This window comes from Monodelphis domestica, chromosome 4 (assembly GCF_027887165.1).
Source record: "Monodelphis domestica isolate mMonDom1 chromosome 4, mMonDom1.pri, whole genome shotgun sequence".
Taxonomy (NCBI): domain Eukaryota; kingdom Metazoa; phylum Chordata; class Mammalia; order Didelphimorphia; family Didelphidae; genus Monodelphis; species Monodelphis domestica.
In genome coordinates, this window is record NC_077230.1 from 319,580,111 (window position 1) to 320,062,354 (window position 482,244).

Consider the following 482,244-nt stretch of genomic DNA (forward strand, 5'->3'; position numbering starts at 1 on the left):
AAGAAAGAGACAGAAACAAATTATTGCCATCCACCCCTTTTGCTGGGAAAGTCTTGAACATTCCCGGGCAGACACTCCTCTAAAACATCAAGAGGTATAAAGCCTGCTGGTTACTCTCAATCTGGTGTAGCCTGACAGGAAATTATCAGATCCACACTATAAAACACTCTCCCCTTGGGGCAGTTAGGTAGCACATTGGATATAGAGCCACGCCCGGAGTCAGGAGAACCACAGTTCAAATCTGACCTCTTAGTTGTGTGACCCTGGGCAGGTCACTTAACCTCTATTGACCAGACTTTGTCGCTGATATGTCTTAGAATTGATACTAAGTTAGAAGGTAAGGATGATTTTTAAATTCTCTACCTTTGAGATGGAAGGCTTGAGGTATTTCTCTGACTCAGAAAATTTAGAAAAAAAAAACAGAACTTTAAAAAAATCTATGTGAAAGTGAACTGACCTTGTTTGTCTTGGTCATTAGCTCTATGAGTTGCCCAGTTGGTGTTGTCATCTGCCTTATGATAGAAATTGAGATGATATTTTGGAGGAAGTATACTACAGACTGTCTGGACAGATGGAGAGAAATGGTGAAGCATTACTAAGTGATCACAGAACTATCATGAATTTAAGAACTCTCATAGACACACTGACTCTAAAACTGTTTTCATGGAAATATACTTCCTTCTATCCTCCTTTCAATTGTCCCTCCCTTTTTAGCCCATACAATAAGGTGGGTTTTTTTTTAACCCTTACCTTTTGTCTTAGTATCAATTAGAAGACAAAAGTGTGGCAAATGGGGTCAAGTGACTTGCCCAGAGTCACACATTTAGAAAGTGTCTGAGGCCAGATCTGAACACCAGGTCTTCCCAACTCCAAGCTTGGCGTTCTATCCACCATGCTACCCAGGTTCCCCTCATAGAATAAGTTTTTATTTTTTCCCATCAGGACTCTCATCTATCCAGAACAGAGGGACCATTAAAAAATAATATGTAGGTACTGTCCATTTCTCTGGAGTCCACTTCTTCACTCTTCATGTCCTATCTCTACCCTCAGACAAGTCCAAGATTTCCAGGGTTAACTTGTTTGAATCTGACCTAGAATGGATCCAAGTGTCTTATTAGTATACAGAACCTTCAGACCAACTAGAGGGTGGATTTGTAACTACATTTTGGTAGTAGAATTCAGCAAGACTCCCCAAATATTCACTTAGCTGAGGAAGGCTGTGCACCAGGGCAAGAGGAGTAGCCAAAGCCTTATCAGGGCATCATGACTTCCTACAAGTCACAGATCCAGGACAGACTAAGGAGGGGATCTGCATTCAGGGATGGCATACCAAAGTCAAGACTGGTTACAGATCCTACCCTGTGCCCTGAACAAGAGACACCTTCAGAAGCAAGTAGCAGTAGTGCAGCTTCAACCTTCGGGAGCAGAGCAGGGTCTCAGTTCCAGCTTCTAGCCCAATATGAAGCCTTCAGAGGAATAATCTAGAAAGGCTGATAGTGACTGAGTTCAGCAGCAGTCTACTACTAGTCAGACCCAAATTCAGGCTCAGGAACTTGCAGAGCCTAGATCAGAAAAAGACAGACAACAGACTTTGCTCTGGATGAGCACCCTTTCAGAACACTAAAAGTTTGCTGGTCATCAGCCTGAACTGTGCCTAAGTTTCTAGAGTAGCACAACTCTCATTATGCCCAGGAAAGCATCAAAAGGACCAGCACAGCATTTCCCCCCAAAAGTGTGCAGAGCCTAGACCTAATATCAAGTTCAAATTCAGAAAGTAGACTAGAGAAATGAACACCAAAAAAAATTTACACCATAAAAAGCTATTATCATGACAAATCTCTATTGTAAGACATCTTAAGAGAGAAGCGCAGAAGAAGAGAATGACACCAAGACATCTACAAATAAACCTTCATGAAAAATAAAGCTTGGATACAAATTCAACTAGAATTCCTAGAAGAGATCAATCAAAAGTGGTTTTTTTTAGTTTAAATTATTTTTATAAATTAAATGGGAATGTGAAAGAAAAAAATAGAAAAGAAATGAAAGCTATGGAAGAAAGAATTGGCATAAAAGGTACAAAACCCTATCCAAACATCAAACTTCCCCAAAATTAAAATGGAACAAATAAAGCCAATGAGCCTATGAGACAATAAGAAATATTAAAAAGAAATATTAAAACAAAATCAAAAGACTGAAAAAAATAGAAAAAATGTATAGTATTGCAGAGCATGGAATAACTGACCTGAAAAGCAGAGTGAGGGGGAAGATTTTAAGAATTACTAGACTACCTGAAAGTGATGAACAAAAAAAAGAGTCTAGATATCATATTTCAATAAATTTTAGAATTAAATAGCTCTAGGAACCTGAGGGCAAAGTAGAAATAAAAGGAATCCATTAGTCATCTTCTGAAAGAGACCCCAAATGAAAACTCAGGAATATTAACAGCTAAATCCAGAGATTCCAAGTCAAAGAAGAAAACACACACACATACAATGCAGTTAACCAGAGAGAAAGGATTCAGGTAACAATAAGCCCCTATCAAGATCACAGATAATTTAGTAGGCACTACTATATGGAGAACATGTATACATTACAGAACGTGAATGATATAAGATTTCAACTAAGAATAACTAATCTGTAAAAGTTAAGTATAATCCTACTAGGGGGGAAAATGGATCTATAATTCAATAAAAGACCAGAGCTAAGAAGAAACTTTGAAGTTTAAACACAAGAGTTAAGAGAAACATAAAAAAGTAAACACAAATGAAAAATAATTCAAAACTAAACAAGGATAAATGACATATTCTAATATGTATAATTAGAATTTGCTCCCCAGAAACTCTCTTTCCCAGCTTCCCATATTTCTTCTCACATTATGTGCTAATGTTGGGAGGATATAAGTTTTGTGTAGCCCTGACTCTCTCTCTTTTCCCCTGATTGCAGCTGGGAAAGCAGGCTTTATGCCAATAAGGAGAATCTACACACATGGATTTATTTTTTGTTAGATAATTAAGTTTGAAATTCTATTTCTTTTAGTTTATTTTCTTTCTATTTCAAGTGATTATTAATGAACTTTATAAAATATAATACTTGGAGTTATGTATATTAATTTAAATATTACAATGAGGAAATGATACATATGTCCCCCCTGAACTATATTATCATCAAGGGTCTTAGAGGGAATTTAATTAGACAGAAAGCCTGAGAGTAATTATTTTATATCTTTTTTTTAACCTTTACTTCTATCTTGAAATCAATACTAAGTACTTGAGATCACATTTGAACCCATATCTTCCTAACTCTAAGACTGGCACTCTATCCACTGCACTACCCTGTTGCCTCAATTCTGCAATATTTTGATGATCTCTTAAAAGAAGAATGGAAAGAGAGGGGAAGAGGAATACATTGGACAGGGAGTAGGAGGATGTGAAGGAATGGAAGGTTAGGGAAAATTATCTCACATAATCAGGGTGTACATGTAGCAGTCTATGAAAAGGAGAAAGGGATACAGTGAAGTTGCTAACACTTGAACCTCACTCTCATCTGAACTAGTCAAAGAATAGGCAAATACACTTGTATTCACACACACACACACATTTTGTCACAGAAATACATTTTGTTGAACAAGGTAAAAAAGAAAGGAGAGAATCATGGAGAGAGAATTAGAGCTTTAACTCGTGTTTAATCTGAGGTGTCATATTTTAGGAAGGACATTGGCAAGCTATAGCAGGTGGTACAGATAATGACCAGGATGATAAGTATTCATTTTCTCTGGATGATCTTTGGTCATGTTTTTCAGGTAGTCCAATAATTCCTAAATTGTCTTTCCTGGATATATTTTCCAGGTCTGTTGTTTTATCAATGAGGTGTTTCATATTTTCCTCAAATTTTTCATTCTTTTGATTTTGTTTTATAGATTCTTACTGCCTTGTGACAGCATTCACTTCTAATTATTCAAGTCTAATTTTTAAAGACTGAATTTCATCCTTGACTTTTTGATCCTCCTTTTCCTTTTGATCTATTTTTCTTTGTAGGTCATTGTTTTTATCTTTTACTTTCTTTGCCTTGTTTTCGAGCTAGTCAATTCTGGCTTTTAAAACACCATTTTCTTGTTTAAGTTCATGCGCCTATGTTTCCAGATGACCTATTTTGCTTTTTTAAGTTCTTTTCACAATTTTTTTCAACCTCTCTTAATTGTTTTTTTTAATTGTTTTTTAGTTCTTCTAGAGCCTGAGTCCAATTCACTGGAGTTTCTGAGTTTTTGCTTGCTCCTCTGTTCCATTTGTTCTTTGTTTGTTCATTGCCTGAATAAAAGCTTTGATTATAATTTCTTTTTTTTCTTTTTCTGTTGTTTACTCATATTTTTCCCCCTCCTTATTGGCTGTATTCTTGTTCCTCTCTTTATTTGCCAGATCTGTGAGTTTGGGCTTTTTTGCCCTAAAGGGGCTTCTTCTCTGCTCCAATAATTAACTAGATTAGGCTGATCAAACTGATCTAATGTATTAATGTGCCGTAAGGCCAAATCTTCCCCAGCTGCTGGCAGAGGCTAAAGATAAAGGTGAAAGTGAAAGTGTGAAGGCTAAAGTAAGATACCTTGGGGTCCTCCTCTCTCCTCCTCTCTGCCAGCCACCTCCCTGCCAACTTCTGTCAGAATCCTGAGCTTGCCGTGGTGGTACCAAGGTACTCTGTTGGAGTTGCAGCCTTCACCCTGGGATCCTAGTCAGTCCCTGTGGGTCTCAGTGAAGTAGATAGAGGAGGAATGTTGGATCTTTCCCTTGTACACAATTATTCAACTTTATCTGTGTACCTTTCAGGTTGAATCAAGTAGGAGAGACCCATGGCTTGTCTTGTGGTTGAGTTTGACTTTCTGTTTATTTTGTACACATGTTCTTATGATTGTTTGCTAGCTCTGTGAGTTTGACCTTCTTCTGTCTTCTAGAGGCTTCTTCTCTGTACTATTTATAAACTGGATTAAGCAGTTGAGATGATCTACAGAACTGAATCTGCCCTAAATCCAAAACTTCCAGAGACAAAGACCTAAGATGGAGGTGTGGTAGCTGAAGACTGTGACCAGCCTATCCTTTTCTTTGCTTCTCTCCTCCAACTGCCTCCTTTCCAGCTATGGTAAGAGTCCTGTGTTTCATGTAGTTGTAGTAACAAGGCACTGTGTCTGGGTTGGAGCCCTCACCCTGAAATCCCACCAACCACCCCTGTCTCAGCACAGTAGGTGAGGGAGGGGCATTGGGACTTTCCTTCTTTCTTTTCCTTAAACCAGAGAATTCAACCTTCTCTGCATACCTTTTAAGTTGAATTGAGCAGGCAGGTCCCACAGCTCAGTCTTGTTATTGGATTTGGTTTTCTGTCCTCCTTGAAACACTTTGTTTTTGACTGGTGTGACCTCTCATCTGAACAATTTTAATTGCCTCCTAATTAGTTTCTTTATACCCAACCACTTCATAATCAGGAAATGTTGTGTTATTTATAAGAAAAAGCAATGGCCAGTGTAGCTAAATCATAGATTTCATGGAAATTAATATATTTTGTGGAAATGAATAAGAAAAATAAGACTGAAAAGGTAGAAAGGAGACTTGTTATGGAGGAATTTAAATTCCAATATGATTTTATATTTTATTCTAGGGGTAACAGTGAACTAATGGAGTTTATTGAGTAGGGAGCGACATGGTCAGATCTATACTTTAGGAAGATTACCTTGACAATTGAGTGGAGGATGTGTTGGAGGTGAAAGACCCCATGCAGGGAGATGAAACAGAAGACTATTGCAATAGCTCAGTCATAAGGTGCTAAGGACATGTACTGGGGTGTTAGTCATGTGAGTAGAGAGAAGGGGATATATACAAGAAACATTGTGAGGGTAGAAATGACTTGGCAACAGATCAGATCTGTGAGATTAATATGAGTGAGAAATTAAGTATGACACTGAAGTTGTAAGTGTAGATATCTGGAAGGTTGATGGTAATTTCTATATTAATAGGAAAGTTGGGAAGAAGACAGAGTTTTCAGGAAAAAATAATGTGTTCTGTTTTAGGCATGTTAAACTTGAGATGCCTATCTGGGACTGGCATTCAAGAGCAATACTAGGACTAAATATATAGATCTAAGAATTCTATGTAGAGATAATTGAATCCATATGAGTGATAAGATCATCAAAAGAGAAAGAGGAAGATGAAAAGAGAGCTCAGGACAGAGACTTTGGGAATGCTCATGGTCACTGGAAATTCCTAGAGGAAAATCCAGCAAAGGCAACTGAGAAAGAGTGATTATACACTGTCACAATAACCTAGAGATGAAAGGATATTCAGGAAGAAAGAGTGATCAATAACAAATAAAGGATTCAGACAGGTCAAGAAGGATGAGGATTGAGAAAATGCCATTAGATTTGTCAATTAAGAAATCATTGGTAACTTTGGAGTTTCAGGTGAACAATGAAATTAAAAGTCATATTCCCCAGGGTCTAAAAGCAAATTATAGGGAAGGAAATGGAGACACAGATTTCTCAAGGAGTTTAGCTGAGAAAGGGAGGAGAGACATTGAATAGAAGTTAGCAGAGATTGCCAGATCAAGTTAAGGTTTTTTAAGGTTGTGGAGATATAGGCATGTTTTGCCTAGTAATTTCCCTGACTTCCTTAAAATCTCAATTAAAATACCATCTTTTGCAAAAAGTGTTTCCCAGTTCCTCTTAATTTTGGTGTCTTTCTTCTGTTAATTATTTCCTATTTATCCTATATATAGCTTGCTTTGTAGGTATTTGTTTACATGTCATTTCTTCCCCCATTCAATTGCAAGCTTCTTGTTGAGAGAATTGATTGTACAGTGCCCGGCACATATTATCCATTTAATAAATGTTTATTTATTGATCAATTAATATTTTTAGATATCAGATAGTCAGTAGATAGGGAAATATTGAAAATCAGAAAAAATAGGGATGAGAGTTGAGACAATCTGCTGGAGAAAACAGGAGGATATTGAATCAAACATGCATGCAGAGTGGTTTGCTTTGGTAAAGAGAAGGGCCGCCTCTTCAGGTGAGACAGAAGTGAATTTGGTTTCTTAAGAGAAGATGTCTGAGTGATATGAGTAAGAGGAGAAAGAAGAGGAAATTGGAAGCTTTCAGCAAATTACCTAAATTTTTATTAGTGAAGTTTTAGGTTTAGGTCTTTAGATGAGAGAGGATTGGAGTAGAGTGAGGTGCCATGGTAGACTTAAGGAGAGGTGAAATCATTTGGAACAGCCTTTCTGGTGAGTAGCTTAACAAATTGACTAGGGAAATGAGAATAATTGTTTTGCTATATTGAGGATCCAATAGAGATTATGAAGCATAAATTTGTAGTAATTCTTATCAGCACAGTTTTCTTTAAATTTTCTCTAGCTCCATTCATGAGCACATTAAAAAGAACAAAGGAAGCAGATGGTGAAAGTAATTCATAGTTGACATTTGGGAAGATGTGATCATCTGTAAGATAAGGGATCAGGGGATTTGAATGTGTAGTGAAATAGATAATATAGAGGCGAACTGATCACTAAAGGGTCAAACTAGAAAAGGAAGGAGAGTGTTGCTAATATTGTCCTTAGTTAATATATGTTCTTAGTCTGTGAAAAACCTGGAGTGGAGGTCATAGTAAGGGCAAAGAATAGGACTAAGGGTTGTGAGGTATAGAGAAAGATAGAATGACTTTTAAAATTATAAGATAAAGGAATTTCAGAGTTTATGAATGTGGAAGTAGAACATTTGGGAGATAATGGCAAGATTAAGGGTATGGCCAGAATCTGTATGTATAGCTGACGTAGGGTGTAGGAGTAGATCATAGGAAATGAGTAAATTGAGGAACTGAGAAGTTAAGAGTATTTGAGGAAGCAGCAGTATTTATGTCAAAGTCCCCTAATATGAGGATTGGAGTTGAGATGGAAAAAAGCCATTGAGCCAGTCACTCAATTGACAGAGGAAGGAAGGAAAATGCCCTGGAGATCAATAGACAGTGGCCAATGGTTTCTCTATTAGGTGGCAAATTTAAATAGTTCAAGACTCAAAAGAGCATTTCTGAGTAATGGTAGTTTTGGGAAAGTCTAGAAGTAGAACAAAGAGTTTCCACTTTCCCCACCATGACCGATGAAATAAAGACTATGAGTGAAAACTGAAGAGGAAAAAGGTAGCCAGGAATATAACATCAGAGGGAAGGAGCCAAGTCTCAGTGAAGCCCTAGAATAAAAAAGGAATGAGAAAATAAAAAAGTTTAAAATGAAAGCAAATTTATTCATTTAGAACAGATATTCCAGAAAGCACAGTAGAAGTGCATTGGCTTAGGTTATAAAAGATAGGTAGAGAAAGCAGGACATGGGATGATAGAGATGAGGAGAAGGAGAGTAAGGGAGCAAGCAGTTGGGGAAAGAGAATGGAGTTTATACTTCAGCAGTAGGAGAGTTCATAATTATGGCAATGAGGAGAACTCAAGGGGCAGGACTAAGTTAGAATGGAGGAAGTCCAGGTAGAGTATTCATACTGTAGGGAAGTCCGTTGAAGGAGGCAGTTAACTAGATTATCCCAGATCCTTCCTCAAGATCCAGGCTTGAGTTATATGGTGATGCTATGTCCTTTGAGGCCCAGGGAGTCTACCTCACAGCAAGCAGAAGCAGGCAAATGTACAATCTATGCCATCAGGAGACACGAGGTACTACTAGCAGCAATGCAATGATGCAGGGCAATTCTAGGGACTTAAGAGAAAGAATGCTATCCACATCCAAAGAAAGAACCGTGGGAACAGAATGCAGAGGAAAAACATAGGATCCATCATGTGGTTCGATGGGCATATGATTGGGGATGTTGACTTTAATTGATCACTCTATTGCAAATATTAATAATATGGAAATGTTTTGAACAATGATACATGTAAAACTCGGTGGAATTGCTCATAGGCTCTGTGAAGGGGGAAGAAAGAGGGGAGGAGTAAAACATGAATCATGGAACCATGTAAAAATATTCTAATTTAATTAATTAAATAAAAAAAATTTAAAGGAGACATCAGGTAGCTACAGAAAGTGGGTCTGCTTTCGGGATGACCTTTGAAAAACTAGAGGAGTCCCTGGAAAAAAGACAAGCCAAGAGGTGGGTTAGCCCCCAAAGCTGTCTGGGAAGACCCTAAAGGGGAAAATGTAGGCCAAGAGGCAGGTGATAACATGATGAGTTTATGAAGAGTTCACATAATTTCTGCATGGTCACTTGGTAGAGAGATTATAAAAAGAATTCTTGATTAGTTATAGATTGGACCAGATGAATCTGTGAGGGTCTTTTCACCTCTGTGGACTTTTAAAATACCTACTATAGCATAGTACTGCACAGGGCATTGAGGAAGATAAAAATGAAATATAAAATACAGTCCATACTTTCTAGGAACTTGTGATTAGGGAGTCAAGACATATAAACATGAAATAATTAAGTAACGATGCAAGGTGGTTATGATTGAGAGCTCACAAGTATGATACTGATTGGCCCATAATCAAGAGTCCAGATTTAGAAGAATCAACAAAGTAAGGAAAGGAAGACTAGTCAGAGACATAAGTAGAGAATCAGCAGATTGTAGAATGTTATGAAAGCTAGGCGAGGAAAGTCGGAATATTAGGTGGTTGAGGACCAGTCTAACATCTAAGGAGGGGAGACAAGATCATCTTGGCACTTATCCCACATTATTTTCTTCCTTCTGTAGCTTGGTGAAACTATTTCACTTAATACAATTTACAATTCCAATTGAACATTGAACTCTTTAGTTAAATTAGTTACATTTTGGAAATTAAATTAAAGAACATTTCTCCTTAGGGGATCTGTAGCTAAAAAATATCCAGGTGACAATAAGTGATCAGAAAATATAGTCTCCTTCATATCTACATCTAGATGCTTAGATCATCAGTTTATTCCCCCCCCCCCCCCATTTGAGTGGAGAAAAAGAAAAAATCATCATGCAAACTGCCTGTCAGGAATATTGTATGAGAAGGGAAATCAGACTATATGATTTCTAATTTCTCTTCCAATTAGGATTTTGTATCATTTCTTTGGCTACTGCTATTTCAAGGAGAAAAGGTATTTCTATTATCCAATTGATCTTCAAAATTTCTCAGAGGCAGCTAAGAGACTCAGTGGAGTGAGACCCAAGCCAATCCACAGGAGGTCCTGGGTTCAAATCAAGCCTCAGATGCTTCCTAACTGTTGAACCCAGTGGGCATGTTACTTAACCCCCATTGCCTAAACCTTACCTCTCTTCTGCCTTGGAACCAACATACAGCATTGGTTCTAAGACAGAAGGTAAGGGTTTGGGGGAAAAAAGGAACTTCTCACAATTAATCCACTCTCTGTTCTCTCTGAAGAGTTTCACTTTGCTGGAAGGAAAGGAGAACTGAACACTTTTGTGACATTTTTGAGTTTCTATGAAGAAAAGGAGAATTCAAGAAGCAGTAAAAAAATGATGAGAGGTCCTCAAGCTCAAAGCTGGGGGTAATTGTGGAGAGTATACATTTGTAAACCTAGTTCAAAGTGTGACCCTTAACATCACCATAATTGGAGGCGATCTCTCAACTTTTTTTTTCTTTACTGGACCCATGATTTCATTAGTATAGAGAACTACTCATAAAGAAATTCCCTCTCCCAATACAGATATGCACCTATTCCATCACTTGTGGTCCTTAAGAGTGCCTTTGGCACTGAGATTATGAGTGACTTAACCAGAATCATACAACCCATATGTGTCAGAGATAGAACTTGAAGAGGACTCCTGGGAAATGTAGCCTTGCCAGCTAGAAGGAGAGACTAAATGTTACTGAAATGCAGGAGCTACATAGGACATGGGAGCTTGGAAACACTGGTACTCTGTGGAGAAGACTTCAAGGTACAGGCATGCAGCAGGAGTTGGAGCCTGTTGCAAGAAAAGGGTGCTGTTACCTTGGATTGACTATGCTAGTCAGCCACTGGAGCTTTGGTTCACTGATCCTCTTAAAGAGTTATCTGCTTAGGGGCAGGTAGGTAGCACAGTGGATAGAACACCTGGAGTCAGAAGGACTTGGGTTCAAATCTGACATCAGATACTTCCTAGCTGTGTGATCTTGAGCAAATCCCTTCACCTCAATTGACTAGACCATAATGCTCTTCTATTTTAGAATCAATACTATGACAGGTTAGGGTTCTTTCTTTTTTCTTTTTTTTAAAAAGAAATTATCTGCTTGAAAAGAACTTGCCATTTGGAACTGGGAGAACATTGTACACAGTAACAGCAATATTGTACAATGATCAACTGTGAAAACTTGGCTACTCTCAGTAAAGCAATGATCTGGGACAATCCTGAAAGGCTTATACTGGGGAAGGTATTCACCTGGAGAGAAAGATTTGTTGGAGTTGGTTGGATGGGGATCAAAACATACTATATTTCATATCAATGTATTTTGGGTTTTATTTTGGGGTGCTGGTTTTGTATGAGCGTGCTCTTACAACAATGACCAATATGGAAGTGTGTTTTGTATGATAATGCATGCATGGCCCAGATCAAATTGCTTACCATTGCTGATTGGGTGAGAGAAGAGAGGAAAGGAGACGGTTTGAATCTTATAATTTTGAAAAACATATGTTGAAAATCATTATTACAATGTAACTGGGGAAATAAAATATCTTTGAACTTAAAAATAATTTTAAATAAATAAATAAAAACAGATAAAAAGAAAAGAACTCACCATTTGCTTGAATATGCCTATCTTATAGCACTGTTGGGATCTGGTTAATTTACCTACTCTAGTTTCTCTACCTTCCTCCTATTTGGAGAACCAGCCTCGTTAACCTTTTGGAACTACATAATCTTTTTAAACATTGTGTATTTATTGTTTGTCCTTTTATAATAGATTTCATTTTCAAAATAAAATATATTAACTTTTGCTCCAGTGTTTACTATGAAGAAATGGTTAAAGGAAAAGGCAGTGGCTAGTTAGATTTTTTTTCAGAGGGTACTAAGGGTCTATAGGTCTCTGCTTAGTGACTAGTCTAAGGTTCTGATCTTAGGAATTCTATTAATATTTGGCATAACTAACTCCCCAAAAGAACAAGGAGAGAGGGCAAATGTGAGACCGATATCTTGGACCTGAAAGGAAAAAAAAAAGGCTTTTTAATTAAGCCACACAAAGTTGGGCTTCCATAGAATCTTGAATTTAGAACTAGAAAGGAAGAGGAGTTATATGGTACTCTGGCCATCTTCCTATAATGATGTTGGGCTCAACTCTTCCTCATATCCAATACTCCTGCTCCTCCCCTAGTGCCCTGAGCTCCTAATTGGTAAGAGTTTGTCCATATTAAGATATACCATGATGTACTCTCGACAGCTATCTCCAATGGTAGCTCCTTTAGAAAGTCGAAGTTTGTGATAGTCAATTCGAAGTCCAAAAGGTCATTGAGGCTAGACTAAAGATGGCCTTACATTGGCCTGATGGGTTTGAAAATGTTTGTAGGGAGCACAAAGTCATTGTTTTAGGGAAATTTTGATGTTCCTGATCCATAACTCTATGAAGTGCCACAACATCAAAAAATTTATGAAAAGAAAAGCAAGACTGAAAACACTTTAATTTGTAAACTGTGAAATTAAAGAACCAATTGGGTGGCTGGTTGTGTGAGGGTAGGGGATGTTGGAGGATTGTTTTTGTTGTTTGTTAAATTACTACTTCAGAAATGCAAAAGAGAGTAAATTATTATGGGAAAAATGTGGGGAATTTCTTGATTGAGAAGCTGTTATATACACACTTACTAATGATTAGTTGTTTCCATCAGCTTTTATTTTTTTTTTAATTAAAGGGTTCTTCCCCCCCCCAGTTACAAGAGTTTTCTCTTCACCATTTCCCCCTTGCTACTAGAAAAAGAAAAAAGAGAAAAAACCAAAACCTTGGTTATAAATATGCATAGTCAAGCAAAACAATTTCTCATATTGGCCATTTCCAAAAATGTATTCATTCTGTATATTTAACGCATTGCTTCTCTGTCAGAAAGGACGTAGGGCTCTTCGTCATTGGCCCACTGGAATAGTGGTTGATCATCATGTTGTTCAGGTTCTTAAGTCTTTCAAGGTCACTCACTCAGTTTCCTCAGTTCTTAGTCAACAATGTTTCTAGTTAGTCAAGATTTCTTCCTCTCTCCATTCACTTGCATAGTGTAGAGGCAGAGCTGCTTTCGGGACTGAAGAAGTCTCTCTAGGGCCAACTGGGCTTCTTTTAGCCCCTCACCTGTAAGGGCACTGCAGCCCCGAAGCTCCCAGCATCGGTCATTGAATCGTTCTAACTGCATTCTATCCCGAATCTCCAGCAGAGACAGGGCCCCGGGCACCTCCTGCTTATTGGCTAAGACCAAGAAAGGGACACCAACCATATGAGCATTATTCAGGACATTTTCCAGCTCAACCGTAGCCTCAGGCAGCCGGTCTTCATCTGTACTGTCCAGCACATAGAGGAGGGAGTCAGTATCCTCTAAATAGTCCTTCCAGCTGGACCGGAGTTGGTCCTGACCCCCTATATCCCACAAAGTCAGGGACCCATGCTTTGATGCCTCCAACGACTCGACATTAAAGCCCACAGTAGGGTAGGTTTCCACTTGTTGGTTACTCTTCAGTCTGTAGAGGAGAGTGGTCTTTCCGGCAGAATCTAGTCCCATTATCACCACCCTGGGTTCCTCCTTATGCTGAGCTCTGAAATTTAGGTTACCCATCTTGGCAACTGGCTAAATCCTAAAGGGGAAAAAATACCAATGGTAATTGACTATTCCTTTTGAGATATTGGGCACTGAAGGTCTTTCACAGCCTGGCTCCAACCTGTCCTTCCAGGCTAATCACCCATATACTCATCTTCTAGCCAAACTGGACTAGTTGCTCTTCCCCTCTTCATGACATCCTATGTCCTGCTTCTGTGTCTTTCCTTAGACTGTACCCTCTTACATGGAATATTTTTCCCCCTGTAAAATTGAGATTTGAACTCTGGACTTCAACCCCCACAAGCCCTTGCTCCACTTCCCCAGAATGCTTTGTAATCTCACGCAATTCTGAGGTGGGCAGAGATCGAGGAAGGATTTAAGCTGATGGCAAAGGCTTTTGGCCTTCTCTTTTGGACTTCCATTTTGGAGCAGAGGCGTCTCTTCCATGATGTGAGGTTATTTTGTCTAGGCCTCTGGCCTAGGCACTTGTTTCTTACTTGTATATTCTTTAATCCTTAATCTTTAATAAACCTCTAAAAAATATAATACTCCTTGCAGAGAGAAACTAATTTCTACCTGCCTCAGTCTCTCCAGTTTTCCTAAATTTTAATCTTTACACCCCTCACCTCCCTTAATTCATTTCAAGGCTCAGTTAAACAATAAAGCTCCCCACTTTCTTGATAGATGATTCTATATTTATTTTACATATATTTTGCATTTATTTAATCTGTATACACTCCAACTTTTGTTTCTCCTTTTGTATATCCAGTGCTAACACAGTACCTGGAACACAGTAAGCACTTAATATATGCTTGATGAATTGAATTGACCTCAGCAAGTGCATAGAATGATTTGTACCCCCAACATAAGATCTTCCATAATTTCACAATTAGAAAAAATGATCTAGACTGGAATTTAGGTTTGTTGAAATGACTTCCCAGAAAAAAACATATGATTGATCATGTGGTGCGATGGGGATATAATTTGAGGTACTGGCATTAAAAGTTGACTCTATTGCAAATATGAATAATATGGAAATAGGTTTGAACAATGATACATGTATAACCCAGTGGAATTGCTTGTCAGCTCTAAGGGGGGGGGGGGGAGAAATCATGAATCATGTAACCAAGTAGAAATTGTCTCAATAAATAAATAAATTTTTTAAAAGAAATGACTCCCTGCGATCAGGAAGTTGAGAATGTATCACCTGAATTTCAAATCTCCCACTGAGCCAATCTGATCTGCCAATGAATGTCACAAAGGGAAAGAAAGACCCAGAACCAGTGGGTCAACACTCACTAACATTTCTTCAGAAGATTGCTTCATTGAAGAGTAAATGCCTAAACCTCTTCCCTCCCCCAACAAAAAGAAATACAACCTGTCCTGCTATTCTTTAGCAATAAAAGCAAAAAGGCAGACATAATTACTTATTATATGGATGTCACAGCCTTGGTTAGTGAAAAAACTCAGTAGAAACTCCTGTTCTTAGTGCCCTGTGATGCTAACTTCTGCTTTGCTCCTTACTCTGGGAAACTCCTGGATTCATTAATCAGAATGAAAGAGAAAGCCCAAACACCACCTTCTGCCCCTTTTGTAACTTTCCCTATGTGGGCTGATGCAGACAAGGTTTCCAACAAACACTATTCACTTATTGACAGAGGGAGAAGGAATGGATACCCCCAAATGATGCAAATTTTCCTTGGTTCTGCTACTTACTTCTTACTCACTACTACTACCTACTACTACTACTACTACTATTCCCATCACTACTCTCTAGTCCTTTTTACTCCTCCCTACTCTTCACCACCACCACCACTACTACTACCACTAATACCACTACCACTACTACTACTACTACTACTACTACTACTACTACTACTACTACTACTACATACTCCACTACTTTCTGTCAATAACTTTGGACAAATCATAAACTTTCTGGGCTCTAAAATGAGAAAGTGGGCAAGATGACCCCTTGATTCCTTCAAGGGTCTCTAATAACCATTTTCAGATAACTATCTTTCAAAATATAGTAGAAAAAACAACTTATTTGAAACTTACTGAACTTTATTGAAATTGACACTTATTCCCTCTCTGACCTTGGAAAAATTCTTTAACTTTCCTGGGCTTCAATTTCCTCCCCTGAAAAAAATGATGGAGGTGGGAAGTTTGGACTAGATGGCCTCTGAGATCCCTTCCAATCCTAGGTCTATGAATCCTAGGGATGTTTTTAAAAATAATTTTTAATTGATGCTTTGTTTCTTATATCACCATAGATAACCTAAGGATTTCTCTCTCTTCCCTTCCCAAAGAGTCATCCTATATGACAAATAGAATTTTAAGAGGGGGTGGGAATCACCATAACTGATTAATACATTGGAAAATTCTGAAAATATGTCCAATACGTAACATAGCAAGTTTCTGTTGGAAGGTGAGGCTTATCCCCAATAGACTGAGGTAGTAGAACTGCTGAAAAGCCTTTGACACCAAGCAGCTCCGCTTACTAGCCTAGTGATCCTGGGCAAGACACACCACCTGTCTTATCCTCAGTTTTCTCTTTTGTAAAATTAAGGTAATGATAGCATCTATCTCACTGGTGTGTTGTGAGGATCCAAGGAGATAACATGTGCCGAGGAACGATTCCATTGCCTTTGAGAAGAAACCAAAGGCAAATACTGAGTAGCTATGTCTTTCTCTTCAGTCCCTGACCACCAGAATAGACAAATAAAAATTACCTCCATCTAGTTAGGCAGTAATAGGCAATTTGTCCTCCAGGCTTCAGTTTCCTTTCTCCCATGGAGTCAATCTGATCTCAGCCAGTGAATGTCACAAACAGAGGGAGGGAGAGACCTAGAGCAAGGTTTAAGGAAGTGTGTGTGGTCACTCTTGCTACTGCTCTATTTCCTTTTCTTAGGAGTGGGGGTGGATCAGTGTGGCAATTTTGCAGCCTCTCAGTGAGATAAGAATTGTTTTTTTCCTTCTCTGCTGGCCCTGCCTCAGAACTGACACAAGGGACTCCTGTATTCATGGGCTCTGGAGGGGGTGCCTCATGCAAGCTACTCCCAGATCTTATCATCAGATGCTCCTGTATCCTAGCAACTCAGAATCCGAAGGCTGGAGAGAGAGAGCCCTGCTGGTGTTCATTTTTCTATCTTCTGCTTGTCTTCATATAATCTGTGCAGTCTTGGCGTGTTTATCTATTATGAAGGTCCTGAGTGAGAACTGTCTTCCCTTTTCCCGTGTTATCAAAGACTCACAGTCTTTTTCTCATCTCTAGGGATTCTTTCACTAGCTTAGATGTATGTGCTTAGGTGGTACAGTGGTTAGGACTCTCCCAGGACTTTATGCCTGAGTTTAAATCAAATATTTACTAGTCATGTGACCCTGAGTGAGTCAGAATACTGTTTGCCTCAGTTTCCTTGGCTATAAAATTGGGTTCATAATACTACCTACCTCCCAGAGGATCAAATGAGATAATATTTATAAAGCACTTAGCACAGTATCTGACATATAGTAAGTACATTTATTAAAAATGCTTGTTCTCTTCTTTCCTACCCCTTCTTCCATTTCTCCATTTCCTTATCTGTAAAATATGGATAATGATAAAAGCACCTTCCTCCCAGAGTTATTGTGCAGATCAAATGAAATAAAATATGTAAAACTTTGGAAACCTTAAAGGGCTATATAATGCTAGCTACCACTACCATTATTATATGGGCAGGTAGGTGGTTCAGTGGATAGGGCACCAGGCCTGGAGTCAGGAAGATTCATTTTCCTGAGTTTAAATCTGTCCTCAGATACTTCCTAGCTATGTGACCCTGGGCAAGTCACTTACCCCTGTTTGCCTCAGTTTCCTGATCTATCAACCACACAGGAGAAGGAAATGGCAAACTATTCCAGCATCTCTGCCAAGAAAACCCCAAATGGAATCTTTATCCACCAATGGGTTCTTTATCCACCAAGTCACCTAGTTACCCTCCACCCCACTCTACCCTCCGCACATGTAGTAGACTCTTAATAAGTGTTCATTGATTGATTGATTGCTCCAGATCCAGTGCAGCCCTAGGAGCATGAGCTGTACAGGGCGCATCACCTCTCACATGGCCTCCAGAGTCTCTCAGAAGTTTATTCCTTTGTATAGGGACCACAGAGTGATCCTACTATGGGATTTTCCCTTAGAATTAATCTTATCATTCTATCTCATTGAAATGTTTTGCTATTTTCATTCCTGCCTTGTCTATTGCTGGAGAAAGCACAGCCTGTGGGTGGTAAAAAGTTCCAGAGTTGAAGAGGACCTTGTTACCTAGTAGCAAAGAATTAGACATCTAGAATCAAAAGGGATCTTATATGCCACCTAATTCAAATTTCCATTTTACAGATGAGGAAACTGAGGCCCCAAAGTTGTTAAGTGATTTGCTCAAATTATACAGGTAATAACAATCAGAAACAAGATACTGCAGTTCATCATTCTTTCCAATACCAATACAATGCCTACCTCAAGTAAGATTAAGTTTTCAGCTAATCCTAAATCACAGTATGGAATAGATTCTTTTGGGAACTGTTTCCTATAGAAAGCTAAACTCATTTTGAAGATTAATGCTACATATTGGATTTTGATCTTGTAGCACAAACCCTAAGGAGAGTAATCAATGCCTCCTAAAAACTGTGCCTGGGGGCGGGTAGGTGGCTGAGTGGATTGAGAGCCAGGCCTAGTGACTGGGAGGTCTTGGGTTCGAATTTGACCTCAGATACTTCCTAGCTATGTGACCCTGGTCAAGTCACTTAACCCCAATTTCATAGCCCTTGCCACCCTTCTGCCTTGGAACCAATACAATATTGATCTAAGATGGAAAGTAACAAAACAAAAAAAAACTATGTCTAAAATTTGGACAGTTGCCACCAGCTGAATGGCAAATGCCTGTTCATTCTTGGAATCATCCATAAAATTTAGCTTCCCTCAGACATGGGTGGTACAACTAGATGATGAAGGAATAGTGTTGAGCCTGGAGTCAGGAAAACTCATCTTCTTGGGTTCAAATCTCACACTTACTAGCTGGGTGAGCCTGGACAAGCCATTTGGCCCTGCTTGTCTTTATTTCCTCATCTGTAAAATGCCTGGAGAAGAAAATGGCAAACCACTCCAATATCTTTGCCAAGAAAACCCAAACGGGGTCCCAAAAGGCCAGGCGTGACTGAAAAGATGACTAAATAGCAATAGGCATAGATAACTGAAAGAGGCAGATTCACTAATGAACAAAATGTGATTCTTTATGCAATTTCATATACCTTAGTATATGTATTTAGTATACCTTTTGACTAATTTCTACCATCTACTTAATAACAATTTGATATTCATATTCCAATGAAATTCAAAGTAATATGAGATAGGTACAAATTAAGTATCACCGTTACTAATTTACTATTTTCAGTCATTGCTTAATTAAATCTTTTTCTCACTTATAAAATTATCCCAGATTTATTCTCAACTCTGGTTGCTCAGCAGGCTATATAGGTGTTAATTGCCTCCTAGGTATCTTCATCTAGACCAAAAACTCTCTGTTCTAATTCTCTGACAAAGAAAAATGGATTTTTATTTCTTCCAGTAAAGGACATCCCTAGCCTGATATCAGATGCTTTCAATCCCTTCATTCTGTCATGGATCATAGATAAGCTGCTCACAATAGAGTCATTTCAAAGCTTGGCTTCTGCCATGTGATTTCCCTAGGATGATCTTTCTCAAGTTAGATCTTGGTCTCCTGATTCACTGATTCATATTGAAAAGGGGCATCCATTGATCAGTGTAACTAACCCAGCATTTCTTATACTTTTAAGGCAAGCAATGAGTCCATAACGTTCACAGAGACTTCCAGGTCTACCATGAATGAGACCTGCAAAATCTGAGTACCTGAATATGTTATTTCAAGGATCAGAAATAGGCAGACTCTAAGGAAGGGCATGAAAGTAAACATCACCTCCCATCTATTCCCTGAACTTGCACTTACACTCAGATGGAATTCCCAAACAGAGCCTGTTGCTCTCTGATTCTGGGGGTAACACTGTAGGTGGCAACTCCTACTACTGTAGCCTACTATCGGTATGCTTCTCATCAACAATTAGTCAGTCCCAATTAATAAATAGTCAAAGGATATGAAGAATTTAAAATGATCTGCAATCATATGAAAAAATGCTCCAAATCACTATTGATTAGAGATGTACAAATTAAAACAGCTCTAAGATATCACCTCACACCTATCAGATTGGCTAATAGGATCAAAAAGAGAAATGAGAAATGTCAAAGGGGAAATGGAAAAATTAGGACATTAATACACTGTTGGAGGATCTGTGAATTGACATCACCATTCTGGAGAACAATCTGGAATCACACCCAAAAGACCTTAAAACTACTCATACATTTTGACTCAGAAATACCACTACTGAGTCTATATCCCAAAGATAGGGAGATAGGACCCACTTGTGCAAAAATACTTATAGCTGCTCTTTTGGTGGTAGAATTGGAAACTGAGGGGATGCCCATCAATTGGGGAATGGCTGAACAAGTTGTAGAACATGGTTGTAATGTTCTGTGCCATAAGAAATGATGAACAGGATGAATTCAGAAACATCTGGAGAGACTTCTGTGAACTGATGTAAAATGAAGTGAACAAAACCAGGAGAACAGCATATACAGTAAAAGAAATATTGTACAATGATCAATTATGAAATCAGGAATGCAAATTTCCAACATAAGTTGGAACTTATGATGAAAAATGCCATCCATAGTCAAAGATGGAACCTTTGAGTACAGATCAAAGCATTCCATTTTTCACTTTATTTCTTTCATGAGTTATTTCTTGTACTTTGATATGTGTCTTCTTTCACAGCATGAGGAATATGGAAATATGAATTGTATGACAGCACTGGTGTAATCTATATCTTACTAATTACTGCCTCAGGGAGGAGGAGGGGAGTGAGGGAGAAGAATCTAAATCACAAAATGTCAGATAACAATTATTAAATGTAATTGAAAAAAATTTAAGTAAAAAAATTAGTAGACTTAACTATTATCAAAGACATTTACTAAGGTGGTTTAGAAGGAACAGTTAGTACAAAATCTTCTAAAAAAAAAAAAAAACCTAGGGCATATTCTCCCACACATAGACACAGAGTTCATGGGAAGAACTACAACTTAAGAGTATAAAGGGAAGTGAGTCACATGTGTATCATACATATGTGGCATCAAGTAACTAGTTCTGGTTCTGCATAGCCTAGAAGTTCTTTATCTCTTTGTAGAGGCCTCTTGCAGTTCCCCTTGGGTACAGGGTTTATACTGGGAGGGACACTGAAATGAGCATCTAGTTTTGGAATCTTACTTGAGACCACAATTTGCCATTTTCCCCTGGTGAAAAGTGTTATGTGCCAAGGTTCCAACAAGAAGGATATATAAATGATGGCTTGAGTTTAAGTGGCATGATATGGAGCAGAAATGAGGATTTGGGAATGTTCTTATTAATCAACATAGTTTAGAACAATGTAGGATACAAATATATGACCAAAAAAAGGGGAAAAGAAACAGAGGTAAGAAATATATGGTTTTAATTGTTTCTATGTGGAAATTCTTTTTTAATGTAATGAACTTTAAATATTTGTTTGATTTGATTTGATTGATGTTTAAAGTTGTTTGTAATACATTATTTAGAAAAAATAATAGGTTCTTGAAAAACTTTAAAGTATGCATCAACACCCTTTATGCAGAACTTTTCCAGAGATGTTCTATAAGCATAATATAGTACACTGAAGCAAGACACTTTATTCACATAAATAATCCATAGACAACAACTGCAGATACTTCAGAAAATCAGCTATGGATTGGGTTGAGTCATAAAAATGAATGTCTGAACTAATTATTAGTATAAAAAAAAAGAAAAGAAAACATTCAAATGAAGCTCAGTATAAATAATTTAGAAATTCCATTATCTCAAAGTAATCATATCCACATGCTCACATTTTTTAAAAATGGGCTTTTTCCATATTGGTATTTTAAAAGACACAGGTGAATGAGTACCAAAATTTGTGTTGATTATACTCCAGAGTGGGTGTTGTAGGATCTGTTAAGCTGTAACTACTGAGATTCATTTTATAGTCTGATTTCTGTTTTTGTACATATAAAGTTATGTTTGCTTCTTGGAGTTTTGTTACTGCAAGCACTGTCCTCTCTGGGGAATGTAAATGAATCAATTTCGCTTGCTGAAGAATGTGTACATTTATACACCATTTATACATAGTTCTAAATCAAAGCCTTTCTCCCCTTATTAGTATCTTTGTGTAATGTAAGCTTATTCACCTTCTACAGTGTTTGATTTAGCCTTCTTTTGTAGAATAGAAAGGGAGAAAGTCATAAGCAATTCCAGTTTTTTTTTAACCTTACCTTCTGTCTTAGAATCAATGTTGATTCTAAGGCAGAAGAGTGGTAAGGGTTACACAATTGGAGTTAGGTGACTTGACCAGAGTCACGTAGGTAGGAAGTGTCTGAGACTAGATTTGAACCCAAGACCTTCCATCTCCATTCCTGGCTCTCTATCCACTGAGCCATATACTTATCCCCACAAAGTCTTTTGATCCTCACTTTGAGAGAACATCTCAAGAAAATCCTCAGGTATTCCTCTGGAAGGCCTTGAAATTCATGCCTATATAAATTGGTTATTATCTTGTGTTAATTATCTCTTGCTTTCTTCTACCTTCATCACTAAAACTAGCCTAGACGATCTACCTATTTTTTTCTGAATACTAAATTCATAGGTAAGCACCCACTGGGCCCCATAAGGGGGGAAAAGGGGGTTTATTATAAAAGGTTGGGCTGGATTATTTAAGATAGGGTCACCAGGAATTCAATTAATTCCAAAGACCTTTTATTTACAATTTATTTACAAAATATAGAAAGAGTGAAGTTAGAAAATCAGAGAGAGGATAGGGTAAGATATCTAACCTAAGGACTAAGTATTTTGCCCTGACCCTTGGCTCAAAAACAGATAGGGGAGGTTAGTACTTAACCAGAGAGGCCTTGGCCCTTATAGCTGAGGACCTGGGGATTCAGGGAGCCTCTCTCAAAAAGATAGGTCTCTCCTGAGGCTAGTCTCTTCAGAAAATCCAGGAAAGGAGTCAACCTCTTTTACTGACCACGTGTCAGTCCAAAGGGGAGAGATTCAAGGACAGTTTCATTACGTACAGGGTCTCAGGTCCAGTCAGCAGATTCTTCACCAGCCTCCAACTCAAATTCAGAACTCCAAAAGAAGTTGAACTCTCTCAGACTCTCTCAGATCTCAGAAGATCTCAGACGAATCTCTCATGAAGCTCAGATGATTTTCTCTGAAGATCTCTCACGAATCTCAGACAAATCTCCTCTACAGGAAGTTGTAACTCTCTTTTAAAGACACTTTCTTTTGCGTCACTTCCTGTGTCTTCTTCCATTTTTTACGTGGACAAATCATAGTCTAAAGCCTTGCTTAGGACTGCCCAAGGGGCAATCAGTTGATTCTGATTCGTCACCCACTATTGTACACATGGGTCACAGACCTCCCCACTCAACTGTAAGTAGGGTGTTTACACTTTTGGTGATTAGATCTAAAAATGGGCAGGGAAGTTAATTTAATTTTTATAATCAGGGGAAAGACTTAATTTAATCTTCACAGCCCCAAATGGCTCCATAGCACCTGACAACATATTCACCTTGTTAACCAAATTTTAGTAAACTAAGAAACATTTGCCAGCATTTTCTAGATAAAGGAATTGAAATCTTCTCTTCATTTTTAAACTCCTCATTCCAACTATTGAGATTGACCCTAATTTAGTGGGGGACAAAAATATGGTTTATACACACACATATGCATGCATATGTATTGCTTATATCCCCAAAGGGTTTGGAATTTTAACCTTTTGAAAAAGATTTGAAAAGAAAATCGAATTGAATTTCATACTACCCCAGGCAACTTTGTTGACTGGCTTTAAGGAAACATCTCTTGGAAAGTTGGGCATGAAATTCTGTCAATATGTTTTATGTAGCCATGTTCTAGAATGGAAGTTAATGGCTAATTATATCTCTGGTCCTTTGGGGGGGAAAATCCTTTTAGCTTAACAGGTTTTTAACACCATCTTAAATCACACACACACACAAAAAAAGCTTACACTTGATTTACTAACAAAAGAAATTTCAAACTGCTCAATAGCACCAAGACATTATTATGCACAGTAAGCTAGGAAAAGACCATATATCATCCAGCACCTAGGAAATCCTTCATCAAAGCTGAAAACGTCATCTGCTACACAGAACTGAGTTCATCTATCTATATAAATCCTAATTAGCAAAGGAATAGGAGCCAAATTGAAGGACTAATCAGCATGGTAGAGTAGATGGAGTGTTAGACTTAGAGTCAGGAAGACTTGATTTTGAATCTCCCCTAAGACACTTAAAAGTTGTGTGACCCTAGGCAAGGCATTTTCTGATGATCCTTTCTAGATAGTGGCATGGTTCTTAGGTCTGGGTCAATCTGAACATCTGTAAAACAATGGCATTACCTCACCTTACCTTGGTTTTGAATGTAAACTTGTCATGGTCAACATATAAGGCTATACTTGGATGGATCCCTGATCCTCTTAAACTATTCTTCTTCATCTCTTTCTCCCTTAGGAAAAGCTGCCTGTATCCATTGTTTCTACTTCTTCCCCTCCAACTTTTCAATCCTTTTGGGGTCTGCCTTAGGACCTCATTGTGCAGTTGAAATTTCCCCCCCCCCCCAAGGTTACCAGTGATCTTTCAGCTGCTATAGCTTATGGTCTTTTATCAGTCTTCATCTTTTTCTAAGCTCCGCCCCAATCTACAGAGGATCCAGGACTTTTCTCCCTAATTCTACACCTAAGAGCTTCTCCATATCATCCCCTGTTCTCTCCTTTCTGAGGAATAGGTAGCTCTTTCCTTCCCAAGTCTTTCCTTGTAAGGCTACATGCATTTTGATCTTATCCTCATCTTTCTCCTCCAGAAGCTTGCCCTTTTAATCATTTTCACCCTAATGCCTCTAATCTTTAGTCTTTCGTTGTCCATTGGTTCTTTCCCTAAAACCTACAAACCTGCCCAGATTTCCCTCACTCAGAAAAAAAAATCATGTGAACCTGAATCATCCTTCAAATCATCCACCTAGATTTCTTTTCCCCTTTACATCCAAAGTCCTAGGAAACAAATACAAAACGTTCACCCTCTTGTTTCTGCTTCCTCATCTTGCACCCTTTTCTCAACTCTTCCAATCTTGTCATTTGACCAAATTAACTCTTCTCAAGATTCTCAGTGATCCCTTAATAGCTAAATTCAATGGCATTTAAAAAATTCTTATCCTTCTTGATCTCTCCAACATTTAACATTGTTCTTTCTCCTTTCCCCCACCACCTTTTTAACACTACTGTCACCTGGTTTTCCTTCAACCTGTCTGACTATTCCTTCTGAGTTTCCTTCAGTGGATCACCATCCAGATTCTACCCCATGCAAGAAGAGTTTCTGTCCTCAGCCTTCTCCCTCTTTGCTCTGTGATCTCATAACACCAGTGGATTCAACTATCATCTCTATGCAGATGTTTCTCAAACTTTTAGCTAGCTCTCATCTCTCTTCAGGGCTCTAATTCAACATTACCCACTACCTGGTGGACAAACTGGCTGCCTGACCATAGGCATCCCTAACTCAATATGTTTAAATTAAAACTCACTATCAAAAAAAAGAATAAAATTAAATGTTAAAAAAACTCACCATCATAAAATAAAACTCATTAAACATGACTATGTTTAAATTAAAACATCATTGTCATCTGTCCCTAGAGCAATGAGGTAGCACAGTATCTTCCTGAGTTCAAATATGGCCTCATACCCTTGTCTTTAGGATAAATGCAAGCTCCTCTGATTAGCATTTAAAATTCTTTATAATGAACTCCAACCTATCTTTGCAGACTAATTAGAACCCTCGTTCACTCTACATTCCAGTCAAACTGGTCTACTTACTCTTTAGGCACCCTCTCTGATAACATACAGCTCCAGAGGACTTGCCTTGACTGCCCCATTCCATCATGTTCCAGATACCCTCTCTAGCCATCATCCTCCAATTCATCCATGCTCAAAGCTCATTTTGCCCTCAACACCTTTCTCTCAGTTCCTATATCCAAGAAGTTATCAAGCTCTGTTCCTTTTTACTTTCATAACAGTTCCCTTCTCCCCTCCAACTCTCAACTACTCTGATGCAGGTGCTCATTACCTTATAACTGGACTATTGCAGGAAGCTGATGGCTCGTCTCCCCATCTCAAGTCCATGCCCAATCAAGTTAGTCTGTCCTCTGTTCAGAAGTTAAATTGATCTTCTTAAAGCATGGAACAAACTATATTATTTCCCCATATGTAAACTCCAGTGGCTCCCTGTTAGCTCCAGGACTAAATTTAAAAATCTTGTGTTTGATTTATAAAGTTCTTCATAACCTGTCACCTTCCTGTCTTGCTCCCCTAGACATGCTCTGAAATCCAGTTACCCTGGCCTCCTGACTACTCCTCATCCAAGATACTCCATCACTTGATTCCAGGCATTTTATCTATCTGTCCTAAATGTTTAGAATGCTCTCCCTTCTAGCTTCTTGGTCTCTCTTCAACATTTAACACTCAACTTTTATCTGTTGTCCTATGGATGGTACCATTAGTAGTAAAAGTGGTTAGGACAACAGAATTTATGGATGTATATGGATACATATGTATATGTATATGGATGTATATGTATGGATAAGTCTCACTTTACCCAATAAACTTTCCTAGTTTCTCCTTAATCTTACTATGGCTTTCCTTCTGAGATTATCCCCTCCCCCCGCCCAATTTTTTTTTTTATCACGTATATACCTTGTTTACACATAGTTATTTTCATATTTGTTTCCTTCCTTTGGATTTTGAACTCCTTGAGCATACAGATTGTTCATAGCCTTTTTTTTGGGGGGGGGAGGGGTATTTCCAGAGCTCTGCACAATGTCCAGCACATAGTAAGATGTATATGTCTATTCTTCATTCCTCATGGAGCATGGACATTTCACAACTTAAAGGAAATTAGTAGGAATGTTGCCCCTTTTTATGGATTAACGGTTAGTTGTAAAGATGGTTGGACAAGAGAATTTATGACTCAGATATAATCTTGGAGTCAGGAAAATCTCAGTTCAAATCCTACCTCAGACATTTACTAGCTGCTGTGACTCTGTGGCACACCACTTGAGCTCCTTGATGGCTCCTGTTCCTTCTATGTAAAATGGGGCAGTCGGATTTCATAGTCTCTAAAGTTTCTTCCAGTTCTATATCTCTGCCTCCCAGCTTCTCTAAATTGTCAGCTAAAGTCTCACTTTACCCAATAAACTTTCCTAGTTTCTCCCTAATCTTATTATGGCTTTCCTTCTGAGATTACTGCCCCCCATTTTTTTTTATCACGTATATACCTTGTTTACACATAGTTATTTTCATGTTTGTTTCCTTCCTTTGGATTGTGAACTCCTTGAGCATACAGATTGTTCATAGCCTTTTTTGGGGGGGGTGGGAGGGGTATTTCCAGAGCTCAGCACAATGTCCAGCACATAGTGGGCACAGAATAAATGCTGGTTTTCTTGACCTATCAATACATGTATGTATATATGTGTATATTCTTCATTCCTCATGGAGCATGGACACTTCACAACTTAAAGGAAATTAGTAGGAATGTTGCCCCTTTTTATGGATTGACGGTTAGTTGTAAAGATGGTTGGGCAAGAGAATTTATGGATCAGATACAATCTTGGAGTCAGGAAAACTTCAGTTCAAATCCTACCTCAGACAGTTACAAGCCACTTGAGCTCCTGTTCTTCCTACGTAAAATGAAGGGGTTGGATTTGATGGTCTCTAAGGTTTCTTCCAGCTCTAAATCTATTTATGATCCATGATCCTATGGCTAGTGTGAAGCAACACATCATTTTCCTGCACACTGCAAGCACAGCCCTGGGTGAATCTAACACCACACTGGCAAAACAAGTCAAAGTCCCTCCTGCAGCAGTGATAATCCTGCATTGTTTTGGTAGACAAAGGAAAACACATCAAGAACTGGATTCAGGCTCAAAATGCACCAGAAGTGGGTTGCAATGATCTTTGTCAATGCCTTCATTTTGAATATAATTGCATTTAGTATGATTATTTTAAAGCTACTTGCCAGTATTTGATTTTTATTTCTTTATCTTTCAGTTACATGTAGAAACAATTTTTGACAACTGCCTGCTGACATTTTAGGATTCAGATTTTTCCTCTCCCTCCCTCCCTCCCCCGCTCCCTAAGGCAGTAAGTAAATAGTCTGATATAGATTCTACCAGTGCTTTCATGCAATATGTAGTTCCATATTGCTCATGCCATGGCAAGAGAAACATATCACACCAACAAGGAAAAAGCCATGAAGGAAATAAAGTGGAAGGTTTCCCAGTATTTTATATTGCCCTCTAGCTCACCAATCAGTTTTCCCTGCTATTTTACTTCCTGTTTTTATAGAAAACCTATTTCATAATTAAGAAAGGAGGTAAAAGCTAGTGGCTTCTGCATGCATGCCTCTGTGTGTGTGTGTGTGTGTGTGTGCGTGCACATGTGTGTGTGTGTATAAGAATACTTGATCTAGAGGATCTACTCTCCCAACAGCACAAATGAACATTAAGGAATCTTTTTTTCTCTCTGCCAGTAGAAGTCCAGCTCCTACTCTTCCAGTTGCTTGCTCCTGCAATTTTAATCCCAATAAACCCAAGAAAAGATAACAAATGGCAATAAGCCAGATGCTGGAGATATGGAGACAGGACTCAGTCTATGTGATAATACCCAGCTGTTCCTCCCCAAAGGGAACTAATGCCAACAAATGGTGTTATTCCCTACTCCTCCTCCACAAGTCATTTTGAGTGTGCAAAGAAGTTCATCAATGCTGCTACTGTTCAGTCACATTTCCAGAACCAAATGGAGTATTTTTAGTTGGTCATGAAAACCCTGACCAGCAAGGAGGATAGAGAAGCCCACTGGTTAGAGACGGTGCAGCTCAGGGTCACAAGACCTTTATGTCATTTCCAGATTAGTTAGTGACCCATTCAGTAAACAGCAAGAAACAAATTGCTTAAACTTTTCTGTGTCTCATGTCTCTCAGCTTCCAACTATGTACAATGAAACTATAGGGTCAACTACTCATCGCCTAGTCATTTAAGGTATTTGTGGGAAAATGTTTTATAAAGATAAAATCTCCTTGTCAAATTTGTAGATAGCCAAGATTCTCTGGCGGAAGGATGATTACTTATAAATTCCGAGCAATCTTCAAATTCCTTTTATGCCAAACCTGTTTGGAATCTTTTACAGAGTGAAAAAGCTGTTCTTCAGGAAGGAAAATCTAAATGTTCAAATTGTCCTTTGGCTGCTGACATTTGACACAATCTACAAGTCATAAAGAAATCTGAGAAGGAAAAATATGTATGTGCTATTAAAATATTTAAATTATGAGATACTTTATGATGATTTTTTTTTTCTCAAGCAAAGGGATCAATCCACTTCTAAGAATCATGTCGCTGCCTGCAGCCACAAATTAATATGTGGTTTTTTTAATTAGTTAATTAGGAGATTAATTAGGAAATTAATAAGGAGAATGGAAACTGAGGGAAAATGGATAAAGGAGAGAGAGAGAGAGAGAGAGAGAGAGAGAGAGAGAGAGAGAGAGAGAGAGGGGAACTCAGAGACAAGGAGTTAAAAAACATGGACTCCATTGTGCATGCTCCTCTGATGGTATTGAGAGAGAGGGATCTGCATGTGTCCCCAAACTTTTATTGGAGAAGAGTGGGAGGTAGCTAATGAACATGTGACATGGCATAGGATTTAACATTGGTTCAATTGACAATCACATAGTCATAGAGGAGGAAGTTAATCAAGCATGTGACTTGGTAAGGAGTGTGGTCTGACAAGGAGGTGGTTAGGACCCTGTGGCAGCTAACACCCTGCTTGGGAATTCTTTTGACCTTTGGACTGAAGATTTGGAAATACAGTGATCAATAAGTAACGGGATCAGGTGTCTGTTATATGAGCACTTAGGTTACAATACCAACACATCAATAATACTTTCAACATGAGAATATACCTGGGATGCTACAAAGGGGAAAATTGGTGCTTGTTCATTGTTTGCAAAACAAAGGACTAACATATAGTACTTTTTTACCCACAAATTCACCCCCAAAGCATTTTACCAAGCCATACATTGCATCCAATTCTGATAGTCCTGGTGGAGGCTAATGCAGTAAGCATTATGCACTCTATTAGGGAATAACTCAACCAAAGCCTTTTATTTTCTTTGGAATAAACTAACAGAGACAGAGAAGGAATCCTGGCAGAGTATTTCTTATAAAAGATAACAGCTCTTAAAAACCTGGCTCATCTCCAGATGTCTTTACTGGGTCTGAGCTTTTCCCAGGGGATAAATCTGGAGATATTCTAGTTTAATGCATAGCATGTAGGGACAGGATGATCGCATTCCCTAAGTATGGGTTCCCCCCAAGGATCTGTCTTAGATCCTCTTCTTATCTCTTTTTGCATTTTCTATGATGTCTTCTGTATCTATGGGCTCATAGATTGTTTCTACAATATGACTCCCAGATATAGAGAACTAATCTCTCTCCTAAATTCCAGTTTCATATAGATGTCACTACCCACACATTCCATCACCATCACAAACAAATATATAGATTTCATCATTCGTTGTTGTTCTTCAGTTGTTTCAATTGTATCCAACTCTTTGTAACATCATTTGGGGTTTTCTTGGCAGAGATACTGGAATGGTTTGTCATTTCCTTCTCCAATTCATTTTCCAAATGAATAAACTGAGACAGGGTTAAGTGACTTAGCCAATGTCATACAGCTAATAAGTGTCCGGGTCTAGATTTGAACTCAGATCTTCCTGACTCTAGGTGTGGCACTCTGTCCACTGTGTTGTTTCTTCCTCCCACCCACCCATGCACTCACCCAGCTACAACTATCCTAGTTCAATTTCTGATCTCCTGAGCTATTACAATGGCTTTCTAATAGATTGCAGGATCCATCCTTCATGAAGATGCCAAAATAATGTTCTTAAAACATATGTGATTCTGGAATCCTCCCTGCTCAAAAACTCTACAATGGATCTCTATTGCATCTAGGATACAATGTCAACTCCTTAGCCAATAGTCTCTGCAACCTGGTTCCAACTTACCTTTCCAGGCTTTTCACATTACTCCTCTCATACACTCTGTTTCAGTAAACAAAACTACAGTAGGACCTGTCAGAACACACAAATTCAGGTACATACAACTGTCATTCAAAAAAGTAAAGGCAGAGAAATGGGTAGAATAAAAAAATTTTAATTACTTGGTTCCTCTGTGCCATTTTCCCAAATGGCTTAAAGTCTCACAGCAGTTTGTCCAATTCTCACTCTGAGAAGCCTTAGTGTGAGGCATTACATTAACCTGTGCCAAACATTAGCCGCCAGCATCCTTCTTTGTCCAGAATTCTCACGTGTAACAAGTTGTGTCCACATCAGAACAGTGCTTCTCGTTCTTTCATTAACATGATTTAATGATGATTATTGGCTCAAGAGCATAAGAGTAGTGATGCTGGTAGCTCTGATAGGTCTAAGAAGTTGTAAAGTGCCTAGATATGGTCATATAAGAAATATTAAATAATGGGATTTGTTATTATGAGTGATTTTCAACTTACACAGAGGCTCTTAGAATGTATTGGCCACATAAAACAAGATCCTATTGTACTACCTTTTTCTTTTCGATATTCAACTTCCCTTCTTCACACACTTGCACTAACTGTTCCTCCTTGCCCAAAATGTACTTCCTCCTCCTTCCATCTCTCAGAAACTTTTGCTTCCCTCAAGGATCAGCTCAGGGATTACCTCCTCTTTGAAGCCTTCCCTGAATTCCCTTAGGTACCTTCTTCCTCCTCACAATACCCTGAAACCCATTTAATTATAAATATATTGTATTGTCTCTCCCACCCCACACCCCCAAGGAAAATGAAACTTTCTTTAGGGCTAGGTCTGTGTTGTTCTTGACTAGTCTCCACTGCTTTTCATATAAGAAACATTTGATGAATTGGATTGAATTGAATTTAGTTCTGGTCCTACATTCTCTATCCAGATCCTTGATGTCTCAGATTTTCCACTTATAAATGCCAAGGGGTGAGTGCCTCAAAGTCTTTTGAGTTTGGGACCTCTTGTAACTGATTCTGAAAAGGGTAAAAACAAAACTAAGCAAGAAGTGGAGACTGTGTCCTCTGGCCTTAATCTCTATGTTTTTCTCATCTCAGTCAGGGATCAGGGAGATTAGAAGAAATTTAGAGCTAGAAAAAGTTTATGTTTAGGCTTTATACTACGGGAGCATGGCAAAACAGCATCTGGACAAGAAGAGGGAGCAGAGATTGTGGGAACACAATAATGATGTCACTAAAAGACATCTTCAGAGCTGGAAGTGTGACTTGCCCTCTCCATGTGTGTGCCGTATGATCCGTTTGAGTGCTCCTCACCACAAATGTAACCTGGCCCCATGTATGTGCATCTTCAAATGTGTTCCCTAGAGGCATTCACACTTCCTAAAGATGCTTTGAGCAATTGTGAATGGGTGATTCCCAGATTGATGGGGGGGATATTTTTCCTGCTACTCTTTTGCTAAGCTTTTCTTTGAATTAATTATATCCCCTGGCTGACTTTCAAAGATAAACACATTGATAGGGGCTCACAAACTATGGTTTTTAAGTGGATGAAGAAGCATAAAATCACTTGAACCTATGTTCTGTTCCCTATGGCACTGGCACTCACTCTATCAGTTAAGGATTGCCCTCAATAAATTACATAAAATAAGGAGATTATCTTTCTTACAGGAATGTGTGGAGAAGAGATCACAGGTTTAAAAGTGCTTTAGAAGGAAGGACATTATATAAATCCAAAGTAGTCTTTGGCTGGCTTTTTTCCAGACATGGTATTTGGGGATTAATGCCTTTTATTTAAATCAGTGATAAGAGAGGTAAGGAATCCATTAGAAGGTAAGCTCTTTCAGGGCCAGGACTGTTTTTTTGACCTGTCTTTGTTTCCCCAATACTTCATACAATGCTAAGAATTAAGCACTTCATTCTAGTTGGCTTGACTTTTATCACCACATTTTTAGTCCAAAAGCTGGCAGAAGGAAACAAGCTCCTAGACTAAATAAATTTTGATACACTGCTCCCCTGGTTTCTTCTAGCCTGAATTGGATAAAGAAATGAGTGTGTTTTCCTCTAGTTTACTTTAAAATGAAATCATTCCAAAAATAACTCTAATCAACAAAATTATGGGCAATCACTCATCTTACTTCGCAATAGTGCTTTCATTCAATAACAGATTTACCTTAGTTATATATGGATTGACTTTGGCCTCCTTTCCATTACAACTTCTAAGGTATTTTGATTGAGATTAAAAAGGGTTTTATTTGTTTTATAAAGGCTTCCTCTTTTATGCATTTGAGGAGACTGTAGGGCTGATATACTGCAGGGATACAAGCCCTTTCTATCTCTTCCCTCTGCTCATTTCACAGGACAGGAAACATCCTCCTAATACTTTGGTCAAGAAGTAAATGACCAGGAAAATCTGCCTGTTATTGATTTGCCTTTTGAACTAATGGCTTAATGCTAACAATTCACATATTTATTTTGCATGGAGTCATTTTGATGAAAGGGGGCAAGTCATGATTGTGTTGGCAAACACTTTTATAAAGACTTTGAAAATCAAGAGAACAATTTAGGGAAAAAGTATAAGGAAGAAAAGGGAGGGATGATAATAGCCTTAATTTCTATGGCAACTACTCTGCCCTGGAAGAGCTATAATTTCTTGTACTATAGTCTTGGAGAGTTGTATAAGTGCCAAGAGTTTATTTTTTTAAGTTTTAAAATTTTTATTTAATTAATTAATTTAGAACATTTTTGCATGGTTACAAGATTCTTGTTCTTTCCCTCCCCTAACCCCACCTTTCTCCCATAGCCAATGTACAATTCCACTGGGTTTTACATATGTCATTGATCAAGACCTATGTCTATATTATTGATATTTAATGCCAAGAGTTTAAATGATTTACTCATAATGTCCCAGTGATCGTTAGGGACCAGAATTAAATCTAGTCCTTCTTCACTCCTAGTACAGCACTAACTGCCTCTAGAATTCATGTCTAGTAAATGAAATTAATAGCTTGTATTACACTTTGTTGAGCTGTCATAAAGATTAATTAATTAATCAATTGAGCAAATAAATGCAGAAAATTTGCCAGTTTGAATTTTTTTAAACTTACTCTTCTTCCTTTTATTTGGTAGCAAGACAGTAATTTAAACCAAGTTAGGTTTTCATACTACTTGCCTACAAAACCTGATATTGGTCTAAAAGTGTATATAAGTTGTTATTGACAAGAAAATATATATAAACAACACATAAATCTGACAGGTCATAAAATGATAGAATCTAAAGAGTTGGACGATACAAAGTGGAAAAAACCACAGAGCTATAATTGAGGACCTGAGATGGAATCCTGGTTCTCCTGTCTATGTGAACTTGGGCAACTTGCTTTACATCTTTTAACAAATTTCTGCATTTATAAAATAAGGAGACATCTGAGGCCCCTCCTGGCTTTAAATTTTTCCACCTCTAACAGGTCGTTATCTCACATCTCTTTTAAATTGTCTTTTAAAATGTTGAATTCCTTCAGAAACTACCAGGAGTCCTAGGTTTATTCATTATTTATTAGATCTTCCTTTAGAACAACATCTACACTCCTTTTAACAATAGTTAGAGAGGTCAGCTCAAAGCCTGGGAAGCTTGTTGACATCCACATATGTGCAATAAGTTGAACAAAGGATTTTAGAATGTTATACCTAGCTTTTTTGTTCTTGCTTTACAATACCCTTTCATTTGCATGGTAGACACTGGGGAGCTTGGGAGACATAAAAAAAAGGAAGAAAAAAGTATTCATTATTATTTTGTGCTAGTCACTGTGCTAAGCACTTAACAAAGATTATCTGATTTTATCCTCATAACAAACTTAGGAGGTAGGTGTTAATACTATCCCCATTTTACAGTTAAAGAAACTGAAACCAAGTTAGGTTAAGGGATTTGCCCAGTATGACATTAGTGCTAGGAAGGGTCTGAGGTTACATATGACCTCAAGTCTTGCTGACTTAAAGCCCTTTATTTACTGAGCCATACACCTGCCATCTTGGAGGCTCAGGAAAATCCAGGGGGCCACAGAGCTCTTTGTGTTTCTTTGGCAGGACATTCCCTACTCTTCTAATAGGTTTTGGAACTATATGATCCCCACAAGAGAGAAATTAGTTATAAGAAATTTCTAACCCTAAGTCAGATAGTTATCTGTAACAATCATCCGAGAGAATTCAGAATTTAAATATTCAGTGGCTATAATTAGCTAACCACTATTTTGTTCCAGAAGAACTTTGCCTTTGGAAGTTAAGCTTCTGGGAACCAATAGATTTTCTTCCTCTAAGGGAAAGACCATTTTTCTCTCATTAGATACCTGGGCATGTGAAGGACCCTCCATCCTTTTTAAAATAGTCTAAGGATTATCCTCTAAGTGAAAAGAGATGACTGAAGCTAATCCTTCTTACATAGTATAGAGGTAGTACCTTAACTCAGGACTACAGATGAAGCCCTGTAGGTTGTAGCAGAGAGGACAGCCCAGAGGAGAGAGAGCATCAGAGATTAATATTACTCACAGAAGATAGAAACAGATGCTCAGATATAGGTCTAATGTCATCCAGAAGACACCGGTAGTCCTGTTGAAAATGTATTATCCCTCCAAGTTTGTACCATTCCCACATGTGTGTATAATTTCAAACATGTTCCTTTTTCATATTCACCATGCATTTTCCACAATAAGTTTGGGAGGTGATTATCGATTATTTTTCCAACAAATTTATCTAGTCCTACTAGAACACGAACGACTAATGGATCACAAATATGATGATCATGTGGATTCATTCTTCCAAAGCAAGGCCAGCTACATCTTCCTCCTGGGTTTTAGGGTACTCTTGAGAGGTTGAGGGATTTCTTTTTTCTAATGGCATTGGTTCAAGTGCCCATTCTGTTGTGTTTCTCCTCCAGCACTGTTTGCCACCAGTAACAAGCAGTTCTATTTAACCAGTTAATCCTGATTGGCTTTTACAAAGACATTCATTTCAAAGATTCAACTTAAAGAGATGCACTTGTGCCTAGAAGGGAAGAAGACCAGTCAGGTGACAAGAATGAAAGGCAGGCCCCAAAGTCAGCAAATCTGAATATCCTGTGCCACCATGGTACCACTGCTCGGCTTGTGCTCTTGTGTATTTTTTCTTCAGAGTTTGCTGCCATTGTTATTGTCAGGAGGACAGGGATTTTTATTATAGCTTCAGGAATTATGAGGGAAAGGATTATCAGCTCTACCCCACCTTTTCCAGAATACTACTGGTCTTCTTTTTTTTCCCCATGATTCTTTGATTCTTGTTATATCCCTCTCATCTCCTCTCCCCTGTCCCAGAGTTGACAAGCAATTTCACTGGGTTGTACATACATTATTGTAAGATTAAAAATTAATATCCAAAATATTCCAAGTATTATATTTAATAAGATTTATTAATAACAACTTGAAGTAAAAGGAAAATAAAAGGCTAGAGAAAGAGAGAGAGCTCACCCAGCCACGCACGTGGGAAAAAGAGAGAGTAGAGCAGGCAAAACATCCAATTATATACAAATACACAAGCATGCAAGGTGGGAATAAGGAGGAAAGGGATGCTGGGAGATGTAGTTTAAAGGTACAAACTTTCCTATTTATACATTATCTAAGTGTCTTCTTGAGGCTGTTGGATATCTATGGTCATTGTAGATGTAGATACTGGTGGGGAAGAGGAGGAAGAGATGGGAGGCAGCCAAATAGAAGTTAAAATGAATTCACTTGCCTTAACCCATCTAGCAGGGAAGGCTGGAAATTTTAGCATTGAGCTCCTGTTGGGCAAATCAAGCTAACAAAGGTCTTAAAAACTTCCTGAGGAGCAATTTTCTGTGCCAGTTGATTAGACCCAGGCATCCTAGGTTGGGAGAGCCCCATTAAAGGGGGTAGTATTTTTTTTAAGGAATAAGACACTTCAGGTACAGACCAATGTTAACAATAGATGGCAACAGCTACTCAACAGAAAAGCTGCAAAGGACAGTGAAAGAGGTATTGCAGCTTTAAGTTACAGCTAGTTACTGGGATGTATAGCCATGAAAGATAACCTGGTCACAATATATACCTGGTAGAGGTATTAAATTTATAGCATAAAATAGGTCAGCCAGTCTGGAGTTTCCTATTTATTTTACTTGACTTTATATCACATTTTTATAGTAAAATGTTAAAAGCATCCATTAGTAGTTTTCTAGATATTTCTTCATGTGAGGTTATAAATTTTTACTTTAGATATTTAAATGTGATATTTATATGCACACATAATATATGCTCTATGCTTTCTGAATGTGAATATATTTTTTCAATTATAACAACAAAATAAAAGCTTGTCCAGATTTTCTTAAGTTGGCCATATCACAATAAATTTTATTGTATCCTTCCATTTAAAAACTATACTGTTTTCATTAGAGATATTTCTTCTAGACAACATATTGATGGGTTTTCTTTTTTAACATGTTCTGTAACTTTTTTGATGGGATAATTTAATCTATTTAAATCTACATTATTAAACTTTGCTTATCTTTACTTACCCCAAAGTTGTGCTTATCACAATATAGTCATTTCTGTTTTGGATAGAAGAATCTTGTGATACTTAATTAATGTTTTTTGCTGAGCATTCTCTCCTTTCTGATTCCTTGAAATTTTGGTTTGGGAGTTTTCTTTTGTTTTGTCTTGTTTGCCATTGTAGTTTTAAGGTCTGATAATGAGTTAAATTTTACATTCTTCTTGAAGTTCTCTAGTAAAGCTTCCTCAGAGGGGAGAGAGAAGCTTTAAGGTAGGAAGATAGAGAAAGGATAGAAGTTTTAGCTACCACGAGGGGGATGATGGAGTCGAAGTAGAGATATGAGGTGGCAGGAATGAGTCTTTATTAATTACCAATGAGCCACAGTCAAGCTCTGATCAAAGGACCCTTCCAAAGGCTTTTACCAGTCCAGAGATCCAGATTCAATACCACACAGGTCGGAGAGATGATAGAGAAAGATTAGAGATGGAGCCTGGTCAAAGGCCAGGCTCCAGCAAAGACAGCCATCAGTGGGAGCTGGAAGGGAGGAAGAGTAGAAGAGAGAAAGGCGGAGCTGGCTGAGGCATATTTAATCTCTTTGATATGCAAATATACACAGTACATAGGGATGATTATCATTGGTTAATGACAAGGTATAGGTGTGGTTTCTCTCAACCAAGTGAGCAGAAAGAAACCTGTGTTCCCGCCTAACCTGGGTGAAGCTGGGGTCAAGGGTCAGAGGCTTTCCCAGCCATGTGCAATACTGAGCATGCTCAAGACTGAGCATGCTCTCTTCTAAGGCAATCTGTATATACCAACTGTTTCCCTTGCCCATAGCTAGGGGTGGACTGCTACATCTAGATTTTTTTGGAAGTATAGATGTGCTTATTTTTATATGTCTGGGCATTTTCTTTTCCTTTAATTATTTTCTTGAAATAGAGTAATTAAATTCTTTTATCTTTTGACATTTTCTTGAACTCTAACAATTTTGGGTTATTCTGTCCATTTTTCTGTTTTTCAAATGAATCTTTTTTTTTTTTACCTCTGTGTATTGGTTCCGAGGCAGAAGAGTAGTAAGAATCGGACAATGTGGGTGAACTGACTTGCCCATGGTAACATAGCTAGGAAATGTCTGAGGCTAGATTTGAACTCAGGACCTCCCAACTCTAGGTCTGACTTTTAATCCTTGGAGCCATCTAGCTGCCTCCTTCAAAAAAATCACTTTTGTGTGCATTGCTTCCAAATCTTTTTTAGCTGTTATTTTAATTTCCTTTTAATCATGTTTACTTTACCCTTTCCAGTTTGAAGACCATTCTTTTTAATGGAAAGTCTACCAATACAAGGACCTATGTTTTCACTACTGTGGAAACTCCCAGAAAACACAAAAGCAAAAGAAGAGTTGAATATTTCAGTTATCTTTGTTACTTTATTATACAATGTTCCCCAGTCAATGGACTTAGCCATTCTTTTTCATTCTTCTTGTTCTATGACTTAACATGCCATGTTATCTTTAGTATTTTCTAAAATGCCTATAGGTTTTAGGTTTCCTATAGGATTATTATATATTGTATATTTCTATATAGAGGATTATTCTTCCAGAGATAGACAAAGTCAGGAATACCTGGGTTCAGAAACACCTGTGACCTTTACTACCTGTATAACTATGAGCAAGTTACTAAAAACTTTAAGATTCAGTTTTTACTTGAATTTTTTAAAGTCTTACCTTCTACTATAGAATCAATACTATATATTGGTTCCAAAGCAGAAGAGTGAAAAGGGCCAGGCAATGGGGATCACATATCTAGGAAGTGTCTAAGGCAGATTTGAACCCAGGACCTCCCATCTCTAAGTCTGGCTCTCAGTCCAGTGAACCACCCAGCTGCCCCCCTTTTACTTGAATATTGAGGATAATAAAACTTTTAATACCTACCTCGTGATTGTAATAAATTAAGATTAATTTTGGAGACCTCATGCAAAATGTATAAGTATTTATTAGTAAAGAGAAAGGAAGAGAGAAATAAGGTTTCCAGCCTCACTCTCCAAAGTCTCTGGCCATGTTGCTGCTGCTTTATCAGGTCCTAGATTCCCAACCAGCCCTGGTCCCTGCTGGCCCAATTCTGTGCCACTTGCCAGAGATGGCTTATATGGAAAAGGGCTGGGACTGCTCCCCAGTGAGAAAGCTTCTTCCACAAGCAAAAAAATAGCAGAGAGAGACTTCCACTTCATAGCCTGACATTTTAAGATTAGTCTAAACCCTTCCCCTCAGATTTTCTAATTGGCCAGGATTTCACTCTACTCCTCACACATCATATCCTTTTACTTCCTTGGATCAGGATTCTGGTTTGCCACTCTAGCAAATTAAAACACATGACTATGGCAACTACTTAATGTGGCGAGTCTGCCCGCTCTTTGGGTCCTCTATTTAATTCATACACAACTTTGTTCTGAGGATCAAATGAAATGTTTCTATAGCAAATACATAGATACATTATCAATATAAAGTGGAGTCTCTAAATCAGGTTATCCCAAGTTCCAGGTTTTCTGTGGATCTCCATCTTCTCAAGCACTAATCAATGTCTTTACCTTTATTCATCTACCAGAGGACACAATTAGTTCAAAGCAAAGGTTTTTGATAGGATAGCAAAGCAAGAAAAATAATCAACTTTCCCCTTGTAAACCTGGGTCAAACTCTCCCACAAATACAAATACATAATCCTTAGGAAGAGTGTATACATATTTGTAAAGAAATATATATATAGTAGATGTATGACCAGGACATGTGTGTAGAGGGGCAAAAGTATGATAAACACATGTGGCCAGAACACCCACATGGAAGGACAATATGATGCCGTAAGGACAATGATATCTTCTGGAGATATCTTGGAACTGCCCCTGCCAGATCTGTTCTCTGTTGGCCTCTACTGGACATACTGTCTCTGTCAATGTATTGTTTCTGCTGAATGGATGCATAGTTTCTGCTGGACACGGGCCAAGCACAGCTGCCCTGGGTACATGGTTGAAGAGCTTTCTGTTTCCAACTTTTGCCTACAGCTAAACATCCTAGCGGCAATTCTAACTCTTCCCCATGAGAACAGTGAGTTATTTAAGTTCCAAGACTTTCTATTGCTTTTTCAAAGAAGAAGCCCTTAGCATTTCAGCCATAAGATTTGAAACCCATTTTTTTTTTTGCTTGATGAGAAGCCAATATGTTTCTTTCAGATCCTAGACCAGAAGAATCTTTTCATCCTGAGCACTGGGTTCTAGGCCCCAGGCACAAAGTTCCTGGAGACAATATAGTACAATACAAATTGTGCTGGCTCTGAATACCACTCCAAAGACCAAAGATCATTACTTCCCTGGGTGGTTGCTTTGAGCTAATTGTGTTCTTTGGTAAATACAGTTATTCCTTCCACATGGGGGGGTGCTGCTCCCTGACAATCTAGAAAATCCTCATTAGATTTTTTGGCCTTCCTTTCAAACAAGTCTGAGTTTTGTCTTTTTCTTTTCTAGAGTATTTCCAGTACCATATTGTAAATTTTGGATTAAGTACATATTTCTGAGTTTCTAAACTTTGTCATCTACTGTTCTTCACCTGCCATCTGCAGCTTCTGCAAAACTCCCCCCCAAATTCCCATTTAATTTCTTATGGTGACTAGAGATATATCAAAACTCCAATGGGTAAAGTAAAAATATAGATGGGATACCACCATATTGATTAGTGCTTGAGAGGATGTAGATTCACCCAGAACCTGGAACTTGGGGTATTTCAATTTGAGGACTCCACTCTAAGTTGTTTCCTCAACTATAATGAGGACTTCTAGGTCTATGTTTTGTTTTGATTTTAAAGAACACAGAGCAGTAGCTCCCCTAGTTAAATAGTTAGTGTCCTCAAACTCAGCTACCTAGTTATTGGAGCATGGCCTCTTCCCAGAAGACTTTACCTTAGCTTAGAGTGGGTGCTCTCTATGCCTCTTTAGTAGTCTCCAATGATTAGATTAAATCTATCTAATCATCCACTGCACTAGAAATTATCCTCCCTACAAATGATCAAGACATCTAGATCTGGTTCCTGATTTTTCTCAATTTCACATATGGTGTGAGGGTTGCAGTTTGGGCACTCAACCTCTAAAAGGTTCACCATCTCTGTACTAGAAAGATAATAAAGCAGTATAAAGAGCAGGGTAGAGTGTGGTGGGAAAAGAGGGGAAGGTTCAGTTTCACCAGTTTTGAAGCCTCAGGCAGATAATCAAAGGAGGCTACCCCTTCCAGCCTGGTGGAAGACTGACCACTCTGTTAAGCCAACTGGACATGCTCAAAAGGACCCTCAAAGGCATTGCCAGGTTAAAACTGGCTATGATCAGAGAAACATAGGTTGTATATTAGTCATCAAAATCTAAAATCTTGTGAGGTTTTAGAGTCTTTATATATGTAAGCATTCCAAATGTTGAAAGTGTTTTATAAATGTCATTTATGGATCATCAAGTCTATACTACTCCTTTGTTTTCCTTTGTGGTTATATATCTTACACATTCCATTTTTTTTACATGCCCTTTTAAAATCCAACTTTTGTCTGAAAGGTCAGTCTAGTTTCTTTAGATGCTTCCCTTTTTTTTTCTTTCTCTTTGGGATAAATGACAATAGCATAGTTAGAATTTTATATTTTAGAAGTTTGTATCCCTCTGGAGCTGTGTTCCTGTCTAGAACCTTGCCATGACATACTAATTATCTTTTCTCTGACTTTTTTGGGATTTGTTTTTCAAAATGAGATGCAAGTCCAAGTGGCCAATCGGACTTGTGAAATTTGGATTTGAAATCTGACTCTCTTACTTACTATTTATGGAACTTTGGGGAAAAAATTCACAGACTGAATTAGATGATCTTTTCCAGGCCTAACATCTTGAGAAATGTTTGGATGTCCAAAATTTAAGAACTAGTATTTATTCAATTACACCACAGGGTGGCATGCTTACTCCATGAACTTCCCTCCTAACTACTTCCAAACTTAAGTTTGTATCTTCTTAGTAGTAAAAGCATAAAAAGGTCCATCCACGTGGGGGTTGTAGCCCCTCAGACTTGGCAGAGGTCCCAAATAACATGAGCCATTATTCCCCACCCTGATGATCAGAAGCATTCCTGTATGGAGACAAAGGAACACTACCCAAACTAAGTACTGGAGGAGCCTTATTGAATATCCTTTCAATGCTATTGTGAAGTAAATCTTTCATTTGCTACTAAATAAATGTTAAATAAATGCCTCATCATTTTATATAATACATGTATAACCAAGATTGAATTACTTGTCAACTCCAGGAGGGTGTAGGGAAGAAGGGAGGGAGACAACATGAATCATATAAATTTGGAAAACGTATGTGGAAATTTGTTATTAAAATAAAGATTTTAAAATTTTTTAATAAAATTAACAAAAAAGAAAATGAAAGGGTTGGACTAGATGGCCTCTGTGATAGGACCAATATGTTGTAGGTTTCCCCTCCATCTCCCAATAGGAATTAGTCTAGTTTTTCTCTAAAAGGTCTGGAAAGTTATTGAACTGGGAATGGATCAAGGTTCAAGCTGTACTTCCTTTGATGCAGATTCCTGGTCTTCTAAGGGCATAAAAGGGTCCATGCACATGGAAATAAGACCCTTCAGATTGGCAGAAGGCCTAGAATCGCATGAGAAACTGCACCCTGCCCTGCTGACCCGAAGCATTCCCATATGGAGACAAAAGGGGCTGTCTACCCAGTCTAAGTGCTGGAGTATCCTTCTGAACATCCTTTCAATGCTATGACAATGGCAATTTCCTTTTGTCAAATGTCCAATGCATATTGAATGGGTGCCTCATCAAACCTGCCACAGTATAAAAAACCCGAGGCAGACCTGCCCCTACCAGCCTCCAGGTTCTTTTTTTTTTTTTTGCTCTAGATCTAGAATCTAATTGGGTGGAATGGGGAACTCTTCCCCAAAAAGCTTGGGTGAGAAAATCCCCAACTGGGATATTCTGAAATGAGAGGAGAAATAACAGGACATTTGAGTAGTACTGCTCTGACCTATTAACAGGAGATTCACTTGTGTAAGCTGTGGAGATAGCCATCATCTGATTTCCCCCTAGAAACTAACCCTTCAAACTAAGCCCCCATATCTGCCTCCTTAAATGCCATGATTTGCTCCTTCATTTCATCTGGGCCACATACTAACCCTCACCATTACCCACAAGTGGTCTATTTCCCTAAATAGAAACTCTGACATTCCCCTTCCTGACCAAAACCTGCAATCATGCTCCCTCTCTCCCCGTGCCTCCCCCCTCCTAAATCTATTTGCTTTCATTGAGACTTCTAATCCCTGTGCCCCTCAATACTTTTTCAGGCTATTAGCCCACCTTACTGCCCTTTCCTTACTCTCCAACCTCAGCCCAATAGCTGGCCCTTTCAATTCCACACATTTCCCTGTTCTTGTTGCCCTTGCCCCTGCAGCCGATGCCAGTTCATCTTTTGCCAAACCTCAACCCTAGACCACTCCCACCATCCACTAACTGCTGCTGCTGACTGAGTACATTACAGCTTCGTGTTATTCAACCTTAACTGCACCTTCACTGTAACAAAGCAGTCTTTTTATTCCTCTCGAACTGATTCCTTCTTTCACTCCTCAAAGAAGCTATTTCATTCCTTCTCTCCCCTCCTCAAACTTCCTGCACCTCTCCCAACTGAGGACCTTGTGTTTTTCTTTACTGAGAAAACTGAGTACATTCAACATCAATTCCCTCTTTTTCAGTTCTCTTCATTGCAAAACCCTTTGATATCCCCTACTCTCTCCTCTCTCCCCCTCAATCTAACAGACTGCCCTTCTCTTCGCCAAGGCCAGCTCCTCCTCTACCATCTTCTCCTGAAGATTGCAATCTCAAACATCCCTTCTCTAATTTTTAGCTTCTCTCTGTCTACTTTTCTTTATTACAACTTTCAGGCATGTCCAAGACAGTCTTCCTCTTCTTTAAAATGCCTTCAGTCCATTCCACAATTCCTTCAAAATATCATCTTATATTTTCTCTCCTCTTTCTAGCCAAACTCCTTGAAAAAGCTATCTATCTCTATTTCTCGCCCCTACTTCCTTCTCAATAACTTCTCAGTCCATTGAAATCTGGCTTTCACCCTAATTATTCACTTACAATTTCTCTCTTCATATTTACCAATGATTTCCAAATCCTCTCTTTTTGCAGTTCTAATCCTTTTTTTACCTAAATTCTCCTTTTTTACACTATATTCAACACTCTCCTTCTGGGAACACTCTTCTTGGGGTTTTCCTGATGTTACTTTCCTGGTTCTTCTACTTGTTGGGCCACTCCTTAGTCTCCCTTGTTGGTTTACCATTCACATAAATGTCTTCTAATCATGAGTATTCCCCAGGCTTCTGTCCTGGGCCCTCTTACCTTCTTCCTGTACATTTTCTCTCTAATAACCTCACAAACTCTGATGCAATTAACTCTAATATCTATGCAGAGAAGTCCCAGATCAATAAACCCAGCCTTGGCATTTATGCTGACCTTCCATCCTATAGCACCAGTTGTCCCTTGGATATTTCCTTGGAGACATTTTTAAAAATCCTTACCTTCTGTCTTAGAATCCATACTAAGTATTTGTTCCAAGGTAGAAGAATGGCAAGGACTAGTCAAGTGGGGTCAAGTGACTTGCCCAGGGTCACACACACACCAGGGAACTGTGTAAGGCCAGATTTTAACCCAGGTCCTCCCATCTCTGTGGCACTTTTACCACTGAGCCACCTAGGTGCCCATCCTGGAGATATATTAAACTGAATATGTTCAACACTGAATTCATTATCTTTCTCTTCAAACCATCCCTTCTTCCAAACTTCTCTATTTCTATGGAAGGTACTACCATCCTTCCAATCTCCAAATATATAACCTGAGCACTGTCCTCAACTCCTCACTTACCTCAAATATGAACTTGCCTTTTCTACCTTTATAAAACCTCTTATATTCAAACCTTTCCCTCCACTCACCTAGATACTGTTAGTTCAAGCCTTTATCACCTCTCAACTAGGTTATTACAACAGTCTCTTAATTGCTTTCACTGACTCAGGTCTCTCATGACTTCAGTCCATCCTACATACAGTTGTCAAAAGTATTTCCCTTAATAGAAACACAGAAGAAAAACAACTACTTGATCACATGGGTCGATGGGGATATGATTGGGGATGTAGACTAAAACCATTACCCTAGTGCAAACATCAATAATATGGAAATAGGTCTTGATCAATGTAAATACATGTAAAACCCAGTGGAATTGTGCATCAGCTACCAGGAGGGGGATGTGGAAAGGGAGGGAAAGAACATGATTCTTGTAACCGTGGAAAAATATTCTAAAGTAATTAAATAAAAAATTTCAATTCAAAATAATAATAATACTGCTGATAATAATAATTTTTAAAGTATTTACCTTAACTGCAGCCCTGACCATGTCATTCCTCTACTCCTAAATTCCTATTGACTCTCAGATAAAATAGAAACACCTCCATTTAACATTAAAAACTCTATATAACTTGGCCCTAACCAATCTTTCCAGCCTCAATAAACATTACTCCCCCTCCCACACTCTGTGATCCAGTTAAACTGGTCTCATTTCTGTTCCTCACACATGGTCCTCCAACTCGCTTCTCTCTGCCTTTTCACTGCCTATTCCCTCTTTATCTCAATCTACTCAAGCAATATCTTTTTATCTTCCCAATTGCTATGACCCTCCCTTCCAAATTACCATATCCACACATACACAATATGTGCATTTTTTAACATGACATTTTTGTATATAGCATATATACATATAGCATAAATTTAATGTCTTAGATATACAGTTTCCTCCATTAGACAAGTGCTCCTTAGGGACAGGGATTATTTCATTTATCGTATTTATATCTTGAGCTCTGAGGTACATTCCACATCAGAGAATGGATTTTTCAATGAAGGTCTCATAAGTCAGTGTTCTTAATTTGGTCCAACTCTTTTCATAGTCATACATCAAATAAAATCAATCAAGCAATTAAACAACAAGTATTTTCTTTTAACCCCTACCTTCTGTCTTAGAATTGATATTAAGAGTCAGTCCCAGGGCAGAAGACAGCTTGTAAAGGCTAGGCAAGTGGGGCTAAGTGACTTCCCTAGATTCACACAGATAGGAAGTGTCTGGGGTCACATTTGAACCCAGTACCTCCTCTCTCCAAGCTTGGCTCTCTATCCACTGAACCACCCAGTTACTCCTTAACAAATATTTATTAAGTGCCTAATATGTGCCATTGGTTATGTAGTGGTACACTGGATAGAGTGCTAGGCCTAAAATCTGCAAGACTCATCTTCCTGAGTTCAAATCTGGACTCATACATTAGCTGTGAGATCCTGGGCAAGTCATTTAACCCTGTTTGTCTCAGTTTCCTCATCTGTAAAATGAGTTAGAGACAGAAACAGCAAGCCCAGTGTCTCTACCAAGAAAACCCCAAATGGAGTCACAAAGAGTTGGGCATGACCAAAATCTGACTGAATAACAAAGGAGATTTTTTTTCAAAGATCACATTTCTTAAAAAATTAATTAATTTAGAATATTTTTCCATGGTTACATGATTCATGTTCTCTCCTTCCCCTCTTCCTTCCCCCTACTGGATCTGACAAGCAATTCCATTGGGTTATACACATATTATTGCTCAAAATCTATTTCCACATTACTCATATTTGCAATAGAGTGACCTTTAAAAGCCAAAACCCCAACCATATTTCCATCGAACCATGTGATCAATCATATGTTTTTCTTCTTCATTTTTACTCCCACAGTTCTTTCTCTAGATGTGGATAGCATTCTTTCTCATAAGTCCCTTGGATTTTTCTGGATCATTGCATTGCTACTAGTAGCAAAGTCCATTACATTTGATCATTCCACAATGTTTCAGACACTGTACAATGTTCTCCTGGTTTTGCTCATTTCACTCTGCAAAAGATCACATATGTTAAAAACACAGTTATAGCTGTACTGTAACTTGATAGCAAAGAACTGAGAACAAAGTGGATACCCATTGATTGGAAACTGGTTGAAAAAACTATGGTATATTAACTTAAAGGAATATTTTTTCAGTAGTAAGAAATTATGAATGTGAGGAATAATGAGAAATATAGTCAGATCTATATGACCCGATGCCAAGTGAAGTAAGCAAGTGCAAAAGGAAAATAAATACAATAATTACAACACTATGAAAGGGATTTCACAAAGGAAAATATAGTCTGAGTAAATGAAAACCCATTGACAGTCATGGAGAAAAGTCAATGAGTCATGCCTCTCAAATTAGAGTGAAGAAGCAGAGGATTACCAGAGCAAAATATTAAATATGTTGTTCCATGTGATTGCTGTCTGGGGTGTTTTTTTAATTGTGTTTGTTACAAAGGAGAGTTTAATACTGAGGGAGAGAGGATTTTGACCCTGGAGAAATAATTATGATATAAAAACAAAGACATCAATAAAATGTGGTAGAGGGTTGGAGACAGGTAAGTAGCTATTAAATCTGCCATTTAATCAGTATTCAGACCTTCCAATGTGGAACTTTCTGTGCCAATGCAGATCAGCAATAAAGAATATTTTAAAACTAAAATAAAATGTAGACAATAACATTATTTGTAACTGCAAGTAGGAGCCAAGGTAGATGCCCAACAGTTTGTGAATGGTAGAATAAAGCATGGAATTTCAAGATGGCAGAATATTATCATACAATGTCATAAAAAAAGACAAATATAAATAATATAAAAAAATAAATTTGAGAAGGCATTTGAAATAATGTGAAACAAAAAAGAGTAGAATTAGAAGAATGACATTTACATGAACTAAACTATGTAGTTACATATATATATACCCAGATACAGAGATGACTGAACAAATGGAATAGAATGGGACACAATGGAAATATAAAACAATAATTATTAGTTGTAAAGCTGTTGATAAATAAAATTTTTTATCCTTCAAAAGGTAGGAAACCAAGAAAGGGAAATTCTATTCTGGATCAGAATCTCATGAACATGGAAGAAATTATGAGTGGGGTGTGGAAATGATAGGGCATGGAGGGAGGGAGTGATAGACAAAATGACCACTTCATATTAAAATTTATAATAACAAAGGAAGTTGGAAAGTTGGAAATAGTATGACAAATTACTGAGGGAAGGATGGAGTAGAGATTTCAAAGGGCTGAGAAAAATAGAAGGGATTTGCAGATATGAAGGCTACCTAAATGAAGGTGGTTCATGCACCTCTTATATTTTTCTACTCCAGTAGAAATAACCCAAAACATATTCATTGTAAAGCAGGAAAAACTCAAAGGCAGTTATTAAAATTGTCTATATACATTAAATGCCTCCTCCCAAAAAATCCTCAAATTTCTTTCTACTCTAGGATGTAAACTAATTGTATTTCACTAAGTTAGCACTTAAACAGGAGCTGAGATAAAACACAAATTGCAGCTTGAAAACAAACTAAATTCTCCCTCTTGGCTTCTCTAAGTTCTTTCCTTATCCTAAACTGGAAACAGTTGTTAGTTATACCCTGGAGGTGGCTGGAATGATTCTGATGCTTGCATGGTTTTGAAAGAACCTGACGATCCTCTGTGGGTTGTAAGATGTAAGCAGATCTGCTTTTAAAGTGAGTTCATCTGTGGAGATAAGCAGCTTGAGAATTTCTTTTGGTGCCAAAGCTTTCCCCTTCTGTTTTAGGCCTTGAGCCAATAACTCATTCTCTAAGTTCCATGAAAGTCTAATCTAAGGGCACAGGGTAATAACAGATTATATCCCATTGAGGTCAACTGCTTATAAATATTATTTAAGAGTCCAAAATGGGAAGAAGCGAACAGTGGAAAATATTTGAGCACTGGAAGGTTCATGGGATTTGTGGTGCTACTCAGTCATTGGCTGTAACCCTATTCTTTCCCATGTCAGGAAACTCTAGGACTTGGTTTGCTGGCACCCTCTTTTGGTTTTACATTGTTACTACTTTTCCACTGTGGCTTGGGTTTCTGCCCTCAACTTTCCTTAACTTACTGAAGAAAAGATTTTCTTTTCTGCCCTTGCTCTTCTCCTTAGCAAAAAGAAGACAATGCATTGTCTTTTTCTGTGTACTCACTAATATGTGCTAGAGATAAGCATAAAGAGGGTTTTTATATTCTTTAGACATCTTAATAACATCCATGTACATTATGAGTTAAGTGGATTTATTGGGCTACTCTGGAGAACTATTTATTCATCAATCACATGTTCACTTCTATAGGAAAAACAACTTGTTAGATCAAAATCAAGAACAAGTTAGAAGAAAGAATAAAAATTGAGATTACATGTATTTGAGGCAACCCCAACAGGACCTAAGCAAGTTGTTGAATTGGGGAAAAAAAATAAAACAAAACACGATATCAAACTATGATTATCTGTTAAAGAAGTTTTAAAAATATGAATCAATCACTTCAAAGATGAGACCAGGAAAGCCTAGAAACCACCCTAGTCAGCAAATATTTGATTTCTTGACAAATGGAGAGGCATAGCAGCTGTCCTAGGAGGGCTTTTCATTATCCAGTGCCTTATTTTGACTGCTGTGATACACATTATTTGAAATGCTGATATTTTAATTTCTCCCTATAAAAGAGAAGTTAAATTGTCAATCAAGTTATTATCATTGTTATCATCACATGATGGATACTTAAACTACAAGTATAATCACCATTTTATGAGTCCTCTCAGAAGATAAGAAAAGGTTGAAGATTAGAGATAAAAGGGAGAGGACTGAGATTACAATCTACTGGAGCAGTTGAAACAGGCTGGGATCAAGGGCACATATGGAAGGGGTAGTCTTGACAGAGAAGAGTCAACTCATTGTCAGAGACTGAGAGAAAGGAAGAGATTGGGAGGTGGTATTGATGGATTTTATAAAGAGAATGAAAGGGAATGTCAAATGGTCTCAATTTTCTCAGGAAAGGAAGATGCAAAGTCCTTAAACTGAGAGGGGAGGGGATAGAGAGGGAAATTTTGTATGGAAGACTTAAAGAAAACAAATACATTTAGTTTTGGAAAAGCCTTTATGGAATGTAAGATAGGGAATCAATCCGGAAAGAATAAAAGGATTGCCTTGCAGCAGTGAAGGACCAGTTGAATTTGAATTGGATAACATGAATCAATAATGAACCAAATCAGCATGCTTATTTGACTTCACCTAGCACTATTCTGTGACGCCTGCATAGATACTAGTGTTTATATTAATATGCTAAAGGATTTATTGTGAGCAGAATTTTTAAAAGAGCAGACTATGGTAATTCTCCAAGAGAGAAATCCTTTATTAGCTGGGGCATGCAGTCTGATGACAAAGGGGTCTTATGGCTAACTTCCATTTGTGCTAAAGACCAGGAGTCTTTAAATCTGTTTATGTCATCCTTCTGATTGGCCCAACAGTGTATCATTTTAACCTTCCCTAGCAAAAGTAAGGCAATACTAATTGGTGGACTTTTGAATGAGAAGGCAGGTTAATTGTTTTTTAGCTTCTCCCTATTACTACAATGTTAAAGGGTAGAACTAATCCTCAAAGTCAATGTGCAGCTAGGAAAAGGTTTTCAGATGTGACTGATCACACTCCTAACACTAAAAGAATGCTAGCTGTCCCATGGACTCAGCTTCCTTAGCAAAATTGGCTAGAAACATAAGCCATCTCAACCAGGTTTTTGGATTAGCATCCCCATTGGAGACCAGATTGACATGGGCACTGTACCCCAGAAACCCAGGCCAATTATTATCAGGGAAACTCCCTTGCCCTTGCATCCTTGTGACTCTTAACCTAGAAACACCCAATGACCCCACCCAGGGTCCTGAGATAGTTACCCTCTTTTGTCCTCTAGATTTAAGATGGACAAAGAGATGAATCTTTATGCCTCCAGGCAGGCCCCAGTCAGATGATCACCCCACTCCACCAAATGCCTGAGGGACTAACACTATGGTCCCTCCCACACCAGGACATAGCATCTAAAGAATATAAAATCCCCAGAACTGATGCCTTCTGGGGGACAGCCTCTCCATCCATGCTGTCCCCATTGGGGAACAGCCTTCCTTTCATGCTGTCCTCCCAAAGAACTGCTCCCCATCTTGCTGTTCTACCTTGCTATCCTCCTGGCCACTCTCAACATTACTTTCTAAATTAATAAATCTCTTTTTTGTTTTTAAGCTAAGTTTTGGAGTCTTGCATTTTTGCAAAAGGTATCCTTCCCAAACCCCAAGGGTATCCTTCCATGCCCATAACATTTTGACGCCCAAGGTGCTTGGCTCTCCTGAAAGCTACTCCTGTACCCCGTATTGTCCACAAGGACACAGCTTTTCAGGTAGGAAGGAGTCTTTTCTTTGACTCCTGAAACCCCCATCTTTTGGGTGATATCTTTGAGGAAACTCTTTCGTGCTCTCACTCCCATCGGCCCCAGATCAGTGTGGCCGCTGGGGTCTATCTGTTGGCTCCCCATTATACTGGAAGATGGTTCTAAGTTGTGTGGGAAGTCTTGCTGCCTCAGTTTTCAACTGAGTGCTCTTGGTCAGGCAACGTCTGTGGATGCACAGTTGTTGATCCTCAGTGTGAAATTGGCCAATTCTGCATCTAAATGGGACAGAGAGAACCCGAAGATTCCCCTTTGGGGTATATACTTAAAAATTGGAAAAAATTGGCACTAAAGAAAAAGCAACCAATTTCTTTTTGTAATGTTGATTGGTCATGTTACATTTTTGATAAGCAAGAGGCATGGCCTATCCATGGCAAATCCTTTTTATTTTTCCAGCCTGAGGTTAAGCCAGATAGGGACTAGCCAACCCAATTAAGACAAAGGGAGAAGCATGCTTGCAGGCCTCTCCTGTTGGGAAGAAATCAAGTCTAAGAAGCCTGAGAGAAAATTCAGTTGGATTTTTTGTTTGTTTGTTTGTTTTCTCTCATGTTAAATAGCTGAGCAACAACAACAACAACAACAACAAAATGATGAGGAAATTGACTTTGTTACCCTAAATTCTAACACCAGGTGGCAATTGGACATATGTTATGGACAGAAGCTCCTTACCTTTTAGCTTTATTCTCTCACTAGGATCCCAGTTCTCCAAACTCTACTCTTCACTTGGATTTTAAGGCAAGGGCCCGCCAAGAAATCCAGGCTGAGATGAGGAAGGGAAACAGGAAGCTTTTCAGTTAACTGATCAGATCTGCCTTCCTCCTCTACTGCAGAGAGGAAGAAGGATTAATTCTGAACAGAAAAACTGGTGAGACACCCCTATTTTGGGGATTTTTAAATGTCTTACATTTTTAAAACTAAGGTTTTTTTCAACTTGTAGAACAACCTATTATCTTCTGTTTTGAGGTAAACAGGGAGAGATAAGAAGACCTGATAAATCTCCTTTCCCTGTCTGCTAGCCAGAAGGAAGTAATGCTTAAAATCTGTCTATTAGAGGTATTTATTGGTATTTTATTTCAAAATTGTGATCATGTATTTATATGGGTTTAAAAAATAACATCCTAATTTTAATTTTGTCAGACAGTGAAATTTGTTTGTATAGAAAAGCCACAGATTGGTTTTGTAAAATAGTATAGCCTTGAAAAGGCTGCATTCCATCCTTATCTACCTTTCCATCATAAGAGGTTTAAGGAAAAAAATGGGTTTTAGTGTTTAAATTGACCAAAAATGGGTTTTTGTTTAAAATTATCAAATGGTTTTCATCTCAATGGTTTTCATCCCAGTGTATTAAAGTTGGACTTACTTTATTATTACATTTAACTTCTTGATCTTGAAAATAGATAATCAGCCTGCTTGTCAAAAGGCTTGCTTTAAGGTTTACAGTCCTTAAAAGGTTTCAAATCTCTAAATTTAAAATAGATCTTGTAATACTAAATGCTTTATGAAATTTTTTTTAATGTTATGTGAGTTGCTGCTGAAATATGTATTTTAAATATTGTTTGGATGTAAACAAGCTCATTGTAAACCTGACTCTACCATAGATTTTGTTCAATACTCAGTGGTTACCTCAGTTTACCAATTTGTTCTATGAACTGAAATTTATAACTGATGAGTACTATGCTAAAGATACAATATTTCAATGATCCTTTAAATCAGAATTCTTTCAGTTACCGATTAGCAATTGAAGTGATATCAATAGAATGTTTGACTTACGATGGTAAAAACAAGTCAGAGAAAGTGAGGAAGGTATATTGGGTTTAAATTCAGAAGAAAGAGGGACTTTGATTTAAAGTCCATAAAGCTTGAATATGCAGATTTGTAAAGGAAGAATGGAAGTTGTGTTCTGCTTTTTAAGCAAAGGGTTTTGAAGGAAGAAAGAGAGAGAGAGAGAGAGAGAGAGAGAGAGAGAGAGAGAGAGAGAAGGTGAAAGAAAACAGATAAATGTTTTGCTTTCATAATTGGATCTTTAACTTAGGGATAATTTGTAGAATTGATGTATGTAGTTTTGGAAAATCAAAATTCCTTAGAGAGATTCCTGACTGGTCTTGTCTTAGTTCCTTCAGATGGCCTAAGGTCGGGATATGATCTAGCCTTGATTTGTATTTACTGTAGAGCTAATGAATTCAATGTTCCTGTTCAGGTTTGACTAAATTGTGATAAATTAATTATTGCCAAAATATGTAAGAATAATTGCTATAATGTAGACTCATAGGCTTTAATGAATCCTTAGAGAGGGCAAATGATCAGAAAAGCTTATTTGAGAGTATGGAAATTTGTTTTTGGACTGCTGATAAGCAGAATTTCTCTGAGCTGTTAAATGGGTGAGACTTGTCCTTTAAGGAAAAAAAGGCCTCTGGCATCCAGTGGCAAGTGCTCTAAGGAGAGAAAGTCCTAGGATGGTCATAGAGAAGGCAGCCCAAGGCTCACTTTGGAGTGAATTTTCCTGACCATCTAGGCTGGGAATTCTTGAGTGAAACAATGATGGCAGTGTCAGCCTTGCTTGGTACGTGAAGCCACTCACTATGTCCGTTGACATGAGGAGATATTTTCCCTTCTGGGCCTTCTTCCTTTGTGACATTCCCATAATCAGCACATAATACAAATCGGAAAATTAAAGTTTCTATTTCCCCAAACAACCTATTAGGTTAAAAATTGAACATTCTCAAATTGTTAGGGAACATATTTGAGAAGTAGGTGAAGTTTATTAATTGATGGCTTGTATTTGCAGCCTTAATTGAAGTTTGGATCTTGAGCTTAGAATAGCTCAAAGCTCTCCTGAATTTTCCTCAGAATCTGGAGTAAAGAAATTCATCTGTTAAATATTGTTACTCAAGTGTTTATAGATGTTATAGTTAATGTGTACTTTGCAAAAGGATATTCTTTAGCAGAAACATCACATACCAACTCTGCAAACAACTCAGGAATCCTATTTCCTAAAGGGATCTATTCCTGTCAGAAGATGATTTCTGAAGAAGTCTGTTGGCTAAGATACTGTAAACCTTAAAATTTCTTAGACTTATGAATGTTGGAAATTTCCCCATTGAGAAATCTCATACTGGAAAAAATTTCCTACTGATAGTAAGAACTCTATTGGAATGTGAACCCCCTTGGCATGGGAGGATCCTTCTCCTCCCTACCTAAGACTACTTTAGGACAGAAACCTTTTGCTAAACAATGGAAAGGGCTTTGACCTATGCTTAAGCATAGAACAGGAAGTTCTTTGAGTCATGATTGATTTTAGAATTGATACAATAGAGATACTTGGAATGACAGAACCAGGTCTTGAAACTACAATCTCCACCCTACTCAGAGTAAAAGGATTTAGGAAGGGCTGCAGCAAGGATCAAGATTTAATTATTTGAGAATATGACCTTCAACAGACATCTGCAAAGGGGCAGACCTCTGGGCGGTCCTGGGTTAAGCTAGAGCCACCATTGGCACAGGGAAGACATGGACAGTGATTGGTAGATGTGAGAACTGAGGGGAGGGACTTAGATGGTTTCCTTAAAGATAGCGGGGTCTGAAAACCAGAGGGGGTTCGAGAGGTTTTGCTCTGAGAGGTTGTGCTCTGAGAAGCTTGCTCTGAAGGAGGCTGGAGGTGGAGGCCCCTGAGACTGTTTCTCCATTTTGGTCACGTGAGTGATAGGGACTGATCTCTTTTCTTTGCCTCAGCTATCTAAGGGCTTGGGCCTTTTGGCCCAGCCTAAACAGAGGGGGTATTTAAGCCCTATTCCTTTCTCTCTCTCTCTCTCTCTCTCTCTCTCTCTCTCTCTCTCTCTCTCTCTCTCTCTCATACCTTTCTTCCTCCTGTTTGTAATTAAAAACTCCATAAAAGGTTGACTGCTGACTTGAGTTTTCATTTAGGAATTACATAGCTGAATTCCTTGGCGACCTTAAATTAATATATATCAGTCTTTTAAAGTTATTTCCTTGTCACAATACCCAAATGCAATTGTGTAATGCCAATTGTTATTGTACTAATTTTCTTTGTTTCTATCCCCCAGTCTTGGTTTATACACTTCTATCTTAGGGACTGAAACTCTCCTTGTGACCTGTCTTCCCATCAGGGGAAGTATATAGTCAGTTTTAATGGATAGCTGATTCTTGGTTGAAGACCCAGCTCTCTTGCTTTTCTGAATATCATGTTCCATGCCTTATGGTCATTCAGAGTGGAAATTGCTAGGTCCTGTGTGACCCTGATTGGTGTTCCTTTATATTTAAATTGTCTTTTTCTGGCTTCTTGTAAGATTTTTCTTTTGCTTGGAAGCTTTGGAATTTGGCAATTACATTCCTGGGAGTTGTCTTTTGAGGATTTAGTGTAGAGGGTGTTCTGTGAACTCTTTCAATGTATATTTTGTCCCCTTTTTCTAGAATCTCTGGGCAGTTTTCTTTGATGATATCATGTATTATGATATCAAGATTACTGTTTATCTTTGGTTTTTCAGGCAGACCAATGATTCTCAAGTTGTCTCTCCTTCCTTTGTTTTCCAGGTCTGTCACCTTGTCAGTGAGATATTTTATGTTGTCTTCTAATTCTTTAGTCTTTTGACTTTGCTTTATTAATTCTTGCTCATTTGCAAGATTATTGTCTTCCAGTTGCCTGATTCTGACCTTTAAAGACTGGTTTTCCTTTTCAGTTTGGTCTGACATGTTTTTTTGAGGTTTCAAGCTGTTTCTGCATTTGCATATTTTGGTCTCTCATATTGCTGAGTTCATTTTGCATTGTTTCCCGTTTTTCCTGCCAGAAGGCTTCCATCTTTTTGATAATTTCCGATTTAAATTCTTCAAGAGTTTGTGGAGAATTTCCATTTCCTTTGGAAGGTTTTGGAGCATTTGCTTTTGTTTCCTCTTCTATCTCCTTTGTATTTTGTATTTTTGCTCCATAAAATGTGTCCAAAGTCACCCCCTTCTTCTTGCTTTTCTTGATGTTTGGAGGCTTTTTCACTTCTGTACTGTTTGCCATCTCTGTCTGAGTGAGGAGGACTGGCTCTTAGTGTATCTGTCTGATGGTCCAAGGCTTTAGCCCCAGGGAAATTGTCTGTTCTCCGCAGCTGTGCTGTCTTCCTGGGGAAGCCCAGGGTCTGCCCTCCCCTGCCTGCCGACATTTCAGGTGTTACTGCTCTCAGTTCCCTCCAGTTGCTTCTCCACTGCCTTACTTCCACACTCTGAGCCTGGCAAAGCACTGCCCACAAGGTACCTCTAAGGGGAGAAAGGTCCTGACCTCTATGAGCTAGGGCTCCTGATAGGATTATGTTCAGCTGGGTTGGTCTGGATGTGCCCTGAAGCAAAAACCTCTGCTGTCTTCTGTGTTGGATGCCTGGAGACTGGCCCAGGTTACTTTCAAGGTAAGCCCTTTGGAGCAACCCCTTTGCAGGCCCTGAGGTTTCTGTCCTTTCAGAAGACCCTGCACTCTAAGGGGGGAGGGGTCCTGACCTCCCTGAGCTCTGAGGGCTCCTGGTGGGATTAGGTTCAGCTGGGTTGGACTGGATGTGCCCTGAAGCATAAACCTCTGGTGAGACTCAGATGGAGCCCCCCGTTTCTCTGTTTCCTTGCCATCTGTGTTGGATGCCCCCGAGACTGGCTCAGGTTGCTTTCAAGGTGAGCCCTTCAGAACAGCCAGCCCTGAGGCCCTTTTGCTGGCCCTGATGTTCCCGCTGCTGCCTCAGGCTCAGAGCTCTGGGTTGTGGGGAGGGGTCCTGGGACCTTCCTTCTGCCTTCCCCTTAGACCTGAGTGATCTAGGATTCAAGCTTTTGGGGGGTGTACCTTTTGATCTGAGCCCAGGAAGAGGGTTCCCCGGCTCTGTCCTGTTTTTAGGTTTGAATTTTAGTCCCCTAGGAGCATTCAGTTTGTGATCGGTAAGGAAGGGTTTTCAGAGGTCTGAACTTTTGCTGCCTCTAAGCCACCATCTTGACCAGAAGTCTCTGACCTTCCTTTTTTAAAAGTGTAGATGGCTTCAAATGTCTCACCTTGTTTTTTTCTTGAACCTGAACCACTAGAATGGTCTGGTGTAGACCTGGACCAGAAGAGAGATGAAGGGTAGAGCAGTAGCAATAGGAGCAGGATGGGTAGCATGGATAGCACGATTGCCTTTGGGAAATTACACAGTATTTTTAATAAATTCAAGCTTCTCATTGAAACTAAAATCCCTCTTAGAATCATAAAGATCATAAAATAACAAGTTTAAAACTGGAAGAGACCCTTTTGGTCATCCAGTCCAACTGCCTCCTTTTACATGTGAGGAAACTGAGCCTTAAAGAAGTCAAGTCATTTGCCCAGAGTTACATAGGCAAAAACTGAGATTTAAACTCAGATCTTGTTATTCTGAGTTCAGCACTCTTTCTCCTTTATCCTATTGTCCTCTCTTTTCATGATTCTCTATGGCTATCAGTCATGGAATTCCTCAGTCTCTGAAAAATAAATTTGTGGGGTACTTAAAAGGCAACCCAGAGGCACATGGCAAGCAGGAGTTAGCTACCACACATTACCAGTGAATAATTATGCAAGAAAAGCAATGAAAAAGATATATTCAGAGAAAGAAGTCATCTTAGGAATGTATGACTGAAAATTAGGGAGACTAGAAAAGAAGGTGGGGGTGGGTGGGTTATGTGGTGAGAGTAAGAGGCAATCTTGCGTATTGTCCATTGGTTATCTGCACCATGTCAAAAGAATTAGAGATAGATCTTGATGATGTTGGGTGGAGCCCATGTATTATATTTGTAGAAGGACATGAATAAGTCACACTAGGATAAGGAATCATGGATATGTTATATTCTTTATGAGAGGGAGCAGTCACATTGATGGAGAAAAGGCAAATGGCAGCATTATTTGTGAAACAGAAAGCTGGGAACAAAAGCAGGAAACAATAATTAGGGAATGACAACAAATTGTGGTATATTAATATAATAGAATATGACTGCACTATAAAGAATGGAGATATATTAAGATTTAAGAGAAATGATACAAGTGATGCATAGTTAAGAAAGTAAAGCTAAAGGAACAGTAAACAAAAGTATTTGCTACAATGTAAATAAAATCAACAGTGAGAGAAAGTAAAATATAGTCAAATACAAATGTATCATATTGCTTATAGGTTATATTATTATACTAATATAAGATGCATTATTGAGATATACATTACTTCTTTCTATTGATAATGTATAATCAACTTATTTATCAGGGCATCCCCTTTTTAAAAATCATTTGCCCACAGTTGTAGAAGATATCTCCTGTTAAAATATAATGTATTAATAATTTGTGGAAAGTTAAATTGGAATGGACTGTCTATTGGTGAGATAGTTTCTTGTGATTCCCTTTAATGTTAGCCTTCCTCCATCTCCTCCTTTAGATTGTGAGCTCCTTGAGAAATTTTTTTGGTTTGTTTTTTGTATTTCTTTGAATCTCCAGCCCTTAGTATAGCGCTTAGCATATAGCAAATGTTTGATAAATACTTGTTGACTTGATTTTCTCACTTCTTCTAGCCAAAAGATGGGGGACCTAAAGGATACTGATAGGAGAATAGTGTTCATTTTCAGAAGATTGAGTCTAAATATTCCACCAAGAGCCTCTCAATGCTGTGATTCTGACTTTTAAAATTCTATTCCTAGTTTTAAAAACTTCTATGTATTTTGATTTTTTTATCCTCATTGTATTCCTCAGTATCTTTCTCTTTCCCTAAGCCTTTCAGATAATAAAAAGTATTTTTGAAACAAAAAAATGAGGAAAAAAATAAGCATCAAAAAAGAGTTTGGGGGTAGCTGGGTGGTTCAGTGGATTGAGAGCCAGACCTAGAGATGGGAGGTCCTAGGTCTGAATCTGACCTAAGACACTTTCCAGCTGTGTGATCCTGGGCAAGTCACTTGATCCCCATTGCCTAGCCCTTACCATTCTTCTGCCTTGGAACCAATATACAATACTGATTCCAAGATGGAAGATAAGGGTTTAAAAAAAAAAGTCTGAAAATTTGTGCAGTGTGCCTCCCACCTCTTCCAAGGAGTGGGGTAGGAGTGTCTCCTCATATTTCTTCTTTCCAGCCATGACGATTTTTGATAATTTAGCAACATTCACTTTTGGTCTTTGTGTATGTGGTTGTTTTTCCTGTTAACATTGCTGTATTCACTGTCTATATTGTTTCCTGGTCTCTGCTTATTTCACCATGCATCAGTTCATGTAGATCTTTCTTTGCTCTTCTCCATTTATCATTCGTCAATTCTTACAGCACAACAATATCCTACTACATTCACATCCCACAATGTATTCCGCTATTCCCTCAATAAACATCTACTTTATTTCCAATTCTTTATCATATTAAAAAATTCTGTTCTATTTTGGTGTCTAATAGGAAACTTTCTTATTATCAATGATCTCCCAGAAGTATAAGTCTAGTAATGGAATCTCCGGTCAAAGAGTGCAGACTTTTTGGTCACTTGATTTGCGTAATTCCTAACGGTTTCACTGATTCTATTTAATAACAATCAGTTCAAGGAACTGCCCCTTGCACCCATGTCCTCATCGCCTGATAAATGCAGTCTAATCTAGATTATCTGAAATGCAAGGAATTGTGGAAAGTGTTTCCCAAAGACGCCAGTTTGGGCCAACATTTCTTATTGAGGATTTCTAGGAAAGCACTGCAAACCAAAGGTTTCTTTCCCGCCTCCCGCTCTCCTGGGAGGACACGTTGCTGGGTAGAGGCCTTCTATTGGCTGGAGGGGTGGGGCCGGCCGCTTTTCCCCTCCACGAAGCAGGGGAGGAGGGAGCTCCAAGGACACGCGCTCCACCCGCTCCAGCTCTAGCGGCCCTTTGCCAGGACTTCTGGGGAGTCCACCGACCCGCCCAGAAAAACTAAACCAATCAGCGTGTCCTATGTACCCCGCCTCTCTGAGGATGAGCCAATCATATCTGCGTAAAGAGCTAGAATCCCGCCCCTTGGCAGCGAGAAGCTCTGGTTCTCCAGGCGCGCCCCCAGGCTCCCTAGTGAATTTAGCCCGGAACCTGGTCCTAATTTTTTTTCTTTCTTTCTCTTTTTTTTCCCTTTCCTTTCCTCTAGGTCACGTGAAGCGGCAGCAGGAGGCTGGTACTTCCTTGGAACACGTGACCCGGCAGTGCAGTGGCTCTCGGTCCCCTCCTCCTGAGGCTGCTGGCGCTGCTCCTCCCGCCGCCGCCAAGCTCTCTTTCTTTCTCTATCCCCCACCCCCAGAGGAGCGCGCCTGGTCTCGCCGCGGGGAGTCGGGGCTAGAGCGGCGCGCGCGCGGGTGACTGTTCTCCAGGTAGCGTGTGGGCGCGGATTCAAGGCAGAAAGAGGGCAATGAACGGGTGGGGAGTGGGGGGCGTGTTGGTGGGAGGCTGGCTGGCTGTGCGCGCGAGGCTGTCCTGGCCTGGAGTCCCAGAATCAGGCGTTTGCAGCTGTCCAGGATCCGTTAGGTGGGGTGGGGGCTCTTCGGCATCCTTGTGCCTGGGGCCGAGACGTGAGAACCCGGGCAGCGCTGTTTGGAGGGAGGTTCCTGGCCCCATCCGGGCTGTTTTTCGGCGTCCAGCGAGCAAGGAGGAGGAATGGGGGGCGGGAGGAAGTTCTGTCTTTTATTACGTCTTTTTTTTTTTTTTGAAGGGGGTATATAAATGTATGTATACATGCGTCTCCGGAATAAGGGCTGGTACCCCTGCTTGTGCTGGTTAAACTGCGACCGGCTGTCTTCTTTCTCTCAATGCCTCCACACCTGTCTGGTGTGACTTGAACACCCGCAGCTGTTGTTCCTTTTCTATCTGGGTTAAGACATCAGACTTACCCGAGGGCGCTCTCCACTCAAGTTTCCCCCCACCCCAAGTCAATGAGTAATGCCCTCCCCAGACCTTTGATCCTGTAACACCACGAAATAGCATCTTATTTGATCTTTACTTGATATGATGCTGGCCTCGGACCATCGAAGCATTTCCTGCTCTAGGTGCTCTTTCTTTTCTTGTGGCATAGAGTTTATATTTGGCTACCTGAAGCCTCCTGCTAAGGGGCAGAAAGCTTTAGTAAGCTGTACTTTGAAACTTTTTTTTTAATGAAGTTAGTTTGCTGGGTGGCCCTTTTATGTAGCTGTAGGTTTGCATTTGGGTATCATTTCCTCTTGGATAAATGGCCCCTCCAGGGCAAAAACTTTTGAGTCTTTTGAAGTGGTCTCAATTGTGGGTGAAGTAACCTTGTGGGAGAAATTAATGACAGCTATATTGTATTGTTAGCTGTTATTGTAGTATTTAAGCTATTAAAGCTTAAAACTAAAATTAAGAACTTTTGGCACACCCCACTTAACATAATAGTAAGTTAGAAAAGCTTAATTTAATAAGCTATTTGTGCTTATTAAATTAATAAGTTAAGATTTTTGGATAACCCTGTATGTTAGCTTGTTAAAACAAAAGTATAGACTATATTTTAATCCATTGAAGAGAAGGGAAGAGAAACATACTTTGGCTACCCACATATTCTTGTTGAGAAGAATAGAAGACAACATCCTGAATAGTGTGAGACTTCTTTCATTATGTAGTTTTGGGCAGCTATTTTGGTTCAAATGACCACAATCTGGGAATTTCAGTGAGGAAAAATCACAAAGCTGAAGTCCTCTGCTGCAGTTTATTAATAAAGGGTGCTTCTGCTTTTCTGCTTTTCCAGTAAAGAGCAGCAAGTTTTGGGAAGTCTAATAGTGAGAGTCTTTAAGTGAGAGTCAGGAAAGAGGAGGTAAAGAAGTTAGGTTATGTGCACAGCTAGTCCTAGAATGGCATTTGTTTTTCAGGGTTCATAGCACATTTACTGTGTGAACAACACGGGAGTAGGTGCTTGGGAGATACAAAAGAAATAGAAGATAGGGACCTTGGTCAAGGAGCTTACAATCCAAACAGGGAGATAAGATTGAACAACAACAATAAAATCCTGGCTTGTGTCTACAGTTGATATCACTTTCTAGCTTGTGAGGTCTGAATTTAGCCAGGGCATGTTTCTTGGAAAAAATGAAGGCAGAAGATCCCAGCATTCTACTTATTAAGGGTCTCATTCTGGGGTCCTGAACCTGACCTTTTTTTTTTAAGTATTTGGTTACTATATTTCAATATTATTAGTTTCCTTTGGAATATTATGAATTTTATTTTGAGATAGGGTCTATTATACTATGTAGGAAACTGACTAAATTTATTCAGTGTCTAAATCATATTCATTCTTAAAAGTGAGTGGTACCTTAGAGTTCTAAAGTATGGAAGGATCCCAAGAATTTTGTTTAGTCTATCTTTTCAAGTAAAACTCAAAAGAAAAATCCTTGAAAATAATTTTCTACCTTCTTGCTAAGTATCCAGAGGAAAAAGATTCCATACCAGTCCTTTTTCTTATATTAAGGGGTTTCTTCCCTGCCTAGTCAAAACTTGTTGTCTGTTTCATCCTTCCTTAAACCTTTCCTCTTCTTCCCCCTCCCCCACCAAGCTGGAATATGGTGAAGTTACTTTTCATCTTTGTTCTACTGATTAAGTGAACTCTTTTCCTTGTGAGGCCTATTTGTTACTTTTGTGGGCTTCTGAATCCATTCTAAGTTCTCTGTTAAGCCCTTTTTCAGGCCTAAAACTCAGACATTGCATATTGTGGTGAAAAAAAAATCAACAACACAAAAATGAGTTGGGAGACCTGTGGTCTAATTAGCATCTCTACCTATAGTGGCACAATTGATAGAACCTTGAGCTTGAGTCAGAAAGACTAAACTTCCTGAGTTCAAATTTGGCTTCTGATCCTTGCTAGTTCTGTTACTATAGACAAGTCATTTAACTCTGTTTGCCTTAGTTACTTGAAATCTGTAAAAATGAGCTGGAGAAGGAAATGACAAGAAAATCACAGATAGGGTCACGAAGAGTTGGACATAACTGAAAAGTATAATTAATTTGAAATGATTGAACAACAAAACTGAGGTAAACACAGGTGACTTGTCCAGGGCCACGCAGCTAGTATCTGAGGCCAAATTTGAACTCGGGAAGATGATTCTTCCCAACTCCAGTTCTGGCATTCTTTCCACTGGTCTGCTTAGCTGAACATTGGTTAGGGACTGCCTATGCATTGAAACACTAGTATTAGTCTTAAAGAGCGTAACTGGCTAAAAGATGAGTTCACATTGAACCTCATCTGAGGGGAATTAAGTTCATTGAATACTAAAATATCTCCAGAAGATAGGCTCAGGTTAATAGAATACATTTTAGGGTGTTGTAAATATTAAGGTCTAAGGAATGTTGAGGTCTCCTTTGCAAAATGAATATGTTCATTTCATAAGTTAACCGTATCAAGCTTTGGTGACTTAGTAGTAACTAGCATTTATATAGCTCTATAAGGTTTGCTAAGGAGTTTACCCACATTATCTCATGTGAGTCTTCTGAGAATCCTTTGTTGTAGATCTTGCAGGTATATTGAACCCTGTTTTACATAGGAAGGATCTGAGGTACAGGGAAGTTATATGAGTAACCCACAGTCACACAAATGGTGACAAAGACAGGACTCAAAACTTGATTTTTCCAAGTCTCCTTCCACATGCTAAAATGTTGCATGCAGACACAGTATTCAGTGTAATTTAACTCAATAAGTACCTACTATGTGGATAGTACTTGGGATACAAAGACAAAATGAGAAACAGTTTCTTTTCAGAAAGAGTATAATCGAGGATAAAGAGAACTAATACCTAAGACAGTCAAGGAAGGTTCTCAGTAAGAAGTGGTATCTGGCATAAGTCTTTCAGGAAATACATGTTGGAAGATTCCCAGAAGAATTTTGAGAGCTTTGATAGTCTTTGCTTTCTATTCTTTATCTTTTCCTCAAGTGTCTAGCTCATTGGTTTCTCATGAAGATGTTTCTAGGCTGATTACTGTGGAATATGAAATTCTTAATCCAAAGCGGGAATGCTTGAAAGATTTTACTATACATCAAATAGGGCCACCCATTAAGGCATCTTATACATTGTTATGTTCATTTGGATATCAAATCATTGCCACTTGACAAAGTTAAGAATGAATAGAAATATCACTTTGGACATATGTTCTTTGTGCTTTTTGTTGTTGACAAAATGTTTGCTTCCTATTTTTAAAGTCTCAAAATCAAATTATTTAATTAAAAAAATTTCACTGGCTATCTAAAATATTTCTTTGCTGGGCAAATTGAATTGATGGTGATGAGCAAGTGTTTTGATCTAAATTTCATTGTTTTTATTGATATCTTTTGTTTTTACACCACCTAAATTTCCCTTTGCCCCCAAATGGCCATCTCTTTTAGCAGAGAATTATTTTAAAGAAGGAAAAAAAATAAGCAAAACCGGTCAAAGTTTTTAAAATCTGAAATTATATACAATGTTCCAGACCTGTGGAATCTCTTGGCTCTGCAAAAGTGGGGAAGGATGTCTTTTCAACTTTGGGATAAATCTTGTTCCTTATGATTTTGCAGCATTCCAAATGTTTCTTTCCTAGCAGGGAGCATTGTTTGAAGAAACTGAATCATTTAGGGCACATTATAGGTTGATTTTTAATGTAGAGTCAGAAAAGTACTACTGGAATTCAAGACTGCTATTTGTATTTCCTCACTTTTCAATTGCTGGTAAATTTTGCTCAGAGCTGTTCTTGGATTGCATACGTATGAAGCCAGCTGCATATTTCCAGAATTATGGTTTGGATTCAAGCCATAACTGGCTAGAGCTGACATTTTTTCAGAAAGCCACAGATTTAGAATCACATCCAAATCCTGAACATACCTTAACTGATTCATTTAAAATATTTGGTATCGCTAGTAAATTTGAACTTTGCCAAACTATCTCTCATTGCCAAAAAGGAGGGATACTTTCAACTTTTTAGCTCCTTAGAAAATTTATGAAATAGGAGTTGGTCCATTCTCTTTAGTCTTTCATACTGCCTAGAATAGGGCTTGTCACAAAGAACTATATTTTAGTAGTGTAACATGGTTCCTTCCTGTTTACCTTTCCAAAACAAAAGCATAGAGTGATGATTTTTTTCAAATGATCCTATTTAGCTTTCTATGCAGATATATTTGCTCTTAACAAATCGGCCAACTAGGACATGGAAACCCTACTTTATCCACTAGTGAGTCTTCAAGGAAATAGACCAGCATGTATCCCAGATTGTACTTTCAATAGGATTTTCCTTAGGTATTGATCATTGGTGATGTGTACTGGAAAGTTCCTAGAATTATCTAAAGTTTTTGTTTTGGTCTAGATCTGTAATTTCACCAGGGCTAGGAAAAAATTCCCATCTGGAAATTCCTAGACAATTCCTTAAAGCAGCTTGGGTCACTGAGAAATTAAGTAACTCAATCCTGATCACACAGCTGGTAGATACTGGAGAAGGGGCAAGAACCAGGATCTTTAAGGCCTTCTCTTTATTCTCTATGACTACAGGAAGGCTTCCAGGATACTCTGCTGCTATTTGTTTTTCAAGATAACACAGTTACAGGGAAGAGATTTTTATAAGTCATTTTATTTATTATCTTTCAGACTTAGTAGCCATTATAAGAGAGAATAGGAGAAAGGGCTAGGCAATCAGGGTTAAGTGACTTGCCTGGAGTCCAAGTGTCTAAGGCCAGATTTGAACCCAGATACCTAGCTGCTCAGGTCATTCATTCATATCTATTCTGTATTTGCTAAAAACTAATGAGGGCATAGTTACAGAGAACAGTGAACTCCAGAGCAGCATCCATGCTTTTTAGTGGACAAAGGGACCTCAGGTGCACTTTTATCTTCAGTTGTTTGTATAAACAATGTCAGCAGCATCCTGTTTTTAAAGTGGAAATTTAGGCCTAAAGGTGGCCACATTCCTGCAGCACCTTAGGTCAGGGTTTCTTTCTGGAATCTAGCAGTTGTTAAAAACACCTTAGATTTTCTGTCCATAGCCACCTCTTGTTAGATGGAAGATAATAGTACTCTGCCTCTATTTTTCATATTAGTACAAGATTGCTATAAATGGGAGTGGAGGCTGCTAAGATGTGGAAAGAGGCAGAGCATTGTTCAGCTATTCCAAATAAGTTCTTCCGTACAACAAATGGAGAAGTTCAATGGTGTTCTACCTTTTACCTATCTTTGACCAAGAAGAATGTCAGGGTTGATAATGGTTTTAAAAAAAACAAACTACACAACAGCATTTATATGTCACTTTAAGGTTTGCAAAATATTTCACAACTATCTCAATTTATCCTCACAACTGCTCTAGCAAGGGTGTGCTATTTATCCATTTTATAGAGGAGAAAACTGAGAGGACCTAGAGGTTAAGTGACTTTCCCAGAGTCACAAAACTATTATCTGAAGCTGGATTTGAGTTCAGGTCTTAGGGAATAGCCCCACAATCTTAGAAAACAAAAAGCCAGAAATGCCAAGTGGTAGGAATACTGAAGTTCCAGGAATCTGGTTTCCTAGCAAGAAGAGACAGAGGTCCTAGATGAAGTAGATGCATTCTAGGCCTACGCAGTAAATGGAACAGGAGCTTTAATCACTTATGTTACTGGCTTAATGAGATGATGATATAGATATTTAGAAACAAAACATTTTGATAAGTGAATAATCATTTTAGCATTTTATTGTAGTAGGAAGAACTGCTTGGAGAGGATCCCAGGAAATGAGCTGAGGTCTCCAGGATCATAAAAGCCCCAGGCTGGGAGGCCCTAAGAACATGCTGCATTGTGTGGAAAGGATATTCTGTCCTTAGGTAGCAATACTGACCCATCATCAGTCCCAGGAACCGTGGCTACATATATTCCAGCCCACATCTAAAATGATGTCAATACATCATCAGTGGTAACTTGTACATCTGCCATAACAGCCTTGCCAACAGCTGAACTTCCTCCTAAAAGATCACCTTGGTAGCCAATGAGAGTCTGACAATACTGGCCTTTTTGTTATTTTTTGACATTTTGTTTTCACCACTCTGCCCTGAACCTTTTCACTCTGCCTGAAATGGTTTCCCTCCTCACTTCCACCTTTTGGCTTCCTTCAAGGCTTAGCATTAATTTGCAATAGACCTTTCCTAGTCCTTCTTGTCTGTCCAGTTTTCCATCCCCTCTACCACTACCCCTTCCCTTTGAAATTTCTTCCCATTTAAACTGTGTGTATTTTTTATGTATGTAATTGGTCATTAGAATATGAATTCTCTAAAGGCATGAACCTCTTTTTTTTTTTGCCTTTCTATTTTCTAAGTAAGGGTTTTTATAAAATGTTTGCTAACTGATGCTATCAGCTTTGAATTTACTTTGGAAAACAAAAATATTTCTATGTTTGGTTTTTTTGAGGGTGGGGAAAGAGGCTGAAATTAAACATTTATTATTTAAGACTTTGGGGACCAAGACACAGATGAAAAATAAGTCTCAGTTCTCAAGGAATTATGGCTTACCTGGAAGAAACTTGAATGAATTTTTAAAACTATGTTTTCCTTGTAGCAAGCACTATGCTGAATACTGAGGATGTAAAAGTGTTAAGGAAAAACAGTTTCTGCCTTCAAGGGACTTACATTCTAATGGGGGAGAAAATCATAAATTTACTGCAAAGAAAAACTGTAGACAAAGTTCTAGATAAATTTGAGAAAGGGGGAAATATTTGCACCTATAGTATCTGGAAAGGATCATGAAGGGAACAATTTATGAAACAATCTTAGCTGGAAGAGCAATTTATTTTTTAAACAAAAGGAAATGAAGAGTACATTCCAAAAAAGTTACATGATATGAGAATTGTGGTAACTAGATAGGATTTGGCACCCAATTTGGTTACGAAGGGTGAATAGGAAAAATGGAAGAGTCGAGAATAAGTAGTGTTACAAATCTCATGCCAAGTAGAAAGGTGGTTTTTCCTCACCAAAAATTGTTTTGAGGATAATTCTGTTTTGGACATGTTGAGGGTGCCATTGGGACATTCATTTGGAGATTTCCAATGGAAGAGTTTGGGGAAGAGATTAGGACTGAGTGTATAGATTTAAGAATGAGCACATAGGAGCAGAGAGAATCCAAGGAAGAGAGAGCCATCAATGTAAGCATTGCAAAGACAAGAGCAAGTGGATGAAGGAAAAGGGAAATAAATGAAGAGTAGAGTTTTCCCTTTGTGAGGGGTCATCAACAAACAAGTGAACAATTCCTGCTGTGAAGTATCTTTCAGCCTGCATAGAAAGTAACAGAGAAACAGTAGCCATTGGATCCCAGCTCCATGTTGTCTTGACCAATGTTATTTTATTTGTTATTAAGTTGTTTCAGTTGTGTCTGGCATTTCATGTTCCCATTGGGGATTTTCATGGCAAAGATACTGGATTGGTTTTGCCATTTCTTTCTCCAGCTGATATTATAAATGTAGAAACTAAGTCAAAGAGTTAAGCGACTTGCCCAGGGTCACATAGTTAATAAATGACTGAGGCCAGATTTCAATTTAGGAAGATAAGTCTTCCTGTTTTCAGGCCCAGCACTCTATCCACTGTGCCACCTATCTGTTTTATAGCCGATACAATCCAAGGTGGGGCTGTAGTGAATTTTGAATTATGGCAGCCTGAAGAAATACTTAAAGGCAGGCAGCAGCCTTTCTGGGACAAGGTAGAAAAATAGTCCAAATGTGTGCTCTTTGCTTCATTTTCTTTATTTTTTTTCCATTTGAATTAGTTTATTTTAGTCAATTTAGAACATTATTCCTTGGTTACAATAATCACATTATTTCCCTCCCTCCCCTCCACCCACCCTTCCCATAGCGTTGGGTATTATTTGTGTCCTTGATCAGAACCTATTTCCATGTTGTTGTTATCTGCACTAGGATGTTCATTTAGTCTACATTTTCAACCATATCCCTTCGATCCTTGTATTCAAGCAGTTGTTTTTCTTCGGTGTTTTTACTCCCACAGTGTTTCCTCTGAATGTGGATAGTGGGTTTTTCTCATAAATCCCTCTGAGTTGTTCTGGATCACTGCATTGCCACTAATGGAGAAGTCCATTACATTCTATTGTACCACAGTGTATCAGTCTCTGTGTACAATGTTTTCCTGGTTCTGCTCCTCTCACTCTGCATCAATTCCTGGAGGTTGTTCCAGTCCCCATGGAATTCCTCCAGTTTATTATTCCTTTGAGTGCAATAGTATTCCATCACCAACATAGACCACAATTTGTTCATCCCCAATTGAAGGGCATCCCCTCATTTTCCAGTTTTTGGCCACCACAAAGAGCACAGCTATGAATATTTTTGTACATGTCTTTTTCCTTATTATCTCTCTGGGGTACAAACCAAGCAGTGCTATGGCTGGATCAAAAGGCAGATAGTCTTTTAAAGCCCTTTGGGCATAGTTCCAAATTGCCCTACAGACTGGTTGGATCAATTCACAACTCCACCAGCAATGCATTAAAATGTCCCAGTTTTGCCACATCCCCTCCAGCATTTATTACTTTTCTTTGCTGTCATGTTAGCCAATCTGCTAGGTGTGAGGTGATACCTCAGAGTTGTTTTGATTTGTATTTTTCTGATTATAAGAGATTTAGAACACTTTTTCATGTGCTTTTTTTTTTTAAACCCTTACCTTCCATCTTGGAGTCAATACTGTGTATTGGCTCCAAGGCAGAAGAGTGGTAAGGGCTAGGCAATGGGGGTCAAGTGACTTGCCCAGGGTCACACAGCTAGGAAATGGCTGAGGCCAGATTTGAACCTAAGACCTCCCGTCTCTAGGCCTGGTTCTCAATCCACTGAGCTACCCAGCTGCCCCCTTTTATGTGCTTTTTAATAGTTTTGATTTCTTTAACTGAAAATTGCCTATTCATGTCCCTTGCCCATTTATCAATTGGAGAATGGCTTGATTTTTTGGACAATTGGTTTAGTAAATTTGAGTCATTAGACCTTTGTCAGAGGTTTTTCTAATGAAGATTGTTTCCCAATTTGTTGCTTCCTTTCCAATTTTGGATGCATTAGTTTTATTTGTACAAAAGCTTTTTAATTTGAGGTAATCAAAATTATTGATTTTACATTTTGTGATTTTTTTTCTAGCTCACTCTTGGTTTTAAAGTCTTTCCTTTCCCATAGATCCGACAAGTATACTATTCTGTGTTCACCTAATTTGCTTATAGTTTCCTTCTTTATATTCAGGTCATTCACCCATTCTGAGTTTATCTTGGTGTAGGGTGTGAGATATTGATCCAAACCTAATCTGTCCCATACTGTCTTCCAATTTTCCCAGCAGTTTTTATCATATAGTGGGTTTTGGTCCCCAAAACTGGTCTCTTTGGGCTTATCATAGACTGTCTTGCTGAGGTCATTTACTCCAAGTCTATTCCACAGATCCTCTGTTCTGTCTCTTAGCCAGTACCAAATTGTTTTGATGACCACTGCATTATAGTATAGTTTGAGATCTGGGACTGCAAGTCCTCCTTCCTTTGCATTTTCTTTTCATGATTTACTTGGATATCCTTGATCCTTTGTTCTTCCAAATGAACTTTGTTATGTTTTTTTCTAATTCTGTAAAAAAGTTTTTTGGTAGTTTAATGGGTATGGCACTAAATAAGTAAATTAATTTGGGTAGGATTGTCATTTTTATTATGTTAGCTCGTCCCACCCATGAGCAATCAATGTTTTTCCAATTGTTTAGATCTAGTTTTAATTGTGTGGAGAGTGTTTTGTATTTGTGTTCATATAGGTTCTGTGTTTGTCTCAGCAGATAGATTCCTAAGTATTTTATATTGTCTAGGGTGGTTTTAAATGGAATTTCTCTTTCTAATTCTTGCTGCTGTAATGGGTTGGAGATATATAGAAATGCTGATGACTTATGTGGGTTTATTTTGTAACCTGCAACTTTGATACAGTTGTTGATTATTTTGACTAGCTTTCTGGTTGATTCTCTAGGATTCGTTAAGTAGACCATCATATCATCTGCAAAGAGTGATAGCTTGGTCTCCTCATTGCCAATTTTAATACCTTCAATTTCTTTTCCTTCTCTAATTGCTACTGCTAGTATTTCTAGTACAATGCTAAATAATAGAGGTGATAATGGGCATCCTTGTTTCACTCCTGATCTTATTGGGAAGGCTTCTAGTTTATCCCCATTGCAAAGGATGTTTGCTGATGGTTTTAGATATATACTGTTTATTATTTTTAGGAGAGGCCCCTCTATTCCTATACATTATAGTGTTTTCAGTAGGAATAGGTGTTGTATTTTATCAAAGGCTTTTTCTGCATCTATTGAGATAATCATGTGATTTTTGTCAGTTTGCTTGTTAATATGGTCAATTATGTGTGGATGGTTTTCCTAATATTGAACCATCCTTGCATTCCTGGTATGAATCCTACCTGGTCATAGTGAATAACCCTTGTGATGACTTGCTGGATGGAGTCTTTTTGCTAGTATCCTACTTAAGGTTTTTGCATCTATATTCATTAAGGAGATTGGTCTATAGTTTTCTTTCTCTGTTTTTGACCTGCCTGGCTTTGGGATCAGTACCATATTTATGTTGTAAAATGAATTTGTTAGAACTCCTTCTTGGCTTATTCTGTCAAATAGTTTGTATAATATTGGGATTAGTTGTTCTTTGAGTGCTTGATAGAATTCATTTGTGAATCCATCAGTACCTGGGGATTTTTTCTTAGGGAGTTCTTTGATGAGCTTGTTCAATTTCTTTTTCTGATATGGGGTTGTTTAGGTAATCTATCTCTTCCTCTTTTAGTCTAGGCAATTTATATTTTTGTAAGTATTCATCCATATCACCTAGATTGCCATATTTGTTGCCATACAATTGGGCATAATAGTTTTTAATGATTGCCTTAATTTCCTCCTCATTAGAGGTGAGGTCTCCCTTTTCATCTTGGATACTGTCAATTTGGTTTTCTTTCCTTTTTTAAATTAGACTTACCAGTACTTTGTCTATTTTATTTGTTTTTTTCAAAGTACCAGCTTCTAGTCTTATTTATTAAATCAATAGTTCTTTGACTTTCAATTTTATTAATTTCTCCTTTGATTTTTAGGATCTCTAATTTAGTCTTCATCTGAGGATTTTTAATTTGTTCACTTTCTAGTTTTTTAATTTGCATGTCCAATTCATTGACCTCTGCCCTCCCTAATTTGTTAATATATGAATGCAAGGATATAAATTTCCCCCTGAGAATGGCTTTGGCTGCATCCCATAGGTTTTGAAAGGATATCTCATCATTGTCATTTTCTTCAATGAAGTTCTTAATTGTTTCTATGATTTTTTTTTTTAAGTAAATGTTGACTACTGTCTTTCTCACAAGACTCCAGAAATATTTTATGAGCAACTCCTTAGCTGTTAAAACTCTTTGAATGGCTTCCCAGTGTAAACTGTTAATTAAAATGAAGCCTCATCTAACTTGTACAAATTTAGGAAATTCTTTAGTAGAAGACATTAATATGTAGCTTGAATTTTTATTATAATTAAAATTTTAACCAGATGGCATGAAGTGCTAGACTTGAACTCAGGAAGATAAGTTTGAATCTTGTCTCAAATACACTTTTCAGCTGTGTAATCCTTATCATGGCACTTAGCTTTTCTTGATCTCAGTTTCCTCATTTGTAAATGGGGATAATATGGCCTACCTCACAGGAGTGTTGAGTTAATATGCATATTTAACTTTAAAAACCTATATAAATATTAGTTAAAATGTTACAAAGTAGGGATTGTCCCTGGCCCCATCTTCTGTCTGCTAAAGATGAATCATGGACCAAATTTGTTACCATGGCCATGTGCCTCTGGCTACCATATGTGCCAGTCCTCAGAGTAATCAGAATCTCTCTTTCCAACCTGCAGGTTATAAGTAAAGCCAGAACCTTAGTGCGCTGCACTTTTTAATTTAAAAAGTTATAGAACTCTCTCCCTAAGATGGCTCTTCATATCTGAGCAGTTTTCTATTGTTCTAATAATTATTTGCATAGCTTAAAGTTACTAACATTTTAAAGTTTCCTAAACATCATATGCATATATCATCTATCTCATTTGATCCTCACAAGAACCCTTTGAAATCATTATTATTACTATTCTTATTTTAAATGTGGAACCTGAACCTTAGAAAACTTAAATGACCAGTTCTAGGTCATGCATCTGTTAAATGTTGAAGTCTAGATTAGAACTGAAGCCTTCCTGATCCTAAGCAATAGGATCATAGGGTTAGAGCTGGTACCAATCAGAGGGATCATCAGGTCTATTTTCACAGGTGGAAAACTGAGACTCAGAGTAATTAGGTGACTTATTTTTGGTTATCCAGGCAGTTAAGTGGCAGAAACAGTATCAAAACCAAGGATTCTAACCCCAAATTAGTGTTTCAACTGCGAGTGCTGAAGGATAGCTTTTGAGAACTATGCTTTTGTACTTAGTATGTCTGGAAACAAAGTGGAATTATGTATTTTAGAGACTGCCATTTCCTTTATGTATTTTTTAAAAAATTAACCTGAACTGACATTCTTTTACTTTCTATAAGGTTATTTTGATATTTTCTCAATTTTGAAATAATTTCAAATACATCATTCATGCTTTCTTTTGGTAGTCTATACCTTTTCTTATGACTTTTATGCAGTTTGTCAATAATTGAGTATTCAATGGAACTAAAAGATGAATGGAGCAGCTCATCTTCCTCTCCTTAAGACCTAATAGCAAAATCCTAAAATGGAACAAGAAAAAAAACTTCATGACTGAAATACGCATTTATTTTTATGTCAAGTAAATGAAATTTATCTGCTTTTTTAGATTATAAGTCCAAGGCAAGAATACTTAAACTTAAAACATTTAGTTTTCTAAGTATACTTACATGTAAATATATACTTATGTATATAACCTAAATGTTGAGCTTTAAAGCTCAACATTTTTTTAAATTTTGCTTTTTCTTTAAGCTATCATTTAGCTTTGTGGGCAACCTTTTATAAACCCCTTGAAAGGGGTTTGTTGCTTGTAGAATTCACCTTAATTTTTTTTAACATTTTAAAACAAAATATATTTTCATGCCTTTGAAGGTTTATAATATATTCATTTCATCTTTGGGTCACTTTAGAAGACACTATCATTGTCAGCTGCTTCATCCAAAACTTATCCCCATTATGACACATTAGATTCTGTTTGTGAGCAGGTGTGAACCACATCTTTGAGTTGATGCTGAGCTTCTTTTTCAAAGCAAAATAAATATTTGATTTATGTTGGTCAGTCAGTTGTAAATGTCTGCATCTGGATTCACAGTAGAATGCTGTGGGCTGAAAAGTAAGGAGCTTAGAAGCTGAAAGTGGGTTATCAAAGTAAGTATCACTGTAGTCTCAGGGAATGTATCTTAGGATATTAAACTCCTAAACTGCTTCTAATAGAGAGGTTCACTTAGTATATATTGATCACCCAGGGGGGTTCTAAAGACTGTAGAAAATATGGGCAACTCAGACTCTGCCCTCTTAGAGCTTTCTTTATAAGTTAGCACATCTCAAATAAAGGTGCACATATTGAGATGTATATAAAACAAACACATGTATTAAACATTTCTTAGGACACAACCAAGTCATAGCTAAATATAAATGTCTGACCTAGTGAGAGCATTTACATATTCTGGTAGAAAGAACTGTATATCTGGATTAAATCTTATCTCCATTTTCTGTGCAGTATTGGGTAAATCACTCAGCAGCCTCAGTTTCTTTATCTTTAAAATAAAAAGGTTTCAGGAGCAGCTGAGTAGCTTAGTGGATTGAGAATGAGGCCCAGAGATGGGAAGTCCTGAGTTCAAATTTGACCTCAGACACTTCCTAGCTGGGTGACCCTGGGGAAGTCACTTGACCCCCACTGCCAAGCCCTTACCACTCTTCTGCCTTAGAACCAATACACGTATTGATTCTAAGATGGAAGGTAAGGGTTTAAAAAATATTAAAAGGTCGAACTAGATGGTAGTTTCTTCTGGCCATAAATCCTTTAATCCTAGATATTGAAGATATTTTCATTTCCTGGGGGGGAAAATGTTTAAGACATGTGTTTGTTTTATATACATCTCAATATGTGCACCTTTATTTGAGATGTGCTATCTTATAAAGAAAGCTCTAAGAGGGCAGAGTCTGGAGTTTTCTTTAATGTTGAGGGCCTTTTGGTGTAACCTTGGGCAAGCCCTTTAAACCTCAATGGCATCAATCTGCTCATTTGTAAAATGAGAATCTTGGTGATTCTAAGAACAGTCTTGCTCATAAGTAAAACTTCCTTAAAATGAAGTGGGGCAGACTTTAGTTTTTAAAGATCAGAACATACTTTTTGGGTGCTTTAGAAAGATTCAAATAGTTTAGGAGGTAAAAATTAGATTGTTTATCCCATTGCAATTTATTGGAAGCTACTACAGTAGCAGAGAGAATTCCTTTTATTATATAATTCAGATAAGGAGCAAAAACACTTTTGTTTAAATTTTTTTTTGAAAAATTTAATTAATTTAGAATATTTTTAATTTTAAATTGCGAAGACTCAAATTTAACTGCCTTTAGTAAATATATGGTTTACATTTTTCTCATGTACCTGTTCAGGAAAAACTGATGTAACATTTAAGTGCCTACTATAGCTAGGCATTCTAATGTTGGGGAACAACATACAAACTACTGTGTACAAGCAAGCTATATACAGGATAAATTTGAAATAATCAACTGAGGGGGATGAGGAAAGACTTCTTATAGAAGGTAAGATCTTAGCTGGAACTTGAAGGAAAACCAAGGAAGCCAAGAGACAAAGATAGGAAGAGAAGACAGTTCTAAGCGTGATGTACATCTAGTGAAAGTGCCCAGAGTTGGGGTAGCTAGGTACCCCTATGGGTAGAGCACCAGGCCTAGAATTGGAAGGATCTGGCCTTAGAGACTTCCTAATTGTGTGACCTTTGGGCAAGTCACTTAACCCTGTAGTGTAGCCCTTATCACTCTTCTGCCTTAGTATCACTAGTAGGACAGGAGGTAAGGATTTTTTCAAAAAAAGAAAAAAATGCCCAGAGTTCAAGGATTAAGGAATGACAGGCCAGTGTCACTGGTTCATAGAGTACATAGTCAGTTATAAGGTATACAGCAGGAAAGGGAATCAATTTATGAAAGACTGAATACTAAACCAGATTTTGCATTTTTAGTTGTTATAAATTTTAGCAATATATTTTAAGATAAGGAGCCACTGGAGTTTAATGAATGGGGTGGAGGGGTGAGATGTCATGGTCAGACCTGTACTTTCAGAAAACTACTTTGAGGGGTAGCTAAGTAACACAGTGAACAAAGCACCAGGCCTAGAGTCAGGAAGATCTGGGTTCAAATTTGGCTTCAGGTACTTACCAGCTGTGTGACCCTAAGCAAGTCACTTAACCCTAGTTGCTTAGTCCTTGTTGCTCTTCTGCCTTAGAATTGATACCAAAGGTTTAAAAAAAGAAAATCATTGGCATTGAGGTTGTGACCCTGAGTGACTGGGAGGATGCTAGAACTCTCAGTATTTTTAGAGAAGTTAGGAGTGGAGGGTTTGGGAAGGGAAGATAATGAGTTTGAAATTGGACACATTTGTTTAAGATGTCTACTGGATATCCTCTGATATGTCAAGCTGTTGGTGATATAAGACTGGAAGTCAGTAGAGAAGGTAAGGCAGCCTAGGTAGATTGGGAATCATTAGCATAGAGATGGTCATGGAATCCATGAAAGCTGATGAGGTCACCAAGTGAAGCAGTGTAAAGGAAGAAGGGAAGAAGGCCTGGGACAGAAGTCCAAGGGATACCTATACTTATATGATGTGATTGGGTAGAGGATCCATCAGAGGAAACTGACACGTATATCACTTTAGCATTCATAGAAAACATTACATATATTAGCTTCCCTGATCCTGACAACTCTGTGATGTGAATTATAGATATTATCCCTATTTTGGATGTATGGAGAAGATAAGACCCAGAGATTGTTACTCAGCCATGACCACACAGACACTAAGTGCCAGATATAGAATTCAGACCCAGGTCTTTTCTAACTATTGTTCCTTGTTCTTTCTATTATACCACCCTGTATACTGTGGTGATGCTGACTGCCTCTTTTTTATGTTATTGTTGGCATGAGGCAGGCCATTTTTAGAGTTTCTTAATTTGGTGTCTTATAAAAAGCAAAATACTTGGTTCACAATACCACATAGTTGTCATATCTGCTTTTTCACTAGTTCTTCAGCTAAGGAGAGATCAGAACTATAACTAGCAATATGGGAACTCGGACAAGTATTATAAAGTATATCCATAAATTACTTCACTTGAGGATGGGAAAAAGAACCTAGGACACAAGGTCCTATAAGGGAGAAATCCCAATACAGTGGCCTTCATGGGCTGGGACACCTCAAGGCTAGATCATTTGACTACTAACTGAACTTGACGTTCTGTCACCATTTTCCACACTTCTAGGCCCTTGTACCAACCATCTTCTATGCTTGGAATGCACTCTATCCTCTCCTTAACCTCTTTAGAAACTGTGGCTTTTTTTCAAGGCACAACTCATGTGTCACTTTCTGTGGGATGCTTTTCCTGACCCCCTCCTCCAACCTCAAGTTGTTAACACATCATCAAATAATCATTTATATGCTTATATGTGTCCATGGTTTTTGTTCCCAAAAGAATATATCCTCTGAAGGTGGAGACTTTTTCCTTCTGCCTTTGTATCCCCAGCACATAAGAAGTGCTTAATAAATGTGTGTTGGATTAGATTACTGCTTGGGAAATTGACTGGGGCCTGGGCCAGTTTTCTGGGGGGAGGAGGTGGCCAGGCAGTAAAGGAGGAGGGGGGGCACCACCTAGTAATTTCTTATTTTAAGTAATTCTTGTTGACTAGATGCTAAACCCAGTTGTTTCTATGATCCTTTAATAGCAGTGCTTTCTGAAGAGCATTAGTGACCTTGTCCCCATTGCTACTATGGTTCAAGTAACAGTTGTATTCAGTTCATTAGCTAATATTTGAATGCTTCCTAGCATCTGTTTTTATTGGAAGCAGATGTCCCTAAATGTGACTTCAGATACCTGAGTCTGATTCCTGGCTCTGTCTCTTACTGCCTTTATGATTTTGAGCAGATCATTGCCTCCATTCTATAAAATGATGGGGTGATTTCTATGGTCCTTTCAACTTCTAAATGTAATGGTCTCTATGGCTATATAGTAGGAAACCAGGGACCAGTAGGTTCCCCCTAATTACAGTGGAAAGGGGTTAGGAGGAATGGAGCAGAGAGATTCCAGGTCTGTGATTTCAATGGTAAAATCAGTTCCCATTGAGGAAACTACCAATGTAGTTTGGCACCTGTCTTGTTATGAGCCTTAGAGAGCTGGTTTGTGGCATAAAGAAATTAAGTGTGATTTGTCCAGAGTCATCTCTCCAGCATCTGTCAGAGGCAGGCCTTGAATCCAGGTCTCCTTGAATACCGGGTCAGCTGATTTAATTATGAAATAGAGATTATGCTATATGCCTCAGAAGAGATGATTCTTTGCAGGGTTGTTGATAGGACAGTGACGATACCCTTTATGGTAAAGAGGCTTCTGAGCTGTGTAGACTCAGGCTCTTTCAGACTGCCCTTGCTGCAAGGTTTTCCATCTAGTTGATGTGACCAGGCCTCTTTTATCCTTTGAGCTAACCTTTATCTATTTGTTTCTCTTTCAGAACCTCTTGACTGCTTTTCAGGCCTAGGAGAAAGAGTTAGAAACATCAACTGCGACCAGAACTTGTTAGGAAACCGTGGCCTTAATCTGTGAGTAAAAATGATCTGAATTCAAGCCAGCCTGAGACAAATTTAGTAGCTGTATAACCCTGGAGAAGTCATTTGACCTCTAAACCAGCTTCCTTTTCTATAAAATTGGGAAGATAATAGGGTGGTGTGAAAATGGAATGAAGTAATATATGTTAAAGCACTAAATAAATGTGAATTGTTATTTAGCACAGATTCATTCCCTAAAGGCAAAAGGTAGATTAGGAGTTCAACCTACTGTGGATCTCATGATACATGGTAATAAAAAGATCATGCTTTCCTGTTTTGATTCCAGGGAACCCCTAAACAAATTTATGTTTTCATAATATATTTATGCCATTTCCTGCCTAGAAAATGTTCTGTAAAATTTTTTTCTATAGTCATTTCTATAGTCATTTACTATAGTCATTAAAATTCACAAAATAATCTGTATAGAATAAAATTTTTGTGCTCAATACCTGACTGTGACATGCATGTCTGTATTTAGAAAAAGTCATGAGTAAGGAAAAAAAAACACCCCAGCCATGTCAAATATTTCTTGATCAAGAGATAAAAGATTGTCTTGAAGACAAAGAAAAAATTGCATTAGTAGCTACCTGAATGTGTTGGGTAGCTGTTTTTATGGAGAGATTTATAGAATGTAATTCTCCTTAGTTTTATAAATGCACTTACCCAATCCCATTCCAGTTACAGAGCCAGGATGTAGCTTTCATTGTTAATAGCTCATTTCAACTACCTTAATGTTTGTTTTCAATCCTTGTTTACTGTAGCAGAGATGCTGGCTTATCTATAGGAGTTGCTTGGAACGGGAGTCATGGTGGATGTAGGAAAGTGGCCAATATTTACCCTGCTTTCACCTCAGGAGATTGCTTCTATTCGGAAAGCATGTGTTTTTGGCACATCAGCTAATGAAGCTATCTATGTTACCCATAATGATGAGGTAAGAACCTAAGTAAATACTGACTTATTTTGGGGAGACAATACTGCCTATTCCCTGAAACATAAATGGAATCCAAAGACTAAAATTAAAATGGTAAGGTCAGCTTATGTGACAGTAAATTCAATTTCAATTTTATTCAACCTTTACTAACATCTGTGTGATGATAAAGGAATCATTTAAAATTCTACACACACACCCCAACCATTGCCTATTTAAATAATGTACAAAATATTTTATAACTAGATGCTTTCAGATTTTTTTAGCCAATAATGGCTTTTTTTTTTTAAATAAAACTCTTACCTTCCATCTTGGAATCAGTACTGTGTATTGGTTCCAAGACATAAGAGTGGTAAGGGCTAGGCAATGGGGTCAAGTGACTTGCCTAGGGTCACACAGCTGGGAAGTGTCTGAGGCCAGATCTGAACCTAGGACCTCCCATCTCTAGGCCTAGCTCTCAATTCACTGAGCTACCCAGCTGCACCCAATAATGACTTTTTCAATAAATATTATTACTTTACTTTTCACCATTTATGAATGCCATAAATTAGTTATCATGCTGAGCTTGAATGATACTTTATTTCCAGAAAATGGAAAGGGAACTTTTTTAATAGCCTTAAGCTTAAATGGCATAGAGAATAAAAATGTTCTTTGTTTCCTAGGTGTTTGTATTTGGACTGAACTGTAGTAACTGTCTGGGGACAGGGGATAATCAGAGCACTATTGTACCCAAAAAGTTGGAGGCATTGTGTGGAAAGAAGATTAAGAGCCTTAGTTATGGAAGTGGGCCACATGTTCTTCTCAGCACTGAAGGTAAAAAGGGAGGGGACCCCAAACTTTGATACATGGAAACCATCGATTCTGAGTTAGGGGAAGCAGGGACTTTATTCAGTATATGGGTTATATATATGGGTTATACTTACTTGCATTTCCAGTGGAGAGAAGAAGGGAGGTACAGTTACATTAGAAAATCTGATATCTGAGAACTTAGCAAACTTCCAAAGGCATTGCCTTGTATTTCTGGATTACTTCTGTACTACTGAAACCAAGTAGCTACCTTGTACTTTCCAACCTAATTTTTCCATTCATGTATTTTTATTAACACCTTTTGTTTTTGTATTACCTTCATTTTCCAAATATGTATTTCCCCACCCTTAATGAAGAAGTTATTTCTTATAACGAAGCATGAAAGAGGAAGTAAGAAAGTGGTTTGGTGAAACCATATGTCTGACAACATATGGAATATTTCACACCCAAAGTGCCCACCTCTATGAAGAAGGTCCTTTTTTCCCCCTCTTTTATTCTTCTCCTAGAACAAGCTTGCTCATATATAATTACATGGCATTGTTTAGGTTCTTTTTACATATTTATACATATTTACATATTTATATGTAACCACTGGATCTGATTTCTCTCTTTTGCAAATGCCTATCTTATATAGCTTATCTGAATCTGATTAAGTTTTAACCCCCACATTAACTCATGGCCTCTTAAAGGTAGACCAGAGAGGGATATATTATGATTTGCTAGATAATGCCAGTTAGAATGAATGTTGTCGTTGTTGTGAATATGTGGACTGGATTCTTAGGTGTTGTAAATGATAAATATATAAGCATGATCCATTGTCTGAAGGGAACACAACTCTAACCAGTGTTTGAGGACCCTGACCCTCAAAGCACTAGGATGGCTTCTGACCAGGAACAGCCTTTTTAAAGAGATCATAGAAGGGAAAATGAGTATTTTATTCCTTCTTTAAGAGGATTGCCTCTGGCAACTTAAAAGATAATGGTTACTTCCCAAAGCTATCTTTTTTTCATGTTTTTCACAGCGTCCAACGTGGACAGGATAAAAATATTTCATAAAAATTGTAGTTGAGACTCATATTAGTATTTTTCTGATTTACTCTTCCCCCTTTTTTTGATGTTATTAGTTATAAGACTTTTGGGGCATAATTCTTCTTACTGAAAATCTTGGCTCTTAGAAAACATTTGTACATTATGAACTGGATGAAATGATTATAAATATTCATGTTTCACAGATTTAGAGCTATAAAGGGACTTTAGAGATCTTATAGCCTCTAGTCCTCTCCTTATTTTGCAAATCAGAAAACTGTATCCAGAGAGAAATTAATTGACTTACTTTTATTTTTTATTTATTTATTTTAAAACCCTTACCTTTCATCTTAGAATCAATATTGTGTATTGGTTCCAAGGCAGAAGAGTGATAAGGGCTAGGCAATGGGGATTAAGTGATTTTCCCAGGGTCACACAGCCAGAAAGTGTCTGAGATTTGAACCTAGGACATTCCATCTCTGAGCCTGGCTTTCAATCCACTGAGTTACCCAGCTGTCCCCAATTAACATTTAAATTCACATAAGCAGTAGAGTAAAATTGGGACTTGAAATCTGGTCCTTTAGCTCCAATCCCAGAGTGCATTTTCCCATGTCTATTTGTTTTTAAGAAAAGTTTAAAATTTTAATATTAAATTTGTTGTACCCTTAACATTTCTTATCATTATACTCTTCAGAAACAAGAAAACATCTTTTGAGAATAGTCTTTGAATTAAGGCTTTTCTCTCCCTCAAAATGTGACTTAGTGGAGAATGGGGTAGGCTGGGGTGGATAAATAAGAGAGATATGAAGGATGAAAGAGTAGAAATGTTAAAAGGTGGGTATCAGTTGGGAGAAGAGATTTTCCCTCTCTCTTTTTTTTCCCCAATTCATTTTGAAACGTGATGTATGTAAACATTTTATATAGATGGAATGGTTTATGCCTGGGGTCACAATGGATATAGCCAGCTTGGCAATGGAACAACCAACCAAGGCATTGCTCCAATTCAAGTTTGTACCAATCTCTTGATTAAGCAAGTGATAGAAGTTGCTTGTGGTTCACATCATTCTATGGCCCTGGCAGCTGACGGAGAGGTAAGTGCTGCCATTATTATTACTACTACTACTAATATTTAAATATTAATGAAAACAATCTATACTAGCAACCACAAATATTTAGTTCCTTCTCACGTAAACACTGTGTAATCATTTTTTCCCTTTAGTACAATCTACATTATGATATAAGTAACACTGTTGTATTGGTAGCCTTTACAGTTAGGCTTATTCAATGCCTTGCTTTTGGCTATGACCAGAAATTGTGCTGCTGTTACAGTAGGACATGAAATAATTTGCCATCTGTTTTTCATCCCTTTTTGAAAAATCTCATTTTACCACTAAATAAAGCTTTGCTTCTCTTTTTTGGTGGCCTTGATATTTGTAACAACTGTTGTGTCTAGCCTAAGATCACACAAGAATACCAATAATGCATGATAATAATAACAATTATAATAGCTCATTTTCACATAGAAAGCTTTATTCTTACAAAGTACTTTTATATACTTTTTTAAAAAATCCTAATTATGGCCTTGTGAGGGGAGAATCAATCATTTATTAAGCACTTAACTGTATGCCAGACACTGTGGTAAGCCCTGAAGAGATAAAAGGAAACACAGTCTCTGTCCTTAAGGAATTTACATTCTTATCTATCTATCTATTTAATTTGGAACATTTTTCCATGGTTACATGATTCATAGTCTTTCCCCTCCCATCCCCCACTCCATAGCCAATGAGCAATTCAGTCACATCCCCTATCATATCCCCATTGAACCATATGATTAAGGAAATGTTTATCTTCTGTGTTTCTACTCCCACAGTTCTTTTTCTGGATGTGGATAGTGTTCTTTCTCATAAGTCCCTCAGAATTGTCCTGGATTGTTGCATTGCTGCTAGTAGAGAATTCTATTATGTTCGATTGTGCCACAGTGTATCAGTCTCTGTGTACAATGTTCTCCTGATTCTGCTCCTTTCACTCTGCATCAATTCCTGGAGGTCTTTCTAGTTCACATGGAATTCCTCCAGTTCATTATTCCTTTGAGCACAATAATATTCCATCACCACCAGATACCACAATTTATTCAGCCATTCCACAATTAATGGACACCCCCTTATTTTCCAGTTTTTTGCTACCACAAAGAGCATGACTGTAAATATTTTTGTACATGTATTTTTTCCTATTATCTCTTTGGAATACAAACCCAGTATGACTGGCTCAAAGGGCAGGCAGTCATTTAAAGCCCTTTGGGCATAAGGAATTTACATTCTAATGGGAGAGGCAATGTATACAAAAATTAGAGATCAGTTCTGCTATGATGGCTATTTTGAAAATTTTAATTGTTCCAAAGTAATTTATATATTAGGGAATCATTTGAGTATAATGCAAATTTTACTTTTATTTATGCACATCTGTGAGAGAGTACAGGAAACTATAAAAATCATAACAATAAATTTTAATATCTGATGCCCACTTCAAAGCAAACGAGTTTTTTCAAGATAAAGTGTTATATTTATTATATATCTTTTAGTGCAGTAGGAACTATGGGTGGTGAAAGCTTAATCTGAATCCATACTCCATCCCTTCCCCACACCTTGATCTAGACTTCAGGCCAAGCCCTCATAGCCATTAACTGCCAATTTGAGCGCTTTGGGAACCAGGGTATGGGATAAGCAGCAGCACAAGGCTGTGGACTTTCATTTGACATGTATCGAACTGTTGTATTAGGTTCCTATATTTTTTATTTTACTGATAACATTTTAGTGTTGTGTTCCTAGCCCTATTATCCCCATGAGTTTTTTAGTTTTTATTGCACAATTTTGGATAGGGCAGTGATTTGTAGGACAGCAAAATTATAGCAGAATGGACTGTGTATACAAGATATACCCAGAGTAGATAGGAGGTAAAATTATTGGGGAAGGCTCTTTAGTAGTATTGTTATATTTCAGATGAAGTAATGAAGTTTAGTAAGATTAATTGGTTTGTCTGAGGTCACAAAGCTGTGAATAATAAAGTCACAAATTTTGGCTTTTTGAAGCAGTTTCCCAATCTCAGTTGTTTTGTGAGTCTCTTTTCCAGTACTTAGGCAATTGAAACAGCCACACTACAATTAATTTATATATGTAATTAATAGGATTAATATATGTGAGTTGTATTGGAAATGGTCTTCAAAGAAGTGTCTAGTGCTTTTCATGGATGACAGGAAAGTAGATGCACACAGGGTAATCATGCCAAGAGAGATTCAGGTTTATTTCTCCACAAAGATGAGACTTTACATATTTCAGTAATTGATTGGCTCTTGGATGTTATCAATGGTGTTGTCTCTAGTGACACAGATTGAAATCCATCCATTCCTGCTCTGCTCACACAGCTCTTGTCTGTGACCTCAGGAGATCTCCCTAGCATGCTATTGGATCTGTTGACAGCTCAGGGTGTCAGGGGAGCACATAGCTCAGCTAAGTAGTTTTATTATTAAAGACAGTAGATTATAGAGTTATAGATCTAGTGCTGGTGGGGACTATAGAAACCCATCTGGTTTAACTTCTCATTTTATAGTTGAGGAAATTAAGCCCTACAAAGGTTAAGTGACTTGCTCAAAGTTGAACTGCATGGGTTTATTTTATTCATGCATATAAAATTAATGGGCTAGTAGTATAAGCTCTTAACTGTGACAAGGCACATTCTATTTGTCCTGGGCCAGGTTCTACCTCACTTCAGGAAACATGGACAAAACACTAAAATCCTTGAGAGACAGAACTAGTTATTTCATTGTGCTAATTTCTTTTGGCAGAGTATATAGGGAAGTGCCTTTTAACTTCATGTTTTTCCCTGGGATAATGATCCTTTCTCTTTTTGGTTCCTTTGCCAATATTCCTTATACTGTGTGTTTGTGTTTTTGTTTTTCTCCAGCACTGGCTACATTCTTCCTTGTCAGTGTTACAGGTTTTATGTGTCAGAGAGAGCACATGTATGTGTAATCTTTCAACATGAAAAAAAGTATCATATAGGTAGTTTCCCCCTCCCCTGCCCCCCCCCCCCCCACTAACCAGGTATATAAATTGCTTGTTTTTTTAAAGGTCTTCTCTATATTTTGCTTGGATAACGATGAACTTTATTTTATTCAGCAGTATTATGTACAACTTGAATTGCAATGCCAGAAGTTATTGCAGCAATGATCTAATGAGATAGAGGCACAACACTGGATAGTGGTCAGATCTCAGCAACCTCAGCCATCTGAGAAACAGCTAGCACCCAGAAGTAAGCCTTTGTAAAGAAGAAAGATAGTTGTCCTAAAGCCTGGACACATCCACATTTGACAAGTATAGTTATCTTCAGGTGAAAGTTACTAAAGGTTGGACACCTGGGTTCTCCCCTGCAAACATTGTTATTTGGAGGTCATGGGAGACAGCAGATGATATTATTTGCTATGGTCACACCAACAGCATGAGAGGTGACAGCTATCTGGCAGCAAGGGATGACACTGAGTGAATGAACCTAGAGAAGCACAGGCACAATTTTGAGGACAAACAACTAATTTCACTGGAAGTCATGATGTGAGTTTTTGTAGTATATAAGTGTAGATTCAGAGGTAATAACAAATAAAACATTAAAGAAACTTCTTAGAAAAGACAATATGGAAAGACATGTTGAGTGTGTTTGGTTTCTGAAAATCTCCACACTGATACAATAGGGGAGTCAATCAATGAGGCATATACGCTTGCTCTGGGCTAGGAACTGGGAATGTAGAAAGAATTAGCCCCTGCTCTCAAGGGGTTTACCATCTAATAGGGGAAGACAACTTGTAAAATAAAAGTATACACATATTTTTTTCCTCACATAAGATGTTATTGTGCTTTAATTTGCTGAGTTACTATTACTAATATATCAGATCTCTTTTTTTAAAGTTTTTATTGATATTTTGTTTCTTACATAGCCATAGTTATCTCAAGTGTCCATCTCTCTCCCAGAGAGCCATCTCATGGGCAAGTAACATTTTTTTAACCAGATCTTTTTAATCCTCTTTCAAAGGAGTACACTAGAAAAGGTAAGGCCAGTGCTTCAATAGTTAGTAGTATAGTTATAGGAAAAAATTTTGAGCAAATTTGATTGTGGTATGTCTTAGTGCCAAATTCTGTAATTCCCCAAACAGTATCTACCCTCTCTCTTCTCAAGTCTCCACTTCCAGAGAATGTATTGGCCTTGACTCAGCCCAGAGAATGTGGGGCTGAATCAAGGAGCCTTGAACATTAGGATGAAATAAAATAGGAGTGCTGTCTGCATCTGGGATTTGAATCCCTACAACAGAGACAAGGACATAGTCTAATCTAACTTTTTGAGAGTTATAATACAGAACACAGAATTTTAGAATCTTAGCAATCTGGCAACTAAGATGGATCTAGTCCTTGAAGTTTCTAGGTAAAAGTAGCCTAGAATAGGATGGTCATGTAGTAAAATTTTACCTGCAGGTCAAACACTCTCATTTCAGGAGGTAGAGGTTCCCAAGGGCAGGTTTGACCTAGAGACTGAACTGACTACTAATTTGGAGTCCTAGCCTCTAGGGAAATCTCAGTGAGGAGATGAGTTCATTAGGACTTTAGTTTCACTAAAAACTCCTTCCATCAAGCATATTTGAAATTGCCATTCTAGCTAGTCTTTTTAAAAAAACTATTATTTTTTTATTCATATCTTTGTAAAGTTAAAACAAGATTTCCTTGTATTTTAATGTTATAATGAGAATGTTTTATCAGAGCTTAAACTCTTACCACAACTCCTTTTTCAACCCCTTGTTTCCTCTTGGTACAGGTTTATGCTTGGGGTTATAATAACTGTGGTCAAGTGGGATCTGGATCTACAGCAAATCAACCAACTCCTAGGAAAGTTACAAACTGTTTACACATTAAGAGGGTCGTCAGCATAGCATGTGGCCAGACTTCTTCTATGGCTGTATTGGACAATGGCGAGGTGAGATCTCTTGCCTTTTTTTTTTAATTCCCCCTCAGGAATATAAGTTGAGAAGCTCTCTTCCTTTCTTCATGTAATTAAGCCTATTGGACGAATGACTGAGCACTTATTTAATTCTATAATGTAACTACCCAGAGGGAGGCACTGCTGGACAGTGGCTTGGGATTTGAGAGGCTGTTTTTTGCCCAATGTAAAATTTCTAAATTCCAAGTTTGTCTAAGTTCCAAATTAGGGAGAAATTAACTTAATTTGATGTACATATCCATTCCAGTGGATTTAAGTTTTTTTCTTTGAGTTAAGACCCAAATGGATTGTTAAGGATATATTGAATGAATATCTCTTATTCTGGGCATAAAGCTTTTCAATAGAAACTTGCCTTCTTCACCACATGCTACGTACAACCTTTTCTTACTGTATTCAGATACATTGGTTAGTTAGGCTCTTAATCAATAGAATACCTTTTTAGAGTTCTACTTGTACTCTGAAAATATGTAGTTGAGTTGCAGAAACACTTTTATGTACCTGTTATTGCTGATTTATTTTTATTACTCAGTTATCAGTATATAAAAATGTTTTCATGTATTCATGACTTTAGTATAGAAAAGGCAAACTGGCATAGTAGATAAAGGGTTGGCCTCAGTCAGGCATATTCAAGTTGATAGCCTGCCTTCAACATGTTGGCTTATGATCATTATGAGCAGGTCACTCTCGGTGCTCTCAGGGAACTCACTAGGACTTAATTTCTGGGGAGCTATCAGTTTGCATTGGTGCATATATTGGAGGAAGTTTCCTCACTGAGAGCTCATACCAGTGAGCTCATAAGATTATATTATTAAAAAGTGCCTTTGTACAGTACTTTTGTGAAAAATAAATTCAGATTAGATAGCTTCACAATTTGGCATAAGGGAAGTGACTAAAGAATATCGATTATAAGGGACACTTAGATGGCTCAGTGGATTGAGAGCCAGGCCCAGAGACAAGTGCCTGGGTTCAAAATTGGCCTCACATACTTCCTAGCTGTGTGACCCTGGACAAGTCTCTCATTGCCAAAGAATATAGATTATAGATCTTTGAATTCGTTTGCAGTTTTAACTTCTAAAAAAAAATCCTTTCAGTCTGAAAATAATTTTATCTAGAAAAAGCTGAAATGAATATACCAAAATGAAAACTCAATGTTTCTTCTTTACCCAACAAAAATACTGGGACCTATAACTTAAATTTTATTTTGTGTACTCTTTGAATAAGTTTCACATTTCTTATGCTACAACTAAACAAAATATTTGTTTAAATAATAGAAGCAGATGGATAAAATGAGGTTTGAAAATGGGTGGAGACAATAGGTCAGTACAAGGTAACTGACTTATTTGTCACAATAAGGGCTGCAAAAGACTTTCTTTAGTAGAAGGATTTGACTATAAAGTCTGGAGAAAAACCGGTCTAGAGAAGGGAAGGCAGAGGGAATAAGCATTTATTGGCACCTATACATCAGCCACTATACTTGCTTCTTTTGATCCTTATAACCTGGAAGGTGCCACTATTATCTCCATTTTACAGTTGAGGAAACTGGGGCAGACAGGTTAAGTGACTTGCCTAGGGTCATGTAGCTAGTAAGTGAGTAAGGCTGGATTTAAATTCAGGTCTTCCTGACTCTAGGACCAGCCATTTTATCCACTGCTTCTAGGAAGGCCCAAGTTATTTTGTCTAGAAATTAATCAACTTGAGGGAGTTATCAGTGTAGGATGGAGGGAAATAGTATTTTAAATATTTGAAAGGAGAAAAATCAACTCTGACTTGGATGCAGACAAATTATTTTTTATATGTTATATTTGTTCAGCAACTTAAATCTGTTTTCCATTTTCCTCAAGGTGTATGGCTGGGGTTATAATGGCAATGGTCAGCTAGGCTTGGGAAATAATGGCAATCAACTGACCCCTTGTCGAGTAGCAGCTTTACACAGTGTGTGTGTTCTTCAGGTAAGCATGTCTGAAATCTCTGCTGGGTAACTGACATGGGATGTGTTTTAAATAAAACTATTTTTAGAAGAGTCATGCAATTACAGTTTTTCAAAGTTTCTCTGATTCCTTGCCTTCTAAATTAGTACATTATTTTCCCAAGGTTCACACATCTGAAGGAGCACAGTGATGCCAATGTAGCAGTTGTGGCTGATAGAAAACCCATTAAAAAGATTAGTAGTACTAAAGCTGCTTTCCCCCTTCTCCCCCAGTGCTTATTGGCTCATGTTGTACATTAGCTTTAAGCACCAGGGAATGGTTTTTCAGATCTGATGATGAATGTATGTTTTACAATAAACTAGCTCAAATTTTAATGTAGATAATTCCCTCCCCTCGCCCCCCACCCCCTTTCCATTTTCCTGTGTATGGTAACCCTTTAAATTTACTTGCAGATTGTCTGCGGCTATGCACACACACTAGCACTAACAGATGAGGGCTTGCTGTATGCCTGGGGAGCTAACACTTATGGGCAGCTAGGAACTGGCAATAAAAGTAACCTGCTAAGCCCAGCACAGATCATGGTGGAAAAAGAAAGGTAATGTTGCAATAACTAATATGTTTTTGGACTGTGTGTGCATTGTGAGCTTGTATACTAGAGGTATGTGTATTATTTTTTTGATCTGTTTGTATCATATTTGGGATTTTTCACTAATATTTTTGTTGGGATGCTTCTCAGCTTTAAGCAAAAGAGGTTCTCTCTGAATTGGATGGAATGTTCTTGGATGTAAGTGCCTATAAAACTTTTTTGAAAGTATATACCACTGGATTTTATAAAGTTCTTATGATTTAGAAGCATAAATTAAAACATGTATCCTTACAATAAACATCTGGAGTTTTAAAAAATAGATTAAGGTAAAAAGTTTTGCCATCAGTGATTCTGATTGAAAATTTGACAGTTGAAGGAATTGAAACAAACTTGAAGAAGACTAAAATCCATTCCATAGTAGTTAAACTAAGGAAATGTTTTGAAAGAAGAGAGGCAAGAGTTTCAGCCACCTAGAAATTCTCTAGTCAGAGAAATAAAATATATACAATTCTATATTTAAGTATAATTAGATAAATTTAACATAAATTTGCAATACTATCTTATACCTATTAAATTGAGGGAAAGGGTTTAAAAATGGCAAAGATCAGGGCCAGAGTATGCAATGTAGTTAGCATATTATTAACACTACTTTTAGAACTGTTAGCACACTGCTCTTTGAAAAGAAATAGGGCATTATAAAGTAAAAACTCTTAAACTCTTTATATCCTGTGACCATAGTGATCCTACTACTCAAACTATATGCTAAAGTCACACTTCATAGAGGGTAAAGGGGGCAATTCATCCATACAAAACTACTGATGATAGCATTCTTCATGATAGCAAGAAACTAGAAACAATCCATGCTGTCAACAATTGGGAATGGCTGAAGAAATTGCAATATAAGAGTATAATAAAATTTTGATATATCTTAAGTAATGATAACTATGAAGGATAGAAATGAACATGGAAAAATTATGCGAATTCATATAAGAATAAATAAAGCAAGCAAACATAGTGTTTTTGTTACTATCTTATTAAAGTGAAGACTTTTTTTGAAGTGTGTTTTTACCCCTTTCAAAAGAGAAGGAAAGTGGAGCTGTTTCCATCTGGTAATTAAAAATTAAGTGCAGACTTTTCTTTCAGTCAAATAGTAATGATGTCTTAACGTGCCTTCAGCAATGGATTTTCATACCTCTACATGAATATGTAGTTTTTGCTTAATATGGATTTTTGTCTTCTTGCTATATAGCATTGCATATTTGAGATATTGTGAGGTTTGGTGTTATGGCTGTGCTTAGATTGAACATTTTAAAATTAATGATTTCAGCTTTTATCCTTGCTAGATATTGATGATGGGTTTTTAGAGCACGTGGACATGTTTCTTTTTTAATAACGAAGTTCACTAAGCAGACAACCATCCTGATCAATACTTATCAAATACTTACTAAATGAACTGTTGGCCTCTCTAATGGAGAATTTGTTTTATGATGAATACATACCTCTACTGATATTCTGTAGGCCCCAAGATAATGACTAAATCATTCATATCTCAGATTGGGGGAACCTCTACCTCTTCTAGCCAATATTTCCAAAAATAACATTGAATACACTATTATTCACTTAAACTGCCCCAACTTAGAGTTTGGAGGAAAAGGAAAGAAATATCTCTTTCCTCAGCCTATGTATTGATTCATTTGATTCTTGAAATTGTAATCTGCATGTGGCCTATTTTTTGACCCAGGTTTTCCAAGCATGAACTTGAGATCCTCGCATGGTATTTCAGGCTTCTGTGGAAAGTGTTATACATTTTTGTCTTGGTAATTCTTTAGGGTTGTAGAGATCGCAGCCTGTCATTCTGCACATACCTCTGCTGCCAAGACCCAGGGTGGCCATGTGTATATGTGGGGCCAGTGTCGAGGCCAGTCAGTGATTCTTCCTCACCTCACTCACTTTTCCTGCACAGACGATGTGTTTGCCTGCTTTGCCACTCCTGCTGTAACATGGCGCCTTCTGTCTGTAGGTGAGATAAACCTCAAGAATGTTCAGGGGTAGCATTATTATGAGAAAATAGTATTATTACCTGCTTTTAAAAGGTTTCTCTTATAGAGCTCTTGTGTCCTCACATGTCTTTTTTTGCTTTTTTTTTTTAGAAAAATGTGTTTAATTATTTTTGTCATATACCTTGCAAAACAAATTTGTAAAACAAGTTCTAATTTGCATAGCAGACTTATTTAAGAAAAAACTCTTTAAGTTTCTAATTTTTAAAGTCCTTTATATTTTACATTTTGGTCAAGAAGAAATGAAAATCTGAACCAGGTTTTCAGGGGATGTAAAGAGAGTAAGGCTTGGAAACTAACTGGATATGGGGAATAAGAGAGAAAGTACTTTATCAAAGGTGACTGAGATTTCAAGTCTCAGTGCCTTTATACCACTCATAAGAATTCACAATTGTGGGGGGCAGCTGGGTGGCTCAGTGGATTGAGTCAGGCCTGGAGACGGGAGGTCCTGGGTTCAAATCTGGCCTCAGACACTTCCCGGCTGTGTGACCCTGGGCAAGTCATTTAACCCCCATTGCCTAGCCCTTACCACTCTTCTGCCTTGTAGCCAATACACAGTATTGACTCCAAGACGGAAGATAAGGGTTTAAAAAAATATAATTCACAGTTGTGTTTTGGCAGGGAGGACAGATCTTGAATTGAAAGTCCTAACTACATCTAGCTACCTAAGAATCAGATCAGTGAGGAAAGAAGAATTGTGCTTGTTAACATTTGAGCCTTGCTTTTTGTATCTATGGCCTGAGCTCTATTTACAAGGGATTATTGCAGAACCTCATTTTGTTCTAAAATTATTGTCCATGGCTTTCAAGTACAGGACCAGAATTTGGACTTGAAAGAAGTTCATATTAGTAAGCACCATATAAATTATAGGTACTTATCTAAAATATTTGAAAGAACTTAGCAGCTGTCTTGCGCTATCCTAGAGAACCAAGCAGAGTTCGGTTCTATTGTCATTACAAAATATTTTTGAAATTCCTCCATTATGTTGTTGACTTATTCTCTGCAGAGCATGAAGACTTTCTAACAGTTGCAGAGTCATTGAAGAAAGAGTTTGATAGTCCAGACACTGCAGATTTGAAGTTTCGAGTGGATGGAAAATACATTCATGTCCATAAAGCTGTTTTAAAAATCCGGTATGGTCACGTAAGCTCTAGCAATTGAATAACTATTGCAAAATTATGTTGTACTTTTTTTTTTTGCTATCTTAGATTTTGGGACTTCTTTTGAGAGTTTAGTGTTGATATCCAACCTTCAAACGGTATATATCATGGTACAATTTAGCCTACTTGAGAAAGTTTTATTGATGCCTTTTATTTTGATGTCATGATTTCTGGAAGCATTTTTTCCTTTCCAAACTCTGGATTGAATCCTTCCCTTGTAATGAAGAAAAATAGTCTTAGCAAAAAACATATATAGTCAATATATTGCCCACATTTGACATTGTATATAGCACTCTTCCCTAATGACACTCCCCATTTCTCTTTCAAGAAGGAGATGGTATGACTTTTATCCATTTCAACCAATTGCAAAAATTTTGCTTTATACTAACTTAAAGTTAGAGTGATATTGTGCAAACATTCAGGGTGATTTTCTCCCTGCTTTTACAGTCATGAGAATTGTTTTTATATTTGGGGAAGAAATAGGGCTATTCTTCAGGATGTAAGGGACTAAGAGAGAAAAGCCATCATTCCATTGAATTAATTTAAGCCTTAAAAGAGGGAGCCAAAAACCCAATGCATGTGGTAGTTGGAGAGAATGAACTGAGACAAACTACTGAGGAAACCTCAGTAATTACTTTCTTAGGAAACTATTGCTATTGGATTTTTCAGATGAAATACTTTTGTGTTTAATCATTCTTTTTAATTTTTTAAAAGTTCAAAATTACATTTCACTTCCAACCCCCATAGGAAACCTTAAAATCCTGAAATAATTTAGCCTGTGTGGATGAGTCCCCGAGTATTCCCTCTACTGACAAAGGTGCCAGCCCTTCTGCTTTGTAATAGAAAGCTCTTCATCAAGCGATCAACCTTTTGATGTTGAGTCTCTCCCTTTGCTCAAATAAGAGCTGTAGTTTGTTGCTAGATTGTACTTGTAAACCTTTCTGTTTAGTATAGAACCTACTGGAACTGGGGCTCTATGAGCATCCTCCTTAAATTCAGTGTTGTCTCTACCTTATCTAAACACCTAGGGACAGCTAAGTGGGTTAGTGAATAGATCCAGGCCTGGCATCAGGAGGACCTGGGATCACATTTAGCCTCAGGTCACTTCCTAGCTCTGCAACCTTGGGAGAGTCACTTAACCCAAATTCCCTAGCCCTTATGATGGCTCTTCTGCCTTGGAATTAATACTTAGTATTGATTTTAAGACAGAAGAAAAGGATTTAAGGTAGAAAAGAGAGATAGTCTAGTGGAACCATTTGATATACATCATAGTTGCTGAGATGCTAAATATTCCTATTTTGCAGCAGTGGGTGATTATGGGTGTTAAACATTGCATATTCTGTCAGATTCACTTGATGTGTTGGTTAGTTTTGTTGGCCTGCCTTGGAACTTTCTTTTTTAAATTTATCTGTCACAAATGCTGACTCATTGGGTAAGGAAGGGAGGGGATACATTCAGAAATGCAATAAGTTATTAATAAAATTAGAAATAGGACTTTAGATTTCAAAAGAGGTCTTTTACTAAAAGGATCACCTTTTGCTTTTCTTTAAATGGAGATGTTTGTGCAATTAAATATTTTATTTTTTAAAAAGTAGGTCAGGGGCTGATAGAGCAACAAAATCCAGAGTATTCAGTTGGTAGTGATTTTTAATTTAAAATTGACCGGAAATGAATCTAGGCCATCTGGGAAAAACTGCCATTGGGAAAAAGACTAAAATTCAGCCTTTAAAATTACAGCTATTACATAACTTGAAGTGTATCTACAATGTAAATAATTACACTGCTTCACCAATTCAACAAACTTTAATTATGTAATTTGAAATTCCCGATTTTAATTTCAGTAGTTATGATATATTTAATGACCTTAACTCAAGCCAATAAGTGCTATTAAGTAAGCGTTAACAATGGTCTTTCCTCATTACAACCCCATGGGGTAAATAATGCTGTAAATATTATCACTGCTTGACAGTGTGGCACAATGAATAGAGAGTAGACCTTATTGTCAGGATGACCTGGGTTCAAGTTCCACCTCATATACCTGATGACTATGTGACCTTTAGCAATCCACTTAACTTCTCTGTCTTCTGGCCAGCTCTCTAAGACAAAAGTGCACAACAGGTGCAATTATATTAGTTGAAAGTTTTCTCATTGGGAGTTCTCTATACCAATGAAATCACAGATAATTTTAAAATCCATTATAGATGATTAAACTGAGACTCTTAAAAGTTATCACTTGTGCTCAAACTCCCAGCTACGGAAGGATCTAAAGGCAAGATTCCAACTCGGGTTTCTTGAGTCCGTGTTGAGTACTCTTATGCTATACCATGCTTCTTCCCTTTTAAAAGAAACAGTTGGGATCTGTCATATGAGGACGGTCCCACCAGCAGTTAAGTGTTAGAGCCTCCTATGCCTCAAGCCTAATTCCCTATAAAGTTTAGTGGAAGTCACATTTCCCAAAAATAAATTATGGAAAGACTTACATGAACTGATGCAAAGTTAAGTGAGCAGAATCAGAAGAACATTATACACAGGGAAAGCAATATTTCTTGAACAACTGTGGACCACCTAGTTATTCTCTGTGACACAGTGATCTAAGACAGTCCCAGAGATTCATTTTGAAAAATGCCATCTGCTCTCTGAGAAAGAACTGATGAAGTCTGACTGCAGACTGAAGTATTCTGTATTTCATTTTCTATTTTTTCTATTTGAGATCTCTTCCAGAAAATAATATAGAAAAATGTTTTGCATGATTACACATGTAAAATCTATATCAGATTACTATCTTGAGGAGAGCGGGGAGGAGGATGAGTCAGAAGAAGGGAGAGAATTTGAAACTCAGAACTTAAAAAAATGAATGTTTAAAAATTATTTTTATATGCAATATGAGGGAAATAAAATATAAAAAAAATAAATTACATATGCTTGCCTCTTATGTTATAAGAGTTTTCTAACCCTTATAGATTGTGGGTATTGATATGACATTACCAATACCTATGTCCTGAGAGGACAGGCTGTTCATTTGACTGTTGAGAAAGATGGCTTCTCAGAACAGTCCAAAGAATTCTGGCTCAGGCCAGTATATAAAAATATACTTTTATTATGGGTAAAAAACAACTAAAGGAAGGGATAGTAAAAGGAAACTGGTAGAAAGGAAATTCTTATAATATATAGGTCCCTAAACTAATAAATCTTACTAAAACTGCCCAAACTTGATCCACAAGGATCATCTTCTCCCTCAGAGTTGAGGCTATTTTCTCTCCCTAAATTATCTACAAGCACAAAATACTTATCTAACTATCCTATCCTAAAATATAAACTTATAAATGAGAGAAATAACTTAGGTTTCTCTTCCTTGCTGTCTAGATGAAAATACAGCTTAGAATCTCCACAGCCTTTCTCCACTTACTTGCACAGTTGCCTTAATGGGCTTGCACTAGTGTTGTACCCAACAATCTCCTTCAGTTGTTCAGCTTGATAGATGAATTTTAGATGTGAAAAAATGAGATTTTCCAACCCTGCCAAGCAACTCTTAGAACTTCCTTTCAGAACAGGATTAGCCCCCAGAGTGAGATCAGTTGTGATTAACTGCCTCTCAAAGCACCTTGGGAAATTTTTCTTTTACCCATAGACAATCTCTGAAATTCTATTCAGATTTTTAAAAAACCCAACTTATAACACACTCTCTTATATATCTTATCAATACATTATCGTACTTAACTCTTTTGCCTAATGAATTCTTAATAAATAATACTCTATAGTTAGCATGTATAATGAATTAGTTATAATATATCTAAAAGTACTTACAAATGTTATTTGTTTACAAGTGAGTCAGTGAAAAATATTTATATGCTCTGTGCTATACATTATGGTAGAAGTACTAGGGATACAAATATTTTATAAAAAAAAATAATCTCTGCTCTCATGGAGCTTAGACTTTATTAGGGATGTGCTGGCCAGGGAAAGAGTTTTGGTCTAGAGGGGAAGGGGTAACAGATAATCTGTGTAATAGTTTTCCAAGAGACACGTAGGTTAATGGGCAAACCACACAACTCTCAAGCTATAATGGGACTGTGATGTTATTAAATTCCTTGCTGGCATATGCGTGATAGGCAAGTGATGTTCCAAATGTATCACAATGTGATTATGCCCTCTCAAGTGGTGAGTTGATATCTGCTCATTCATTGAGTTCACACTAATTTGCTCACATTTTCAAGATTAGACTCTCAGAGATAGACTACCACCAATAATGTTGTACTCACGTTTTCTCAGGGCCATGGGGTTAGCCCTTGTTGATGAGGAATATACTATGTCCCTCTCTCTTGAGACCCCCTCCATCTGATGCACTTTACACAATTCAGAATGTAATACACTCACATGGTATGTATGTGATAATTATGCAACCAGTTACTTTCAGTACTTTTAGACCTTAACAAAAAGACAAATGTAAATAAGTTGAAGTATTCTAATGTCTTATAGCTCTCAAGTTTTCAACATGGTCCAATATGTCTTTTGTTCACCTGGAAACTATTTCTTTACATTATATTTCTCCTTTCTTCTGCATCTTTAAAACACATTGTTTAAAATGTACCATTCACCTAGATCGTTTTGCATCATTCATAAGTCAAATTATCTAGATTTGAATCTGAAAAATGTTTTTTCTCATACAAAGGTATTGATAGTTTTACTTAAAAGAAAGTTCTTATTCTATTGTCTTACATATTAAATGTTCATTTATAAAACAGCAGTGATATTTTTCATCTGTGGAGAGTTAACATAAACCTTTTCCATACCCCAAAATACTTTTTCTGCTTTTTGTCATTAATTGCACCACATAAAATGTGCTTTAAAGGGACAAAACATAGGGATGGTGAATTGATCCATAAGAAAGTCAGTTGACATGCCCTTTCCATAAAGAGTGGTAGCAAGGCCAATGGCAAGATTGCTATGATAGATGTCTGGATGGGATATGAATCTAAGTAAAGTCTCATGACTAAAAGGAACTGGCTTTAAGAATACTTTTCATATCTCACATGTTTGATTATTTCCCCCCTGCCTTTTGGTCCATTAACTTTGCATTTCTTACTTTAGGTGCGAACATTTCCGAACTATGTTCCAGTCTTATTGGAATGAAGACATGAAAGAGGTGATAGAAATAGACCAGTTTTCTTACCCAGTGTATTGTGCCTTTCTCCAGTACCTTTACACAGACACAGTTGATTTGCCACCTGAAGATGCTATAGGTAACCATCTGTTTATATCCAAGTTACATAATAAATATTTTCTTGTGGGTATTATATGATACTTAGCCTTGAGATAGACAAAACTTGTATTGATTTTTATTGATTCTCAAATGAACCTGCATTTCAAAGTAAACTTTAAAAATTTTTTTTTAATTTTGGAAATGTTGATGCTATTGGTACCATTAAATGCTGAGCTATATATATATAAATATAGATGTAGGCTTATAAATTCTGTAGTCCAATAGCCAATTCAGATTTAGGACAGTTATGGTGGAGGTGGATGGAGCAATACCTGAATCTTGTAAACAAAGGAAAAGGGAAATGTTTCTTAGTTTTGGAGAAACTACAGTTTTTGAGACAGAGAAGTGGGAAGGGATTGGAGGAAATGTTATATTTTTTTTTTGAAATGTTATATTTTTAATAAAATAAGGAAAAAAACTGCCTTTTGAAATTTCTTTTGACTTGGTTCCATTCAGTTAAAAAATAAACTAGAAGCATAGATTGTACTGACTTGATTAATCCTTTCCACTCTCCCCTATGTTTCATTTTAGGTCTTTTGGATTTGGCTACATCTTACTGTGAAAATAGATTGAAAAAACTTTGTCAGCACATCATCAAGCGAGGGATTACGGTGGAGAATGCCTTTTCATTGCTCTCTGCTGCAGTCAGATACGATGCAGAGGTAACCTCACAGGGAACCCTGAGTTCCTAGTCTAGCAGCTGATGTGTTTTCTCCTTCTGCTGTGTATGGGGCTGAAAATCATCATTGTGTTAAGAACAGCCTTGTTGTAGCCCACAAGATCAGAAAAACTAAATTTGTCAACTGCTGACTAGATAATAAATTTAGTCTGGCTTCATTATTAGATGAGTAATTTTCATTTGCTCTTAAGGATTTATTTAGAATGTTTTCTATCTACTTTTAACTAAAAAGAGAATAACAATCACCTTATAAAGATCACTGTAGCAATACAGTAGATAGAGGTACAAAATATCAAGCCTGATAAAATTAAAGAACAATGTTTTTGAGATCCTAGTTTTGCTTATGGTGTAATATGCATATATTACTAAATCAGTCCTGCCTTCTGAGTATGGAGTTCTCCATGGGAATCTGTTTTCTCTCTAGAAATACTGTCACTGTCTAATTATGACTAACTTTTTTTTTTTTGGCTACAAGTTCCCTTTTTAGGCTTTGTAGCAGACAGGTTTCTGTATTACATTGGTTGTATAATGAGAAAAAACTGAAAAGAGTTAATTGCCAGGTGAAATAGATTCTTTTTCATTTGTAAAACTAAAAATGTTTTTAAAAATCATTCTTGTTCAGCTGCTTTTCCTTATGTTTTCAGTAAAAGGATAGTAAAACTAGAAAGGACCAAGCAACTCACAGGAATCAGTGCCCTCATTTTATAGATGAGACAGCCCGAAGCCCAGAGAAAAATGGCTTGGCCAAAGTCATACAACTAGTTAAACCTTAAGGAAGGCACACTGAATTAAACTATTAATCCTTTCTTCATTATATTTAGATAAGCAGTTGAGTTCTGACATGAGTAAAATGCTGACTTCCATGAAAAACCTTTCTCGGGTAACTAAAGATACCGAACACTGTAACAATGGCCAGAAACATGTAGCAGAAGAGAAATTTTCCATTTGACATCTTTGTCAACATAGTCCCCTTTGCTTTCAAAACACTATCATAGTTAGGTTTGATTCTTTTTGAATTGTTTTATAAGCATTTGGATGATTCAGTGTGGCTAACTTTCAAGTCTTTAAATGGATGGAGCCACTACCAGATCCAGTAATTTTCCATTAATGAAAATAATAATTAAAAAATTTATTAGAATGACTTAAGTAGGATTTCTTTTATGTAAGTCTCCATACCACCATTCAGAATTTGAACCATTGTACTAAAAATGTAACCTGATTATTTTTGTTTATTAGATGATAGGAAGCCCTTTGCTGACTTAATATTAAAAGTCTTCACAGAAACTTAGCTGTGGTGCAGCAGATCTCCCCCACTCCACTTTTCTTTGAGATGGGGAGGGGATATCAAAAGTTGACAAAGCAGGAAGAAAATCTGATAATTAGTGTATTTTTGTTTTCATTTCCATATAATTTTTGCTGCTTGTCCCTCTTTTAAACAGTTATTGAAATAATTTTCAAGTAAATGTGTGCAAATAAAATCAGTGTGGTATATTAAAGTTCTTCTGCTTTAGGTTCTCAACCACCATCAAATCCAGCAAAAATTGTAAGCAAAACATACCCCTTAGACAGTCTTTACTCATCATTATAAAATTTACAAGCATTCTTAAATTTTTTTTTTTGCTTTTTTTATGATCAAGGATTTTGATATTAACCAGGTATCAAAAACCTATAAGAATCAGCTGGATAGTAGGTATAAGAATATAGAATATCTGTTCATTTTTCTAGTTTCTTTGCACCATTGGGATGTTGGGCATCAGAATAATTATATTATTTTCTGCATAAAAAGGTATTCCTTAAGGAATATAGTTTCCTAGATATAGAACTGGCGATGACCTCAGAGACCAGGTAGTCCAACCCCCTTATTTTACAGATGAAGAAACTGAGACCAAAGAAGGCGATATGACTTGTCCAAGGTCTTATGGGTAGTAAGAATTGAATAGGACTTGAATCCAGGTTCTCTGATTCCAGAGCCAGTGTTCTATTTGCTGTTCCATGGTATCTTCACAAGTTTTGCTTTTAGTGGAAAGGAAAATATAAGAGTTTGCTCAAAGATTTTGTTCTTCTTCCCCAGATCTGTTGAGATCTATGTTTTTAGAAATTTTGCCCTTGACCTGTATGGTCCAGCTTCCCCCCACACTCCCTTCAAAGAGTCAGATGACTAGTTTTCACATAACCATCTTGATTACTATGTCTACATATGTGAGATAAAAAAGGACTCTCTTAATTTAACCTCACAAAAAGAGTTGAGGTCATACTGACCCAAAATATTTTTTAATTTTTATTATGACATCTTTTGTTTTGGAAGGAATTAAGAGTTGCAATTTTTCACCTTTTATTTTATGTTTTTGTTTTTTTTTTTAAAGCATAGCACTCAGTGATTCTTGGCTCAGTTACCAATCAATTGTTAGTAGACCAAGGATATACTTCTAGTGTTCATATCTACAGATGGAATATTATGGAGTTGTAACATGAATGTGGTTTTTCCAGGCCCTTTCCAAGTTTTATGTTAGTAATTTCAAAAATTAAATATAAGGGGGAAAGGATTTAGGTTTAAGGTAAGAACTTTACTGAAGTCAAGCTGCTGGCTATTTAATAGGAGTCAACCATTACTGGTTTAGTGGATTAAGTGGATTAAGACCAGGCCTATAGATAGGAGGTCCTAGTTTTAAATTTGGCCTCAGACACTTCCTAGCTGTGTGACCCTAGGCAAGTCACTTAACTCCCATTGCCTAGCCCTTACCACTCTTCTGCCTTGGAACCAGTACACAGTATTGATTCGAAGGTGTAAGGTAAGAGATTTTTGTTTTGTTTTGTTTTAAGAGCTCAGGAGGTCTTATGTGTTGTGGTGGTTTATCAAAAGCAGGCTTTCTTGTTTAAGTGAGCACCACCCATTGTCTTTTTAAGGCAGAAGGGAAATCTGATGGTCACTTGTAGATTTAGATGAAGAGATGAAGCTTATAAATAAGGAGTCATCTTCTTCTCTGCCATCACCCCAACACTATCTCTCCATCCTTCCAAGAAAGAAAATTATACCATCAAAAAAAAGGATGTTTACCTCATTCATATGTCAGTGGCAAATGAGATTCCAAGTAGATGGTTCCTAGATGTTTATCCTTTGTTCTACCTATGCCACAAGGATGTGTTGCTCTTAAATGTACCAACATTGTCTACTTTCTTACTTAAAGGTGTTGGTGATTCTTTCTCTTTAACAATAGTGTAAGTTGCTTCCTAATAATGAATCTCAAAATCTGTGGGGAATTAAAATTCAGATTTTTATGATTCCACAGTACATACCCTAGAAACGTTTTTTCTTAAATTCCAAAATACAGAAAACTCCACCAGTTCAGATGAATGATTAGAGGGTGTGGAGGAGAAAGTAGCAGAAAAGACAAAAATAGTATGATGAATTTAATACTTTAAAATGCAGACAGGAATGAGGCTTTAAAAATAGGTTGCCAAAGGTTCTTATGAATATATAGTTCCATTCTATGCTGAAGAACTATTTCCCTTAGAGAGTTTGCTCTGTTCATTTTGTGTGGCAGTCTTTTTTTTTTCCTCTTTCATTTAAATGGGAATCTTTTATCCACCCTGTCATGAATTCTCAATCAGTGCAATCTGAGTTGATGAAGCTTTTACTGAACTAGAAATTCAGTTTGCTCTCTTTTTAACCACTGAGAACTCCACAATTCAGACTTGGAATTTAAAAAAAGAAATTAATCTTTTAAAAATGACAAAGCTTGGAAAATAGCCTTAGTATTTATGACTGGTTAAGGAGAATTACCTCATTTGGAACTTAATCTGTGGGTTATATGTCTGTCTGGAGAAGCTTGCTTTCTATTTATGTCAGTCTGTTTCTATTCATGTGGGGGAGGGCAGCAGTCTCTCCTTGGAATGGGATTCTAAACAACATGTCTTACATCTTTGGGAATCTCTGTTGAGTGCCTCTCACTGGCTCCCTGGATTCAACTGTCATCTCTGTGCAGATGTCTCCAAAATCTCTACCAGGCAACCACATATATTCATCCAATCTGCATTTCTCTCATGAGCTCCTGTGATTTCAGTGATATAGGGAACTGCCTTTGAGGAAACGCATCAATGTAGATCAGCAGGTAACTTATAGCTGAGAATTTTAGATTGTTGCCTTCATAAGAAGTCAAATGACTTACTCAGGGTCACACAGTCAGTATGTGGCAGATACTAGATTCAAATTCTGATCTTTCTCACCCAAGGATGTTTTCCTGATTCTCTACTCTGCTTCTATGCCTCTCTATTGTTAATAGGAATTTCTTAATCTCCCACTGTTTCTTTAGGAGACAGTATCTACCAGGTTGAGAGTGTTGTAAAATTTCATTTGGTCTCTTTAAGATAGCTCTCAAGCTCCATCACTTTAAGAGACCAACCATAAAAGAGGAAAAAATTCAGTTAAGGAACTTCAATTTCTCTGACTTCCTTGGGAGCAGGGTTGCTGGGTTATTCTTTCAGTCAAAGAAGATCTATAAGTGACTTTTGAGACAGTTACTTTTGAGAGTTTGAGATACACATACGAAGTTGAGAGTCTGATTTACTGAGAGCTTTTCTCCTCAGTTTCTGGAGGGAGAAGGAGCTGTCAGAGGGGCTTGTCTCCTCTAACTTCGGAGAGAGGAGAGCTGCATCAGTTTCTATGTGAAAAGAATATGACAGTTATATCTGACAGTTTGATTTCATATATTACTTTAAGGAGTTCATTATCAATTTAATGTTCATCAATTAGTTAAAGATAGAGAGTGAAATTTAATATAAGTTAGAGTAGGCCAGATTTAGGTCTGCCTTGTGGGCAAGAAGAAACTGCCAAGAAAGGCATTTAGAAGTAGGGTTCTTTATAGATTTTTAGTATAGGATTTAGGGGTTTTAAGATTTAGTATAAAGATAAATAGATATAATTTCCTATTTCTTATCCCTACCTCTCCTCCAAATAAGGACACTGGTTTACCAAAGAGCTCCTTGCAGTTTCATTGACCACCAATAATATTTATCACCCATAATAGTTTGGCTATAAATATTTATTAACTACAACAGGTTAGCAAGCCACAAAGATTTGAATTAATCTATAGATATTGTAAATTAGCAGTCAGTAATAGGCAAAAAGCAAACAGTGAGAGATTAAGAAATTCCTATTAACACAATGTTTACTTTATCTAGAACTATTATTTGTATTCTTGTATTAGTCAATGCAGAATTGTTTATATATATATGGAGAATGGACTTTATTTCCATAGTTAGGGCTTAATCCAGTTTATAATGCCAGCTCTTTAGCTTTGTCTGTATTTAACTACACATTAATAATTGCAGTATAAATTTATACTTCAGATTTTTGGATCCAGAGGTCCTACTATTAATACTTGAGCAGTTCTAATCCAAAGTGCTTTTGGTTTAAAAAAACCTGGCTTCAGGCATCAGTGAGCTAATACAAATAAGATTGTGGGGAGCAAAAATAGCTGACAGTGTTTAAATTTTGGAAGCTATATTTACTGGGTAGGTTTCTGTGGTAAATATATTGTTTTACCTAACAGCTAGGTCAGAGTGACCCTTTGAGGTAATTTGCTTGCAGGCTCTCAGTCAGGGAGAAGGAGGGATTTTCACTAATCATTTCTTCAGCTCAGGACCCATTTCTCTGTATTCTCTCCTTTCACCAGTGTAGAATTAGGAAAAGTCAGAGAAGGGCTATAGAGGTCTATAAATATTCCAAATATTATCCTCTTAAAGGAAACTTAGTGGCCTCTAGGTCACAACTTTTGAATAGTAGCTGGGCAAAATATGGTAGTGCTATGCTATGGTTTGTGATATGGGCTTGTGTGTGTTATGTGCTTTTAGTTTTTGTTTGCATGTCCAATTTCTGTCATTTACATAAACAAGGGTTTGGTTTGGTTTTTAAGTTGAAAGATTTCATCATTCTAGGTCATAGGATCATAAATATAGAGCTGGAAGGGAGTTCAGATACCATCTAGTACAACCTTCTAAATTTTACAGATGTGGAAACTGAAAAAGTTTAGTGCATTGATGTGAATTTCAAAACTTTACATTGCCCAAGGTCATACAAGCAGTGGGTGTCAGAAGCAGGATTCTAGGTCCACTGCCTCTTATAAAGTGTAATCTCCTTTAAGATAATTCCTCTGAAATGGCCTATGATAAAGATTGACTTATTTGACAGCCGCTACAATCATCTTTTGAGTGTGCTTTAAAGTGTACTGTTTTTACTGATTGAATAAAATCACTGTGGGGTTTACTTTTTTGAAAATTGACAGTCCTGGATACTTAACTTTTTGAAGCTTAAGAATACTAAAGCTTTTTCATTTATGGATGCCTAAAAGCGAGATTTAGGTAGGTGCATTATAGATTTTTAACCAATTCCAAATACATGTGTCTCTTTGGCATTTTTGCATTTTTTGCATTCCTTTCTTAGTAAAAACCAAAATCTCCCTTCTTCATTTCTCTCCTCTGTTGTCTTTATTGAGGGAAAACTTGAGTGCCTTTTTCTAATTCAATTGGCCTTTTGATAACTGAGAAGAAAGTGTTTGTCCAGTGGGTCTCTTGACATGTTTTCCTCAACAAATTGGATTAAACAAACCACCTCTTTGAATAAAATAGGGTGTTGTATCTGCTCTCCCTTCTTCTGCCATCTGCACTTGGACCCGTGTATGCCTAATAATTTTAATGTTAGTTTCTGGCCTTCTTTTGGGTAAGTAAGGGAAGAGAAATAGTTGAACTAAAGCTAATAAAAAGGCCTTTTGTTTTTATTTTTGTGTGTGTCTAGGATTTAGAAGAATTCTGCTTTAAGTTTTGCGTCAATCATTTGACAGAAGTTACACAGACTGCAGCATTTTGGCAAATGGATGGCCGTCTACTAAAGGAATTCATTGCTAAGGCCAGTAAATGTGGAGCCTTTAAGAACTGAAGCATATGGCTGTGAGTTTGGGAGTGTGTGTGTGTGTGTGTGGTGTGTGGTGTGTTTGTGTGTATGTGTGTATTCTCTAGGGCATTATTGCTGATATGCCCAGTGTGCCCTACAGGCTGGTGTAATTCTACAGGTAAAAAATACAAACAAAACACAAACTGTATTTTACTCCAGAGAGAATTCTCTGCATAGAAACCCATGAAGAGTGTACTGTTTTCTCCTTACCCTTCTGACCAACTGCTGTTGCCAGACTTGCACGTTTTTAAAGGGTGACTTTTTCTCATATTTTGATTGGAACATTGGGAAGGGATGAAAGTTAGCTGTTGCTTCAGTTCCAAAAGAGAACCATTGCCTGAAGAGTTGGAAGTCTAGAACTAGGAAGCTACTTGTTTGGTTTACAGATCATTTACTCTTTGGTGCCAGCATTGTTAGACTTTTTAATTAATATGGGACCTCTGGATTTACTTATCTCCTGTGGGCTAACAGGTAACATATCTTTGATTGAGGTGAGTTGTGAGTCCGGTGGGATTACTATGAAGGAACAATTTGAATTGCTCAAGCTTTTGTGTCCATTCTGTCATACATTTGTTTTCCCTGTTTAGTATATTAAAAAGTTTTGTTTTTACAAGTGCTTAAAGGAAACTATGCAGTCAGTACTCTACAAGACATATAAAATGTAAGTTTATAAAGGTATATGACAAGGATTTTACAAGCTCTTAAGACTTAAACATATACAGAGCATGGTAACTTTTAAAATGATGATGGATAAGACTTTTTTGAAGGCAGGAGGTGTTAATTAGCCACTTTATTAAATCCTATATAAATGAGGGCTACTGCCTTCTCCTTCCTTCCATTTTTGGATGACATTTTTGTCTTATTGAAGTGGTGCATATTTACACTTAATTGTTTTTCATTTCTAATATAAATGTGTAGACTTGTAAAGGAAAATTATGATGTCCTACCTACTTTCAGAAATCCTCTTGCTTTCCCAGCTATCAGGTATAATGATTAATTTTCCTCATCAATTCAAAAAACATTGTAGTTAGGTGTGTGGCCTCTGGCAAGGGGTCCGAGTTAAAGGAACATTAGTATTCCTAGGAACATGAGCATTCTGAATTTTATCAGATGAGAAAAAGCGGTTCTTGAGAACCAGTTGTCTTGGAAGGCTTAATGTAATTTTTCCTAGATCTATTTTATCTGGTCCAAATACTCTTGCCATTTGCCAGATTCTGAACTTAAACACATTCTGTGGATTCCCCCCTCATTATTGCCCTATGTGAAGGATTAATTTTTTTTATGTAGCATTTTATTAAGTAGGTGCTTTGTGATTTCTGTTCTAATTATAAAAATTTTGACATTTAGATAGTGTTAGGACAGATAAGGAAGCTGCTAAATGGATATATACATATATAACCATTGTTCATTGCCTTTAAAAAGGGAACTTTTTTTTTAACTTTTATTCTTCTACAGGAATTTGTTTCAAAAGTTGTACTGAGCTTCTTTGCTCTGTTGTTAAGTTGGAGGACTTTAGAAGAGGGGGAGGAGGAGAAAGGGTTGAAGCAAACTCCTTAGTAAAGCCCCAGAATTTTTGAGGTAGACAGAAATTATTCATCATTTAAACAGTAGATTCACCATGAGGCTGTAGCTGCTATTTCTAGCAATTGTTGGTTAATTTTAAAAGTGAGGCCAAAAAATTAGTATTCACTGGCATGTTAAAGAAACGTATGCATAGAAACTCAGACCTCCCTTTCTTGACCATACATTTGGGCTTTTGTTGAAGTGATGAGCCCATTGATTTCTAGATAAAAATCAATTGGCTGTAATGGGTTCTTACTAGATTGGGAAGTACACACTAGTTTCGTGATTGCCAATACTATGGTAGGCAGAATATGTAATAGATGCCACTACTCAGTGGATTTATAATCTGGGGGAAAAAATTTGAGTATCTACTTGGTACAGACAGTAGTTCTTGAAATAAAATTGTTTATCATCTTCAAATAAGAACAAATGTTTTTGTACTGAATCAGAATAATGAAAATTGTCATTGTACTAAATCAAAATAATGAGAATTTCTATTTTTGTTATTCTGATTTCATACATATAAATAGATGAAAATGAAATAAAAAGTCAGATTCTTTGAGTACCTCATTAAATCAACTGATGGAGGGGTGGGGGAGAGTGGAAAAGTTAGAGCTGGTGAATCCTTGGAGAGTCCTCCAGATATCTTTTTCCTCTCTTAAATCTTACACAGTCATGGTGTTCCTCCTACTGAACTTTGTTATTGATCCCAGTAGGAAATAACCCTTTAAATAAAGGAATTGATTTTTTTTTAACTGACATGAAAATAGAAACCTAAGTGTTCACATTTCTTAAAGCAGCCCTAAGTGTACTCTTGAACTTCTTAGTGAAGTGATATTTGATACAGTAAGTAGCATGTAGGTGGTATTGTATTTATGTAATGTTTAGAATGCCACATTAATAAAGCAATCTGTTAAAACCGGCGTGCAGAGTTTTTAATGTTGTGATCCACAGGTGAGAGTACAAACTGGCTCCACTGGAACTCCTAGACTCACTCAGGCTGCTTCAGCTCCTGAAACACACGGTTATTGAGTATTGTCTATGCACAGAGCAGCTTCAGACCCAGTGTTCTGGGAGGTACTGAAAGAACCAAAGCTAGGAGAGGTTAAACTTAAGATAAGACAGTTTCCTAAAGGGTTATAAGGTTGTGCATTTGCGCATTGCTAGGAAAAATCATAGGTGCTTTCCTACCAAACCAAGTGTATAAGGGGATGGCATGAGCAAAGGCTCAGAGAAATGAAAGAATTCCCCGTTCAGAGCTAACTGATTAAATTGTATTGGTTGGAAAAAAGAGCACGAGACCTTCCCTTTCACCTGTCTCTTCTCCATCTCTTACCCTGTTTTGTGCATCTTTCATATCTAGGCTTTCAAAAAAAGCTATCCACGTCTGTTGTTTACATTCTTATATCCCTCACTTTACTTAACAGTTTCTTCCATCCCTGTTTATCTAGTGAAATTGCTCTCTCCACAGTTTGAAATCCAGAAGCTTTTCTCAAGGGCATATTCTTGACCTTTCCACAGCACTTAACTCTGTTGACCCATCCCCTGTGGTTTCTTTGTTGCCCTGAATCTCTTGATACCTTGTCTGACTACTCCTTGGTCTCTTCTGTGCTGTCATCATGCTTGTCTTTCTGTGGGTGTGCTTAAGTATTCTGCTGAGGCTGTCCTCTTTTAGCAGGGGTTCTTAACCTAGAGTCTGTGAACTTGATTTCTTTTTAAAACTATTTTTTTCTTATTGTATCTTAATAGTTGGTTTTCTTTGTAATCTTTGTGTATTATATATTTTTAAATATTCTGAGAATGGGTCCATAGACTTCTCCAGATTCACAAAAGGATCCGAGACCAAGATACAAAAAAAGTTAAGAGCCCTTGCTTTAAAGCATCTCTTTATGATCTTATCAACTCCCTTGGATTCAACTATCATCTCTAGACAAGTGACTCCCAGATCCATATATCTAGTTTTCTCTCCTGAGCATTTGCACCACCAGTTACACCTGCATCACTAGCTACCTCCTGGGTATCTCTACTTGTATACCTCATAGACACCTCAAACTCAATATTCCTGAAGTAGAATTCCATCTTTCCTCCTAAACCCAGCCTTCCTAACTTACTTATTTCTGTCATTCTTGTGTCCTTGGGTTCACAATCTAGGAATCCTCGTGGATGCTTCACTCTCTCTTTCCACAGCCAGTCGTGAGGTCTTGATTCTACATCCACAGCATCTCTTATCTCTACCTTCATACCACAACTCCCCTTCCACTTCTCTGGCTTTTTGCAGTCGTCTCCTAATTGTCCTGCCTAACTCTGGGCTTTTCCTTGTTTAGGCCATCTTGCATACAAGCTGCCAGTTGGTCGTCCTGAAGCATTCCCTCCTCTGCTTGGAAAGTTTCAGTAGCTCCCTCTTGCCTCTAGGACCTCCCGTCTCTAGGCCTTCAGACTTCTCTTTGGGGCATTTAAAAACTGTAATCTGTTACCAGTTTTATTACATAATTTCCCCCCTCACACTTTATTCTAGCTCCTCTCCATACATGGCATTCCATCTTCTCCCACAACATGATCCTTGTGCTTAGAATGCACTCCTTCCAGACTTCCACCTCTTGGGAACCCCCAACTCTCTTCAAAGCTCCTCAGGCACAACCTCCTACAAGAAATCTTTCTTGATTTTCCCATTATTTGGCGTGATTTTATATATTCTTGCATATATTTCATATTTGCTTACTTTGTGTGTCTATCGTACTCTTCCATGAGACTGATGCTCTTCCATTTTTATCTTTGTCTCCCCAGTACACAGGGCCTGGTCTTAGTGTAGATACTTTTAATAAATGAAAACTAAGGGGGCAACTAGGTGGCTCAGTAGCTAGAGTGCCAGGCCTGGAGATGGGAGGTCCTGGTTTCAGATCCAACTTCAGATACTTCCTAGCTGTATGACCTTGGGCAAGTCACTTAGCCCCCATTTGCCTAGCCCTTGCCCTTCTGACTTAGAGTTGTTACTAAGATAGAAAGTAAGGGCTTAAAAGGAAAAAAAAAAAGAGAGAAGGCTAAATTGAGTGGAAGCCTAGTGGGAAGGAAAGTGTTTCAAAAAGGTTCTGCTACATCAGAGAGACCTGGTTTCACATCTACTCTTAAGACTTAATAGTGGGGGCATCTGGGTAGCTCAGTGGATTGAGAGCCAGGCCTAGAGACAGGAGGTCCTAGGTTCAAATCTGGCCTCGGACACTTACCAGCTGTGTGACCCTGGGCAAGTCACTTGACCCCCTTTGCCCAGCCCTTACCACTCTTCTGTCTTGGAGCCAATACATAGTATTGACTCCAAGATGGAAGGTAAGGGTTTAAAAAAAAAAAGACTTAATAGTGTGTGACCCTAGACAAGTTACTTAACTTTTGCTTGCCTCAGTTTCCCTTTCTGTAAGATAGGGCCAACAAAAAATGCTATTTTTATAGTGCTTTCTATTTTTACAGTGCTTTTCAAACCTTGAAGAGCTATATATGCAATAGCAATTATTAGGAGTAACAGAAAGACTATTGGGCTAGGAGTTGGAAAATCTGGATTCTTGTCCTGGTTCTGCTAATTGAAGTACCTTATACAAGTCACTATTCTTTCTGGGCCTCCCATTTCCTCATTCATAAAATAATGGGTTGGACCATATGGGATTTGATGAGGCTTATGTACTTGGAGAATGAAAAAAGTTACATCTTTATTTCAGTATACTTTAATACTGTATGTTTTACTTGATGCATTTAAAAACTTTTAGCTGTTCTACTGTAGAAGCAACTTCCAGAATCTAAAACAATGCATTAATGACCTTTACACACTCCTCTCCCATCCTGACCTGATATATGCAGGCTGAATCATTCAGCCCAGTCTGTCTTTAAAAAAGCTTCTTGTTAATTTGACAGTCATAAACAAATAAACATTTCTCTATAGAAAAGGCCAAAAATGGGATTATAGGTGAAACTAAATTTCTGCTAACATTGTTTATATGTTCATGATAATAATAATAAAACCACAACACCTTCTAAACTTAACCTTTTCTTGTTTTTTTAAATGTTTTATTGATGTTTTCCTTTTCTTCATCTTTATCACTACCCTGTAAACTAAATAAGCAAGATAAAGAACACATTGGGGGGTGGAGGGGTGGGACTGCTGGGTGACTCAATGGATAGATAGCCAAGTCTGGAGGCAGGAGGTCTTGGACTCAAATATGACTTCAGATACTTCCTAGCTGTGTCACCCTGGCCAAGTCACTTAACCTCCATTGCCCAGTCCTTACTACTCTTATGCCTTGGAACCCATACTTAAACTCTTCTAAAACAGAAGGTAAGGGTTTTGTTGTGTTTGGTTGTTTTTAAATAAAAACACATCAGTCGTGTCTGAAAATAAATATCTTAAACCTCAAATACCATGATGAAGCCTGGACATTATTTTTCAAGAAATAAAATAATCAGATAAACCTGCTTTACCTGTAGTGGACAAACAAACACAATCAGTTTGTTGTAGAAGTAAATCAAGCTCAACAAGGAAATAAGTAAGGATAAAGAAGGGAAAGAGCAGGCAGGGACTGGGGGAAGAATAGTCGGAAACAAACCAAATTTCTTGATCCTGAAGTGGGAGGTGTTGGAGGAGGGTAAGAAGGAATAATAAATAAAAGCAAAAAAACTAGAATCGAATGGGCTCTCCATCCATTGGGGAATGGCTGAACAAATTATAATATGTAAATATAATGGAATAGTGTCATACCATAATTATGAAAGGCATTTTCAGAGAATCTTAGGTAGTAAGAATTGATGCAAAGTGAATGACCCAATCAGAATAATTTATACAAGTACACTTTGTAAAGAAAAACAGCTTGGGAAAACTTAACTGATCAATGCGACAACCAACCATATCTAAGAGGCTTATTATAGATGAAGCTTGCTGTCCATATCCTGAGAGAGAGAAGAGATAAGGTACAGAAAAGAACTACATTTTGGGGTATGATCACTGTGAATTAATTTTGCTTGACTGCTTGTTACAACTTCATTTTCATTAATGGGGTGCGGGGCAGATGAACAATAATACTACAGAAGAGGAGGGGAGCTATTGAAACTTTTTTTCGTGCCCAGAGGAGAACCAAAGGATGCACAGCAGCAGGCAAAACAATTTTGAGAGTAACTTGTGAAATTTAATATACTTGTTTTTAAAAAAGCATGTTGTATGAAAGTTTGCTATTTCATATACTCTTTGTGTATTCTGTGTGTATATGGAAATGTGGTGGGTTTTTTGTTCAATTTCCAAATTTAAAAATGAATTTGTGGCTCTTACTGCATCTCCTTTGTCAAGTGGTAGGTAACATGCTCCAGCATTAGTCTTCTGAAGAGTCACAATTGGTCACAATGTTAAATGAGTTCCATAATTTTTTTAGTTCCTCTATGGCCATCAGGTAAGTTGTTTTCATGATTGTATTCTGTTAATCTCACTTTGTTACTTCAAACAGATCTTGGGTTTCTCCGACTCAATCATAAATCCTTAAAGCATGCAAATATTCCTTTACTTTAATATACCATAATTTGTTCAACAGTTGTCCAATCAATGAACACCCATTTTGTTTCCAGGATTTTGCCACTACAAAGAATGCTATAAACAATTTTGTATTGAGTCTCTTATTTGTTGAGGTTCAAAGGAGTTAAGATATAAAGTACTTTGTGAACCTTATAGTGCTATATAAATGCACGCCATAATACCCCATGATACCACTACTAGTCAAATATCCCAAAGAAGGCAATCCCATCTTTCAACCTCAAGCAGCTGTCTAGTCCAACTTACAACATGGGATGGGGAATAAAGAGATCTTGTGTTCATTCCTTTACCTTCTTGAGCCTTCTTTAGCTATAGACTATAATCAAGACTTTTTTTTTTCACGGTTTCCTTTTAGTCCCTAGAAACTCAGAACCCTGTTATCTCTTGATGGCATAGAATTTTAAAGATTCAAAATATCCTGGAAAACAAAGTGTTATCTGCCCAACTACTTTCTTCTTTCAACCCCCTCCAAACAAAAAATTTAACAAAATCTACCACATGTAGATTAAAAGTCAGAATGATATATGTGCGACCCAACTGAAAGGGAAAGCCCAAACAAATCTATACACATTTGATTGTTATGGAACAACTTCAGGTAAAATGTTTTACTAAAATGTGTGCAGACATTCATTCAACAAAACATTTGATATTTCTAGCACCTATCATGTGCTAAGAACTGAGCCTGGGGATCAGGCATGTACAGGTGTAAGACATCACTCATAGAGAGTCCAAGGAATGATGGGGGGGGGGGGGAATGGAATTAAATTATAAGCAGAAAGTCTTAAATATCAAGTTGTGTTTTGAAATTGCTAGCAATCTGCCAACAAAAATGGTTAGGAAACCAGAGAGTTTCCTAAGCAAAGAAATGTGATCTTTGTAAATTAAAAATTAAGGTAGATGGAAGCAAGCACAATCACTTTACTAGTGATGCGCAAAAATATACCAATAAATAGGACATCAGCTTCCCCAGCAAAGCTAAGACCTCAAATGAGTAGGATAGCTTTCTTTTACAGTTTTGGGTGAGTCTATAAAATAAAGCTAGCATTATAGATGGAAGAAATGATTGGATGGAAGAGAACTTAATTTCTAAATGTTACTACAGTCCAGCTGAACTAAATTCAGAGACAACTAGGACAAAATTAAGGATTAATTAAAGGTAGCTAGGTGGTATAGTATATGGAGTGCCGAGTCTGAAGTCAGGAAGATTCATCTTTGTGAGTTCAAATCTGCCCTCAGATACTTAATAGCTGTGTGACCATAGGCAAGTCACTTACCTCTGTTTACCTCAGTTTCTCATTTGTAAAATGAGCTGGAGAAGAAAATGGCAAACTAGTATCTGCCAAGAAAACCCCACATTGGCTTGACTTTTTATTGATTTATTATCAATAAACATTAAGCACCTACAATGTGCTAGGCATTGTACTAAATGTAGAGAAAATAAAAGGCAGAAGACAATCCTTGTCTTTGACAAGTTCATGATCTAATGGGTAAGAATTACAAGGGAGGATTGTACTTGGGCTAGAGCAGTGGTTCTCAACCTTTCTAATGCCGTGACCCCGCAATACAGTTCCTCATGTTGCGGTGACCCCAAACCAAAAAATTATTTTGGTGGCTACTTCAAAACTAATTTTGCTGCAGTTATGATTCAAAATGTGAATACCTGAAATGCATTATGTATTCTCATTGCTACAAATTGAGAGGTTGAGAACCGCTGGGCTAGAGGGAAAAATCATTTGGAAGTCACTGCATTAAAAAAAAATGACAAAACATTTTTAAAAATAATATGTCCTCAATTTAAGAAACAGTAATACTGTAGTTTAAAAAGAAAGATCAAGGGCCAGCTGAATGTTTGATGCTATCTTCCTGAGGAAGAGGCATGCGTTCTCTGATGCCTTGGAGCACTTCTATCTTCCTCTGTAACTGTACCTGTTCCCTCTGAAGTTTCTTTATCACAGTCTCTGCAGCAAGAACAAATAAAGTGATTTCAGGTTATTTTTCCAGTCTGAAGTGTTGTATCCTTGCTCACAAGGCACTTCCAGATGATCTTAAATCATTTTAAGGATGTTATACTTAATTCAAAATATCCAAATTCTACTTTGTTAATTCCAAGATTTCTCTGTGAAACAAGGTATTCTGCTTGAGGAATAGAATAATTATTCATACCTTAAGTGAGGTATGGTATTTTAGGTTATATAAAAAATGAATTCATCTGTTATCCCTCTCTGAAAACATGCTTTTTATCCAGGGCATCATTCTAGATTTGGTTTTAACCTGACCTTAAAACTAGGAAGTGAATCTTGTAAAGAGTCCATTTATGATAACCATGATTAATGATAACTTTATGACAGAACAACATCAGATTCCAATATAAGGAGGTACAGATCACTACCACCTGTGATGTAATTTAACAAGAATATTTGCACTGTGATCATGAAAATGCTTCAGACATCTTTGGTGGTCAACTGGATGCATCGGTTTTATCTTCCTTGAGAGTCATTCCCATCAACAGCCCGTGAAAATTATCCCAAATAAGGAAACAGCTTTAGTACAGGAAAATGAGGTTGCCTTTTGCAAAGTATTATTATTTAGCCATTCATTCAGAGGTTTAGAGACTTGTAAAAAGAAAGGCTTTTTCTGCATTAAAAATCGAAGGATCAGGACCTGTGATTTCATTGATAGAGAAACCCCATAAAGAACAACTTAACGGTGTCCTGGACATAGAGAAGTTAAGGGTGAAATGGGCAGGATATTGTCAGAAGAAGAATCTGAGACCAGGTTTCCTTGGCTAGGGACTAGTTCTCTGTCCACTCACTCAATACTGTAAATGTTTCATCTAAACTAAAATGGTTATTTTATGATTCAAAGTTACATACCTGTAGACAATTTCTTGAGTGTTTTTTTAAATATGGCACAGTCAAAGAGTGAGGTTGCAATTTCTTGTAATTCTAAGGAGGGGAGAAAGAAGAAAGATGCATTTCTATCTGCTTTTTTACATAGTCCATCAATGGGTACTTTCATTAAGCAAAATGCCCTTCCTCAATTAACTCAAATTCAGGCAGGGAAGACGACATTACATACCAAAATGTATGCAAAGAATACAAAATTATACACCTTTGGGAAATGGTCTGTTACAGGAAACGTGAAATAATAGTGTGTTCCTTAGTGATTCAGACAACTGAAAAAATGAGCAGAATTTTCATTCTTAGGAATGAGAGGATATATTAATTTTGCTTTTCCATTTTTCTCTATGGAAAGCAAACCCTCTGAAATGTTAGTGGCTGCTGCTACCTAGAATATGAAATATCAGGAATTGTTCCTTGTAAAATTTCATCATTTCAAAATATGAGTTTTAGGGCCTTGAAATGGGTGTTAATAAAGTGTAGTGTACATAACCTCTCCATCTGTGGCTAGGAAGAGTACACAGCGTAAAATGGGATGCTCCCCCAAACAGATCTTTAGCAAACAGTTATCAAATTAAACTTCAATCCAAATATCCGAAACTATAAAGCAATTCTTTCCAACAATCTTTTTTGGATTTTTTTTGGGGAGAAATCTGTTGTTACAATCTGAATTTTGAAATAAATTAAAGAAATCAGTCCACTGATTTTTAAGGAGACAGAAGTCTGCACAAATCATCTTGGAACATTTACTTAAGCTTTACTTGAGTTTCAGCAGGGATTTGGGTAATATTGTGGTTGAATGCCACTATGAATTTACATAATTATGTATTTGCTAAATAAAGTTGTATTGATATCTTTTTCTATAGCTTATATTTCCAGATCTGATCCTTCACTTACCCTGCCAGAGAACCATCCCTTTTAAACAAAGCATAAAAAGATGATAAAAAAAGTAGTTCAGTGACATTAACTAACATATCAAAAAGGTCTGACATGGAACATTTCAAAATTTTTCCCCATAAATACACACACAAATCTCTCTTGGGCAGGCCAGGCTTATTCATTATTTCATAAGGCTCATTACTTAAAATAAGGTTTTAATGATACTGTCAGACCCCAGTAAACTGGGCCCCTATCTGCTCTGACCAGCAGTTTTTTACCACCCAAGAACCTCTCCATATCCAGCAGTTTCTAACTGTCCCTGTTCCAAGGACATTTCTGTGGCCTTGTTTTTGTAATAATCTCTCAACATCTTCAATGTTCTCTTCCTGCAGTTTGGCTGTTCTGTGTTTTCCATGACTAACCCATAGGAGAATCCCCTTTCCTCCCCAGGCATTCCTGTCTGAATAAGGCAGAGTTCTGAATTGTGGATCCTCAACTCTGAATAAATGCCTCACTTTATTTATTGGTCATCTACTTGGTCTAGGTTATTTCCAAGTTGACAATATCTTTTTGTTTTCCTATCCCTGATTGTTCTCAACACAGATATTATATCTCATGAAGAAGATTCTCCTGGAGTGTCTAGAAAATGTGGGAGGACTTTGAGGGATACCCTCTTTGTTTCTGTATATTCATGTATTCATGTAATATTCTGTAAGTTCAAGAATGTTGGACTTTGAGTCGAGAGATCTGGACTGCTGTGCCCATTCAGTGCATTCAAACAAACATTTAATAGGGGCTTACTAGAAACAAGACAACACATTTATTAGGGATTTGTTCACTAGACACAAAGATAAACAAAGCCTCTGCCCTCAAGGAGCTCCCGCTCTACAAAAGGAAAGATGTCAAACTCCCACACAAAACTCCCAGATGTGGCCCAAATCACTGTAAATATAACTGGAAAAATTTTGCCAAAATAAAGACAACACAGCATGGATCATATTAATTTATAGTTTTCTAAGTTAATATGGCCGGCAAAGATCAGTTTCTACTTGAATTGAACACCACTCTACTGAATTGTAAAGCCGAAAAGAATGTGAGAAATAGAATGCAATAGAAATAGAGGAAAAATAGAGAAAGTCTCATTCGCTGGCCTTTAGGAAGGGTCACATTTTCACACATATAGTACCTTTTTCGGAAGTGGTGGTGTCATTAATCTTGGAATGAATCCCATCAAGATCTTCTAAAAGTGCTTCAAATAGATTTTCAATAAGTCCAGCTTTTTTCATCTTCTTCAGCAAATCAACTTTGGTTGGGAAGAACACCGTTTTGGCATAGAAATTGTTTTAGTGTATTTGATTATGTTGTGTCGAGCACTTTATTGTGACTCAATGCTTCAACTCAGTGAAGGCTACATGAACAATGGCTATTGTTATTCTTTCTCTAGACATCTTTTACTTGCAATTTCTTGAAACTAGGAACCAGTGATCACATGAAAGACCATTTCTGGGTGTAATTTTCCTCTCATTAAGATGACGGGGCCAGAGAATAAGAATTCAAAGCCTACTATTCATGTATAGATTTCAGGGATTCTGTGAACTTGGCTGGGGGGAAAATGACATCTTTATTTTCCTGATCTCTAACTGAAATTTCTCATTTCTTTCAGTGATGAATGTTGGGGTTAAAAAAAAAATTACTCTGGGCCTGTCTCTTAGTAGGTATTTAATAAATGCTTGTTGACTTGAGAAGAGGTCCAGAGTCTTCACCAGCTTGCCAAAGAAATCCATGACCCAAAAAGATTAAGAGCCCATGCCCTATTGTATAATTTTCCTTTGACACAGCATCTCTGTAATTTAAAATGAGTAAACAAGAGAATGTCACTTAATGAATATGATGTCCTTTTTTCTGAGCCCAAACTAGCCCTTTCTAGCCAGCCCTTGGGCTTGATAAAGGATTTAGATTAGTCCATGTTTGCTAAAATAACAACAAAGTCACAAAAAGGGAAGGAGATTGAGTTTCAAAAATTGCACCATTTTGAAAAAGAAGAAACAGGGCCAGCTAGGTGGCTTAGTGGATAAAGAGCCAGGTCTAGAGATGAGAAGTCCTGGTTTCAAATGTGACCTCAGACACTTCTTAGCTGTGTGACCCTGGACAAGTCACTTAACCCTCATTGCCTAGCCCTTAACATTCTTCTGCCTTCTAACTGAAATTTAGTATTGATTCTAAGACAGAAAGTAAAGGTTTAAAAAAGAGAGTCATATAAGTCAAGTGACTGCTACAGATGAAGGAGCAATAAGGGTGTGTTCAGTGTATCTGGAGGATGCCATGTACGGAGATTTAACAGGCAATTTGGTCAGTCTGAGAAGAACATTAATCATTATATGGTCTTATATGGACATTAGATACCAATTAGCCTGGCAGGCAAATTTATTATATTGGTAAAATTAAATCCTAACAAATCTAAAATGGGCATTTTAACATGGTTTCATAAGAAAACAAAAAAGGGAGTGCTGCATGCATTGAGTTGGCTCCAAAGCCAAGAAAATCTCTGTTCCATCCTGGCTATGTCTCTTAACCTCTCTCTTCTTTCCTCACCCAGGAGCTCCCTGCACCAGTGAAATCACAGGTTCAAGATTTATCCTTCCATGTTAAACATGTGCTCTTATAAAGCCTACATAATAGTTCTCTACTCGGTATCTCATCTAAAGACCTGAATTAAGAAATAAGCAAAGACAAACTTACGGTTACTTGATCCAGTAGCATGTTTTTGGCAGAACACTCTAAAATATAATAGAATATATAATTTAAAAGAGGCATTCAGCATTTATTTTATATTTCCTTTGACTTAAATCCTCAAAAAACAAAATTTTTTAATTATTCTCAAAGTGACCAACAAAAAATTGTTTTCAGCATTAAAAAAAAATACTGTTCTGTAGCAAATGAGGACTCTCATACCTCTGTGATTCTTTGTATAGTTTTTCTGTTCATCACTCCATAAGACATAGCTTATACGTTTCTATCTAAATTCATTCTTTTTCTCCCCCTTCCAAATCCTTAAGGCTCAACTCTACTCCCAACTGCTCCAAAAAAGTTAGGAGAACTTGTTACATGTTACTGCTTCTTACTCTTACCTGTTTGAACTTGGGCAAATCACTTAAGCTCATTTAGCTTTAGTTTCCTCATACGTAAGGTGAGGTTGGATCAGCTGGTGCATCTATGTCCCTATTATATAATAAGAGGCTTTTTCTGTATTGGCTTTATGACCATGATTTCCTTAAGACAACCAGTCACCTAACTCTGGACATTAAAGAATTTAGGCAACATCAAATTTAAGCTTTGGTAATTAGCTGGTTAGTATAAGAGAATGTCTGGCTTGGTTTTATTGCCTCTACTTACAAGCTAGCTACATGGAGGATATATCTGAGAGAAGAAAGCCTAGAGACAAGGAGACAAATGAAAAGTATTTCACTAGCCTAGTTGAGGGGATGGGACCTGGAATAGAGTTGTGGCTGAACATGGAGAGAAGATAGATTCTGCGAGGTATTTGGGGATACAGCATCAACAAAATTGGGTTGAATTTGGTGGGGGATGAGAAAGAGCAAAGAGTTGGGGCTGATTTTGAAGCCTTGAAACCACTGGCTGGAAAGATGGTGGTGCCCTTGAAAGAAAGAAGGTAGTAAGGAAAAGGGATAAACATTTTTCAAACTTGTCTTTGAGATGTTAAGGGACCATAACGATGGAGATGGCCAGCAGGCAAAAGGTGATGCAGGACTACATCTTGGGAGAAAAAGAATGGTCAAGTTGAAAAGTATTAAGCCCTTCCTTTAGCACTTTGCTAAAGTCTGGGGATACAGAGAAAGGCAAAAACCCTGTCCCTTTCCTTAAGGAGCTCACATTCAAATGGAAGAAGATAATATTTAAGTCACTACATCCATCCATCCAGACTGGAGGAAAGCTAATCTCAGGGAGAAGTCACTGGGATGAGAGACCAGGAAAGGCCTCCTATACACCAGGGGATTTGTTTTGAACCCTTACCCTCTGTCACTGCGCTACCCTTTGAGTTGAGTCATGAAGGGGTGGCAAAGAGAGGAAGGCAACATCTCATAGATGAAAGACAGCCAGCACAAAAGCATAGTCTGGAGATGGAATGTCCTGTGCAAGGAACAGCAAACAGGCCAAGGGAGCTTGGGAGTATCTGGAGTATCTGGAGATCTCCAAAGCTAACAAAGCATGATTTCTGGAAGAAGTAGCAACTGCACAGCTTCTGGCTAAATGGAAGTCCTTTTCTCCATCTGTAGTCATCATGAAATTCCCACAGAGGCTGAGCTCTCTGAAGCTACCATTCTTCAGTGGGTTGGGTTTATTCTCTCTCGGTGCCTGGCTGAATGGGTTGCTATCGGTCCATCCTGCACTCTGGTCTAGGCACAAGGAGTCTGCCTTCTCAAAGCTGGTTCCTAACATTTGGCTCCTGAAGCAGTTGCTAGAATGGTAGCCTGGCTGGGTACATCTGGGAGTCTGTGTTGGGATAACAACTCTTGGGAACTGATGAGATAACCAAGAGAGACTTTGTAGAGAAAGAGGGTGGTAACGTTCAGGGAGTGGGAGATGGGATTCGCCGGACGACACTGAAAAAGAGTGGTCAGAGAGGGAGAAGGAGCAATGGGAGAGAGCATCTTTACTGAAATGAGCCGAAGGCTAGCCTTCTGCAAAAGTGCTATGGGTCTCCACCTGTGGAACCTGGAGAATCTAGTGTATGAGGTGAGGGCAACGCTTCCTGGTTCCTGAATCGTCTCCTAGAATGAGAACTTTAGACTAACTGAAAGTTCAAGAGTCAGCCAGCTGAAATAGCTCCAGCATTTGCTGAGATGGCATAGGAAGGACAAATATTCCCCCTTCCCTCTCCATTCTCCCTGTGAGCTCTGCTATAAACACATATCATCAATGAAAAAGTGAAAAAAGACAACTCTAGTAGCCAGGCACACACGGAGCAAACACGTCAAGGCATCTCAGGTGTCAATGCTCAAGGTTAATTTCTATGGGAGCACGGTATCTTACTGTTCTCTTAAGAAAAGAATGAAGAAAATGTTAATGCAGATTAAATTTTAAAGCACTTACGTACATTTTGGGAGAAGAGGGCAGGTTGTTAAATATTTACCAGCACACCCCTGTATTGATCATTAACTAGTATCTCATGACTATTGCCTTTTCGCTATATATACCATCACTATATTTTCATGAGTTTCCATCCATTTTTAAAAAAAAATTTACTTTCTATCTTAGAATCAATACTTTCTATTGGTTGTAGGGCAGAAGAGTGGTAAGGGCTAGACAATGTCCAGGAATTAAGTGACTTTCCTGGGATCACAGAGCTAAGAAGTATTTGAGACCAAATTTGAACTCAGGACCTTCTGTCTCTAGGCTTGGCTGTTCATCCCCTGAGCCACCAAGCTGCTCCCAATCTCCATCATCTCTTGCATAGACTACTGCAATAAAAGCTGAATTGGTTCTAGTCCTTCTCTAATCAAATCTACCCCCTCTCTAATCAATCTATCACCCAGCCTCCAAATTAATATTCTTATCGCATAAATCTTTTTTTAAATTAATTAATTTTTCTTATCACAAAGATCTAATCATATTACTCTGTTTCAGAATTCTCAGGAGCTCCCAACTTCCCCTGGGATAAGTAGTTACAGCTAATCCTTAAGTGGCACCTTGCAAAATGCCCTACGTATATTACACATCATATTATTTCTTTGTGTTTTCCCTTACAACTCCATGAGATACGTGCTGTTGTCATCTTCATTTACAGATGAGGAAACTGAGGCTAACAGAGGTTACATGATTTGCTTAGGCTCACAGCTACTAAGTGAAACAGAATTCAAGCCCGGATCTCCATGACTCTTCACCCTCATTCTATCCACTAAGCCACCTAGCTGCTTGTCCTGGCATTGGCTTTCACAATCTGGTTTCCTTCAGACTTGCTTTTTCACTATTTCCCATCACAAACTCTGTGTTTCAGCCAGACTGGCCTATTTTCTGTTCCCTGAATCTAGCATTTGATTTACTCTCTCTGAGAAAGCACAAATGGTATCTGTCAGGTTCAGAATAACAAAACAAAAAAGATTCTTTAAAAAATTTTTGCTTTTTCATTGAGCCAAACACTCTTTTCTAAATTAAAAACATGCGTAGCAAAGTTTTGATTAAATACCTGTAAATTCCAATAGAGTCATCAGCTTTCAGTATGGCGTGGTCCTGTCTGGCACAAAAGAAATGGTAATTCTTGGGACATTTTTTAATGTCACATCCCACAGTAGCTCCTTTCCGAAGGCAAAATGAACATTTCTGGAAAAAAAAAAAGAATAAAATGTGCTGAGCCAATTGTTTATTATGGCAGCTTTCATTCTCTTTAGAATTACTGTCAAATTCCTACTAAATCACCTGCCCCTTCGTAGTTCACCAGTTATACTTTATCGGTTCTCCATCTTTTGTCATACCCATCATCTTATTTCTTTGCTGCTCCTACAGGTATTTCCATCTTTGAAAATTTGTTGGATATGAGATGAAATATCAGGGTTGGGATTTTTTTTTGCATTTTTCTTATTATCAGGAAAATGGAGAAGTCTTTAATATAGTCATTATAGGTTTGCAATGCTTCTTTTGAGAATTGTTCGTATCTTCTGACTTCTTATCTACTAGAGAATGGCTCTTAGAAATAGCCTCTTGGTTGTTGCTGGAGTGAAAAGTTTCTTCGTATCTACAGTCATATGAAAAATCCTCTAAATCACTACTGATTGGATAAATGCAAATTAAAACAATTCTGAGGCATCACCTCAGTCCATCAGATTGGCTAATAGACAGAAAAGGAAAATGACAAATGTTGGGAGGACAAGGAAAAATTGAGACACTAATGCATTGTCGATGGACTTGTGAATTGATCCAGCCATTGTGGAGAACAATTTTTAAACTATGCCCAAAGAGCTAAAAAACTCTGCATACCCTTTGCCCTAATAACATCACTACTAATTTGTATCCCAAGGAAATCAATGAAAAAGGAAAAGGATCTATATGTGCAAAAAATATTGATAGCAACTCTTCTTGTGGTGGGAAAGAAGGAGAAATTAAGAGTATGCTCATTAAATGGGGAATGGCTGAACAAGCTGTGTGTGAGTGTGATGGAATACTACTGTGTTATAAGAAACGACAAGCAGAATGCTTTCCCCAAAACCTAGAAACGTTTAAATGAGCTGATACAAAGTGAAGTGAGCAAAACCAGGAGAACACGATACATAGTAATAGCAATATTATATGATGATCAACTGTGAATGACCTACCTCTTCTAAGCAATACAAGGATCGAAGACAATTACAAAGGATTTATGAAGGGAAAATGCTATTTCCAGAGAAAGAATTGAATGCAGGTTGAAGCATTTTTTTCACTTTATTTTTCCTGCCTTTTTTTTTGCAACATGGTTAAAATGGGAATAGGTTTTCCATGATTTCACACTTATACCTGATATTACATTTCTTGCCTTCTCCAGAAATGGGGAGAGGAGAGAGGCAGGAAGTGAAAATTTAGGACTCAAAATGTTTTTTAAAAGAATATGTTAAAAATAAATAATAAATTTGAAAAAATTAAGTTTATTCACTGTTACTCTTTATGTACTATACCAGATTACATGATTCGATTAGATAATCATGTGATTGCAAGAAGTATCATGGCATAATGGGTAAAAAGCTGGTCTTGGGTCCAAGAACATCTGAATTCAAGTCCTTGACTCTAACTTGCAGTGACAGAAATAGGAGAGAAATTAAACAAATTGGGTTAAAGGAATTCACATTCAAAATTTTTTCTTTTGATGTTTTTTTGTTTATATATTTAAATTTTTTTCATATGTGTGTATGTGTACATGTAAAAATATGTGTAAACACATATATAGTATTTCTTCAAATAAGTCACCTAATCTCCTACTGCTCTCTGCAATTCTCTAAAACTATAAATTATAGAGAATATGCCAATCTGCCTTGGTAGAGAGAGGGAGATTCCTCATCTAGGAGTTCCTAATAATTATTATTATTAGAATATCACACGTCCAATCTCTGTTCCTATCCCTAGCCAATCAGACACAGTTAACAAAAAGATTTTTCCTAACTAAACCAGAATTTCCTCCTTAGATTACTTCCTCTGATTTTATTTATGCAAAAGCTTTCCAATTTCTTGTAATGAAAATTATTTAATTTATTTTTGTGATCACTTCTTTCCTTTGTTTGATTAAAAATTATCTCCATAACCATAATTATGAAAGGTATCCAAACTTGTTGTCTTTTAATTTTTTGTATGGTATGACCTTAATATTCAAGGCTCCAACTCCATTTTGAACTTGCTGTGATTATATGGTAGAAGATATTGGCTTAAACAAAATTTCTGCCAAACTGCTTTCCAATTTTTCTGACATCTCTTATCAAATTGGGAGTTCTTTCCTCAAATAAGTTATATTATTTATCTTCTCAACTATTGCTTCTTTCCTATTTTTTTTAACTAGTTCAAAACAGTTTTGAAGATAACTACTTTGGACCTAATTTAAAGCCTGGAAATGCTATTCTCCCTTCATGCCAAAGTTTTTCATTATTTCTCTTAAGATTCTAGACTAGAATCTAGAAGATTCAGTGGATTAAGAGTCAGGCCTAGAGACAGGAGGTCCTGGGTTCAAATCAGACCTCAGATGCTTCCTAGCTGTATGACCCTGGGCAAGTCATTTAACCCTCATTGCCTAGCCCTTACCACTCTTCTGCCTTGGAATCAATACACAGTATTGATTCCAAGACAGAAGGTATGGGTTTAAAAAAATAAAAAAGATTCTAGACTTCTCATTACTTTAAATGCATTCTTTAATTATTTTGTTTTGCTCTAAATAGTACCTCTTTGGTACTCTGATGGATATATTGCTAAATCTGTAGATTAATACAGGCAATATCATCATTTTTATTATATTATTGCAATGTAGCCATGAGCACTGATTATTCCTCTAGAAATTTAGTTCTTTCTTTAATGTGTTTTGTATGCATACATGTACATATACACATGTCTGTATACTATATATGGATTATGAATATATAAACACAATATCTGTATGATATATGATATAATGTTTTGATATGTAATATATATGATATGTTCATCTTTTTTTTTCCAAAGAGGGCCAATGTAACTTGTGCGTGAATTTGAATTTAAGTATTGGCAGAGTAGTGTGAAGCTACTGACTTCACTCTCTCTTCTGGAGTCATCAAAGTCCAGTGGCAGGACGAAATCAGAATGGCTGGCAGTGGTCCAGGATGCAGTGGATGACCTGCATGAATTCAATTGTCCTCTAAGGAATGAAAAATATGAAGAATTCTAATAAAGGTTGTTTTTTTTAATTTGGTCCATTCAGTCCCCCAGATGCTTCACCTTTTCACCGGCTTCTATTATATATAATGAAATCATTTACACTTACCAGTCTCTTTCCTCGACTGATTTCCTCATTTACTAGCTTCACATCAAAATTTCTGTCTTCCTCATTTAAACAAGGATGATTCCCCTCAGATTCTACAAGTCCAGAAGAATATAACTATAGAGGGGGAAAAAATGGTGTGTATATAAAAGGGTATTGGAAACAAAGAATTAGAGACAGAGCCAAGATAGTGGGGTAAAGGTAGGGACTCACCTGATATTTTCCAAATTCTCCTCCACACAACTTTAAAATAAGTCCTCAAAATAAATTCTGAAACAGCAAAACTCACCAGAGGACAAGACAACACAATTTTCCAGCCCAAGGCAACTTGGAAATTTGTCAGAGAAGGTCTGTCTCATTGGAGCGTGAGCAGAGCACAGTCCAGGGCAGGTTTACCCAGGCAAGACAACAGCAGGCCTTAGGAGCAATTGAACTGGCAGCAATGAGTTCTTAGCCCACAGATGGTGATGGGGTCAGACTACTGGTGAGGGGATTATAGGAGCCCCTTTGCTGGATTTTGGTTCAGGGCTTTGTCTCCTCACCAGGGCTATATAGAAAAATCTGACTTTCAAATATAAGACTCAAGAGAAGCATAAAAAGATAAACTAGAAAGAGATATTATAAGGGATTAAAATAGTTTACATTCCTTGAAGGGAAGATGCTATTTGTAACCCTTAAGAACTTTATCATTATCAGGGCAGCTAGAAGGAGTATATGTAGACACAGGGGGCAAGGGTGTGAGTTGAATATGATGAGGAGATATCTTAAAAAATAAAATTAAGGGGTGATAAAGAGGAATGCACTGGGATAAGGGGGGAGAGGTAGAAAGGGATAAATTATCTCACATAAAAGAGTTGCAAAAGAGCTTTTACAATGGAGGGGAAGAGGGGAGAAAACAAGGGGGGAGCCCTTGAACCTTGCTCTTATTGGGATTGGCTCAAAGGGGGAATAATATACACACTCAGTTGGGTACATAAATCTATCTTATCCTATAGGAAAGCGAGAGGGGAAGAGGATAAGAGAAGGTAAAGGGGTTCTGATAGAAGTGTATTGGGGGAGGCAGTAGTGAGAAGCAAAACATTATTGAGGATGGGCAGGGTAAAAGGAGAAAAAGAGTAGGATAAACAGAGGGGAAATAGGATGGAGGGAAATACACAGTAATCATAAACTTAAAATTTCGGAGCAAGTTTCTTTGATAAAAGCCTCATTTCTCAAATTTATAGAGAACTATATCAAATTTATAAGACTAAAAGTCATTCACCAACTGATAAATAAATGGCCAAAGGACATGAAAAGGCAGTTTTCAGATGAAGTAATCAAATCTACTGATAGTCATATGAAAAAATGATCTAAATAACTGATTTAGAAAAAGGCCAATTACAACAACTCTGAAGAATCACTGCACATCTATTAGATTGACTAACATGACAGAAAATGATGAATATTAGAGACAATGTCTGAATATTGGGACAAAAATGCATTTTTTTTAAAAAGGCCTTTACCTTCTGTCTTAGAATTAATACTAGTATTGGTTCCAAAGTTGAAAAGCAGTAGAGGCTAGGCAATGGAAGTTAAGTGAGCTGCCCAGGGCCTGGCTTTCAATTCACTGAGCCACCTTGCTAACCCCATACTGATACATTGTTGGTGGCATTGTGAACTGATTTAAGCATTCTGCAATACCACTATTAGATCCATATCCTAAAGAATTTCCTTTTTTGTTGTTTTTTTTATGGGAATGGACCTATAGGTACAATAATATTTATAGCAGCTTTTTTTTTTTAAACCCTTACCTTCCATCTTGGAGTCAGTACTGTGTATTGACTCCAAAGCAGAAGAGTGGTAAGGGCTAGGCAATGGGGGTCAAGTGACTTGCCCAGGGTCACACAGCTGGGAAGTGTCTGAGGCCCAGATTTGAACCTAGGACCTCCCATCTCTAGGGCTAGCTCTTAATCCACTGAGCTACCCAGATGCCCCCTATAGCAGCTCTTTTTGTGGTGGCAAAGAATTGGAAATTGAAGGGATGCCCATGGATGGTGAAACAAGTAGTGTATAATTGCGATGGAATACTATTTAACTATAAGAAATGATGAACAGGATGCTTTCAGAAAAACCTGGGAAGACTTATGTGAACTGATACAAAGTGAAGTGAGTGGAATCAGGAGAACATTGTACATAGTAACAGCAACATTGTACGATGATCAGTTGTGAATGATAGATATTTTCAATAACACAATGATTCAAGACAATTCCAAAGGCCTCATGATAAAAAATGCTATCTGCCCCCTGAGAAAGAACTGTTGGAATCTGAATGCAGTATATAATGGATTCAGGAATTAGTTTTGTTTGACTACAGTTTTATTTATTTGTTTGTTTTCAACAAAAATCTTTTATTTCTTTTCCCTTTTCTATGCTGGAGTTGGATGGAAGAAAAAACATTTTATAAATTAATTTTAAAAACACATTTAAAAAATAAGGCTTAGAAAATGGGGTAGGGTAAGTTACATGAACATCAGTAGTCCACACAATAACAAATTTCTTTCTCTTTGGCAAATTTTCTCTGGCCCACAGGACAAGTATCAAGAAAGGATTCCACGGATGCTCAAGAAATTTAGAACTTTTTTAAAAGTGGCAATATCCTGAACAGTGAAAAGCTGGATATGCCATTTATGGAAGTAGGCCTTCCTTGTCAAAAATGAGGTATATTTCTCACTTCCTAAAACAGAGACAGTTAAAAGAGAATTTCATGTATATATTAGTGCTTCCAAATGTTAGGAACAAATTAAGATACCTTTTATAGATGAATTCTGGCAGTATTTGCTTTTCCCACTGAAAAAACACATTTAATAAGTCCCTTAGGTCTTTTATTCTCCAATTTTTTCATATATCTCTACCTGCCACCTCACTTTTCTTTGTGTCTGTGTATTTCCATCTCTTTCTTTTTTTTATTTAACATGTCTATTCTTCTCTATTTCCTATTTGATTCCTTTTAAGTCTTTCTCATTCTCTGGCCTTCCCAGATTTTTTTTCCTTTCTTAGCTGACTATAGTTGAACACTGAAGTATATTTTTATTTATTTTAAGCATAGATGAATGCATTATTTTACATTTTCCTCTCTTTGAAAAAAAAAGATGCTAAAAAACAATTAATTTCCATTTATTTATGCATCACCATAAAAAAAAACTCCTACCTGTTTCACAGACTCCTTATTCATAGCTACTTTGTGTTTGAAAGTTTTTTTCATCATAGCTTACATGCAAAGTAAAGTGAGCAGAAGCAGGAAAACATCATACACAGTAACAGCAGTATTGTAGGATGACCAATTGTGAATGACTTAGTTATTGTTGGCAAGACAATGATTTAACAAAATTTTCAAAGACTCATGATGAAAAATACTATCCTCTAGAGAGGGAGTCTATATAGATTGAAGCTTTTTTTAAACTTTGTTTTTCTTGCTGTTGAGGTTTGGGAGGCTTGAGGGTTTGTGTTTTTTTTTGGTCTTTGTTTTCTTTTACATAACTAATATCGAAAAATTTTTTTTGCATGACCACACATATGTAATCTATATCAAATTGCTTGTCTTCTAAAATAAGGGGATGAGGGGAGAGAGTATTTGGAACACCAAATTTCTTTTAAATGAATGTTAATTTTTTTTTACATATATTGAAAAAAAAGAAATTTTTGAAAAAAGTTTCTTCATCATAACTCATAACTTCATCATAACATCCCTGTGTATTAATAGTTTATAAAAGTAAAAATTAAGTAGGCAGGTGATCCCAAGGGACCTATGTTGAAAACATAAAAATGTTAAGAAAATAGAGGCAGTAAACCTCCTCCAAGACATACAGTAAAAGATATCAAAGGAACTCTGCTCCTCATCATTCTCCTGAAAATAATAATGATGAAGGTATTAAAAATAAACAAAACTGCTTGAAATCATCATAATAAAGTTAAAGTCACCAAAAGGGCAATAATCAAACTATAGAAGAGCTACAATTTGGTTTTTTAAAATAACTTTTGGAGTAAGACAGAAATATGTAACAAAATATATAACAAATATATGAGGTTAAAAAAATATGGGCTCCCAGTAGCAGAATTAGTTAAGCAAATCTAAGAAACAACTCATAGCATCCTGGGGATTAGGCTCAAGCAGATCACATGAGATTATCAAGGAATTATAAGAAAAACTGATTTTTGCAGCGATAGTAAAAAAAAAAATTGAATACACACCTTGAAAGAATTCAATCCTAATTTGAATGTTATGAACAAGCCTTGGGAGAAAATAACGGCTAAACTTACCAAAATGGAAAATAGCACAGGCAGTTTGAAGATATTATCGAATGCTACTAAAAACAGGAGGAAGAAATGCAGTGCGGAATGATCGATACTGCAGTTGAAAAGAAAATCAAAGTGTGATGCAAACTCCTCGCTCTCCCATCATCCCTAGCGCGAGCTCCGTAATATAGGGTGGCCCGAGCTACAGCAGTCAGTTGAAGGGCCCGGGTTGGGGGACGGGATGGACCCAAGCCAGATGGAAAAAAAGGTTTCGGAGCTTAGTCAATCTCAGCGAACCAACGTCCATTCGGTACTCAAGGCCCCTGTATTTCCCAAGAGTCACATTAGAGTTGACGACGATGAGGATGAAGCAACAGGCTTGGACAACCCGTCTCAGACGTCCACCTTTCCGCAATTGTCGACATCGGCGGGGACCCAGTCAACTAGGGAAGGGAACAAGGAGGGGACTGGCCGAAAGCTGCTGAACATGCTGAGAAAAATTCTTAAAGGTAGTGAGAATAATGAAGTGAATGAAGTACAAGACATGCCACCTTTGGTTCCATTTGGAGACGTGGTTGGCTGCCTGGGTGTTCATATAAAAAAGTGCAGACATTTTTCACCTAGGATCAACTTAAAGTATCACTCAAATTTGTTTATTCGAATCACTGTAAACAAGATCATGAAAAGTACTAAAGCTCATTCCTTGAATTTAAAGAACATTGAGAGGAAACCGGGAATTAGGTTTGAAGAAGTAAAATATTTTTCTATACAGGTTCCAAGACGTCAAGATGATGAGAGGAATATGATTTATTTGGAGCTAATGGAATTTGATGATTTGGAAGCATACCCTGTACTGTTGGGAAGTTTTAGCTTACATCTTTATGAAGTAATTCAGAAAGGATGCTTCACCGAAGAAGTTTATATGAAGATTAGAAATCTGGTTGTCTGCAAACTTGAAGTGGAGTTTATGTTTTCCTATGGAAACTTTGGCTTTGGCTTCTCACATCAGTTAAAACCACTTCAGAAGTTGATTCAGCCATCTATGTTTATGCATGTTCCCCCACCCTTAGAAAGAACAGACCCTCTAACAAATGTTATCACACCCCAACGAATAGAATACCCAGCATTCCTGTCTCCAGATTTGAACGTTACTGTTGGGACTCAGCAAAATCAAATTCCATCTTTTCCAGTGCGACTTGAAAAACTTCAGAAACAACCTCGGGACAGACTTGACAGAATGAAAAAAGAATATCGAAATCTGAAAACATGGGAAGAAAAATCTGAATATTTAGACCAAATCCTTCGCATGAAAAACTCGCCAAAAGACTTTCCTGGCTTAAGAGATAGCAACAGCAATAACGACGTACTTCTAAAGCAGCGGGAGTCTCAGTTCCTAGCAAATCTTTTCCAGCCACCAGAATACTCACTTCAAAAGCAAGAGGATATACCTTTCCCGTCCGAACTGCCTGTCAAGACACCGGAAGTTAAGAAGAGTCTGCGAATGGGAGAAATGAGAATCGAATCCCCAGATTCGAGTCTGATTGTTCAAGTCAATGCTGAAACAAAAAATGGAAGCCGCGCTCCTGGGGAAAGTCTCCCTTTACCTCTAGCTTCATTAAAAGGGAAAGATGTTTGTGTAGAACCTGTAGAAAGAAGCGATGAACTCGTAGGTGAAAACAATGAACCTGAAGGAGAAACATCAGGAAGACAGATCACAGACTCGGCTTCATCAGAAGTAAAGCCAAAACAGAGCCATCAATCAGAAACAAAGTTGAAAAGTAGCAGCTTGATCCGAGACAGAAGAAAGAGGAGCACAGATGAATTTGGATTAGAAACAAAAAGACAAAGTGTAAAGCAAGAAAGCAAAAAAGGCTCAGAATTTCTGCAGGTTCTAAAAGAAGACACTGAAACGGTCTCAAAGGCGCCTCTTCCTCGACATGTTTCCTTTAATATTTTGAACGAAACTACGGTATTATGTTCAAGTCCAGTCTTAAACAAAGATGAGATGGAAGAAAACACTAGCTTGAATGAAGTTAAGAGCAGGAATGGGGGAAAGGAAAAGTACAAAAAAGGGGTAGGTGAGAAGAATGAAGATGAAGAAGAGAGTGAGCAAGCCCCAGAGGGCACCAGGTGTCCCAGAGCCCAGGGAATTCGGACTTGGAGGAGCAACCAGTAGACACCAGTCAGGACTCTTCAGATAATAAAAAAGAAGACTTACATTTGAACATATTTAAGCATCTCCAAAAAGCAAAAGCAAGAGCAAGGTTTGATTTGGGAAGAAGCCCAGGAGACAACCAATACCCATTTAAAGAACCTTGCAAGACTAAATACTGTTCGGGAGGTAACAATATTGAAAGAAAACTTTGGGATATTTACAGGCCCTGGGTGGTTTCAACAGATTTATTTCATGTAAAGTTTACAAACCCAGGTCTAGAGGAATATAATCAGAAAAAAGACCTAAAAGATCTATGAAAAAAGCTTAAATCATTTGTGATATTCTACAGTTGTTAAATAGTTCATATGTGAAAGGCAAGTATGAGGATGATTATTAAATACATCATGAATCTCCTATTAATAAATGTGTATAGATTAGTCCTTTTTTCTTTAGCTGCTTACTACAAAATTTCACCTTGTTGGAGTCATTATTTCACTGAAATATGAAATAAACATTTATAATGCATTAAAAAGAGGAAAAACAAGCTCAGAAAATAATTGGGAAACAATGCAATGTAAATGAAAGTGAGTGATTTAGAGGACTCAGCAAAAAGAAAAAAGGAAGCATTAGAATTATTGGGATCCTAGGGAAAAAATGGAGTTAAAAAATCTGATAACTACAATTAAATCAACTATTTTAAAAAGTCCAAATTAATTTTAAAAAATGAAAAGTATTCAATAGAAATAATCTAGAGATTCCAACAATGAGAAATAAGGCACATCATCATTAAACTTTAAAACAAGGAAGCCAAAGGAAGAATCCTTAGCAATAAAACCAGAAATAACTGAAAAAATTGGGAGTAAGATATATATCATATATACCTATATATGCATATTTTCAAAGAAAATGGATATTGAATACTAGAATCAGTTTAACAAATACAAGAATTCTGTTTGAAAGCTAAAGAATATTAAATAGCAAATTAACTTCAATTTTTATAAAAAGACTAGGATCTCTAAAGAAACTTTGGAAATGACTAGAAAATATCCAGAGAGTTAAATATTTATTTAGAATAATACTTAGAAGATATGACTAAGTAATTACTATTTTATACTAAGCATGTCCATGAATGAGTAAAAATAAAATACACTGTTGGCTAAATTACTGAAAGATAGAATCATGTTTGGAAAGTTGGTAATTCTTAAAGAAAAGGAAAAGCAAGAGAAACAACTGATCCCAAAAAAAGTAATCTTTGGCAAGGAGGACTAGAATGTCTAATTTTAGAGAAAGATATTAGCCTTAAACATAATGACTCTGTTTAGTGTTCAAGTTAAATAATTTAAATAGTAAAATTATAAAGTTCTTTACTTCCTTATAACAATTTAACAAATAGTTACATTGAGGAAATTTTTTAAGTTTCAATGTTTAATTATTGAACATCAATGTGGGAAGAAATGGTTACGTAATGGATTTTTTTAAAATTCCAACATTTAATGAAAACACATCTAATACAAAATTATAGACAGATTTTTTTAAACCCTTACTTTCTGTCATGAAATTGATAAGTATCAGTTCCAAGGCAGAAGAGTGGTAAGGGCTAGGCAATTGGGGTTAAATGACTTGTTCAGAGTCATATGGTAAGTGTCTCTGTTCAGATTTGAACCCAGATCTTCTCAACTCCAAGCCTGGTGTAATATCCACTGTCCTACCTAGCTGTTTCTATGTGTAAACATTTAATTTGAAATATTGGGCTAAAAATTGTCAATTGGTTTTCTTATTCAGTCTTCACCTCCTTTTATTGTGTAGTTTTATCTATTCACATTTAAAGTTGGATTTGGATTCCTGTCTTTTTGAAGCTCTTTTTAAAGACTGGTATGAAAGGATAGTCAGAGCCATTTTGGCTTTTGCTGCTACTAAGCCACCATCTTGGCTCCACCCTCTAATTTCACATTCAAAGTTGAGAGATTTATATTTTCCTCTATTTATTTCCAATTTTTTTTTCTGAATTAAGATTTTATTGTTGTTCCTTTGCCTCTATAAAGAAAGTACTTTGTCTCCTCAGTAATTTTTGCTTTCTCTACTTTAAGGTAACTTTTCTCACACGCTCTTTTATGCTTATTGACTAATTGACTGAGAAAAGGAATTTCATTTTAATTATTAAAAAAATGCTCTTTTATGCTTATTGATTAATTGAGAAAAGGAATTTCATTTTAATTATAAAAAATGTATTTGTTGATTAAGTGAAAGAAAAAAAAGACAAAATTAATGGACTTAAACACAACAGATTTCACATAATAGAAAAGTATTGAAAATTTAAAAATAGGTGGAAAAATCTTTGTGGTAGGAGTATCATGGGGAAAAATAAAGCATCCAGACTCTATAAAGAGCTCATCTACATTTGTAAGCCCATACCTTAATGGACAAGTGGCCAATGAATACAGTTTTGAAAGAGGAAAGTGGTCCCTTTGAAAAACTTCAAATTCAATAACAGAAGTACAAATGCCAGTAGCAAGGGAGTATAATGGAAAGACTACAGACTTGAAATCAGGAAATTCCTGGGTTCAGATTCTGTTTGTGACACTAGCTATCAAAAGCAAGTTAATTATGTTCTGTCTCAGTTTTTTCATCTGTAAAATAGGGAAATGAATAACTCCTACCTCATGAAGTCATGGGGGCCCCAGCAGTTGTGTGGCTCAGTATTGGAGAGCCAGGCCTAGAGATGGGAGGTCCTAGGTTCAAATCTAGCCTCAGACACTTCCTAGCTGTGTGACCCTGGGCAAGTCACTTAACCCCCATTGCCTAACCCTTACCACTCTTCTGCCTTGGAACCAATATACAGAAGGTAAGGGTTTTAAAAAAAGTTTTTGTGGGGGAAAAACGGAATAATGCCTTTTAAATAATAATTGACATTTACATAGTAGTTTAACGTGTGTAAATGCTTTATGTACATTATCTCATTTGACATAAGATTTGTGGATTGTTATAGGCATTTTTCCCATTTGACAGATAATGAAGCTGAAGCACTTTGAAAACCTTAAAGCACATTGTAAATATTAGTTGTTATTATTATTACAACTTTGAAATATTATTTCACATTATTGGTAGAATTAAAAATGGGGAAAGTCTTTTTGGAAAACATAAGATGAAAAGATAGTTTAATTCAGATAATAAAAAAGAAGACTTACATTTGACCTTATTTAAGCATCTCCAAAAGCAAAAGCAAGAACAAGGTTTAATTTGGGAAGAAGCCCAGGAGATAACCAATACCCATTTAGAATTAAAAATGGGAAAAGTCTTTTTGGAAAATGTATGAGGAAAAGAGTTGAAAGGGATTTTTCAGAAAATCTCATCAAACCCTTCATTTTACAGAAGATCAATGAGACCCTAAGAGGGCAAATGACTCGGACAAGGTCAGATAATTCACAAATTGGAGAACTGGGATACAAGCCTAGCCAGTTGCTCTTTCCACAATACCACAAAGCAGTCTGATCAATGAAAGTCCTCCATGAATCATATCCTGCGGATGTTGGTAAAAGAACAAAAAAATCTATTTGTACCCCCAAAATCCATTCTATATATTGGAAATAACCATGATGTCCAATGATGGAGGAGTTAAGTAATCTGTGTCATGGAATATTACTGTACTGCACAATGATGCAAAAGTATTGAAAGCCCTAGATGAAATTACTCAAAGCAAAGAGAACAGAATTGGAATGATGTTCAGGCTACACTAAAGAACAGTATATATTAAAAAAAAAAAAAAGCAAAATTATGTAAGCATACAAAAAATTGATGGAAAAGGGGGAGGAATAGAAGGGGATGAGCATTTCTATAGTGCCAATTGTGTGCTGGCTAAGCATTTTTTTTTTTACAAATATCTGATACAATAACCATCTGCTGCTATCATCTCCACTGCACAGTTGAAGAAATTGAGTCAAACAGATGTTAAATGACTTGTCAATGGTTACACAGTAAGTGTCTGAGGCCAAATTTGAACTGGATTTTCCCTAATTCCCGGTCCAGCACTCTGTTATCAGATAAACCAGTTTTTGTTAGTAAGTTTATTAAAGTTTATATTTTTTTCTCATATCAAAATGTATCCTCTGAAGAAACAAGGCAATGAAAAGATGTGCTTTCCATGGCAGGTAGGTAAGTGCCAGTATATTTATTGCCAACGAAGACCTCAAGAAGTTCCATAAAAGGTTTCATGTTGGAAATGTAGGATTGGGGAAAGGGACATGAGAAGGCTTGATATGTGAGATGAATGTATTAAAGGGCTATTAAAAAAAGATATATAGGGAAGTCCCAGTTTCAAATCTAGATTCAAACACTTCCTACCTGTGTGACCCTGGGCAAGTCACTTCACCTCAATTGCTTACCCCTAAGACAGAAGGTAAGTTTTCAAAAATGGCAGGCTATTAGGATAAAGCATCTAGTGTTTTCTTAGTAACTAAAGTGGCATTCAACCACTTTGGTGTTGTCTCTCCCCCTAAAATTATTAGTACTTGTTCAGAAAACTTACCAAACAATTTTGATGTGCTACACATTCAAGATCCTGTGAGACGTACAGTATGCCACGTTCATCATCTTGTGGACAGAGATCACAAGTTATTTTTACCATCCTTTCCTGGAAGATCCCTGGAATTAACATAACTGGTTAGGAAAGTTAAGCTGGTCAATCAGCATTTGTTAACTGCTTACTCTGGAAAAGCAGAAATCCATTCAAGCAAGAAGTAGTGTGTAAAGGAAACCCCTTCCTCCCAGGGTCAGAAACATTAGTGTGGCTGGGACACTCCAGAGACTTTGATTAGCTCCTGAGAGAGAGAAAGGAAGTGATGTGGAGAAAGAGGACAACAAAAAATGAGACTGTTGAGGAGATGGGCTCTTCTCTGGGGTTCTTCGGAGATTTTGGGCTGGGGGGCTTTCTGCGATTTGGCATTGGTGGTTCAGGTGAATGTGGGCTGGTAAGATTAGGGTGGTAGGTTAGGAAGAAATATTTTTCCATTACCTTCCCTCCTTATTGCTTTCTTAGACTATATACTAAAATTAAATTGTTAAAATCTATCACCCTTGTGACTTAAGGGTTAATTATTCTCTAAACGGTGAGCACATCAACTTTTTTAAATTAATATATTTTCAAACCAATTTCTAAATATTACAGGAGATTATTTTCTTTTTAAAATTTTCTAGTAATTATATCATTCCTTTTTCTTTCCCAAGGTAAATTGTCCCTTTTACCAACATACCCCTGCATTTCAATCAAGAATCCTACAAAGGAGAAAATGAACTGGATAAATAATGCCTTTTTAAAAAATATGTGAAAACCTGAAAATGTTCAATGCACTCCCCACTTTAAAAGATTAAAAAATTTTTCATTTAATATTTTAATGCTAAATGATGATGCTAACTTAGAGAAGTAGAAGGAGTGAAGAATAAGAGGAGGGAAAAAACCCAAGGGAATGGAAAAGAAAGGAAGGGAGAGAGAGATCAGATAAAAAGGAAAGAAGGAAGGATTAAAAAAAGAGGGGACAGAAATTCTAACTATTCTGAGATTAGTGTGTCAGGGCAAGGTAAACTTCTCAAGTCACAAAGACTTGAGGGAATGCCCTGGGCCTGTGGACATCTGTGTTAAGTAAAAGTTTGTCCTCTCTGGCTTGTAAAATATTTCCTCCATCTCCATTAAGCCAGAGGAATGTGGTTCATACTAGGAAATAGCCAAGATTTTTAATTTTCAAGGTTGTTTTTGAAACAAGTATTTTTTATACTACATAATTATGAAGGCTTTATGCTTAAGAAATGGTTTAGGTCAGTCATTTTGTTAACCGTTGCCTAAAAACCCTTTTTGATACTAAAAACTTGACATTTTCTTCTAAATTATTGGCGATCTTGCCAAATAACTCTCAAAAGTTACATTTAGAACTAGCAATTATTTCATTGTCCTGAGCTTTGCTATTTTTTAAAATCAATTCTACTTTATTAGACTATTTAAACCCTACTGGGAATAATTAGTAGGAAGCAAAAAAATCTTAGTGAAAAAGCTTTCAGGAATAAATAAGCCACAATTCAATCCAACACAGAGACAAAAGTCTTCACAGAGAGCTAATATCCTACTGGAGTTTACATTCTATTTCTCATTAAGTTCAGTCAACTAATATCTAATAAATCAATGAACAAATCTTTAATGTGCTGAAAAATTAAGCAAGTATACCAAGCTCTCTGAGCCTCAGTTTTCATGGTAGGATCTGGGGATGCATGTACAATGAATGAATGAATGAATGAATGAATGAATGAATGAATGAATGAATGAATGATTTCTGCATAGAAGCACCTATGCTCTCGGAGAGCATAGTTATTGTCCTGAAGGAAATTAAATGAATGGAAAATTTAAGGGTATATCAGAGTTTGGTGATGAAAAAAAACATGCTATAGGGCAATAAGTACCAGATTACTTTCCAAATCATTATCACATATACAGAAAGGGTTCTATATTTGGAAGGAAAGATCACTATATCCTGGGGGGATCAGAGGAAGATCTTAGCTCTACAAAAGCCTAGTGGATAGATGGAGAGGAGACTGTGCATGAGGAACAATGGAAACAGGAATTTGTAGTTAGCTCAGGAGTACAGTGTAGGTGGTAGATTGAGCTCGGTGGATTTGGTGTAAAAGACAAGTAGAATGGTCCCAGATTTTTTTTTTTGTAAGAAAAAATGTTTTTGTACATAGGGTATGACATTATAAACTTAAGATAACTCATAGACAAAGAGGTTAACTCCCATATCTATCACTCATCTCTGCAAAAAGTTTACATGCAAGGCCCATCCATCCAAAACCAACATGCTTTCTCCTTGAAACCTTATCTGGTTTCTTCCTCCTCCTGACAGCGTGTTTGTCTTGGAAGATCGTCAGAAGGTTCTGCTGATGATTAGATGATAAGATAAAATTCCCAGAGTCCACTTCAAGGGCAAGGGAAAAGAGAATGGGGAGAAGCTATTCAGATTCTGTCTTTCTTCATGGCTTGCTGTCTCCTTCTCAGAAACCACCCCAACCTTCCAAGTTTCCTCCTTGGCTTCTACCTAACAAAGCCCCTTCACCCTCCTCTGCCACCTCCTCAGCCCTCAAAGCCTCCACAGCATGGCCCAGCTCAGAGTGACTTTGTTCTTGTCAATCTCCCCTTCCTCCATGGCCTTTTTCATAGTTTTAGCATCTTCTACATTGAAGTCCACAAAACTGGACCCTTTTGCTAACCCCATCTCCCTGTCTGTGACAATGCTGGCTCCCACTGAGCCATGAAATGTATCTTCCTACATTTCTTCTGTCTTGTCCTTTGACAAATAAGGTTTTGTAGGACTGGTTCCTTGGGCTACATTCACTGTCTTCTGACCCTTCGGCTCCTCCTAGATGGTTCTGCCTTCAATTTTCATTTTGTTATAAGATTTCAAAGGTTTTTTTTTGCATCTTCCACAGAGGCAAACTCAATGAACTCAACTTGAGGTTGGCCTTGGTGTTCTGGGGCAGGCTGATGGACACCGCCTTCTTTGATGGGTCCAGATTTTGATGAGGCTTGGGTGTCAGTCCTAATGAGCTTGATCCTATAGGCTAAAGTTTCCTAAACTAGGAGATGTGCCCCCTGAAAGATAATGGCTACAAAGATGGGAGTCTATTTGAGTATAACTTTTGTTCAATACATCTACTTTTTTTTCCCAATGAAAACAAGGTCCACAAAAACAAGTCTAACAGCGCTTTCCAACTGATCATCAATGCACCAACAATGGTTATTTACTATACCGTGTGTAAATGAGAATTTTTTCGGACTCTGCTTGAAGGAATTTAGCCAATGACAAGACAGAAATGAAGATCTAGGAACATTAGTTTAAAATGTGATCCCTTCCTTCAGGAGACAAGTCCTCTCTGCCCTTTACTAGCTATATAGCACTAGAAGTAACTTCATGGCTTCTTCCTTATGATCCCCAGGAACCTTAGCACCCTGAAAAGCACACCACAGCCCTGGTGCTTACAGTTCATCAGTACCCTTCATCCCTCAGGCTCCTCTAACTGGATGGGAAAGTGGAGAGAACCTCCACTTAAGTAGGGGGCCCAGGCTGTTCCTTCTTCAATCAGCTACTCTCATTAGGACTTCTCCTATGACAAGTATTTCCCCTCCAATCCTTTTCTGTATAACATTTTTTGGCTTTCACATTCTTTTTGCAAATTTTAACTTTTTATTTAATTTAACTTTAAAAAAGAAATTGTGTGCAGTGATCCTGAACAACTCAGAGGGATTTACGAGAAAGAACACTATCCACATTCAGGGGAAGAACTGTGGGAACAGAAAAGCAGAAGAAGTGTCTATATCCCTGATCACATGGGTTGATGGGGATATGATTGGGGATATAGGCACTAAATGAACATCCTAGTGCAAACATCAACAGCATGGAAATAGGTTGTGATCAAGGACACTTGTAAAACCCAGTGGAATTGCAAACAGGTGGGGGAGGGGAGGGAAAGGATATGATTCTTATAACCAAGGAATAATGTTCTAAATTGACTAATTAAATAAAATTTTCAAAAAAAAATAAATTGTATATATTTATGGTGCTATTAAAAGATAAAATATATTTATATTATACAATATTATTACTTATATTTTAGACATTTCTGAGTTTCTAAGCTTTTCCTGGGTCATCTACTGACCTCCACATATCTTCTATAGCTTCCACAAACTACCCCCAAATTCCCATTTAATTTTTTAGGCTGACCTGAGATATACTAAAAATTCAATGGGGAAAGTCACAAAATGGAAGGAATGCCAGTGTGTGTGTGTGCGTGTGTGTATACGTATTTTTTTAAATTTTTTATTTTTGTGTGTATGTACATAGTACAATGTTCCTGCCTCATAGGATTGTGAAATCACCTACACAGAATGCTTTGTAAGCCATCCATGTTACATCCCTTACATATGAGTTGTTGCTACAATTCTAGTCTAGAATAGTTCTGTCTAGCCTAGTCTAGTCTTTTTTCTACTAAGTCTTTTTAGGATTGGGATTTGGTTTAATGAAGGAAAATCCACTCAGAATAAATCCAGATTCCTGAAATATATATGTACATATATTTTATATACTATATCATAATGTATTATATTATGCTATATTTGATTTTATTATATATCAAATGTTATAAAAATTGGTATGATGATGTCATCCACAAACAATGAATGGCATCCAGAAAATTACGAGGGAATCCTCTTTCTTTTTGGACTTGGTTATGGACATCCTTATAACAGTGGTAAATGCCTTCTCTGAGCTTTCACATCTTCATTTTAAACCATGGTTGATGACCATCAGATGATCATCCAAAATCATTTCCCTTCATAGTGGAAGGACTCCTCTTTGACTTTGATACTTACATAGAAAACAACTTGTTGGAAGAGAGGGAACCCTTTCGGGGGCCATTTTGTCTCACTGAGTCAAATAATTTTCTTCATAGTCAGCTAACAGTAAGTACAATGAGATCTTATATTCTTTATACGTTTCAATCAACTGAGAGACCATAAAATGGTGAACTGCTATGAAAAAGTTTATAAAAGTCTGCTTGTGCTTTTAAAAAAATGTGGTCCTTGTACAATTTGGACACATGGCCTGCCTTCCAGAGAATGACAGTTTGAAAAATGAGTCTAAAACTACAATCAGCTTTTTCTTTTTTACTTGTTCTAAGAACAATCAACTTTAGGGGGAAAAAAACCAACCCAATTGGAGGGAAGGTTCTTTCCAATACTGTGTGATGAAATGGGACCTGAGAGGGAAGGCATTTCTATGAGACTGAGAAACAGTCACTTAAAGAGCTGGAAAAACATTTGAGCTAAAAGTAGAGGCTGACATTTTTTATAATGATAATAAAAATGAAGTAATTATACTTGATAATAAAAAATTAAGTGGACATTTTTGAAAATTAAAAAAACTGTATGCCACATAAATTAATCAAATTGATATATAATCCATTAAAAGAATGTAATTAGATTTATTTAAAAGTTAGAACTATGATAGTGAATTTGCAAAATAATATTTTAAAATATTTTTCAGTTTAAAAACTATTTGCCCTCCCCAAAGAGATAAGAAAAAAAGACATACAAGAATATTCATAGCTGCACTCTTTGTGGTGGCAAAAAATTGGAAAATGAGGGGATGCCCTTCAGTTGGGGAATTGCTGAACAAATTGTGGTATATGTTGGTGATGGAATACTATTGTGCTAAAAGAAATAATAAAGTGGAGGAATTCCATGTGAACTGGAACGACCTCCAGGAAGTGATGCAGAGTGAGAGGAGCAGAACCAGGAGAACATTGTATGCAAAGACTGATACACTGTGGTACAATCAAATGTAATGGTCTTCTTCATTAGTGGCAATGCAGTGATCCTGAACAACCCGGAGGGATCTATGAGAAAGAATACTATCCACATTCAGAGGAAGAACTGTGGGAGTAGAAACACAGAAGAAAAACAGCTGCTTGATTACATGGGTCGATGGGATATGGTTGGGGATGCAGACTCTAAATGAACATCCTAATGCAAACACCAACAACATGGAAATGGGTTCTGATCAAGGACACATGTAATACCCAATGAAATTGCGCTTCAGCTATGGGAAGGGGAGGGGAGGGAAATAATGTGATTCTTGTAACCAAAGAATAATGTTCTAAATTGACTAAATAAATTAATTTTTAAAAAAACCTATTTGCCTAAAAATAAAATAGAAGAAAATAAATGCCTGTTTATTAGGAAGGAAGGATTTATTCTGTGTCTACTATGTGTCAGGCACTGGGTTAAGTGTTTTACAAGTATCACATTTGATCTTCACAGTGCTGGAAGATAAGTGCTTTACTTATCCCCATCTTACAGTTGAGGAAACTGAAGTTTCAATCAATTAAGCAACTGCCCAGGGTCACACAGGTCGTAAATGTTTAAGGTAGCCTTTGAACTGAGGTCTTCCCGACTCCAGGTCCAACATTCTATCCACTGTACCATCTAGCTGTTTCTGGAGCTGCTCTACAATCATTTGGCTAAACTACAGAAGCAATTCTCAGTTTATATTTTGTCTTACTGCCTCTGAAAAGAATGGTCTGGTGACAGCATACTGAAATGAGAATATAAACCTGTAAATTTCATTTTGCTTTGACTACAGGTGAATAACGGACTCTGAGATGTACCCAACAAAGTAAAACAAAGATTCCAGTCATTTGTAGCAACTTGTTTATGTGGAATAGGGCTTTCTGCTGTGGTAGTTAGGCAGAGCAAATAGCAAGTTTGATTAGTGATTGAAAAAGCAAAACCTTTAGTGATACTCCATTTTCAGGAACTTTGCACCCTCAAACAAATCAATCCATTACATTATTCTTATTGTGTGTATCATTATCAATATGAAAAACTGAAAGGATTATATCAATAAATATCTATGCAGCTAGGTGGTGCAGTGGATAACTTGCCAGCCCTAGAATCAGAAAGACTGCTTCCAGAGTTCAAATCTGGCCTCAAACACTTATTCGTTGTGTGACTATCAGAAAATCTCTTCACCCTGGTTGCCTCAGTTTCCTCATCTGTAAAATGAGTTGGAGAAGGAAATGGCAAACCAGTTCTGTATCTTTGTCAAGAAAACCCCAAGAGTTGGACCCAACTGAAAAAATGACTGAACTGGACATTTAATACATGCTTGTTCCCTTTTCTTCCCTCCATCTTCCAAGAAGTGTTAAACTCTTTTAATAAAACAATAATATTACGTTCTTTCAATGAAACAGCAGCTGGAAGCCTGGAGTCTGCAGCTTCCAGATGTGGGTCTTTGGCTAGGAGGTTGAACCAGTGTTTAGTTATGTCCATGACAAGCAGTTCCCTCAAGCTTGAGAACTGCAGAGAACCCCAGCGTGTGTCTCTGGGGTTCTGAGGAGTTTCTCCTGATCAAGTCTGAGAGAGTTGTAGAAAGCAATGCACCCCCATTGTCTAGCCCCTCCTTCTCTTCTGCCTTGGAACCAATATACAAAGTATCGACTCTAAGACACATGGTAAGAGTTTATTTTTTTTTAAAAAGCAATGCAGTCAATGAATGCCCTGAGGGCTACTCCCAAGGACTTGGGCTACAGACTGCAGGCACTACAAACCAGTAACCCCAGCCAGCTTCTGCTTTCCTCCAACCAACTCCCAGAGCATCTGTGAGAGTTTTTTGTCTTCCTTCCATCAGCCCTCAAATCCTGAAGAATGCTAAATTATGGTGGCTAGCACGTAGTAGGTGTTAAATAAATGACCAAAGGCTCCAGTTGACTTGATGTCAAACAGTAAGAGGGTGTAGCATCTTCCAAAAACTGTCCAGGTTTCATTCAGTGAACTCTCTCAGGCAATCCCCCGCCAAGCAGCTGCCTTCTTCGGCTTATGATTCTGGCCCACTCAGATTCTTTGAGGCACCAAGGGGGAATCTGTGCTGCGAGATTTCCTCTTCAGACAAAAGCTGTGTTTTCTCATCTTTCTGATCTCTGGTTTCTCATCTTAGTAGTGACCCATCTCTAACACAAGTTGAAAAATCCAAAGCCCACAGTTCTATGAGACATCATAAAAAGAATACGGAATGCTCCTCTGCCCCCAAACAGTTCTTTGATTTAGTTTCTCAGTGATCTTCTTCAGAACCCTGATGGACCACAATGCCTTTCTGCCAGTTTTGCCTTTACTCAGGGCTTTCTTTCACTTCTGAGATACTGTCCTTTCTCCAGGCTTCTCAGAACACTGTCTCCCCCTCAAATCTCTTTCATCTGATGAGTTGTTTTTCTTCTCAAGCTTATTTTATCTATGTTCCAGAGACATTTTTTTCTTCTTTTTGACCTAGATTAAGCATTTAATGACTGTTTTGTTGCCTTTCCTTGCCCTTTCAGAAGCCAAAATGTTCACATAATCAAGGCACAGTACCTTCTACTTTAACTGAGAAAACAGAGACCATTCTCCATGAGCTCCTTCCTTTTTCATTATCTTCATCTCAAAACCCTCTGACATCATCTTTCTTTATCTACCTGTTTCTGATACAGAGGTAGCTCTTCTCCTTGCCAAAGATGATACCTCTTACACCTTTTCTTGATCCTCTGTCTGGCCATTTCCTCCAGCAGAATGCATCATCAATCATCTTCTTTCTCAAATCTTTGACATTTTCCTGTCGATTGGCTCCTTCTTTCCTGTTTTTATATATTCCCAAATCTTTCCCAATCTTAAAAAAAAATCTTCACTGTGTCTTCATGCCCCCTCAAGATGTCATTCTATTATTCTCCTCTCTTTCTTAGCCGAGTTCTTTGAAATAATTAGTTTCATAGACCCTGCCCATTCTCTCTCCATTCACTCATCAACCCTTCACAATTTGGCTTCCGGTATCATCAATCACTGAATTGAAGCTGCTTCCTCCAGAGTTACCAGTGATGCCTTAATTCCCAAATCTATGAACTTTTCTCAGTCCACATCTTTCTTGACTTATCTGTTACGTCATTTGACACCTGGTCACCCTCTATTGCTCTCTGAGTTTTAATGCCACGTCATTCTGTTCTGGTCCGACTCTGACTAATCTATCTCAGTCTCCTTTTCTGGCTCATCTTTTGTGTCATGCTCTCAGGCTCCATCCTCTTCTTTTTCTCCTTCTATGTTCTTTCTCTCTCTTGGTCATCTTATCCATGCACATGGGTTTAATTATTATCTCTAGGTGACTCCATCATCAGGTGACTCCCTGATCTATATATGCAGCCCTAGTCCTTCCCCTGTGCTTCTGTTCTGCATCTCCAATTGTCTACTGGACACTTCAAGAGGACACTTCAAGAGAGGAAGTCCTGGAGACGTGTCTAAAACAGAATTTATCATCTTCCCCCAGGTCTTCCTCTCTTCCAGACTTCCCTATTTTGGTCAAAGGCACCACTAGTGTCTCAGGTGTATGATCTAGGCATTATCCTGGATCTTTCACTTTCTCTCATCCCACAAAGCCCATCAGTTTCCAAATCTTGCTGATTCTACCTTCACGATATTGTTGCTGCGTGATCTGTTTTCTCTACTCCTATAGCTACCATTTTAAATCAGGTCCACATCACCATTCACTTAGACTATTGCAGTAGTAGTAGTCTCTCAGTAACTGAGGATGACGATTGTCTTTGTGCATTTTGCACAAAGACACTTGTGCGTGAAGGAGATTTAAGTGGAAAAGTCAATGCACAGAGACATTCCCACTCTCTCGGCGTTGGAAGCCTGGGTCCAGTGGCACGAAGAGTCGTTACACCTGGAGACTTCCTCAGCTGCATTGGATGGCCGTGTTATCTTTTGTGCTCCAACACGCCCTAAGCACTCCACAGTGCTTTGCTGCGTCGCCCTCTCAGCCGTTGAACCTTCTTATTGGTTTCTTCCATCTGTTCAGCCAAAGCAGTCTTCACATGCTGGGTGAGCAAGGCCCTGGTTCACCAGGGGTCTACAACCTGATGGCTACTCTCACAAGGTAGACTATTGCAGCAACCTTCTAACTAGCCTCCCTGACTCAAATCTCTCAGCACTATGAATTTATCTATACTTGCTGCCAATACAATTTTCCTTAAATGCAAATCTCACCTTGTGGTTTCTCTTTTCAACCAAATTCAGCATCTTCCTATTGCCTCTATGGTATAATATAAGCTTTTACTTTTTTAATTTTTTTAAACCCTTACCTCCCGCCTTAGAATCAATATTATGTATTGATTTGAAGGCAAAAGAGCAGCAAGGGCTAGGCAATAGGGGTTAAGTGACTTGTGCAGGGTCACACAGCTAGGAAGTGTCTGAGGCCACATTTGAACCCAACACCTCCCATCTCTAGGCCTGATCTCAATCCACTGAGCCATCTAGCTTCCTCCTAAGGTTTTAATTTTTAAAGCCTTGCACAATCCAGCCTCAATCTACATTTCCATCTTCATTGGACATCATTCCCTCTCCTGAACTTGAAACCCAGCCAAATAGATCTCTTTGTTCCATATATCAGATATCCATCTCCCATTTTCATTCCTTTGCAGTGGCCCTCACGTTTGGAACGTACTTCCTCCTTGTCTCCTGAGTAATCTTTTAAAGATGCAGCTCGGGCACCATTTTGGACACAATGTCTTTCCTGGTTCCTCCAACGATTCCTGCCCTCCTAAAACTATCCTGTGTTTAATCACCTCGTAGATTATTGTATTTATTAACTTTATATTTATTCTGCATATGTTTTTATTATAAACTTCTCTTGACCGGCTAGAGCATCCCCATCTACATAGAGCTTTTCCTGATCCCTGCAGTTGCTGACACCTTCTTTTCTCTCCATAACCTACTTGTATTTATTCTGGACATACTGACAATATGTGCATAAAGCAGCAATAGAGGGACAAAGTCACCAGGGCTGTTCAGCTGCTTTTGTTTCTCACTCTTGTTCTATTTCCTCCCAACCCCACCTCAAAGATTCATTACTTTGGTAAACTTCCTGGGATAAATAGGTTCTGTTCTGGGAAGTTGTAAAACAAGAATCTATAGTTCTTTAAATGTCCCATCCCCCCATCCCCATGGTTAGCTGTGTTTGTAAAGACAAAGTAAACTTTAAAAAAAGAAAAGAAAAACCCTTACTTTCCGTCTTAGAATCAATATTATATATTGGTTCCATGGCAGAAAAGTCATAAGGGCTAAGCAATATAACTTGCCCAGGATCACACAGTTAGGACATGTCTGTGGCCACATTTGAACCCAGAACCTCCAATTTCTGGGCCTGGCTCTCACTACACTGAGCCACCCAGCTGCCCTTCAAAGAATGCCTTTTAAAGAAAGAAAAGTTAACAGATTTTCCTAATGAACAGAAAGAAAAGATGTCATGATTTTAAGGTAGCCTGAAGAGAAAACCAAGGGGAGAAAAGAAATAAAAAATTACTACTTTGGGGTCTATAATAAAGGGAAAGTGTTAAGGAGGGAATGGACAGGAAAAGGAGAGAGAGAAAGGAGGGAGAGAAGGGGAAACAGACAGAGACAGAAAGACAGAGAAAGGGAGGGAAAAGAGGGAGACAGAGAGTCAGAGAGACAGAGATAAACAGAGACAGGAGAGAGACAGAAATGGAGAGAGACAGAGAGAGAGGAGAAAAACAGAGAGAGACAGCGAGATGGGGAGGGGGGGAGAGAGAGACAGAGAGAGAGAGAGAGAGAGAGAGAGAGAGAGAGAGAGGCAGAGAGACAGAGACAGAGACAGGGAAAGAGAGAGAGAAGAGGGTGGGGGAGAGGGAGGGAAGGAGAGAAACCACAGAAGATAGGAGAAAAGAAAAAGAAAGAAACTGGTGACTAGAAAGAAGGGAGACAAGAAGGTGATTATGGGAGCACAAGAAAGAGGTGACAAGGGCCCCCATCTGGCTGTGACAGTGTCAGTAGAGATGCCACTTTCAGACTCTCTCTGACACCACAATACACAGCATCTATCCCAAAGGACCACACAGCCTCCTTCCCAGTCCTGGCCCTGATCTTTGAGGTGGAGGTGGCTGCTTGACTCGTGCATTCTCCTGGGAGTAGCTTCCACCACCTCCAGCTTTAGACTGAGCTATGATCCTTCCTTCGGTCATTGCTGAGTTCTTTCAGACACAGTATAGCCCCTTCCCCTAGAAATGGCAGAAGCCGCCCCAATTCTGCTCCTTTGGGACTTGGGTTCTGAGACCTCTCAGGCAGGGTCATCCCAGCAAGCGAATGCCTTTGAGGCTTGGCCTTTTGATGACTTTTCGTAGAATAGTCCTGGGTCCCTTTGGTGGGAGATCTCACCAAACTGAGGGAAATTATCATTCTCCAAATATTCACCTCTACAAGTAAAACCATTTGCCTGTTAATCACCGAATGGCTCACAGGGTCTGGGTTGCTTCTCCTATTTTTCTTTAAGGCTCAGTTCATATGTCATATCCTCCATGAAATTTTCTCTGATTCCTTCACCTCTGAACTTTTTACCACTAGGTCACATATAAAGTCTGTTTTTAAAAGATTTTTATCCTCAACTTCTTCCAATTCTAAAAACATATGTATATGTATGTATGTATATATTTAAACCTCTACCTTCCATCCTAGAATCAATACTGTGTTGATTCTAAGGCAGAAGACTGGCAGTGGCTAAGCAATAGGGGTTTAGTGATTTGTCTAAGCTACACAGCTATAGAAGTGTCTGAGGTCAAATTTGAACACAGAACCTTCCATCCACTGGGTTACCTTGCTATCCCCTCTATTTTTAAGTTTCTTCTTTTTTCAATTAATAAACATTTACTGAGAGTCTCCTATGTGCCTGGCACTGTGCTAAGAACTGGGGATACACAGAAACGCACAACGGTCCCTGTTCTCAGTGAGTTCACAGTCTTAATGGAGGAGACCAAAGGCAAACAACTAGATACAGGATATTGTTGTTTAGTTGTTTTTTTAGTCATGCCCAATTCTTTATGACCTCATTTGGGATTTTCATGGCAAAGATACTAGAGTGCTTACCATTTTCTTCTCTAACTCATTTTATAGATGAGAAAGCTGAGGCAAACAGGCTTAAGTGACTTGTCCAGGGTCAATACAGCTAGCAGGTATCTCTAAGGGCAGATCTGAATTCACAAAGATGAGTTTTCCTGACTTTGTGCTCTCTTCACTATACCACCTAGCTGCCCACTAGGATAAAGACACAGGATAAAATGGAAATAATCAACAATGGGAAGACACTAGAATTAAAGGGGATTGGGAAAGGCTTCCTGTAGAAGGTAAAATTTTAGGTGACACAAAGGAAAACAGGAAATCCAGGAGGTGATGAGGAGAGAATCTCAAGCATGGGAGTACCAACTGGATTTTTTTGCAAATTTCAAGTTTGCCCCCCCCTCAACTGACCCCAAGGGAAGTCCCAGACTCACCTGTTTCAGACTGAACAACAGACCTTTAAGTGTTTGGTGACCCCAGTTTGGGGTGGGACTAGTGGATATAGTGAATGTTAAGTACCCCTTTTTTTCTTATATTAGTAGCTTCTCCCGTTGTATTAAAGCTGGCTACAGCCTCTTTCCCAAGCCTGCTTGCTTTCCTGATTTCTTTCCTGATTAAAGACTTGGGTTTTGCTGACTACTTTAGCAATTCTGTGCTATTTCCAAGTCAATAGGAGAGAGCCACTGAAAATGCCCAGTCAAGAAACGGAGCATATTTTTGAGGAACTGCAAGGAGGCCACGATCACTAGATCAGAGTACACGGGGAGTGTGTATGTGTCTTGGGGGCTGGGGGTTGTGGGTATAAGAAGACTGGAAAGCTGGAGAGTAGGTTATGAAAGACTTTGAATGCCAAAGAGATTTTATATTGGATCCTAGCCAGGAAAGGGAGCCACTAGAGTTTACTGATTACATGGGTGATATGATCAGCCTTGTATTTTAGGAAGATGATTATGCCAGCTGAGTGGAGAATGGCCTGGAGTAGAGGCTATTGCAAAAGCCCAGGAATGAGGTGTTATGGACTTGTGCCAAGGTGGTGGCCCAAACTAAGGGTGTATTCTCGTTACTCATCCTTTGTTTTTTTCAAAGAGGATCAATGACATCATAGAAGAATGTCTTGGCTTGTTAATAAATTGAATTTTTTTTTCCATTTTTTTAAACCCTTACCTTCTGTCTTAGAATCAATATTATGTATTGATTCCAAAGCAAAAGAGGTGTAAGGGCTAGATGATGGGGGTAAGTGACTTGCCCTGGGTCACACAGCCAGGAAGAGTCTGAGGTCAAATTTGAACCCAAGATCTCCCATCTCTAGGCTTGGCTCTCAAACCACAAAGCCACCCAGCTGCCCCCTCCTCCCCACCCCCATTGCATTTCAGTGAGGTGGCATTGCATAAAGTCATTCTCTCTTCCAGAGTCATCAAAGTCCAGGAGCAAGACAAAAGTCCAGCCAGCTGGTGATGGCCTGGGGTGCAGGATGACTTCGGCATTTTCAAAGTCTACCCAAGCATTAAACACTCCATAGTACCTGCTTCAACTGTCTTCATGGGTATTGGAGCAAATCGTTCTCATTCACCATTCCCACCAAAGGAGAGTTTTCACAGGCTTGGGGTAGACATTCCTCTAACTCACACACAGGTTTGAGGTCTGTCCGCTCCCATCAACCTGTTTTAGCTTGTCTGCCAAGCTGGTTTCACCATGGCATGGCTTCTTGGAGCCACAGGAGAGAGTTGGGTAATAGGCTGACACCAAAGATGAATGGGCAGCCCTTTAAAGGGCTGGCCAGACTCGCAACAAAGGGGCCAGTCCTCTCTGAACACTCCACACACCTTGGAAGCAGCCTCAGAAGAAGGAAGGCAGCATATCCAGGAAATGCTGTGAAGGCCAAATCGTCCATCCTTGGAAACAGATTGGATATGGAAGGTGAGAGAGGAACACCAAGATGGTGAGCCTGGGAAGTTAGGAAGAGGAGAGCCTTTAGAAGGAAAAGTTTTGAACATTTTGAATTTATGGTATCTGGGGGAAATCCAGTTTGAGATGCCCAAAAGGCAAATGGAGTTGGAGTCTTCTGGTCAGAGAGATGATTATTGCATCCATAGAAGCCGATGGGAATATCAGGGGGAATAAAATATAGGGTGACAAGAAGAGGGGCCACATTGTCGCTTGGGTCAACTACAATCAGCCAACGTGACCAGTATGAAGAGAATCAGATGAGAGTAGTGTCAGAAAAACAACAATGATCTAGAAAGAAGAGAGAATCGGAGAAAAGAGGGTGATCCACAATGCCAAAAGCTGCAGAGAGGTCAAGAAGAATGAGGACTGAGAAAAGCTCATTGGATTTGGTAAGAGATCACTGGTAACTCTGAGACAGAGGCTTCAGTAGAAGGTTGAGGTTGGAAGCCAGATTTTTGAGAGTCAAGAAGAGAATGAGAACAAAGAAAATGGAGGCACTTATTGTAGAGTCTTCCCAAAGAGTTTCTTCTCTCCATTCTACACTTAGTTGATCAAATGCCATTCTCCTGCTTCATGAAGTTTCATCACTCCCAACCCATACTCCACTGTAAGCAAGGATTTGTGATAAGAGCCAGTGGGAATGGAGAAAACGCATTAATATGATAAAAGGGGAGAGCTTCAACAGATCAAATTTGAGTCAGCCAAACAGTTCCTTGCAAAAGGTATACATTTTTTCCAGCAGGCATTTTAAACTATTGAATCTCCTTTTCTCCACTCTCTCCCCTATCTGGCTTCAACCTACATTTTCAGATTTATTTCATATTATTTTGTTTTCTGACGCTGTCCAACTGTCCAAGTGTTCCACTCCAACATTTTCCCCAAATTAATGTCATTTCCTTTTTACTTTGCCTTTGCATATATGGGCTCTCTGTTCCTTCCCCTTTCTTTTGGAATTCTTAATTGCCTTCTAATGTGCTGGTCAGGTGCCAGCTTGTAAGGGAAGCTTTTGCCAATCCTCTCAGCATTCCTGATGTTTTCTGCCTTACATTATTTTGTATTTACTTTAAGGGTCACTGACCTTAGTGGGAACTTATAGGGACCTCAGAATCATCTATTCCAGAGGTGTCAAACTTCTGGCTTGCTTGGGACAAACAGCCAGCGAGAGCCCAAGTGCCACAAGAACCAAATGTAATTGGAAAATGTTTAACAAAAATAAATAAAAATAAAACCTAAATAACATTATTTTGTATTTTTCTAAGTCAATATATGGCTGCAGGCATCTATTTTTATTGGCCTTTGACTCCACAAATTTATTCCAACCCCTTCATTTCACTGATGAGAAGAAGACAGAGTCTCAGAGAGATGATGTGACTTATTAATAGTCACATATCAGAGGAATTATTTGAATTCAGGTCCTCTGATTCCAGAACCAGTGACTCATCTATTGTACCAAGTACTCCTTTCTGACTTATTGTTTGTTGTACTGTGTGTAAATCCTATCCCTCCCCCCACCCCCTTTTCCAGCTTCCTCAGGCAGTATGACTGTCACAGACACGATGGCTACTTTGGATTCTGTGGAAGAGACTGCTGAAAGAGGAAGACATGACCAAATGGAATTCAAGACCACTGAAGAAGTGGACGTGGCACCCATTTTCAACATGATGGGTTTGCGGGAGGACTTGCTGCAAGGCATCTACGCCTGTGGTTTTAAGAAACCATTGGTTAACTGACAGCGTGCTATCAAACAAATTATTGAAAGGAAGAGATGTCATTGCACACTCTCACTCTGGTACAGGCAAAACAGCGACATTTAGCATTTCAGGTCCTCCAGTGTCTGGATATTCAGGTACGAGAAACCCAGGCTTTGTTCTTAGCCCCAACCAGGGAATTAGCTGTACAAATTCAAGATGTGATTCCTCGCAGAAGTTTAAGAACTCAAGCTCTCAAGATGTTGGTTTTGGATGAAGCGGATGAACTGCTTAATAAAGAATTCAAGGAACAGATACCTGCCTCAGGTAGTCTTGATCAGCGCCACGTTGCCTCATGAGATCTTAGAAATGCCCAATAAATTCATGACTGATCCAATTCGTATCCTGGTTAAATGTGATGAATCGGCTTTCCAAGGAATCAAACAGTTTTTTGTGGCAGTAGAAAGAGAATGGACATTTTACTCTTTGTGTGACCTTTAGGATACTTTGACTATCACTCAAGCAGTCATCTTTTTAATACCAAGAGGAAAGTAGACTGGCTAATGTGAAAAATGGAGACTTGAATCCAGGACTTCAATCCCCAGGAGTCCTTGCTCACTTCCCAGAATGCCTTGTAACCTCGCCTGGGCTGAGAGCGAGATGGGGTATTTAACCTGGCTGTAAAGCTATTAGCTCTCTTCGCTTCCTGTCTTCCGCTGGCAAACAAGTGTCTCATGATGTGAGTGAAATTTGTGTGGGCCTCACCTAGCACGTGCTTCTCTTGCTTGTATTTTCTTTAACCCTTGACCTTTAATAAACCTCATAAAAATAATACTCCTTGCAGAGAGAAACTAATTTCTACCTGCCTCAGTTACCCCTAAATTTTACCTCTTTACACTGACTGAGGAAATCAGAGAAGCCAACTTCACTGTTTCATTAGTGCATGGAGACGTGCCCCAAAAAGAGTCTATCAGGAAAGAGTTTAGATCTGGTGCAAGCCAAGTACTTATTTCTACAGACATCTGGACTAGTGGATTAGATGTTCCTCAAGTCTCTCTTAATGTTAACTATGACTTGCCCAATAACAGAATTATACATACATGGAATTGGGAGATCAGGTCGATATGGCCCAAAGGGTGTTATGATTAATTGTGTAAAGAATAATGATATTCATATTCAAAGAGATATTGAACAGTACTACTCAACTCAAATTGATGAAATACCCATGAATGTTGCTGATCTTATCTGATGAAACTACTTTGAAGACCACTTGGAGACTCTTTCGCTAATTTTATACTACATTTGGAAGTTGGAAAGCTTACTGTATGCCGTTTAAGTTCAACTTTTATTTAATAGGAGGGTTTATTTGTGTTAAACTCTCTTTACCTAGCTCCTGCTCCACAAGCTGCTCTTTGTGGAATTTCTGCCATCTCCTATTACCTGTGTGTAAATTATGCATTGCTACAAATCCTGTTTTTCCAATAAAAATTAAGACATTTTCACATAAACTTAAACCCTCTCACTTAATCCTCTCACTCCATTCCCTCAGTAGAAGTTCGGATCCTTGTGGACAAGAGGTTTTATTTTTTAACTAGTATCCCTAGTCTCTCAAGAATAAATGCTTGTCAAATTATTTAGGAAAAACACCACAAGAAACTCAAGAAAGCTAAATATTGTTCACTAAACTAGATTTCTCTCCTATAGTTTAAGAGAACCTTGGGTCAATAAGCTTATTTTATCTACTTGCAAGATTGATCTTATTAGAAATAAATGTTCCTAGAAGGAATACAAAATGTAGATGCTGTAAAAGCAAAAGAATCATTGAAATTTACTTTTTTAAAAGAAAAACAAAAATGGAAAATGAATAGTTCTGCATACTATTTCATATTACCATGGAGTAGCCCAACAAAGAAAGGATCAAAGAACTTAAAGGAAGAAGACTTAAAAATATCTAGTCTAGGAAAAGCCAAGATGGTGGTCCACTGGGAAGAAATAGTGAATTTCCCATTCCCTCCCCACCACCAAAAACAAAACAAACAAACACACACACACACACACATACAGACACACACACACACACACACACATACACACACACACACACAAAACAAATCTCCTTCAAACAGATCTAGAAAATGCACTGGACTGAATTCTCATGGGGAAATTCAAGGAAAAAAAAAAACCAGTGAGTAATTTTTCCAGTCCAGCAAGGGAGATAGAGGTACAAGGTCACTGGGTCTGGCCAAAAGCTCATGGTTAAGCAGAGAGACCCCGAACCTAGACACGAAGAATGATCCATATTGAAGGAATCACATTAACTTCATTTTGTAATTGTATTCCATTTTGGGAAGTCAGCCTTGTTATTCTGTAAACTATAAGATCATGAGAAAATTTAAGATGTTGATATGATTCTGAGATATTGGGCTAATAGGCACTGATCATAATATGTTTGGAACATCTTATAGTGGTTTTCTCCACAATTTTTACAATTATATATTTAGTAACCACCACCAAAAAACATTTAAATAAACAAATGCAAAAAAAAAAGTATGTACAAAACAACATTCTGCATTGTTTACAATTTGGTTAAAATATGCAAATTATATATGTGTGCTAATATAAACATCCTCTGCTTTTGAGTTTCCTTTGGATTTGTTTTACTTGGATACTGTTTTCTCTTATTTTGTGGCTATTATTTTTAAATGCAATCATAGTATGTATTATTCTTATCTTTTTTTCTTCTCTTTTCATCTCTTCACACATTTCCCTTATTTTCTTTATATTTCTAATATTTGTCATTTCTTTTTTTTTTTAAATCCTTACCTTCTGTCTTGGAATCAATACTGGGTATTAGCTCCAAGACAGAAGAGCAGTAAGGGCTAGGCAGTGGGGGTTAAGTGACTTGCCCAGGGTCACACAGCTAGGAAGTGTCTGAGGCTAGATTTGAACCTAGGACCTCCCTTCTCTAGGCCTGGCTTTCAATCCACTGAGCCACCCAGCTGTCCCCCAATATTTGTCATTTCTTATAACATAATACAACCCATTACATTCAAATATCACAATTTATTCAGCCACTTCTCCAAATCTTTATATTTATGTTATTTCCAATTATTTTGTCACTACAAACAAAGCTTCAATGAATTGACATACATTGCACTGCTTTTTATCCTCTCATTAATGCTCTTAGGGCCTAATACTAGTAATGGGATCCTTCCTTTAATGCACACAAACAGCTTTATAGCTTTCAATGTATATTTCCATCTTGTTTTCTAAAAAAAAAAAATCACAACTGCTTTGGCTATGTAATATTAGGCCGGTTTCTATTTGTTTCGAGAAGCATTTGATTTGATCAATTTAACCATTCTGGGTCTCAGTTAACATACATTACCAGGACCATATTTAGCAAGAATGTTCCTTGGCAGCAGACACAATCTATTGCCAGGACCATACTCTTTCCCAAACTAAGTCTTTGTAGCTTGGTCAGATCCAGTAGAACTTTCCAATGTCTCAGCCCCTTAGGATTCAGGATTATCTCCACAGTATGAGTGTTATAGTAAGACTTTTACAGAATACTTAAGCTCTCTAAACCATTGTTGTCCCACCAAGAATTATGTTTGGAACTCTGAGGTACCACTTCACATCTAGCAGATTGGCCAATATGACAGTAAAGAAAAATAATAAATGTTTGAGGGGAACTGGCAAAATTGGGACATTAATGCATTGCTGGTGGAGTTGTGAATTGATCTAACCATGTTGGAAGGCAATTTGGAATTATGCCCAAAGGGCTTTAAAAGATTGCATGCCCTTTGATCCAGCTATAACACTGCTGAATTTGTACCCCAAAAAGGTTTTTTTAAAGTGTTTGTACAAAAATATTTATAGCTGCGCTTTTTTGTGGTGGCAAAAAATTGGAAAATGAGGGGGTATCCATCAATTGGGGAATGGCTGAACAAATTGTGGTATCTGACGGTGATGAAATACTGTTGTGCTGAAAAGAATAATGAACTGCTTAATTTCTATATGAACTGGAAAGACCTCCATGAACTGAGGTGGAGTGAAATGAACAGAATCAAGAGAACATTATACACAGAAAATGAAACATTGTAGAATGACCAAATGTATCAGTTTGCTACTAAAAGCAATGCAATGATCAAGAACAATCCTGTGAAAGTTAATGAAAAACAATGCTATTCACATCTAGAGAAAGAATTATGGGAGTAGAAACACAGAAGAAAAATATATGATTTATTACTCAGTTACATTGTTTTTACAGTCCAGGGTCTGATGTACTCCTGTGTCCTCTACTCAAGTCCTAGTCTGTGTCTGACTTCAGGTGTTCCAACGGCAAGCAATTTTGCCACTGCAACTTCAAATCTGCCTTTCTCTGTGGTAGCAACCAGGGACTCCACTCCCCTGGAAGTGATCACAGCCGATGGAGCCCTAGTCCCTCAGCAACCATACTCACTGGTGCTCACTCCTTCCTTACTCTTTTCCTCAAGTTAAGTGGAAGTCCTGGGATCCAAAGCTGAAGGAAGACACAGCTGTTCTGGGGCCCTTCCTCTGTAGATTCTGCTGTATCCTAGGGGATGAAAGCTCTGGGACTTAGCAAATAAGGCAAGGTTATCAATCTTGCCCCAAGGGGCTGCCTTGTTGATTCCATTCTATTTGCTTTGTTCCTGTCCCTAGGGCCTGTGGCAGTAGAAACTAGGCCAGGGAAGTCAAAAACCTTTTCCCCTTCTTATCACTGGCTGTTCGTTTTACACCTGACTTCTATTTTTGCTGCTTTTATCATTGATTCTATAGGGTTTTTTTGGTTATATGAGGGGATTGGTATTAGGAGGATGAGGAAGCTTCACATCGCAGGCCACCACCTTCCCACAATGCATCTCCAACCCTTTCTTTGTAGTATTTTGTTTGGTCATTTTCAGATGTGTTTGACTCTTTCTGACCTCATTTGGGGTCTTCTTGGTAAAGATACTGGAATGGTGTGCCATTTTGTGTTTGGTTCATTTTACAGATGAGGGACTGAGAAAAATAAGATTAAGTGACTTGTCCAGAGTCACACAGCTAGTAAGCATCTGAAGGCAATTCTGAATTCAGGAAGATGAGTAATTTTCTGACTCCAAGCCTGGCAATCCACTATGTCACCTAGTTGCCCTGGGATGTTCTTGAAATAGCTACAAGATTTGTAAAACTCTGGCTAATGGAAAAGAGAGAACAACCATATGACTCAAAAATAAGCTGATCTGTTCTCCAATATCAGTTATAAGAAAGCCTTATTAATCTTTGAATGATATCCTTGTATCCAACAATTAGAGATCATTAGCTTTGCTAATAAACAGATTTGCTTGGAAATTCAAACCTTTGTTTCCTCAGTTTCTAACACACAATACCAGGGAACTACAAGTACAGAAAAACAGCTTTGAAAGTCTTTCCTAGATTTTTTTTAAAAGGCTTTTTTAAATTCTTAAAGCCATAAAAAGAAAATAACAGTTCTGGAGCAAGCTAAAATGGATGCTAGGTGCAGAATGCTATATATATTTTCAGACATAGTCCCTATGTGGATTTTTTTTTGTTTGAATATGCTTCTCTGATATATGGTAAGGTTCATTTTTTTAATGAGCTGATGAAGGAACGTTTGGAATAATGGTATTTGCCAAGTACAAAATAAGAAACAATTTAAAATATTTTCTTAAAATGCCAAATCTCCCTCTATCCCCACTCCACAAATGAGGAACCTAAAATCCATGGACGTTTAATAACTTGCTATAAGTCATAGGCGGATATGAATTTGAACCCAAATCCTTCACGTTGTAGTGAACTCCACAGGCTTAGCTTTCTCTTCAGCTACTGCTCTCAGTGAACGCTAGGGGGCAGCAGATACGTCTACTGGTAACAGGAAGTCATCTCTGTACTCCGGCATCACTGCCTGCCTTCCTGGTGAACTCCTGCCTTCTTTATGCTGGAACATGCCCTGGACTTGATTGGTAATCAGATGACCTGGGTTTGAATCCGATCCACCACTTTCTATGTGACCTTGGTGGAGTTCTTTCATCTCTCATCTATTTCCTCATCTTTAAAAAGATGGAGTCGATTACATCATAATGGCTTTTTTTTTTTGTAGTGGCAAAGAACTGGGACGGAAGAGGGTACATGGGAGTTATGTCCTATATTGAGGTTATAGAATATTACCGTGCAGTAAGAAATGAGAAACTAGTTTGAGACAGCACCATACACCGGAATGAACTAAGGCAGAGTAAAGTGAGCTGGGACCACTTTATGGCAACATTGTAATGGTGAATAAATAGACAAACAACTTTGAAAGGTTCAAGAAAACTTTAAAACTCCTCAAAAAATTTCCAGGGAGAGTCATCACCGTGTCTGGTACACAACAGGCGCTTAATAAATGCTGATTGGCTGCTACTCCCCACTGGACTCCAGCATGAGACAGTTTTTTGGACACAACCAACTTAGGAATTTGTTTTGCCTGCCTCTTGCCTATTTGTTAAAAGGTTTCTCCGCCCCTTCTAAAAAAGATGGGTGGGTGAGCCTACGTAAGGGTCATAGGGACTAAGCTCTAACGGCTACTCTAGTCCCAAGGTTTAGCTCCTGAAGGGAGGACGGGCTCCCCGCCCCTCTGTGGATATCCGGGCTTCTGAAGGCTGGCGAGGGGGGTGGGGAGAGAGAGCAGGGGAAAACTCTTCTCTTCCGGTCCGTCTGGGGGAAGCAGTGGTCCTTACCTGCGGGGTCTCTTAGGGCCTCGTCCGTCGCCATGATTGACAGGGCCAGACCTGGCTCCTCCAGGGAGAGCTCAGTTGGGGTTGGGGAAGACATGCGGGAGAAGGGGAGGTGCCCGGCTCCGCGTCCCGGAGTTCACCAAGTCCCGCCCCGCCAGAGCCCGCCAGAGCCCGCCAGACTTAGGCCTCTCCCGGATACTGAGGGGCTGGCCCAAATCAGTTTCGTTTCCTCATTCCTCAAGGCTGGGTGGTTAGTTTCTTTTTTGAAAGCGGGCGGTCGTGGGGAATATTCATTTCCTGCCGGCTGGAACCCCACCTCTGCCTCTTTTTCTTCCCTACAGTGCTAGCTGGCCCTGCGGAAGTGCGATCCTCCCTACCCCAGCAGGGCCGTAGTTTTATTTTTGTCATCGTTTTCGCATTTCTTGCACCCTTCCCTTCTCCTTCCCCTCCTAGAGCCATCCCCTACCTAGAACAAAAAAGATTTTTTAAAAATTTCTGTTAACATATCATCGGCAACCATATCATTTTTCATTGTTGCTATTGAGGCAATGTAGCCAAGTGGAAAGCACACGGGATTGTGAGCGGGGGTCTGGGTCAAAGGCCATTTTCTTTTTTTTTTTTGAATACCAAACATAAATTTATTTGAATTTGACACAAAAAATAATAGGGAATCACTTAAGTTTATTATTATTAAAGTGATTAGTCTAAAATTACCAAGACAGTTATCAAATGAGTTACAACTCAAAGATAAGACCCTTTATAAGCTAGGCTTATAAATAATTAGTGCAATTCTGTATAAAGTTATCTTATCTTAAATCCAAACATCTTACTATTTATTACACCTATTTTGAAAGCTATTTGTTACACTGAAGATATTACATAAAGCTTGTTATTGAAGAAAAAGATTCTGACACTTTGTTTTCATGAACGGTATTAATAGCCTTGACAAGAAATGTGATGTGTATATGCATACATTTATGAATACATATGGATAGACATGTGCATGTATAAATATGTTCCAGGGGATATATTCATGTGTATGTGTACACCTATGCGTTTTTGAAATATTAGTGTTAAAGATACTGAGAAGGTAGAAGCCAGCAGTGTTTTTAACTGAACTCCAGTCTGTTCTGTTCAATTCTTCCTTTGAAACTGCAGTGTTATCTGTCCAAAGTTCATTTACCTAATGGGATGACCATCTAATTGTATATCATACTTTGGACAATAGGCATTGTTCATCCACTTGGTTTTTCCTGAAGGGACAACTTGTTTTATCTCTTCTGTGATATCACAGGTCTCATTTAGTAGGCTTTTAATGCTCCAGGCTTTCATCCAATCAGCAAAATGTGAGCTATAAACAGAAGCATTTGGAAAATCCCATCATCTATAAGATACTCCTTTTCCAACTGGAATTGGCATTAAACATCTTCCATGTCACTTGCAAATAATATTGGCAAGGGTATTATTGCTTATGTATTTCATGCCATTCTTACTAGGGAAGTTGCTGGAGTGATTTGTCTTTTTTTTTTTCCCCCAGTTCATTTTCCAAATGAGGAAACTGAAGCAAATTGTCCAGGCTCACAGAGCTAATAAATGTCTGATGCCACATCTGAACTCAGATCTTCTTGATTTCAGGTCCAGCACTCTTATCTACTATGTCACCTAGCTGCTTGTAGATTGAGATATATAAGGTGTTCCAGTTGGGCCCTTTTCAGGGCTGCGTTCTTCTTCTGGTGTCCATCTGTCACCCAGCTCTCACCTGTGACTCAAGAAACTGGAGCATGTATAGAGGCACTCCTCAGTAAACCATCTGAGCAGGTGGGCTAAACCAGGTTGAGGGTAACTGATAGGCCTCAAAGCTGAGTAAGGGAGATATCTATCCCAGACATTTGATGAAATCTCCTGCAATGGATGGAGAGGATGAGAACAATCTGTTCCAATGGCCATGTAGGTGGGCAAGCTGAAGCAGACCATTAGGACACGCTTAGAATTTGGCCAGACATGGAAGAAGCCAAGGTCTCCACTGCATCCCAAGCCATTGTGAATTGTTTTGACTTTTGTCTTGCCACTGGTCTTCGATGGCTCTTTAACAGATTAGACGTCGCCATGTTCCCTCAACTTATCCTCTCCCAAAGGCCATTTTCTGCCACTGGTAACCATCATCTAAGTGGCCTTAACTTCCTAGTTGAATGGATATGGACTTCTAAGAACCACCTCCCACTCAAACCCATGGTACTTTGTTTCCTTTTGGGGTTAACAGCTGGGGAATGATGGTTTATATTCCAACATGTGCCTCGCCAAAGCATTTTAGTGGCTTTGGGTGACGCCCAAGCCTAGAGCTAATGGGGGTGCCTGCAGGAATACTCTCCACAGGCCAAACTCCATAGCACTGGGGGCACTTGGGTGGGAAACGGCCCCAGTCATCCTAAGCAGAAATGATTACGGAGTCCAACGATTGGTAACTAGTTTTTTATTGAGCACCCATAGGGTGCACACACAGCACCATACAATTTAGGTGTGGGGAAACAGTAAGGATTAGACACCATCCTTGCCCTCAAAGAGGCAGAGTTTAAGAGAACAGATGAGACAAAACATAATCAACAAAATCTGTACAAATTACATCAATAATTTAAAAACTGTATCCAGAAGTAAGGGATTATGGGTGGTCTATACAAAGGCTGGATTCTCAAATATTGCCTCACTTACTAGTTGTGCAACCCTGGGCAAGTCACTTGACTTTTAGAACAATCTCAGTATCCTCATCTGTAAAATGAGGCTAATAATAGCTACAACACTTAGCTTAACAGGGTTGTGAAAATAAAATTAAATAATGCATGTAAAGTGCTTTGCAAACCTTAAAGCATTTCATAAACATCAGGTGTTATGATTTTCGATCACTCAGAGGAAAGCAGGGCAGATGTACCTTAAGCTTGAGTTTTAAAGGAAGGAGTACATACATAAAGGTAAATGAGGCAAGATCTTAAAGATAGGGAGATTAGCATATTTGAAGCAAATGCTACAGGCTTTCTATATACTAGAAGATGAATAGTGAGCTATGTAGGGTTTGTTTGTTTTATACCACTTTTATTTTTTTTAATGAAAAAGGCTGGGAATAGTAATTTGATTGATGCTGATTCTTGAGCTCCTCTGCTCAAGAATCTTCAATGGCTCCTTCTAACTCCTGAGTCAAGTTCAAATTCCACTGCCTTTTCAAGGCCCTTCACAAACCTCTTTAGGATTTCTATCACCCTTTCCTACACTCTAGTCAAACTAGGCAATTGTTTTCCCCCCACAAACATATACTGCTCAGCTTGTGCCCTGGAATTACTTCCTTTCTTTCACTATGGAATCCTTACTATACCTTTAAGCCTGACAAACTCCACCTCTGCCATGAATCTCTTTCTAATATGGCTCCCTTACTCCCTCCCTCCACTCAACAGGCATCTGTATGAGGACAGTGGGTAAATCTTACCTATGGTATATCTCCCTTGTATCCTGCACAACTGCAAACAACAGGCTTCTAATCCAATAGCTGTTATATTGTAATGTACTAAGGAAAAAGTGAAACTTTTAGAGAATCTATCAGTTCAGATAGAAAAGTTAAAAAAAAAAAGCGGTTCAAGGCCCTCATCCAGGCAAGAGGTTATTAGTTCTCAGCTGATGAATATACAGAGCAGTAATAGAACTATTTCTTTAAACCTACTGTACAATTCAGACAATTTCTACACAGCCAGAATTAGTGAGGTCTTATTTTACTTTTGCTCTATCATATGGTTTCTTTTCTCCTACAACTAAAGCTTTTATGTCATGTCCAGACAGATCTGTCATAATTTAAGTTATAAAGGCCAGGAAAAACATGAGGTTTGGCACCTCTAGGATATGAACCAAAAACAAATATTCCTAAAAAATAGGAATAAGAGACAAAAGAATCCTTCTGTGACATATACCTCCTTAAACATATTCATGTTAAAACAAATAACAAATTTCATATTAATATTTCTCCCATACAAAACAATTACTTCCACCCTACTTACTGAAAAGCTGAACGGAAGTAAAGAGCCTACATCTACATCTATTTGTCCAGTTCCTGTTGTTTTCTATGTCATTCTTACTTCAGGATTCCTAAATTACACTTAAGAAATCAGAAAAAATCTTAATACCCCAAACCCCACCTCAGAGGATTTCTTATGAGAAATTTCTTGATGGTGCATGCATTATTAATTAGGGGTATTTTGTATAGTTCTTAGCTTGTACTAAATGACATAAGCATACACATATTGCTTATTTATAATATTCTTTTTCTACAAGTGTGAAAGCCACATTGACAAGGAATCTCTTTCTCAGGTATACTCCCAGCTTCATAACCATAATCCCACGTGAGTTCCGTTCCTGCCTTCACATGCCTAAAAAGCAGATAAATATATAAATCACAATGAACAGCATTCATACAAATGGAATTTTATTCTTTATTATTCAATTTTTAAAAATGTAATTTTTTGTTTAAGGCTTGTTAGTAATACAAACAAAAAAATGACAGACCCTGCCCTCAAGGAATTACTAAAAGCTTTGTATAATAGATGTAGGGATATATATATCCCATGAACTCTTTTCACATTTTCCGCATGCTTTCTGGTGTTTAAAATAAAACTGGCCTAATAGGAAGGCCAGTTATTTTTTGATTCAAATTTTTAAAAAATCAATTATGATATAATTCTGCTTAAAAAAGAAAAAGGGAGAAATAGGTTTTGAGGAATGAAGACCTAGCTATGTAGCCACAGCAAGCAGGTCAGGCAAGAGCTTTTAGACCTTTTGATTTCTGTAATATTTAACTTTGTAGGTTAGATTTTATCTGAACCAGGAGTTCACACTTTTGACCTGGGACTCTTGGGTGTAGCAAAACAGCTGAAATGTGAGAAATTCAAAATTAAATTTAATAGGAATAATTTTAGTTACTAAATAATAGACAAGGGTGTCAAATAGTTGTTCTAAGGACATCCAAAAAGAGAGATGAGAGTGTGTGTGTGTGTGTGTGTGTGTGTGTGTGTGTGTGTGTTTTTCAAGGTCATGCCTTTTATGTTTTCCCTCTACACAAGCAAAATTAAATCCAAACCTTTTTGTGAAGAATGCCACCCATGGAAAGTTTCTGTCATGAGTCTCCACAAAAACATTCTGTACGAAGAGATTTGGGTTACAACTATGCTGTAAAATAAGAAAAGAAATGATCTGAAATATAATACAGGTTAAACAGAATTAGAAGGCTCAATGCTTTTTTTTTCTTTAAAGAATTATAACATAATTTGATTTTCATTTTTCCCCCTTTCTTTTTACTATGGACCAAGTATTCTAATTTCAGATGGTTTAGAGCAATGGTAGATGGAAAAGTAATTTTCTTTGAATCATACATTCCTCTTCTATCCTTCCCAAGAAGCTAAGAAGTCCAGAGTAACCTTGTAGCACATACTGGTCCTGTGTGTTCTTATAATGCTAATGCATACTACTGGGGAATGTGGGCAGAATGGAAACCCTATTCTTGCTCCTTTCCAAGCATCCAGACCCTTGGCTGTCTCAATCCTCAAGTACTCTTCTACAATGAGGCTACCTGGCTGCTGGGAGAAGCTTTGCTCAGGTCACTTGAGTTTCAATTATTTCATCAATATTTAACCAACCTGAAACACAACAGCTGGTAGGAAGACCATGGAATTATGCAGCTGGGTTGCCTAGTCTGGCCATGTCTTGACGAGTAGCATGGTATAATAGAGTTTTAAATGAAGGAGTACATGCATAAAGGTCAATGAGGCAAGATGGAGGATCTTGAAGGAGCCTTGGGTTCAAATCCCACCTGTGACATTTACTCTGGGGCACCACAATGCACAAATCATTTACCTCCCTATAGCCTCAATTTCCTCTCCTATGAAATGAGGATAATAAGGCATCTTCCTCACAGGGTTGTTGTGAAGGTCAAATGAGAAACTAGATATAAAGTGGTTTGCAAAACTTAGTGTTATGTAAAATCCAGATATTTTTATTACTACTACTACTACTACTACTACTACTACTACTACTACTACTACTACTACTACTACTACTACTACTACTACTACTACTACTACTACTACTACTACTACTACTACTACTACTACTACTACTACTACTACTACTACTACTACTACGACTACTACTATTGCTAAGTACCCTTTTGATCAAGACTGGTAAAACCGAACCTGGTAAATACACATTCGTTCCTTTCACAATGAAGGGAAAAGTCAGTTTATGTTATTCTATAAAATTATTCTGCACATACAATTCAAGATGATGAAAGTTCACATTTAAAGTGGAGGTGACAAACATCCTTTATGACTTCCAAAGGAGGAATTCTACTAAGACAGGGATTCTGTAGTTGAGGGATCAGCAAAACTAACACCTGAAGGCTGAGTCTGGCCCACTGGCCTCAAGCTAAGAATGATTTTTATATTCAAAAACATAAACAAATTTATTTTAAAATGTAAATGCCTATTCTTAGCTCACTGGTCATAAAAACATAGGCAAAAGGGTTCATGTCCTTCATTCTACAATGCTAAGTAATATAGTTTCAAGACAATTTATCTCTATATTACAGGGTGGCTATAAAGAAACCATCTATAAACTATAAAGTACTCTATGACTCTTAGAGTAGTATACAAATATGAGCTATTTTTGTTATGACAGTGAAGAATTCTATACCCACAACCCAGCTACAGACATAATTCAAACTCGCTATGGTTTATATATAGGGATGCTATATGTCAGTTGGCAAACCTTTTCCAGTTCAAGTGCCCAGAGGGAAAATTCAAGCTGTCTGTGAACCCCACACCACAGAGAGAGGTGAGGGAGAAAGTGCTTGCTTTGGGCAGCTAGACAAAGGAGTGAGGCATGCAAAAAACACCCTATGGTGCTGGGAAGAGGAGGAATGGAGGTACTCCCCGAGTGCCCACTCTGCATGTGAGCCACATCTTTGCCAACACTTATATGCAAACATCACCCTTATATCAATTTGCTGCTTCTAGTAAGTCAATCATTTAAAAGAGTAGGAAATCATATAGAATTCAGTCCTTCTACCCCCATGTAAGACATATTCCTGAACAAATTCAGAATGTTATTCATTATGTTATAATGAATAGCACTTTATAGGAAATCACCCTGTGTTGGAGCCTAGATGGTTTTAATATTGAAAGTCTTTTTTTGTAATTTCATCTTGTGAAGTCTTTCAATATGCTCTAAGTGAATCTTCCTAGACCCTTTCTTTAAATTATTTCCCCTCTATGATCTTATTAAAAAAATCATTCCCAAAAGCACAAGTCAGTTTTCTATTGAAGTTGTTTGTTGGGAATCATAGTTCAAAGCACTGAAAGAACTTCAAGGGCCACCTAGTACAGACCACAGTTGAACAAGAGTCCCTATTACAGCATACCTGACAAGAGGTCAGCCAAGCCTTTACTTGGAGACGTCCAGTGAAGACAAGCCTAGTACCCCACCTCAGTGTGTATACTTACATTCAGGAAGCGACCCACATTTCCTTCTTTAGTAGCATCCAATAAGTAAATGCCATCTTCACAAAACTTCTTTATAGATTCTGAAACACCTATTTGTACTTCAGATAGTGACTCTTCATCACAAAAGATTTCTTGATTTTGCCTTTCCCGTGTTCTTTCCTCGTGGGAGACTTGGTCCCGATCCTTACATTCTTTTATTCCACTCATATCAAACATTGAGGCCAGTGGATCACCTATGTTCTCTACTAGCCTTTCTGCTTTACAATGATGGTTATCCAGCCCGGTAGATGTGGTCAACAGCTTTTCTTTGGAATTTTCACCAGAGCAGCTAGACTCCACTAAAAAAAAGTCAGAAGCCTTTTTAAGATTTGGCTAAAGAAAAGCACTGAAACAAGCATAGTAATCATAAAACTGCACACATCCTAGGTTATGGTCTCAAAATCATTTCCTCAGAAAATTGTCCTTTTTTCTTCAAAAATGGAATCAGCTTCTGGCACATATGGGCAGTCTTCTTTAATAGCTATAGCAATTCATTTTAATCTTATTAAGTGCCTACTACTACATGCTAGCCATTGGTGATACAGAGACAAAAATGAAATATTCCCTGCCCTTCAGGAGTTTATATTCTATTGAGTCAGAATATAACACAGTTTTTAGAAGTAGCTGTTTGTATGAAATATTGCAGGCTTCTAAACAGTCCCTAAGGACACTGTTTAGAATGAGAAGACTAACTAATAGGGTTGTTGACAGTGGCAGTAATATCTGCCTTTTTATGGATTATGTGATTATTCCTTCATTCATGCCCTTTTCTAATGCCTCATGAGGATGTGCCAGGGACTCTGGGATCCTTAAGACTATGCCAATGAAATGTAAGCTCTGGCAGGTTCTCCCAAGCCAGCAAAACCTCCAAGTACAGGCCAGGTGATGGATGGATTGTGCGTCAGACTGTATGTCTGTCCTCCAAACAAGTTCATTAAGGTCTGAGAGACCACATCTGTCACCCTGTTGACCTATTCTGGTATAAGATCCTGTAAAAACCATCTACTAAGGCAAAGAGAGGCTGAAAACAGTTTCAATGTCCATATTACTAAGTCTGTTGAAACCACTTATCTTTATAGTGTGTGATTATTATTGTTTGGGGTCTCAGTTGGCAAATTAATCATTGCTTATACCTTTTAAAGGAAAATAAAAGTAGCAATGAGATGCTGCCTCAATAACCAACCAAAACAAACCTTCTAGGGTGGTGATGACAAACCTATGGCATGGGTGTCAAAGATGGCACACAGAGCACTCTCTGTAGGCACAAGGCCACATGCCAACCCCCCACTCTCTTATGAGAAAGGCAGGGATACTTGGGCACAGCTGCTCCAAGGGGAGCACCACCATGCCTGATGACATTTTTTTCATATCACCTGCCCCTCTCCCTCTGTCCAGCAGCCAATGGGAGCACAGAGCAGGTAAGGTGGGCAGCTCACAGACAGCAGAGCTGGAGGGAAGCAGAGCGCTCGGGTCCCTTCCCTTCCCTTCTCTGCACGCAATGAGGACATTCCTCATTTCACTCACCCCTCCACCCAGCAGCCCAATGGGCAAGCTTTCTGACTCCCCTGTGTGGAGTAAGGGGTGGGCAGGGCATGCCCAGCACTCAGGGGTGGGGGGTGAGCATAGTACTCCATCTCTAAAAAGTTCACCATCACCGTTCTAGAGAATGTCAAAAGACTCAGGGTAAGGCCTCCAGTGCATGTGGCTGACTCCATGTGCAGGAATAGATAAGAATCACACAGGATGACAAGAAGTAGATGGGAGAGAGTTCCCATATTGAGATCATCATGGGTCCATTGAGGGGAAAATTCTTGCATAGTAGGAGAGCAGAAAAATCAAACAATACTTTTCAGGGAAAGGAAAAAATCTCTGTTGCAACTTAAATGACAAAAAGTAATTTTTCTCTTTTATAAAAAAAAAATCTCATTTTAGCTCTTTAAGTTGACTTTTTCTCTTCAGTTATGGTTATACTTCAATCGTTGTTGCTGCCTATTGCTGAATGTATTAATATTTAAATCATGGACTGTCCATGAAGTTCAATAGTAGTCCAAAGGAAAAAAAATCTTGGAAATGTAGGGTATGAATGAACTTTACAGTGAAATAAATGGTTAAAGATAAAGAATAGGCTTAGAAATAATATTTGCTTTTCCAGTACTTTGTCTTTCAACAAACTGTAGCCTCAAGAGCTATTCTGCCTCCCAAACCAAAGTCCTTAGAGGAAAGGGAGGGAGGAGGGAGGGAGCAGCAATGATTATTCACTTCAGTAGTGGGTTCCTGGGGAATCCTATGGGATAGTGATAGCCAGCTTGTTTGTATAATAAAAATCAGTTTTTCATGGGGCTCCAACTGTATCAACAGTAAATTGATAAGTAAATGAGCCAAGTATTTTCACAATAAATGGTGCCCATCAGCTATTGGCTCTAATATATATATACCTTCTCAAATATAATATTCTATTTCTTCATCTGTAAAATTAAAGTGTTGCACTGGTTGGCCCCCAAGGTCCTTCCAAAATCTAGATCTGTGATCCTATTACCTAGGGCCAAAGACACAATAAGCACAGCGTGGCAATTTTTAGGCATGACTAAAAATAGGAGATAGAGCACAGTCCTTGTAGCAGTACTGCTAGCCCTCAAAAACCATGCTGATTCTACTATTGCACCAAGAGGGACCCTCTTATTCCATGATTTCTAGGTCCAGGCAAAAAACTGGAAAAAGAAGGTTTTACTGTCAAATCTCCTCTAGCAATTCTGATGGAGGAGTAGGCCTCATCAAGCATCTACAGCTTCTAGATTAGTTTTAACTCCAAGAACTTGATAGCATGTTTGTTTCAGTGTTCAAGACCAATGAAAAAAAGGGAAGCATGATTCAAAGTTAGAAAAAACCAGGCAAGAGACCAGGCGCAAAAGAAAACCCTACTTTTCTCTTCCCTGATATTGGGAGTTGTTTGGACTTCAGGTGATTGAACTTCATCCTCCTCGTCTGAGCTTATACCAGACTCCAGGGTAACAATTCCCTTTAAAAAAAAACAGAAAGAAAGAAAGAAAAAGATCAATATATTTACTTTCTTGTTTAAGGAGGAGTTAGCATTTAAAACTTTTCCAAATTTTGAGACTTATCTTGACTAGATTAGTTTTTCATTTCACTCCCAAGGTGGTATAATGGAGTAGAATAATTTCTTAATCAAAGTTAGAAGACATCTACAAAAATAGCACTCAAACTCCAGCCTGTCTACAAAAATAGCACCCAGACTCCAGCTTTCCTACTCCACCCTAAGCTGGATTCTATTTTCCTGCTATGTCTGAGACAAGAGTTCTTGGATGACTGTGCAGATCCAAGAAGCTAGTATCATAATGCTTTTAAATAAAGATTTCTATCCACATTCACAATATTCCAATTATCCTTAGATGAAAAGTTCTTAACCTTAAATCACTATACTTTGGCTCCCAATCTGAGGAGTTAGGTTAAAGGATGTGCTTCCTCCAATTTAAGACACTGTACAGACAACTACCCACCTTACATTGTAACACCTAGGACAGATACTATTCAAAAAGGTACATTTTAATATACTTGGGTACTGTAAAAGTGAAGGAGGTCAAAATGACCTCCTTGTGGGGGATCAGTGGTAAACTCTTGTCCCAAGTCAGCATAACCATTCCAGCAGCTAAGCAGACACTCCCTGTATTGTGAACCCTTCAGCTAGCTGTAACTGCCAAACCGAAATATCCTGTTATTCACATTTCATTGGAGCCTCCTATGCTATATAAGGTGTGCCCCTAGTCGAGCTGGGCGTGACTCCTTCTTTGGAACAGCCCTAGCGCGATAGAAATAAAGGTGTTCCTTTGCCTACTTGCATTGTCTCCGTGTCTCCATTCTTGGGGAAAATTCTCAGACCCTACATTTGGGGGCTCGCCTGGGACTCCTCCATGAGTGGACCACCAGAACACAGACACCAGGTTAGTGTGACTGTTGGCAGTAGTGTTGTACATGTATAGAGTCAATAAACATTTATTAAATGACAAATGTAACCCTACGGTCTATAAAAATGTAAATCATGGTATTCATATTGAGAATGAAGAATCAAAGTGCAAAGTAAGGTTTAATTCAATTCAACTAGCAAGTAATAAGTACCTATTACTTGCCAAGCCCTGTGCTAGATACTAAAGATACAAACACCAAAACAAAACATTTCTTAACATTTATCTTCCAGAAGTTTTGATTCTACTGGGGGTTGGGGAGAACATTAACAACTACGACAAGGAGGTAATGGTGGTACCCAAGTTAGGCATTAGAGATACCTTGGGCTCCAAGTCAGAGGTGAGGAGGGAGAGCATTCTCAGCATGGGATACAACAATCTCCCATGTGGGCAAGAGTTAATAATACATGTGCATGGATAGAACAGAGACTAAGATTAAGGGGTAGTCACATGAAATTATTCTAGAAAGATGGTTCCAGCCAGATTGTGAAGGATGTTAAATGCTAAAGAGAGGATTATGGTTTTTATCTGAAGAGGCCATAGGGAGCCCATTAATGGTTCTTGAGCAGGGTAGTATCATGGTCAGATTTATGTTTTAGGTCTATCAATTTGGCAACTATGTGGAGAAGAGAATGAAAGTGGCTGAATGCTAGGAAACTAATTAGGAAATAGTCCATCCAGTCAATAGATAATGAAAACCTGAACTAGAATGGAAGCTGTGTGAATGAAGAAAAAGAAAATGACACAAGAGATGTTGTAGGGGGGTAGAATTGCCAAGACTTGAGAAATGACCGTGGGGTGGAGGAAGGGGAAGTCAAGCATGATTCAAAAGTTGAAAACCTGGGTGGCTGAAAGGATGATGATACCTTTGACTGAAACAGGAGTGGAACTGAGGTTAAAATATTGAGTTCTGTCACTGAGTCTGAGATGTTTATGGGACATCTAGGTGGAGATTTCTAAGAGCAGAAAACAACCTAGTCACTGGGCTAAGCACTGGTGATATAAAGAAAGGCAAAAGTCCCTGCTCTTGAGTAGCTCACACAGTCTAATAGAGGAGACAATACACAAATAATGATACATGAATAGGATAAAGAAATAATCAACAGAGGGAAGGCAGTAGAATTAAGAGTGATTGGAAAAGGCTTTCTATTAAAAAAAATGAGATTTTAGCTGGGACTTGAAGAAAGCATGGAAGTTGGGAAAAGAAGAGGAAGAGCATTCTAGCCATGGAGGATAAATAGTGAAAATGCCCAGTACCAGGAAATGGGAGTGTCTTGTTTGAGGAGCAGCAAACAGGCCAATATAATTGGATCAAAGATTACATGGGTTATGGAGAGGTATTGTAAGGTGTTAGAAGACTGGAAAGGTTGGAGGAAGGGTGAAAAATGGATTGTGAAGGGGGTGTGAATGCTAAACAAAGTAAGTGATAGGGAGCCACTGGAGTTTATTCACTATGAGGGTGCAGAGGATTGATATAGTTGGACTTGCATTTTGGGAAAATCACTTTGGTGGCTAAATGGAGGATGGACTAGAGTATAAATAATACCTGTGACAGGCTGTGCAACAGTCCAGGCATGAGGTGATGAAGGATTGCTCTAGGGTAGTGGCAGTGTCAGAGGAGAGGAGGGGGCACATTCAAGAAATGTTTCAAAGGTGAAATTGACACCAGCTTAGATATGGAGGTGAGAGAGTGAAGAATCGAGGGTGATTCCTGAGTCATTTTGAGCCTGAGGTACTACTGGGAAGATGCTATTGTCCTTGACAGAAAAAGGTAAATTTGAACGGGGGAGGATTTGGGGAAAAGATAATGAGTTTAAATGAATTCAATTTGGACATGTTGAGCTTAAGAGACACCCAGTTTAAGATTTCGAAAAGGCAAAAGGAGATTAGAGGTCTAATTAGAGATCAGAAGAAAGGTTAGGGCTGGACAGGTAGGTTGGAGTAGTATTAGCACAGAGATAACTAAATCCAGGGAAGCTGGCAGAGATCTCCAAATGAAATCATATGGATGGAGAAGGGAATCCTAAGACAAATCCCCATGGAACACCAATAGTTAGTTGGTGGTGTGACCTAAATGAAGATCTAGCAAGACATGGAGAATCAGGAGAGCATAGTATGACAAAAACCAAGTGAGAGAAGAGCATCAAGGAGAAGAGGATATTTGATAGGTTTTGACCTATCAAAGGCTGCAGAGAGGTGAAGAAGGATGAAGACTGAGAAAGGGTATTAGATTTCATGAGGTAGAGATGGAAGGGATATATCTATATGGGAAAACATATCCCAAAGCCATAAAACACCCCGAACAGCTGCTTCTTCTAAAGTCCTGAGGTCATTTATAATGGCCCAATTTCAAGGAACCTTTCTTATCCCTTCCACTACAACCCTACTGTGTGCCTTGTCCACATTAGGCACTAATAAACATGGATTACACATATATGGTTCTGCTTCTATCTCACGACAGAAACCCTACACCCAAATAAAAAACATTTAATGAAATAGTGAGGATGGGTAAGGAGAGTTGATAATATTTCACAGAGAGACAACTATGTTTTTATAACCTGCTACTTTTTATAGTTCTTACCCTTTTTTTCCGATAATTTTGAAGAAGGGCTGTTTTAGTTTTAGGTCTTCTAGTGGCTGGTTGGTTTTCAGTTCTTAGATCATATTCATACTTCTCACCCCTGGGGCAAAGGACACATTGTTGTGACTACATACACATGTAGATCTATACTGTGGCTCTCTCTCCTGGGCTTTGAAGTTTCTACAGAACAGAAGGTGTTAATTTCCAAAAAATTTAACCAGTAAAGCAAATAATTACTCCTCCTCAGAAATGCATCATTATTACATGGTATATATGTATTCCCAATATGGGAAAAACAAAATAGCCATACTTTAAAACATACCAAAAATAAAAAAGGAAGAAAACAAAAAAATTAAATTTGGGTTAAATGAAACAATAAAAATGGAAAATATTAAGCATCTAAGTAAAACCAATCAAGACTGTAACTTCACAAATGGTCTCTCTGAGAGAAATAGAATGCCACTGGAAAGGTCTTTAGGATTTAATGTCCTATCAAAGCATTCTTCTTTCAAGTTTTCAAGGTAGATGAAATAAAAATACAGCCTTTAGAGATTGGAGGAAGATATGGAACCCTCCTTGATCAGTAATCAGATCCTTCGAGTGGAGGGATGAGGTCAGAGCTTACTGAATAGATGGATTTGCATCACTGCTGAGCTGAATCAGGTACTCCTGAGTCTCCGAGTCTCCAGGAATCGCTCCCACTTCAACCTGGACAAACTCAATTTCAGGATCAGAATAAGCAGCTTCTGTTCTCCTCTTCTTTGAAAGTGCTGGGGGCCCATTGTCATTGGTAGCAGCATCCTCCTCCTCCTCTTCCTCTTTTCCATCAACAGAGCCAATTTCTTCTAGGCCAACTCTGCTTAGTAATCTCCCTGAAAGAGAAACAGAACCTTCATGCTGTCAGAAAACACGATGATTGAGCTAATTAAGAAAAGGACATAGAAAATGAGTGTTTGGTAACTGAGGACAAGTCACTTGGTCTCGTGCTAAAATTAGAATAAAAGTATTCTGATTCACAAAACTCTGATTCACAAAACCAAAATTTGGGCAATGAAATATGTTCTAAAATGTACTAGACTTCAACTCTTGGAGTTTGGGGTACAAATCCCATCTCTAACTCTTATTAGCTGTGTGATAATAAGAAAGACACAACTTTTAGGCCTAAAAATACTCCTTTATAATACAAAAATGACCTCTAATTACTCTTGATCTCAAGTAATCCAAGTGGATGAAGTCTTACAATAATTGCTATATTTAAATTTGCAAATACTAATAGGAGATGAACATGTTTCCATAGTTTAAGTCTTATCAATTCTCCAAAAAGAAAGTGCATTAATTCCCTGTGGCACCTACCTTACAGGGTTGTGAAGTTTAAATGATATAATATGCATAAAATATTTTGTAAACTTTAGAAAGTCATATACATTTATTAAAAAATTATGTTGTTATATTTTTACCTACAACATAAAAAGAAAATGTACAACTATAGTAATATTAAAGGTTGGTACAGAAAGCAATACCAAGAAGCAAGTCTAGTTTTTAAAACGCAGTTTTTTATCTTAATAATAACACAGAAAATGCCAGCAAAACTCTGAGTCACCATTTATTTAGCCCTTAGCCACCAGTTGAGGTTCTGCCAATCTGAGAACCCTTGAGAGGTAAAAAAGCACAAATGTCCATGTGCTGGGAGCAAGGAAGGAGAGGGTAGAGGAATAAAAGGATAAGAAAGGGCAATAGGTGGAAAGGGGTTGACTGATGTTTTTACTTTGACCCAGGTTCCAACTCCTCTGTTCCTTGAATGGAAAGTTTATAGAATTTAGGGATTGTTAGAGATCTAGGTCATTTTACACAATTGTATGTAGCAAGTGGCAGAGTCAGAACTCAAACTCATGTCCTACGACAAAAATGTTACAACAGACAATTATATTATGTTACCCTTTCCTCACAAAGTGAGTAAAAAGCCCAGGCAGTGCCACACCTCCATTCAGAATAAAATAAATGCCAAACAACAGAAGCAGGGTCAAGTGAATTCACTGCTATACCTATAGAGTTGCCTTCTTTTACTCCCAAATGCTTCTGGAGATGACAGTAACAAAGGCAGTAATATATGGAAGCATACTATATATAGACTCAAGAAATATTTGCCAATTCAGAAGATTGGATCTTTTTTCTTTCATTTTCTCTGTATACTTTTCTTTAAGGCCAAGAACTAGTTTTAACAGTTGCTCTGTTCCCATGTAGCACACTTCAGACCTCCTAAAGTCACTGCTCCTCTCACCTTTAGTCACCAGGTTATAAACCACTCAAACTGTTCTCATCTTTCTCCTCTTCAATGTTGCTTCCTCTGTTATCAGCACAGACTCGGTAAATGAAGCAGTATCTTTGCAATTATCATCAATCATCAATGCCTTATTCTACTACATATTTCTTTCAACACAAGGTTTCATTTTACCTGAGTAAGTGCAAACAAATGTCCCTTTGTCAATGTCATCTATGCAGCGGACTCCCCATCCCTTCTTCTCAGTTTTGAACACCTGAAGGCGCACTTGGAGACCCTGCTGGACAACTCTATTCTGACATGTTCTTGGATCACATTTGCATAAGAGGCTGCATTCAAAAATTCTGCCATTGAAAAACATAACAGAAAAAAAAGTAATCAGATATATCTAAGTAAAACAATAATATATAACTAAGAGAAAACATCCAGGCAGGCAGGAGGAAAAGCAAATATTGCTCAGAAAATCAGAAGCAACTGTATTATGTCAAACAAGGATATGTACTATAATTTCAATGTAGAACTTTTTGTGGTGGCAAGGAATTGGAAACAAAGTGGAAGAATAAATCCATGGCATACTATTATGCTGTAAAGAAATGACAAATATGACCAATTCAAGAGAAACTTGGAAAGGCTTGTATGAATTGAAGAATGAAGGGAGCAGCATCGAGAACAATTTATATGAGGATCACAGTAATGTCAAAGATAACTTTGAAAAACACTTGAATCCCTACAATGTTCCATCATGATGACAGAAATCTAATGATGAAACATCTCCCACTCTATCTCTGACACCGTGGCATGATAGGCTGGATGTAGGTGCAGAATGAGACAAGTTTTCAGGTACAGTCAATGGCTAGATTTGCTTTGAATGGCTATACTTATTTGTTATGAGTGAAAGTTTCTACTGGAAGTTAGTAGGGAAGAAAATAATTTTTAAAAGAGCATCAATAAAACATTAAAAATATATAGAAAATTACTATAAAATTCAGAATGGCACACAAATAAAACACCTTTGTTACTATATTTAATTAAATACATGCTTTAAAAAACTGAATTTAACAAGGTAATGGTTTTATATACAATCCTGGTTTTTATGCTTTAAATAACAAGCCCATGTTTGTTAAATTGTCTCTAATAATTCAGGTCAGCACCTTTTCTGAAACTTAGGGTCTTTAGGAGTTCCCTAGAGCACTGCAGGTTTAAATGACTTGCTGAGGGTCACACAGATCGGATGAATCAAAGTCAGGAGTTTTATCTAGGTCTTCTTGGATTTGAGGCCAGCCCTTTATTATCCACATGAAACCTTAAGTTATTAACGAAAAAGAAATTTTAAAGGCAAATAAAATAAAAGAGTGAGGGAAGAAAGCAGGGTGGGAACCAGAAGGAGGCTGCTATGAGAATTCCAGACTTCTGATTACTCTTGATCTCAAGTGATCCAAGTGGATGAAATCTTATAATTGCTGCATTTAAATTTGCAAATGTTAGTAGGAGATACATATTCCCATAGTTTAGATCTTATCAATTCTCCACATAAATTAACTAAGGAGTAAAGAATTTCCAAGTATAGGCAACTCTTGTAGCAGGGGAAATTCACCTACTTTATCAAAAAATTAAGTGCCCACTATACAAAAGGTACCATTAGGTGCGCTGGAAGAGTGCCAAACATGAAGGAGCTTAAGCCATATAATAGAGGAATATAAGCCATGTACAAAGATAAGTAAAATGCAAATCAGCACAGGCTAAGTACAGAAAAGAATCATAAAGTATAAGATCAGATAAAGGAGAAATCATTTTAGTTGTAGGGCCAGGAAAAGTAGCATCTGGAAAGAACCCTGAAGGATGGGAACAATGGCAACAGGCATGATGAGTGTTACTGAGTATAAGTCTCTAACTTCCATTTCAAGAACCAATTTACTACTTATCTTTTTGGTTTTTTAAAGCAGCTATTTTTTGTACTACTGTCATAGATATCTGAGATTTAGTTGTATCTCTATGAATTAATGAAAAATAAGCACTTAAGTGCTTTCTACATGGTAGGCACTCATGATAGAGAAATGAAACAAGCTTTGCTCTCAAGGAGATTCTCTTGGGGGAAACAATATGGCCACATAAGTATATATGAAAATACAAAATATATACACCTAAGAAGACAATTAATGTTAGGGGATAATGTGAAAGAGGAAACCGCTCACCAGCTACAATCCCCCTTAAACAAAACACAAATACTTCTTACCCGTTGGGTACTGGCTGCTGCAGTCTTTTATAGCTATAGCCATGAGTGGGTTTAACATTCTGATCATATGCAGAACTCTCATCATAGCCCTTTGCTGTCAGCTGGAGGCATGCACATTTTGTTCTAAAAGTCGGGCGATAGAAGAAGTAAAAACATATAAGCACAAGGTTTAGCAAGTGGAAAAGAAGAGCAGTGAAGTGGGGAAGGGAAAGTAGAGACATACTGCAGATGATATTAGTATAGTTTGCATGTTCATTTGGGGCCATTACAGCATAATCCATTCCCTAAAAGCCCAAGATCCTGGTAAAAAGGGAAAGACATGACTCCCATTAATGTGTGTGATTCCAAGACTTTATTCTACTTCAATACTTTCTCATTCTGGTAGTTTAAGTTTCCTACAATTTCCAAATATATTAGAGCCACCTTCTTTTGAAAAAGGAAGGTCTGGGATCTTTCTTGTGCTTTTGATATCATGACTTCTGTTTGCTAGGATAGAAGTGTTACTTACTCTAGGGATTAGGTACTTCTCAAATCTAAGCAACATACATAACTACTAGAAAAAGAAACTGGTACTATTACATCTATGCACTTCTGTCAACCCTTCCTGTTCTTCTATAAAATTTTCTGATGGAAGTTCCATAGTTTTCAAAATTGTTACCTACCATAAATCTGAACCGATATATCCTATAGATTAGGCCACTATCTTCTCTAAGTACCTAAATGAAAAACGTGACTCAGATCACTTGGCCCTGATGAACCCACAAGTTATCTATCAATCTTGAAAAAATAAAACTTTTGATTATGCCTATAAGGTAGCACATGAAAAGACTGGACTTGCATCTAGCCACCCAAATCCCTTTTCCTTTACTTAAATGACTAGGCAAAGTCTGATAATTAGGCAATCAAGATTTCAATCTGTACATAAATGTTTATGTATATTGAAGGTGGGTGGATAGTATCAAGTATTTGATAAAAAATAATTGGACCTAGATTCTGGCTCCCAATAAGTTCCCTGGGCCTGGTCTCCTCATCTGTAAAATGAAGATTCATAGCACTACAATCAAGGAGTCCACCTCCTATTCAAAAAACAAATCCCATTTATCTCATGCCTGAGAAGTGGTGATCGAATCTCCATTTATAAACCTACAGCAACAAAAGAATTAACTTTTCCTCCAGGTATCTTATTCTACTTTTTGACAGCTATAATTGTTAATACAATTTTCTTTGGAGGCAGCTGGGTGGCTCAGTGGATTGAGAGCCAGGCCCAGAAATGGGAGGTCCCGGGTTCAAATTAGACCTCATACTTCCTAGCTGTGTGACCCTGGGCAAGTCACTTAACCTCCATTGCCTAGTCCTTGATGCTCTTCTGCCTTAGAACCAATACACAGTATTGATTCTAAGATGGAAGGCATGGGTTTTGTGTAATTAGGATCTGCTCCCCAGAATTTTAAATCCCAGCATCCCACTTTCATTCTCAAGTTAAGTCCTTACATTTTGGAGATATAGTTTGGGTGGCACCCCGCCCCTCTCTCTCTTTTCCCCTGATCTCAGATGCGGACACAAGCTTTTGGGCAGGTAGGAGAATATACTCATGTGGTCTTATTTTTGTTATGTAATTAGGTTTGAACTTCTATTTCTTTTAGTTTATTTTCTTTCTACTTCAAGTGATTATTAATAAACTTTATAAATATAATACTTAGAGTTATTGGAAACTAATTTAAATCTTACAGTTTAAAAAAATAAAAAATATTTTTTTCTTTATGTTTACTTGAAATCTCCTTTACTATATTTTTGATCCATTGGTCTTAATTTTGCCCTTAAGGGTAAAATAGAACTTCGTCTTAACCCTTTTGCACATGATGACTCTTAAAATACTAGAAGGCAGTCATCATTCTTCCTCCTTACTCTCTTATCCATATTAAACATCTCCAAATCTTTCAGCTTATCCTTATATCCTATGTTTCCAAGTCACCTCATTATTCTCTTTCCCTGGATATATTCTAGCTTATTAATGTCGTTTCTAAAATATGGTGACACAGGACTGGATGCCACATTGAAGATGTGATCTAACCTAAGCCAAATACTTCTTTGCCCTGGAGAGAATACTTCTGTTAACCTAAAAAATGCATTAACTTTTTTGGCTACCATAAGATATTGCTGTCCAATATTGAATTCGTAGCCCACAAACTCCTAGACCTTTTCCTTATGAATTAGGCAGTTAAGTGATAGAGTGAAGAGTCCTTTCACATAGTAGGCATGAGCCCAGACAAGTCACTTAACCTCTCTGACACTTAAGATTATTTATCTATTAAAAATGGGCCAATAATAATTGTATTACATATCTTAAGAGGTTGTTGTAAGGAAAAGCACATTAAATTTATGAAGTGATATATAAATATTATCTAATAAAAGTTACTATTACCATATTTCTATAACCCATGCTATAAGCCATCCCTCCCAGCTTCAAAGTATCCATAAATTCAATAAGCCAACTATCTATGCCTTCATTGAAGACACTGACAAAAATGTCCAACAGAATGTGTTCAGACCTCTACCACACAACTCAATATTTACCTCTCCACAATGATATCCATCATCAGCACTCACTGGGTCTGATCAGTCACAATCAGGTCCCTAATTGTAGTCCACATCTCTTCATCATGTCCACAGGGAAATCATGAGAAATTTGGCTAAATGTGTTGCTGAAATCCAAGCATACTATGTCCGTAGCATTCCCTTAATCTATTTCAGTTTAGTATTTTAGTTCTAGAAGAACTTCTAGAAGGATCAGACTAGAGAATCTCTAGCTAAAAGGTCACTCTAACTCAAGGCTATATTGCTGATACCCCTCTGCACAGATAAGACTTTAATATATTTTTTCTGTTTTACATCAGTTTGTGCCATTATTAAAACTAAAGCACCACTAAATGACAATGTATTTTCACATATCTTATATTTCAAAGTGAGGATGGGGGTTCTTCAACACTTTGGTGTACTGAGCCCTACATAAGACAAAGACACTTACAACTAGTAATTATCCTTTCCAACAGAAGTAGAAAAAACACTTCAATTCATGAACTTCTAGTTATTTTTTCCTGTTGTGAACATCTTTAGACAGTGTAGGTTACAGATAATGTTCAAAAATATACTAAAATCAGACACTACTCTGAATGACTATATAATTGTTGACCAAGAACATTAGCTGTAACCTTCGAGTATAATTATAATTAGATCAAATTCATAAGCCGTACATAACAATGTTATGTATAGTTGTAGATTCATACATAGATAAATATCTTTAGGTCAAAATTTATTCTTCATAGTACTTTTTTGTTTCTCAATTTTATATTTTAATCTGTTCTTGTGATCATGAGCTTTAGAGTTTCATGGCATTGGTATATATTTCTAAAGTAAAAACAAATGGACAAATGCATCATTTAAAAATACTTTGGAAATAGAAAATAATCCATGATGCTAAATTAAGGGAAATCTCACTAAAATTAGTAAAATATCAAGTGCATCCTTGGAAGTTGGAGACTATATGGTTTAACAAGATTGTTCTCCTTTATCAACTCTCAGAGGGCACCCTCAAACCTCAGGTCATCCAGGGCATCAGGCCATGTGGCTACCCAGCAAAAACTCCCTTGGGAAAAGGTCTTTGGGATGCTAGAGACTGATTAAAATGCCTATTTTTCTACTCACATATCCATGCATCCTTTTGAGCAGTCACATGAATTACTAAACATGCCAGAGAAATTGTTGAGGTAGTAGGCACGTGGCCACGTCCGCCTCCGGTACTTGAAGTGTGGCAGCCTCCTGTTGTCAATTTCATTACAGAAGGTAATAGGCACAGATTCAGTTCCGTGGCTGATATCAGAGTCAGAAACAAAGACTTCTTTCTTCGGTGTATTCCTATTCAACTGCACATAGGTATTGAAAGAAAAATTATGCAAAAATAAAAAGCTACTTTCTGTCTCAAGCAGGTAACGGTGAACTTCCTTAAAGTTTCTCAAACTCCTTCCACAAGGGGTTTTATAATTCACATGGAATGTGGCATAATTAGAATTTGTCTTTGCATGTCGCCTTTGGAAACGACATAAGATGGGGATCATGAGTGGGTTTTCTACTTTGGAGGTGAGAGGTATTTTCGGCAGACATGTATCACAGCAGTCATGACTCTGATAGGGCAGACTCAAAGCTAGTATTTTCTCTTCATAATTTGAAACTTCATTTTCCAAAGTTAGAACTGCTATGTCCTCCACGGTTCTGTTAAAAATAACAAGAATGATTAGGGACACAAATTTGCAGAAATCTACCTTAAAAAAGAAAACAGACATCATAATGGTAGTCCTATCATACTGGTGTTCTATCATACTCTACTACAAACCCAAGTCAGAACCTGAAATAACTACATTTTGTTGCATTTAAGTCTGATACAGTTGTTCCTAACTTCAGATTATAAACCTCTGGCAATTCAGAACCATACCTGGTACTATGTAGTTCATGACTATGCATTAAGTTTATTCTAGTCAATAGACAATTTTCAGATAGAGAAAAAAAATTTTTTTTGAAAAATTTATTTAGTCAATTTAGAACATTTTCCTTGGTTACAAGAATCATATTCTTTCCCTACCCTCCAACCACCCCTTTCCATAGCCGATGCACAATTCCACTGGGTTTTACATATGACCTTGATCAAAACCTATTTCCATGTTGATGTTTGTACTAGGGTGATCATTTAGAGTCTACATCCCCAATTATCCCCTTCGACCCATGTAACCGAGCATTTTTCTTCTGTGTTTCTACTCCCGCAGTTCTCCCTCTGAATGTGGATATTGTTCTTTCTCATAAATCCCTCTGAGTTGTTCTGGATAACTGCATTGCCACTAATAGAGAGTCCATTACATTTGATTGTACCACAGTGTATCAGTCTATGTATAATGTTCTCTTGGTTCTGTTCCTCTCACTCTGCATCACTTCCTGGAGGTTGTTCCAATTCACCTGAAATTCCTCTAGTTCATTATTCCTTTGGGCACAATACTATTCCATCACCAACATACACCACAATTTGTTCAGTCATTCCCCAATTGAAGGGCATCCCCTCATTTTCCAATTTTTTGCCACCACAAAGAGCACAGATATGAATATTCTTGTACAAATCTTTTTCCTTATTATCTCTTTGGGGTACAAACCTAGCCGTGCTATGGTTGGATCAAAGGGCAGATAGTCTTTTAGCCCTTTGGGCATAGTTCCAAATTGCCCTCCAGAATGGTTGGATCAATTTACAACACCACTAGCAATGCATTAATGTCCCTACTTTGCCACATCCCCTCCAAAATCCATTACTTTCCTTTGCTGTCATGTTAGCCAATCTGCTAGGTGAGGTGGTACCTCAGAGTTGTTTTGATTTGCATCTCTCTGATTATAAGAGATTTAGAACACTTTTTCATGTGCTTATTAATAGTTTTGATTTCTTTATCTGAAAATTGCCTATTTGTGTCCCTTGCCCATTTATCAACTGGGGAATGGCTTGATTTTTTGTACAATTGATTTAGCTCCTTATAAATTTGAGTAATTAGATCTTTGTCAGAGGTTTATGTTATGAAGATTCCCCCCCCCCAATTTGTTGCTTCCCTTTTCATTTTGGTTGCATTGGTTTTGTTTGTACAAAACCTTTTAAATTTAATGTAATAAAAATTATTTATTTTACATTTTGCAATTTTTTCTAACTCTTGCTTGGTCTTAAAATCTTTCCTTTCCCAAAGATCTTACAAGTATACTATTCTGTGTTCACCTAATTTACTTATAGTTTCCTTCTTTATATTCAAGTCATTCACCCATTCTGAGTTTATCTTTGTGTAGGGTGTGAGATGTTGATCCAAACCCAATCTCTCCCATACTGTCAATTTCCCCAGCAGTTTTTGTCAAATAGTGGATTTTCTTCTCAAAAGCTGGGATCTTTGCATTTATCAGACTGTCTTGCTGAGGTCACTTACCACAAGTCTATTCCACTGATCTTCCTTTCTGTCTCTTATTGATGACCACTGCTTTATAGTATAGTTTGAGATCTCATACTGCTAGGCCCCCTTCCTTCACATTTTTTTTTCATTATTTCCCCGGATATCCTTGATCTTTTGTTCTTCCAAATGAACTTTGTTATGGTTTTTTCTAATTCAGTAAAAAAAGTTTTTTGGTAGTTCGACGAGTATAGCACTAAGTAAGCAAATTAGTTTGGGCAGGAGTATCGTTTTTATTATGTTACCTTGTCCTACCCATGGGCAATTAATGTTTTTCCAATTATTTAGATCTAGTTTTAATTGTGAGGAAAGTGTTTTACAGTTGTGCTTGTATAGTTCCTATGTTTGTCTTAGCAGATAGATTCCCAAGTATTTTATATTGTCTAGGGTGATTTTAAATGGAATTTCTCTTTCTAACTTTTGCTGCTGAATTCTGTTGGAAATATATAGAAATGCTTATGACTTATTTGGATTTATTTTGTATCCTGCAACTTTGCTAAAGTTGATTATTTCGACGAGCTTTTTAGTTGATTCTCTAGGATTCTTTAAGTAGACCATATCATCTGCAGAGTGATAGCTTGGTCTCTCCTCATTGCCTATTTTAATACCTTCAATTTCTTTTTTCTTCTCTAATTGCTACTGCTAGTGTTTCTAGTACAATGTTAAATAATAGAGCTGATAATGTAGAGAAATTAAAACTATCATTAGTCACATTAAAAATGTTTTATATCATTATTAATCAATTAGTGCACAATTCTCAGGTACCACCTCACACCTATCAGGTTGGCAAATATGACCAAAAAGGAAAATACATGTTGGGAGGGGATATGGAAAAAGTGGAACACTAATACACTGTTGGTGGAACTGTGAACTAATACAACCATCCTGGAGAGCAATGTGGAACCATGCCCAAAGGGCCATCAAATCATGTATACCCTTTGACCCAGTAATACCACTACTAGAGATCAAAGATAGGGACAAAGGACCTACTTGCACAAAAATATTAATAACTACTCTTTTTATGGTGGCAAAGAACTGGAAACTGAAGGGATGTCTATCAATTGGGGAATGGCTGAACAAGTTGTGGCATATGACTAAAATGGAATACTGTTGTGCCATAAGAAATGGCAAATAATATGATCACAGAAAAACTTAGAAAGACTTACATGAAGTGATGAAAAATGAAGTGAGCAGAACCAGGAGTTGTACATGGTTAAACAGTAATAATATGTGATGATCAACTATGAATGAATTAACTACTGTCAGCAATGCAGGGATCGAAGACAACTCCAAGTGATTCACGATGGAAAAGGTTATCTATCACCATAGAAGGAACTGATGGAATCTGAATGCAGATTGAAGCATAGCATTCTTTCATTTTATTTCCTCCATGAATTTTTCTCTAATGTAAGTGATATATTTCTTCTTTACAACATGATGAAGAAATGTGCACTGTATGATAATTGTAAAAAAATATAATTATTTAAATTGCAAAGTTTAAATTCCTTTTGAGAAGAATTTTAGGTAAAGAAGATGCTACCTCTCTGAATCCAGAACTGAACTGTTGGAGAAGCCACCATGAAGAAGCCTCCAGACCACAAGTTGCACAAAATTGAACTTTGGGTGTGGTTGATTGAACATTTATTTGTATGTATACTTTTATGCCAAAGGGGACTGCCCCCTAACGGCTTTTTGTCAATGTGTTCAGCAATTATTGGTTTTATTCTTTTTTCTCTTATCCTCACACTATTGTAATCTTTTAAGTTTATTATGTTTTTATGATCCTTTTGGGGGAAAATTAATTTTTCCAAAAATGATCACACGGGGAAATGTAAAGAAATAGACTCGAATACAGGACTACAATCCCCACGAGCCTTTGCTCCACTTCCCCAGAATGCCTTGTAATCTCACCTGGGCCGAGATCGAGAAGGTATTTAAGCTGATTCAAAGGCTTTTGAGAGGCTCTCTCTCTTGGCTCTTTTTGGACTTCCGTTTTGGAGCAGGCTCTTGCATGATGTGAGGTTATTTTGTCTAGGCCTCTGGCCTAGGCACATGTTTCTTACTTGTATATTCTTTAATCTTTAACCTTTAATAAGCCTCTAAAAAATATAATACTTCTTGCAGAGAGAAACTAATTTCTACCTGTCTCAGTCTCCCCATCTCCCCTAAATTTTAATCTTTACATAATACATGTACAACTTATATCATCTGCCAGCTTGGGGAAGGGAGACGGATAAGAGAGGGAGAGAGAAGGAGAGAACATGGATGGCAAAATTTAAGAAAATGATTATTAAAAATTATAATGACATGTAAATTTTTTTTAAGTTTATTACATCACTTATTAAATTCCCAGTTGAGGCAATACCTAGTTCACCCACTTACAAACTCAGGGAAAAAGCAGTTAACTAGCTGCTTTTCATTAGAATGTGAGTTGACTGGATCTGTCCATTTCCCCTTCAGTTATTATTATCAATACTAATAGCTACACTGAATAGCATCTTAAAGATTTTCAGAGTTTCATATAAAATATTTCTTCTACTAGCCCTATGAGGTAGTTGCTATAATTATCATCCCCATTTTAAAGATGAGGAAGCTGAGCCTTAGAGAGTTTAAGTGGCTCACAGAGCAAGTCTAAAGCAAAATTCAAATTTAAGCCTTCCTGATTCTAAGTCCAACATTATCTGCTATCCTACCTTGACTATCTATCACTGGAGAGCTCTAGACCCAGATGAAAATGGTGAAAGGGCAATGAAAAAGGTGAACACAATAGTTCCAAATAAGAAATGGGATCAGAATTTAAAGCCTTGTACTATCATGAAATCCTGTAGTTTTGCATATTTTGTGCTTTTAGTTGTCTCTATTCATTATAAGAGGCATAATATTTTAATTCCACAAATCTTAGACTTGGGACTTCTGGGGAAAGACTAGACTCAGACAAGGGAACCAGCTCATTTGTCCCTGTCCCCAACCTCTAGGAACTAAGAGACACAGAAAGAAGCATGCTGATAGGTAAATGACAAGCAGACACAGACAAAGATGCGTGCCCAAGCACAAGAGTGAAGATAACACAAAATAAAACCAAAACTAATGATGAGTACTCAAAAGACCCAGTAGTAGCTGTTCCTGATGCTCCTATGACTACTCTCAGCAGTACTTCTCCAGGAAAGGAGGCAGGATACTAGAAGAGTATAAAGAACTCAAGAGTTTCTGTTGAAGGAGAGCCATGGCAAGACAAAGATATCTAACCTGCCTCTGTAGCAGCTGCTCCCATGGCAGGCCTTTTTCTGGCAGCAAAATCTCTAAGGTCTAGGAGCAGAGAAAGATCTCTATAGCATCTGACACTGTCAATTGCCTTCTGCTCCTGGATACCTCTTTTCTGGCTTATTCTGGCACTCTTCTCTCCTAGCTCTTCTCTTATCTCTATAACCACTTTTTAGTTTCTGTTGTTGGTTCTTCATCCTATCACCCATATTAACTGGAGATGTCCTGTAAGGTTTAACCTTGAATCCTCTTCTGTTTTTGCGCTATCATGTTTCACTTGCAGATATCAGCCCCCATGAGTTTAGCTATAATCTTTATGCAGATGATTCCAAGATTTATACATTTAGCCCTAGTCTCTCTGCAGAGCTAAGTAACATATTTCCAAATGCCTCCTGTACATCTTGTACTAGATGTCCCCATACACATATCAAACTCAACTTGTCCAAAACAGAATTCATTTTTATCTTGTCCCCCAAACCTCTTTAATCATAACCCTTACTCTTAGTATGGCATGCACCACCATTTTTTCAGTCAGTATTATCTTTACATTTTCTCTCCTTCCTGTCTCCTCTCTCCCTCTCAGATACCTCTCTTTCTCCCTACTCATATAGCTACAACTTTGGTTCTGGCTCTCATTATCTTTCACCATAACTACTACACCCTGCTACCTGGGATTCCTGCCTTAATTGTGTCAAGGTCATTTTTTAAAAAATTTTATGGAGCCAATTTTAAATATTTTTTATTCTCCAGAACAAGAATTGCATTTCCACTTGTTTTTATACAATATTGATAAAGTGCAATGTTGTTCACTTCTCCCTCTGCACACATTCAAGTATTCAGAATGCCCAGATTTACACAGTAGCATAAATGTTACTTTTTAAAACTGCTACTGCCTTGGCTACAAATTTGAGTTCTTCAATTTTTGGAAAGTTGTGTGGAATGCTTTTTCTTCTGGCATGTTTAGTCAACTTCTTCAATGGTAGGTCCAGAAGAAGCACCTCCAGATGGGGCTGCTTCATCTCCTGGGAACCCACCAGGCATGCCCCCTGGCATGCCTCCTGCACTGATACAGCCTGGTGATAATGGGGCTGCAAACTTTTTCCAATTCTTTCTGCTGATGCTCAAATTCTTCCTTTTCAGGAGTCTGGTTCTTATCCAGCCAGTGGATTATTTCATTGCATTTGTCAAGGATCTTCTATTTGTCTTCACCAATTTTGCCTTGCAGTTTCTCATCCTCGACAGTTGCTTTCATGTTGAAAGCAAAGAGAATTCTTGGAAGACACCTTGACTCTCTGCTTCTCATCTTCAGCCTTGTACTTCTCAGCCTCCTGGACCATGCGCTCAATGTCTTCTTTGCTCAGATGACCTTTGTCATTAGTGATGGTCATCTTGTTCTCCTTGCCTGTGCTCTTATTCACAGCAGAGACATTGAGGATGCCATTAGCATCAATAACTTCAATCTAAAGGACATCCCTCAGGGCAGGGGGGGATTCCTGTGAGTTCAAACTTGCCTTTGTCATTGCTCTCTCACCTTCATAAATCTGAATAAGCACAGCAAGCAGATTATCAGAGTAGGTGGTAAAGATCTGAGTCTGCTTGGTGGGAATGATGGTATTGCATTTGATCAGAATTGTTATGACTCCACCAGCAGTTTCAATTCTAAAGGAAAGAGGAGTGACATCTAGCAGCAGCAAGTCCTGCACATTCTCAGATTTATCTCCAGACAAGATGGCAGCCTGGACAGCTGCACCATAGGCAACAGCCTCATCAGGACTGATACTCTTGTTGAGTTCCTTGCTGTTGAAGAAGTCCTGCAGAAGCTTCTGGATTCTTTGTGAAATGGTTTGAAATAGACGGGGAAATGGGGGATAATTGGAAATGGGCGCAAGTTGTAGCATATGATTATAATGGAATATTACTGTGCTATAAGAAATGATGAAATTTAAAAACATGAAAAGACCTACATGAAGTTATTGAGAGTGAAATGAGCATAACCAAGAGAACATTATATAGAGCAAAAGAAATACTGTTTGAAGAATGTCCATCTCCAGAGAAAGAACTGATAAAAAGTAAGTAATAGTTTCATATATAAATATATCTTTTGTCAAATGATGCCCTCTCTAATGGCGGTAGAGTAGGGAGGGAGTTCCCTGGATATTTTAATGTAACAAACAATTATATAAAGAAAAAGAATAGAAAAAAATGAGGGGGGAGGTGAGGAATAGGAGGGTAACCTACTTGTATAACCTACTTGAGTGATGCCAAGACCTTACATTACAAAAGAATAAGTTTTTTAGTCTTGCTCTGTTTTTGAGTCTGGACAACCTTTAAATTCCTCTGTCTCCTAAAGCCACTTGAGCCTTGCTTTCTGCACAACATATCTGGAGCTTCCTTTCTCTTCCAAACAGCTATGTTCTTTCCCACAATTTTCCTCTATTACGAAATCTTTCAGCATGCACTGAAGCCTCAGAATTCCCCTCTATCTAGGATCATCCCCCTTCTTAGTTTCATTCTGTAAACATATCCCTCCACACTCAGCTTATGAAAGTTTTGTATGATTTCATTCCTTGTTTTGGCTCAGGCTATTCACTGTCAAGTGACTTTTTACACTTAGGGTGCTATGTAAATAATGAATGCATCAGTTTTCATTGCCATTTTCATTTTGCCCAGACACAATAACTTTAGCTATTCAAAACTAGTTTCTCCGGCATCTCTTCCAGTGTCATTATTTGTCTCCCTTCTCTTCAACTGGTATTTTTTTAGGTTTTGATCTATTTTCTGAGAGGGTGAGGGAATGGAGTATTAATACTGCTGAAACACAGCTTTTCATCTCTAGAGACAAAGGATAATTTTCAAGGACATGCTACAGAAAGAAGGAATTCTGATTGCCTTAGGTCTCAAACAAGTATTACCTGAAAGCTACCCTTAGCCTGAACAATTCTGAGTTCAAAATCAAAAAAACAAATAAAAAAAAGTTTAAGTATCTTAACATTTAAATAGAAGTGAAATTCACTTAGTAGGAAATTAGAATGCCAAAGATTTATACTTACTATTGTCCACTTAGCTTAACTTTTATAATTACAAATAGAGTACTGTGAAATCTGGTCAGGTAGTAGTTACTAATCATAGAGTGAAAAATGTAGTCTTGTATGTTACCTAATGTTAAGTGGACTCCGAGACAGAGAAATCTGAGTCCATCCATTATGATCTTCTTACCAAGTCTACAACTCCACAACATCACTTCTATTATCTCCTTTGCTCTAGTCTCTGATGAGGAGATAGCTTCTTCTTCTTTTTTTTGCCATAGTCAATGCCTCTACTTGTGCCTTTGAAACAATGCCCTGTCTTTCCTGATAGCCTAACCCTATGTTAATCTCTTCTCTCTATAATATTAGCTACTGGCTCCTTTCTTGCTCTTTAAAAGAGATGTCTGTATCTTCCATATCCTTGAAAAAAATCCAGTGTGATTGTGTCATTTCATCAAGAAACATGCTGTAATTCTCTTCCCCTTCGTTATTAAATTCCTAGTAAAAACTGAGGACTATTATAATTTCAAAGAAATCATGGCACACTTCCACTATCATTATCTAGTTCTTACAATTTCTATATTTCTTTGACTTACTGATTTATTCAGATGTCACTACTGTCTCCATTTATCTCTTTCTTGTTAAAGGAAGTGTTTAGCATTTCTACTTTTTTACATTTATAGTTTCCCTACGCCCTAGTAATTTTAGCTCCTTCTAACCCCTCATCCCTCAAGAAGGCAATTTGCTATAGATTATACATGTGCATTCATGCAAACTATATTCCATATTAACCATCTTGTGAAAGAAAACTGACCAAAACCATGTCCTCAAGAAAAATAAAGAAAGTAAAGTATGCTTCAATCTACATTCAGAGTCCGTCAGTTCTCACTCTGGAGGGGGATAGTATTTTTCATCATAAATCCTTCAGAACTGTCTTGGATCACTGCATTGATCAGAGATAGTTAACTCATTCCCAGCTGATCATCATATAATACTGTGATTATCTCATACAATGTTCTCCTACTTCTGCTCACTTCAATTCTCTTTATCAGTTGATATAAATCTTCCAAGGTTTTTCTGGAACCATCCTGCTAGTCATTTCTTATAGCACAATAGTATTCTATTACAGTCATATATCACAACTTGTTCAGCCATTCTCCAACTGATAGGCATCCCCTCAATTCTTTGCTACCACAAAAAAAAAAAAGTTGTTTTAAATATTTTTGCACAAACAGGTCCTTTTCCTTTTATCTCAAGATACAGATCTCATAGTGGTATTCCTGGGTGAAAGGGCATGCATAATTTTCTCTAGCCCTTTGGGCATAGTTCCAAATTGTTCTCGAGAATGGCTGGATCAGTTCACAACTCCAATTATAGTGCATTACTGTCCCAAATAATCCACAGCCCTCTCAACATTTGCTATTTTTCTTTTCTGTCATATTCTATCAATCTAATAGGTGTGAGGTGGTATCTCAGAGTTCGTTTAATTTGCATCTCTACTCAGCAATGATTTAGGGGGCAGCTAGGTAGCACAGTGGATAGAGCAATAGCCTAGAGTCAGGAGGACCTGGGTTAAAACCTGACCTCACATACTTCCTAATTGTGTGATGCTGGGTTAGTCACTTAACTAACTAGCTTTTGTCCCTCTTTTATCTTAGAACTGATACCGAACAGAAAAATAAGGGTTTAAAAAAAGTGATTCAGGGCATTTTTTTCATATGACTATAGATAGCTTTTCTTCTTCTGAAAACTACCTGTTTATATCCTTTGATATGGTCTATTTTTTCCAAAGGCACTATCTGATGCTGAATTTTACATATGTTGTTTAATAGTCCTATTCAGAAGATGTCATAAATCTTCCAGTTAAGTTTGTTTCTATTTTTCTTTTTCCTTATATTGTTAGATTTATCCAACTCTGAAACAGGAATGCTAAAGTCTCAGAATTATTGTGTTACTCCCCAGGGCCCTTTTACAATTGAGTTAATTTTTCTTTTACGAATTTAGGTGCTATGCCATTTGGCAAATTGATATTTAGTATTATCATTGGTTCACAACTTCTAGTTTCTTTAAGAATCAAGAAATTAAATTAAGAATCAATAAGAATTTTCTGAATGCCTACAGAAATAACCTGGAATTCTAGTCAGGAAGTTTTTTCAGCTTGACTTCCTTCTTTTATCATCAGTATAAATAGGGGAATATCAAATTCTTACCCTGATAAGGAGAATAAAAATGAGAAATAATTTAGTCTGTCCCTCCTTTGAGAGCTGGGGCCTAGAAATGGGATAGATTACGGATGTAAAGCTGGAAAGGACCTTAGTGGCCATCAAAAACAACCCTCTCATTTTAGAGATGAAGGAAATAAGGCACAGATAAGCCAATTCACTGTTCTAAGGTTAAACTGCTACTAAGTGTCTGAGGCAGGATATGAACCCAGGTTTTCCTGATTCTAAGCCCAATCCTCCATGCATGAACTCTCCTACCTCTCAACCATCATTTTGCTTTTTAGACAGAGACCTGACCAAAGTGACACGGATAGTATGGAGCAGAGACAAGTCTTGAATCTAAGTCTTCTGCATCCAATCCTTGTGTTTTCTCCACTACACTCTACTGCTTCTTGTCAGCAGAAGTGAATGCACATGGAAATAAGTTGAAAACTTATTTTTAAAACTGCTAAAGGGTCACTCAGAGGCAAGAATAGCTATGGGTGAAGTCACAAATTAATAAACAAAGGAGACATTTTGCCCCCTTTCTTTATTGGAGAAAAATCAACAATATAGTTTTAGTTATGACCCTAATGTTGACATTCAAACAATGAATGCAACTACTACAGACAATCTGGTTACTTTGCCGAAGATTCTATATGACAGCATAAAACTACCAAAATTCTATTTTCTACCAAAATGTTTTTTCTACCCATAGGTTTCTGTCAGAATGATAGCCATAACAACTGGGGAAAATTAATAAGATCTCATCAAATTTTGAAGATTAACATTCCTTTCTCCCTTTAATCTTGCAGTATCCAACCAATTTCATGTGTCAAAAAATGTTTAATTTATAAAAATGCCACTTCATGAAAAACATTAAATCAGGGAAGTTTTTCTATTAAAAAATAAAGTCAGTTTTTTAAACAACACTTACCTTTAAGCTAATATCAAAGCTCATCTGAATCTATACTTTTTAGAAATCTCATATTGCTATACTATCAGAACATCTAAAAACACCTGATTTGTCTCATCTCTCAGAAGGCAGAGAGTGGATTGATTGCAATTTTACATGCAATTCTCACCAATAAGGAATGTGGAAATGGGACAGGGTAGCTGGATGGCTCAGTAAATAGAGAGCCAAGCCTGGAGATGGGAGATCCTAGGTTCAAAACTGGCCTCAGACACTTCCTAGCTATGTGACCCTGGATAAGTCACTTAAACTAAATTCCTCAGCTCTTAATGCTCTTCTTTCTAAGACAGAAGTTAAGGATTAAAAAAAAAAGGTGATGGGAACCTTAGAGGAAAAAGTGACTGTCATCTTGGAATGCATGCTAAATAAAAGAACATCTTGGCCTAGTCAGACATCGTATCCTTGATTTTAGAAAAATTAATTAAAAGAGTTGAGGGAAGACAGGTATGATCCCAGAAACACAGACTCTAAATAGGAACACAGCTCAAAAAGAATAGGAAACTCTAAAAAATAAAAATCTGATTATATGAAAATCCTAAAGAAGAAATAAAGGGAAACTAACAAAAGAAATTAGACTTGATTGTATAAGAATCTAACAAACTTGAAAAGTAGGAAAGGGGTTAAGAATCATAAATGAATACCAAGAAAAAAGTGTGTTATGTTGCTGAGCGAGGAGAAATGTCAAAAGTAAATTAGTAATTTCAAGCGAAATATATAGCCACAAAAATCTAAAACTAAAGAATGCTAGCATACAGTCATTTCGAAGCTAAATGTATAAGCTCATATGTTTCTGTTTTTGCATCACTTGCCATTTTAAATATTACTATCTATGTGATAATAGTGAACACTTAAAATTAGGCCAGGGAGAAGTCCAGCCTTGGAAAACTTTAGTCCTCTATAAGAATAACACCACTTATATATATGCCACATGGTCTCAGGGGATCTCTAAGGCTACAACTATCAAATCTAAAAGCAGAGATAGTTCTGGCCTCAGTAACATCTATCACACCTGTTTATGCATTGAGGGGACTCTTAGGGGTCATATATCTTGTTGTTCACTCAAATACAATATCTTTTATTTTGTATAGTCACAGTAACAGGCTGGGACAATGAGCTAAAATGAACCAAATGATATTTAATGGAGGCAGCACGACATATGCATAGATAGAGCATTGGACTTTTAAGAGTCAGAAAGACTGAGTTTGAATCTTGCCTCAGAGTTACTAGTTGTGTGACCCTGGTACTTAGTCACCAAATCTCTCATATTCCTCATTTGTAAGGTATAAGGTTCCTTTGAGGTCTAGATCTATAATACTATAATTCTAATGGGAATAAGCAAAGTCTTATACTTAAGGTTCAAAAAATCAGTTGTAAAAGTTCAGGGCTTGATGGAAGTTTATTTGATAAAAGCCTAGACCTTTTTATTGACCATCATTTCAAAATGAACTAACATTATGATGAGGTGGCTAAATAAAGATAATTTTACTTAGGCAACATTAACAGATGTATAGGATCTTGAAAAACAGGAGGAAATATTTTCACTCCATTCTGAGCAGGTATATCTGTATTTAGCAAATTGTATTATATGTTGTGTGCTATAGGGTAAAAAGGAAAATGACTATTGAAGAAGATACAAAGGAGGTTGTCCAGAATAGGGAGGGGTGTGGAAATTATCTTGTGTGAGGACCCAACCAAAGAACCAAGTATGTCTAATCTGAGGAAGAAAAGATTAAGGCCGGACAAGAAAGCCATCTTAAGATACTTTAAGATTACATGCAAAAGAGGGAGTTAACTTTTATTTCAGAAAGCAGATAAAGGATCAAGAACAAGCAGAATATGGTGACTTAAAAGGAAGAACTTTCTAACAACTAAAACTGTTTAATAATGAAATATCCTTCAACATCATACACTCATCACTGAAAATGATTCAGGAAGAGTCTGCATGACCACCTGTCAAGAAAGGTTATGGAAAGGAATCCTAATTCTGCCTTTGGAGGAGATTGGGTTAGAAGATGATCTCTCCTTTTTCTTCCTTATGAAGATTCCTATGATTCTGATTTCACACAGGCACTTAAAGCTTCTCACTCTGTGGCTGCTCTCCACTCAGAGGAAAGAAAGCACTGGGTAAAACTTTTCACAATCTAGGTTAATTAGAAAACCTTCAAACACTTGGTTTTTCTTAGAAATTATTTTTATAGGCTTTATATTTCTTTTAAAATAAAGTTGAGATATTTGAATGTTTGCTTTATATTTCTAAATTACTCAAAACTGACCCTCACAAATGTATTAAGAAGAATTTTCATCTTTCAATATTCAAATGGAAAAAAGGGCAACTTTATAACTTTCTTTCTTTTCCTGAAAGAATGCAGTAACATGTGTCCAGCTACCAAAATGTTATGTTATTTAGAAATGTCCTTTGACGTGATTTTAAGCTCACATGCTGCCTGACTCTGTAGGCCAATGACCTGGAGCCAAATTCTTCCCTTCCACTTTCTCCTCTTCTTATTTGAGGAACTCTCACTAATACTAGGGACACAGTAGGAAGAAGCAGTCAGCACAGCTCAGTTCCCTAAAGTAACTTTTTGGCCCTATCCTGAGGCCAATAACTTTTCCTTTCTGGTCTCTCTTCTACACTCTCATTTTATAAAAAACACACAGGGAAAAATGTTATCTCAACCAAAACCCAAAGGTAGCCATTTTAACACTTTTCACTGTGCCATCAAAATAAATTTGAGAATAAATGGAGAGATATTATCCTTAAGGATACAGAAATTAGAATAACCTTTTACCAGAATAATGTGACCAGCACTTTTCACATTTAATGATTCAAGTGTTATCTTTTAAAGTCACTGTTGGCAAAGAATCTGCTATGTCAACAAGATCCCAATTTCAATTTATGACAAAATTACCTTTATGAGACATAAAATATTAATTACTATACAAATAAATTTAATTTGCATACATACAAAATCAATGAGTCTTCTGAATTGGAGTCTTCCTGTGATGTTGGAGGTAAAATACTTGATTTGCTTTCTTGTTCACTGTCCCTGTCAGTTATATCATCATCTGTGTAAAGAATTTAAATGTGAATAATAATCATGTCAACATAAAAATCACTTCACCATAGTGACTGCTGAAGCTTGCTTTCTAAGTAGTCAGTTAGGCCTTAAGGTTTCCTGAGATGTACAAGCCAAGAAGACCTTAAGATTAGATCCAAAAACTTAACCACTACACAGAAAGGCCCACAGTGGGAAAAATTTAGTATAGGCTTAAATCTGTCCTCATGCTGAGTTTTTCAATCCACCTACATTTTGGAACAAAACTGGGGGTAAATAAATACCCCATTTGAGCTTACAATTATAAAATCACAACATAAATTTCAATTGCTTTAGCTATAACATCATAAAAGAGGCCACATCATGGACTGATATTTCAGAAGTGACTATATTGTTCTTTGTGTATCTTTTTCTCTTCTAAAATGTGTTTATCTTTCATGTATCCATATCTGTATCTCCTTATACTCATTCTTTTCTCTTCCTGTATCTTCCACTTTTGCATTTGTGTCTTCATTTTTTACTCCCCTTTCTCTCCCTCAGTGTTTCTAATACATAAGTGAAATATATTCATGTTCATTATCTGTTGCATTTATTCTTTATATATTGTTTTAATTTTGAAAAGAAATGTATTATGTTTTATGTGGTATATTCTCATACCATTTAAGTAATGGAAGTAATCTTATTCAGTTCCTTTGTATGCATGTGAATTAGTTTGGATTTTTCTTTTATGGCCCTTTAAAATAAGATTATCTTCAACTCAACATATATATATATAATTATGTTACATTGATGCTCTGGCACAGATTAATCATACAGAAAGGTCTAGCAGATAAAAGATCAGTTAGAAATACATATCTATCCCCATTATACCATGATGCCTCATGTAGGAGGCAATATAGTATAGTGGACAGAGTGGTGACCTTGGAATCAAGATGTACTCTGTTCTTCCCATGACATCTTGGATGTGCGATCTTACATGTCGCTTAATCTGCCAGTGAGTCAGGCAACTTTCTTATACTCTTAAATTGCAGAGCGGGTGCCAAATATATTGGTAGAGGCAGTTTTTTTATACCAATAAAGTCACTGATCTTGTCAAATGCCCATCCAATTGGATGTGTATATGTGCACATGCTAGGAAATTTAAGTAATAATTTGAGATTTACAAAGCACTTAAACACAGATTATCCCATTTGATCCTCACAGTAACTCTATGAGATAGGCACTACAGGTACTGTCCTTACTTTACAGATGAGAAAACTGGGGCTCACAGAAGTTAACAGCATTTGCCCATGGCCCCAGGACCATTAAAGTTCTTCTTGATTCCAACACCAGCATTCCTTCCTCTATACCAGATTGCCTTTTCAGTAACCTTGTGAGCAAAGAAAATGCTTTGTAAACCTAAAAAGCCCTATACCAAATTCTAATTATCATCATCAAGTTTATTAATATATTTAGAATGAAGGAATCCCTTAGAATGAAGGAATCCCATGAGACAAGAAATCTGATATAATTAAGCATAGGAAGTTAAATATGAACCATGAGAACTGCAGAGGTACTAGAAAATAATTAAAGCAGCCAGACTTACATATCTGTAAATAAGAATCTCTTTTTTCCACTTTCATTTTTCTGTAGGATACATGTAAATGTATTTTTAATACATTTGAATAAAATAAAGATTTCCAGGTTGGTTGTCAGAAATGGAAATACCTTTTGACTTTTCAGTTCAGAATTAAATTGGATGGTGGAGGGTATAATGCTTTCTTTAAAAAATGTCTTCTATTTTACTTTCACAGTTTAGGGCACAAATTACATTTACATAATTATAGGCTAGAGAACTGTATCTTAAGGAGTAATCAGTGCTTTAGGCCAAGCTTGGGAAGCCTTGAGTTCTATTCCTGGCTCTCAGATGGCTTATTATAATCTCAAGGTCATAAAAAGTCATTATACCCTCTGAGCCTCAGAAGAGCAATATTTACTAATCGAGAAATAAATCAGGAGGGATTTGAATTTATTTGTTACACTTTTTAAAACTAAAAAATATACATCTCTTAGATGACAATAAGCTTTTAGTGACATATTTGCACTCAATTTAAAAAAGTAAATGTCACCATTTCCACCTTTCAACAAAAGTTGTACAATTTATTTTTTTAAAGAAACAAATCTTCCCTTTCTATCAATGAGATCACACCTACCACTCCTTGTCTCTTCTTACATTTCAGAGTCAGCATCAGTCTAGTGGTATCAAAAAACCAGTCATTCTCCTTTAGGGTTATGGATGATACTTGATTGCAGTGGCTTGCTACAAAATGTTATTATGAAAGGCAACTGGCACCTAACCTTGGAGTAGTACTAAGGTTGGAAATGTTTTTTAAAATTTCTCTGGCTAACCTAGTTTGTAGTCATCTGCATTTTTATAAAGGTAGTTATAATTATAAGAACTTAGTAGATATCAAAATTTTAGTGAAGTTTGATCATATAGTCACAATAATTTGAAATAGGGATAACTAAGGAAAACAATTCGTGTTGGTGTTGTAGCCCCTCAGTGTATTTCTAAGGTAGAAAAAATTTCATTCTGTCTCTATAACCCACTGTCTTGCACAATCCCTTGCAGACGGTTGGTGCTAAATAAGCTTTTGCTAAATTGAATTTAAAATGCTTGGAATTTTGATGGTAACTTGCAATACTAATTAAAATCTGTTCGATATTTTATATTTTCCTTTACATCTAATTAATGCTTGAACAAAGTTGCTATAGCAGAAAAACTTATTTTGTCATATAGAACTTTCATATTATCCTCTTCTAAACTCACTTTAACATGGCCAAGCCTCTTAGAAGTCAAGTTAATTAGGAATAATGAAACTTTACTATAACCTTGATCTCTCTCTCTTGTTATATTATTGGGTAGGGGAGGAAGAAAGAGACAGTTCCTGGTGGGAACTGAATTTGTGGGAATCTTCATTTTATAAAACAAATCATGATCTGGAATAAAATTTTTAAAAAGAACCCTTACCTTCCTTTTAGAATCAACACTCTGTATTGGTTCTAAGGCAGAAGAGTGGTAAGGGATAGGCAATGGGGGTTAAGTGACTTGCCCAGGGTCACAAAGCTAGTAAGGGTCCAAGGTCACATTTGAAACCAGGACCCCCTAATCTCCAGGCCTAGCTCCCTATCCATCGTGTCACTTACCTGCCCCTGCAATCATGACTTATGTGTATCTCTTGTTGTCTTGAGTTAATAAATACCATATTAAGGTTGAATAGCCTGCCACATGCAGAGAAAATACCTAGATCACACAAGAAAGGGTACATGTACATACCTTTTATCATTTATAAAATGTACATACCTTTTATCAAGAGTAAAGTGTTACTTGTAACTGCTTCATTCACCAGGGTCATGGCTTGGATGTACTCTGTGTGGAAAAAAAAAGAAGAGGATGGAGGCATGGGGAAGGAATGTGAAGGGTTGTTCAGTTTCTGATAAATATAACAAAAGATAAAAACTACAAGAGGATCTCTAATATATAAAACAAAACATTTTAGGAAGAAACTAAGTTTCAGAACTGACTGAAAGAATGCTGATGGGGCCAAACCCAGATAGTTTTAAAGATAATCTGTACACTGGAAAAATGAATGGACTGAACAAATATAATGTAAGTTTTTCTTCCAAAAGATCATCAGCAAGGTTGTTTTAAATGGCAGTGTAGTGATAAAAGCCCAGTAGTTTCAAAAGTAAGCACCTTGTCCTCATGTCCCAAAATTCTTATAACATGTTAAAAGTAAATGGATCAAGGTGCAGCTGAGTGGCTCAGTGGATTGAGAGCCAGGCCTATAGATGGGAGGTCCTGGGTTCAAATCTTAGCTCAAACACTTCACAGCTATGTGACCCTGGACAAGTTACTTACCCCATTGTCTAACCTTCTGTCTTAGAACCAATGGAAGGTAAGGGTTAAAAAAAAAAAGTAAATGGATCACCAATGCAATAAAGATAAATGCAAGAAATTATTTTGTTTTTTTCTAATGGTACTCAGGATAGTTTCATTATAACTGTAATACCAACAGGCCACACTGGGCAGACAGCAAGTTCAGGTATGTCAAACTCCTCCCTTCATACCTTGATTTGTGGCTGACCCATCTTTGATCTTTTGTTTCAATGACAACAGTACATTCTGTACATGTTCAAATATCAAGTCCAATTTTCCATCCTCTTCCAGTTCCCTCCAAAAAGCTTTTGCATCACCTGAAACACAAATATTATGTTAAAAAAAGAAGCAAAAGGATGTCTTGGAGGTAGGGGGGACACATCATAGACCATCCCACAAAGTTCACATGAAGCTTCATTTAAAAAATACATGAAGTAGCACCAGTGAAGTTGGTATCTTTCCATTGCTACATGAAAAGAAAAAAGAATTAAACTAATGGCACAAACAAATCAGTTTCCTTTTTGAAAAGTTAAGTTTATCATGTAATAAAATGTTATCTTCTATAAGGAAGCAGAAACAAAAGATACCAAAATAGGACTGTCTTCAGCTCATGTGCTTCCAAATTCTAGAGTTAAATATAATTAATCTTTGACTCCTATATGAAAGGGGCATCAGAAGAATACGTTATGTTAGTTTTTATCTTTCACCCATCTTTCTCAATGCTCATACAAAATAAAACAGGTGACATTTTTTATATAAAGCAATTCTGCTACATAATAGTACCTCAACTACACCACAAAGAGCTAACTAGTGTTGGAAACATCCCTAGAGACAATCTTTGAAAAGCTGAAATCAGAAATTTGAATGGCAATTAAAATTAATTGGCAGAAGTCATACATCATAATACTAAATTTAGAAGCAATATAAGTACTTCTCAAATATTAAGTACACTTTATTTATAAAATGTTAGTATGGCACAATTAAGTACAATTAAGATGATACATAATAAATGGACTAAATGATAATGGATGGCATCTGTCACAAGAAATTTTTTTAATGGGCCAATTCTTCCTCCATATAAATTAAAATTCACAAGGTATTCCTCATGTACCTATAAATCAACAAGATTTTGCCGAGTACTCATACTATGCAAGGGATCTGTGGGTGATCCTAAATATTATAAGCTATGTAATCCATACTTCCAATGAGTGTATGAACTAGTTGGGAAGATAAGAAATTATGTAGAAGGAGGAAAGAAAATCCAACCATTTTTGTCAAGGTATCCTATGGTCCCAGAAGTATAAAAGTGCATTCCTCTAAGGGTACAACTACATTTACAAAGGGGAGAACTGAGGTAATTATCAAATTTATTCAAGCAAAAGATATATTTGCTTAATTAGCTGACCTTGTAGGTGAAGTATCTCGTGTAAATGAACCGTGACTACCTTAATTCTCCTTTCTGCACATATGTATTCAACTAAGCATCCACTATGCCACAAATATTGTTATAAGTGCCTACATTAGGTACAGAGTACCAGAAGAGAAGAATGAGCTGGGATGAATTTTATTGGAAGAAGTATTTGCATTGTTGAGACCACAAATCCACTATACAATACATTATAACAAAATTAAGATGGTTACCAAGCACCAAGTCTTACAAGAATTTCCAAGAAAGGGATGATCATTTCTATGAGTACCAAAGAAGGAAGAAGCAGTATTACCCTTCCTTTAGCACGCACTTACTCTTCAACCTGTGTGAATTAAATATCTATAAGACCATCAGATCTCCAAAGTCTTATGTTAAAGGAGTCACAGAATCATCATGTATCCTCATTTGCCAGCATAGCAGGCAGAATTCCAGACAGCAGAAGTCAAAGGATGTGAAGTGTGGGGACTAAGGTAAAAAAAAAAAACCCTGGCCAATTGGAAGATCTTGGGGAAGGGTTAAAACTGAGCTTGAAAAAGTCAGTATGTGAAGTGGGTTCGCGTACAGTCAGTCAGTCTCTCTCTCTCTCTCTCTCTCTCTCTCTCTCTCTCTCTCTCTCTCTCTCTCTCTCTCTCTCTCCTCCCCCCCCCCCCCCATTTTTGGAGCTTGTGAAAGATCTTTCTCTCAGTCATCCAGGCACTTATTTAAGCCAACTCCAACAAGCAGAGAAGTGGGAACCCAGGACCTCAGGCTCATGGGCTCTGGTTCCTTCCTGAACTCAAGCCTGCTCCTTAGCTGGCCTTCAATTTGTCTGGCCTTATTATGAGGGTAGATGGGCCTCTAGGCCCCCATTGTGAAATGGACCAGTCCCCATAGAGAATCTAGGACTGGATGGAATAGAAGTAACTTGGCTGGGGACTTTTAAAGTTAGATAGGCTAAAAACCTTGTTTCTCTTTCTTTCTTTTTACTAATAAATACTTATAAATTTAGTATAAAATTTCCAAGATAAATTTTTATTCCCAACAACTACCTCCACCACAACTTCCACCTTCATCTTTCTGCTGACTTTGCTTTCTTCAAAGTCTCCAGGTGTCCCTTACTTACTAAATCCAATGCACTTTTCTTAGTCTTCATCTCTCTTGAGCTTTAGACATCATGAGACACCAATGATCAATCTCTACTTCTTGGTTTTCTCTTCTACGTTGACACTACTCTCTTCTAGTTGGTCTCCTGTCTCATCGCTTCTTAATCTCCTTGGTCACTTCACCTTACTCTTTTTTTTAAAAAACGTGGGCATTGCTTAAGGCTCTACCTTGTCTCTCTATACTCACTGTATCTTAGAGATCTAATTCAGTACTATGGCTTTATGATCTCTATAGATTTGGTTATGATCTCTATAGAGATTCAATTAAGTTTGACAAATATTTATTAGGTGTCTGCTATGTACTAGCCACTAGGGATCGGAGAAAAATACTCACCAATTAAGAGGTATATATGAGGACTTAAAAATGTATATATATTTGCCCTTTATATTTTCCTTGAGATACAGTCCCACATTTCTAGCTACCTGCTGACATCTCAATGGAACCAGTCCAAAACTGACATTATCAACTACTTCTTAAAACAAAGCTATCACCTCACCACAAGTTCCCTATTTCTGTTGATCCTTTTCTTCCTAGTCATCCAAGTCCAAGGAGGAAAGTTACTTGGGACTCTTCATTTCTCTAACCACTCAGTTACTAAGTTTTGTAAATTCTACTTCCAGAAGCTCTCTTGTACCCATCTTTTCCTCTACCATCCCAATGTAAGTCCAGGTTGTTATTTCCTTAGGTGGACAATCATCATCATCATGACAGTTATAGAGTTCTTTCAGGCTTCACAAAGCATTTTATAGGCATTCTCTCATTGGATTCTAAAAATAAACTTGTGAAGCAGGTACTATTATTAAAGAATGGGAAACAAAGACTGAAATACGTCAAGTAATTTGCCTAATAAGATCACACAGGTAATTCTGAGGCAGTATTCAATCTTGGTTGTATCTGACTCCACCACTTTACATTTCTGTCCTTCATTTGAATTTTCACAAACTTGCTAAAATAATCTTTCTATTCTCCTTCACTAATTCAACACTCCTGTCAAACTGTACTATTAACTGTTCTCTTATCTCATCTTCTCCTCTTGAACCTCCATACCTGAAATGCATAATCTCTTTACCCCTTTCATTAGAATTCTTTCTTTTTCTTCAAGGCTCAGCTCAAGTGCATCCTACTTCCCTATGTGAATATCCCTCCCCAAACTGTATCCTATCTTCAATGAAATTACTACCTTGGTTTACTTTTTAAAAAATACAAATGCATCTGACATTCCTTCTAGTTATAATGTAAACTCCTTATGGATAAGGAATTTTTCCTTTTGTGTCTTTTTATCACCTGAGACAGTGAGGGGCTTAACAAATTGAAGCTGAATTAATTTTAACAACACTGCAAAGATGCAATTGCTACCATAATGCACACCCAGGAAAGGATAATAAAGAAATCTTTTTTGAAGTTTTCTGACAGGAAGAACTATTCAGTCCTTCATGTCTTCTGTACCATGAATTAGGGAAACTTAAGCAACAAAGACGATATTGCTGCCACTGTTTCTTTTCTATGCCCAGAAGGCCAAGGGAAGAGCTCAGAGTGAAGGGGAAAAAGAATTCTCATAAGTCAGAGGTGGACTGCTTCTGTTCTTAATTTAAGAAAAGCTTGTCTCAGTGATTTTCCAACACATCTCTTTTTAACCTTCAAAAAGTATTCCATTCCACTATATTAGTTAGGCGTGTTTACAGCACTACAGAACTATATTCTTCAAGTACATAAACAACAGAATGTAACAAGTATTGAGAAAGCTAGCATTCCATCCATTTTGTAGAAGGTAAGTTCTTTGGTCTTGTCTTCCTAACTCCAGCATCTACAGTAGAGCCTAATAAATGTTTGTTGAACTGAATTTACTGACCAAATATTTCCAAAAGTCTTATTATTCAATCTTTTACTATGCAAGGCCCTGTTCTCCCTTCTAGCAGATCTTCTATACAGAAAGAAAAAAGTTCATATTAAAGGATATCACTGAGACCTTATAGAACTAGGAAAGGATCACTATATAAAAGGCCTAGTAGCTTCTTAACAATTTTGTTCTAGACAAAATTGTGAACAATTGTAATTAGACATCTCCTGTTTTCTGAACCTTTCCTCTTGAGGATTCTCTCCCTTATATGTGACTCATATACACTAATACTTGGTACATTTTTTATGGCTAATCCTAGAATTTAACAAATTAATTCACATTTTGCATGGCTTACTGTTATAATTCTTGTAACTGGGATGGTCCAACTTTAGGGAAAGAGAAAGTTAGAGAAAACACACAGATAAAACTGAGCAAAAATTATCTTCATTTGAAATTTGATGGTTCCTTCCATAAAGTTTTACTCAGATGCCTCAGAGGCATGGTGACCCTAGTTTCTCAAAGGCAATGCTAGCACTGTATAATTTAGTTCCAGCAGATTCTACCATGTTGACAAAGCCTCAATTATTGACAAAGCCTCAATTACATCCCAATAACAGACCAACTTTATTTTTATAGTGAAGCACATCATCAGTAGACTGACCAGTTGATGATTTTTTTTTTGGCCACAGCATTCCATGCAACAAAGAAAATAAAATCCCTTCCTCAGAGCAGCACAACAGTGGTAGAAAAGGGGAAGAGGGACAGAGGGCACTAAAAAACACCATTGTTATTTTTTAAAAGACTGTCCACAAACTTCAATTTGACTACTGATGAAATTGAGATCCTTGTATAAAGATACACTCCTGGAGTAGCAGAATGATATCAATCTTGACATTTATTCTATAAGTGAAATCAGGAGAAAGAAGCAGAACTAAATGGAAGACTGGCTCTCAGGTTCTCCTTGGACAGTCAAAGGAAAGAGCTGGAGAAAAAAGTTTAACACACAACCACAAGAAAGCATGGAAGTTTGGTCATCACATACTTCAGAATCAATAAAATGTAACTGCAAAAAACACTATGGTGAAAATAAATGCAATTTATACATCATCATCAGTTTCTGAGGATGAAGTTGAGAGAAATTCAACAAAAAATCTGCTAAGATCCTCAAAATCAAATCTGTGTATACACTTAACATTCAGCAACAAATTCAAAGGTAAAAAAAGGTGAAGAAGACAGGGAGAAAAATGGCATAGGGAAAAGCAAAGAGAGAGGCTATGGAGATGCCTCATAAACACACTTTTTGGGGGGGAAACTGGTAGTTGCTTTATACAGAAACCACTAAATAAAACCATAAAGAACAAGATAGATTATAATGTATTTTAGCATACAAGAAAATACTTGTATTTCACTTAGTTATTCCTGAGTCAGCTGTCAGTATATAGTCAGACCATCAACTCATCAGAAATAAGATCAGAATTAGTTAAAAAAAAAATTCAAAAACAAAAGCCAACAAAAATCAAGAGAAAAGATACAGCATGCAAAAGAAATTATTTAATTATGAATTAGATAAGTAATTGAAGGTGAAAAATGAGAACTAGCTAACATAAATTATATCTATCTCATCAATAATAATTTCATCCAGATCAACAATAGAAATTAGGGTAATTAATAGCAACAACAGAGACCAAGAGAGCAAACATCTGACTCACATGACAAACTAAAAGAGATGGATGGCTGCAAAGAATGACAATGGGTTAGAATACATACTAGTTTATGGGCCATTATGAACAGTACTGTCTCATAATGCAGAGAGAAAACAATGGAGGGTAAAAGTAGTTTAATGAAAGTGGTAAGGTATATGGCTTCCCTATCAAGGATGGTCCTTGAACCCCAAAATCAGTCCTCGATGTGTGTACAGAGGAGGTAAGAAAGACACTAAAATGAAGATAGGCAAATAGTTGAATTAGACCAAAAATATATATTTCAAGGGGATCTTTAACTGGAGGCAATAAAATTGCTAATGTCAAAGTCCAAATAAGGAGGATTGTAAAGCTTAAATACTTGAACTGCTTTACAACACCTATGGGTTCTTCATATGATGGAGTATTTTTCTTAAAACTGTCTATATCAGCTTGTGTAAACCTTTTGTGGCACATGAGATTCACTATACCACACTCTGGGGAAGCTATGGGTACTTCCCTTAGAGGGAACAAAAGAGCGGATTTGCTTTCTAATACTTCAGTTTCCATTTCTAATTTAGTTGGATTATCTGATTTAGTTGCACCCTCTAATTTAGTTGTGTCTTGTTCTTTAGTTTCTGCCATTGTCCCTTTAGCCTTGAATAATTCCTCATATTGAGTTTGCATTCTATCTAGTTTAGTCTCTAGAAAGCTCACTTTTAATTAGATCACTCATTGCAGTTGCTTGCTTGATGCTTGCTTTTAAATGTTTAAACACAACTGCCAAAAATTTGATCATTATGTAAAGGCACATGATAAACAATAGTAGCACAGGGACATAAGAGATTAGTTGTAGGAGTGTCAGAGTAAAGGCACTAAAAAGTCATAGGCAAGTACATTCTGTATAAATTCTGCTACAGTAGTGAAAATAAGAGAAGTCATATCTAACAGAAAAAATCCCATGGTGATTTTATGTAGCTAATTCACCAGGTTTTCTGAAAGTACAGATTCTTTGTATCAAGTTGACTAAAAGATGGATTTTGTATCCACCTAGAGTTCAGCTCACTGTTACTACAGCTCACAGTGAAACTCAGCTCTAATTGCTTCCACAGATCCCCTGCCAAGATAAGGGCTCCAACTGCCCAAATTTGACAGTTGGACCCTTAAAATCAGACAGGTTCTCTGTCCTAATATTTAGCTCACCAAACTGTAAAATAAAATAATAATAGCAAGCTACACAAAATATAGATAGAAAAGTTGTTCCAATATAGGTTCAAAACTCTTCAGACACTTTTGATAGGTGTAGTCAAAAGTATCCTCAGTGATGAAGTGAAGCTCAAATGTGAATTTCCCTTCAGGGCCAGGTGCAAGGAAGCTAAAGAGACTTATAAAAATAAAGTATTTATTGAAATGTAGAAGGACAAATAAAGTATTTCTAATTCTAAGGGATTCTAAATCCACAGAAATAAACTCCCAGGTTCCGCAAGGGACGGTGATTAATGTTTGTGTCTGATTCCAGAAAAAGGGATAAAAACAAGGAGCACAGATTTAACCTGAATAGTGCCAAAAAGAGCACACAGGGAAAACTAGTGTGAGACTCAAGGTTGCGACACTTAACATATGTTAAGTCATAGGACTTCCTTGTATCTACACTTTGTGAAGTACTCACACAAATACAAAAATTTGACTATCATGCTGACTCCCTATATCCCTGAGAATAAAAAAAAAAAATCAGACCAGGGAATGACGCTTCCCTATCAAAATAGAATTCTAGTTCCTTTCCTTCTTATAGTATGGCAACTTCCTGGAGTCTTGGCTACAAATGGATAAGTGAAATATTACTGCATTCTGTCCTACAGACCTGTGGTATAAAAATTACTTTAAATTGGACCTGTACAAGGGCCTATTATGAATTTATTCTTGCTTATTCAACATTTTATATATATAGATTTTGGCATTTTGATTCTGATTTTGAATTGTTTTTTCTTTCTCCCAAAAGTTTAACTTTCTTCCATTTTTTTCCCTTTATATATTTTTTGTTTTGTTTGTGTTGTTTTTCAATTCTTTTAATAATTAACTTATACACCCCCATAACTCAACAATGCATCCTGAGCTGAATTGGATGTGTTTTTTTAATACCCACTTGGGGGGGGGGGAAGGTTGTATTTTAATAAAAATCCAAGATTTTGAAATTTTTTGTTTGAGAATGATCTTCAAGCTTGCTAAGAAGCAGCTTGCTAACTCCTAAATCCAGAGAATGAACTGTTGCAGAAAGATGCCAGAAAACCTACACTACATTCAAGAAGATCCAGAATGAACTTTGGGTGTGGTTGATCGAAGTGAAGTTTGATTGAACATTTATTGTAAATGTACATTTTTATGCCATAGGGGACTGCCCCTAATTTGGCTTTTTGTCAATGTGCTCAGAAAAGCATTGGTTTTGCTTTCTCTCTTTTCTATTTTAAGAGTGGTTGCTTAAATTGTGACTGCAAAGATATGTTTTTTATATTAAAAATAAATGGTCGCCAGGGAAAAATTCCCAAATATGAAAATATACCCAAGTCAGCTGGGTTTTATAGAGATTTTAATTAATACAAAATTAAGGAATAAATGAAAGAGAGAAAGAGAAAATAATAGGAAAAGGACTAGACCAGCTTTGGCCAGCCTTAAGAGAGAGATCAGTCAGTTTTTTATCCACTCACCACAAGATTTGTCCCAAGCAAACTTCTAGTGTTCAGAGAGACACCAGGCCAGCTCCATCTCAGCTGACTCCACCAGCTGAATCCCCTCAGCTGTTTCCCAGCTGAATCATCCCCAGCTCTATCTGAGCTCCTATTTACCTTTAATTTTTCTCCTATGTCACCTCCCCTAAGTTCTCACATCTACCAATCACAGTAGACGCTTTCCAAAGGACAGACCATTCTTAATTCACACCTGAGTAGACTTTAAACCTTTGATTAAGTTCACACCTGAAAAAATCTGAGTAAGTTCTCACCTCTTTGCTCCTTGTAAATTCACAAGTTGTCTGACCTTTTTAGGTACTCAGGACCCATTTGTATTAGATCTAAAAATAGGCACAGCTTAAGAACTTTTGCCTTACTATAAGTATGGGTTTAAGCATTTTTTATTGTTCAGCAAGGAGTTTCTTCCCCTAAAGCAGGCTTAAGTAGGGGTGGAGTAGAGGTCTTCACATTCCTGATCTAAGTTCCTTCATTGTTTAAAGTGGGGAATGATCTTAACCCAACCTTATGAAGTAGGGTCTGGGAATTTTTAAGGTTCACAGCTCTTTGTGGTGGCAAAAAATTGGATAATGAGGGGATGCCCTTCAATTGGGGAATGGCTAAACAAATTGTGGCATATGTTGGTGATGGAATACTATTGTGCTCAAAGGAATAATAAAGTGGAGGAATTCCATGGGGACTGGAACAACCTCCCGGAAGTGATGCAGTGAGAGGAGCATAACCAGAACATTATACACAGAGACTGATACACTGTGGTACAATCGAAGGTAATGGACTCCTCCATTGGTGATAATGCATCAATCCTGAACAACCCAGAGGGTTACAGAAGAACACTATCAACATCCAGAGGAAAAACTGTGGGAGTTAAAACACTAAAGGAAAACTACTGCTAATGACATGGGTCAAAGGGGATATGAATGGGGAAATAGACTCCAAACAAACATCCTATTACAAATACCAACAACATGGAAAGAGGTTCTGATCAAGAACACATGCGATACCCAGTCAAACTGCGTGTCGGCTATGGGAGGTGTAAGGGAAGGGGAGGGAGGAAAAGAAAATGATTTTTGTAACCAAGGAACAAAATAAACAAATAATGGTTCCAATAATTGAGTTTCTGAGCATCTGGACTCATTTTATGAAGTGACCCACTTCAGATTTATTCCTTCTCAGTTTCCCTAATGGATAAAAAAAAAAATCACTACAGTCAGGTAGAGTTAGATCTTTATACATTAAACAAATCTGAGTCTCATTACAGCAGGGATTCTTAACTTAGAGTCTGTGAATTTGTTTATTAATTTTTTTTGATAACTTAATTCTAAGTATTTGAATTTATGCATTTAGAAATATTATTCTGAGAAAGGTTCAATAGGCTCCACACCAAATTCAAACGAGTCTGCAACAGGAAAAAGGCTAAGAATTCTAGCATTATCAAGAATAATAAATGAAAGCCTAAGAAGACTGGTGGGACATGGCTATGTCTACCAATCCATTCTCCTGTTCAAAAAGTTTCCCTGGATCACCATTGTTTCAAAAATAATACACAAATTCCTCTGTGTGGCACTTTAAAAACCTCAAATTGGCTCCATTCTATTTTTCCAGGCTTCTTATACATTGTCCCCCTTTATTTATTTTGTTTTCTTGCCAAACAGGCCTTCTTACAGTTCCTTATCATTAATATTCCATCTCCTATCTCCACATTTTTGTACATAGTTGTCCTCCATGCCTCCAATGCTTTTTCTTCACCTCCATCTCAAGAACCTGAAACTTCCTTCAAAGCTCAGTTCAAACACTAACTCCTTTGACATCTTTCAGATTCTTCAGTTTCAAGACCTTCTCCTTCCCTCCATTTCCTTGAATATATTTTATCCATCTTTACATTTACATCTTGTTTCCCAATACAAAGTAAGTTCCTTGCAGTCAAGAACTGTTTCATTTTTTTCTTTATATTCCTGGCACTAGCAAATGATTAGCACTTAATAGTGCTGGTGAGAGAGAAGAAATGTCTAATATGAGTTAAGACTTCTACTAAGTACTTTACAATATTATGTAATTTGATTCTCACAAAAAATCCTAAGAGATATATGAGATATATAAATAATAATCATGATAGTTAGCATTTATTAAATACTTAAATGCTAGCACTGTGCTAAGCACTTTACAAGTATATCAGCTGATCTTCACAACAACTCTGAGAAGTATATGCTATTTTTAATCCCCACTCTACAGCTGAGGAAACCAAGGCAGACAGAAGTTAAGTGATTTTCCTGGTGTCACATATGTGAGGCTGAATTCAAATTCAGGTCCTGAGTCTGGTAACTATATGAGTGCTTAAAGGTCATTTAATTTAGAAAAGTCATTTTCAGCCAAGAAAGACCAGATGTTTGGCACACTGTAGACACATAATAAACTTAATAGTATTATATTGTAACTAAAGGTACCAAGACATTAAGAGGGTTAGTGGGTGGATTCCCCAAGCTGAAATCACATTGCTTTCAAAAACATTCTATAATTTTCTTTTTAATGAATAATAATTTTGTTCAACTTACCATTTCTTTCTTCCATCTTTTGTAGTAGCTGTTGCAGTCAAACGCTTCAGTATGAGATTTACAAGTATATCAAAGGAAGCATTGACTATAGTTAGAAAACATTACTTGCATCCAACTTTGACTTCCATATTCCCTCCTCCAAAGCACTGGCAGTCATCATATAACATTTATTTCTTATTTGATAAACTCTGTCTGATGAATTTTCAGACTGGAAATCATTATATAAGAAACCATAAGAGGTGATTAATGTTCAAACCTCATGTGGAGTTTAATCTTCAAGTTTTACTTCAAAGGCTTGATCAGAATTGTAGGCAAATTAAATAGGAATTTTCTTCACAATGAAAACATTTTCATTCTTTGCATCCATGAATCAGTAAAACACTATATGGAAAACAATGAAAAAGAGTACACATTTGAAAATATTAATTTTTTGCCATCTTAATTTTTCAAACTAGCCATTCAACTTGAAGAACACTAAAAGGTGTTTCCCCACCAAAAATATGACATACTTAAATCTAGACATCTAAGAAATGGCAAGCAGATTACTATAGTGGATAGTGCAACCAACTTGGAATAAGGAGACCTGAATTAAAATTCTATCTGGAGACTAACTAGCTATGTGACTGCAGGTAAGCCATTAGACTTCTCAAAACAACAGTTTTTATCTGCAAGATGAGTATAAGCATACTCCATTACAGGTATGGTCCTAAGGTCAATATCATAAGGCATTATGAGCATTATTATTTAACCTGTAGTTCCAGGTTAACTAGAAAAATGCAATTAAATTTATAAAATACAATTAAAGAACAAAACAATTTTATTTTAATTTCTGATGAGCTTCCAACTTATAGCCAATAACTTTAAAAGTACAATTTTTTTCTCTTAAAAACACCAAAGCAGTTAAATATATGAGAACAACTCTTTCCCTTCAAGAAATAAAACTTGACAATTAGGACCCCACTGCTATACTTAATGGCAGAAATATACCTTTGAGAAAAAGTAACCTCTAGGTTTTACTAGGGGGTCATCCTTTCCATAGGTAAGATTTCTTTATTATGTCAAGCCAGAAGCACTGAATTGAAGACCAAAAAAGACCAAGCAAATTCTTCTATCAATGGAAGTGCCTCGTTGAGACACCAACACCAGACTTGAACTGGCCATGCCTTTTTCATCATTGTCTGTCCTTTGCTCAGTAATAGGGCACAAAGATTGAGTTATCCCTTTTCCAGAGACTCCTTATTCCTTAGAAAGCTGCTGCTTCCTCTTTGTCAACAATCAAAAAGGAAAATGTATTCGTTTTACTCTACACCTTTCTGAGAGGGAGTGAAGCTGAACTATAGGTTTCAGTTGCTGAATCAAGGCCTACAAATAATCCCTTCACAAGTTTGACTTTTTTTAGAGTAAAGCCTGGGTTGGTGGAAGGAGGCCTTGGCGGAGAAGGCAGGAGTTCAGATGTGGGATCATAGCTATAAGATCCCAAAGCTCCCATTTTGCTTCAGCACTCCTAGACTTCGTTCCTACGCCCCAGGGACTTTTGGGTGCCGGCGGCCCTGGCTCTGGGAGCAGGACTTCAGTCGGCCGAGGCACAGCCTCCCGGCACACGTGGGCTCAATCAAGACTGTAGAGAGGGAAGGCAGGGAGAGGAAGGGTGTCAGTGGGGCCCACGCGCCTCGGAACGGGGCGGCGCAGGCGCGGGGCACTCCCGCTGCAGACTCACACTGGAGCTCCACACCCCACCCCCATCTGGCCCACGCCCCCAAGGGCCAGCTGCTCCAGCTTTTTCCCCAGCTGGCTCAGGCCGACCTCCTCCCGCTTCCCCAGTAACGGCCGCAAGCAGCGTGATCCCAGAGACAGGCGGCACTGGAGGAAGGACGACTCCGCAATTCGGTAGCGGGGGAGTCTTTCCGCCGCCGGGTCGATCAAGGTGCCTAATCTGGCCACCTCCGTCCGACCTGCGGCCTGGCTTCCTGCCCATCTGCGGGGCGCCTGGCGCAGGCCTCTCCCCCACCCCTCCGGCACACCAGATTTCCTCAACCTTTTCTTTTTTTTCTCAAATACCCGCCGGATACCTACAATCGCTAGATTCCCGCCTCACCGGGAACGGAACACGCGCTTCCGAGCGTCCCCGGGTATCCCTAAGGCTAAACCCGAAGTGGGCGGAGTCTAGGTCTTCTAGCCCGCGCAGCCGAGCGAAGCAACCATTGGCCACTCTTCCCTTTGCCACACCCCTCTGCCGGTTACGTAGAGTCTTCAGAAGGTAGCGGAAGGCTACTGTCAACTGTCGATCTGGATCCCCGATGAGTGCGCTCTCTCTGGCGCTTCATTGGCTGTGCCCAGTCTCATATTGTCTCGCGTTCCAGGGTTAAGCCAATGGCATCGGCCGCAGTCGGATAGCCGGCATCCTTGCAGCGGTGGCGCCGTCGCTCCCTCCGGTAGGTGTGCGGCTGCCATCTTGTGTGTGGCATTGCCCCGGGGGTAAGGGGGTGGGGTACTTGAGAGTCTGGGCTGACTGAGGAAAGGTCTCCTTGGCTACCGTGCCCTCCTTCCTGTTGGAAGGAGAATGACCCCGTTACCCCGGGTTTCTCATCGTGGGAGGGAGAAAAGAGAAGGCGAGGGAGTTGTGGCAGTGATGGGGATCCACCCTAGCCTTTAGTTTCCCGTTTTTGTTTTGTTTTGTTTTGGGTGGGGGGCGGAATCTCCATATTGGGCCCTGGCCTTGACCCAGATCATGGGCGTCCATATCAGAGAGATGCTTGCATACCTAGTCTACTGGCCCTCCTGCTTTCCGTGGCCTTCCAGAGTTCTATCGTCATGGTAATAAAGAGCGAGAACGAGAACGAGAACGAGAGAGAGTTTTTTCCCCCCAATGAGACACCTCTGCTTGCATTGTCATTTTTTTTAGGGCAATAATGTTGGCTTTTGATCATTGTCTTGTTTGATATCGTCTTAAGTGGATACTGGATTCTAACCTCGTTATATTTTAATCAGTCGCCTTTCTTAACGCCACAAGTATACATCCAGCAAATGGTCCTCTAGTCTTTTTATCCAACTGCCTTTGCTCTTTACAGGGGGATGAATGTCCAGGAGGATGAGATGTATTGAATCACCCACTTCTGTGGGATTGCTGTGGTTTCTGCCCTGATAGTAAATCTCCAGACTAGGGGAAGAATGCAACATGGGCTTTGACTTTGACTTTGAGATTTGTATACAGTGACAAGAGGTGTGTTATGGGTTAGATTTTATGTCTGTCATTTGACTTAACTTTTAAGATCTAAGGTATTTTTTTCTCCTTAGAAACCTCTCATACTTCTGAGCTCTTTTCTCAAAAGCACCATTAGAAAAATTTTAGATCGATTTATTTTAAGAATACATATGCACAAACACAACTGTGAAGTCATCAGATCTCACAGCTAGACTGATGAAAGACTTCATTGTGCCATTCTTAGTTTTGGCATGCAGGTGGAGGTGAAGATAACTATCTTATTACATTGAGTTTAGGTTTCAATTATTCAAGGCTAGCCAATGATCCAGCTGTATGATGGTTTTTGGTGACAAGGACATCAAAGAAAGCAAACAGCTGTAATAATAATGAAGAAAAATATAAATTCTATCTCGGGCTAAAAGGCTTCACTTTCAAGAATTCTTTGTTCAGATTTGAATAATTTGCAAGAATGCAATGGAGAATTTGGGGAGGATTGAGAGAAACTAGTTTATATTCAGTGTTGTATCAGTAGTGGGTATTGCTGAGTAACAGGATTCCGAAGTCTAATGCTCTAAGTTATGGAGAAAATTCTTAACTGAAAATATAATGCTTTTAATTGATGTCTCACTTGTTATTGTGACCACTTGAATGTATTTCCTTATGATGCATTCATGTAACTCAAGTAGTTTTCACAATCAGTTGCTATACCTTGGGATGGTTATTTTATAAGTAAAATTGGTACCACTAAGGTGCTAACTAGGATTTTATAATTTACCTACCTCACTCCTTTCCCAGAACACTCCCCAAGCAAACTTTGAATCTTGGTACTACTTGAAAAATCTGTAAACTAGCACTTATATAAGTTATTATACTTATTAAAACTTTTGAAACAACATTGAATTAGGAGTCTGGAGACAGAGACATAGCTCACTATGTCATGTCACCTTTTGGGACTTGTTTCCTAATATGTAAAATTATTTGAATTATTATGATCAATAAAAGATCTTTTAGAGTTTTATAACACATGCTATGGAGCTACTTTCCTAACCATCTGCTGGAATTGGCAGAGAGAGAGAGGTCTTAAGGGTTGTCTTTCTAATACTATATATAGTTTATCAACCCCCAACAGTATACCTCCTTTCTTCTATAAGGAGCCATTGATATGATTAGTCAGTCAGATAATTAGCCATTTGAAACATATTTGCTAAAGTAGTATATTTGGTACAGCTGTTGCAAAATATCCCTCTACCAAATCTGTGACATACTTTCAAAACACCAGTCCATAGAGTCTGGGGGAAGGTGGTCTCAACCTTAGAGTACTCATGAGACAGAGGGGTAACACTGATCCTGGAAGTCCTTTTTGTTAGAGTCCTCAAGATATGCCCCCTAAGTTTAGTATAGCTTTGCTGTTGGGCCCTTTTAGAGCTTGGAATTTGCCTTCCCTTTTATATTTGGCTCCCAAAGGACATAACTACTGTCAACTGCTAGGATACAGTTGAAAAGTCCAAAGCCTCTGCTCTTCCAAAGCCTTTAACATCCTTCTCAGGCTACAATCAGAAAGGAGGAGCCCAAGGCAGTTTCTTCTAAGGGGCATAACCAAATCCCTCAACTGGTTAGAATTGCTTCTTGCCATACCTTAAGAAACATACAGGCCTTCTTCACACCTAGTTAATAATCAAGATATTTCTTAACTAGTTATAGACTCTAGGCACAGTATCCTGTCATTTACTTTAAGTGGGATGAAGAATTGCCTAGGCCAAGGATAGTAAACCTTTTAGAGACAGAATGCTGAGCCCCTCATCCCCACCACATGCTGGGTATGCCCTACCCTTACCCCACACAGAGAAGGGAGGAAGTGCTTCCATTGGGCTGTTGGGTGGCTGAAGTGAGGAATGTCCTCAGTGAACATAGAGAGAGAGAGGGAAGTGGCCCAAGTGTTCCACTCCCCTCCAGCTCTGCTGCCTGTGAGCAGCCCACCTTATCCCTTATGCACTCCAGTTGGGTTACTGGGAAGAGGGGTAGGGGATGTGAAAAAAAGTCAATGAGCACAGTGGAGAGGGGCAAGGGAGGAGCTCCACCAGAGTCCTCCTGCCTTTCTAGTAATGAACTCTGGGGATGGAAGGTGGTAAGGGAAGGTGACCAAGTGCCCACAGAGAGTGCTCTGTGTGCCATCTTTGGCACCCATGCCATAGGTTTGTCATCATTGGCCTAGGTCAGCCCCTATCCTTACCCAGTTCTAACATCCCATGATTCTGTGCCTTGAGTTTATTTGTAACATTTTTTGTTAATACCACCTAAAGGCAAAGAAGGGAAACTAGGTTTTGCAGTAGATTGAGCACCAGGCCTAGAGTTAAGAAGACTCATCTTCTTGAGCTCAAATCTGGCTTCAGAAACTTACTAGGTATGTGACCTAAACCATTTAGCACTGCCAATTTGTCCATTTAAATTTTGTTACTCCAGAGTAGCATTACCCTTAAATTAGATGGAATAAAATTTTTTTTGTACTAAATATGTGATTTTATTGAGGCAAAGAACTAATTTTCCAGTAAAGAGACTTACTTTACCAATGCAGATCTATAATTGTTCTGCAATTTATGTTAATTAAGCATCTTTAAATATTTACAAATATAAGTGTTTACAAAATCCAAGGACTAGCAGCACTCCTTTTCTCTCTTACCCTACCCCAAGTCATCATCCAAGGGAAGAACCCATGAAAAGTACACTACCTAGGAACACTAAATAGCCCCCAAAAGTCAAGTAAGCCCATGAGCTCCAGGAATAAATAGCAGCCCTCTGTAGTCGACTAGTCCTGCTTCCAAGCCAGGTCTTCCCTAGCTTTTGGGAAGAAGCCAATGGAAGGCAGGAAAAGTTTCCTTAAAAGTGCTTAAATTTCCACCTCCTCAAGTTACAGCTACTGAAAATCTAGAAAAGAAAATCGTTACAACAGTTTTGGGTATGATCATATGGTTCAGCACCAAAAAGAGGGGTTTTACTCATGGAAATGACAGTATAAAAGATCCATTACCTTTGACTTTTCTTTCATAAATTAAGGCTGGGAGATCTTTCACCTACACTTGATACTGAAACTCTTATTGTTTCCTTCTAATAGAATGTAAACTCCTTGAGAATAGATACTGTCTGACTTTTCTATTTGTATGTGTAGCACTTAGCAAAGTGTTTTAGATATAGTAAGCACTTAATAAATGGTTTTATTTTTGTTTTTACCAGATATTATTCTGGAAAGAAAAAAAAAGTCTGTTCTCAAGGAGCTTATGTTCTATCATCTGAGAATTGCCTGGAGTCATTGAAAGGTTAAGTGACTTGCTTAGAGTACACAGCCAATCTCTGCCATTGAGGGACTTGAACTCAAAAATTCCTGACTCTTGAGAGTCTTTATCCACTAGTTGATTGGGTTATTCTGCTTATTTTATATGACTTTCAAAGTCTTAGTGAAACTTCAGACGCAAAGATGAATCTGAAAGTAAATAGGGCAACAAGTTTATAATCATCAAATCCTATCATAATATGACTTGTGTCGAAGTATTTGTAAATATCTTGCATATGCTTGAAACTTTCGTCTTCATCAGTATTATGTTGCATTTGAACCTCCAGAGAAGGCACATAATAATAAGTAAGGGATCTGCTAAAAGCAAACTACTTTTTTCATTGCTAGTTTAAGCTAAACAGTCAGGTTTGGCAGGAAGACATCATCAAGGTATTACTAATAGTAACCTAGTACAAGTCAGTCTTATTTAGATAACAAATATTAGAGATAAACAGATTATCCTGTGAGTAGGCTTATTTTAAAAGTAACTCAGTAATATCCTTGAAATAATACATTCACCATACCATGTTTCTTGCTTAAGCAACTTTTTTTTCCCTGGATTTATCTTCTCTTTTCTTTTCCTAAAGTTTTTCTTTGATCTTCTAAAAAATTATCTCTTTCTTTAATATTATCTCTGTTCTTGTGGCCCTGTTGAATGGAAAAAGCAAACCATTAGCCTATTTATATAGTCTTATATTCAGTTAGAAGATAAAAACACACACAAATCCAAAACAAACTCATAACTGTCAAATCTTTTGGAAACAGTTAATAATTAGTGCTGACATTTATATAAAAGAAAGGGAAATTGGGAAGGGAATAAGCATTTATTAAATGCCTACTATGTGCCAGGCACTGTGGTTATTCACTTTATAAATATTTGAGTGGATATCTATGAATAATATTTATGCATAGCTATAAAATGCTATGTCTATAAATTTTATGGTTTCAAAGCACTTTATATCTCATTTGGATTTCACTGTGACCCAGTGAGGTTTATAAATATTGTCTTGATTTTACTGATGAGGAAACAGGTTCAGAGAAAGTGATTTGGCCACATATCTAGTAAGTGACAAAGGCAAAAATTGAACCAGGTACTTCCTGACTTCACATCCTTTATATTTTCTATGCCCTGCTGTTAAATCTTAGGAAAGATGTTATTATAAGAAGATTGCCTTATAATTGTTGTAGAAATAAGAACATTTCTAACAAATTATATTTTTAAAATTTTTCTAATAATATTAGCTAACATTTATATAATACTACATAAGTGCTGCTTTCAGTGCTTAAAATTATTTTTAAAATATTAATGTCTTGAATCACTGTATTGCTGAAAATAACTAAGTCATTCACAATATTTATCAAAAAATATTGCTGTTCCTGTGTACAATGTTCTTCTGATTCTGCTGGTTTCACTTTGTTCCAGTTTATGTAAGTCTTTCCATGTTTTTCTAAAAGCATCCATTGCAATCATATACCACAACTTGTTCAGCCATTCCCCAGTTGATGGAGAATACACCTCAATTTCCACTTCTTTGCTACCACAAAAGGAGCTGTCAGTGCTTACAAATTATTATATGATCCTTATAACAACCCTGGTAGGTAAGGGCTATTATTATCCCCATTTCACAGATGAGAAAACTGGGGAAAACAGAGGTTAAGTAACTTGCTCAGGGGCACAGAACTAATGTCTGATACAAGATTTTGACTCAAAATATCCTGACCCCATCATCTTTATCCCTTACCTGGAGTTGCATATTTTAAGTTTGATTCTGTTATAATTCTTTAAGCCAGATTTTTTTTCCCTCTTGGAACAAATTTTAAAATTATTTAAGTAAGCATTTAACAAATTTGCTTTGGCTTCAGTAGCTGGACTCAAAATTTAGTAGTAAAATTAATTTTTCATCTTACAAGTATAAAAGGAGGAGTGGGAGGAGAAGAAATAAAGACTCCTTGTTGTCATAGACTATTCTGTAACCAAGGTTGAGATTCAAATGAAAAGTTACTCAGGTTCCACAGAAAGGTCTCAATGGATCCTCTGTAAAGATTCCAAGAAGAAGCTGAGCACATCTGCTGGGGTGTTTTCTTGTACTTTCTGGATCATAGATGACCATTTCCCTTATCTAATTTGAATCTTTCCTTCCCCCAGAGTATTATAGGCAGGAAAATCCAAGATAAAAGAGATGCAATAACATTCTTTGGGGCAGAAGAGGTCTTCTGCAGTCTTCATTGCACCTGATAGTGAATGATGTTCTCTTGTGAATTTTACCTTTTCAGATTTTCTTAATAATAAAAATTGTGTATGTACGAATGAGAATTACCATGTATACTTTTTACCTAGAACTGTGGCACCAAAAGTACTAAACCATAAAATGAAATTTCTTCAAGTATAGAATTTACTGAGTTCTGACAAGTCAGTGGGAAATCAGATTTTATTTTTACACAATCTTTTGGTCATACTTGTATTGCATAAAGTGAAGTATACCTTTATTAGATTAAATTTCAAACAAATTATTTCTGAACAAAAATAAGTAAATCTTTTTAAAAGTATGCTTCTAGAAAATGTCTATTATGTAGTAAAACTTGGTTTGCTAAATTGCTCTGATACTGAGTCTTATGCTTTTGTTTGTAAAAAAAATGGTATAAGCACTATTCATCAACCAACAAAAATTTATTAAATGCTTGTTAAAGACAACTAGGTGATACAATGCATAGAGCACCAGGTCTGGAGTCAGGAAGACCTGAGTTCATATGGGACCTCAGACACTAGCTTTGTGACCCTGGACGAGTCATTTACCCCCATTTGTTTTCATTCCTCTTTTGTAAAATGGAGACACACTGAAAAAAGAAACAGCAAACCAAGCACTCCAGTATCTGCCAAGAAAACTTCATAGACTCGTCCATGAAGTCATGAAGTGTTGAATCCAACTAAACAAGTGCCTTGCAGATCAAAGGTGGAGGCCCAGTATAACAGCTTTCAAACGTTGGGGGAAGGATCATTGTCTCTCCTATTCAGTCAAATTTCATTTTATAATCAGATTGCAGAGGTTGAAGTCTGAAATGAAATGAAACATACATAGATACACACATTAATAGAAATTTTGGTGGGAAAGTTGCACTAGGAGTTTGGTGTGGATCAAGAGAGGTCTCATGCAGGAGATGATACTTGAAATGAACTTCGAAGCTTGAATTCTAAAAGGTAGAAGTGAGAAATGAAAGCTATTTGAGGCCTGGGGGAAAAAAAAGGTAAAATTTCCTATGAGGAACAACAATTAACATGAGAATTTGTTTTATTCGACTATATGTATTTGTAATGGTTGGGTTTTTGTTGTTGTTTTGCTTTCTCTGTGCAGAGAGGGGGTGGTGGGAGGGAGAGAATTTGGAACTGAAAATTAAAAAGAAATTAGCCAATAAATTAGTTTGGTTATTTAAGGAGGTGGTGGGAATGTGAGATACTTTTTATTAGGAGTTTCTTTTGGGTATGGGTTGTACTAAGTGGCCAATGAGATCCCTTCCAAATTAAAATTCTTTCTCTGATTGGTCTGGGGTTTAGAAGAGAAACTAGGACTGGATATATAGATAAATATGGAAATCATCTGCATAGATAAGAGTATTTGAATCCATGGGAGTTGGAGAAATTGAGAAGAAAGAATGTATTTGAGTGAGGAGAGCAAGGTGCAATGGGTTAGAATCTTAGCAGATAGGATGATCCAGCTGAGAAGATTGTGATGAAGCAGTCAGATTAGTAGAGAACCTAAAAGAATATAACGTAAGAAAATTTCCTTCATGGCAGAGGCAGATCAGATTACAATATGAAATACAAAACCAAACATATATCTTTTCCAGAGCACTAAGCTAGATTTTTCCCCCCTTTAGTTCAAAGTGGATAAAAGATAGTATAAAAACCCAAAATAGAGTGTCTATTTTGTTGGCAATAGAAAATCTCTTTTTCATTTCTATTTCCCTTCCCTCTCACCCTCCCAGCCCCAAGACAAGACAAGGAAATGAAATCTATAGAATAATTGTCATTGAAAAACATCTAAAATATTAATTCTTGCACTGGATTCATAATCCTGGTAGGCACATAGGTCATACCCATAAAGAAAATACAAGGTAACATAGGCTACATAACAAATATCCTATGAATTAACTGGTACATTATTTAGTGGTTTCCTCAATTCCTTTGAGACAAGTTTGCAGTAAGGGGCAAAAGGAAGATGTGGTATAATTAATTTCTCAGTTTGGAGTTTTATTGGATATTAGATAAAAAATGTTTTTATACCAGATGGTTCTCTAAAGTGACATTATATTAAGGACTATAATTGAACATGTCAAGTCTTTCAAGATAGCTTCAGAAGTTTTTCTTTTTGTCCTAAATAATTTTTATTAGTGACTTAGGTGACAACAAAGGTATGATTCTCAAATTTTCAGATGACATAAAGTCAAGGAAAGATAGCTAAGTACTAGAACTGAATGAAACTAAGAAGATAAAGCTTAATACTTCCATGGCTTTATGCTAGATCATCATTGTGGGTACTCCCTCTAATGATACACATTACAAGCTATCCATTGCAAGTACTGTACACATTTTTCTCAACCTATATTGGTCTTGTCCATGTTCTTCTATAAATATTTTCTAGTAGATTTACCCAACAATCTTAGTATGTCCCTCTAGATTTCTTAATATTATATAGGGCACTCACCTGACCTTCACAGGGACCATGCTTGTTACATGACCATCCTGCCTCCTTTTTCAGTCATACAGTTCTTAGATTTTTAATGGAACTTTGGGGGCTGTAGTCTATTTATAGACATATCTCTCCATTTGCTTTTTGGGACCTGCAATTCTGATTGTATGATGACTGGTATTCTATAATTTTTCAACCATATCACATCATTAGGAAAATGTTATTGATAGACAGAATTTTATCTCAGGGAGAAAGAAACTTGGAATCATTGAAAGAACTGCAGAGTTTTCCAAATTCAACCCAGAAAAGCTTTCTTCTACTCTTTATTTTAGGGTTTAACTAATTTTTCATCTGTAGTGTCTGTTCAAGATAGATTATGTTGTTCAATTATACTATATCATAGTATACAAAATGAGTATCCTTCATCCACTTGTTTTTCCTAAATGTAATGTTAGGCAAAACTATTTCATGTGGTTGTAGAGTTCATTTAAGATATTTTGTAATCTACCAGGACTTGAGAAAGCTGGTCAAACCATGATTTAGAGAAACAGTGATTGAAGCATGCTTACCACAAATACAGATGTCTGGAAATCTTTACCACCTATTTTTTTAAACCCTCTTTTATTTGTACTCTTTGCTGGACTTCCTTTATGACTATGACAAACAACTTTGGCACTTATCGATTTCTTTGTTTTTTATTCATTGCTTGAGGTTAGCTATCAGTATTGTCAAAGTTCTTTGTTGTTACACATATCAAAGAATTTCAATATATACATAGGCTATTCCTCATTGGAGAAGAACATTTAAAGCTTCATTTTACTCCAGAGAGTCATGCGTGTAGATGTGTGTGTGTTTTTAATAAGGAACAAATACACATATTGGGATCTTGTGTTTTCTGCAACTTTCTAAATTGTGTGATTATACATATGTGGTATGCTCTAGAATATTTATAAGTTGTCTGATACTTTCTCAAATTTCCATCATAGAAGTCCTCAATATATGTGTAGTAAATTTTCATAATTTTTTATAGAGATGAGAAAGCATGCATATAGGTTAAAGGTTATTGATTTTCATTCAATTACCTTGTTTAGATAATAACACTAACCGTGCCTTTTAAAAAAATCATTTTGTATAAAACTCTTCTTTCAGGTATCTTGAATCCCTCAATATCTTAAAATTATGTTGCTTATAGCACAGGTCTCTTTCATGTATTCCTTGTCTGGACTGGCCAATCTTAAACTTATAGACTTAGATTTAGAGCTGGCAGGGACATTCATCTACTTCAACCCTCCTCCCCTCCATTTTACTGGAAAACAGAAACTGAGATCCAAAGAAGTTTTTAAAAAATTCTTTCCTAAAGTGAGTCTTTTTGTTTTAAAAGCCCTTACCTTCCATCTTAGAATCAATACTAGGTATTGGTTCCAAGGCAGAAGAGTGGTAAGGGCTAGGCAATGGGGGTCAAGTGACTTGCCCAGGGTCACACACACACCAGGGAAATGTGTAAGGCCAGATTTGAACCCAAGACCTCCCATCTCTGGGCCTGGCTCTCAATCCTCTGAGCCACCCAGCTGCCCCCAATTACACAATACAGGTCATCTGACATCAAATTCAATATGAAATGTGTGTAGCTCAGTACCAGGGCAGTCAGTCAATCATTTAGCACACTCTATGATGTTCATCATCCAACATCAAAGGTACTCTGGGATGACTGCCAATGCCCCTGTGCTTCTCTTTGACCCAGAAATCTGAATGCCACTTTTCCCCTTGAGTCCTCTTTGAGGGTTTTATTACTTTATTCCCTCATCTAAAGTTGGTGTGGATGTCCACCAACTGAATAAATAGCCTGTAACCCTCTCTCTCTCCTCTTCCATCCTATTTAGAGAAGCTCCTCTCCTACCTTCTTTTCCCACTGTGTTTCTGTTAATATTTTTACAAAGGCATGCTTGCTCACACATTCTTTTTTTTAAATCAAATTAGTAGTAAGTAGTGAACCAGGTCGAATTAATATCAATATACTCAGTACATGGGATCATTTGAGGTTTGATGTTTCATTGTGTTATTCAGGTGAGTTTTTAAAAACAGTCTCCCTGGAGCTCGGGACTGGCAGATTATAGAGTATGGAAAACTTTTAGAGACATTGTCCCAGAACCTTCCTGGCTAACTTTAGAGAGTAACATCACTAATTTTTCATAATTATAGTATTAATTTTTTTGGTCAAAACTATCTTACATTTCATTTTTTTATTCTGAATTTAATATCAAACAAAATGTGCATTTCCACATACAAAAATACATCAGAAAAGGGAGTATATCAGAAATTGTTTCTCTTATATATAGCTTGTTTTTCTTTTAAGTATATAACAATCTTGAAAAATTTCTACTGTGTTTTGAGTTAGTGAAAGAAGTACCCACAATGAAATCACAGACACTCGAAGTATTTTAAGAAGTGTACTAATATATTAGAGTTCATTTAAAGAAAAATGTCAGGGATTATATTTTTTTGGTCATGTGATGATTAAAGGAACTGTACTAGTTTAGTTTAGCATCAAGGAATGAAGAATTAGGTGTGTGGGAAAAAATTGTCTTCTACTATATGAAAGATTGCAACATGGAAGCAGTAAAGCAACGTTCATTTGGACTCAGGAAGATCTAATACTATAAATTATTATTAAATGTCAGTTGTTATAAAAGAGACTAGACTTAACTTTGCTTGGCACTGAGGGGCCCTACTAGAAGTAGTTTGTAACTCTGTATATGTGCTTATATATGTGGTTTTGATGTTACAGAATTGGGTGGAAGGTTTACATGACACATTTAATAAGCTCATTAGCAATAACAATTGCTTTACCATTGTTCAGTTGTTTTTCAATCTTGTCTGACTCTTTGTCCACTGGTCACCACCTGTGGGGGTTTTGGACAGAGATGCTGGACTGGTTTTCCATTTCCTTCTCCATCTCATTTTACAAATGAGGAAACTGAAGCAAACAATAGTAAGTGACTTTTCCAGAGTCACTCAGCTTGTGTCTGAGGCCAGATTTGAACTCAAAAAGATGAGTCTTTGTGACTTCATGCTGAGCACTCTATCCACTCTGACACCTAGCTGCTCTACTTTACTATTAGAATGATGAAATTAATTACCTTGGGAATGAATCTGAGCCTTATTACTGAAAATATTTAAGGAGATGCTATCAACTGCACTTTGTTGTGTTTCTTTTTATTAAAAAATTTTAAATTTCATTATAATTTTGCATTTATTTCTTATTAAACCTCTCCTTAGTAATCTATTGAGCCATTCCTTGTAACCAAGATTTTAAAAATGAAGAGAAAAAAATATTTCAGCAAAATCATACAGTATGTCAACCATTTTTGATACTGTATGAAATACTACAGTCCCTCCTTACCTGTCTCATACAGACCTTCCTTTAAAATGTAGCTCAAGCACCAACTTCTTCATGAAGCCTTTCATGAACTCTCCACCAGCTAGTGCTCTCCCTTCCAAACTACCTTATATTAACTACTGTGTATATATTTGTATTTATTAACTTTCTATCTATGCATATGCCTTTTATATGTATTTCTTGACTCCCTGTTAACATGTTTGTTGCAAGTAGAAATTGTTTCATTTTTAGTATAATTGTATTCTCATATTAACACATAGTAAGTGCTAAATAAATACTTGTTGACTGATTGTTTTATAAAGCCTTTTACAACCATAATCTCTTACCCTCTGCAAAGATAGAAGGGAGGTGCATCTCAGCTTTTGGTCATTATAATCACATAGCATCACACTTCATTTTATTCTTACATTGTTTTCATCAGTGTGTTTATTATTTTCCCAGTATGGTTCTTTTTACCCTATGTTAGTTCACCTAATTTTCCCCATTATTTTTGAAATTATTCTCATTTGTTACATCTTACAAAAGAGTCATCTTCCATACTTATGTACCACATCACGTTTAGTCATTCCACATTGGCAACAAGGCATTTTCATAGTTTTACTAAAAGGACAATGTGGAGAAATTAATATTTTTCTTTTATATAAATTAATGATATGACTTAAAGAAAGATTTTATCAACATGTAAGATAATAGAAACTCAATGTAATTCACTTTTTTTAACTTTGAGAATTTCTCATTTTTGCCCAAAAATGTCAATATAGTCATATATTTTAACATATTTAAGCCAATGTACTTTTAAGAGTGATGTTGTTCCTTAATAGTCTCATTTTGATTAGGTTTTCTGGGTTGTTGAAACCTCTGAGTACTCTGTGTATATGTGCTTATGTATGTAATTGATGTTGCAAAATTGAGAAGATACAGCATGTACTAAGTAGACTAACCAATTTAAAATCGCAAAAGAAATATTTGATTTTGGCATAATGTTCTCATTTACTAAATAAATGCATTGGTCTAGAGAACTGAGTGTTTACATAAGCTGGAGGACATTACAGAATTTCATGGCAGAATGTAATATTTATTGTCTTAAATGTATGCTAAGCATTATACAGAATATTGGAACTCAACATATTTTCTTAAAGAACTTTAAATTCTTTAAAGTTATGTAAAATAATCTTAATTCTTTAAAAATTATGTAAAATTTTGTTTTATTTGTATTATTTTCACTTAATCCAAATATTTTACATAATACAAATACAAATGCATTTGTATTATGTAAAAATTATGTAATATAATTTAAATTCTTTAAAAATATGTAAAATAATGAACACAGATTCTTGGACATTGGAAAAGAATGTCACTTGTGAATAAGGGATTTTTCGTGAAATTTTAAATGGTGATTGTTGATAACTAAATAGCATTAATATTATAGGTTACTACCAGAAAATGCCAGAACAATGCAATGTCATGTAGCAAAATGGATTGTAAACATTTGCTTATATCCCTGGTAGTGTAAATCAAAAGTCCTTGAATGAGAGCTATAGCTTTCATTTGTTCCATTGTCTTATTATTTAATTTTTACCTATTTTAAAGCTATTTCTATAATCTTAATTTGAATTTTGATCTCTGAAAAAGAGATGACTACATACTAAGTAGTATGAGTATATGGAAATGTGAAGTGTACCCATGAGCACATGCACACACACACACACACACACACACACATATACACAATCTCTTTATCTATAGTTAAGTAATATAGTTACTTTATAAGTTTTTAGGGAATAAAGTTTAAAATAAACAAGCAATATAGAGAAGTATGTTAATGTTGTATTTGTGTGAAGTAGATGCAAGATGATAGGTTTCTTGAAAATGTATAAGAAGTGCTACTGGGCCCAAGGAATCTGGGGTATTTGCCTTCTACTTTTCCAATTAGGACTCCTTTTAGTTTGAGGCCTAAATTGGGTTACTTCCTAGGGAACCTTGGGCTCAAAAGAGAAGGCTTAATTTCTTTTTCTTATATTCTTTAGCTCTTTCTACCTCTACCCCATAGAGAATTATTCAAAGATTAGGTTTGGTGGTACCTCAGAGTTGTTTTCATTTGAATCTATCTAATTATAAGAGATTTAGAACACTTTTTCATATGCTTATTGATAGTTTTGATTTCTTTATCTGAAAATTGCCTATTCATGTCCCTTGCCCATTTATCAATTGGGGAATGGCTTGATTTTTTTGTACAATTGATTTAGCTCCTTATAAATTTGAGTAATTAGACCTTTGTCAAAGGTTTTTGTTATGAAGATTTTTTTCCCAATCTGTTGCTTCCTTTCTAATTTTGTTTGTACAAAACCTTTTTAATTTAATGTAATTGAAATTATTTATTTTACATTTTGTAATTTTTTCTAGCTATTGCTTGGACTTAAAATCTTTCCTTTCCCAAAGATCTGACAAGTATACTATTCTGTGTTCACCTAATTTACTTATAGTTTCCTTCTTTATATTCAAGTCATTCATCCATTCTGAGTTTATCTTGGTGTAGGGTGTGAGATGCTGATCTAAACTCAATCTCTCCCATACTCACACCTAGCAGATTGACTAACATGACAGCAAAGGAAAGTAATGAATGCTGGAGGGGATGTGGCAAAGTCAGTTCCTTAATCCACTGCTGTTGGAGTTGTGAATTGATCCAACCATTCTGGAGGGCAATTTGGAACTATGCCCAAAGGACTTTAAAAGACTTTTTGCCCTTTGATCCAGCCACAGCACTGCTGGGTTTGTACCCCAAAGAGATAATAAGGAAAAAGACTTGTACAAGAATATTCATACCTGCACTTTTTGTGGTAGCAAAAAATTGGAAAATGAGGGGATGCCCTTCGATTGGGGAATGGCTGAACAAATTGTGGTATCTGTTGGTGATGGAATATTATTGTGCTCAAAGGAATAATGAACTGGAGGAATTCCATGTGAACTGGAACAACCACTAGGAATTGATGCAGAGTGAGAGGAGCAGAACCAGGAGAACATTATATACCGAGACTGATACACTATGAATTGAATGTAATGGACTTCTCCGTTAGTGGCAATGCAGTGATCCAGAACAACTCAGAGGGATTTATGAGAAAGAACACTATCCACATTCAAAGGGAAAACTGTGGGAACAGAAACACAGAAGAAAAACAATTGTTTGATTACATGGGTCAATGGGGATATGATTGGGGATATAGACTCATCTATATCCCCATAGACGCAAACATCAACAACATGGAAATAGGTTTTGATCAAGGACACATGTAAAACCCAGTAGAATTGTGTGTTGGCTATGGGAAGGGATGGGGGAGGAGAGGGAAAGAATATTGATTCTTGTAACCAAGGAAAAATGTTCTAAATTGACTAATTAAATAAAATTTAAATAAATATATTAGGTTTGGCTGGGATCAGGGATCTCTTCAAAAATGAGGAGTGGAAAAGTACTCAATGTATACTGAAAATCATGTATATTGTCGTTCAGTCATTTCAGTCATGTTTGACTCTTTTTTAACCCCATTTGGGATTCTTTGGCAAAGATACTAGAGTGGTTTACCATTTCCTTTTCCAGCTTATTTTTGCAGATGAAGAAACTAAGGTAAATAAGGTTAAGTGACTTGCCAAAGGTCAAACATCTAGTAAGTGTTTAATGTCAGATTTGAACACAGGTCAGGGCCTTGCACTCTATACATTGCACCACCCAGGTCCCCTTAATTTAGAGACTTGGACCTGTGTTTATAGTGATTGGTACAAGGAACTAACTTCCGGCCACGTAGGTCTGCACATTTTTTGCAACCTAGCCTTAGAGCAGGGATTCTTAACATTTTTTAATATCATAGACTACTTTGGCAACCTGGTGAAAACTATGAATCCCTTATTAGAATAATGTTTTTTAAAATGTATAAAATATATAGGATTATAATGGAAATAAATTATATTAAACTATAATTATGGAAGTAAATTATATTAAACTATAATTACAAAAATAATAAAAAACAAATTTTTAGAACCTTTAGAACCTAGGTTAATCCTTGTCTTATAGAATTAGAAGACTGAGAGATTAAATGACTTTTCTAAAGACACCCAGCTAATATATGTGACAGGGAGGACTTAGACCAAGTTCTCCCTGACTTCAGGATCAGCTATCCATTATGCCACAAGGTGGTAGCTATAGGAAAACAATTTATTTCATTCACATACAAAAGACAAGTGTATTCAGACAGAAAAACTTAAATAAGCAGTAATAACTTGTAACCACCATTATACTTCCTGGGAAGTTGACAACAATAGAACATGAAGTAATTTGTGCAACTATTGAATTGACATTTTATACTGTCCAAACAATCTCTTCTAGGTTCATGTCTTTCCAAAAAACTAAGCCAAGGATTGGATTTATTTTCTCATTGGTGGTTATCTTCTCCAATCCAGAATTTTTTCTTGGTGCCAATCTGTGCTGACATAGGGACCACCCAAGGTCCCCGACTTTTCAAATTTATGAGTCTACCTACAGGCTAGGAAAGGGCTCTCAGGATCACCATTCAGTCACTTATGCTTGGGAAAGAAACAAAGCAGAAAAGTCAGTCAGGGTCCCAAGGCTCCCTAACCCCTGCTCTAGCTATCATGTTCCTGTAGGTGCCATGAAACTGAAGAGGGGAGTGTGTGCCACTCTTTCCCTAAGTGATCACAGGAAGTCTGTTGAGGCAAAGCCACTTGCCACAAGAAAGCATTAGTGGAAGAGTGAACTATAAGTTCTCTTTCTTTTTTAACTGAGAAACTCTCAGTCTTCCTTTAACTCTGTCCTCCTGCTTCTTTCAGAGGGTAATGGAAAGTATCAAGGGGCCTATAAGAGGTAAGTTATACAAAAGCACTAAGTCCTTTTGGTTCTGAACCACATATTTCCCCAGATGTGGCCATGAAACAAGCTCAGCACCCAATAAAGTATGCTCTAGATTAGATCAAGAGGGCTTGTATTTATCCCCCTTTATGAAAATGTGATATAAGATAGTGTTTGGAGGTCAGAGGGTAAAAATGGCCTTGTACTTTGCATCTTCTATTGTGATTTAGTGATGATATATGTATATACATATTTTTAAATTTTAAATTTTATTTATTAGTTTTATGGTGAAGTTAGGCTATAATATATGAGGAACATTTTTGCAAAATAATTTCGGGACAAGAATTTGTGGAATATGCCTGAATAGAATCCTTCCTGTAGAGGAAACAATATACAGAATAAGATATGACCTCATAATGATTAATATGAGTAATTTTCAAGCATAAAGAATTTATTTTAATTTGTAGTAGGCTAAGAATTTCTTTTGACAGAAATAATTACAAAGTTTACTTTTTGAAATAATATTCATGCCCAACATTCTTGATATTTCCTTGATAGTGGGAGCTGACAAAAAGTGAATCAAAACCATTCATAAATCCATCTATTCAGAAATTCTTTTGTGGTATACATCTTCTCAAAAGCATGATATTTTCCAAAGAATGGCTTTTTCTGAGGGGAAAAATAAATGAGTTAAAGAAGCATAAAGACATTTTTCAAATATAACACAATATAAAACCAGTACTATACCAGATTACATTATTAAGATATGCCAGAGATATGTAAATAAAAAATATGTTGAAAATTTTAGGCAGAAAGTATAGAAATGAATGGGAGCAAAAATCCAGTTGACTAATGGAGTAAAGAGGTTACAAAAGTTGAATGTTTTGCCCTTAATCAGGATAATTTGGTTAGAGAAAAACATAATGCTTCTAGTAATAGTCATAGATTATAGGATGAATCATAGACTATTGGATTTAGAGGGAGAAGGAACTCATTCTCTTATTATTTTTTGGTTACGTAGTGTTACTTATTTCATGTGATTTTTTTTTTTCAATTAAGAAGTGTTTATTTTTGTTCCTCTCATTTTCTCCCTCTCATTGAAAAAAAAGGAAAAAAGAAAAAAAATCCTTATAACAAATATGCATAGTCAAGCAAAAAAAAATTCCCATATAGGCTTTGTCCAAAAACACATCTCATTCTGCATCTTGAATGCATCACCTTTCTGTCAGGCAGGTAGGTAGTATCTTAAGACATCATTGGTCTTCTAGAATTATGGTAGATAGATACTTGTGTTGATCAGAGTTCTTAAGTCTTTAGTTTTTTTTTTCAATGAACATATTTCTTTTTTCTCCCTCCCACTATCATATCTCACTATCTCTCCTCTCCCCTCAATAAAAGAAAAACAGATAAGGTCCAGATTGGGAAATCCAAGGAAAAAAAATCCAGTGATTCATATTTCCAGTCCAGGTCAGCATGGAAAGACAAGGAGAGGTAACTATATAGATTAGCAGACCAATCTCATTTAAAGAATTATGTATCTCATTAAGGATGCCTGTCATGCCCTGGGCCTTAATACAGTCAATACAATATAAGTTGTAAATATATATGTCTAGAAAATACATTTTATTTATCGACACACATTATATGTATATTTATACATATTTTAAGACTTCATTATCTAAAGGAAATCCCTTTTTCATATTTTTTGCCCAAATATTTCCCTTTCCCTTTCCTTTGATCTAAACAATTAGAAAAATGTTAATTGCTTATGGCTTCGCTGAAAATGACAATCTTACCTAAATTAATCTACTAATTCTCAGCCATACCAATCAAATTACTCAAAGATTATTTTATGGAACTAGGAAAAGTTATAGCAAAATTCTTATGGAAGAACAAAAGATCTCAAGATGTCAAGGGAATCAATGAAACAAAATATAAACAAATGTGGTCCAGGAGTACCACCTCTCAAACTGGAATATAAAGCTATAATCATCAATCAATTAACAATCTGGTACTGACTAAGAAACAGAGCAGTAGATCAGTGGAATAGATTAGGTTCACAATACATAATAGCAAGTGACCATAGTTATTTAGTGTTTAATAAACCCAAAGAACAAAGCTTTAGGGACAAAAAAAGTCACTATTTCACAAAAACTCCTGGCATGGCAGATACTGAGTATAGATCAATATCTCATTTCCTATACCAAGATCAAATCAAATGGGTATGCGATTTAGACATAAATAGTGAATTAGAGGAACATAGAATCACTTCTCTGGATAAGGGAAGAATTTATAACCAAGCAAGAGTGAGGAAAGCATGATAGGATATAAAATGGATAACTTTGATTATGTTAAACCAAAAGGGTTTTGCACAAAGAAAACCAATGCAACAAAGATGAGAAGAAAAGGAGAAAGCTGGGGAAATAGTTTTATAGCAAATATCTCTGATAAAGACTTTTTTCTCAAATATATTAGGAACTCAGTCAAATATATAAGAATATAAAGCATTTCCTAATTGATAAATGGTCAAAAGATATGAATAGGTAATTTTCAGATGAAGAAATCAAGGCTACATATAATCACATAAAATGCTTTAAATCACTATATTAGAGAAATGCAAATTAAAACAATTCTGGGGTACCACCTTATACCTATCATATTGGCTAAAATGATAGAAAAGGAAAATAATAAATGCTGCAGGGGATGTGGTAAAATTGGGACACTAATACACTCTTGGAGAAGTTGTGAACTGATCTACATATTTGGGGAAACAATTGGGAAATGTGCCCAGAAGGCTTTAAAACTATGCATACCCTTTGATCTGGCAAAGAGATTTTTTCAAAGGGGAAAGGACCTGTTTGAACAAAAATATTTATAGCAGCTCTTTTTTTGCAGTGGCAAAAATTGGAAACTGAGATGTCCATCATCTGGGGGATGGCTAAACAAGTTGTGGTATATGATTATAATGGAATACTACTGTGTTCTAATAAATAATGAGGCATATGATTTAAGAAAAGCTTGGAAAAGAACCACATGAACTGATACAAAGTAAAATGAGATGTGCCAGGAGAACATTATACATAGTAAAAACAAAATTATATAATAAACTTTTATGAATGACTTAGCTATTTCTAGCAATACAGTGATCCAAGAAAATCCTCAAGGATTCATGATGAAAAATTCTATCCACTTCCAGAAAAATAGCGGATAGAGTTTGAATGCAGAATAAAACATACTTTATTCACTATTATTTGTTCAAGTTCTCTCATTAAAGGACTAATATGGAAAGTTGTTTTACAATATTATACATGTAAAATATGTATACTTACTGTCTTAGAGAGGGGGAGGGGAGGGAATATTTGACTGACTTAAAAAATGAAGGTTAAAAAAATTTTTTTCATGCAATTGAGAGGCAAAATATTATTTAAAAATAACTATCATGTTTAGGCTTTTTCTTTGATCCTGGTTTTCAGATAATCTAGTAATTTTAAAATGATCTCTCCTCAATCTATTTTCTAGGTCAGTTTTTTTCCAATAAGATTTTTTCACAATTTCTTCAGTCTTTTGACTTAGTTTTATTGCTTGTTAATGTCTCCTGGAGACATTAGCTTCCATTTTCCCAATTATAATTTTTAAGGAATTATTTGTACTTCTTTTTCCATTTGTCCAATTCTGGTTTTTATGGTGTTATTTTCTTCAACATTTTTTGTGCCTCCTTTGCCAAACTTTCAATTGTCTTTTCATAATTTTCTTTCTTTGCTTTCATTCATTTACCTAATTTTTCTTCTAATCTGATTCTATTCTTATTTGATTTTGAAAAAAAATTTTTTAAGTTTTCCAGAATTCTTGTTGGGTTTGTGCTCAATTCAATTTTTTTTCCTTTGAGACTTTTGACCTTCTTAAAACAAACCTTGAAGAAGAAAATGACCCCAAAACATCAAAAATGAAAATCTTAGAGAAAAGCAAAACTTGAGCACAAATACAACTAAAGTCCTGAAAAAAATGAAACAAGAATTTTAAAAAATCAAATAAGAGGGGCCAATGAATTGAGAGCCAGACCTATAGATGTGAGGTCCTAGGTTCAGATCTTACCTCAGACACCTTCTAGCTGTGTGACCCTGAGCAAATCATTTAAACTCCGTTGCCTAGCTGTTACTGCTCTTCTGCCTTAGAACCAATACACAGTGTTGATTCTAAGATGGAAGGTAAGGATTTAAAAAAAAATCAAATTGGAGAACTAGAGGAAAACATGTGAAAAGACATTAAAATTATGGAAGAAATATTGGGAAAGAGAATTAACAGCTTAGAAGGAGAGATACAAAATTTGACTAAGGAAAAACCTCCCTGAAAATTAGAACTTACTAAATATAGGAGAATGACTCTATGAGGCATTAAGAAATATTAAAGTGAAGTAAAAATACTGAAAATAATAGAAAAAAGGTAATCTTATAGCAAAACAACTGACTTGGAGAACAGATTAAGGAGAGATACTTCATGAATCTTTTAATTACCTCTAAGTAAAAAAAGAGGCTTGACATTTCAAGAAACCATAAAATACTGTCCAGACTTTATAGAAACAGAAGGAATAATAGAAAGAATCCACTAGTCAGGAAACTCCCAAAATGAAGACTCAATGGAACAGTATAGCTAAAATCCAGAACTGAGTTTAAAGAACAATACAGCATCTAGAAACAAAGAATTCAAGTATCAAGGAATCAGTCAGGATCACATGATTTATTAACCACTACTAAAATGGAATAAAGAGTTTCATATCTGATATTCCAAAAGGCAAATTATAGAAGCTTATAATCAAGGATAACTTACCTGAGAAAAGGGTCATAGTAGAAATCTAATTAAAGGAATGGAGAATGGTTCTGTTATGTTTTGATCTTAAAAGAAGAATAAAAAAGGGAAGAAAATAGCAATACACTGGAAAGGGGGAGGAGGAAAGTGAAAATCAGGAAAATTTTGTCATAATTTGGATGCACATAGAGAAGTCTATACAACAAACAAGAAAAATACATAATTGAAGGTGATACTTGAACTTCATTCTCAATTTCATCAGAATTGATAAAGGATGGGAAAATACACTCACACAGTTAGGTACAGAAATATATTACATTCAATAGGGAAAGAGGAAAGAAAGTGTAGAAACAAGGATGGTAGATTAAGAAGGGGATTAATCCTAAGCAAATAAACTCTTAGAGGTAAGAAATAAAGGGAAGGAAAAATATAAGAGAATGCAAGGGAGGGAAATACATTATAATCATCTGTGAATGTAATGAACTTAAAATGGAAAAGAATAGACAAATGGATTAGAAAGCATAGTTTTACAATAATGTCATTTATAAGAAAAACACTTGAGACAGATGCACAAAGGATCAAAATAAGAGGATACAAAATCTATCATGCTAAAGCTAAGACAGAGAGCAGAGGTAGAAATCATGATTTCAGACAAAACAATAGCAAAAATAGACCTAATTAAAATAAACAGAGAAAATACATTTTAAACAATGAAGGAATGTCAATACTAAACATATTTGTACCAAATGGATTTAAATGCACAAAAAAAATAAAAAAGTTACTCAGAGAAATAGACATTAAAACTACAATAGTAGCAGACTTCAATTTACTCTTAGATCTAGAGAAATCTAATTTAAAAACTTATCTAAAAAGACATAAAAGATCTGAATGGAATTTTAAAAATACATATGTTATACTCCTGGATATTATTGATTAGGTGCAGAAAGATCTCAGCTTCATATCATATTCACAAGAATTTCATCATGTATTAGGGCAAGAATCACCAATCTGACCCATGGGCCAAATCCAGACTCCCACCTTTTTTTTATGGCCTATGAGCCAAGAATAGATTTTAAAATGTTTTATTGTTCTAAAAAAATGTAAAACTTCTTCTTAGCTCATGCACTATATAAAAATATGTGATAGGCTATGTTTGATCATAGATCATAGTGTGCTCATCCCTGTATTAGGGGATAAAAACCTCACAAATAATAAATACAGAAAAGCAGAAATATTAAATTAGTCTTTTGTGGAACACAATGTAATAACAATTTTATTAATAAAAGATCTCTGATTAATCAATTAGAGACTAAATTAGTTAATCCTAAGGAATGGGTGTGTCAAATGACAAATGAGAAATAGTTAATAAGCCTTTCATAATTTTTGGTATGTGGTCAAAGGAATCCTTAAAGAAAAACCAATATCTCTAAACACTTTCATAAATAAAAAGTAATAATATATTGGACATATTACTCTATATACTTGAAAACCAATGAATTAACTCCCAATTAAACATGAAAATAAAGCCCATTTGGACAATTTAAAATGTTTCTTACAGGATCAGTTGGCAGACATCCACCCCACCAAAAACAGGTCTGAATCTGACAGACCTATTTCTGAACCTCTAAATGAGGAAATTTCCTTCCCCAAAATAGAGATGGACAACACCTTCCCCTATAGCTCAGCTAACAGACTGGTTCTCTCATGGTCTGCAAATCTTGGCTGAACTTAATCCCCAAGACCCTTCTGAAATCCACTTTCTCATGTTCCTTCTCCTACACAAAACCCAATTCCAGCCCAAAGGAAATCTCATCCTTTTAAAGAAACTCGTCTTAGTCAAACTTACCCACAGGTATCAAATTCAATTAGAGACCTGTTTCCTCTAAGAGAAGTACCTGAAATAGGATGGAACAGGGATGTTGTGACTTTAAGGCACAATATAGAGTTTACTCCCCAAGAAATAAATGAATTTACACAAAATATTCCCACATATGAACAAGATCCCTTTCTAATAATAAAAAAAAAATGACAGACATTTTTTTTTCAGTATAATCCATCTTACAAGGATGTTGAAAACTTGCTACAGGCTTTTTTAACTGAACGTGAGAAAAATAAAATAATTGCTCATGTTAATAAAACCCGGGGGCACAATGCAGCATACTGGCCATCCCAGGATCCTGAATGGGACAATAACAACTCTGAGGATTATTTACAACTATACTGTTGTAGAGGGGCCATCTTAACAGCAATGAGAGAGTGTGCAGACAGTATAGATAAGTGGACAGAATTTGAAAGAATTAAGCAAAATGAGGAAGAGACACTCTCCAGATTCAAGGACAGAATAATTGAGTTTGGGGGTAGATACCTGGATTTTGACCTATCTAAAGAAAATCGCATAAGACAAGTTAGAAGTCACTTTGTCAATAATTCTTGCAAAGTGATTAGGGATTATTTTAGAACACCATGCCCAAGATGGCTGGAGATGGACCTTGAAGAATTGCAGAAAACAGCTCTATATGTTTCAAAGGGAAACAAAGAAAAGGAGGAAGAAAATAATGATCTCATGGAGGAAGTAAGGAAAAATTGAGATGTTTAAAAGATAAGATGGCTAAAATGGAAAGTGGATATGATATTCAACCAATGGCACCTGCCCCTCTCCAGGAATCTAATTATAGATCCATTACCTTCCAATTCTGTGAGAAGGGCCACAGAATGGTAGAGTGTAGAACTTTACTCAAGGCACTCAGAAGGAATCTTCAGTTTAATAACAACTACAGAAGTGATAATTATAGAAATAACTATAATAATGATAATGGAAACCACAACTTTAGGAATGATAACTCTAGGAATAGATATTGGGGAAATGATAAACCAAATAACTCCACAACAATATAAATTAAGTGGTGCTCATCCAAAAAATACTCGGGGTGCTAATGCCCTTCAGGCGGGTACCCAAGGAACTCCCCAAATACTATGAAGGTGTTGGGGGGGGCTGGGGCACAGGAATCAGAGGATACAACCTTTGATTTTCTGGACCCTGATGTCCTACTACCCATTCCCCCCCCCATACTAATGAACCCCATGCTACCTTAAAGGTAGGTAACACCTATTATGATTGTGTTTTAGACACTGGAGCCTCCAGGTGTGTATTAAAGAATACACCTGATTTGCATTGTTATTCTATTGGCTCAGAGAATGTAATTGGAGTGTCAGGAATACCCCAAAGGGTTAAAAAACTTCCCCCCTAGAATGGTGTCTGTAGGACCCCTAGAGGTACAACATTCCTTTCTTTTGATGTCTGACTCCCCTTTAAATTTGCTGGGGAGGGACCTTCTTTGCAAACTCAGAGCCATAATAACTTGCTCCTCAGATGGTTCCTTATCATTGGAAGTATCGGAGGAATCTTTAAATTTACTCCCTGTAATTCTCTCATAGAGTCAGGAGGGGAAAGAGCATTCCACCTTTGTAATACCTATGGATATACTGGAGTCTCTTTGGGCCACATCTTCTGATGTAGGAATACTTAAATCAGCTATTCCTGTGCAGATTAAAACTAAATCTAGCCCACCTCCTTACATTCCTCAGTATCCCCTCTCAAAAGAGGCAATAGAGGATATTACCCCAGTAATAAACTCATAAATGGCACAGGGAATAATAATCCCTTGTAAATCTAAATACAACACACCCATCCTGCCTGATGGCAAGCACCTCTATAGATTCATACAGGATCTGAGGGCTGTAAAAAATCATGTTATAAAAAGACACTCCATAGTTTCCAACATAAATACTATTATTTCCTCTTCCTAGCACAGCTACATACTTTACAGTAGTGGACTTGTGCTCAGCCTTCTTTTCCATTCCCATACATGAGAACTCCAGGCATATCTTTGCTTTCATCTGGAAGGGCTCCAAGTATATATGGAGTCGTCTGTACCAGGGTTATGTGGAAAGCCCAAGTTTATTTGCAGAAATTTTGAGCCAAGGCACAGATAATATAACATTTAAAAATAGCAAATTAATCAAATACATAGGTGATCTACTCTTGGCTTCAACAGATGCAGAAGCATGTCAGGAAAATAGTAAACACCTTCTTTTGGAATTGCACAAAAGAGGGCATAAAATCTTGAAGGATAAGGTTCAGTGATATCTCCCTAAAGTAGAATAAATTAGATATCTCCCTAAAGTAGGTGCCCATTCTATTTCTCCAAAATGAATTGAAAATATTCAAAATTTAAGTGCTCCTGCCACTAAGAAACAGTTGAGAGCAATTTTAGGAGCAACAGGGTTTTGTAGACAATGGATTCCTTGCTATGGGGAAATTACTAAACCTCTTATAGCACTAACGAGGGATTCGGTCCCTGAACCCCTCAAATTAGAGCCAAAACACTTGTCAGCTCTATCAGATCTAAAACAGCGTATCCTGTCTGCCCCTGCTTTAGGCATTCCAGATTACAACAAGCCATTTACTTTGTACATGAGCAAAGAAGGGTAGCTATAGGTGTTTTAACTCAGACTTTGGGGCTTTCTCAGCGCCCAATTGCTTATTATTCTGCCCATACAGGTGGCACTGACCTTGTCTCTAGGGGAAATGTTTGAGCAGATGCCACTGCAAAGCTAGCAGCCATAGAAGGGCCTGAATTAATTTTAACATTAACAACCACTGATGACTTAAATTTATCATTTTCCTATAATGAAAAGGAAGTGGGAAAATGGAAGCAAAAATTCAAAGCAAAACAAATTAATGGAGTATGGGTGTCAACTGAAGGAAAACCCCTGCTCCCTAGAAGTTTCTATCACCAAATTTGCCAATGTATTCATAAAAATGGTCACTTTGGCACCCAGAGCATCGTGGACTCTGTTAAGAGAGTATGGATAGCCCCTAGTATAACTACTATAGCCTCTAAAGTGGCTTACAGCCTGCTCTACCTGCCAAGCATATAAACAACATGCCTTTCATGGCAAAGCCTTTGGTGGGCGTTCTCTAGCTTACACACCTTTTGAGTACCTACAGATAGATTTCATAACAATGCCAAAGGCCAGACATTATACATTTTGTCTATTCATAGTAGATCAACTGACCAGATGGCCGGAAGCATTTCCCATGACCAGAGCCACAGCAGCTTTTGTTTCTAAGGTGCTTTTAAAAGAAATTATTCCTTCCTTTGGCCTGGTAGCACGTATTGATTCAGATAGAGGAAGCCATTTTACTGATTCTGTTCTAAATCAGATATATTCTTGCTTGGGGATAACTCCCAAATTCCATGTTCCATATCATCCCCACAGCTCAGGCCAAGTTAAAAGGATGAACAGAGAACTTAAAAGTATGATTGGCAAATTATGCACTGAGACACATTTAAAATGGCCTGAAATTCTTCCTCTGGCCCTATTTTATCTTAGAAGCAGGCCTAGAGGAAACCTATACAGCTCACCATTTGAGATGCTTTTTGGACATCCGCCTATACAGGCTAAGCCTTTCTCCCTTGCATATAAATCACTATTAGGGGGAGATACTACTATTGCTTCCTATATACAGGAATTACAGCAAAAACTGTGTGAACTTCATGAATCCAGAGCTGAAGTACAAGCTGGACCACTAGACTTTTCTCTTCATGACCTGAACCCAGGAGACAAGGTGTATATTAAGAATTTCCAAGTATACTGGAGCAACTCAGCCTTCCTGGGAAGGGCCATTCCAAATATTGTTAACTTCTCCAACATCTATAAAAGATTGGAGAGAAGGACTCTTGGATTCATTGCTCACATATAAAGAGAGCAGCTTCTATTGAAATTAATTGACTATATCCTATACATGCATTGGATATGATAATCCATTTGCAAGTGGAAGCTTTTTTTTTGACACATTGAATTCCTGATTTTTTTTCCTCTTTTCTCTTTTTCCTTATTTTTATTATTGCTTTTCTTTTGATTAGAATATGTGATTTTTTCCCTTTTCTCATTTCTTGTACTTAAGGTACATACAATCGATATTAATTTTATTATACAGTAATATAAGTTTAAATATATAAGTATATACTTGCTATAATATTAATAGATACCCAAACATCTTTAGACTGTGGGAACCTGCCATTTATTGATAATTGTTATGGGACTGTGATTAATGTTTTTGTCTGATTCTAGGAAATGGGATCAAAAAAAAGCACAGACTTAACCTGAATAGTGCCAAAAGAGCACACAGGTCAAAAAAAAAGAAAGAAAGATTTGGTACTGGCTAAGAAACAGAAAGGAAGATCAGTGGAATAGACTGGGGGAAAGCGACCTCAGCAAGACAGTATACGATAAACCCAAAGATCCCAGCTTTTGGGGCACAAATCCACTATTCGATAAAAACTGCTGGGAAAATTGGAAGACAGTGTGGGAGAGACTAGGAATAGATCAACACCTCACACCCTACACCAAGATAAATTCAAAATGGGTGAGTGACTTAAACATAAAGAAGGAAACCATAAGTAAATTGGGTAAACACAGAATAGTATACATGTCAGACCTTTGGGAGGGGAAAGGCTTTAAAACCAAGCAAGACATAGAAAGAATCACAAAATGTAAAATAAATAATTTTGACTACATCAAACTAAAAAGCTTTTGTACAAACAAAACCAATGTAACTAAAATCAGAAGGGAAACAACAAATTGGGAAAAAATCTTCATAGAAACCTCTGACAAAGGTTTAATTACTCATATTTATAAAGAGCTAAATCAATTGTACAAAAAATCAAGCCATTCTCCAATTGATAAATGGGCAAGGGACATGGATAGGCAGTTCTCAGATAAAGAAATCAAAACTATTAACAAGCACATGAAGAAGTGTTCTAAATCTCTTATAATCAGAGAGATGCAAATAAAAAGAACTCTGAGGTATCACCTCACACCTAGCAGATTGGCTAACATAACAGCAAAGGAAAGTAATGAATGCTGGAGGGGATGTGGCAAAGTAGGGACATTAATTCATTGCTGGTGGAGTTGTGAACTGATCCAACCATTCTGGAGGGCAATTTGGAACTATGCCCAAAGGGCGACAAAAGAATATCTACCCTTTGATCCAGCCATAGCACTGCTGGGTCTGTACCCCAAAGAGATAATGGACAAAAAGACTTGTACAAAAATATTCATAGCTGCACTCTTTGTGGTGGCCAAAAACTGGAAAACGAGGGGATGCCCATCAATTGGGGAATGGCTGAGCAAATTGTGGTATATGTTGGTGATGGAATACTATTGTGCTAAAAGGAATAATAAAGTGGAGGAGTTCCATGGAGACTGGAACAACCTCCAGGAAGTGATGCAGAGCGAGAGGAGCAGAACCAGGAGAACATTGTACACAGAGACTAATACACTGTGGTATAATCGAACGTAATGGACTTCAACATTAGTGGCGGTGTAATGTCCCTGAACAATTTGCAGGGATCCAGGAGAAAAAAACACCATTCATAAGCAAAGGACAAACTATGGGAGTGGAAACACCGAGGAAAAGCAACTGCCTGAAGACAGCAGTTGAGGGAACATGACAGAGGATAGACTCTAAATGAACACTCTAATGCAAATATTTTCAACAAAGCAATGGGTTCAAATCAAGAAAACATGTAATGCCCAGTGGATTTATGTGTCGGCTATGGGGGGTGGGGGGAGGAAAAAAATGATCTATGTCTTTAACGACTAATGCTTGGAAATGATCAAATAAAATATATTTAAAAAAAACAAAAAAAAGAAAGAAAGAAAGAAAGAAAGAAACCAATCCAGACAGGATTGATGCACTTCTAAGCCAATACAAAGGACTTGAATCTAGTGTGAGACTCGAGGTTGCAACCCTTGACATATGTTAAGATGTAGGCCTTCCTTGTATCCACACTCTTTGTGAAAATACTTACAGACAAGTACCAAAGTTTGGCTATCATCCTGGCTCCCTCTATCCATGAGAATGAAGGAAAAATCAGACAAGGGAATGACACTTCCCTATCAAAATAAAATTCTAGTTCCTTTTCTTCTTATAGTATGGCAATTTCCTGTAATCTTGGCTGCAAATGGCTAAGTGAAATATTACTGCATTCTGTCCTACAGACTTGTGGGATAGAAATTACTTTAAATTGGACCTGTGCAAGGGCCTATTATGAATTTATTCTTCCTTACTCCACATTTTATATACATAGATTTTGGTATTTTGATTCTGATTTTGAATTTTTTTTCTTTCTACCAAAAGTTTAACTTTCTTCCATTTTTCTTTATATTTTTTTCCTTTGTTTTTCTCTTCTTTTGATAATTGAATCATACACTCCCATAACTCAACATTGCATCCTGAGCTGAACTGGATATTTTTTAATACCCACTTCAGGGGATGATTGTATTTTAATAAAAATCAAATATTTTGAATTTTTGTTCAAGAAAGATCTTCAAGGAAAGAAGCTTGCTAACTCCTAAATCCAGAGAATGAACTGTTGCAGAAAGATGCCAGAAAACCTACACTACATCAAGAAGATCCAGAATGAACTTTGGGTGTGGTAGATTGAACTGAAGTTTGATTGAACATTTATTTGAATGTATACTCTTATGCCAAAAGGGGACTTCCCCCTAATTGGTTTTTGTCAAAGCATTCAGCAAACATTGGTTTTGCTGTCTGTCTTTCTTCTATTTCCCTCTTCTAACTATTGTAAGTTCCTCTTAGAAACTGAATATTGTATACATCTGTAGTTAGAAATGCTTTAGGACTGCAAGATGATTATATTAAGTGATCAGTGGGGAGACTAGTCTCCCAATGATCACCAGGGGAAATTGTGAAGATTGGATTTAGTTATCTCTTGATTGTAACAATGAAGACACTCTCTTTAACAAAATCAGGAATGTCTACACCCATACTTAAGGATTAAGTATTCAAGATGATGGTTTTTAACAGACATGTGCAGAAACAGCTGACAGACCCCTGGGCTGTCCTAAGTCCAGCTAAGTTACCATTGGTATAAATGAGACGTAGGAAAGTGATGTAAAACCGCCCATATATTTTGCATCACTTCCTCTCTTCGGCATCTTTCCCTGGAGATGTGGCTCTGGCTAGCAAAGTGCTAAGCGTCCTGACATCTTGGCGTGGTGGCAGCTATTTGTCTGGGTTTTGGCAGTGAGTTTGCCCTTGATATAGTTCAGGTTCAGGCATCTTAGCTGAGCTCTCTTGGAGTTTAGGTTGATTCCTTCCTCCTTTACTCTCCAAACTTTATCTTCCTAGAAGCCTCTAATCTTCCTCCTGGCACAGGCCAGGCGGGAGAAATCCTATACCTTTTCCCTCTCTCTTCTCCATAATTTCTTTCTTCCATATTAATTAAAATCACCAAAATTTCCAGCTGTCTTGGGTATTTTATTTGAGATATCCCATGGCAACCAATAATTAATATAGTTTAGGTCACAACACTAAAATTATCCTTTACAACATTTAAAGTACAATTAATTCTAAAACTATATAAAATATTGGAAAAATTGAGTTTTAAAAATTTCTTCTGTGATGCAAAATGATCTCGATAGTATAGACCAGTATCTCTAAGGAACATTGATCCAGAAATGTTAAAATATCAGCAAAGAAACAACAGCAACTTATTACAAAGCTTATACATTATGACCAGACTGCATTTATACCAGGAATGCAGGGCTGTCAATATTAGGAAAACCAAAAATATAATTGGCCACATTAATAGCAAAAACAACAAAAATCCTATTGTTATGTCAATAGCTGTGGAAAGACCTTTTGACAAATTCCAACACCCATTCATATTAAAACCAAAACAAAATAAACTAGAAACTATGACAATAGTATCTACCTGAAACCAAGATCTAGATCAAATACAGGTCTTTACTAGGTCAATAGTAAAGCAAGGAAGTCCACTGTCACCATTATGGTTTCATATAGTGCTAAAAATGCTACCTATGGAATGACAAGAAAAATAAATAGAAAGAATGAATAATAGACAAAGAAGACGTAAAATGATCACTTTTTGCAGGTCTGATTAACTTAAAGAACCTTAGAGAGTTAACTAAAAAACTGTAACAATTAACAACTCCAGCAAAGTTGCAGGATATAAAATAAACCTGCATAAATCACCAACATTTCTACTTATTATCAACAAATACCAGCTGGAAGCTTTAGAAAGAAATTCCATTTAACATAACTTCAGAAAATATAAAACACTAAAGAGTCTACCTGCTAAGGCACACACGGGAACTATATGAACATAGGTACAAAACACTCTGATATCTAAATAATTGGAGAAATATTAATCACTCCGAAAAAAGTCAAGCCAGTATAATAAAAATGACAATACTACCTAAATTTATGTATTCAGTGCCATACCAATCAGACTTCCAAAGGATTACTTTATAGAACTAGGAAAAAATAACATTGTGTAAGGTACAAAATATCAAGAATCTCAAGAAAATTATTGGAAAAAAAAGATGGGAAAGATGCTTAGCAATATCAGATGTCAACTATACTACAATGCAGAAATCATCTAAACAGTTTGGTACTGAGGTTAAGAAATACATTGATCAATGGAACAAATTATATAAAGAAGTAAATTTTCATACTAGTCTCATATTTAGAAAACCCAATGACCCCTAGTATTGAGTGAGAACTCATTATTCAACATATACTGAAAATGTTAGAAAAAGTGGAAAGTAAGTAGTTATAGACCAACATCCCACCCTGTATACCAAGATAACACCAAGTGAGTACATGACTTAGACATAAAGGGTGACCCCATAAGCAAATTAGAGGAGCATGAAGAAATGACTTGTCAAATCTATGTATAGGGAAAGATATCATGACTAAATAAGGTAGAATAATGGAAGGTAAAATGGATAATTCTGATTACATGCAATTTAAAAAAAAATAAAACAAAAAACAAAAGCAATGCAGCTAAAATTACAAGAGAAACAAGTAATTTTGGGGAAATATTTTTTCCAGGATAGAGGCATGGAGGTGGCAGGGGGAAAAGGTGGGTCTTCATGAAAACAAAATAAAATTTTAGATTTGAAAAAGCATAGAGTAAAGGGGTAGGTTGTCTTACGTGAGAAGCAGCAAGAAGGCTAATGTCAGAGGAAAATAAGGTATAAGAAGATTAAAAAATAAGCTCTGAGGCCAAGTTAAGAAGGGCTTTAAAAAGCCAAACTATTTTATATTTTATGACAAAAATAATACAACTAAAGATTATTCTGTAAGGAGGTGACATGCACTTTAGGAAAGACATTAGTGAAAGATATCTTGTAGTGGGGAGAAACCCCAGAGAGGCAACCCTCTCAGTATTGCCCAAGTGTAGGCATAAGTGGTGAGGAGAACCAGGGTGGTATCTATCATGAGAATAAAGGGGTTATAATCAAGAGTTTTTATAACTGAGTATCAGAGAATATAATTTTTAGGATCCTGTGGAGTTACAACAGTTGTTTGGGACAGTCGTAGCTGCCAGATTCATGGTGATCTTTTTTGCTTGTAATGAGCACATCAATGTGAGATAACGAAATGACTTATGAAATTATATTTCTTATTGCCTTTGGTTTCACATTTCATTTGCTTGTCCCATTAGGCACAATCTCTGAGCCATATTCCAATTTAGTTGTAATTTTCTTTTTTGGCTTTGTGGCTGGTTCTTCAAATATTCTTTAAGTTCTTTCACTGCTGTATTCAGCAATCTTTCAGCAGAGATTTTATGTTTTATAATACTTATGGTTATATTAATATTTGTGAATGGTCTAAAAATGGTTATTCCTAGAAACCTCCCTTTTCTTCTTCTATCTACTGTTTTGCCATTGTTGTTACGAATTCAGCCTGTACAGAACTGAGTCATTTTATATTTTTCTTTGTTTCATGGGTTGCCATGGTCAAAGAATTCATCCCTACTTGGCAAGCCTTTCTGTACTTAGCTACACAGATTCTCAGAAAGCAAACAGTTTCTTGCCAGGACTATTATAAAAACATTTCCAACAAGGTAGAAAGTGTTTGAGAATAGCCTTCCAGAACCTAAGCTAACCTTCATGCTACAGTGAAGCATCAAAGTAGGACTTTGTGGAAGCTACAGTTTAAAACCTGTCATTTGAAATTATAAAAGAATTGGTGTGAATCTTGTAATAATTCTTAAGATACTACCTTATCCCTAATTTGACAATTGACAAAAAAAAAAAGACAAAACTCAGTGCTAGTAAATGAGCAAAAGTGAAAAAAATTCATTACTGATAGGGTTGTGAATTAGTGGATTTGGTGGGGAAACAAATGTAGTAGTCTACGTAAATGTAAAAAATAATTCTTTAACTTGACCTAATAATCTGATTATTGAGAATTTATCCTAAGAACATTATAAAAAATAGTCATTTATTTAAAGTTGCTCAGATCACATTACTTTCATTTTCAAAAGCAATTCATTTAAATATTGTATAGTGAATATCAGTTGTGAATGATTGAATAAAAATAATAAAATATTTTGTTGTAAATAAGAATAACATAATAAATACTATATGTAGTAAAAAACAATAAGCATGGTAATATAAATATATTTTTCTTGTTTAATTGTTTCATTTGTATCTGACTCTTCACAATTTCATTTGGAACTTTTTCATTAAAGATATTGGAGTGGTTCACTTCTCCAGCTCATTTTGCAGATGAGGAAACCGAGTGGAAAACAGGATTAAGTGACTTGGCCAGGATCATGCAGTAAGTGTCTGATACTGGATTTGAATTCAGGTCTTCCTGACTCCACAAATTGCATTGTATCCACCAAGCCACCTAACTGTCATAAATAAATATGTTACAACTATATAAAAATAACATATGTAAATATTGGTATATATGCAATCCAAAGTCAGTAAAGGGGATAAAAACAGAGAGAAGGTAACTATATTGAAGTTTTTGTTTCAAAATTTATTTATACTTTTTTTAAGTTAAAATAGGAGGCTTACTTTGCCCTTTAAAAAAAGATCTTATTTCCAAAGTGTAAGTAAAAACAATTAGCATTCTTTAAAATTTTTAATTTCAAATTTTCTACCTTCCTCCATCTTTTCTTCCCTCACTGAAATGGCAAGTAATTTGATACAGGTTGTACAAGTGCAATCATGCAAAACATTTCCATATTAATCATGTGGAAGAAAACAAATATAAAATTAAAAAGCATGAAAAGTAAAAAATAGCATGCTTCAATCTGCATTCAGATTTCATCAGTTCTTTCTCTAGAAGTGGATAGCATTTTTCATCATGAGTCCTTTGGATTTGTCTTAGATTCATTGTATTGCTGAGAATAGCTAAGTTATTCATAGTTGATTATTGTTACTAAGTTCAATGTTCTAGTTCAGCTCACATCACTTTTCATCAGTTCATATAAGTCTTTCCATGTTTTTCTGAAAGTGTCCTGCTCATCATTTCTTAAAACACAATAGTATTCTAACACAATCATATACCACAAATTGTTCAGTAATTCTCTAGTTGATGGGCAACCCTTAAATTTCCAATTTTTTGCCACCACAAAAATCTCTATAAATATCTTTGTACAAATAGGTCTTTTCCTCTTTCTTTTTAAAAATCTCTTTTGGATATAAACCTAGTAGTGGTTGTTGTTCTTCCTTCATTTGGAAAAGGACTAATGACTTCACAGTGTAATGTCTTAACTCATGTGTGAACTGGATTTAAGTGAGGTAGAATTGCAGAGAATCTTAGCCTCATTCTTTCTTTCACAGTCATCAGAGTCCAGTGACAAGACAAAAGTCAGGCAATTAGTGATGGTCCAGGATCCAGTAGGTGAATTTGGTATTTTTGATATCTGACCAAACTCTGAATATACCACAGTGTCTGCTACAGCCTTCCTGACATTTTAAAACCTATAAATTGATGGATATTTGTCACAAGTTTTTACAAACGTAGCAATCTTTCAACCTTGGTGTATAAACATATTTTTAAACAAAATAAAACTCATCTTGGGTTAAGAACATAATCAAGAAATCTATATATCATTCTGGTAGAAGTAAAATAGTGAGCTGAAGAGTATAAATAAAGGGGTGCTCCTTTTTCTTGGAGGCTTATAGGGATACAAATGCCCTAAGATTAACTGCCCAACTTCCATTCACATGTGGGAAGGTTGGGGGTTATAAAATATATTTCACTTCAGCTAATGGGCCTTACCTTGTGGTAGGGGCAGGCAAAAATAACCAGATTGTTAAAAAAAATTTCAAAAATCATATTTAAAAAACCCTTAAAATCATTTGAGGTATTTAGCACATTAAATTTTCCAAGGTTGTTAATACAATTATAACCAGTTCTGAAGTCCATCTATGTGATAATTTACAAAGTCAAAATAGAAAGGCTGTTTTTTCATATATGGGCTTATTCACAGCAATATTTTCAGCACAGTTATAGGGGAAAAACAACAGAATTTCAAAACTCAGTACATTCAAAATAAATTCAATCAACCTTCAGTTCAAGCAGAATAATATTGAATCCAGTAATATATGAACTTAAAATCACAAAGTTAAACCATAACAAAAAATGCAATAGAATACAGAGATTTTTATAAACCATTGGAATCTGAAATGCCTCAAAATATAGCCTTTAGTCTCTTCAAAGTTTCTTGGGGGGTTTTTGTTTGTTTGTTTGTTTTTAATTATCCATTTAAATGTCTATTGTCCGAAGGCAGAGTGGTAATGGCTATTGATCTGCTTGGAGCCCCACAGCTGGGGAGAATCTGAGGCCAGATTTTAACCCAGGACCGAATGTCTTTATGTCTGGCTATCAGGTTGCTGAGCCACCCATTTGCCTCCCCAAAGTTAAAGTTGAATCTTTGTGCTGAGTCTGCTCCCTGACAGGCAGGTAAAATCAATGAAATTACCAGAACAGTCAAAAATCCTTTTAAACAGCCCATTGCTTTTTAAGTTTCTGTTTTAAAAAATCTGTTTCCTCTCTAGTCTCTCTTTCCCCTCTCCCCTGATATGATCCCTCCTCCTGCCCCAGTCCACGTGGAGCCCACGTGGAGTCAATACCCCATTTGCTCAGAGGCTTAGCCTAAGGGAAAATTACCTGGTCTTCTTTCCCTCTCCTCTCTCCCCTCCACCCACGTGGCCAATACTGTTACCAGCTGGTCGCAATGAGTCCTGAGCGATGACTGAATCTGCTCCAAGGATCTGGGTGATGAGCAGGTGGTTGTCATGCTCCTGGGTCTGGGGTGCAGAAACAGGCAGGCAGGGCCAGAGGGCCGGGAGATCGGGAACCAGGTGATTTCAATCTTGCTTGAATCAGGTCTGGATCGGGGGCTGAACGCCTGCAGGCAAAAGCGGCTGAGCCGAGTGGGGTGGGGTGGGCGGCAAACGCAACAAGTCTGGATCGAGCAACAGCTTTGCGAGGGTAAAAAAATCACCTTGACCAGAGAGATGTGGCTCAAAAAAAAAAATTCTAGGTACTAGCTATTAAAACTGAATTTAAGATCAAAAAAGAAGTCAGAAGATTGAAAGTTTTTTTCCCCATTAGGTCGCCAACTGTAAATATGAAAATTTAAGAATATGGGGAGACTGAGGCAGGTAGAAATTAGTTACTCTCTTCAAGGAGTATTATATTTTTTAGAGCTTTATTGAAGATTAAGGATTAAAGAAAATACAGGATAAGAAACACGTGTCCAGGCCATAGAGTGGCCTAGACACAACCTCACCTACATTATGAAAAAAAGCCATGCCTGCCCCAAAATGGAAGTCCAAGAGCCAAGAGAAAGCCTCTCAAAAGCCTTTGAATCAGCTTAAATACCTTCTCGATCTCGGCCCAGGTGAGATTACAAGGCATTCTGGGGAAGTGGAGCAAAGGCTCGTGGGGATTGTAGTCCTGTATTCGAGTCTATTTTTTACAGTGGTCCTCGGGGCTCCTCCAACCCCAAGCACCAGCCTCAAACTGAATTCTAGCCCTCCTCACAGGAAGTCCCGAGAACTCCAGAGGTTGTTCTCTACCTCACTTCCTGCGTCTCACATGTGCCAAGGGTGGCTCTAGCTTGACTTAGAACTGCCCAGAGGTCTGTCCTTTTTTTGCACATGTCTGTTGAAGGACATATTCTCAAATAATTAAATCTCAAGTTTGCTGCAGCCCTTCCTAATCTTCTTACACTGAGTAGGGTGGAGAATGTAGTTTCCAAGACTTGATTCTGTTATTCCAAGTATCTCTTTTGTTATTGATCAGGAAATAGCTAAATCCTATCTTCTAAAGAATGGTCTGAATAAGGTGGAGTAGTTTTGAAATTCACACATGTGAGTACTGCAGCCATTATCTATCAATGCCTCCTTATTCTGTGTAACTCTTACATATATTTTCCCAATAATCTTCCAGAAGATCTATTTAATGTGCTGAAAGCTCTTATTCTTTCTTTTTTATATAATTGTTTAAAGGTTTTTTTAAACATAATAGTTGTTTAAAATTGTAATACTTAAAGTTCATATTCACAGTACTCTAGAATGATATAGGAATGGAATCCTAAATCCTACATGAATTTAGCCCACTCTCTTAGACAATAAAATATTTAGGAGCACAACTGCTAGTTTAAATTAAAATTTTCAGTATTTAAGAAATCCTATAGAGTTAAAAATTTTTTTTTCAAATTACATGTTAATACAATTTTCAACAATTGTTTTCTGACATTTTGTAATCCATGATCTTTGTTCTCTCCTTCCCAAACCTATCCTTTTCCCTAAGATAGCAGGCATATCATATACATGTGTTATTTATTTTCATGTCATGTCATGAAAGAAGACAGATATCACTTTCACTAGAGAAAAATTCATGAAGGAAATAAAGTAGAGAATGGTATGGAGTCTGCATTCAGACGCCATCAGTTCCTTTTGTGGCAGTGTGGAAAGCCTTTTTTGTTATGAGTCTGTTGGAGTTGTCCTACCTCCTTGCATTGTTAATAACAGTTAAGCCATTCTCAGTTGATCATTGTACACTGTTGTTACTGTTCTTCTCACTTCACTTTGCATCATTTCATATAAGTATTTTGAAGTTTTTTTGTGATCATCTGGTTCATCATAAATTTCTAAAGGAAAGATAGTATTCCATTACAAGAATATGCCACAATTTGTTCAGCCATTCCCCAATTGATGCACCTCCCTTCAGTGTCCATTTCTTTGGCACCACAAAAAGAGCTGAGTCTTTTCCCCCCATCTTTTATCTCTTTGGGATAGACCTAGTAGTGGTAATACTAAATCAAAGGGTATGTACAGTTTTATGACCTTTTGGGAATGATTCAAGATTCCTCTTCAGAATGGTTATAATCTTTCATAGCTCCACCAACGGTATATTAACTCCCCAATTTTGATACTGGCTTGTGATAATTATGAGGTGGTACCTTAGAGTTGTTTTAATTTTTTTCTCTAATTAATAGTGGTTTGGGGCATCTTTTCATATAACTAAAGATAGTTGTAATTTCTTTATCTGAGAATTTCCTGTTCATATCTTTTGACCACTTGACAATTGGGGGAATGTTTTGTATTCTTATAAATTTGATTCAGTTCTTTATACATTTGAGAAATGAAGTTTTTGTCAGAGACACACTATGAAGATTTTTCCCAATTTGTTGTTTGTTTTTTACTCTTGGTTGCATTGGTTTTGGTTTTGTGAAAACTTATTAATTTTATGTAGTCAGACTTATCTATTTATCTCTCTTAATATTCTCTGTATCTTTTTTGGACACAAATTCTTGCCTTGAAGAATATGAAAACTTTACTGAAAGGAGAAAAAAATCAATAAAATAGATATTAATTTTTTTCAATATCCCCAAATTTTCTTTGGTCAATATTCTAAGGCAATATATCTCTTTAATCCATAGAAATTCTGTTGGTAATACTCACTATCTTCACCACACATGTAAATTTTTAAAGAAGTGTATAGTACAAATGTTATTCATGTATCATAAATGGAGAAATGAAAAAAGTTCATTTTTTTAATTGAAAAATATTTTTACCTACTGATGAATATTTTTTTAAATTTCATTTTCTGTTAGATAAATGTGAAATGATTGTAAAATGAAATAAAAATAACAAATAGGGTATTTCAGATAAGTTAGTTTACAGTCAACAGAAAGTTGTATTGAAATCTATAGATTTTGCTTCAGATTCTGGCTCTAATATTTTATAATAGCAAGTCATTTCATCTTGCTGAGTTTTTCCTCTACAAAAAAACAGTAACAGTTATAGTGGAATAGTATTGTGCCTTAAGAAATTACAAGAGTTCACAGAAACCAGGAAAGATTTATATGAACTGATGCAAAGTGAAGTGAAGAGAACCAGGAAAACAATGTATACAGTAACAAAAATATTACACAATGATCAACTATGAAAGACAAAACCATTATCAGCAAAGTAAGTTAACCAAGCTATCCACAAGGAACACATGATGAAAAATGGTATCCACAGCCAAAGAAGAAACTGTTAAAGTCTGATTACAGATCAGAGTATTCCATCTTCCACTTTATTTCCTTCATGAGTTTTTTATTATGTGTGTGATATGTCTTCTGTCAGAACATAAGCAATATGAGAATATATATTGCTTGAAAGCACTGGTATAACCTATGTCAGACTATTTTATATTCAGGAAGCAGAGGAGGGAAGGAGGGAGAATATCAGAATCCTAAAATGTCAGAAAACAATTGTCAAAAATTGTTTCTACATGTAACATGAGTTTTAAAAAAATGCAATAACAATTCTTTTGCCTCTACTTCACAGAGCAAGAAAGTGCCTTATTAACTTTAAAGTATTGTATAAATGTGAATCATTATTATTTTCTTATCTTTATGTTTAATGGATAGAGCTTATATAAGAAATGGTCTTGGGACAAGTAGTGCAGTATTCTATTATTTTGCTTTTAGTATTCAGCTAACTATTGCACAAGTAGATAATATGATTGATTTTTATAATTAGATGAAAGCATTGGTATGCAAGCTTATCTTTAGATTCATTGAAAGAATGTATTGGACTATGCTGGAAATGATACATACTTCTTCCTCTTCCCACATGGTTTTTCTTTCTTCTGGCAGTTATATGTACTAGGTTTGGCAACATATTAAAATATTGTTCTTAAATTTGGGGCAGGGGAATGGTCAGTGATTGCTGACAATGGTTATTTTCATCATAATGCACTATTTCCATTCTAGCAACTTTTTGCCCTGTCCTTCATGATCTGCCTAACTTTATCCATGCCTGATAAATGCAAATTTGAGATAACATTCTTTTCAAATAGAGTTTTTGACTTTGCCTTTGCAAAGTATAATGCCAAGAAGGATAGTTTCCTTCTTCACTTGTGTTTGGAAGGAATGATTTGATTTGCAAATACTTAGGCTTCTTTATAGACTGTACTTCTTTGTAATATTGTGTGAATTAGTCAACTAGCCAGCGCCAATAAGCCAGCATGAATCAGAGACTGATTTTACTGCAATTTATTCTCTCAGTGTGATGCACTACACCATCAGTTGTTGGAAACCTGTCATTCACGCTTCAACTAGTAGTATTTATATATTCCATGAGAAAGAAAAAAACAATGGCTGGTCATTATAGTACAGTTGGTTATACAAAGAAAAAGAATTTGTGCCCCATAAGGAAAATGGACATTACCTGCTACAGAAGATAGAGAAAAGAGGTGTCCTTGTTAGTCTTAACCAGTTATATTTAATCAAAAGTAACCATATAATCACCTGTTAAGTTACATAAAGGAAGAGGACTTTCTTTAGGCTATTGAAGTCCTATCTTTATAGCAATTAAACCTTTTTGTACTAGTTGGAGGAGGAAAAGAGACAGAAGGGAGCCAGCTTTTGCAGGTGGTCCTGAAGCAAAATGGCTAATTCAGAACAAAATGGAGTCACTTATATTTTACCAAAAAATCCCCTTTCAATAGTAGGTTATTACAATAGGAAATTCTTCATGTTATCTAGTCAGTATTTCCCATGTTGTCATTTCTATGATCTTTTTCCCACCTAAACTATTATTGCACTTTGTCCAAATGCCTATTAGACATTTCAAACTGGATATTCTGGTAGCATCTTATATTCAATATGTCCAAAACTGAATTCATTATCTTTCCCCCTAAAATCTCTTCAAATTTTTATATTTCTTTGTGAAGGTACAATCTTCCATTGCCTTAGAATCATAATCTGCATTATCCTAGCTAGACTCCTCATGTTCCCTCACCCTACATAGCTAATGTGAAAAAACTGATTACTGCTACAGAAAGACTTGCAAGCAAGTGCAAGCCATGGAACTTTGAAGATCTGTCAATCAGAAAAATTCCAGAGAAGAATGTGGCCAGGGAGAAGGCAGTTTGAATAAACTGGCACACAAACTACTTTTACTCACCTTCTTCCTTGAGACTCTGAGGAAGAAAGATAACAGAGAGATTTACTCTGTAGTTTCTGGCTACTGGTTTCAACTTGAAGACTTGGGCTTAGCTCTGAAGATCTTTTCAAATTATTAACAATATTCCCATAAAGACAATTCAACTCTACTTTCTTGATATTGAATTTATAATAGACTAGGGAAACCCAAAATGCCCTCTACCCTTATTTCCCACTCCTTACCCTTTCTTCCTTAAAATAAATCCTTTTCCAGTATTTTAAACTGAAATTAGTCTATTGAAAGCTGCTATCATTTACCATCTCTGAATAGCTGTTAGGATCAAATAGAAGGAAGCAGGAATTGGGTGAGGGGAGGAGAATTGAGAATTCAATCTCTCCTTGACCTCATTTCTTAGAGTCATTGTTCCAGCTTTTCTCTTTACCATAAATACCCTAGTAATTGAATCTCCAATACACTAATCAGCTGCAAAATCTTGTTATTTCCACCCCATCTATAATATTCCCCTTCCCTCACCTCTGTATCATTTCAACCCTTCATCACTAGTGGTAGTCTCTCGGTGATCGAGTATGACTATTGTCTTTGTGCAGTTTCATCTACGGTGTACCCTCATGTGGCTTTGGAGTCCAAAGGCTGAGGCGCACAGTTTGTGGCACATGGGGCATGGAACTCCAGTTGTTACGGGAGGAGTGGTTGTGGCCTGGTGTCGGCATTCACTCGCAGCGGCAAGATGTTGACGTAGTTCATCTTCAAAGGTGGTGGCGGCGTGGTGAATGTGGGTTCAGCTCACCAGCTGCTTCTGTCAGAGGCAGTGAGTTCTAGTTGCTTTGGTGTGATGCCAGCCTACTTCAAGTTGGACTTTAGCTGATCCTTGAATCTTTTCTTTGGTCAGCCTTGTTTCCTGAGTCCAGCTGACAGTTCACCATAGAATACCTGTCTTGGAATTCGCTGTGGGTCTATGCGGATGACGTGTCCAGACCATCATAGCTGGGTTTTGAGGATCATGACTTCCATGCTGGTGGAGTTGGCTCTGTCGAGGACGTCCTGATTGGTGATTCGGTCCTGCCATCGGATCCTCATGATTGACTGGAGGGAGTGTTGGTGGAATTGCTCCAGCTGCTTCATGTGCTTCCGGTACAGTGTCCATGTCTCACAACCGCAACCGTACAGGAGCGAGCTGAGGACCACTGTGTTGTACACTTTGAGCTTCGTTGCAGTGCTTACACCGCTGTGTTGGAGGACTTTGGAGCGCAGCCACCGGAGTGCCTGGCTGGCCTTTTGGATCCTGGCGTTGCTCTCATGGTCTAGGGACCCATCGTTGGTGATGGTGCTGCCCAGGTGCTTCATCACTATTTGCATAGAATATTGCAACAACTTCTTAATTTCATATCACTACCTCCAGTCTCCCTCCAGCTCCAGCCCATCATATGAATTACTGCTAAAGTAGTCAAAACTGACCATTTTACTTACTATTCAACCAACTGCAAGGGACCTTTTTTGCCTCTAGGAAAAAATATAAATCCTATGTTTGGCATTTAAAACTCCACCCAACTTGTCAGTAAACTATCTTTCTAATCTTAATAGATATTATTTCCTCTCATAATACTCCATCTCCTCTTTTTATACCTTTATATCTTTGCACTCATCATTACCTATGCCTTTAATATACTTATCTTTACTTCCCCCTCATAAAATTCCTCTCCTCTTTTAATATGCAGCCTAGGTACTATTTTCCTGATTCCCCAGATTGCTAGTGTCCTCTCTCCCAAACTATCTTATAGTCAATAGCTCTGTGTGTATCCTGGTCTCTCTTTTCTTCTCCCTTTGTACTATTATACTTGGTGATATTGGCTATTGTTTGTGAGCATTTCTAAGCTGATTATTTCCATATCTACTTATCTAGCCTTAATCTCTCTCCTAACATCCCTATTTGCATCTCCATCTGTCTACTAAACATCTCCAAATGGTTATCTTCTAGGCATTTTAAAATTAACATGTCCAAAATAGATTACCTTTACTCCTCTCCCTTTAAGCCCTCTCTCCTTCCAAACTTCTCTGTTATTGAAGGCATCACAATCCTCCCAATTACATTACTCACAACCTAGGTATCACTCTTGTTTCCTCATTCTCACTCCATATATCCAAATCCATTGCCAACTCGTATAGATTTACCATTGTAATATTTCTTATACATGTTCTCTATTCTCCTGTGATAATATCAAGAGCACTCTAGCGTAGCTTGTCATCACTTTCTGTACCTTTGCAGTAGCTTTTTGATTGGTCTATGTCAAGTCTCTCCCTACTTTCGTCCATTCTCCACTAATCTGTCAAAGTGGTCTTCCTAAAGTGCAGGTCTGAATATGTCACCTCTTGACTCAACATGTAGTGATTCCTCATCTCCAAGATCAAATACAAAATCCTTTGTTTGGCATTCAGAGCCTTCCATAACTTGACCCCCTTCTTATCTTTCTATTCTTTTTATACCTTACTTTCATCTCATTATTGACTGTCCCCAAAGCCTGTAATCATCTCCCTCTTCATCAATTGCCCCCTGACTTCTCTCAAATTCCACCTAAAATCCCACCTTTTACAAAAAGCTTTTTCAGTCCCCTTTTTTTACTGGTGTTTCTCTTTTATTGATTATCTCTGTTGATTTATACTCTTTATAGCGTGTTTGCACATATATACAAACTTGTTGTCTCCCTCATTAGACTGGGAACACCTTGAGAATAGGGGACTATCTTAGGCCTTTCTTTGTATCCATAGTACTTAGCACAATACCAGGCACATAGTAGAGGCCCAATAAACATTTATTGACCACAGGCATCCCTGACACATTGGTAGGGCTTGGGGTCTGGCACCTCTACAATCTGGAAATTCCACATAAAATTTTTTGGCCTTCCCTTTGTACCAGAGAAGAAGAAAAAAATTTTTTTCTTTATGGGATGTTTACAGTAAAAAAAAATTGTGTATGTTTATTAAAAGATAACATATAGTTTATACATTTCTGAGTTTCTAAAATTTCTGTGTCATCAGCTGGCCTTTGTATATCATTTGCTCCTCCTGCAAAATTCCCAAAAAATTCCCATTTAATTTCTTATTCTGACTCACAATATATCAAAACCATAATGGGAAAAGTTATAACGTGGAAGGGATCCTCTATTTATTTTTACCCTACATATATTCTTGTCTTCTTCATTAGATAGTAAACTCTTTATGATTAAAGATTGTTTTATTCTTTTACTTCTATTCCTGGCACCTCAAACATCATAGGTGCTTAATCAACAGTTGTTGCATGTTAGAAATACATCAAACTCAAAAGAGAAACAAGTGAGGATGGGGGCATAGGAAAGAGAGTGGAAAATATAGGGGAGGGAATCATTGCAAGTGAAACAAACTTCTGATTCTGAAAGAAAGATTAAAAAAGAAAAAGAACAGATATAAGAAAAGAACTATAAACTAAAGGGTACCTATCATTTGAGAATGGCTATATAAATTGTGGCATAATATTATTGCACTATTAGAAATGATAAAATAATGTTTCAGAGAGTAGTGGGAAATATGAACAAAATGAAGTGAGAACAATTTATACAAGTACAAACACCAGAAAAAAAAAAGCAACCATGAAGACTTAAGAATGTTGATCAATGCAGTGACCAACCTTGTCTACAAAGGGCCTATGCACATTAAGAACTTTGAGAAAGATAATAGATCCAGAGTCAAGAAAGAGACATACATTTTGACCATTGCCAATGTGTAATTTTTTTTTTGAAAATTTTTATTTAATTAGATGATTTAGAATATTTTTCCATGGTTATAAGACTCATGGTCTTTCCCTCCCCTCACCCATCCCATATCTGACACATAATTTCACTGGGTTTAACCTGTGCCATTGGTCAAGATCTATTTCCATATTATTAATATTTGCACTAGGGTGATCTTTTAGAGTCTACTTCCCCAGTCATATCCCCATTGACCCATGTGATCAAGCAATTGTTTTTCTTCTGTGTTTCTTTTCCCACAGTTCTTCCTCAGGCTTTGGATAGCGTTCTTTCTCATATATTCTCTCTGAATAGTTCTGGATCATTGCATTGCTACTTGTAGAGAAGTTCATTATATTCAATTTTACCACAATGTATCAGTCTCTGTGTACATTGTTCTCTTGGTTCTGCTCCTTTCACTCTGTATCATTCCTGGAGGCCGTTCCAGTTCACATGGAATTCCTCCAGTTCATTGTTTCTTTGAGCACAATAGTATTCCATCACCAACATATACCACAATTTGTTCAGCCATTCACCAATTGGAGGGCGTCCCCTCATTTTCCAATTTTTGGCCACCACAAAAAGTGCAGGTATGAATATTCTTGTACAAGTTTTTTCCCTTATTATCTCTTTGGGGTACAAACCCAGCAGTGGTATGGCTGGATCGAAGGGCAGACAGTCTTTTAGGGCCCTTTCAGCATAATTCCAAATTGCCTTCCAGAATGGTTGGATCAATTCACAACTCCACCAGCAATGCATTAATGCCCCAATTTTGCCACATCCCCTCCAACATTTATTACTTTCCTTTGCTGTCATATTAGCCAATCTGCTAGGCATGATGTGATACCTCAGAGTTGGTTTTGATTTGCATTTCTCTGATTATAAGAGATTTAGAACATTTTCTCATGCGCTTATTAATAGTTTGATTTCTTTAACTGAAAATTGCCTATTCATGTCCCTTGCCCATATATCGATTGGGGAATGGCTTAATTTTTTTGTACAATTGATTTAGCTCCTGATTTGACCTTTATCAGAGGTCTTTGTTATAAATATTGTTTCCCAATTTGTTGCTTCCCTTTTAATTTTGTTTGCATTGGTTTTGTTTATACAAAAACTTTTGAATTTAATGTAATCAAAATTATTTATTTTGCATTTTGTAATTTTTTCTAACTCTTGCTTGGTCTTAAAGTCTTTCCTTTCCAAAGATCTGACAAGCATACTATTCTGTGTTCTAATTTACTCCTAATTTACTGTATTCTGTGTTCTAATTTACTCCTAATTTACTCATAGTTTCCTTCTATATGTTCAAGTCATTCATCCATTCTGAGTTTATCTTGGTGTAGGGTGTGAGATGTTGATCTAGACCTATTCTCTCTCATACTGTTTTCCAATTTTCTCAGTAGTTCTTGTCAAATAGTGGATTTTTTCCCCAAAAGCTGGGGTCTTTGGTGTGAATTTTAGTTTTACTCCGCCCTGATTAGTCTTCAGAATTTTAGCAACCAGGAATGTATACACCCCCACTTAAGGATTAACTGTAAGGAGGGTGGCCTATGACCAGCATGTGCTAGCAAGTGACAAATCAGAAACAAATGACTGACCCCCAGGGTTGTCCCAAGTCAAGCTTAAGCCACCATTGGTACATGAGAGACACAGGAAGTGATGTAAAGAACTGCTTAATTATTTTGTGTCACTTTCTCTCTCTGGCTATATCTCTTTCAGAGACGTTGGGCTCGCTCGGTGATGTCGGGCTCTCTCAGTGATGTTGGGCTCTCTCGGGTCAGCTTTGGAAGCCCGTGGCAGTGTTCTTGGTGTGCTTGCAGAGTTTTGCACTGTAGCGTGGTTTAGGTGAGGCGTCTTCCCTGAGCGGGTCTGGTGAGTGGTTAGGCTGATTCCTCCTTTCCTTTACCTCCTAAAAGCACTATCCTCCAAAGAGACCACTCATCTTGGAGGAGGCCTTGTGGCTGGAAGCTGAGCTAGATTAAATCTTGAAGGAGGCCTCATGGCTGAGGTCTCTGAGCTTAGGCTAGGCCAGAGAAATCTTATACCCTTTCCTCCCTCTCTTCTTCTTAATTTCTTCCCACTATTGTAATTAAACCATCATAAAAATCCCAAACTGACTTGAGTATTTTATTGGGATTGAATTTAAATCCCTAGCAACCACTAAAATAATATATTCAGGGGGCAGCTGGGTAGCTCAGTGTATTGAGAGCCAGGCCTAGAGACGGGAGGTCCTAGGTTCAAATCTGGCCTCAGACACTTCCCTGCTGTGTGACCCTGGGAAAGTCACTTGACCCCCATTGCCTAGCCCTTACCACTCTTCTGCCTTGGAGCCAATACAAAATATTGACTCCAAGATGGAAGGTAAGGGTTTAAAAAATAATAATAATATATTCAGTAAATAACCTTATTTTTACCCTTAACAGTCAGTTTATCATAGAGTGCCTTGCTGAGGTCACTTAGAGGAATAGACTTGGGAGTCTATTCCACTGATCCTCCCTTCTGTCTCTTAACCAATACCATATTGTTTTGATGACCACTGCTTTATAGTACATTTTAAGATATGGTACTGCTAGGCCACCTTCCTTTGCATTTTTTTCATTATTTCCCTTGATATTCTTGATCTTTTGTTTTTCCAAATATATTTTGTTATTGTTTTTTCTAATTCAGTAAAAACCTTTTTTTGGTAGTTTGATGGGTATGGCACTAAATAAGTAAATTAGTTTGGATAGGATTGTCATTTTTATTATGTTAGCTTGTCCTACCCATGAGCAATTAATGTTTTTCCAATTATTTAGATCTAGTTTTAATTGTGTGGAGGGTGTTTTTTAGTTGTGCTCATATAGTTCCTGTGTTTGGCTTGGCAGATAGATTCCCAAGTATTTTATATTGTCTAGGGTTATTTTAAATGGAATTTCTCTTTCTAATTCTTGCTGCTGATATGTGTTGGAAATATATAGAAATACTGATGACTTATTTGGATTTATTTTGTATCCTGCGACTTCGCTAAAGTTGTTGATTATTTCTACTAGCTTTTTAGTTGATTCTCTAGGATTCTTTAAGTAGACCATATCATCTGCAAAGAGTGATAGCTTGATCTCCTCATTTTACCTATTTTAATACCTTCAAATTCTTTTTTCTTCTCTAATTGCTACTGCTAATCAAACAGAAAAGAATCCCATGCAAATAAGTATACAATACACCTATCTTGCTGATTAAAAAACTGAGATTAGACTAAAATGGAAGACCTGTTTACTGATTTGTTCAAGATTTAAGGGCTATTAAAAATCATGTCATCAAAAGACACCCTGTTGTTCCAAGTCCATCAACTATTATTTCCTCTATTCCTAGCACCACTAAATATTTCACAGTAGTAGATTTGCTTTCCACCTTTTCTTCAATACCCATTCATGAAGATTCCCAAAACATATTTGTATTCACCTGGAAAGGGTCTCAATATACATGGTGTTGTCTTTATCAAGGTTACATAGAAAGTCCAAGTTTATTATCCCAAATTTTGACACAAGTTTTGGCAAATATCAAATTTAAGGATAACCTTTTAATACATTTTTGTGGAGTATTTGCTCTTGGTCTCTCCAAATGCGGCAGCATGCAAAGAAGATAGCAAACATCTCCTGTTGGAATTATGTAAGAGAGGACACAAGATCTCAAAATCAAAGGTTCAGTAGTGTCTCCCAAGTGTGGAGTACTTAGAATTTGTTTAACTGAAGGTTCCCATTACATTTCTCCTAAGTATAATGAAGGTATCCAAAAATTGAGTGCCCCATCCACTAAAAGACAATTGAGATCAATTTTGTGAACACAGGATTTTGCAGGCAGTGGATTCCTTGCTATGGGGAAATCATGAAACCCCTTATAGCACTAGCAAAAGATGCAGTCACTGAACCACTTAAGTTGGATGCAGAACTCCTAGCAGCACTTACTAAATTAAAACAGGCTATCCTGTCTGTCCTTGCTCTAGGTATCCCAGATTACAAAAAAATCATTCACTCTGAATGTACATGAATATAAAGGAGTAGCTTCTGATGTCTTAACACAATCTTTAGAACGTGTTCAATGTCCAGTTGCAAATTCTTTGGCTCAACTAGACCCAATAGCTTCTGGAGTACTAACATGTCTTAGAGGCATAGCAGAAGCAGCTTTGCTAATAACAAAATCCACAGATTTTGTATTGGAATACTCACTAACAATAATGTGTCCTCATGAAGTAGAAGAATTGTTACTAAGGCATAGAACATAGGCATTCTCTGACCAAAGACTTAAAAGATATGAAATAACTTTATTAGGCAATGAAAACATCACTTTAAAATGCAGCATAACACTCAACCTTGCTACCTTGCTTCCAGATTTACCAATCACAAGAGAACCATTGTATAGTTGTGAATCATTAGTTTCTATGGTAGAAAAACCTCATGAAAATCTCTTGAACATTCCTTTAGAAAATGCAGATCTAGTTTTGTTTACAGATGTATACTATTTCTCATAAAGGAAGAACCATTACACTGGAACAGCTGTAGTCACAGAATTTGCAACTCTGTGGTCAGCTTCACTTCCATAAAATATAAGTTTATAAGGTACAGAATTAATAGCATTGAAACAAACCTGTGAAATCACAAGAGACAAGAAAGCAACAATATTCATTGATTCAAAATATGCCTTTAGAATATGTCATGCTGTTGATACCCTTTGGCTTTAAAGGGGATTCTTAACATCAGCTAGCAAAATGATTGCAAATGCTAAAATTATAAATGAGGTTCTTTTCAGCTCTCCAACTACCTGAAACCCTGGCTATGTACATTGCTCTGCCCATACAGGTAGAACTGACCCTGTTTTGAGAGGAAATCTCCAAGCAGATGTTGCTGCAAAACTCACTGCTATAGAAGGCCCTGAATTGATTTTAAATTTGGCAATTATCAATGAATCAGATTTATCCTTTGCACATAATAAAAAAGAGGTTAAAAATGGATACAAAACTTTAAGGCAAAACAGGTTAATGGTATATGGGTTAACATCCGAAAGTAAACTAATACCTCCAAGAACTTTTTATCAACAAATCTGCCAATCCATCCATAAAAATGGTCATTTTGGAACCCAAGGCATTGTAGATTCTGTAAAAAAAAGTATGGATAGCCCCTGGCATAACCAACATTGCCTCTAAAGTATGTATAACCTGTCAGACTTGCCAAGCATATACACAGAATATCTTTCGAGGAAAAGCTTTTGGGGAACATCCTTTAGCCTATACACCTTTTGAACATCTCCAAATTGATTTAATTAAGATGCCAAAAGCTGGACATTACAAATTTTGCTTAGTTATAGTAGACCAGCTAATCAGAAGGCCAGAGGCATTTCCAACAAGTAGAACTACAACAGCATTTATTACCTAAGTAATTCTAAAAGAAATCATACTTTGTTTTGATTTACCAGCAAGGATTGATTCAGACAGGGGAGTGCATGTTATGAATTTGGATTTATCACAAATATACTCATGTTTAGGAATAACACCAAAATTTCATGTACCATACCACTTCCAGAGCTCAGGGCAAGTAGAAAGAATGAACAGAGAATTAAAGACCATGATTGGCAAACTATGCACTGAGACTCATTTGAAATGGTCTGACACTCTACCCTTAGCATTATTCTACCTTTGAAGTAGGCCAAGGGGAGATTTACACATCTTACCATTTGAGATGCTGTTTGGTCATCCACCAATTCATGCAAAACCATTTAACCCTAGATAGATAGATAGATAGATAGATAGATAGATAGATAGATAGATAGATAGATAGATATAGATATAGATATATCACTGCTGGGAGGAGATACTAATATTACCACATATATACAAGATCTGCAAATCAAGATAAAAGAACTTCAAGAATCAGGAGCTGTGGTACAAGCTAGACCTATAGACTTTTCTCTACATGATTTAAATCCAGGAGATATAGTGTATGTAAAGAACTTCCAGAACACTGGAGCAACTCACCTGGCCTGTAAGGTCCATTCCAAATATTTTTAACAACACTTACAGCAATCAAAATAGGAGAAAAGTCATTGTGGATTCATTGTGAAAAGAGTGCTTTCCATCAAAAATGATTGACTGCATGCATCAAGGATAAGACTACAAAGACAACTGGACATCATTTTCAATGACATTAAACTCCTGGACTTTTATTTTGCTTTTCAATAAAAGGTTTGATTTTCTTATACTTAAAGATTTGATTTTGAAATAGAATGAGTAATACTAAATAGGTAAGTGTATAATTTATGTTATAGTGATTTCTGTTTTAAAATTGATTATTATTAATATACTTTTATAGGATTATAGGAAAAGCTAAAATAACTAAATGATAAAGTATTACAAAGTGTTATAAGTGTTGGCCAACACCCATCTCAGGGGGATATTATATTTATATAATGTTCTTGTATTTTTTACATAGTAAAATTTGTTAATTTGGATTAATATCTTTAGGTTCTTTTTTGTGTATAGTCGGAATTATGTTGTCCTGTAACTGTAAATATTTGTAGTTGTATATAATTTGAGACTTTCACGTTGCAAGATTTGTTTTGCTTTCTTTCTTTCTCTCTTTACTTCTCCCTGTTTTTAATATAGAGTATAAGATAGTTTTGTTTGAAAGATCCATTGGGGAGACTGGTCTTCCAAAGGATCTCAGGGGGATATGTTAAAGAGATTTTCTTAATCTCCCTCAGTCTCTTTAAGAACAGAAGGATTTCTAAGTAAGAGTTGCATAGTTGAGAAAAGCCCTGACAGGCTTCTGAGATGAGAAAGAGCTGAAGATTCTGTTACCTAGGAGATAAGATCTATAAGAAAGAGACAGTTGAGAATTTAGGGACTTTTGCTTCTGGATTCCCTAGAGAGCAGGTTTATCTCAGTATCTCTCAGTCAAGAGACTGACTAGAAGTTTTACTACTGACAGTTGGGATAAATAACACGGATTAAAGGAGATTGTAGTGATTAAAGCTTATTGATTAGCCTAGGTAGGTAGGTAGTGAATATGTTTCTAGGTAGGAGTAGGATAGACAAGTTAGGCTTGGCATTGCCCAGGCAGAAGAACCTGTCCTCAAAGACAGAGTAGGGTTTTTTAGAAAATTTAGATAGGATTAGGATTTTAGGTATAGTCATAATGTATTAGAGTAATAATCTCACTTTCCTTCTTTCTATTTTCTATCTGAACTTCTAAATTAAACTCAGTGGGTTTTTTTTATCAATCTGCTCTCCTCACTTTGTCAAACTCCTACCAAAATTAATACTTAACAATACAATAAATTGCATATGTGTTCTACCTTCTTTTGATTAGGTTATATGAAAGTGAAGTCCCAGTAAACCAGCCTGCCACACACCCCTTCTTTGTTTCTGTAGATTTCTATTTGTGCTCTTGATTTCATGAGATATTTTTCTCATTCTTTCCCTTTTCTTCATTAATGTATCCTTCTTCCTTCTCTTAAAAAAGTCATCAAAACATAACAAAATAATGCCCTGCTCTCTTTCTTCTTTGACTCTATGACCCTAGATATAATTATGGTTCTTGAAGAAAACTTTTATCATTCACTCCACCCCCATTAAAATGTTACTCCTTTGATATTGCTCTCAGGTGTTTTTAATTTTTGGATCTCCCAACTGCTCTTATTTTGTATTTCAGAGTTTCTATTCAGCTCTTTAATATTTTCACCAAGAATGCTTCTTTTGGTCTATTAGTTCTGTATTTGGGCTAGAATTTTCCTGGGAGTTTTTTCTTTTAAGATTTCTTTCAGAAGATGATCAATATATTTTTCCCCTATATTTTCTTTGCTTTCTTGTATGCAATACATATGGGGAATTATCTTTTGTGCTTTCTTGAAATACAATATCTAGGTGCCCTTTTTTTCAATCAAGGATTTTAGGTAACCAATTATTATCAAATTATTTCTCTATCTATTTTCCAGGTCAGCTATCTTTGTTGTGACATGATATGTATAACACATCTATTTTTTTTAATCTTTTAACTTTGCTTTAATATTTTTTGTTAATATAGTAGATTCATTAACTTCTCTTTGATTCATTCAAATTTTCAAGGAGTCTTATGGGGTATGATTTTATAGTAGCCTTATAAGTGCCTAATCTTTTTTACTTGCTTTTATCTATGTTCTGTAGGTATTGAGTGCTATTTTCTTCTATGATCATAGGGATGGTTCAAGCCAAAGAAATATATACTTTCAAAGTGCTTCTTATATGATCAGATCAAGAATATGGTTCCCTCCAGGGCTTTTAAGGCTCCAGATCCTAAAATGTATCAGGACATCAGGTAGACTTAGCCCTGGTTAGAGTATAGTAGAAATGATTGAGCCCAGTCCTTGTCAACAACCTCAAGTTCTAGTAGATTCAGAACTAGGTTATCCTAGCCCTGTCTTGGGCATGAAACTAAGTCAACAATATGCTTTGGGGATACTATTGGTTCAAACCCCACTGAAGGCCCAAGGCTGAGTTTCTGATGCCTTCTTGGTGAACTCACACTGCTGATATAAGTCTATTCTTAATTTTGTCTTGAGCCTATGATCCATGCTGCTGTCTTTTTGGAGCTCTGGAGGCTGAATCAAAAATCTCAGCTTTTCTTGGGATTCTGGGTAGCTGACCTGGATCCAAGGATGAGTCCTCAATCCTGGCTTACCCCTTTACCATAGTTTCTACCCTGGTCACTTATTTGTGGATTGAATTTATGATAGTATTACTGGCAAGATGCCTCAATATAATTTCTCCTTAGATTTTCTGATCAGTCTTTGGTTAGGGAAAAGTGGAAAGCTCTTCTTAGATCCTTGTTCAAGTAGTTATAAAAGGATTAGGCTATATCATTTCTTCCTTAGCTATCATCTTGACTTGTTTCCAAATGTGGTTGTTTTGTTTTCATGGATAATGAGTTTAGATCGCTATATTTTAAAAGATTTGTTCTTGAAAGTCTGACAAATAGGGACATCATTGTAAATACTTTTATTTAATTAAATTATATTTTACTTTGTGTGTATGTATATATGTGTGTATATGTATGTGTGTATGTATAGATATATACGTAGATATATCTTCACAAATGCAGATAAGCAGTAACTCATAAAAACCTATTTGGGATACTAAGAGTTTAGGTGACAGTTTATATGTTTCAGACTTAAATGTGGGTCTTTCTAAAGCCAAGGCTGGCTCTAAATTCTATAGTCATGCTGTCAGGATATATGATGCTTAAGAAGTACTAGAAATAGTTTTACTTTAACAGTCCATGACAAGACCAACACCAGGTCTGTGCTAGCATTCTTTTCACTGCTGCAGATCACAATCTCTCTCTCTGACTAAATTGATAATGTTTGAGAATTGCTATGAGAAAAATAAAGATTCATCACTCTTTATCTAATTTGTTAAACAAGTGACTCTGGGCTTAGAGTGGTCCTCAGATGGCAAACAGTCTGTAACTGGACCATATCCAAAGCCTTACTAGCTTAGTTGGACAAGCCAGAGTTCCACTGGCAAAGCCTTCAAAAACTTACCTGGCCTCCATGTCAGCATTAGTAACACTGAATAGGTCAGAGTAAAGCTTTACTAGATGAGAAGCAATCTTATTTGACCAAACAAAAGTAACAACAAAAAGCTAAGCAAAACAAAAGCTTTAAATATCTAGTCTGAAATAATTAAGAGTAAATTGTCACACTCTCTGCTTTTCCAGTTAGCAATGATAAATGTTCCCTAGGTCCCAGCTTAGATGTTGATTTCATTTTCTCAAGGGATGAAGATAGGGGAGGAAACACAGTGAGACCAAGATTCTGAATATCTATTGGTGCCTGGTTGACCAGATGTCTGGATCATCACCTGCTTGAAACCTAGATGCCATCTTTGATTCCTTCCTTTCTTTTCCTTCTTGCTCTGTATCCTGTTTCCAAGTTATGCTGATATGTCCTATTAAGTATCTGTCAGATTAATTTCTTCTGAATCCCACTGCTGCTACCAGTCTATGCCTTTTAAAAAACAAACCAAAAAATCCTCTTACCTTCTGTCTTAGAATCACTGCTGTGTATTGGTTCTAAGGCAGAAGAGGGGAAAAGGTTAGGCGAAGGATGTTAAGTGACTTGCCCAGAGTTACCATAGCTAGGAAGAGTTTGAGGTCATATTTGAATCCAGAACCTACCATCTCTGGGCCTGGCTCTCAATCCACTGATCTACCTAGCTGCCTCCTAGGTCTTTTTAATATATCTAGATTATTATAACAAGCTTCTCATTGGTTTCTTTGTCTCTTGTTTTCCTTTCTAAATTAACCTTGTTGATAGAGAGCATAAAAAAAAAAGACCTAGACCTGGTCCAGCTCCTTCCTTTTATAAAGCCACAAGTGATTAAGTAATTTGCCTCAGAACACATAGAAAGTAATGGCATAGCTAGGATTTGTATTCAAGTCCTATTCCTTAAATTCAACACCTTTCCCTAGATAGATTAAATTAGTTCTAGTCTTTACCCCCTTTCCATATGCAGTTTCATTGGTCTAACTATTCCCTATAATCTCAATTACACTCTTACTGGAAAATTCATCATCCTTCAGCCAGCCCTTGGGTATTCATTCTTTCTGCATTTTAACCAGGCTTGTCTTTGAAAGAAATATCCAATCTTTGACTGGTATCCTCCCAAATTCACAAAATCTTCTAGAGTTTATATCCTGATGCCATGTCCTTTGTGTACACCAGGTAACTTCCATACCATGTTGTGGATCTATCCATGCAATTGTGTGGATATAATTTAAGAATCAACTCATTCATTCAACCAACATTTGAATATATACTTTCTTCAAGACACCATAAGAGATAGATAAATATATATCACTGCCTTCACTAAATTACTATCTAGCAAGGGGGAGGAAATAATAATAATAGATGGATTTTATGTATCAGTTTAAGGCTTATCAAACACACATATATATTATATATATTATCTTATTTGAAGAATGAAGCAAAAAGTATTTATTAAACATTAGCATTAATCTAAGCATCATGCCAACTGCTAGGAATACAAATACAAAAAGAGAGATAATCCTTGACTTTAAACTATATATACATCCTAATAGAAGGAGACAGCATTTATAAGGATGTAAGGACCCTCATGGTCTAAGGAATTCTTTCTTGAAATATTCTATAGAAAACCAATTTGGAAAATGGAGCAGTCTTGAAGGGAAAATATGATCCTCACAAAAATCCTCTGAAGCTTATGTAAGTTAGACTTGCTCAGAGTCACTGAAGTAGCAAACAGTTCATGTAGGATTCAAATCTGTCTAGATATATGATATGTGTATAGAATAAGTATGTATTACTATAAATGCAGAAGAAAGATTATTTTTGTTTATTGAGGATAAGAGAGGCTTGGTGAAATAAATAACATTTCAGACAAACTTTGAAGAATAGATGGGATTTTATTAGGTGAAATCTTTTCATGGCAAAGGAATGGGAAAATGTTATAAAAGTTGCCAGATATGTGTATTTGGAATTATCCCTCTTAAAAATAATAAACTAATAAAAAATCCCTCTTAATAAAAGGAAGCATAAAAGTAATATAAAATACCATTTTGCTTGAAAGAAATTTATCTGCAGAAAATGTTGAATTCCTGTTGCTTCTGCATAATTACTATAGGACAAGGTTTAGGCTTTGAAGTAATCCAAGGTTCAAAATGTCATTAAAATGAATCCTGGAATTTTGTTAGAATGTGTAGAAAGCAATTGAGAGCTTTGCAGGCATGTTTAGTATGTCACAAACTAAAAATCTTCCTATATAAATTCTTCTAAGCATAAAACAAGGAAATAGAAGGGAAAAATCAATCAATAAATAAACATTAAGCAGCACATATGTAGGAGCAAAGTCAATGAATGGTAGGAGTGATCCAAGGCAAAGGCTAAGCAAGGTGTAATCAGCAAAATGAAAAGGGGTCAATGATTTAAAAGAGTAAGATAGAATGGAGTGAATTGGTTTGCCAAGGGGTTAAGATGGGTAAAAGAGGAGAGTGGCTAGTGCAGCAGAGATGGCCTGGGAAAGAGTCAGGGATCAAGGGTTTGGAGCTCAGTGTGTGGGCAAGAGAAGAGTTTTGTAAGGGAAGGCTGAAGAAGAGGTGAAAAGCCAACAAATTGTAGTCAAATGAGGAAATTTCTGAGTTCCTGAATGTGGAGGTGGTACATTTGGGAGTATTACAAGGCCGTGTGATTGAAGTGGGGTGGAGGAGTAGGTCATGGGAAGTGAGTAGGTTGAGGAACTAAATGTTTAGGGTCTTTGAGGGAGAGTCAGTGTGTATATTGAAGCCCCCTACTATGCAGGAGAAGAGAAAAATTGTGAACCTTGTATTGAAGTCATTGAGGAAGGAAGAAAGAGTGACCTGGAGGGTCTGTACACAATAGCTCCCAAGATTTTGATTGTGTGGTATGTATGAATAGTATGAATCTTAAAGAAGGGAAAGTGATTGAGTGTGTAAGTAGGGAGAGAACTGGGAAGTATCAGTGGGGAGCAAGAAGAAGCATTCCAGCTTTCCCCCTTCAACCAGTAAGCCAAGGGGAATGAATAAAAGTGCAGCTCTACTAAAAAGGGTGGTTGTGTCAAGGGAGCCAGGTTTCAATAATAATAGGTGGAAAGAGTAGAAGATGAAAAGAATTAAGTTGAAGAGATATGTGTTATCTATGAAATAGGTGTTCCACAGGGCACAGTAGAAGGACTAAGTGGTTTGAAACTTTGAGGTAGGAGGGTTGAGGATTACAGGAATAAGGAATTTGGGGTGTGGGGGTAGGAATGGGGTTTGGATGATCTGCAGAGTTTCATAATCACTGAAATATAAAGGGTGTGAGAATGTTCATCATTGAGGGGGTGCCAGTCCTCTTCCTAAAGGAGGCCAGAGTTCAGGCTAGAAGTTTAGTGCCTTATGACCTTTGGGGCAGAGAGAAATCACTAGGCCTAACCCTTGCCACCTTCCTTCAGATAACATATTAGGCCTAGTAAGAGAGTGAAGGCACAACAGCTGTCATAAGAAGGTTTGGCTCCTCTTCTCAACTGAAGAGGCTGGTCATGAGGCAGCAGCAGGAAGGGGTAAACTCCCTGTACAAGGGGAATCATTCACACTGTTTAATGAATATGTAAAAAAATTAATTGAGAGTGAAATGAAATAACTCAAGTACATTGATTAGTTGGAAGTGAGTTTCTAAAATAAGATTACATCATATGAAGTTTTATAAAGTTTTATGTATAAACAAATAGCTTTCTGTGAATAAAAATATGGCTAATTTTTTCCTTCTTTCCTTTTAAAGGCAGAATTTCCTAGTAATAATGAATAAAAAGGAAACTTTTTCTCTTAGTTACTATAATTCTAATTTAATACTAAAGAGAATTAGTTAGAAACCAATTTTAGTTGGTACTTTTTAAATTTAAATTTTATTTTATATCTTTTCTTTTATATTGCTTACATTTATTCCAGTTTTCACCTTCATCTCCCATTTATTCATGCCATTTAACAATTTTTTAAACTCTGACCTTTCATAATTAATACTGTGTATTGGTTCCAAGGCAGAGGAATAAGCAGTGCTAGGCAATGCAGAGGGTTAAGTGACTCACTCAGGATTACACAATTAGGAAATGTCTCTAGGTCTGGCAACAAATAATTTTTTAAAGGAAAAGAGAAAAATTAGCAAAACCAAAATATATGGAAAAAGACTGAAAAAATATGCAATGTTCCATACTTGTACACCTCCTATCTGTCTCTTCTTTGAGGTCATGCATGTGGCATTTGGACTTTTTTTTAGGGGGAGCCATTTGTATTGTTTAGGTTTGGGTTTTTTGGGGGGGATGATGTTAAAAAAATTTTTTTTAATCCTTTTACTAACCTCTTTTGCAAGAACCTAAACCTCTGACACAGTCACAAGTGAGAGTAGAGGAGACCTAAGAAGCTATTGTCAAAAATGCAACTATTGCTGAATATATAGTCAAGAGCATCATGGTTTGGAGATTTAGAACTAAGAAGTCCTTAAAGATTTTCTTTTAGATCCCATCATTTTGCGTGGAGGATAAATGACTCTCCAAGGTCATAGAGGCTACTAAACAGCAAAAAGTGGAATTTCACAGGTTTGGAACTGGAGGAAGACTGAGAGGCCTTCTAGTCCAACCTCCTTTACAGATAAGAAAACTAAGAACAGAGGGGTTCAGTGGCTTATTTAAAATTAGTCAGTAGCAAAGCTTCAGCAGCAGGTTGAGCCCAGGACTTTAGATTCCAGAACTAATATGCTTCCTCCTGTTATGTCAGCTACCATCTTCTAAATCCATTGCAGTTCTCTGTATCTAAGACTTCAGAGACCTTGCAGCATGGCCTGATACATATAACTACTCTAGGGACCCACAAAGCACAAGGGAACACAGACACAGAGCAGTATCCAGGAGCACCATACTCGTAGGGCAGTTTTCTCTGATGCGGAAAAGATTGACCTGGGCTCTCTTTTTCTCTTCTAACTCACACAGCTCTACCATTGTTGTATACGGTTCAGTTTAAAAGCTAGTCCATTGGCCTGGACTCTCTTTGTTTTTCCTCTCTCTTTGTAGGTATCTTGAGAGTGGGACAGAGGCTATTAAAGGTTATTGCAATAACCATAGCCAAATCAGCTGCCCTTGCCTCTTCCTTCAATCATGACAATTGTTCTTTTGTGGTGGTCATTCAGATTTTATTTTTCTTTTTGGCCTGAAAGCATTCACCTAATATAATTTTATGATAAGAATTGAAGAATTTTTCTGATATCAATTTTTTTCACCTTGTTGATCCCTTCACCTTTTTTTTTTTATTACCTGCCATCTTAGAACCAATATTACATATTGGTTCCAAAGCAGAAGATGATTTGCCCAGGGTCACACAGGTAGGAAGCATCAATGGCTAGATTTGAACTGAGGACCTCCCATTGCTAGGCCTGGCTCTTAATATACTGAACTACCTAACTACCCTCCTTCGATGTTTTGAAAAAATTTTTATTGATATCTTCTTCCTACCTCAACCACATTTTATATTGTATCATCTATCCCTCCTCCCAGGGTTTTGTCCTTTATAACAATCAAAAAGGGAAGAAAAAACCTATTTCAACAAAACTAACCATACTGAAAAAGACTGAAATCATAATCAGGGTCCTCTCAGAGTTCAAATGTTTCCAGGGGTATAGAGGAAAATAAATATAAATAGGAAGAGGATCTGGATGTGGTTTTGTTCAATTTTGATGGTCTTAGGAAAAGAGAGGACGTGGTTCAGAAAGGAATGATCCTAAGGAGAATATAAAAAAAGAAAGAGAACTTTTTATCTTGCATAATAGAGATACCTGAGATGAAAATTATACAAATATGGAAGAAGTAGTAGGAGAAATAGGCTTTTCATGAGGAATTACCCCCCGGAGAGGTGTGATAGGTGACTCTGTTCTGGATCCTTAACTCAAAATGGAGATTCTAAGAAGAATTAACCAGTGGCAGACAGCTCCCATAGCAGAGGCATCAGGATGCAGTTAAGGCACAAAGGCTAAATCCTGAGAATTAGGAATAGCTGGTCTGGGCCCTTCCCCAAAATACCAATTCGGGGGCAACTCACCAGTGGGAGAAGGGACTTACAGGAGGGGAGGCAGGAGGCTCCCAGAAGCAGGATTATAATAAAAAGAGATAGTAAGGGAAAAGGCATTATGCCTAAAGGTACCACAGATAATGAGCCAGGCTCAATATCCAATATGCAGGGGGTCCCAAAAGTCTTAATGTAGTTTTAAATTTTAATTTAACTTCCAAAGTACAAATGCTGCAGCCTTGTAAAAACATCATTTTAAATTGTGTTTAAATTTCTCTTATGCTTGTTTAGTTCTGTTAATTTTGAGTAATAAAGCTCCAATTTCAATTCTTAATTCTCTAAGATCACCTATTTTTCTGCTCCATTTCTGCATATGTTCTTAGACAAGTGTGTAGGTAAAGAAGGTCTTCTTGCTTGGTCATCTCAGTCACTTCACCTAACACCATTAGACTTTTTCTTGAGGGGTTTTGTCAAAATTGTTGAGTTTGCATTAAAATCTTATTCTTTGGCCAATCTTAAGGCTAGAATTATAAGTGCAAGCCTTTGTCACTGACTGGTTGCTGCTAAAAGTTTTTACAGTTTAAAAATTGATTAGAGAAATACATAGTACAAACTGGTAATTATGTTGAATTTTAATAAGAAATCAATATTAAAAAATTTTAAATACTTGACCTTTGGGTTTTCTTTTGTGTGTAGCATTTATACTTTTGAAGTTATTATAGTTTAAAACTATACTGGGGTGGGGGGCAGCTGGGTGGCTCAGTGGATTGAAAGTCAGACCCAGATATAGGAAGTCCTGGGTTCAAACCTGACCTCAGACACTTCCTAGCTATGTGACCCTGGGCAAGTCACTTAATCCCCATTGCCTAACCCTTACCACTCTTCTACCTTAGAACCAATACCCAGTATTGATTCTAAGATGGAAGGTAGGGGTTAAAAATAAAACAAACTATACTAGGGATTTTGGGATACATTGAATATCTATTGCAGGGCATAGCATATACAGTAAATACATAAAAGAAAAGTCATTCAAGTTATAGGAAGAACTAAGTAGTAAAATTTTATTAGTAGAATACCCCTATCACACCTAAGCATATATAACATTGACAAACTAGAAGGAAGGTAAGGCCAGCAGAGATTTTTAGAAAGTTAGTTGTCATAGTTACTAATTTTTTTTTTAGTTACTAATGAGAAATTGAAAGGAGTTTATAGTCTTATCTATGAATAGCACTTAAAAATTTGATAAAATTTTGAATATAAAAATATCACAAACAAATACAGAAAAGCAGTATTAACACATCTTTTAATAACCATATTGCAATAAAATTATACTTAATAAAGGGGCCTCTGAAGAAATTATTAAAATTAGAGACTAATTTAATCCTGAAGAATTGGTGGATCAAAGGACAAATCATTAAAAACAATAGAAAATTTCATCTAAGACAATGACATCTATGAGATAATATACCAGAACTTTAGCAAGAATATTTCTAAATTCATTCATCATCAAAAGCAAAAAAAAAAAAACCCAGATTAATGAATTGATCATGCAACTAAAAAAAAGAAAAGAAAAACAGAGAAAATCAAGAATTAAATACAAAATAGAAATCTTGAAAAAATAAAAGATTAACAAAATTGAAAGCAAAAAAGAAATTCTAGATAGTGACGGAAGTAGGGACTCTTTATGAAAACTAATAAAAATAGATAAGCAATTAGTCTGATAAAAAAGAGGAAAAACAAATTGTATTAAGAAATAAAAAAAGGAAAATGCATAATAATTGAAGATTAAATAGAAGAAGCTATCAGAAACTATTTAGTCCAATTACATGCAAGCAAAACTTATACATGAAATGTAAAAAAAAATTATAAAAATATAAAATACCCAGTGATTGGGGATGTTGACTTTAAATGATCACTCTATTGCACACATTAATAATATGGAAATAGTTGAACAATGATACATGTAAAAACCCAGTGGAATTTCTCATTGGCTCTGAGAGGAGGGAAGGAAAAAAGGAGGAAAAGAATGTGAATCATGTAACCATGGGAAAATATTCTAAATTAATTAATTAGTTAAATTTTAAAATATATAAAATACCCAGAGTAACAAAATTTATAAAGAATTTAAATGACAAAATACCAGAAAAAGATATTTAAACAAGCCATAAATGAATTGCAAAAGAAAAAATCTAATTAGAATTACAAGTAAATTCTATCAAATATGGACAGAACAATTAATTACAGTATTATAAATGGTTAGCATAAATACGAAAAGAAATAATTCTAAAGTATTTCTATTTTATGAATCTATTTTTGATATCTACAGTAGAAAGAAAGCTATAAACTAATATCCCTAGTGAACATTAATGTAAAAATATTAAATAAAATATAGCAAAGAGGCTATGTTAACAAAATATCTAAAAGCTTACATGTTGTGACCAAGATAGATTTATACCAAGAATGCAGAGTTGGTTCAACATTTAAAAAAAGATATAAACATTATAGGCCATGTTAGTAACAAAATATTAAAATCCACATTATTATATCATTATGTACTGAAAAAAGATTTTGACAAAATCTAACACCTGTTTCTATTTTTTTAATAGCATTGAAAAGTATAGGAATAAATGGACTATCTCTTTTATGGAAAATATGGTAAAGAGTATCTATTTAAAAACCAAAAATCAGCATTATGTCTCATACCAAAAGGCTAGAAACCTTTATAATAAGATCAGAGATGTCTTTTATCATCACTATTATTTTATATAATAATACTGACCTTGATACTACTACTACTACTACTGATAGTATTTCTATAGCACTTAACTGTGTACCAGACATTATGCTAAAGGCTTTACAAATATTATCTCATTTCCTCCTCATAACAACCCTGGAAGGCAGTTGCTATTATCCTCATTTTTACAGTTGAGGAAACTGAGACACTCAGAGGTTAAGTGATTTGCCCAAGGTCACAGAGCTTCCAAAAAATGTTACCAATAGCAATATAAAAAGAAAATAAAACCAATAAAATAAGGTTAAGAAAAGGGGTGGGGACTTTTTAAAAAATTATATTATCTATCTTGAGAATTGGAGATTAGTCAACTAAAATGAATTAAAATAATAACTTTAGCAAAATTGCAGAATTTAAAATAAACTCACATAAATCATCAGCATTTTTGTATTTACCAACAAAACCCAGTAGGAGGAGATAGAGAAATTGTGTTCAAAGTAACTATAGACTATATAAAATATATGGGAGTCTACTTTCCAAAACAAACACCAAAAATGAATACAACTATAAACACTTAAAGACAAACCTAATTTCTTAGAGAAGTACATATTACTATCTGCAATAATAATGCTTACATTTCCTGGGCTATTATAAAGATAAAATGAGATAATATCTTCAAAGGACTTTACAAACCTTAAAACACTATATGAAATGCTAGCTAGCATAGTTGTTATTTTATTAATTGTTCCTGGATAGTCTAATCCATTATAATAAAAATGAAAATTCTGTCTCAGGTACCTTTATTCCTTTATTTATTCAACATTATGCTAATTAAACTGGCAACAGATTACTTTTTAGGGCTAGAAAAATAATAAAGACATTCATTCATCTGGAGGAACAAAAAAAGTAGGAAGTAGAAAGTAGCAGTACCATATTTCAAACTATGTATTTCTTCAAAACTGTTTGCTTCTGTTTAAAAAAAAATCAATTAAAGGCAGTATAATGTCTGATGAACCCCAAATTCTAACTATTGAGATAAAGATTCACTATTTAACCAATGGGCTGCTAGGTGGCACATTAGATGAAATGCTGGGCCTGGAGTCAGGAAGACTCATCTTTTTTTTAGTTCAAATCTACTCTCAGACATTTACTAGCTGTGTGATCCTGGGCAAGTCACTCAAGCCTGTTTGCTTCCTTTTCTTCATATATAAAATGGCAAAAGAGGAGAAAATGCCAAACCACTCCAGTATCTTTGCCAGAAAACCAAAGCAGGACACAGACATCTAAAATGACCTGAACAACAAATTTAACCAAAACTGCTAGAAAAAGTGGAAAGTAATGTGGCAAAAGTTAACTCTTGCAACACATATACTAAATGAATACAAGACAGATATAAAAGGTCACATCATAAATAAATTAGGACAAGGAGGAAATTTCCTTTCATATCTATGGATATAATAATAGTTCATGACCAAACTCTGGATAGAAAGGATCCCAGAAGAGAAAATGGGCAATTTTGATTATATAAATTTTTAAAAATTTTATATAAACAAAACCAATGCAGCTCGTTTCCCATAATCTACTCCTTCACTCCACCACAACTACAGATTGAGATGGTTATACCTTTATCTTACTATCATACACAAATATTTCCTACCCATGTTCACACACTCTGAAATTTCTGTATTTGATCATAATTTGTTGTCATTCTGCTTTTCCCTCACCCTTAGCCTTACACCATGCCTTGTTTTTCTTCCTTGCAGTGACCTCCTATCCCTCCTCTTGAAATATAACAAATGACAAAATTAAATGAGTAGTTAGAGAAGGATTTATTATGCCTCAGACAAATCCATAAAATAGGTGTTGCTTTCATGTTTTTCAGACAAGGAAAAAGTAAAAATAGACACGTTTGAAAACAATGAATACAGAAACTAATTATGTTCAAAGTCACCATAGATAATGAAATGTCAATAATATACATGTATCAAGGAGTAGAGCATGAAAGTATTTAAAGGAAAAACTAATCAAACTCCAGGGATAAATGGACAGTGAAGCCAAAATAGTTGAGGACCCCAGTGTGGACTTTTGGGAGCTAGATAAATTCAATAAAAGATAAACACAAAATAAATTTAAGGACCTGAATAAAATTTTAGAAAAGACACGTTTGTTAGATAGAAGCCTTCCCAATAAGATCAGGAGTAAAACAAGGATGCCCACTATCACCTCTATTATTTAACATTGTACTAGAAACACTAGCAGTAGCAATTAGAGAAGAAAAAGAAATTGAAGCTATTAAAATTAAATTAAAATTAAAATTGGCAATGAGGAGACCAAGCTATCATTCTATGCGGATGATATGATGGTTTACTTAAGGAATCCTAGAGAATCAACCAAAAAGTTACTTGAAATAATCAACAACTTTAGCAAAGTTGCAGGATACAAAATAAACCCGCATAAGTCATCAGCATTTCTATATATCTCTAACCCATTTCAGCAGCAAGAATTAGAAAGCGAAATACCATTTAAAATCATCCTAGACAATATAAAATACTTAGGAATCTATCTGCCAAGACAAACACAGGAACTATATGAATACAACTACAAAACACTTTCCACACAGTTAAAACTAGATCTAAACAATTGGAAAAACATTGATTGCTCATGGGTGGGACGAGCTAACATAATAAAAATGACAACCCTATCCAAATTAATTTACTTATTTAGTGCCATCCCCGTTGAACTACCAAAAAACTAATTTACTGAATTAGAAAAAACCATAACAAAGTTCATTTGGAAGAACAAAAGATCAAGGATATCCAGGGAAATCATGAAAAAAAATGCAAAGGAAGGAGGACTTGCTGTCCCAGATCTCAAACTATACTATAAAGCAGTGGTTATCAAAACAATTTGGTACTGGCTAATAGACAGAAAGGAGGATCAGTGGAATAGACAAGGCGTCAATGATCTCAGCAAGACAGTTTATGACAAACCAAAGATCACAGATTTTGGGACAAAAATCCATTATTTGATAAAAACTGCTGGGAAAATTGGAAGACGGTGTGGGAGAGATTAGGTTTGGATCAACACCTCATACCCTACACCAAGATAAATTCAGAATGGGTGAATGACTTGAACATAAAGAAGGAAACTATAAGTAAATTAGGTGAACACAGAATAGTATACATGTCAGACCTTTGGGAAGGGAAAGATTTTAAACCAAGCAAGACTTAGAAAGAGTAACAAAATATAAAATAAATAATTTTGACTACATCAAATTAAAAAGGTTTTGTACAAACAAAAGTAATGTAACTAAAATCAGAAGGGAAGCAACAAATTGGGAAACAATATTCATAAAAACCTCTGACAAAGGTTTAATTACTCAAATTTACAAAGAGCTAAATCAATTGTACAAAATATCAAGCCATTCTCCAATTGATAAATGGGCAAGGGACATGAACAGGCAGTTTTCAGCCAAAGAAATCAAAACTATTAATAAGCACATGAAAAAGTGTTCTAAATCTCTTATAATCAGAGAGATGCAAATCAAAACAACTCTGAGGTATCACCTCACACCTAGCAGATTGGCTAATATGACAGTAAAGGAAAGTAATGAATGCTGGAGGGGATGTGGCAAAGTAGGGTCACTAATTCATTGCTGGTGGAGTTGTGAATTGATCCAACTATTCTGGAGGGCAATTTGGAACTATGCCCAAAGGGCACTAAAAGACTGTTTGCCCTTTGATCTAGCCATACCACTTGCTGGGTTTGTACCCTAAAGAGATAATAAGGAAAAAGACTTGTACAAGAATATTCATAGCTGCACTCTTTGTGGTGGCCAAAAATTGGAAAATGAGGGGATGCCCTTCAATTGGGGAATGGCTGAACAAATTGTGGTATATGTTGGTGATGGAATACTATTTTGCTAAAAGGAATAATAAAGTGGAGGAATTCCATGGAGACTGGAACAACCTCCAGGAACTGATGCAGAGCAAAAGGAGCAGAACCAGAAAAACATTGTACACAGAGACTGATATACTGTGGTACAATCGAAGGTAATGGACTTCTCCACTAGTGTCAATGCAATGTCCCTGAACAATCTGCAGGGATCTAAAAAACACTATCCACAAACAGAGGATAAACTGTGGGAGTGGAAACACCGATGAAAAGCAACTGCTTGACTACAGGGGTTGAGGGGATATGACTGAGGAGAGACTCTAAATGAACGCTCTAATGCAAATACCCACAACATGGAAATGGGTTCAAATCAAGGACACATGTGATACCCAGTGGAATTGTGAGTCGGCTATGGGAGAGTTGAGGGGGCGGGGGAGGAAAAGAAAATGATCTTTGTTTCCAATGAATAATGTTTGGAAATGACCAAATAAAATAATGTTTTTTTTTTTTAAAGAATATTAAACATATCCTTTACTGACTATAATGAAGTAAAGATTATAACCAATAAAACATCTTAAAGGAAGAATTTAACATGCATCAACTAATTTAATCCTAAAACTTGAGTCAAAGAGCAAATCATAAAAATGATAAGTATTATCAAAGAAATAACAGTGTACAACTAACTAAAATTTTTCTGATGCATACAAAGCAGTTCCAAGGGGGAAATTTATATCTCAATATACTTTCATTTTTTAAGAAAGGAGAAGTAATAGATCAGCAGATATACAACTAAAAAATAGAAAAGCAGCAAATCAAAAAATCCCAACAAAAAGGAAAAATAAAAATTCTGATGATTGTAGTAGGAATAACATTGAAAACAAAAAACATTGAACTGAAAAAATTAGGGGATTGAAAAAACTAAGTAACTTATTTCTTGTTAAATTTAAAAAAGAGAACAAATTACCAAAAATTAAAAGTGAAAAGTAGCATTCACAACACATGAGAGGAAATATGTAAAAATATTTTTAAAATTAAATTTTAAAATTAAAATAAACAATTTAAAATAATTTTGCCAGTTATTAAAAAATGATTATTTAAAATTTAATGGATGAGCATTTAGAAAAATACAAAATAGCAGTATTAACTGACCAATAATGGGAATTTTTAATTACCCCAATCTCAGAAAAAGAAAACGAATGAGTCATAAAAGAATTTCCAGATGGGGAAAAGGGAGAGATTAAGCAAATCCTATCAGACATCCAAAAAACAGTTCACTCCAATATTATGTAAATTGCAAAAAAAAAAATCATTGTAAGTTACATCTTGCCAAATTCCTCCTATGAAAAGAAATGTTATCCTAATACCCAAACCCAAGGAGAGATAAAGCAGAAACATACAGTATTTTATGGTTTATAAAGTGCTTTCCTCACAACATTATAAGGTAGATAGTATAATGTTGTTACTTTCAGTTGTTTCAGTTGTGTCCAACTCTTCATGACCCCTTTTTGCAGTTTTCTTGCCAAAGATACTGAAGTAGTTTGCCATTTCCTTCTTCAGCTCATTTTACTGAAGAAGGAACTGAGACAAAGAGTTAACTGATTTGCCTAGGGTCATATAATCACATACATAAGTATCTGAGATTGAATTTGAACTAAGGTCTTCCTGACTCCAGTACTAGCACTCTATCCACTGTGTCATTTAGCTGCCCTCAGCAGAATATTATTATCCCCAGTTACAAATGGGGGGAAAAAAACCCTGGGATTATATTAGTACGTTATTTGCCCATAGTCCTATACCTAGTAAGAAGTGGAGCTAGGATTTCAATTAAAGTCTCCTGATTTCAAAGATAATGTTCTTGAAATCTTAATATCAGATATTATAATTTGAATAAATTTGACATCAAAAATATAACATATTACTTAAAACTTAAAATATGTTTTTAGGTTTTTTTTAATTTAAAGTATTTTTACCAAAATTTTTAATTGCATGTTCTACTTTGTTCTTACTTAGACTTGTGTTTATGATAACTGATTTTCTGTTAAGTATATCATATTTATTAGTTTTAAGGTTTAGCCATGTACTACTATCAGTGCCTTTACTTTCTTTTCCCATTCCTCTTAAATCTGCAATCTGGCTTCTGATCTCAAAATTCCATTGAAATCACTCTCCAGAGTTAACTTGACCTCTTAATTGACAAATCTTATGGATTTTTCTTAATAATTCCTCCTTCTTTACTTTACTTCAGTCTTTGACACCATTGATCACCTTCTTGATAGTCTCTTCTCTCTGGATTTTTATGACTTTGATCTTGACTAGTTTTCCTGGCTCTTTGATCAGTACTTCTCTGTCTCGTTGTTATATTTATTAAGATTGAACCCACTCAGCATAATTGTTCCCCAGGATTCTATCCTGGCTCCTCTTTTCTTATCCCTCTATACTATTTCACTTAATAATCTCATCAGCTTCCATAAATTCATTTATCATATATATGCTGATGATTCTCACATCAACCCTCTCTCCTGACCTCTCGTCTTCTCTTCAACTGGCTATATTGAACTCTAGATCAGGATGTCTTGTAGATATCTTAAAGTCAGCAAGTATAAAACTAAACTCATTTTCTTTGCCTCTAGACTTTCCTTTCTTCCCAATTTTCTTATTACTGTCAAGGGTACCCCATCCTTTGTCACGCAAATTAACAACCTACATGTCACCCTTGACTCTACTCTCTCACCTTCTATATCCAATCTGTTTCCAACCCCTATAAATGTTCATATTTATATTTCAAGTAACCTCCTTTCTCCTCTGACACTCCCACTACCAACTACCTGAAGGCAGGCTCTCTTCACCTCTTGCCTGAACTGACATAATCAGCTGGTTTGTCTCCCTGCTTTAACTTCTCATCACTGCAGTCTACCTTCCTCTCAGCTGTCAAATTGATTTTTCCTAAAGGGCAGATTTGACTATGTTACCCCCATACCCAACTCCACTGGTTTCATATCACTTCCAAGATCAAGCACAAAATCTTTCATTTGCTTTTAAAATCCTACCTACCTTGTCAGTTTTCATATCTTACTCCCCTCCATGCATTCTGTGATATGGTGACTACACTGACCTCTCCTTATTGTTCCTCAAACAACACTCCCAACTTTGTGTTTTCACTGGCCCATTCCTGGAGTCCACAAGTTTCAGCCAGATCCCTCCTTCTGCAAGAAGTCTGTCCCAGGACACCTTAATCTTCATGCCTTCTCCCGAGACTATCTCCAATTTATTCTGTATATATCTTGTTTGTATATAGCTATTTGTATTTGTGACTGTCAGGTCCTTGAGAGCACAGGCAATTTTTTTGGCATTCAAAGCTCTTTATAATTTAGCCCCACCCTTTCTAGACTTCTTATATCACAACCTCCTCAACCTTAAGAACTCCTCTGTTCAGTGACATTGGCTTCTCTGCTTTTTCTAGAACAAGACAGATACCTCACCTGTTAGCTCCAGACATTTTTGTGGCTCCCCTCCCCCATACATGGAATGCCAAGTCCTGGCTAAAATTCCACCTTTTACTGGAAGCCTTTCCCATTTCTTTTTAATTGAAGTGCCTACCCTCTCTTATTTCCCATTTATCCTTATATATTGTCTGCCCCATTAGATTGTAAGCACCTAGAGAACAGGAACAGTCTTTTGCCTTTCTTTGTATCATTAGCATGTGGCATAGTGCCAAGTACATAGAGGGTGCTTAATAAATTCTTATTGACTAACTGAACCTGACCTATGCATTCCAAGCTCCATTTGTTGACACCCTCCCTCTATCTCAGGCCTGTGGTTTATTGACAAAAATTCTGCTGATTATTTCTTTTATCCATCCTCCCCTAAGCCTTCCAGAGAATCCAAAACAACACTCTACCCTTAAAGTATGGTATTCAGTAAGAATTTTGATGTTGGTCCTATCAGTGATCCTGGTCTGACCATTGCTTTTTGAAGTATTTTGTTCAGAGTATAGAGATCAAAAGTTAAGAGTACATTAGATGATCTACACTGATGAGAGAACTGGATCATTTTCCTTCTAGCTCTGACCTAGATTTTTCCTGCTTCAGTTCTTCAAATCCTGCTTATGGTTTTTGAAGGGATGTCGTGTGGAAGAGAGATTAAATTTGTTTTGATTGGTCCCAGATGGCAGAACTAGGAGCTAACCATTGGGCAAGAAGCTTCAAAGACAAAAATTTAGCTGTGACTGAAATTCTGTTCAGGTACAAATTAAACAAGAGAGTTTCTCAGTCTCTTTTGAGCTATGATCTGTGAATCTTAAGTTCTTTAAGAACTTATTAATCATTTAATAATACTTGTTACTTAAAAGCTGTTCTCACACCTCACTGTCAGGCAATAGCCACAGCATTATTGACAATGTAGCAGAAAAAAGCAATGCTTTTCCTTCTTGTGGGCCCACTCCTGACAAGGTCAAGCCATGGAAATAAAAAGTCAAAGCTTCTTGCCTCAGACCTTAGGACCCACTTTCTATGTATGCTCTATTACCAAGTCCCTCCATCTTCTAAAATTCAGCAGGGTGAAGTCAGAAAGAATTTACTCAGTTTTATAATTACATGGCTTAGAAGATATTTCCAGAGTTTTGAAAGGCTATATTCTTTGTCAGAAATTAGGAAAAGGGTATTAACTTATCAGATATAGCAACAAGAAAACAGGAGTCTCATAATTACTTCAAACCCAAGCAACCAGAAAACTCATAACTTTCATATTTCTCCTTCATTTCTGTGTGTGTGTGTGTGTGTGTGTGTGTGTGTTGAAAGGGTAAAACAATCTTTATTAAAGATAGATGCAGAAGGACAGATAGTGATTCAGTGGATAGAGAGCCAGGCCTGGAATCAGGAGGACTAGCCTCTGACATTTCCTAGCTATGTGATCTTGGGCAAGCCACTTAACCCTAGTTGCCAACCCCTTAGCACACTGAGATTCTAAGACAGAAGGTAAAGTTTTTAAAAAATGTATTAAGGAAATAGCTTTCAGGTAATACGGCAAATACAAATTGAATTGTAAAGCACTCAGTATGTGCCAGGTGCTAGGTATACAAAGATAAAAACAGCACAGTCCCTATCCTGAGCTAGTCATACAAATAAATCTTGACACAGGTTAGGAAATGATTAAGTGCCTGAGACTCAGATTCAAGAAACAAGGAAATAACTTTTATCTGGGAGGATTGAGGTGAGGGGAATGTAATGCCAGAAGTAATACCTAAAGTAGATTGTGAAGAACTCCCTCCATATCTTTGCTGACTGATATTCTTCCCTTTTTTCAAGCCCCAGTTAAGGTCTCACTCACTATTAAAGCCTTCTTAGGACCATAAATACAAATTATCCTTACTTTCCTAAAACACACATTTTTCCATCTGACTGTACCTCTGAACTCATTATGTTTTAATGGTTATTGACATATTGATGTATTTTTGTTATATATCATGATTATATATTTATTAATACATATTACATATATTGTGGCTATTTGTGTATTAATCTCATCTCCCCACTAAGCTGTAAAGTCCTTGAAAGCAGAGACTTTTATTTTTATTTTTTTAATATCTCACACAATGCTTTGGACTTAGTAAATGCTTAATAAATATTAAATTGTGAAGATCAAATGAGTTAACATGTAAAGCACTTTGTAAACCTTAACGTACTCCATAACTACTATAGCTATATAAACACTGTGTAATTTAGATATTAATTGAAATTAGGAAGCAGAATTCAGGATAATTTTTTTTTTACTTATTGGTTATAGGAATTATAGCCCATTCTGTAAATGATGGCTACGTCTTATTCTGAAGCCTGCATTCTTGGAATTTTTAGAGAATAAGATAAAAATGATACTTAACACAATTGTAGAATCTTAGCTGACCCTGAAGAATGCCCTGTAATTTAAACACAGAAGAACTTAGATAGGGCCTAAAGGATCAGTGGTAGCAGTTAGAAAACCTAAAATGTTAGTTTGTGAGAACCTGCTGGGTAACAAAAGGAATGACACCCCAAAGACAGCTCATACTGCTGTGTTTATTTACACAGCAGTTGTGTATATTTAACCAGTAGCTTCAGTTCTCACTTCCAGATTTCAACCCTACCGTAGCTCACTATCTCTTTAATCTGATGGGCATATATTTATACTTCTTCCTTCCATGTAACTCTCTTTTCCAAGTTTTACAGTGATACACAACTTCAAATTGTAGCACTGAACGCATTTTGAGTGCGAACTAATAAAGAATTATTTAGATGCATACTTTAATGTAAAAACAGTAGCTAGCATTTATATTGAAATTTTGCAAAGCACTTTATAAATATATTTGTGTTTTGTCCTCCCAAATGGGATGGAGAGAGAGGCAAATAAAGGCTAAATGATTTGCTTGAGTCACAGAGCTATTATCTGAGGTAACATTTGAACTCAAGTCTTCTCTATTTCTGGTTCAGTACTCCATCAACTATGCCATCTAGCTGCCTAAGTATGCTAAATATCCAGACATACTTTAAGATCCCTACTGAAAAGATATATATCTTAATAAGTCAGTGCTAGAAGAAGATATTTTTTCCAACAGCAATATCTTATTTAAAGTTTAAATTGGATGCTATTTAATTTGCAGCATCTTTTCTATGAATTTTTCTTATTGTCTTCAACTGAAAATTTATTCTTAATAATAATAACTCCCAAAATTCTACAATTTGCAAAACTGTTTTTATTTCATTCAATTTTGTCAAAAATCACATTCTAGATACTGTAATTCTGCTACCGTGTTTTTTCCTAATTTGCTTATCTCAAGAAAAAATTGTAATTGTTTTAGTATTTACTTTTCCCATTTAATTAAATTATGACCTCATTAGAAATATTTGTATAAATTTTCTTCAGGATCATAATAATTTAACTATCATAGCAGCCTGCAGAAATATGAGGGGAAACTTGGACAAATAATCATTAAACACTTATTAAATGCCTACTGTGTGTCAGACACTGTGCTAGGCAGTAGGGGTGTCCTTGCAATGAATGTGAATTTGTTGCATTTCTGGTTCTGTAGGGTTTTGTTTTTAGGGTTGTTTTTTTTTTTAACTGAGTAATCATTCTGCTTCCTTGCTTTATATGCATTTCTCTGACGTTGTACTTAGTTGGGAGAGAGGGAGGGAGGGAGGGAGGGAGAGAGAGAGAAGAGAGAGAGAGAGAGAGAGAGAGAGAGAGAGAGAGAGAGAGAGAGAGAGAGAGAGAGAGAGAGAGAGAGAGAGAGAGAGAGAGAGAGAGAGAGAGAGAGAGAGCGCTAAACTGGCTGTGTGGTATGTGTATATATGAGGGTTAGAGAGAGAGTGAGCGAGAGTACACAAGAGAGCTGGTTTGACCAGAAACAGAACTGCCCGTGACAGATTAAGAGACAAGGGAGGCTTGGAATCCGAGTCCAGCAAAGGAGAGTGGAAATTTACAGCTGCTCCGTGAGTGTTCAAGTGATCACTTTCTGCTAACATTTTCCATTGGTAACAGTTGATCGTCAAAAAGGCAAAGTCAAGACTGAATTGTGGAACTGCTTTCCTGTGCCACGTGTCTGCAATAAAAGACAACATCTATTAAATGGAAGATAAAGACTGCTTCATCTAAGGGACTTTGGGACTGGGAGAGAGCTGTCTTCAGCACCTCACCATGTGGCTATTAGTTTCTGCTTAAGCCCGGATGTTCCTCTGAGGCTGGGTGAGTATCTCTCGAGTTAGCTCTTCTTATTTAGATCATTAAAGCAATGGGGGCTAATATTAATATTCACTTTAAAGATACAATTTATAGTTACTGTGCTGCTGTTACCTTATTGCATTTGTGTCTTGTAAAATTGCTGTTACCAGGAGAGGTTAAAAAAAAAAAACAACTACCAAACAATACTTCTCTGTTGCCTAAGGCACTTGAATCATGACCAACTATTCTGAGGCCATGGAATATCTTACTTTGGAAATGGGTTTTTATTTACAGAGGGTTTCCAAAAATAAAACAGTTGCAGTGTATCATTTCTCATCTTTCTCACTAGACTGCCTAAAAATGTAGAAATTGATCATTTTCTTTATATAAAAGTCAACTGTTTATAGTTAATTCAAAACTATTATTAAAATCATGTGATAGAATTCAGTGTGAGTACAAAAGTTACACTAAACATTGCTCCAGAATTAAAATGTTATATGGTAATGACAGTTCAGGAGGAAGAGAGCAATATTTAAATGTTAAATGATTGAGAAATGAAATATATAAATGAGATATTATAAATATAATAGTCACTAAAATTAGATGTCACTTTTCAGTACACGACAAAGCAAAGATAAATAATGATTCCAATGGCTATTATTTTTCAGCCACATCTCTTCAAGGTCTCACATTCATTTTAGCTTCATATTTATAACTTTTTTAAGTATTAGTATTAAAATATGAGAACAATTATGCTTTTATAAGAAAATGCCCCCAAAAGAGCTAGGAAATCTTAAAATATTTACCTAGATTCCAATAAAACCTTGTGTATTTATACATGTTTAAAATAGGAAGTTATATGTTAACATTATGTATCTTTTAAAAGGCATGGATGAATAAATTTAGCATGCACTCACTCTGTTGGGGAAGAAAGGAAGTGTATGTTCTTAGCTGTTAAAACTGAGTCATTAAATAAAGATGTTCTGTGTTAGGCAAAAGGCTAATCAGTTCTCTGCAAGTTCTGCCATGGAATCACAGATTTAGTAAGAAATATCATTTAGGTATGGATGAGAGAGAGGGGAGAGAGAGAGAGAGAGAGAGAGAGAGAGAGAGAGAGAGAGAGAGAGAGAGAGAGAGAGAGAGAGAGAGAGCTATAAACTGAAGTTGGATGGTATTTTCATGAGCATATTAAAAGTAGTTTGACTAATGTAAAATAAAATGATTTGTTTATACTTACTTTTAATGTCTTATTTATGTGTACAAGAAGAAGTCTGTAGAACATGTTATTGTTGTTAGATTTGGATTTTGTTTGTTTTGCACTTTATATAATAATATTAAAAAATCCATCTGAGTTGTGGATTTTTTTGGTGGAGGGGGAGGGATGGTTATGTTATATTTCCCTGAAAGTTAAAAGTAAATAAATTAGTGATATGATCACAGACACTTTCACTTCCTTGAAGCATTTCCCACACACACCCCTTCTTTAGATTGGCCACAAACTTGCCATTTACCTTCATAGTCTTCACAATGTTTCCTTTATATTTTGAACTACTAGTTTACTGGTGTTGATTAGTATATTTCCAGTACTATAAGCTGATTTAGACTTTTGAGAATTCCAAGTATTTCTCCAACTTATCATTGGATTACATTCTAAAATTTCATTTTTAAATTGAATTTTGGAAACTCAGAATGTGACTTCCCTTAGAAACATTATAAATAGTGGTTAAGTATCTAGGTTGTCCTGCAAAAGCCAAAAAAGAACATTATGTAAAGCTTCAGAATTAATATTTGAAGAATAACTTGTAAATGGCCACCTCCAGAGAATAAACTACTAGAAACATGAAAGATATAATTTCTATATGACAGAAATACTGCACATTTGCAAATAGAAATCATAGAAAACAATATTCTTGCAGCAGTACAATAAATAAAGCAGAAAATAGTTTAAGGAGAAAACATTTTTACTTATTATATATACTCATGTTTGAAGGAAAGGAGTTTTCAAGGAAGAAAAAAAATGAAATGGCATTTTTACCTAAAATTAATGGCAAATCACAAACATTACTCCTAGACTTATAAACCATAATTGTGGTCTTTTGAGTCTCATAAATGAATCAAAGAAAAAGCAAAGGGAAACTTTTCTGAGACAAAAGAGTAGGAGTTAGAGAAGGTATTAAAAAAAGATTTATGTGAGAGAGTCACCTGAGGTAGAAATAATCAAGGTTGGAGATTTCAAAAGAGGAAAGGGAACAAGATCACTGAAGAGGTGGGCCAAGGGGGAGAGTAGGGCTTAAAATGTGAGATAAGGCAGTTCTCTATTCTGGCCTTGAAGTGGCAGGCCAGGACAGCTTGTTGGTTGAAGCCTTGAAGTAGGTAGAAAGAACTGGCTGTATGGAATGTCTGTCTATCAGGCATTGGCCTATTTGAGTTGTACTTTTTTGGTGTTCTCAATCTCTCTTTTTCTCATATATAATATTTGCATGCACGTATGTATAAATAAAATATACATATACACATGTACATATCTTTAGATGTAGACATAGACATACAAATGGTTATTATCAGCATTAGGAAATGTAGCTATTTATCTAGACATGTCCATATTTAGCAGGCCCAAATATAGAGAACCATTAACTTAACTGGTGTTTGTATATTAAAAGGTGAGACTGACAACGCAAATGTCAAATTAGCTCAGCTTTGTAACTTTATTGTAAGTAGAATAAATAAACTCCATCTTCCTCTCTATCTCAATCCCTGCCCTTATCTGGGAGGCTTCAACATTCACGTTGATGTCCACTTCAATAACCTTTCTATCTGCTCTGTTACTATACCACAGCTATACTTAGGAACAGTTACAACCTTGATCTTACTATCGCTCATAATTGTTCTACTTCCATGATCAAGAATTCCTAAATTCCTGGACTTAATTATAACCATCTAACATTCCATCTCTTCCCCTAAACCAGTTCTTTATGATGTGCTTTTTGTCCCTCAGTACTTCCTAACCACTTTATTCTTTTCCCAGTCTTGATTCTATAGTTAAATGAGTCAATATTATACAATCTTAAATTATCACACACACCTCTATCCTTTTGTTACTGAGATTTTGCCAAAACTCAACTTTGGATTGCTCCCAAAATCTAACTCTTCTTCCTCTTCTTCATGTGCAGATGAGTAGAGCTAGACAATGTCATACATCTGTGCTGACCAAGGTCACTACAAGTTTAAGTTATTCAATCTCAATTGCAGCAAGGCAATTGCTTTTCACCTCCCCAGTTGACTTCCCTCAATGGCTATTTCAAGTCTTCTTTCTTCAAGCATCTCATACTACCTATTTCTTTTTCCTCTTCTCTGAGCAGAGGACCACAATTCATATTTTATTGAAAAAAACAGATATCACTTACCATGAGTTTTCCCTTCTTCCCTTTCCTACCACTCAAAGTTCTGTGACATCATTCCCCCTTCTATCCTTTAATCTAGTCTCTGACAAAGAGATGGTGGCCCTTCTCATGAAGGCCACCTCCTCTAGAAATAAATTTGATTTCTTCCCCTCCAATGCCCTCTGGTAGATTGTTCAACAATCATCCCCTCTTTCTATTCTTTAATTTTTTCCTTTTTTTTTTTACTGCCTCCTTTCCTGTAGTTTAGAAATAAGACTATTTCTCCCACTTCATCTTACCATTTCCTCAAGCTATCCTTCTATAGATCTCTCTTTCCTGTTCACAGCCAGACTTTGAAAAAACTATTTGTTTAAAGCAGATAGTTGAAACATACATAGAACCTTAATTAAGTTGCTAATTCTTCTTTTATAGGATTTAAATCCAAATTGAGATGTTACCCTTAATATATACATATTTGAATAAATGTAGTATTAATTATTTCTTTTTGACAACTATTTTCCCATTTTAACAAAATAAGTAATTGTAGGCTAGTGTTCTCCTTAAGAGTTATTGACACATCAGATAGGGTATATTTCTTTCATCTAAATATGCAAACACCTTAAAAATGTGGGAAAATGCTTTGCCAAATTTATTTCTTGGTAACCTTAACATTGTTTTATATCCGACTTTAACTATATATAATTATGACATGAAAGATCATTATGGTGTCAGGGTCATATAGAGAGAGCAAGCCTAAGAAGTCAGGAAGACCTGGGTTCAAGTGTCACACTTACAAGGCTCTAGGATCCTAGGCAAATCACTTAACATCTCAGTCCCCAGACTATTCTTTAAGATTGCAAAGATGTGTCTTTGCTTTCAGAAGTTCTTTACTGAGAGTTCATCTTTACATGAAATCACAGGTCTGGGGGAAAAAAAGTTAAGTTTTTAGAGATATGATATAGTTCCAGGCTCTGGAGTAGGAAGGACCTGGGTTCAAATTGTGGGTTTTAAAATTAATAATCGATAACTAAATATTATATTTTATAAAGTTTTATTAATAATAACTAAAACAAAAGAACTTCCTGACTTCAGCCCAGTCACAGGTCCAAAAGAGAGAGCAGGAGGAGTTACAGCCACTTAAATAGAATCACGCAAAATGTGGGGATGCAGGAAAATGGAATTTGGGGAAATACTAAGGGACTTCTGGGGAATTAAGTCCAAAGGCTCAAAATCTCCATTCATACAAAATTTAACCTCAGACACTTTCTAGCTATATGATCCTGGGCAAGTCATTTAACCATGTTAGCCTAGCCCTTGCTCTTCTGTCTTAGAATTGTTACTAAGACAGAAAGTAAGAAGTTTTTTCTTAAAAGAGGGATATAGGGGACAGCTGGCTAGCTCACTAGATTGAGAGTCAGGCCCAGAGATGGGAAGTCCTGGGTTCAAATCTAGTCTCAGATACTTCCTAGCTGTGTGACCCTGGACAAGTCACTTAACCCCTATTGCCTAGCCCTTACCATTCTTCTGCCTTAGAACCAATACCCAGTATTGATTTTAAGATGGAAGGTAAGGGTTTAAAAAAAAAAGAGGGATATGATATGATCTATATTTGATTTCTCCTCAAAAATATATTTAAATCCTTGAAAATTTTTAACAAGTCTAAATTATGGTAATACTTTATTTTCATTATATAGTCATACATTCAAAATAGAAACATCCAAGTCTATTTCCTTCGACTCATTCATTTTATAGTCTTTGATTTAGTCTACTTACAAGATATGTATCACTTCTCTAGAATACTCATGTTAATCTTTTGACATAAATAGTTGTATAAGGTGGCTGCCTAAGCTTAGGAAGAAAGTACAAGCCATATGTCCACTTTCATTGCTCAGAGTTAGAACCATGTTTTTTGAAAATGTGTTTTACCAGTGAGAAGACTATGCAGAATATCACAAAGGTAGTCTGCTAACATGATATAGGTATTAGGCATCCCAGAGTCTGGAGTCAAGAAGATCTGAGTTCAAATGTGACCCCACATAATAACTGTATGACCTTGGGCAAGTCATCCTACCTTCTGTTTTTCTTAGTTATCTCAAATGTAAAAATGGGTATCAGATTAACACTTACCTCTCAGAATTAATGTGAGGATCAAATGAGATATTTGTAAAGCGCTTACAGTGCCTGGGACATAGTAGATATAGTTTAAATGCTAGCTATTTTTATGATTATTATTCTCTTGTTACATTAATGTTTGTAAAATTAGAATGTCTAGTCTTTTGTTCTTGACAAGAATTATAGTTAAAATCTTAGGCATAGCTGATCTTACCTAACAAATGAGTTTTTGACAAGTTGTGCATCAGCTGACTTTTTAATAAATCAAAACATTTTAAATGTACTCAAGGAGTTTGTTATTTAAAAGAGTTCTAGTTTGAATCATACATAAGAAAATAATGGCCAAATCTGACTCCTCATAAATCTGGATTTCACATGTTATGTTTAGTGGAAATGAAATTAACACTTGTGAAACATTATTTGAGATAGCCTCATTATTTTGTTACAGAGGAATTTTTCTCTGAGTACTTTGCTAGAAATCACATTCCTAGCCAGAATTTCATCAGATCATAGAATTTAGAGCTCAAAGAGACTCTAAAGTATCATCTTAGTCAACCCCTTCATTTTTTCAGTTGAGGAAAATGAGTTTCATGGAGATGAAGTCATTTTTTCAAGCTTGCCCAAGTATTAAGTGGCAGAACTAGAATTTCGACTCAAATCTTCTGTCTTGGAGTCCTGTATTCTTTGTACCATATGACACAAAGCAGGAACTGAATCAGGATTAAAAGACATATTTGGAGAATTAATCAGATCTCATTCCCCTTTTTTTTAAACTCTTATCTTCTGTCTTGCAATCAACACTGGGTATTGGTTGCAAGGCAGAAGAGTGGTAAGGGCTAGACTATGGGGGTTAAGTGACTTGCCCAGGGTCACACAACTGGGAAGTGTCTGAGGCCAGATTTGAAACTAGGACTTCCCATATTTAGGCCTGGCTCGCAATCCACTGAGCTACCCAACTCTCCTCCTCATTCACTTTTATCAAAGGATTGTCATTATTTTAATCCTCATGAAATGTTTTTGGAAGGCAGCATGAGGGTCACTGACATCAAGTGCAATAGGTATTTATGATGCCTTTTGCCAACTGAAATGGATGAGGAAATGAAAGAAAGCATTAAGAACTACTCTTTTAGGACACATGCACACCTGAGGACAGGTATGATCTCATTGGAGAATATGATTCAGTACTATTGTTAAACTTTGCCTGCCAGCTTATCAAATACATTCTTCATGGGTCAGATCCAGTTCTGCTTAACATATTCTATCCACAACCTGGATGACAATCACATTTAGCAACAAGGATTTATTCATTATCTATTATGTGTAAGGCAGTGCAGATACTCCTGAATTTAAGAAATAGATAAAGTAATTGGAGCTAAAGGTTATAATTATAAAAAGATAAATAGCAATTGTCATTGTTTTGTCATTTTTCAGTTATGTCTGATTCTTTGGGGCCCTTTTTTGAGAGTTTTCATGGTAAAGATACTAGAGTGGTTTGGCATTTCCTTTTCCAGCTCAATTTACAGATGAGGAAACTGAGGCCAACAGGGTTAAGTGACTTGCCCAGGGTCATAAAGCTAGACAGGGTATGAGGTCATATTTGAACTCAAAATGAGTCTTCCTGACTCCAGCCCTAGTGCTCTATCCACTGTTACCTAACTGTAAATAGTACAAAGTAAAATATTAAGTACTAAATAAGTGGTACAGTAAATACTACAGAAGTTCAAGGGTAGGGGAGATCAGTTTGAGTCAGTATAGTCCAGGAAATATTCTGGAATAGACAACATGTTCATCTAATTTGTAGATGGCACTAAGCTAAAGGAGATGTCATACATTTTTAAAAATGAAATTATTGATGCTTTATTTTTTAATTTAACAGTCATTAACCAAAAATGCTTCTCCCCAATATAGCTGTGACCTGTAAGGAAAAAATACTAATGCAGCCCATCTGATAATACATGAAATACCTTGTAATAATAGTTTCTACTTTTCTATGGAGAGGAGGGAACTGGGTTCCATTATCTATTCTCCCAGACAAATATTCATCATACCATCTAATCTGAGGTTAGATGTCTTTTAGTGTGGTCTTAATTCACATTATTTCAGTGATTGTGTATGTTCTCCTGGTTTTCCTTATTTGATGCTTCATTCATTCATACAAGTTTTCCTGTGTTTTTTTTTTCTCTGAATATCTTCTATTCACAAATTCTTATGGCAGGATAATATTCCATTAAGGTCATATACCATAATTTATTTAGCCAATCTCAATTCCAGTTTCATATAAACTCCAACCCTGCTGGAGGGCCAGATTTGACTGTACTCTGTTTTTACACAGTCTCAACTAAGAATGATTTTTACATTTTAAGATAAAATGTAGTTGTACTTCAAATTGTAAACTCTCTAAATCATATCTAAACTTTCTAAAAACCTTATCTAAGATAGTGAAGTGTTAACAGGTAAAAAACTTTGCATTTGCCCATTACATAAATGTTAAGATTTTATTGGGGATTATCCAAATGGTTTTCTTTTACTTTTTTTTATACCTGGTAGTAATTATATTTTTCTGAGTTTTTTCTGTGCCTTAAAAAAAAATCTATTCCTAGCTCAAGGGCCATATAAAAATGAGCAGTGACTGGAATTGACCAAGGGATGTGGTTTGAAAACCCTTGCTTTAATCAATATGGATCCAGTTTTTTTACTATCTCAAAAAGTATCTCAATGAATATTTTGGTATACATAAGATCTTTCTTGTTTGACCTCTTTGAATATATTTAAAAAGCAGTGGGATTGATGTAATAAAGGTATTAAAATTGGTGTCTTTTCTTACATAATTCTAAATTATTTTCTAGACTATTTGAGCCAATGTATGATTTTTTTTGTAAGTTAGGAATGAAATATAAAATTATCTTAATAAAGTATATAAGAAATAAATTGAATGAATCAAATAAAAGATGGCACATGTAAGAAATTCAAACTGCAGACCTATAGCATGAAAAATAAAAAGCTTAGTAGAAAACAATAAAGAAATTACTTAGGAGCCTATCACTGTCACTGAATTTCAAAGTTGAAAGAGACCTCAGAGACTATCTATTTAATCTAACCTATACATGGATTGGAGACTCCTCTACAGCGTACCTAGCAAGTGATCATCCAACTTTTTTTGTGAAGACCTCCAAAGGTCTCCTACTGTACCTACTCCATCCTAAATCTGTTTCTCAGCAACTTCTCCATTATCCCAAGTTCTACCCTACTGGGATCTAGCAAAGCTTGATAGAATGGAAAGTACACTAGATTTAGCTGAATTCAAACTATCTCAGTCTCTTACTACCTAATGGCATTGGAAAAGCAGGAATACTTCACTGACCTCAGTTTTCTCATCTGTAAAAGAAGAGGTTTGAACTGTAAAACATCTGAGCTTTCCTCCAGCTGTACACCAATGTCAAATCTAATGTTTCTTCCATATGACAGTCTTTCGAAGGCGTGAAGATAGCTATCACAGATCTGAAGATAAATCTGACTCATTGGAATGCACTACAATAAAAAAAATATGTGGAATTTATGAGGAGTATAAATATTTTTTAAAGTAGGAGTCTAACTTTCAAGGTAATCTCATAGTGCTCATCACTGATCCTTATAACAATGTTGCTCAAATTATGTTACCTTGGGGATATTATAAAGCAGTCCAAGGAGTTCCTTCAAGTTATAATGGCAAACAGGGACATAAGGCAAACTGTTTTACTATTTATTTTAATTGCAACATTTAAAAAAATTTTAAATATCTTTTAAAAAGTTCAATCAAAGAGTTTGTTTTTGTTTTTGTTTTTCAAGAAGGGCTTTATAAAATTTTTGAGAAACATTGCCTTGGGGTAATGTGCCCAGTTTGGGGCAACTTAAAAATGAAACAGAGAATCTGTTCATGGTTCAGAGAAGATTTTAAAAAAATAAGTAAAGGCCTGGAAAAGATGACACACAGAATAAAAGTTAAATAAACTAGAGTTATGCATCTAAAAAAAGAAGGAATGATAAGGAATAAACTTACTGCTACTCTTGTTATATAATATGACAATTGTTCCCTCTGTTTTCAGAGACTATAAAATAAAATAAAACTAGCCATAGTGATTTAAGCTATGAGGAAATCATAAATTAATTGATGATTTAAGGTATGAGAAAAAATAAAGGAAAAACAAGTTAATTTTTAGAAGGAAGTCACTGAAAATTTTTGGAACTCTATAAAAACCATATCTAGGAGGGTGAAGTGTAACAGGTAGGAAAACTTTGTATTTGCCTATTACATAAATTTTAAGATTTTATTGAGGATTATTTAATAGTTTGTTTTACTACTTTCTGATATCTAGTAGTAATTACATGTTTCTGAGTTTTTTTGTAACTTTCAAAAAGTCCATTTAACCTAAGAAATCTTCTAACCATCCTCCTACCTCCTTCTTTTCCTCTCTTCCTTTTTAAAAGAAATTGTTTGGCAACTTTAGAAAAGGCCACCACTGGCTCTCAAGAGAGCACCATTATTATTGTTATTTTAACATTTACTGTGTGGTCACAATGTATTAGGCAATATAATCTGCTTTCGAGACATGCCAAAATGGTAGAATATGTCCCAAGGGATGTGAATTTTCTCTTCCCACAAGAAAATTTTTATTCTAATTCTAATGACCAAAGCCATTAGGCTTTAAAATTTCTAAGAGTCATACAGAAAAAGTTGCTTTAAAAATTCTACTTGTTTCTCATTTTCCCATAGTAGTCCCCCCGCCCTTAAAATGTCAATTTCAACCCAGTTAAAATAAAACTTTAAAATGTTAGTCATTTTGCTGTGGAAATGATAATTAATAGTAGGTACCTTTTTGTAGTTTCTGATCTACTTATTTCCCCATCTATTTGTTTTCAATCATATCCTTGAGTAGCTAACTGTGCCTTCTAATTATATTAAAAAATGTATATAGAAGAAAAATGGGAAATTGAGAGGAGAGGAGACACTGATTTGCTAGGGCTGTAGCTCCTTGCAGGACAAGATGCACTAAATTGGATGGAGTATTACAAAACACTTAACCAAAAAATTAAGTGAAAGCATATTGTCACAATATTGTCAAGCTGCTATCAACAATGGCATTGGGACAGATTCTTTACAAGAGGAATTTCACTGGATCTTTAAGGTGTGCATTTTGGAATTAATTCTGTTATTAATACTTCAGGATACCATAATGATTTTGATTTTGATGTGCAGAGAAGGCAAAGGGACAAGAAGGAATCATCTTACACTTATAAAACAATGGTAATTCTGGATGATTTTTTTTTCAGTATATTCTTTACAAAGTAGTGCTGAATTACAACCAAGGAACCCTTGCAATGGACTTAGTTTTAGAATTCTGGGCTCCAAAGAAACACTTTTTGGAAAGAATCACTTAGTCCTATGCTATTTGTGAAGGTGAAGTATTCTTTTGATATGGGCTCTCTAAGATAGGAACTGCTTAGTCATGGTTTTCCTATAATGTAATTTTTATTTAAATGAACACTTTCCAGATCAAAAACCCGACAAGTGGGAATATTCATTCTAAAGAACCTTCTTTGGTGGGAAGGGTGGGGAGGAGAAGAAAATGATCTTTGTTTCCAATGAATAATGTTTGGAAATGACCAAATAAAATAATGTTTAAAGTGAAAAAAAAAAAGAACCTTCTTTTCCCCTTGAATTTAGGATATTTAAAATTACCAGATTTAGAAAGTATTGAAATTTCTTTTTCAGCTTAAGGAAAATGACTGCCTCATAACCCTAGATTTGTGAACAGAATTTTGAAATGAGTTTCTACTTATTGTAGAGTTTATATGCAGAGTTTATACACTAAACCTTGCAATTCTTGTTACCGAATGGCATTCAGGCAGAAACATTAGATACTACTCATATGCTTTTAAATTATTAGAGCTGGAAGATATTTTAATGTTTTAGTTCAGTCCTCTCATTTTGCCTTTTAAAATTTTTAAAGTGGAACAGTAGCTGGAATATCTATGCCAAAAAAATGATCTTTATTCTCTTTTTTCCCTTCTCTGAAAGCATAATCTCCTCTCCTATGCATGTATTACTGAGCTTGCTCAGATGATTAAAATTTTAATGAAATCTGGGCCATCTTCAGTTTTATCCTTTTATAATTTGAGAATGTGAAACATTTCCCTCTGTTAGGAAGCGGAATGTTGCCAGTACATGTTTGCTGCCTGCGTTACATGGGACAAGAATCGAACACTTTCTGGCATTTGCATCAGACTCTAAGCCAAGTATTAGATATATGATAAATCTAATAAAGTAGTAGATTTATTTAGCATTTAGATTATGAAAAGGTATCATATAATCAGATTTGGCTGAATTGGTTGGTTAGTCTGAATAATGTTTTGAAGATACTTGAAAATTAGATGCTATATAATTTCATCTTTTAGAACCTATATTTAAGTATTTAAGGAAAATCAGTTTTTGCACAACAAGAGTTAGAAGTTAGAGTTGATATACATCAAAACTTATTGCCCAGACTCAATGGGCACTTACAGTATAGTCTGGATTGGTCTTGGGGGCTTCTCTCTCTTAAAATTCATTGGATCATAGATATAGAGTTGGAAGACACCTCAGAGATCATTTAGTATAGTCTCCTCTTTTCATAGATGAATAAACTGAGACTCAGACAGGTTAAGTAACTTGTTCTGAGGTCATGGGGGTAATAAATGACAAATGTGGGCATAGATTCTCTAGGCTAAATCCCTGGGACTGCTGTAATTAGGCTCATGCTTCCCTTAAGGGCCCTTTTGCTCTGTAGCTGACAAAATATTAGACAAAGAACAGGTTAATTAGAGGCCAAAAGAGTACAAAAAAGGAAATCAAAATATAGGCCCTTTCTGGTAGCTTCTCCTCCTAAAGTCCAGCACTCTCTTTGCCATTCATAGCTTTGTTCTTAGGGAATAGACTTGAAGCCTCAGTAAAGAAACAATAGCACTTGAACTTGCTTCTTCTATTGTCAGCTTCATGTAACGCTGCTCTGGTGGGCACTCCTAATCTCTTTTGGGCCCATTTTAGCTCCCAACTTAGTTTCTGCATTCAGTCTCTTTCTGTAGCTTGGTCGGTTTCTCCAGCCTATTCTCCTGTTCTCCTTATGACTGGCCACTGACTGCTCTGACCACCTGGTCCATCCCTGTTCTTGCACATGTGCTTTCACTATGTCCCATTTGCTGGACAGTTGGCAGAAATGAAGGAGCAGCTCTAGTCACTTCAGAGCTGCTCACTACAACTTAATTCCTACTGTTCTTATAGTAATAGTAGTAGTCTCTCAGGAACTGAGGATGATGGTTGTCTTTGTGTGCTTTCATCTGTGATGTAGATGAGCATGCACAAAAACACTTGTTCATGAAGATTTAAGTGGAAAAGTCGATGCACAGAGACAGTCCCACTCTCTCGGCATTGGAAGCCTGGGTCCATTGGCACAAAAAGTTGTTACACCTGGAGACCTCCTCAGCTGCATTGGATGGCCGAGTTGTCTTTTGTGCTCCAACATGCCCTAAGCACTCCACAGTGCTTTGCTGCGTCGCCATCTCAGCCATTGAACCTTCTTGTTGGTTTCTTCCATCTGTTCGGCCGAAGCAGTCTTCACATGCTGGGTGAGCAAAGCCTTAGTTCACCAGGGGTCGACAACCCGATGGCTGCCCTCACAAGGTTTAGCTGGCTTGTCGAAGTCTTTGCCTGTTCTTATAGTGTTTGGTTAAAGTACCTGAGGTTCCTTTGGGCCCCCCTTGGAGTCCTTGCCATTAGTCCACTAAAAATTACTTATAGAGTTTACCTCATCTTCCTACTATCTAAATTCATGCCAGATGGCATTAATATTGAAAGTAGGAAGTTTAAAGATAAGTACCCAATACTATATTCTTGGCACAAAGTAGAGCTTAAATAATCTAAAAACTGCCTATTTGTGTCTTTGACTCTTTATCAACTGGGGAATGACTTGTATTCTTATACATTTGACTCAATTTTCTATATATTTGAGAAATAAGGCTTTTATTAGAGATACTGCAGTGATCTTTGAACCCAGGAATATAAAATCTAATATTGCTTCTATTTCTTCTCCTCCTGTTTGTCTGGAAGTAATGGAACCAGTTACCAGGATCTTGGTTTTTTTTGAAGTCATGCTTCAAAGAAGCTTTTGTATTTCCTCTTTTATCCTCATCAAGAGACTTCTTAATTTGTCTTCATTTTCTATCATCAGAGTGGTATCATCTGCATATCCTAGATCAGGGGTCCCCAAACTACAGCGCACAGGCCGCTTGAGACCCCCCAAGGCCATTTATCCAGCCCCCACTGCACTCCCAGAAGGGACACCTCTTTCATTGGTGGTCAGCATTTGCATCCTGTGTCCCTGGAGTACTGTAAAAGCGCCACGTTGCTCATATACAGTACTACTTCCAGTAACATAATCCTTTGTGTAGCTCCTTATTCTGAGAGCAACTGAAGGAGAACGAGGCACCGAGCAAAGGATTATGTGGCTGCACAATGGAAGATGTCAGCATGGAGTGGCAATCTGGGGGAGGGGATTCTGGACTGTGTATACTGCTGCCCAGTACAGTGGTGGCAGTGATGGGTCTGTGCAAGGTGTGACAGGTCTATCACAGCCAGGGCTGCAGCCTCCGCTATCCCAGACAGCAGTATACAGATTTGTTCATAGTTGTTTTTATAGTCCAGTCCTCCAACTGGCCCCCTGTGTAAAAAGCCTGGGGACCCCTGTCCTAGATGGTTGATATTTTTCCTAGCAATCTTAATTCCAGTTTTTTTATTTGTCCAGCCTTTATTGATGTGTTCTGCATTTAAGTTAAATAAATATGATGACAGTCTTTAACCAGTCACTTGTTCCATCTTCAGTCTAACTATTGCTTCTTGGCCCACACAAAGGCTCCTCAGGAAAAAAGTAAGATGATCTGGTACTACCATCTCTTTGACGACTTGCCACATTTTGTTATGATCCACACATTCAAAGGCTTTAGTGTGGTAAATGAAGCAGAAGTAGATGTGTTTTCTAGAACCCCCTGGCTTTCTTCATAATCCATTGAATGCTGGCAATTTGGTTTCTAGTTCTTCTGCCTCTTTAAAAATCTAGCCTGCTCTTCTCTCAATTCTCCATTCACATGTTGCTGAACCCTAGCTTGTGGAATCTTAAACATAAACCTTGTTGGTATTTGAAATGAATAATTGTTTGGTAATTTGAACATTCTTTGACATTTCTCTTCTTTGGGACAAAGACATAAACAATCTCTTCCAACCCAGTGGCCACTGTTGAGTTTTCCAAATTTGCTGGCATTTTGATTGCAGCACTTTGACAACATCATCTTTTACTATTTTAAATAGCTGGAATTCTGTAACCTCCACATGCCCATTTTTACATGAAATATTGCTTTTATAGCTCTTATTTTATTAAAGAGATTGATATTGACATCTATATTTGCTCTGATTCATAAGTTTGTCATCTTGACAAAACTCTATTAGCCGCTACTCTGTTTCTTTTTGTACTCCTAGGCCAAACTTGCCTGCTGTTCTAATTATCTTTTGATTTCTTACTTTAGCATACCAATTGCCTATGATGAATGTGACATTTAAAAAATATTATTTCTAGAAAATGTGTTAGGTCTTCATAGAACACATCAACTTTGGCCTCTTTAGCATCAGGAGTTAGAACATAGACTTGTCTTACTATGATATCGAACAGTTTGCCTTAAACAGATATTATTTTGTCAAGATTATACCCTACTACTGCTTTTCTCGGCCTTTTATTAACTGAGAACTATTCAATTTCTTCTAAGGAATTTTTGCCCATGGTATAGTATATATAGTGATCACCTGAATTAAATTTACCCATTCCCTTCCATTTTAAGTTCACTAACCCCTAAGATGTCATTATTTAATCTTTCCATCTTTTGTTTGACCATATCTAGTTCATCGATCTTCCATTCCAGTTTTGTATTTACATATGTCTGCATACAATTTAGCAAAATATTGATAACATTTAAGACTTTTAAAAATTATCACTGAACAAGGAGCAGCCTAGAGACCCTTTATTCCCCCAGAGCCCCTCATATTTGATCTGATTTAACCTAAAGCTGAAAACTCCCAAACTCAAGCCACCTACCAGCTTTAAGGAGACCTCATAGGTGTATGTCTGGCCTATTATGCCTGGCCCAACTTCAATTTCCCTAATACCTTCTTTGATGATATTAGGAAATATACCTTCCTGGAGGAAGGAGGAAGAAAATTAGTGTTCTAGTAGTACTTTTTTATTATTTTACTTCCACAATCCTTGCCAATTTTCTTATCCATATTGGTTTTCTGGTATACTATAAGTGTTGTACCAACCAGAAATATTGATGGATGATAATATTCTCCCCAAAACCTTATTCCAATAGTATTTTGAATAACATCTGAGATGGCCAGACTGTGTTCCCCAGTGTAGAGGTATAAAACATATGGGCCATGGTTGGTTCATCACACTCCTTCTGAGTGTGACCAAACCAGATTAAGATGTAATTAGGAAATATATGACAAAATAAATACAATAAAACATAGATAATATCAATATGATGTTTTCTAAGTCATTGTGCAACCCATAGGTATCCTTACCTCTGATTTAATGACCCCTGTTACTATTTGAGTTTGATACTACTGCCCTAGAGGACATGGGGCCACTGCCTTATCCTTCTAGCTCTATATCTTAAGGTAAGCCACCATCTCTTATACTGTACAATTATAAAAGGTACCAATAGTAAAAATTATAATCACAGATCATTAGAACTACTGGGGACTTTAGAAACTGTGTAGTCATATCCCTTCCATTTTACACATGAAGAAACCAATGATCAGGGAGATAGTCATACAGCTAGTTAGGGGCATAGCGCAGATGAGAATCCATGAATTTATCTGAAAAAATGTTATTTATTTAAAATAGATTCACGTTATTTGGTACTATGAGTAAGTCTGGATCCCCCCCCCCCCCAAGTCATTTAAAAAGATTTTATTGCAAGGGTTGTGCCAGAATTTTGTTAAAAGTGAAGTGTTCCATCTTCCGATAGACAATTGACTCAAGACGATAGAAAATGAAACATATTTTTGGAAACAGCCATTTCGGGGATTTTTTTTTTGCTTGATTTCTACATGTTTGTTAGAAGGGTGTGGTGTTTCCTCCCTCCCCCCCCAACTGGGGTTTAGGAGACAAAGTAAATAAATGCTTGTAAATAGAAAAAAAAAAGGAAAGAAAAAATTTAAAAGACAAAGGTTTCCAATAAATGGAAGCCAAACTCTGAGTAATCTTGACACATAATGAAATGCACCTCCCTTCCTTCTTTTTGTAGAGGGGGGAGTGTAATGGGCATGGAATGGAACTGACAATTGCAGTCACTGTCAAATAAGGTCACTATTGTTGGTTGGTGTACTCATTTTCTTTGTTAAGAGAGAGATTAATGGAGTGGGAATGAAAAAAAAAAGAATAAGAAACATCTTGAAATGACTGAAATAAAAAAATCAATAAACTTTAAATAAAGGGTTAGAAAAGTGTACTTGAACAAAAAAGACATCAAAATACTAATTTTATCTATACTATGTATATAACATTTATTTGACTGGTAGCTTAGTTGAAATGGGGAAGGGGAAGCAAAGGTTAGGAAGGTAACAAACTTTTGATCTTTTCACCATATATTTGGTCTAGTTTTTTAAAAAATATTGTACATGAAATAGTTTTGATTATGCTGGCTCTATTATTGTTTAGCCCATTTATAATCTTTCTAACATGATATTCACTCTAGTGAGAAAGCGCACTGGATTTAGTGTTAGAGGACTTGGGTTCTGCTCCTTACTCTCTGTGTGATTTGGGCAAGCCCCTTCACTTCTTTGGACCTCAGCTTTTTTCTCTGTATTAAAGGTGTTGAATTAGATAACCTCTGAGGTCCCTTTCAGCTCTTTTACCCTTTATGGCATAAAAGTTAAGATCTCATTTTGACTTCTAGTACCAGCTGTATGACCTTGGGCAAATCACTTAACCTCTCAGCTATATCTTCAATTAATTTAACTATAAAATGGGGATAAAATGATTTTGAAGGAAGTTTAATTTTTATAGTACTGTAAAAGTAAGCCTTTTGTTTGATATTTCAGGGAACTGTAAGTATACATAGAAACTATAAGTATAAGAATGATTAAAAATGCTTCCCTTAAAACAATTTCTAGATTTTTTTTTGTATAGGACTTAACAAAACTATCATTTTAATGAGAAAATTGAAGCCGTCCACCGACTTCACAAAAGTTCCTAGTGAGTGAAACACTCAGAAAAGGGAACCAGGGACTGAGAGAAAAATGGGTGATGGGTTAAAGTCTAATGAAAGGAGAGCATAAGGTGAGAAGAAAGACACAAAGACCAAGAAAGTTCCAACTTGAATTAGTCAGACAGCCAGTTAACTCTGATGTAAAAGAGCTTCACCCTTAGCCTGACCTACTAGTGTTTTATTGGGGTTAAAACAGTATAGGGGGAAGGGAGAATGATAATTAGACAAGTGGTCTGATACATTAACATTATGAAATAATTATCACAAGATACAAACTGCCTAATTCTAAGACAATAGGTATAGCTAATGCCGAAATCAGGAGTTTATATGGCCTAAGGTATCTAAGCTTATTTGATAAAGATATTAATTGATTGTTATTGGCAAAACAAGGAGACTGAGATAGCTGGTCAGTCTTCTGGAGTATAACCTCAAGGAAGGGTTAGGAATTTGACAAGGTTAAGGTTTAACTTAACTCAAGGTTACAGAAACCAATCATTAGAAATATCAAGAGTTAGCTTTTTAAACACCCCTAAAATATTATCAAGATTAGTATATGCCTGGGCTCCTACAAAAATGTTTTGTTTACTGCCAAATCAATGTGCTTAAAACTAACAAGATATTTTTGCATGGTATATATGTTAAGAAAAAATATTTATTAAATTTCCCTTTTTCCTTTTTTCTTTAAAGCATTCCATTGATATTATAAGAAGAACCGTGAGTGAAAAAAAAAATGCCTCTGTTTAGTAAGTCACACAAAAATCCAGCAGAAATTGTTAAAACTCTGAAGGACAACCTGGCTATATTGGAAAAGCAAGAAAAAAAGACAGATAAGGTATGAGTTAATTTAATTAGAGTTTTGTAAAAATGTATTTTTTTCTAAGAATAATACAAAATGAAAGGATAGTCTGAATCTTAGATGTTGACTGCCTATTAGAAGACTACCCAATTGTGTGGTTGAAAGAGCCCTCTCTCCAACTTCTGTGCCAGCCTTTCTATAGGATTCTGAACAAATCTTTTACCTCCCTACTCGGTCTCCTTGTTTTTTAAATGAAAATGTTCAGCTCAGTGACCTTTGAGATCTTTTCTTGCTCTGATTTAAATTTCAAATGATTTACATTTTAAATTTCAAAGACCATTTGAGTTTGATTATTTTTAGATTTTAAGTCATTGTTTATAGAGACCCATGGTCAATTCTCTGCCACAGTTTTGCACTCATAGGGACTGGGTTTAATTTCTGAATGCTAATTTCATTCCTTGGTGCATTGTTCATACCTAAAGTTGTTTCAGGAAAATTTCTTAATATACTTATGCCTAACTTTTCCCAAATGTGGGTGAAGGAGTTTTGAGCACTTAAGGTACTGAAAAATATACTGGGCTCAGGAAAACCTTTATTTTATGCTGTGGAAATTACACAAGATACAAAGGACTCATAAAAGCCTATAAACAGACACAGATAACTTTAAATATTCCATGGAATAGCTAGAAGGGAGCTAAACTTGGCCTAATAATTGGGAAAATCTTATAGCATTCAAGCAAGCAAGATTATGCATCCAATAGTACTATGTTGTGAGTTAGACTTCTCCTAAAAGGTAAACCTATTTTGGAATCCTATTCTGGGGAGACAGAATGGGACATCTGTTTTAACCCTGCAATCATGTTGCTCTCATCTATTTTTCCCAGGGCTAAGTAAGAATAATAATCATAGCAATTCCAATAATAAGGGGATGTTAATAAGGAAAGTCACTGGGGGGGGGGGGGTGGAGGGTTCAATGGGTGTTTCAATCCTTCCTGGGGGCTGCTTTGCAGTCCCTGGTTTCCATGTGTGACTGTGTCAAACAGTGTGGTCTTTGATGGCTCCCAGCAATTAGTCATTTCCAAAACAAAAGGAAAAAGAAGAAGTGAAATATGCTATGTTTTGCTTCAGATTCTATCAGTCCTTCCTCTGAAGGCAAATGGCATTTTTTTTTATCATGAATTTCTGGGATTGTCTTGAACTACTGTATTACTGAGAATAACTAGGTAATTCACAGTTAGAGCAGGGATTCTTAACCTGGAATCTTTTAACTTGTTTTTAAAAAATATTTTGAAAACTGTATTTTAATATAATTGATTTCCTCTATAATCCTTTGTTTTTTATTCCATACTTTTAAAACCATTATTCTGAAGAGGGATCCATAGACTACACTAAACTGCAAAAGTAGTACACAACCCTCACAAAAGGTAAAGACCTCTTTCCGTAGAGAATAGTTACAAAGAAAGGAGAACATTAGCAGTTGAGATAGCCAGAAGTTCACAGGAAACAAAATCTAAGAAAGGAGCCAGTAGTAAATCCCATGGCCTCTAACATTTCTAGATATACTATCTAACCTCTGGCTAACAAAAAGGAGATGCATTTTGCCTCCTACAAAGAGTTGGTTGAAGAATGAAATCTATGACCAGACCAAGGCCCTAAATAAGCATACATTTTATTTATTTGTTTTTTAAAACCCTTACCATCCATCTTAGAATCAATACCAAGTATCGGTTCTAAGGCAGAAGAGTGGTAGGGTCTAGGCAATAGGGATCAAGTGACTTGCCCAGAGTCACACAGCTAGGAAGTGTCTGAGGCCAGATTTGAACCCAGGACCTCCCATCTCTGGGCCTGGCTATCAATCCACTGAGCCACCCAGATGCCCCCTAAGCATACATTTTAAAGAAGAAATAGGATAATTAAAAAAGACTCTAGTAGCATGGCATATTAATTTAAATTAAAAGGATATTGTCATGTGAAGAAATTAATGAATTAGAAAGGAGAAACATGGAGAAGAGTATTTAGATTAAGGTCAATGGAGAGAGAAATAAATTATTGTGACATTAAAACTACCTACTGCCCAGACAGGAGAAGGAAAGAGGAGTTTAAGAAACAGATGCTTCTACATAACAAAAGTGGTGGTAGACTTCATGAAAGTGGTGTAGGACTCCAATTTTCCAGACATCAGTTGGAGCTTTTGATGGCAAATTCAGAGTAGCTGGTACCTTTTTGACTTGCCTCAGTGATAATTTAAACTTTAAAAAGGTGAAGGAATCAACAGTGTGAATTTTTTTTGGATCCCATTCTCATTGACGAGAAACTGAGTTGTTGGGTGGAAATTATGGGAACACTAGGAATAACTGATTATTCTAGAATTTGTGAATGACAAGAAGAAGAAATGTGAACATAATATGATAGACACCTAGAAATTTAGATAGCGAGTTTCAGATGATTCAGAAAAAAAAAAGAAGATCCCATGGGCTAAACAGCCCAAAGAGAAAGTCAGTCTAGGAGGAATGGCATATGCGCAATAATGAAATTATGAAAACACCAAGGATTCAAAATTCAAATAAGTAGGGAAAGTGGAAAATATATGAAGAAACTGATGCCAATACATTGAGAAATTACCAACTGACTTAGATTTGTTTTTAAATTTAAATTTAAATTTAAATAAAGAAGATGAAAGAAAGACTAGGTAATGGGATGAATATAACACATGGCAGCCCTATTTTCATAACATCAGAATGCTAAACTCAGAATGAGCTGAGACTAGCTACAGGGGTTAAGAACAAAAAGAAAGGATTTAAAAGTTATATTGGGGGGGAAGGGGGAAGGAGGCTCAAAGAAAGAATGAATCCTTTGCTTAGAGTAGATATGATAGTGATCACTGGCAAAGGGGAGAATAGAGAGCTGCTCATTTTTCATTTGCTTCTGTTTTCTCTGCCCCAGAAAATGACCTTTGACTAACAGGGAGTTAATACCCAAGATAAGGTGATTCTAAAGGACATTGATGAATTAAAGTCACTGGGCCCAGAAGACTTCTTCTTGAAAGAGATGGCAGACATGATTGCTAAGTCAGTGTTATAGATATTTGAAAGCCTGGAAATCAGAGGAGGTACCACAAGATTGGCTTTCTCTATAAAGCTAGATAGTACAGTATAGAGCCCCAGACCTGGAGTCGGGAAGTCCTGAGATCAAATCTGGCCTCAAATATTTACTAACTGTGTCTGGGCAAGTCCTTAACTTCTGTTTGCCTTAATCCTCTGGAGAAGCAAATGGCAAATCATTCCATTATCTTGGCCAAGAAAGGGAATTTCTTTATTTTAACTTAATCAAGTACTTTGGAGTACTCCACCCTTTTATCTCTATCAGTCAGGAACTTGTGAATTCTTTTGATAAGAGTTTATACCATCAGAGGATGGTAGGTGGATCCCACAGACACTGTCCCCTGGAAAGTGCTAGGCAATTTGGAAGCTGTGATTTGTTCCCATGAAGTGGAAGAGGGACAGGAAATGATGTGGGAAAAGGACTATAAAAGGCAAGGCATAGGAGAAGAGTCATTCATTGATTCCTTGGCCCTTCTATGACGAGAATTTCCTGGGTAAGGAGGATTTTGCATGATTCTGCACTGGAGGCTTTCTGGGTGGATGACTGGAACTGAAGGAAGAGGCTTATACTGGTGAGACCCATATTGAAGAGGTTATTGGATTTCCACGTGGAGATTGGAACCTGAGGAAGCTTTTGTCAGAGTTGAGCTGAATTTCTTTGAATTGGCAATTGTAGGGTATTTAGCTAGGAAATATTTTCTACTTCCCTCTTATATTTAACTCTTTTGTTATATTTATATTATATTAAATTATTAAGAGATTACTAACAGATTTTTTTTTTCTTACTTAAGAAGTTATCACTATAGATCCATTCCAAGAGAGAAAAGTGGTAAAGGATAGAAAATTGAAGTCAAGTGACTTGCCCAGAGTCACACAGCCAGAAAGTATCTTAGGTCATATTTGAACCCAGGACCTCCTGTCTCCAGACATGGCTTTCTATCCACTAAGCTATCTAGCTTCCCCTCTGACATTATTCTTAAAGTATCCTGCCACACTTTTATAATCATCCTGTTGCTTCCCTTTGCTTCTGTATATATCTTTTTAATATCAAAGTCATTTGATAGATTCCCTGTCCATCTACACCAATATCTTCAAATAGCTCTCCTCCCTCTTTTCTTCCTCCTAGAATTGTCTTTGTGTTCTTAATTTCATTCCTGAGAATTTCTTAGTTTTGAGGGCTGACTTGTATAGCTGGAATTCTATTTATTCTTCCTCTAAACCCATTGAAAACTATTTTCCCAAATGCTAGGGTGAATATCAGACCACACTTTGTACTCTATCAAAAATCTGAGGGAAGTTGTCATTTATTTTTAAAAGTCCTTATCTTCTGTCTTAGAATCAATCTATAAGTTCTAATTCCCAGGCAGAAGAGTAGCAAGGATGAGGCAGTCAGGGTTAAGTGACTTGCCCAGGGTCACACAGCTAGGAAATATCTAGAAGATGTAACTTGTTTAGTATAGCTCCAAATCACATTAACTTTTTGGACTGCTTTTTCATACTATTACTTCTTTTTGAAATTGCAGTGAGAAAACTCAGGAATTTTTCAAATTTGAAATTGACTCTTCCCAACTCCAGACCTGGCTGTCATCCACTGAGCCACTTACCTGCCTTGGAAGTGGTCATTTCGGCCTATAATTCTTTTATTATCTGTTTAGTGTGGTTGGTATGGAGAATAGACATTCCCTTTATAGGTTTATCTTTGTTTTGGAACAAGAAATTATCATTAAGATTAATAAAAAAAATAATTCTTAGCTATTGTGCTTTGGATAAAGAGAGAAAGAACTCTTTAGCAGAGCTTGTGCTAATGGAAGTTCCTAATCTCCACTGAATCCTGCCAGGCTTCTCAAATCTGTTTCCTGAGTTCCCAGTCTTTTCCTTTTTGTCCAAGTAAGCAGTTTACACTTGCTTCTATCTCTGCCTTTGATTTCTCTTTCCCTGATTGTTCTCCATCATTCTAGTCCTCTTCTGGTTCCTAAGTGTTCTCATTGCACATGTCATTCTGTGAGCATATCCCCGTAATGTGTACAGTGTTTACCTGAATTCAGGTTAACTGACCTGATATGACAATCACTGACCCTCCCCCTTCTCTGTCCCAGTTTTATTCTTTCCCCACCTCTGCCTTTTATTTTTTTATTTATTTCGTCAATTTCAAACATTATTTCTTGGGTACAAAAATCATAATTCTATTCCTCCTTCCCCTCCCCCCTCCCTTCCCATAGCTGACGCACAATTCCACTGGGTATTACTTGTGTCCTTGATCGGAACCTATTTCCATGCTGTTGATGTTTGCACTAGAAGGTTCATTTAGAGTCTATATCCCCAATCATATCCCCATCGACCCATGTAATCAAGCAGTTGTTTTTCTTCAATGTTTCAACTCCCACAGTGTTTCCTCTAAAAGTTGATAGTGGTTTTTCTCATAGATTCCTCCAAGTTGTTCAGGATCACTGCATTGCCACTAATGGAGAAGTCCATTACATTTGATTGTACCACAGTGTAACAGTCTCTGTGTACAATGTTGTCCTGGTTCTGCTCCTTTCACTCTGCATCAAGTCCTGGAGGTTGTTCCAGTTCACATGGAATTCCTCCAGCTTATTATTCCTTTGAGCACAACACTATTCCATCACATACACTATAATTTGTTCAGCCATTCCCCAACTGAAGGGCATCCCCTTATTTTCCAAATTTTTGCCACCACAAAGAGTGCAGCTATGAATATTCTTGTACATGTATTTTTCCTTATTATCTCTTTGGGGTACAAACCAGCAGTGCTATGGCTGGATCAAAGGGCAAACAGTCTTTTAGTGCCCTTTGGGCATAGTTCCAAATTGCCCTCCAGAATGGTTGGATCAATTCACAACTCCACCAGCAATGAATTAATGTCCCGACTTTGCCACATCCCCTCCAGCATTCATTATTTTCCATTGCTGTCATGTTAGCCAATCTGCTAGGTGTGAGGTGATACCTCAGAGTTGTTTTGATTTGCATCTCTCTGATTATAAGAGATTTAGAACACTTTTTCATGTGCTTATTAATAGTTTTGATTTCTTTGGCTGAAAACTGCCTGTTCATGTCCCTTGCCCATTTATCAATTGGAGAATGGCTTTTTTTTTTGTACAATTGATTTAGCTCTTTGTAAATTTGAGTAATTAGACCTTTGTCATAGGTTTTTGTTATATTGTTTCTCAATTTGTTACTTCCCTTCTAATTTTGTTTACATTGGTTTTGTTTGTATAAACCCTTTTTAATTTGAAATAATCAAAATTATTTATTTTACATTTTGTGACTTTTCTAACTCTTGCTTGGTTTTAAAATCTTTCCCTTCCCAAAGGTCTGACATGTATACTATTCTGTGTTCACCTAACTTACTTAGAGTTTTCTTCTTTACGTTCAAGTCATTCACCCATTCTAAGTTTATCTTGGTGTAGGGTGTGAGATGTTGATCCAAACCTAATTTCTCCCAAACTGTATTTAAATTTTCCCAACAATTTTTATCAACTACTGAATTTTTGTCCCAAAAGCTGGGATCTTTGGGCTTGTCATAGACTGTCTTGCTGAGTTCACTTACCCCAAGTCTATTCCACTGATCCTCCTTTCTGTCTCTTAGCCAGTACCAAATTGTTTTGATGACCGCTGCTTTATAATATAGTCTGAGGTCTGGGACTGCAAGACCCCCTTCCTTCACATTTTTTTTCATGATTTCCCTGGATATCCTTGATCTTTTGTTCTTCCAAATGAACTCTGTTATGGTTTTTTCTATTTCAGTAAAAAAGTTTTTTGGTAGTTTGACGGGTATGGCACTAAATAAGCAAATAAGTTTGGGTAGGATGGTCATTTTTATTATGTTAGCTCATCCTACCCATGAGCAGTTAATGTTTTTCCAATTGTTTAGATCTAGCTTTAATTGTGTGGAAAGTGTTTTGTAGTTGTGTTCATATAGTTCCTGTGTTTGTCTTGGCAGATAGATTCCCAAGTATTTTATATTGTCTAGGGTGATTTTAAATGGAATTTCTCTTTCTAATTCTTGCTGCTGAACTGGGATGGAGATATATAGAAATGCTGATGACTTATTTGGGTTTATTTTGTATCCTGCAACTTTGCTAAAGTTGTTGATTATTTCAACTAGCTTTTTGGTTGATTCTCTAGGATTCTTTAAGTAGACCATCTTATCATCTGCAGAGAGTGATAGCTTGGTCTTCTCATTGCCAATTGTTTCTAGTACAGTGTTAAATATTAGAGGTGATAATGGGCATCCTTGTTTCACTCCTGATCTTATTAGGAATGCATCTAGTTTATCCCCATTGCAGATGATGTTGTCTGATTGTTTTAGATATATTCTGCTTATTATTTTTAGGAAAGACCTTTCTATTCCTATACTTTCTAGTGTTTTCAATAGTAATGAGTGTTGTATTTTGTCAAAGACTTTTTCTGCATCTAATGAAATAATCATGTGATTTTTGTTGATTTGTTTGTTGATATGGTCAATTATGTGCATGGTTTTCCCAATATTGAACCATCCTTGCATTCCTGGTATAAATCCCACCAGATCATAGTGAATAACCCTTGTGATGACTTGCTTGAGTCTTGCTAGTATCCTATTTAAAATTTTTGTATCTATGTTCATTAAGGAGATTGGTCTATAGTTTTCTTTCTCTGTTTTCAACCTGCCTGGATTTGGAATCAGTACCATATTTGGTAGAACTGCCTCTTTGCTTATTATGTCAAATAGTTTGTATAATATTGGGATTAGCTGTTCTTTGAATGTTTGATAGAATTCATTTGTGAATCCACCAGGCTTTGGGGATTTTTTCTTAGGGAGCTCTTTGATGACTTGTTCAATTTCTTTTTCTGATATGGGATTATTTAAGAATTCTATTTCTTCTGTTAATCTAGGCAGTTTGTACTTTTGTAAATATTCATCCATATCATATTAGCATATTTATTGTCATATAATTGGGCAAAATTGTTTTTAATGATTGCTTTCATTTCCTCTTCATTGGAGGTGAGATCTCCCATTTCATATATGATACTGTTAATTTGGTTTTCTTCTTTCCTTTTTTATTTAGATTGACCAGTACTTTGTCTATTTTGTTTGTTTTTTCAAAATACCAGCTTCTAGTCTTATTTATTAGTTCAATAGTTCTTTCCCTTTCAATTTTATTGATTTCTCCCTTAATTTTTAGGATCTCTAATTTAGTTTTCTTCTGGGGATTTTTAATTTGTTCACTTTCAAGTTTTTTGATTTGCATGTCTAATTCCTTGACCTCTACCCTCCCTAATTTGTTAATATATGAATTCAAGGATATAAAATTTCCCCTGAGTACTGCTTTGGCTACATCCCATAGAGTTTGAAAGGATATCTCATCATTGTCATTTTCTTCTATGAAATTATTATTTCTGTGATTTGTTCTCTAACCAATTTTGGAGAATCATATTATTTAATTTCCAAAAAATTTTGATTTGACTCTCCATGTACCCTATAATATTTTTTGGGAAAGGAAATGGGATTGGAAAACAGGGGAATAAATGGGAGGTTTGTCAGTCTTGTTTCCTTTCCACAACCCCTACTGATCTTTATTTTTATTATATTATCATCTGAAAAGATTGCATTTATTATTTCTGCTTTTTTGCATTTGCTTGCCATGTTTTTATGACCTAGTACATGGGCAATCTTTGTGAATGTATCATGTGCTACTGAAAAGAAGGTGTATTCCTTTTTTTCCCTATTTAATTTTCTCCATATGCCTATTAGCTCTAATTATTCTAAGATCTCATTCACATCTTTTACCTCTTTCTTATTCATTTTTTTAGTTGATTTATCTAAATTTGATAGTGGTAGGTTCAGGTCTCCCACTAGTATAGTTTTACTATCTATTTCCTCCTTCCACTAGTTTCTCCTTTAGAAATGTGGATGCTATACCATTTGGTGCATACATGTTGATTACTGATATTTCCTCATTGTCTATACTGCCTTTTATCAGGATGTAATTACTTTCCCTATCCCTTTTAATCAGATCTATTTTTACTTTGGCTTTGTCAGATATGGTTGCAAATCCTGCCTTCTTTCTATCAGTTGAGGCCCAATAGGTTTTGCTCCAACCTTTAATTCTAACCTTGTGAATGTCTACCTGCCTCAGGTGTGTTTCTTGTAGACAACATATGGTAGGATTTTGGATTCTAATCCACTCTCCTATTTGTTTTCATTTTATGGGTGAGTTCATCCCATTCACGTTCAAAGTTATGATTGTCACGTGTATTCCCCAGCATTTTGATATCCTTTCTTCTGTCCTTTCTTCTTTTGCTATATCCTTTTAAATCAGTGGTTTACTTTTTTTTTTTTAAACCCTTACCTTCTGTCTTGGAGTCAATACTGTGTATTGGCTCCAAGGCAGAAGAGTGGTAAGGGCTAGGCAATGGGGGTCAAGTGACTTTCCCAGGGTCACACAGCTGGGAGGTGTCTGAGGCCAGATTTGAACCTAGGACCTCCCGTCTCTAGGGCTAGCTCTCAATCCACTGAGCTACCCAGCTGCCCCCCCAGTGGTTTACTTTTAATCAATCCCCCTAATCCCCTCCCTTAATATGCTTCCCTTTCTGGCCCCACCCTTTTTATTCCCTTCTTTTTTTAAATGTCTGTTAAGTTCCCTCTCCCCTCTCTTTCCCTCCCTTTTTGTACTACCTTTCCCCCTACCCCACTTAGTTTTCCCTTCTCAGTTTCCCTGTAGAATAAGATAGATTTCAAGACCCCAATGGATCTAGATGCTCTTCCCTCTCAGAATTGATTTCACTGAGAGTAAGGTTTAAGTATTACCTATTAGCACTCTCTTCCTCCCCTTCTTATGAGAGTATTCTTCCCCTCCCCTTCCCATGCGTATCTTTGTGTAATAAAGATTATCCTATTTATTTTATTTCTTCAAGTATCTCTTGGTGCCATCTTTGATTCCCCCACTCCCTTTTTTTTTGCATATCATCTTATAGCACTTATTACCCCAATCTCTTCCTGTGAATGATTCTTCTAATTACTATAATAGTGAATATAATTTTTGAGAGTTACAAATAACATTTTCCCCATATAGTAATATATATAATTTGATATAATTGTAGCCCTTAAAGAAGAATGTTTGAATAAAAAACATTTTTCCCTTTTTCCCTTTCTTTTTTATTTACCTTTTCATGTTTCTCTTGATCTTTGTGTTTGGATATCAAACTTTCCACTTAGTTCTGGTCTTTTCTTTACAAATACTTGAAAATCTTCTATTTTGTTGAATTCCCATACTTTCCCCTAGAAGTATATAGTCAGTTTTGATGGATAGGTGATCCTTGGTTGAAGACCCAATTCTCTTGCCTTTCTGAATATCATGTTCCAAGCCTTGTGGTCCTTTTGTGTGGAAGCTGCCAGGTCTTGTGTGATCCTGATTGGTGCTCCTTGGTATCTGACTTGTCTCTTTTTGGTAGAATTTTCTCCTTAACTTGAAAGCTCTTGAATTTGACAATTACATTCCTGAGAGTTGTCTTTTGAGGATATAGTGCAGAGGATGTTCTATGAATTCTTTTCATTGTCTATTTTCCCCCTTGTTCAAGAACATCAGGGCAGTTTTCTTGGATGACCTCTTGTAGTATGGTGTCAAGATTTCTGTTTATTTCTGGCTTTTCAGGTAGACCAATGATTCTCAAATTGTCTCTCCTTGCTCTGTTTTCCTGATCTGTCATCTTCTCAGTGAGATATTTTATGTTTTCTTCTATTTTGTCAGTCTTTTGACTTTGCTTTATTAATTCTTCCTGTTTTGCAAGATCATTATCTTCCAGTTGCCTAATTCTGGATTTTACAGACTTTGGTCTATCCTGCTTTTTGTGGTTTCCAGCTGTTTCTCCAATTGGGAGTTCTTGTCCTTTAAACTGTTATTTTCTCTTTGAAATATTTCCCACTTTTCTTGTCAGAAGGCTTCCATCTTTTTGATAAGCTCCAATTTAAATTCTTCAAGAGCTTGTGGACAATTTCCATTTTTTGGAAGGTTTTGGTGCATTTATTTGAATTTCCTCCTCTATTTCCTCTGTAGCCTGGGCTTTTCCTCTGCAAAAATTTTCCAGGGTCAATCCCCTCTTCTTGTTTTTCTTGGAGGGAGATTGTTGCTTCTGGACACAATTTGCCATCACTGTGGAGGTTTTACCTTCCCTTTTTAGTCAGAAATCTGAGTGAGATGTGCAGGCTCTCTGTGTATGGCGTTAAGGAGCAAGTATTTTGCCTGAGGCAAGCTCTCGAATCTCTGCAGCTTCTGCTGTTTGCTGCCCTTCTCTGTGCTATCTTCCCACGGGTGCCCGTGGTCTGTGTTCTTTAGCCTGCTGCAGTTTCAGGTGTAGCTGCTCTCAGGGGTAAGCCTTTGGTGGTCTTAGTCAGCTCCCAAGGACCTTGATGTGCCCCTTTACTCACTTTAAAAGTGCCCTTTGCTCACTTGCTGATTCTGGCTTGCGCTGGCTCTGACTCTGGCTCTATAGGTGGAGTCGGGGAGGGTAAATCAGCTCGCATTTTGCTGGGAGCTTTTTTATCCCCTTATAGTGTGGAAATGCCCAAATCTCACATACCTTTGATGTTGCACCCTATTATAGAGTCCCTTCATTCTTATGAATTAGTTTTTGTTTTTTTTTTTGTTTTTTTGGACTTTTGAGGTAGTCTATATTGGTTAGTGCTGAGGAGAAGACGAGTCTTACATCTAGATTGCTGCCATGTTTACCCGGAAGTCCCCTCACCTCTCTCTGCCTTTTAGAATCCTTAGTTTAATTTAAGGCTCAGCTCAAGTTCTTTCAGGACTTTCTTTCCTCATCCCCATAATTATATTCTTTTCTTCTCCAAATTAAACTATGTTTATTCATGTGTTTAAGTGTTGAATCTTCCCACTAGACTAGCCACAGTAACTCCCTACTCTTCAGAGACTTGTTTTGATTTTTTCTTCTCTGTGACTAGCACATAGAAGGTGTCTAATAAGTATTTCCTAAATTTAATTGGAAATACTCAAGTGGAGCTTGAATGACCACTTGTCAGGGATACTGAAAAATCAATAAACAAACATTTATTAAGCTCCTAAGGCAGGTAGGTGACATAATGGATAGAGTGCCAGGCCTGTAGTCAAGAAAACTCCTCTTCATGAATTCAAATTGGGTTTCAGACTCTCACAAGCTATGTGACTCTGGACAAGTCACTTAATAACCCTCTTTGCCTCAGTTTCCTCATCTGTAAAATAAGCTGGAGAAAGAAATGGCAAACTATTCCAACATTTTTGCTAAGAAAACCTCTAGTGGGGTCATGAACAGTAATGACCAAAAAATGACCACCCAACAACATTAAGTATCTATTAAATGTCAGGCACCTGAGCTCGGTACAGGGGATAAAAATATGGAGAATGAAACAATTCCTATCCTTAAGGGGCTCATGTTCTAACCTGAGAAACATCAAGTACATATATCAATGCATAGAGAATAAGAAGGTGAATAAATGCAAGGTAGTGAGATTAGGCACTAGTAGTTGGGAATCAAAAAAGACTTCACAAAGAAGGTGGTGCTAGAGCACTGCCTTAAAGGATGAGAGGGGGAGTTTGTGAGGAAGAGGGGACAGCGGGGTGGCTCAGGCCCATAGATGGAAGATCCTGGGTTCAAATGTGGCCTCAGACACTTCCCAGTTGTGTGAACCTGGGCAGGTCACTTGACCCCCATTGCCCATCCCTAACTGCTCTTCTACCTTGGAACCAATATATAGTATTGATTCTAAGCCAGAAGGTAAGGGGGTGGAGGAGAAGAAAGAGTACATTCTAGGTATGAGGGTCAACAGTGCTAATACATGGAGATGGAAGATGGAACGTATAATGTATAATGGATATAGAAAAAGACCATTTGCCAGGATTACATTCAGCATGATCTGGTGGGATGAGGTTAGAAAGATAGCTTAGGGACCAAGTTGTAGGGACTTTAAAGGCTAAGTATAAAAGTTGATATTTTATTTCAGAGGCAAGAGGATACCACTGCATCTATTGAGTTAAAGAGTGACAGAGCTTTATCTGAAAAATGTATGCATGCTTCTAGGTTGTACTAGATAACTTATGAGGGCATTTCCAATTTTGAGATTCTGTGATCCCATGAAAAGAAAGATTAAATATTTCGGTGGGTCTTGAACATAGTTGAAAAAACAAACTCAGATGGGCCTGATATACAGCAGAGGGAAAAAGCAATGACAAAATGGTTTGTCATGATATAAATGTCAGTATTAAAATTAATATCCTAGGGATTAGCCTTAAAATTTCATCATTCTATTCATCAACATTCATCAACAGATATGATGTTAGAGGAATCTTTAAAAGTAGTTTAATTTAACCCCATATGGGCATACAGTAATCCCTTCTATAATGTTCTCATCAGGCGATCACCTGTACAAATACTTTTAGTTACAGAAAGTTCACAATTTCATGAGGTCATCCATGCCATTGTTGAATAGATCTGATTGTTGGGAAGTTGCTCCTTTTTTTGAGCTGAAATGTATCTTCCCTGTGGCTTTTACCCAGTGGTCCTAGTTTTGTACTCTAGAGCCAAACACATCTACATCTACTTTTACAAAACAGCCCATCATGTCTTCCCTTAGTCTTCTCTTTATTTAACTAATATCCTATTTATTTAACCATTCCTTTCATAACATAGGTTTCTTTCCTGGAAATTACAGAAATTGAAAACTAGACAGAGTATTTCAGATGTGAACTGATTAGAAGATAATGTGGAATTATTCCTCTGGTAATTGGGATATTTATGCCCCCAACCTAGACTTGTGTTAGTTTTCTTAGCAGTCATATCACACTAATTATAAGTAATGATTGAGTTTTGTTGTCTGGATATTTTCATTCCTTTTAAAATTTATTATCATTAATATCCTCTTTGGTTACCAGGCTTCAGAAGAAGTGTCTAAGTCACTGCAAGCAATGAAAGAAATTTTGTGTGGTACAAATGACAAGGAACCACCCACAGAAGCTGTGGCCCAGTTAGCCCAAGAATTGTATACTAGTGGTCTGCTTGTAACCCTGATAGCTGACCTGCAGCTGATTGACTTTGAGGTAAGCTGTCTTGTCTGTCTCAGTGGGTCGCTTGAGTCATTTGGTTTGAATCAGTTAATCCTCTGTGATTTTTCTAAATCATTCATTTTGTTCAATTCAACAAATTAAGAATTTGGGGAGAACTCTCTCAAATTTCCTGTACTTTTTTACATAGTCACGTTATCCTTAAGTATTATGCACGGTTTACTAATAAGTTGTAAGCAGTAATATTGGACTGAGTTCAGTGTTAGGAATTTAAAAGGCATGCCTGGACCAAAATTAAAAAACAAACAAAAAAAACAGCTATGGAAATAGGAAGTTATATTGTTACTTGGCAAGCTCCTAAACTATAGTAAATGCAGACACTGTACTACCTGTCACATACTTCACTTACCTCCCTCTGTCTCATGAATAAATGCATTGTAGTGTAGTGAGAAAATACTAGTGTTCGAGACAGGAATCTTGGTTTATTTTCCTGGTTCAAACATTAGCTTACTTTTAAGACTGTGTGGATTTGTCACAAGTAAATCTCAGTTAACTCTCAGAAATGGAGAGAGATGCTAAGCAGATTTTATTAGTAAGTTCTCAGCAGATGGTTTTATCTCTTACCTAATAATCAGCTGCCCAGAACACTCAAGCACTGAATCATAGCAAAGAGCCAACTGGACCACATAACAGAGTTAAGCCTTTAAGTGTTAGACTTTTATGGTTTTTTTAATCTTCATTTTCCATGCATTTGCCTTGCTTCCTAAGTAGAGTATACGGAAGATAATTTAGCCATTATTGGCTCATCATTATGAATACCCTTTATTGTGATATGATGATATAGTAGAGATGAGAAGTTAGCACAAGTAATACTTTATTTAAGAGTGAATTCAATTTACATAAATAGCTTTTATAATGCTCAGCCAGATTCTCCTAAGATATCAACCCGTGATCGAACAGGCAAGCAGCATTCAAATTAATGTCAGTAAATCTGCTTCTTGATATGGCTGCCCCTTCAAAGCCCCTTTCTGGAATCATCAAACTACTGTATGTCATTTGAAATATGATTTCAAGATGACTGCTAATAACAGGAGAATCTGGAAAGGCTTCATGTAGGAGATAGTACCTGATCTGTGTCATAAAAGAAGCCAGGGATTCCAAGAGGTGAAAGTGAAGAGAGTATATTCTAGACATGGGCAAAGGTACAGATGTGGGACAAACATTATATGTGGAGAACTACCAACAGGAAAGTTTATTTGAAAACAAGAGTCCAAGAAATGGAATGATGAAATGACTGGACAAGTAGATGGGAGCCAGGTTTTGGAGGACCTTGAATGCCATTTGACATTTTTGTCTTTATTCTAGAAGCAATAGGGAACCTTTGAAGATATGTGAGTAAGGGAGTTCCATCAATGGTGGTCAGATCTGTGTTTTAGGATTATCACTTTCTCATCTTTATGGAGGATGAATTGGGGAGGGGAGAGAATAAAGTATATTATAGTATTGGATCATGTTTTTTATCCTTCAACTATTGTAATCACTTTTACATATCATTTCATGTGATTACTATTTTGCCAATTAGTTGATTTTTAAACACTTTTGAAATCCTTGTATGGTATAAATTATTTATTTATAGTTGATTAAACATGATGGTTTTGGTCTATTGTCAACTATTAAATTGCTATTTGCCCTTTTTTTGTAGCAGACTTTTTTCCCCTTTTCATAGAGGGAGGTTCTCCCCATCTTCAAATGTTTATCAGTGATAATTAACATTCATTTTTTAAAAGTTTTGAGTTCCAAATTCTCTCCTTCCTTTCTACGCTCACACCCTTCACTCTCTCCCTGAGAGATAAGCAATCTGATCTAGGTTTTACATGTGCAATCATGTAAAGTGTTTCTCCATAGTAGTCATTTTGTCGAAGAGATCTCAAACAAAAAGAAGAAGAAAGTGAAGCATTGTATGTTTCAGTTGCATTCAGACTACATCAATTCTTTCTTGGAGGACAAATGGCATTTCTCATCATGCATCTCTGGGATGTTCTTGGTTCATTGCTCTGCTGAGAGTAACTAGGCTATTCAAATTCATTTTGTCAAAAAACGATTCTGTCAATGTGTACAATGTTCTTCTGGTTCTGCTCACTTCACTGTACATCAGCTAATATAAGTCTTTCCAGATTTTTCCAAAATCATCCTGCTTATCATTTCTTATAGCACAATAAGATTCCATCCCAATCATAAATTTAAGATCATACCAGTCATGACTCCAAAAAGTGATGATGAATCATATTTCTCACCTCTTGGCAAATGGACCAGAAGATAAGAAAAATATATGCATGGATTTGTTTTGCTTTATTTTACTTTTGGAGGTAGGGAAAGTGGGGGTAGTAAGAGTTGTAGAATAGTAGGGGGATAGTGATTTTGAGAGAGAAAGAAAAAGAGACACACACATAAAAAAGATTGTCAGTGAAATATTTTTAAAAATACAGTAGAGGTGGAATCAAGATGGCTGTTTAGAGACAGCAAAAGTTCAGACCTCCACAAACCCTTCCTCACCAAATTAAAAATGCAATGGTTTGAGGGGACTGCAAATCAAATCTAAAAACAGGACAGAGCTAGTGTGAATATTAAAAATTCTCAGACCCTACTTCAGAACACTTGGTTAAGACCATTCCCCATTTTAAACAATGAAGGGACTTAGATCAGGAATGTGAGACCTCTACTTCAGCCATACTTAAGCATGCCTTAGGGGAAGATAAAGTTGTAAACTCCTTGCTGAACAATGAAAAGTACTTAACCCAAAAGTACTTAAGGCAAAAGCCCTTAAGTTGTGCCTATTTTTAGATCTAATACAAAAGGGTGCTAAGTACCTATAAAGGTCAAGCAACTTGTAAACTTGCAAGTGGCAAAGAGGTGAGAACTCACTCAGAAGTTTTAGTCTACCCAGAGAAGTTGAGAACTAAAGAAGGTGTGAATTAAGAATGGTCTGTCCTGTGGAAAAACATCTACTGTGATTGGTAGATGTGAGAACTTAAGGGAGGTGACAGGAGAAAATTCTCTTTAAAAGGAGCTCAAAAGAGGTCTCTGGAGATTCCGCTTGCCAAAGATGAATTGGAGAGAGGCAGCTTGCCAGAGCTGCCTTGAAGGGCTTAGTGGCTGGCTGAAAATTCAGTTTGCAAAAGCTGAATTGGAGCTCGGACTAGTTGGAATAGCTGGGTCTCTCTGAACATTAGAATCTTGCTTGGGACAAATCTTGTGGTGAGTGGATAAAAGACTGACTGATCTCTCTTAGGGCTTGGGCCGAGGCTGGCCTAGGCTGGCCTGGACTGGCCTACCCCTTTTCTCATTATTTCCTCTTACTCTCTCTCTCCCTTTCATTAATTCCTTAATTTGTATTAATTAAATGGTATGTTTACACTTTTGGTGATTAGATCTAAAAATGGACAGATCTCCCCACTCAACTATAAGGAGGGTGTTTACACTTTTGGTTATTAAATATAAAAATGGGTAGGAGTTACAATTTAATCTTCACAATCAGGAGAGAGTTAATTTCATTTTCACATTCAGGGAAGAATTAAATTTAATCTTCACAAAGTTAATATACTCTTTGAAAACAGGCTGTAAATTATAGAGATTTATTGCCCTATTCTATTCTTTGTATAGGAAAATATTCAGAATAAGAAAGAAAATTTAAAAGTTAGTAAATGTCAACTACCATGCTTGTTCCCTCACTTCCTTCAAGGCTGAACTCTAGTGTAATGTTTTACATGAAAGCATCCTTAACCCACCAGATTCTAGAATACTCCCCCAAACTATTTTGTGTCTATTTCAGATTTACTCATACATGTATACATTTGTCTCCCTGCTCTAACATTTCATTTTTGTCTTTGTATTCCCAGTGCCTGGCTAATATCTGATGCCTTGTGGGTGCTTAATAGATGTTTGTTGATTAATTTTGTAAATTAGTTGTTTTTAATTGTCAAACATTCTTTCTCCCTCAACATTCCCTTTCTCTTCATTTTACTACCAGATTTCTATAGTGATCTATACTTAATTCCTCCATTTCTTCATCATCTTCTCATGGATTGCATTCTGGTTTTAGTCCCTAACTTTATGTTAAAAACAGTTTTCTTTGAGGTTCCCAGTGACTTCCACATTGCTAAATTCAATAGCCCTTTTTTTCTGTCCTCATACTTGACTTCTCCCTGGTATTTGACAAGATGCATCCATCCCTTCTTCTTAATACCCTTCTTTTCTTAGCTTTAGTAATATTGCCCTTCATTGTTTCCCCTTAATTACTCTTTTTTTCACTGTCTCTCTCCTCAGTGCCTCATTTTTCTTGCTCTTATAAATGTGTGTCCCCAAGGTTCTGACCTTAGTCCTCTTCATTCTATGTACTCTTCAGTTGGACACTTGTATACGTCTCCCCTGTGCAGATAATCCCATGTTTATATCTCTACCCTCAACATTTCTTTAGATCCCATCTACTTGCCTGATATTTTCCAACTGGATAGTCTATTAGCACATCAAACTTACCTTTCTAAAATTAAACTTCTTTCTAAGACAATCTTCCCTCATATTTTGCATTTATTATTAATGACATTGCTGTCTTCCCAGTTAGCCAAGATTTTAACTTTAGAATCATTTTGACTTTCTATCCCATCAATACTTCTCATTTTTGTGCACCTTTCCATTTTTGTAGAACCCATATCTGGATCTCATCTTTTTTTACCCATGCTACTTAATATAGGTTCTTAACTGGTAATTTTTCTCATTGCCAGTTCCCTCTATCCAATATATCCTTTAAATCATTGTCTGGGTCATCATTCTTATGTTCTGCTCTAATCATGACCTATTACTCTCTATTCAAAAACTCTCAGTACCTTCTCATTTTTTTTAAATAGAGTATGTTGATATATTTTGTTTATATGTCATTTAAGCTTACTTCACCCTGAATTCCTTCCTCTAACCCCTCCCAGAGAGCCATCCTTTATTACAAAGAATTTTTTTTGAAAGCAGGAAGAAGAGAAAATAATTGACCAATATCAATCAACATACTGGAAAAAAATCTGATGCACTATGAAATGTTTCCCATAGAGTTATTTAAATTTGCGGAGTTAGGGCTTGGGAAAGAAGAAATGTCTTCTCAACTGTTCTTTTCTGGAGCCAAGTTTACTGTTTATAATTTCACCAGAACATTCCATTTTGATTATTATGTGGTTATGATGTTCTTTCTATATATATTGCTGCAATCATTGTATACCTTATCTTCCTAACTGCTTATTTCTCTTTTCATCATATCATTCTTTCCTCTATGTTCATCATATTTGTTATTTCTTATAGCACAATGATATTCCATTAACTCATATCATAATGTGTTTATCCCTTACCTAATTAATGGGCATCTACTTTGTTTCTGATTCTTTGCAATGGCAAGCAGTGTTGCTTTAAGTATTTTGATAAATATGGAAATCTTTTTCATCAATGACCTCCTTGGTGTATATGGCGATCAGTGAAATCTTTCAGAGAGGTTAGACATTTCAGTTGTTTCATTTGCTTAATTCCAAGTTGCTTCTGAGGATAGTTATTCCCATTCATGGCTCCACCAACTATTCATTAATGTCTTTCTAAAGTCTCCCCACTTTAGTTATTATTGGTCTTTTATGATCTTTTTCAGTTTGCTGTGTGTAAAGTAAAACCTTAGGTTATTTTCCTTTGCATTTCTCCTATTACTAGTGATTTGAAGCATTTTTCCATATGATTATCAATAGTTTGAAACATCTTCTTTTAAGAAAAGTTTATATACTAGGCCACTTATCTAGTAATGAATGGTTTTTGACTTCATATATTTCTGTTATATATCTTATATATCAGACCCTTATCAAAAATATTTGATGCAGAGGAATTTTTTCCCAATTGATTTTACAATTCCATCTTATCCCAGATGTATTGATCAAAAAGCAAATAGCATTATGAATTTAGAGTTGCAAGGGACCTTAAAGAACACGTATCCATCATTTTACAGCTAAGTTATTTATGGCCTAAAGAGATTAAGTGACTTCCTCAGGGCTAAATGGTAGTAAATGAAATAGGATATGAAACTGAGTGATATGACTCTATAGCTAGTATTCTTTCCATTGTATTTGAAACTAATTATTTTAGCTTTGAGATTGCCTCTATCCTTTATTTAGTTAGAAACATTCTTTTTCAATTATATTAAACTGGTGAATAGTTAAGTAAGAAAGATTTGGAGCCATGAAGTGGGAACTCATGAGACAGAAAGACAGACAGGGTGAGTCTGAATTTGGCATATGCTTCTATCTTGTAGACTGTAAGGTAGAGGGGATATGAACCCAGTATAAAAATTCCTATATTTAAAAAAACACCAGGAATCACTCAATCTGGTGATCAAAACTATTTGGCATTAATTTTTAAAATTATAAAGAATGTATAAAACTAGTATGATAGGATCATTGAAATCTTTTGAGGATAATTTTCAGCAGACCCTACGTTTTCTATCTTTTCCTTTTGACCTGCAGTTCTGTGATTGTTTCTGTGCAACACTGCAGAAGCTGTTAGATTAGAAAGCAGTCTGATATAAATGAATGAAGATCTGGGTTTTCATTCTGTTTCTGCCACTAGCTATCTATATGATCTGGAATCACTTTTCCAAGTCTCAGTTTCTTGACCTGTAACATGAAAGGATTGGCCTCAATCTTTTAAGGTCTCTTTTAACTTTAGATTTATAATCTTGGCTCAGTGACACATTTTACTTACTGATAGAAGCACTTATTTTTTTTAAACCCTTACCTTCTGTCTTAGAATCAATACTAAATATTGATCCCAAGATAGAAGACTGGTAAGGACTTGGCAATGGGGGTTATATAACTTGCCCAAGGTCAGGCAGATAGGAAATGCCTGCATCCAAATTTGAACCCAGAATGTCCTGTCTCTAGGCCAGGTGCTCTATCCTCTGTGCCACCTACCTACTCACATGCCTCAACCACACACCTTTTAAAGAGCATGTCTGAAAGGCAATTAGGATATAACTTTGCCCTGTAAGTGATGGAAGTCTTTTGAGTCCAGGACATCTGAACAAAATTTGTTTCTATCCAAGACTTCTCTAAGAAATTCAGGCTATCCTGGACTTATTTATTTTATTGGAATGAAGATTTTATACAGGATAATCCCAAATTTGGGGGCAAATTTTCTTGTTATGCTTTTCTGCTTTTGTCTAGAGTCTTATAGATGGAAGGCACTAAAGAGGGGGCCACCCCTACCTCTCTGTTTTCTAGATGATCTCTCTTATTTCAACAAAAATTTTTGGTTATAGAACAAGTATAATCAGCATGAGCTCTTGAATAATTTTATATATGGTAGGTTTGTTTCTTTTTTATTATACCATGAAGCCATAATCAGTCAGCCCCTATCCCTATCCCATGCCATTAGGAACCATCAACAACTCTGAACATTTCAGTACACAAAGAACAAAAAGTGGATTATATATGAATTATTAAACTTAATGTTAAGTACAATTTGCTTTTTTAAAATTATATATCACATATCTCTTGTTTGTTTCTTCAACAGGGGAAAAAAGATGTAACCCAGATATTTAACAACATATTGAGAAGACAAATAGGTACTCGAAGTCCTACAGTGGAATACATTAGTGCACATCCTCATATCTTATTTATGCTTCTTAAAGGGTAGGTGCTTTTGTTTTTGTTGATTTTCTTTTTTACCCAGTGTATGGTCTCCACTAAAAAGTTCTGGTTATGGAGTAATGGCCTTGTAAATGGTATACTGGATTTGCCTCGTCTCAAATGTTGCCAATACTAATTTTTAAAAATCAGAACCTGTGGTATAAATGGTTTTAGACACTTAGTAGCTACCCATCTATGCAAGAATATTTTTGGCATTCTCTAAGAGTACTGAAACATCATAACATCTGCAGTACATCAGGCCACTTAACTGTACTTTCAGATTATACTCAATATGCTCTTCTGTAGTTCACTGGGTTTTTAAGCTGGTCTTAAGTCTCAGAAAACCCAAACTAACTAAAATTACAGAGCCAAAGAATGACAGTTTCTGCTGCTCCGCCTATTCTTACAAAACAAGTCTTAGCACCAAACAAGTTTATCAAATTCAGCAAACATCAATTAACTTACTTACTTTGTGCTAGGCATTGTGGAAACAAAGACAAAAATATATGACACATTTCTACCCTCATAGAACTTGGGTTCTCCTATAAGAATGAAACATATATACAGGTAGGTGTAAGAGAAGGTAGACGTGAAAGAAGATCAAAAAAGAGATTGACAAATACAGGAATAAAGTAAAGGCATAGTAGTTGACATCGTATTTCAGTCTGTTGTATGGAAGGAGATGAAACTGGCATTGTTTGATTTTAGAAGGCAGATCAGGAACTTTGGGTGGATATTGTAAAAAAGATTTAGGTTGAATATAAAGGGGAAAATTTGATAATTAGTTTTATCCAAAAGTATAATGCTCATTGCATTTTGCTTATTGTCACTGAATTCTTTTTTTAATTCTAAGGTGAATTTAATTGCCTCATTACTGAACTCTTAAATGAATTTAAGCATGAATTTTGCTTAGTTTTTAAATATCTGAATTTTTTTTGTTATTTTTATTTATTATAGCCCAGTATTTACCAATGGTCAATCTCATTTGAATAGATGATTTGGGGATGTATAGTTAAATGTTATTGATGTATTTCAATTTTAGAAAAAAAGGTATATCATTCCTATTGAATAGATCAATTCTATGATTAGGTTTATCATCTAATTTTTATTCATGAAAATTAAATCTTTATGTATGTTTAATGTAAAAATTAGCATCTCCAAGGCATAAGAATGAATGCCAAAAGGGAGGCCCATTTTTATCTAATAAATGTGAGTAGGAACACAGCAAAGGATGAAAAATGGGAATTCCATCTAACCCTAACCCCTTATTCTTGATCATAGGAAAAAGTATTATATATATTATATATAGCCCTGTGTCCTCTGCAGTAAAAATAAAGGTTTTCATTTTGGGGGCTGAAGTCATACTAAGTGGGTAATATCCAAACCTTGTTTAGAATGCATATACCTCTTTCATTTTAATTTCCTAGGTTCATATGGTTCAGTAATCTGAAACCCTTTGGTTTTACTGATTCAGACCTTTGAAGAAAACCTCTTGCTAGAGGCCAACATTTTTTATGGATTAACTAAATGTTAAGTTGTCAGAAATCTAATTGAAAATTCAGGGTCCCTTAATATGTTTTTTAAATATTAAGAATGTGATAGAACCATTCTTTTAAATCAGAAGTAATTTAATATTACATTATCTAATGTCTCTTAAATGTTTTTATACTAATACAAGCAGAATGATATGAAATTTAGCTTAAACCAAATATTGTCACACATCATCCCCATGCCATCATGACTTTTTTGCATGCCAGTTGAGCAGACTGGTATCCTGTGATTGTCTTCATTTTTTTTTCATATAATCTAATCTTCCAGTTTGTAAAATCGTATACTAGATAAGTAATCTATGATCAGTCTCAGAATCATTCTCTTTGAAGAATTTCAAAAGGATCTTACCTGATACCCTAGTTTGTTACACTCAGAATATCTTGAAAGATCCTTAAATCTGATCTCCCCCTTCCCCACCCAGAAATTCTTATTTGAAAATCAAATGGCTTCCTAGTGAAAAACAGAAGTAACTCAGAAGTAGCTTTGCTGAGGAGGGCTAGTGTTTGTTGAATGGCATCATACAAAAATTTTCCAGTACTGCCTGACATAGTTTGCCTCCAGCAGTACTAACAAAGGTCATTTTTTTTTCCTCAGCATAATGTGAGCTCTGTTGTTAAGTGGGCAGATTTCCTTCTAGTCATTTCCTGTTATACTTACTGTGGTTGTTGTGTTGCTAACTTAAATAATTGTTCTTACCTTTTGGCTCATTATGTTTTGATACTACTCATTCCCCAAATCTCAAGTTTAATAAGTAACACAGCATAATTGATTATTTGCACATGAACATGTATATACAACAGATCCCACTGTGATAGTTTACTATGATACAATTCAGCCTTTAAATTATGAGTATATTCATAATACCTAGTCAAGGAAGAAAAATTAGCACATTAATTTGTTCCATTTACACTTTACTTTTTTTTTAACCTTTACCTTTCATGTTAAAATTGGTTCCAAGACAGAAGAATGGTAAGGGCTAGGCAAAGGGGAGTAAGTGACTTGCCCAGGGTCACACAATGAGGCAGTATCTGAATTCAAACTTGAACCCAGGACCTCCTATCTCTAGGCCTGGCTTTCTATCCACTGAGCCACCCAGTTGCCCCCTGTTCTTCACTTTTTAAAGTCTAAAATGTCATTTTTTTGTTATTCCTTGTGACTTGTACAAATTATTTCCATATGAAATTGTTGACTGAATTTTATTCCCTGGCATGAAAAGTAAGACTTGTGAATGCACAAACCCAATTTCCTTTGCCATGTTACAACCCCTAACTAGGAAAATAAACTACCCACTTGTTTATTAACAAATACATGGTGATTGATTGGCATTTGGTAGTTCACTGCCCAAATATTCTATATTCTAAAGATCATAAAAGATATTGCAATTTTGAGCTTATGCCACATTAGTTTGAAAAAATAAATGTCTGTGCTTAACACCATAGATCTCCAAGTCTTCAGCTGTTTGGGTTTACATACAGTTTGATTATATATAATGAATTTAAGCTGAAATGTGTCAGCAGTAACTCACAGAGGAAAGAAACAACTTACAAAGAACAAAAGTAGTTTGAAGCAAGTATGTAAAGGATCAGGTCAGAGGTTGCTGCTTTATCACTCGATCTATAATTATGGGTTTGAGAGTCAGCCATCCAAACGACAGGTGTGACTATGCAAAGAATGATCATTGCTAGCTAATTATTAAGTTGATCCGTGAGCAACAAAAACTAACACCTAATTTTAAATTCCCTAGTAAGCCAGTGGCAGTGGGGAAGAAGAGGTCTACTGAAGCATTCGGATTATAATTCTAAATAATAATACCACTTGCATCAAGCACTTTACAATTCACAAAGTACTGTTCTCACAACAGCTCTGAGATCGCTGGTACAAGAACTGTTATTCTCATTTTAACAGATTATAGGATGATAGACTTACAGATCTAAAGCCAGAATTAAATCCTCTCATTTGATAGTTGAGGAAACTACAGCAGGAAGAGTTTAAGTGAGTTGCCCAAGGTCACAGAGCTCATAAATGTCTGAGGTAGGAAGAGGGAATTAAAACTGAGGGAGGGTAAGGAATTCGCTCAAGGCCATGCAGCTTGTAAGTATCAAAACTGGCTTTTGAATCCAGATTTCCTAATTCAATCCATTTTTGCCACTGCATCCTCAGCACCTAACTCAGTGTCTTGCACATAGTGGTTTAATAAATGTTTGTTAAATTGACTTGTTCTTTCAGCTACACAAAATGATGAACATTCTCATACCTATGACCATCTAAAGCCCCCTGAACACCCCCTGCCACCCAGGCCCTCCTTCCAATCTCCCTCAGCCCTCCCACCCCAAAGTTTCACCCTGACCCCACCTCGTCCTGCCACTGTGCCCTCTGGAATGTCTGTGTACAGGCAGTAAACTTCTTTCATATTAAATCTATTCTTCTGCCATTCCTTCCATCTTACTTCCTTCAGCTCTTGCTGAAACCTGGCTTCCCCATGATGATGCAGCCTCCCTGACCACCCTTTTCAGGCCTGGCTGCACTTTCACTCATTCTCCCCAGATCATGGCTCCAGGTGGAGGAGTTGGAACTCTCTTTGCTCCCCATTGCCAGTTCCAGGCTCTCCCCTTTCCTTGATAACTCAGTAGTGCCCATGCTATTCATCTCTACCCCCCATCAAAATCCTGGTAGTTGTTATCTCCAGACTCTCAGTTTACCCCCCTTCCTTCCTCAGTGAGTTTCATAGCTACCTGGCTTACGGTTTTTTCACTCCTTCCCAACTCCTGTGCTCCTACTCGGGAACTTTATCTTCTTGCATATTGGTTCTCCCTCAAAGACCCTAACCCCTCAGTGTCTCAACCTACTCATTGCCTGTGAATTATTCCCCCATGTCAGCCACACACAATGGCAGGCAAACTCTCAATCTTGTCATCATTCACAAATGTACCACCTCCATATTCAATAATTCTGAAATTCCCTTATCTGACCATGATCTATTGGCTTTTCAGCTCTTCCTCTGCCTTCCCTTCCATAAGCCTAATTTTGATTCACATCATGACCTTCGATCCCTCGGCCCATCATTTTTCTCCCAGGCCGTCTCTTTTTTCTCCCCATGGTGACTCCTTGATAAACCAATTCAACTCTACATTATTGTCCTCTCTTGAATCCCCATCCCAGCCTCAGTCTTAAATGACTCCAATAACTTGTTATGTTCACTCCTACATGTGTGCTGCTAAACAAAAGTGGAGAAAATCACAGAATTGTTCTAAGTAAATCCACTATGAATTTAGGCTACATAACCTCAGCTGGGCCCTCACTGCTGCAAGGCAATCCTATTCTGCTTCCCTTATCAACTCTCCACAATTGTTCTTCCAAACTTTTCTATTCTTCTTTGGACTTCTTTTGCCTCCACTTCCTCTCACTTTCTCAGCTGAGAACTTTACTTCATAGTTTACAGAAAAACATGAGGCCCTGCTGAGAGCTCTCTCTTCTCCCCCTCTTCATCATATATCATTCAGATACCTTTTGCCATACTCCCCTAATTACTGCTAATTTAGACCAGGGATATAAATTGTTGGATTTGTTAGTATAAAGTAACTGGCATAGAATGAAATACAAATTCCAAAATGTGTTCTAGCTCCATAATTTTTATTTATGAACACTAGTTTGTTTGGGAAAATAAATCATTCCCCTTCTTAGAGCTCTGCTCTTCTTTAAAACATTGTTGGTATGACTGTCAGAAACAATAGTAGCCTGGACTAGCCAGGCCTGGTATGATTTTTTAAAGTTGTCATCATGATTCCCAAGAATAGACCAGTGATAAATATATCACATATTTTTTGTCTCACAGATGGTTCTCATAAACTATATCAAGAAAAGAATAGATAATATACTCAAAATTTGGGATGGAAAATTTTTCCACTAGTCTCATTTTAGAAATTGAGTTACAAAAGCAAGCAGTGAGAAAAGAAGCTTCTGGTTTCACATAGAGCCCTCTTTTGTGTTGTGCTCAATATATGAAAATGATCTTCTTTGGTATAATGATCTTTTTAACAGAAGAAATTCAGTTGTGAAGATGAAAGGATTTTATCAAATAGTCTATACAGAGTATCTTGATAACTGTTAATACCTGAGCTATTAAAAAATCTCATGTTAATTAATGGTTTTTAATATGTACTGCTTACCTGTTTTAAGTGGCTAGTAAGTAGTGTTTTAAATGGCTAGTAGGGAGTGTCTCAAATTAAAAAAAGATAATTTTTCTATTAAGGAAGAAAAAAGTTCTTTTAAAACAAAAGTTGTAACTCAAAAATCTGGAGCCCTGTGCTCCAAGTTCAGGGTCTTGTTGGAGCAGGGGAGTCAGGAGACCACGCATCAGATAGCTGTTATGGTTCACACATGGTAAGGGGTGCAGGACACACACATACACATACAATGGCCTCAGGACAACAATGCTTTAGGGGGACTGGTGAATAGTCATCTCCCACACACCCCTTGTCTTTTAAATCCTGATGACTTAAATTCTATCTCCCAGCAGTGCTTTCCAGAACTGCTTTGCAATACTGCCCTAACTTGGCCTTCAGGTTTCTCCTGGCGTGGAGAGGACAGGCTTCACTGCCCTTGTGAGCCAGGGGCTGGCCTCCTTAGTTTCTGGCTGCCCATATACCCAGGGAAGATTCTGAGGGGGGTTTTCTCATTCAAGCTTCTTGCTGTTTTATTTGTCCCTCCTCCTGAAATGCCTTCGGAGATAGTTGTGAATCTTCCATTTTAATATTGAGATGGTATCGTGAAGTAGAAAGAACATGCAAATTGGAATCAGAAGATCAGGGTTCATGGCCCAGCGCCCATATTTGTGGCATTCGACAGTGCCATTTAGTTCTCTCTTTGATCTCTGCCTTTGCTCACTGAGGTGCTGGAGGAAATGATCCTTTGGCTCCCTTCTAGTTTTCTGACTCTCTAAGTGGCCTAGCCACTAGAAGCAGCTGGGTGACATAGTGGATGAACTTCTGGGCCTGAAGTCAGAAAGATCAAAGTTCAGATCCTGCCTCACACACTTGCAAGCTGTGTGACCTTGGGCAAGTCACCTAACTTCTATCTGCCTCTGTTTCCTCAGCTACAAAGTAGGAATCAAAATAGCACCTGCCTCCCAAGGTGGTGGTGACGATGGAATGAGATAGAATCTGTAAAAAGCTTAGCAGAATGCCTGGCACATCATAGGCATTTAAAAAATGTTTATTTCTTTATCACTTTCCTTAGCCAAAATAGAAATGTTTCCTTAAGATAAATGAGAGTGTTATGAATCAATGGTAGCAGAAAAAGACCGTTTTCTCCTGAGTGCATTGAAAAGGGCCCTTTGGGCAATCTCTAATTTGTTTAACCACCCACCACCTTTTGAGGTTGAACTCTTCCCTTCCTAGATCCTGCTATCTCTGGTCTTGAGCCCTGTTCTCTCAGTAACCTCCAACTGTCTATGGGTCGTCCTGAATTAATTTTCCGACACCTTAAATTCAACATGTCTAAAACACAACTCATTATCTCTTCCCCTCCCATTTCTACTTTTCCTGTTCCTGTCAAGGGCACCCACTCATCTCTTCCCCCAGCCCAACCCCGGGGTGTCATCCTTAGCTGCCCTGCTGCCACACTTACCCCTTACCCAAGCAGTCACTGAGTCCTATTGTTTCTCCCTTGGTAATATCTCCTCTCTGCACTGACTTCTCCCTTTCTGATACTGCTACCACCTGGGGCAGCCTCAGCTCCATCTCCCTCCTCCAGTCCCTCCTGTACTTGGCTGTACCATGATCTTCCTAAAGCTCAAGTCTGGCCCTGTCACCCACCCCATCCTTCTTCAGGAAAGCCCAGGAACATAGCCTGGCCCCTTCCTACCTTTCCCCCAATGGGGAAGTTCATTAAGTTCGATTGTACCACAGTGTCTCAGTCTCTGTGTACAATGTTTTCCTGCTTCTGCTCCTTTCGCTCTGCATCACTTCCTGGAGGTTGTTCCAGTCTCCATGGAATTCCTCCACTTTATTATTCCTTTTAACACAATAGTATTCCATCACCAACATATACCACAATTTGTTCAGCCATTCCCCAATTGAAGGGCATCCCCTCATTTCCCAATTTTTTGCCACCACAAAGAGCGCAGCTATGAATATTCTTATACAAGTCTTTTTCCTTATTATCTCTTTGGGGTACAAACCTAGCAATGCTATGGCTGGATCAAAGGGCAGCTAGTCTTTTATCGCTCTTTGGGCATAGTTCCAAATTGCCCTCCAGAATGATTGGCTTAATTCACAACTTGTCCAGCAATGCATTAATGTCCGGACTTTGCCACATCCCCTCCAGCATTCATTACTTTCCTTTGCTGTCATGTTAGCCAATCTGCTGGGTGTGAGGTGATACCTGTGAGATTTAAAATGGTTGAGGTCTTAAACTGTAGTGATTAAAATAGTGGAAGATATAAATTGTGATAGATATAAGAGAGGGTGAGTAAATTTGACCACAGAAATATGTTTCACTACAGTGTCTTGGGTTTAAAATCAAATATAAGGTGGTCGCCAGGGAAATATTCCCAATTATTCAAATACCCAAGTCAATTGGGTTTTATAGAGATTTTAATTAACAATACAATGACTAATCAAAGAAAGAGAAAGAGAGTAAAAAAGGAATAAGTATGAAGGGCCTCAAAGCCAATATGGCCTAGACCTGAGTCTTAAAAGAGAAATCAGTCAGTTTTTTATAACTCACCATAAGATCTGTCTAAGAAAGGATTTCTAATGACATCAGGCCAGCAGCATCTCAGCTGCTTTCACCAGCTCCCTCCTCCATCTGAATGTTTCAGAATCAGTCTCCTCAGAATGAGTCTCTCCAATCTGAATGTTTCAGAATGACTTTTCAGCTCTTCTGAGGCATCACATCATACCTAGCAGATTGGCTAACATGACAGCAACGAATGCTGGAGGGGATGTGGCAAAGTTGGGACATTAATGTAGAAGATTCCCCAATGGGGGAAACCCCTAACATTCATAAGTCTGGGAAATTTTGAGGTTTACAATCCCCCCTGATGATCATGGGAGACTAGTCTCCCTATTGATCAATTAACATAATCAATTTTGTAATTCAAAATGCACTTCTAACTATAGATATACACGATATTCAATTTTCTAAGAGAAATTAGAATAGTGAGAGAGGAAATAGAAAAGAAAAGGAAGCAAAACCAATGTTTTGCTAGGCGCATTGACAGAAAGTAATACCTCAGAGTTGTTTTGATTTGCATCTCTCTGATTATAAGAGATTTAGAACACTTTTTCATGTGCTTATTAATAGTTTTGATTTCTTTATCTTAACACTGCCTATTCACGTCCCTAGCCCATTTATCAAATGGAGAATGGCTTGATTTTTTCTACAATTGATTTAGCTCTTCATAAATTTGAGTAATTAAACCTTTGTCAGAGGTTTTTGTTATGAAAATTGTTTCTCAATTTGTTGCTTCCCTTCTGATTTTAGTTACATTGGTTTTGTTTGTACAAAAGCTTTTTAATTTGATGTAGTCAAAATTATTGATTTTACATTTTGTGACTCTTCTAAGTATTGCTTGGCTTTAAAGTCTTTCCCTTCCCAAAGGTCTGACATGTATACTATTCTGTGTTCACCCAATTTACTTATAGTTTGCTTCTTTATGTTCAAGTCATTCACTCATTCTGAGTTTATCTTGGTGTAGGGTGTGAGGTGTTGATCCAGACCTAGTCTCTCCCAAACTGTCTTCCAGTTTTCCCAGCAGTTTTTATCGAATAGTGGATTTTTGTCCCAAAAGCTGGGGTCTTTGGGTTTGTCATAGACTGTCTTGCTGAGGTCATTTGCCCCAAGTCTATTCCACTGATCCTCCTTTCTGTCTCTTAGCCAGTTCCAAATTGTTTTGATGACCACTGCTTTATAGTATAGTTTGAGATCTGGGTCTGCAAGGCCCCTTCCTTTGTATTTTTTTTTATTATTTCCCTAGATATCCTTGATCCTTTGTCCTTCCAAATGAACTTTGTTATGTTTTTTTTCTAATTCAGCAAAAAAAATTTTTGGAAGCTCAATGGGTATGGCACTAAATAGATCAGTTTGGGCAGGATGGTCATTTTTATTATATTGGCTCGTCCTACCCATGAGCAGTTAATGTTTTTCCAATTGCTCAAGTCTAGTTTTAGTTGTGTGGAGAGTGTTTTGTAGTTGTGTTCATATAGTTCCTGTGTTTGTCTTGGGAGATAGATTCCTAAGTATTTTATTTTGTCTAAGGTGATTTTGAATGGGATTTCTCTTTCTAATTCTTGCTGCTGAGATGTGTTAGAATTGTATAGGAATGCTGATGACTTATGTGGGTTTATTTTGTATCCTGCAACTTTGCTAAAGTTGTTGATTATTTCGATTAGCTTTTTTGTTGATTCTCTGGGATTCTTTAAGTAGACCATCATATCATCCACAAAGAGTGATAACTTGGTCTCCTCCTTGCCTATTTTAATGCCTTCAATTTCTTTTTCTTCTCTAATTGCTACAGCTAGTGTTTCTAGTACAAGGTTAAATAATAGGGTGATAATGGGCATCCTTATTTCACTCCTGATCTTATTGGGAATGCATCTAATTTATCCCCATTGCACATGATGTTTGCTGAATATTTTCTTGTACATGCGATGTGTCTTCTTTCCCATCATGTTGAATATGTAAATATGTATTGCATGATAGCATATGTATAACCTATATTATATTACTTGCCATCTTGGAGAAGGGAGAAATAAGGGAAGGCTGGAAAGAATTAGGCTCATAAAATGTCAGAAAACAAATGCTAAAAATTGTTTCTGCAGAGTACTGGGAAAAATATAATAAAATTTTTTGGGGAAAATAAAAACAAAAAACAAATCTAGGTTCAGAAGAGAGTTCTTCTTTCTAGTCTAGTGCTCTCTTATATCATAAACATTTGGTAATATTTTGCATCTCAAAATAACACTATATTTATGTTTTTAACATTTTAGATATGAAGCACCACAGGTTGCCTTACGTTGTGGAATTATGCTGAGAGAATGTATCCGATATGAGCCACTTGCCAAAATTGTCCTGTTTTCCAGTCAGTTCAGAGAATTTTTCAAGTATGTGGAATTGTCCACATTTGACATTGCTTCAGATGCCTTTGCTACATTTAAGGTAAATGATCTTGCATCTGCTTGACATGCTTATCTGTGGAAGTAAGAACTAATCCTGGGAACCCAAGTTCCAATTTCTGTGGAGAACTTCAGAGGATGCGGAGGGGGGAAGAAGGGGAGGAAAAAACTATTCCTTATGTGTAGACTGTATCTCTCATCCTAGCTGACCTTTCCATAAATGTAAGTTATAGGATAGTTTTCCAGATTTTGGCCTACAGACCAGTGTTGGTGTGAGACACATTTTTACTGGTTGTCAAAATCTTTCATTTCATTTACCAGTCCTGAGATTTCTTCTTCTCAATGATATTTGATACAGACTGGATAGGAACTTCAGTTGCTTTGTACCCTAACCTGTGTCTTGTCAGGAGTGAACATGGGAATGTGGTGAGGGCCTGCTTTTCCCTGGAAACAGTCTAGTAATTTGACATAAAAATTTTCCCCCATTTTATAGAGAGATTATTTAAATATTGGAAAGACATATTATACAGGCTACATGGCTCCAGAAAGTTGAAAGATCTCATGAATAGTTTTTTAAAATGTGAGAGGAGTGGGGGGCAGCTGGGTAGCTCACTGTATTGAGAGCCAGGCCTAGAGATGGGGGTCCTGTGTTCAAATGTGGCCTCAAACACTTCCTAGCTCTGTGACCCTGGGCAAGTCACTTAACCCCATTGCCTAGCCCTTACTGCTCTTCTGCCTTGGAACCAATAGATAGTATTGATACTAAGATGGAAAGTAAGGGATTTTTTTTTTAATGTGAGAGGAGGGAAAAGGTGTGGGATTCCTATGGGCTGAGAAAGAAAAGCAGGAACAGGTAACTGACTCAGTAGATAAGAGAACCAGTAACCAGGCTTGGAGATGGGAAGTCACTTCTTAACTATATATCCCTGGACAAGTCACTTAACCCCAACTGCCTAATCCTTACCACTTTTCTGCCTTGGAACCAATACTTATCAATTGTAAGATACAAAGTAAGGAAAAAAAGAAAGAGAGAGAGACAGATAGAGACAGAGAAAGGAAGGAAAGAAGGAAGGAATGAAGAGAAAGAAAGAGAGAGAGAAAGAGAGAGAAAAAGAAAGAGAGAGAGAGAGAGAGAGAGAGAGAGAGAGAGAGAGAGAGAGAGAGAGAGAGAGAGAGAGAGAGAGAGAGAGAGAGAGAGAGGAGGGAGGGAGGGAGGGAGGGGGAAGAAGGAAAGGAAAGGAAAGGAAAGGAAAGGAAAGGAAAGGAAAGGAAAGGAAAGGAAAGGAAAGGAAAGGAAAGGAAAGGAAAGGAAAGGAAAGGAAAGGAAAGGAAAGGAAAGGAAAGGAAAGGAAAGGAAAGGAAAGGAAAGGAAAGGAAGAAATTAAAGGTTTGAGCATAAGAAGAAGGGCCAATTCTTTATGGAAATCTGAAATAACCTTCTTATTGCACCTCCCAGAACAGACTGAAAACCTCATCATAATCCTAAAACTACCTTTTTTCCTCAGGGATCCCCCAGTACAGAAATTAGTTCAAGCCAGAAGTGAAATCTTTTGGGGGACTGGGAGGTGGGGGGTTTTCATTTAATGTTTTAACTCCAAAATATTACAGAGGACCTCATGGGGGAAAGTAGTAGGTTTTTGGGTATCCAATCTATTTAGTGCTATAGCAAGTGTCATTTAAATAAGAGCCAAAATGTTATCATGTTCAACTTGGAATGAAAATGCAGAATACTATTCCTTAAGTGATTCCTTTTTCCTTATTTTCTAAAATATTAAACTTAGGAATTTGGGTACTGGCTTACTTTTTCCCATATCCCCAAGAAAAGTTTTTAATTAGACATTTATTAAGGTCTAACAATATTTAGAGTAAGAAGGCTTTGAAATTTTTGTTGGTCATTAGATGCGTGCTTTTTAATTAAATTCTGTAAGGTGCTCAGGATAGGGTATTTAATTAATGTGCTCTCTGAAAGGATTAGGGCAGAATAGAAATTATTAAAAGATTTAATTGAAATTAGAATACAGCTGAGGTGTGGGTAGAAAAGGAAAAATTCTCTTACATTCCATTATATGATGTTTTGTAGTTTATTCCAATAGTAACATAGAACTCCATGCACAGAACAATTTGTACTAAGCACTTTCATGAGGCCACTTAGCCTTCAGCATTCACAATTTTATTTTTTTAATTCTTATTTCTATACATTTTATGTTATAGTGATTTGTACATTTTAAACATAATTGATCTTTCCTAGCATGCTTAAAAATTAGGGAAATGGCTTAGAAGCACTGTTAAATTACACAAATCAGTTTTATTTGTATATATTTACTTCTGTCTGAAATTTTAATATATGCCTATTTAAAAATAATCATTGCTTGGATTTGTCCCCTTCTCCCTTTTCCTACTACCACTATCAAGTATGACCTTTCTTTCAACCCACCTGCACTTCTGATAGAAGCCTCTGTGGTGAGGAAGAAATAGCATTGGTTTAGGGATCCTAGATCCCCATCCTACTACTTCTATTTTTTAACTTTGTGACTCTGGACAAGTCCTTCCCCTTTTGGAGTCTTAGTGTCCTCATTTGTGGGTCCTGGACTTAAAGATTCCTTCCAGTTCCAAATCCCAAGAGATTGCAGATATCGTCTGAATCGATTTTCCTATCTCCCCACTACCACCCAATCCTTCCTTCATGTCATTGCTAAACTGCTTCCTTCTCTGTAGATTTGTTGATATTACTCATTTGTTCAAATAATTTTGGCTAGTGGCTATTGAGTATTGAATCAAGCTCCACTAAATCGGACTCTTTCCATCTCATGAGCACCCTTTATGTTTTTCCATCTCTATTTTTTAATACCCTATATCTGAATTATTAAATTATTATAAAGTTTTTTTTAAATTATAAAAATCCCTTCACTCTGACTTAGTCGTTTGGGTCCTGCCTCTCATTTAAGGCCCAACCCAAATGCTCCTTACTCTGTGCTGCTGCTCCAGCATCTCTGCTGTCTAGAGTGTCTCCCTCCCTCACCCCCAAGTCCATTTAGCTTTTTCACATGCGTTTGCATTTATCTGTAGTACACTGTGAGCTTCATAAATATCTCATCTAAATTTTACATCTGCCCCAGGGCATAGCAGAGTGATTTATACAATTTTGGTGCCTTATAAAGGTTCCCTGAATTGAATATGATTGAAGAAGTGTATTGTAATCATAGGTTAAGGATAGAGACTAGACCTATGGATTTTCCTGGTGTAGACAACCCCTGAGTGAGGATGTTCCTTCCATCAGCAACTCTTGGTACTGTCTCTACAGTTTATAGCCATAGAGTGTTGCCTAGAGCACTGACAAATTAGCTCACTTGCTTGGGTAACCAGCAATCATATCAAATTTTGACTGGAGAAGCAACTAGGTAGGCCAGTGGATAGAGAGCTAAATCTAGAGACAGGAGGACCTGAGTTCAAATTTGACCTCAGATACATCCTAGCTGGTGATCCTGGGCAAGTCACTTAACCCCAATTGCCTAGCCCTTACCACTGTATCAATTCTAAGACAGAAAGTAAAGATTTTGTCCAAACAATTGAACTTAAGTCTGAATGTACTAACTGAATCATACTATATTTCATTTTTTTCTTATTTGAGAACTCTTCCACAAAATGATTAATAAGGACAAATGTTTTACATGATTACACATGAAAAATCTATATAAGATTCATCTCAGAGAAGAGACTGGGAGGGTCAGAAGAAGGGAAAGATTTTGGAACTAAAAACTTTAAAAAAAGAATGGATGTTTAAGTTGTTTTCCATGTAATAGGGGGGAAATAAAATAATTATTTTAAAAAATAAAAATTGAATCTGAATCCCGGTCTTCTGTTTTTGAAGCCAGCTCTCTATCTATTGTGCTATATACTACCTTCTGTAGACATAAAATATGATTTTGAAAATATGCTATTTTACCTAATTTTACATTTGATTTATATTTAGTTTTTTATTTTACCAATGAAATATTTTGTCTTATAAGTATAACAGGATAGTTTTTAACTTCTAGATCTTTCTAACCTTGAAATTTTTTTATTAATTACCTGCAAACTATATTAAATTTTATAGTTTACTTCATGAAATTGGGTAGTAATATAAGAGAAGTAAAATAGTCTGTAGCTTTTCAAGTTGTCAATTAATGAGATGATCAGGTCTGTAAAGGAAAATAAATGCATTCAGAATATATCAAATATAATAGTTTTTCTTCTTTTTAGGACTTATTAACAAGACACAAAGCATTGGTGGCAGAATTCTTAGAACAAAATTATGACACTGTAAGTATAGATCACTTTTATATCTTTAAAAATTATTTTATGTGTATTTTAGTAACAAAAATTGTATTTTCTTTTCTTAGTATACTCTTGAGACCCAACAATTAGTAATACAGGATTGTTCCTGACTTTTTAGTTACCCTAGTGACTAGGTCCTGGCCTGATACTCAAGTTCTGCCCCAAAGTTTTAAAATCTCATCATCTTAAAGGCAGATTCAAAAGAAGCTTTAGATGAAACCAAGAATATGGGAAGCTGCAACCACTTTGCGGTATGATGGATTAGGAGGTATATTTGGAATCAGAGCATTTTAGTCCAAATTCTGGCTCTGCTGTTTATGATCTGAATGACTTAACTTCTCTGAGCCCTGATTTTCTTATTTGTGAGATGAGGGGGTTGAACTAAATGGTCCAAGTTTATGATCCTATGAGCCTGGCTCTACTTAAACAGTTGCAAGTGTTTCTTCAATACTTCAAGAATGTAGATGAAGAAAGTAGCCCCTCTGAAACTTAGCAAATTGTTTTGAAATCTTAGTTGAAAAATTCATCACCCTGTGGCCAACATGGTAGTGAGTCTCTCTAAACTTGGTTTGACTAGTCTTTGGACTGTGGGTATATAATCTAGTTCCATATCCAGAATTAAAATTTTTCCAGCTTGCTAAAACTTGCAAGGGTCTGTGCTCCCCTTAAATAGCCTTTGAGAACCCCAAGATCACTTCCACAGTTCATTTGGGCCCAAGAGTAAGATTTCAGTGGAGGACAAGGCTGTCCATCCTGCAGAAAATTTCTAGTCCTCTTTTGGTCTTAGGTGGCACCCATAATGGGGTGATTTTTGGAAGAGTTCTCTATTTTTTTAAAAATTGAGTCTCCTTATCTTACCCAGGTCGCAAATGCACTAGACAATTATGTGTCAGATCCTTCTGCTGATGTGCTTATGTGCTGTTTGTATCCTTCTAAAGTCAGCCTGTTCACCCCTTGTCAGGCAGATTTGTGGACTTCATTTCTAGAAGGGGCTAGACTTGATGCCTTGCACCTAATCAGCCTTAGTCCTCCAGTAGCTCGGAACTCCTGCAGGCACCGGCCACCCTCCATTCTTTTTAAAGCCATTTTGGTGGAGGACCTGTGTTTAAAGGCCTCCTTTCAAATGAATAGCCCTTGAACCAAGACTTCCTAGTTCCCAGATTATTTATGAGCCAAAGCTCCAACAATTCAGCTCAGCAAACCCCCACACAGATAGATGTATGTCTATGTGTATAGATTGCATAAGATCTGTATGTGTGTTTGTATGTGTGTGTATAGAGAGTCATCCTCTTAATTCTGTCCATATAATGGTACTTCAAAGAGTTTAGGGAAATGATTTTTATTAAAAGCCTTTCCTTCCTTCCTGCCCTCCTCTCTTGCTTTCACTTCTTTTTCTTAGAGCAGTCTATTCAGTTCTTTATTTGATTCTCTATTGCTTTGCATAGTGGATTCTCTTATGTAGCTTATCTTCCCCACTGTATGACTCTCCCCAAGCCTCTGGTCTGAGAGACCAAGCCCCAGCCCTGGCAGCCAGCCTCAGAGCCATCCAGGCAGCCTGTCTGTCCCTGGCCTCAATGGGTGGGGAGTCTCCCGCTCTCTTCCTTCCAGTAAGAGGGAGGAGCTCCAGGCCTTCCCCCAGGCCAACACTGATCAAGCCCTTCTTCTGGGCTACCCACCCTTGTCATCCAGCCTGCCCAAGTAAGGGAGGGACTGCCCAAGCCTGTTTAAAAGCACTTAGTCTGCATGAGGGACATTTTCTCCATCACTTTCTTAAATGGAAACATCAACAAAACAATGAATAAGCCTGGTTTGGGACCTCTGCCCATTTCCCAGGTGAGCATGATGACTCTGAACATGCAACAGTGCCTCTAGCACATCCTTGCATCTGCCTGGTTGCATCCTTAGGGTTTTGGCCTTTTCCACTTCCACCAGGACTGCCTTAAAGTGATCAAGACAGGAGCAGATCCCGCCTTCCCTGCCCTGATAAGCCATTTAGTCTCCAGAATAGCAAGGAACCATAGGCAAGAACCACAGCCTTCAGCTTCTAGTAATGATATAAAATGCCTACATTTATCTTAAAAAAAACAAACAAAAAAACAACCCTTACCTTCCATCTTAGAATATTATTGGTTCCAAGGAAGAAGAACAGTAAAGACTAGGCAATGGGTTTAAGTGACTTGTCCAGGGTCATACAGCTAAGAAGTATCTGAGGTCAGATTTGAACCCAGGACCTCTTATCTCTGTGCCTGGCTCAATCCACTGAGCCACCTAGCTGTGCCCCCCTACATACTCACTTATCTTAATGGCATTAGTAATGACCATCCCCATGATTCCATGTACCCCATATCTGTCCTTCTTTCAAGATATTTTGGAATGTGTGTATGATTCACAATTTATATTTTTAAATGACATGTGGATTATGTAGGAATGATGCAAAGTATCCTATCACCAGTTTCTTTGCAACAATATGACATTATATAAATGACACTAATAAATGTGTTATATTTATTGGATTTTTAAATGAATTTTTAGAATGTCTAGTATTTATTCCCTTTGTTAGTCTACTTATAGGACTAAAAAAGTAAATTAGGGAATCACTTTGAATTATTCTAACTCCCTATTCTTCAGTTTCCTTTTGTATAAAATTAAAACAATGATCTACTATTATACATTATATTATAATATTTGTATTATGTGTCATACATTTTGTTATATAATATATTGTCATGTATTATATTATTATTTATAATATTGTTTTTATAATAGCAGAGTTTTAAATATTAGTGGAGTATATGTGCAAATCCATATGTCTCATTTGAGCCTCTTAAAGATTGTGAAGGATGCAGGATAGATGCTACAGATGCTCTTAGCCTCCTTTACTCAGAATGGTTAAGTGGCTTCCCCCATCGTGGTCAAACAACTTTTAACTTGTGCTGATTCTAGTCCTTAACATTAATTTTCTTTTTCACTAGATTTTTGAAGACTATGAAAAGTTGCTTCTCTCTGAGAATTATGTGACTAAGAGACAATCTTTAAAGGTAAAACAAAATTCTTTAACTATGTCTCTGTGTTATGAGATTTTTCTATATCACTACCTTGTTTGGTTTGTAGCTCAACAAATAGGCAGAAGGAAAACTTGTTAATTTTGTGGTCTGTTCCTTTTATAAAAGTGCTAGCTGTTGATCTGATCAGAGACAAGTACCAACAAAGGACAGACACACTAAGTTTTTAGTTGTTAAGTAGAATATCTCCAGAATTTATATAAAATGCTAAAACTCTTATTAACTACCAAATCCCTAATTCAGATTCATACCCCAAAACTGTGCCAGCAAATGGCTGTGTGATGATGGGCAAATACTTAAAAAGATCCTTGATATCATTAGTCAGGGTAATTCCGCACTTAACCATTAAAAACGTGACAGTTGTCACATGGAGAAAGCTGGTGATCAGTTTTATACTAACCAAGTTTAGTTTAAAATACAAATTGATTTGTAAAAGATTAGAATGATGCTGAAAGATTATGCACAGTATTATTCCATAAAACAGAGAAGTAGTTGGGGAGGGCATAATATAATTTTTTTTTAATCCTTACCTTCCGTCTTAGAATCAATACTGTGTATTGGTTCCAAGGCAAAAGAGTGTTAAGGGCTAGGCAGTGGAGGAGGGGAGGGGGGCGTCAAGTGAATTGCCCAGGGTCACCCATTAGAAATCTTGAACCCTTGGACTCTATCTCCCAGAATTCTTTTTCATTACCCAGCATCCCTTTCCTTTTCATCCACAAATTGCCTGCTTATGTTGTTTGTATATAGTATATACATTTCTGTAACTCCAGCGGCTCTCCTCTTGCAACTGCGGCTGAGTTAGCTCCTTTTTTACTCTAGTTTTTTATTTTAGTTATATTTAATAAGTTTTATTAAATATAATACTTGGAATATTTTGGATATTAATTTTTAATCTACATACCAGCTAGGAAGTGTCTGAGGCCAGATTTGGACCCAGGACCTCCTATCTCTAGGCCTGACTCTCAGTCTACTGATCCACCCAGCTGCCCTCATAATATAATTTTTTTTTTAATTGTTGAGAGATCAGAGGAGCAAAATCATCCTACAAGAATGGAAGAACAGAAGAGAGATAGAAAAGATCTATAAAGATTTGTATAACAAGCCTTCTTCACCCTGAAGGACAACGGAGCTAAGACACTTATTAGGATCATAGATCTAGAGCTAAAAAGGACTCTAGGAGCCATCCAGTCCTACCTCCCATTTTAGAGATAGAGATTAAAGGACATGAAAAATATCACAGAAATGAAAAATTTTAAGCATTCAAAGTGCATGGAGACATACAAAAATATGAGCAGAACAAGTCAGAAATTGTAAAAAAGGTCCCCAAGGAGAGGCTCTCATCAAAGAAATATATGGGAGAAAAGAAAGATAGTTTAATTATATGGAGAAGTGAAGAGTGAGGATTCTCCAATGACTAGACCATTGGCATCCTCAAAATGCCAGGAGAACACAAGAAAAGAACATAGCACATCGATTAAAGCCTTTGAGGTGCACTTGTAGACAAGAGCTACACAAAGTAGGTAGGCATAGATAGACTGGAATTTGTATCCTTATAGGACCTGTTCACATTGAGGGGACCACAGATCCATTTTAAATATTTGAAAATGGAAATTACATTTTTGTTAAAATTACTTTAATTTTGAAGTGAGAATTAATGAAGTTTTTCTGTAATGTTACCATGCTTATTCAAGGTGTCTTGGAAGAGAACAACAAAGGAAATAACTTTCAAAATACACTCATCTGTTGATCTCAAAAACATAATTGTACTATTAGTAGATCAGACCTGTGAGGGGAGGGCTTTTTGGAAAGGGTGGAATCTGATACAATTTTATTTATAATGTACTAGAGATCTTATTTTAGGATTATAAATTCAGACATCTCTATAATCTCACACTTTTCAACTGAAGGGGAAAAAATGCTACATGGGAAAGGAACATGGAATTACAATGTGTATGCGGATTTCATTTTATAACCTGAAAAGTCAACATTAGCAAATGAGAGATTTATAGGACATTGCTTCTAAAGATAATTTTTCATCGTTTAATTTTGTTGCTATAAACATTTAAGCTAACCAAGTAATTCTAGAAGTCAGAACATTGCATTCCCTGATCATCTTTGTTCAGCAGTTTATGGATGGTTTTCACCATTTTACCATCATCCGACATTATTTATTTGGACTCTATGCTCTCTGGAAGAGACAGCAGGCCTTGTAGTCAGGAACACGGAGTTGGGGGGCATCTTCACATGCGACCTAACTTTGTTACATATCTTCTCAGGGCCCCAGGCAAAAAAAGAACAGGCACTTGGGCAATAGACAAATTGTATCAGTGGAGAGGAAGAGTCTCTATACCCAGAATGCCCCACCTTGGTGTAATCACAATTCCAGACCAAGAAACTAATCCCTGCTAATGGGGAGGCTGAGGCTGGTAGATTGCTTGAGTTTGGGACTTCTGTGGTGAAATATAGATACAACTTTTTGTTGTTTTTAAACCCTTACCTTCCGTCTTGGAGTCAATACTGTGTATTGGCTCCAAGGCACGAGAGTGGTAAGAGCTAGGCAAGGGGGGGTCAAGTGACTTGCCCAGGATCACACAGCCAGGATAGCTACAACTTTTTGGAAATGGAGCCGTTTTGACTTTCCTGTTGATTAGCAGTGAGTGGCTGCTATATTTGACAAGAGGGAGAGACCCAGGAAAGAAAGGGAGAGAGGAAGGAAGGGAGGGAGGGAGAAAAGATGGTCAATCCTGAAGTGCTAAAAGATCTCATTCGTAAAATGAAGGGAGTTATTCTATAAGCACTGGTTGAAGAGTCTTGGGGACCTGGGTTCAAATGCCACCTCTTATGTTTACTATCTATATGGCCTTGGGTAAGTCATCTCACCTTCCTGGGTATCTTTGAGCTCTTACCCTATGATTCTTTCTCTAGATAGCCTCCTCTCAAAGATTTCAGTTCTAAACTTCTATGCTGTGAATTCTGAGTAAGGTTTCTAGGAAATTAGATCTACCTCATAAACAGGCTTATGAAAAGACCTGGTCCTCCCACCAAACCGGTTTCAGTGCCCTAAACACCACCAAAGTCTTGTGTCTTTGCATGGCCAGCGCCTTGTATTTCATAGACACTTAGCGAGTCATCTCTTGGATTAAACTGAAGAACCCACTGAAGAGAGACCATGAGAAGGTTATACGTCAGCACCACCAGCAGAACAAGCCTTGTTTCTTAGTCACAGCTTATGTGCTGAGCACAACAAAAGGGCTGTAATTAGGTGCTTGTGTCATAAAGGATGTTAAAGATAGAACTACAAAGAGAAACAAAAGCTTCCTGCAGAGTGCATGGGAGCATCAGACCCATTGGCAGGGTCACTGCCTGTGGAGAGCACGTGACTGAGCTCCTTGTTGCCTTAGGGAGCAAACTCTCAGGAATGTCACTGTTTGCAAGGCCTGCTATTTTCTACTACTAACCCCCCAATGAGGAATTAATGAAGTTGTGAAGATAATATTTACCAAAGGAAAAGTGATTCCTCAAACTTACTGAAGAGCCAAAATTGGCCTCTTTGAAGGCCCAATGAATAAATATAATGATAACTTACATTTATAGCACTTACATTTGGCACTTATGCCAACAATCCAGGGCGGCAGGTCGTATAATGATTATTATCCCTGTTTTACAAAAGAAGAAATTGAGGCTTAGGATTGTTGAGTGATTTGCCCATGGCTCATACAGCGCGGGAGGGAGGATTCAAATCTACTTCTCCCTCGACTCAAATTTCAGTGCTCTCTCTGTCATACTACAATACCAAATATGATTCCACTGGCCTTGCCATCCCCAAAGGATGTGTTCTCTGTGTAATCCTGATCCAAAAGCCCTCATCAAGCTCCAAGCCTTCTCTGGGATGTCAGGAGCAGCCCAGTCCTTGAAGACGTGAAAGTCTGAGTCCTGGAGGACGGGTGCTCCAAGAGCCAAAGTGGACCTGAAGAAAGCTGGCTCTCTCCTGCTCTGCCCAGCCCCTCACACTGGGCCCGTCACTCACCTCCACCAGCAGTAGAGGCCCCATGCCAATGAACTTTGGGACGAGGCCTATAGCAGTTTACCCAGAAAAAGGTGCCTAATACTCACGTTCACCTGGTACATGAGGAGAACGGAGTATTGTGTGAACTATCTCACCAGACTAAGGAGACTGAGCTAAATTGGAATTGGTGGTAACTTCATTGGCAAGGTGACTGGGCCCAGGGTCTTTAATGTTTCACAGTGGTCAAACTCTGTATTTGTTGCCCTCCCAGTTCCCACCCTGACACTCCCTGTGAGGGACAGTACGAGCACAGAGCTCCATTGCCAATTTAGGACTGGGGTATGGGGAGAGAGACAGAGACAGATAGACAGAGCATGATTCCTTGATTCCTTCTGCATTACCCTCATTCCCTGTCTTGAAAATCTAGCTTTGATTGCTTTGATTTTTCACCTCTTCATATTCCCATTGATAAATTCCTTTTCAAATCATGGATTTTTTCAAGGTTTCTTCTTTTTAAATCTTTCTCCTAAAATTTTCACAAAAGTCCATAACTCACACATTTATCTTTACTTTTGTATATTCACCTTGATGTAGTATTCCTTGCTTTGATATATTTGCTTCTTTGTGGAAATTTAAGCCATAGTATTGTAAACCAGGAACTAAACAAGGTAAGAAATTCTAGGAATTGATCATTTTTTAACCCCAAAGACTTTTTAAAATAACCCTTATTACACAAGTAGTACCCAATGAAATTGCACGTCAGCTGCAGGAAGGGTCAGTGGAGGGGAGGGAGGGAAACAGTGTGATTATTGTAACCAAGGAATAATGTTCTAAATTGACTAAATAAATTAATTTAAAAAATAAATATAGCCAAGTTGCTTAGGAAAAAAAAAACAAAAATAAACAGAAGTTATCAATTAAAAAATAAATTAAATTAAATTAAATAACCCTTATTCATGCCAGATTATATTTTAAGCCCATTATAACTATTTTCTTTCCTGTAGAGATTTCTAGTATTATCATATTTAAATAATAAAGAAAAAGAATGTATGCATAAATAAAAATAAAGTTTATTCATTCACTGAGTTATTTTGAGTAAATTAAGTCTGTCTTGAGAGCTTTCCTTATGAGGGTTCTCCCCCCTCCATCTTTTTAAACTGAGGACTAGTGTAATCCCTGTTTTGATAGGATGACTGATTTTATAATTTGTTTCCATGTTAATCCTATTTTACAAGAAGATACTCCAGAGTTTTAGGAAATGAGGGATCAGACTATTAAAGCTGCGAAAAATGTCCACAATTGTTTGTCAATTATACATTACCCAAAGAATGGTATGGTTTTCTTTTTCCAGATTAACTGGGTGCCAAATCCTAAATTTGTTTAGCCATATTCTAAGTGTTACTAAGCCTCTCCTGGTACTTAGATTGTTAGTATAATTAGAAAATAATTAAAATATCCATATTCCATTTTATTATCTCTATGGGTGAGTGTAAGGAATATTTATTCTTCTCTTTAGGCCTGACTTTTAATCTCTAATAACAATCAACTCAAAACAAGTTTAGGGTTTTCCCCCTACTTTTGTTTAATCTTATAATTAATAAGTTTTTGCAAGCAATTTTATCAGGTCTTTTATTTAAAGCAGTAGACAAAAATGTTTCTAATTGCTTTTTTAGTCATATTATACAGCTTTCTTGTTAAATGTAAATAATAAAATACATGAGTTTATTATTATAGATACAAATTAGAATGGAATGGCTCTATGCCAAATAATAATATAATTTTTTTTTTAGTTATAGAATTGGATCAACTTAAGCATACATAGATATATAGATATCCCTGGCTTAGCCAAAATGAAATTAATTTAATTCTACTATTAAAGAATTCATAAATGAATCATAGATTTGTTCTATAAATATAACATTTATGTAGTGCTTTGAGATTTGTAAAGCCCTTTATATTTATTATAATAATGATAATTCACAATTATATAATCTTTAATATCATACAGCAAGGATTTTAAGCTGAGACAGAATATAAAAGCTATCAAAGTTATGCATTAAAAGAAAGGATATTTCTGTAATGTAGAAACTAAGAAAATAGATAGCCTGAGTACTATATTGGTATTCTTGTCATATTAAATGAACCCAAAGAAGGTCCCCAGTAGACTGAGTGGATCCTTCCTCTATAGAGAATTTATGAAAAACAATGGATGAAAATTTCAAGGGACCAAGTGTGAAAGAGTTGCAGTTGACACTGACATAGAAAATACCTGCACAGGTAAGACTTCATGTCTGTCTTAACATGTAACATTTCTGTGAATTGCACTCTGAGCACATCCTAGTTCTACAAATAGGGAAACAGAGATTTAAGAAAAGTGAAGTCATTTGCTCATGGTCATCTAGGGAGCGGTTGGCAGAATCTTCCCACTTCGATTCTAGGGTTCTTTCTACAAAAGCTCAAATCAGCCCTCCTAACAAGACGAGGCATTCTTGGGGACTATCTTATTTTCCTCTTCTTACCAACTGCAATATACAGCTCCTTTTGTTGTACACCTTAAGGGCTACACAAGTAAACAGCTGACGCCTAACAACAACTGACATTTAGCAAGGGGAATGAGCATCCTTAGGCAATAGCCAGCCTTCAGCCTGGCATCTGTTACTAGTTAACGGACCAAAAAATAAGTTTAGAGGAAACAGAGTGAGCATAGGAGTCTCAAACTCAACACGTCCAAAAGTGAAATCATTGTTTCCTTCCAAAGCCGCCCGTCCTCCCAACTTCCCTAGTTTTCCCAGAGCTCCTCCCTTCTTCCCATCACCCAGGTTTGCAACTTCCCTGTCGTCCTCAGCCCCTCACTCTCTCACCGCACATAATGCTGTCCGTTGCTCTATCTTGTCCTTTCCATCTCCGCCGCTCTTGAATTCCACTCACAGCCATCATGCATTCCGGCCCTCTTCACCCTTCACTTGGACTTTTTCAGTGGCCTCCAATGGGCCTTCCTTCTTCCATGCAGCTGACACACGGATGCTCCTTTTAAAGCTCAGGTCTGACCATTTCATTTCCCTGTTATAGAGGCTTCACAGACTCTCATTGTCTCTGTTTGACACTTAAAGCTCTCCGCGATCTGGCTCCAGCCTGCCGTTCCAGGCTGATCATCAATCCCATCATTCTCTCCTGCCCAAATGGCCTACCTGTGGATGTCTGTGCAGAGCTTTCTCTTTCGCACCTCGTGCCTTCACACGCCTTCTGTCTTCACCCCCATCTCCTGGAACCCCTCTTCAGGCTTCAGTCCCAGGGGCACGTCGGTCACGAGGTTCTTCATGATTGACCTCGTGGTCACTACCATTCCTCCCACTGCGTGCTCCCTCTTCACTTGGTATCCGTGCTGTACACAACCTGTACGAACTTAGCTCTGAACAGTGTGTATGCCTCAGAAGTGGGGAGAAAGATAATGCTTGTGTGGGACCTGCTGAGAACGCCTTTGAGAAATTCAGATGGAAATGTCCGCTGAGTAGCTGGGGACACAGGAGAGAGCCTGAGGCACTATCTGCAGAGGGCTTCTACCCAAGAGCCCAGGTTAGATCCCCAGAAAGGTCATAAAGAAAGAAGAGAGGAGGCCTACAGCAGAGCTGCAGGGGGATATCCGTGCTGAGAGGTCAGAGGGTGTGCAGAATGATCCAGAGATGGAGCCTTGGAATTGGCAGCATGAAAGGAAGGGGTACAACATGAAGTTGGAAAGGTTGGTTCTGGCCAAATTGTGAATGGACTTCAAACAACTCCAGAGCTTGTATTTTCTCCTTTGAAGGTGTTTCATCAGGAGTGACACACTTAAACTGTGTTCAAAGAAATTGAGGGTAGACTAGAGAGAGGTGAAAGTGGAGGCAGAGAGAAATCCATTGAACAATCTGTAACAGACCTACAGGTGATGAAAACCTGAACTAGGGGACAGAAATGTGAGCAGACAGGGGTAACAGATATAGGAGATGCAACAGAAATGTGTGCTGACCACATACAACACAAACTCTGAGAATCACTTTAAAAAAAGCTAGAATGGCTAATAGATATTAAGAAAAAATTGACACAAATTCTTCTATTCCCATCATATGGTGCTTACCATCCCCACCCCAAATCACAAACTTCTGGAGAAGACAAAGAAAGAATATATGAGGCTGATAAGCACTAGGGAGGAAATGAAATCATGACTAGAAGCAATAAAGAGCAGAAGATAACTGATAATGGGTGTGACTTCATTATCAGGCTATAAGAAATCAAGCAAACAAAACCCACTTAAGAAGTCAGAAACTGAACAAATTGGAGTTATATAGCTGGAGAAGAGTAAATGGAAAAAGCAAGCAATATCCATTTTTAATGAATAATGTATACATTATTCAGAAACATCCATAATATACCAGGAAAATAAAATGGTAGAAGTTTTACATGTATTGTAGAACCATGATGAAATAAATAAAAGCATCATTAAAAGGCATCCATCTGTACAGATACCAAAAATTAATCTGTTGTTTAAAAAAAAAACAGTTGAATAAGTAGAAATAAAAAAAATAACATACTGTTTAGAGATGACAAAATAAGCCCATGTCACAATACTAAGGATCAACTGAAGCTTTCCCCTACTAATACATTAGCAGGAAAGAAGAAAATGAAGTAAATTAAGTTCATACCTAAGGATGTTATAAAAAGAATAAAGTGCTAATATGGACAGAAAAAAATTATCAAAATGAGAACAGGAATTTTTAAAATTGAAAATGAAAAATAGTTAAATTTTAAGATTTTTAATATTGTACTAAACTTGAAAAACCATTGGAATCTAATTTTGAAAAGGAGATTAAAAAGTTAATGAAAATTATCAAAGAAAACTAAGAAAATAAATATAAATTTACTTCAAATTAGGGAAAAGTAATTTGTATTGTACACATGTTAATAAACTTGAGGAGTTAATTGAAGTGAATAACTACCAAAGCATATTAATTACTAACATTTATATAACAAGAAATAGATGGCCTCAGAAACTAATGGTGTGATACTGGGCATATCACTTAACTTCTGCTTATCTCAGTTTCCTCATCTACAAAGTAGGACTAATATAGCAGTTACCTCCCAGGATGATTGTGAAGATCAATGAGATGATATTTGTAAAATTCTTAGTACCTGGCATATAGTAAGCACTATATAAATATATAAATTATTATTATTATTAGTCAACTTAAATGAAAACAATTTTAGAGGAAGAAACAAGGCTAATCATTAATGAATGGCTTGTATGAGTTCAAAGGTGAATTCTTCCCAAGCTTCAAATAATAAAATATACCATAAATATGGCTTTTTTTTAAATATAGGCAAAAATTATCTATTGTGCAGCTTTTTTTATGGGGCAAACATAGTCTTGATTTTTAAACTAAAGACAAAGTGAAAAATAAAGTAATATTCCAATTTATAGTTTTTTAACAAGTATAGTTCAAAATTAAGAAAATTATTAATATAAAAATAAGAAAAAATCACCTGATACTATTAAGGGAAATATAAAAGTCTGAAAAATTCCAAAATCCATTAAAAATAAAAACTATTAACAGAGGGATTTTTCCTTAACATGGGGAGTGGGGAGGAAGGTCTACTTGAAATCAAGAACCAAAATTGAATACCATGAACACTAGAAACTTCTTTAAAAAGAAACAAAACAAGGATGTCCACCATTAACCACTTTTATTTGATAAAATTTAGCAACGTTAGCAACAAAAGACATTAAACAGAAATTTGAAGGATGACCACTGAGATTATAAGCAGAAATTAAAATATTTACAAATGTTTTGCCAAGAGAATATAAGAGATTTGATAAGGAATTTAGTAGAAATGAATTAACAAAGAAGCATATCAGATATTAAGGTAGTCAACTACCAGGCCATACATGAGATATTTATTAGACAAATTTTGTAAATTTTCAAATTTTTATTTGCAAAAATAAAGGAAGACCTGAATAACTGGAGGGAATGTTCCAAGAACATGTCATGGAGAAGCCAAGAACATTCCAATGATAACATTTATTTTAAGAAACCCTAAGTAGAGGGGGTGATGAACCTTTCAAGTAAAAGATAAGATTTAGAATCTAATGGGTACATCTAATTCTTTCTTGTTTGGGAGTGTAGATTCTTTGTGATTATGTTAATTTTTCATCAGAAAGGATTTGTTTTTCTTTACATGTATAATTTTGAAAGATTTGCTGAATTATTAATTATATTAGGAAGGATTTTATTATCAGAGCCAATTTTTTTTGGCAGCTCCATACATCTCTAATTTTATAATGAAAATCATCAGGGAAGTAGGATTCATTTAACATAAATTAATTTTGATAGAGCACATTTGTTCTAGTTGATGAGCTATACCTCCTGTTATCTTTACCCAATCTGAAAGGCCAGACTAGATAAATGTATTTGGGAAGGCAATGAGAAAATAAACTAATTAAGATAAAGGATTCAGCTATTAATTTATTACTGGATGCCATCATGGCTCTTAAAGCTGCAGAGAGATTACAACAGGAGTTAGTTGGTGCATTGAAAATATATATACTGTCTGCAGCTTAACTCTATGCCTTATCTATGTTTGTCAATTTAAAAACCATTAATGTTACATTTAATTTTGAAGATTTTTTCAAGAAAAAAAGTCATTTGTCAATTAAAAGTTTCTCTGATAAATTTTTATTTTTGCTTTTAATGTAGCTGCTAGGTGAACTGATTCTAGACCGACACAACTTTGCTATTATGACAAAGTACATCAGCAAGCCAGAGAATCTGAAGTTAATGATGAACCTTCTCCGAGATAAAAGTCCAAACATTCAGTTTGAAGCATTTCATGTCTTTAAGGTAAAGTATGGTATAGAGAAATATTCTAGAGGGGAGAGGGGAATGTGAGAGGAGGGAAAGTCTGTCATGTGGGAAGCTATGAATTATGTGATAAGTATTACCTAAGCTGTTGAATAATTTAAATGAAGTCTTAAAATTGAACCAGATAGATATTTCCTAGGGTTTTTGGTATTTCTGTGATTTCATGATCCTTAACATTTGATAAATGCACAATATTTTCTAAATACTTTATGTGTGCTAATTAACGTCTCTTCACAGCATCTCCAACAGACAGGTTTCTAACTTTCTAGTCAACAAAATAAGTTGGTTCATCTGTAACAGTGTCTGGCACTTAACAAGAACTTAAATTTTTTTTAACTTAATTCAATAAATTTCCCTAAAAGTTATAAAATCATTCATTTAATAATAGACCTAGGAGTCTGGGCACCTGTCATATCATCCTTTGCTTTTGGCTAGGTCACATTTGAGTAGGTTAAGCACACCACACACACACACACACACACACAAACACACACACCCAGCTATTCTACATTTGAGAATTAACCTTTAAAAAAATTATTTAGAAATATTTTTGAGAAGCATTTTTTTTCTGTAATGGCAACTTTCCCCTGCTTCCTTTGTCCAAGTCTAACTCAAGTAGGCGATATTGTAGTTTAAAAGACCATGGCTGTTCAGGCCTACAGACAGGAGGTCCTAGGTTCAAATCTGGCCTCAAATACTTCCTAGCTGTGTGACCCTCGGCAAGTCTCTTAACCCTCATGGCCTAGCCCTTACTGCTCTTCTGCCTTAGGACCTAGTATTGATTCTAAGACAGAAGGTAAGAGTTTGGGGAGGGGGGGAAGGAAGGGAGGGAGGAAAAGAAAGAAAAAAGGAAGGAAGGAAGTGTAAAGAGAAGATTATAGCATAAGATAGCTTTTGCAAGAAGAAGTAAGAGATGGAATGTTGAATGAACTGTCAATCAACGAGAGAGAGAGAGAGAGAGAGAGAGAGAGAGAGAGAGAGAGAGAGAGAGAGAGAGAGAGAGAGAGAAGATTCCAAAAGAATCTGGAAAGGAGACAGTTAAGAAGCCCAACAGCAGGAACTAAGGACACTTCTTCCTGGCTGATGGTTGGAAAGAGGCTGCCAGACAAACTTGCTTTGAACTTCTGATTACCTGTTACCTGGAATACTAAGAAGATTGGGAGCTTAGCTCTGAAGAACCTTGATAGTTGTTATTCATATCTCCCCATAGAAATTTAACCCTGTTTCCTGAATTAACACCTAAGGAGAATCCTTCAAAGGACAGGAAACTCTTAGAGATTAGGGAAACCTTATTCCCCTCTCTCACCTCCTCCATTTTTCCCTTCCTTACTTTAAGAATAAAACCCCTTTTAGTAAAGACATACATTGTGAGACTAGTCCTTGAAAACCCTCTTAAATCTTACCATTTGGAGTGAAGCCATTTGAAGTCAGCTGAAAGAGACAGGAAGTGGTTGGGGGTGGGGGGTGGGGAGGAGTGCAAAACCCAGTCTTTGCCCTAACCAGCTTCCTGTGACCCAGTCCTTGTTACCATAAATATCCTTGTAGCAGGACTGTTAAGGAAGGAAGGAAGGAAGGAAGGAAGGAAGGAAGGAAGGAAGGAAGGAAGGAAGCAAGGAAGTTCTCAAAGAACTAATAGTCTAATGAGGGAGGTACTTACAAGTGGTATGTTGACTAAGAAAACCACAAATGAACACTGTCTTGTATTGTATTTTTTATTTATTTTGTTAAACATTTTTCAATTACATTTTAATTGTAATCAAAGCATAAGTCCTGCTTTACCTGGTGAGTTTTGCTGGGAGTCTGACACTTCTAGAAAGGAATTGTAGATGTTGCTACTGTTAGCATCAATAACTATCTATGAATTTGTAAATTTAAAGTACTTGTAAAACTTTTATCAAAAAAGGTTTGTTAATTCAGACTTTTAAAAAATTCTGCCTCAATTCTATCCATGTTCAGAGGAAAATTGTCTAGATTCTTCTCCAGAGCTAGTTTGGCTCTAAAATGCACATTTTAAAAAATGATTCTTAAGTGAAAACTTCAGCTGACCAATTCTGACCCAGTCTAGGATTCTCAACAGCTTTCTTTATAGTTTACAAACTTCATGCCTCCTGAGGGTTAAGAGTGAGAAAAAAACCCATACTTATTAAGAGTATTTTATTGAGAAATGAATAGGATAATTGCCCCTTTCTCTTCCTTATCATTCTTTCTTAGTAATTTTCCCAAAAAATATTTCTTTAAAAATATAATAGGAAATATTTCTATCAAATAACTGTAATATGAATCTTAAATTATGTAAAATATTCTATTTTAACATGTCCTTAGTTGATCCTGCTATAATCCCTATGCATCATTTAAACATAGAAGTCGTGCTTAAAATGTGAAAAGCTATAATTAGGACCTCTGCTCCCATTTCTATTTTTTAAAGTACTTTAATTTTTTTCTAAAAGATTCATTTATTTTTAAGACTGTTTATTTGTACATAAGAAGATTCTCAGTAGATGTTTCCAACCCACTTTTTTAATAGCACCAAACAAGAATGCAAGCCAAACCTTTATGGAGCTCAGTTTGGTATTCTTTAAAAAAATGTTTTTTTCTTTTTCTGAACTTAAACACATAAAAAACCCCTGAACATTTCTACACGCACAGCAGAACATAAAGAGGATTATATTTGGAGCTATGAATGTTTATACCACTTTTTTTTTTTTTTAAAGAAAAGAAGTAATAAATTCCACATACTACTTTCAAAGCTGTCCTGCTTATCTGTTTCCTTCTGAACTGCCTTCTATTCTTTCTGGTGCATTCTCCAAAATGTTTCAATGACCTTCTTTTCTTGAGCATCAGTACTGCCAATCCCCTTTTCCTCCCTCTTCAAGTTAAAAACTGAGAGAAAAAACAATGACTTTTTAAACAGATAAACAAAACCAAGCAAAACAAATCCACACAATTGCCATGACCAGAAATGTCTATCTCCATCTTTTTCTTGGTTGACCATCGCTTTGTTGTTAATTCTTGGTTGACCATCGCTTTGATGAGAGAGTTTATAAGACTTTCAAAGTTGTTTTTCTTGTCAATGTTTCTGTCCTTGTATAACTTGTTCTCCTGATGTGCTCATTTCATTCTGCATCAGTTCATAGTACTTGATATTCTCTAAATCATCTCTTTAGGCATTTGTTATGGCACAATAATATTCCATTACATTCATATAATAATTTGTTCAGCTATTCCTCAATTGATGAGTAGCTCCTCCATTTCCAATTCTTTGTTTTTCCCTTTTAATCTCCTTCTCAAGATCAAGAAGTTTGGTATGCTTACAACTATCCCTTGCTTTTTCATTCTCCCCCTCCTCTGTTTGACACTCTTATCTCAAAGTTTGTATTCAACTATTCTTACATGTCATTTTAATATCTTTCAAGTAATATACATAGAAGGCAAAAAGTTTATAGGTTATTAATCTGAATGTGCTTGCCTACTTTATATCATACTTTCAAATGAAAAACTAGCACTCTTTAGCATGAGAGTAAAAAACCGTCTAAGACTGTAAATTGAAGTTAAAGAGTTAATTTCATTTTTTTCTCTCAGTATATGGAATCTGCCTGCGTTATTGTCTTAGATTCCAAGTTATTGGAACAATTGGCTGTAGAGAATAGAACCTTAGAATTGGCCATGCTAATATGTGCTTATCCTTTATTTTTGTTTTGTTTTAAAGAATGTGAGGGTGGGAGGTTGGGGAAGATACGTTTTTAAGTTTAACTTGTATATCTGGAAAAATATCGATAAATCTTTTCATTTAATTAATTCATAATTACCTGGGGAAAAATAAGTTACATAGTATTAATTGGAATGATTAATCAGAATAGATGTTATCCTTTTACATTTATCTAATCTACTCTGGCTTGACAAACCGAGAAGACCATGTTAGTTATCAGTTGTCTTCAGTTGAGGGTGGAATGTAATTCTTTTTTACATGGCAACTCATCAGTTAACTAAGAAATTCTTATTTCACTTACCCAACAATTTCTGTGTGAGAAGAACTAGCTGTCATCTTATCTGGGAATCATTTTTAGATTATCTTTAGAAATCAATCATAGACATAATGTTGTTCAACATTTTCATTAGTAACCTACATAATGAAGGAGAGAGTATGCTCATTAAATTTGCTGATCAAATTTGCTCTTTAGAGGAATGAAAATACCCAAGTCTCTCACTATAGAAGATGGTCTTAAAATTACAGTGTTTGCAAACTAGAAAAATGGCAGAATTACCAGGACCAAGCTTGTCCTGGTCAAATATAGAGTCATTGCTCCTGGAGAGGAAAAACAAACTCTTGCTATATGAGAAAAAGAAAACATGACCTGAATAACGAGGACAAGAATGACAGGAATAGATTATGGGATAATAAAATTAATGCTGTTAAACAACATATTTTTAAAAACCAATGAGATATCAGCATTTACAAATGTTTTGGCATGCCTTAGTCAGATTTTCAGTAGAGTAAAATCAAAGAAGTGTCAAGTTGAAAGGTTCTTTAAGAGATAACCTTAATAAAAAATCTAAATTTTATGATTTAAATTTATAATTTCATAACTAAATTTATATAATTATATAGCATGTTATGTAAAATATAATTAATAATATAAATATATAACATTTATAATTAAAAATAAAAAATTATAATGGCTATATGAGTAACCTATCTCAAATAGGTCATTTTTTTCAGCTTTTCTCATGTATCCCAGAAAATAGAGTCTTTCATGCTATCCCTATGAACAAGATGGAGAGATATGGATTAGATAATATTCAGTTAGGTGGATTCAAAGTGAATTAAATGGCCAAACCAAAAGAGTTAGCTTTAATGTACCAGAAGACCTCTAACGGTTTAACTCTCTTCTGTTCATTATTTTTGTTGATGAATGGATAAAGGAAAAAATGTTTAAAAATGTACAGATGAAATAACAGGATAAAAAAAACCTTGATGAAGTAAAGTAAAGAGAGAGATCTCAAAAGATGAAATTTAATAGGAAATCATGTAAAGGCTTAAACCTGGGTACAAATTGTCAGCTTTACAAATACAAGATGGGGAGGCAGTAGTTTGTCCGAAAAAGAAGAGGAATATTTTAGACAACTAAAAAATTCATGAATCAGCTGCATCACTTTGCCAAAGAATTGCTCATTCAGTCTTAGGTTGCCTTAAGGAAGGGAATAGTCCTCAGAATGCCCGTTTGCTCATCTGTAAGTTGCAATTAAGGTGCTGCGTAAACTTTAAGCGTCAGTAGTTAATGATAATAAGAATGAGATAGCTGGTGGCCCAGCTGTGTTTCTCAGTGTACCTCCTGTGGACATTGTGTTCAGCTCTGGGAAGAGGCCAGCCAGAATGATGCAGTCCCTTAGGGAAGCCTACTAAGCTTCCTCTCATCCTTGAGGCCCTTCTTTCTTCCTCTGATTACTTTTGGGAAACAGACTTAGAATATGAACTTAAAAAAATTTTTTTTGCCAATTACACGGAATAACAAACCCAAGTTTTCCCAAGTTATATGATTGAACTTATCACCTTCCCTCCTTTCCCTTCCCCCACCCAGGGTTGGCAGGTGATTCAATCTGGATTATACATTATTTTATAATGCAAAACATTTATGAATTCATTTTTTCAATGAATGTGCTGTATCTCAGAAGCAATACCACACTTTTCCCAGCAGGACTGAAACAATTTGCTTCTTTTGACATTGTGTCCCATGGCATTATATTTTATTTGTTCACATTTTCCAACTTGGAGCCAGTTTCTCCAACATAAGAAATAGTGTCAAAGAAAAGTAACTGCTTTCTTGAAAGAATAATAATACTTCAGATCATAGTTGACAAAAAATGCTTTTTAAGCGAACGAGTAGTTTCAGAATTTAAGTGAGCTAGTGACTTTAAACCAGCGTCCTAAAATCTATCCATCTGGGGCAGCAAACTGATGTTGGGGAGGAAATGAAAGCTTACAGGGGTCATGGATGATTGTTTCTTTTTTTTTTTAACCCTTACCTTCCATCTTGGAATCAATACTGTGTATTGGCTCCAAGGCAGAAGAGTGGTAAGGGCTAGGCAATGGGGATCAAGTGACTTGCTCAGGGTCACACAGCTGGGAAGTGTCTGAGGTCAGATTTGAACTCAGGACCTCCCATCTCTAGGCCTGACTCTCAATCCACTGAGCCACCCAGCTGCCCCCTGGATGATTGTTTCTTCACAGTGAAGCCAGACACATCTTACAGAATTCAAGAAATGTTTTTCAAATTAGTGTGTATTGGCATATTGAAAGGAATTTTTCAAAATACGTTGTTATTGAAAAGGGACATTCCAAAATGGTGGATAAAGTTACAAACAGGCAAGAGAAAAATGGTTGCCGTTCCTTTAATCCTTCTGGGTGGTTCAAGATAGTGGTTCTAAGGCAGGCTGCCGAAGATAAAGCGTGACCCTCCCTCACTCCTGATCCCCTTCCACATGCCGTCCTACCATTAGACTGGCAATAAAATAGCGTTTGGGGCTACACGGTAGAGGGTCCCTCTGTGCTTAACTTGGCGAAAGTGGCCTTAGATTTGTATCTGAAAGAAAAAAGGGTGCTCAGAGTGGGTGATCTTATTTCAAATTCTCTTTCACATTCATCATAAAGTGAGTCCCTGCCATGCTTTTGAGGTGGAACTAGTTCAGTCTAATTCGACTATTCACAGTTTCCAAGAGTGGCTGGTAAGCGTTAGCCAGCAGCCATGGGTGAAGGGACGGGGGGCGCATGGGGTGGGGCACACATAACTGGCACGCTTAACTATCATCCGCGTGACTAAGATTTTCTCCATCACATTCTCAAGTCTAGACAATCAACCAAACAATAAAACAAGTCCTGATTAGCAGCATTTGCTGATGAAAATGTAACAACCCAGGGAGCTCTGGGGGTTAGGTTTTACCTCGCTCTAAGCCCCCACCCCAGGCAGCCTCTTGAGCAACGCTTTGAGAATTTAACTTCTACATTATTTCTAACCTTAATCATCAGGAATCCCCTAAGCCATGGCATTTGTGGTCCTTTAGATCTATTTAGACTCTCCTGAATAGTGTTTAAGGGTAGTTACTAGGGCATCTAGGTGGTGCAGTGGATAGAGGTTGGAGTCGGGAAGAGCTGAGTTCCAATCTAGCCTCAGACACTTACTACCTAACCCTTTTTACCTCAGTTTCCCCACCTGTAAAATGAGTTGGAGAAAAAAAATGGCAAACCATCCCAGTATCTCTGACAGGAAAACTCTAACCAGGGTCACTAAAAGTCAGAAACAACTGAACAACAACAAGGGTAGTAGAATGAAAGGAGCCTAGGAAAAAGAGTGGGAGTTAGATTGTGGAGGCACCTAAAGGTCAGACTCAGGATTTTGTATGTTAGCCTCATAGCCTGGGAAAACCCTTGATAATTTGAGGACAGATCAAATGAGATCATATTTATAAGCAAATAGTAGGCACTTAATAAATGCTTGCTCCCTTCCCTTCTTATATGCAATGGTAGGAAGGAGAGAGTAGGTATAGGGAGATCCATTAGGTTACTGCAATAATCCCGGCAAGAGGTGATGATGGCTCAAACTTTGGAAGAGGCTGTACAAGGGGAGAGAAGGGGACAGATGTGAGGGGTGCAAAAGAATAAGCAAGACATGTTGGCTGATGGGATAAGAGAAAGAAAGTAAAGCCAATGACAATGACTCATTTACTGACCTGGGTGACTAAACCCCCCCCCCCCTTAAAAAGGGAAGTTTAAGGAGGAATAGATTTGAGGAAAAAATATGAGTTCAATTTTTTTGGATGTATTAGAGATGACCAACCAGGACTTAGAAACATGGGTCTAGAATTCGAGAGAGATTTGAACTGGCTTTATAGGTCTGAGAATCATCTGCATAGAGGTGAAAATTTAATCCATGGTAACTAAGGAAGAGATTGTAGCAAGAAAAGGTCCAAACCAGAGCCTTGGGGACAGGAAGAAGAGGAAGGAAGGAATAATGAAGGAACAAGCTTTTAGGAGGCAAAGAAACACATAAGGGAGAAGAAATTGTTCAGGAGGAGGTGAGAAAAACTATTATGAAGTCAAGTAAAATGAAAACTAAAGGAAGACCACCAGATTTAACAGTTTCAGAAATCCTTATTAATCTTGTAAAGAGCAGGTTCGCCAAATGGTGAACTCAGAACCCAAACCAAAAATGATAGAGAAGAGAATGGGAGGTGAGGCGATGGGGCAATGAGCATTGGTATCTTTTTCTCAGAATTTGTGAAATAATTACGTCTCGGTAATTATTTCACAATATTCAAATTTTTGTTCCTGTAGGATTCCAGAGAAGTCTTGAGGGAGAGGGTAAAGATAATAAACATGTAGAAATCAAATGAAATAACACCAGATTTTTCTCTTTTTCTATTGGTATATAACAATGGAGAATGAAATTTGCTTTTATTTATTTATTTAGAATAGTTTTTCCATGGTTCCATGATTCATGTTCCTCCCCTCTCCTCTTCCCTCCCCCGTCCCGGAGTTGACATACAGTTCTAGTGGGTTATACCTGTTATTGCTCAAAACCCATTTCTATATTATTCATATTTGTAATAGAGTGATCGTTTAAAACCAAACGCCCAATCATATACTCATAGAACCACATGATACATCATGTGTTTTTCTTCTGCATTTCTGCTCCCACAGATCTTTCTCTGGATGTGAATAGCATTCTTTCTCATAAGGCCCTCGGGATTGTCGTGGATCATTGTATTGCTGCTACATGATCATCCCACCATGTTTCACTCTCTGTGTACAATGTTCTCTTGGTTCTGCTCATTTCACTCTGACTCAGTTCATGGAGGTTCTCCCTGTTCCTATAGAAAGCCTCCAGATCATTTTTCCTTTCAGCACAATAGTATTCCATGACCATCAGATATCACAATTTGTTCAGCCATTCCCCGATGGAGGGACAACCCCTTGTTTTCCAATTTTTTTGCCACCCCAAAAAGTACGTTTATAAATATTTTTGTACCAACATTTTTTTTATCTCTTTGGGGTACAAACCCAATAGTGGATCAAAGGGCAGGCAGTCTTTTAAAGCCCTTTCGGCATATGAATTTTGCTTTTAGCAAACCCCACTTAATTGGAATATGCCTTCAATTCAAAGCTAAACTTCAGGCATCCTCTACTTTTCTGGCAAAGGCAACTTTTAATTTAAGGGATTCAGATGAATTATTTTATAGTGCCTCTTCTGCATGAAATTGCTCTTGGGGATTCCAGTAAGATGACAATCTTAAATGGAGACATCACAAATCATTTATTTCCAAATGCCATAGCAAAAAAACAACAACAACAACAAAAAACAAACGTGTTTAAGGATATTGGGATAGTTTGAAAATAGCATAATTTTTTTTAAATGGGGACATTCATGACTGAACAAGGTAACTTTCTGTCCTGCACATGATGTCCAGAATACTTGGAATCAAAAATATCTTCCTAATAATAAATATGGCATTTCAGGTACTTGAGATGGCAAGAAGGGATATTCAGAGTAATTGCTGCCTCAAGCATGGCTTCACATCTCTGAGTCAGTTGCCTCTGGTCAGTTACTATATTTAGGGAGGTCCCAGGGTTAAGGAACCATTAAAAAAAAAGTTTAAAAACACAAAGACAAACTTAACAGTTACCTCAGCTTTATGGTAGGGTGTGTTGATGTTCCAGAGTTGGGTCCAATGGAATGTGTGTCTGTATATTCAACCATGTTTGACATTTATTTTGGATTAGGACACAGAAGCTGAATTTTTTCCAATTTTATTTAACCTTGTTCTTTTTTTTTCCATTAGAAAGCCTGGTTCCATGAGTTATTTATGTAGTTGCCACGAAATACCAGCCAATATTTAGCTGAAACTCCACAGCAACCCCATTGTAAACAGTGGTAACTAGACGTAGTAATTTACATTTGTACTAGCATGGGATGTCCAGGCATACTTGGAGGCTGCATACTTGGAGTGTCAGGTAGTTTCTCTGAGAATTTAACGATTAAGAAGATCTCACTGTCCACTGAATCCCTGAGCTCCTATGGTACTTTCAAGCTAGATGTTCTTGAAACATGAAAAATCGTTCACAACACTATCTTGCCTGACCTCAAATTTCATTTCACCAAAACCAGTGCAGGCTAATGTGTTTAGGAAACTGTCTTAAATTGACAGAGGAGGTAAAGGTGAGCTGTTAACTGGGTTTCATTTTCTCAAGGACCAAAAGTGACTTCAGAAAAGTAAATCCTCTCTAAAGGATGAATGGATAAGTGGCTGTCTCGGTTTCCTGATCTGTAAATGGGGACAATAGTAGCACCTACCTCTGAGGTTCTGACTAAATGAAATAATAATTGTAAAGCGCTTAGCTCAAGGACCAGTACATCAAAAGCACTATATAAAGATTAGCTGCTAATATTATAATATAAATGTTAGTGAGGAGGAGGAAGATGGTGATGTACCATGGAAGCCTTTTGGTACAGTAGGAAGAAAACGGAACTAGAATTCAGAAGTTCTGGATTCTGGTCCAGATTGTGCAAACAATAGTGTGTGCCAGCTTGCCCATTCTATGGGTGTTGGACAAGTCTAAGCCTCAGTTTCCTTCATAAAAATGAAAATAATAGCTGCCCTATATACCTTAAGGAGCTGTTCTGAGGATCAAATGAAATAATGACTACGAAGAGGACTTTAACTGAATGCAAAATAAATGAAAAGTGGCATTACTGCTATTACTGATACAAAAAACAAAAGCATGGAAAAAATGAGCTCTGATAGTAATAAGAAATGTAGTATGATTTCATTGATATTTTAAAAGATTATGAGTTTTAGTCCCTAATTTTGTGAATATAACCTTAGGAAAAATTATACACAATCACCATTAATAATGAATGACTTCAAATGAATTACCTATCTTTTGTAAATGGTTATCTGGACATGGGAGAAAGCTAAGTAGCACAGAGGATAAAACCCTAGATCTGGAGTCAGAAGGTCTTGGGTTCAAATGTGGCCTCAGATACTTCCTAATTGTGTGACCCTGAGCAAATCACTTAACTCCGATTGCCTAGCTCTTACCATTCCTCAATTGTAGAATTGGTACTAAGAAAGAAGGTAAGAACTTTTAAAAAGAAAGAAATTACCAGCACAATTCAGATAATCTGGAAGAATGTCTTAAAGATCCCCATCTTAGGAGATGGACCCATTTTCTGGTACATCTCTAGCATATGTGCAGTTTCAAGATGACCAAGAATCTCTCTGTAACATTCCGTTCAAGATCTCTCTCCTGAAAACCTGAAGAGACCTTGTGAAAAATTTGCCCAGAAAAATAAACTAGAGATGTCCCAGGTGGAGGTCAGATAAGTAAGACTGCACCGTTATGAGATACTAAGTGAAATATTTCTGTGTTAACAACTTTACAACTTTATTCAATTCTTGCTTCTCTAATTCCTTTTCTCAGTCTTACTTTCCCTCTTCCTCCCCCTCCTTTAGCTGTGGCCTTGCCTTTTCTATGTTGCAGTTGGAGACTAAAACCTACACACGTCCAACTCCCAGATCTTGATTTTTTCTATAGAAACCTTGCTCCATTTTACATATTGATTTTAAAGTTCATATGTTCCAAATTTTTGTTATCTATATTAGTAATAGTAATCATGCCGCCTTTTCATAGCATTCGTTTTCCAAAGACTTTTGACTTCCTTCATTTCATCTGAAATCCTATCCAGTAGTTTTTAACATCTTTTCAAAAAATATTTTGTGTACAGCAATGGTGTCCAATTCAAATAGAAACAAGAGCTACTTATTGTACGTTGAGGATCCCTGTTGGCTTAGATTTAAAATATAACATTCTCTATGGTTGACGGTATTTTTATTTTGTTAAATATTTCCCAATTACAATTTAATCTGATTCAGACTGTACTCTGGAGATTGCAAGTTGCATATTTGACACCCAAAGTATATGCAGTATTTGTGTTACACACTACAACTCCATCAACCTTAATTCCCCAAATACCCCTTTTCCTCTTTTCTGTCTCATTTGGTTTATCCTTGGCCACAGGATTGTTGTAATTCAGGTCTGAATTACCAGGATTCTGAGACTGCAAAGTACTATGCAATCTATTATGAATTTAGGTGTTGATGTAATCTTGCCCATTGATGAACCGGATGGGTGATCTCTAAGAACCGGCCTCCCAAAGTCTGTAGAGGATCAGCCCCAGGTGGGCTAGAGGATGGCCACGCGTTACCTGCCACCCCTGCCATCTGCTTTGGCATCAGAGAGCTTATTTATGAATTAAGAGGGCTCTGAGCGGCTACCCCAACAACAACCAGGCCTCGAGGTCCTGAAGTCGTCCACACTGCCACAAAACATAATCCGTTTTCTCAGTTTTGTTTTATTCCGGACATAAACCTAATTGGGCCATCACACATCGTGCCGCACCCATCACTGTTCTCTTGCCGAGTGTCTGTGGGCTTGTAGTTGAGTTTGGGAGTGGGTACACAAACGAGGCCCAGCACTCTGAAGCATTCATTAGGAAATGATTTGGGGGAGCAGCACCGAGATTCTAACTTTGTGAGCCCGTGTCTCTTTGCCTCTTAGGTGTTCGTGGCCAGCCCTCACAAGACCCAGCCGATTGTGGAGATTCTGTTAAAAAATCAACCAAAGCTCATTGAGTTTCTGAGCACCTTCCAGAAGGAAAGGACGGATGATGAGCAATTCACCGACGAGAAGAATTATTTGATTAAACAAATCCGAGACTTGAAAAAAACAACCCCTTGAAGATTTTACCTAATTTTCTGCCATAGGCATTAATCCTATTTGGTCACTTTGTATAAACGTCATTTAATATAGTGCTTGGGAAGGCATGCACATGCCTATTTTAATTCATTGTTCAGATAAGTGGAGTACAAAACTTTTTAAATGGGAAAGTTAAAAAAACTAGAATAATATATTCTTTTTAATCAAGTCTGTGATTATTTGTCAAATTAGCAAACCTCTGCATTAGAAACCAACCAGTTTTTTTCCACGTGTTTGCAGCAACTCGTCCTTGCTTTACTACCAGCAGACTTGAGCTGTCATTTACTGTAACTGCACCAAGTAGGAGCTCAGGTGATTGTCCTGATCTTTTTCTTTGCACTTCTAGTCCTGACTGTGCACACGTGGGAACCATGAAGGAGCCCGAGCTCTTTGGCCACGTTTGCTTATAGCAAAAGCATTTAAGTCAGGAGAGGCTAGAATCAAAAAGATGATCACTGTAAGCATTTTTGTCTTTCCTTCTTTGTTTCCGTCCCGATGTCCTTTGGTTGATTCTAAATGAGTAGTTCCTAGCCTTTGGGAGAAATTCCTATTCTCTTGCCATAGTTGAGATTTGAGCTTGTTCAGGACTATCTTTTAGCTTCTAGAACAAGGTTGAGCTGCTCCTGACGCTAGTCCAGTGATTACCAGAGCAACCCAGCCTCTACGGAGGAGTCTTGGCTTCAAAGTGGCCATCCAGAAGATCCCTAAGGGAAGCCCGAAATCTAAGAAATTATGTCCTTGTTGGTACTTCAAGTAGACGATCAAAGGCAATTAATCTAGAACCAAAAGTGGTATCAATGCTGCTCGTCACCCCAATGGATTCTGGGTACATCTTGTGGATGTCACGTCACTTTCACAGACCTAGGAGTGACATCAGAGGCAAAGGCTTGGGTCCAAAGGTTGCACAGGTGTTTGGGGCACTCATTTTCATAGGAAAATACAGAACTAGGGAGGAGGTAAATAAAAGATATGAAGAGATATCCCTAAAACAAGAGAAAACTGTTACATATTGATTTGAAATCAGTTAAACTCTATAGCAGACTCTAGCAAAAGGAAAGCAAACCTGTGAGATTCTGTGGCCCAATATACTGGTTGCATATTAGAGTGATTAAGGATTTAATTTATGCTCTTTAGAAAAGGCATGGACCCGAACAGGTCATGGCTTACTCCCCGATGTATAAAAATGATGTTTGTCTTAGCACTCTTGAATTTTAAAGCTCTATTTACACGCTATTAAAGGCATGGTTACTAAGCTGCAGTTTTTTTCCGATTTTATTTCTAAAATGCGTTGTTCCTTCTCACTAAAGAACTCCCATATTTTAGAGTTGTTGGGCTCTGGGTTCTTTGCTTCCCTCCCACCAGGCACCATTTTTCTGAATGAACTTGATAGTTCTTTACAGCCCTTAGCCTAGAAACATCACATGTGAAGCAAAAATTAGGCAAGATTTTGTCAGTGACCCCCTGGGACCCGGGTTTTTGTCTCTGACACCCCAAGCATGGGGCCGGGGGGTAGTCAATGCTGACCCCTATTCAGGGGACCTCATGCTGCGACAGCTTTCATAGAAACCATTATGGGAAAGTCCAGATGTTTGTCAGCAGAACTGATGACTCATAGCCTTTCATTCTTTGGTCAGCAAAGGCCAGAATCTTTCTGGCCCTCCTGAGCCTGTCCAGAATTCCGATGCTCAGGTTTTGCTTCTTTAATATTAGGAATAAGTAAAGGCTAAAACATGTGAAGGCAAAGCAAGTTTTATGGAAATCCATTTGACTCCTTCCTGCTATTTCATAGCTTTAGAGGACTCCTTCTTCCAATTAATTGGAAGGCAAGGCCTCCATTTCCTGTGGATTAGAATCAGGCCTCCTGTATCCAGTTTAACACCAGCTAAAACAGGAAATCAGCCTCTGAGATGCAGTAAAATCCATATCTGGAACGTCATTATGTTCTGAAGATGTGAATTATCAATGTATAAGTAGATCAGAAAGCCCAGAGTCGAAGGAGGTTTGTGCAAACATAATTCACTGTAAATATTTTCAGGGTGTTGAATTGAGAAAAAGGTCCGACATAACAAACAATTTTAAAAGCTCACATTTAAATAAAAACTGACTAAATAAAAGGTATGCATTTTCTGCCAGATGCATTCCTCTGCTGTCTTCACAATGTTATATTGCTGTATTCCTATTACAGCTTCAAATGAGGGAAAAGCTGGACTATAAATAAATAATAATAATATAATGTTAATAATAAAATAATAAAAATAAATATAATAAATAGGGTAGTGGGGACTTACAAACAAACAATAACTTGAATTCAGATGTTAGTTGGTTTACATCACTGGGCAATCGAGTCAGTGTCCATGTCTGTCACTAAGCTAACTTGATACTTGACAAGATTCGAGACTTAAAAATTTATCACTTACTGAAGACTTATTTGAAAAAACAAAGTACTACCAAACTCAATTTGAAATAACCTTGTTAAAAAGAAAAACAATTTTCAAAACTCTCAAATATTCATCTATATTAGAATTATTTAGCCTCTTTCTGAAAACGTTAGCCTGAAAAATGAGTAAGATCTACATGAAATCTTGTTGTAGTTATACAAAGCTTAGGTCGGATTAAATACAACAAATACCCTGCTGCAATTTTGTGTCTATTAAAACTACAGTTTGAAGCACAAGTATACTCATTCTAAACACACTAAACACTTCTGAGAAGTCACATTGGTCTTCCAATGGCATTTAATGTAGCTGAGCCTTGTCTCTTTACCATCCGTCAGTCTTGAGACAAACCATAATCTTGGAAACCAGCATATGGCAGCTTCAAGTTGTAGAATGAAGTTGGCAAGGGTTGCTCTTAGCTGGTCAAAGTGTAATAGCTATACAGGAAAGGGGGTGAGGATCAGAACTTGAAAGGAAAAAAAACAATTTTAGAGATAAATGGAGGAAAATATAAACCTAAGTCTCGTAACTTTCAGTGTGAATGAATTAAACAGTCCAATGGAATTAAAAAAAAAAAAGATTGGTTAAGAAAATAAAACCCTGTAATCTGTTGCTTATAAGAAACATTTAAAAAACCAGGCATACAAAGTATAACAGCAGCAACTAGAAATCTACCTAAGATCTGTTCATGAGAAGTTACAGTAACTTACTTCTGGTTGCAAAGACTCCATCATTTCTAGCATTTGCCATCCTTACAAATGTTATTTTCATTCTTCATTTTAATCCATTTCCAATAGATGTGCAATGAAAAAAAATCTAGAAAAAATATCTTTCACTATCATAATATCATTAACATTACCAGTTGTATCTGTATATTCTGTATATATATATATATATATCTGTATATATTCCTCCAACTTAAGCTGCTCTGAGATGTACGTTGTATTTTGGAAATCTCCAAAATCACCTTGATGAATTCAAGAAATATTCTATACAGTGGAAATTTTAAACTGAGTAAGTAATGGTAAAGAAGGAAAGAAAAATTTAAGGATCACAGGATACTACTAAGAACATGCCCAACATGGAATTTTTTAAAATTTCCTTTTCACGTTTATGCAAAGGAACATCATGTGTATGGTAACAAAATAAATTTATTTTTCTATTTGTTCCTTCAAAAAGGATTTTAATATTAAAAGGTGTAAGAGACTGAAATATCACCAAAGAACAGCCACTGACTTACTAATCATGCTAATAAGCCAGATGAAGGTATGTGTAGATAAGGGTACAACTTTATTTTAGAAAGAAAATAAGAGTGTTCAAGAAAAATGACTCATTCATCACAGTGACTCAGAAAAGAATAACTAGAAGATTCCAAAACCAAGATTGAGTTTTCATTTAAAGAATTACGTCAAAAGAATTATAAAAGTCACATAAGTTTAATATGGAAAAAGTTGACCCAAGGTTGTAAAACCTTGAGAGCTTTACAGGAATAGGGTGGACCCAGTTGGAAAGAATTTAGAATCTGTAGATAGTAGAAGGCTGGCCAAGTTAAACTCCTTCCTAATTTTTAGTATTTTGAAACTTGATTTCAGAAATTCTTAATCTTTTTGTTTCATGGGATTCCTTCTTAACATAATGCTTTTTTAAATCCAGTCATTAAAACAGGATTTAAAAAAATTAAAATATAATTATTAAAGAAACCAATTAAATTGAATAGTTATCAAAATATATATATATTAAAAACATAAGCTAGCTGACCCCAGGTTAATACCTCTGCTCTAGATGATATTTCACTTCTTTAGATTTACTAACTATGAAGTTCTACGGTGTTGCCTTTGTTGCTTCTTTCCATTAGCTACGATTAGTCCTCATTTTCTAACACTTAGGTAGCCAGGAGTCCCTCCATTTTCACACCAGAAACACCTTGAATTCCTTTGCAACAACATTTTCATCTTAGATAAGCCAATGAGATGATAATAATACATTAAAGGTCACCACCTCTTTTCACTTGCTTCAATAAATATATTTTACATTTTAATGCTATATAGTCAAAACATATTTTAGGCAGCTAGGTGCCACAGTGGCTAGAGCTCTGGACCTTGAATCAGGAAGACCTTAATTTAAATTCAGCCTTAGACACTTATTAGTTGTCTGACCTTGGGCAAATCACTTGCTCCTGTTTGCCTCAGTTTCCTCATCTGTAAAATGAACTAGAGAAGAAAATGGAAAACCACTTCAGTGTCTTTGTCAATAAAACCTCAAAATGGGGTTGTGAAGAGTTGAATGCAATTGAAAATGTCTCAGCTACAAGAATACATATTTTGGGGGTCATTGAGAAAAGGGGACAGGCCTGTGACAGGAACAAAAAGCCTGTGCAATGATTGAATAACTATTGTTATTCAGTTCTATCTGACTCTTTGTGACCCCACTTGGAATTATCTTGGCAAAGATATTGGAGTGGTTTGCCATTTCCTTCTCCAGCTAATTTTCTAAATGAGGAAACTGTGGCAAATAGGATTAAGAATAGGTCAGTTGGTAAAAGGGGCACAAAAATTCAATGTAGAATTTCTTAAAAAGCAAAATTAGCCAAATGGAAAAAGAGGTACAAAAATGCACTGAAAAGAAAAACTCTTTAAAAAATATAACTGGTCAAATGGAAAAAGAGGTACAAAAACTCATTTAAAATAACCATATCTTAAAGATTAGAATTGGGCAAGTGGAAGCTAATGACACCATGAGATATCAAGAAACAAAGTCAAAAGAATGAAAAAAATAGAAGTGTAAAATACCTCATGGGAAAAAAAGCTGGAAAATAAATCCAGGCAAGATAACCCAAGAACTACTAGACTCCCTGAAAGCCAAAATCAAAAGAAGAGCTCAGATGTTATCTTTCAAGAAATAATCAAGGAAAACTGTCCTGAAATTCTAGAACCAGAAGGCAAAATCAAAATTTAAAGTATCTACTGATCACCACCTGAGAGAGATCTCAAGAGGATAACTCCCAGAAATATTATAGCCAAATTCCAGAACACCCAGACCAAGGAGAAAATATTGCAAGCAGCCAAAAAAAAAATTCAAATAATATTGAGCCACAGTCAGGATAACACAAAATTTAACAGCTTTTTGCATTAAATGATCTAAAGGCCTGGAATAGGATATTTTTAAGCATAATCCTTAAGGGTGGGAAATGAATATTCAATGAAGAAGAGCATTTTCAGACATTCCTGATGAAAAGAATTATTGGAAAATTTGACTTTCAAATACAAGACCCAAGAGAAACATAAAAAAGTCAACAGAAAAGAGAAATAAAAAATATATTCAATAAGGTGAAACTGTTGATATCCCTATTTGGAGAGATGATTCTCATAACTGAAGAACTTTGTCAATTATTAGGTCTGTTAGGAGCATACAAAGATAGAGGGAAAGGCTGTGAGTTGAATATGATGGGATAATATTAAAAAAATTAAGGCATGAGAAAGAGGACTGTATTGGGAGGAGGGAAAAGGGGAAAATGGGGAAAATTATCTCATATAAAAGAGGCATGAAAGAGATTTTACAGTGGAGGGGAAGATGGGGGAGATGAGAAAGAGAGCATGTAAACCTCACTCTCATAAGAACTGGCTCAATGAGGGAAGAACATACACAATCAATCGGACATAGAAAGCTATCTTTCCCCACAAGAAAGCAAGAGGGGAAGGGGGTAAGAGAAAGGGGGTGGGGTTGATGGACAAGAAGGCAAATTGGGGGAAAGAGGTGGTCAGAAAATAGGATTAAGAGTAATAAACAGAAATAAAAAATTCAAATTTTATTACAAATCTCCAATAAAGGCTTAATTTCTTAAATACATGGAGAAATGAGTAAAAAAAATAAGAATATAAGTCATTCCCCAATTGGTAAATGGTCAAAGGATATTTTCTCAGACAAAGTAATTAAAGTTTTCTATAGTCATATAAAAAATGCTCTAGGCAGGCAGCTGGGTGGCTTAGTGGATTGAGAGCCAGACTTAGAGATGGGAAGTCCTAGGTTCAAATCTGACCTCATATACTTCCTAGCACTGTGACCCTGAACAAGTCACTTAACCCCCATTGCCTAGCCCTTACCACTCTTCTGCCTTGGACCAATGCATAGTAGTGATCCCAAGATAGAAGGTAAGTGTTTAATAAAAAATGTTCTAAATCACTATTAATTAGGGAGATGAAAATTTAAAAAAAGTCTGAGGTACCACTCCACACCTGTCATATTGGCTATTATGATAGAAAAGGAAAATGACAAAATTTGGAGAGGATGTGGGAAAATTGAGACACTAATGCACTGTTAGGGAAGTTGTGAACAGATTCAATCATTCATGAAAGAGCAATTTGAACCTATGTCCAAAGAGCTATAAAACAATACATAGCATTTGACCCAGCAATAGTATTACTTGGTTTGTGGAGATAAAAAACAGAAAGGGGAAGGACCTATATGTGCAAAAATATTAAAAGCAGCTCTTTCGGTGGGGTGAAAGAATTGGAAAGTGAGGGGATAGTCATCAACTGGGGAATGATTAAGTAAAATATAGTATATGATTGTAATGGAATACTACTGTGTTGTGAGAAATGACAAGCAGGAGGAACTCAGAAAAAATCTGGAAAGACTTACATGAACTGAGGCAGAGTGAAAGAAACAGAACCAGGAGAACATTGCACACAGTGACAGCAATACTGTACAATGCACAACTGTGAATAACTTCGCTAGTCTCAGTAATACAATGATCCAAAATTATCCTAAAGGACTCATGATAAAAAAAACAAAAACAAAAACAAAAGAACACGCCATCTGCTTCCAGAGAAAAAGAACTAATAGATTCTGAATCCAGACCCAAATAACTTTTTCATTTTCTTTCTTAATTTTTTATTCAGATTTTCTTCCACAAAAGGATTAATATAGGAAAGTGATTGCACATGATTGAACAAGTAAAATCCATATTCGATTGTCTTCCATCTCAAAGGGCAGACAGGGGGGGAGGGAAAGAATTTGAGCCCCAATATTCTTTGAAAAATGTTGGAAACTGTTTTTTACTAGTAATTAGGGGGAAATTAAAAATGAAAAATAAATAAAAGACAGGGGAACGATTCAACGGGCAAAATGACTGACTATCAAATAAATTGCTAGACTCCTATGGACTAGTTTTCTACCTCACCAAAAACTTACCCTGGGCTTCTGACATTTTGTTTGATCTTATTGTCTGTAAAACCATGGCAATTGATATTAATTATGAGCATGAAAATGACCATCATTCACAGCGAACAGCTCAGTTGGGCTGCCTTTGGGAAGGGAAGGGTTAACTCACTGCCAGCCTTATTGGATTCACGTCAATGGCATTTCCCACTGCACAACCCTGGCCATGGTGAGGAGAGCTCTAGGGCGGGCATAGAATAGAATGGAGACTCTGTAACATAAAGAGGCTCTTGGGAGAAGGAGGCAAGGCAGGGACTGTATACTGTTCTGTCTATTGGAAGAAAAAAAAGTGCACTTTTCCGGGGCCTGGAGTGTGACATTCACAAGGCAATGACCTTCTCAGCTTTTATGAATGAGACTCTGTCCTGTCAAAGGGGTGTGGAAGGGGAGGAGCAGCTCCTGCCCTTCACCTCCCCCAGAATTCCATTCTCTCCCAGTTGAGATTCACTTGATTCTTCTTTCTTAGTGGCCAAATTGCTATGTGGATTTGAAGCCCTGCTTAGAAGTTACCTTCTTGATCAGAAAGTGTCCCGCAGGGACACAGGGACAAGCGGTGGAATTCTAAAAAGCCTCCCATTTCCATTACTAGAAAACCCCAAGATCCCTGGCTTCATCTGATAGCCGCCTTGCCAGTCTCTTAGGCGAGTTGTTGATGAAGAAGTGTTGATGGAGTCGCTTTGCTGATCCCATTTGGAGAGAGTCCAATCGGTGTTCCCAGAGCTGCTCCCTTTTAGGCTCATGGACTCTTAGATTTGGAAGAGGCCTTAGAGGTCATCTAGGCCAAATCCCAGTGAAATATGACTGCTTTACACAAGCAGCTCTTTAGCCTCCGCATTTCCCCACTTCTCCAGGGGGCGCCCATTCTATTTTTGAACAGCTCTGATTTTTAGGGACTTTTTCACCCTTGTGAGCCAAAGTCACCCTCCCTATTACTGCCATCCATTGGTTTTATTTCTCACTCTCTGGGCAAATTAGAGGAAATTCAGTGCCTCTTCATGTGCACACTGTTAGAAGCAGTTGCTAGATTGGCTTGGCTTAAATATTTTGCTTTGGTATAAGGAAAGGGCCAGGGGAAATAACTCTATGATAAAAGGAGAAAGCAACAATACACCTTTTTTTTTTTTTTAGAAAAATTTAATTTCTTTGACATGACTGCTTTATTTTTTTTAAACTTTTACCTTTCATCTTAGAATCAATACTGGGTATTGGTTCTAAGGCAGAAGAGTGGTAAGGATTAGGCAATGGAGGTAAGTGACTTGCCCAGGGTCACACAGCTAGGAAGTGTCTGAGGTCATCTTTGAACCCAGGACATCCCATCTCCAGACCTGACTCTCCATCCACTGAGCCATCCAGCTGCTCCCATGACAGTCCTTTAAATAACAGAAGACAGGCTCCTCTCCTGCTGAGGAAACCAAAGTCATCAGGAGCAAGCTCTCTCGCTCCTCCTCCTGTCTTTCATCCTTCACCTGGCTCCTAGTACAAGTTTGTAACATGGGGGTCCACACTGAGTTCACCAAGTATTGGCCCATTACTCTGTATGCATTCTGTTGATGAACCTATTTTGAAACAAAGCTTCATCTGCTCTTCTTTCCTTCAGTCTTCTTATGCCCTTGGCCAACCTACCTTGGTCTCCTGCCTCCATTATTTCCAAGCTCTTCTTTGTCATGCAGTGGCCTCACTTATCATCCCTTCCCACTCCACCTTTTGGCTGGAGTCTTACCTGTCTACTGACAAACATCAATAGTTCTTCCCTCTCTTGCAAAAAAAGGTCACTTTTCCTTCCCTGTCTGAATGGTCACCATCTCATCTCTCCTTTCCCCAGGGAAACTGGTTTCCAACAAATTGCCTCCACCCACCCAGTAGAGCATCTCCCTCAGCATCTATTATCCCCATCTGACTTCTGCTCCCCATTCCCCACTAACGGCCTCCAGATCACTGAATTGAGTGGCATTTTCGCAGTCCTCGTTCTTTAACTCTCATTTTGTATTTAGCCCCATTAGACTCTCCTGCCTTTTGGACGCTGACTTCTCCCTTAACTACCGTGACATGTGGTCTCTTGGGTCTTTTCCTACCTCTCCGACCATCCTTCCTCCATCTCCTTTGGGAATGACTCCTGCTTGTTTTGCTCCCAAGTCCAGCTATTTGTCAATGTTCTTTCTTCTATCCTTTTTTCTTCACTTTCTATCGCCTTTCTACCAGAAATGTCCATAGCCTAAGGAATAAGCCTAGAGAAAGGAAAACCTTCCGTTCTAATCCTCCTTCTTATGCTTACTAGTTGTGTGACCCAGGGCAAGTCACTTAACTTCTTTGTGCCTCAGTTTCCTCACTTTGCAAACGAGGATGCTAATATCACTTTCCCTTATAGGGTTGTTATGAAGATCAAATATTACTAAATACTTTGCAAAATGTGAAGTTCCTACTAAATGTTAGTTTATTATGATGATGTGATGGTGGTGGTGGTGGTGGTGGGAATGATGGCGATGATGCTCTGATTTTCAAATTCCCCACCGTCCATCATATTAGATAATTTTTGTGAAAATATCATCACTTTAAGAAAATACCTGTATTTTCACTCATAAAGAACCACATATCCGGGCAGTTGGTAACATAGCAGGGAGAATGCAACGTTGAAGACTGAGGGGCCAAAGAATGGACTCATTGTCCAGACCAGCAACTTCCTCCAGTTAGGGATGCTGCTGCCCTCTAGTGATTAACATAAATATGGTCCTACGATATTATCTGCTGTCTCTGACATTTAAAACTTTAAAACCAATATAGGTTGACCCGAATTCAGAAGACTGAGTAAGTCCAGTATATATAAAATGATTTTAGGAAGCGTAAAGCACAGGACATTGCTCTACATGCTGTTTAATTACTCTTATGACACTGTCGTCCAGACTTTGAAATGCAATTGGGCAGATAACTCGTATAAGTGGTTGGTCCATGGGCACATATATCTTGTACAGAGGCTGCCTACAGACAAAGAATTGGGCAGAAGGGAAGAAATTGAAGAGAGCTGCCTTTGGGAAAGGGTACTGAGGTCTCAATGGCCCCAGGCTTCTCCCTAAAATAAATCTTCTGAATACTCGAGGTCTTCCACTATCTTGGAATACCGCAGCAGCTTCCAAAATAATTAAAATTACAGGTCACTTGAAGGGCAGTGCATGGTGGGTATGATTAGACTAGAGAGTACTACCAATGAAGAAATGTGTGGGAAAAGCCACAAAAAAAAATATGAACCAGAGAAGTGTCTAATCACAGAGGTAGATTGGCCATATAACAAAAGCAAAAGATAACTGAGAAGAGAATGTGTGTGTCCGTTTGGTTCCCAGACAATGTAAAGCCATGTAGAGGAAGGTCCTCTGATTGTCGGGTAGACTCCCTATCCAGGAATTATTGTCACAAAGAATGAGGTTTGCCATCATAGCACTATTGCAGAAGGTGCCCACATTGATGAGATTACCAAGAACTATGTAATCCTAAATTTGCAGAGGGAGACACTGGAAAGGCAGATATTCAGGAGTTTAAGAGAAAATGGGATAGTGAGCAAGTGGGACTTGATAGGAATAGATAATTTCTTCAAGAAGTTTAGTAGATAAAGAGAATAGAAAGATGAACGTGTAATTGGAGAAGATAGAAGGGGCAAAGGAAGGCTTTATAAGGATTTAGAAAAGCTTGAACATGGTTATAGACAGAAGGGAAAGAATTAGTTTGGAAAAGGAGAAATTGAAGGAATTGAAGATTTATATGGTCTCCTTCTTGGTAAGAAAAAACCACTGGATCTATCCATTTCTGCTAACTATCAGTTCACAACTTTCCTCCCTTTTGTGGGTCAACTCCCTGAAAAGGCCATCTATAATCAATTCCTCTACTTTCTTCTCCCTTCTTAACTGCATTGTTTAACAGAAACTGGACTTTCCAAAGTTAACAATTATCTTTTTTTGGTTAATTTATTCTTATTTCATTTTCAAATTCCCTACCTTTCTCCACTCGTTGAGAAGGCAAGAAATAAATATTATACAAATGAAAGCATGTAAAACAGTTTCCACATTGTGAAAAAAGCAAGAAAAATAAAGAAATTTTAAAAAAAATACTTCAATCTGTACCCAGAGTTCATCAGTTCTCTCTCTTTGTAAGTGGATAGCATTTTTCATCATGAATCTTCCTGGGCTATCATGGAACAAACACTCTCTTAACTCCCAACTTTAATGATCTCTTCTCAATATTTATTCTTCTTAACCTTTATGCAGCCTTTGACACTGTCTTTCACTATCTTGTTCTTATCTGATATTCTCTTCTCTCTAGGTTTTTGCCAAACTTCTCCCTCCTGCATGGCAGGTCACTGCTCAGTTTCCTTTTGCTGAATCTTCATCCAAGTTATGCCTCTCACTACTCCTCACTGTTTCTGCTCTTGACTTTTCCCTCTACACTATTTCACTTGGTGATCTCACAAGTTTTATAGATTCTGTTATCTCTTATGAAGAAGATTCTTAGATTATCTGTGCAATCTTAATCTTTATCCTGACTTCCAAACTCACATCTCTAACTGCCTACTGGACATCTCTCACTGGATAGTTCATAAATCTCTTAAAATTCATTGTTAACAAAATTGAACTCATCTTTCTTCCCAAGTGTTTGCCTCTAGCTATCTTCCTTGTTACTATCAAGGGTACAACCATCTTCCCAACCACCCAGAGTAGCAACCTAAATGTCACCCTCAAGTCTTACCTTCCTTACCAACTTCCTTATTCAATCAAATTCTGTAATTTCTCCCTTCCTAACATCTCATTTAAGCTTCCTTCCCTCCCCAACAATGCCACCATCTTGGTAGTCCTTTATCATCTCATTCCTATACTATTGAAGGAGTCCAATGGTTGGTTTGCTCATTTTAAAAAATTTAAAGGATAAAAATTTAAAATAAAATTAAAATGTATTGAGGGATGATAATAGAATGACCTAGAGGTAGTATCAATGGGCAAGAAATCCTCTATGTCAACCAGTTCCTTTAGGCTCTGAGAACTGAGGTGAGTTGGGTAGTGACCCTCTAGTAGAGAGTTAGAAGGACTATGATCTACTAACAGATTGCCTAGCACAGTAGATTTCAATCTTTGAGAATATAAAGTCTCCTCTTTAACATTAAAAAAAAAATCATACTGGGTAATTGTAGACTAGGAAGCTACTAGGTGGCTCAGTGGATAGAATTCTGGGCTTGAATTAGGAAAATCCAAGTTCAAATCCAGCTCTCAGAAACTTAATAGATGTGTGATCCTAGATAAGTCACTTAATCTCTGTTTGCCTCAGTTTCTATAAAATGAGCCAAGGAAGGAAATGGCAAACGACTCCAGTATCTTTGCCAAAAAATACCCACGAATAGTATGATCCACAGTATCAAGAAGAGTTGAACACAACTGAACAACAATAACAAGTCAATGAAGCAGTCTTTATTAAATGCTACTATGTTCACTGTGCTGGGAATACAAAGAAATGTAAAAATGAAGCAAAACAAAAACAAGAAAACCCAGTCCCTGCTCTCAAGTTCATACTGTAATGGAGAAAATACAGAATGGATATTATTGGTTATTTTAAATTAATTTTAAGTGTAACTAAAATAAAGGGTTTCTATGAAGCCAATGTTCATACTAAATTTTATAGGGAATAATAAAAATAATAGTTGGCCTTTCTATAGCACCTACTATGTACTAGATAATGTAGCGTTTTGCAAATATTATTTCATTTCTTCCTCATGATGATCCTGGGAGGGAGATACCATTCATTATCCTCATTTTACAGATGATGAAACAGAAGCTGATAGAGATCACACAGCTAGTAAGTGCCTGAGGTCAGATTTGAACATAAATTTGCAAGCCCTCTCCTTGCAATAACCCTGTGAGGTAGGTGAAGACACTGAATTACTATTCTAGTTGGCATCATTCTAGCATTTTATGGATGAGAAAAGATTCTAGTAACTTGCTCAGTCAGCACAAGAAACAGGCTCATGATCATTTTGGCTAGTACCTATCTACATTGTGAATGGAAACTCCATTCCCTTCTTTCCGAGTCAGAAAGACCCAAGTTCAAATCCGGCTTTTGACATTTACCAGCTGTGTGACCCTGGGCAAGTCATTTGTTTGCCTCAGTCTACTCATCTGTAAAATGAGCCAGAGAAGAAAATGGCACTGCCTTTGATAGCTCTATTTGCTCTTGCACTGCATTAATCACAGCTGCATTTACATTTGAAAAATATATCCTCCACAAATAGGATTCTTGGAGTCAGGAAGTCTATTTGCTTATTTGTGGTTTCATGAATCCCTTGCAAAAACTCCCTGACTCCAGGGCTCTGAGTCTTGGGAACAGAGCTCTGTCTGGGAGACGGGACACCTGGGTTTGCTTTTCAATCCACTCTGGCTTTGGCTTGTGTCCCCTCACCCCTCAGATGCTGTTTTGGCTTCCGCAACAGAAGGCTATTTCTTTCTCCTCAGTACCCTAGCGGGGGTTCCAGCCTTCCCCATAGTTTTCAGCCGAAGCCCCGAATCGGGTTGCCGAATGCCTCTGGTTGGACCCGCACTTCTCATGGTCCCCGGGGCCTCGGGTTCCACCTCCGCAGCAGTATCGCATCAGCTGGGAAGGAGCGAAGCCCCGGGTCGAGAATGATCTCTCACAGCATCACCTCCACCTCGTGGTGCCCATCGCTATCTCCCTGCCACAGAGAGCAATCCAGTAACATTCAGGAGAGCTCTTACAGGAAAGCAGCTCTAAAGGACAACAGAACTCCGCCCAGAGAATGGTCAGTGTCCATTCTTACACCTAGTTCGAGTTGCCTTTACACTAGGAACAATCACTAAAAATTCTGTTGCTGTGTAACTGTTTGGGGTGATCGGGGTTGGAGTGGAGTGTATTGAGTCTGTGGGTACTTGTATTTGTTTTTAAAAGGAGGGGGGATGGGGGCAGCTGGGCGGCTCAGTGATTGAGTCAAGCCTGGGATGGAAGGTCCAGAGTTCAAATTTGCCCTCTAGACTCTTCCTAGCTGTCTGAACCTGGACAAGTCACTTAATCCCTGTTGTCTAACTCTTATGGCTCTTCTGTCTTGAACCCAGTATTTAGAATTGATTTTAAGATGGTAGCTAAAGGCTTTTTTTTTTTTAATCCTTGCCTTCTGTCTTGGAGTCAATACTGTGTATTGGTTCCAAGGCAGAATGAAAAGTGGTAAGGGCTAGGCAATGGTGGTCAAGTGACTTGCTCAGGGTCACACAGCTACCAAGTCTGAGGCCAGATTTGAACCCAGGACCTCCCATCTCTAGGCCTGGCTCTCAATCCACTGAGCCACCCAACTGCCCCCTACCCCACCCTTTTAAGGGGAAAAAAATGACACCTGTTGAAAGTGAAAAAAATCAGAGCAGGAAAAATAGGCATTTTTATCTGCTAAAAGATCAGTTCTAGTTTGAGAAGTTTTCCCTGTGGCTTGCAGAGGATTCTGGGTATGTGGCACAAGAAACAGGAAAACTGTAGACCATTGTCCTTATCCAAAAAGAATATTTGCCAGCAACTAAAATGTGAGTAGAAAGCACCTCACCACCTGGGTAAATTGTGAATCATGTCATGGCCAAGGTAGTCGTGGCATCATAGTCACTAAGTCACAATGAGGGTGCATCCTCCGAAGTCTCCTTGTCTCCTTGGAGATAGCCGTCATTCTTGAGTTTGGGGGTCATCAGGAAGTTTCCAGGCCCCTCCCCATCCCCCTCTTTAGCCTTCTCTCAATGTTGGTTTCCACCATGTACTGAAACACTGAACGCCTTTTCCTTTCCACTTGAATAATTTGATTTTTGGTGTTCGTGTGTCCTTGAAGGACTCACTGATGCCAGCGTTTTATAGGTGGTAGGGTGTGTGGCGTGAAAACAATTTGCCAGCCAACTTTTCTTCTGTTTCACCCAAAGTGGCTGGAGATAGATGGCAGTTACTCAAGGGCTGGCTTGTATCCTTCTGGAAAGAACTGTGCTTTCTCCAGCAAACAGTGTAAGGATATACCCCATTGGACTTCCAAAGCTTTCCCCCCTCAATCTCCAGTGGATTTGGGAGACAAGCATACTGACAAGTGAGACACCATTTTTAGCTTACCTTTTATTAGTTATGCCGGCATACTTTGCCTAGGTTTGTGATGGTTCCACAGCACAAAGAAGGAAATACTTGGTTCTCCTCAATGTGCGGAGTTATTTATAAAGACAATGGACTCCTGGAGGAATCCCATCCCTGCCAAGGCCATTTTATTTTGGATTTGTGGCTTACTGATTGATTTAACTCTGGGCACCACATGGGATTTTCATCCCAAGGGAAATTCAACAGATGAGATTCTGTGAGCAAGTGCCTGACACAGACATGCACTAATGGTTTAACATATCATTGTTGGGTCAAAAATCAAATTTTCCATGTGAAAGGGGGCCTTCCGAGGACAGAAACGAGCTGAGGGAATCATACCCTTGACTAGGTAATGTTGAAGGTGTAAAGCATAATGCAGCGATGGTGAACCTTTTAGAGAACAAGTACCCAAACAGCATCTTTACATCCCATGTGAACCTCCCACCCCTAACCCGGACAGTGGAGGAAGTGCTCCCATTGGGCTGCTGGGCGAAATGCCCTCAGGTGTGGGGGAGAGGGGAGGACAACACGGGCACAGTGAAAAGTGTTGGACTTGGGAGTCAGGAAGAGCAGTGTGATGCCAGGCAAATCAGCCAATCCAAGTCTTGGTTGAACTTCTCTGTAAAATGGAGATGATGGTACATAGCACCCACCTACCAGTTGGGAGGATATAATGAGCTCATAGACATGTTTTGCAGACCTTAAAGCATAATACAAATGTGGAATTATGGGAGCGGTGGGGAAAGTACCCATTACAATCCTAGCTCCTCACCTTCCTATTTGTATACAAATACCTTTCAGTAAAATGAGGAAGGCAGACAGTGATCCCTAATATCCTTTCCAAGAACTGATCTATGACTCCATTATTGATTTATCTTTTGGGGAAAGAATTTTCATTAAAAAAAGGGAAAAGGCACAGTGACTTGAGACCTCAAAATAATAATTTATTAGCAGAACACTGCAATGGAGACTACAACTCTAAATCTTTTACTAACCACTCTGACCACAAGACTGACAAAGATGGATATCCTTTTAAATACAAATAGAAACTGAAATTCTTTTTCCTTATATAAACTGGGAAGAAAAATCAAGAACAAAAGGACATGTTTTTACATAAACAGTGACATTATTTCCCTTGACAATGATAATTAGACTGGACTGAATCTTCAGAAAATAATTCCATTCTTTCTACACAAGACTCAGCATAAAGGGAGACTTTGCTCTTTTTCTCTTGGCATTTTATGATCTAGTCAAAGATACCCATAAGTAAAACCACCTCAACATAAGCTGTTTTTCAGTCAAACCTAGTAAATGATCAGTGTCAATACTTTGGAGCATTGCTAAAGAATTAAACTAATTCTAGTAGCAATAGTGATCTAATCCACCTCTCCACACAAACACACACTCAATCATACACACACATACACAAATCTACACTGTAGGGAAACACCCCAATTAAAAAAAAAATTTTTAAGCCACAACTCTAAAGAGAAGGAACTAGAGTTAGTCACTCTGTTATAAACTCATTCCAAATATTCACTTTTTTTAAAAAAGGCTACTTCATGGGGCAGCTGGGTAGCTCAGTGGATTGAGAACCAGGCCTAGAGACAGGAGGTCCTAGGTTCAAATCTGGCCTCAGACACTTCCTAGCTGTGTGACCCTGGGCAAGTCACTTGACCCCCATTGCCTAGCCCTTACCACTCTTCTGCCTTGGAGCCAATACACAGTATTGACTCCAAGACGGAAGGTAAGGGTTTAAAAAAAAAAGGCTACTTCAGTTTAGTAAATGTTCATGATTTCATCACCACTAGAGGACATAAATATAGTAGAACGGCTGCCTAGATAAAAGTTTGGTAGTTTGTTTCTTTTAGGATTATGGGGGAGGGGATCCCCATTTGAAATAAAAATTATATGAAAATTAAAATGTAGGACTTTGCCAATATCTTCAAAAAACATTTATTAAATATCTATTGTGTATAAGGATTAGAATCAGAAGCAGTCTGTGGCCAATTCACGTTAAATAGTTTGGCCAACCCCCACCCTACCCCCAAAATAACCCGTCACTAGCAATTATTGGGGTGAAACTAAATGAATCTATCTCTATGTAACAATACTGTTGTTCCAAAAAAACATGCAAGAATCTGAGGTATCACCTCACACCTGACAGATTGGCTAACATGACAGCAAAGGAAAGTAATGAATGCTGGAGGGGATGTGGCAAAGTGCTGGTGGAGTTGTGAATTGATCCAACCATTCTGGAGGGCAATTTGGAACTATGCCCAAAGGGTGCTAAAAGACTGTCTGCCCTTTGATCCAGCCATAGCACTGCTGGGTTTGTACCCCAAAGAGATAATAAGGAAAAAGACTTGTACAAGAATATTCATAGCTGTGCTCTTTGTGGTGGCCAAAAACTGGAAAACGAGGGGATGCCCTTCAATTGGGGAATGGCTGAACAAATTGTGGTATATGTTGGTGATGGAATACTATTGTGCTCAAAGGAATAATAAAGTGGAGGAATTCCATGTGAACTGGAACAACCTCCAGGAAGTGATACAGAGTGAAAGGAGCAGAGCCAGGAGAACATTGTACACAGAGACTAATACACTGTGGTATAATCGAACGTAATGGACGTCTCCATTAGTGGCAATACAGTGATGCTGAACAACCCGGAGGGATCTATGAGAAAGAACACTATCCACATTCTGAGGAAGAACTGTGGGAGTAGAAACACTGAAGAAAAACAACTGCTTGATCACACGGGTCGAGGGGGATATGATTGGGCATGTAGACACTAAATGAACATCCCAGTGCAAACATCAGCAACATGGAAATAGGTTCTGATCAAGGACACATGTAAAACCCAGTGGAATTTCGGGTCAGCTACAGGAAAGGGTGGGGTTAGGGGAGGGAGGGATAGAATATGATCCTTGTAACCAAGGAATGTTCTAAATTGACTAAATAAAAATTTAAAAAATGCAAGAAGAGAAGCAGATAAGTGGTTCAGTGGACAAGGATACAGGTCTGGAGATGTGAGGTCCTGGGTTCAAATATGACCTCATATATGTACATTCTAGACCCTAGATAGTCATTTAATCCTAATTACCTAGCCTTTACTGTTCTTCTGCCTTGGAATCAATAAATAGTATTGATTCAAAAACAGAAGCTAAGAGTTTTTGTCCTTTTTAAACATGCAAGAAGGGCACAAAAAATGATGACTTATTACAAAGTGGGAAAAGTAGAAATTTAAGTACATTCACATGAACTCTGGGCAAATTAAAAAAAAAAAAGGACAACAAACCTTTTTAAAATTCACATACGGGGCGGGGGCAGCTGGGTAGCTCAGTGGATTGAGAAAAAGGCCTAGAGATGGGATATCAATTCTAAGAAGGAAGGTAAGGGTTAAAAAAAAGTATATAAGTGAAAAATGCAGAAAGTCATTGAACAAATTTATAAACTTATTTCAAGAATTCACATACAAATTCCTTTGGCATTTTAGAGTCATCCAATGTTAATCATAACTTTTTTACTTTTTAAAATAAAATTTAGGGGAAAAAACTCAATGGGCTGGCAACAAATGTAAAGAAGGCCAAATGTTCTCTGGAAAAATTTAATTCCTGAACTCTCCCTTGTAGGGGGCTCAAGTAGGCTGTGACCCTGTGCCTCATCCTACCCCTGAGGTCTTTTGGATACATGTCATTGCCTAAGTCATGCCTGACAACTTAACTGAGGAGACATTCCAGAGAAGTCAGAGAATCGTGGTCTGAAAAATACTCAAGCTAGCAAGAGTATCATTATGTACTGAAAACAGGACAACTACATCATACTATGGAACTGACTATTTTCCAAGTAAAATTATAGGCCTGGGAACCTTCAGAGATGAAAACTAGGAAGGAAAACTGCTCCTCAATAAAAGAATATTGTCCCAACCTGTCATCCTTTGGTTGGGAGTCTGGCTCATGACAATTCTCTGAAGATGAGCAGCTCTAGAGACAGGAAGCAAAGTCTTTCATTTGAAAGGTGATACAAAAGGAAGACATAAAATGTGGCTCCTGAAGTTAGAGATTAACCTTCTGAATGAGAACCAGTTAAAAAAAATTCACTGTTCCTTGTGTGCTTGGTAATGACTCAAAAGAAGCTACAGAAGTTTTCATTAACAGCTTCAACTCAATGTAAGAATGCTCCAACTATCCCATGTAATGCCTTCTAGCACTAGAAGGGACTTTGGACTTGGATAGGCAGATAGACAGATAGATGGATGGATGGGTGGGTGGATGGATAAATGGATAGACAGAGACAGAGAGAAAAGAGGGGAAAGAGAACAGGAGGAGGCAGACAGAGACAGAGAGAGAACTAGGGCCCAGAGAGTTTAAGTGATTTGTTCAGAGTTATATAAGAAGCGTGAGAGGTAGGATCTGAATCCAAGTCCTCTGACTTGAGAACCAGGCCTTTTTTGCCTGGGTACCAAACGGCTTCAGAGATACTGGTACAGAAAGGCATAGCACAGACCATCTCTACTAGCAACCTATTCTCAGTATGAAACAAGAAAAGTCAACAGATACATCTTATATGCTCCAGCTCAGAAAAGCATGTGAGAAAGACAGCTCCCAGACCAAGGCAAAAGCTCCAGAGGAGCTACAATGAAATTATGTCCATAATCCAATTAGCTAAAGTGTCAACATGGTATAAAAGATGTAAGCAACCTGGGCCTTTGGCATTTGGCTGAGAGGTGGGGGGAAGGAGCCAACAGGAAGAGATTCTCAATTATTATCCATCCTCATTTTAGTCATTAGGGAAAACAGTAGATTTAAAAGAATAAAGAAGAAATCTCATTTCCTGTTGTTGCAATTCTGTTGCAGAGAAGAAAAGCTCCTGCCTAGTTTTTTGGCTATGTAAATCTCCACTGCTGCTGCACACAAAGCTGCATGGTTAAGGTTCTATTACCAATTGGAACATAGCCTAGTTCAGTCTTGTTTATTTTTTAAAAGTTTGCTTAAAGCTATCAATGAAATAAATTTATCAAATAATTAATTTTCTATAAAAACTTTGTTTCTGGACAAAATAATGTATAAGAAAGTAATATTGAACCTGAAAATCTACCAGACAGAGAAAGCAAAGTACGAACCTTTTAAGGCACTAGTAGAAGTACCTCCTTAAACTGCAGGCTAAACCAAATAACAGTGAGAGCAAACACCATGGAGGTATGCATTGTGCTATAGTAATCAATTAGCCTTTTCTAAGTAATATTCTAAAGAAATCTCGCTTGGAGCTTTTACCACAAGTTTTTCCACCTGAACCCTGTGTTAAATTTGGACACACAAATCCATATTCAATCTATAAAGGCTGGCTGAGTTTATATCTGCTGGAAGATCCACTACCACAAGATAACTCCAGTCCACTCGGAATAGAGATACCAATGAAAAATACACATTGAACGTGTTTCAGCTGTTTTGTATACATTCAACATTTGGTATGTATGAATCTTGCTCAGAAAGGAGCTTAGGTGTTTGTTTGTTTTTAAAGTTCCTCTTGAAAGGTTGTCTGGATAACTGGTTTAATGTTGTTTTGTGTGCGTATGCTTTGTTTCCTCCCCAACATCCCCTTTCTTCTTCATCTCTGTATTTGCCTGAATATATTATTCTGAATATATGTAATATATTAGCAGAGATTAGCTGAAAAGTGGGCATGTGGAAGGGCAGGCCCCTTAAAGTTATATGCTACTATGTAAGGAAAGGAAAAGAAAGTAAGAGGAGCAACTTGGGAGGGCACAAGACAGCTTTTAAAACAGCCAATGGATGTCCCTCCTCACCCTTAGAAAAATGCAGAAAAGAGACCAGTCCATCCCACTATAATTCATGTTTGGGTTAGGACTACTGATTCTCTATCCCAAAAGGAAATTTTCTAGGAATTCTCCCACAAATAAAGAGCAGTTAGAAATGGAACTTACAACTCCATTTAGTGTTTGCTTTTAAGAGTGTTCTAGCATTTTCAAGGCAGTGAGTGTTTTTTTTTCTTCCAATTTCTTCATTTTTTCACTTTAAAGCAATGAGATTTTCAACAACACTTATAAGGAACAATAAAGAACAGGAAAGTAATTCTAAAGTGCGCATCAGAATTTACCACACTAAAATATTTTATTGTTAAAATTATCCTCCAATTTAAGGAATATTTTCAATTTGGGTGTCTTTTTAAGAGATAATGCCAATGAACAAGAATGTCATCACAGAATATTTTCTTCCTGCTGCCACCATAATTCAGTGATAATTCAATTTGACTTGTATTTTATCAAAGGATTTGGGATTAATGATCATTTTAGAAACTAGCTTTCAAAATGGAGATCATGGTCTATCAGAAATTACCTTACTTTTCTAAGAATCAATTGAAATAGAGCAGATACTAGTGATTAATAAACCCTGGTCTTTAGGGAGTGCACTGACTTTTCCAGATCATGAGGTTGCCAGTCATTTCTTTATGGCAGCTAACTACTCAACAATCTCATGGTCTGAATGAATACTTTCCCAGGATAAAAAACTGATCTAAACTCTAGATCAACAGAAATCAGCCAACCAAGTCTTATTCATTGTTGATACCTCATTTAGTGTAATAAAAAAAAAATGTACCCTAGAAAACACACAAGGAAATCTAAAATGAAAATATTCTCATTAACATTATTCACATTTCAGTAATAAATTAACTTTCTTAAAAATACTTGTCAATTATTTCCTAAACTCCATCCTAATTTGCAGAGGCAACAAGGATGAATTTTAAAAGTGCAGTAAAAATCCTCTTGGCTTCCTCTCTGATTCAGACAGGACTTTCTTTTCATTTAGTGGTTTCCAAGACACAACTTCTTGTTTTGGTGACGTTCTTCCTCCATTAACTTAGGTCTCAAGATACCATCTGAAGCACAGAAAGTTAACATGAAGAAAACGACTTTAAATTGGATTAAAACATTAATATTGGAAGATCGGGGTATTATTAAGTCAAAATACACTTTTAAAAAAATTGTTTACACTTTGGAATACTGAACTAGAAATTCTGGTGGCTTGTCAGTTTTTTATGGTGGCAGGATGAAGCTTGTTAAAAGCCATGTTGCCCTTTCTAGACCTGGATAAATGTTCTGACTTAATCTATAACCAACTCTACATAAACAAGATAGTGCAAAATGCAAAAAAAAGGTGCAAAAATCTCAAGGAACTTACATTAAACCTGCAACTTTGTGAGTTATGGTTTTAATTTTAATTAAAACATGCATGTTTAAATCCTCATAAATTCTAATTTCTAAAAGTCTAGAATTCCACTTTGATAATCTTTTACCTAATTCCCTTCTGTGAAGATTGGATTTAGCTATTTGTCCTTTACACTTCAAGATGTTCAGATGCATCATTAATACCAGGATGGGTTTGACTTATAATCAGAGTGTACTAATTATTGAATAAATATTGTTTTGTTGCAACATAAACTTATGTTTATCTATATCAAAGATTCTTAAACTCTTTGGCAGCATGGGAAAGCCTAAAGAGCCTATCTCAAAATAATAGCTTTAAATTCTTAATTACAATTAAGAGTTCAGTGAAAGTAAAGATGCAATTTTTTTCCTTTACAAGTTTAGAGATTCCCTGAAATATGTCTATTGACCCTTTGGGTTAAGAATCTTGATCTGGAACAAGGCCAACCAAAAGGCTAATATAACTCAAATTTTTGTAGAATTATACAATGATCCAGGTTCTTAATTATGAGTCTGGAAAGCCACAGAATGTTAGAGTTGTAAGGGACTTTGGAGATTATTCAGTCCAACTCTCTCAGTTTATAGTTGAGTAAATAGGTCCAGTAAAGTTGGGTGAATTGACCAAAGTCCTACAGGTAACAGAATTGGGATGTGAACTCAAATTTTCTGACTCCAATTCAATTCTTTTTCCACTATATAAAGATGTCTTCTTTTGAGATACCTTTTGAATCCAAGATTAAAACAAACTCCATACAACTAGAATGTTAATTATACTTGAAAACCTAAGCACATAACATATAACAACTCTCAGTTAATCAGAATCTTTCTCTTCCCACCCTATCGGTCTGAATAAATGCAACTTCCTCTGTTAACAATGCATATATTTCCATCATTTAATTCCATGAAATAACTTTCTTAATCTCTACAATAATTTTAAAAGCTGATTTTGATATTAGCTACTACTTTTTTTTAATAATTGGCTAATTACTAACCAATTTTAATGGCTTTAATAATTGGTTGGACCTAAATATATAGATTTGACTCATAAATTTGGTTTGCATAACTACATGCATAATCAGTCCAATTATTTATATGGCAAATATCTATTTAGTAAAGAGAAAACATCCCAAAAGATAAATTTAAGCATCATTGTACTCAATGACAGGTTTCTTGACAGTACAATACTTATACTTACTCTCTATCGTTTCAGACTCATTTAGTCCCAGAATATGAGCTTCTGTTGGATTCAGTTGCCACTGTAAAAGGTACAAACATTTCATTTATGTAAAAAAATACAAGAGCACTGCCAAACTCCATGCTTTTAAAACAATGAAAGAAGAAACAAGAGAAGGGGGTTGGTATACCCCCAGAAATATTTTCATTATAGCTTTACATTTATTATAGAATGCTTTATTATTGTCTCCTAGGAACATCTAGAAGGGATCCTAGAGATCATCTAATAAACCTGCTCATTTTACAGTGAGGAAACAGGCCCAGAGAGGTGAAGGGATCTGCCCCAAGGGGGAAAAAAAAGGCCCCTGAGTGGCTCCTGGGCAGAGGGAAAAGGAGAAAGCTTCCCTTCCCAGAAATAGCTTTACCCACTAGGCTGCCTCAGAGCTGCTCTCCCCTCCTACCTGACTTGACATTCCCATCCTTAGTTACTAAGAGGCCAGATAAAGGCCCAGGCACTGTCTTCAGGAAGCTACAGTTCAAATGCACGTTACCTGGGAGCCTGTTTCCATGAGCACATAAGCATGAATTAGTTTATCACATTAGCTAGTTGGTATCTTGGGCCCTAAGGGGATGAGACACAAGACAGATAAATTTCAATGAAGGGCACATGGGAGCAGTAAGTTTGGGGTGGAGGGTGGGCATGGGGGCTTGGGTGCCTGTGGGGAACAGCAGGGAGAGCAGGGATATCTTACAACACTTGGCCTACATTACAATTTGTGCCCAGGGTCTGCAATGGGGCAGAGCTGTTGTCTTTGAAGGGAAAGGGCACCGCCTCTCCCCTCTCCAAACAAAGACGGCAGTGTGCTTTCAAGGACCTGCTATGATATCCCACACACAAATGGTCTTCCCGACTGCTCAACAGTACGCCCAGAAAAAGAACCTCTTGAGGGAAAAGTGAGAGGCAGGCCACTGACCACTTGGGCACCTTCTCAAGACATTTACAAGGGGATTTTCCTTCATTGTTTTCCCATTTTATAGGAATTTAAAAACAAACAACGGATTCCTCATCTAATTTAGTTTCAGAATCAATCTTTACTTCCAGTGTTCTAGTAAGAAGAGAAGATGGGTGTTTATGTATGTGCCTATTATGCACCAGACACTTTTAAACACTGGATTTAAGCTCACTGGATCCTCACAACAACCCTGGCAGGTAGATGCTGTTATTATTTTATTAAATATTAAAATATTTCTATTTTACTGATGAGGTAATTAAGGTAAATGGAGACAGAGTGACTTGCCTAGGGTCACACAGCTAATTAGTGTCTAAGGCTGGATTTGAACTCAGGTCTTCCCAATGTAAACCTTAAAATTTCTTAGACTTATAAATGTTGGAAATTTCACCATTGGGAAATTTCATACTTGAAAAATTTCCTATTGAGAGTGGGAACTCTATTGGAATGTGAACCCCATTGGCATGGGAGGTTCCTCCTCCTCCCTTCTTAAGATTACTTTAGGACAGAAACCTTTTGCTGAACAATGGAAAGGGCTTTGACCTATGCTTAAGCATAGAACAGGAATTTCTTTGAGTCATGATTGATTTTAGAATTGATACAATGGAGATACTTGGAATGACAGAACCAGGTCTTGGAAATTGCAATCTCCACCCTACTCAGTCCTAACAGGATTTAGGAAGGGCTGCAGCATAGATCAAAATTTAATTATTCCAATCTCTACCCTACTCAGGGTAACAGGATTTAGGAAGGGCTGTAGCAAAAGATCAAGATTTAATTATTTGAGAATATGACCTTCAACAGACATGTGCAAAGCCCAGACCTCTGGGCGGTCCTGGGTTAAGCTAGAGCCACCATTGGCACAGGGAAAATGATGGACAGTGATTGGTAGATGTGAGAACTGAGGGGAGGGAACTTGGATGGTTTCCTTAAAGATAGAGGGGTCGGAGGACTGAGGGGTGGTTGGAGAGTTTTGGCTCTGAGTGGTTGGAGAGGTGCTCTGAGAAGCTTGCTCTGAAGGAAGCTGGAGGTGGGGGCCCTGAGACTGTTTCTCCATTTTGGTCACGTGAGTAATAGGGACTGATCTCCTTTCTTTGCCCCAGCTATCTAAGGGCTTGGGCCTTTTGGCCCAGCCTAAACAGAGGGGGTATTTAAGCCCTATTCCCTTCTCTCCCCTTTCTCTCTCCCTCTCTCTCTATATCTCGAATTCCTTTCTTCCTCCTGTTTGTAATTAAACTCTATAAAAGGTTGACTGCTGACTTGAGTTTTCATTTAGGAATTACATAGCTGAATTCCTTGGCGACCTTAAATTAATATATATCAGTCTTTTAAAGTGATTTCCTTGTCACACTAATTGCAAGCTTGGTGCTCTATACCCCTAGTTTCTTCAGTTCTCTGATGAGGATATACATGGAATTAGGTAAGATAAAGAGTTTGGTTCTATGTGGATCACTTAGAAGTAGTCTGGGAAATGGCTACCAATTTACTATGTAAAATCAGTTTTTAAGATAGTGCATCCCAGTCCTGGTATGGCAGTATTCCAGAGCAAAAACCAATTACCTCCCAATGATATGGTGAAAAATAACCAAAATAAAAGTCATGTCAATTCACCTTAAAGTTTAAAAGCATTAAACTATCATGTGTCTTGGTAATAAGTTATTGCTGAACTGAGTTCAAACAAAGAGCTCTAGGTACTTCTCCCTAGCACGACCACTCCAGGGACGTGTGGCCCATCGGAGGCCTTAGCACACAGAGGGGTGCCTGAGTGCAGAAACCTTCTGGAAAGCCCAGGCTGAGGGGATGGCATGGCCAGATGACAAGCTAAACAAATACACTGAGAATCCACTGGGAAGGGCTCACTACAGGATGGCAACCCAAATGATTTGTCGCAAATTATCACTAGAGTAAAAAGCAAACACTGACAAACTATGAGGGTGTATAACTAGCTGGTCAGTTTGGCCTACCAGAGGGTCTGAGCTGCGGGCATGTCAGGAGCTGGGAAGGGAATGCATCACATAGACTCTGGGAGTGGAGGTGAGCCCAATAGCAGCAGCAGCAGCATCTAAGGGTGTGGAGTAGCTGCTCAGGAAAAGATCATAAGGCCAAGTCTAGGGCCAGGTATTTGGCCCAGCCAAGTTCACAGGTGCTGGGAAGGCAGAGGCTCTGCTATGTTTTCCAAAAGGGCACAGGAGAGGCTGCTGAAGCCAGTATCTGTATAGGAGGAGGGAGAATGTTAACCTGGATGGGGTGCTGACATCTCCACATATTTATTAACATTATTCTGACAGAGGAACAAGGATTCTCAAACTCCCAGATGATCCTAAATAAGTCTATCTGGTCCATAATGGTGCTGAAATATTATTACAATTAAAACAAAATAATTACTTAGTAAGAAAAAAAAATTTTTTAATTGAGGGTGAAAGCTGATTTTTCAAGGAAGCAGTTTTATGAGACAGATGATATGGTAGACGGAAATTCTCAATAACTTGGGAAGCTTTTGACATGAAGAGTACTGATTCTTTGCTGGCATTTTTAAATTAAAAAAAAAAACTAAGGATATCTAGACCATTATATTAATTTTTTAAAGTAAATTTCCTTTTATAGGAATTTGAGAAAGAAATAAGAGCCATTCCTGAAGTAATCAGGTTAGAGTTCTGAAAAAAAAATAAAGGACTAAAAACAATAATCTCTGTGTATACATGAGAAAACAATTTGCCCAAAGTAGAATTTTACCAAGTTGAGTAGTAAAAGATAAAGGGAGAATGGCATTTTTATGACCCTTTTCCCTCTCCAGACAAAAGGTCTCATTGAGGCCAAGTAGCACAGGGAATGTGTTTGGTGGGTAGAGAAGGAATTTGGGTAGGGCAGCATAATAAGTTATGTATGTACAGATTCTGCGAGTCCAATGTTCATAGTTAAGAATCTCTCCATATGAAATCAAATCAACCACCGTGATTTCCCATAAATGCAAAAACAGTTGGGGATTCATGCTTTAAACTATTTTTAACTACACAAAGGGAAGGGCACGTAAAAAAAACACTTTCATCTACTTACTGTAAATTTGCTAACACCCTCAAGTTCCCCAAACCTCATGTAAGAGATGTCTGCCTTCTTTTTTCCAACATCTACATCTCCAGCATAGATTTGTTTAATGCCTGCACCTTTAATTAAAGGTACACACTCATCACATGGGCACTTAGTCACAAAAATCATACTTCTTTCTTCTGGCTTTATTTCTTGACACCTAGAAATAAAAAGAAGAATTTAGGAAGGTGTTAAGTTACTATTTCTATTAGAAATTTTTTAAACTTCCAATTAAATGTAAAAACCATTTTTAACATTTGTTTTTAAAATTTTTTGAGTTCCAAATAATTTCCCTTCCCCCCTCATTAAAGAAGGTTATAAATGTGAAGTCATGCAAAACATGTTTCCATATTTAAGCTACTGTTTTTTAAAAAAAAATTATTTATTTCCTACCAATTACATGAAATAACAAATTTCCACATAAGTTTTCCAAAGTTATATGATCCAGATTGTCTCCCTCCCTTTCCTCCCTCTTCTCTCCCAGATAAGCTACTGTTTTTAAAGGAAATCTTAAATACTGAGAAGAATAGATTGAAACTGGTTTGTTAAAACTTAACTGTAGCAATTTAAAAAGTCATTAAGCTTGCTGCTGATGAAAAAGCATGCTTGACTTAAGAACATCTACAACCTATAAAACTTAGTTAAGATTTCAAGAGACTGATAGGATTGGGTACAAATTACTCTAGACAAAAAAACAAACTGCAAATGGAGAACAGTGAAGTATAAGCGCAGTGGGATTACCTTTTTATATAACACTGCTGAAGGCCTCAATTCAATTTCAATATTTATTTAGTACTTATACTATATGTAAAGAGCACTACACTAGGTTTTGTGGAAGATACAAAGATTAAGATTTCATCCATGCTTTCATAGAATTTAGAGTCTAACAGAGAAAGAACTTAGTCCTCTTAAAAAGCAATCTTTCATCGCTTTTTTATGTTTATGTTTTGAGCTGCATTTCTTGTAACCCGATTCTACCATACTGCCCTTCCCCATCCTAACAATTTACTTCACAAAAACTAAATGCGACAAAACAACTCCCCCTCAAAATGCAACAAATGTCACAGTCATGAACTATAAATAAAAGAACAGATTTCCCAGCCTAAATTCTAGCAAATCTGTGCATGCAAACTATAGCTTAGAAGAACAGTAAAAAGAGAAAAGAGGCTGCCTACACTCTGCTTTTCTCCCAGAAGTCTCATTGCAGGTGATAATGATTTCAGTTCCAAATTCTCTTGGTTTTAAACTACAATACTAGTATTGACAAGGAATGACAAGCCTGAGCACACTGCCTTAAAATTTTTGAAAAGAATCTTGGCAAGTGGTGTCCCAGTTCATGTTGTTAATGTCATCATCTCAGATTGCAAGATGTAAGCCAGTCAATCCCTGCAGATACAAAGAAAGATCGATGACAGTCCTTACCCTTGAGGAGTTCACTACCTAATGGAATGTACTTGGTTTCTGGAACAAGATAATAGAATACAAGATCAGCAGGTCCAATGTTAAGCTTTAAAGAGCCAGGTTCCTGTGGACCAGTCTCACTACATCTATAAAAGTAATGAATTACTGGATAATGAAGTCCTTAGCCAAAGCCACTCTTGAGGACCAAGTACTAAGTTGCAGGGTGGCTGTGATCTGCACGGGTGGAAAGAGGACCCATGATGAAGGTAATCTCTGAAGTATTAAGACAAATTCTACATAATTTTTTAAAATAATGTGCTACAGATACAGGAGATCTCAATAGTGAAAGGCAGAATAGCAAGACCTAAAAACAAAACTTCAAGTAGTTCCAGGAAGGAGAGGAAGGGAAAGAAAGAGTATTAATTTGGATAGGGGAAGGGAAATGGAGAAATCGGTTTCAGTTTGATTGTACTTGGTATTGCCAGAAAGGGGGGTGGGGGGGAATCAGAAAAACTCTGCAAAATACTTTAGTTGAAGGTCCCAGATGCAGGCCATTCATGAACAGTTAAGTATGGGGGGGGGGGGGGAATCATCTTAATTTTTCCTGAAATAGACTGTATTTAAAAAGTAAAAAAATATTAAAAAATGCCTGAAAGTCACCCTCTACACCAGACTCCTAAAACATTCCCATACCTAAATGTCAAGGCATTCTGTTCAGCATGGATAATGTATCTGAACTTTCTTATCTCTCGATCTTTCTGTTTATCATCCATGTGTGGGAAATCAGCATATTCAGATCCAACAGGAAAGGCATTATAACCACATCCTATGAAATACATGGCCCCTGTTCCATCACAGGTTTTCTGTAAGTATAAGGAAACAACCAATAGGTTTAATTTTAAATTCATTCAATATTTTAAAAAAATAATTCAAGATGCATATATCACACTCCACAAAGTATAGCCCCCAGCTAACTGATGGCTCTGATTTTTTCTAGGGTCTCACTACTGGGGGCTACAACAAAGTCATCATCACTTGGGCATCTAGTACAATGTTTTACATACAGTAGGTATTCATATATTTTCTTTGACTAACCAATCAAGAAGTAAATACTGAGTCCAAATCTTTTTGCTGAAATGTGGCCTTGTCAGAGTTATGTTCCAAGGAAAAGAAAATACTCAAAGAAATCTCATGTTATATTCATTGTTATGTTTGAGTTTGTTCTCTAACTGCTTAATTCAGAAACTTTCTATTATATTTCTTGGTTATCCCCATATCTAGGAGTGTTTGTGATAAAAAGAAGGAAGTTGATAAATGTCTGTAAATGGAATGGCAAGAGGTATAATTAGTGGGCTAAGAAGTTAAGATAAGAACTTGAATAAGAGATCCTGTCAAAAGACACAGAGGATTTGTAGCAAAATATTTTCAAACAGAAAAAAATTTTCAAACAGTAAGTACATCAATATAACCTGGAGATGTTGGCCTTAGAATGTCTATTCTTTACTAATGAAGAAAATGGACTACATCAGTGGAGTATTTACTGAACACCTTCCTTTACCGAAAAGACTTTTCTTTCTACTTCAGAGATTTTGTTTGTTCCTTCAATGTTCTAAGAGCAATAATGGGAAGTTATCTATTAGTTGTCAAAGCTGGTGATTTAGTACTAACAATAAGATTTGGAAATAGGCCACTATCTTCACAAATGAGAATATAGTGAAATCAATATAATCATATCAAAATGAAAAAATCCTATCAAATGCCATTCATTAAGTAAACATCTACAAAGGGCTCACTGAGAAAATAGTTCTACACTAGATTCCTAGAGGACACATAAAATTTAGAAAAGATTTATTGCTATGTAAGATGTGTGGCTTACTGTCTGGAGGGAAAATAAGATACAAATACAGGTAACTAAAATACACAATACTAAATGCTAAGCAGGGAAAAGAATAAGCATTTATAGGGCAGCTAGGTGGCTCAGAGCATAAAGTACCTCTTGTCAAGTCAGGAAGATGAGTGTTCCTGAATTAAAATCTGGCCTTGACTCTTTAGGTCTATAAAAAAATAGTAGGGCCTATGTTGGTATTAGACCAATAATCCTGCTGTAACAGCTCAGTCTGTCATATGCCATATATCTAAATCCAAAATATGTGTGTGCATAGGAATTTGTGTCTTTCTTTTCTCAAGGGATTAAATAAAAAACATTTTGAAAGATCATTTTCTTCATTATATACACATTCTTTATTGTGAACACAAAGAAACCTTGTGTCACTTATATTTAACCCTGAGTTGATAACTGTAAAGGTAAAAAATTCACATAACAGAATTCCTATCTATCTATCTATCCATCCATTTTAAACCTTTACCTTCTGTCTTTAAATCAATACTATGTATTAGTTCCAGTGCAGAAGACAGTAAGGGCTAGGTAAGAGGGGTTAAGTGACTTGTCCAGGGCCACATAGCTAAAAACTGCTTGAAACCACATTTGAACCCAGGACCTTCCATTTCCTATTGGTTTGGCTTGGCTCTCTATTCACTGAGCCACCTAGTCTGTCCCTGAGAGGCCACAAAATTGATAAAGAATTGAGACAAATGTCCAGGGATCTAACAGATCACCCTTAAAAATCTAACACACCAAAATTCCCACTCAGATCAAGTTCTACTTACAGCATATTAAGATAAGAATGAAGCAACAAAATAGATAGAAAGTAAATGGAAATAGAATTGCCAAGAGTTCTTCATACTTACAGATTTCCCTTCTGCCCAAATCACAGCTCCAACTCCTGTTTTGTGATCCTCTGAAAGAAACAACCCCAAAAAAGGGTTTAACTTACTAAGAAACTTAAGCCACCTAGTGTTTGGAGGAAAAAGTGTTTTCTTATGAGAAAAACTAAAATCATGATATAGCCCATGCATAGTGCTTTAAATAAGTAGGGCAAGTGCAATGCTCATTTTAGAGATGAGGAAACATATTTAGAAATATAAATTATTTTCCCATCATCATCATAAAGCTAAGAAATAGAGCTATGAACATCTGTTAAACAAAGTCTTTGTTTTTCTTTATTTCAATTGGGTGGTGGTGGTAATATTTTTTGTTAACTGAACCAAAATATAATTTTTTAAAAGTAATTCCAAAGCCAGAATTTGGCAAGAGGTCTCCTGACCTCTAAGCTCAGAATTCTTCCCAAAATGCTTTACTGTTGCTTCAGTGACAACAGCTCTTTTCATTGTTCACCAAAAAGGTACTGAATTAGACTTGAAAGGTTTCCAGTATAGGAAGTCAAAATGTTGCACGTCAGTGACTGGTTTTATAACTGATATAATTTATGGCTGAGCTGACCAGATATGCCATCTTCTTGACTCATGCTTGGAACCAAGTCCCAAGCTCCACCCAGTATTACCTCTGAAATCTTATCCCTTAATTTCCTCAGCTGTTTGCTCATAGAATTGTAATGAAATCTACAGGGCTCTATACAACTGTTAAGGGAAGCTGGGTGGCACAGTGGCTAAATCATTGGATTTATCAGGAAGACCTGAGTTCAAATCCTACTCAGACACTTACTGTGTGACCCTGGGCAAGTCACTTAACCTTGTTTGCCTCAGTTTCTCCATCTGGGAAATGAACTGGATGAGGAAGTGGCAAACCACCCCAGTATCTTTGCCAAGAAGATCCTCAATGGTGTCATAAGGATTTAGACACAACTGAAAAGAACACTACCAGCAGAACTGTTATTACTATGAGCTATTAAGACAAGTTCAGTTCAGTATTGCTTGCAGGCAGCCCATTTCATAGGCACAATCAGAGTTAAATGTAACTTTTCAAATCTTCTTCTAAACTACCATGTTACAGTAGCAAACTTTCCCCTCAAGGTTGGAGACTGAAATTACTTAAATGTTTCTTAGTGGGTTTAAGGCTCACATTGATCACAAAAATATTCAGATCTTGACTCCAGTCATTCTTATATACTCTAGACATAGAAAAGACATAAATCTTATAGGACAATAATCTTGTGGGAAAAAAATCAACGCATGTGAAAAACAAATATAATTTTAAAAGTCATTAAATAGTTTTTCTTAGGTTTATAAGAGATTATGTTTAACACACATTTGCTCCTTCCCTGCTTGTTTAGCTCAAGGAAAAAAAAAGCTCAATCTGCAACCTTGTGTTCATTTCTAAAGTGCTGCAAGTCATAAACATAAAATACTGCTATAAGATCAAAACGTCTGTTCTAAGAAAAGTTGCAGTGTATAAACATAAATCTGAAACAACAACAAAAAAAATTCAAGTCCAAGTTTTATGGTTCTGCTTTTCCTCTCACCAACATAAGCTTATTTTAAGCTTCTGTGGCAAAGTTAACTATATTAAAAAATAATTTATATTTACATCAGAGTTGTTAGTGTAAAAGTATTAATGAAGCTAAGAGCTTGAAAAATATAGGGCTTCTCAAAAGTTCCCAAAGGTGTGCAACTGTCCTGAGGTTTTCTAAAAATTGGAGGCTCTTCCTCCAACAGATTAAAAAGCATGTTGAAATATTAAGTTCTTCATTATAAACACAAAGAAGTCTCATGTCACTGATATTCAACCTTGTAAGCAACTGATAACAAAACTACTGCTCTAAATCTAAGAGAAAAAAAGGACTGAATGAATCCATATTTATATATCCATTCCATAGTACACAAAGCCAATTATCAACATAATAGCAATGAAAATCTCCTAATATTTCACTTTTGGCAAAGTAAAATTTTCCACTAAGATTAAGGAAGTTTAGGATAGTAGGACTATCATCCAACAATTGTGTTGGGTTTTTTTCAAAAGTAATTGTCAATTAGCATTTTACTTTCCCTCTCAAATTCCTTCCAAAATAGGAGGTTTCATCATCTATACTAGAGCTAGCCAGCATTTATATAAATAGTACTTTACAGTTTAGAGAATCCCTTACACACATTTTAGTCTCACTACAGCCTGGTGTAATAGACTGGATTACTGCCATAATAGTACAGATGAAGAAACAGAAACAGACAGAGATTATATGACGTGCCCAAGCTCAGTTAGTGTTTGAATTTGGATTGTAAATCAGGTCTTAACTTCCAAGTTCCACCCTCTAGACACTATAGAGCCACCTAGCTATTACAGACCAAACAAAGGGGTATGGAAAAGTTGTGACTAGAACTCAGCTCTAGACTTCCAGCTTTGAATCCTTTCTATAATTCCAGCCTTATCAAAGGCACAGAGCATTGATTACTTTTAGCCAAGATTTCCCAAACAAGATCATGCCAATATGTGGTCTCCTGGGCTTAGATCAGTGATAAAGAACCTTTTAGAGACCAAGTGCTCAAATTGCATCCTTGACACCGTATGTGAGCCCTATGCCTTACTCCAGACAGGGGAGGGAAGAAGCACTCCTGTTGGGCTGCTGGGCAGAGGGGCGGGTGATGAGAGAAGTGTCCTCAGGTACATGTAGAGAGAGGGATGGGAGAAGCCCTCTCCAGCACACGTACTATATATAGGTTCACTAACATGGACTTAGGTAAACAATATAATTACGAATTTTTTCATTTGGGGATCAACCCCTTTTAATTTCAATTTGATAACTGTCAGAAAGAATAAGAAAAATGTCTGTCAGTTCTGGTTAAGAAGAGAATGAATTTCAAAAATCTTCATTATAAGTTTTAATAGGGAAATGAACTAGACCTGTGATTTCACTGGTATAGGAAATTTCCTGGGTAAGGAAATTCTATCAATGTATATCATCACCCTTTCTAGAAGGCAAATGCAAAAATAAATTCTCATCTATACCAGATTTGGTCCTATTTTGAAAGCTTCAAGGCTAGAAATGTCTAAATCCTTTCATTTTTCTAATTCTAAAACTGTATTGAAATGGTTCCTCCCATTATGATTCTCTTAACTGATAACTGTGAGTTCAAATTTAGAATGATTGAGGAAAATTCTGAGTTTTGTCCCAAAAGGATTCTGAAACAGATTCACAGAAGCTAGAAGAAACCTTCAAGATTATTCAGTCCAACCCCTTTATTTTTTTAGACTGTTTCTCTTAAGATTAGAGAATGTTTTTATAGTCCCTGACTGTAATCTCAATTTAATTTTGACATTTCATAGGTTTCTGACATTAAAAACAGTAAGCATTAAAGTACCTTAGAATTTAGCTTAATTTATGGTAGAAATACTACCATAACTTTTCTTTGGATTTTTTTAAAGGAAAATTATTATTACATATACTAACTAGAAAAGGATATTAAATCAACAATTTCACATTTGCTTTAACTTGGAGTAGATTATAGTAAGTAGATGAAGCTATATTGAATAGCATGAGGCATAAGTGCTGAAAGATAATTAAACATATTCTGCGTTTGTTTTCCCTAGTCAAAATTGGGATAACATATCATCTGTATCATCCACACTCAATTTGAAACAAACTACTTATACTGACATTTTAGACACAATTACTTTTAAATTTACTTTTAAATCTGTGCCTTCAAAAACAACAATAACTTTTTATGTGTGAGAAAGAGGAAAAAGGGAGAAAGACAACGTTTACAAAATGCCTTTTTTCTATCTACTCCAAATGATAGGAAGCAGTATTATCCCCATTTTACAGATGAAATTGAGGCACTGAGAGGTGGAGTTAATTGTCCTATAATATCTAAAGGAGAATTTGCAAGTCTGGCACTCTTTCCACTCAGTAAACTAGGCTTCTCTTCAAGGCATACCTTTTCATATTATGAAAGTAATTGTTGTTAGATGTAACATCATCTTCATCCAACACCATCATGAACTAAATATATGTATTTTGAGATTCATAAAAGGAGATGTGACTTTGCTCTTCTACTATAACTTTTCCTTGGATTTTTTAAAGGAAAATTATCATGTACTAACTAGAATGACATTCAACTAATCAGGTAAAGAGAAATCTATCTAGATCACAGGTATATTTCAGTGATCTAGAGTTCAAAGGGAACTAGTTGGGGGGAAGAGAGTAATGGTAATGGATATTTAAAATAACTTTGATTCAAAACTCCTATCCTACCTGAGCTTCAGTTTCCTCACCAGTAAAATGATGGGGTTGGACTAGATGGCTTTCAAGGTCCCTTCTAGCTCCAGATCCATGATTCTTCCCTAATGGAATCCTTTCCAAAAGCTACTACTAAAGTACCCAAAGTGACTGCTGAATTTTACTAACTTTCTCTCTTCTGCCTGCCCTCTGGGGGCCAAATATCAAAGGCAGGCAAAAGAAAGAATCCCCTAGAAAACTGTACCCTAAGTACTTACAACTTGACAATGTAGATATGGCACATGGATCACGAGGAACTGTAATACCATTCTAAGGAATACTACTACTGCCTAGCTAAGTGTCCCACTCATTTATGCTATAATATGGCAAATTATGAGTGTCTAAAAGCAAACAAAATGCTTAGCATGAATTAGCTGAATTGCAGCAAAGCTTCTGACAAATATACTACCAGCAAGCCCCAATTTACAAACTAAGAGCAACTCACCGGTCCGGTAGGCCAATAACCTGGCCTGTACCATGCAGTGCCTTGCAATTTCTTGTGGTAAGCTTTGATTGTGAATTTCATTAATCTGCTCTGGATTGCTACAATAAAATCCGAAGTGTTTAAAGTTGGGCACACTGGAAGCTACTGTGGCCAAAAGTAGAATAAGGTCTTTCATGTTTTGCCTTAGATTGCTAAAGTATGGATTTTCACACAGGTTCTCCAAGCCTATAGTCATCAATATTTGCTTATGCATTTCTTCATTTGAAACCAGAAATAACATTTCATATTCCTTTATTCTTTCTTGTTTACATTCAAAATAAAAGTCAGAGTTAAAGCCAGGCTGTGTTTTTGCAATTCTTTGAATAAAATCACATTTGTAGGAGGTTTCCTCTACAAACTGCACCATATAACACACCAAAGGTTGAAGCAAGACACACACATGGGCCCGACTGTTTGACTTCAGTCTTTCCACTGCTTTGGCATCTAGTTTTGCATCTCCAGTACTCATTGGATTGGAAGCTTCCGTAAGCAAGCTTATTTCTGGATCAGCAGGCCAGTAGGAAATTCGGTTCACTCCAGCTGGAACACAAGATGTAAAAGATCTGAAACATCTTGAATATATCCGAACATCATCTGAAAGATTCTGAAACCTGGGATTTATGGAATAAACCCACCATCAACAAGGCAGTAAACCTAGAAACTTTGAGAAAATGGAGGTTCATCAGGAATCCACCTGTGAAGCAGATGCGAAGAAATCATCCCAGGGCTATTGCTGGGCTGTATGAGTGCTTTGAAGTCCGTGAGTTATAGCACTATTTACAGTATAGAAACTTCTGAACTTTGCATTCTGGCAGAGTTTGCAAGAAATTAAAAAAAAAAAACAACCCATTGAGTCCAATAACCAACATGGTGGGGGTAGAATACCTTGGATTTTACCATCTGAGAGGATCAAACCACATCTTCTTGATCTCATTCTATATACTATGTAATGGTATATACCCAGCTTTCTTATATCAGGTTATTTATAGGTCTCCCCTGTGCCCCTAAACAAAACTCTAAAGTAGTTCTACTTTAGACTGCTTCTAGCTTCCTCCACTTCATTATTTCACGTGCCAAATCTGAACACTTTTTAATTGAAAGAAAATCAAGTATCCTTTTACTTTTCTCTTCATATAAGATTATTTTAAAATTCTAACTAATACAGCAAATTCTAATTCTGAACAAGTCTAAAGAGACTTTTAGTGTGTTCTCCTATTAACCACATCCTATTTAACTATTTACAATAAATAGTTGGGCCTACACATACATATTTACTGAGCTCAAGAGTGGAGTGGTCATATGTAACTTTTAGATGAATAACAAAACAGGGATGGATAAAATTGGAAGAAATGAAGGCATAAGTAGGAAAACAAAGAGGGAACAGATTGGACACAGAAACTCTTTTCTAGGTACCAATGGTACTAAACTCCCCTGTTCATGTCTCTAAGGTTCAACTTCGAAAGAAGTACTTGCCTTCTAAATTTTGAGTAGCAAACATGCTAACATTTCAAGTTAACCAACTACAGAAATTCAGTCATGTAACAAAGAAAAAACAGAAGAGCAAAAAGACATAGCAACCATGCCTAAAAGTATATCTAACACTCTTCATATCTTTAGTCCATTGCTGCTCTATTAAAAGAAATCATCATATAATTTTGTCTCCCTTTCCTAATCCATTATCAAGTGCTCTAAATTCTTCCTTTGTAAAGTCTTTGTATGAATATCTTACTATTATCACCCTCTTCCAAGAACTAAGCCTCCATTAAGAGAACATAAACAGCCCTTAGCCTTCCCTCATTTCCTAACCACTCTGTACAATAACACCAGATCAATCTTTCTGAAAACACTGGTCTTGACATGCTTTATCCCTGTTCAAAAACCTTCAGTGGCTCCCCATTACCACTAGTATGAATCCCTCTTTCTTCTAAGTGGTAGGCCACAAGTAATAAATTACTTACAAAAGCTAACCACATAGATGGAAAAGAATTAGCTATTACCTTGTCAGGGCTATTGTAATATTTTTAGAACCCAGAGCAAGTACCATTAAAGATGCCCTAAGATGCCTAAATAGGACACAAGATCCTATGAGAGAAGTCACAGGAACACTACTATAGGGAGACAGTGGAAAGAGCATAGCTGGGTCACAGAAGGGCTAACCTAGACTGTAAGGAGAAGAGAGTATCACAAAGTATGCCATCTGGTAGCTTCCTTTTAAAATTATTCTTATTAATTAGGTACTAAAATAAGTTGTTTCCATCAGCTTAAAGTTTAAGTATTGTCAATATTCTCAAAATTGCCATTCCCTGGTCAACCTGCCATAGTTACAGCTCTGTTCTTCGCCTCCCTTCTCTGACAGCATTTTCAATGGGGAAGGAAATGAAGCCAAAACTCATCATCACAGCTTCCTCCCCAATAGAATGATACCTAAAAAATGTTGCAAGGAAGAAGTCCTATTGATGGCTTCTCACCATATGGAAATGTCCCAATCACTGATTCTTCAAAATTACCAACCTCCTTTCCATAGGTTATAACCACCAATCTTAGAATTTCTGGTTAAATAACAAAACAGCTATTCCCCACAAAAAAAAAAAAGTGGAGATTTTTAAACATAGAAAACAAAAATCCAAATGTGGCTGATATTGAGGCCCTCAACAATTTGTCCCTTTAAATCTTATTTCTTAATATTTAACAACAGCAACACTCAGGGTCTCCTCACTGGTTCTTACTACTTTTGACTTCATTCTATTCTGTCCTATCTAAATTGTCAATATCCTCTCCTAGAAGTTTGTCCAATTACACCAACTTACAATGTTCTCTCTCTCCCTTGAAATATTTTATTTACTGTTACTCATCTGAGTTTTATAAATACTGCCTTGATTTTTTTTTTACATTTCATGTGTTTATTTTATCTCCCCAGTAAAGACTTCTTCAAAACGAGCAATCTTATAAATCCCCAGAATCTACATCCAATAAATTTGTTGAAAGAATCCATCTTCTTAGTTATCCATTATTAGAAAAGAATCAGACTTTTTAAAGATCAGGACTAGATAATACAAGTGGCTTACCCAAGTGACTATCACTAATCAATGGCACACTGGGTTTTCTAACTCTTGCTGCCAGTGCTTCTCAGTACAAGTTCTCTCATTGTAGCTAATTACTACAGTGTTCTCAGCTAAACTTTATTCACTCTACAATGACATCTGTTTCCAATATGCATTTCTTCACTTACCATTTACAATCATTTTCAAACAAGCTGAACATGGCTTTCTGGAAAAATAAAGATCACAGTTTTTCATCTTTGACCCATGTCTAATAAGAGCAATTTGCCCAGCATGTAAATCTTCACTAGAACAATGGAGACCAACAATTTTCATGTTTTTCACCACCACAAGACCAGTTTTCTTCACCTATATCAAAATACAAAATAATACTTCATTAGAGTTGAAACATTTAAAGGGAAAACTATAGATAACACTTGGTTTACTCTAATTAAATAAAAGAATTAGCTTCCACAGCTGAAAATGGAACAAAAAGAAACATTTGGAAGGCAGATACTATTTCACATTTATTTATGACACCCCAAGGCCTACCATAGTCTCTTGCACATAGCAGACATTTAAATAAATGTCAGCTAAGTTTAGCGAATTTATTATTAAAAAAACAACTGTAAAATTTTAATGTTTACTATGTGAGAGAGTTCCAAACCTATAGTCTATTATCTGAATTATTCATAAAGCTTTTAGAGATCTATAGCTAGATTGTCCTGATAAGATATAGTAATATAACTTACAAATAACCTAATTTGTTTTTAGTTCAGAAAAGGGTAAAGATCATGTTCCCCTGAGTAACTATTTCTGAGGGATGACAAAGATGTCAAAAAGATCCCACCCAAATCATTAACGAAAATGTGTAGTACAAATCAGGGAAGAACAACAAATAAGAATATTCAGCAAATTCAACAAATTTATGAAACATACAACAACCTTTGATCTACCAACTATTAAAATGGCCAACAGATTAACTGCCAGTGATGGGTTCAATGTTTCTTTGCTAGCATGGAGGAAATCTTCTGAGGAAATAGGTTTTAATTACTTTTTTTTTTGCATTCTAAGTATTATTTACTATTAATAAAAGTAGACTGGTATGTTTTTCTTATCTACTCCTTGACTGATAATTTATAGCTTGACTGATAATAATCAGCTACACATGTATCAACTTAAGTTTTTAGAAGGCTGGAAGTCTCAAGACTAATAGAAAGAAGTGAAGTATAACAAAAAGGTCTCATGCCTGGTAGCCATAAGACTCCAGTTCTGTATAATTGAAAATCAGTTACCCTAAAAAAAGAACTACATTTCCCAGGAGCCCACTGACTTCCCGTCCTTATGTACTTCCTACAGGCAGGGGATATTAGGTGAGGACATGAAGGGTCCTACCTCTTTACTTCCTGTCCTGAGCTTGGTGGTGGTAAAACAGGTGTTCTAACTAGCTGATCAGTCATGGGCACATGGTCTTTATGTTGTATCTTCTTTATTCCTTGATTTCTAATGATCACTAATAAATCTCTTAAAATATAATATTTGTATTATTGAGATTTAATTTTAACTTTTACATTGATGGCAACCACTAGTTGGAGAAGAACTTCTCAATTTTTTAAGATAGCCTAGATAAATTTTTTTTAAGCCATGTTTCTCCTGCAAAGGCTTTTCGCCCACCCCACCAACCCTCACAAACTCTGAACTCTCTTTGGAGTTGCTGCCTTTGGAGTTGTCCCTACTTTTTGCTTGGTTGCCCTCCCTCCAGGCCTGGAAGCCAAAAAGAGCTCCTGCAAAATTCTTCAGTTTAATTTACTTGCACCAGAACAATCTAGATTTCTTGGTGATGTTCTAGACCCAAAAAAGTTTTACTTTGTTTAAAAATATATTTGCCAAGATTGAAAGATTTGCTATGTCTGTAAAAACTGTGACAAATATCCATCAGTTCATAGGTTGTTTTCTTTGTCATATAACAACTTATATGCAATATGATAGTGCGTTTGTTTGCTATAGTAATTAATTGGGCTATTGTGAAGTTTGGGGACTTTGGTACTCATTTGAATATGTATTACCTATTGTATTACTCTTTTAGTCTGAAAATCGTTTGTCCTCACACAGTGGTTAAGTTAAAAAAGGAAATAGATCTCACTTTTTGGAGAGAATATTTTTTAACTTTTTTAAATTTTGAAGTAATATAAGTTTAAAATACATTTGCTATAATGTCAATGCATACCCCAAAAGCTTTAGACTGTAAAAATGATGCCATTGATTGTTTAAAAAAATTATGGGACTTTGCTTAATGATTCTGTCTGATTCCAGGACAAGAGAATACAAAAAGAGCCATTGCACAGTGCCAAAGAAGAACAAAGCTAAACTGCACAGTGCCAATCGAGCACAAGGGCAAAGAGATCAACCAAGCCTGATGTAACTGATGAAAATTTTGAGCCAAGACAAGAGTATCTGAACTAGTTTGGTGTTTGAGATTGTAGCTGTTTAACATGTGTTAAAAGCAGGTCTTCCTTGTCCCACATTCTACCAAGTATCTCAAATTTGGCTCCTATAATTTAGTCCCTTTTGTTTTTCAGGGTGTGGCACACTTTCTATAGTCTTGGCTACTGATTGGGTAAATGCATAATTGCTTAAATCATTTTAATTGGGCCCTGATTCAAGGACCTATTATAGATTTATTTTTCCTTTACTTAGAATTTTTACACATAAGACTTTGATAGCCTATATTTCATCCAGAAATTAACTTTTTTTATTTGGATTTTTTTGATGTTTTTGATTTCTCTTGCCAATTGATCAATACACCTCATAACTCAGCCATTCACAGGGACACTGGCCGCTTTGCTGCTCTTCACACACACTCCATCCCCCAACTCCAAGCACTTTTACTGGCTGCCAACCATGCCTAGGAAGCTCTCTCACCTCATTTTCCCCTACTAGCTTCCTTCAATTCTTGGGCAAAGATTCTATTTATGCAAGAAGCCTTTCCTAGAGACCCTCCTTAATCTTGTTATTTTTCCTCTGAGTTTCCACATTGTCCCTCCCATTAGACTATTAGTTTTTTGAGAATTTCCCTAGAGTTCAGCACAATGACTAGAAATAGCAGGTCCTTAAATGCTAGATCATTGACAATAACAATGCACAGGCACAAGCAGTGTGATTATAAAGTAATGAACCTGACTTTCATTTGTGGTATATAGAACCTGTCTCATTACTTTGACATAGCACCTTAAATATTAATTATGCAGTAAATTAGGCAAATTATGATTTTACAAAAAGCAGAGCCCAAAGTAAGGTGAAAAGGAGATGCATGGCAAAGTACAGATCACCTGTTTCTAATCAGGCACAGGCTGCTTGGAGGACACAGAATCTAAGAAGCAGGAATTGATGCAGAGTGAGAGGAACCAGGAAAACATTGTACACAGAGATTGATACACTGTAGTACAATTGAATGTAACGGACTTCTCCATTAGTGGCAATGCAATGACCCTGAATAACTCGGAGGAACCTACGAGAAAAACCACTATCCACATCCAGAGGAAACACTGTGGGAATAAAAACACTGAAGAAAAACAACTGCTTGAATACATGGGTCGAAGGGATATGGTTGGGGATGTAGACTAAATGAATATCCTAGTGTAAACAACATGGAAACAGGTTCTGATCAAGGACACAAGTAATACCCAATGAAATTGTGCGTTGGCTGCGGGAAGAGTGGGTGAGGGGAAGGAGGGAAATAATGTGATTATTGTAACCAAGGAATGATGTTCTAAATTGACTCAAATGAAAAAAAAATGCTACTTTTCCTCACATCCTACTTCAAAGTGTGCTTTAAAAGACTACACGTTAAAAAAACTCATCTGACTTTTTGCAGAGTTTGTGTGGGAAATTTAAATGCACTAATCAAATAATTAATCAATTGCACTAAGGTTGCATGCTGATAAATTTAGACTGTTACCAGAAGTGAAAAATAAGATTAAGTGTGATATTAAGTAAGTTTCCCTTTTTCCAATAGAAACATAATTCTAGTTATTTTTCTATTGCTTCTAACTTTCTGATTCAGTACACAGATTTCTTATATACAAAATGCTCTATCTAGTCTTTGCATAAATCTAGAAGAATGCTACTAATATGTCAAAAAAGGCCAACATGCACTGAATTTTAAAGTAAAACACTAAACATCTTGAAATTGGAAAACCAGGAATTTTACTTTTTTCTTATTATATTTATCAGTGTCATGGTCTTAAACACAAGCTCCCTTTATTCACTTTATTTGCCTACTTCAGTAAGCTGGAAAATAATTTAAAAAATGTCATATTTGAAACTCATTGATGCCACATATCCAAAAATCTCACAATTAAAATTCAATGGACAAAATTGAACCAACCAAAGTGATCAGGACAATTGGTTATAGTATTCTGATTTTGGCATGAGATTTACTTAATAGTTGAAAGTTGGTGATTAAGAGAGAAATATGGAATATGGAAGATTTTTTCAAACCTACTCTAATATAAAAGAAGTACAAGGTAAAATCAGACTCACTTAACTAAATTTTATTTAGGTAAACCTTTGAATCAATTTTTTGATACTGTCTTGCTTATATTCCTAAGAATCCTATTTACCTAGCAATGTAATTACTTTCTTTATTAAAAACTCACCTCCTAAGAATCAATACTAAGTATTGGATCCAAGGCAGAAGAGTTGGGACTAGGCCAATGATGACAAATCTTTTAGAGACGAAGTGCCCAAACTGCAACCCTCATACCTCATGTGAGCCATTCCTTACCCTAGACAGGGGAGGGAGGAAGCACTCCCATTGGACTGCTGGGCAGAGGGGTGGGTCATGTGAGAAATGTCCTGAGATGTGGTAGAGAAGGGAGAGGAGAGCATCCCCATCTGGCATGCATGCTATAGGTTCACCTACATAGAGTTAGGCAATTGGAGTTAACAATTACCCAGGTTAACACAGAAAGTATCTGAGGTCATATTTGAAACCAGGACTCCCATCTCTAAACCTGTCCAAGAGCTTCCAGGCCAACGAGAAAATATTGCAATCAGCCAGAAAGAGACAATTCAGATATCAAAGAGCTCCACTTAGGATTAGACAGGACCTGGCAACCTCCATAAGCTTAGAATATGATATTCAGGAAGGCAAGAGAACTGGGTCTACAACCACGAATCACCTACCCATCAAAACTAACTATATATTTTCAGGGGAAAATATAGGCATTTAACAAAGTTCCTAAAGAAAAGACCAGAACTCAATGGAAAAATCTGATGTCCAAATACAAATTCAAGAGAACCATAAAAAGGTAAACAAGAAAGAGGGGGAAAAAATTAAGAGCTTCAGTAAGTTTAAATTGATTATATTCCTATATGGAAAAATGATATCTATAACTCTTAAAAACTGTTTTCATGGGGGCAGCTGGGTAGCTCAGTGGATTGAGAGCCAGGCCTAGAGACAGGAGGTCCTAGGTTCAAATCTGGACTCAGACACTTCCCAAGCATGTCACTTGACCCCCATTGCCTAGCCCTTACCACTCTTCTGCCTTGGAGCCAATACACAGTACTGACTCCAAGATGGAAGGTAAGGGTTTGGAAAAAAAAAAACTGTTTTCATTATCATAGCAGATAGAAGAATTATTCATTAATAAAGTGGAGGAATACCATGGAGACTGGAACGACCTCCAGGAAGTGATGCAGAGCGAGAGGAGCAGAACCAGGAGAACATTGTACACAGAGACAAACACACTGTGGTATAATCGAACGTAATGGACTTCTCCATTAGTGGCGGTGTAATGTCCCTGAACAATCTGCAAGGATCTAGGAGAAAAAACACTATTCATAAGCAAAGGACAAACTGTGGGAGTGGAAACACCGAGGAAAAGCAACTGCCTGACTACAGCGGTTGAGGGGACATGACAGAGGAGAGACTCTAAACGAACACTCTAATGCAAATATTAACAACATGGCAATGGGTTCGAAGCAAGAACACATGTGATACCCAGTGGAATCATGCGTCGGCTACGGGGGTTGGGGGGAAGGAAAAGAAAATGATCTTTGTCTTTAATGAATAATGCATGGAAATGATCAAATAAAATACTATAAAATTTAAAAAAAAACAAGAATTATTCATAGGTAGAGGTTGTGGTACTAAGTTGTTTAATATGATATGTAAAAAAAAGGGGGGATGGTACTAAGAGAAACTTGAAGAAAAATAGGAAAAATTATACCACATAAAGAGGCACATGGAGGCAGGAAAGAATAATATAAGAATAATATAATAATATAAGAATTATAAAATAATATAAGAGGACGGGAGCAATAACTTAAACCTTACTCTCAGTGGAATAGGTAATCATAACTTTGAATGTGAATGGGGTGAAGTCATCCATAAAACAGAAGCAGATACCAGAGTGGATTAGAAACCACAATCCTATCATAGGTTATCTACAAGAAAAACACACAAGGCAGTTGACACACTCAGGGTAAAGGTAAGAGGCTGGAGCAGATTGGGCATCAAGTGAGAAAAAGAAGACAGAAGTTGCAATCATGATATCTGACAAAGCCAAAGTAAAAATAGATCTTATTAAAAGAGATAGGGAAGGTAATTACATCCTGATAAAAGGCAGTGTAGACAATGAAGAAATATCAGTACTCAACATATATGCACCAAATGGTATAGCATCCAGATTTTTAAAGGAGAAACTATTGGAGCTTAAGGAGGAAATAGAAAATAAAACTATACTAGTAGGAGACCTCAATCTTCCTCTATCAGATCTAGATAAATCAAACCAAAAAATAAATGAGAAAGAAGTGTGAATGACATCTTAGAAAACTTAGTTAATAGAAATATGGAGAAAAATAAACAAGGACAAAAAGAAATACACCTTTTCAGTAGGACATGGTATATTCACAAAGTTTGACCATGTACTAGGGCATGAAAATCTTGCAAACAAAATCAAAACAACTCTTAGGTACCACCTCACACCTAGAAGACAGGCCAATATGACAGCAAAGGAAAGCAATAAATGTTGGAGGGGATGTGGCAAAATTGGGACATTATTGCATTGCTGGTAGAATTGTGAATTGATCCAACCATTCTGGAAGGCAATTTGGAACTATGTCTAAAGAGTTTGAAAAGATTGCTTGCCCTTTGATCCAGCCATACCACTGCTGGGTTTATACCCCAAAGAGATCATAAGGAAAAAGACTGGTACAAAAATATTTATAGCCATGCTCTTTGTGGTCACAAAAAATTGGAAGAGATGGGGATGTCCTTCGATTGGGGAAAGGCTGAACAAATTGTGGTATCTGTTGGTGATGGAATTCTATTGTGCTCAAAGGAATAATGAATTGGAGAAATTCCATGTGAACTAGAATAACCTTGATGCAAAGTGAAAGGAGCAGAACCAGGAGAACATTATATACAGAGACTGATAAACCGTGGCACAATAGAATGTAATGGACTTCTCTACTAGCAGCAATGCAATGATCTAGGACATTTCTGAAGGACTTATGAGAAAGAACGCTATTCACATAGTGACAGAGGCTGGCACTAAAGAAAAAGTGCCAGGCTGAAGAGAGTATGAAACTGATCACCTCGACGGGAGAGGGGCCCCCAAGGGATTGGAATCTTCAGAAGACTGGCTGGTAGAGGAGTTGGTCTCTTAGTCTTGAGAAGCCGAAGAGAGAATGTGGAAAAAGACTTTCTCCTGAGGGTTACCTACTTTTCCTTCTGGTGACTGGAAATCTTCCCCCCCCCCCCGACATTTCCAACTGAAAAGACTATTAAAGAAGAAACCTGAGAAAGACATTTTAAATCTCTGTCCAACTTTACTTTAGTTCCTGTTGCCCTGAGTCTGAACTGTGGCCAAGGGGCCAAACCCAGGGTGAGTCAACCTGACTTTCTCAGGGGGCTCAGGCTGCCAAGGCCTGAGTTCCCCCCAAACTCAAGGAGGGAGGGAAAAGGGTTTTAGATAGAGACAGGGACCCCCTTTTCCCCAAGTTTCTCTCCCATCCTTTCCCTGCTAGTTATTCCTTTGTATTACCTTGACATTAAAATAGTTCATTGTTCCCCAAGCTATGTGTGAGTGAGCAGATCAAGGGGAGACCCTGAGGTCTCGAGTAGTGGAGGGGGAACAAGAGGGACAAAAGCGAGTCTGGGAGAGCAGCCTTAGCTAAGGAGGGAAGGCCAAAGAGGGAAAATCTTCAAACCCCCTCTTCTCTCTCTGAGCCAAACCTATACATCAGCGGTGTCCCCTGAACCCTGCTTTGAGAAGGGTGGGATTCCTCCTCTTTTTCCTCCTTTCTAGACTGAACCCCTTGTTTACAACTAAATAACCCCTTGAATACAACATCCAGAGAAAGAACTGTGGGAGTAGAAACACAGAATAAAAACAACTACTTGATCACATGGGTCAATGGGGATTTAAGGGATGTAAACTCTAAAATGATCACCTTAGTGCAAATATTAATAATATGGAGATAGGTCTTGAAAATGATAGATGTAAAACCCAGTGAAATTGCTCGTTGGCTATGGGAGGGGGGTGGGATAGAACATGAATCATGTAACCATGGGAAAAAATTCAAAATTAATTAATTAAACAGGTCTTTAAAAAAAGCACCTTGCAAACAAATGCAAAAAAGCAGAAATAATAAATGCAATTTTTTCAGATCATAATACAATAAAAATTATAAAGGGTACATGGAGAGGCAAATCAAAAATTAATTGGAAAATAAATAATGTGATTCTCCTAAATTGGTTGGTTAAGGAACAAATCATATAAACAATGATTTCATTGAAGAGAATACAAATGAGAAAACAGCATATCCAAAATCTATGGGATATAGCCAAAGCAGTACTCAGAGGAAAATTTATATCCCTGAGTACATTTGTCAACAAACCAGAGAGGGAAGTGGTCAAATGAATTGGGCATGCAAATAAAAAAAAAAACTAGAAAGAGAACAAATTAAAAATCCCCAGATAAAAACTAAGTTGGAAATTCTACAAATCAAAGGAAAAATTAATGAAATTGAAAGTAAAAGAACTATTGAACTAATGAATAAGACTAGGAACTTGTATTTTGAAAAAACAAATAAAATAGATAAAAGTACTGGTTAATCTCATAAAAGAAAGGAAAATCAAATTAATAGTGTGAGAGATGAAAAGAGAGATCTTACCTCTGTTAGATTTAAAATAGTTTTGAGTGTCAAATAGTTGTAGATAAGAGAGTGGGAGTCATAAACTGTGATAATTAAAATGTTTGGGAGCAAGGGAAATATATATATATCAATTATGACCGCTGAAATATGTTTTCTACTGTGTCTTGGTTTTATATAAATATAAGATGGTCGCCAGGGAATATATTCCCAATTTATGAATATGCCCAAGCCAACTGGGTTTTATAGAGAAATTTAATTTATAATACACTGATTAATCAATAGAAAAAGAGAGAAAGTAAGAAAGGAATAAGAATGAATAAATCAGTCAGTTGGTTTTATCACTCACCCAAGATCTCTCTAGGTAAGGCTTCTCATGCCAACCTCAGGCTCCACCTTCAAGAGAGCCTCCTTTCAAGAAATGTTTCCAGAGGATTCTCCTCCTGACTCCTCCTGAGTTCTCCTTCCACAGCCTCCTTCAAGACCTCTCCAGGAGCTCTCCCTCCAGGACCTCTCTCCTCTCAGACTCCTTCAGAGCATCCACCCCCTCCTCAGTCCTCCTTCAGAGCAACCTCCTGAGTTCTCCTTCAGAGCAACCTCCTCAGAGCAAAACCCCTCTCCCTCTCCTCAGACCCCACTATCTTTAAGGAAACCATCTAAGTTCCCTCCCCTCAGTTCTCACATCTACCAATCACTGTCCATGTCTTCCCTGTGCCAATGGTGGCTCTAGCTTAATCCAGGACCGCCCAGAGGTCTGCCCCTTTGCACATGTCTGTTGAAGGTCATATTCTCAAATAATTAAATCTTGATCCTTGCTGCAGCCCTTCCTAAATCCTTTTACTCTGAGTAGGGTGGAGATTGTAGTTTCAAGACCTGGTTCTGTCATTCCAAGTATCTCTATTGTATCAATTCTAAAATCAATCATGACTCAAAGAACTTCCTGTTCTATGCTTAAGCATAGGTCAAAGCCCTTTCCATTGTTTAGCAAAAGGTTTCTGTCCTAAAGTAGTCTTAGGTAGGGAGGAGAAGAATCCTCCCATGCCAAGGGGGTTCACATTCCAATAGAGTTCTTACTATCAGTAGGAAATTTTTTCCAAGTATGAAATTTTCCAATGGTGAAATTTCCAACATTCATAAGTCTAAGAAATTTTAAGGTTTACACCTCTAATGATAAAGAAATTAAGGTAATTATTAAAAACCATTTTGCCCAATTATATTGCAAAAAATATAACAATCCATATGAAATGGGTGAATATTAATAAAAATATAAATTGCCTAGATTAACAGAAGAGGAAATAGAATACTTAAATAATCCCATATCAGAAAAAGAAATTGAACAAGCCATCAACGAACTCCCTACCAAAAAATCACCAAGGCCAGATGGATTCACAAATGAATTATATCAAATATTTAAAGATAAATTAATCCCAATACTCTACAAACTATTTGACAAAATAGGCAAAGAAGAAATCTTACCAAATTCTTTTTAGGATACAAATGTGGTACTGATTCCCAAGCCAGGAAGAACAAAAACAGAGAAGGAAAACTATAGACCAATATTCTTAATGAACACAGATGCAAAAATATTAAATAAAATACTGGCTAAAAGGCTACAAGTTATCACAAGGATTATTCCTTGTGATCAGGTGGGATTTATATCAGAAATGCAAGGATAGTTTAAAATTAGGAAAATCACCCACATAATTGACCATATCAACAACCAAACTGGTAGAAATTACATGATTATCTCAATAGATGCAGAAAAAGCCTTTGATAAAATACAATACCCATTCCTACTTAAAACACAAGAAAGTATAGGAAAAGAAGGGCCTTTCTTCAAAATAATAAATAGTATTTATTTAAAACCATCAGCAAGGATCATCTGCAATGGGGATAAGTTAGCTGCCTTCCCAATAAGATCAAGAGTGAAGCAGGGATGCCCATTATCACCACTACTATTTAATATTGTACTAGAAATGCTAGCAGTAACAATTAAAGAAGGAAAAGAAATTGAAGGGATTGAAGTAGGTAGTAAGGAATTTAAAACTAAAACTCTTTGCAGATGCCAGGATGGTATAACTAGAGAATCCAAGAAAATCAACTAAAAAAGTAGTAGAAACAATCAATAACTTTAGAAAAGTTGCAGGGTACAAAATAAACCTACAGAAGTTATCAGCATTCCTATATGTTTCCAACAAAACCCAGCAGAAAGAACTAGAAAGAGAAACTCCACTTAAAATTACTCTAGACAAGATAAAATACCCAGGAATCTACCTGCCAGGACAAATTCATGGATTATATGAGCATAACTACAAAACACTTTTCACAAAAATAAAACTAGAACTAAACAATTGGGAAAATATTAATTGCTCATGGGTAGGACAAGCTAATATAATAAAAATGAAATTCCTACCTAAATTAATTTACTTATTCAAGTGCTATACCTATCAGACTACCAAAACACTTTTTTTAAAAATAGAATTAGAAAAAAATTATTACAAAGTTCATCTGGAAGAGCTAAAGATCAAGAATATCAAGAGGGGGAAAAAAAGTGAAGGTGGGAGGCCTAGCTTTACCAGATCTCAAACTATACTATAAAGCAGTGATCAATCAAAACTATATGGTACTGGCTTAAAGAAAGAAGGGTGGATCAATGGAATAGACTTGCGGTAAATGACAGTATCAAGATAGTGTTTGATAAACCCAAAGATCCCAGCTTTGGGGACAATAACCCACTATTTGGCAAAAATTGCTGGGAGAATTGGAAAACATTTTGGGAGAAATTAGGCTTAAATCAACATCTTACACCCTATACCAAGATTAACTCAGAGTGGATAAATGACTTAACTATAAGGAGGGAAATGATAAACAAATCAGATGAACATAGAATAGTATATCTGTTAGATCTAAGGGAAAGGAAAGAATTTAAGACCAAGCAGGAGATAGAGAATACTACAAAAAATGTAAAATGAATCATTTTGATTATATTAAATTTAAAAGTTTCTCTACAAACAGAATCAATGCAACCAAAATTAGAAGGGAAAAAAATTGTAACAATAATCTCTGACAAAGGTCTTATTTCTCAAATTTATAACAAACTAAGTTAACTGTACAAAAAAATCAATCCATTCCCTAATTGACAAAAGGTCAAGGGATGAATAGGCAGTTTTCAGATAAAGAAATCAAAACTATCAATAAGCACATGGAAAAGTGTTCAAAATTGCTCCTAATTACAGAAATGCAAACCAAAACAACACTGAGGTACTACCTCATACCTATAATATTGGTAAATATGACAGTAAAGGAAAATATTAAATGTTGGAGGGGGTGTGTCAAAATCAGGACACTAATGCACTGCTGGTGGAGTTGTGAATTAATCCAGCTATTATGGAAGGCAATTTAGAATTATACAAAAAAGGCTTTTAAAAAAATGCATACCCTTTGATTTGGCAATACCACTGCTGGGTTTGTACCCCAAAGAGATAATAAGTAAAAATACTTGTACAAAAATATTCATAGCTGTGCTCTTTGTTGTGGCAAAAAATTGGAAAATGAGAGGATGTCCATTAATTGGGGAATCGTTGAACAAATTGTGGTGTATGATGACGACAAAATACTATTTTGCTGTAAGGACTGACGACTTAGAGGCCTTCCATATGAACTGAGAGAACCTCAATGAAATGATGCAAAGTGAAATGAGCAGAACCAGAGCATTGTACACAGAAAGTAAAACACTGGAAAAATCCAAGATAATGGACTTTGCTACCAGTAGCAATGCAACAAGTCAGGACAATCCTGAAGAACTTACGTAAAAGAATGCTATCCACATTAAGAGAAAGAACTATAGGAATAGAAATGCAAAAGCAAAACATATGGCATCACTTATCACATGTATATATGGGTATATGATTTCGGATCTAGGCTTTTAAAAAATCACTCTATAGCAAAAATGAGTAATATGGAAATAGGTATCAAGTGACAACATTTGTACAACCAGGGAGCTTGTTGGCTCTGGAAGCGAGGAAAGAAAATGAATCATGTAAACATGGAATAATATTCTAAAATATAAATTAATTAAATTGAATAAATTTTTAAAAGTTCAAGTGTCTAGCACAGTCCTGTGCATAATGTAAACATTTAATATGTTGATTGATTAAAAAGTCAGAATTTTGGATGAATTTCCATTCCAAAGTTTAACAAACTGAAAAATTCCAAATTTGCATTCCTCTTATTGTAATTTAATAGCATTCTCAAAAGAATTTAGGAAAAATAAACCTTTTCAGTGAATTATTTCAGATCCTTGTTTTGCTTTATTTCACTGACAACTATGAAGGACATGTGATCCTATTTACCAAGTAATCCACAATTAAACACAGGCAACTAAGAATAGATTGCTCTAGAAAAGAATTACTATATTTGCTATTATCAGTGATTCACCATTTATTATTTTTGTTTTTGTCAATTACTATCATACTCTTCCATTCGATGACACTGGTCTCTTTGGTGCGCCACAAACTCCTTCTCTTGGCTCCAGACATTTTTTCCTTGTTTTTCCCATGCCTGGTAATCTCCTGTCTCATCTCTGCCTACTGGCTTCCCTGGCTTCCTTTTAAGTCCCAACTAAAATCCTATTCAGGAAATCTTCCTCAACTCCTCTTAATTAGAATGCCTTTCCTGTGATATCTTATTCTCTTATGTAGCTTTTTTGTATAAATGTATATGTTATCTGCCCCACTAAACTATGAGTTTCTTGAGGGAAGAGACTCTTTTGCCTTTTTTTTTTTAATCAAATCTCCAGTGCTTAACACTGAGCTTGGCACATAGTAGATGCTTACAAAATGTTATACGTTAAGTAGATACTTAATCAATGATGGACCAAATTCATATAACCTTTTCCTCACAATGACATTATGAGACAATTATACAAATATTATTTACCCAAAGCTAAGTGTTTAAGTTGGGTTATCCGCCTTCAGATAGTGTCCATTCAGTACTCAAAACTATACAATGGCGCCTCATTCCCCATTTCCTCTTCACCAACATCCTTTATTATTGTACCAATAGCTCATTTCGCTAAGTTTCATTTTCTGTACTCTAAATGAACAACTTACTTTTACAGGACAAGAAATAACACAAGACATCTACACTAATATATACTCTTATTTTTTAAAAGTCTTAAAAATGAACATAAAAGCACAATAAAAACAGAACATAAAATATTTATGTATACTTCAACCTTTTAAGGATCTATGATTTTGTCAGTATGGGATTTCCTCTTATCAATGTAGACTGCAACACCCTCACTTTTTTGTCAAGAGTCTTCAAGATCTGTGACTGAAAAAAATTCCTCACCTACTAGCCAGGCTTGTAGTGATCCTTTTTTTCAAATTAAGGCAGGCAGGTATATAGGCAACAGATAAGCACACAGTGCTTCACCCAACTCACAAAGTCCTTCCAGCTTACTAAGACCTGCTAGGGCTTGTGGTCTCTCTTCACTGGAAGTCAGATCTAGCTACCTTTGTTAAGTTAAACAGAATACTATTTATATAAAACACTGTATTTTTAGAAGGGAGTGAGGGAGATCAAAATTGAAAGTTGCCCTGAGAAATTCAGCCAGGGAAAATGCCAAGGCCCCACAGACAGATAAGCTCCGGGCTTGTGCCGGGGCCATCCAAGGTCCCTGATAAAACTTCAGCACCGAGACCCCAGGCACAAAAAACAACTTTCTAACAGGAGCTTGTGCCGGGGCCGTCCAAGGTCCCTGATAAACTCCAGCACTGAGACCCCAGGTGCAAAAAGCAACTTTCCAACAAAGGTTATTCATGAAAAAGTATTTAAACCCCAGCCTGTCAGAAGCAACTTGGAACTCTGATGGTAGAGGTTCCCACTGATGCGCATCAGTTTTTTTGTTTTTTTGTGTTTTTTTTTGCAATAAAGGGCCTGTTCCGTGTCTGATTACATTGCCCGAGATCCTTCCTTGGTGGGGGGTGAATTCCCGGACCTTAACATTTGGGGGCTCACCCGCTTCCCCCACCTTGGAACCCCCAGACAGGAGGGCCTAAGGCACTGCCTTGGACCAGACCTTCAGGTGAGCTGAGTGTGGTGTGGCTGTGGGTGCAAATGGTGACCGAATGTGTATGGGGGAGGAGAGGACCCTCAATGAGCATACGGCTTAGTGAATGACACGTGCCTTCGGTTAATACAGGACATTCTATGCCAAGCTCTGAGGCCTATCCCGTTCTGGGGTAAGGGGTTTGCCCCGCGGCATTGGTCCGACCCTCCCACCAGTTTCTGAGTGCGGACTCCAGAGGGCTGCAGTTCTGAACTTTCACGAGAAAGTCAGTCAGTTAATGGAGGAAGCGTTTGCGGTCAGGGGTGGGGAAGGAATACGGTCCAGGGCACGTCCCGCACTCGGAACTTTCAGGGTGTTTGAGGCCCCTGAGCATGGAGTTCGAGTCTCCATCTAGTTGTCAGGCCCTGAGCATGGGATTCCATGTCCCTGTCAGGTACCCTGGCACTTTTGGGAATTCCGGTTCCCTGGGCACAGGGTTCGAGTCCCTGTGGGGAAAGGGGTTTTTCAGTCCCCTTTTTGGGAAGATATTGCACCCCTAGGAGAGACTCGGGGACGCCCCACGATCTCTAGGTGATTTTTAGACACACTGAGGTTTTTTTGCCACATGGAAGGATCGGGTGGCCAGCCGCTGGCTGCTTGCCCCTGACAGATAGCCGGAGGCAGCTGAAGGACTCCGGAGGCCCTCGAAGGGAGCTGGCCACTGATGAGTAATTGCGGGTATCAGGTTTCTTTCTTTACTGCAGCTGGCCTGACAGGCAACTAAAGGAAGCCGGAAAAAAAAAAAAGCTGAAGGTAAGGTTTCTTTCCTGATAAAAACCCAGCTGCTTTTGGGCAGTTGTTAACCCTTTCCTTGCAACTTCTTGGTCTCAATAATGGAAAACCAGTCTGTTTGTCAATCAGCTTGCTTAAGGGTTTTACGGTCCTTACAAGTACATGCCAAGAAATGAGATCTTAAGATAAGCTCCTAGGATCGGGGAGTTTATGTGTCCATATCTCTATTATTTGTCTTCTGGCTTTTGCTGTTTGTCTTGTGTGTCTTTTTGTATTTGGACGCAGGTATGTGGATGTGTGGGAGAGGGTGTCCTATAGGGTTCTTTGAGTCTTTGTTGTGGCTGGATTAAGGGGAAAAAAAAAGAGGGGGGGAGTTTGGGATGCAGGGTCACAAAGGAGAATAGATTTTGTACCCCTGCTCCCTCTGCCTGCGTTCCAACCAGGAAGGCTATGATGAAGTAACAACACTGTTCCTGCTCCTGCAAGCAGGCTTCAGGGCGAGAGAGAGAGTGCAATTATCCATTCAATGATTTTTCCATCCTTCTCCCTTTGGATGGGCCCCCAAAGGAGCGGAAGAGAGAAAATTCTGAGCAGAAAAGGAAGATTCTTACTCCACAGTTAGAAACTTTCTCTTAAAATTAATTCTCAAACTGGGAGGATTGATAATGATTTTGATATGGTACAAATGTAATTTCATGTATTACTGTTTGCCAGTTAAATGTGAAATGTTGCCAGATTTTTATTGAGCACAAAATCTCATGGTTAGGGGTTTGTTTTGTTAGGTCTTGCAATGCATAATGATTTCAGTGAATTTGAGAATTGTGTAAATGTGATTGATAACAAGCCTGATGCAGAGAGGAAAGTTTATTCTGTATGAACAGAACTTGTACTGACTACTTTATAGATGTAAAAGTCATACAAAAAAAGTTGCTATGTTGTTGAAAAGAACTTATTCTAGAATTTGAATTTGGGAATCCTTCAAATCACATTTATTTTAATGTATGTGCTGTCAGAAATTGCAGCAAGAAATTATATTACACACACAAGATGTTTTTTTCTTTTTTAAAGTGGTTAATTTGTGCATGGGATTAATGAGATAAGTGCTAAGAATTTATGTTTTACAAAAGAGGTAATTTTTAAATGATGTTGTTTTTAATCAAGGTCATATGTATTGTTTTTAAACGTGTAAAATGCAAAATGCCTAGGAAGGAATTTGTAATCTAGAAATGAACATGTATGTATTCAGATGCCAAATGCTAGAAATGAGTAATGCTGAGTGAATGCTAAATATGTATGCATTGTATTATGAAGAGGATTAAGTTTTCCACCTAAATAGGTTAAGGGTATATGACATACAACCTGTATGCCCTTAACAAGATAAATTCAACCAGCCCTGTAATCAACAGGATTTTTCATGAGGATTAAATACAGTCTAGCTTCAGATATATCAGAGAGGTCAGGCTGGAATGCCAGGTAACATGTAGCTAGGGAAAGGTGATTAAATCCATGTGAAAGGAAATAACTTCATATCTTATAACCTAGCTAGATAAGTTAATAATTGGATTTTGGGGTGTCTGGATTCATTTTATGAAGTGCTCCACTTCAATAAGAGTAATGAATAGAGATACTAACATATTATAAATTCTAGTATGAAATAGATATAATTGTAATAATGTTGATGGAATTTAATCAGGAATATAGCAATATTTTGGGCTAAACGAAAACTAAAAAGGAGGATCTAAATGCTTTATACTTCAGTTTTGTTACACACTGAAAGATTGCTAAAGAACTTAATCAGAGTAATTTGGAAGTTGTGAAGTTCAAACTAAAAAAATTCACTGAGAGTAAATTATTATGAAAGAGGCACTGGTTGAAGACGGATGGGCCAGGGTTGCTAGGTAATAAGATTTAAGTCAAGGCCAGCAGCCTTGGAATAAAATTGCTCAGAAGCTATTAACCCCTTCCTTGCACACAGGAAGGAGAAGGAAGTGCTTATAATTATTCTACATTGATACTTATGAACTGACATAGGGGCTTCAAAGAGTTAACAACCGCTGTGTGATAGAACTTAAAGATGAGTATATCTTAATTGTAGAAATGGAGGTTTTAAGGTGCTCAAGCAAGCAAATATTGCCAGTCCTGGCTGACCAAAAAAAGCTTGTTTGCAGCTGTGGAATCTCACTACAAACATTCCAGGTCCAGAATGATAAAACGAGTTGAGTGATATGTAATTGATAAAGTTACCTCATACGAGCTCTGGGGATTGTTGGTTGATATTTTTATTACATTTTGATCTGTATAAGGATATATGTGGCAAACAATAGCCAAAGAATAGGTAGGGTGTTAAAAAATGACATATATGTGAAAATGCTTGCTCAGAAATTTATTATTGTTATGTGAATGACTGCTAAAATGTGTTTAAGTATTATTTGGATGTAAACAAAACCTTATTGTAAACCTGATTCTACCATATATTTTGTTACCTCAGTCTACCATTTGTACTATGAACTGAAATTTATAATGGTTGAGCTCTATGCTAAAGACTGTTCAATAATGTCATCCTTTACATCAGAATTCTTTGGGGTTACCGATTAGCAATTGAAGTGATACCAGGGGGCTGGTTGTTTGACTTATGATAGTAAAAGCATGTTAGAGAAAGTGGGGAGGTATGTTGGGTTTGAATTTGGTAGAAGGGGACTTTAATTTAGAGTCCATAAAGCTTTAGTATGTGGGTTTGTAAAGGAAGAATGGACTGTGTGTTCTGCTTTTAAGCAGAGGGTTTTGAAGGAACAGAAAGGGAGAGAGGGGGTGAAAGGGAACAGATGAACGTTCTGCTCTCATAATTGGCTCTTTAACTTAGGAATAATATATACAGTAATGTATATATGGAAAATCACACATGATTCTTTAATTTCTCTGGACAGTTACCCTGAAGTGATTCCTGCATGACCTTGTCTTAGTCTTTCAGATGGCCTATGTCCAGGAGAGGATACAGCCCTGGTTTATAGGGAACTACTTAATTCAGCACTCATGTGACTACACCTGATGTGTAAATACATGAAAATACTTGCGTGATCAGCCTTGTAGGGATATTAAAGGCTTGTTTGGGGGTGTGGAGATTTATTTCTGGATTGCTAATAAGCAAATTTCTCTCAACTGAAATGGGGGAAAACTTGTCTTTTAAGGAAAAGAAGGCTTCTGGGACCCAGTGGCAAGTGCTCTAAGGAGAGAAAAAGTCCTAGGATGGCTATAGAGAAGGCAGCCCAAGGCTCACTTTGGACTGAATTTTCCTGACCATCCTCGAGTGGAACAACAATGGCAAGTGACAGCCTTGCTTGGGGTGTCTTTTGTGACTTGGAGATATTTCCCTTTCAGGGACTTCTTCCTTCGTGACAATTCCCATGATCAGCACATAATGCAAATTGTGATATTAAAGTTTCCATTTCCTCAAACAACCCTAATAATTGGGAATTCTCAAATTGTTAGGAAAATGCTTTGAGAAATAAGTGGAGTTTATTCCTAGATGGCTTATATTTGTAGCCTTAATTTACCACAGTTGAGGTTTGATTCTTAAGCTTGGAAATATAGCTCACAGCTTTCTTGATTTCCCCAGCCTCTGGGGTAAGGAAATTCATCTGTAAGATATTGTTACTCCAGTGTTTATAGATGTTATAGTTAATGTGTACTTTGCAATGAGATATTCTTTAACAGAAATGTCACATACCAACTCTGCAAACAACTCAGGAAGGGATCTGTTCCTGTCAGAAGATGATTTCTGAGGATGAAGTCTGTTGGTTAAGATACCCAAATGCATATGTGATGCCAATTACTATGTACTAATGTTCTGTTCCTATATGCTGTTCTAGTATTTGGCCCAGTACCCTTCTATCTTGGGGGCTGACTCTTCCCCTTGTGACCGGTCTGCCAATCGGGAGACACTGTGACAGGACACCCTTCAGATCTCCAGACAGTTCTCCACCGACCTGGGACCCTGGAATCCACTGAGGATGCGCCCCTAAAGACACTGTCTGCAGCCTTCCCTCCCCCTCTTATTCCCTTCCCTCTCTCTCCTACACATAGGTAGGGACAGCTCTACATCCATGCTCAGCACTGAAGAAACTACAGAAGATTTGGACCTCCGCCCTTTTTCCCTTAGACATTTGGAGAGAGAGGAGGGGATGGGATGGCACTGAACCAGGTGGGGCCTGAGACTCTGGCCCTCCAGGAGGCTGTGTGGTTCCCCTATGGATGGCTGGGCTGGCCAGATGGCATGACTCACCAGGAACAGTGGGGAGACAGCTAGCAAAAGGAATACATGACCCACTCGCTTCCATTTCTTCACTTTCTCCCCCGCCTCTTGGTCATAGAGTATCCCTCAACTGGGAAATACCTTATCCCACCCACAGGAGCACACTGGCCGTGCCCCCGTTCTGGCCTACAGCCCTGGGCCTCCCCTAGCTCCCTCACTGCCCGCTGCACCCCCTCACAATAGTACCCCAAGTGACCTACTATGCCAAGCAGGACCTCCTCTTCCTTAAGGAGGGGGTCTCTGTGCAGCCTTGGGTGAGGAATGTTGCTTCTATGTTAACCACTCAGGGATTATTAGGGACTCCCTGAGCAAGCTACAAGAGGGTCTAGAAGCTCTGACGAAAGGAGAGGGAAACTGCCGGCCCCTGGTACGCCCACCTTTTCAATTCTTCTCCCTAGTCACATCCCTCATAGGACCCCTCATAATCTTAACCCTACTCTTAACATTTGGCCCCTGCGTTTTTAACCGCCTTGTTCAGTTCATGAAAGGCCGGCTGGGTGCCACCCAGGTGTTGGCCCTCCGACAACAGTACCGATCCCTAGTGAGCCCCGGGCTTAAAGCCACAAGCTGCCTCAGTGGGCAGGCACCCCCTCTGCCCCCCTAAGAGAAAAAGAAGTTGGAAATGAGAGAGATCTAGCCTCAGTGGGCAGGCACCCCCTCTGCCCCCCTAAGAGAAAAAGAAGTTGGAAATGAGGGAGATCAAAATTGAAAGTTGCCCTAAGAAATTCAGCCAGGGAAAATGCCAAGGCCCCACAGACAGATAAGCTCCGGGCTTGTGCCGGGGCCATCCAAGGTCCCTGATAAAACTTCAGCACCGAGACCCCAGGCACAAAAAACAACTTTCTAACAGGAGCTTGTGCCGGGGCCGTCCAAGGTCCCTGATAAACTCCAGCACTGAGACCCCAGGTGCAAAAAGCAACTTTCCAACAAAGGTTATTCATGAAAAAGTATTTAAACCCCAGCCTGTCAGAAGCAACTTGGAACTCTGATGGTAGAGGTTCCCACTGATGCACATCAGGTTTTTTTGCAATAAAGGGCCTGTTCCGTGTCTGATTACATTGCCCGAGATCCTTCCTTGGTGGGAGGTGAATTCCCGGACCTTAACAGGAGAACAAATTTCAAACCACAGCAAGGTTAAAACCCAAGTATCTCAGAGTCCGGTTAAAAGGATTTCCAGAAAAGTCCAAATTATTTTGAGATGGACAGCCAGGTGGTGTAGAGAATAGAGTACTAGACTGATGTCAGGAAGATTCATCTTCCTGGGTTCAAATCAAGCCTCAGACACTTATTAATAATTGTGTGATCCTCATACATAATCTTTGCCACTTTTTCATCTGTAAAATGGCTGGAGAAGGAAATGGTTTGCAAACCACTCCATTATTGCCAAAAAAAAAAACACAACACCCAAATGGGGTACAGCTAAGAGATGTACAGATCGGAAACTTAACAATTCTCCTGCCTCTTGGCAGAGGCTTAAGAGTATCATAAGAAAAGGAACAATCTATAAGGTCATTTCTAGTACAAAAATTAATGACATCTTATTTTACTACTTCCAAATGAAAAGGAATCTATTACCTCAATTTTTACTTAAGCTCACATTTCTTATTATCAGGAATATTTTATGTTAGCCAACATTTTCCTCTTCTTAGTGTCATCACACTATTGCTATTTACAATTCTCTGTATGCAGAATATGCACTCTAGAAACTTGGAAAATTATAGCAACATCTCACAAAACATTTGGAGCCTTTTATAAATTCTGTTTTAGTTAGCATGGCTCAATGAATTTTTTTTATAAATTCTGAGCACTAGTTCAAGTATTAGGTATATGAAGTTTGGTATAAGAAAGTGTCTTTTTTTAATCTACTATAAACCTTGACTGATTATAATTTTAATAATAGATTACATACTTATGATGTTGACTTTTGAGTTGCTTAATCAAGAGCAACAAAAACTCCGTTACTCAAAAAATGTCATTCTTGAGGATGAGTGAACAAAAAAGAATTTTAAGAGGGACTGACTGAATACCTCTTCTAATGCTTCTAATAATAACTGAAAGAAATCAGCCTAACTAGTAAATAAGCATACTTAGTTGAACTGTTTTCAATGTTGGATTTTTTTTTAACAAAACACGCAAATATAAAACTCCCCCACCTGAGCTCAGAGAGCCAATTCATGGATCTAGTGCTAAAAGGGTCCAAATTCAACCACTTCACTTTTTATATATGAGGACTAAACAGTGGCTATACATCAGTCAGATAGGTAGATTAGGTAGATAGGTAGATACATAGACTGACATAGATAGAGGTATGTTTGGTTTTGTCTTTTAATTCATTCACCTGTTTTTTGTCAATAGGTACTCTGGCCACATCTGTATTATCTCCCAAGGGTCCACGTTTCTCCTCTTCCATTCTCTGATTAACAACAAATTTTTTAAGCGGTTAACATCTAGATATATTCTGTGTTTAGTTCTAGGTCTACATTTTCTTCTCAACAATATTCTTTTTCCTTTAATTTTGAAGAAGTAACAAGAACGTTCATATTTTTCTGCTAAGACATCACTTTAAAAATATTTATATAGAATAATTCCTTTGTGTTGATTTTCTTCCAGTACAGATTTTAAGCAAGTTTTTTATGAAGGCAATATTGTCTTTTTTCCTTAGACATCTACATATTTTAAGATAAAATTTTCTCTAGGAGAAAAACTTCAAAATTCATTACCATGAAGTTACTGCTTTGAGAGGTAAGCTCTAAGAGCTAAATTTTTATTACTTATGCTAAATTTACTAATTACACATGGAAGACCTACCAAGTTTCCATTTCAACCAATTTTTTTATCAGTAAGAAGCAGCAAATCAAGTATAACTTCCCCTCTAGATGGTCTTGCAACTTCATAATTAAAATTCTCTAGTCACTAGAAAAACTATTAAATATAATTAGAACAGAAACAATATAAATCTTTAGAAAAAATAAAACTAAGGTAAATACAATTGAATTGATTCTAAAGAAGTTATATAAGATGCATAAAAATTTTCTATGCAAAAGCTAGGGATATGGCTGTGCCTAGAAGTCAGAAAGATTTTTTTAAAATTCTCAGTTTTAGTAAGGTGCTTTTGTGGTTTTGCTTTCTTTGACTTCAGTTATCCTAAGTCAATAAGCTCCAGGTGTCTTCTGCTTTCACTTTAAGGTTTTTTTTTTTAAACGAGAAGGTAGGAAGCTGCAAAGTACTAAGCCATAGGACATAAGCCAGGAGAGGGTTGTGTATAAGCGGTTAGCAGGTGTTGACTTATATTGAGTTTGTTATCCACAGTAAGTCTTGGAACATATCCTACAGATATAGGGCCCTACTGTGTTTCTACTTTAAAAGAATTTCAATTCTTAAATTCTGATAATTTTCATTTATAACATTAAGTTGTACAAAGTACTATTATACATTATCAATTAATAAGTTCTTAATTAAACAACAAAAGTAAAATGCAAAGTAATACCATATGTTCATGGATCTATAAAAGCAAGACATATAAAATATAAAAATTTGGACAGGTCATGGTATTAATCATAGTGAACCATGAAAGATCTACTGAAGGAGATAGAACTTGAACTCAACCTTGAAAGAAGTTATGGTAAAGATAGGAAGGAAGCGGTAAAGAAGGATATTCAAAGTGTAAGGGGCAGCCTAAATGAAAGTATGGAGGCAGAAAATAGAATGCCACATAAAGGAAATAGCAAGTTCTCTGGTTTGGATAAACATGTGAAGGAAAGTATAAAATTTAAATTAATATCCAATAAGTCCAAGTATCATATTTTATAAAGTTTATTAATAATCACTTGAAGTAGAAGTAAAAGAACAAAAATAAAAACCTTAGTAAAGCCACGTGAGTAAATTTTTCCTGCCAAGCTCTCTCCTTGGCCTCCCTAGCCACGTTCCGGGAAGAAGAGAGCGCAAAGGCATAGCTATACACAACATATCTTCCATACGTTAGTACATTACATAGATACATAAATGGGATGCTGGGAAAGTGAGTCCTTGAGGAGCAAAATTCGAATTACACAAAAGTAATGTTTAATCATCCTAGAAAGACTGACATTTAAAGCCCTACACCTGTAGCTCCAGTAAAAATTTCATCTTAGAATCAAAGGGGAGTCATTAAAGTTTCTTGAGCAGGAGAGCAGCAACACAGTCAAATCTATGATTTAGAGAAAAACAATTTAGCAGATGTGTGAATGATTAACTGGAGAGGGAAAGCTGTGAGGCAGAGACCTTAGAAGGCTATTACAATAATCTAGGTGAGCAGGGTTGAGGACCTAAACTATGATAGAGGATTTATGACATTAATGATGAGGAGAGAACATGTTCAAGAGAATTATTTTGGAGAAAAAAATCATTACGACTTGGCAACTAATTTCATATAGGAGGTATGAAAGGAATTAAACTGATAGAATTTGAAGATACTTGCCATATTAGCAAAAGACCTCTATCCCAAGAATAGATTAGATAATATCTAACTAATAGAGCTTATGACATGTTTATGATAGTTTATACCAGAATTACTGGAGTTATAAAATTTAAAAAAATATTTATTTTTAGGCTGGCTATCAAATTTCTCAGTAATATAGTATAATCTATTCATCACACATTAAGTTCTATTAATACTAATATGTTAGTATTCGTTATATAATACAGAATTGAAAAACATTCTTTTCTACTCAATTTCTTTAGTTCTCTTAAAAATCTAAGAATCAGTATGGTTCTTTCCCAATAGCTACTACCGTAAAAGAAAAAAAAAAACGTACAAAATACACCATTACCTTATAAACCTGAAATGTTCAGCCAGTAAACAAATTATAACATGTGTCCTTCAAATCTGTTTCAGTCAGTTGTCTGAATTCATAATGCACTTTTCTTATAGAAATAACATAAATGGTGGTTAAGTTCCTAACTTAGCCTACAAATATCTTTTTAACCATGTGTTAAAATAGAAGCCACCAACTCTTATGAGCTTGAAGCCCATGGTGAGGTGAGACATGGTATATAGGTAAGGAATGAGGAGAAGCTCCAATGGCTGGTCAACTCTTACAGCAATTTCAGGGTTCTTACAACTCTGACACTGACAGTTTCTGGTAGTAGCTGGGGACTAGGGGGCCACAGCAGAACAGGGAAATGGGAATGGTATACATGAACAGATTTTTCCTAAGTCTCATGTTTGTAATAAAGAACTGCCTATATCTCACCATCATAGAATTTCAATGCTGAAATAGTTTTTGGTCATCTAGTCTAATTCATACCTAAATAGTAATATCTTCTATGATATCATCATCTAAGCTCTCCCTGTGAACCCCTAGTGATAAAAATAAAACACTATATCCTTAAATAAACGATTCTATATTTTCAAGAAATTTTTCCTTATGCCAAAACAAAGTATTTGTAAACACTACCCAAGGTTCTTTCTAAGTATAAACAGAACAAATCTAAGTACTCTTTTACACAACAGCCTTCCATATATTTGAAGATAGCTAATATGTCCTCTGAAAGTCTTTTCCTTAGTCTAACCATTACTAATTTAAACCAATCCCTCGGTTACATGCTCTTTAGTCTGCTCACTATCCTCTGGCCCTACTGTAAGGATGTCAATACCCTCCTTTAACATAAGGTAATTCTGAACTAAACATAACACTTTTCATTGTGGTCTCTCCAAAGTGGAACACAGTGGGACAATACTTCCCTCATTCTGAACATCAGATTACTATTAATGCAGATTAAAATTGTATTAGCTTTCTCAGGGCTCACATTTCATATTGTTGTCCCTTATGAAGCTCGCAATCTTCTAACTAATGTATTACGCAGCTAAATTTTTTACATTTACTCCTTTTAATTTCATCTTATTAGATTTGGCCCATTATGCTAGCCCAGTGAACTTTTTTAGATACTGACTCCATGATTCAATTCAAAAAGTATTTAAGTTCATATAAAATTCTAAGCAATGAAGATTTAAAAACAAAAACAAAAGATCCCTCTCTACCCAATATTTCTTATATGCAAATTTGTATAAGCATATTGCACATGTTTTCATTCAAATCACACGAGAAGCTCTATATTATTCAATAATTAATAGGTGGGGGAACCTATATATTCCAAATAAATATTTATAGCAGCGCTCTTTGTGGTGGCAAAGAACTAGAAATTGAAGGGATGTCCATCAATTGGGAATAGCTAAACAAATTGTTCTATATGATTGTGATGAAATATTACTGCACCACAAGAAATGATGAGAAGTTTTTTGTAATGAAAAAGAATTGTAAATTGAGGGGATATCCATCAATCGGGAAATAACTGAACAAACTGTGGTACATGTCGGTGATGGAATACTATTGTGCTTTAAGATTTCAGAGCAAAAGAAGCAGACCTGAAAAAATATTGTACCCAATAACAGCAATATTGCAAGACAATCGATTATCTATGAAAACTTGGCTACTCTCAGCAATGCAATAATCTGGGGAAATGCATGAGCTCTTACAACAATGACCAATATGAAGTATGTTTTGCATAACAATAAAAATAAATTTTTTTTAAATGACGGGCAGCTTAAATTTTTTAAAACTTGGAAAGAATTATATGGGATAACAACAAATTAGTAGAACCAAGAGAACATAATGCACAGTTGCTTATTTAATAATTAAAGAATAACTTGTGAATGGTACCTTCAGAGAATAAACTGAAAATAGAAATAGGAAAGACATAATTTACATATGTCTCCTGGATGATACCTTCTAGGATGTAGAGAGGGGAGGTATGAGCTAAGATACTTCTAAATAAATTCTAATAAAAAACTAAAAATTAATAGGGGGACAATGAGATAGTTCAGTGAATAGAGCACCAGACCAGGAGTCTGGAGAAACTGGGTTCAAATATGACTTCAGACACCTCCCTAGTTATGTGATCCTGAGCAAGCAACTTAACCTCAATTGTCCAATGCTCACAACTCTACTGCCTTGGAATTGGTATTTAGTATCAATTCTAAAACAGAAGGAAAGGATTAAAAAAGCAAAAACAATATGACATTAAATATACTATTTGAAATTTTTATGTTTATATGTCTAGACATGATGTTAAAGCTTTAAAGGTTCACTTCTAACAAGTAATGGAGATGGATACAGATTTTATGAGGAATAGGTCCTGACAAGATGGTGGACTCCTGTCATAAGCCCATATAATAGAATAAAAAAAAATTGAATCAAGTTTCATGTTCCTAGCTTAAGTTCCTTTCTCCCACAACCATGTCAGCAGGACATGCTGAGGAACACATGATATGTTAAGTCCTTTAAGAGGCTAACAAGTGAAGTTGTTTTACTTTGATTAGTTAAAACCCACGTGAATGACTGGGGTTATAAATTGTGTGGGGATCAGCAGGTTCTCCTGATGAGAGACTAGACTCCTGGTCTCTACTAACAGGCCAATAAGGGGAGGGTACTGATTTGCATTAATAAAAGGGAGCCTGAATGCTCCCATTCTTTGTATTTGCTGGCTCTAACACTTGTAAAGCTGGCTCTAGAGTACCCGTTCTCCATGAAAATGAAATAAAAGAGCCTTTGCCACATTAATGCTGAATTCAAGATTCTTTGAATAGGTGGTTATTCCTGTCAGATTGCAAATAGGATATCTGAATTTTTTTAAAGTATTGATTTCTTTAGTTTTTAATACCTTTACAGAATTTACCAAATGAAAAAACATTATGCCAGGAAAATAGTCAACCCAAGAAAATTTAAAGTATATAAAGATGATCTTGTGACTTTATAACCATATAGCTGGCTTGAAATTATTTTTATCAAAATGTCAAACACAAGTCTAAATAGTATGGTTAGTTTGTTTCATTTTTCTTCTAATGAAATAGTCTATATAGACTTTATTAAGAATTGGCATATAATTACAAACCACATACAGTTTTGCACTATTTACCATTTCTCATTCACTTGCAGAAATTAATAGTCTAACATAATGATCATTAAAATGTTTCATGAATTTCTTTAGTATAGGATGTAGCCTTATCCTCCTCTAATTGGTACAGTGTAAAGATCTCTGAAATTGGAGTCAACAGGATCTGAGTTTGAAGACCAGTTCTTTTATTTCTTTTAATAAAAGTTGGCCTAAGCATTCCATCTATCTGGGCTTCAGTTTTCTTTTTCAGTAAAATGAGGGGATTAAGATTATGTAACTTCTAAGGTCCTTTTTCTTGTTTTAGATGATCTATGATTCTATAATATATCTTACATATTTTCTGTAGGCAGAAAGAATTAGTATTAAAACTGAGGAGGAAAAATGGTAGCTTTTTAAAATAAGATCAGTAGACGATAGAGAAAAGGGATTTTAAAACAGAGGATAAGAGCAAAGGCCTGAAGAATAAGAAGATTATCTAAAAATGTTCTAACACAGAGACTTAATTCAATCTAATCCAATTCAACAAACATTAATTACTTTCACTGTACAAGGAATTGTACTTAAAGGGGAAAAAATATCTTTTATTGAAAAATTATATATAGACTTCAAGTCTAAAGCTCTATCCCCCCCTACAACATGCTGCCTTTCTATCATCTAAATAAATAAATAAATAATGAGGCGGAGTCAAGATGGCAGCATAGAGGCTGCAAAAATTCAGACCTCTGAAAACCCTTCCTTACCAATTACAAACTAAATGCTCCTAGGAGACTGAAAATCAAACCTAACAAGACAGAGCCAAGGAACCCTCCTGCTGGACTCAATTCAAAAGGCTCCCAAAAGCCTGAATTCGAGAACACCTGGGTTTAAGGGTAAGGAAGAAGGAAGGTCCCAGGACCCACCTAGAGCTCTAAGCCTCCGGCAGCAGCGGGAACCTCTGGGCTTGTCAAAGGTGCTGGTCTGGAGGGAGTACCTTGTGGGCAGGGCTGTGCCAGGCTCAGAGCATCAAATACAGGCGGTGGGGAAGGAGCTGGAGAAGGAGCGCAGAGCCAGCAGCCTGGTCACAGCGGCGGAGACCCTCCATATTGCTCTAGCCATCCAGGAGGTTTTGGCCTTAGGGCATATCCAACCCAACCCAGCTGAACTTAATCCCATCAAAAGTCTTCAGAGGTAACGGAAGCTCAAGCTCCAACACCCCTACCCCTAAGGCTGCATTGAGAGACCTCCTGACAAAGCACCAAGAGGGGAGACTGACAGAAAACCCCAAGACCAAAAAAAAAAAAAATTGAGAGGAGCAAGAGCACAGACAACTGCAGGGAGCAAAGAAGGGGTAAATATGAGCAAGCAACAGAAAAAGAAAAAGAAATTACAATCAACAGCTTCTATACAGGCAATGAACAAAGAGCAAAGGAAACAGAGGAGGAGGGAATTGGGTATAGTCTTTGGAAGAACTCAAAACACAATTAAGAGAGGCTGAAGACAATTGGGAAAAGAACTTAAAAACTAAGATGAGTCATCTGGAAACAGAAAATAGTGTCTTGAAAGCCAAAATCAACCAGCTTGAAAATGAGGCAAAGGAGATGAAAGATAAGGCAAAGAAGACGAAACATGAGGCAAAGGGGATGAAAGATGAGGTAAAGGGGATAAGAGATGAGGTAAAGATAATGAAAGATGACCTCCAAAGAAAATCAGACCAGAAGGAGGATGACTAAAAAGCCAGGGATGAAATCCAGTCTTTAAGGACCAGAACACAACAACTAGAATTAAGTGACCTCACAAGGCAGCAGGACATTATAAAACAAAACCAAAAGAATGAAAAAAATTGAGGAAAATATAAAGCATCTTATTCACAAAACAGAAGATCTAGAAAATCATTCCAAGAGAGACAACTTAAGAATCTTTGGTCTACCAGAAGACCATGACAAAAGAAAAAGGCTGGACATCATACTACAGGAAATTATTCAAGAAAACTGCCCCGATATTCTAGAACATGAGGGAAAAATGGAGATTGAAAGAATTCACAGTTCACCTCCTGTACTGACAACATCCAGGAATGTTATACCCAAATTCAAGAACTATCAGACCAAAGAAAAAATATTACAAGCTGCCAAGAAGTCATTCAGATACCATGGAGTCACAGTGAGGATAATGCAGGATCTAACTGTATCTACACTGAAGGACTGAAAGGCATGGAATATGATATTCCAGAAAGCAAGGGAACTAGGTCTACAACCAAAATCAACTACCCAGCAAAACTGACTATATTCTTACAGGGGGGAAGTATTCAACAAAATAGAAGAATTCCAAGAATTTTTAAAGAAAAGACCAGACCTGAACAGAAAATTTGATGCCCAAGCACAGAACTCAAGAGAATCATCAAAAGGTAATTAAGAAAGAGAGGAAAAAGAAAAACAAAACAAAAACCCCCTTTTTTTAAGAGACCCAATAAGTTAAAATGATATGTATCCTTATAAGAAAAGAGGTCATTGGTAACCCTTAAAAATTGTTATTATCACCTGGGCAGCTAGAAGAATTACACTTAGAGGGAACAGTGACAAACTGTATAGGATGAAATGACAAGACATAAATATATATATATATATATATATATATATATATATATATATATATATATATATATATATACACACACACACACACACACATATATACACATGTATGCATAAATACATATACATGTGTACATACACACACACACACATATATATATACACAACTAGAGCTAAAAAGAGAGATTAATACTAAAAGAAATAGGAAAAGGATCAAAAGCGGGTAAATTTATAGGTCACAAAGAAGCTCATGGTGGGAGCGGGGAGAACATCAATACACTGGAAGAATAAAGGTTGAAGATAGTAAATACTCAACTCGTACATGCATTGAAATTGACCCAAAGGGAAGAACAATCCATTACATTGGGGCAGATAATAGATTTGCGCCCTATAGGGAAGTAGAAGGGTAACAAACGGACTGGTGGGGAGAGAAGCAATACAAGGGAGGGAGAGGGTGGTGGGGTAGTTTAGAAAGACTGCAAAGAAAATAAGGAGGGGGATAAAAAGGGAGGGGTGTAGAAAAGGAAGTAAAATAAGGATGGGAACTAGGGGGACTGATTAAAAAAACATTGGTATAGAAGGAAATAATGAAAGAAGAAAAGGCAGGATTAGGAGTAGAAATCAAAATGCTGGGAAATACACAGCTAGTAATCATAACTCTGAATGTGAACGGAATGAACTCACTCATAAAACGCAAGCGAATAGCAGAATAGATTAGAATCCAAAATTTTACCATATGCTGTCTACAAGAAACACACATGAGGAAGGTAGATACTCATAGGGTGAAAGTAAGAGGATGGAGCCAAATCTATTGGGCATCAACTAATAAAAAGGCAGAAGTTGCAATCATATCTGACAAAGCCAAAGTAAAAATAGATCTGATTAAAAGAAATAGGGAAGGTAATTACATCGTGATAAAAGGCAGAAAAGACAATGAGGATATATCAGTACTCAACATTTATGCACCAAATGACATAGCATCCAAATTTCTAAAGGAGAAACTAGTGGAGCTCAAGGATGATATAGATAGAAAAACTCCTAGTGGGAGATCTGAACCTTCCTCTATACAAACTAGATAAACCAAATCAAAAAATAATTTGGAAAGAAGAAAGAGAAGTGAATATGAAATCTTAGAAAAATTAGAGTTAGTAGATATGTGGAGAAAAATAAATAGGGACAAAAAGGAATACACCTTATTTTCAGCAGCACATGGTACATTCACAAAAATTGACCATGTATTAGGGCATAAAAACATTGCAAACAATGGGGATAAACTCAAAACCTTCCCAATAAGATCAGGAGTAAAACAAGGATGCCCATTATCACCTTTATTATTTAATATTGTACTAGAAACACTAGAAGCAGCAATTAGAGAAGAAAAAGAAATTGAAGGTATTAAAATTGGCAATGAGGAGGCCACACTGTCCCTCTTTGCGGATGATATGATGATTTACTTAAAGAATCCTAGAGAATCAACCAAAAAGCTAGTTGAAATAATCAACAACGTTAGCAAAGTTGCAGGATACAAAATAAACCCGCATAAGTCATCAGCATTTCTATATATCTCCAACCCATTACAGCAGCAAGAATTAGAAAGAGAAATTCCATTTAAAGTCACACGAGACAATATAAAATACTTAGGAATCTATCTCCCCAGACAAACACAGGAACTATATGAACACAACTTCAAGACACTCTCCACACAATTAAAACTAGATCTAAACAATTGGAAAAACATTGATTGCTCATGGGTGGGATGAGCTAACATAATAAAAATGACCATCCTACCCAAACCTTATCTATTTAGTGCCATACCCATGGAACTTCCAAAAACCTTTTTTACTGAATTAGAGAAAACCATAACAAAGTTAATTTGGAAGAACAAAGGATCAAGGATATCCAGGGAAATAACGGAAAAAAAATACAAGGAAGGTGGCTTTGCAGTCCCAGATCTCAAACTATACTATAAAGCAGTGGTCATCAAAACAATTTGGTACTGGCTAAGAGACAGAAGGGAGGATCAGTGGAATACACTTGGGATAAATGACTTCAGCAAGACAGTCTATGACAAACCCAAAGACCCCAGCTTTTGGGACAAAAACCAACTATTTGATAAAAAACTGCTGGGAAAATTGGAAGACAGTGTGGGAGAGATTAGGTTTGGATCAACACCTCACACCCTACACCAAGATAAACTCAGACTGGGTGAATGACTTGAATATAAAGAAGAAAACTATAAGTAAATTAAGTGAACACAGAATAGAATACATGTTAGACCTTTGGGAAGGGAAAGATTTTAAAACCAAGCAAGACTTAGAAACTGAGTCACAAAATGTAAAATAAATAACTTTGACTACATCAAATTAAAAAGCTTTTGTACAAACAAAACCAATGTAACTAAAATTAGAAGGGAAGTAACAAATTGAGAAACAATCTTCATAACAAAAACCTCTGACAAAGGTCTAATTACTCAAATTTATAAAGAGCTAAACCAATTGTATAAAAAAATCAAGCCATTCTCCAATTGAAAAATGGGTAAGGGACATGAATAGGCAGTTTTCAGATAAAGAAATCAAAGCTATTAATAAGCACATTAAAAAGTGTTCTAAATCTCTTATAATCAGAGAGATGCAAATCAAAAAAACTCTGAGGTATCACCTCACACCTAGCAGATTGGTTAACATGACAGCAAAGGAAAGTAATGAATGCTGGAGGGGATGTGGCAAAGTAGGGACATTAATTCATTGCTGGTGGAGTTGTGAACTGATCCAACCATTCTGGAGGGCAATTTGGAAATATGCCCAAAGGACGATAAAAGACTATCTGCCCTTTGATCCAGCCATACCCTGCTGGGCTTGTACCCCAAAGAGATCATAAGGAAAAAGACATGTACAAGAATATTCATAGCTGCACTCTATTGTGGTGGCAAAAAATTGAAAAATGAGGGGATGCCCTTCAATTGGGGAATGGCTGAACAAATTGAGGTATATGTTGGTGATGGAATAATATTGTGCTAAAAGGAATAATAAAGTGGAGGAATTCCATGGAGACTGGAACAACCTCCAGGAAGTGATGCAGAGTGAAAGGAGCAGAGCCAGGAGAACATTGTACACAGAGACTAAGACACTGTGGTACAATCGAACGTAATGCACTTCTCCATTAAAGGCAATGCAATGTCCTTGAACAATCTGCAGGGATCTATGAGAAAAAACACTATCCTTTTTTCTTCTTTTTTTAATATATTTTATTTGATTATTTCCATGCATTATTCGTTAAAGACATAGATCATTTTCTTTTCCTCCCCCCCACTCCCCATAGCCGATGCGTAAGTCTACTGGGCATTAGATGTTTTCTTGATTTGAACCCATTGCTTTGTTGATAGTGTTTGCATTAGAGTGTTCATTTAGAGTCTCTCCTCTGTCATGTCCCCTCAACCTCTGTATTCAGGCAGTTGCTTTTTCTCGGTGTTTCCACTCCCATAGTTTATCCTTTGCTTATGAATGGTGTTTTTTTCTCCTGGATCCCTGCAAGTTGTTCAGGGACATTACACCGCCACTAATGGAGAAGTCCATTACATTCGATTATACCACAGTGTATTAGTCTCTGTGTACAATGTTCTCCTGGTTCTGCTCCTCTCGCTCTGCATCACTTCCTTGAGGTTGTTCCAGTCTCCATGGAACTCCTCCACTTTATTATTCCTTTTGGCACAATAGTATTCCATCACCAACATATACCACAGTTTGTTCAGCCATTCCCCAATTGATGGGCATCCCCTCGTTTTCCAGTTTTTGGCCACCACAAAGAGCGCAACTATGAATATTTTTGTACAAGTCTTTTTGTCCATTATCTCTTTGGGGTACAGACCCAGCAGTGCTATGGCTGGGTCAAAAAAAAAACACTATCCTTAAGCAGAGGACAAACTGTGGGAGTGAAAACACAGAGGAAAGGCAACTGTTGATTACAGGGCTTGAGGCAACATGATTGAGGAGAGATGCTAAATGAGCACCCTAATGCAAATACCAACAACAAGGAAATAGGTTCGGAACAAGGACACATGTGATACCCAGTGATCTCTGTTTCCAATGAATAATGTATTAAAATGACCAAATAAAATAATGTTTAAAAACAAAAAAAAAACATTGCAAACAACTGCAAAAGAGCAGAAGTAATAAATGTAATGCAACCTTCTCAGATCACAATGCAATGAAAATAATAATTAGTAAGGGTACATGGAGAAGTAAATAAAAAATTAATTGGAAATTAAACAATACGATTATCCAAAACCAGTTAAAGAACAAATCATAGAAACAATTAATAATTTCATTGAAGAAAATGACAATGATGAGACATCCTTTCAAAACCTATGGGATGCAGCCAAAGCAGTACTCGGGGAAATTTATATCCTTGAATTCATATATTAACAAACTAGAGAGGGCAGAGGTGAATGAATTGGGCATGCGAGTTAAAAATCTAGAAAGTGAACAAATTAAAAATCCTCAGATGAAGACTAAATTAGAGATCCTAAAAATCAAAGGAGAAATTGATAAAATTGAAAGTCAAAGAAGTATTGATTGAATAAATAAGACTAGAAGCTGGTACTTTGAAAAAACAAATAAAATAGACAAAGTACTGGTCAATCTAATTTAAAAAAAAGGAAAGAAGAAAGCCAAATTGACAGTATCCAAGATGAAATGGGAGACCTCACCTCTAATGAAGAGGAAATTAAGGCAATCATTAAAAACTATTATTCCCAATTATATGGCAACAAATATGGCAATCTAGGTGATATGGATGAATATTTACAAAAATATAAATTGCCTAGACCAACAGAGGAAGAAATAGATTACCTAAACAGCCCCATAAGAAAAAGAAATTGAACAAGCCATCAAAGAAGTCCCTAAGAAAAAATCCCCAGGTCCAGATGGATTCACAAAGGAATTCTATCAAATATTCAAAGAACAACTAATCCCAATATTAAACAAACTATTTGACAGAATAAGCCAAGAAGGAGTTCTACCAAATTCATTTAAAAACACAAATATGGTACTGATTCCAAAGCCAGGCAGGTCAAAAACAGAGAAAGAAAACTATAGACCCATCTCCTTAATGAATATAGATGCAAAAATCTTAAATAGGATACTGGCAATAAGACTCCAGCAAGTCTTCACAAGAGTTATTCATTATGACCAGGTAGGATTCATACCAGGAATGCAAGGATGGTTCAATATTGGGAAAAACATCCACATAATTGACCATATTAACAAGCAAACTGACAAAAATCACATGATTATCTCCATAGATGCAGAAAAAGCCTCTGACAAAATACAACACCCATTCCTATTGAAAACACTAGAAAGTGTAGGAATAGAAGGGCCTTTCCTAAAAATAATAAACAGTGTATATTTAAAACCACCAGCAAACATCATTTGCATGGGGATAAACTAGAAGCCTTCCCAATAAGATGAGGAGTGAAACAAGGATGCCCATTATCACCTCTATTATTTAACATTGTACTAGAAACACTAGCTGTAGTGATTAGAGAAGAAAAAGAAATTGAAGGCATTAAAATAAGTAATGAGGAGACCAAGCTATCACTCTTTGCAGATGATATGATGGTCTACTTAAAGAGTCCTAGAGAATCAACCAAAAAGCTAGTCGAAATAATCAACTTTAACAAAGTCTCAGGATACAAAATAAACCCACATAAGTCATCAGCATTTCTATATATGGACAGGCTGGCTAGCACCCCAGGCCAGCCAGGTGGGGAGGGGAGGAGCCGGCTTGTGGAATACTGGGGAGAGCACTGGCCCACATGCAATGGAGGAGTGCCTGGAACCGATTACCAGACACTTTTAGCACCCTAAAAAATATAGCGATGGCTTTACTCACAATTTTTCCCTCTACACACTTTTGTGAGACATTATTTTCAGCGTTAAATAATATCAAAACCAACAAAAGAAACAGGTTGACAGATGAACTTAGTAGCACTTGCTTGGGCTTGAAGTGTACAAAATACCAACCTTCAATTGAAGATTTAGCCAATGAAATTCAGCAACAAAAAAGTCACTAATAGGCAGGTTAGTTAAAGAATTCCCCTTCCCCCTCACTTAGTTGGCAGCACCCCAAACATGTTAAATAATATCAAGACCAACAAAAGAAACTGACTGACAGATGAACAAAGAAGTCACTAAGCAGGTAAGTTAAATAATTAGTTTTGGGCTTATTAAATACAGTTACATATTACAATTATACATTTTGTTATTTTGCTATTTAAACCATAAATTTGTGAAATTATGGTGTTTTGTTTTTTTTCTTGAAGTGACATACCACCCGAGTTATGCTTGGTATTTTTTGGTCAATTTTGACATGCCAAACTCAAAAGGTTGCCCATCACTCATCTGAGAAAGTCTTCTCTCTGGATTAGTTATTCTATTCTGGCCATCCTATACCCTTTCTATCAGATGTGGTTCTGCAAGTAAGTATATGATGAAACTGGATGCTATGTTGAACACTGCCAATGCTGTGGACATTCTAGTGAGGTAGTGCAGCAGTAGATAAAGCACTGGACCTGAAGTCAAGAAGAAGAGTTCAAATCTAGCCTCAGATACTTTCTAGCTGTGTAACCCTCACTTTACCTTTGACTAGCTCAATTTCCTCATCTATAAAATGGGGATTATAATAGTATCTATCTTTCAGAGTTGTTGTGAGGAACAAATGAGATAAAATATATTTGTAAAGTACTTAGCAGAGTAACTGGCACTTAGTAGGTGTTATATAAGTGCTAGTTATTATTATAAATGAAATGTTGTTTTTTTAACTTTTATTTTTGTCAAAAATCATGATATTTGAAATTCTCAAAAAGGGATGAGCTTCGCATGGTTTTATTTAGTTTTGGAAAACATCTAACCCAGGATTTAAAAACTAGAATAATGAAAGTTATGAACAGTCTGTTAGAGGAAAACATCCCTAAAGTTCTACTATGTAATGCACTGTTACAAGGAGTTACTTGTGAAGTAACTCTGTGAAGTCTACTTTGCTCTACCAAAGGAGCTAATTACAAAATCTAGTCAAGGAAGGGAGATGTAGGAAGGAAGTAATATTGCTTACATGTATATTATGTAATCTTAAAAAAAAACACACACATCTTAATCCTTAAAGCCATAATGGTGTCCTTCCACCTAGCTCCAAAACAGAAGCAAATAAAGGCTTTTTACAGTCTCCCTAGGAGTTCAATGAGATTTCTGAAAGTTTTTGAAAGCAGAGAAAGATTTACTTTTACACTCACTTAAGTCTAGTCCAAATAAAAGTGTACATGTTAAATAAGAAAATAAAAATACTGTGGGGGGAGAAACCTGGGCAATATCAATATGCATCTGCATGAACTGAATATATGTTTATCTTTTCACTATGCTGGCTTTTTGTTTATAAAGTGGTAACCATTCTTATATATTTCTAAACTGTTTTAATTCCATCTAATTTGACCTAAGGAAGAAAGTGTGCACAAATCAATCAAGTATTTCTAGATCATCTTCTATAAGCACAACACTGCCTGACATTTTCCAGAGATTCAAAAGTAATGTAACACATCATCCCTGCCATTAGGGAGTTTACAATCCAATGAGGGCAAAATTAGCTCATAATTAAATGATAAATTATGTTGGACTGAATTCACAAAGTCAAAGTAACTCCTGAATACCAATGCAGCCCCCAAATCACCTTTTTATATTTAAAAAAGTTTTCCATTAAAATATTCAATTGTATTTATGAGTAATAAATATCAGAATGCACCTCTGAGGGGCTTTTCAATTTTCAAACCTTATGGTCAAGTTTTTTCTTTCTTTCTTTTTAAAATGTTACAAAGTCTTGGAATGCCAGACTAGAATTTTAGACCACATTAGAACAATGACGGCGGGAGGGAGAGATAAGTGGCATAAAAAGAAAAGTGAACTCTACCTGTAATTTTTGCTTTTTCTCCATAGATGGGAAGAGTTCCATCCAGAGACTGAGCAGAGTGAAAAGGTTAACTTTAGAAAGTCTTGGTATTTGACCTACAAAAAATAGAAAACATACTTTAAAAATACTACTGTTGTTGTTCAGTCCTGATTCAACTCTTCTTGACCCCATGGGGGATTCTCTCCACAAAGGCACTTAAGTTGTTTATTTCCTATTCCAGAATGAAGAAACTGAAGCAAATAGGGTTAAGTGATTTGCCCAGGGTCATACAGTTAGTAAATGTCTTTAGCCACATTTGAATTTTGGTCTTCCTGACTTCAGACCCAGCACTCTATTCCCTACTCCACCTAGCTGCCTCAAAAATACTACAAGCATTCTTTAGCTTATCAAAACTTTGAAGACTCATTCAATGTTCCCATGGTAAAATACAGAGCTACATCAGGAAAATCAATTAGAGTTCAGCTGATATTTGACCTCAATCACTTTACTAGCTAGGTGACCCTGAGGCTAATAATAGCACCTACCTCAGGGGGATAAATGAAATCATATTTAAAAAGTGCTTTGCAGACCTTTCAATGCTAACTGTTAGTACTAGTTAGAGATAGCGGTGCATCCCAAAGTTATCGCGCCCCACCTCCGGAGAGGCAGCACAAAACTAAGTACACAGACTCGCGCCAGGAGCGCAAGGTTTGAATCCTGCAGCGCTTGCAGTTGGAGTCAGCGTGGGAATGAATCCCGGCCCAAAGAAGCGGATGGGCTGCAAGCAACCCCGTGTATTTATCACAAAGAGGCGGCAAGAAGTCCCCAGAATGCGGGGGGGGGGGGGGGGGGGGGGGCAAGACCAAGTGTAGGAACGGAGATCCAAGCAGAGAACCCCAGCCAAAGAGGTGGGCGGGGCGGGGAGAGACTCCCTCGTCTCCATTCAGGCCCATCCTGGTAGTGAGAAGCTCGGGGCACGGGCCTAGGGGGTAAGAGCGCCACACAAGACCAAGGAGAAGCTACCGGGGAAAGCCAGGACAGGAAAGACACCTGAGCTGCGGAGGTCAGGGTCAGGGTCAAGGCTCTCTGACACTCACCCGTCATACTGCCAGTCTGCGTGCTCACTGACCGCCCAGCCCCCGCGCTCTCCAGATTTTGCATCTGCTCTGTTTCTTTCATCCCGACCCCGGAGGTCTCTGCTGCCCGCGGGACTCCCCAGCGTCAGGCATGGTCTCGACCCCCAACACGCTCCCCCTTCCACCTTCTCCCAGCAACCGTAAAGCAACGGCCGGCGCGGCGCACGGCGCTGACGTCACTCCTAGCCCCCTCGACTCATGGCGCTTCTCTGTGGCGTAAGCCGGGCGCCAAAGGCTTCAGGGGAGGAGGTGGTGGAAAGAGTGAAAAAGGAGAGGAGAGGAGGGAATAGGAGGAGAAGGAAGGGACGCTCTCCCCCAAGCCAGCCGCACTTTTTGGTCCTCAGCTCTGAGATCATAGGTGAAAAGAATATCTTATTCTATAGTGATATACACATTGTATGTATATTTATAAGCCCCCTTATTTTGGGCTTGAGAAGTCAGACTAAAGGTCACCCCGGTATTATATTGAGGAGACACCATTTGAACACAGGCTGAGGGCTGGGATCCAAGCAAAGATACCAATGTAATCCACAGTAAAGACATTGGTGCAAATGAATAATGCCTGTATTTTTCACTCCTGAAGTACATAAGATTATGTTTAAGGCATGACTGTCAATCAGGACCCAGACAAGGCAGAAGAGGGATAAAGTTCTAAACAAGTTTTATCTTCATCACATGAAATTTCATATGCTGTACCACAGGCTGGAGGAGGCTAGGTGGCGCACTCAACTTCCAGAGTTCAAATGTGTCCTCACTCTAGCCCTATGAGCATGGGCAAGTCACGTGACCCTGTTTGCCTCAGTTTCTTCATCTGGAAAGGGAGGAGAAAACGGCAAACCACTCCAGTATCTTTGCCAAGAAAACCCCAAGTCGTGTATTGAAGAGTTGGACATGGCTGAAAAAGTACTATATGTAGGCTGTGATATGTGTATATTCCCCAGTAACACACGTTCTTAATTTAGCTATCTTCATTGCTGCCTACTCATTTGTGTCACCAAGATTCTGCCCTTTGTCCTTGTTCTTTTTTTATATTCTCTCCCCTGGTAATATCATTCACTCTCAAATTTTCATCTACACATCTTTACAGATAACTTCTGAATTTCTATACTTCCCAGTCCTAAACTCACTTGTAAGCCCCAGACCCTTATTTTACCTGGCTATAGAGCATTTTCACCTGGTTGTTCCACTGGACCCTCAAATTCAGTTCATCCAAAACTGAACTTAGTATCTCCCTAAATGTACTCCTGTCAACTTCACTCTTTCTGTCAGTGGCTTCACCATTCCTTTAATTCCCACATCCCATTTTTTTAACTCTTCCCCCTCCCTCATCTTTTGTGCCCAGTAAGTTAATGATTCCTATCAATTCCACTTTTGCAAGATCTTTAATAAATCCATGTCTATAAAATTATTATTAGAATTATTTACACATACAACACCTTTCTAAGAGTATTAAAACAAGCAGTCTTTTGTAGTAGACCACACAATTGACTGAAAATTAGAGAAAAAGATCCTACTACTCTTATTTTGTTGATCGTAAAAAAGCATTTGATTTGATCTGATTGATTAGAATCCAGAATTGTATTTGGTCACACAATTAACTGAAAGATATAGAAAATACAAGATTCCACTATTATTTTTTGTTGATCATGAAAAGGCATTTGATTTGATCTATAAAATACCGCCTTAAATATAATCCTTACAACATTATGTCAAAATTGTACATGCCCATTTAAAAGATAAAATAATAAAATATTGTTCAATGAACCTTTTATGATTAACATAAAATAAAGCTTAAAATAGAGAGACATGCTTAACAAAATTGTTTATCACAGTTACAGAAGAGATCTAGTAGAGACCAAATTAAAGAAGGATTCCTTAGAAATAGTAAAATACTCCAGATGCTCCTATTAATGGCTGACATACTAATTGCTTCAAGTTTCAGAACACTGCAGAGCATCAATAATTACTAAGATCTATAATCACTCACAAGAGTTTAGCCCAACTCTCCATGTAGGAGGAAAAAATATATAAGGATTGTAGAATTGTAGGAGCAGCTGGGTGGCTAAGTAGATAGAAAACCAGATCTCTGGAAATGGGAGGTCCTGGGTTCAAATATGACCTCAGACACTTCCGAGCCTTGTGACCTGGGGCAAGTTACTTAATCCCAATTATCTATTCCTTACTGCTTTTCTGCTTAGGAGTGTTGATTCTTAAACAGAAGGTAAAGATTAAAAAAATAAAATAAAAAAACCACTTGTCAGAATATATGTAGTAGGTTTGTCAAAAAAAGAGAAAAAAAGAAAAGAAAATCAATGTATTAGACATGCTATTAAAAAATTGGATCAATAAAACTAAAAATCCTTAATTAATTAACAGAGAAAAAAATCTGAATATTAAATGTGGATCTAATAAAATTGTAAGCAAGAAGACTACTGAACTAATGTGGAAAACTAGAAGCTGAGTTTTTAAAAATAGTAAAATAGATAACCAACTAACTGACTTAATTATTATTTTTTTAACCTTTACCTTCCATCTTGGAATCAATACTGTGTATTGGTTCCAAGGCAGAAGAGTGGTAAGGGCTAGGCAATGGGGGTTAAGTGACTTTCCCAGGGTCACACAGCAGGGAAGTGTCTGAGGCCAGATTTGAACCTAGGACCTCTCATCTCTAGGCCTGGCTCTCAATCCACTCAGCTACCCAGCTGCCCCCCAACTAGCTGACTTTAAAAAGAGAAAAACAAAATAGTATTGAAAATGAAAATTTTTTAACATTTGAAGAGAAAATAAAGGAAATTATTAGAAACTATTTTATATGAACAAAATGATAATTTTAAAGAAATAGATTAATATTTAGGAAGAAATAAAATATCTTGATGAACAAAAGAAAAAATAAATTATTTAAACAATTCAAATACCAGAAAAAGAAATCAAATAAACAATTTCTTACAGCATTTTGTTTTCTGAATCTCTAAAACACTTTAAATGTCATATTGTGTATGTACTTTTGGTGGTAGCAAGTATTCTACTAGAAGGGGAAAGAGAATAAGTATTTATAAACCACCTATTATGTGCCAACCACTGTGTTAAGTGCTTTAAAAATTACAAATATTATCTCATTTGAATCCTACAAGAACCCTGTGAGGTAAGTATTATTATTATCCCCATTTACAGTTGGGACAACTTAGGTAAACAAAAGTTAAGTCATTTGCCCTCAGTCACAGCTAGTAAGTGTTTGAGGTTGGATTTGAAATCATCTTCCTGACTCCAGGCCCAGTGCTGCTTACTTGATTATAAGCTCCTTAAGATAAGGACAGGGGGGCAGCTGGGTAGCTCAGTGGATTGAGAGTCAAGTCTAGAGACGGGAGGTCTTAGGTTCAAATTTGGCCTCAGACACTTCCCAGCTGTGTGACCCTGGGCAAGTCACTTGACCCCCATTGCCTAGCTCTTACCACTCTTCTGCCTTGGAGCCAATACACAGTATTGATTCCAAGATGGAAGGTAAGGGTTTAAAAAAAAAATTATGTGTATCTATATCAACATCAAAACATTCATAGTAGTACTTCTTGTTGGAGCAAGAAATTGGAAATAAGAAGGACATCCATCAGTTTAAGAAAGGACAAAGTAAGTGTAATATATGGATGTAATGTTAGATTTTTGCATTATAAGAAATGACAAGTATGAAGAACTCAGAGAAATGTGGGAAGGTTCATGTTAATATAGAGCAAAATGAGCAGAATTAAGCATGATATACACATAATAATCACAACAAAAGATGGAAAACTAAAAAGAGAGAACTCATATCCATGCATTTACCATTATTGACTCCACACTCCAGCAATAATACTTCATGTGTAGAGCTGGATCATTATAGATTCTCAGTGAGTCAGATATAATTACTATGTTGGTTTTTATCAATTAATTTACTTTGTTCAATGGGAAAGGTAATACTGGGAAACAAGAAGAATTTTTTTAAGAAAGGTAATATAGTTAATGATGTCACAACCTTTTTTACAAACTATTACAGGAAAGAACTAATATAAATCATAGTTAAAATATTGCAAATGCTAAATTACAACATGAAATGAATAAAGTAAGGAGGGAATAAGGGAAAAGTAATTAGATGACAAAACTGGGAACACACACACAAAAATAGTGGATTATCTTCAAAAGCATAAAATACCAGAATTAACAGGAAACCAAATATCAGGCTTAAATAATTCAGTTTAAAAAAAGGAAATAGAATTAGGTATATAGAGGTATGTAGGAAGTAGTGATAGGGTTAAGGGAAGAGAATTCCTGGTCCTTCCTGATAGATTATTAAGAAAATTCTATCAAATTTTTAAAGAAAAATTAATACTAATACCCCCCAAAATTCATAAAATTGAGGAAGTCCCAACTAATTATAGTCCTTATAACTAAATCAAGAATTACAAAAACTAAGAGAATTATTAGCTCTATGCACTATAGACATTATGAAACTATAGACAACTACAGATGTCTAAATATGACTAAAAGCCATTTCTCAAGAGATAAATGACCAAATATAAACCAAAAGTTCCCCCAAATATTGCAAACCATTAAGAATGACATGAAAGAATGCTTCATCTCACTTATAATAAGAGAGATTCAAGTAAAAACAAGGCATCACCTCACATCCAGACATTGGTAAAGATGATCTCATGTACACCACAATATTATAGCACTTTCTGTCATGGGGAAAAAAACAACACCTCAAAACAAAGTACCTACCCATTGATTAGGGGATGGATACACAAACTGTGACACATAAATATTAAGAGAATATTACTGTCCTGTTAGAAATGATGAATAATAGAGAGAAGCAAAGAAAGACATCAATGCACTAAGGCAAAGTGAAATAAGCAGGGCCAAGAGAACAACATGTACAGTAACCACAATAAAGTTGGTAGAAAATACAATGGCCACAAAAAATCAAATGTGGAAGTTGGAAAACTACAAAAAATAAACATGGCCTCAAAGAAGATATATGAAAGGAAACCTTTGGAGAGGTAGAAGGTCCATGTATGTGAAACATTATATATATTCGCACAGTTTTGCTGAATGTTTTTTTTTCTTTTCTTCCTTTTAAATTATTTTTCTTTGTAATCTGGGATGACTTTCTGGGTACGAGAATACTGGGAGAAGTTTAGTTGATGTAAAACAAAATATATTGATACAATTTTATTTTTAGAATATATAAAATGTCTGAACTAAAAGAACACCAAATGAAGCTATTAAACAATTCAAATCCAGAAAATGAAATAGAACTAGATGTAAAGGAATTATACTAAAGATGTAAAAAAATTATATGACAAAACAAAACTTCCAGGTCCTGATGAATTTACAGGAAAATTCCATCAAACTTTTAAAGAACAGTTAATGACTTAAATTATTCTAAAAAACTGGGACAGAAAACACTCTAACTCTTTTTATGAGATTAATATAGTCCTAGTATCTAAGCCAAGAAGGATAAAGCAAAGAGAACTATAAACCAATAACATTAATAAATATTGATTTATTAAATAAATTTAAATAATATCCTGTTAAACAGTCCACAGCACTTTAATTAAGAAATTATTAATTGTGACCAAGTTTTGTGTATGTGTATAGTAGTGGTAGTCTCTCGGTGACCAAGAATGACTATTGTCTTTGTGCAGTTTCATCTACGGTGTACCCTCATGTAGCTTTGGAGTCCAAAGGCTGAGGCTCAGAGTTTGTGGCACGTGGGGCATAGGACGCCAGTTGTTACGGGAGGTGCGGTTGTGGCCTGGTGTCGGCGTTCACGCGCAGCGGCAAGATGTTGACGTCGTTCATCTTCAAAGGTGGTGGTGGCATGGTGAATGTGGGTTCGCCAGCTGCTTCTGTCAGAGGCAGTGAGTTCTAGTTGCTTTGGTGTAATGCCAGCCCACTTCAAGTTGGACTTTAGCTGATCCTTGAATGTTTTCTTTGGTCGGCCTTGTTTCCTTAATCCAGCTGACAATTCACCATAGAATATCTGTCTTGGTATTCGCTGTGGGTCCATGCGGATGACGTGTCCAGACCATCGTAGCTGGGTTTTGAGGACCATGACTTCGATGCTGGTGGAGTTGGCTCTGTCGAGGACGTCCTGATTGGTGATTCGGTCCTGCCATCGGATCCTCATGATTGACTGGAGGGAGCGTTGGTGGAATTGCTCCAGCTGTTTCATGTGCTTCCGGTACAGTGTCCATGTCTCGCAACTGTACAGGAGCAAGCTGAGGACCACTGCGTTGTACACTTTGAGCTTCGTCGCAGTGCTTACACCGCTGTGTTGGAGGACTTTGGAGCACAGCTGCCCGAGTGCCTGGCTGGCCTTTTGGATCCTGGCATTGATCTCATGGTCTAAGGACCCGTTGTTGGCGATGGTGCTGCCCAGGTACTTGAAAGTGTTGACGTTAGAAAGCTGCATGCTGTCGATTGTAATGCACGGCTGGTTAGTTGGCCTCCCTGGTGCAGGTTGGAACAGCACCTCTGTTTTGCTGAGGCTGATAGTCAGGCCAAACAGTTTTGTTGCGGTGGAGAATCTGTCCACAATGGTTTGAAGATGATTTTCTTGGTGGGCCATGAGAGCACAGTCATCTGCAAAGAGAGCTTCCAGGATGAGTCTCTCTGTTGTCTTTGTTTTTGCAGTCAGGCGGCGAAGGTCGAATAGTGAGCCATCCAGTTGGTATTTGATGTAGACGCCCAGATTTAGATCCATCACAGCATGTCGTAATACTTGGGTGAAGGATAGGTTGAATAGTACCGGAGCAAGGACACAGCCTTGTTTCACGCCATTGGAGATGTTGAAGCAATCAGAAGTCTCTCCACCAGATAGGACTTCCCCTGTCATGTCGACATGAAAGAGCTGGATCAGTTTAATGAATTTTGCTGGGCAACCGAGCTTGCTGAGTATCACCCACAATGCGTCCCTGTTCACTGTGTCGAACGCCTTTGTCAGGTCTATGAAGACAATGTAGAGACTTAGGTTCTGCTCAAGGCATTTTTCCTGCATTTGCCTCACCGTGAAGACCATGTCAATGGTGCTGCAATCTGGTCAGAAGCCACATTGTGATTCAGGCAGGTTCTGCTCTGAAACAGATGACAGTCTATTGAGTATAACACGGCAAGGATCTTTCCAGCAGTGGAGAGTAGTGAGATGCCTCTGTAGTTGTCACAGGCTGCTCTTGAGCCTTTGTTCTTGTATAAGGCTACGATGGAGGCATCTCTGAGTTCTGGGGGCATGTCTTCCTCTTCCCATATGCTGGTCAGCACTATGTGGAATGCCTGGAGCGCCTTTCCATTTAAGGCCTTGTACACCTCGGTTGGGATCCCGTCTTTACCGGGTGCCTTGCCTGCACTCATTTGTTTAATGGCTTTTTGGACTTCCTCTATTGAAGGAGGGACGTCAAGTTGTTCAATGGTGCAGTTTTGGGGGATCTGGTCAAGGGCGCTTTGGTCGACTGAAGAGGGTCGGTTGAGAAGCTGACTGAAGTGTTCTTTCCACCTGTTGCTGATGCCTTTTTTATCTTTTATGAGAGTGTCACTGTCAGAGGATAGCAAGAGAGTGATGGTGGGTTTTAATGGCCCATAGACAGTCTTGAGGGCACTGAAAAATTGTTTGTAGTTTTTCGTATCAGCAAAATGCTGGATTTCTTCTGCCTTTTTTTCCCACCATCGGTCTTGCATCTTCCTGATCTCATGCTGCGCCGTGGCTTGGAGAGACTTGAATCTGTCCTTTTTAGGAGCAGAGTTTGGGTTATTTTGCCACTCCATAAAGGCTTTGTTCTTTTTGCTCAATAGGTCTTCAATAGCAGTATTGTTCTCATCGAACCAGTCCTGGTGGTTGCGTTGTTTGGGGCCTAGGACTGTTTTTGATGTTTCCTTCACTGCGTCTCTGAACTGGTTCCATTTCTCGGTTGAGCTTCCAGTGAGTGGTCCCTTGGCAGACAGATTGTCGTCCAGGCAGGACTGGAATGTTTGCAAATAAGATGGATCTCTAAGATGACTCAATTGTAAAATTGTAAAATGCGCGAACTGTCTGGGCGCATTTTGGATGGTGAGGTGCAATGTGCATTTGAAGAGTTGCTCTAACCAATCAGTGGTCTGTCCAGCATTCAGCTCCTCTCATGGCTCTGGTGATCTGTACATCCTGGATGTCTCGCTGGCGTACAAAGATGTAGTCAATGAGATGCCACTGTTTTGATCGTGGGTGCATCCACATTGTTTTATATTTGTTCGCCATTCTGAACACAGTGTTCGTGATGGTGAGTTCGAACTCTGAGCATTTGCTGAGTAGCAGTAGGCCGTTGTTGTTCATTTTGCCCACACCGTGTTTGCTGAGCACTCCTTTCCATCTTTCATGGATGGAAGAAACAAACTTTTCATCAACGCGGGTGTTGAAGTCTCCCAGTAGTATCAGCTTGTCATTTGTGGGCACTGAGTGCAGGATGGCACTCAGGTCAAAGTAGAACTGCTTGATGGTCTCCTCTGTGCTGGTCAGTGTTGGGGCATATGCGCTGATGATTGTGGCGTACCGGTCTTTGCTGAGAGGCAAACGGATCTTCATGAGCCTCTCGCTGATGCCCACAGGCAAGTCTGGCAACTGTTTGAGCAAACTGGTCTTGATGGCCAGGCCAGCACCGTGGATTCTGTCTTCATTTGAGGCTCTACCTTTCCAGAAGAAGGTGTATCCAGTGGTGGGTTCGCTGAGTGATCCCTCTTCTGGTAAGCATGTTTCACTTAAGGCTGTGATGTTGATGTTATATTGCGCCAGTTCTTTACCGATTAGAGCTGTTCTTCTCTCAGGTCTTGGGGTATTCTCTCTATCAAGTAATGTCCTGATGTTCCATGCTCCTAGTAGGAGTTTCTTTGTATTTTTTCTTTGATTTCGACCACTTAAAGGGATGACCAGCCAGCCGCGGTGTGCTGACTGGGTGTTTGTAGGGCAGGCAATGTTTGGGACACCTTTTCTAGTCCCCTCCCTTGATTAGGGTGAGCAGTGCTGTCCTAGAGAGGGCTGCTCAGTAGCCCAGGAGGCTGCCGAACGTCCCTGCTGCCCTACAGGGCCGAGTGACCACTGGTCCATGGGCCGCCTACGTGCAGGATCGTGACTACAACTGCCAGTGGTCACCTCCACCTGTTGTGTCGCCACTCCCCCATCGCCGCAGGTCTTGAAAAGGGTGGATAGGGTCAGGATAGATGAATGTGCACAAAGATACTTGTGCGTGAAGGAGATTTTAGTGGAAAAGCCGATGCACAGAGACAGTCCCACTCTCCCGGCGTTGGAAGCCTGGGTCCAGTGGCACGAAAAGTCATTACATCTGGAGACTTCCTCAGCTGCATTGGATGGCCGTGTTGTCTTTTGTGCTCCAACACGCCCTAAGCACTCCACAGTGCTTTGCTGTGTCGCCATCTCAGCCGTTGAACCTTCTTATTGGTTTCTTGCGCCTGTTCCACTGAAGCAGTCTTCACATGCTGGGTGAGCAAAGCCCTGGTTCACCAGGGGTCGATGACCCGATGGCTACCCTCACAAGGTTTAGCCGGCCTGTCGAAGCTGTTGCCCAGGTGTGGCCGCTGCCACATGCTAGCAGCTACTGGGAGCCAGAAGTGAGAGCTGGGTGTCAGGTGGGGGTCAGAGGCTGGAGAGCTGCCCTAGGAGGGCACAACAAGCCCTCCATACTAGAGATACTACCCCTCCCTGAGCACCCCATACACCCCTGTATGTATGTGTGTACTTCTTGTCTAAACCAAGCCAAATGGCTGCAAGTTCTTTGTGAGTAAGGATCTGTAGCTCTGCTTCCATTACATAGTGACTATGAATACTTGGTAATTGATTAATTAAAGTAAAAGTTTAACATGAGTTATAATTACCAGGATTATCTATCCCTGATGACTTGTGCATTTCAAGGGAGTATAATCAATTGTAGATTTGAGAGGTTCTGGTGGCCAGCATGACTTCCATGGATATGCTAGCTAGACCCTGATCAATCAACACAAACAAAAATATGTCTTAAACACAACTGAATTAAGAATTAATATTTCCCAAACTTAATTCTCAGAGAGCAAATTCCAGGTACTTGTTAAAAGAACCACTGAAAAGTGAAAGAGAAGTCTGAAACAAACTCCACATTCTCCTAATTGGATCAGTCACTTTGTTAAAGATTATAGTACTGCCAACATGAATTTATCTTCCAGGGCTTTCCACACATTGTCCTTGAAAGCATCTTTAGAAAACTAAACTTGATGTAACATTGGTTAATAAGCTGCAGGAAAAGAATATCTAAACAAAGCTAGAAAAATTTATGCTACACACAAGAGGTGATTGTCAAAACCAGTGCCAAAGATATTCAGGGATCATGGAATTGGAGAATTTACAGTTGGAAGGAAACTAGAGACTATCCATTTGAAGTTCCTAGGGAGAATATTTAATCCAAGTGTGTCAGAAGTTATATCTCAGAATTTAATTCAGGTACCTCAGAGCCTAAATGAGTTTATAAAATAACTAGAGACCATTTCGCTCACTGTTAAGCTGTTTTCCCAGAGACAGAAGTGAAGGTCACATGAAGCAAAGGTCTACTGTTAGAGACTTCTGGCCACACTGAACAGAGATCTGACGCCAAAGAAAAGAATATTTTATGTAACTGAAACCATCTATTGCTTAACGAAAGCCAAAAATGGACTTTAATCTTTCCAGTTTCAAATGAAAATAATAAAATAATGCTGTATTGTTCATCTAAAGTGAATAAATTATACCAGTGGCCAGATGGTCATTTCAGAAGGAAAGCAACCATTAGCAGGACAATTGTTATGTGACTCTAAAAGGTGATTTAATGTACTATGTATAAGAATAATGTTCGCTGAAAAGAAATTTTAATCTCCCTTAAGCAGCCTAATGTAGAGAAATTCAATCTTTTTTATAAAAGCTCTAAAAGAGCAAAAAGAAACAAGGAAAAAAATAGAAATCTCAACACGAGACCACAGATATATTGACCATATCATTTAAATATGAAACTGGAAGGACAACCACACACAAAAATGGAAAAGATTTGTTAAGTTTTCTGAAACAAGCTGTTTTCTCCACCAATGACAGTGGAAACTCTACATTGGAACTCTGATGTCCTTGATGTTCTATAGGAAGCAGTTACTAAAGAAAACAAAGGCAGGAAAAACAGCTGGACTAGACCAAGGATACACAAAAGAAGTATATTTTGGAATATATATTCATATGAATATATACATATATACTTGTATATAGACCAAGTATACCCAAAAGAAGTATATACTGGAGACAACACAATTTTGAGAAATCAATGATCAAATGTAGCACAATACCTGGTACATAGAAAGTGCTTAATAAATGCTTATTGATTGACTGACTGACAAAGAATCAAAAAGAAGATATTGTATATTCTGGGGGGAGGGATCACTCAAGGAAAAGAAAGTGACAGACATCTCTCACATATAATAGTATAAGTACTAGCTCATATATGTCTATTCTTTTCTCCCCAAAATCTTAATGAAGATAATTTATGTATGTATGGAGGTCACCTGTAATGAAAATATGAGAAGGGAATTAGAATAGATCAAATCTTACCTAATTAACTGAGAGATTTATAGGATACATGATCCTGTTGTGCATATTATTTAACTTTTTTAAAAATTTGATTCTGTAGAGCAAAATATAGCCTTAAAAGTATCTCCCATACATGTATTCAGATTAAGAAGATTCCTTGATAAATGTAACAGCATAAATCACTTTGATAATCTTCTGATTTTTAATATCAAACAAGGTATCAAGGAAAACATATGATTGACAAAGGCATTTGCCATTTATTGGGGAGAATGTTCAGAACAAAATACAGATGGAAAAGGTATTCCCTATAGAGAGTGAAATCTTTCAGATAATATCAGAACATATCATTTTACTAATTGCATCAAGCTTTGAAACAATTTCAAAACCTTCTAAATGAGATACCACTGAAAAGAATTCATCCTATCCACCCAGAAAAAAATCAAGGGGGTGAAGAACGCCTACTCTCAGATTATGATTTATAGTTAGGACAGCCCATACATGCAGTTTATGAGTACATAAATCTTTGACAGATGTTACAGGACAGTGAGCTGGATCTGTAATTGAATAGGAAGTAGAAAGTCATATAATCATATAATTAATAGTGAATTATGAGCATGAAGCTGTGCAAAGGATCTCTTCTAAGAGAAGAATGATTGGAAAAAAGGGAAGCTTCTCATATGGCAAAAGTAAGGGATAGCAGATGAACAGCCTACATCAGTGATGGCAAACCTTTTAGAGATGGGAGTGCTAGGCACTATCCCCATCCCACCCTCCAGAACATGTGCAGTGTCCCTCCCACCACCACATGCTGGGCACACCTAGCCCCCCTTTACCCCACTTGGGGGAGGGAGCTATAAGATGAGGGACAGGTGAAGTGAAGAATGTCCTCAGCAAGTGTAGAGAGGGGGAAGGGAGGGGCCTGAGTGCTCTGCTCCTCTCCCAGCTTTGCCACCTTTGAGCTGCCCACTTTACCCACTGTGCATTCTCATTGGGCTACTGGGCAGGGGGGAAGGATGTGAAAAAATGTCATCAGGCACAGGGGAGAGGGAGGAGGGAATAGCTCTGCCTTACTCCCTCTGCTTTTCTAGTAAAGAACTGGGAGAGGGTGTCCGAGTGTCCACAGAGAGTGCCTGTGTGCCATCTTTGGCATCTGTGCTTTAGGTTCACCATCACTGGCTTACATGCTGCACTGGTACCATATAATGTTAAATCTAGACAATCCCCACAATACTGGGTAAAATCCCCAAATTCAAATTACAGAACAAAAAATGCATGAGTTGCATAGGATGAAGTATGGATGTGTTGCAGGCTGTATCATTGAAGGGACTTCCTTTATTAATGAAGCATGAACCTCATGAAATACCAAAGTAAGCTTAATAACAAAGATAATAGAAATAATAAAAGAGCAAACAGGGCTAGATATTTTAGAGCACTGATAATCTGTGCTTGAAGAAAGGACTAAGAATAATTTATTATTAAAACATTTACTGTTTAGACAAAAATGTTCTTGTTAAAGAGAGACTGTTGAATATATTTACAATTTTTAAAAAGATCAATTATGTCACTCAGGGACAAACTCCTGATTAGTTAAGAAAATCAGTCAACACTCTCCCTTCCTTCCTTTAGCCTATATATAAAAACAGCAAATGGAGGAAGAATCAGACTCTTGAGAAGGAATCACTCTTCATCAGGAAGAGATTTTCCTCACTTCATTGGCTATGTTGTCCATGGCATTAAAGAGACTGGACCAGTAGGAGTCACTACAACCATATAGGAACAGAGAGGCACAGATAGATATGAACACTTAAAAAAATTTTTTTTTAATTTTAAAAATATTTTTCTATGTTTACATATTTCATTTTCTTTCCTTCCCCTCTCACCCTCCCAGAACCAATAAGCATTTCCACTGGGTTATACAAATGTTATCACTTGATACCTATTTCTATATTATTCAATTTTGCAATAGAGCAATCTTTTAAAACCAAAACCACAAATCATATGTCCATATAAACAAATGATAAGTCATTTGTTTTTCTTCCGTGTTTCTACTCCCACAGTTTTTTCTCTCAATGTGCATAGCATTTTTTCTCATAAGTTGCTTGGGATTGTCTTGTATTAGCAAAGTCTTGTATTAGCAAAAAAAAATTGTATTGCTCCACAATGTTTCACTTCCTGCTCATTTCACTCTGCATCAGTTCCTGGAAGTTCTTCCAATGATATGATCATTAAAAATTTTTTTAATTTATTCTATTATACAATTTACTTACTAAATTTTAAATTTGTTTATTACATTAAAATACCCAAGTAACTCACTCCTTGACAAAAAGATATATGTATTTTAAACTTTGCCTTATTTATTTCTATTTACCGGTTCTTCCTCTGGAGATAGGCATATACAACTCATTCTTCAAACAATATTTCTGTTGCTGTATATAATGTTTTCTTGGTTCTGCTCATTTTCCTCTTCATAATTTCATATAGGCCTTCCCATGTTTTCCCAAAATTAACCTGTTAATTATTTCTTATGATGTAGTAGTATTCCATCATAATCACATCACAACTTGTTTAGCCATTTACAAATTGATGAAAATCCCTTCAATTTCAAGTTCTTTGCTACCACAAAGAAAATTGCTATAAATATTTTAGAACATATAGGTTCTTTTCCTTTTCCCTTGATCATCTTGGAAAATAAACTTAATAGTAATGTTTTGGGATCAAAAAATATACACGGTTTTATTACTCTTTGATCATAATTTCAGATTGCTCTCCAAAATGGTTGGATGAGTTCACAGTTCCACCAACAGTGTATTTTAATGTTAGCCAATCTAATAAATGTGAAATAATATCTCAGAATTGTTTTGATTTACATTTTTCTACTCAATAAAGGTTTGGCTCATTTTGAGGTTGCCAGATCTTTTTCACATGAAATTCTTGAATCTAATTATAGACCAAAATCTTAACACCATTTACCAAGTTAAGATAAAAATTGACATATAACCTAGGTATAAAGAGAGATATAAGCAAATTAGAAGAACAAGGAATATATGATCTATCAGATTTATGGATAGGAGAAGATGTGAAATGGATAATTTCACTATAGTGATTCTCAGCTTCAAATAAAGATTAATTTTTCACATAAATTATGATCTAGTCTGGGAAGCTACTGGAACCAGTAAGACTCATTTTCCTGAACTCAAATCTGACCTCAAACACTAGTGATAGACCCTATCTATCCCCTAAGGGCAAGTCACTTAACCTTGTTTGCCTCAGTTTCCTCATCTTTAAAATGATTTGAAGAAGAAAATGGCAAACCACAAATGGATAATTTTGAATAGATTAAATTAAAAAGGTTTTGTACAAATAAAACTAATGTAGTCAAGGTTAGAAGGAGAGCAGTAAGTTTGGAGAAAAATTTTATATACACTTTCTTGGATAGAGGTCTCATCGCTCAAATATGTAGAGAACTTTGTCAAAGATATAAGAATATGAGCCATTCCCCAAGTGACAAATGGTCAAAAGATAGGAACAGTCAGTTTTGGGGTGAAGAAATCAAAGCTATATAAAATTATAATGAATATGATTTATAAACTATTATTGATTTAGGTAATAATAGGTAAAATTCAACAAGAATGAATGTGAATTCCTTTATATTAGATTCAAGCATTTCATGTGAAAAAGATCTGGCAACCTCAAAATGAGCCAAACCTTTATTGAATAGAAAAATGTAAATCAAAACAATTCTGAGATATTATTTCACATTTATTAGATTGGCTAACATTAAAATACACTGTTGGTGGAACTGTGAACTCATCCAACCATTTTGGAGAGCAATCTGAAATTATGATCAAAGAGTAATAAAACCGTGTATATTTTTTGATCCCAAAACATTACTATTAAGTTTATTTTCCAAGATGATCAAGGGAAAAGGAAAAGAACCTATATGTTCTAAAATATTTATAGCAATTTTCTTTGTGGTAGCAAAGAACTTGAAATTGAAGGGATTCTCATCAATTTGTAAATGGCTAAACAAGTTGTGATGTGATTATGATGGAATACTACTACATCATAAGAAATAATTAACAGGTTAATTTTGGGAAAACATGGGAAGGCCTATATGAAATTATGAAGAGGAAAATGAGCAGAACCAAGAAAACATTATATACAGCAACAGAAATATTGTTTGAAATCACTATTATGTATAGCTTAGTTTAAAAATATATCTATCATTAATTCAACAATTCAACAAGCATTTATTAAATATTTAATATGTGCTAGGCATGGTACTAAATGCTGGAGACATAAATATAAGCATCAAGATAATCTTTTCCTTCAAGCTTACATTCTAAAGTACATAAAAAATATCTAAATAGCAGAGGTGGGAGGGAAAGAAGGAGGTATCCTCACAGGAGAATGGTGGCAATATTTGAATAATAAAGGATAATTGTGCTGGTCCCTTCCTCAAAATGGAAGTTTCAGAAGAACTCATCAATGGGAGAAGAGGACCATAAGAACAAAGAAAACAACTGAGATATGGTGGCAAAGATTCCATGATACACTGATTCCATGTCTTTGCTGTTAAAATGAATAGTCTGGGGACTTCTGGGTGGCACAGTGGATAGAGTACCAAGCCTGGAGTCAGGTGGACCTGAGTTCAAATTTGACCCTAGCATGTCATAGCTGTGTGTCCTTAAGCAAGTTGCTTAACCCCAATTGCCTAGTCCTTATCACTTTTCTGCCTTAGAATGGACAGAAGACAAAAGTTTAAAATAAAATAAAATGAATAGTTTACTCACAGAATGAATCATTTATCAAATGTTTATTAAGCACCTACTATATGCCAGGCACTGTGCTAATGACATATAGAGGGTTAGGAAGTAGATTCACAAGAGAATGAAAATATTTCCTTTAAGGAAGAAGCTCCAGGAGCAGAACTACAGCAAATGGCAGCACTAGCTTAGCAAAGAAGAAGCTGAGTTATAAATAACAACAGCAAGCAGAGAAGTATCAAATATAAGCTTCAGAGGGGAATGCCAACTGTCGAGTTGGAGTGGAATATAGTTGATATAGTTGAATACTTAGGAATTAGAAATAGCTGGTTGGTGGGAGAAGTTGAAGTCTTGAGAAGTGTTATAGCTCTAAGTATATATTATCTAGGGAATACTCCCTTTCCCGACAGTAGTGTGGGAATATGGGAGATTTTGTCCCTTTTTGTATGGTGGAATTTTCCTTTGTTACTTCATGATACAGCAGAGCATCCTGCCTTCTTAACTCCAGCTTTGCCCTTGGGCTTTCTCCAGTTGGACCATCCATCCAGACTAGACCAGAGCACTCTTCTACTTCTTGGATTCCATTTTTGCCCCTTGGGACTTCTTCAGATGGCTGTCTGACACTGACACTTTCTTCTTCCCCACTGGACCCTGTTGATCCATACATGCACTAGGGCATAACATCACCAACTTCTCTGAGACTGGACCTTGGGTGGGTGAGGCCTTGAAGAATCTAGTCTCCTGCTTCTCTCAGTAAACTTCTCTTTAACCACAGATAATCTGTTTGAATTCACTTTTCCATACTCAAACTGTCATATTTTCCCATTCCAGTGATTCTGAATCTCCAGCTGCTGGCACATGAATGCTATTTTCCTCCCCAACTGCTGGCTCTGTTACTCCCATAGCCCGTAACCTATCCCTGGTCCCCAGTGTCCTACTCCAGCTCTGTCTACCTCTTCTATTCTCTCTGGAACACCTGCAAGTTGAGTGGTTTGCCCTATAAGATAGTCCTGTACTGTGGTGGGCAAGTGGGAAGAGGGAAGAGGGGAGAGAGGTGAATCCTGACTGGCTGAAAAAAGTCATGGCACTGCATACCTGAGTGAGTGGAGAAGAGATTTCCTCAGAGATTGCTGGAGGACTTCGAGTTTGGTAATTGAGAGAAAAAAGCTCAGACTTTCAAATGGCAGAAGGATCTTCCTGAGCTGCACCTATCCAGGAAACTGGTCCTCAACATGTTCCTTAACTGAGCATTTGCAACCTCATAGACTTAGTTACTGAGAGTGAATTTCCCTTGGTGAAACAGTTCTCTTTCTTTGATTAAGCAGAGATCTTACCTCATTCCCAGTTGAAGAGCTCCTATACCCATATATCTTTTTGGTCTATTCTAGACTGTATAACCTCCCCAATTTCTGTTTACTTTGATAAAGAGGCATAAAAGCTATTCAAGGTGGTCTTTTGTGTAGCCCGTGTTTGGTGAGAGGGAACTAAGCTGACTACAATAGTAAGCTAAGTATTACCTGCCCTTTCAATGTGGGGAAAGCAGTGTTTATCTTGGACCTTAGAGTATTTTACCTTTAGATGACCAATATTTGAGGTGTGATGGATAGATATAATTCTAATCTAGGCAAACCCTATTTCTCCCTATCAATAAGCTCTTTCCCTGCTGCCTACAAACATGTCCATGTCTCTCCTATCTTAAAAAAATCCTTTTTTGTTCTGACCGTTCTCATCCTCATCCATATTTTTCCTCCCTATGCCTTAATTCCTAGAAAAAAGTGTCTCCATCTCCTTTTCTCTTACTCACTAATAAACCTTATGAAATCTAGCTTCTGACTTCATCATTTAACAGAAACCACTCACACCAAAATTATAAGTGATCTCTTAATGGCCAAATCTAATGTCCTTTTTTCAGTCTTCATCCTTCTTGACCTCTCTGTAGCCAGTGACATTGCTGATCACTGTCTCTTTCTGAAAATTTTTCTCTCTAGGTTGAGTGACAGTATTCTTTTCTCATTCTTCTCCAAACTATCTGATTTCTCCTCATTCTTCTTTTCAGAATCTTCATCCAGGTCACACTCACTCAGCCTCTGTCTTCTTCCTCTATGCCATCCTACTTGGTGATCTCATTACAATGTCTCTCATATATATTCTTTTCTCTCCAATCACAGTTATCACCCTAGTACAGACCCTTCTCTCCTCTTGTCTAGACTATTGAAAAAATCTTCTAAATCATTCTTTTTGCTCCAAGTTCCTCCACTCCAATTTACCCTCCACTTAGCCATCAAAGTGATTTTCCTAGAATGTAGACCTGCCCGCGTAACTTTTGTTCAGTCATTTCAGTCATGTCCATTTAGAGTTTTCTTGGCAAAGATACTGGAGTGGTTTGCCTTTTTTCTTTTTTTTCAGTTCATTTTACAGATAAGGAATCTAAGGGTTAAGTGATTTGGCCAGGGTCACATATCTAGTAAGTTCCTGAGGCCAGATTTGAGCTCAGAAAGATGAGTCTTCCTGACTCTAGGTCTGGTACTCTATATCCTATGCCACTTAGTTGCCCCTTCATGGAACCAAATCCTCACTTAATACATTTTAGTGACTCCAGTTTCAAGCACAAATTCCTATTTAGCATTTAAAACTCTTCATAACTTGACACCTTCCTATCTTTTTGGCTTCTTGTGTCCTTCTTTACTATGTTCCAAGAACTCTACAATCTAGATAGACTGATCTTCTTGCCATTCCTTAAACACACCATCTCCCTCCTCACTCACTGCCTTTTCATTCCCCCTCTCCCAGATCCAGAGTGCTCTTCTTCATCCACTGCCCCTGACTTTCCTGGATCCTTTCAAAGCTCAGCTGAAATCTCCCTTCTACAGAAGGTCTTTTTTGGTCTCCCTCACTGCCTGTGCCTTGGCTTGGAGATGACCTTTCATCTACTTTATGCATGTTTTGTGCCTAATTATGCACATTTTCTATTGCTTGTCTTCTCAGTGGGTGAGAGAAGGGCTAGAGAGGGGGAAAGAGTTTAAAACAAAAACATTAAAAATAAATAAATAAAAATTTGAGGATGATGTACTTAACATGTTCTTTCCATTAGTATATATGAACTCCTTGGGAGGGGGAGGGGCAGGGACAGCGTTTTTACTTTTCTTTCTATCCCCAGCACTTAGCATAATGCCTCAAACACAGAAACACAATAAATACTCATTGACTGACTGACAGAGAGGTAGCCTTGGGAGTTAGGAAGATCTGGGTTTAAGAGTCAGTTCTGACACATATTGGCTGGGCAAGTTACTTATCTTCTCAGGGTTCCAGGCAATTCTCTATGACTATTATAACTGTACAGCAATTCTGGTCAACACTGACTAAGTTTATTCATTAGTTGTATTTTCATCTTTCACCAATGTTCATCCTTTCACCAATAAAGTAGCAGTTCAAGTAGAAAAAATATTACTATTCTGTGCTAATAAGATTTCTATTTTATTTGTCATTCATAGTCTTTTGGTAGAAAATGCATTGAATGATGATGGAACAGAGTCATGCGGTGCCACTAAATGAAGACCCTTTACATTCAGTCAGAGGGCAAATAAAGTAATACAATTTGCAATGGGGGAATTGAACAATCAAGAAATAAAGAAAATAATGCTGGTGTTATTCATGAGACTTTTGTAAAAAAATTTAGGATAATTCAAGGTTGTGTTTATTCTTCTGCAAGAATAATATCTCAGAAGGCATAGTACAAAATAGTAATACTATAATAAAACATGATTCTAAGCAACTGGATCCTTATAAGAAGATTTGTATCTGAATTGCCTTGCATATTAAATTACAAGTTTTTAATGGAACTATTGTTTTTCTTTGAATCTATTAGAGATTAAAAATCAAAGGAAACTAACAGCAAGGAAGAACAAAAGACTTCACAACAAAAAATTGTGATATTTCAATCATTTGCATTAATGACATGAGAAGCAGAACAAGAAACCAGCTTGGTGGGGTGAAAATAAATATCTTGTTCCAGTCTGCTCTTATACTTAACCACTTGTGTGAAATGCTGGCTATATTACTTAACTTTTTGTATTCCTTAGCTTCCTTATGTGTCTTTATATGCTTAGCTTCAAGGTTCTAGATCTAACTCTGCCACTAACTTATTTGATCAACTTTGGCAAATTACTTAACTTAATTTGACTCTGGGTCTCAGTTTATTCTTGTGTAAAATGAAAGGATAGTCAAATGAACTTTCAGAACCCAGACTTTCAACTAAAAATGGGAAAAATAGCTTTAGAAAATTAGAAAGATGTAAAATAAACCCAGAACCCCCCCAACATTTTTTCTATTATTGAAAAAACACAGCAGGAAGAGATAGAAAAGGAAATCTCATTTCAAAAAAATAGATAATATATAAAGTTCATTTACCCAAGGCTTGTATTAACACAATTGCAAAATGCTCTTTATGGAAATAAAGGAAGACTTAAATGATTGGTAAAATATTAATTGTTCATGTTTGGGTCATGACAATATAATAAAAATAATGCTATTAATTAAATTAATTTACAGATTTGGTGCCATGCCAAGCTACCAAAGGATTATTTTATAGATTTGGACCAAAAAAAGAAGTATCATTTGAGTATTCTTGAACTGATTTTTATCTTAATGCATAATAGATGCTTGAAAAGAGGAAGAGAACATAAAACTGGTATTCCTCAGGTTGATGTACATTCAAAACAAAACACATTGCTACTTGTTGCAATAATTTTAAGTGAGACAATTTTGTGGTCATACAAATTATTGTTAATCAGTCATATAAGAAATGATCAGTGTTCTTTGTGTATGCATTACATATAATTTCTTCTGCATACATCTTAAATGAAGAAAATTCATTCTTTGAAATGGTTTTTAAGAACATTCCATTTCTTATTCTATTATGATATCAATAAGCAACTCTGTATTTTTAATGAAAACATATTAAAAGCTGACAATGATTTTTAAGACATAATTATCTCTATTAGCTAAAATGATAAGAGAACAAAAAGACAAATGTTGGAGGGGATGTGGAAAAAATGCAAATAATACTCTTGGTGGAGCTATGAACTGAGCCAGCTATTTTGGAGAGCAATTTAAAATTACAGCCAGAGAATTAGAACCCTAACACTTAGAACTCCTCCCCAAAGAGATGAGAGAAAAAGGAAAAGAACCTACATATTCCAAAATATTTATAGCAACTCTCTTTGTGGTGGCAAAAAAAAAAAGAAAGAAAATTGTAGCAATGTCCATCAGTTGGAGAATGGCTAAACAAATTGTGGTATATGATTGTGATGAAATACTACTGCACCATAAGAAACAATGAGCAGACCAATTGTTAAAAAAAAAAACTTTGAAAAAACCACATGAAATAATGAACTGAGAAAGGAGTAGAACCAAGAGAATATTATATACAGCTACAAATTTAATACTTGAAGAATAACTTGTGAATGTTACCTTCAGAGAATGAACTGAAAAATGGAAACATGAAAGATATAATTTATATATACATATCTGTCTCCTGAATGGTGCTCTCTATGATGTGTATTGGGGAAGGTTGGGCTAAGACATGTGAAAGGTTAAATTTTGAGAGAGTAGGAGTTTGAACAAAAGTCAGTACACAGTTTATTAAACACCAATACTTTGTTTATTATTAGGAAAATATGGATAAGAAATAGGGAGAAAAGTGAAAGTAATCTTACAATAGCTTGTCACTATTCCCCAGATCCCAATCCTAACTAAATTTCTCTAAAAAAACCCTATAACTATCGGCCTCAAAGGGCAGTATCTTCTTCTAGGCCGAAGCCCTCGGCTACTCTCTTACTCTCACTATCTTAAATATAACCACTATCTATCTACCTTATCTCTCCAAGTTATTAATAATCAATAAGGCTTTTAAGGCCTTAATTCTGTTCTCTGTCTCCAATCAGAGAGAGAGTGCTAACAGCACAACCTCTCCCCAGGACACCCAGAGACAAAAAGCCCTTTTCTACTCTCTGCAACTCTTCTCTGCTACCGTTCTAACTGTAACTAACTGACAAGCAGCAGAGCAGGGGATCTCTGACAACCTCAATAGCAGGGGGTCTCACTGAAAAATATTATTATTCCTTTTCCTCTTAAGTATAAAAAGGGAAAAATTAATAAAAACTCTTTTAACAGACACATGTAAATAAATTCCACTAATAAAAAATAATAAGATAGAGTACAGTCTGGAAATGTCATTTTCCCAGATTGCTATTTTTTACAATACATGTATTTTCTTTCATACTCTAAAATTTTATTTCACTAAATGAATTCTATTTTCATTTTTATTGATTTCAATAAAACATAACATTGACAATTTGATTAGTATAACATGGAAAGAATAAATTAACTAAAAAAAAGAAATAATTGTCTTCTGTATGGTTTCCTCATGATCTTTGTGATTTTATTTCTATGAAATATGCTCTTACCACTTTCCTGAATTCAGCAATACCCTACTTTAATAATTTTATATAGAAGAGCCTGGTGAGAAGCAAAGTCCTCAACAAACATGATTGATCGAGAATAACAGTAGATCAAAGATAGCCAAGACTAGTGATTTACCTATTGGCTATGCTGAATTTGGAAATGAATTTGGTATACCAAATGCTTTATAGCAACTACCTTGGGTTTTAGTACACCAGGAATATGCTGGAGCCAGGTTCTACTTTCCTGTGAGAGTCAGTTGTTATTTCCAGTATAAGCATTTATAGCTTGGAAATGGGTAAATGCTACAAGTCTTAGGCTTGATTCATTGACAGATTGATTTTAAAACCATTACCTTCTGTCTTAGAATCAAGAATATGGATTGGTTCCAAGGCAGAAGAGTGATAAAGATTAAGCAATGGGGATTAAGTGACTTGTTGGACTTGATTTATTATTTTGTTGATTAGACTTAAGAAAGTAACAGAGAAAATGTTAATAATTCAGACAAAACTTTAAAATGTGTAATGTGTACTCCTCCCCCCCCCCCCCCCCCCCCCCCGCAAGATGATTATTAAGCATTTACCAGTGCATCCCTGGAGCCTACTTTCCCCAGGATCTAAGGTAGTATAGTGGAGGGCATATCTCTGAGCATTAGAGGGAATTCTATTCTTGTTGTATCTTATCAGTTGACATCTATTTGCAAAATCTAATTGATGTTCATTGATGAAGTGATACTAGGATGCTAATTGTTGGTGATTGATATTAGGGAGAATATACTAGAACTGAAGTTTTGCTGATGGCATTAGGGACTCTTAGCATCTCTAAGGTGTTCCTTAAAACCTTGAGGCTTTGGGAACTTGATTTACTAGTGATATTGAGATTTGGGATAAAGACCCTCAGAATTTACATAGGTTATATTAGATATAATAAAATAATAGCTTGTCAAAATTGGAAGAAATCTTCCATTTCCTTTTCCTATCTCTTTGTAAAACAGAGTCCCTCCCATACCATCTATAATAAAGGGACACCCAATTTCTACTTTAAAATCTCCAATAATGTTGAACTCACTATTCCTCTCCTATGTTTGGACAGCTCTGAATGCTGAGAAGTTTTTCCTTACAATGAGCTGCAATCTTTCCTCTTCTAATCTTCTGCCCAGGGGTCCTTGTTCTGTTTACAGGGGTCAAAGTTGAACAAATCTGATTTCTTTCAAGGGACAAACCTTCAAATGATTGAAGCCATTCATCGTTTCTGCCCAGGTTTTCTCTTCTTAGAATTAAACGTTTTTAGTTCTTCACTTGACCTATGCTAAGTGTAATGGTTGCAATTCTCAAGAGGCAGCATTTCTTAATTTTAAATTCATTTATTAATTGACTAGCCTAAACATCTTAATCTGGCCAGTTTTTTCCTATACCATGCAAAAGTAAAGACTCTTATTCCTCTGGCACAGATCTGTATCTGTCTATGCCTATATCTATGCCTATATCTATATCTATGTCTATGCCTATGTCTGTATCTATATCTATATCTATATCTATATCTATATCTATATCCATATCTATATCTATATCCATATCCATATCTATATCCATATCTTTATCTATATCTATCTGTCTGTTTGTCTGCCTATCTATCTATCTATACTTAAATCTATATATTGATATCCCTTGTGCATGATTTCTCCTATAAGGTTGGGATTTTTTTTAATTATTGGGGGCTAGAGAAAAATCCATTTTCTTAGTCACATTACTGGACCCTTTCCCTACAAAGAGTTCATAATGTCAATTGCATTAAGTTCAGATTCCACTCATTGCTCTTACTTCACCTATATAGCTGTTACCAGTGTTTCCTTCCGTACGTTACCTACCAATGTTCCCAATAAGCCCTGTCACTGCACACTATTCTCCAGGAATTCCATATTGCTTTATACCTTTGTTAATGCTATTGCATATGGCTAGAAAGTTCTCTTTCTAACAGATGTTACTCATGCCTGAAAGTCCAACTCTAATCCTTAATAAACCTTTCTTGACCACAGATCTCTCCCAATGGTCAGAAACCCAACATACTATGAATGTCTTATGGTATTTTCAAATTTCCTCCTATAAAAATTAAAATGAATATACAATCATTTCAAATATTATATTTTGTAAGATTTATTACTAATCACTAGAAGTAACAAAATAAAACGGTAACAAAATAAAACCATGTGCCCATGGCTAATCTACCTGTTCAAACAGCCTGCTCCACCAATGTCCCAACCCAGGAAGGAAAGAGTGCTAGCCACAGAAGACCACCCTATTTATCTCCTGTCTATGTCAGTACGTAAGGGCAGGAAGTCAGTGGGCTCCTGCAAAATGTAGTTCAAAGGCACAAGATTTCCAATTACACATTCTCCCCTGAGATCCCTTGGAAGACTAATCTCTCCAATAGTTCTTGTAAACATAAACAATTTTTAAATTACAATATTTTGAGAATAAAAGGAAAAGAGAGTAACACCAATGATTGCTAGGCACATTCAAAACAAATGCATTCAATCCCACACAATTCAAATCATCACATCCCAAAGTTGACTCTGGATCTTTTGGTGCAGTGTGCAATCTGTGCAGGCATCTTCATGGTGTCTTTTCCAAACAGTTCACTTTCTGGATTTGGAGAGGTAGCATGTTTCTTAACCTAAAATTACTCTCAAAAGGAATTTAAAGTTTGCATTATAGCATAATAATACACTCCTGAGTATATTGTCTTATCAATAAAAATGTAACCTCCTTAAAAGCAGACGTGCCTAGGATTTCAGTGGCACGATGTAAAGAGCAGGGTCTCATGAGTTAGAGGACAGGGATTCAGCTTCTCCTTCTGACTTCCCCTACTTTGATAACCTAAACTCTCTGGGTCTCAGTTCCCTTAGCTCTAAAACGAGTGAGTCAGACTTGAGGTCTCCTCCCCATCTATGGTCTCATTCTTACTTTGTGTTCTCTGTAGTATGTAACAGTGATAGGTATACAATAAGTGCCGAAGAGATCCTTGCTGAACCGAATTATGACCTCAGGAAATCATACTCCTTAACAACTGCAAAAGTTCCTAAAACTCATGAAGACATACGTGCTAGTTCCAAAAGATGCTGAGAATTGGCCTTGTCTTCCTGCTTTACCATTGGGGCTCAGAAGCTTAGAAAGTTAGCTTGTGAATTTAAAATACAATGTCATAACCGTGCCTAAGATTCATTTTGTCTGCATTAGATTAGCACAACCAGAAGACTGTCCCTACAAAGAGCTTCCATGAACTGATCACTGAGTCGTTGGATTGACAAACCTGTCAGGAGTGGGAATGCTTAAAAACTTTAATTTCATTAACATGAAACTATTGGTGCCGAAGGGATATTATGTAAGAACTTCACTGAATATTTCCTTAACTGGAGGAAACATCAGCTCCTGGAAAGGGGACAATGAATTGTCCTAGATTCCATTCACAATCCCTGTGATTCTCCATATCAAAAACTCCACTGGGGCAAGCTGGGTGGCTCAGCAGATGGAGAGCTCTGCCTGGAGACAGGAGATCCTGGGCTCAAATCTAGACTCAGACAGTTCCTAGCTATGTGACCCTGAATACCAACTGCTTAGCCTTTATCACTTTTCTACCTACCTTGGAAGAGATCATTAATATTGATACTAAGGCAGAAGGTAAAGGTTTAAGAAACAAAACAAAACAACTCTCTTTTAAGTCTTTTACACCCTAAATATATATTAAATCCCCCCATTAAAATGTAAGCACCTTGAGGGCAGGGAAAATATTTTGGTTATGTCTTTGAATCCTCAGCATCTAGCACATGGTCCCAGCATATAGTAGATGTTTGGTTGTTTAACCCTTACCTTCCATCTTGGAATCAAGATGTATTGGTTTTAAGGCAGAAGAGTCCTAAAGGCTAGGCAATGGGGGTTAAGTGACTATCCAGGATCACACAGCTGGGAAGTGTCTAAGGCCATGTTTGACAGTAGTTTCTTATTAAATAATTGTTTATTAATTCATTCATTTGACCATTTGTTAAATATGATGGATTTTGGGTCCAAGTCCTAATAATGGTGGAATATCAATGTTACCCAAAAAAAAGACATTCTTCATTAAAGTTTATTTTTAACCAATTCATTCCTTTGAACTGCTGATAAATGTTCATGACCCAATTATACATTTCATTTATTTTGTTCTTCATTATTAAGCACTTATTTTATTTTTGATAGTTTTGTGGCTTCCTTCGTTTTTATATACTATAACCACTTCCCCCTGACCCTGCTCTTCACCTCTGCACTGAATCTACCCTTGTAAGAAATCAAACAACAAATTAATAAGCATTTATTCCAGGTATTGTGCTAGATTATAGGATACAAATACTGCCTTCAAGGGATTTAGATAAGAATCTTTTAGATGTAACCTCTTTCTTTGCAGTCTAAAAACCTAGTTGTCTGTGTGTGTGTGTGTGTGTGTGTGTGTGTGTGTGTGTGTTCTTTTTCACTCATTCACTTATGCAACAAATATTAGTAAATACCTACTACATGTCAGGTCCTGTAGAGCTCCTGAGGATACAAAGTCCAAGCAAAGAAGAGACAGTCTCTGC

The 482,244-nt window shown here is 36.9% G+C and overlaps 6 protein-coding genes, 1 long non-coding RNA gene and 1 pseudogene across 14 annotated transcripts; 5 read left to right on the plus strand and 3 right to left on the minus strand.

The window, feature by feature from the left end:
- Nucleotides 1–12,788: 12,788 nt before the first annotated feature.
- On the minus strand, nucleotides 12,789–16,718 carry ARL11 (ADP ribosylation factor like GTPase 11). Its single transcript, XM_001378558.4, has 2 exons — nucleotides 16,450–16,718; nucleotides 12,789–13,751 (listed from the first exon to the last, which is right to left on the minus strand). The coding sequence occupies exon 2, from the start codon at nucleotides 13,730–13,732 to the stop codon at nucleotides 13,148–13,150; it is 585 nt and encodes a 194-aa protein (XP_001378595.2). The 5' UTR covers nucleotides 13,733–13,751; nucleotides 16,450–16,718; the 3' UTR covers nucleotides 12,789–13,147.
- A 44,196-nt stretch (nucleotides 16,719–60,914) lies between these two features.
- Nucleotides 60,915–109,571, plus strand: RCBTB1 (RCC1 and BTB domain containing protein 1). 3 transcript variants are annotated; one of them, XM_007495408.3, is made up of 13 exons: nucleotides 60,915–61,261; nucleotides 79,587–79,674; nucleotides 80,442–80,611; nucleotides 81,271–81,421; nucleotides 83,365–83,531; nucleotides 88,291–88,449; nucleotides 90,315–90,422; nucleotides 90,854–90,996; nucleotides 92,817–93,007; nucleotides 94,051–94,177; nucleotides 99,293–99,444; nucleotides 99,996–100,126; nucleotides 106,934–109,571. In XM_007495408.3, exons 3-13 carry the CDS (start codon nucleotides 80,486–80,488, stop codon nucleotides 107,072–107,074), a joined length of 1,596 nt encoding a protein of 531 aa, XP_007495470.1. In that variant the 5' UTR covers nucleotides 60,915–61,261; nucleotides 79,587–79,674; nucleotides 80,442–80,485; the 3' UTR covers nucleotides 107,075–109,571. The 3 variants fall into 3 exon arrangements, with proteins under 3 accessions (XP_007495470.1, XP_001378629.2, XP_056650815.1); XM_001378592.5 differs by having other exon boundaries at nucleotides 60,962–61,261; nucleotides 80,445–80,611; XM_056794837.1 differs by lacking the exons at nucleotides 60,915–61,261; nucleotides 79,587–79,674; nucleotides 80,442–80,611; nucleotides 81,271–81,421; nucleotides 83,365–83,531 and adding an exon at nucleotides 86,747–87,041.
- A 5,998-nt stretch (nucleotides 109,572–115,569) lies between these two features.
- On the minus strand, nucleotides 115,570–210,108 carry SETDB2 (SET domain bifurcated histone lysine methyltransferase 2). Its single transcript, XM_056826129.1, has 21 exons — nucleotides 208,938–210,108; nucleotides 203,011–203,136; nucleotides 202,244–202,309; nucleotides 198,811–198,910; nucleotides 184,069–184,632; nucleotides 180,367–180,489; nucleotides 178,308–178,477; nucleotides 176,481–176,727; nucleotides 175,856–175,955; nucleotides 172,217–172,313; nucleotides 169,259–169,596; nucleotides 166,840–166,928; nucleotides 166,018–166,132; nucleotides 161,733–161,865; nucleotides 138,422–138,537; nucleotides 127,476–127,589; nucleotides 124,194–124,327; nucleotides 120,728–120,765; nucleotides 119,175–119,291; nucleotides 117,083–117,154; nucleotides 115,570–116,167 (listed from the first exon to the last, which is right to left on the minus strand). The coding sequence occupies exons 1-21, from the start codon at nucleotides 209,008–209,010 to the stop codon at nucleotides 116,040–116,042; spliced, it is 3,060 nt and encodes a 1,019-aa protein (XP_056682107.1). The 5' UTR covers nucleotides 209,011–210,108; the 3' UTR covers nucleotides 115,570–116,039.
- On the plus strand, nucleotides 131,923–134,323 carry LOC100028666 (uncharacterized). Its single transcript, XM_016421931.2, has one exon. It carries the CDS (start codon nucleotides 131,986–131,988, stop codon nucleotides 133,918–133,920), a length of 1,935 nt encoding a protein of 644 aa, XP_016277417.2. The 5' UTR covers nucleotides 131,923–131,985; the 3' UTR covers nucleotides 133,921–134,323.
- LOC130453829 (eukaryotic initiation factor 4A-III-like) lies at nucleotides 154,843–156,489 on the plus strand (annotated as a pseudogene).
- A 5,848-nt stretch (nucleotides 210,109–215,956) lies between the features above and the next one.
- CAB39L (calcium binding protein 39 like) lies at nucleotides 215,957–375,929 on the plus strand. 5 transcript variants are annotated; one of them, XM_007495411.3, is made up of 11 exons: nucleotides 216,494–216,629; nucleotides 235,060–235,152; nucleotides 292,284–292,487; nucleotides 310,973–311,117; nucleotides 325,102–325,266; nucleotides 332,815–332,933; nucleotides 343,472–343,640; nucleotides 347,837–347,896; nucleotides 350,884–350,949; nucleotides 361,705–361,848; nucleotides 374,480–375,929. In XM_007495411.3, exons 4-11 carry the CDS (start codon nucleotides 311,016–311,018, stop codon nucleotides 374,657–374,659), a joined length of 1,005 nt encoding a protein of 334 aa, XP_007495473.1. In that variant the 5' UTR covers nucleotides 216,494–216,629; nucleotides 235,060–235,152; nucleotides 292,284–292,487; nucleotides 310,973–311,015; the 3' UTR covers nucleotides 374,660–375,929. The 5 variants fall into 5 exon arrangements, with proteins under 5 accessions (XP_001368695.1, XP_007495472.1, XP_007495473.1 ...); XM_007495410.3 differs by lacking the exon at nucleotides 235,060–235,152 and having other exon boundaries at nucleotides 216,389–216,629; XM_056794839.1 differs by lacking the exon at nucleotides 292,284–292,487.
- Nucleotides 375,930–391,382: 15,453 nt separating this feature from the next.
- CDADC1 (cytidine and dCMP deaminase domain containing 1) lies at nucleotides 391,383–455,011 on the minus strand. 2 transcript variants are annotated; one of them, XM_001378681.3, is made up of 10 exons: nucleotides 454,785–455,000; nucleotides 453,709–453,803; nucleotides 437,595–437,669; nucleotides 415,133–415,310; nucleotides 411,865–412,443; nucleotides 407,101–407,150; nucleotides 405,046–405,215; nucleotides 402,922–403,111; nucleotides 398,880–398,940; nucleotides 391,383–397,356 (listed from the first exon to the last, which is right to left on the minus strand). In XM_001378681.3, exons 1-10 carry the CDS (start codon nucleotides 454,864–454,866, stop codon nucleotides 397,283–397,285), a joined length of 1,554 nt encoding a protein of 517 aa, XP_001378718.1. In that variant the 5' UTR covers nucleotides 454,867–455,000; the 3' UTR covers nucleotides 391,383–397,282. The 2 variants fall into 2 exon arrangements, with proteins under 2 accessions (XP_001378718.1, XP_007495477.1); XM_007495415.2 differs by lacking the exon at nucleotides 437,595–437,669 and having other exon boundaries at nucleotides 454,785–455,011.
- Nucleotides 429,683–441,830, plus strand: LOC103099461 (uncharacterized). The gene is made up of 2 exons (XR_468245.3): nucleotides 429,683–430,191; nucleotides 434,814–441,830. It is a non-coding gene; the product is annotated as an uncharacterized LOC103099461 (long non-coding RNA).
- Nucleotides 455,012–482,244: the final 27,233 nt, after the last annotated feature.

Coding starts and splice junctions, on each gene's coding strand:
- RCBTB1 (XM_007495408.3), top strand. CDS start 80,486: ATGGTGGATGTAGGAAAGTGGCCAATATTTACCCTGCTTTCACCTCAG. Junction 81,422..83,364: donor TGTTCTTCTCAGCACTGAAG/GTAAAAAGGGAG, acceptor CATTTTATATAG/ATGGAATGGTTTATGCCTGG. Junction 88,450..90,314: donor CTGTATTGGACAATGGCGAG/GTGAGATCTCTT, acceptor ATTTTCCTCAAG/GTGTATGGCTGGGGTTATAA.
- ARL11 (XM_001378558.4), bottom strand. CDS start 13,732: ATGGGTAACCTAAATTTCAGAGCTCAGCATAAGGAGGAACCCAGGGTG.
- CDADC1 (XM_001378681.3), bottom strand. CDS start 454,866: ATGAAAGAAACAGAGCAGATGCAAAATCTGGAGAGCGCGGGGGCTGGG. Junction 415,311..437,594: donor TACCTATTGACAAAAAACAG/GTGAATGAATTA, acceptor ATTTTGATATAG/GTGAAGAAAACTGGTCTTGT. Junction 403,112..405,045: donor CAGAATGCCTTGACATTTAG/GTATGGGAATGT, acceptor TTTTATTTCTAG/GTGTCAAGAAATAAAGCCAG.
- SETDB2 (XM_056826129.1), bottom strand. CDS start 209,010: ATGGCCCATAAACTAGTATGTATTCTAACCCATTGTCATTCTTTGCAG. Junction 184,633..198,810: donor TCAGAAGACTCATTGATTTT/GTATGTATGCAA, acceptor TATTTTTAACAG/AACCGTGGAGGACATAGCAG. Junction 178,478..180,366: donor CAGCAGCCAGTACCCAACGG/GTAAGAAGTATT, acceptor TTTCAATGGCAG/AATTTTTGAATGCAGCCTCT.
- CAB39L (XM_001368658.5), top strand. CDS start 311,016: ATGCCTCTGTTTAGTAAGTCACACAAAAATCCAGCAGAAATTGTTAAA. Junction 311,118..325,101: donor AAGAAAAAAAGACAGATAAG/GTATGAGTTAAT, acceptor TTTGGTTACCAG/GCTTCAGAAGAAGTGTCTAA. Junction 332,934..343,471: donor TTATTTATGCTTCTTAAAGG/GTAGGTGCTTTT, acceptor TTAACATTTTAG/ATATGAAGCACCACAGGTTG.
- LOC100028666 (XM_016421931.2), top strand. CDS start 131,986: ATGGACCCAAGCCAGATGGAAAAAAAGGTTTCGGAGCTTAGTCAATCT.